The sequence below is a fragment of the Choloepus didactylus genome, chromosome 4 (assembly GCF_015220235.1).
Source record: "Choloepus didactylus isolate mChoDid1 chromosome 4, mChoDid1.pri, whole genome shotgun sequence".
Taxonomy (NCBI): domain Eukaryota; kingdom Metazoa; phylum Chordata; class Mammalia; order Pilosa; family Megalonychidae; genus Choloepus; species Choloepus didactylus.
In genome coordinates, this window is record NC_051310.1 from 43,504,972 (window position 1) to 44,000,759 (window position 495,788).

Genomic DNA, 495,788 nt, shown 5'->3' on the forward strand with positions numbered 1-495,788 from the left:
TCTGGTCTTGTCATAGGTAAACAAAGGAGGCATCAGTAATTCATATGGGGAAGGGTGGTTCTTTACAGTAAGCCATTTTCTGGAAGACAAAGCACTGTGGCTATTTCTTAAACTTTGCTGCTTTTTCAGAAACACAGGGCTTGGGTAAAATTAAACACTGTCACCTTCAACAAAAATGTACTGTGTATTCATTCATTGTGTGCCTGGACTCTGCTAAGTCCTAGGGATATAGAGATAAAGTATGGTTGCAGCCCTCAGGGAGCTCACAGTCTGATGAGCAGACAGATGAAGTACATTCCAGTGTTATCTGCTGTGATATAGCTCTGTATGGTGTGTGATGGAAACAGAGAAAAGGTGAGAGAGTCAGGAGGGCTTCTCAGAAGAGGCAATATCTGAGTCTTGGAGGTATTTGGCAGGAGAAAAGCCCATCGTACCATTAACCCTACTGAATAATTCAGTTCCCCTAGGCCCAGGGTGCATGTGGGAAGACTAGGAAAGATGAGGCAGGAGGTAGGAGGGTGCCAGATCCAGATTTTAAATGTAGGGATCAGCTACTAAGATTTTCAAGTCAGGAAGTGACAAATCAAATTTGCCTTTTAAATCTAGTGCTCTGATAGCAGTATGGAAAATGGACTGGCCAGGAGAACAGAAACCCCAATATGAAGTGTGAAGATAAGGCAGTAGGAGAACTGGACTTGCAGGTATGATAAGAAGGGGGTATGGAAGAAAGACAAACTGCCCTCCAGCTTTCTGGCTATGCTACCATGGGGAAGGGAGAGGGGAAGATGAGAAGTTCAGTTTTGGATATGTTGGCATTGAGGTGTTAGACACTATCCTGTTAAAAATACTTGGAAACGGTTGACGGGTAGTAGAAGCAGAGAGTAAACCCCAGAGGCCCTGAGCAGCTCCACTGCACCAATGGCCTAGTTACCATCACACCCTGGGAAGGGAAGAGCTGCAGCTGCTGCAAGCCAACCCCATCCACCATCACCACAACCATGAACAGCAAGGCCAAGACCCAGCATCCACCCCTGCCCTCAGTGCTGCCAACACCAAGCCGAGCACCACAGGCAGCAATGCAGGCAGCAGTGGCCCAGGCAGCCTCACATCAACAGTGCCTACTGTGGGGACAAAAAGACCATCATGACCATTGCAACATTTGTGGGAACACTAAAATGGTTCAATGTAAGAATGGATATGGTTTCATCAACAGAAATAACACCAAGGAAGACGTATTTGTTAACCAGACTGCCAAAAAGAATAACCCAGGAAGTACCTGTGCAGTGTAGGACATGGAGAGACTGTAGAGTTTGATGCTGTCGAAGGAGAAAAGGGTACAGAGGGAGAAAAGGGTACAGAGGCAGCAAACGTTACAGGCCCTGGAAGAGTTCTGGTGCAAGGCAGTAAATATGCAGCAGACCGTAACCATAACTTTATCCATGTTGTAGGTGTCCTCTGCACAACTACCAGAATAGTGAGAATGGGAAAAAGAATGAGGGATCAGAGTGCACCCCGAAGGGCAGACCCAACAGTGTCAGCCCTGCCGAACTACATGCAGAGACCCTGTGGGCAATGACCACACCAACCCTTCTGAACAGGAAGAAGTGAAGGAGGGTGTTGACAACCAGGGTGCAGAGGAACAAGACAGACGAGTGAGACATATGTATTGGGGTTATACACCATGATTCCACAAGGGCCCTACTCACCAAAGACAGCCTAGAGAAGATGACAAATAAGAAGATAAGGAAAATCAAGGAGACGAGGTCTAAGTTGAGTAACACTAGAATGATGGTACCCACAGCAACTTCAGTTACTAAAAAAACCCTAAACCACAAGATTGCAAAAAGTCAAAAGCAGCTGAACCACCAGCTGAGCATTCATCTCCTCCTGAGGCCGAGCAGGGTGGGGCTGAGTAAATGCCAGCTTACCATCTCTTTCATCATCTGGTTAAGTCATCCAACAAGAAGAAACGAACATGAAATTCCAGCAATAAGAAATGAACAAAAGAGTGGAGCTGAAGTCTTTAAGTCCTTGCTTTTTGTCCATTGACCAGATGACCAGAACTATCTGTATTGTCTATGCAGCATGGGGTTTTTATTACTTTTACCTAAAATTGTCTCTTTTTTGTTAAAGACAAACGTGGGTTTTTTTGTTTGTTTTTTTCAATATACCTTTAAAGGTTTTAAATGGTTCCATATCTGGTCAAGTTGAGATTTTAAGAACCTCATTTTAAATTTATAATAGGAATTTACAGCTTGATTTTTTAAAAAACGCCAACAAACTGCAAGCATATGTTAAAGATCTTAAAAAATAATTAGAAACAAGTTAATGGATCAATTCTAGGCAAAAATAAATGGCTACTACCACTTTTCTTTAACTTTTTATTTTGAAATAATTAAAACTTACAGGACAGGTACAAAAATAATCCAAAAACAATACAGAGAACTTCAATTTAACCTCTCTCCACATGCCTAGATTTGCCAACTTTTAACAATTTTAACAATGTTATATCATTCTGTCTCTGTCTACCTAAGTACCTACCCATTTTCTAAGCATCTGAGAGTAGGCTGTAAATCATACTCCTTGATCACTTAATACTTCCACGTATACTTCCTAATAATAATTATTTACATGACTTCATTAAGTACAGTTGTCAAGTTCAAGAAATTTAACATTGATGTAAAGCATACAATATATATTCCACTTGTTTCAACTGTCTCAAAAATATATGTCCTTTTGAGCATTTTCACCTCCAGTCCAGGTGCATGTAATACATATCACTATCGTTATCTCTTTAGTATCTCTCTTTTTAAAATCACAGAAACATATATACAGCATAAACTTTCCCATCTCAACCTCTCTCAAGCATACAATTCAGTGGGACTAATCACATTCACAATATTGTGCTACCTTCACCACAATCCATTACCAAAACTTTTCCATCACCCCAACAGAAACCCTTCAAACATTATGTATTAACTCCCATTTCCTTCTCCCCTCCCCCAATCTATTATCTACTTTGTCTCGCTGAATTTACATATTCTAGCTATTTCATAAGTGGAATCATATAATCTGTCCTTTTGTGTCTGATTTATTTAACTCAACATGATGTTTTCAAGGTTCATCCATGTAGCAGCATATATCGAACTTCATTCCTTTTTAAGGCGGAATAATATCCCATTTTATGTATATACCATATTTTGTTTATTCATCATCTGTTGATGGACATTTGGGTTGGTTCTACCTTTTGGCTACTGCAAATAATGCTGCTATGAACACTGTTGCACAAATATCCTTTTGAGTCCCTGCTTTCAATTCTGGTTATATACCCAAAATTTGGAATGCCAGGACATATGGTAGTTCTATGTTTAACTTTCGGAGGAACTGCCAAACTTTTTGCACAGCGACTGCACCTTTTGACATTCCCATCAACAACATACTAGGGTTCCTATTTCTCTGCATCCTTGCCGTTACTTATTTTCCATTTCCTTTTACAATAAAACCCATTCCAGTGGGCATGAGGTGATATCTCATGGTTTTGATTTACATTTCCCTAACTGCCAGTGATGTTGAGCATCACTTCATGTGCTTTTTGACCATTTGTATATCCTTTTCGGAGAAATAACTATCCAAGTCCTTTGCCCATTTTATAATTGGATTATCTTTTTGTTGTTTAGTTGCAGGAGTTCTTTATATTTTCTGGATATTAGATTCTTATTTTATATATGGTTTTTAAAATATCTTCTCTCATTCTGTAGGTACTCTTTTCATTTTCTTGATAATGCCCTTTAATGTACAAGTTTTAAATTTTGATGAAGTCCAATTTATAATAACATGATTTCTGATGGAAGTATGTTTTACCACTTATGAAACAGTCTTGCCACTCCCCAAAAAACAACTGAACCTGAATCTGGCCAAGGCAATATAGATCTAATTACCAGTTTACAGGAAATACAGACTGCAAAGGAACCCACTGTCCTACAGCAGGGTTGTGAACCATGACTTCTGGGAACCTTACTTAAGGGAAAGCAGAAGTTCTGCCTTTATCCCCTTTCTTTGTCCCTTCTTCTATTCTCCCGCCAGAAATAAAGTCACAACCATCTGAGACCATTAGGTAGAAGGCTAACCACAGTACAAGATAAGAATTTAGGTCTGAACTTCAAGGAACAGAGTAAACAGACTATGATTACTCAAGTGCCAAATCACCTGTTTTTCCTTACACCACTATTAAATTGAGTTTTACCAGTTGCAGTTGTACCTACCTAATTCAGGGACTGGACACCTCATCTTCCAAAGAAAGTGGAAAGGCAGTAAGGATCATTGTTGATACAACAAATGTGGGGGATGATGGGAAAAAGGTTATAACTTAAATGAATTCATACCTGAGTTGGAAAGGCAGGGAGTTGAGGATTATGGGTAAAGATTTGAAATAGCTGTAAAGGGCAATGTGAGAGGGAACATACAGGATTTTCAAAAGTTGGAGACCATTCAGTTATGATTGTGCCACTCAGTTTCTTCAGTCACAGTAAGATCTGAGAAGGCAGTTGACTAGACCATTAAGGGTTCAGACTGCATATGGCAGGAAATGAGATTCTCAACTACTTCTACTAGTAACTGACTTATATGACCTTTGGCAAGTTTCTTAACCTCTTCAGGCCTTAAATTATTTTTCAACAAATTAATAATAATAAAATGAGATAACACCAAGTGCCTAGCACAGTTTCTGAAATGTGGTAAATGTTAGATATCAAATAACTTTGAAATAAGAGGTGAAAGTCAATTTATTTCCTGCCTTTCTAAACAGGAAAGACATGATTACATTGAAATCTGCCAGATCCCATAGTGTCTATAACAGATTTTCCCTTGTTCAGACACATTATGAGTAATATAAGCTTCTGCTAATGCATTAGAAAATTACTGATAATGTGTTCACCTTCTAAAAGGAATCTGAACTAGAAAGAAGGCCTGGGAAAAGCAAAACTGAACATGAAGAAATATGTTGCTATTAGTGACATCCTAGTTGGGGTTAAGGGTGGGTGGGTAGGGTCCTAAAGAAATGCCAGTAGACAAGGACCTTCTCAGCACAGGCCTTAGGTCCTATTCCTCCACTGTAAGTGACTCATCTCCCAGTGTGATACAGACAAGGTCCAAGTAGTGGAGTGGTTTGGACTTGTCATGCTGGACAAGTAACTCATACCATACTTTGAAATTTGTTTTATAATTACTTGTCAAACTGTACTTTGAAATTTACCACTTTTCTGCATATATGTTATATTTCACAACCAAAAATGCTTAAAAAAATCAATTGGTCATATGAGATTTCTGAACTCTCATTTGGAATCCACTGGTCTATATATGTCTGTCCTCGTGCCAGTAACATGCTACTATGATTACTGTGGCTTTGCAATAAGCTTTAAGATAAGGAAGTGTGAGCCCTCCAACTTCATTCTTCTTTTTCAAGGTGGTTTTTACTATTTTGGACCTCTTACCCTTCCATATAAATTTGATGATTGGCTTTTCCATTTCTGCAAAGGCTGTTGGAGTTTTGATTTTGATTGTGTTGAATCTGTAAATCACTTTGGATAGAAATGACATCTTAACAATGTTTAGCCTTCCAATCCATAAACACATTGACTTTCCATTTATATAGTTCCTCTTTGATTCTTTTATTAATATTTTGTAGTTTTCTGTGTACAAATCCTTTACATCCTTCATTAGATGTATTCCTAGATACTTGATTCTTTTAGTTGCTATTGTAAATGGAATTTTTAAATTTCCTCCTCAGATTATTCATTACTACTGTATAGAAACACTACTGATTTTGGAGTGTTGATTTTATACCCTGCCACTTTGCAGAATTCATTTACAAGCTTTAGTATCTTTGTTGGGGATTTTTTTTTTTTAGGATTGTCTGTATATAGAATTATGTCGTCTACAAATAGGGAAAGTTTTACTTCTTCCTTTCCAATCTGGATGATTTTATTTCTTTTACTTGTCTAATTGCTCTAGGGAACAACTTCCAGCACAGTGTTGACTAGCAGTGGTGATGGTGGTATTCCTTGTGTTGTTCCTGATGTTAGAGGGAAAGCTTTGTCTTTCACCGTTAAGTACGATGCTAGCTGTGGGTTTTTCATACATACCCTTTACATGTTGAGGAAATTTCTTTCTATTCTTAGTGTTCTAAATGTTTTCATCAAGAAGGGGTGCTAGATTTTGTCAAATGCTTTTTCTGCATCAATTGAAATGATCATGTGTGTTTTTTTCCTTCATTCTGTTAATTGGGTATATTACGTTAATCGATTTTCTTATATTGAACCACCCTTACATACCTGAGATAAATCCCACCTGATCATGGAATATAGTTCTTTTAATGTGTTCTTGGATTTGGTTTGCTAGTATTTTTTTGAGGATTTTTGCATCTATGTTCATAAGACATACTGGTCTGTAATTTTCTTTTCTTGTGGTATCTTTAACCAGCTTTGGTATGAGGGTGATGCTGGCCTCATAAAATGAGTCAGGGAGTGTTCCCTGCTCTTCAATTTTTTGGAAGAATTTGAGCAGAATTGGAGTTAAGTCTTCTTGGAATGTTTGCTAGAATTCCCCTGTGAAGCCATCTGGTCCTGGGCTTTTCTCTGAAGGGAGGTTTTCTGATTATTGATCCTATCTCTTTACCTGTCATTGGCTTGTTGAGATAATCTATTCTTCTTGAGTCAGTGTAAGAATTTTGTGTTTTCTAAGAATTTGTCCATATTATCTAGGTTACCTAATTTGTTGGCATATATTTGTTCATAGTATCCTCTTTATAGTCCCTTTTATTTCCTTGATGTCTGTAATAACGTCCCCCTTTTCATTTTTTATTTAGTTACTTTTGTCTGCTCCTTTTTCTTCGTCAGTCTAGTTAAATGTTCATTGATTTTATTGATCGTCTCAAAGAACCAACTTTAGCGTTTTGTTGATTCTATTGTTTTTTTTATTCTCTATTTCATTAATCTCCATTCTAATCTTTTTATTTCCTTCTTTCTGCTCACTTTGGATATAGTTTGCTTTTCCTTTGTTAAATACTCTAGTTTTGAGATTAGGTCTCTGATTTGAGATCTTCCTTTTAAATATAAGCATTTAAGGGTACAAATCTCAAATGAGAATATTAAAATACTACTGTTAACTATAGTCCATAGTTTGTAATAGGTGTGTTTTTTCCCTGTACACCACTCTATTAATTAACACCTTGTAATAGTGACATACATTTGTTATGGTTCATGGAAGAAAATTCTTACATTTGTACTGTTAACCACCTTCATCATCCACAACAGGGTTTACTATGTTACACAGTCCCATGTTTCATCCTCTAGCTTTATTTCTAGTGACGTACATGACCCTAAACTTCCCCTTTCAGCCACAATCACACATACAATCAGGGCTATTAATTATACTCACAATAATGTGCTATCACCTCTACCCATTTCCAAATATTTACAATCCACCTTATTAAAAATTCTGCACAAATTAAAAATCAGCTCCCCATTCTGTAGCCTCATTCTATCTCCTGGTAACCTATATTGTAGATCCTATGTCTGTATCTTTACATTTAATTAGTTTATATTAGTGATATCATACAATATTCATCTTTTTGTGTCTGGCTGACTTCATTCAATGTACTGTCCTCAAGGTTTATCCATGTTGTCACGTGCTTGCTTCAGGACTTCATTCCTTCTTACTGCTGAATAATTATTCCATTGCATGTATATACCACATTTTATTTATCCATTCATGTGTTCATGGACACTGGGGCTGTTTCCATCTTTTGCCAATTATGAATAATGCCACTATGAACATTGGTGTGCAAGTGTCTGTTTGCATCCCTGCTTTCAGATCCTCTGGGTTTATGCCGATTAGTGGGATTGCATAAGGCAACTCTATACTTAGCTTCCTGAGGAATCACCACACCATCTTGTCTTCCACAGCAGCTATACCATTTTACATTTTACCAGCTGTCAATAAGTGTTGCTATTTTTCCACATCTCTCCAACACTTTTAGTTTTCTGTTTTTCTAATAGTGTCCATTCTAGTAGATGTAAAATGATATCTCATTGTGGTTTTGATTTGCATTTCTGTAATAGCTTGTGATGTTGAACACCTTGTCATGTTTTTAGCCATCTGTATCTCTTCTTTGGAAAAATGTCTGTTCAAGTCTTTTTGTAAATTGGGCTGTTTGTCTTTTTATTGTTGAGTTGTAGGATTTCTTTATACATTCCAGATACTAAACCCTTATCAGATACATGGTTTCCGACAATTTTCTCCCATTGAGTAGGCTGCCTTTTCACCTTTTTGACAAAGTCCTTTGCCCGAGATATGCTGCCTACAAGAGACTCACCTTAGACCCAAGGATACAAATAGGTTGAAAGTGAAAGGCTGGAAAAAAGCTATTCCACACAAACAGTAACCAAAAAAGAGATGGGGATAGCTATGTTAATATCAGACAAAATAGACTTTAAATGCAAAACTGTTAAAAGAGACAAAGGACATTATATATTAATAAACGGGGTGATCCACCAAGAAGAAATAACAATCATAAATATTTATGTACCTAACCAGGGCGCCCCAAAATATGTGAGGCAAACACTGGCAAAACTGAAGGGAGTAACAGATGTCTCTACAATAATAGTGGAGACTTCTTTCTTCTATTTTTAATGTAGGCATTTACAGCTACAAATTTCTCTTTGAGCACTGCTACTGCAGTATCCCATAAGTCTTGGAACCCAAGTGTCCATCAACTGATGAATGGACCAACAAAATGTAGTATATAAACACAATGGAATATTTTTCAGCTGTAAAAAGGAATGAAGTTTGGAACATGGACGAACTTGAATAAAACAGGTTGAATGAAATAACTCAGACAGAAAAGGACAAATGTTTTACTATCTCACTGATACAAAATAATTAAAATAAGCAAATTCATAGACAGAAACTAAAATATAGGTTACCAGGGGCTGAGGCTGGGGTAGGGAATGGGGAGTTAATGCTTAAATTGTAAAAAGTTTCTTATTTGGGATGATGGAAAAGTTTGGGCAATGGATGGTTGTGATGGTAGCATATCATTGTGAATGTTATTAACAGCAATGAATTATATATTTGAAAGTGGTTATAAGGGGAACTTTTGGATTATATATTTGTTTCCAGAATAAAAATGATAAAAATCCATGAAACTGTACAACACAAAGAGTAAACCCTAATGTAAACTATGCATTATAGTTAATAGTATAATTATTATAATATTGTTTCATCAATTATAACAAGGTGCCATACTAATACAAACATTACAATAGGAAAAACTGTGTGGGGGTGAGTACATGGGAATTCTGTATTTTCTGCATTATTTTTCTCCAAATTTACAATTGTTCTAATAATTAAAAAAGAAAGAAAGAAAGAAATCCATGAAAACACTTAAAGCATTAAGTAGAAATATTGTCAGATTAGCATTTTAGAAAGATCGCTCTGGTGGCAATGAAGTAGGGATGGTGAATGAGGAAGGCAAAAATGGGTCAAGAAAAACCATTTGAAAATTATTCCCAGGAGTGAGAAGAGGGAAAAACTATGCCAAAACTAGAGGAGGACCATTATATAGAACACTTCTGGTCATTGAGGAGGTCAAATCAACAAGACTGGGTAATCAACAAAAGTAATGAACCAGAGTATAGGAGAAGGAAATTATGGATGGTCTTCAAGTTTAACTTAAGTAATTAGATAATGGGTGATAATGAGAACAGACAATAGAAAGACAGAAAGAGAAGGAGATTTAAAGGAAAAGATTGTGGATTCTGTTTTGAACATGTTGAGTCTGAAAAATGTGAGCTACTTAGAACAATGTTGGAGGAACAGATATGGTCCTATAGAGGAAGGTCAGGGTTGGAGGAAAGTTGTTAAGATTTAGGTGGGAGTGCATGAGACTGGTAACTTGGGGCATCTGCTACAGAAAATGCCAGAGATAGAACACTGAGAATACCCACATTTGAGGGTCAGGAAGAAGAGAAAGATCCCACAAAGGCTGGGATGGACCAGTCAATGGAAATAGGAAACACAGGAGAGACTGGTATCTTGGCTAACAGAAGAGATGTTTCAAGAATAAAGCGGACAAAGGTAAGCCAGAGAGGTCCAGAAAAATTAAGACTGACAAATCAGTGAGCTTGTTAAAGGTAGTTTTGTATCATAGCACGATAGAAGCCAGACTGAAACATCGCTGTCATACAACTAAATTCATGATTGCTAACATTCCCTATCAAATGCTGAAAGCAAATACAGATCCCTAAACTCGCATATCAATCTGTTCCAAATGAGTAGCTGTCACATCTCAGATCTTTATGTTTAAAAACTATCTCAGGCTAAACTTCCATATAATTGTGCCCAAGAGTCTCCCCCTGAGTACCTCTTTGTTGCTCAGATGTGGCCCTCTCTCTCTCTCTCTCTCTCTAAGCCACCTCGGCAGGTGAACTCACTGCCCTTCCCCCTACGTGGGACCTGACTCCCAGGGGTGTAAATTTCCCTGGCAACATAGGATATGACTCCCAGGGATGAATCTGGACCCGGCTTCGTGGGACTGAGAATATCTTCTTCACCAAAAGGGAGAAGCAAAATGAAACAAAATAAAGTTTCACTGGCTGAGAGATTTTAAATGGAGTCGAGAGGTCACTCTGGTGGACATTCTTATGCACTATACAGATAACACCTCTTAGATTTTAATGTATTGGAATAGCTAGAAGTAAATACCTGAAACCAACAAACTCCAACCCAGTAGTCTGGACTCCTGAAGACAACTGTACAACAATGTAGATTACAAGGGGTGACAGTGTGATTGTGAAAACCTTGTGGATCACACTCCCTTTATCTAGTATATGGATGAATGAGTAGAGAAATGGGGACAAAAACTAAATGAAAAATAGGGTGGGATGGCAGGGGATGATTTGGGTGTTCTTTTTTACTTTTATTTTTTATTCTTATTCTGATTCTTTCTGATGTAAGGAAAATGTTCAAAAATAGATTGTGGTGATGAATGCACAACTTATATGATCATACTGTGAACAGTTGATTGTACACCATGGATGATTGTATGGTATGTGAATATATTTCAATAAAACTGAATTTAATTAAAAAACAAAACAAAACAAAAAAAAACTATCTCAGGTCCTCTATCAGCAGTTTTTCCAGAGGCAGACCAGATTGTTGTGTCTCAACTGGTCTCAACGAACCAGATTCATGTTCTACTATCTGACAGAGCACCAAATGGAAAAGGAAGAATAATGTCCCTAGCCTCTTTGAGGAGAACCAGAATAGCTCCTGACTGGTTTCCTAAACTCCCTTACCCTGGCCACAGTGACAAGTTCATTTAGACAACTGTCCTAGTAGCTGTCACCTCAGATGAGTGAAGTTACTATTATTACTAAGTAATTAATCTCTAAGTGTTAATTTCAAGTTAGAGCTATCTTTATTCACAGAACACTCATTCTACTTCTGAAGAGAAAAGTGAAAACCAATTACCATGGCTATCAGAGCTAACCAGAGTCAGGAGATGCACTGCTTCTGAGTCTTGCCAGTATAATACTTCTACATTTCTCTTGGATCCTTTTTCTATAGTAAAATAAGTGATTCATGAGAGGGGAATCATTAAGTATCCTTACTAAGCCCAGGAAAAGGAAAAAACAAGCCCAGACACTAAGTCAAATACATCCATTCAAGAAAACAGGAAGTTTAAATGATGCCATGGCAACTTTGGCAGCCTGTGTCATCTGAGAAGCAAGCTGGAAAGGGATCTGTGAAAACTATCTTTCCATGGACCTTCTCTCCCTTGTAATGTGTCCTGTGCTGCTTATTTGAGAATATTAGAAGGATTTGTTATTTTGGTATCGTTTAGGAATACAGCAATGGAAACTTCACTTGGTATCTTTCTCCAACATGTCCCCAGAGATTAGCCAAAACCACATGCTAGAAATCTGCTGAGGGCCACAATCTTATTAACATTCAATGAAATTCTTTCAGACTGCTAGTGATACCAGGCCATCAGCTCAGGGTAAGGATGTAAGTTGGAAAACAAAAAAATATTTGAAAAAAATGAAAGGAAAAACCAAATAAATTGAGATTTCACCATTACTTCAGGTTGGGAGTTTACAGAAGTGGAGGGAATGGTATTTAAGAGGATGGCTTCCCTCAGCTGGAGTGGAAAAATACCATGAGATGCGTGACAGGAAAGAAGGTCTACAAATACAAAGCATGAGTAAGAGAAGCTGCAACAAATGTGCCCCACCCCCTCATTCAGCAGCCTCAGCTGAATATTATAAATTCTACTGTGTGAGAGCCTGAAACTATTTCTTGTTAACAGTCTCTTACGGCAGAATCTAGATATAGTATAGCTATTCGAGCAATACCTGACCCAGCCCATCAGATGGACTGCAGAGGTTTATCCAGTATTAAAAACAGTAATTACCAGAAATTGTCATCTTCAGTGTAAAATTATTCCTTTAAAAAGACAGAATGTGGACAAGCTGATTTGAAGGGACAATATTCTCATTATAAGCAGGAATAAAAGTCTCCCATTAGAAAACTTGTGATGTATTAAAACACTAATATTAACAGTTAATCTTTCACCTTTGGTGGTGAACTTGGAGTTATTAAAATGATCAAGAAAGAGATCCTATTGAAGAAGGAGCTGCAATTATTTAACAGAGAGAAAAGAAAGACTTTTGAGTATTCAATCCAAGATACCATATAGATATGTAGATTGAGGCAAATGAATGACATCTAAACTTGAGGGCATTCAGTGACCCCGTTATCCCTCTGTTTGGGAAGATGATCTGTCCTTGAAATGGACTCAGCAGCAGCAAAGGTTTCAGAGCAAAAGTGAGAAAGGGACTTCTAGTTTACCTTGATTCTGTGTTGCTATCTACAGGATTCACAACTCCCTGCTGTCACACCTGTGGTGGTTTGAAACTGTATGTACCCCAGAAAAACATATAATTAAATTTAATCCATTCCTGTGGGTATGAACCCATTGTAAGACTTTTTCATGAGGCTACTTCAGTTAAGGTGTAACTCACCTCAGTCAGGATGGGTCTTAATCCTATTACTGGAGCCCTTTATAAAGGGAATGAATTCAGACACGAGGGAGAGAAAGTCACAAAAGCAAGAGGCTAGACATTGACAAAACCTGGAACATGAGGAAAACACCAGCAGGCACCACCATGTGCCTTGCTACATGACAAAGAAGCCAAGGATCACCGGCAGCTGGTCTTCAGGAAGAAAGCATCACCTGATGATGCCTTGATTTGGAATTTTCCCAGCCTCAAAATGGTGAGCGAATACATTCATATTGTTTAAACCAACCCATTTCGTGTATTTGTTTGAGCAGCCTAGGAAACTAAAACAATATTTTTTGCAATTTATAATTCCAGAAAAGATATGTGATAGGTTCTGATACAAATTGAGGAAATGGTCTTGGACAGTAGTCAGAAACATTTCGGTTAGATACAAGAAAGAACCTTCCTACCATAAGGGTTTTGAAATGGCGCCATTACTATAAGGATTCTCCATTGATATATAAATGGCATTTATTTTGGGGTCAGATTTACTTCTAATTCTAAAAGTTTAGGGTACTATCCTAGTAACAAGACTGCATCCTTACTTCTGATCAGAGTCATCTAGGGTGCCTATGGAAATGCACATGATGCATCCCACCTCAGACCCAGTGAACTGTATATTTAACAAGTAATTCAAGTGATTTTCAAAATCAGGGAAATTTGATAATACACTGATCTAAGACCTGCTTACAGTAATATAAAGCTATGAATCCTAGGGAAGAAATGAATAATTTGAAGACAGGAAAGTGAAGAAAATGATGAATCATAAGCATCTCATGACTGAACTAGGAAAGCTAGAATTTTAGGGTGAGGGAAAGGGTGACCATGCAGTTAAATCCCTGGTTGGCATTCTCAGCACTACTTTGCAATCACTAGTAGCTTGCCCCAAGCCCTGCCTCACTCCACCTCTTTGTCTTCCACACACTTAATCTCTTTATCACAAGACTTTCCCTGAAGACTCCTTGATAGATCTTAAGCTGCAGATGGAATCCAAGGGAGGAAAGGAGGCATGGCAGAGGGTTCCCAAGTACACAGCTGACACAGTGCAGTCCCTGGATATAAAAAATAAGGCTCTGAACTGATCTGTTATCAGGCCTGCAAAGACATCTAAAATCTAATCACTTACCCAAACTGGAGAGCCTTTTCATCAAGCCAGCTTCTCGTATGGCAGCTGGACCATATTCCACTCCTTTTCTTTTCTGTCACACAAATTACATAGTTAGATGTGAGGAAAGCTGACTGAAAACAACAACAAAAAAAAACACTACTTCACAAAAATTCAGAACTCTGCTATACTTAGTTCCCAAGAGATTCCTCTGTAAACTTGTGAAAGACAACATCCGTCCTTCTATCTATTCCTCCCATCTCTAACGACTGACTATTTCATCAGCCTGTTCCAGGATAAGGGACGACACCAGAAAGGAGTAGGGAACAACTTCATCACTGGGATTTAGTCAATCTCGTTGTGGAAAGAACAAGCAGAGGCCAAGAAAGGTACGTCTTGTGGGTGGGTGCACGGCTGGCTAGGCCTAGAACCCGGGATCCTCGACCAGTGAGTGCTCCACGACTGTAGATTTCTTTCATTGACAAGAGAACAAAACAAGAGCCCTTCCCGTACTCTTGCCGCTGTAGAGACCAGCGCTAATCTTCTCGCCAGTCAACACTCGCTGAGAGAAGGGACGCTAAAACCTTAAATCCTCGGTCGCTCTCTTTCATCGCCTCTTCCTCGATTTTTCACCGGTTATTTTGGCCGATTTTCCCTCCTTCAACCCCTCTAAGGAATTCTCTCCCTTTTTCCCTGCCCTTAAGGCATCAACAAAGCTGGACCCATCACTTTCTCGCTCTTTCTGGGAAGGCTGCAGAAGCCTGCTAGCTCGCTGCCCGCATCCCATCCAGGATGCCGTGCCACACCTCTTCTGGCGGGGGAAAACTCCACGTGCCCTCCGACGCCCAAGCCTGGAAAACCCGCCAGCTATTATTGTCTCCGTTTCTCCCCATCCTCCCCCCTCCCACGCGCTCTCCAAGTCGGGGGGCGGGGATCCTGTTCCACGGTGCCGGGTCCCAGTTCTCACCTGTCCCTGTGAGAACGGGGCTCCTATCACAGCCACAGAATGAACGGATTTCTTCAGGACAGAATGCACTTGCGCCCGAAGGAGACGCGAGAAGCAGCGCCTCAGGTACATGATCAACAGCGCCGGTGCTAAGTGAGCTAAGTGCTGGATACAGCTCGTTGCCCCAACAGAGCACCGCCCTCTGCCGCCGCCGCTTACCTACTGGAGCTCTAACCTCGCCGCGCCGCGCCGCCCCGTGACGTCCTAGCCGCCTTGGGCCCCGCCCCTCTCCAGCGTCCCAAACCGCAGTCCCCCTCCCACTGCGGCCGACGCTACAGGGCTAATGTTCAGGGTCTGGCCAATGAGAGAGCGGTGTGTCCCTCAGTCGCAAACAGCCCGCACAGAAGTGGTTGGCGAACACGGCGGCGGAAACCCTAACAGACCACTAGGCTTGCTGATTTCGACACCCTCGTCACACAAATGAGCGTTCGGCAGATGCTCCCTATCAGAGGGCTGGCCAGACTGCAGGTGAGTGCCAGCAACCATCTGATCCGTTCATCTCAAAGATCAAAGTCTGGGAAACACTCTTATCCCACCCTTCGGCGTCGAAAGCTAGGGGATCATATATAGATTGGACCTCTCTGGTAACAACAGGCATTCCATCCTTGTCTTGTTCTTGATCTTAGTGTTTTCCCTAAACTTTCAGTCTTTCACTGTTGAGTATGATGTTAGCTGTGGGTTGAGAGATTAGGATTTGCAAAACAATTATTCTCAAGACGTTTTCAGTTCTTTACCTGAATAACAGTAGCAAAAAAACAAACAAAAAACATGAAAAACCAACCAACAGCAATATATCTACAATATTTCTAAATTTGAGGGAAGCTGAAAATGCTAACTACTTTGAGCTTTAATAATAACGAATAGTATTTTAATAATACCAATTAAAATTCTAAGAACTTTCAATAACAATTTTATAAGGTGGTGCCTATTTTAAAGACTAAGATACAGGATCAGAGAAGACAAGTGACTTTTCCAGTCACATAGCTTGTAAGTGATAGAGCTGTCTGACGCCAAATTCCAAGTTCTAAGTTCTTAACAATGACACTATGGTACACAGGAATCTGGATGCTATGTCCACCAAAAAAATTTTACAGACACCTGAAAAGTATTTCACCTGATGCCAATTTACATGCTGTTATCCAAAATATTTCAGAAGTCTCTGTGGCAATGCGTAACTCCAAGGACCTTTAGTATTATCCATCAGTTTATTTTTAGAGTATAAATTTTACACTTGTATTGCCCTACTGGTTTTACAAAGTGATGTCTTTCAGCCCTTAACAAAATATGCAAGGTATTACTGTAAAGCAGTTGGTTCTGAAAATATGGTCCCAGACCAGTGGGATCAGCATCACTTGGGAACTGGTTAGAAATCCAAATTCTTGGGCCTCACCCCACACGTACAGAATCAGTAACTTCAAAGTGATTCAGGAGCAAAGTTGAGAGCCACTAATGTATGGTGTTAGGAACAGATCGTCCTTGCCAGAATACATTCTTCTGAATAGCCGATTTCCTTCTTCTGAACAGCCTATTTCCTAAACATCTTTCTTTAGGAAGTAGGTGAAACATATTTGGCATTCTCACGTAGGGAATCTTCTAACCTTGAGGCAACACAAAATAGTGGAAAGGGCCTGGAATTAGAATTCACCAATTTGACAAGCTACTGAAACCTTTCTGAAGCCTAGTTTCCTAATCTGTAAAATGGGAGCAATTTATGAGTTGCTATTTAAAAAGCAAATAGTGCTTTTGGAAGTCCTCTATAAGAGAAAAATATTTGTGGTATTTTCATATCACTATTTATTGAGAATGTGTTGGTCTGGATGGCAGAAAGATGAAAGTGTCTTTCCTTTCTTAATGATTTGTGATAAAAACAATATAGTCAAGCAGCCAAGTGCAGAGGAAAAGCAGCACCTTGAGGGAGGAGACCATTACTAGTCTTGTGGCACTGAACCTCAGCAAATTCCCCAATTTGAGAGATTGAAAGACACCAGTAGCACTGAAAGAAGTAGAAAAACTCCTAGGGAAACCAAAAGGAAACTTTCAAGAAGGGAGTTGCCAACACTCCATCAACTGCTGCAGGGATTTCAAGGAAATTGAACACACACACACACACACACACAGACAAACAATAGTGAAGTTGGGAATAAAGCAATTTCAGTGAGACTAAGAATCTCTTAGCTTCACCTGTCTATGTTCAAGCTGCTATTCTAGCAACCAGTGCTATATTAGCTATAACAAACTTTTTCATGCAGACACATGACAACACCTCATTTCATGCCTGTGCTGCATGACCATAGCACATGGGACATGGCATGCCATGACACCCACACATGCACAACCTGGTAGCTGAGGGGAGGTAAGTGTGAGTTGAATCTGACCAATGGTGAGGGAAACCGATGGATTATTGCATACCCTCCTGCCCCCTGCACTGGATGATCTTGTGACTTATAACTTCTTGGGGGACCACGCAACGGAATCAAGCAATAAGTTACATATTGGCTAATGCTCCTTCCCTGCTTCATTCCTCTTTGCCTACATTTCTGCTCACTGGGATGTACTTCCTAAAAATATATAGACACATAAGCCCTCTGCATCAAGTTCTGCTTTCTGGGGAATCTGGATGAAAAAAGATCTCTGTCTTCTATCATACCAAAAATAATTTCAGACAAATTAAAGATTTAATGTGAGAGGCAAAATTCTAACTTTTAGAAGACTATATAGAAGACTGTCTTTACATAAGAAAGTATCTTCACGACACACAAAGCTCTCTAAAGGAAGATACTGATAAATATGACTATATTCAGCACCACTGAATGAAAAGACAAGGCAAAAACCAGCGTGTATTTGCAACAAAACTAATCAACAAAAATTTCATCGAGGATATATAAAGAAAAAAAGAAAATTCAGTAAATAATGAGCAAATGACATGAACAGCCATTTCACAGATGACAAATAGTGAATAAATACATAAGACTGCCCAAACTCATTAGTAATCATGGGATGTAAATTATGGCCAGTAGGAGGATACCATTTTATACCTCTGAATCAGCAAAATTAAGAAGGCTGACAAAATCAAGTGTTAGCAAGGATGTGGAGCAAAGAGAATTCTCATTCACTCATGGCAGGAGTGTAAATTGGTAAAACTATAGCAGATACTTAATGTGTGCAGAATTTTTAACTAGGTTGAATTTAAATGTTTGGAAATGGATAGAGGTGATGGTAGCACAATATGGTGAGTATAAATAAAAGCACTGAATTGTGTGTGATTGTGGTTGAAAGAGGAGGTTTAGAATAGAGTATGTCACTAAGAAGCTAGAGGATAAAATAGGGAACTGTTAACACTGAATAGTACAAATATAAAAATATTCTTTCATGAACTAGATCAAATGTACATCACTATTCAAGAAGTTAATATTTTATTGAGTAGTATATGGGAAAAATACACCTACTGCAAACTGTGGGCCAAAATTAAGAGTAATATTTTAATACTATCATCAACAGTAACAAATGTACCATATCAATGATAAGGGTCAATAATAGGGGGGATAATGGGTATGGAATGTGTTGGGGTTTTTTGAGAAGTAAAAATGTTCTAAAATTGATTGTGGTGAGGAATGCACAACTATGTGATGACACTGTGAACCACCGATTGTACACTTCGGATGGATTGTATGATATTATATGATATGTGAATTTATCTCAATAAAACTGTTGGAAAGAAAAAGAAAGAATGGAAACCAAACAGCATGGATTTTGGAAACTACAAAAAGCATGGTGAGAAAGTAGAGACAGCAAGAATAGGGTAGTCTTTGGAACAGTTATGCATAATGGAAAAGAATAGAAGACAGATGGTAGGTAACTTGGTGTAAAAGCAAGACTGAAGGAAACAGACCTGTGGTGGTTTTTAGAGTGGAGTGATGTAGCCTAGGAGAAGCAGCTGGTGAAAAGAGAAAATTGGAAAAGCAGACAACAGATATAATAAAGGGGGGTGAGGTGTTCCAGGAACACCTTCCAGGAAGGAGATACACGAACAAGAATAAGAGTACAGGTTGCACAGCTCTGGAAAGGAAAAGAGAGAATCTGGAGGAAAGGAGGGGTGACAGTGAAAATATGGAAAAGTTCTGAGACGGGGGTTGAGGGAGTTAGGATTCAGTCACTGATACTGTCATACTTGCTTAGTTTCCTGGGAATTATCCTGGTACTCTTCTTGCTCTTGTCCATCACCACATCCAATTTCTTTTCCTTTAGTATGTTTTCTGAAGTTGAGACTGCCACAGATTACCTCCTGGAATACTGTGAAAACCTCTCGTTTCTTGAGTACCTAGTATGGTCACCAGATTGATCTTTCCAAAGTACTACATTAATCCTGCATGTCACTTTCAGGGGTTTCCCACTACCTATATTTAGTCAGAGGTAAATTATAAGTTCCATGTTATTGTGTACTGGGGGAATGATTAAGTTATATTACTATTATCCTTCAAAATTAAAATTATTTATAACTTCTTACATGTCTGAAATATTTTGTAATTTATTTTTAAAACCTCAAAGTTTAAAATGACTAGCCTGCTTTTATTTTTAAAATAGGCATTTATTTTAAAAATAAGTTTTTACTTATTTTAGAAATTTACTTTAAAACTTGAACCCTCTGATTTCATAGCTTCAGGCACCTCCTCAGGTCCAAACCAGCTTGTTCTGCTTTTCTTCTTCCTTTATATAAGTACCTAGAGATTATGCCTCTTCTTTAAGTCAGTGGCTGCCACCACACACTCTATCCCTTGAAATCTTTCTCAAAGAAGGTTGAGGGTGGAAAGGAATGTTTTCTCTGTAAGTGCTTCCCCCAAAGACAGTCCCCTTTATTTTAGTTTTATTCAGTGATGTCCTAGTAAATGTTTATTAACTGGTTTGGGGGGAGTGGAGGGTTGAGGGGGTGGGACTTAGTGAGACCTGGTTGTGGCATTTGATGATTTCCATGGTATTATCAAAAGAACTGCTACTGCAAATAGAAAGAAGTATAATAATTCATGAATTGGGCAACACCAAGTAAAAGCTGGTGTTCCAAAGTGTTTGGGGGGCATTTTTGGAATTTATGGTCCAAAAAAAAGGGAAATGGCCAACTGTCAGGTTAAGTTCTGTTTTCGTGGTTTACTGGAATATTCAGGAAGAAGGAAACTTGTCCAAAACCGGTTGTTCAGTACTTAGGCCTCTTTTACTTGTCTTACTTCCTGTAGTCTCGTTCCCCAAGCTGCAAATACCTTTAGTCTGATTGCCTCAGCATAGCATGTCTACTTTGTGTGCTTCCTTTTCTGGGAGGCATTTTGTAACCCAAGACCTGAAGGTCAATTTAGAGTTCCTTTAACAATGTAAATATTCCCCCATGGCTGATTTCAAGCTACCAATGTCATATCATTGAGCATGGAGTTGGGAAGATTGCTCATTGTGTAATATTTTCACCATACAGATACAATCGATGTAAATGACCTCAAGAACATAGTTAAGATGTAATAAAATAATCAGGCAGTGATTAAATATCTTGATTTTTAATATAACTTATTTGCAAGTTTATATAATTTGATTTTTAATGGTGGTCACGTTTAACAACCAGTTAGCAAAATTCCCGAAAATTTAACAATAGGGTCTATAGAGATGGTAGGAGCCTGCTGCAACTCACTATCATTTACCACAAATCCAAGAGAACTCAGAAAAGACTAAACTGCAAATTCACAAGAGCAAGGATCACGGTTCTGTGTCTACTCATCCTTTTATCCCTTCCTGAGTACAGTGCTTGGCACATAAATGGAGCTTGACAAATAACAAACAAATCTTCCAAATTCTTATGGAGTCCTTACTGATAGACCTTAATCTATGGCTCTGATACCATAATGGAAGCCCTCTGGGCTTCCTTCTGGGCTTCTAGTTTTATATAAGTAAGGACTGAGTTTACTGACCACACCTTTAGATTCTAAAGTTTAGAGTCTCTCTTTCATTTAAAAAATTTATTCATTCATTCCACTCACTTATTCATTTAGTGCCAGTATTTACTGGGCACCTAGAGTGTTCTATGTGCTGTTGATAGAAATGAAGACAGATAATATCCCCCTACTCACAATGCTTCATATTCCAGTGGGAAGAGTCAAGTGGATAAATTATTTCAGAGCAGTAAATAATATGGAGAAAATAAAGCAGAGTAATGGGACAGTAGGTGCTGTTTTAGAGAGGGGTGTCAAGGAAGACCTTTCCAAACTGACATTTGAGCCAGAGACCTGGATGATGGGAAGGAACTGGCCATAAGTTCTGGGCAAAGAGCTTTCCAGGCTAAGGGAAAAAGACCAAAAGCTCTAAGGTTGGAACATGCTTGTGGGTCAAAGGAAGAGCAAGAATGCCCATGTAAGTGTAGCCTGATGTGCAGAACAAAGGGTGTATGGTGAATGGAGTCAGGTAGTTAAGCAGGGGCCAGATGGCAGAGGCAGCTTTGGAGAGTGTGAACTTCAGAGGAAGTATTTTTTACGTGAAGGCAGAGGGTTCAAGGTTGTGAAGCTGCATTGGGCAGTGGGAAAATTTGGTCCCTCCTTCCTTGTTCTGTGATTCTGGGGCTGGGAAGAATGAACATAAGAGACTTAATTAAGGAAGCAGAACATGGACTTCTGTTTAAAGTAAAATATATAAAATCTGTTTAACCTGCAATGAGGATTCTTGAGTTCGGCAGAAAGCCAGGAGCAACTGGAATACTAGAGGGGCGTGATGATAAAGTTCATGTGCCAACTTGGCCAGGTGATGGTGTCCAGGTGTCTGGTCAAGCAAGCACTGGCCTAATCGTTACTGCAAGGACATTTATGGCTGGTTAATAAACCAGAAGACTGGTTTTTTAAATTATCTGTCAACTGACTACACCTGTAACAGATTACATCAATGAAGGGCATGTCTTCTGCAATGAGAGAATTCAATCAGCTGGATTTAATCCAATCAGTTGAAGAGTTTTAAGGGAGAAAGAGAAAGAAACTTCACTTCTTCTTCCACTATCCAGAGTCTCCTGAGGAGTTCATCGAACTCCTTCATTGGAGTTCCCAGTTTACTGCCTGCCCTAAGGAATTTGGACTCGTGCATCCTGCCCTATGGAATATGAATTCACGCATCTCCACAGATGCGTGAGACATTTTTATAAAATCTTGTATTTACAGATATCTCGTTGGTTCTGTTTCCCTAGAGAACCCTATCTAATACAGCCTGGTACTAGGAGTGGTTCTTGAGAAACAGAATCTTAAAATGGGCTTTTACAATTGGTTTTCTACTCTGATTAGATTCAAAGGCAATGACTCCATTTCCAATAATCAAATTGGCACTGATAGTCCATGGAGTGAGATGGCAATGGAGGTATGCAAAATATCACCACTTGATTCTCCTAATCATACTTTTGTATGAATCAAGGCTCTGGGTGACAGTGCTTTTGACACCTTAACAGAATTTTGTGGAGTTAAGAGATATAATGATGTAGGCTGGTTGCTCTTAGATATGCTGGATAAAATTATAAGAGAAAGGGACAAGCTAAACGCTTCAAATTTGAAACTTTAATGCCATATACAGATGTAAAAGTTTCTATGTGTGCCTTGGAAGAAAATCTTATTTCCTATGGCCGTAGACTTGAGATTTCTGAAAATCAGACCCAGAGTCTCACTGTGTGAGTAGCAGATTTACAACGTAAACTAAAATCTCAACCTCGCAGGGTGTCGGCTATTAAAGTAAAGACATTGATTGGAAATGAATGGGATCCTGAAACTTGGGACGGGGACATATGGATTGATAATAATGGCAGTGAGGACACTGGAACCCTGGATGCTGCTAAGTCTTTGCTAGATACACCTGTAGTGGTCTGCCCTGAGGAAACAGCCCGTGTCCCCCACCGCCTTCTGCCCTGAGGAAACAGCTACCCACCCTCCAGTCTGGTTTGAGGAAACAGCTTCCTGACTCCAGTCTGCCCTGAGGAGACAGCTACCCACCCTGCAGTCTGCTTTGAGGAAACAGCTTCCTGACTCGTCTGCCCTGAGGAGCCTGCCATCCAGCCTCCATCTAAAGAGATTAATAATTCTTCAGTGCCTGCTAAACCTGTAATCACCTCCCCTGAGGAAGCAGTCCTTACTCCTCTGTCTGGAGAGATTAATCCTGTTTTACCAGATGAAACTGCAACAGAATGTCCTGAGGCAATCAGCTTGAAGAATACTTTCAATTCTTTTCATGACCCACCCCCACCACCACTCTTTTATCCAAGACCTATAACTAAAGTCCCAACAGGCCCCAAAGGGTGAGGTACAAAGTGTGACCCATGAGGAAGTACGCTATACGCCAAAAGAACTGCATGAGTTTTCCAATTTATATAGACAGAAATCAGTGGACTACGTGTGGGAATGGATATTAAGGGTGTGGGATAATGGTGGAAGGAATATAAAGTTGGATCAGGCTGAATTTGATATGGGCCCACTAAGCAGAGATTCTGCATTCAATGTTGTAGCTCCAGGGGTTAGAAAGGGCATTAACAGTTTGCGTGGATGGCTAAAACATGGATCAAATGGTGGCCGACATTACCTGAGGTCGAAATGCCGGAACTGCCCTGGTATAATGTAGAGGAGGGAATTCAAAGGCTTAGAGAGACTGGAATGTTAGAGTGGATTTATCATGGAAGACCTGCTCACATACCCCTGGAATGTCCTGAGGACACACCTTTTACCAGGACTGTGAGAAATAAATTTGTGAGACTAGCTCCATCATCGCTGAAGAGCTTTGCAGTCGTCCTTCTATGTAGGTCAGATATTACTGTGAGAACTGCTGTCACTGAGCTAGAATCCTTAAAAATGGGTATAATCAGATTCGGAGTTGGCAGAAGCCATGTGGCAGCAGTTAATCGCCAAAGACAAGGTGGGCATGGCTACCACAATGGAAAACAGGCTCAAAGCAGCAGTCAAAATAATCTCACTTGCAGAGATTTATGGTACTGGCTAGTAGATCATGGAGTACCTAGAAGTAAAATAGATGGGCAATCTACTAAATTCTTGTTTGATCTGTATAAGCAGAATAATTCTAGGTCACGTGAACAAAAGTCTAACTTCAATTACAAAAACAGAGTCATGTCCCCTTAATCAATTTCCTGACTTGAGACAGTTTACAAACCCAGAGCCCCTTGAATGAGGGGAAGGCCAGATACCCTTGGGGAAGGACCCTGTTCACTGCCCAAAATTTATACTGTTAATCTTCCTCCCAGCCTTCCCCAAGGGGACATACAGCCTTTTACCAGTATAACTGTGCATTGGGGTAAAGGAAATGATCAGATATTTCAGGGATTATTAGACACTGGCTCAGAAGTGACATTAATTCCAGGAGACCCAAAACGTCACTCTGGTCCACCAGTCAGAGTAGGGGCTTATGGAGGTCAGGCGATTGATGGAATTTTAACTCAGATCCATCTCAGAGTGGGTCCAGTTGGTCTGTGGTCCGACTCTGTGGTTATTTCCCCACTTCCAGAACGTATAATTGGCATAGACATATTCAACAACATGGACTTCCACTCACCAAGGCCAACCTGGCCACAGCCACTGCTGAGTGCCCAATCTGCCAGCAGGAGAGACCCACACTCAGTCCCCAATATAACACCATTCCTGAGGTGATCAGCCTGCTACGTGGTGGCAGGTTGATTACATTGGACCACTTCCATCACGGAAGGGGCAGCAATTTGTTCTCATTGGAATAGACACATACTCTGGATATAGTTTGCCTTCCCAACACACAATGTTTCTGTCAAAACTACCATCCATGGACTTATGGAATGCCTTATCCACCGTCATGGTATTTGTGCCAGTTTGTTATTATGTCCCCCCAAATGCCATTATCTTTGTTGCAATCTTGTGTGGGCAGACCTATCAGTGTTAATTAGATTGTAATTCTTTGAGTGTTTCCATGGAGATGTGCCCCACCCAACTGTGGGTGATGACTCTGATTGGATAATTTCCATGGAGGTGTTGGCCCACCCATTCAGGGTGGGTCTGAATTAAATTACTGGAGTACTATATAAGCTCAGACAGAAGGAGCAAGCTTGCTACAGCCAAGAGGGACACTTTGAAGAATGCACAGGGGCTGAGAAAGTAGCCGCAGCTGAGAGACAGTTTGAAGACAGCTGTTGAAAGCAGACTTTTGCTCCAGAGAAGCCAAGAGAGGAAAAATGCCCCAAGAGCAACTAAGAGTGGTATTTTTGAGGAACGGCAGCCTAGAGAGGAATGTCTTGGGAGAAAGCCATTTTGAAACCAAGACTTGGAGCAGACGCCAACCACGTGCCTTCCCAGCTAACAGAGGTTTTCCAGACACCATTGGCCATCCTCCAGTGAAGGTACCCCCGATTGTTGATGTTTTATCTTGGACACTTTATGGCCTTAAGACTGTAACTGTGTAACCAAATAAACCCCCTTTATAAAAGCCGATCAATGCATCTCTGGTGTTTTGCATTCCAGCAGCATTAGCAAACTAGAACAGTATTCCACACAGCATTGCTTCTGACCAAGGAACCCACTTCACAGCAAATGAAGTGAGGGAATGGACATAAGCTCATGGTATTCTCTGGTCTTACCATGTTCCCCATCATCCAGAGGCAGCTGGGTTAACAGAATGGTGGAATGGCCTTTTGAAGACTCAATTACAGCACCAACTAGGTGGCAATACCTTGCAGGGCTGGAGACGTGTTCTCCAGGAGATTGTGTATGCTCTGAATCAGCATCCACTCTATGGGGCTGTTTCTCCCATAGCCAGGATTCACGGGTCCAGAAATCAAGGAGTGGAAACAGGAGTGGCACCACTCACTATCACTAGGAAAATTTTTGCTTCCTGTCCCTGCAAGCTTAAGCTCTGCTGGTCTACAAGTCCTAGTTCCAAAAGGAGGAGTGCTTCCACCAGGAGACACAACAATAATTCCATTGATCTGGAAGTTAAGACTGCCACCTGGCCACTTTGGGCTTCTCATGCCTCTGAATCAACAGGCAAGGAAGGGGATTACTGAACTGCCTGGGGTGATTGATCCCGACTATCAAGGGGAAACAGCACTGCAACTACACAATGGAGGTAAAGAAGAGTTTTCCTGGAATACAGGAGATCCCCTAGGGCGTCTCTTAGTACTACCATGCCCTGTGATTCAAGTCGATGGAAAACTGCAACAACCCAATCCAGACAGAAATTTCAGGAATGAAGGTTTGGGTCAACCCACCAGGCAAAGAACCACAGCCAGCTAAAGTGCTTGCTGAGGGTAAAGGGAACATGGAATGGGTAGTGGAAGAAATATGATAAATATGAACTATGTGGGCATAGTTCATATGATAAATATGAACTATGCCCACGTGACCAGTTACAGAAACGTGGACTATTATGGCATGAATATTTCCTCCTTGTTTTTTTTTGTATTTGTCTGTAAAGCAAATATCTTTTTCTTCTCTATCTCTTCCCTTTATCATATGACATAAACTGTATTGTTCACTTCGCAGTATTTAAGTTACAGGAAATCAAGTTTAAGAATCAATGTTACCCAAGGACTAGCACCCTATTCTGGAGAGATTTAGTGCATTTCCGGTGTACACAGGACAGCTGAGTATTGTTAGGCAAAACATATGTCTGTAATTGTGCTCTATTTAGAGATTAAGTATGGTTTAAGGTGATGCGTATAACTGCCAAGTTCACAAGGTGTGGACTGTGATGGATGGTTAGGTTCATATGTCAACTTGGCCAGGTGATGGTGTCCAGGTGTCTGGTCAAGCAAGCACTGGCCTGTTACTGCAAGGACATTTGTGGCTGGTTAATAAACCAGAAGGCTGGTTTATTAAATCATCAGTCAACTGATTGCACCTGTAACTGACTACACCAAGGAAGGGCATGTCTTCCACAATTAGAGAATTCAATCAGCTGGATTTAATCCAATCAGTTGAAGACCTTTAAGGGAGAAAGAGAGACAACCTTCACTTCTTCTTCGGCTAGCCAGCTAAGTGTTTCCTGAGGAGTTCATCGAACAGCTTCATCAGGGTTGCCAGTTCACTGCCTGCCCTACAAGAATCTGAATTCATGCATCCTGCCCTAAGGAATCTGGATTTACGCATCCCCACAGTTGCGTGGGACACTTTTATAAAATCTTGTTGGTTCTGTTTCCCTAAAGAACCAAGGGGAATAGGAGTAAATGACTGGATGGATGCAGAGTTTCTGTTTGAGTGATGGAAACATTTAGAAATGGATGGTGGTGATGGTAGCACAATACTGTGAATGCAATTAATACCACTGAATTGTATATCTGAAAGTGGTTAAAATGGGAAATTTTATGTTGAGTATGTTACAATAAACTTTTTGTTTTTTAAAAAGGCAGATGTCAACCCATAGTCCCATATAGAGGCAGCCACCTGAATCCCTCACACACTCCTCACTCCCTCCCACCCCCACCCCCACCACAAAGGAGTTTTTATTAAGGGCAAGGAATGATCAGTGACACAGATGTGAAAGGAGACAACTAGCTGCCCTTAAGGTCCAAATGAAACAGGTGTGAAATCTGTGTTAGTGCCAGTGAAGGCTGAGGCTGCAAAGGGCACCAGAACACTTTGTTCAGGTTTAAAACTGAAAACAAATCTCAAGCCCTTTGCACCTGACTGTTCTATTTGGGACCTTCCTCCGCCCCCCACCTCCACTCCCCTTTACTTAATGTCTTATCCTTCAGGTTCCAATTTAGAAGTCACTTCCTCTGGAAAGCCTTTCCAAACCCTCCAAAGTTGAGTTAGATATAATAGTACCAGCTAACATTACTGAATGCTTACCATACCCTAGGCATCTGCTAAACACTTTAAAAGTGTTATTTGATATAATTCTCACCGTAGGACAATGAAGTAGGCACTATTATTATCCCCATTTAAGATATGGTAACTGAGGCTTAGAAAGGCTAAGTGGTTGAAAGCAGTATCCAAACCAAGGACAGATCAAGGGGTTAATTACCCCTACCATATCCTTCCTCTCAGGGTTTCCTTAATCCTCTGAATTATAATTGCCTATTTAAAGCACCTTCTTCTCACAACTGCTGGTGTTAAGGGAAAATAAAAATTTAAAAATAAAGGTTAACTCTCTCTGTTGAACATAAGGGAAAAGACTGCCTCCTCCTTCCCATCTCTCTTAGTATTTACTCATAATTGTAAATTCTCTTTGTCCTTTGAAATGTATGTAAATGTGAAGTGTAGGTAAAAGGTTAAATAAACCTTTAGCAAATTTTACCACTAAAGATGCCATCTCAAAAAAAGAAGCCCTATCTTTGAAAAGTCCCTACCTCCTAATTTATTGGGAAGAAGTTATTAGCATCATTTTTAGGGGGCTCCTGGCTCCAAATTTTAAAACAGCTCAGGTAATAAAGATGTATCTCAAGAATGTGTATATAATGGGTTGTATCTGCTTAGCCACATAAAAATAGTAAGTTCTCTTTCTGTCTTCGCAATTTCCTGTAATGTAGCACATCCTGGTTTATGCTTATTCAATAATAAAACTGTTTTTTTTTTTCTTTTTTGTGCAGAGATTTTCTGGGCTGGGATAAGATTTGATTTTAATTATATTTCCCAAACACCAGCTCCTTAAGAGCAGGAACAGTATCTTACTTTCTCACTTACTATCATTTAACACTGACTGACATGAGGGGCATTTAATAAATACTGAATGAATCAAGATATTTAAATGGCACATGTGTCTTAAGAGAATTAAGAGCAGTCATATCTCTTTACACTATGGAAATTTTGATGGAGTTATTCATATATAGGACATGGAAAATTTCATGGCATTGACATTTAAACTGAGGCTTAAAGATGTTCCAGGAAGAATCTGTCCTGAGAGTTTGGGGAATGGTGAGAACTAAGATATCAGATGAGAGGCATTTGTAAGGGGGAGAGAACTTTCCACATAAAAGCCAGGTTTGTTCCTTAACCAAATTTCCTCTTGCCTGTGGCACAGGTGCTAAAGAGAAGCTAAACCACTAAGATTAAATCTAAAATATCTGGGAAAAGCAGCACAGCTTTAAAAATATTAAGCTCCACTATCCTACAATGCCACAAGGTGGGGATATGACTCCAGGAAAATATTTTTGCTTTCTGTGCTTTGTGTTTCTGTGGCTATTTTTCTATTTCTGTTTCTGTTTTTCCTTTTTTTACTAGTTTATTTTTTTCCATTATCATTCTTCCTTACCTGAAATGATTACTAGTCATTTTCACCACTAGTCATTTTCACCGGACAGGAAAACAACAAAGTGAAAATAAGTAAATTATGGTAGATTAACATGATGCAACACTATTTTATTTGTAGCTATTTTAAGTAATATCTATAAAGATTGTAGAAAATTGTGGTTATATATATATAGACACACACACACATAATGCAAAATTTCTCATTTTAACCATTTTTAAGTACACACTTCAGTGGTAATAATTACATTCACAATGTCGTGCTACCATCACCACCATCCACAACCAAGACTTTTTCATGACCCCAAACAGAAAGTCTGTATTAAACAATGACTTCCCATTCCCCACTCTCTCTGGCCCCTGGTAACCTCTAATCTACTTTCTGTCTCTATGAATTTGCTTATTGTAGATATTTCATACAACAGACTCATACAGTATTTGTCCTTTTGTGACTGGCTTATTTCACTCTATAATAATCAAAACATTAATTTTTAATTACAAAATTGTGTGTATATTATGACTAATAATGAAGTGCAAAAAACTAAGAGAAAAGGATTGAGAAGTAATATGCAAAATAAAATTTTTAGGATTATGTGAAATTATTTTTATCTTATTCAAAAATGTTTTACACTTTTTACATGTGTTCAACAAAATATTACATCATATTTTCAACTAAAACAAAAGGGCCCAGAATGTGGTTAAAATGGGAAATTTTGTGCTATATATTTGTTACCACAATAAAAAGTTAAAAAAAAAAAAAAACTTTTAAAAAAAAGGGCACAAATGCTTGGGGAAAAGAAAGTATTTATTTGTTTAGGTGGCAAGATTATGGATATATTTTCTTGTGTAAAATTTCAATTTGAAGTATTTGAGGGGAATAATAAATATCTTATTTAAAAAGGACAGGTAATGAAATTTGAAAATATATATAGTTTGTAATTTACAATAGCATCAAAAAACACCAAATACCTAAGAGTAAGTCTAATGAAAGATGTGCATGACAACTACAAAATATTACTGAAATAAATTAGAGAAGGCCTAAATAAATGGAGAGATAAAAATGGAACACAGAGCCTGGAACTTATATAGTCACTCAATTTACAACAAAGGCACCATTACAATCAGTGGGAAAAGGATAGTCTTTCAACAAATGATGCTGGAAAAAAAATGAACCTTGACCCTTACCTGATATTAAGCAAAAATTATTTCAAAATGGATCACAGGCCTACATATGAGAAAAAAATGAATAGAACATTTTCATGATGTTAAGGTAGGCAAAAATTTCTTAAACAAGGCATAAAAACACTAACCATAAAAGACAAGACTGATAAATTGGACTTCATTAAAATTAAGACTTGTGTTCATCAAAGGATACCATAAGAGCCACAGACTCTGCATTTTACAGCATGGTTGCTGTGCTGGTTTGAATGTATTATGTCCCCCAGAAAAAGCCATCTTGTGGGGCAGACATATTAGTGTGGATTAAGTTGGAACGTTTGGATTAGGTTGTTTGCATGGAAATGCGCCCCACCCAACTGTAGATAACTCTGATGAGATAATTTCCATGGAGGCATGGCCCCACCCATTCAGGGTGGGCTTCGATCAGTGGAGCCATATAAATGAGCTGACAAACAGAAGGAACTCAGTGCAGCTCAGAGTGACATTTTGAAGAGGAGCTACAGTCAAGAGGGATGCTTTGAAGAAAACACAGGAACCGCAGATAAGAGCGAGTTTGAAGACGGCCGCTGAAAGCAGACTCTTGCTCCGGAGAAGCTGAGAGAGGACAAATACCCCAAGTGCAGCTGAGAGTGACATTTTTGAGGAACTGCAGCCTAGAGAGGAACATCCTGGGAGAAAGCCATTTTGAAAACAGAGCATTGGAGCAGACGCCAGCCAGGTGCCTCCCCAGCTAACAGAGGTTTTCCAGACACCCCTGGCCATCCTCCACTGAAGGTACCTGATTGCTGATGTGTTATTTTGGACACTTTATGGCCTTAAGACTGTAACTGTGTAACCAAATAAACCCCTTTTATAAAAGCCAATCCATCGCTGGTGTTTTGCATTCCAGCAGCATTAGCAAACTAGAACAGTTGCTATACTTCAGTAAAAAAAGGTTCAAAAAATGGCCAAATGAGAAGACTTCTGCTTCCGGAAAAATGGGGAAATACTTGCCTCTATCCTTCCCATTAAGAACTGCTAGAATCCCTAGACATTATATATGAAACAAATATAAGACAACTGTGTTAGTATGAAGCTGTTATTTACTGCAGGAAAGGCCATGTTCTTTTAATCCATTCCTGTGGGTGCAGACCTAATGTAGATGGGACCTTCTGATTATATTATTTCAACTGAGATATGACTCACCTTATTCAAGGTGGTTCTTAATCCTCTTATTGGAGTCCTTTATAAGAGAGTTAAACACATACAGAAGCTAAGAGATAAAGTTAAGAGAAGCTCACAAAAAAGCCCCCCAGAGAAACTGAGAGGACCCACAGAAAACAGAGAGGAAGCCATTGAAGCCAGAAGCTGAAGGCAACAAAACCAGGGAGAGAAGGACCAGCAAACACTACCCATGTTACCTTCCCATGTGACAGAGGTTGTCCTGGATGCTGGCGGCCTGTCTTCAGAGTCCAGGTATCATCCTGTTGATGCTTGAGGTGGACATTGTCACAGCCAAAGAACTGTAAATTGTAAGTTAATAATTGTCATTGTAAAAGCCAACCCATTTCTGGTATGTTGCATTCCAGCAGCTTTATCAAACCAAATGATGACTTTGAAAGTAAAGAGAAGATAGACTTAAGGACCCCAGGACCTGAGGAATGCCACAGCAATGAGTTCTCTCGGTTTTGTTTTTACCTCTTCTTTCCAGCCATATCAATGGGCACAGACGAAAAAGAAAAAAAGCCCGAAGGAAAGCCTGATCTCTGTAGCAAAATGTCAAAGTAAGGGGCAACCTTGAAAGACAAAACTCTTAAACAACAACCACTCTACTCCAGTCAAACACCAAAGAAAAAACTGCAACCCCGCCCTCACCCCTGACACCAAGGGCCAAGTGGGAAACCTAGAATTTCACCTTATCCAGGCTGTACCAAGAAGCCCCCAATCCCTCTGCTGGGCAGCATCAAAGAAGGTGGAAAGGAGCAGGGACTTTCATCTCTGCTGAGTGATAGTGAGGCTGCCTCATCCCCACCCTGTGGTGTGTGTCAGTGGTGAACACATAAAGAGCCTGACTTCCACCACCACCCAGCAGTAACAAGGAGCACTCCCCCATTGGTCAATGGGGCCATGTGGGGAACCTGGACTTCTACCTCTAGCTGGCAGTAAAGAAGTGATGCCTCTCTTCCTCCCTTCCACCACTGGAGTGGTGACAGAGGGGGTGCTGCTATAACAAAATTTAACTAAGATCCAGAGTCTCGTAACTATAATATCCAAAATGTCCAGGTTTCAATAAAAAATCACTCATCATACCAAGAACCAGAAAAAAATCTCAATTTGAATAAGAAAAGACAATCAACAGATGCCAATATCAAGGTGATATGTTAGAATTATCTGACAAGGATTTTAAAGCAGACATCAAAAAAGCCAAACAGAAATTTCAGAACTCAAAAAATACAAAATGAAAATAAAAAACTCAATGGAACCCCACCTCATACCATACACAAAAATTGACTTAAAATGGAACAAAGACCTACATATACGAACTAAAATTATAAAACCCCTAGAAGAAAACATAGGGTAACATCTTTAGGACCATGCATTAGGCAAAGGATTCTTAGATTTTATAACAAAAGCACAAACAAAATATAGATAAAGTAGATTTCATCAAAATTAAAAACTTTTAATCATCAATTGATATTATCAAGAAAGTGAAAAGACAACCTACAGAATGGGAGAAGATATTTGGAAACCATATATCTGATAAGGGCTCAATAGCCAGAATACATAAGGAAATGCTACAACTCAACAACAAAAAGACAAACCACCCAATTTAAAAACGGGCAAAGGCAACTCTGCAAATAAACTCACTACCCTCCCCCCTACATGGGACATGACTCCCAGGAATGAGCCTGGACCCGGCATCTTGGGATTTAGAAAATCTTCCTGACCAAAAAGGGGAAAAGAAATGAAACAAAATAAAGTTTCAGTGGCTAAGAGATTTCATATAGAGTCAAGAGGTCATTCTGGAGGTTATTCTTATGCAGTATATAGATATTTATTTTTTAGTTTCTAGTGTATTAGAATACCTAGAAGGAAATACCTGAAACTGTTGAACTATAGTCCAGTAGCCTTGATGCCTGATGATGGCTGTGTAACTGTATAGCTTTTATTGTGTGACTGTGTGATTGAAAACCTTGTGACTGACACTCCCTTTATCCAGTGTATGGGCAGATAAGTAATTTTAAAAAAATGGGGGTGGGGGTATAAAGGTTTTGGAATGTTTTGGGTGTTCTTTTTTATTTTTATTACTTTTTTCTGGAATAATGAAAATGTTCTAAAATTGACTGTGGTGATGAATGCACAACTATATGATGATACTGTGAGCCACTTATTATATATTTTGGATGGGTTATATGGTGTGTGAATATATCTCAATAAAACTGCATTTAAAAAAAAAGAAAAAAAATAGGCAAAGGACCTGAGTAGACATTTCACCAAAGAAATATCTGATAAACACATGAAAACTCAATACCATTAGCCATTACTGAAATGCAAAGCAACATCACAATGATATCACTTCACACCCACCAGAATGGCTATTATTAAAAAAACAGAGGGCTACGGGGTATGGGTCAGGATATCTACAGTGATGGGAAATTCAGTTACAGAAATTCAGAAAAGAGGACTTAACCGACTTTTAACAATGGATGAAAGTGGGAAAGTTATCAAAAAACTATCATCAGGCCCAGATGGTGTTACAAGTTACAAAAAATCCTTGATGAAGAAGAAAGATCTTAAGCAACATGATGGATTCAGAAACTCATGAAAAGAGGCCACTGATCATAACATCTTCAAAACAAGATATATTACCTCATATTACAAATGCTTCTGGAGCAAAGCATTACTTTTGTGGCTGTTGCACAGCTTTCAACAATATAGCAATCATATTTCTTATTCAGAAGGTCCTCTTTTGGCAACAGCTACACTGAATCAAAATCTGGGATGCAGTACTTTAGTTGAGAAGGGATGGACTCTGAAACTTGTTTCATGGACTCCTTCCCCCATTAATGTAGAAGACAGCTACACTGGCACTTATGTTTGGTCTGTATGAGGATTTTACTTACCTTCTCCATAAGCATGTCAGCACCCGAGAGTGAGTCTGCAACACATAACGTGGCGGCACTACTCACTAGGACAATAGAAGCAATTTTCACTCCATTTGAAAGGGTTCAAACAATGCTTCAAGACCACTGGCATCAAGAAAATTTATAAACACTTATCAGGCTTTCAACGCACTGAAATCCCATGGGATTGGAGAATATTATCAAGGTTGGTGCCCAGTCTTTTCTATAATGGATTCAGCAATGTCCTTTTTATTGGCCAGTGAGGTCTCCATTATCTACTGCAAGGACCCACAGTGCTCATTTGGTCAATGATTTTATCTGTGGAGGTCAACAGGATGCTATGTTGAGATTCTCAAAAATTCACATGCAGTCTCAAATTGGTGGAGAATTATAGGCTTTCCCCCAAGGTTTTACAAAAAATCTGGCTAGAACAGACAGGAAACAGATAAAACTTTTCAGAGGTGACCATCTGAATTACCATCTATACCTCATGTTTTGGGGTATAACCAATGTGACTTATGAGTTCATGTTAATAATTGTATGAAAAAATCATTAGTTAGGTAATATTTACCAACTGAATAGATCTTCTAAGAAGAATGCAGTTTGGCCTGGTTCCTAATTGGCCACCTAAAAATTGACAGTATAAGTCCAGGGAACAGTCAATTATGGGCAAAGCTGTTTTCCTGAAGTATCAACAACAGAATAAAAGGTTTTAATAGGAAATTTTAAAAAACAATAGAAAATAACAAGTGTTGGAGAGGATGTGGAGAAATCAGGACCCTCGTGCATTGTTGGTAGGAATGTAAAGTGGTACAGCCACCGTGGAGAACAGTTTGGTGATTCCTCAGAAAGTTAAATAAAGAAGTACCATATAACCTAGCAATCTATTTCTAAGTATATACTCCAAAGAACTGAACACTGGGACTCAAACAGATATTTGCACACTGATGTTCATACCAGCATTATTCACAACTGCCAAAAGCTGGAAGCAACCCAAGTGTCCATCAGCAGATAAATGGATAAACAAAATGTGGTATATACATACAATGGAATATTATTCAGCCATTAAAAGGTATGAAATTCTGATACATGCTATAACATGGATCAACAGTGGAAACATCATGTTGAGTGAAATAAGCCAGACACAAAAGGATAAATATTGTATGATCTCACTTACATGAAATAATTAGAATATGCAAATTCAGAGTCAGAAATTCGAGTACAGGTTACCAGGGGCAGATGCAGGGGTGGGGAATGGGGAGTTAATGCTTAGCTGGTATAGGTACTTACTGTTTGGGGTGATGAAAAAGTTTTGATAAGGGATGGTGGTGATGGTATCACAACATGATGAATGTAGTTACCATCACTGAATTATATACTCAAAAGTGGTTACAATGGGAAATTTTAGGTTGTATATATGTTACCAAATAAATACTTAAAAAAAAAAAACAAAACATAGAACTGAACAACACACAGAGTGAACCCTAATGTAAAATTGTCTTTAGTTAATATAATTGTAATTATATTGGTTCATCAATTATAAAAGGGAAAACTGTCTGTGTGTGTTAGGGGGTGGTTTATGGGAAGTCTGTACTTTCTGCATGATTATGTTGTAAACCTACAACTGCCCTTTAAAAAAAAAGTTGCAAAGGTAAAATAGAAAAAAAAATCTCAATGGATTTACTCAGCAACAGAATGGAGAGTACAGAGGAAAGAATCAGTGAACTTGAACTTAGAACAACAAAAATTACCCAATTTGAACAAAGAGAAAACAGACTGAAAAAAAATTCTATAGCTCCAGTGACCTATAAGACCATAATAAAAGATTCAACATTCATATCAATGGAGTCCTGGAAGGAGAGGAGAAAGCAGGTAAAGCTAAAAATATACTAGAATGGCTGAAAATTTCCCAAATTTGGCAAAAAGACATTAACTTACAGATTCAAGAACCTGAGCAAACCATAAACAGGATAAACCCAAAGAAATCCATGCCAGGACACATCATAGTCAAAATTCTGAAAACTAAAAATAAAGTCAAAATCTTGAAAGCAGTAAGAGAGAAACAACACCTTACCTAAAGAAGTGGTACAATATTTTTCAAATGCTGAAAGATGAGAACTGTCAAGCTAGAATTCTATATCCAATGAAAATATCCTTTGGAATGAAGGAGAATCAATGCATTCTCAGGTGAAGAAAAACGAAAAGAATTTGTCACCCGACCTACCTTTAAAAAATGGCTAAAGAAGTTCTAACAGAAAGGAAATGATAAAAGGAATCTTGGAAAGAAGGAAGGAAGAAAGGGAGGGGGGAGGAGATGAAGGACAATAGAAAGAGCAAAAATATGAGTAAACACAATAGACTTTCCTTCTCTTAATTTTTCTAAAGTATGTTTGATGGTTGAAGCAAAAACTATGACATTGTCCGATGTGGTTCTCAATTACATTAGAGGACATATTTAAAACAATTATATCATAAATGGGAAAGGGTAAAGAGATGTAAAAGGAAGTAAGATTTCTAACTCAACCTGAACTGATAAAATGTTGATACTAGTAGATACGGTGTCATGTAAAATCTAGAGTAAACACTAAAAAAGTTATCAGAGAGATATACTTAAAAACACTACAGAGATATACTCAAAAACACTGTACAGATAACAATTTTATGTAGATAAAATGGAATTTTAAAAATGCACAAGTGAAAAATCTCTCTTTAAAACCCCATTTATCTAGGATTTCTTTTTACTTATGTGGGTCTTTACTTCTCCTTAATGGGTAACTGGCCCTAATCAGAAGGAAATCTACCCTCAGTTAATACAATAGCAGCAGTCATTAATACTGTATTATTGAAAAGCAGATAGAATAAGAGATACAGTATAAGATAGTATTCTTAGGAACTGTATCCATAAATGAAAGCAAATCCTAAAAGAAAATCCTATAAAGTTTTTTAAAATCCTAAAAAAAAAAGTTAACTGAATTCTTGCTTTAACTACTACAGATTTTTTTCTTTATTGATCATATTCATAGGCACTCATGTTCCAAGAATAACTTCAACAGTAGAAATAATAATAGTCTATCAGATTAACCCTGTTTATTACCACCCCAATGTTCAGTTACTCAAACATATTCCCTGGTTCTTGTAGTCAAAACTCTCTCGAGAGTGTGACAAAGACTGACAAGCTATTCAGCAAATCATTTATATTTTTTCCTCTGGGCACACCATTAGGCCACATTTCCCAGCCTCCCTTAAAGTTCAGTATGCCCTATTAATGAGTCTGGTCAATGGAATATGGATAGAAGTCTTGCTCATAAAACCTTCCCCTGCATGAATGTCCATTGATGCCCCTCATCTAGTGGCCAGATGTGGAGGATCTAGTGGCAAGGACCATGAAGAGGCCCCAGGAATCATGAAGCCACTAGTTGTAAAGAGCCTATGTCCCTGAATCACCGCTGGCAAAAAGTTGAGTCACCTGTGGAACTTTTTTTTTTAATAAACAAACATTTTATTGTATGAAGCCACTGAAATTTTAAGTTTTTGTTGTTGTTATAGCAGTTAGCCCACCTTGACAAATAGAGGGTATATATGTTTATCATGCTTCCTTTATCTGCTCATCTACAACTGAATTCACTAGGGAGTTAGTTGTGATAACTCTTTAGTGACCCTATAAAAAGAAATTTGCCAACTGCTAATTTTAAGTTCTTTTCACCCTGCCTTCCCTTGCTGATCTATTCCACTGAATTTTTGAGAATCCTTTGAAGTTCAACATTGAGAGTTAAAATCCACTTATTGCTGCTTTTATAGGCTCATGGTCAAGAGAACTTGTCATTTCACATCCCAATTGGCATTTAGGTAAATGGCAAATACACAGGTTTCAATTTCTATTGAGTGCAAAACTGCGTAATAGAGTTAAGATGCTGCTATTATCTGACATAATAAAACAATTATTAAGATTATCACACTATTTATTCCTAATAATTATTCATTTTAAAGTAAAGTAAACTTTCGAGTCTTTCTATTACTTTACGGTTGTAAAACTTCTTAGCCCGCACATGTTTTAATCTTTTTTGTGTGCCATAGGCAACTTTGGAAGTCTGGTGAAGCTAACTGGCCTCTTATAAAAATAATGTTTTAAAATGCAAAAATAAAATAACATAGAATTTCAAAGAAAACCAATTGAAATATAGTTATCAAAACAGTTTCAAATGTGTTAACAGTAATATGTGTCTCTTTATTGAGATATTAAATAGCAAAATTTAGTGGTGGGTCTAATAATTACTGCAATATTGAAGGAGCAATAATGGAAATTACATTTTGAGATACCTGTAACAATCATTGTGAAATCAAAATATCTATTTCTATTAGTGACAAAATCACAAATAGTGCTAATATTATTTGGTTTGTTGCCTTACATTTATAATCGAAAGAAACATTAAATGTAATTTTTTTTTCCCATCCCAAATCTATAGACTCCCTGAATTCTATCCACGGAGGCCAGCTTAAGAACTCCAGGACTAAAAGTTTTTCAAAAACATTAACAGTACATATCTCTGAGTAATGGAAATGTGAGTGGTTTCATTTTTTTTTATTATTTTTTTACATTTTCCACAATAAGCACACATCACACTTATAATTATAAAAGAAATGAAATGATATTCATAAAAATAAGAGCAGTGTATTGGTTGCTAAGATTCAGGGCACAGAAACACAATTGGAAAAACAAAGCAATCTTTGAAGAAAATCTTTTAGAAAAAAAAAGGCAGGAAACAAAATTCTGGATGAGGATGGAGTATTGAACCGGTTTTGCATCAGAAAGACTTAAAGCTGGTAAGACCTTTATACCGTTTATCTTTATGCACAAAGGGATCAATTCATTGCCCTGACGCTGTCTCAGGGCTATTTTATCAAAACGGTGTTAGAAGTGAACAAGCCCTGCTGTTGCGTAGCATCCGCGGTAAGAAGACGGAACCCACAGGCAGTTATTACTTGAGTTTAGTGATTTTATCCATGCCTTCTGCGTCTCCCACAGCTGCAGCCTACCTGGCCCAGGGTTTGTCAGTGCCTTCAAGCAGTGGTTTGGAAGACAGAACTCCTAGGCAGTGAAATCGAAACTCCTTACTAGGGCGTACAAGATCCCTCTGAATCTCACCCCTACCTAACTCGCCAACTTTCAACTGTTTTCCCCATCCATCAGCTTCTCTGGCCTTTTGAATCGTCCAATAAGTCAAACTTGTTCTAGTCTCGGTGAATTTGCCCTTGCTGGTCCTTCTTCTGGCAAATTTCTCCTTCAGAGCTCCCTCCACACCCGAGTTTGACATCTCATTCTTTTAGCTCCAATATCCTCTACTTCAGAGAGACTTTCCTTGACTGCTCTTTTTAAAGTCCCCAACCCACCCCTGCCAGTCATCCCACTATTGCCAACGGCACTCTCTGAAATTATTTCTATACTGTTTCTCCCACTAGAAAGAAAGCTACTTGAGGAGGTTGTCAATGTTGTTCACCACGGTATCTTCGGCACCTAAAACTAACGGGCACAGAGTAGGTGCTCACTAAATACACGCTAAATGAATCAACAGAATCAATACCTGTGGACTGTCTCCTTGGCTTAGAAACAGAAATCGATTTCTCTTGCGAAAGTAAGTCTGATAATAGCAGTTATAACCTGCCGCTGAGGTGTTCGACCCATACAACTTTCCGGAGGAGATGACGCCACCATCTTCTACCCCAAGACGCCGCCACAGAGTTTCGCGCGGAACTGCGGCTGCGCGGGGCGTGTCTTGGGGCGTGGCTGACGCCGCTCTCCGGAAGTGTATCTAGAGCCCGCGAGCATTCGCGGATCGGCGTGCTAGAGCGGCGCGGCCCGTCGGGGTGGGGGTGAGCCCATCATGGAGGACGAGCGAAGCTTCTCGGATATCTGCGGCGGCCGCCTGGCCCTGCAGCGCCGCTACTACTCCCCTTCCTGCCGGGAGTTCTGCCTCAGCTGCCCTCGGCTTTCGCTGCGCTCGCTCACCGCTGTCACCTGCACCGTGTGGCTGGCGGCCTACGGACTCTTCACCCTCTGCGAGGTAATGACCGGTCGGCCCGTCTCCGCGCTCGGAGTCGGGGGCTCAGGTTTGGAAGGCCTTTGTGGTCTTATGGTCCGAGCCGCGGCCTTTCGCGATTCTGGGGACGCCATTCCGCTGCTGGACAGCTCTTTTCATTTCGTTTAGTGAAGTTTGTGCCCCGGTACATTCTTCCTCTCATTGGTTCCCGCTCTGCTCTGTGGATCCATCCAGCATACATCTAGTCTTGGCACGACAGCCTAACACTTTAACTTCCATGTGCTCTATGTAGTAATCCTCATAGAAATTTAATTCCAAGTGTTCACAAAACGTAAGCGGATCGTCCTCATCCATCATTCCACTCCTTAGAGTTAACAAAACTTTATACAGTATTCCAGAAACTGTTTTTGCCTCTCCGTGTGTGTGTCTGTATGTGTGTGTGTCTGTGTGTATATTCCTATTTCCTCTGAGTCTGTTTTCACATCTCTAAAATGTAATTAATGTCTGTCATGCCAGCCTCAAGGAATTGCTGTCAGGGTCAAATAACAATAAGTTTGTGACAGCCCTCAAATAAAATAAAGGATCCAAATTGTTCTTCTCTGGATGAGTTCTGAGAACTCAACCAAATAGTGAATTGTTTCACAGGTAGTGCCCTGCATTGAATATATTATTCCGGGAGTGATTTGATCAGAGCTAAGGACAGCAGGACTATTTACTTCTGTAGTTTAGATATTGCTTCCATTACTGCATCCATTAGCTTTTGTTGCCATCAGAGCATATTTCAGAGCATGGTAATTTAGCATGGATATGTGCAGAATTGCAACTGCTTTAATTTGTATCAAGTTATATCTAAAGTTTCTTCATGTCAGTTGAAATAATGCTACAAATGAATGAATTGCCAGGATAGTCCACCACCAAAAAATAAATAAAAGATTTAATTTGTGATATAGTTGAATTGCTAGCCTGAATTCTGGCCATATGGTGAACTCAGGTATTTATTAAATGCCCATTGAATGCCAGGTGCTTTAATGAATGCCAGATTTCAACCTTAGAAGAAAACCAAGGCTCAGAAAGAGTAAAAACCAAGGTCACAAAACTAGAAAGTGGCAGACCTGGGATTCAAGCCCAGGGCTGTCCGACTCTGAAACTCTTTCTTTTTCATTATATTATGTTGCCTCCTCCACAGGGAAGTGATCTTAGACAAATTTTTAAAATAGAAGTTTGTTTTTATGCCAGCTCCCTTTTATACTCTTTCTCTCACCCTGTTGTACCCTACTCCTTCCCCCATCAGCTACTTGCCCAGGTCTCAGTGATTTCACTTCCTTTACACTCTACTCCAACATTTCTTAAGGCTCTGTGTGCCAAAATTTATCTTTCCTCCTATTCAAAACTTTTCCTCAGAGTAATCAATCTTGGTAGGCATTAGGAATGAGAAGAAATCTGATTGCAGGAATTCATTCAAGCATGAGTTACTTACAGTAGCTTAAATCCAACCTAACCAAATTGCAAATTGTTGGAAATACAGGCAGAAAAATAAAAGGAAGAAGGAAAAAATTCAGGTAGCAATGAAGTTTTGGACAGGGATTACCTTATTAGAAAGCATGGATCAAACCTACTAAGCCTTTACTGCTCTTCCATGCCTTCTTCCTTTCCTGTTTTTGAAGTCACAGTTTTATGCAACCTCCAGGTTTTTACCTTATTTATCCAACCTGGAATTTTCTTTCCCCTTCCTTTCCAACTAAGTGTACCTGTCAATACCTTCCACCACCTCCTCTTTACCAATTAAACTGTGCTCCCTTGGAAGTCTTCATGGGATATTTCAGTGCACTTTAATCTCTCTTTAACCCTCTTTCAGGGTTAATAGTGAATAACATAGTATTCTCTAAAATATTTTATTTGTATTAACCTTGCCTCTAATTAGTCTATAAGGGTCAGGAATGGATTTTTTATCTCTCTATTGTTCCATAATGCTTATTCAGTTCAGAGTATGTGCAAGACAGTCTACTAGATAACCAAGGAGTAAAAGTAGGTATTTCTTAGACATCAGAGACCCAGCAACAAATCCTCCATTCATTAGTTAACAAATAATTTTCTAGCACAGGAATCAGCAAACTTTTACTTTACAGGCCTAGACAGTAAATATTTTAGACTTTGCTGGCCACATGTCATCTCTATCTTATATTCTTTGTTTATCGTTTTACAACCCTTTAAAAAATGTAAAAAAAAAAAGTTCTTAGCTTGATGTGGGGTAGACAATTGTTTGCAGACTGACTTCTGATCTATCATTTATTATGTATTAGGTATGAAGAAACTAGAAAGCTACAAAGAATAAGAACTTCATGCTCTCAAGGAATGACAGTCACAAATTACTGAATTCCTGATTCTAGGTCATCAGTGATTGTTTCATGTGCCATCCTTTTAAATAATTGCTTTTTGGAAAAAAAGAAAACAATGCCAAATGAAAGAAACACATATCAATTGAAAAACACATTTGAACTTTATAAATGTTAAAAGGTTGTTAATATGTCTTAGGATCAAGGGAATAAATAATAGCCCCATTTTTGAGCCCTTGTCACATCTGTTAGTCATAGTCAGCTGCAAGTAACCACACAACTAAAAGAGCCTTAAATGAGGACCTTTATTATTTAACAAAAAAAGAAGTCCAAAGATAGGAGGGCTCTAGAGTTGATTACATATGAGGCTCAGTTGACCCTAGTTCTTTTCAAATTATTGCCCTTCCATCCTCAATATACTCGACTTGTCCTCAGCCTAGCTCTCCTCATGGTCTGGCAGAGGCCATAGTAGTTCCAGGCATCACAGCTTCACAATGAAGGAACTTTCTCTTCTGTAGATCTCTTTTTAAAATGAGTTAAGTTTTTTAGAATCCCCTCCAGATGACCTCCCCTCACATTTCATTAGCCATAGTTGTGTCTTGTGCCCAGACTTAAACCAGTCGTGACTCACTCCACGTTCTTACTAGGCTGTTGAGTAGGTGATGAATAATAATATCTGCTACACTGTGCTAAGCATTTTACATTTGTTCAAGTCTATGATTTTGCACTATATATTCTGCTGAAGGAGTGTGAGAGGAAAAGATCTGGGACCTTAAGTTGCACTTCTGGAAAACTCTTTGAGATGGATGCGATGGTAGACATCTTGCTGATGACCTATCCCTTTGGGAGTTCTCTGGATCTATTTCACTATATACATTCATGGCACTTCAGAGCCCAAATAAAAGTGATTCCCTCTTCTACCATGTATATTCCTTTCATCAGTTCAACTCACAGCAGAACAAAGGCTTTTGCCTTTTCTTTACTCCTCTCAGGCCTTTTCCTGCCTGCCTAGAGTCGACTGGTTATACAGCGGATATATGCAGGGGACCATTTGGTAATCTTACCGCCTATGTCTGGCTCTCTCTTCAGAACAGCATGATCCTCTCTGCTGCCATCTTCATCACCCTCTTAGGCCTGCTTGGTTATCTCCATTTTGTGAAGATCGATCAGGAGACTTTGTTAATCATTGATTCCCTTGGCATCCAGATGACTTCTTCCTACGCCTCAGGCAAAGAAAGCACCACCTTCATTGAGATGAACAAGGTGAAGGATGTGGTCATTAATGAGGCTATTTACATGGTAAGTATTCACTGGTAAGTATTGCAGGCCTCTCTGGAGGAGGTAGCCCATGGAGTGATTCTGGATTTAAACTGAGTCTTAATACCTAAAGTGTTTGATGCCACAGAATTAAACTTGAAGACCTTTCTGTTCCAGTACTTGTAGTGTTTCCTTTTTGGCTGCATGTCTATAAACCATAAAACTGAAACTTACCAAAAAAATACATGCCTTTACTTTTTTTTTTATGCAATTTTATTGAGATTTATTCACTTAATATACAATCTTTCAAAGTGTACAATCAGTTGTTCATAGTTTTGCATGATCACCACAATCTTTGAACATTTTCATTACTCTAAAAAATGAAATAAAAATTAGAAAAAAGAACATCCAAAACATTCCATTCCCCTCCTCCCATTGTTCATTTACTTTTTTTCCACGCTCATTCATTATTTTTTTAACTTTGTCAAAAAATTAAAAAGAAAACAATTAAAAATTTCAAACAAAACAAAAGGATAAGAAAAAACAAACAACCTAAAATAACTACATTGCTTTCAACATGTTCCTACCCTACCCCAAGAAAATAGACTATAGCCCAACAAAGGAATAAGAAAAACAAATAACCTAAAATTTACATTTCTGCAAACTTGTTCCTACCATACCCCCAGAAATTAACAAATCATAGTCGTTCCTGAGCATTTCCAGAACATTTTTACCCTCCATAACTTACCCGTTCTTACTAGATTATCGTTCCCCCTTCACTATTTGCTGTCTATCGCTAGGTCCCCTACATTCTACAATACAAACCATTTATTTTACATTTTTCACAGTGTTCACATTACTGGTAACATACAATATTTCTCTTTTTGTGCTTGGCTTATTTTGCTCAGCATTATGTCTTCAAGGTTCATCCATGTTGTCATATGTTTTACAACATCATTCTTTACTGCTGCATAGTATTCCATCGTGTGTATATACCACATTTTGTTTATCCACTCATCTGTTGAAGGACATTTGGGTTGTTTCCATCTCTTGGCAGTTACGAATATTGCAGCTACGAACATTGGCGTGCAGGTATCTGTTCGTGTCACTGCTTTCAGATCTTCCGGGTGTATACCGAGAAGTGCAATTGCTGGATCAAAGGGTAATCCTATATCTAGTTTTCTAAGGAACCGCTGGACTGTTTTCTAAAGTGCCTGTACCAAGTGCCTCTACTTTTAAAAAGAAGCAGCAGGCTTTTATGGATAGGGAATCAGCACTTCAACCTTAGTTTCTAGCCCACACTTCAAAATCATCTGGGTTGTGGCCCTCTCTCTCTACCTAAGCCAACTTGAAAGGTGAAATCACTGCCCTCCCAACTACGTGGGATCAGACACCCAAGGGAGTGAATCTCCCTGGCAACGTGGAATATGACTCCCGGGGAGGAATACAGACCCGGCATCGTGGGATGGAGAACATCTTCTTGACCAAAAGGGGGATGTGAAAGGAAATGAAATAAGCTTCAGTGGCAGAGAGATTCCAAAAGGAGCCGAGAAGTCACTCTGGTGGGCACTCTTACGCACAATTTAGACAACCCTTTTTAGGTTCTAAAGAATTGGGATAGCTGGTGGTGGATACCTGAAACTATCAAACTACAACCCAGAACCCATGAATCCCGAAGACAATTGCATAAAAATGTAGCTTATGAGGGGTGACAGTGGGATTGGGAAAGCCATAAGGACCACACTCCCCTTTGTCTAGTTTATAGATGGATGAGTAGAAAAATAGGGGAAGGAAACAAACAAACAGACAAAGGTACCCAGTGTTCTTTTTTACTTTAATTGCTCTTTTTCACTTTAATTATTATTATTGTTATTTTTGTGTGTGTGCTAATGAAGGTGTCAGAGATTGATTTAGGTGTTGAATGTACAATTATGTAATGGTACTGTGAACAATCGAATGTACGATTTGTTTTGTATGACTGCGTGGTATGTGAATATATCTCAATAAAATGAAGATTTTAAAAAAATGAAAAATAAAAAAAATAAAGTCTGAGGAGCACTGCACTCAAGTACTTATAACAGTGCCTGGCATAAGATAAGCACTCAATAAATGATAGCTTTAAAAAAAAAAATCATCTGGGTTTTTTGCTTGCTTTTCATTTAAACAATGAGAATACACTTCTCCTCCCCCACTTAAAGGCTATTAGGTGTTCTAACTCTTAGAGACAACCATTTATGAAAAAGCTTTGAGTCTTCCCTTAATGAAAAAGAATCTAAAATGAGTTTCACTTAAACCTCTGCTATTTGGTTTATTTCCTTACAGCAGAAGGTGATTTACTACCTCTGCATTTTATTGAAGGATCCAGTGGAACCACATGGGATATCCCAAGTAGTACCTGTCTTCCAGGTGAGCACAGAATACTTTTATTAAATCCTTTTCCTCTAAAAAAAGTCTCTACCTTTTCCCCCTTTCTGCATATTCACTGCTACTTACGCTCAGTAGGAATGTAAGCTTTTGTTGTTAGAGTATTTGAAGATACCCAACAGCTATTTTTAGTGAGAATTAGGATTTTAGTTATTTAGAAGCTCCTCTCTGAGGCAAATACAGGTTTTCAAAAATATGAATTCATGCAAAGTTTACAGAAAAAAAAAAATATATAGCAACTTCTGATTATAAATCACCATTTATCTATTTTAACTCTCAGTCTATCAGTAATCAATTCTACATAGGTGTTATTGATATACATGTTACTGTTACATTCTGAGTTTTGCTTTTTAAATCATGATATGCACATTTTCAGGCATCTCCAAAAGCCATTAGACTTATAATTTCAAATATTTATATAGCATTCAATCCTGTTGAAATACCATAGTTTATTTAAACACTCTGTTGATAGCTTTTTAAATTGTGCCCAGGTTATTGTTAATCTTTTATAAAAACCACTTATACAAACATTAGTGTAATAAATTTCTTTTTGGTATATATTTATGTATTCATTTAATCCTGCATCACTGCTCTTCCTTTTTCAGAAAGGATTTAAGGCAGCTAAGCTAAAAAAAATCTCATTTGCGTTATAGTCTCAAAATTACAATTATTAAAGTTTACGATTGGCTTTATAGAATTTTATAATGTTTGAGCTTGGGCTCCTGAGATTGGACAACTTTACAATGCTGTTGGCAGTTTGTACTTGTTTTTCTACAGCCTTGGTTAACAGTGGATTTAGCTGGTTTTTAGTTTAATATGTAAAGGCATTTTAAAGTTACTAAATTTGTATGTCTTTAAATGACAGCGACTCTTCATATTTCCTTTTCAGTGTTTCCTATCAGCATTTCCTCCTGTTTTAAACTATTTATCTCCTCTATTAGTCAAGTAAAATCTAGATAATATGTGTGTAGCAGTCCTTTTTTGGGTGGCAAGCTTTTATTAAATATGCTTTCCACGTTTATTTTCTCCATTCTGTGGCTTTTATTTTGATTTTGATTGTGTTACATTTCATTGTACAAAACATTTTTCAGTATTTACATAGTAAACTGACCTTCTTGTCTCTGAGGACTATATCATAGCTTGTGATACTTCCTGAGAGGAAGTATCTCTTAGAGAGATGGAAGTAGTGAAATTTAGACAGAATAAAACACTGTCCATTGAGCTCCTGCTTCACCACAATTCACAGGCTGGCTGTGGGCCTAGTTGGGGTGCTGTAAGGCCTAAACTTCCTGCATCTCTGAGCTCACACCTATGCCTTTTATACCCCTTATGTGGGTGAAAGAGTGAATTTGCACATGGATTCAGCACAACTAAGCACTCCCTTTTGTCCATCTTGATTCTACATTTCTCCCCTTTGGAATTCAGAGTGCCAAGCCCCGGCTGGACTGCTTGATTGAAGTGTACAGGAGCTGCCAGGAGATCCTGGCACACCAGAAAGCCACATCAACAAGCCCATGAGTGCCAGGATTCAGAAGGCCAGTATTGTCTTCCATGTGAGATGACTCCTAAGCCATAGTGGCTGGTTTATTTTCTGTATTCTAAACCATCAGGTGGACACAGTCCTAGGAACCAAGATGGATGCAGTGGATTTCAGAGCCATAGAGCAGGTGACTGGGAAATCTAACTCGTGCAATGTTGAGCAAAGTAATTCTGTGCATTTTAGTGTTCCCCTTGTAAGGTTTTTGCCTACTTCACCAACTGAGAGGAAACGTTAAATGATATGTCAAAGCACGATTAGCAGAGAACATGTGAAATTCCTCAGCACATTCAGTTTACTTTTTGTTGAAATTTGTGGATCAAGACAATGGAAAACTAACATCAGATCTCTTGGGAAAGGTGTAATTTTAAACTGCATAGTACCCCTGTATAAAAGCTAAGAAAACAAAGTCAAGCCCTTCAGGCATTGGATAGCAGGAAGAAATGTCCTATGAAAGACTAGTCTCTGTCCACTAGTTCCTGTGTTCTGTACAGGATTAATTTATGATGACTCTTAATAAATAAATGTTCTTCCAAAACATACACAACAATTGCCTGGTTAACAGTCAGCTGCTTTTTATTGACAAACATGATGATCATGGCATTTCAGTCATGGGTGTCAGGCACATTAATAATCTTCTGTTACACTCAGCATTGTCTATGGTTTCAAAAGCTTTTTTTTGCTAAGACAGATGAGACAGAAGGCCCAAAGAAATTTGACTGTGGTTTCCAGACACTGAACTCTCATGTTAAAGAAGGATTAACAAGCAAACTGTTACAGAAGCCTTTGTTTAAAGGCAGCTGCTTCTCTGTAAAATTAATAAGGAAAGATTCCTGATGAGTTGGAAGGAGAGAGGGTGGGGAAAATAGCTTGACCCCCAAATTCACTATGAAAACAGCTCTGTTCTTGCTTATTCTTGGAACACTAACTTATTTTTAATTTTTAATTTTTTTTTTTTTTAATTCTCAGGCAGATAATACTATCCTCATTGGCCCTAGAGATAGTCAAGATATTATAAAATCAGAGCTGTAATCACTGCCTTTTGCATCAGCCCTAGAGAAACAATTATCCAGGAGCCTGTGGTACATGGTGATTTGTTCGAGGTAGAAATATCTCAGCTAGATCCCCAAATCCTGAGGGGAGGAGGCTGGAATGGAAATGTGAGATGGCTGGAAATCTGCCTGTCTTGCAAAGTCTAATTCATTTAAGAGAGATAGAGGTTCTGATGTGCTTTTTTCATCATGCTTGTCAGTTTAAAGAGTGAACAAAGGTGAACAGTTTAAAGAGTCAGCAGCTGAGATGTTCAGATAAACTAGTCCAGCCTTGCAATTTGGCATTCTGCAAGAAACACATTGTTGGGGTGAAAGGCTTGGTTCTTGGATGATAATGCTAAAGTCATCCAGTTTTCAGCACTTTACTGACAAATGGCAAGATTGCCTTAGAGCTATGAAATAAAGCTCAGTTTCCCAGTTGTTGGAAAATAAATAGTCTGAACTCTTTTTGTTTGTTTTTTTTCTATTAAGGGAGGGTGAAGACAAGGATCATTTCCTCCCCTCTCAATTAGAAGGTAGGGGTTGGAGGTGGGGGAGTGGATATTGGTGTCATCAGGAAGACAAAGGTGGAAGAAATTTTCCATGTTTTTCACTTGATGCTGTTAGGCTGGAACAGATAGCACATATGTGCCTTCTGCCCTCAAACTAATTCCTAGCAGAAGTTTGCCAGAAGTCTTAAGGAGCAAATCCCAGCTCAAGAACCTGGAGGGGTCCTCTGTGTTCCTGACTTATCTTCAGTGGCCTCACAGTTCAGCAAAAAGCAGAGCACATTTGCTTTGTTTTTCCAAAGAACAGGGAAATGAATGATAGCCACCTTGTCCTACAGTAATGAGCACAACCTTCACTGAGTCCTGTCCAATCACTAAAATGAGACAGGGAAAGGTTAGATTGGACCCACCCCTTCCCTTGCTTGGACTGTGTGGTACTGTGTTTGGCTTACAGTCTAGTGTGTGGGAGAACAGTTTCAATAGCATATTGAGGAACTGCTGCCTCTGAAAGAGCACTGCGTATGTCTATTCATCAGTTAAGGGCAAGGGTGAGTCTATTATTTTTCCTCCAGCCCTGTCAACCCTTTAAGCCAACACCTTTCTCATCTGGAAAGAAAGTCCAGTTTTAGGCTTTTGTTAAGAGTTCAGGTTAAGTTGGAAAGTTGAGTCCTGTCCTGTTCCAGGATGTTGGGAAAGTCCCCATGTATGAACCATATACAATATAAAAAACATTAGCCTCCCTGAGAGTATCAGTGTACAAAAGCCCTGCCTTACAGCACTGATGCCCTCAGTAACAGTGGCCCATCCCTGTCTATGTCTAGAATCTGGTAGCAGCCAGATTCTTGTAGGAAAAAAGAAAGGTTATCACTGAGTCTGGATTTTTTTAAATTGGGCCCTGAAACATAAAGGCACCAAGAATGAAGGCTTCATGAACACTGAAATACTCAAAACATTTCACAGAGCAAACCAAAGAGGGGTATAGTTAGACCCATCACAGTAGTATATAGATACCCCTGGATATATATATATCTAATCCCAGAGGCATCAGTGGTGGTAGGGAAAGGGTTAGGAGAAATCTTTACAGTAATGTTGGCTCCCTAGTAACAGGTGGAACAGAAGCAAAGAACTGTTGTCCAGCCAGTTCCCACAGTTGGTGAGCAGCAGGTGCATTGGTGGGTGGGCTCACAGTTGCAGAGCAGTGGTTCATGTAGCTGGCCATGATGAAGGAAGCCTCTGCAATCTAAGGAGAGGACAGAGAAACAAAGGAATTGAACTTGCCTGGCAGGTTTGAATCCTAGCTTTCTCACTTACTAGCTGTTATGTTGGACGCATAACCTTTCTGGGCTTCAGTTTCTAATCTCTTAAATACCCACCCAGAGAAAATATCCGAAGAGGATCATTACTGTGGTTTAGAGGCCCAGTGAAATGGATGTCTGTTGGTCTGGAGGTCCTATGAGATGCACGGTACCCTCCAGAGAAAAGAACGACCAACGATTCTTCTCTGGTTGCCTCTACAGCCAGGCAAAGGGGTGTTTTTTGGAGGAAGGGGTGTGTATATCCTCTCCTATAGCCGGAGTGGTATTAAAAGGAGGAGGAGGTTTATCATACTCAAACCTTGGGATTAAAAGTGGAAAGTAACAGGGTTTCCAGTTTCTCAGAAGGGGGTCAGGAACTAAAAATCAGAACTTCTTACGTTTCTGAGCCTTTATAATTGTTATTTTTGCTAGTGAACATTTCCTGTGTTGAGTAGGAATAAAGCCCTTAAAACAAGGAGGTCTTTGTGCTTGTCTTCAAGACCACAAGGCAGGGGAAGCACTGTAGAGACTCTCCCACTGTGTGACTAGTGTTTAGGACACCAGAACCTAAGGATAGTATGAGAACACTCTTAAAAGCAAGCTGGTCCAGCCCCTGGGCCTGCTGAAAGGAAAAGAAAATGGGCACTTCACTCAGGCCTGATGGTGCCAGAGCTTCAGAGAACTAAAAAAGATAAAATGAAGAGCATAGTAGTAGCTGGACCAGAGTTAGTTCCCTCCCCAACTAGTCCCTCCACCTCAGAAATAACTACTGAGATGCATGTCCACCTGAATCCTTTGGGATATTCATTATAGCTACACCAAGGACTTCATTTTTCAGGGCCCTTCTATAGAGTATATCATAACCCCAGTTTCCTCTCTAAGCTCCAAGCCCACACATCATACCAGATCAAAGTAAAATGTTTTAGCAGCTGTCGAACCTACCTTGGGAGCAGCCATCCGGAAGATCAACTTCTCAATGCGACTTTTTCCAGAGCTCTGGTCTGGAATGGATCTAATCATAAGCATGAAGTCATCCTGGCAGCCACCAAAGGTCATCACTGAAGAGTAGGGGTAAGTGACATGCACTTGCTGTGGAAAGGAGCCAGTTAGGTCTGAAGAAACTTTCCACCAGTCTCATCACCTAGGCACCAACATCTCCTGTCTCTTCTGGACACAGGTAACCCTTAACCAGGAAAGGAGAGCTCTGAAATAGTCACAATTTGGAAATCTACATCCTGAATGTCTACAAGCTGTGTCTAGACTAGAGAACAGCTGTGCTCAGGCAGGGGTGGGGGTAGGGAAACCATGGTCACATAGCTCAGGCCTTTGAGTCCAGAGAGAAGAAAAGACAATGCTCAGGAGAAGGAGGTGTCAGGGAGCCAGTCCTCACCCCTCCCCTCCATACCATATTGTTGTGGTGCAGGATGCTAACGCCATCCTCATTCACAGCAATCCACACCAGAGTATTCTCCTTGGAAGACAGCTGGGCAGGCTGAGGAAACAAAATCCCATCAGTTGTATCTATGGCCTAGAGAAACTAAATTCTATTTTTTTTTATATAAATTTTATTTTGAGATAAATTCAAACTTACAGGAACAGTTGCAAAAACAGTACAAACCCCATACATAGAACTCCAGCATACCCCGACCCCCCTCCCCTGATACCCCGATCCACCACCTTTAACATCCTGTCACACCACCATTTCTTTCTTTCTTTCTTTCCCTCCCTCCCTCTCTCCCTCCCTATCATCCATCATCTATTGCTCTGTCTTCTGAACATATGAGATCAAGCTGCACACATCCTTGAAAAATCAATATAATTCGCATATACATTTCCCATGAACAAGAACATTCTTTTATGCAATCCCATTAAACGCAGCTAAGAAGTTCAAGAAATTCAACCTTGATACAAAGATTACATTCTATATTTCCTTTTTTTTTTTCCTTATGTCCCATCTGTGTCCCTTTGAGCCTCCTCTCCTCCTCTCCTCCATCCTCAGATCCTATCCAGGATCATCCTTGGCATTTAATTGTAATCTATTTAGACTTTTTTTTTTTTTTTCAATTGTGGAAACATATACAGCCTAAATCTTCCCATTCTACCCCCTCCCTAGCATTCTATTAGTGGGATTAATCACATTTAGAATGTTGCAGTGCTATCACCTTCCCACCATCCATTTCTAGAAGTTTCCCTTCACCCCAAACAGAAACCCTACACTCATTTCTTAACTCCCCATTGCCCCTTCCCCCACTTCTCAGAACCCATACTCTACTTTTCATCTCTATGGTCATATTCTCTGATACTTTCTTTGTGTTTATCGTGGGGCTTAAATTTAACATCTTAAATCTATAACAATCTTGTTTTTCTTTGATACCAACTTAACTTCAATATGACATAAACTATGTTCCTGTACTCCCTTATTCCCCCACTTTTATGTAGTTCTTGTCAAAAATTACATATTTTACATTGAGTCCAAAACCACTGATTTATCATTACAGTTTATGTATTTTAGATCCTGTAGGAAGTAAACAGTGGAGTTATAAATCAAAAATACAGTAGTATTGGTATTTATATTTACCATGTGATCTTTAGTGGTACCCTTTATTTCTTCATGTAGTTTCAGTCAATTGTTTAGTGTCCCTTCCTTTCAGCTTGCTCAATCCCTTTAGCATTTCTTATAGGACTGATCTACTGGTGGTGAAGTCCCTCAGCTCTTTTCTCTGTTGGTAGGGCTCCCTTTAGTATCTGAAGTAGGGCAGGTCTTTTATTAGCAAAATCTCTCAGCATTTGTTTGTCTGTGAAAAATTTAAGCTCTCCCTCAAATTTGAAGGAGAGTTTTGCTGGATAAAGTATTCTTGGTTGGAAATTTTTCTCTAAGAATTTTAAATATGTCATGCCACTGCCTTCTTACCTCCATGGTGGCCGCCGAGTATATGTGGTGAATTGCTTTTCTCTTGCTGCTTTCAGAACTTGCTCCTTCTCTTCAGTATTTGACAGTCTGATCAGAATATGTCTTGGAGTGGGTTTATTTGAATTTATTCTATTTGGAGCTCACTGGGCATTTATGCTTTGTGTATTTACATTGTGTAGGTTTGGGAAGTTTTCCCCAACAATTTCTTTTAATACTCTTTCTAGACCTTTACCCTTCTCTTCCCCTTCTGGGACACCAATGAGTCTTAAATTTGGACGTTTTATTTTATCTATCATATCCCTGAGATCCATTTCGATTTTTTCAATTTTTTTCCCCGTTCTTTCTTTTGTTCTTTCATTTTCTGTTCTGTGGTCCTCGAGGAGGCTGAGTTGTTGTTCAGCTTCCTCTAATCTTGTATTATGAGTATCCAGAGTCTTTTTAATTTGGCCAACAGTTTATTTCCATAAGATCCTCTATTTTTTTATTTACTCTTACAATTTCTTCTTTATGCTCTTCTAGGGTCTTCTTTATGTCCTTTATATCCTGTGCCATGCTTTTCTTCATGTCCTTTATATCCTGAGCTATGCTCTTGTTGCCTGTCTGTAATTCTTTGATAAATTGTGCCAAGTACTGTGTGTCTTCTGATCTTTTGATTTGGGTGTTTTGGTTTGGGTTCTCCATATTGTCTGGTTTTATCATATGCTTTAAGAATTTCTGTTGTTTTTGGCCTCTTGGCATTTGCTTTACTTGATCCCTAATTTGACAGAACTGCAGCTTGGTGGCGTACACTTTCTCTAACTAACCAGCAGATGGCGTCTGTGAGTCACCTATTCCCCTCAAGTCAGTTCTCCCCAGCTTTGTGGTGTGTGGGGGTCTGATTCTTGTGGGGTCCAATTGGTGCACCAAGTTTGGGTGTGTTGTTGGTGCTGTCCGCCCTGAATGTGGGGCTTGTGTCTGGGTGGTTAGGCAGGCAGGGCAGCTTTAATAATCAAACCTACCAGGTGTTCCCGGAGATTTAAGGCTGTTGCAGGAGCCTAAGCCTTCATTACAGTCTTTCCACCAATTGTCTCTGCCACTGACCCACAAGTCCTTGGTATTCACGTAGGGTCCCTGGGATTTCCGAGCGGTTCCCCCTTCCCAGCTGTGCTCTTCCAGGACCTCTGCTGAGGGAGGTCCGCACCACATCACTAGTGCATGCCGGCCCGCCAGGGAAGCCCTGGGTTGCTGGGCCGTGCAGGGGCGCTCCCAGCCCACTTCAAAGATGGTTGAATGGGACGCGTTAACTTCCCCGTTTGCGCACAGCTCCGCCTTCCCAGCTCCGAGACAATCAGCCGTGGGTGTATTAAAGGCCACTGTCCACGGCTCATATTGTGGCTTGTGTGTAGTGCTCCAGGAAAGATTCCCCATCTCACTGGGTTTCTTGGCGCGGCTCTGGGCTGTGGGTCTGGCCCCGGGCAGGAGCGTCCCCCGCCTGCTGGGGAGATGGCTGCAAGGAGTGCAGGTTTTTTTCTCCTTTTGGCTCCCCTCTGCTCTTCTGGTCTCGAGACAATCAGCAGCGGGTGTGGGAAGGGGTATCCTCCACGCCAGACACCGAGGGTTAGCCCAGCCTGTTCCCGCCATGCTTCACTGCACGGCTCTCCCCATCATATCTGCAGCCACTCCCGGGCTTTTTTTTTTTTAAAGAACTAGTCTGTCTCCAAACACCAGCCCACCACTTCCACACACCGCAGCACAGCCGCAGGACTTTCAGCCAGCTCACTCACTCGTTTCAGAATGCAGGCTCCTGGTTTCACCAAATGCATGTTCCCTGTGGATTTAGCAGACCTTGGCCAGCTGGTGCATCGCTGGAAGTGTATTCTGGGTCACTTTCTGGTTTTTATCTAGTATTTTTCATGGAGGTGTTTTTTCGCCCTGTCTCACCTAGCCGCCATCTTAGGTTCTCCTCCGAAACTAAACTCTTAAGAGCTTCCTGGGGAAGGAAGCATATTCAGGAGTCTGCTAGGCAGTGATTGCCAACCTTTTCCTCATCTTGGAAAACAGAAAGTGGTATTTGGACAGCAAACTGGGGTAAAAAGACAAGGCTGCTGATGGCAGGAGTCATTTGGCCTTGGGACTCTGGTCACCTACTTAACCCTCTCTGGGTGTGATGGTTAGTTACCCAGTTGTTTGTCAAGCACTGGCCTGCTTTTTAATCTGAGGGTATTTTGAGATGGGATTTGCATCTATAATCAATTGATAGCATCTACCATCAACAAAGCAGTTTGCCCTTAGCAATGTGAGGACTGTCCTCATCTGGTAAACTGGAGGTGCTAAAAGCCAGAACAGGATTTCAGATGTCAGAAGAGGAATTCAGACTGAACTTCAGCATTGGCTCTTGCCAGAATCTCCAACTGGCCAGCTTTCCCTGGGGAATTCAGACTAAGGACTTGAGCATCATCTTTATTGGAGTTTCCAGCTTGCAGCCTGCCCTATGGAGTTGGGTCTTGCCAGCCCCCATGGTGCATGAGCCAATTCCTTATAATAAATCTAATATAGATAAATATATCCTGTTGGTTCTTTTTCTCTAGAGAACCCATCCTGTCTCAGTACTCTAGTTGGAAAGCTTTATACTGCAGAATAGAGGCCAATCCTGCTGCTCTATGATGGGAATGGAGATCAGGGTGTTTTCTCGTAGCTCTTTGAAGCTAACAGTATTCTGCCTAGTCTCTCCCAGCTGAAGTGCATCTTGCTTCAACCTATTTCCTAGGGGCTATAAAAGAAATAAGAAAGCAAAAATGCAATTTTGTGGGCTTTAGGCTCTATCAGGGAAAAAAGAGACTATTATTGGTGGGCATTTCCTGGGATGACTTACTTTTCCTACCAGGGCTACAACAGGGTAATCCGGATCTCTCTCCTATCCAAATGCTGGGAGATAGATGGATGTGTCACCTTTTCAGAAACTTTTTCCAACCTTCCAGAGCAAGTGAGCCCCCGTTCTATGTTTTTGTTAACACCCTGTACTTTTCCTTCACAGCACTTGTGACAGTTTGTAAAAAGTGAAATTAATTAAATTTAAAAATTAAAAAAACATATCTATATAGAAAGAGTGCATGTGTTTGATTGGTTGATTGATGTCTTATCTCCCCCACTAGATGGGAAGCTCCATAAAGGCAAGAACTTTGTCTGATTTGCTCACCTCTTATAACAACTAGCACAGTGCCTGAGACATATCAGGAGGGCAACAACTACTTGTTGAATGAATGAGTGTATGAGTGTCCTATGTCTGATCTGTTGCCTCAGTGAACAGATCAGGACCCAGCCTTGAAGACAGTGATTATATATAAAGTTCATGCACACCATACCCCCAGTGAGCAAAGTTCTAACTGAAATTACTATTGGCCACCTGTCCTTCAGGCAGGTGAAATGAACTGTTGCTTGAATAGTTTAATTCCTCTGGGTGCCATGCTAAGCCATGCTATTTGTTTAGATTGTATGTTCTGTCTTTTGAACTTTTTTTTTCCCTTAAGTGGAAGCACTCCTGAGAGGGATATCAAAATCAATTCTGAAACATTGTGTAAATTAGTTGATCCTGTCTTTTCTTTCAGGAGTAGCACTGAGAGAGAAGTCAAAAATTGAAAGATGACCATCATCCAGAAATAATCCTAGCCCCAAAGCAATGAATCACAACACTGCTCTGGACCATGGAAATCTAGAGTATGCCAGAAATGTGTGGAGAGAGAGCGACCCCTGGTGGTTGCTAGTTTGGAGGCAGGGGCTGCAGACTGGACTGGCTCAAACACAGAAGGAGCTCCAGGACAGACTTAGGGCATTCCTCAGGGTGTGGGATGCTCCTTCTGTTGGTAACCACTGACACATACCTGGGCAGCAAAGAGCTTAGCACCAAAGAAGGGCCATTTCCGGGCCACTGTCAGGTAGATACGGATGCACTCAGGAAGGGAGCAGCCTTGCAACGCTGCCCACTTTGTTGTCAGCATATCTGCCAGGTGCCTGATTTGGATGGATGGAGAGAAATGGTGCCAATGAAGTGCCAACATGTTTTCATTGCAGCTCTGAAGCCTGCTCCAACTTTGTAGCCCATGCCTCCCCATAGGGACACTCTCCAAGAACCTGCAGCCTACCTCAGCTGGTCAGGGGGAACCCCGTGTCTGTAGCGTCTTGGGTAGAACTTGTCTAGGACCTGCTGGAGGAGATGCTGAGCCTTGGCTGGGGGTGTGCCCTCAGGGCCTGGCAGGTTAGGCCTCTCCAAATCCCCATATTCTACCTGTGGTAGAAGCACAAGGGAAGACCAGTTCAAGAATCTGGAGTTGTTGGATGGGGAGAGGAGGACTCTTAGAAAGGTGAAATAAATCATTACTTCATTATGTTATTGATGGGATATGAATGGATATGAAAAACACCTGTGAACACACCCTTTCTCTCATTTCATAGACACTGGATTAACAACCATAGGGTGCAAGAATATTAGAGACTGTCTATATCAACTCTCATTTTGCAGCTAAGTTTAAGTGCTTTATCCAAAGCCACACAGCTCATTAGTGACAAACAAGGGAAAAGAATGTGGGAATTCTGGTTTCCAATCCAAAAAACATACAAATGTGGGAATTCTGGTTTCCAATCCAAAAAACACAGGACTGAAGATGCTACAGATCCTAGAGTATAACAGTGTCCCAGGTGTGGCCTTTGGAGTCGGACATCTGGTTCAAATCCAAGCTCTACCATTTATCATCATTGTGACCTAATCAAGTTACTTAAATTCTCTAAGCTTCAATTCCCCATTATTTAGTGTAATAATAAAACACATAAAGTGCTTGGCACAGCACCCTCTATAAAGTATTCAATAAATGTTTACTGCTACAGAGATCAATTATTATTTCCCCTCCTACTCTGGCAATGTAGGTCCATATTCTTTCTTATCGGAACCTTGAAGGTGTCCCAAAGGTCTCTGGCAAGACAGTCTTCCACAGGCAATAGGGAGAAGAGTCAAAGTCTAAATGTGTGTTCCTCTTCCTAATTCTAATTTAAAATGTTTGAGTTTCCAAATTTTATCACATACCTTATCTCATTTGATACTTAGAACAACCCTGTGGGAGCAGGCAGGGAAGTATTTTTGTTTTCAGTATACAGAGCAGGAAACTAAAATATAGGTAAGTGAAGTGACTTGCTCAAGATCTCATGGCTAGAAGATAGCCAGGACTCAAAACCAAGTCTCTGGATTCCAAGGCTACATTTAGCCTGTACCCACATTAAGGAGCTCTGCTGGGTAGTGAGTCTGCATCTCTCCAAAGCCAGGGACAGTTGGGCCACCTTCTCCTCGGGCACCATAAGATCTGCAGAATCCTCTGTGTTTTAGGCTGTATGGTACATTCCACCATGGTTCCAAAGATGGCGCTCTGACACTCCTGATTCCTGAAGAGAACCTCACCTGGGCCATCAGGGCAGCCATCTCAAGAGCCAGTTCCTTGTTGACAGGAAACCTCCCTGCTACTATCTCTCCACTAGTCTGAGAGGCAAGCAGCAGCCGCTCTCGCTCTGTCTCCCCTTTGACTTGACTCCGAAAGTACAGCCTATAAGGAAGAGAATGAGAAAAGGCCAGAACTTAGCTGAGATCCCAAACAGGGATGAGGTTTTCTCTGGATCTGTTTACCTGGATTTCAAAAAAAGAAACTACTGAATACCATTTGTGAACCTGTCTTCTACTGCTTCTAGAAAAATTTAACTAAGTATGACACAGCAGATACAGGGCCATGCATATTTCACACCAACCAGTAGCATGTGGTTTACTCTGAAAATACAATTAGACTTACTGCATTAGGTGAAAAGAATCTGGTACCTAGAATCATGACTTACTTATTAGGGAACTGGATGAATTAAAATTCTAGGAGACTAATGGAAATTATTTGCCTGAAGACATAACTGGGATGAGGTTTTTACTCAAATTGATAGAAAGTCAGGATAGCTACCTCTGTATTTCCTGGAATTGTTATAGGAGCTATTTATTCTTTAGCCTTAAATATTTGGTATCCATTCAAAATTTCACTCTCTTAAAGCAACCAATGAGGTTGATCTGTTTTCATGGGCAGTGTGTGTGCATGGATGCATGCAGTACAAGGGAAGGCTGACCGAGGGCCAGAGCTGCCCAGTGTCTCAGAGGATCAGGAGCAGAGCCAGCCTGGGCCTGCAGCTAAGAACCACCAAGCAATCTTGTGTCTATGGGCCCCTCTGCCTATCCGGGGCAGGCCATCCAGTTGGGGAGGGAATGAACTGGCACCCCACATCTGGCACCACCCACGAGCAGTCCTCAGGACCTGTTCTTGTACATCAGCTTCACGATGCGTGTGCCACCCTCAGATTTCCTAGGGTGCAGCTCCTTCAGGGCTTGTTCCCACTTGGAGATGGCATCGCAAATCTTAAGGAGGCAAAAGAGGAAAGTCAGAAAAGCTCCTGATGAAGAGAAGCAGGTTTAGCCAGTGCGGGACTCAGGAAGAGATGAGCTGAGCTGAGTGACTGTCCTCCCCAGGACAGCCACAGGAGGATGACCTGTGGAGCCTCATGCTCCCAGGCCCAGAGGTACCTGCAATTCCCCCACAGACGGGGAGGTAGAGGATGCCCTCGTGTGGGCAGCAAAGCAAGGAATGCTGCCTCCAGTAGCCTTAACACCTGAGAGGAACTCCCCTGAGGATAGCAGGCCCCAGTCAGAAACATGGCCTCCTATTACTGGCTCCATTTCCATTCTACTGAGGCCATTCTCCTCTTCAACAAATATACCCAGAGACCTACTATGTAACAAAGCCTTATGGGGGTGGGAAATTTAAGAAGGTGGATAGCAAAGTTTTTCCAGGCAATGGTAAAACACTATAGAAGTCTTTATCCTGTTACCATAAAGAAAGAAGACATTAGAGCTGGAATCCCCTCATTAAGTACTACAGCACACTGTCCTACAAACACATATCCCCTGTGGCACTAACCCCAGACCACAATATAAGATAGGTCTTTCTTAAATCCCATTCAAGGACCTTTACTTACAGAGGCACCATAAGGATCTACCTCCTTAAAATGTGCTTGGACCTATACACATAACACAGGCCCTTGCAGTCAGGGGAAAAGTGAGGCACGGTGTACAATGCAACGTCTAGTGAGTCTAGGCATGTCGACGTCCACCTGATTGTGCATACGTAATTGGCAGGAGACTCAGTCAGGACTACTGCTAGCTGAGAAGCAGCTTTTCTACTGCGTGACTTACTGGATGCTGGCTGCACAGCCACTCAAGGGAGGCAGGGGTGTGGAGATCTTGTCTCCAGAGATGTGGGCACACACAGCTTTTCTTTGCCTGCACGGGTCCATTTTAGGATGGCACAGAATTGCCGACCCTTTCCTTTCCAATCACACATCTGTGTCTATGTGACCTGTAGGAGCACCCAGGGCTCAGCACCAAACAGGCTGCTGAACAGTCAAGCACCCGCCAGATGGGTTTTTCCCCCCACCACCAATATACCGGAGGTGGCTCAGGAGGGGGTCACCTTGACACTCCCCTGCAGGCAGTGTTCCAGGTCCCTGCCAGAAGGATCATCTGTGAAGAGGGAAAATCCATTGTGGGATGACTTTCTCATGCCTGTCTCCTGGTTCAGCCGCTGGAGGAACTCATCAACCGTTGAGGAGCCATCAAAACCAACCACCTGAAGAAGAAGAGGTTTTCTGTCCCAGAGTGTACTTCTGGAGATGAACTCACTGGGGCAGTGGATGGGTCTGAGTATAGAACATGGAAGGGGTGGATTGAAAAGATAAGGGTGAATGCAAGAGGCCAAAGAAACCTGGTTTCTGTATTTATATGTGTTTAAGGTATGTGAATCTGCCCCTTGTAAACTGGAATCAGATAAGTTCTGTTTCTCCTTTACATGAATCATTTGGATGCCTGTGGTCATGCCACTTTCTTGGTCAGTGTCTCAGCTTCCCTGTTCATGCAATGGATTCAAAAGATCTACCTCCAGGGCCCCAAAGAGTGAAGCGCTTTTGTGATTCAAGCTCCTTTCTTCCTACCACATTAGCAGCAACTCCACCCCCCAAATTCTAGGCCTATCCCCATACCCAGTTTGGTTTACCTATTAAAAATCTGCCCAGCCTAAAAAGGCTTAGCACCCACCTGGCCCGAAGCTATTCTCTATGGGATGGTGATATAGGAAGACTCAGGACAGGGAGCACACCCAGCCTCCTGACCTGATAAGTTCCATTGGCAAAGTGCACGGGGATGCTGAAGGGCAAGGAATGGTGGAAGGGGTTACGCAGCAAGATGGACACCACTTCCATGCGTGATGGCCTGGCTTCCCGCTCCCCAGTCTGCAGAGTCCGCTCTACTGCCCGCTGACAATAGGTAGCATACTGGCCAGTCTCATTTCTGGAAGATACAGGAGACATAAGAGGAGAATACTAGGGACTCCACCCATCCCTGCTACCTTAGTACCCTGGGTCCCCTACCCAGATCTAGCCAGGACCAAATATGCAGCCTGGGACAGGCTGTGAAAAAAGCCCCAAAGACTCTGAGGATGTTAATTTGTTCACTCAGGGCCTATATACTACAGGTTTGCTGGCATAGATAAAATTTCTTTCAGGCAGCAGAGAATGAAAATTTGAGGGCAATATGGTTTCATGTGACAGCCCCCATAAAACATCCATGGATGTACAGTTTGGTGTACAGAGAAGCCCAAGCATGGCCAGATCTCCACAACCCACTTGTGTACACATGATGGTTGTGGTCTCCATGCACAACCCAGCAAATTTCAGAGGCTACGGGCAATCTGAAGGTTTTTCTATTTGGTCTGTCCCCATATCCCTCTTAATCATGCCACAATTGGTAGTGCTAGAATGGCAGAGGAATTGATGTTCACTCACCTGGGATCTGCGTGGCGTTGGAGCTGCTGTTTGACGTACCAGAGGAAGTGATGCTGAGGCAGGAAGAGCGGGGCACATAGAGCCAGGAGCTGCCAGCACTGCCATGGGGGATAGGCACCCTGGATAAGTGTGGTTCTGCAGCCCACCTGCTCTCTCTGACTGCTTTCCGTCTACCCTAACCAGAGCCCCCAATCATCTGTGGGTCCCAGGGATGGCCAACTTGGTCAGCCTTTGCTCAAAATGGCAACCACAGAATCTGATTGTGCATAGGGACCAGAGAAGGCACCTGGGCTGAAGCAGGTTTGAGCACAGAGGCTGCCCACTGGCCAGCTCAACTCTTAGAAATAAGAAAGGCTCTGAAGATACCTGCCCAGTCACTTCCTTCCACCTCCCCCAACCCCCTGGGCAGCCCTTGCCAAGGGCTCCTGTCACTGATCCGTCCCCATGGATGCCCACCTGCACGAGTGAGTACTTCTGGGGTGGACGGAAGCTGGTCTGCTTCATGAGCTGGCAGTAGATCTCACTCTGCAGCTCAGGGTGAACCAGGCAGACCTGCAGTGCTGTCTGGGCCAAGGACACATGGTAGTCCACTGAGGTGGCTTCCAAAGGCACGTTGATGAAGAGCTGGCAGGACTGGGAGGGAAGGGACGGTGGGCACAGTAAAACCAAATGCCCTCAATTATCACCCGCTCCATGACAGGGGAATGGTGTCTCCAACTCCAAAGGGGAAGTGAACAGGCTGAGCCATTCGCCCAGGCCTCAAGGGAGGCTCAAGTTCACTTGTCACTGCTTGTGAGTGTCAATGCTTGCTGGGAAGGGGGTATTTTGGGATAGAATCTTTTCTTCTTTAAAATGTTTCCATTGCATAAGCAAGACATGTCCATTTAAAAAAATAGAAAATTCAGATAGGCAAAAAGAGCATTCTAAAATAGGTGGGATGCTCTCAGATCCAGATGCAATATAAACCTGGCCTTTCCCGTTGTTTACTACAGGCGGAAGGGAGCTCCTCAAGGGAGAGCTTTCATTGGAGCTTCCCAGGACTCATGAATAAAGACCCAGAGTTTCCTCCTTCCCAGAAGCTCTCCTCCTGGCAGAGGACTACGTGCCTGCAGCGGGGATCCTGGGGGACTTGCCTTTCCTTCCTCTTCACATCCCTCTGTGGGCCCCCTCCTAATTGCATGGGTCACCTCCCCTGAGTATTAACACCATGTGGGCTCCACCTGCCGGTGGGGCTGCGGTCCGCACCCACTTTACCTTGAAGAGCTTCAGGGCCTCCGTCTGCAGGGCCTCTGAGGGCAAGGTGGTGAGGGAGGTGTACAGCCCATCTTTGCTATAGCACAGCATGGGGTGCCTCCAGAGTGGGGAATCTGCCCAGAGCACAGCACCAGAGAGCAGCAGCAATTACCAGTGGGGCGGGAACTCACCTCCCAGCTCCACTTTAATTTATAGGGAAGACGGTGGTTTAACTGTCTAGACACATGGGATGTGCAGGGCTTACCATCCTCAGGGTGTGGAGTATGCAGTTAGCACACTCACAAAATGACTATGCAGGAAAGTGGCTGCCACTTTGTGGGACTGCAAGAGGGGTATGTGTGGAAGACCGTGGGCATCTGAAGTGCAAGAGTATGTGTGCTGGGGATGCCTCTTCCCTGCAGTGTCAGGTCTGGATGGAGGAGACTGAACAAGCCTCAGGAGTAGTAAAGAGATGTGTGTGGTGTGTGCTGTTAGTTCCTCAGTGCCCTGAGTATCAGTAGCAAAATAAAGGCCCCCAAATACTCCAGGTTTAGGTTAGCCTGATCCTGATTTAGGCTTCATTTATTAATTAACAAATTCTAACTATAGATTAACCAGCTACCTTCTTTTTCAACCCTCTTCCTAGCCAGCAAAGCTACAGGTTGAACAGAGTAACCCATTTACCTAGGTCACTGGAAAATCTGCTTCCCAGAGAAACTCCCCCCAATACAAAGCACAGTCACTTCAATATCTTGACCAGAGACAAAGGAACCCTGGAGCTTGGAACAGGAATTCCCCTCTGTGGCATAGAAATTTAAAAAGCTTCAAGGTACAATAATGCTTTCTTTGGGTTCTTAACCAACCATCGCCCAGGCACCACCCTCCAACCCCAGCATTGATGGCCACCTTTGCCTTACCTGGGTCTCCCTCACCATCCATCAGTTTTCCAATAAGCTGCTCATAGGCAGTGCCCACCTTGGCACTGCTTCCACCTGTAGCCACCGTGAGGTGGTAAAGCCACGTATCCTAGAAAGGGATGGAGAACCAACTGGTGGAGATGGGGTGGGAGGAGTGGCATTAGCTCCCAGGAGGTTCCATGAAGGAGCTCAGCCCATGGTAGGGTTCAGGTAGCTTGGCTTCCTCTTAAGAGGAAAGACTTGGGATGAGGTGAACATGAACCTAAGTTTCCAACCTTGTGGTCCTATCTTATGACCCTAATCAAGAGATGTTGATCACAGGAAGTGAATACAATGTACGGGAGTATCTCATTCAGAGAATACTGGTTGCCAAAGTATCCAAGAAGGAAATAAACTTGAATTCTGGGAAGCTCAGGGGTAAGAGAGAAGATTGGAATCACAGGTCTAAGCTTTGCCATGGCCCAGCCCCCTCCCTTACCTTTTCATGCTTGGTGCCAATGAGGAGGTAGGTGGGGCTGTGCTCAGGGGGACAGATCACCAGGGTGCAGTGGGAAGAAAGCAATCTCCTGGTTCCTCCAGCCTCATAGTCCTCATCTGAGTCACAGGATCTATCTACTTCCTCTATGCGTGCATCCTGCACAGGCACGCAGCCCAGGGGTCGCTGTGGACAAGAGCCTTCAATGAGTGAGAAAGCCAGGGCTGTGGGGGGGCTTCTCTGAACCTGGATGCTCTGTAAGGCTAGGAATGATGGAAGTGGAAAGGAGGACAGGGTGGAGAAGGGGAGATTGCAGCATCCCAGCTGCATGCATATGGGTCATGCACCCTGGAGGGATCCAGCCAGCTGGCATTTGCATTTGTTGGAGGGTTAGGTGGGGTCAAATGTAAAGCTGGGGGCTTCCATCGGGACACAGGGTTGGGGGAAACGGTAGAGTGGGTGCTGTTGGAAGCCTTCATCAAACCCAAGGAAGTACCTTGTCCTCATGGCTCCGATAGTAGTAGAAGGTTTTTCCAATGAGAGCACACCAGACCAGCTTGGAGTGGCCATGCTTTACCTGTAGGACAAACATGAACTAGCATTATTAGAACCAGATGACCCCAAGCATAAATCCAGGACTAGCAAAGAGAAGCCACAGGGAGATAGATTTCAAAATCTGTGGTCAAACTGGGGTCTTTAGTGGAAATGCTGCTCGGACTCTGCTAAAGGAAACCACCCTTTCACAGAGAGGATGCTGTGTTGTATCATGTGACATCCATCCATCCTTAGGCTGCTCCATGACCTATGACCTGCCATTAAATGATCAACCATGACTCTCAGACCAGAAGAGTGGGAGCTGTTTCAAGGCAGATCCCTGGGCTACCACTCAGTGTGGCCAAGGCTAGAGATGAGATTCCTGTAGGGTGGGTGGCCCAGACCACGGTCCCCTCCTTCCCCCTCCAGGTTCTCCTGTGAGCCTCTCTGGCTCTTGGTTCTCCATGGTTTCTGAATGAGGGCCAGTTCCTGTGGAGGAGAGTGTGTGTGTACCATCAAGGGAGGTCGCACAGAGGGGCATCAGAACCGGGGCTTGAGCAGGAGTGAGGGTGAGGTGAGGGGGTGTCCCAAAGCCCACCAATTAGAATTATCCCAGGCTGTTCTCTTCCTATAACACTTTCTAATTACCAAAAAGTAATTAATAAGCACTAATTGTTCAGAATATAAATATTTACGTTTTTCTTTAATTTGGGGTCACCCTGATAATCTTGGGGATGGCAGAAGGTGGGTGGGACATTTAGATATACTTTTCTCATGGGCTTTGCAAAATATCATTTGAAAGGATGTGTGGTTTCTGGTGGAGAGAGCAAGGGCTAGCATTATGCGTCAAAATGCTGGAGAGATTTCTTGTGGTGATGGTAGCACAACATTGTGAATGCAATCAACAGCATAAAATACATATCTGAATATGATTAAAAGGGGAAATGTTAGATTGGATATATAGTAACAATAAAAATTTTTAAGAATCCATGGAACTACACTACACAGTGAACTCTAAGTTAAATCATGGACTTTAATTAATAGTACAATTATAAAAATGTCCTATCATCAATTGTAACAAATGTTCCACAACAATGCGGGGTGTTGGTAGTGGGGTAGTATATGGAGATCCTGTGTTTTATGCATGATTGTTCTATAAACCTACAATTTCTCTAATAAAAGAAAACATAAATATTTCAACAAGAACAACAAAAATCCACAAATGAGGGAAAAAAAAACAACTTCTGTTGGGTGTTTTCAGATGAGGCTCACAGATATTTTGTATTTTTGCCCTATTTTCTCTATATATTAATTTTTATAATTTTAAAAAAGTATTTAAAAGGAGACATTCTACTTTAAAGAGCTTACCAGGAACCAACCTTTTAGGAATGATTCTTTTGTGAAGTTATATGGCCAAATATAGTGTTTAAAATAATTTTGTGAGTTTCAAAGTCCTAATTAACACTGTAACTGATATTTACTTACTGTAAAATTAGTCTATAATAAGCATTTTTATATAAATGTATATAAATGATATATTCAGGATGATAAATCAATAAACATACTTTCTAGACGAAACAAGAAAAAGATTAACCAGGCCCATCAGATTTCCCCGCTCAGGAGTGTCAACTAGGAAACACAGAAGAACCTGGCAGCTGGCAGAGGCCAGAGCTGTAAGGACGCTGTGAGGTCAGGGCCATGGAAATGGAAGCTCTTGGGCAAGTGTCAGTCATAAGGGAACAGAAACTGTGCACAGGCAGAGCAGAGTGACCTACACAGACTGAACGGAGAAGCAGAGAAACCCTGAGCACTAAAACAAGCTAAAACAAGCTAAACAAGCTGCTCAGCTCCTGAGGCCTTTCGGGTCTAGTTCATACACATCCTTGTTAGTTTCCCTTTTCTTAGGGGTAACAAGTGCTTCTCTGCTCCTGACAACTGGAAGAGCCCTTACTAAAACATGTCTTTAGGGCAGGTCCCTCAGCACCCTGGACACTGAGACACTGAGACTTTGAATGGCCATCACTACGGTCACCTAGGTCTCTGCTTCCCACTATTAAAACTGAAGCTTTTGTGGGATACAAGGGGGAGTGGGGGCAACCCCTAATGACCTCAAAATAGGCACAAGACACTCCTTTCCCTCTTCTGTCTTGAGAACAGCCCTGATCCCTATTTCCAGGAAATCATGCACCATCACTTTGCGTGGTCAGACCATGTTTGTGTGCCAACCGCTGGGAGGAAGTTCCTGGAGAAAGGAGCTGTCAATGAGGAGGGAACCCATTGACTGCCCCTGGCACTCCCACTCCTGGCTCCCCTGACACTTGGGAGGCCTGCATTCCTCCCTCACCAGCTCCACCCCGTACCTTAGTCAGCCAGCCCTTCACAGTGGGCTTGGAGCCACCCTGAGACAGGGCTGGAGGCCCAGTGGCTTGGACCTTCAGCAGGCTCTGGAGAACTCGGATCCACTCCTCCAGCAGGCTGGGTGAATCAGCCATCAGGTAGTAGGTTTTCTTCTCCGAGATGAGCTGTGGGGGAGTGAGGGATTGGGGACCAGGAGCGGGGACACAGGAGAATGGAATAACAGAATCCTGGCTCTGAGGGTACACATTTCTAAACCCACTTCTTACCCTGTTATTCTTTCCCTACTTCTCCATCTCTCATAGTCTGCCTCTCATCTTCCTTTCATGTACTCACAACTTAGGGTCATGACCAAATGTTGATACACTGTCTTTCATCCATGCTCATTTTGCCCCATCTTTGTCTTAAATTTTAGCTGTATCAAAATCCAGCACCTCTTCTGTCTAAAATACTAACTGTTGGGAGCCTGCTTACCTGGAATGTCTGTGCACCCTCCCCCTGGACAAGTTGGCAACGAGAGTTCAATTCCACTTGACCTTGAGGTTTCCGGATGACATCATTCTGTAAAGAAAGGAGTGGGGAGGAAACAGGTTGGAGTGTGGAGCCTTCTCAGAGCAGCATCACTGACCATCACATCTTCTTCCAGGTCACAGGCAAATGGGAAAGTAATTCTCAAGCTTTCTGGGCTAGATAGGATGGGTAACTTGTTCTGGATTCCGTTTCTAGCTAAATGGATCACTGATTAAGGACATCGGTCCTTCTGATCCAAGGCTTCAAAAAGGAGAGACTGAGCCTTTAAAACGTGGTCAGAAGCCACCAGGTTATTACTGAACTATAAAGCCTTTAAATTGTTTCCATTGCATTCTTCATACCAAGCATGATAAATAAGTGCACATATGTCACAGTTACTTTTCCAGTTCCCACTGCAGACATTACTAATCAATCACAAAATGCTTTCTCACCAAGCCAAGATACAGCTTCTCAGTCCTTCTTAACATGGTATTCTAGGCAGCCACTACCAATCAATGGGAGTTGCTATGAGACAAGGCCTTTTGCCTCCTTTAAAACATTCAAATTGGCTGTCCAGAGAGGTCCGGTCAAACTAGTCCCCAGTGTCCAAAGTTCCCTAATTCCAAACAGCAACTTCTGTGGTAGAAGGAGGTGGAGGTGGCAATGGGCTTACCTGTTAGGACAACCCACGTGGTGTAAGAATAGCCTGAGAATAGCTCTCTTACAGGACCAGGCATAAGAAGAAATTGGCTTCTGAAGGAAGAAGGAATTGCCAAGCCAACTGACCAAGGAAATGCCTTTTACCTAAGCTGTGGCTGGGCTGAGCTGTAATAATTTCCTTGGTGCCTTATTTTATCGTGAGAGCCGGTGGCCAGCCTCTGGCTGGTGTCCCCACGTGGGGCTCAATGCTTTGGGTGACCCACCTGCCAGACCTTAGCCTCTCCAGCCTCAGGCCACACTTCCACTCCTCCAGCCCCTCTCCCACAATTCTGAGTCTGGGGCAGTGTCCTTTTAACTATACAGTCCTAGGGGAGGAGGGTCTCACCGGGGACTTGTAGTACATAATCTGTCCCTGTCTCAGGACAAACCAGCGTCTCTTCCATGTCTTCACCCGGCTCCCCATTTTCAGCAGGTAGCCCGACTTCTCCAGTGACTCCTATAGGAGTGGAAGGGTGTGGGGGAGAAGAGGTGTGGACAGAAAGGAGATCATTTGGAGCGCCTGAATATTACACAGGCCAAAATTGTCCAGTTGAGTCCCTGCTTTGTCACCAATTTTAAAAAAAAAATTATTGAGCACCTACTATGTGTATTTTTAGGGCACCATGTCCTGCTAAGGATTTAGAGAGGACCAAAGCAAGGGATATCCTGCTGTGCACGGACCCTCATCCTGAGCAGGGAAGACAACCTCTCACCATGGGAAGATGGCAGATTAGGGGCTGCAGAAGGGAAAGACTGGCCAGGGAAAAGAGACCTGACTGGCCTTCATAGGAGAGGTCAGCCTCAGACAAGCTGAGGGGAGGAAGGCCATCCCAGGCAGCACACAGGGAGAGGGGAAGGCCGGTTTGGGGGACAACAGGTGCATCAGCCAGGCTGGGACAGAGGGTTCGTGGGACGGGGGAGATGAAGACGGAGGGCAGCACAGTGGTGTAGAGCAAAGGCATGGGCATTATGTCTGAATTTACTGCTGGCTCTGCCATGTAGAAGCACATCCATGGGCCTCAGATTTCTCATCTGTAGAATGGATTAATAACTCCTTCGAGGACTGGGAGGGCAAATGAGCCAAGGCATGAAAATCACCTGGCACAGCACCTGGCACAGGGTAAGAGCTCAATAAATGTTAACTCTCATTAGCATCCCAGGGTTGGTTTTGTATAAAATGAGGTAAGGTGTGTAAAACCCCTCGTGTGGCCTGGTGGGCCATGGTGGGCTCACAGCAACTGGCTGCTCCTGGTATGTAGAGGAGCTCACCAGGCTCCCTCTCCTTCCTCATGGAGTCCGCGTGTGCCTGACTCCATGATGACATGATGTCCCTGCCCAGTCTCCATGGCCTCACCTCAATGGCAGCACCTGGACCCCACCCTCCTTTCACCAACCCTGGGGTTGCCACGTCTATTGGAGGTCTGCTCCCACCCTGACTCGGCCTTCATCAGGACCGTGCTCCCAGCTCACCCTGCCTAGGCCCAGCCCGTCGGTGGAATAGGATGAGGTTCGCTGCAGTTTGTGCTCCGGCTCTGAGTAGTCACTGTCCAGAGAGCAGGCATCCGGGGGGATGGCATAGTCACTCTCGGAGCTCAGCGAGGACATGGAGACGCCTGGCCATGGGAGAGGAGTCAAGGCCCTGTGTCCCACACCTCCCCCAATTCTCACATCCCAGGGGCACCCAACCCAGGATCTCTAAGTCTGGGGCTGAGGGAAGAGCATCTGGAGAGAGAGCAAGCAAGGGCCCAGATGTACAATGGCTCAGGGAGGAGGTGCCCCTTGTTGCTCCTGCTCCCCTCCTCTGTACCTCTCTTGATGGCTCGGGGGCTGCCCAGTCCACTGGTCTTCCGGGACTCCGAGCAGGGAACTGAAGTTCGGAAACTTGCCTGAGAGCTGCAATCATCGTCCGACCCAGAGGACTCGTCCACAAAGGGCACGTTGCTGATCTGCATGGCTCTCTGCAAAACAGATGCCCTCCCCTCCTGCAGTTCCTGCTCCTAACAGACAAGTGCTCCAAAGGGCTATGGACCCTGGAAGGCCCTTCCTGGCCTTACTCCTGCGACCTCACCGCGATGCTTCTCCTTGGGCCTCCCACACCCACCCACCATCTTCTGTTGTCTCCCAAGGTGCTGCCCTATCCAGGCCAAACACCTGGCTGCTATGACTCTCACTCTCTGCCACTAGGGAGCCAGAAAGTCATGCCATAGGCCAAGTGTGGGAGCGGCTTTCAAAATGTGTGTGGGCATCAGCAAAAATTTAAAAAGACTACCAAGGTTGGTGAGAGTATGGGGGAAAGGAGACTCTCTAGTATGATAAAGCCTTTTTAGAAGGTAATTTGGGCAGTACCTATCAACATTTAAAACATTCATTTGCCCAGAAATTCCACCTGTAGGAGGCTATCCTACAGAAATATGTATAACTGCACAAAGACCTATTTTCCCAATGATGTTTATCACATTAATTTTAGAGAAAAAGAGGGGTTTGACCTCAGTCAAGATTACGGCAGTTGTGATGCATCAATACCAAAGAGTACTGAACAGCAGTCTAAAGGAGAGGAGGAGCTGCACGTGGAGGTATGGAAGGGTGCCCTTGGTGTGCATGGAGTGGGGGGAGATGAATCTGTAAATGCACCAATGATTTGGGGGTCTTGCAGCACACACACCAAACCATTAATTGATACCTGCCTCCCAGAGGAAATGGGAATTAGGGAAGAGCAATGTGTGGAAATTTCACTTTTGGCTTTTTATTCTTCTATAATTTTCTTTTTAACAAAGTATTGCTGTTACAATTTCAAAAACCAAGAAGAAAAAGAGAAACAAAAAGATATATGAAAACATCATGCTGCAGGGCTCACTCCAATCAAGATGGCACAGTAAGATGCTTCAGGGCTCCATCCTCCCAAGAAGCTCTGAACAACCAGCAAGAACTGGCAGAAACATCTTTCTCAATGCTCCAGAACAATTACAGGGCTGCAGTAATGGGGTGAGTGCCAAAGAAAAAAAAGGCTACTTAAAAGCAGTAAGATCTCAGGGTGCTCTGGCTGGCTCCTCCCACATCCCTTCACTGGCTCAGTGCAGAGCTGGCCCAAGCTCCCAGTGCAGATCCCTGGTTCCTGGGAGCATAGATGTCTGGCACAGTTTGTCTAGTGGTGGCCTAAGGGACGCACTGTCCCAGAATTTGCCCTGCATGTAGAAGGCAGTTAACCGAAGTCTCCTACAGAACACTGTGGGAAAGCAGTCAAGTGGCTAACTGGAGCAAGGGATTGCTGGCTGTAGGACATACATCATAGTGCCCAAGACCATGAGGAAATTGTTTCATAAGGAAGGAAGGACATTCATATCATGTATAATAAGGTGGGGGGGGGGGCAGTTCCCAGGGCCAGATGCACATGCCCAAGAAAAGATGACTGCGCAGAAAGAATCAGGGAGGCCCTGACAATTTGGCCTGGAAAAGGTATTTTCTTTCTTCTCTTTTTTTGGTTAGTTCCTGGTACTAAAGGAAAGCTCTGTCAAAACACTAGCTGGATACAAACTTAAGAAACAAATGCCTCATAGTCTAAATTCCAGTGAAAACCCAATAAAATACCAAAATGTCCAAGTTCCAACAAAACATACAAAGAAACAGGACATGATGGCTTAGGCAGAGAATAAGATTAAAGCATTACAAACCATCTATGAGGAGAAACAGACCTGGGATACACCAAACAAAGACTTAAGAAATGATCTGAAATATGCCCAAAAAGCTAAAGGAAAACATGGACAAAGAACTAAAGGAAATCAGCAAAACAACAGATGAACACAAAGAGAATATCAATAGAGAGATGGAAATTATGAAAAACCAAAGATGAATGAAGACCATAGTAGCAAAAATAAAAAATTCCCTAGAGAGGCATGCTGGCTGAAACGGCTATAACATTCATAATAAACTGAAAAATACATATTCCTAGGTGAAGAGTTTATCTTTGTGGACTGGCATTTTATTTTCTCACTCAGAGTTAGCCTCTGTTGGAGACTGGATCATGACCTCCACAGAAGGCATGTTCAGGTTCCAACCCTGGTCCTGTGGGTATGAACCTATTTGTAAATGTGACCATTGAAGATGCTATCAGTTACGGTGTGTCCAAACTGAGTAAAGGTGGGCCTTGATCCAATATGGCTGAAGTCTTTAAAAGCAATGGAGATTGGACACAAAAAGACGCCAAGGGGAGCAACCAGAGCAGGAAGTCAACAGAACGTGGAAGAGAAAGAAGAGGCTGCCATGTGTATTGCTATGTGACAGAAAAGCCAAAGACCAAGATCACAGGCAGCCAGCCCCACAATGCCACAGTCTTCAGAAAGAAAGCACTGTCTTGCTGATGCCTTGATTTTGGACTTCTCCTAGCCTCAAAACCATGAGCCAATAAACTTCTGTTATTAAGCCAAAAAAAAAAAAAAAAAAAAAAAAATTCCCTAGAGAGGTCCAACAGCAGATTGGAGGTGGCAGAAGAAAAAATCATTGAACTTAAAGAATATCATTGAAATCATCCAGTCTGAGGAACAGAAAAAAGAAAGAATGAAGAAAAGTGAACAGAGCCTGAGGAACCTCTGGGACATTATCAAGCTTACCAATATACACATTATGGGAGTCCCAGAAGAAGAGAAAGGACAGAGAAAATATTCAAAGAAATAAAGGCTGAAAACTTCCCAAATTTAATGAAACGTATAAATATACACATCCAAGATGCTCAATGAACTCCAAACAATATAACCCCAATAGATCCATACCATGATGTATTATAATGAAACAGCTGAATACCAAAGATAAAGAGAGAATTCTGAAAGCCACAAGAGAGAAGTGACATGTCACATACAAAGGAGTCTCAATAAGACTAAATGCCAGTTTCTCATCAGAAACCATGGAGGCAACATGGCAGTGAGATGATATATTTAAAGTGCTGAAAGTAAAAAACTGCCACCCAAGAATTCTATATCTGGCAAAACACTCATTCAAAAATGAGAGATTACGACACTCCCATATAAACAAAAACTATGGGACTTTGTCACCACCAGATCAGCTACACAAGAGATGCTAAAGAGAGTTCTGCAGGTTGAAAGGAAAGGACACTAGACAGTAGATCAAAACCATGTGAAGAAATAAGGATCTCCATTTAGAGTAATGACATGGTAAATATAATGCCAGTAATATTGTATTTTTGGTTTTTAACTCCACTTTTTACTTCCTACAGGATCTAAAAAGCAAATGCATTAAATAGAATGAAAAAAAAAAACAGTGGTTTGGGGCTCATAAGGTATAAGCATGCAATTTGTGACAAGAATTACACATAAAGGTGGGGAAACAGAGGGGTATAGAAACATAATTTTTGTATACATATTATTGGAGTTAATTTAGTACCAAAGCATATGAGATTATTATAGATTTAGGATGTTAAATTTAAACTCCATGGTAACTACAAAGAAAATATAGAGTCTGCAAGCTTGGAGAGACAGAAAGTTGAGTACTGGTTGCCAGGGAAGAGACAGGAGGAATGGGGAATTAGTGCAAAATGGGCACAGAGCTTCTGTTTGGGGAGATGGGAAAGTTTAAGTAATAGAAGGTGGTTAGGGCACCAAAACATTGTGAATGTGATTAATTCCACTGAACGGTATACTATGGAGTGGTTGAGATGGGAAAGTTTACGTTGTATTTATGTTCCCACAATTACAAAAAAAAAAAAAAAATAGGCAACTCAAGAGACAATGACAATTAAATGCAATACATGATCCTGGACAAGATCTAACAAGGAAGGAGATAAGGCTGTAAAGGACATCATTGGGACATATGAAAGACATGGAATATAGACTGTAAACTCTGTATCAATGTTAAATTTCTTTAACTTAACAATTCGGGTAGATATATAAGTGAATATTCTTGTTCTTAGGAAACATACATGACAACATTAAGTGTTCAAGAAGCATGATGTATACAACCTACACTCAAGTGTTCAGAAAATGGATGGATGGATGGATGAAGGGAAAGGAAGGGGAGGGGAGGGAGAGGAGAGAAAGGAAAAGGAAAGAAGGGATGGAGGGAGGATATGGCAAATGTGGCAAAATGTTAAAATTGGTGCATCTGGCTGTCTGGGGGATAGGGGTATGCTGGAGTTCTCTGCTTGAGGTTTGTATTATTTTCATATGTGCCTTGTAATTTTGAAAGTATTTCAAAATAAAAAATTTTTAAAAACTTATGTTGGAGAGAACCTAAGATGGCGGCTAGGTGAGACAGGGCAAAAAAAACACCTCTGTGAAAAATACTAGATAAAAACCAGAAAGTGACCCAGAACACCAGTTCCAGAGTAGCATCAGCCAGACAAGGTCTGCTAAATCTACAGGGACCATGCATTTGGTGAGACCAGAGTCTGCATTCTGAAACAAGTGAGTGAGTCGGCTGAAAGTCCCTCGGCCATGCTGCGGTGTGGGAAACGGTGGGCTGGCGTTTGGAGACGGACTAGTTCTTTAAAAAAAAAAAAAAAAAGCCCGGGAGTGGCTGCAGATACGACGGGGAGAGCTGCTCAGTGAAGCATGGCAGGAGCGGGCTGCGCTAACGCTTCGGTGTCTGGCGTGGAGGATACCCCTTCCCACACCCGCTGCTGACTGTCTCAGGCCCAGGGGAGCAAAGGGAAGCCAAAGGGAGAAAGGACTGCATGACTTGCAGAGATCTCCCCGGCGGGTGGGGGACACTCCTGCCCGGGGCCGGGCCCGCAGCCCAGAGTCATGCCGGGAAGCCCAGTGTGACAGGGAGCCTTTCCCACAGCACCGTGCACATGCCACAGTGTCAGCCGTGGACAGTGGCCCTTAATACACCCACGGCTGACTGTCCCGGAGCTGGGAGGGTGGTGCTGTGCGGAAAGGGGAAGTTAATGCATCCCATTCAACCATCTTTGAAGCAGGCTGGGAACGCCCCTGCACAGCTCGGCGTCCCAGGGCTTCCCTGGAGGCCGGCGCACACTTGTGACGTGGCACGACCCTCCCTCAGCAGAGGTCCTGGAAGAGCACAGCAGGGAAAGGGGAACCACTCGGAAATCCCAGGGAACCTACGCCAATACCAAGAACTTGTGGGTCAGCGGCAGAGAACAGCCTTAAATCTCTGGAACACCTGGGAAGTTTGATTATTAAACCTGCCCTTCCTCCCTAACTGCTCAGACACACACCCCTCATTCAGGGCGGACAGCACCGACAACACACCCAAATTAAGTGCACCAACTGGACCCCAAAAGAATCAGATCCCCACACACCACAAAGTTGGGGAGAACTGACTTGAGGGGAATAAGTGACTCACGGACACCACCTGCTGGTTAGTTAGAGAAAGTGTATGTCACCAAGCTGCAATTCTAACAAATTAAAGATCAAGTAAAGCAAATGCCAAGAGGCCAAAAACAACAGAAAATCTTAAAGCATATGATAAAACCAGACGACATAGAGAACCCAAACCCAAACACTCAAATCAAAAGATCCGAAGACACACAGTTCCTGGCAGAATTAATCAAAGAACTACAGACAGGCAATGAGAGCATGGCAAGGGATATAAAAGACTTGAAGAAGAGCATAGCACAGAATATAAAAGACATAAAGAAGACCCTAGAAGAGCATAAAGATGATATTGCAAGAGTAAATAAAAAATAGAAGATCTTATGGAAATTAAAGAAACTGTAGGCCAAATTAAAAAGACTCTAGATACTCATAATACAAGATTAGAGGAAGTTGAACAACAACCCAGCCTCCTTGAGGAACACAGAACAGAAAACGAAAGAACAAAAGAAAGAACGGGGAAAAAAATCGAAAAAATCAAAATGGATCTCAGGGATACGATAGATAAAATAAAACGTCCAAATTTAAGACTCATTGGTATCCCAGAAGGGGAAGAGAAGGGTAAAGGTCTAGAAAGAGTATTAAAAGAAATTGGGGAAAACTTCCCAAACCTTCGACACAATATAAATACACAAAGCATAAATGCCCAGAGAACTGCAAATAGAATAAATCCAAATAAATTCACTCCGAGACATATTCTGATCAGACTGTCGGATGCTGAGGAGAGGGAGCAGGTTCTGGAAGCAGCGGGAGAGGAGAGGTTCACCACATACAAGGGAGACAGCATGGGACTGAGTGGTGACTGCTCAGCGGCCACCGTGGAGGCGAGGGGGCAGTGGCATGACATATTTGGAATTCTGAGAGAGAAAAATTTCCAGCCAGGAATACTTTATCCAGCAAAACTCTCCTTCAAATTTGAGGGAGAGCTTAAATTTTTCACAAACAGATGCTGAGAGATTTTGCTAGTAAAAGACCTGCCCTGCTTCAGATGCTAGGGGGAGCCCTACCGACAGGGAAGCAAAGAAAGGAGAGAGAGATATAGAGAATTTTAACAGACACATATAGAATATTGCATCCCAGGTCACCGGGACACACATTCTTCTCTAGTGATCACAGATCTCTCTCCAGAATGGACCGTACGCTGGGACATAAAAACAAGCCTCAATAAATTAAAAAAAAACAAAAAATGAATTTGTTCAAAGCACATTCTCTGACCACAATGGAATACAAATAGAAGTCGATAACCACCAGAGACTTGGAGAATTCACAAACACCTGGAGGATAAAAATGAGGGGGAGATAAAAACATTCCCAGATAATCAAAAGCTGAGGGACTTCATCACCAGTAATCAGTCCTATAAGAAAAGCTAAAGGGAGTTGAGCAGGCTGAAAGGAAGGGACACTAAAACAATCGACTGAAACTACATGAAGAAATAAAGATTTCCAGTAAAGATCACATAGTAAATATAAATACCAATACTACTGTATTTTTGATTTGTAACTCTACTCTTTACTTCCTACAGGATCTAAAATAAACTATAATAATAATTTAAAAAAACGTTGCAACAAACTATTATATGTTTTTTTGTTTCAAAACGTGTAAGATGTGAATGGAAGCATATGTATATGTTTGAACATATAAAAAAAATTCTGGAAGGAGATCCACTGCCCTCTGGGACATGGGAAGTGGGGCAAACATGAGGAAAGAAGGGGAGCAGGGATGCAGCAGGCATAGGTTTAACCTTTAACTTTTACTTTGTCCACATTCATATTGATTCAAATTTTTGTCAATGTGTAATTTCTATAATAAAAAACTAATAAAGTAAAATGATCAAATTAAAGTGAATATGTGTGGGCTGAGCTAGAGCAGGGTCATGTGGGTGCAGAAGCCTGACCCTGAAGCCCCACTCCAGTCATTGCATGTGGAGACAGGGAGATCTCTCCCGGTGTGGATAGCCCCTCTTTGGGCAGCAGCTCCTTACCCCTTTCAGGGCTGTGTAGACAGGCACAGTGACATTCTTATAGATAAGTCCAGAGAAGGGCCCAGGGGATGCAAGGGCAGGAGGGCTGGAGGCTGAAGGAGAGAAAAGAAGGCTGAGATAAGGGCGTGGGGTTGGCAGGGAACTGAGCACAGTGAGGAGATCCATGCAGTCAGGGTTCCCTAGAAGAGCACCCCAGGAGAGCAGACGGGGTACCCCGTCTCAGGAGAGCAGTCAAGGTTTTCTTCATCTTCTCTCCTTCCCTTTGGGGACCAGGATCCCAATGCAGGAAAGGACCCGTTGCAATGGAATCCCAAAGCCTTGCCCTTTAACCATTTTATCTCCATAAGGCTTGCAATGTGTCCTGCTGGGATGAGTTAAAAATCATGCAACTATGGGGCTCTCACATTTCACATTCTATGGCTGGCCAGTGACTGGAGAGCCAGGGGGGATGGGAGTGACACCTTCGGGGGCTCCTCCCACGCAAGCCCTTGCACTACAGAAGGCCGGCCTGGGAAGGAGGGAAGGTGCGGGGGTGGGGAGCTGGGCTTGAGGACCGCCTCAAAGGCCCCTTTCAGCTCTGCAATTGGCTACAATCCCTTCTCACACCTGGCAGGTGAGGAACTGAATATGCATGACTTCCTTCCCAAGCCAGCCCTTGCTGCCTAATTTCACCCGAACTTCACCTGTTGGGAGAGGGAAGTGGGTGCCACATGACCCTGGGCCTGGGTGTTGCTCCCAGTCTCCTCCCCCCATGCCCACCCAGCCCATCTTCACCCTCACTCAGCGCTCACCGCAGCAGGAGACATTACTTCTGGGAGATGCATCCGAGAGTTGCATGCCCGATGTGGCCACAGCATAAATACGGCTCTCCTGGAATGAGAGGTTCCAGGGGGGTCAGGGGCTCAGTCAAGGTCCAGGACTGTGCTCACCCCTCACCCTCCTGGGGCGCAGAGGATAAAGCCTGGCTTAGGAGTTGGTCAGACCTGGGTCCACATCCAGGCTCGACCAGTTACTGGCTGAGGAATCTTGGACAAGTTACATCGTAACTGAGACATTAAGAATTAACAAATGATTATGATTACTGAATCATTATATAAATGTTTTTCTTTCTATATTGTAGAATAGGCAGAAGTTAATATCTGAAATTACTGAAACTCAACCGGTCTCACCCTGTTTATATTTACTATTGTAATGGTTATTCCAGCCTAGTCTCAGCCTTGTGTATACTTACTATTGTAATGGTAACAACTCCATCCCCCTTGTTTGAATCCATAAAAACCCTGAACTCCTTAGATTCAGGGAGAGAGATTTTGGGGCTGATAGGCCTTCTGCTCATCTGCTCCATGTGTAGCATTAATTCTTTTTCTTTTTGAAACTCAGGTGTCATGGATTGCCGTTATGCGCATTGGACAGAGAACCCATCGCTTTTGTCCGATATCACTTTGGCGACCCAAGAAGTGACAAAGATTCCTAAGGACGTCCGACTGCCTGAAGTTTGGAGCCCCAGCAAGACAGGTAAATGCAGTAATAGGGCCTTTTGTGGCCGCTAGACTCTTTTAGTCTAGAGGCTCAGCAATTGTGTTTTTCTCTGGTGGCACTCCAGACCCTCAGCGCCTTAAAAATCAAAAAAAGCTTAAAAAGCTCCTCCTCTGTATCCCACTTTATCAGAGATAAAAGACCCTGAGATAGAAATGGTCTCTCCCAAACCCACCAGGGTACTCAATTTGACCAGGGCTGCTCTTTAAAACCAGCAGCAGAGCCACGAGCAAAACTTCTACCCCTCTGGTAAGTGCCTATAGGAATAGACAAACGAGAAGGCATGAGAGGATTTATAGTATTCAGACATACCAGAAAAAGATGAAAATGTAGGGTTCAAATTAGTGAGTTTTATCTCTATGTTTCTGGGGTTTTTGTGTGTCTTAACTTTCTATTTATGTCTGTCTGTGCAGTGTACACTTTCCTGCCTCCAGATGATAGTATCAAATTGGCAACAAAAATTCTTAAAAGAGCTCTATTCAAATTGTTTAAGGATAAACAAGCACATATATATAAATATATAAATATAAATATATATAAATATAAATATAAAAAAATATATAAATATATATATTAGTACTCCTGGAGTCCCAAGAAGAAAAAGAAAAAAAAGAAAACAAAAACTCTCCAGCCACCAGGGTTCAAAGCCTTAGTTTTTGTAATTACTATAAACAAACCTGGACACTGGAAAGAAACTGCCCCCTGGAATTTCCTGAAGGCAGTAGAGGGCTGCCTCCGAAAGGCAAAGGCTTTTTCTAATTGTCTGGGTCACAGCTTTAGGTGAAATAGATCTATAATTGGAAACAAAAGAAGGGCACAGGAACTCTCAATCAACACTAAGACCACCTTAGGGGTCTTAAATCCCACCACCCTCTTTTAAAACTTTTTAAAACTGGCCTCATTCTTTCTGTCTCACCTATCCCTGCCCCCAGGGCCTAGACAGCTAAGACAGCTATAGGGGTGTCTTGGTGCAGAAGGATGGGGGAAGGTAGGCTTGGTTTAGAACTCTTTCCACTGGGTCTAGAGATTAGAAGTGGTTGGCACAGAAGAAATGTGGAATACGTCATGTTTGTTTTAAGAGAATTCCTCAATTTTAAATTATCTTTTCCAGTAATACCTGTGCAACAGTAACCACACGTGATGGTTTGAATCAATTACGTACCCCAGAAAAGACTGTTCTTTTAATCCAATTTTGTGGGGGCAGACTTATTGTGGGTGGGATCTTTTGATTAGGTTTTTCCATGGAGATGTGACCTGCCCATTCAAGGTGGGTCTTAATTAGTTCACTGGATTCCTTAGGAGATGCTTAGAGAGAGAACACCCAGAGACATTATGAAGATGTATGGAGAAGGCCACTGAAACAAGAACCAGGCAAAAAGCTAAGAAAGGAAATCCAGAGTTTGCCCTGGAGAAGCTAAGACAGGACCCCCAGATGCTTAGAGAGAAACACCCTGGGAGACACAAACAAGGACACACAAGAGCTGAGAGAGAGAAGCTAAGACAGAAACCCAGAGACTTTTGGAGAAAGCAACAGAAACCAGAAGCTAACCCTGGCAAAGGCCCAGCAGACTCTGGCCATGTGCCTTCCCATGTGTCAGAGGAATGCCAGATGCCATTGGCCTTCCTTCAGTGAAGGTATCCTCTTGTTGATGCCTTAGCTTGGACACTTGTATGGCCTTAGAACTGTAAATTTGTAACCTAATAAATCCCCTTTTTAAAAGCCAATCCATTTCTGGTATATTGCATTTCCGGCCACTTTAGCAAACCAGAACACTGAACACTATAATAATACTAACAAATCATTATTAAAATATAAATAGCCTTTGGATAGGGGTAATTGAATAATATTTAATTGCCAAATTCCAGTAAGAGAAAATGTCCTTGAAAGCTATGGAAAACTTTTCCGGGATTTATGCTTGGGACAAATCAAACAATTGTATATTTTCCAGAGTTTGATGCTTTTGAGGTTGTTCATAATTTTAGGATATTATGAAAACAGATTTGTTTAACCTCCAATAGACAAAGGAGCATTATGTCTATTGGACAAAAGTAAGTTTGTGTTTAATGAATATAAATTATTAGTTTGTGAAATTATTTTTAAAAAATTATGCTTTCTAGGGTGTTTAAAAATAGTATCAAAGCGCGGGTATATAAAGTATACAGGATGTGCTTTGTTAAAGAAAGGGTGTAGTTTTGTCCTCGAGAATGTGTAGGACAAAGCCTGGGTGAATATGAAAAGTTGTGGAAATTTATAGAAGTGAATTTGGTTTGTCATAGTCAATGCTGACTAAAATTTGGTACATCTGTCTAAAGGAGTATAGTTTTGTAAATGGATAGTTTAAACGTGTAAGATAAGACCTGAATGGATATGGAAAGTTCTAGAAGGGTTGTGAAAGTGAATTCTGTTTGTCATAGTCAATGCTGACCAAAAACTTGATAAGCTTGTTTATAACATTTTTAAGAGCTTTTTGTGTCAAACTATGTATTCATACCAAACTGGAGTTTAGTTTTTTCTCTGCTAAAATGATGCAGATTGTTGGTCTGCTCTTAATGAAAAGTTATAAAAAGTTTTTCTTAACCATCTGAGTATTCTGTTTAGAAAGCAAAGATTCTATGTCATATCAGAAGAATATCCTTGTTGATGTTTATGTTGACCTTATCATCCTTTATTTCTGAAGACAAGTCTTCTTTCTTTTAAAGGAAAACTGTTGTAAAAGATTTGTTCTTTTGCCTTGTAAAAGTGAGGTGCTAAAATAGTTTAACTTGTTAAACAGGAAGTGTTAGAGAAGTATTATAATTAAATGGGATTTTCTATCCTTCTGTTAGCTACATTTGTATGGGTGAAATATTATTCATATATTTAGAGATTGTATAAAATTCCTAAAGACTTGCTAATGTTCTCATTGTCCATGCAGCATCCTAATACTGATCTGCATGATGTTAGACCACAATACGATGTTATTAATCATCATTTTAGTTATTCTTAGAAAAAGGTTACAGATCATGGAAACAACCACATTTACTTGTCAGTCACACTACTTTGCTCTAATGCATCTCTAAAAGTACATGTGGTCAGCTATAAGTCAAATGTAAAGGGACTGTAAAAGAGAAGCAAGGCAAGTATATAAATTATGTTCTACCTGCTAATTAATGTAACTCTGATAAATGTGTAAAGGTGATACAGGACAAAACTTCTGCTATGGATTGTGGTTGATGACTCCAATATAAGTCAACTGTCAAATGTTTTTATTTCAGAAAATAGCTTCATTTAGCAAATACTTATAAGAAAATTAGGGCCTAGATTATAAGCTCTAACAGCAGTCACATTTATTCCTGAGCTTTAACTGTTTGTGGGAACCCAGGGCCCAGGCCCCTCCCCTCCATAATAAGAGTGCATTATTACACAGAGCCGCCTACTTGACTGGGACAGATGTTAAAGGTCACCAGATCTCCCCAGGGGAGGAAAGAATGTACAAATGGTATCATAAACAAAGCATTGAAACTCCCCTCCCTGATCACTGTTGATAACAAATCTCCACAACACTGTATCACAAGAACCTGCCAAAACTCTGTTCTCACACCCTATGGAATGTCTTTGTCCTAACCCTTATAAATGGCCCCCTGGGATCCTCCACTCTTTGCAGAATGCTAGCTTCCATTTTCCCCAGCCAGCCGCCACCGTGAGACCATCTCCTGTTGGTAAGTCCTAATTAACCTCATGTCTAACTCCGTGCCTGGCATGTTCTTCGGTCTTGGGGCTGAGCTGTGTTGGAACGCTGTTATTTTTAAATTCTGAGATGCTGTGCTCTTTATGTGTAACTTGGTAATTTCCTGGAACTTTGGGTGTTTTTGTGACAGTTGAGATTCAGAGAGTTCCACAGCTCTAAAAGTCAGCATTACTCCATACAGCTAACTGTTAAAGAAGCTGAAAAAGACATTAGACTTCTATTAGAGATATGAATGAAGCTGATCTAGTTAAGAATAAGGTAAATCAGAACACTGGTTAAAAGATGATACCGTCTGTATATTAAGACTTTAACTTTTGTGTGAGACCGAAGGAAGAGACGTTTATTTTGTCCAAAATTTAAATTTTCTGTAGCATACTACCTAATTTAACCTGTCTGGTCAGTTTATTTCAACAACCTAATTCAGCTTTATTTGACATGCATTCTAGAATAGGGAATAAAATTTTGATATTCTGTACAGGTAAATGTAATACCCTGATGCACTTCAGAGTACTTTGGACAGAAAATGAAAAAGCATTTGCAAAGTCCCTTGAGGGACTGGAGAAAAAAGCCCAGAACAATTAAACTTCCCCACCTGGGGAATTTCTGCTATTCTCTTAAGCAATAGGGGCTCACAATTTAATAAGCTAAGCCCTCAATCTTGAGGCTTGATCTTATGAAACTTATTTCTGTAATGGCAAAGTTAAGGCTCCTTATAATTAATGCCTAAGAGTCACCCCCAGAGAACCTCTTTTGTTACTCAGATATAGTCTCTCTCTAAGCCAAACTCTGCAAATTAACTCACTACTTTCCCCTCTAAGTGGGACATGACTTCCAGGGGTGTAAGTCTCCCTGGCAACATGGGACATGACTCCCAGGGATGAGCTGGCCCTGGCATCATGGGATTGGTTGACCAAAAGGGAGAAAAGAAATAAAAAAACTAAAGTTTCAGTAGCTAAGAGATTTCAAATAGAATCGAGAGATCATTCAGGAGGTTACTCTTATGAAAGTTTCAGCTAGATATTACAAAATGCCACCCCAAGCAACAGTGTTCCTAAAAACACTAAAGATACCTTAGGCTCTAAGACTTTATAAAAGTTTACTTACGAAATTTATTTTTCAGAGACCAAAAGCCTCCAGATTGTTCTTATGCCAGTTAAGCTCTAAAATTTAGAAGTACTGGTCTCTGCAAGAACAACAATCAGCTTCAGTCCTCTACCCCATAATGACAATGCCCCTTTTCAGCAGGAAGAAGTTAGAACAGCTGTTGCCCAGATATCCTCAAGATTGAGGAACAGACAAAAATAAAAGGGAGAAACTATAACCAAGAAATTAAGAATTAACAAATGATTATGATTACTGAATTATTATATACAATGTTTTTCTTTCTATATTGTAGAATAGGCAAAATATCTGAAATTACTGAAACTTAATTAGTCTCACCCTTTTTATACTTTCTATTATAATGGTTGTTGTGGCCTCCTCTCAGCCCTGTTTATAGCTACAATTGTAATGGTAATTCTAGCCTGGTCTCAGCCTTGTGTATATTAACTATTGTAACGGTAACAACTCTATCCCCCCTTGTTTGAATCCATAAAAACCCTGAACTCCTTAGAGTCGTGAAGACATATTTTTGGGCCAGTAGGCCATCTGCTCTCCTGCTTCATGTGTAGCATTAAATTGTTTCTCTCTTTGAAACCCTGGTGTCATAGATTGGCTGTTAATATGCATTGGGCAGAGAACCCACTGCTTTTGTCTAGTATCAACATCATTTTTGGGCCTCATTTTCCTCAAATTGAAAATGGGGATTGTGCCAGTTTGAATATATTGTGTCCCCCAAATGCCATTATCTTTGATGTAATCTTTGTGTGGGCAGACATTATCAGTGTTGATTAGATTGTAATTCTTTGAGTGTTTCTTTGGAATGTGCCCCACCCAGCTGTGGGTGATGACTCTGATTGGATAATTTCCATGGAGGTGTTGCTCCACCCATCTGGGGTGGGTCTAAGTTGATCAGTGGAGCCATATAAATGAGCTGACATAACAGAAGGAACTCAGTGCAGCTGTGAATGATGTTTTGAAGAGGAGCTATAGCCAAGAGGGACACTTTGAAGAAAGCACAGGAGCTGCAGATGAGAGACAGTTTGAAGACGGCCATTGAAAGTAGACTCTCACTCCAGAGAAGCTAAGAGAGGATAAATACCCCAAGTGCAACTAAGAGTGACATTTTTGAGGAACTGCAGCCTAGAGAGGGACGTCCTGGGAGAAAGCCATTCTGAAACCAGAACTTTGGAGCAGATGCCAGCCACGTGCCTTCCCAGCTAACAGAGGTTTTCCGGACACCACTGGCCATCCTCCAGTGAAGGTACCCGATTGCTGATGTGTTACCTTGGACACTTTATGGCCTTGAGACTGTAACTGTGTAACCAAATAAACCCCCTTTTATAAAAGCCAATCTGTCTCTGGTGTTTTGCATTCCGGCAGCATTAGCAAACTAAACTAGAACAGGGATAATGATTTGTACCTTTTAGGGCTGTTGTGAGAATGAAATGAAATTATTAAGATGAGCTTTTTAATGCCTAGAATATAATTAGTGCACAACAGCTATCCGTTCCCTCTCTTGCCTTCACTGTTCCCTTAGGGCAAATGATGGTTTAAGAAGAGAACAGGTCAGTAGCCTGCTTCTCTGAATCTTATCCATTTTAGAAGCCCTTAGTTAGAAGTGATTTTCTCCAACAGGCTTGGGCAACTGAGAAGGATGAAGTGGGGGGAGGTCCAGAAGGGGTGTTAACAATGAGGAGGTCAGAGCCATGTGTAATAAGCCAACTGTTTGGAAGGTTTTTCTTCCCCAAAAGTAGTAATATTAGATTATGGCTAGGCTTTAGGGACAATTTACAAAGGTTTTTAGCCAGAAGTTTCACTGTGACCCAACTGGACTCCAGAAGAGCAAAGTAGAAGACACTATCATGGGAAGCCCATTCTCAAGTCTTCATCCCTAAGGGTGGCCCTGGGATGGGCCCACACACCTATGGAGGCCTTTAAAATCATTTTGATTACTTCCAAACAACCCACAAGGCCAGCCTGAGCCCTCCCATATCTCTTTCTCCACTCACCAAAAAAAGAAAACAAAAGCCTACTCAGGTGATAAGGAGAACCTAAGATGGCAGCTAGGTGAGACAGGGCAAAAAAACACCTCTGTGAAAAATACTAGATAAAAGCCAGAAAGTGACCCAATATACCAGTTCCCAGCAATGCACCAGCTGGACAAGTTCTGCTAAATCCACAGGGAACGTGCACTTGGTGAAACTGGGAGTCTGCATTCTGAAACGAGTGAGTGAGCTGGCTGAAAGTCCGGTGGCTGCGCTGCGGTGTGGGGAAACTGTGGGTTGGCATTTGAAGATGGACTAGTTCCCTTAAAAAAAAAAAACAAAAACCCAGGAGTGGCTGGGTTAAGATGGTGAGAACTGCGCAGTGAAGCACGGCAGGAGCAGACTGTGCCAATATCTCAGTGTCTGGCATGGAGGATAACCCGCTGCTGATTGTCTCAGGGCCGGAGGCAGAGGGGAACCAAAAGGAGAAAGAAACCGCACCCCTTGCAGCCTTCTCCCTGGTGGGCAGGGGACGCTCCTGCCAGGGCCCGACCCACAGCCCAGAGCCGCGCCAAGAAACCCAGTGTGACGGGGAGTTTTTCCCGCAGCACCACACACAAGCCACAATATCGGCCATGGATAGTGGCCTTTGGGGCACCCGCAGCTGGTTGTCCCGGAGCTGGGAAGACAGAGCTGTGCAAGGAGGGGGAGATTAACACGCCCCATTCAGCCATCTTTGCAGTGGGCTGGGAGTGCCCCTGCACAGCCCGGCGGCCCAGGGCTTCCCTGGCGGGCCAGCACACACTTGTGACGGACACGGCCTTCCCTTGGCAGAGGTCCTGGAAGAACACGGCTGAGAGGGGGGACCCACTCAGAAATCCCAGGGGCCCTACGCAAATGCTGGGGACTTGTGGGTCAGCGGCAGAGACAATCTGTGGCAAGACTGAAATGAAGGCTTAGACTCTTGCAACAGCCTTAAACCTCTGGGAACACCTGGGAGGTTTGATTATTAAAGCTCCCCTGCCTCCCTAATCACCCAGACACACGCCCCACATTCAGGGCGGACAGCACCAACAACACACCCAAACTTAGTGCACCAATTGAACCCCACAATAATCAGATCCCCACATACCATAAAGACAAAGTTGGGGAGAACTGACTTGAGGGGAATAGGAGACTTGCAGACACCATCTGCTGGTGAGTTAGAGAAAGTGCACGCCACCAAGCTGTAGATCTGCAAGTTAGAGATCAAGTAAAGCAAATGCCAAGAGGCCAAAAACAACAGAAAATCTTAAAGCATATGATAAAACCAGACGATATGGAAAACCCAAACCCAAACACCAAAATCAAAAGATCAGAAGAGACACAGTACTTGGCGCAGTTAATCAAAGAATTAAGGACAATGAGAGCATGGCACAGGATATAAAGGACATGAAGAAGAGCATGGCACAGGATATAAAGGACATAAAGAAGACCCTAGAAGAGCATAAAGAAGAAATTGCAAGAGTAAATTAAAAAAAATAGAAGATCTTATGGAAATAAAAGAAACTGTTGGCCAAATTAAAAAGACTCTGGATACTCATAATACAAGATTAGAGGAAGGTGAACGACTCAGCATCCTCAAGGACCACAGAACAGAAAATGAAAGAACAAAAGAAAGAATAGGGAAAAAATAAAAAAAATTGAAATGGATCTCAGGGATATGATAGATAAAATAAAACGTCAAAATTTAAGACTCATTGGTATCCCAGAAGGGGAAGAGAAGGGTAAAGGTCTAGAAAGAGTATTCAAAGAAATTGTTGGGGAAAACTTCCCCAACTGTCCTAGTTTGCTAATGCTGCAGAATGCAAAACACCAGAGATGGATTGGCCTTTATAAAAAGGGGGTTTATTTGGCTACACAGTTACAGTCTTGAGGCCATAAAGTGTCCAAAGTAACACATCAGTAATCGGTACCTTCACTGGAGGATAGCCAATGGTGTCTGGAAAACCTCTGTTAGCTGGGAAGGCACATGGCTGGCATCTGCTCCAAAGTTCTGGTTTCAAAATGGCTTTCTCCCAGGACGTTCCTCTCTAGCAAGCTTGCTCCTCTTCAAAACATCACTCACAGCTGCACTGAGTTCCTTCTCTTTGAGCCAGCTCATTTATATGGCTCCACTGATCAAGGCCCACCCTGAATGGGTGGGGCCACGCCTCCATGGAAATATCCCATTAGTTATCGTCTACAGTTGGGTGGGGTGCATCTCCACGCAAACAACCTAATCCAAACGTTCCAACTTAATCCCCACTATTATGTCTGCCCCACAAGATTGCATCAAAGAATATGGCTTTTTCTGGGGGACATAATACATTCAAACTGGCACACCAACCTTCTACACAATATAAATACACAAAGCATAAATGCCCAGTGAACTCCAAATAGAATAAATCCAAATAAACCCACTCCGAGACATGTTCTGATCAGACTGTCAAATACTGAAGAGAAGGAGCAAGTTCTAAAAGCAGCAAGAGAAAAGCAATTCACCACATACAATGGAAACAACATAAGACTAAGTAGTGTCTACTCAGCGGCCACTATGGAGGCGAGAAGGCAGTGGCATGACATATTTAAAATTCTGAGAGAGAAAAATTTCCAACCAAGAATACTTTATCCAGCAAAACTCTCCTTCAGATTTGAGGGAGATCTTACATGTTTCACAGACAAACAAATGCTGAGAGATTTTGCTAATAAAAGACCTGCCCTACTTCAGATACTAAAGGGAGCCCTACCGACAGAGAAACAAAGAAAGGAGAGAGATCGATAAATGTAACAGACATATATAGAACATTACATTCCAAATCACCAGGACACACATTCTTCTGTAGTGATAATGGATCTTTCTCCAGAATAGACCATATGCTGGGACATAAAACAAGCCTCAATAAATTTAAAAAAAAAAAAATGAATTTATTGAAAGCACATTCTCTGAACACAACGGAATACAAATATAAGTCAATAACCATCAGAGACTTAGAAAATTCACAAACAACTGAAGGGTAAAAATGAAGGAGAGATGAAAACATTCCTGGATAATCAAAAGCTGAGGGACTTCATCACCACTAAATCAGTCCTACAAGAAATGCTAAAGGGAATTGAGCAGGTAGAAAGGAAGGGACACTAAACAATTGACTGAAACCATATGAAGAAATAAAGATTTCCAGTAAAGATCACATGGTAAATATAAATACCGATACTACTGTATTTTCATTTTGTAATTCCACTATTTACTTCCTATAGGATCTAAAATACATAAACTGTAATGATAAATCAGTGGTTTTGGACTCAATGTAAAATATGTAATTTTTGACAAGAACTACATAAAGGTGGGGGAATGGAGGAGTATAGGAACATAGTTTACATGTCCTATTGAAGTTAAGTTGGTATCAAAGAAAAACAAGATTGTTATAGATTTAAGAGGTTAAATTTAAGCCCCACAGTAAACACAAAGAAAGCACCAGAGAATATGACCACAGAGATGAAAAGTAGAGTATGGGTTCCGAGAAGTGGGGGAAGGGGCAATGGGGAGTTAAGAAATGAGTGTAGGGTTTCTGTTTGGGGTGAAGGGAAATTTCTAGTAATGGATGGTGGGAAGGTGATAGCATTGCAACATTCTAAATGTGATTAATCCCACTAATGGAATGCTAGGGAGGGGTTGGAATGGGAAAATTTAGGCTGTATATATGTTTCCACAATTGAAAAAAAAAAAAAAAAAGACAGTATAAATAGATAATGACAATTAAATGCCAAGGATGATCCTGGATGGGATCTGAGGATGGAGGAGAGGAGGCTCAAAGGGACACAGTTGGGACATAAGAGAGGAAAAAAAGGAAATATAGAATGTAAGCTTTGTATCAATGTTGAATTTCTTGAACTTCTTAGCTGCGCTTAATGGGATTGCATAAAAGAATGTTCTTGTTCATGGGAAGTGTATATGTGAATTATATTTTTGTTCAAGGTTGTGTGCAGCTTGCTCTCATATGTTCAGAAGACAGAGCAATAGATGATGGATGATAGGGAGGGAGGGAAAGAAAGAAATGGTGGTGTGACAGGATCTTGAAGTTGGTAGATTGGGGTATCAGGGGAGAGGGGTCGAGGTATGCTGGAGTTCTGTGTTTGGGGTTTGTATTGTTTTTGCAACTGTTCTTGTAAGTTTGAATTTATTTCAAAATAAAATTAAAAAAAAAAAACGCCTACTCAGGTGACTATGGTGAGTCACACAGGCTGGTTAGGGAGGCCGCCTGCCTTGGGAGGAGAGCCAGGAGCTCCGGGAGGCAGCTGGGCATGTGGTCCCAGGGCAGGGCCGGCTGGGCTGGCAGGGGGAGCTCGAAGGGAGATACGGGGGTATCGCCCCAAAGGAGAACAGCAGCACTGGGGCAACCGGGGGAGAAAGGCAGAGGCTGGTGAGTACCTGGATGAGATGCTGAGACAACTGCACGGATGGGGAGATAAGAGAGGGAAGTGAGGAAGGGAATTCCAGGAGCGCTGCTGGGGAGGGGGAGGGAAATTCCTGTGGCCATCAGGTTATCCTCCAAGCCTTGCTTATGCAGGGCAGATAAACTAGGTCCAAATAATAAAAACAAAGCATTAAAAAAAGAGATCATTTCTGCCAGTAGTGGTCATGGAATTCAACAAAGGACAGGCCTCTAACTCCACAGAGGAAATGAAACTGAAGCTAGAGGAATTTAGGTTAAACAAAACATAGAATTGTTTTACAAAAGGTTATCTAATGCCTAACTTACAAGGTGGTTTTGAGGATTAACAGATAAAGGGCTCTGCCAACTCTAAATTGGTAAACAAATATATGTGACTTCCTCAGGTTGAAATGTCTTCTCTGAATTCTCAGTCTTTTTCTCTCTCCAAGTGGTTAATGTCCAGTTGGTCCTGCCTGAGAGAAGGACTCTCCAGTAGCTGTGATTTCCTCAGCTCACCCCCAGGCAGGAGTGATCCTGCCTTGGAAACCTTGGACAGAGCTGGCATTACACTGTGTTTTCCTTAGAAACGAGTTACAAAGAAGACTGCAGACATGAGGTAAATTCTCCTTAAACTGGTTTGACTGATTTCTCGGTCCTGGGGCCCAGCTGAGGGAGCAGAGAGGGTCTGTGAGAAGACCTGACACCCCTCAACACCTCATCCCCAGAGTTTACTGATGTTTATGTGGGGAAAATGTCATCTCGATTGAGAATGCCTTCTGGATCAAAGGGGGAAAAGAAATATAACAAAATAAGGTTTCATTGGCTAAGAGATTTCTAATAGAGTCAATAGGCTGTTTTGGGGGTTACTCTTACGCAACTTTCAGCTGGAAATTGCAAATTGCCACAGTATGCCAAGCCCCAAACAACGGTATTCCCAAAAACCCTAAAGAAAACTCAGGTCTCTATCAAGTTTCACTCACTAAATTTATTCTTCAGAAACTTAAAACCGCCAGATTATTCCTGTGCCAGATAAGTCCTGAAACTCAGAAGCACCAGCCTCATCAAGAAAATCAACCAGCTGCATCCCCTTCCCCATAATGTCGACACCCCTTTTCAATATGAACAAATTAGAGTGGTCATTGCCTAGATATCCCTGAAGACTGAGACAGTGATCAAATGAAAGGGAGGAGTAACAACAGAATAAGATAGGATTTAACAAAGGATTATGACTACTGAATCATTATATAGGTATTTCTTTTTAGTCTCTAGTGTATCAGAACAGCTAGAAGGAAACAACTGAAATTGTGGAACTGTAATCCATACCATACTTTGAAATTTGCTCTATATCTAGTTGTTAAACTGTACTATGAAAATCATTACTTTTCTGTATGTATGTTATATTTCACAATAAAAAATGTTTTAAAAAAAGTTTTAAAAAAATGTCATCTGAAGCATTTCATGTATTTACTCTCTCCACTTCCCATCCCTCTCTCACACACACACTTAATATGCACAGACAGAACACAAGACCCACTATTAGCCATCATGGTAGATGGCTGTATTTTGGCAAAATGACAGAAGCAACATTTTTCTCTGATAACACTTGCTGGGCCTTCTTGCCACATCCTTTATCTGAATGCTCCCACATTCCCACCTCTGCTTTAGGATTCTGGAGTATTTTTAGTTTCAAGACAGCAGTGAACAACAGGGTTAGTTCTGATCTAGTTCCAACCTGGCTCGGCCCTTCCATTTTCAGCATCTTCTCCCCCTTTACCCCACCTGTCCCTTTGCTTCCTTCTCTGCTCACCTGTCCTCCACCTTACACTTGCTCTCAGAGAAGCAGTGCCCTGTGCGGTTCTCCCACGATTCTGAGGGCTTTCCAGACAGGTCAGCAGCCCACGACCTGCAGACTGGCTGGCCTCGGGTGATGCTGCACTTTCCCCCTCCTGGCCCCCCTCCAGGCACCCACTATGAAGTTGAAGTCGACTTTGCCTCCATCTAGTCTTGTCTTCCAGGTCCCCCTAGGGCTCTAAGCTGCTGGTCACTGCTAAGGAGGTGACTGATAAGCCGCTTCACAGTACCAGCAGTTTTATGAGAGACCCTGGAAGGTGCTGATGAAAAGATGGGCCCCCCAAGCAGTGATGTGGGTGGTACAGTGCCATCCTGATGCCTCTCCTCTCAGGGTACTTCACTCCCCCTGCTTTCAGGAACCTAATAACTCAGGTGTCCCTCCAATGCTGCCTCACATCACTGTGGCATCCAGGGGTCAGACTGTGAGTAAGAGCGCGACGTTCACTCTACAATGTTCCCTGAGAGGCAGTACAGCTAGAGGGTTAGAGCTGGCCTTTGGGGGCAGCCAGACCCCTAATAAGGCCTGGACCCCTTGCCAACTGCCATGTAAGCTTGGGCAAGCAACTAAGCCTGTTGTGGGCACAGAAGTATCTTCCTCTGTAAGGGGGGGCGGGGAGGGAGTGGTGTTTTGCACCAAACTCCCCATACACATGCTGAATGCTTCCCAGCTGCCAGGCCCTGTGCTAGGCACTCAACACTCGTCATCTCACCACTAACCTGTGAAATGTCATTAGCTTCCGCCCCATTTCTATTTTCACTTTTTATCACGGGAAATGCCATATGACACAAAGGTAGAGAGAACAGTATAAAGAATGACCTCATGTGCATGACACAGCTTCGACAAAGATTAATTCACGACCAATCTTGTTTCATCTGTATTCCCACCTAACCCCACCCCAGCTGACTGATTTTTTTTTTAAGCTTTTGGTTGTGCCTTTATTCACCTTAGTTCATTAAAAACATAGTTGTCTTAAAGATCCTATAAATACAGCAACAACCCACTGATGCAGGATGGAAGTCGCCCCTCTCAGCGTGGTATTTTGTGTTTTTTTTTTAAAAGCAGAGTTTTTTTTTCTTTTCTTATAGGAATCTTATTGATCACACAGTAGTTACAAGAATGTCAGATATAATGACACAGAATCTGAACAAGAAAGGCTGATGTAGAATTTACATAATGTGGTAAAAATATACATATTCAACGTTAGCAGCGTGGACAGACACATGCAGTGGGGGGAGCTGAGGAGGCAGTGGGATCCTCCGAAGCTTGGTAAGCGCACCCCAGGAGTATGCGGGTTCTCCCCACCACGGAGACAGGCAGCTCCCGCCAAGAGATAATGGCCATTCCACACACATCCAAAGATGCAGAACAGACGGACCTGCTACAAGACCTCTAAATTAACACACCTGTGATCTTTCTGTGATGCTCCCACGAATATAGTAAATAGTAAACCCATGCAAGTAGCAGGAAGCATCAAGTCACTTGTTTTAGGAAGGATTTGGAAGATGCTTAGTTCTTGACATTAACATTTGTAAAGAGCTACAGTCTCCATTTCTACATTTTCTTCACAATTGACATGCAATTAAGAGTGGGGGGATTTTGATGGTTTCACCTAACAGTGATAAGTACTCTTAAAAAATGTGAGAAATAGTCAATAACATATTTCAGTTGCAGACTTAACAGGTAACATGAATTATCTATAGCTTTAAGCCAAAAGGTACAAGGGTGTACATCTGAAGTTCGGTGCTTGAGTTTTAGTTTCAACCACTGTCTTAATGAAAGTAATGCAATTGCTTGTTTATTTACCAAATCAAGTACTAGTTTGAGGTCTCAGAGAAAATCCAAAATAAGAATTGCCACTTCTTTTTTCTCTCGGCGTTTTTAGAAGACAGATCAAAATTCTAAGTTATTCAAGATTCCTACAAAGCCATGGTGTTTTTCTACAAATAATTGTCTAGAGAACAAACCAAAGCAGCAGCAGCTTGCTGTTTTACCAAACTTCCTACAGCTGCAGGAGCCCTGACTTGGTCTACGTCCTGTTAGGAGTCAGGAACATTTTGTTTTTGTACTCCCCATGCACCCTGCTTTGCACCAACCATGATGGCAAATGACTCTCTGAGGGGTTACGTGTGACCACACGTGCTTGAAGGGCCTCCGTGGAGGTGTCTCCAGCCCAGGGGACCCCTTCTGTAGAAAGCCCAGCTGACTGATTTTGAAGCCATTCCTCCAGACAACATGGGACCAGCATCACCCTGATTCCAAAGCCCAATAAAGATATCACAAGGAAAGAAAATCATGGACAATATCTCTCAGGAATATAGATGTAAAAGTCCTCAAAAAAATACTAGCACACCAAATCCAACAGCACATTAAAAAAAATTTTAGATGATGATCAAATGGGGTTTATCCCAGGTATGCAAAAGTGGTTCAACATAAGAAAATCAATTAATGTCATATACCGTATTAATAGAATGAAGGGGGGAAACCCACATGATCATCTCAATTGACAAAGAAAAGGCATTTGACAAATTCAGCATCACTTCCTGATAAAAACATTCAAAAATAAAAGGCATCCAAATAGGAAACGAAAAACTAAAACTCTCCCTATTTGCAGATGACATAATCCTATACATAGAGAATCCTGGAAATTCCACAACAAAACTACTAGAGCTAAGAAGTGAATACAGCAAAGTGGCAGAGTACAAAATCAACATGCAGAAATCAGTGGTATTTCTATACACTAGTAATGAATAATCTGAAGAGGAAATCAAGAAAAATTTCCACTTACAACGGCAACCAAGAGAATCACATACCTTGGAATAAATTTAACCAAGGATGTACAGGACTACAAGAAAAACTATAAAACATTGCTGATAGAAATTAAAGGCAACCTAAATAAATGGAAGAACATTCTACATTCATGGATTGGAAGACTAAATATTTTCAAGACGTCAATTCTACCCAAAGGAATATAAAGATTCAAGGCAATTCCAACAAAAATTCCAACAGCCTTCTTTGCAGAAATGGAAAAGCCAACCACCAAATTCATATGGAAGGGTAAGCAGCCCCAAATAGCCAAAACCATCTTGAAAAAGAAGAACAAAGTGAGAGGACTTACACTTCCCAATTTTGAAACTTACTACAAAGCAACAGTATTCAAAACAGCATGGTACTGGCACAAGGACACACATAGAACAATAGAATCCAAGTGAGAGTTCAGAAATAAACCCTCACACCTCTGGCCTATTGATCCTTATTTATTTATTTTTCAGATGTACAGTTCTTTTAATGGCCAAGAAGGAAACCTGTAGAGATAGTGCAAAAAAGAAACAATACAACAGATTCCAACTTGGAAACATGATCCCCAAGTCCCCATAGAAATGTGCAGCCAGCAATGACAGAACTCACAAGGAATGAGGAGTCCAGCAGGTACAGAAGGGCCTCCTTTGCTATTCACGCTGGCCTACTGATCTTTGGAAGGGTGCTAGTGCGTTCAGTGGGGAAAGAATAGTCTCTTTAACAAATGGTGTCAGGAAAACTGAATGTACATAGGCAAAAGAATGAAGGTGGACCCCTACCTCATACATACAAAAATTAACTCAAATGGATCAAAGACGTAAATACAAGAACTAAGACTGTAAAACTCTAGAAAAATTTTTAAATGGCAAAAGACTTGAATAGACATTTCTCCAAAGAAGATACACAAACAGCCAATAAAAACATGAAAAGATGCTTGACGTCATTAGGGAAACACAAATCAAAACCACAATGAGATACCACTTCATACCCACTAGAATGGCTACTATTTTAAAAAAAATGGAAAATAAATGTTAGTAAGATATGGAGAAATAGGAACACTCGTTCATTGCTGGTGGAAACGTGAAATGATGCAGTCACTGTGAAAAACAGTTTGGTGATTCCTCAGAAATTTAAACATAGAACTACCATATGACCTGGCAAATCCCACTTCTAGGTATCTAGAAGAACTGAAGCAGGGACTTGAACTACACACCAATGCTCATATCAGCATTATTCACAATTGCCAAAAGGTGGAAATAACCTGTGCTGCTTTGAATCTGTTATGTACTCCATAAAAGACTATGTTCTTTTAATCCACTCTTGTGGGGGCAGACCTATTGTGGGTGGGATCTTTTAATTAGGTTGTTTCCATGGAGATGTGACCCTGGTGGGTCTTAATTAGTTTACTGGAGTCCTTAAGAGAGCTCATGGGCGACAGAGAGAGCTCAGAGCTGACACAGACCCAGATACTTGGAGATGCAGACAGAAAGATGTTTGGAGATGCTAAGAGATGAAGCCCAGAGTTTGTCTCAGAGAAGCTGAGAGGATCCCCGGGTGCTTTGAGAGAAATCTCATGGAAGAACAAGCAAAGATGCACAGGAACTGAGAGAGAGAAACTAAGAGAGACAGAAGCCCAGAGACATTTTGGAGAAAGCCATTTTGAAACCAGAATCTAGGAGCAAAGGACCAGCAGATGTCAGCCACGTGCTGTCCCAGCTGACAGAGGTGTTCCGGATGCCATCAGCCTTTCTTCAGTGAAAGTATGCTCTTGTTGATGCCTAAGTTTGGACACTTTTATGACCTTACAAATGTAAATTTGTAACCTAATAAATCCCTTTTATAAAAGCCAATCCGTTTCTGGTATATTGCATTCCCACAGCTTTAGCAAACCAAAACACAACCTAAGTGTCCATCAACAGATCAATGGGTAAACAAAATGTGGCACATCCACCCAATGGAATATTATTTGGCTGTAAAAAGGAATGAAATTCTGATGCATGCTACAACACGGATGAACCTTGAAGGCATCACACTGAGTGAAATAAGCCAGATGCAAAAGGACAAGTACTGTATGATCTTACTTATGTGCAATAAGTAGAACATGCAAATTCATAAAGTGAGAAACTAGAATACAGTTCACCAGGGGCTGGGCTGAGGAGGGGAATGGGAAGTTAGTGTGTAATTGGTATGGAGTTCCTGTTTGGGGTGAAGGAAAAGTTTTGGCATGGTACACAGTGAGTGCTCAGGAAGCAACAGCAGCCACCGTCTGTGCCATTTCAAATCCTGACTCTGCCCCTCACTAGTCCTGTGGTACTGGCAGGCTCCCTGGTGCCCGCCTCCCAGGGCTGTTGTAAGGATAACAGCCTCATCTCCTGCTCAGCGCATGGATGAGCTCTATGAACAGGGTTCCCATTGCTAGTTCTGCCCAGACCCGAGGTTGCCTCTTACCCAGGATGGAAAGCGATGCAGGGGTGGTGTAGGGGGTTTGTTTCCCAGATCCACATCCTCCAGCTCAACTCTGGTGGCCTTTGGGCTCTCTCCTTCCTCCTTCCTCCCTGCTGGGGGTAGCTCCTCCATCTCCATCTTCTCTGGTTCTACCTGGAGCTCAGCTCGGTTCTCCCCTTGAGGAAGGTCGGAGGGGTGCAGAGCTGAGAGGGCCCCAATCTCAATGTTCACCACATGGTTGAGGTGTCCAGGGCCTACCTGGGGCTGGCTGTGGTGCCGCTTGGCCAGCTGGATGCTGTCCCGGGTGGTGCCAGGAGCCCGCACCTTCGGTAAGGTCAGGCTGCTGCCAGGGCCAGAGATCTTCCTCCCAGGGGGCAGCGTACCCCGAGCACTGACCAGGCCCTCACCCCAGGAAGCTGAACCACATCCAGGAGTGTGAGGCTTCACACACACTGGGCCAGGAGAGCTCTCTCTTCCCAGATAAGGTGGAGGAGTCCTGGCCTCTGCTATTTCCCAAGGGCGGACCAAGCTGGAGCTAGAGTCCTCCAAGGGGCTTCCTGCTTCAGGAAGAGACTCCTTGTCCTGCAGGGCACCTGGAGAAGGTGCTGGCACAGCCGTCTTCAGGGTACCCTGGGTTTGGGAACTACTGGCCTGCCCCGTCGGCTGGGTTCCTGGCTCAGAAGTGAGAAAATCCTGATCTGGTGTTTCCTGGGGGGCCACCAGCAGCTTCCCAGAAGGTGCCATCCGAAGAGCTGTGGTTGGAGCAAAAGCAGGCATATAAGAAGGTCATGGCCTTCTGAGGGCTTCTTGGAGGCAGCCCCACACCCCGCCGTGCAAACATGCACACACATATTCACACATATGTACTCCAGCCTCCCTACCTTCCTACCTTCCAGTGCATTTTGAAGGGCTCCCACCTTGTCCACTAGGCACTGATTGCAGCTTTTCAGATGCTGATTCTCCATCTCAAGCTGGGTAAAAAAAAAAAGAGAGAGAAAGAGAGAAAAGATTTAGAATACAGAACCTACAGCTTCAGAGACATAATTCAAAATAAATCTTTGAAAATACTTGAAAAAAGAACAGTCGGTGCCCCATCAATCCAATGCTGACCCTCTCAGAGTTCCCTGGCCTCCTCTCTCCCTCTGTGCCACCTGGTTTTGGTTGAGATAAAATTCCATTTAGCAGCACCTGCACTTTCTTTTCCAATTATTTGGAACCTTTCTTATTGTGAACTATAACACATACACAGAGAAATGCATAACACGTCAATGAACAGCTTAACAAACGATTGTGAAATTAATATTCATGTGAACAGCACCTTGGTTAGGAAACAGAAACTTGCCTGCAACCCAGACAACCCCTCTTGCCAACCTGTACCTTCTCAATCACATGCTCCTCCCTCCACCCTAAACGGAACCACTGTTCTAAAGTTATGCACCCGCTTCCTTGCTTTCTGAGTTTTACCAGCTATATATGTACCCCTACACATACTGTTTTACTTTTGCCCATTTTTGAACTTCATATAAATGGAATTACTGAGTATGTACTTCTCTATGTCTGGCTTCTTTTGCTCAATGTAAGCATGACACACATATTCACTGTTGCATTTTCTTTTAAATTAAACCCAATATACTTTTTTTGAGCACCTTTTAGCAAGGGGCTTTGGGAATATGGAAATAAACTAGGCATCAACTCTATCCCAAAGAACTTGCAGCCCAGGGCCCAAAGAAGGAAAGGTGAGGCCAGGTGAGCCCAATGCCCCCTGCAGGTGTGAACCAAGGAAAAGTGAAGCAAAGCATGTCTTTTGGAAGGAAGACTGAAGGAAGGACAAATAGTCAAACAAAATGAGCATTAGTTAAGGCACCACAAACAGAAGGAGGCAGGAAAACTCTGGGGGGTTGAGAGTGTCCCCAGGCACATCTCATTCCAAGCTCCCCACAGTGAGTCACCTCTGCTAACTTTAGTGTCACCCATTCCTTGATCTTTGCAGCTTTCTCTTGAATAATTTTTGCTTCCTCAGCTCTCATCTGCTTCTGCAATAAAGAGGAGGATCTTTAGTTAATCACAGCAGTCACTGGTAGAGTGAATAATTGGAGGTGGGAAACCCCAGAGAAGAAACACCAAGCAACTAAATGTCTGTCAATAAGGGGTTGGTTAAATAAACATGGTACACCCACAAAATGGAATGCTATACTTTGATACATGAGAAAATGTTTCCAGGGAACAGTGGTTAGCAGTGAGGAGTAGAAATGAAGGGTTGGGGAAAGAGGAACAAATTTACTTGTCATTTTATAGCCTTCTGGTCTTCTGGCATTTTTTACTCTAAGCATGTATTGCCTTCACAGTCATAAAACAAAAACAAAAACAAAAAATAAAGCTAAATTAGCACTCAAGTGTGGTGTCTACCTCTACCCCCAAATAATCAAGAGTATAAGATGATTGAAAGGGGAGTTTTATATCTGAAAAACAGCAGCCTAGAAGAGAAGGAAAGTATAGGCTTTGGGGCTTATTTGCTTTGGGACCCTGGGCAAGAAACCTCACCCCTCTGTGCCTGTGATGTCATCTTCACAGTGTGTGTGTGTGTGTGTGTGTGTGTATGTGTTGGGTGGGGGGGAATGGACCTTGCAGGGCTGGCTTGAAGATTAGGTGAGAGAAACTGCACAGCACAGTGTCTGACACATAGGTAACCGATCAGTTCTACAAGGAGTACTAGTTCCCTGATCTTAAAAGGCATAAAGACAATGGGCCTTTCTTGAGTCGTTTAGAGAGCAGCAATAATGACTTTGGTTACACTTCAAGGGAGAAACTGCCTGATAATTACAAGATGACAAACATAAGATCCAAACAAGGGAGGCTGCAGAAATGAGCTGAGAATATGAAAATGTCAGGCCTTGGAATTTCAGAGCTGGAAGGACTTTAAAGGTTATCTAGTTCAATGGATAGCAAACTATGGCCCGCGGGCCACACCTAGTTCTGAGTCTGGGTCCCCCGCTCCCGTGTTGTATTACAACAGGGAGGTTCTTGTAATACAGCCACACTAATTCAGCTCGTGCATTGTCTATGGCTGCTTTCAAGGTACAATGGCCGAGCTGAGTAGCTGCAACAGAGACCGCATGGCCTGCAAAGCCTAAACTATTTACTATCTGGCCCTTTATGGAAAAAGTTTGCCAACCCCTAACCTAGTTTGATACCCTGTATGTACAGCTATGGAAACTGAGAACTCAGAGGGGTGAAATGACTTGCCTCTGTCAGTCAGTTGCACCTCTGGGACTAAAATCAGGTCTCTTCACTCACATTTTTTCTGTTCTGACCTTGACCTATCGATTATCGTAAAATGATTTTCCCACCTAAGGAGCTTCAGCAGGAGTCATACTGGCCTCCAAGAATACTGCCACTGCTAACTACGAACCACTCAAAAGAGAAGGTAAAGCATCTCTTAAAATCACTGGAAAATCGATTAGGGATTCCACGTATCAAAATTCTATTTTCCCACCATTTTTCAGGAACGTTCGGTGCCCTGCAGCATACAAAGGCCCATCCCACAAAGGAATGTTCAGCAAATTCTGTTGAGTGATTAAGAATTTTCTCATCATGGTTGGAAAATACTACTAGGATTAGCTAGAGAATGCACATGTGGAAAATTAAAACTCGCCTGACTGCACTGAGGGAGTTTTGTTGGAAACGATGGAGCCCTGGCACCAGGGAAAAGCTGGGTAGGTAAGGCCAGTGGCAGAGGGAAAGGACAGCAATGGGATAGAGTTAATAAGACGGTGAAGGGGAGGAGACCAGGCACAGGGGCCCAGCAGGGGGAGGTTCCAGGTGCCTTTGTAGGTCCCACTCTGGACCAAGGGGCAAAGCTGCCAACTGCAGCTGGAAATGCTGGGCACTGACCTCTTCTGGACTCCCAGGTGCTCAGCAGGGGAGATCTCACTTTTCAGAAGGTGTGGTAGATTTGGTCTCTGCCTACACAAGTCCACTGAGAAACTCTGGCCAACCCAGCTGACCAAGGCTAACTGTCCAGCTCTGCTCATACTACAGCCAAGTATCATGGACCACACCTTGGCAGGACACTGAAAAGGCTGGGACGGAAAAGGAAAAGCTCTGCCTACCGAGCACCCACCCCATGTCTGATACTGTATATGACAATCCTACGAGGTTTCATAACCCCTGTTTTATGGATGTGTAAAATGAGAATCAGTGACAAGTTAATTTTCCTACAGTCACAGAGTGGCAATGCTAGAGGTGGGACTCAGATCCAGATCAGGTCTGGCTCCTTTTCCACTATATCCCCTGCCTGACTTCTAATGAACAGAGGTGAGAGGGAAAGACCTTTACAATAATTAAATCTACACATGAAAGAATAGCCTTGTAGGGGATGAGTTCCCCAACACAAGAAGACTCAAGAAGCTGGGAAACCAATGGGTAGAGATGCTGAAGAAGGGACTGGAGTCTGCTGCACTTTAGTGCTCACCTGCTTCTCCAGCTGTGCCTCCAGCTGGCTGATGAGCTCATCTTTGCCCTGCACGGCCTTCAGCAATTCTTGGTATTTCCGGTGCAGGCTGCCAGCTGAGTCTACATTCTTCAGATTGGACAGTTTTACCTTCTCTTCCATGACACCCACCTGAAAAGTACCAACTGGCTCACAGGGTGGGGGACGTGGTGTGAACTAGCCAATAAGATGGGATGGGTTGCCTCCTGATGCTCTGGCCTGTGACAGGGCAGTCTGGACCAATTAATTAAATGACCATTTACTAGACACTCATCTGGATGACAGAAGGAACTGATCTGGAAGCAACATATTTTAGTTACTCTGGAAAAACAGTTGGGTCTTGGGCCATTTAACTTTGGGGCCCCTGGTGGGGTAGAGTTGGGCCCTGGAGAGCAACTGTTCCAAACTCACTGTGGCAGAGATATTTGCTGTTCATTGAATACCCATGTGTTTCCCCGTATTTCCAAACCCCTTTGTAGATGGATGGGGCCACGTCACTTGCTGCAGCCAATGGGTTCTGAGTAGAAATGACATGTCAATTCTGGGTTGAAGAATTTAAGAGCTGGTGCACAAGTGTCCAGCCTTCTCTTTCCTTGCCATGGCAACCAAGGAGGCTAGGTATACCAGATGTCCAGCTATAAGATGGCGGAGCTTCCATGAACCTGAGTCTCTGATTGTGTGAGGCACTGTCCCTGGCTAACCCTCAATGGGTATGTACCATGAGTAAAACATGTGATTAACCACTGAGACTTCAGAATTAATGTGTTACCTCATCATAATCTAACCTATTGTGACCGATACACCTACCCACTCACTGTACCAAACTTTACCCAAAGACTCCTTCATTCCCATAGAAAGCTCCATGCACCTGAATTTTGTCAGAAGGTCTGATAACACACGACTGCTGGTTTTCCTTGTCCCGTAAGGGGCTCATCAGTGTCTAGGTGTGTTTCTGAAAAGGGCCAGGAAAGGCCAGCAGTCATTTCCCCCTGCACACTCCCACCAATCCTCTCCCTGATTACCTGGGTCTCTGCATTCTCTGCTCTCTGCTCTGCCTCCAACAGCCTCTGCTCCAGCTCCTGCATCTGTTCAATCAGAGAGAAAGAGGGGATGAACATGGCATAAAGCAAGTTGAGCGAGTGGTACTGACACAGCACACAGGCCAGTGAAGATTTTCACGGCAACTCCCAGCTTCCTGACCATGAATTTATGGGGCAGGTGCAGAGCCCATGGCTTTTGCCCTCTGTGCTAAGGGAGTGAAAGCCTAGTTTTTCTCCCTCAGGTAGGGTATCCAGTGAGGGGCAGCAGGACCACTGTCATCCTCCCTGAGGCACTCCTGCCCTCCCTCCTGCTTTTGCTCTCCTCTGCCTGAGGCCTCTTTCCCATCAGTACTGGTCCAGAGCACATGGAACACGTTCTCTCATACGAGCCCACATCACATCAATGGCAACAGAATGTTCCTTCTCACCCTGAAATATCTCACAGACTGCCAAGGATGCTGCTAACTGTGAATGATATTCATGGGTATCATCTTACTTGATTTCTTTAATTTAAAGAAATAGAAAGGGGAAGAAAGACTCGAGACACATTTCAAAAAAATTTATCTTGCTGCCAATAAAGGTGTGTCATTCAGGCCTGAGGAGCTCAGCAAATCTGGAAACTTATTCCAAATGGCCAAAGTTCTTGCACCTGGAGCCTCACCAGGAACCAGATCTAGGCTGAAGCCTCAGGAGCTGCTCATGAGCCAATGGCCTCCACAGCATCTCTCTGCAGATTTGTCAGTTCAGGGCTTGGCAAGTGGAGTGAGGGCTGGATTTCAGCTCCCATTCTCCCCCTGGACAGGGCATGTGCTGCCCAAATCCCACATGTCCAAAAAGACCCTGCAGAAGCAGAATAAATTCACACATCCAGAATCTCTTCTCCTTTCTTTCTGCTCCTGGGTTTAATCATTGTGACGGAACCTCTCTCTGCTCCAGCCTGAGAGGCCACATTGGTTCTGGTCCCACTCGGACATCAAATTAGAGCCAGATGGCCGTTCCCAGATCAAACAGTCCTTGGCCAGTCCTAGAGGAGTCCCTTGACCTTCAAACAGTTGCTGTGAGGGAGATAAAAGCATAACATAGACCAATATCATAGAGGGGAGGGGGCTGCCCAGCACAAAAGGAATTCCCCCTGGTGTGTACGTGTGTATGTTGCGGGGCAGGCGATTAATACACAGGTGGTGGCCCCACTGATCAGGTTAGTCTCCCATCACCCTCCCCGCTTCAACACCCACTGTGGCTGGACTAATCAGGTTCTCTCTCCCCAGGAATCTGAAATCTGGAGTTGAGAGACCAGAGACTGGAGCCAAGGGGGCTGTGCCAGAGAAGGCACAAAAACTTCTGCTTCCCAAGGGCCCTCCCGGTTTCCTGCCTTCCCAGGTCATAAGTGTTGAACAGTTCCTGAGTTCATGAGCTGCTCCAGGAGCCTTCCAATAAATTCCCTGTTGGCTTAAGCTAACCAGAGTTGTTCCTTTGCCTGCACCAGAAAGAACTCTAATGCAGTTACTGAAAGCATTTTATATTTCAAGAATAAAATAAAATATTGAGTGGGAAAGCCTTGGATTCTTGACAAGTTTCCCAGACTGACCTTCAGGTGGACTATTTAGAGCTAATGTCTGTTTGGTAGAAGAGAAGATGGCAAAAGATTTCCACAGGGAATGATCATTCATATTCTTGACCTTTTGCAACAATCTTCTGGTATTCTTCTAACTTCATCTGATGGAAAAATGTATCGTTCTACTTTGCAGGTGGCAAAACCAAGGTAGTGAGTGTCAAGAACCAAATGTATCTGGTCCGACCTCCCTGCTGGGCATTTCCATTTAGATCAAGAGTGGTCAGCAAACCACTGGCCAGAGCCAGAAATCACTGTGTCACTGACAACATAGCGAACATTTTTCCCCCTCAGGATTTTAATATTATATATTCCTTTAACATGTGCCATTACTAAAATAGAATGGAATGGCAGAGCACCTTTCAGGGTCTGGGATTCCCTCCCAGCCCTCAGCCAGCCACTCTGATCACTGCCATATGGTGATCACTGCTACCAACCCTCCCAGGAAGCAAGCCCACCTGGGACTCACAGCCTTCTGTAGTCACTTTTGTGCTGGAGTATTATTATTATTTTTTTTTTAATTGTGGAGATACACACACACACACACACACAACATAAAATTTGCAATTTTAACCATTTTACGTGTATAATTCAGTGGTATTAATTGCATTCACGATGTTGAACCATCCCCACTATTTCCAAAATTTTTCATCACCCCAAGCAGATACTCTGTGTCCATTACCAATACCTCCCCACCCCCAGCTCTTCTGCCCCTGGTAACCTCTAATATACTTCCTGTTTCGATGATTTTTGCCTACTCTAGATATTTCACATAGGAGGAATCATACAGTATTTGTCCCTTTGTGTCTGGCTGATTTCAGTTAGCATAATGTTTTCAAGGTTCATCCACATTGTAGCATGCTTCAGCACTTCATTCCTTTTTATGGCTTAAATAATATTCCATTGTATGGATATACCACAAGTTCCTTATCTATTCATCTGATGAAGGACAAGTCAGCTGTTTCCACCTTTCAGCTGTCGTGAATAATACTGCTATGAACACTGGTGTACAAGAAACTGAGTTGAAGTATACTTTTTTCTCTAAAACTAATCTCTGAACACTGACAACATTTTGGACATTTTGAAGTTCTTTTAAAGGGTGAAGAGTATAATGACCATCCATGTATCCATTATCTCATGCCAACAATTAACATTCTGCCATCCTTGTTTGAAGAGACTATTTTCTTAAATCACTTTTCCCTTAATTTATGAAAAGAAATTTTCTCTATTGCCACTGGAGTATTCCAGGCGTATCTGGGCTGAAATGTCATTTTTAGAGATTTCAAGGGGCAAACTCTTTTTTAATCCCAGCCTCAACTCTTCTCACAATGGCCGATTTTCCTTCTTCTTCATACTTGCTTAAAGAGTGACACCTGGTGCTTTGAAAAGCTGTAGCTAAGAGTGAGCCACCCCTTATCTGGGTCTATTTCGTGTCTCAGAGGGCTCTCTAAGACTGTGTCCTCAGCTATTCTTTTAGCCGAAACTCTCGGGTGACACGGCAGCCACAGAGATGTCAGGTTTAGGAGGCTGACAAGGATCCACTTTCACCAGCTGCAACTCACACTAAGATTCATAAGCTGCCCTAGCACTGACTGCAGGACCTGATGAAATGCACTTGGCACCATGCTGGTATTTAACCCGTGTCCACAGCTCCTCATTACACTCAGTAATGATGTGAAGTATCAGCCTCACGGCAGCAACGAAGGCAGAATGGGCTCTCCTGCCCACAGCTGTGCACAGCCCCGCAGTGCCAGGCAGTGGCCTGGGCTAAAAGCCACACCATCCGGGGTCTCGATGTTTCCTCTGAAAGGTTCTTACCATTGGCTTTCACCTACTGGAGATAACAGTACAAGTCAGAGTGCAGGCTCTGGAATCAGTCCAACTCTACCATGATGTGGCTTTAGATAAGCTCTTTAACCTCTCCGTGCCTCAGTTTCCACATCAGTAAAAAGAGGGTAATGACAGTATCCAGCTCCCAGGGTCACTGTGAAGATTACATGAGACACCCCATATAAAGCACATGTCCACGACCTGGCAATTACAGAGCAGTTTATAGACTTAAGCTACTTGATTTCTCATACAAAGATGGCACTCAAGTATAGAGGGACCAGTTTGCTTGGGACAGTCTGATATATACCTGTTGTCCCAGTAAAATTAGTAATACAGCCTCCTTTCTCTCTCCAAAGTGTCCCAGTTTAGATGATAAATTATATGACCATTCTACTTATGCTCCATCTACAGAAAGAATGGGTTTAAGCCAGCAGTTGCTAACTATTAGCCTGAAGGAATGTCTCGTAAGACCTACAGTTTTATAGAAACCAGGGCATTTAGCTTACATATAAATAGCCAAACAGGGTCACTTGTTGGTGTCTAGCACTGTTTTAAGCACTTTACATGTATCAACTCACTTAATCCTCCTAACAATCCTAGGAGGCAGGTGCAATTATTCCTATTGTACATGTCAGGAAACTGAGTTAGAAACTTGCCTATGGTCACATAGCTAAAAAGGAGCAGAACCAGGCTTCAAACTCAGCAGTACTGCTCCAGAATCCATGTTCTTAGCCACAGTGCTATAGAAATCTCACATCACATAAAAATCCACACCCACACAAAACTCTCCATTACCAGCATCTCTTAAAAAATCAGATTTGGCCACACTAGGTCTACATTTTCATATGGCAATATCTGGTTTCCCCCTTAAGATGTGGCATGTTCCGTAGCGTTCTCCCCAGAACACAGCCAGCTCTCTTCACCCTCTCCCCTAAGTTGCCTGTAAGCACATGAGTTTGCAACCTCCAGTTTTAGCTATTAAATGGTTCTAAGTCCTGCAATCAAAGACAATGGTTTTTAACTTTTTTCTGTTTAACATCAGAGCTTTTGTTTAATTGAAATCATAAGCTTATACCCAAATATACAAAATACACAAATGTGGAGCTGCCCTGGTTTCTGATTGAAGAGGGAGAAGAAAGGGCTCTAAGTCTTGTCTGTGGGCCCCACCATACCCCCACAGCCCCAGAACCTCTGGGGCACAAGGGGCTCAGGACATCCACCAGGACAGCTGAGTGGGGCCCAGGGGCTCAGGCCATAACAGACGTTAGTGGTAGCAGATCTCAGATTTTCAAGAAATAAGAAACACAAGTGGAGCTTGTTACAATGTCCATTACTGGGCCATGCCAGTTTTTTTGTTTTGTTTTGGTTTTTGTTTTTTTAGTATGTCTGAGGCACAGACCCAGGAATGTGCTTTAAAAGAAAATCCCACATAAGACAGAACAAAGACACAGAACATATAATAATGTGGATGAACCTTGAGGACATTATGTTGAGAGAAGTTAGCCAGAAACAAAAAGACAAATACTGTATGGTCTCACTAATATGAACTAACATTAATGAGCAAACTTTGCAAGTTAAAAGCTGATAACACAGGCTACCAGGAGATAGAAAGAGGGCAGAGATTGGGCATTTGATGCTGAAGGACTACAGAATGTTCAGCAGGATTGATTGTATAGATCCAGAAATAGATAGCAAAATACTGTGTGGTGGTAGCACAATATTGTAACTACACTGAACAAAAATGTCCATGAGTAAAGCTGAATGAGGTGGGCTAGGGACATGAATGACACCTCAGGTAAAGGTAGACGATAAAAGACTGGGACTGTTTAACTCAGCAAAAATTGGAGTGGTCAATGATTGTGACTAAATGTACAAATATAAAGCTGTTCTTGCATATGGGAGAACAAATGAATGTCAACCATGCAGAGTGTTGGAAAGGGGATGGTATTGGGGAAAAACATAATCAAAGCAAACTGGAGTCTATGGTCAACAGTAACATTGTAATATGCTTCCAATAAATGTAACAAAGGCAATATACCAAAGCTAAATGTGTTTGAGAGGGGGACATAAAGGAGGGATATGGGATTCTTGGTAGTGGTGGTGTTGTCTGACCGTACTATTATATTGTATTGTATGATATTTTATTTTTCATTTTATTATCTTTTTTATTATTTGTTAAAAAAACCTTTTTTATTTTTGGTAGTAATCAATATGTGCAAGTGCTGACTGTGGTGATAAATGCACAACTGTATGATGATGCTGTGAACAACTGATTGTACACTGTGGATAATTTATAAAGTATGTGAATATAGTTCTAGAAAATTATATGAAAAAATATAAACAGGAATAAAAGCGCTGGAGAAAACATGGAGAGAGGAATGTATGTATTTACTGTTGGTTAGGAGGCAGAATGGTATACCCTTTCTGGAGGACAGTGGGGTGGTTCCACACGAAGCTAAGTATGTGGGTGCCATATGGTCCTGCAACCTCATTAGGTGGCATTTTCTTGGAGGATCTGAGAGGAGGGACATGAATGGACATTTGCACACTGGTGTTTATGGAGACAGTATGCATGATTTGCAGTGGATGGTGGAGGTGGCCTATGGGTACACTAACTGAGGAACAGAATAGTGAACTGCTGTGTGTGCATACAATGGAATATTGAGCAACTGCGAGAAGGAGTGAAGCTGTGAGACACACAACGAGCTGAATGGAACCTGTAGACAGCATTTTGAGTGAACTATGCCAGAAACAAAGGCAAACACTATAATGCCTCACCAATATGGACTAATTACAATGTGTAAACTCAGAACTGAACCTTAGAGCACAGCTTCTCGGGGGAACGCTTATTGTAACTGTCCCTAGATTGTAAGCTCTTACAGCAGTCACATCTATTCCTGAACTATAACGGCTATCTCCAGATTCTGAGATGCTGATCCCTTGGTGTATAAACTGATCGATCCCTGGGACTTTGGTATGTGACACCTGAAACTCAGAGCTAGAACTCGGCAGATATGAATGTCAGTATTAGCACATATAGCAACTGTTTAAAAAGCTGAAAAAGAGTCAACTAGAGATATGAATGAAGCAGATGTGGTTAGGACTAGGGCAAACTGGGCCAAAGGGTAAAGGACAATACTGAGTGCATTTTAAAACTTCAAATTCCATGTGAGACCAAGGGAAGAGATGTTTAGTTGGTGCGAGATCTATATTTCATAAACAATTTAACTCATACAGTTTGTTCAAATCCCATAATTACATGGAACTTTTAACTGGAAGTGAGACCTGGTAGGTTTGCATAGGTTAGTGTGAAATAGCAACAAATTCCAAAGTAATTTGGACAGAGAATAAAAATATATATGCAGGGCCCCCCTGAGTAGCTGGGAGAAAATGCAGAGGTGTTGGGCTTCCGCACCAGGATTGTTGCTGATGTTCTCACAAACATTGAAGACTGGCGGTTTGATGCCCTCTATCACAGGACTTGCCCTTATAAAGCTTGTTACTGCAAGGAGTCTCCTCTTGAGTACCTCTCTGTTGCTCAGGTGTGGCCTTCTCTCTCACTAGCTAAGCCAATGCAGCAGGTGAACTCACTGCCCTCCCCTCTATATTTACATCCCTGGAGTGTAAATCTCCCTGGCACACAGGATGTGACTCCCAGGGAATAAATCTGGACCCTACATTGTGGGATTGAGAACATCTTCTTGACCAAAAGTGGGATGCGAAATGAAACGAAATAAAGTTTCAGTGGCTGAGAGATTCCAAATGGAGTCGAGAGGTTACTCTGGTGGGCACTCTAATGCACTATACAGATAACCCTTTTTAGGTTTCAATGCATTGGAATAGCTAGAAGTAAATACCTGAAACTATCAAACTGCAACCCAGTAGCCTTGACTCTTGAAGATGATTGTATAGCAATGTAGCTTAAACGGTGTGACAGTGTGATTGTGAAAACCTTGTGGATCACACTCCCTTTATCCTGTGTATGGATGGATGAGTAGAAAAATAGGGACAAAAAACTAAATGAAAAATAGGGTGGGAAGGGGGGATGATTTGGGTGTTTTTAATCTTACTTTTATTTTTTATTCTTATTTTCACCTTTTCTTGTACAAGGAAAAATGTTCAAAACATAGATTGGGGTGATGAATGCACAACTGTATGATGGTACTGTGAACAGCTGATTGTACACTTTGGATGATTGTATGGTATGTGAATATATCTCAATAAAATTGAATTTTTTTTAAAAAAGAGGAAATCCCAGTGATTCTGATGCAGGTGGTCCACAGACTATACTCTAAAAAACACCAGACTGGCCGCAATGCAAAGCAAAGCTAACTGGCTCCTTCAGGGACAGATACAGGACCATGGTCAGATGAGCACAAGGATCTTCTCTAACGGCTTCACAGCAGTACTTAACTCTAACAATACTCCGATTCCTAAGAAAGATTACAGCGGGTAAAAGAACAGCCTTATACAAAATAGGTTAGGAGAACAATAAAAATCTCCTTCTCTTAACACAAGCGTGCACACGCACACACACACATACACACAGAGGTATATACAGCGAATAAAAGTTCCAGAAGGCATCTGCTTCCAAAGCAAATCAGACCTGTCAGCATAAAGATCTGCTAAGGCATATACTCTGATGACTTTATATGATTTTATGGAGACCTCAACATAGTTCCAACTAGTCCTGACAGCCTTGTATGCTCTTGTTATAATAACTTGGTCTTTTCACAAATTATGGGGTAATTAAGGTTATGTTTTTTGGTGCCTTGTGTTCTATCCATATGTTGGGAAGCTGGTGCCTAAACTGATTTCCTGGCTCTCTATAATTTCTGGTCTGGGGAGGGAGCGGCAATACTCACCATTTTTTTGTTTAAGGGAACTGAACTGAACCATTTACACATTTAAAAAAAAATCCCAGACTATAAATATTTGATATATAAATATAATATCAAATTATTCCAAAACCTTGGTTGGTGTTCCACTCTGTTAATGCTGCCTTTTCACAAAACACCAGAAATGGATTGGCTTTTATAAAGGGGGTTTATTTGATTTCAACGTTACAATCTTAAGGCCATAAAGTGTCCAAGGTAACACATCAGCAATTGGGTACCTTCACTGGAGGATGGCCAATGGTGTCTGGAAAACCTCTGTTAGCTGGGAAGGCACATGGCTGGCATCTGCTCCAAAGCTCTGGTTTCAAGATGGCTTTCTCCCAGGACGTTCCTTTCTAGGCTGCAGCTCCTCAGAAATGTCACTTTAAGTTGCTCTTCGGGTGTGTGTCCTCCCTTAGCTTCTCTGGAGCAAAAGTCTGCTGTCAAAGGCTGTCTCCAAAATGTTTCTTTAAGCCTCAGCAACTCTCTCAGCTCCTGTGCGTTCTTCAAATTATCCCTCTTGGCTGTAGCAAGCTCGCTCCTTCTGTCTGAGCTTATATAGTGCTCCAGTAAACTAATCAAGGCCCACGCTGAATGGGCAGGGCCACACCTCCATGGAAATTATCTAGTAAGAGTCATCACCTACAGTTGGGTGGGTCACATCTCCATGGAGACACTCAATCAAAGAATTACAATCTAATCAACACTAATACCTCTGCCAACACAAGATTGCATCAAAGATAATGGCGTTTTGGGGGACATTAGTTCTAGTATTAATGCCACGTATTCATCATGACAAAGGCCTTTTGTAGATAATATTATATCCCCACTTTGCAAAGGGGATAACTGAGGCATAGGTGTAGCAAAAATAAAAACAAGTCCAAGGGGAGGCGGGGCAAGATGGCAGCATAGAGAGGAGTGGAAGCTAAGTAGTCCCCCTGGAACAACTACAAAAAAACAGAAACAACTAGTAAATAATCCAGAATAACTGCGGGGGGACAAACGAGACCATCCACTCATCATACACCAACCAGAATTGGGAGGAATGCCCGAGAACACAGCATAAAATCTGTAAGTAAAACCTGTGGATCCAAGTCGTGAGACCCCCTCCCCCATAGCCTGAGCTGCAAAGCCTCGTGGTGCCAGAGAGAAGCTCTCTCCCAGCAAGCGAATATAGCTCAGCTGAGCTCCAACTGGGGTTTTAAGTAGCGAGTGTGAACTGCTCACTACAGGTACGCATTCCCAAAAAACAGACAGAGGCTTTGGGTAACAACTGACCTTGGAGAGCCGGAGGGTCGCCTTGGACTGGTTCTGAAGGGGACTATCTGTTTCTTTTTCGGCTCAGTGGAGAAAGCCCCACTCATATTCAGTTTCCAGGGCTGTGACTCGGGGAAGGGTGGAGACAGCACAAGCAGAGAGTGAGACCATTGAAATGCTAATGACCTTCACCTGGGGGCTCTGTCTTCTCTAGGAGGAAAGGGGTGGGGCCCCTTCCATTCAGAACCAGACCCCAGAGCCTGGGGGAACACGACCATACCGCCTCACACCAGTCAAGAATTATAGGCTAACAGGCATCACCTGCTGGGCAGAAAAGCACAGTGACCTGAGGCATCAAAGGGTGGAGCAATTTTCTAAGACACACCCTCAGGGAAACCAGATACTGAATATTTCTTCCCTCTGGGACCTGAGCCTGTTCTGGTCTGGGAAAACCTGATTTGGATAACCAAGGAAACCATGCCTAGACAACAGAAAATTACAATCTACACTAAGAAAAACAAAGTTATGGCCCAGTCAGAGGAACAAACGTACACTTCAACTGAGATACAGGACTTTAAACTAATGCTAAATCAAATCAAAAAGTTTAGAGAAGATATTGCAAAAGAGATAGAGGCTGTAAAGGAAACACTGGGCATATATAAGGCAGAAATCGAAAGTTCAAAAAAACAACTAGTAGAATCTATGGAAATGAAAGGCACAACACAAGAGATGAAAGACACAATGGAAACATACAACAGCAGATCTCAAGAGGCAGAAGAAAACAGTCAGGAACTGGAGAACAAAACACCTGAAAGCCTACATGCAAAGGAGCAGATGGAGAAAAGAATGAAAAAATATGAGCAACGTCTCCGGGAACTCAAGGATGAAGCAAAGTACAATAATGTACATATCATTGGTGTCCCAGAAGGAGAAGAGAAGGGAAAGGGGGCAGAAGCAATAACAGAGGAAATAATTAATGAAAATTTCCCATCTCTTATGAAAGACATAAAATTACAGATCCAAGAAGCGCAGCGTACTCCAAACAGAAGAGATCTGAATAGGCCTACGCCAAGACACTTAATAATCAGATTATCAAATGTCAAAGACAAAGAGAGAATCCTGAAAGCAGCAAGAGAAAAGCAATCCATTACATACAAAGGAAGCTTAATAAGACTATGTGCGGATCTCTCAGCAGAAACCATGGAAGCAAGAAGGAAGTGGTGGGATATATTTAAGATACTGAAAGAGAAAAACCGCCAACCAAGAATCCTATATCCAGCAAAGCTGTCCTTCAAATATGAGGGAGAGCTCAAAATATTTTCTGACAAACAGACAATGAGAGACTTTGTGAACAAGACACCTGCCCTACAGGAAATACTAAAGGAAGCGCTACAGGGTGATAGAAGACAGGAGTGCGTGGTTTGGAACACAATTTTGGCAGATGGTAGCACAACCATGTAAGTACACTGAACAAAGATAACTATGAATATGGATGAGAGAAGAAGGTGAGGAGCATGTGAGACACCAGAAGAAAGGAGGAAAGATAAAGACTGGGACTGTGTAACTTGGTGAAATCTAGAGTATTCAGCAATTGTGATAAAATGTACAAATATGTTCTTTTACGAGGGAGAACAAGCAAATGTCAACCTTGCAAGGTGTTAAAAATGGGGAGGCATTGGGGGAGGGATGCAATCAGCATAAACTAGAGACTATAACTAATACAATCATTGTATCATGCTTCCTTTAATGTAACAAAGGTGATATACCAACGTAAATGCAGATAAGAGGGGGGGATAGGGGAGGCATGTTAGGCACTTGACATTGGTGGTATTGTCTGATTCTTTATTCTACTTTGATTTAAGGTTATTTTTCCTTTTGCTGCTTGCTAGCTATCATTTTTTTTTCCTCTTTCTTTTGCCTCTCTACCTTCTTTGACTCTCCCTCCTGCCTTGTGGAAGAAATGTGGATGCCCTTGTATAGATAGTGGTGAAGGTGGTGAACACATAAATGTATGACCATGCAGAGAACCATCGATTATTTACTTGGGATGGAATGTATGGTGAGTGAACAAAACCATATTAAAAAAAATGGGTTGATGACAAAACCTCGAGGGCAATATACTGAGTGAAATAAGCCAGACACATTAGGACAATTATGGCAGGGTCTCACTGATAGGAACTAATTACAATATGTAAACTCATAGACATGAAATATAAGGTACCAAGATATAGGACGAGGCTTAAGAATGGGGAGTGGTTGCTTAGTATGAGCAGAATGTTCAACTAGGATGAACTTAAATGTTTGGAAATGAACAGGAGTGCTGGGAGAAAGATGTGAGAATAACTAACAGTGCCGAATGTTGTGTGAATGAGGTGGAAAGTGGAAGCTCAGAGTCATATGTGATACCAGAAGGAAAGTTGGAGGTCAAAAGATGGGAATGTATAAAACTGAATCCTCTGGTGGGCAATGTCCATGATCAACTGTAGAAATACTAGAAATCGCTTCCATGAACCAGAACAAATAAATGTATGACAATATAATTAGAAGTTAATAATAGAGGGGCATATAGGGAAGAACTATATACCTATTACAAACTATATACTACAGTTAGTAGTATTTCAGCATTTTTTCATAAACAGTAACAAATGTACTATACCAATACTAGGAGTCAACAATTGAGGGGGGTTGGTTAGGGATAGGGGAGGATTAGAGTTTCCTTTTCTTTTTTTCTTTTTTCATCTTTCACTTTATTTCTTGACTGGAGTAATGAAAAGTTTCTAAAAATTGAACAAAAATTAAGTGTGGTGATGGATGCACAGCTGTATGAGGGTACAGAGGGGCAGGTGATTGTACACTTTGGATCTTTGGATAATTGTATGGTATCTGAACTTCAATCTCCATAAAAATGAAAAAAAAAAAAAAAAAAACAAGTCCAAGCCATTGTGACTGGGAAAGCCATATGGACCATACTCCCCTTTGTCTAGTTTATGGATGGATGAGTAGAAAAATGAGGGAAGGAAACAAACAAACAAAGGCACCCAGTGTTCTTTTTTACTTTAATTGCTCCTTTTCACTTTAATTATTCTTCTTGTTATTTTTGTGTGTGTGGTAATGAAGGTATCAGGGATTGATTTTGGTGATGAATGCACAACTATGTAATGGTACTGTGAACAATCGAATGTACGATTTGTTTTGTATGACTGCATGGTATGTGAATTATCTCAATAAAATGAATTAAAAAAAAGCCCAATTAATATTCATCTACATAGCCTCTGAAAACAGTATCTATTTTTAAATTGAGCTGAATAGCCTTTGCAACTTCTCCAGTAGGTCAAGGAAGAGAGCCGGGGAAAAGGTTCCCAGTGAGCAGAGCAAGATGTGAATTCCAAGACATTAGTCACTCCATCAGACTCCTCTACTGGATAGAAAGCAGAGCTGCGGCTAATCTAGTCCAGAATAGCACAGCCAGTAGTCTAGCTGTCCATGACAACAGCACATCAGAACTTGAGAGGTGTAACAGCAAAGATAAGGTCTCCTACCACCTCCACCCTTCTCCTCACCCTTCATCTAGTTCTCTCACCGTTAGGTGATGGATTATCTGGCAGCTTGGATGTTTTCTATTACTTTTTTTTTTTTTTCTTTTTTTAGCACAGACTACTCCATTTCTAGAAAGGCAGCTCTATAAAAGGGAGTCAGGTATGAACAGCTTGTGTGTTTGGGAAGGAGAAAGGGCAGGTTGGGAATGGTTTCCAGCCTTGGCGCCAGTGGACGGCACCTGATCCCAGGCAGGGACAGTCCCCCAGGGAACACCCAGGCTTTCTTTGCTTGCCCTGCACAGCGGCCAGTAGTGAGCGAGTGGCCCTCGGTCATCCAGGCAATGTGATCTCCATGGGCAAGCTGCACTGCAGAGAGGTGGAGGAGACAGAGGGCTGGCCAGGGGGCAGCTGACTTGGCTCACCTGGGTTTGGGTGGGGACTGAATGAGGACTGACAAGTTCTGGAGGAACAGCAGAGACGGGGCCAGGCCAAGCCCCAGCAGGACTCTCCTGGGAAATTCGAGTCATCACCTCCCAGGGTCTGAAATCTACCTTAACTCGACTGGAGAAAATCTCCCCTGAATTGTTGAAGCTGTCATATTGGTTTGGGGATGACTGTTGGTGACAGGAAAGGCCCAACACCGAGAAAAGTGGTGTTTATAGCCTAAGGTTTCCTGTGGAGGGCTCTGATATCAGGCTAATGTCACAGCCCTTTTTCTTACTTAAGTCTCCATCCCATGATCCCTGGTCCAGATGTATTCCTCTCCTCTCTTCCCTCCCACACCCCCAGTCTTTCTGCCCTCTGTCTATATCTTTCTTCTTTCTTTACTCCCAACTCTACCCAAGCCACACTATGAGTCCCTATCCTTTTCTATGAGGGAAATGGTTACATGATAATCAAAGGTAGCCTTGAAGAGGAGATAGTATGAAAGTTCAACATACACTGCTCCAAGGGGCTTCAGAGAAAGAAGGTATTTGTTTGTAGGACTTTCCAATTATTCCACCAGCCCTTGAGGAATAGGGGAGGGAGGAACTTTAAAATAATTTTTATCTGAAACATTTCAAGCAAACCAAAATGTATAGGGAATAATTTTTTAAAATCTGTATACTTCTTCCCAATTTTATTCCTCTCCCTCTAGTATTTATCCTATTCTTGGTTGTGTTTATATTCTTACCTCATTTGTATGTATCTCTAAACAATAGATAACCTTGTTCTGCAAATTTTAAAACTTTACGTAAGTTTATTATACTGTATATATTCTGACAACATCAAGACATCAGCTGTTGAAATTTATTGATCTTATACATGTAGCTCTACTTGATTCATTTTAATTGCAATGTAGTATTCCATTGTACAAATGTATCCAATTAAGTTTATCCATTCCCCCATTAAGAGACATTTAGGATATTTCCAGTTTTTCATATATTCAACAGTGCTGCAACAAACATTCTTGTACACATCTCCTTGTGACTGGGGTTTGCATTTTGTGCTTTCTATTTATTCCTTTAATCCATGCTATTTTTTTCTCTCCCTGCCTAGATTTAATAAACTTCCATTTCCAAGCTCTCCTAATTTGAAAGTTACATACTGTATTTCTATTGGTTGAGTTATTACTCCTATTATTCTAGACTAATAGATTGCCAGTTGTTCCCCAGTATCTGTTCCCCAGTATCTGTTTTCTCTTGTATAAACAGAACACTCAACTTTTAGCTGAGCACATGGCTATCCAGAATAAAGACATTTCCCAATATTCCTTGCAGTTGGGTGTAACCACAGGAATAAGTTTGGGCCAATGGGATTGAAACAAAAGGAATGTATACAACCCCTGGGCCATGTGTTTACAGGGAAAGGGTGAGAATATGGACGCTGGGGTGAGCCATCTTCAAGGATGTAGAGGGGAGCACCCAAGAGCTTGACTGCTTATGTCTGGAATGCTACATGAGAAACAAATAGATGTCTCTCTGGTTTAAGCCACTGATATTTTGGGTTCCTTCCTTCAGCAGCCAAACTATAACATAGCTATTACACTAGGCATGGATTTTTGTTTCTTTCATCCTGTTCAGACTCATTCTACTTCTTGAATCTGAGGCTTCATATCTTTCATCAAATTTGGGAACTTTTTAGCCATTATCACCTCAAATAGTACCTCTCTCTCATTCTCTTCCTTACTTCTGAAATCTTATTTGGTGAATATAAGATCTCCTCATTCTAGCGTCCAGGTCTAAGCCTCCGTATCTTTCCCTCTGTGCTACATTTTGGGAGATTTCCTCGGTCTATCTTCATCAAGTTCTTTTGATTCTTTTTCAAGTCTGCTTGATCTTTTTGGATAATGTCACATTCTCTTCTCACATTTCAATTTCTTTATGTCTTCAATAGTTTTAAACTCATTTATTTTATAGTCTCTTGCCAATAATTCCATTATTTGAAGTTCTTGGGGGTCTAGTCTAGTTGTCAATTTTGTATGTGAACTCTTACTCACTGTAGATAATTCCATCAAATATTTAGTCATTTTGAATTATACATTCTTCACTAAGGCTTTTTTCTGTGGAGATCTGTGTTAGCTGCTTGAGGTCTTGTTTCTTCAGAGAGATTTTGTGTCTGTTTCTACAAGGTTTCCCAGGGGTATCACTGGCCCAGAACTTAGGGTTCCAAACCACGCAGGTAGTTAAATTCTAATGTTAAATCCATTTTATCTTCAGGTTCTGAGGGAAGACTTTTCTTTTCCTTTATTTTTGTTTTTTCCATCCAGAGCCTGGACCAACCCTGAGAAGCTTTTCTGTTGTCTCCCTATGCAGAATAAAAATTTGGTAATTTTCTTTCCCTTGTCTACCTTTTTATTTAGGGCATGGTTCTCAAACATAATATAACAAAAGATATTTCTGGGAGGTTGTTGAACATACAGAGTACCAGCAGCACCTCAGGAGACTTGGATCAGGAGGACTGGGGTGGGGCCCAGGAACATACACATTCAACAAGTATTCTGGGAGGCTCTGATGCAGGTGGTCCCAGGACCCCACACCTTGAGAACAGACACTGTCTGAGGTCTGCTCCCCTTTCCCCAAGGTGGCTGAATTCCCTTTATACTAGCATGTCCTCCGAGCATCCATGTGAACCCTGATGGTCTCTGTTTTACAAACCCTGAACTAGGAGACAGCACTGCCAACAAACCCAGTGTTCATGAATTCTGTGAATTCTGCTATGGAAACGCAGAGGTGATGCCACTGACTTGTCTTCCTGGACACCAGGTTGTAGGGCTAGCAATACATGGATCATTTATTCAGGCTTTGCTAATCAAGACTTTGACAGTATTTGGACAGGGGTGGGCTAAATTTTACCCTTGTGCTATGAAAGAAGGGTTTGCTAAGCAGATGGATAATATATAAACTATAGAAAGAAGAGCTGATTGACTTAAGATACACATAATTTTTAATTGCAAGTTACCACTCTCTAAATGGTTTATCTTCCAAAATACCTCTGTTAAGTTAGCTATTTGAAATGTATTTCCCCATAGAAATATTATGAATAGTCGTCAGTTTCCCAGATGAGCCCACCAAAGTCTGCATAGATAATAATAGTCCTCATTTATGAACTTATTCTGTGCCAGCACCCTTACATATGTGATTTCGTATAATCCTCAAAATAACTCTGAAAGGTAGACATTTGTGTCCCTGCATTAGAGATGAAGGAACTTGCCCAAGGTCACACAGCTAGTAAGAGTCAGAGCCAGGTGGGTTTGGCTCCAAAGCCCATGTCCTTGTCACCAGAAAACCTGGCTGCCTAAACAGACGGTGGGCAGTGGGGGCAGAGATTTCTATTCTTTGCCCTACAGCATCCTCCTCCCTCACCTTGAGGAAGAAATGTTAAGGGAATAATGGAATCTCCATTGTAACCATAAGGAACTCAAGCGGTGATGAAGGACCAAGAGATTTGTGTTGTTTCATTGGTGTGCTATACGAAGAAGCAGAATGGGAAAGAATAAAAGACGATATCTTAGTAAACTGCTTTGATTTCACTCTTCATAAAAAAAAAAAAAATACAACCTTGGGCTTTATTTTGCATGTATAAGAAAGCATCTTACTAAGTTTGCCTTCCTCAAGTCTCCTTCTCCAGCTTGGCCGTCTCTGACACAGAATTCTCTGCACTGAGGATGGGAGCTGCTTGCTCTCCAGCACTCACCTTGTCAGCCAGCAGCTCCCGTATCTTGCTGGCCTGTAGACGGAACCGGAAAAGCTGGGTCTCCAGGGCTAGGCAGCGTTTCTGCCAGTCCACACAGGCCGGCATCTCCACCTTGAGTTCTGCCATGATGGAACCAACTTCTGGATATTCCAAGGATCCCTGAGAAAACAGCCCATAGAGAGAGGCAAAGATAAATAAGGGTGTGAGGAGTTATGTGGGGAAAGGACAGGGAGATCAAAGGAGGACAGAGAAAACAGCATCGGGGAAGGGAAGTTAGTCATTTGTCCATTGCTTTGCTTCTGCCGCATTTCTCATAGCTCAGTGTGGCTGGAGATGGCTGGATAGATAGAAAATACTCAATATAATCCTTTAGCTAAAAAAATGCTTAGTATTGTCAGTAGCTAGAAAAATGGTTAGGTGCCATCAGAAAGCAGCTTGGCAACCTCAGGAAATCATGAAACCTGAGTGAGGAGAAACCTTAAGGAGAAACTAGCCTGATTTTTACAGAAGTGAAATGTAGGGCTCATTTGTTTAGTCATTCAGTTATCCATTTAACAAATATTTATCCATTCAACAAACATGCTTGTGCTTTCCAGGCACTGTAAATAGAAAGGTAAATGAGAGGTCCCCTGTCTTTGAGTTTTTCAAGGAAATCCTAGGAAAGTCTAATTACAAAATTAAAATATACTCATATTGCTAATAGGTACAGGGATAAATGGAAGCAGAGAAAAGGGGCTGGTTGTGCTGAGGGTGGCAGGAGGATGGTGTTTGGGGAAGGCTTAAAGTGGGTAAGAGATTCATCCAAGGCCACATAATCAGAAGCAGAGCCCTGGTTCCCAGTTTTGCTCTGATTCTGCTACACCTACATAGATTACAGACAAGGACAAATGGGGAAAAAGTAAAACTTTTTCATTTCCTTGACAATTTTCTATTTAGTTGGGATTTTTGTCAAGTGTCATAACTGAATCATCCTGCTTTGGAACAGATTCTTGCCCTCTCCTTTAAGTTATAAAATGCAAACCAGAGAATTGTCAGATATTTTGCTGCAGCTCCTGGAGAAAGTCACAAGTCTTCAAAAATACTTTGTACAAATTCAGAACAAATCAACCAGACACCTATAACATCCCCAGCCAAGGAGATTTACCCAGATGCCCCCTGCACACAGGACAAGAAATTGTAGAGAATAAAAACTGAGTCGGTGGTGAGAAAACAAGGGATAATGAGTGTGTGTGAGAGAGGAGATAAGGGTGCAGTGTGAGCAGAGAAGTGAGACAATGAAAGACATATCCATCATCAGGATTTTTAAAATCCCCTTTTTAGGTGTAAACTTGATCTGGTCCCAAACCATGATGTCTGGTCAACCTCATACTAGATGATTTTAAGGAATTATTGTTAATTTTTTTAGGTTGATAATATTATTGTTTGCTTTTTTTTTTTTTTTAGTCATCTGCTAGAGACTCATATGATTTCCAGGTGAAATGATATAATGTCTGGGATTTGCTTTAAAATACTCCACTGTATGGGGTAAGGAATGTGGGGGAGCTGTATGAGTAAGACTGATGAAATGTTGGTAATATCTGAAGCTGGGTGACGGGTTTATGGGGGCTCTTTGTACTGGTCTCTTGCCTTTAGCATATGCCTGGAATTTCCTTTCCCTTCCTCAAGAGCCACATGGCCTCAGAAAACCAGCTATCTTCTGTGCTGCTGCCCAAATATTATCAGTGAGCCTCTATTTTGCCATCTGATGAGTTAATCACCAGCACTGCTTCCCACCTAACATTCAGCTTTTACAAGTATCTTTCTCCCTTAATACCCTACAAATAGCTATCACTTTGTGGGTCTTTATCATGTGCCAGGCACAGGAGGCCTCTTCGAGCCTCACACCTATGAGGAAGGTCCTGTTGTCCACACCTTCCCACGAGGACAATGAGGAACGGAGACATTAACTAACCCGTACAGCTAGTAAGGAATAGGGCTTGGATTCTGGTTCTGAAGTCCCTGTTCTTAAGCACTGTGCTATCTACCCATCTATTCTATTATGGAAAGAATCCTGATATCACAGAGAGTGAGGTGGATTGTTAAGAACAAAAGAAATCTTTTATGGGATCTTGGGTAAACCTGTATCTCAAACTTTCCAGGGCATTCTGGTCTCAAATATTCTGATACCATAATCTCCATCAGCACAGACATTTATCAGGTGTCCTGACTTTTTGTTTAAAAAACGGGGTCAGTGGACCCAGAGAGAAAAGTCCAATGATAAGCCCACTGACGGGTCTGGTGGCTGAGTCTTTCAGTTCTGGGCTTCTCAGAACACTGGATGCATGACCTCAGCCCTGCTCTCCCGGAACTGTCACCCCACACAATCCCAACATTGTGATCTCCTAGCAACCCCCACCTCAGAAGACTGGGACCAACTGGAACGGGCAAGAAGACAAAAGACAAAAACAAAACATGACCTCTGAGCTAAGATCACAGCTGAGAAGACAAACAGAACCTTGTCAGGCCTGCAGAGGAGGCCAGGAAGCTTCATGTTTGACTTTCTTTGTTCTTTAAGAAGGTTTTGCTTTTCCTTGAAGAGAAAAAAAAAAAAAAGGTGGCAGATCTGAGACTAAGACCTGGGAGTCTTAGCCCAGGGCTAAGAATTAGCAGTAAGATCCCCCAGGTAAAACCAAGGGGCAGGGGAATTTAATCCTTTTGTGTAGGTGAAAGAGTTGGGTTAATTTAATTCCCTTATTGATTGTCGAAGCTGCTGCTCAAATTCCATGGGGAGAATGGAAACCCCAATTATCAAAATCCCTAGGGTCTTTGGAAATAAAATAAATTATTGGTCTGTGTCTCATGCTGATGTCTGAGATTATACCAAGCCTTTAGGGAGCGCTTTCCTGAATCAAGCATCTTCGTGACATCACAGGCCTGCACTGACCAAGTGGCATGGTTAATCCTGTTGTGCCTTAGGGATGCTGGCAAGTTCCTGAGGGGACTGGGACTTGTGCTGGGCTTGCTTTGGCAAGTGAGGAAAGCTAAGAGGTTTCAAAACAGATCTGGAGCCAAGCATCTGCTGCCAAGCCCAAGACCCAGAGGCTGTTCCAACAGAAGCAGGTGGGAGGAGCAACAGCTAGAAAACAAGAGACATCAAGGGAGGATCCCAGTAAGTTGAACTTCACCTACTGAGTCACCTTACACATGCACCATCACCCCCTAAAAAGATGCACAAGGATGAGCAGAAATGAATTCCTTACATTTGCAGAATAGTTTTTAACTTTTCAAAGCACTGACTGATGCGTTATTCTCCTGCTATCCTCTCAACATCCCTGAGATGGGGAAGGACAAGTGTACTAATTCCTAAGGAACAGAGGAGAAAACTCATTACACCTGTGACCTGTTTAGCGCCCTAGCACTAAGCTGTGGCCAAGCTGGGCCTGGAATCCTTATCTCCCAAAATCTAGAACTGTCCTTGTTCCACACTGATCCTTCAGTAGTGGTAGCAGGATGTCACAAACTACCAGGTTAGCCTAACACAAATACAACATGAATGGAAAAAATGGATGGGAAAATGAAAGAATAGAAATGTCTTGGGAACAAAACTCAGCTCAACTATTTCTTTCATTTTTTAATTCTGGAAAACTTCAAACCCACTCAAGAAATAGGGAAAACAGCACAACAAATCCCCATGTGCCCCCAACCCAGCTACAATTATCATCAACTCATGGCCACCTTTGTGAAACCCAGTTCTGTTGCTTCTCACTACTGCCCAGCATGCTTAATTGTTTGGTGGGTGAGGGCCAAACGGTTGCTGTAGCCATGGCACCTGCTTTGGAATTCCCTAAATCCACCAATGCCCTGGATTGAAATGTCCACAGAAGTGTGTTCACAGGTCAACAGGGAAGTGCCCCCAAGGCAGGGTTGGGGGGGAGGGCAGGGCATCCTTAGGTGATGTAAGAATCTGGGCCTGTGTCAGACTTGGAATCTCTCTGTCAAGTGTGGGGATTTGGGAAAATGCTGAGATTAAATTTAATTCAACCAACCTTTGTTAAGTGATTCCTGTGTGCAAGGCTGAGGACACAAAGTGGATAAAGGTCCTGTGGCTAGTGAGGCTCACAGTGTACAGTGTGACTATCCTGGTACTTCCCTGCAAAGGGAGCCAATCTGCCCTGGATCCTAAAAGAAAGAGGTCCCTGCAGGTCCCAGAACACAGCGCTTCTACGTTACGGAGGATGTGGGGCAGCAGCAGCAGGTAAAATCTAGGACTTTCCCGGGCCACCTGCTTCTGGTTCACTTCCTGAGTATGGGCACCATTTGTGATTTCTGTTCACTAGTTATGGGCCATCACCATCTTCTAAACATGCTCCTCCCTCCCTCCAGCAATTTTGGGAAATGAAGAGCTTTGTATCCCTTCCTGGGGATGGAGCTGGGGACAGGTAGAAGGACACAGCTCTTGTGTCACCTGATCAAGCCAGCAATATGCATTTCACTTCTGTTATCATTCAGGGTTCTCCAGAGAAACACGAGGAAATATGTGTGTGTGTGTGTGTGTGTGTGTGCGTGTGTGTGTGTGTGTGTGTGTGTGTATAAAGATTTATTTCAAGAAACTGGCTTACACAATTGTGGAAGTCTGAAATTTGTAGGGGCAGGCAGCAGGCTGGAAACCCTTGGGCAGGAGCTGATGCTGCAATATTGAGGCAGAATGTCATCTTCCTCAGGGAAACCCCAGTTTTGCTCTCAAAGCAATTCAACTGATTGGATGAAGCTCACCCACATTATCAAAGATAATCTTCTTTATGTACAGTCAACTGACTATAGATGTTAACATCGACAAATAGCTCCACAGCAACTCTAGATTCATGTTTGACTGAACACCTGGGTACTGTAGCCTAGCCAACTTGATAAATCAAACCAACCATCACAACCTCTGTTGAGTGCCGAGCATCCCATGTCACACAATGCTGGGGCAGACAAAGGGAAAAGTGAGCATGTCCCAGCCTTCAGGGTTCTAAATATCAAGAGAAGGGGCTAGGGCCACTATACACAGAATCCACAGAGAACAAAAACTGTAAGAGAATCAGCAGATCTGAGCACATCAAGATCCCATGCCGGGGCACCAAACAGACCTGGGTCTGAATACTGACCCTGAACAATTTACTTAACTTTTCTGAGCCTCAGTTTCCTCACCTGAAAATGAGGGCAATATTAGGTTGCACTATAACACTGCCAACATTTAACGATTTTTGACCCACAAAAACAGCAATTTCATGTGATTCTACCCAAGATCACATCATGCAGGACTTTTTGAGAATTAAAGGAGATATTAGCTGTCATTACTAGCTGTTGTCACTATCAACAAACAAAAGACAAACCCACAGTGCCCTGGACATATGAGGGGACGTGGCCTGATAGATGTGCTCACCAACGAGGGAGAATAGCTGAATATTGCACAAAAGGGTAGACAGTGGAAAGAAAGGCTTCTTCCCACTCTGGGCTTCAGCCACAGTTCTCTCTAGGGGCAACCACTGTTACTAGGTTTTCGTGTATTCTTTCAGATACTCAATACATACACAAACATTCATGTGTATGCTATATACACACCCCCAGACCCAAATAGCAGTACACTACACATTGTACTAAATAATGTAACTTAGAGATCTTCCTATATCAATATACATATCTACCACAATTACCCCCAAGCTATTTAACAGTTTTAATAGCATGATATTATGTGATCTTATTTAAGGGTCCCTTATCGACAGCACTTGGGTTGTTTCCAAACTTTTGCTCAAATAAACAATGCTGCAATGGGTATTCTTGTACATACATCATTTCCTATACATCAGAGTATATGTGAAGAATCATCTCTTAGAAATGGAATTGTAGGGTTAAGTGATGTACATTTTAAATTTCCAGAAAGTCCAAACTGTACTCCCCTGAGGCTGTACTAATTCACACCCAGCCAGCAACAAGTGCCTATTTCCCCACAGAGGAGGTCAGTTTTGAACTAGCTTGTGATGGAAGACAGCTCACATGAGCTGCCTCAGAGAATGCGGGACAGTGGCTCAGCAGCCAGCCAGCTGTGAAGTCACCTGAAACAGGGGTGGGATAATCCGGCACCTTAACAACTGCATTTATAAAGCATCCAGCAACCCATAAAAAGCAGTGAGTCCAGCATAAAGATACACAGCCTTGTAGAGAAGAGAAGGGGAATAGTAAGGAGGAACATGCCATGGGAGAGCAGGGTGGTGGGTACATATTTCTCCCCAGTGTTGGTGACTTCTGACATGGGCAGAAGGCACAGTTTTTTCTGCTCAGTTGTTAGTTTCAATGAGATTAGGACCACAAGGTGCACCCCCACCATAACCCAGCTCTCAGCAGAGCCCCTCAGCCCCGTGGGAGGGTGGAAGGTAGAGAACGAACCCCACTTTTGGAGTTTAGGAGACCTGGGTTTCTTTGCCTCTTTCACTTCTTAGCTATGTGACCTTGGGGTAAGCCACAACTTTTCTGAGTTCTAGTTTCCTCCTTTGCAAAATGAGAATAATAATACGCAAAGACACTGGAATTCACATTCCATGAAATATTAAGTGACGTTACCAGCACTACACAATGTCTGGCACACAGACGACAGTCCAAAAAGTTTGATGAAAGAACCCATGACTCTTTCACTGAGGCATTAAAATGATCTGCTAAGCAAAAGTTTAAGGCGGAACCAACGCTCTGTTCCATAGAGTTTTATCGGAAGTGCTCATAGTAAAAGCTTATGGAGGTGTCCTAGCAGAGAGAAATACAAGGAGAGGATTCTACTCCCATTTGAGGATCTTCGTTGCCTTTTAAGGCTCCTGGGACACAAAGCTCCTGTTGTCATTAGATGCCCCACTTGTTTCCTTTTCTGCTTGGCTGATCTGCCTCTTGTAGTCAAGCCTGATCCACAAGGACTCCTAAGAGAAGCACCCAGACAGAAATCACAGAATATTCTAAGATGAGGTGGGGAGGAGAGCGGGAGGGTTGAAAGCGAACGAGCACAGACTACAAGGTGGCAGCCGACACGTATGTCCCGAGGGCCCTTCCCGGGAGCGACTGGATCAAGCCAGTCCCAAACTCCAAACTTCAAACTCCAAACTCCACAGAAAGGCTACCCCTCGCCTGGCAGCGCGGGTCTCGAGGGGCTCGCAGCGCTCCCAGCCGCTGGGAGCTCGTTTCCAGGTAGGGAGGCACCTGCTCCGGAACTGCCCTCCGCCGGGAGCGAGCCGGTCCTCTCGGCACAACAGAACACCGTACCCCCCAGCCCCGCGCCAAAACCACACACCCGCACCCCGCCACCCTGCCAGAACCCATCCCAGCCCGGGCCGAGGGCGCGGGGCCGTTCACCTTCAGCGAGTTCGCAGGCGTCCCCGCCGCATCCGGCACCCGGGCGCTCTCCGCGCGCGGCGGCCGCTGACCTTGCGTGGTTCTCGCCCGCGTCCTGGGCGGCCGCCAGGTCTCGGCTGTCCTGCGGCAGGGTCGGGGTGGGCGTGGCGGCGGCGAGGCGGGAGGCGGGGCGGGCTCCGGCCGGCTCACTGCACCAAGCCGAGCGGAGCCTTTCTGCGCCGCTTTCGACGCTCCCTCGTGCTCCCTCCTACCCTCCCGCTCTCCTCCCGCTCCTTAAAGGCAGAGCGCATGGCTTGGATCCGCTGGCAGCTCGCCGAGAGGCACAGGAAATGACCTCAGAAGGCCCCGGCCTCCCACCTCCCGCACCTCTGGTCTCGTCCTTGGGGCGGCGGGGAGGACTGCGGGGTCTCGTGGGCGCTGAGGGTCTCCGGCCTCCGGCGCTGAGTTCTCTGCGGAAGTCGCACTGGCTGCCCCCCTGGAGCGTCCGGAGCACCCTGGGGATCTGCTCGGCTCCCAGCTGGTGTGGGACCCCCGCAGGATGGGGAACAAGAGACCTTATTCCCCAGCATTTTTTCTGGGGACCTGTATGAACGGTAACGCCTGGACATTTGGAGCAGAAGTTCTTATTTCAGATTGTCTATCCTACTTGCAGACCAAATGTTATGATTGTAGTTTGGGAGAAAAAAATCATTGTCGCCACAGCCAGAGAGTCAATTTGCCTAATTAATTAATAATTTAAAAGAGGCGGTCCGAAAGGGGCAGCCATAGGTGAACCCTTGTTCCTCCGGGGTTTGGAGTCCCCCGGTTCACCCAGTATAATCCTACACCGAGAGGGGATTCAAACACTCAATATTTGGTTAGGTGGGGATGGAATAGAGAAGAGGAAAATGAAGAATACTGCAGAGAAGGATCCGCATTTCAAAACACAGAGCTTTCTTCCCTAATCCTGCAGGCTCTCAGTCAGGGCCTGAACGGAGGCTAAACACCACCAGGGCAATTTTCTCCAGAAGTGCCTTGGAGGAATCATCCCTGGTGCAGGTGTTGAATCTCCCCGCCCAACACGGGTTTGAATCAGAATCCCTGAGGGTGGGCCTGGGAAAATGCGGCTCTAACAAGCTCCTCTGGCTATTCCCAGGTACAATTTTGAGAGCCCAGGCGCTCTGGAAAGCTGGTCCTGATACTTCTGGAAACCAAGGGTGACAGTTAAATTGGGCCTCTGGAACTCTGGAAAACTGCAACCAGATTCTCCAAGGAGTTGAACTTGCAAATAGATCTGTACCTCATGGGAATCAGGATAAATCAGCACCAGACTGTGGGACATTGTGCCTGTGCCATCCCCTTCAACACTCTCACAACTGCCTAAGGAAGTCTAAAAAAGCAAGTCCTCTGGAGTTTGCTAAGGGAGCATCATTCATTCATTCATTCATTTATTCCTTCATTCTCTTGCTTTGAATAGGTAATCATGCATATAGTAAAAATTTCAAATAATCCAAAAGGGCTAATGATGAAAAATAAGTTTTCTGCTACCCTGTCCCTTGTCCCACAGATTTCCCCCCAAAATAGCTACAGTTGTAAGGTTTTGTGTGTATCCTTTTAAGATATTTTATGTATACATAAATATATATTCATGAATATATATTCATATCCCCTTTTAACATTAAGGAAACATCCCTTGCTTTTTTCTAACATTACCATTTGTCGACTGACCCATATTAGCAAACTTAGAGCTGCCTCATTTTTTTTAAATAGTTCCTTATTATTTCTATTGATAGATATTTAGTATGTTTCCAGTCTTTGGCTATTGTATACCTTGCAATGAATATCTTTGCAAATAATTCTTGGTCCACAATTCTCACTGTCTTTATGGTTTAATTCTTAGAAGGGGAATTGCTGGTTCTGAGTACATGTGAATTTTAAATTTTGATAGATGTTGCCAAACTGCTCTCAAAGGAGACTACATCAACCTGCAGTTCTTTCAATACATACGAGTGCCTCTCCATTCCCTCCCATCCATGTCAATGAGGGACTTATCACAGGGACCAAACCCCTTGGAAAGGGAGGAGTAAATGAGTTAATATGGGCACTGGAGGGTTTTAAAACAGTACTAGCACACAGAAAGGCTTGAGTCCTGTTAACCATCAATCTCCCAGCAGAACTCCAGTTCTTCTCCTTGGAGGTTCACTGCAAGGTTACACAGCCCTGTGTTCTAATCCTAGCTGGGCAAACTTGGCTTTACTTAGCCTGTCAGGGACTCAGTTTCCTTATCTTTAATATGAAAATTAAAATATCTTTCTCTGGGTTTGGTATGAGGATTAAATCAACTAAAAGAGATATGTAAGTTTGGGGCCCAATAATTTCTAAGTAAATGATAGCTTTTCTCCACCGACCACCAGCTTTACTCCCTCCCGACTTTTTATTTTGAAAACTTTCAAACCTACAGAGGCTGCAAAAAATAGTACCCTACCCATATACACTTTGTGTAGATTTCCTAATTGTTAAAATTTTGCCGTGTTTGCTTTCTTTCTCTCCCTCTCTCCCTCCCTGTATATATGTACATACATACATATACACATACATATATATATATATATATATATATTTTTTTTTTTTTTCTGAACCATTTGAGAGTTAGTTGTAGACAACTAACTGAATACTTTAACATGTACTTCCTAAGAACAAGGACGTTCTCCTAATATTGTCCCTCTCAGGAAATTTAACATCGACGTCAACACAATACTATCATCTACTTACTACAGAGGCTGTATTCAGATTTCCACAATTGTCCCAATAATGTGCTTTATAGCTGTGCTTTGTAGTTCTATTTATTACTATTGGTCCCTACCCAGTGCTCTTCGGGGTGAACAGATGCCCAGGGGAGGACAGGCTGGTCCCCTCCCTCACCTAGGGGTAAAGTGACTCCCACAGCCCTAGACCCTGGCAGCCCGTCCCAAGGAAACTGTTGTTAATCATTCTTCAGGGGCTGTGGGTAATCAATAACGAGACCAGCAGGGATGCTCGTGGGCAGAGCAGAACTTCCCATCTAACTCTGGGGGTTGTTCTCACCAGTCTTCTTAGTAGATGTCATCTCCCCTGCCTGACCCCAGCCACACCACGCTGGCAGCCTGGGAAGGTCCTGCCCCCTGAATGGCCCTCTAGTTGGGTTTCTGGTGTCTCCTCCACTTTCTCTGTTGGTTTTCAAACCACCAAGGTGGTCATTCTTGGTCCAATGAAGTCTGGCTCCTGGGGTGTCCTCAGTTACAGCCTCCCACTCCACTCCATCCCAGGGATGAATCCCTGCAGGCCTCTGGGCTGGCCCACCCTTGACGTAACCCTGGCATTAAGAGCTGGGTTTCTTAAACACTGTCTTGCCCACCCCCCACCCACCGCCAATCTTTCTGCCTTAAGGTATTTTTACGTAGCCCTCGGCTGAACTGAAATTTAGTGCCAAACTGGCCCCAGGCCAATTCCAGAAGATAGTATCAGCCTATGTCCCTCCTTTCTTACCCCCCTTCTTTTCTTCATTCATTCATTCATTTATTCATTCATTCATGGTAGCTGACTTTTAAGTTATTCCAGGTACTATGTTAGATGCCCCTGACAGTCAGCTTGGGTAAGCCCCTCCTTGCTCCTTGAGGCAGTTTGTTCTGTAGCAAATGGGGAAATTAGTTCCTCAGCATGGCTACCACTGAAGTCAAAATATTTGGGGTTTGGCTGAAAAGATAGGATTAAGAGGAGTCACCACAGCATAGGGGGTCTTCACAAAGACGTGGAGAAAAAGACATCTTTGGGCACCATCTTTGGCTGGTGCTATGGTGGGAGAGGGGGGAGAGCAGCCAGGGCTGGGATAGGAGCTGAGGGCTCAGAGCTTGCCAGAAAGGCTCTGAGCCCCCAGAACCCCCATTCCGCAGAGAAGTGATGTCCCTCCACAAAGAAAACTCGTTTCTGTTTGATGTTAGCTTATTACTTACAAGTGGCCTGTCAGTGGAGAGTGGAGGGCGGAGCAGAGAGTGGAGAAGAAAGCCATCAGGTGCCCCAAGTCTAAAGGTCAGTTAAAGCCGCTGAAGCTGAGGGCCTCTTTTAATTGTTGTGAGAGAAGGAAGAGGTGTGGATGGACACCTGTTATGAAATGATGTAAGGCAAATTGTCAGGTTCTTGTATTTTCAGGCCCTGGAGATAGGTGAGTGGAGGCCATTTGTCCCCTCTCCCATCATCTCCTACAGGTGGAATATTAAGAATGGCCAAGACCAAATTCTGCCAGATATATACAAATGTTTCTTGGCAAGCAGGCACAAAACAGTTCCACAGCCTGCTTCAAAGGAGTCAGGCAGTTGGTTCTTACACCTCATTCATGCGAGATCAAGTTAGTTAGTTCTAGTTAACTCCGTATTTTGAAAACCACTCATTTCACCAGTGAGAGATTATTTCTGACATCCCTCAAGCACATTGAACTGGCTGGTATAGATTTCAATGATGCCTGAAGTGCTTATGTAACCACCCTGGAGTGTGGATTCCTGATTAGAGTACTTCAGATGCTAACCAACCACTCTAGGGATTAGAGGAGCGTTCATTTGTATACACACCACACGGTTTAGACCGAAACGTTAAAAAACAGAGTTCCTGCAGTCAATAGAACAGCATCCTAGTCAGTGCCTGGGACACATCTGGCTTCCTTCATGAGGCGGCACAATGGGAAAGAATGGGGACTGCAAGACTGGCCCGCCCTCAGTTCAAGTCCCAGCTTTACTATTTGTGTGTCGATGCGTCCTTGGGGCAATTGTTTAAGCTTTCTGTGCTAATACTTCATATGCAAAATCGAGATAGTAATAATTCTTGCCTCTTAGGGTTGTTGAAAGGGTTAAATGAGATAATATCTGGCATGTAACAAGGGACTCTATAAATGGTAGCTTTTGTTATTCATTCTTTGAACAAATATTGGCTAGAGATCTAATGTTTACCAGATACAAAGATCATCAAGACACGCCATCTGCTTTTTTTTTAATTGCAATTTTATTGAGGTATATTCTCATACCATAGAGTTGTCTGCTTTTAAGGAGCTCTTTTTGTTGCAATATTTCAAGAGGTGAACAAGATGGTTTGAGAGATGGGGATAACTTGAAGACAGCCGGTGAAATATTTGGAAATTCATCTTCCCCATGGTCCCACCCCTTCTAGACAGCCCACCTCTCCACCCTACCTGCCTTCTCTGGGCAGTACTCCGGGCTCCAGAGGGAGCCCGCCTGCTTTACCGAAACCCTCCCAGGGCCTGGTTCTCAGCGGGGGGGGAAAGAGTGCATCTCAGACCCCTAGAAGCCATGGGGCTAGTCTGGATCCAGCCCTCTGCCTCAGGAACCGGGGAGAGCTTGGTAGCCCTATGGTCACTGACCAGTCAGGAGTCTATTTCTGCTGCTGAGTCTCTGGGAGAAGCTGGGGTAACCTGGCCTGGGTCAGAGAGTCTTGGAGTCACCCTCCAAATGGGGCTGGAAGGGCAGTGGATGGTCATGCAGAGGGTGCTTCAGGCTGGGAAGGCAGTGAGCTGCCCCAGAGGCTGAAGTTTTAGGGGATGAGGGTGAGGAGTGGTATAAAGGTGTGCTAACTTGTAGCCTCAACTTTTCTTTCATTTATCCATTCATTCATTCACTAACAAATATTTATTGAGTAGTTTCTATTTTCCAGGCACTGTGCTAGCAAACAAAACATGGCAAGTATGACCCAATGAAATCAGGGCACAGGCCTTAGGACAAGATCTGCATGGCATTGAATCCTAGCTCTTCCCAGTGGGGAGCACAGGGTGGAACTGATGCAATTACAACATAAATCACTCGCTGCAAATGTTCTGTGCAGCGCAGCTGTGGGCTCCAGGGCCAGAGAGAGACAGGCCGAGGCCAGGGAGGGGTGGGGAAGGGAGACGGAATGCCCATGACTGCACACAACTTAACTTCAGAGCTTCAGGTTCTTTGTTTCTAAAACAGGAATCAACTACCTGTGAGCTAGCTACCCCAGGCAAGCCCTGCCTGGGCGGCCCCACCTACCCCCAGCCTCGGTGACGGTGACCCTCTCCCCATACATACTAGTACACACATTCCCCATGTACATACATGTACATACACACATGTGCACACACACACCACCCAGGACTCTGGAGCCAGAGTGGAGGCTGAGGCCCAGGCCCTGTCTGCTGTCTCCCACCAAGATTGGGACCATACCTGTTCTAGGCTCTCTTCCCTGGGTGGGGCAGGGAAGCAGGACTGGGGGCAACAGGGCTGGGGGCAGCAGTGGGGCAAGGCTCCTGAGATCCAGCCTCCAGACTGACAGACAGGCAGATAGACATTCAAACCACAAACTGAAGCACATGTAATATAGACCGTGTATGTTTAAATGCTACGTATAACTGGAACAACTCCTCGCCCTCTACCCGATTCCCGCTCCCTTTGGTTGAGTGATTTTCTTCTTTTTCTAAGAACACCTGGCAGCAGTGCCTCCTCCACGGCTGGCTGGGGGCTCGACCCAGCACTCTCTATGTAGTGTCCCTTCCCTCTACCATGTGCTCAGTGTTCGGTGGGGTATATTTCTTCTCCCAGACTTGGGGTACATGCTCTGGGACATGATCCTCACCTTAGTCTTAGTTGTTGGGGCTTTTTAGAAGGTTTTGGGGGCTTGGGGAGTCAGGTCAGGAAATAGGAACCAAGCAGAAGCAGGGGCTGAGATTAGGGCTGCCTGAGGGTGCTCAGCTTTCTGCTGAGAGCCATTCCTGGAATCCAAGCTATGGTTCCAGGGAAAACTACCGTCTCCCCAGCCTCTCACATGGTCCCATGGTGTGATGTTGTGTCTGTTTGGGCTGCACAAAGCTACCTGTCCTTTCACTTTGAAAACTACATTTGACTTGGATTAAACCAATATAAACAGTTTAAAAAGAAAAAATAAAAAGCAACAGGACTTCTTTCCTTACAGGGTTATCGTAAAGATGGGGATGAAGGACTTGCACCAGTGCTTGGCATATTATAGACAACTAGTAAACATTATTAAATGAGGAGGGAACTTGAAATGAAGGTATAAAAGCAGTTAAGGACTAGGAAGGTGACTGTGCTGGTTTGTATACTTATGTCCCCCAGAAAAAAGCCATATTCTTTAATGCATTCTTATGGGGGCAGACATATTAGTGCAGATGGGGTTGGAAGCTATTGGTTCAGTGTCCCTGGAGATATGACCCACTCAACTGTAAGTGATAACTCTGATTGAATAATTTCCATGGAGGCATGGCCTCCCCACCCCCCACCCCCACATTCAGTGTGGGCCTTGTTTAGTTTACTGGAGCCCTATATAAGCTCAGACAGACAGAAGGAGCTCACAGCTAGCTGGAACCGAGACAGACATTTTGGAGATGGCCGTTGGAAGCTGATGCAGATTTTGGAGAACGCCATTTTGAAATGCAACCTGGTAGCCAGCAGACACCAGCCACGTGCCTTCTCAGGCTAACAGAGGTTTTCCGGATGCCAGTGGCCTTTCTCCAGTGAAGGTTGCCCTTTGTTGATGGACACTTTATGGCCTTAAACTTGTAACTGTGTAACCAAATAAACCCCCTTTTATAAAAGCCAATCCATTTCTGGTGTTTTGCATTCTGGCAGCATTAGCAAACTAGAACAGTGCCCAGAGACTAGGGACTTAGAAACTAACAAAGAATAGGGGCCTGGTAGAGATTCCAGCAAGGAGGTAAGCAGTCATTCTCCACCTAAATTCCTGGGGCACTTTTAAAAAATATAGATTCCAGGCCCCACACCTGTGTTTCCATGCTCCTTGGGACCAATTGGGTGTCTTACTGACTGGTATGTCATACATCATATTCTGACACTGCAGGACCTACTTGGAAAGGGGCACACAGGGCAGAATATGATGTAATTACAACATATATCAATGCAGAGTGACCTGTCCAGTGCAGCTGTGGGCTCTGGGGCACCAGTGAGCCAGGCAGAGGGCAGGCTCAGTGGGATAGGGGCAGGATGGGGAGAGGAGAGGAGATAGCAGGGAGGGAGAAAGGGAAGCTTTGAGTTGGGAGCTGATAGAGTTCAGGGGATGAGAACCAGGTAAGGCCAGACATCTAAGCAGAATTCTAGATCATTTTAGAACTTGCAGTATCATGGATTCAAATCAGCTGTCTTATTTCTCCATGAAAACAATAACAAGCTCCAGGTAGGTGGCAAGCACTACATCAGCTGGGGAGCCCGAGTGGGAGGAGACTCTGGAGTTCTAAGAATCCAAGGAAACTCGGGCCTGTCAGGGAGCTGGTCATATGTTTTGGCTCCTTTTCTGCCAGGCATGTGACACTTGGGTTCTTGAGGTGACAGCATGTAGGCTCTAGGGTCCCACATCCAGGGTTCAAATCCCAGCTCTGGCACTTAGCTACTAACTACTCAGTAGATGCTGGCTGTTATCTCTTCAGCTGATGACAGACCCAAGCTGAGAGGAAGAAGAGTCTTTCTGCCACCCTCATCCCTTTCCAAAAGTTGATTTTGCCCAGGTTCCCTACTAGCTCATCTCAGAGTTGAACTAACTATGTGAGAAGTCTGATAAGCCAGGGCCCTGCTTTCATACAGTTAATGCACATTTATTGAGTGCCCACTGTGGGCCAGGATGGGGCCAGGGGGAGGAGGGACAGGTGTAGGTGGCTTGTCCAAGGCATCTGGCCCCATTCTGTGTTCTGCCTTGCAGGGCCTCTTCATGCCTCTTGGCCTCCCCTCCTCTAAGCAGCTGCTTTGCCTGGCAGGAAGAGGCGGCCTAGGGTCTAAGGCTGGATTCCACACAGGCAGGGCTGTGAGGGAAGGTTCTTGCTCAGCCACTCCTTTGCTCTGTGATCTTTGAACAGTCTCAGCCACAACTTATGCCTCTGTTTACCCAACTGTAAAAAGGAGCAGGACCCTCATGGTTGCTCTCCTTGGCCTGGGGATAGAGCATTGATGGACATTTCACAAGGGCTGTGATCTGGGGAGTGGAAGGTTGCCACAGTGCAAAACTCAGCACTGGCTGGGATGAGAATTGCTGGGTGGGAAGAGAGGTAATTTTACCAGATATACCCAGGAGAAGGCCAGTCATTTTGGGGCACTCATTCTAATCTCCTAATTGGACAGAAAAAAAAAAAAAAAAAACAAAAAACATTAAGCCAATATTTATTGCGAGCTTACTATGTTCTAGACACCTGCTAACATTTTACAAGTAATTATCTCAATTCTCACAATTCTCTGGGGCTGAAGCTATTTTTATCTCCATTTTAGAGATAAGGAAACTGGGGCTCACAAAGGGCTATGTGACATAGCCAAGGACAGGCACCAAGTAAGTGGCCAAGCCAGGACTCAAACCCTGCTCTGCCCTGACTTCCAAGACCATCATTTTAACTACTGCCTTACTGGGGCTTGCCTCTGTTTTAAGTATTCCCGCATTTCCCTGCAGATGTCTTCCAATCCAAGTGGCTGCAGTAAGAGCGAGCAGACAAGTACTTCAGGATTCACAGAGAAGGAGGAAGAAGCTAAATATACGAAGAGAATGGGAGGACAGCATGCAGCTCCCCCTCCTTATCTTCCCCCCAGGGGGGTTAGTGTGAAACCAATGGGTCTGTTATCTCCTTCACGGTCTTGTGCTTCCCCATCATCATGTTCAGGGATGTCACAAGAAGTGTCAGGGCTTACACCGTATTGGAAGCTCTCTTTCCCTGCTCATTTTTGTGAAAGGTGGTTAGTCCTGATGACACCACCTCTCTGCTCTCTGAAAGTCCCAGACCTGGCCTTGCAGGAGATGGGAGGCTGTCGCTGAGTGCCATCTAGTGGTCAGGATGCTTTCTTGTTTTCTTGAGCAGGGTTCCTACTCGCAGCCATGCCTGAGGCCAAATTCCTTCCCTTCTGATAGGTGCGCTGTATGCTTTGGTCATCTTGATAATGTGGTGGTTAATGGGACTTTAAGCTCTGCATAAAGTGGAGACTTTTAAATTCTGCATTCTTTGTTCCTGTTCAATTTTCAATAGTTTCAGACAAGGGAACTGGAAAACTTGGTGGTACTAAAAGACTAGGATGACTCACAACTATTAAATGGAAGAGCTGGGTTCAAAATTCATCTATAGGATTTCAGTATTCATTCTCTTGGTCAAGGCTTTGTACTGACTCCATCCCTTCATTTCACAGATGGGAAGACAGAGGCCTCACAAGGGGAACTGATTCAGTGGATTGGATTCAAAGGCCATGAAGCAGGTGCCCTGACCCTAAACCCAGTCTCTGTGCTGTTCCAACATGGATGAATGCTGAGAAAAGTGTGAAAGCTAAGACCAAAAAGATTTCTGCATGCCCTGATCAAGATAGTGGCACGAGAAGCTTCAGGGCTCTGTCTCCCCACACAAGCTTTGAACAACCAGCAAGAACTGGTAAAAGCATCTTTCTCAAAGCCCTGGAAAAGAGTTAGAGGATTGCAGTAATGGGGCAAGTGCTAGTTAAGTAAAAGGCATCTTAAAAGTGGTGGGATCATGAGAAGCTCAAGCTGACCTTTCTTCTGTCTTCTCACTGGCTCATCACAGAGCTGGCCCATGTTCCCAGTGCAGGTCCCTGGTCTCTATTCCAGAGGGAGCAGAGTAACCCTTGTGCACATACTGGGAGCATGAGTGTCTGGCTCAGTCTCTCTGCTGGCGGCTTGAAGGACTGAACCAGGATACTCTTCACAGGCTTACCATACTAGAACTTGCCTTGCATGTAGACGGCAGATTAGAGAGGAGGCATTTCAATATGAGTAAATGGGGGAATTCCTAGGGTCACATGCACATATCCAAGAAAAGCCACATGTGCAGAAAGGATCAGGGAAGTTCCTATGCTTTGGCCTGGAGCTATTCTCTAAACTCATGGTATGGATAAGCCCTGAAAAAGAGCACGTGCATAGAGCAATAGTCAAAGACGAGGAAAGTTATTTTCATTTTTTTTTTCCTTCTCTCTCTCTCTCTCCATTAGCTCTTGGCAAGGAAATCTCTGTCATAACACTAGCTGGGTACAAGTTTAAGAAACATATGTTTCAAAGTTAAATTACAACACATTAAAATGTCAAAATGTCCAGGTTTCACCAGAAGATTACAAAACATACAGAAAAGCAGGAAGCAATGGCCCAAGAAAAGAAGATTAAAGCATTAGAAACTATCTATGAGGAGGACCAGACCTGGAAAATACCAGACAAAGACTTTTAAAAATGGTCCTCAATATGCTCAAAGAGCTAGAATATCAATAGAGAGATGCAAATTATAAAAGGAACCAAACAGAGCTGGAAAACATAGTAACAGAAACTAAAATTCCCTAGATAGGTTCAACAGTACATAGGCGCTAACAGAAGAAAGAATCAGTGAATTTGAAGATAATACAATTGAAATCATTCAGGCTGAGGAGCAGAAAGAAGAAAGAATGATGGAAAGTGAACAGAGCCTTAGGAACCTGTGGGACACCATCAAGTATACCAATATATGCATTATTGAAATCCCAGAAGGAGAAGAAAGAGAGAATAGGGCAGAGAGAATATTCAAGGAATTAATGGCTGAAAACTTCCCAACTTTAACAAAAGACAGGGATGTACATATACAAGATGCTCAATGAACTCCAAACAGGATAAACCCAAAAAGACCCATATGCATATCAGAATCAAACTTTCAAATGCCAAACATGGAGAATTCTGAAAGCTGCAAGTAAGAAGAAACATGTCACACACAAGGGAGTCTCAATAATATTAACTGCCAATTTCTCATCAGAAACATGGAAGAAATGCTGCAGTGGGATGACATATTTAAAGTGCTGAAAGCAAAAAAAATTGCCACCCAAGCATTCTATGTCCAGAAAAGCAATCTTTCAAAAATGAGGGAGAGATTAAGACATCCCCAGAAAAACCAAAGCTAAGGGAATTTGTCACCACTAGTCAGACGCTACAGGAGATGCTTAAGAGAGTTCTGCAGGTTGAAAGGTAAGGATGCCAGACAATAGATCGAAACCACATGAAAATTAAAGATCTCTGGTGAGGGTAATGGCATGGGTAAATATAAATGCCAGTACTATTATACTTTTGGTTTGTAACTACACTTTTTACTTCCTATAGGATCTAAAAGGGAAATGCATAAAATGTAATGTTAAATCAGTGATTTGGGGGCTCATAATGTATAAGTATGCAATTTGTGACAAGAACTACACAAAGGCAGGAGGACAGAGAGGTATGGGAACATAGTTTGTGTGTACTATTGAAGTTAAGTTGGTGTCTAAGTAAGTGAGATTGTTTTCAGTTTAGGATGTTAAGTTTAAGCCTCAAGGTAACGACAAAGAAAATATCAAAGAATATGCAAAAGGTCATAGAAACAGAAATTAGAGTACAGGTTGCCAAAGGTGGGGGGCAGAGGAAATGGGGAGTTGATGCATAATGGGTCTAGGGTTTCTGTTTGGGGAGAGAGGAAAGTTTTAGTAATGAGAGGTGGTAAGGGTACCACAACATTGTGAATGTGATTAATTCCACTAAAAGGTAAGCTTGGGTGTGGTTGAGATGGGAAAGTTTATGTTGTATATATGTTCCCACACTTAAAAAAAAGAAAGAGCAACTGCAGAGACAAAGACAATTAAATGCAATATATGATCCTGGATGGGATCTAACAAGAGGGGAGAAAAGGCTCAAAAGGACATTATTGGGACATATGAAAAAATTGGAATATAGATGTAAACTTTATATCAATGTTAATTTCTTGAACTTATCATTGTCCTTAAAGTGAATACATAAGTGAATACCCTGTTCTTAGGAAATATACATGGCAGTGTTAAGTGTTCAAGAAGCATGATATTTATAACCTACACTTAGGTGTTCAGAAAATGGGTTGATAGATAGATAGACAAATAGATAGATGGATAGATAGATGGAATGATATGGCAAATGTGGCAAAATGTTAAAATTGGTGGATCTAGTATCTGGGGGGATAGGGATACTTGGAATTTTCTGTATGGTTTTAAATTATTTTGTAACTGTCCTGTAATGTTCAAAGTATTTCAAAATATATATATATTTAAAGACCAGGGTGAAGTAGGAAAAGATGGGAAGAATGTTCTTCCCCTTCCCAGCTCCAGACACCTAACTCCAGGCAATGTGGTTCTCCTCCTTGGTGCAAAGTGCAGGACTTTGGGCAGCCAGGCCCAGAACATCACTGTAGCACTCATTCTGGGCATCTCACCAAGCTGGCCACATGGGCAAGACACAGGAAGAGATTTCTTGCACAAAGCCCAAGCTGTGGGGCACAGATCATCTTTGCTCTACCACAGATGAAATGACAGGATGCAAAGCTGGAACCCCACTCTTGGTACCAAGTTGTATTAGTTAGGGTTCTCTAGGGAAACAGAATCAACAAGAGGTATCTATAAATACAAGATTTATGAAAGTGTCTCACACAACTGTGGGTATGCAACTCCAATGAAGATGTTTGATGAACTCCTCAGGCAGCAAATTGGCAACTTTGATGAATGTGTTCGATGAACTCAGAAAACGAACTGGCAACTTCGATGAACTCCTCAGGAAATGCTTCGCTGGTCAGCCAAAGAAGACGTGAAGGTCCCCTGTCTGTCTCGCTTAAAAGTCTTCAACTGATTGGATTAAATCCAGCTCACTGCATTCTCTCATTGTGGAAGACATATCCTTCATTGACATCATCAAAGTGGAACCAGACTGCTCAGCTTGCAGCACTAAAGGAATCCATGTATTGGGAGCTTTGCTCATGTCACAGTGAGTTGAGTTTTCACAGAGATGGTATGGAGAGTGCATCTTTCCAAAAAGCAATTTCTGGCCCAGAAGAAGGAATACTAGTCTTTTTTCCTTTACAAAGTGGGCTCAAAAGTCTGTAGACTTGAATTGGACCCCCAAAGGAATCAGGTAGAGAAGATAGGCAGGTCTCATACATAAGAAGGTGATGGAGCAGAGCAGGCAGATTCCTGGCATTTGAAATAATAGGCATTGCTCCGGGTATGATTCATGGCTGTTGCCCCTTCCAGACACTATACTACACACTGACCCATCAGCCATTGGGGAAACTTTCAAATGGTTTGATCCTGGGAATAGGCATTCATGCTTGTTAGTGAACCAAAGAACAAAAGATACTCCTGGGAAGAATACAGTTCTTTCGGGAAACAAAATTTTAGTGTTAAAATAAATCCATTAGGATATTAAGAATAAGAAGTTTCCCCAAATAGTAATGTACATTATGTTGGAAGTCATTTACAGATGTGGTGATCACTAAAAAATTTCTCACAATACCGCTTAGGAGAAGGATGAGAGGAGCTTAAAAGGACTGTATTGCTCCTAATATTTATAGAAGCAATAATAGCAAAATAAAAAGAAAAGAAGGATACAATCTAAATGTCCATCATTTGAGACCTAGTAAATAAATTATGATTATGATTCATCTAGAAAATAAGATACTCTGCAGCCATAAAATTTTTGATGAAGAATTACATTTATTGACATGGAAAGATGTTCATTACTTAATGTTGAGTGAAACAATCTCCAGAACATTATGAATAATATGATATATTTTATGTAAAACTGTATATATAGCTCTATGTATATCTATATGTATAAAGATATGTGGAAGATTTTTCCCCAAACATTAACAGTGATTTTCTTTGGGTATAGAAATTTGGTGTGATGTTTTTAGTTTCTGCCCTGTTCTTTTCTACATTATGTGACTGTTTTGCAATGAGTATGAATCATTTTTCTAATAAAGCTACTTAAATGTTTTAAAAGTATTGATCTAATCAGTAAGGTAGAAAGCTGAGATTCAGGGAAGTTGACAACTAACTCAATAAAACCACAACCTGCCAAAGCGCCAGTATTTGCCCTCATAACCTCCCATCCCTCAAGTTTAATGTCAACCCATTTGAGTCACTGCCTCCAACTAGCCAATATACCGGGGACAGATATACCGGCAAGGAGAGGCCTGGGTGCAGAGGGGGCACTTGGGGATCAATGTTCAAACCAGAGGGGACTCAAATGCTTTTGATAGTTCCTGGATCCCTGTTACTTCTTCAAAGCAATTAAGCTATGACCACAACAGTGCTACTGGATTTCTATTATACAGCCTGTTCTTGTGGTCTGGCAGTTGTGCAGATCTTAAGGGAGCAGCACAAGTCTAGGGACAGAGTTAAGTCAGTCCTAGTTCTAATCCAAGCCAGTTGTGGGTTAAACTGTGTCCCCCAAAAGGATGTGTTGGAGTCCTAACCCCCGTTACCTGTGAATGTGACCTTTTTTGGAGATAGGGTCTTTGCAGATGGAATCAAGTTACGACATGGTCACCTTGGATGAGGGTGGACCCTAAATCCAAGGACTAGTGTCTTTATAAGAGAAAGGAGAGAGAGATTTGGACACAGAGACACCCAGAGAAGGCCATGTGTCAATGGAGGCAGAGACAAGAGTGGTGCAGCTCCAAGCCAAGGAAGACAAAGTACCAACACCTGGAACCTCCAGAAGCTAAGAAGAGGCATTCTCCAGTGAAGGTACCCGATTGTTGGCACTTTATGGCCTTAAGACTGTAACTTTGTGACCAAATAAACCCCCTTTATAAAAGCCGATCCATTTCTGGTGTTTTGCATAACGGGCAGCATTAGCAAACTAGAACAGTATATTAATGGTTGTTGAATTGAATAACAAATTCCTTGAAGTCAGAAGCCCAGTGGTCAAAACAGCATAGTGGTAGACAAGAGAGATGCTTAAATACACATTTATTAATTAATTAGCATCTGAGTATAGTAGGCCCACCTCAGCTGAACTAATTCCCCAGACAAGATAAGGGTCCCTGGAATCATCAATTCCTCAGACTTAAGCAATCTTTCCTGAAGGTGGCAGAGTTCTCCTAGAAGGGCCAAAACAAGGAGGGTAAAGAGTGGAAAGAGATTTTACCCTGCCCTCTATGATGCAATCCAGTCTCCCCTCCCATGCCCCATGCTGCCTGCTTCTCACCCAGTTCCCGTGGGAGAAACCTTTTGACTCAGAGACTGTATCTACCTAAAGAAAGACTTCCCCATTCCAACCCATCCTACGGCTTAGTGAGGCCAAGCGTTAGGACTTGGATAAGATGTGAGAGAAATTCTTAACTTATTAACGTTGCCAAGTCCCAAGATACAGCTTCTGCAATCACCATGTCTGGCTGAAATTTCTCTTTGAACTGATACAGTGAGGTTGGGACAGGCACATAGAGTCCCACCCAGGTGGAATGGCTTAGATAGCAGCATAAAAGCTTTTAGTTGCAAAGCCTTCTCATAATCAGGCTTGCCTCAACAATATCCTTTTGTCCCTCCTCAGAAGACTAAGCTCCTTGCATACTGGCAAAGGGAGGCACGAAGGGGAAGTGGCCAGCTTGGAGTTTAGTTTCTAATCTCCAAGACAGAAATTCTTTTAAATTTGCCCAGCACCTGGGCTGACTGCTGAGTCTGAAATGAGAGCAAGTGGGGTGGGGGAAGTGGGGGATGGAGGTGTCTCCCCTCAATTCCCAAGTTTCGTAGCCATCTCTGTCCCCTGAAAGACTCACAATCCTCACAGTTAACCCCACACTAAGAAGTATGAAGTGACTACTTTCAATTTGTGTTCATATTTTCACTTTGATTTCTTTTAGCATTGGCCTTTTCCCCCACCTTAACTTACTGCTACTTTTATGAACCTGCACTAATTTATAGAGCTGTCTTAATGCACACACATTAATGTCTAATGCTTTATGGATGAATTCATATTATCACAGAATTGTGAGTTTTTCATTTTCAGGCTCAAAGTTTTCATGAATACCGCATAGTCCTTATCCATTGCATTTTCTTTTTGATGACTGAAAAAAAGAGAGAGGACATGACTTTTTTTTTTTTTTATGGCTTTTACAAATATTTGTTTATTTTAGTGAAGCTGGTACAATGTCCATTTAAAACCCATATCCCAGGCCAAAAAGTACAAATAAAATAAAAAAGAGCAGTGTTCTGTCATATACACTTCTGCATGAATAACTTCATTAACTGTTAATGAAAATTAGAATTTTTCTGGGATCTTCTGACAAGATTGCTTTTATTTTTAAAATGCTTTGTCTCTTCAGTGAAGCCATCTTTGGAGTTAACCATTACTCACACCATATCTTTCATCCTGATTCCAACCAGATATTCCAGATATTCCTGATTCCAACCAGATTCCAACCAGATATTCCTCTTCTTTTGGTCCAGGCTCAGATTTTAAAAGTAGCTTCAAGTTAAGGAAAGGTCATTTTCCACAGTTCAGTTCTCTGAAAAACTTCCATCTCCCACTGCAAGTCATAGTCCAGGAATGAAGCAATCACATGCTAGAACCTCAGGACCAACTGGAAAGTCATTATGAACACTCTCACATTGGTCGATCTTATTTATCACCACAAGCCTGAAAACGCACAGTCCTGGAAAAGGTGACCTCTCTGTGCACACATGTAATTTTTTAAAAGGAGAGGGCTATATGAAGGGGGCTGAGTCTTGATCACCAAACTCAGCACAATGAAAACAAACAATGATAACTGAGCACTGTAATTCAAAATACCAGACGTTTTAAAGAGATAGGGTGCCAGTTTTCAATTCCATTTTGAACCACATTACAAAAGAACTATTTTTAAAAATAAAAAAGAATTAAGGGAAAAGAAAAAAAAAATTAAAGAATATCTAAACCGTTGAATGATCCCCTATTTGTTCCTGATATACTTCAATCACATCTTCTTCCTCCATACCCAGTTCTTTTGGGGTGTGATTATCAGCAATTCTCTGACCTTCAAAGAGAAACCTGAGTGAAATCATTGCAACTTCTTGTCTTTGACAGTATGATTCTTTGAGTTTCTTGAGATGTGTTGTCATTTTCACCTTGAAGTGAATCTCACTGCTATCCTGTCCAGTGACTTTCAGTTTAACGTATTCACCTTCCTTCTTATCCCCCAAGTCCTCAGTTGAAGGTTTCGCCTCCCACTTGGGAATACTTACTTCTCAGCAAGTATCCTTAGAAAAGCTTTTGGTGCAAGTTAGGTCCACGTGTATGACAGGAGTAGCTGCCACCATCTTCGCTTTGCCCGCGGCGGACTCTCGCTCCCACGCCGCCGCCGCTTTACCCTGCGGTGGGGCTTTGCGGAGGGGCACTAGCCTCTGCAGCGCGGTGGGGGTCACCCCCACCCCCTCGGCCTCGCCCGAGGGCGCGAAGTGGCGCAAAGCCGGCAGAGGCACCTCGAAGGACATGTGGGTGAATCGGACATGACTTTTAAATATCCCCAAAGCAGGAAGACACAAATTATTCTGAGAGCTCTGTGAAAGTACCTATCCCTTTCCCACAAAGACAAATGGATAACAAGCCTGATAAACCTGTGGTCAACTCGACAGTTTCCTGGGGCCAAATGCCTCTTCTTCCTCCACAAGTACCCCTTTCCACCCCGCAGCGGCATATTAGAAACATCCAAGGGCATATTTAATAACCTTGTGCACTTGCTTCCCCTATCACAATTCACCCATTCCTAAGTATAGCCCATAGCCGTGCAAAATCCACAAAAATCTGCCTGTCTCCAGCTCTGTACCTACCCCATTCAGAGAAATGATATTATTTAGCAGTCTCTGCCTCCCTGTCCCAGTACCTCCTGCTGCTTTCTCAAAGCTTACCTGTTTCTTCACTTTTTCTCATAGCAAAACCTTATAGGGACACTGAGTCAAGCATAAATTCCCTATACTGCTTGCTTACCCCATGTGATGGACATTTGCTGTTTGGGGGCTGCTTAGCAGCTATTTCCCTTCCTTTTGGTAACAGCACCTTGGTTTTTCTCTCCCCACTTACCCCTCCCTTGTGATGAGTGGTACTGGTATGGCTGTACCTCAGGGAGTCCTGCCGGACACTTCCCTGACCAAAGGGTGGGTGCATAGCTCAACTTTGGCAAATTTGACTTTCACACTTGAGCAGAAGTGATAAAAAGATTGAAGCTTAGTTGTTTTGGGAGCAGAGCCCTGAGGAGACTTGCATTTTCTTCCCATTACCTGGCTTCCCACCATGCTGGTCCAAGCCTCTCCAAGACTGTTTTGCCAGCATTCCCTTCAAATATGTGAGCAACCTGATCATATCCTTTTAACGAATCCCTTTAGATTTAAGATAGCTAAAATCTGTTTCTGTTGCTTGCAACCAAGGAATCCTGATGATACAGGTTTACATTCCTTCCCTTCGCCTCTGTATGCCCCTTTCCTTCCTATTTAAAAAAAAAAAGAGGCTTTATAAGGAGACTCCCCCATTTTCAAACTCCAGCATCTTACCTTGACTTCTTCTCCTACTGCGAAGACCATGCACACGCACCCCCACCCCTATTTGCCCGGATCTCTCACGTCTGGCTTGTTTTCCTATAAAGCAGGTCCAAATAATTCCAAACTCAATATTGCATTTGATTTCAATGTTTCCTCTGCTTCTACCTCACTTGTCTCTTTCTTATCACAGTAAATGGTACAGACTATACTATACGTGGCCTCCAATTTCCACGCTCCAGCTCCCTCCAGAGCCTCCCTGATCTGGCTGCGAGCCCAGGCCCCCCACTGAAATCACCCTCTTGAGTGTTATCTTTCCTGACTTGTGGTCAGAGGGCAACCCACAGGGAACCAATCCTCTCTAACAAGCATAAAGAAATCTTTCTGATTCCTTTTAAAAGGTCATCAAAAAAAATTACTTAAGGTGGTCAAGAGCAACCTTTTGATGAATGGTTTGTTTTGGGGGAAAGGCAGGGAAGCTCTTTCTTGTCTTTCAGAAAATATATATAAGAAATGAACATGTCAAATCATACTTTGAGGATTATCACTGTTCTACATTAAATTTCACAATAAAAAATGTATTAGGGAAAAAAAGAACCTAACATATTCGATGCTCTTCAGAGACTACAGATACTTGAAAGCCTCCCCTTTTCCCTGTCTGGTGACAGAAAGGGGAAGTAACGAGAAATAACATTAACTTTCTATTGTGTCAGGGATTTGACATGACAGTGCTGAGCTGCTGCCAGTTATTAACTATTTCCTATATATCTGGCATTATGCTAAGCACTTTATATGCATCATCTCCTTTATTCTTATTTATATCAACCCTTGGGGTTGGGTGTTATTGCCATTTCCATTTTGCAGTTGAGAAAAGAGGCTCAAAAGCTTAAGTAAACTGCTTAAAGACATCCAGGTGGGATGTGGAGACTGAACTCAAACCTAGCTCTGCCAGGGACTTACTTTACAGGAAAACAAGCCAGATGTGAGAGATCTCTGTCTTCTGATATATTAATACAGATATGAAAACATTTTCTTTGATCCCAAAGTTTTTTTCCCTCTGATTTTAAATTAAAACATTTTTGCAGGCCTCTAAAGGTATTGTGGGTCTCAGTCACTGCACCTGCTGTGCCTAGTTAGGGAAGTTGGCCCTGAATTCAGTTCTCCTGCCTTCTGAGTCATTATTGAGTGTCTGGCCCAGTCCACTGGGTTGCTCCACCTGCTTTGATAATACAAGAAGGCAAAGGAAGGGCTGGAATCCTTTAGTGTGTGTCAGAGCCGTGGTTTGTCTCACAGCCCGTCCACCTTGAATCTGTACTTGAAACACTAGAACCACTACTACTGCAGCTATCTTCATCCAGGGTCACCCTCCCCACCATTCCCACAGCACCATGTGCATTTCTGTGTTCTTTGGAGGAAAAGCCTGGGGACCCACTCTTTGCTGCAGATGCTATTTTTAGGTCTGCATCTGCAGCAGACTGCTCTGCCCTGTATACACCTGATCTTTTTTGACATCTTCTTGGTGCAGATGGAAAGACCCCTGGATGGAGTGCCAGAAGACCTGAATTTGAACTTCATTTTGCCCTTACTAGCAATATAATCATGACTAAACCATACAGCCTCTCTGAGCTTTGATATCCCCATTTACAAAATGGGGTAAATGGAGCTGCCTTACTCAAAGAGAAAAGATATGTTAATGTAAGACCCTACATAAATTCTAAAAATATTTTTTATTAAAACAATTGTAAGTTTATGAAACATCATGCAGGAAGAACAAAAACCATATAAAATTTTATTAGGACAAAAATGATCCCTAATACAAGAATGAGTAAAACCAGGCTCCCAGACCACAGAGTTAAGTCTTCGGGAGAGCTGGATAGAATAGAGACCTGTTGATGCTAACGATGTGTCTTAGTTCCTGTTCTAGTCTGCTAATGCTGCTGAATGCAAAACACCAGAGGTGGATTGGCTTTTATAAAAGGGGGTTTATTTGGTTACACAGTTACAGTCTTAAGGCCATAAAGCATCCAAGGTAACACATCAGCAATCAGGTACCTTCACTGGAGGATGGCCAATAGTGTCTGGAAAACCTCTGTTAGCTGGGAAGGCACATGGCTGGCGTCTGCTCCAAAGTTCTGGTTTCAAAATGGCTTTCTCCCAGGACGTTCCTCTCTAGGCTGCAGTTCCTCAAAAATGTCCCTCTTAGTTGCACTTGGGATATTTGTCCTCCCTCGGCTTCTCCAGAGCAAGAGTCTGCTTTCAACAGCCATCTTCACACTTTCTCTCATCTGCAGCTCCTGTGCTTTCTTCAAAGTGTCCCTCTTGGCTGTAGCAAGCTTGCTCCTCCTGTCTGATCTTATATACTGCACCAGTAATTTAATTCAGGCCCACCCAATGGGCAGGCCAACACCTCCATGGAAATTATACAATCAGAGTCATCACCCACAGTTGGGTGGGGAGCATCTCCATGGAAACACTCAAAGAATTACAATCTAATTAACACTGATAGTTCTGCCCACACAAGATTACATCAAAGATAACAGCATTTGAGGGGAAATAATACATTCAAACTGCCACAGTTCCTTACTCTTCTTTCTTTTTGAGTCTGCTACTGGCAACTTGGCTTCTATACTATGGCTTAGAGCCGCCCCCTCCCCTAGCAGGATTTTGATTCCTTGAGTATATAGGCCAGAATCCTCAAATTGGGTTTGAGGATTGTGTTCCCAGAGACCCTTGCTCTTAACCTATGACTCTGCTTTGATTCATCCTTAAGGGGCAAGGTTTCCATAGTAACCAGGTTTGATGCCCTGTGGCTGGTCTGAGGACCATAGAACTGTCAAGGACACAGTTCTGTCACCACAGAACTAGCAATTGGAAATGATTCAGGCCACCCTACTCTTTGTACAATTGAGGAAAATGAGGTGGGGGGTGGGAGTGGCAGAGCTGGGGTAGAGCTAGGTTGAGAATTCAGCCAGGGTTGCCTTATGATTTTTCACTTATGCTTTGATGGGCCCCTTCTTCCACTGAAAACAAACAAATACAACGGTTTACTACTGTGTTGCTCTAAGGACAGAGATATTAATATAGATATGAAAACATTTTCTTTGACCTCAAAGTTTCTTTTTTTCCCTCTAATTTTAAATTAAAACATTTTTGCAGGCCTCTAAAGGTATTGTGGGTCCTAAGCACTGCACCGACTGTGCCTAATCAGGGAAATCAGCCCTGAATTCAGCTCTTCTGCCTTCTGAGTCGTTATGCTTTCCTCTGCGCAATGCTGCCTCCCACAGCCTGAGAGAGCCGAGCCAACTGTCAGCCCCAGATGGAGAAAGAGAGAACTGAGCCCCTGCAGCCAGCAGGTGCAGGGGAGGTCCCTCTTCCTCAGGTGGGCTTTGCTGCCAGGCTAACTGAAGCCACAAACTGTCCCTGAGAGGGGACTGTAGGCTGCCTTTCTGACAGTGTCCTAGGGCAACCCAGAGGTCTGCCTGCAACCATCTCCCCTCTCCCTGCCTGGCCACCAGCAGAAAACAGTTTCCTGTTTCGAAAGCCTACTGTGTGTTGGGTACTCTAGATGCATTGGGTCACCACAACAGACTTATCAGTAGGTGATATTATCTCCATTTTACAGAGGAGGAAACTGAAACTCAAGGCAGCTAAGGGCTCTTGCCCCTGATACCACATGCTGTGTACTTCCTCTACCGCTCTGAGGAACCTGGTGTAACTCCCTCTGCTCTAGTCTGAACCCCAGTGCTTTCCTTCTGAGAAGAACGGCTTGACAGTGGGCTTAGAACTCCTTGTCTGCATTTCCCACCCCCAGTTTGGGATGCACCTTTGTTGATCTTTGAATATCCTGGCCAGGAACACAAGTTGATGGGGAGACCCGTGGCCCCATCAGGCAGTTAAAAGAATATAAAAGATCAGATTAAGTTCAGACAGCCAGAAAGCAACCCGGAGGCTTTTGCAGAGTGGGGGCAAGTTCAGCTGGATGAACCTCAGGTTCCTTTTCCTAGAAGGATCCACACTGTTTTGGACCTCTGAGAACTCTTTATCATTGTGACACATTATAAGAGGGAGAGAGGGCTGCAGCCACTCTTGTCTTCTCTCCCACCGTGTCTCCCTCTCTCTTTAGGTCAGGAAACAGCCATCAAATCCCTCAGGTCAGGCCTAGGCACACACAGGGTCTGTGACTATGAGGAAAGGGTGTCCCTTTCTGGTGGATTATTTACAAAAGGACTCACTCAGGGGGGCTATAAATTAAAAAGATGTCCTTTCCTCTCCACTGAGGCTCCTGGTGCCAGGGCCTAGGCTTGGCATAGGTATGGAGGCTGGATTTCATTCCCACTCCATGCTCAGCCTTTCCGCAGGGCCCAGATGTGGGACCCAGCTCAAGTCAGGGGCTCTCTGCCACCAGTACTCCATATCCCAGAATCTCCAGGCTTTCCAGATGACGCCCATTATTTTCCACCTCCCAGTAGAGAAATCTACAGTGACCTCAAAAAGAAGGCATTTTGTGTAATCTTTGCCTTAAAAACCAAAATGGTGGGGCTTGGACGTTTAGGCCTGGCCTCAGGCAAATTCGTTAACTTCCCTAGGCCTCAGTTTCTCTATCTCTAGGACGTGGGGCCAACTAGAAACGCCTTTGCAGAGCTGCTTCAATAAATGGACTGGATGGACTCGATGCTGTACATGGTGGGTCTTCAAACCCACGTGGACCCTGGCTCTTAGGAAGCCCATGCCTCTGCAATACCCGCAGTGGATGTTGTACACGCGGTTCCCACAATGCCCATAAAAAGAGGGGAGGGTCCGGGCTAGTCCTTTCCACCTGGCTCCTGCGGACACTTCAAACGCAGGCGGGAGCGGGCCGGGTCAGGCGGGGGCAGAGGGAGCGGGAAGGGCCAAGGAGTCGAGCATCGCAGCCACGTGCGTCGCGGCCCGGGTGGTAGGCGCATTTCCAGGAGCCCGGGGGGGGGCCGACCCCCGGGCTGCGGGAGGCGGCGGGAGGCGGCGGGGACAGCGGGCCAGACCAGCAAGCGGGCGAGCAAGGAGTTAAGCCGGGCCAGGAGCAGAGCGCCTGTCAGACGCGAGCATGTGCAGTTTCCACCGCATCCGTACTATGGGTGAGTGCCGCCGCCGCCGCCGCCTGGGGCTCGGTTCCTCCGGGGCAGCGGCGGCTGCAGCCCCCCGGCCGCCAGGTCGCCGCGGAGGGAGCCGACACACAATGCGGGATTAAGCGCGGCGCGGGAGGGCCAGGCGGCGCGGGGGAAGCACCGCCGGCAACTCGGCGCGGGGGGAGCCCGAGCGCCGGGGCGTGGGGGCGGGGAGCAAGCGGCGCAGGAGAGCACCCGGAGTCCCGGCGCGGGAGGAGGAGCGGGAGCGAGCCGAGGAGACCGCGCTCCTAGCGGCACCTGCGCCGGGCTGGCTGCCGGCCCTGCCGTGCCCCTGCCCGCAGCCCGGGCCCCGCACGGGTAGGTGCCTCCGATGCCCGCAGAGAGGCCTTTCCGCCGTCTGGAGAGGTGGCCGTGCGGGGCGGGCACCCCCTAGCGCGGAGAAGCGGGTGATGGAGGAGGTGATGGGGAAGATGGGGCGACCCGGCTGGGGGCTCTGCTTGATCCCGCTTCCTCTTTGCTTTCGGTTTCGAAGCGGCGCCCCAGCTCTTGAGCGAGACGCAGATGATATTGTGCTCCCGGACTTGGATTTCCTACGGGGGATGGGCGCACAGGGGGGCGTGTTGGGGAAGGGGTGCGCGTTGGCAACTTTCCCCTCCTGAAACAAAGGGGCATCGGGGAGAGGCGAGGGAAGGGACCAGCCGGAGGCTTCAGGCAGCGGAAGGTTGACACCCCCCCTTCCTTCCTCCGGGCGGAGAGCACCCCGGAGGCCGCTTCGAGAGGGCAGAGACGGAGCGTTAGTCCGGGTTGGAGCTGGGGAGCCAGCGCTTGGGCGTGAGAACCACGGACCCTTCTGAGTTTGAGGCTGAGGACTTTCCAGCAGGGGAGCGAACCGTGCTCAAACGACCCCTGCTACCTCCGCCCCAGAGGGCACGGGAGAACTGGGCGATGATGGACTGTACACCTAGGCGTCCTCCCGTCCCCGGGTCGGCGCTCAGGGGCGCAGCCCAGTTCCCTGGCCGCCGGCTCTTCATCTGCTCTCCTTGAGCTCTAATCCTTTGTGGGAGATGCAGGGCTGGGATGAGGATCGGTGCAAGCCCTGTTCCTGGCAAGGGCAGGGAGACGTTGGCCTCTTTCCCAGGTGTCTTCCTTTCTCTCTTTCTAAGCCTAGTCAGAAACTGATCCCCTTTCCTTCTTTCCTTCTCTTCCTGGACTGTCTCCTTTCTTTCTCCAGGATTTCCTTGGGCATATGTATGGTTGCCTCAGGTACAAGTTTGCAGTGGCGGATTGGTTCTGATGCAGCTTGGGGCCCCCCCAGGAGGAAAAGAGCAGGACCCCAGGGAGTTGTGGTGCCAGTGTAACCTTGGGGGCTCTGCTCTCCAAATCTTGTGTGTTCCCGGTTCCCTAGTAACGAATGAACTCTTACTTTGGCCTTCGGACTTGGGTCATCTGGAGGCCTGGATTCCTCGCTGCTATTCCAAGAAGAGGGGTCAAGGGGAGGGCGGAGCAGCCCATCCTGGGGGTGGTACAGTGCCCTTCTCTCTAGAAAACAAATGGGCCAGGTGCCAGGTTCCCGGTCCCCGGCCTTGTGTTCCAGGAATGTAATGCCTTCAGCTCTGAGCTGGGGGCATGTGACCACTGGCTCCTGTCCTGTGGCAGGACTGCCCCCTTGCCTTGCTTTCTGGTAGAAAGGACAGCCTTTCAGGAGCTCAGGGTTTTTTTTTCCTGACTGCAAGGCAGAGAAGACACTGGGCCCCTGGGTGACTCTTCTTCCTGTTCCTGCAAATGAAGTAATGATGTGAGTGGCTGGGCTACGGGGTAGGCTTGCCAGGACTCTCTGCTCTGGAGACATGGGAGAGGGAGGGTGGATTGGGATGAGGCTTTGTATTTGGGAAACAGAGATGGATAAGTGGGGGAGACAACTGGGCCTGGGCCAGCTTGTCCTCAGAGGGAAATGGCAAGCTGATTCAGCATTGACTTTGGCCACTTAAGGTATAGGAGTGTGTGTGTTTGGGGGGGGTGCGGATTCCAGCACCAGAAAGGGGTAGCAGGACAAAGTGAAGTCTTCTGAGCCATAGCTCTGTGAACCTAGAACTTTTGGCTGAGGTCAGATGTAGGGCCAGACCAGAGAGCACCCCCGACCAGCTTCCAAGGACCTTCCCCTCTACATGGGCCACGCTGATTATGGGCCACGTTGATTATCGCATAATCTCTCATTGGGTTTGTGGGTTTATCTGAAGCTGTTTATTCTGAGCTGAGGATAATGATGTGAAGGCTTGGCCTCCTCACTCCCAATGGCGAGAGAACAGGCTTTTCCGTGGACTGTTCCTCAAATGTACTGACTGTAAGATAGGAAAATGATACTCCCCTGACTCCCTCTTTTAAAGTGATGAGGCGGGAATTTTTGCATTTATAAAGTGCTTTAAGAGCCTCAGGTCCTTGGATGAAAGAAGTTAAATTAGTTAGGATGCCTTATACTGTGTTTATTTCAGTTGTATCAAATTTACATATGGCTTCTAAGGGGATCGGTGTCCTTTTACAGGAAAGGGCCAAATTACAGTTTTTGCGATAGGGAAGCTCAGTGTTGGTTTTAAAAGTGTAGTTATTATCAGAAAGGCACTTGCTGCAGCACATAAGCACCAAGTGTTTCTCCGTCTCTGTTCTTTGGGTGTCTTGGCACTCCCTTCCTGGTAGGATTTTTCCTGGTAGATGGTGTCCAGCCTTGGACATCCGTGGCAGTCACCTTCTCCAAGCTCTCAGGGGGGTCTCCAGGGATCTTGGGGACTCTGATACCACAGATCTGGACCTGGGTAAGGATAGTAAAGTGAGGCAGCTTGGTCTTAGCAGCAGCCGTATCAGATCTGGCTGTCCTTGAGCGAAGGGAAATCTAAGGTGCTCTCAGCCTGGCTGTTTTCAAATTTGTATCCGTTTACTCTCCTCCCTTCCTTCTGAGAATTTACACACAAGGTGGTTTGTGTTTTATTTTTTCTTGGAGGAATATTCCTTTTAAGGCGTGGATAATTTCTGAGTTGGCAGACTCTCAGCTCCTGTTGTGGCAACACCTGGCTGAGGAAGGGATTCTGATATTCTGAGCAGGAAGAAATTCAGCCTTTCTGGTCAGGTCTTCCACTTACTCCACCACCCCTTTTCAGAAACCAGAGGTTTTGTATTTGAAAAGTAAAGATGATTTCTGGGAAGAGGAGGAGGTCGCTTTGGTTATGGTTTCCTCAAGGAAAATGAGTCACATGGAGAGTTAGGACACTGGCTATGGTATGTGTGGATTGTGTGTTGGGGTGTGTGTGTGTCTTCTTTTTGGTGATTTAAAAGCATTAAGAATCAGGTACTGGAGGAGGTCTGTAGGTTATACTTTTTCATTATGAGCTAAAGTTGCTCTGATAAAGTTTAGGTACCCACATGGAGAGGACCAGAGCATGGGTTTGGTTCAAGATGTCCATTGCCTCAGACTTTGAGCTGTGGGATACTCTATGCTGCCATGATTCAAGGAAAAAGAAGTGGTTTTAAAACCTGGCACACACGTTCATATGCAGAACTGAGACTAAGTAACCTGTCACATTACCGAGATAAAAAGGAGGGCCTGTTCCCTTCGCTTTGCATACATTCATCGGGCTGCAGGTTTGGACTTCTGCTCTCCTTCTCTTTAAGGCTGTATGTACTCGATGTTCGTTGTAGCACCAATTCCCCTATGTATAAATTTAGTGCAGCCGAGTTCTCAGCTTGATTTCGGCTCCATGCTCCTTCAAAGGATGGCTCTGAACAGTAACTTTCCATCCTCTTCCTATGTTAGGCCTTCTACCTCTGGGTTGAGTCACTTTCTGATCCAGCAATTTTAGGAGTATCCAAAGTCATCGCCAATTCCAGTTTCTCAGCATCCAGCTCCCTACAATCTTATATCCAGATTCAGAGGCAGTTTGATATCCTTTCAGGGCTCTTGGCTCTCTGGGTAGCTGGTATTGCAGAAAGGGCAGCATCCTTGAAATTAGTGCAAACAGTCTACAAGGGCAGGATCTGGGTCTTCAGATTGTTCCTTCCTGCTGTTCGATCCTCTGGAAGCACGGCAGTTTAAAAATTAAAAAAAAAACATGCACACAGAAAAAAAACAAAAGACCTTGCTCTGTCCATTCCTAACTTACACATGATCCAATAGATATTTGGGGAAAGTCAGAGAGAACCCTTTCTGCTGCTCCTTTCCTCTTCTGAAGCCCAGACATCAGGACATACTGGATTAGCCACTTCTGACCACTTTCACAGTTGGACTCTGTTTCGGTTTGCTAAAGCTGCTGGAATACAATATACCAGAAATGGGTTGGCTTTTTCAGTGGGGATTTTTTAGGTTGCAAATTTACGGTGCTAAGGTCATGAAAATGTCCCAATTAAGGCATCAAGAGGTGGATAACTTCTTTGAGGAAAGGCTGATGGCATCCGGGATTTCTCTGTCCCATAGGAAGGCACATGGCAATGTCTGCTGGCCCTTCTCTTCTGGGTTCTGGTTGAAAAATGGCTTTCTGTCTCCAGAATGCCTCTGAGTGTTTCTCTCTTAGCTTCTCTCAGTTCCGAGCACTCTCCAAAATGTCTTCTCATAAAGGACTCCAGCAAGGGGATTAAGACCCACCTTGAATGGATGGGGACGCACCTCCATGGAAACAACCTAATCAAAAGGTCCCACCCACAATAGGTCTGCTCCCACCAAGAGTGGATTAATATAGTCTTTTCTGGGGTACATAGCAGATCCAAACCAGCACAGACTCCAATGCCTTCTAGCTCCTCCACTCATTCATTGTTTCATTTTAGTTTCCACGAGGCACCCCTATCACATGAGTTTCTAGAATGGTCCATTTCCATCAGAAAGGTCACTCACCCTGAGTTTTAGTAAGGCCTTTGACACCAGCCCCGAGGAGGTAGGGATCGCAGCCAAGAAAGAGATTGAAGGACCACAAAGAAAGGATTCTTTTCTTAACTTCTAAGGGGTGATTCATGCTTCCAGATGAAATGTGCTTCCTGGGACTTCGTGATTTTGTCACTTGTGTAGTCAGCGCAGGGGTGGACCCTCTTGTAGCAGGGAAGCTCACCTTGCGGACCTGTAACTGCCCTTCCTTGGAATACCGATGGGGACCTGTTTGTAGCCCTCTGGCCATCCCATCCCCATCTCCTTTTTCATAGCTGACCTTGGCCAGACCCCCAATAGAAAAGCCTTTCCAAAGCCAGGAAGAAGGTGGGCAGGCATTGGCCTTATTTTCTCTTACCTTGTTAAAACACGTATGGACAAGACATATTGTCACTCACTGGGCAACACAAGAAGCAACTCCAGATTTTTGCCAGTGGCTGTGAAATGACCTTCTTATCTTGAACTGTAGGTGTCTTAAGGCTTTCATATAGCCTGCACAGCTTCTAGCACATGATGAGTGCTTAGTAAATCATCGACAGTGATACTTGGATGTGATCAGATACCCAGATTTCTAGGGCACTGGACAATGATGGTGTTCGTGTGGGAGATGATGGTTGGCAAAGGCTTTAGGAATCAGGAAATCTGGGATCCCTTTCTGATGAACTCACTTACACGACCTTGGACAACCCATTTTAGTCCTCCAAGGCTTAATTCCACAGATGGAGCTTCAGCTGGCTTCAGTGCTAATAGCACTAACAATGGCAGCCACCTTCTATTGAATACTTAACCATATGCCAGACATTAGTCTAAGCACTTTACATATTGTTTCGGTTTGCTAAGGCTGCCAGAATGCAGCATACCAGAAATGGTTGGCTTTTACAATGGGGATTTGTTAACTTACAAGTTTAGAGTTCTGAGGCCATGAAAATGTCCCAATTAAGGCATCAACAGGATGATACCTTCTGTGAAGAAGGGCCACTGGCATCCGGAATTCCTCTGTCAGATAGCAAGGCGCGTGGCCGGCACCTGCTCATCCTTCACTCCTGGATTTCATTGCTTTTAGCTCTTGGTTCCAGTGGCCTCTTCCCTGAGCTTCTGCGGTTCTAGTCCTCTCTTAGCTTTTCCATGACTTTTCTCTGTAAGCTCTGTCTCAGTGTTTCTCTCTGAGCTCTCTTGGCTTTTTCTGCCTTTTATCCTCTCATAGAGGACTCCGGTAAAGGATTAAGACCCACCTTGAACTGGGTGGGTCACATCTCAGTGGAAACAACCTAATCAAAAAGTCCCACCCATAATAGGTCTGCACACACAGGAATGGATTAAAAGAACATGGCCTTTTCTGGGGTACATAACATCTTCAAACCAGCACACATATGTTCTCTTTTTCTTGCAGCAATGAGATAGCCACAATTAGTTATCCCTGTTTTACAGTTGGGAAAACTAAGGCTCTGAAAGATAAAGTGATTGCACATGCCACACAACTTGTGTCAACTGGGATTTGAAGCTGAGATCTGTCTGATTCTATTGTGTTCTGTGGCCTTGGGCCTGGTGATGGAACAGGTGTTGGGGAGAGCATGCAAGTGAAGGTGGTGTTACAGTTACGATGCGAGAAGGAGAGCTGATGTGGATTAGACCCAGCCAATTAAGAGGAGATGGAAGTACAAACTCTTACTTGAAAAACAGCATCCTGGTGAATGTTCTGGAAGGTAAGAGAAGTCTCTACACTGCAGTGGGAAAATAGACCTGGGAGTTACTTTAAGGGTAACAAGCTTTATGCTTAGCATAGGAATGAATCTTATAAACCCCATTTCATTTTTTTTAAATTTTATTTTGAAATAAATTCAAAGTTATAGGAACAGTTGCAAAAACAATACAAACCCCATACACAGAACTCCAGCATACCCTGACCCCCCTCCCCTGATACCCTGATCCACCAACTTTAACGTGCTGTCACACCGCCATTTCTTTCTTTCCCTCCCTCCCTATCTATCATCCATTATCTGTTGCTCTGTCTTCTGAACATGAGAGCAAGCTGCACACATCCTTGAACAAACTATATAATTCACATATACATTTCCCATGAACAAGAACATTCTTTTATGCAATCCCATTAAGCACCGCTAAGAAGTTCAAGAAATTCAACATTGATACAAAACTTCCATTCTATGTTTCCTTTTTTTCCTTTCTTATGTCCCAACTGTGTCCCTTTGAACCTCCTCTCCTCCATCCTCAGATCCCATCCAGGATCATCCTTGGCATTCAGTTGTCATCTATTTAGACTGTCTTTTTTTTTTCAATTGTGGAAAAATATCTACAGCCTAAATCTTCCCATTCCACCCCCTCCCTAGCATTCCATTAGTGGGATTAATCACATTTAGAATGTTGTAATGCTATCACCTTCCCACCATCCTTTACTAGAAATTTCCCTTCACCTCAAACAGCAATCCTACACTCATTTCTTAGCTCCCCATTGCCCCTTCCCCCACTTCTCGTAACCCATACTCTACTTTTCATCTCTGTGGTCATATTCTCTAATAATTTCTTTGTGTTTACTGTGGGGCTTAAAATTAACCTCTTAAATCCATAACAATCTTGGTTTTTTCTTTGATACCAACTTAACTTCAATAGGACACATAAACTATGTTCCTATACTCCTCCATTCCCCCACCTTTATATAGTTCTTGTCAAAAATTACATATTTTACATTGAGTCCAAAACCACTGATTTGTCATTAGAGTTTGTGTATTTTATATCATGTAGGAAGTAAATAGTGGAGTTACAAATAAAAAATTATTGACTTCTATTTGTATTCCATTGTGGTCAGAGAATGTGCTTTGAATATATTCAAATTTTTTTGCTTTTTTTTTTTTTTTTTAGTTTATTGAGGCTTGTTTTATGTCCCAGCATATGGTCAATTCTGGAGAAAGATCCGTGATCACTAGAGAAAAATGTGTGTCCTGGTGATTTGGGATGTAAGGTTCTATATATGTCTGTTAAAATTCTCTATATCTCTCTCTCCTTTCTTTGTTTCTCTGTCAGTAGGGCTCCCTTTAGTATCTGAAGTAGGGCAGGTCTTTTATTGGCAGAATCTCTCAGCATTTGTTTGTCTGTGAAAAATTTAAGCTCTCCCTCAAATTTGAAGGAGAGTTTTGCTGGATACAGTATTCTTGGTTGGAAATTTTTCTCTCTCAGAATTTTAAATATGTCATGCCACTGCCTTCTCGCCTCCATGGTGGCCGCTGAGTAGTCACTAGTTAGTCTTATGTTGTTGCCTTTGTATGTGGTGAATTGCTTTTCTTTTGCTGCTTTCAGAACTTGCTCCTTCTCTTCAGTATTTGACAGTCTGATCAGAAAATGTCTTGGAGTGGGTTTATTTGGATTTATTCTATTTGGAGTTCCCTGGGCATTTATGCCTTGTGTATTTATATTGTGTAGAAGGTTTGGGAAATTTTCCTCAACAATTTCTTTGAATACTCTTTTTAGACCTTTACCCTGCTCTTCCCCTTCTGGGACACCAGTGAGTCTTAAATTTGGATGTTTTATTTTGTCTGTCATATCCCTGAGATCCATTTAGATTTTTTCGATTCTTTTCTCCATTCTTTCTTTTGTTCTTTCATTTTCTGTTCTGTGGTCCCCTAGGATACTGAGTCGTTCAGATTCCTCTGATCTTGTATTATGAGTATCCAGAATCTTTTTAATTTGGACAACAGTTTCTTTTATTTCCATAAGATCTTCTGTTTTTTTATTTACTCTTGCAATTTCTTCTTTATGCCCTTCTAGGGTCTTCTTTATGTCCTTTATATCCTGTGCCATGCTCTTGTTCTTTGATTGTAGTCCTTTGATTAATTGCACCAAGTACTGTGTCTCTTCTGATATTTTGATTTGGGTATTTGGGTTTGGGTTCTCCATATTGTCTGGTTTTATCATATGCTTTAAGATTTTCTGTTGTTTTTGCCTCTTGGCATTTGCTTTGCTTGATAGGGTTTTTTCAAGTTGTAAAAAATACCAGTCTAATTTTTCAGAACTACAACTTGGTGGTGTACACTTTTCTAACTAACCAGCAGATGGCATCTGCGAGTCACCTATTCCCCTCAAGTCAGTTCTCCTCAACTTTTGTCTTTCTGGTGTGTGGGGAAATGATTCTTGTGGGGTTCAACTGGTGAACTCAGTTTGGGTGTGTTTTTGGTGCTGTCCACCCCGAATGTGGGGCGTGTGTCTGGGTGGTTAGGGAGGCAGGGCAGCTTTAATATTCAAACCTCCCAGGTGTTCCCCAAGATTCAAGGCTGTTGCAAGAGTCTAAGCCTTCATTTCGGTTTTGCTCCAGGTTTTCTCTGCCACTGACCCACAAGTTGCCGGCACTGATGTAGCGTCCCTGGGTTTACCAAGCGGGTCCCTTTCTCTGCTGTGATCTTCCAGGACCTCTGCTGAGGGAAGGCTGTGCTACGTCACAAGTGCGTGCTGTCCCTCAAGGGAAGCCCCGGGCCACTGGGCTGTGCAGGGGGTGCTCCCAGCCTGATGCAAAGATGGCTGAATGGGGCGTCTCGACTCCCCCCCTCTTTTGCACAGCTCCGCCTTCCCAGCTCCGGGACAAACTAGCTGTGTATGCACCCAAGGCCACTGTCCACAGCCGATATTGTGGCATGTGCTTCCTGGTGCAGTTTTGGGCTGTGGGTATGACCCTGGGCAGGAGTATCTCCAGCCCACTAGGGAACTGGCTGCAAGCAGCGGGGTTTCTTTCTCCTTTTGGCTCTCCCCTCTGGCCCCCTGGCCCTGAGGGAATCAGCAGTGGTCTATCCTCCACGCCAGACACTGAGAGGTTGGCACAGCCCGCTCCTGCCGTGCTTCACTGCGCGGTTCTCACTGTTGTAACTGCAGCTGCTCCTGGGTTTTTTTTTTGTTTTTTAGTTTTTTTTTAAAGAACTAGTCTGTCTCCAAATGCCAACCCCTGGTTTCCCCACACCACAGTGCGGCCGCAGGACTTTCAGCTGGCTTACTCACTCATTTCAGAATGCAGACTCCCAGTTTCACCAAGTGCATGGTCCCTGTGATTTTAGCAGACCTTGTCCAGCTGGTGCATTGCTGAAACTGGTGTTCTGGGTCACTTTCTGGTTTTTATGTAGTATTTTTCATGGAGGTGTTTTTTTGCCCTGTCTCACCTAGCCGCCATCTTAGGTTCTTCCCCATTTCATTTTGATGTCAAAATATTCCTCTCCCTTAACAGGCTCTTGGACAGCATTTTTCTTTCCTTCGCTCCACTGCCCCTGGTCATAGCAGCTTATCTTTGCAGACTACTGATTCTAGTAGTTGTCCTTCAACCCCTCTCCTAGTTTCTGGTTCTTCCCCTGCTTGTCATTATAGTCCATCTGTTGAGAGCTAATTATGGCTCTGGGGTCCCAGGTAAACTGCAAAGTACAAAAAGTATTACACCATCTTGTTCTTCTGAGTAAGATTTGTGGCAACTGATAACTCTATTCAAACCTGACCAGCCAGTTTCATTCTCTCTTTCATCCTCATTTGTTCCAGGCAAGTTAATGCTAACACCTCTTCTACTGTTTTGAGGTATTGGTGGAGGAAGAATGATGGTTGAGGTGGTGGCTTGGAAGAGGTTAGCTGACCCCTTGTTGAGAGTTGGCTTGATGCTGTATAATGGAGCGTTGGATAAGGGGCCGGGAGGTTCTTGTCTTGGCTCAGTGACTCTGGACAAATGACGTAAGTTTTTTGGCCTTCAGTTTCCTTATCTGTAAAGTAAGAATGTTTGGAGAGTTATTCTCTCACGTCTCTTCCAGCACTAATGTTGGATAATCCTGAGACATGTCCTTTCTCAGGGAATAACTCAACAGCTCTAGAACTCTAGAATGTCAGAGCTGAGAGAACATTGCTGGTTTTGGAGGAGAAAGAAGCCCAATTATTAGTTTTGGGGCAAAGTTTGAGCTGGAATAAGCCCCTCTTGTGAAGGGGGACTGGGTCAGGCCATTCCTTCTTTGCCTGTATAAATGGGGCAGCTGAGAGGTGGCACCTGTTCACCCCTGTCTTCACCATTTCGTTAGCTGTAAGAAGCATCTCTTGCATCCTGTCTTAGAACTTCAACTTCAGTTTATCCCTTCCCACCCCTCCCCAATCCTCTGAGGGTCCTGATGGAAAAGTCCCTAAGTGAAGACCACTGTGAAATTGTGCATTTGGTGTGTGTTTCACTTGGATTTGGCAAACTCCAGGGCCTGGCTCAGCTCAAGATCGCCACCAGGTTTCCACGGCCTGGGGACTTCGATAACTTCTGGGTGAGTCCTCATTGGTGAGAACAGGCCTCCTTCCTGCCATCCTAGCACCACCTGCAAGAGCAAGACCAAACCATAAGCTCAGCCTAGGAACTCGGGGTAGTCACACTGCCCTTTCTGTTTGCGGAATTGGGCCATCTTGATTTCCCTTTGAACAAAGCCATTTGTCCAAAGGCCCTTGGACTCGCCAATCCATAGAGATATCTATTTTCATTGCATTATGTTCCAAGTCGAAGAGCAAATGAGTTCCCACTGATTCCACCAAAGAATACTCAGATCTTTTCTGTTTTTGTCTATCTGAGTTTGCTAGGGATGCCATAACAAAATACCGCAAACTGGATGGCTTAAAACAACAGACATTTATTGTCTCACAGTTTTGGAGGCTAGGAGTCTGAAATTAACCTGTCAGCAGGGCCATGCTTGTAGGGTTCTGGCAGGGCTTGCCTCGATCTGTGTCATAATTCGGTTTCTGCCTCCGTCACATGGCTGTCTTCTCTCTGGTCTGTCTCCTATTCACTATGTCCAAATCTTCTCTCCTTCTAAGGACAGTAGAACCCTAATTTGCTTGGCCTTATCTTAACTAATAATATCTTCAAAGATCCTATTTCCAGATAGGATCACATTCATGGCACCAGGGGTTAGGCCTTCAACATATCTTTTTTTGGAGAGCATAATTCAATCCATAACAATGCCTGCCTTACATTTTTCCTATAGATCTTCATTGCCCAACAACAGTTGTTTCCCATGGTGATTACGATACCATTAAGAGATGATTTTGGATAGTACAGGAACAGACATTTCTTCTTTTTTTTTTTCCCAACAGCTGAATTTTATTGCATCTTTAAATTATCACAAATGTGTCTGGCATCTTGTTGTTTCCATAGCTGGACAACTCTTAGATCTTATTTATCATCTTGCTGAACTGTTCCTTTTTTCAGAGACATAGATACCATCCAAAACTTTTCAGATACCCTTGTTTTTAACTGCGGTGACTTGCTCTATCAGAACAGATTAATTTGATACAAGTTCAATGTCATTTCCTTCAATAATCAACTCATCTTTCTGGGCTTGAATTACTGAACAGGCAATGCCTGGCCTCATCTAAACCCTGAGGATGTGTTTTTCACCCAAGAAACTTCAGATTTCAACAAGAGACCCACTCTCCTGAATAATGACATTGATGGGAAAGTGAGCATACATGGAAGCCTCAGCATAATCCTCTTGATCATGTTCTGTACATTACTGCAGAGAGTGTGAAGTGTAGCCATTTCCTTTCGAGTTCCCCACCATTTATCCACCTGAAGCCTCTTTTCCTTTCCAAGGAGACCGAGTTCCACATTGATGTGATTGAAGTCCCTCTGCAGGGTTCCTGTGGGGCCCTTTGCAATAATTGTGCATCTCTTCAGCAAGATGTAGGTATTTTCTGGACATTTTCTGAGTCTACGTTCTCACGGTAGATGCAGCAAAAAGACTGACATTTCATTTTAATGGCTATGTTTCTAATGAGGGTAAAGAAACCTGATGTAGTTACAAAGCAATCTAATTTTGTCTCCCGCTGTCCCTTTATGTTTATTTGGTGGGACTAGCTTTATTCCCACATGAAAACTCAGTCATGCCTCGAAACTTTTCTTGTCATTCTTAGGCAGAGGAAGGTTGTGTGGTCATGTTAAGTCACAAGCGTGGTCTCAATTTAGTACTCACTTCATCCAGTCCTTTGTAACTGGATCGGAGGGCAGAGAGGTACTCATTTGGCCAGCACCATTATCAGACAACTTCCTGGGCGTGGTAGGTATTTAATGCTGATCCTCTTTTGTGGGCATGTTCATGGTATTCTCAGAGACACACCAGCTCCACCCCCACCCCCCACCCCAGTTGCTAGGATCCCTCACTTCCGGTCGTGTTGATAAGAGCAAATCATTCTCTATTCTAGGTCATTGCTTGGAGCTCCTTCCTCAGCCCCTAAAATCCAGTGATTGTCCTCTAGCTTCTTTCAGCTAAGGTCCTGTAGGCCACCCCCTCTCACATTCGTCCAAGAAAGCAATCATACGTCTTTGGTCCACTGCACCCTGGGAAGGCAGGTCCCCTCTTGGCTCCTCTGACGGCTGACGGCCTGTGTCTCCCCCTCAGATGTCTCAGGTGGTGGCCAGACACCAGTCCACAGCTCCCGGTTGCAGGAGACACAAACACCAAGCCTCCTGGGTGGTCTTGTTGAAGCTCCTCCCAGCAGCTTGGCATGAGCCCCTATGGGCATAGGGTGAGATCATGGCACACCAAAGCTCTCCCAAAATTCCTCTGCAAAGATTCCCCACCAATCTCTGCCCATTCTGACCTGTTTATACCCTCAGTGTGAGGGAGGGGTTCTTGCCTCTGTTTTTTTTTGAAAATGGACATTCTTGTCCAGTGCCACACTTGGGAATGACATGCCTTTTGTATTGGTGCCTTAGTTATGACTTGATTTAACATCTTGTTATATGTACATCATCAAAACCATACCTGTCATAATAAGCCCATGATTTCATGGACATTGTTGCTTAGGATAAGGCTACAGGGCATATTTAACTTAAAAATGGACTTAAATAAAAAGGTTAATAATGGCAACCAACATTTATGGGATATTTATAATGCCAGGTCCTGTCTTCAGTGCAGTAAACCTGCTCTCTCACTTAATCCTCACAGGGTCTGTCCTTGCATTATCTCTGTTTTACAAATGAATAAACTGAGGCAAAGAGGGGCTGAGCAGCTTGTCCGAGGTCACACAGTTGGCGTCAGAGCTGGGATCAGAGGGGAAGGAATCTGACTCCAGAGTCTGCATGTTTAAACCACTCCACTTTGTGGCTTCCCAGAAAGGGTGGTGGGTAGCAGGAAGGCGGGACTCAAATGATTGGGAGACGCCTTGATGGCTCAGGAGATAATCGTGGGTTCTTACCTCTGGCATTCACTCTCTACAGATTGCCTTTACCTGCTTTTCCAGACTTAGTTCCCTTCTCCACCCCAACAACGCCTCTATGTCCTTTGCCAGAGTCTGATGGACCCACAGGCTAACCTACCCTGCTAAGCCCCTGTCTGCAGGACCCTCATCTGCCTTGCTGCTTGCCCAAATTATGGTCCTTTTTAAAAGTTAGAGCCCATCTTTTCTGCAGAGGTGTTCTTGACCAAAACCACTTCTGCTGGGCTTTTTCAGCTCCTCTTGTAATTTCATCACAAAGTTGGCAGTTATGTGCTTTTATGTAAAGAGCCTATGCAAAGGCTGTTGAGAAGTACAGATTTCTTATCTCTCCCTGCCATTAATTGCCTGTTGCTAACTTATGCAAGACTCTTGACTTCTCCAAACCTTGGTGTCACGTTCTTTAAAATGTGGCCCAGCATTTTTCAATATTCTATGATTTTATGTTTACCTTATTGTTCCCACTAAATTTTAAGCTCCTGAAGGTTGGAACTTTGTCTTGTACATCTTAGCATATCTTACGACTCTTTGTGCAAGGTTTTACACACGGAAGGTATTTAGTAATATTAATTGGTTGGTTTTTAGAAATCATCTTGTTAATGGGTGATTACCAGTGGCAGATTTGTAGTTTTTCTCTTTTCAGCATAAGTTTATAACAAAAGTTTTGGGTCCAATCTACTGCCTTTTTCCTTTACGCAGATCTAATGTAATGGTATTAATGCCCCATTTTCCCTTATGTGCAATTTTGAAATCCAAACCACTCTGAAAACTGAAGGCTTTTCTTGAACTCATGTGATGGCAAAACCTGACCTCAACTGATATGAGGCAATCGATGGTCTATTTATGCCACTGTGTGTAAATATTCAGAGATTTCACTGCAGAAATGTTAACATGCTTTCCCTGCCCTGCTAAGGGAATTATGTAATTTATGATATGCTCTGCATTACTTTGTTAAAATCAAAAAATTCTAGATTGTAGGAGTTTTGGAAAAGGGATTGTGGACTGCATGATATTTCTCAGCCCAGGTGCTGGGGGGTGGGACGGGTCTTTAGGTGGGACTGTCCTAATATCACACCTACCTGGTTGCCACCCACTAAATGCCATTGTGACAACCAAACTTTCTCCCCTCATTTGCAGATGTCCCCTAAAGAGGAAGTGGTATCCTCTTTACTTAGAGTGAATTAAACTTTGTATTCTGTTGACATCTTTAAAGGACAACTTTGTATTCTGTTGATGTCTTTAAAGGACAGCTCAGCTGCAGCCTTTTGGAAATTCTGCCCAGTGGCTTCTCAGTGTTGGAATTTGCCTGTCTCTGGGCAGGGACTAGGGTGAGGTGAATGAGGTATTCACAACTAGGGCAAAATTTAAGGGGCACCAAAAAATTCAGTAATCAAGATAAATGATTTTTTTTTTTACATTTTTTTTTATTAAATAAGTTTTAGGTTAACAGAAAAATCATGCAGAAAATACAGAATTCCCATATAATATCCCACACCCCCAATTTTCCCTATTATTAACACCTTGAATTAGCATGGTACCTTTGTTACAATTGATGAAAGAATATTATTATAACTCTATTATTAACTATAGTCAATAATTTACATTAGGGTTCACTGTGTTGTACAGCTATATGGTGTTTGCTTGTTTGTTTTTAATTTTTTTTCCTGGTAATATATATACAATCTAAATTTCCCCCTTTAACCATAGCATTTTGCCTTCCAATCCATGAACATGGAATGTCCTTCCATTTATTTAGGTTTTCTTTAATTTCTTTCAGCATTGTTTTGTAGTTTTCCATGTACAAGTCCTTTATATCCTTGGTTAAACTTATTCCTAGATATTTGATTCTTTGGGTTGCTATTGTAAATGGAATTTTTTTCTTGATATCCTTTTCAGATTGTCATTGCTAGCGTATAGAAGCACCACTGATTTTTGCGTGTTGATCTCTTACCCTGCAGCTTTGCTGAATTTGTTTATTAGCTCTAGTAGCTCTATTGTGAATTTTTCAGTATTTTCTATGTTTAGGATTGTGTCATCTGCAAATGGAGAAAGTTTTACTTCTTCCTTATCAATTTGGATGCCTTTTATTTCTTTTTCTTGCCTACCTGCTCCAGGTAGAACTTCCAGTACAATGTTGAATAACAGTGATGATAGCGGGCATGCTTGTCTTGTCCCTGTTCTTACAGAGAAAGCTTTCAGTCTTTCACCACCGAGTATGATGTTAGCTGTGGGTTTTTTATATGTGCCCCTTTCCATGTTGAGGAAGTTTCCTTCTATTCCTAGTTTTCTGAGTGTTTTTATCAAGATGGGTTGCTGGATTTTGTTAAATTCCTTTTTTACCTCAACTGAGACAATCATGTAGTTTTTTCCCCCTTCGTTCTGTTAATGTGGTGTATTACATTAATTAATTTTATTATGTTGAACAACCCTGCATTCCAGGGTTAAATCCCACTTGATCATGATGTATAAATCTTTTAATGGGCTGTTGGATTAGGTTTGCTAGTAGTTTGTTGGGGATTTTTGCATCTATGTTCGTAAGAGATATCAGTCAGTCTTTCAGGCTGCCCCCTGATAGATTGGCACCGACACACAGACACCTCGGTGTGCACGTAGGGGTTACTCTGCTCCCTTGGGAACGGGGCCAGGGACTCACAATTGGAGCATAGGTTGGCTTCACCCCATGCAGGGTGAGAGACGCTTGCCATTTTTAAAGCTGAGTTTTCTTGATCCGGCACTCGCCCAGTTACTACAACCCTTTAACTGTTTTCTGGGGTTTTGAGGAGGATGGCTCTGCCAGCTTTTGCTAGTTGTTCAAGGATTCTGGGAGGGGTTGGAATGGCACCCTGAAGCATCTTAGGCTGCCATCTTGGTTGAATGAAACTCAAGGTACATATTTTATTGCAATATTTTAAAATATCAAAATGAGTGCAAAAACATCCACATGGAACAAAATATCAAAATTTTAAATAAAGACAGAATCCAATCCTGTACATGCACAACTGCCTCACTGGCCTCACCCTCATCCTGACCCTGGTTTCAATACAACTACCCCATCTGCAGCCATAGTTTGCAGATTTGATTTTTTTTAAATGTTTCATTTCAATACCATTTATCTTGATTACCAAGTTTTTTGGCGTCCCCTTAAATTCTGTGCCCGAGGCACGTGCCTCGTTCATCTCACCCTAGTGATAGATAACCCTGTCTGGTCCACATCCTAATTTCTGCCTGACTCCTAAGCTAAGAAGGCTTTTCTCTTCCCATGGCCATTGTTCAGGGTTGAAGTGGTCTGTCCTCAGGGCCTGAGGTCCCTACCCAGGCTTTGCGTTTCAGTTTAACATGGGTGGGGGGTCAGCTCCTGCAGAGAAGCTTATAAACCTGTTCTTGGAGGCGTTTCCTCTGTCTAGATGTTTCTTTGGAAACTAAGTGAGCCTTTTTCCTCTACCTCCACCTGGAAAGTGATGCAGCTACTAGTTTGAGAGTCAACTTGCTCATTAATTCCTGCAGTTGCTTTTACCTGGCTTTCAGTATTTGCTTTTTATATTTAAAATATATGTAAACACTCACGAGAAAACACAGGAACAATACAAAAATGTGCAATGGCGAAATCTAAAGTGGTCTATTGTGGTCTATTGTGTTTTATTTAGTTTTGAATTGTATCATTTTTTATGAGGAAACTGAGAGGAGAGGTGACTCAGAGTAGCGTTAGTAGAAGAGTCAGTCAGGGAATGTCAAAGCCCTATGTTTTTCCACTTCCCATTAGTACCCTGTGCTCTCTTCCTTTCTCCCCAGGCCCCAGTCGCCAAGTGTTCTCAGACTGTGGGGGACACATATATCAGTTAGCTCTTCCGTCTTGACTAAAGGGGACCTCTCTCTCCTCTCTCCTCTCTCTCTCTCTCTCTCTCTCTCTCTCTCTCTCTCTCTCTCTCTCTCTCTCCACCTTATCCCTGTTTGGCATTGATGGCCATGCCTGTGGGAATTTAGGTGGCCTCCCCCCATCATTAAATAATCAACCCCTTTCGGAGTTGAACCATAGGTATTTCTAGCCCTGTCTTTTTAACCTATTGGAAGTCCTCTGGGATCATTTCTCTATCCCCATTCCTGTCCACAATTCCTCTTGGTGTAGCATTTTCCATAAATATACTTACATATCCTCTTACATACTGTTTACTCATCTTCTCATCCATTAAGGAAGATATTCCCCAGATCAGGCCTGGCACCTATTTCTTTGACTTCTCTAAACACATCTTGGTCTCCAGACATTGAACCGTTTATCATTTCCCTGGCCCTTCAGATGACTTGTAGGCTTTTACCTATTGTCATTACACTGGAAAATGCTGAGCTATAGTATAATGTGAATTAATCAGGGAAATCAAATTTCCCAAAAGTGCCCAATTGGATAGTTCTCTTAAGCCCTGTAGGCTGACCGTGTTGTCTATACCCATCATCCAGGAGCTTCATGTTGGTATCAGTAAAAGACCACTCAGTATATTTGGTGGGTTTGATTGATTGATTGATTCTGCTCACCCCTTCATCCCCACTCAGCATTGCAGTTTCCCTCACTTCTAAGGGCACAGGGTCTGAAATGATGCATCTCCAGTACCCCTCTTTTATTTAACAAATATGTGAAATGCCTCCTAATTATCCTGAATAAAATTCATAGATAATATAACCTACCCTACCCATGCATATAATTTAAAAAATCAATGTAGAGACGCAGCTTTTCTGCTGCGTGGGGGCTGCGGCCCGCGGAAAGGGAGAGGCGGTTGGCTTATTCTCAGGTCCCGAAGTGCTGTGCTTTCGCGGCCGTCCGGCGCGACACACTCTCCAGACCCAGTATGTAGGTGCCGGGCGGCTGCCATGAACTCCGGAGCCATGAGGATTCATAGCAAAGGACATTTCCAGGGTGGAATCCAAGTCAAAAATGAAAAAAGCAGAACATCTTTGAAATCTCTAAAAACCGATAACAAACCAGAAAAATCCAAATATAAGCCACTTTGGGGAAAAGTATTTTACCTGGACATACCTTCTGTCTCAATATCTGAAAGACTGCAAAAAGACATTAAAGATCTTGGAGGGCGGGTTGAAGAATTTCTGAGCAGAGATATCAGTTATCTTATTTCAAATAAAAAGGAAGCTAAATTTGCGCAGTCCTTGGGTAGAATTTCTCCTATACCAAGTCCAGAATCTGTGTATACTGCAGAAACCACTTCACCTCATCCCAGCCATGATGGAAGTTCATTTAAGTCTCCAGACTCAGTGTGTTTAAGCAGAGGAAAATTATTAGTTGAAAAAGCTATCAAGGACCATGAGTTTATTCCTTCAAATAGTATATTATCAAATGCCTTATCATGGGGAGTAAAAATTCTTCATATTGATGACATCAGATACTACATTGAACAAAAGAAAAAAGAATTGCATTTACTCAAGAAATCAAGCACTTCTGTAAGAGATGTGGTGAAAAGAGCTGGTACACAGAAAACAAGAACAGGTAGACTGAAAAAGCCTTTTGTAAAGGTGGAAGATATGAGTCAGTATTTGTCTTTTTATTCTTTCAGACTATATAGGCCATTTTATCTTCAGTTGACCAACATGCCTTTTATAAATTATTCTATTCAGAAGCCCTGTAGTCCATTTGATGCGGATAAACCATCTTTCATCCAAAAGCAAACTCAGGTTAAACTAAGAATCCAAACAGATGGTGATAAATATGGTGGAACCCCAGTTCAACTCCATTTGAAAGAGAAGAAAAAAAAAGGATATTGTGAATGTTGCTTGCAGAAATATGAAGATCTCGAAACTGTAAATGTGGTATTATATCTAGTCGATATTTCTAAAACTATTAATATTGTTTGCTATTTACATTTAACTTATTTTTCTCATTGTGATTTTCAATTTGATAATTATAAGTAGTAATTCTTTTTTATAGAAATATCTTAAATTTTAAAAACTCAAAGGAGGGAATATTTTTATTGAAAAATCAATTTTATTCGTTTACTCGGCAGATATTTACGGAGCACCTACTATGTGCCAGTCACTGTTCTAGGTGAACAGCATTGAACAAGAGACCAATTCCCTGCCTTTGTGTAGGTCACATTCTATTGGGGGAAAGGGGAAGAGTGGGGAGGCAGACAGGTACCTATTCAGGATAAAAACATAATGAAGTATATATAAAGAACATTAGATATGCTACGAAGAAGTATATATGGAGAACATTAGATATGCTATGAAAAAACATAAAGCAGGAATTGGGATGTTGCTATTTATTTAGACTAGATAAAGGTAACCTACATTTGCGAGTGGGCACCCGAATGAAGGGAGGTAACAAGACTTGTGGCTTTCTGGGGAAGCAGCATTCCAGGCAGAGGGAACTAACCACCTGAGTTAACCTAAGTTAACTGTAAGTCCTAAGTTAAAGTGATTGATGGAATTTAAAAGCACATGATATTGGCCTGTACTAAGTAGAAGTGATGAGACGTCAGATTGCGGATATATTAAAGGTGGGGCCAAGAGGATTTGCCAGTGGATTTGATGTGGGGAATGGGAGGTGATGATGAGTCAGGAGATGACACTAATATTCGGGACCTGGGCAAGTCAAAAATGGGTTTGTCATTTACTGATGGGGGGAGAAGAGAAAACGGAGAAAATTCTCTGTGGTAGCAGAAAGAGAAATACCACATTAAAAGGTATATGTGATCAAGAGAAAGTTTTAAAGATGGGAGCTCTTTACAGTTTGTAAGCTGTTGAAAAGAGCAAGATCCAGGATGACTAAGTTTGAATCCTGACTTCCTGTCTGTGTGATCTTGGACAGTGACTGGCACATAGTAAATGGTTAGTAAATGTTAGCTGTTATTTTTATTACTTCAGTTGTTAATTTTTAAAATAATAGAGATATTCATATTGTTGTTTGGTTTTGGTAGAATATGGTGGGAAGGTTAAGGAGAAGGAATACTACTTTAAAATACCTAATTCATAAACTCTGTCTTCAGACTCTTAACTGAAGTTTGATTGTTTTATGACTTAAAATATAATAGTACTTCATGTCAGTTTTTTTATTTATATATAATAAATGAAAATAAATACAGATAGCATTTTACAAGTTTTTAATCACTTGCTAAAGTATCTCAGAAATATTTCCCCTTCCCAGAAATCACTGTGATAATTGAGAATTATATATTTGTCATCAACTGATATTTTTTAATGTTTTTAGTTTTTCATTTATATGTATATTTAGTCATTAAGAATCAATAAAATATTCTTTTGTTTCTTGGGAAAAAAAAAAAAAAATCAATGTAATGCCTTAATGTAATTTGAAAGAGAAATAAAGGGAAATTTAGTTGTAATGCATTAGCATATATCATAATATGGAAATCCTTGGGGACAACCATGCAGAAGACAGAAGGAAGGAGTCAGATGCCTGAACCTGTACATAGAATCACCGAGAATGTAACAGCCACAAATACCCACAGATACAGGTGTATAGTGTGGGTGACTCAAATGCCAGGAGAGGCGCTGCTGGGGTTGACTTGATTTTCCAAAACGGTGAACAGCTCTTGATAAAGTTCCAAAGAACAAAAAGTACTGTATCCCCTCAATTTAGACCCTGATGGCATTCCTGGGAAAATTAGACATGAAAACCATGCAAAAATTTCTTTGTTTATTTCAAAAAAGGGAGTTAGGTTTCTTAAAAGAAAAAAAGTCACCAGTATATTCAAAGCTGCTGTTTCATGGAAGGAGAAACTGCTCTGAGCAGGGAGATCTCAAACTGAGGGAGGTGGAGTTGAGAGTCCCAATAACAAATCTGGGGACAGCTGCTTATAAAGGCATGTAGGGAATTTCTAAGTGGGGGTTGGGTGGGTTGGGGTTTTTCAATGACTACTTAACTTTTAAGCTTCTAATTACACAAGGGAGGGTTAGGTGTCTTTTAAAGCAGGGAGCAGATATAAATTGATTAGTATGGTAGGCTTGTCCATTCTGATGAGCTAGTTCTACTGGACTGAAACTGGCTTATCACCTGGTGTTGCTTATCTGTAATTCTGTAGGTGCATTCCATTGTTCCTTTGTCTTGGAAGGACCCTGCTGGTCAATTGCTTAACAGGTTCTAGAGGCAGATAATTATGAATGGATTTACACTTCTGTGAATGTCCAATAGAGCATTCCAAAGTCACATGGGAGAGTTCTTCCTTCTGTGGGCCCTTGTGAGAATTGCAAGACCTCCAGCATTGTAGGCCCCCACCCATTAAGTGCCTAATACTCCCCACTTCATTGTGCTGACAGAGCTCCCCCTACCCCTCCACCCAGGGATGGGCTTGTTGAGAACTGCTGGTCTAGAAGAAGGGCCCAGGACTCTAGAAACCAGGGGACCTGTGTTCTAACCTGACCCACAGTACTGGATATTTACATGGTCTCGAATAGGTCACACTTAACTTAGTCTCCTCTCTGTAAAGGGGATTTTAATGACCCACATGTCCTGGCTGCCTTCAGGACTGTGGATCACTGGGCCCCCTCCTCTGACCTCGGGACAACCCAGGGTATCCCCACAATGTATATCCTATCCATAAGTTCTCCCTTGCTGTGTTTTTTTCTTGGCATTGAAACATCGTTAGATCTCTCTTATCTTAAAAAAAAAGAAAAAGAAAAAGAAAAAGACAAAGAGGAAGGAGGAGGAAAGACACCCCACTCATGTCTCCTCCTCCCCCAGCAGCTTTTCCCTCTTCTCTCCTTCACAAGCAGATTTCTCAGAAGAATCGTCTGTGCACATGGTCTTCATTAATTCCCTTTGCAGGCATTCTCCATTTTTACGTGGTCACCAGTGACCACTGTGCAGCTAACTATTTTCAGTCTCTGCCTGACTTCCCTCTCTGACGTTGACCATGGCCGCTGACACTCTCCTGCCTCCCCTTCCCTGATGGCTTCTTTCCTAAGATCCCCCTGTCTCCCTGGTACTTCCTCAAGCCCCTTCACAAGTGCCTGGACCTGTGCCAGCCCTGACCACTCCCTGCGGCTTCTACCCAGCAGTCTCCTCTGCGGTGCTCCTGCTGGGGTCCCAAACCTGTCTCCAGCCTAGAGCTGGCATTCCTGCGTGTCCTACAGGCACCTCAAATTAGAGGTGTCCCCTCCTTTATCTTTTCAGGGAATGACCAACATGGCCCAAGTCAGATGTCTGGGGATCATCATCCTCAACTCCTCCGTCTCTTCCCCCGCCACACACCCCCAAACTTGCTTTCGTATTTGTTTGTTTATTATAGCAGCTGTAGGTTCATGGAAAATCACACAGAAAGTACAGAGTTCCCATTCTCTCCCCTACGCCACATATACAGTATTCCCTATTATTAACGTTTTACATTAGTGTAGTACCTTTGTTACAATTGATGAACCAATATTATATTATTAACTAAAATCCATAGTTTTCATTAGGGCTCACCTTTGTGTTGTATGAACATATATGAGCTTTGTGTGTGTGAACATATATACAATATAAAATTTCCCATTTTAACCACTTTCAAGTCTACAGTTCACTGGCACAAATTACTCACGGTGTTGTGCTACCATCACCACCATCCATTACCAAAACTTCTCTGTGGCTCCCAACAGAAACTCTGTACCCATTAAGCATTAACTCCCTGTTCCCCAAGTCCCACTTTCTTCATTGCCCTCAAGTCGTCACTGATTTGTGTTGCCTGCTTGACCCTTGTTGGCTTTTAGGATTCTCACCCCTAAATTACTGTTTGGACCCTTCCCCAGACTCAGGGCCCTTAGATGAGGGTCCCACAAGTAATTAAAAATAAATATAATTCTAAATTATAATTTTTAAAACTATGTTTTTAGAAACAACAAAATTTGCATGTGTGCCGAAGCCCAAATAGCTTCTGTTTGATTCTCTCTCACTTTCTTCTCTTCTTTGAAAGAATTTTTTCTTTTATGCCCCAGCATTGCCGGTGACCTGTTCATGAGTTCAGAGTGCCAGTTGTGCAATCCAGAGCCATCTAGAATGGCAGCTTCCTGTTGCCTGGGCCTCAGTCTTTTATCTCTGGGGAACTACATGTACCTGGTGACACGAGATAGGTGCTTAATGAAGGTGTGAATTAATGCATGACTAATGAGATGAACTTGAAAGGGCACATTTAAGTAAAAAGCACCTCAAGAATGTATGCTATTATTATTAATAGATTTCTGATGTTTGGTGTTACAGTAGAATTTCCAGGATTTTGGATTTCAGTGTTTAGAAACAACCAGCCCTACTATTGTGCTTCAGCTTTCATACTCCACCCTACTTAGCATTCAGCGATCTGCACATACAAGATGCAAATAAGGACTTGTGAATTTATAAATAAATGCATTTGTACAAATGATGGTTTGCTGGATTCCCTTTAGCCCTCAGAGAGACTCTTGCAGCACTGTGGCTGTACACTATCTAAAGTGACAGGCTGGGGTGGACCTGGGGAGGGAGGCTGTGCTGTGTCCAGGGGGCTTGCTTTGGAGTTAGGTGAAGGGTTGGAAATGGGGCATCCACCCTAGCAAGTGGGCATGAGCTCTCAGAAGAGAGGAACATGTCAGGCAGGGTGAAAGCACTAGCAACAGAAGTTTTTTTGGAGATGAAGTACATAAATAATATTAAAACCTGAAGGCTGTGGTTTAACAAATATAACCTGACTCATCACTGTGGGGCTGTGGACAAAACAGATGTCAAAATATCTCCAGAAAATATTAACTACATCTAGGAATAAACCCAAAAGTTTCATCCTGTCCTCTGGCACCAATATGTAGGCCTCCTAGAAGGTTTGGGGAGAGGAAGGAGTAAGTCTCTGGAGAAGCAAAGAAAGTGGTGTGGTGGGTGCAACTGGAAGGGGACATTTTAGCAGACAGAAATCTCCAAACTAGGACTTCCAGAGCTAGTGGAGACATCTGATGACAGATGTGGTGCTCCCTGGACTTACTCTTCATGTCTATTCCACCCCTACCCCACATCCTGTCCTGATGGGAAGATCTCCCTGTTGTTTTTTATCCAAATCTTATATTTGGATAATTTCAAACTTACAGAAAAGTTGCCAGAATAATTCAAAGAACACCCAGACAGACTCTATCCGGATTCACCTGTATTTGACATTGAGCCCCATTTGCTTTATCATTTGTGTTCTTTGTGTCTCTCAAATTTTTTTCTGAACCATTTATCCCTAAATGTTTCAGTATGGATTTCCTGAGAAAAAGGATATTCTTTTACAAAACCTTCTGTAAATTGACATTGACACCATACTTTACCTAATCTTCTAGTTGTATTCCAGTTTTGTCAATTGACCCAATAATGTCCTTTATAGCCTTTTCTCCCCCTCTCCAGTTCAGGATCAGTTTAGGATAACGTACTGCATTAAACTGTCAGGTCTTTTTAGTCTCCTTTAATCTACAGCAGTTCCTCAGCCTTTCTTTTTCTTTTACGACGTTGAAATTTTTGAAGAATACATTCTCTCCTCCCTCCTTTTTCTTAAAAAAAAAAAAAAATAGATTGCTCTTCCTTTTGGATTTGTTTTATTCTGCACCCCCTGTCCTTTGGCTCTTGTTTAGACTCTGGGTTGTGCCTTCCTAGCAGGACTATAATGAGTGATGGTGCATCCTTTTCACTATATCACATCCACAGGCACTCGATGTCCACCTGCCCTCTATATGTGATGTTAAGTTTGATCACCCAGTCAAGTTGTTCACCAGTTTCTTCACTGTTTATTTATTATTTTTTTCCCTTGCTACTGAGAAGCAATCTGTGGGGAGATGTTGTAAGACCACATAAACATCCTACTCCTCATCAAAGTTTCCCCTTAGATTTATCAGCTGTCTCCTCTGGGTTTGCAGGTATTCTGGATCCCAGCCCAAGGAGTGGGAGTTCAGGGCTCTCCAGGATCAGGTAGCCCTTTTTGGGAAGCATCTCCCATGTGGGAGGACCTTGCTGTGTGGGCCCTGCCCTGTTGAGTAACCACGTATCTGCAATCATTCACCTCTTCCCACTTCCACCAGGAACAGAAGCTCATTTGTCATTCACTCAACTGACAGAAACGATATTGCGAAAGCTACTCCACTTTATTTGGGCACAGTTGGGTATAAAAAGAAGTCTGTGCCTTCTCTGTGTCTTTTAGAGCCTGTGACCGAGTTGAAGAGACAAGACTTGGACTCACTGAGAGGTAAAGGACACGTAAGTTGTTAATACTGGGAGCCCACAGGACCGCTCGACAGCCTACAGCCTTGGAGGATTAGGTGCTCTAAGGATTTGGGGAGGAGGGATTGTGGTGGGTTTGTTAGTCAACACGGGTAATCCTTGAGTGGGCATTGGCAGATGGACAAATGTGGGAAAACAGAGGAGAGGTAAGGGTCTTCCAAGTGGGGGAGGGAGGGTTGTGAGCAGAGACCCAGAGGTAGACCCAGAGGTGGGAGCAGGTGTGGCCGATTGGGTGACAGTGAGTCACTGTCCAACCTGGATAGTGCAGGAGACAGAATCTACCTCCTCTACCTCCTTTTGCTTTGCAAAGTGGTTCACTCAGCAAAATTTGATTGAGCATCTACTTTGTGCCAGACATTTGAAAAAATAACTTTACCAATTCTTAAAATTCGCTATAGGAAGTTTAAGAAAATAGAAATATGTAAAGAAACAAAGAAATTTTTAATAATGTCACTCTATTCTTTCGTCCAGAAAAAAACATTGTTAAACGTGGTATATATCCTTCATTTCTAAGATCTTTAACCTGTTTTTGGTAACAACCTTTTTCTGTTTCATGGATTCAGTAGCCCATCTTATCCCTCAGAAGATACTTAATCATACTTTTAAAAACATCTCATTCTGTTGGCTCTGTTAATTTTGTTTTCTACCTAGAACAACTTCTGTTTTTTAATTTGGTGCCTCTTTCTTGGTATTGGTTTTCTTCAAATGTCTGGTGCATCTTGGTTGTGTGCACCTCTCTTTGTATTTTCATGTTCTCCAATCATCTCTCTGTGAATGCTGATTCTGTGTGCCTGAGCCAGCTACCCTTGGTTGTGGACAGGAAAGGGATGTGCCTGTTGGGGACTGTCAGGAGCTGGTCACCAGCCACCTGGGTCTCTGCCTTGCCGCTCTACCCCAGCGTCCACGCTCACAGTTTGGCGTGCAGGCCCGCTGCTTGGCACAAGCATGGGTGGAGAGATGGGGAGGGGTCGACTTGCATGGCTGCTGCAGATCCAATAACCAACCTCTCAGGCCTCCTCCTGGGCCTCAGATCTGCTGGCTCCAAACTTGGGACCCCCAGAGATGTTCCTCTGACAGCACAGAATCTCCGGCCACACAGCTTGGGTTCCAATCCTTGCATTTATTTATGCCATGACTTTGGGGAAGCTATGTAACAACTTTGGGTCTTATTTAAAAAGTGGGCATAATTATCTCTTCTCAATGGATTGTTGTGAGAGTTAAAAGAGATAATATATGCCAAAGTACTTAGACCAGTGTCTGGCATATAATATGCGCTGTATGCGTGTTAGCTAATAGTAGTAGTTTATGATTTTATTATTTTTGGTTGTGGCTTCATCAATTTATTCCCATCTGCCTTCCATCTTCGGGGATGGAATTACTTGACCACTAATGGCATGTCTTCTTGTTTTTGGTACTGTAATGGATTTATTCTTTCTAGAAAATATCTTTTCTGTTATTTCTGGGAACCTGGGGGAGGCAGGTATATGCCCTTGGCCTGCCGTCTTGTTACAATTTTCTGTTTCCTTCAAGTTCTTTTTCTGCACAAATGTATGTCTGTTATTCTCTATTTGTTATCTGTAATACATACAGACATACATTGTGGTGTGCATTAGCTCACCTGCTAGCCTGGCCCAGGGTGAGATGTGCCACCCGTTCTGAGTCACTGGATGCTGTCTCATCGCTTGTAGGACTGGGAGGTGATGAGTTTTCCCGGCCCTCCTCAGGCTGATTTGAAGCTGTCCTAATGAACGTAATGGATCCTCTGTTGCCTTTGTCAAAAGGAATGTTAATTATTTTCAGCAGTCTAATTACGTGGCTAATGAGAGGCTGACTGAGATAACATTTCCTTTAATTACTCTTGCTTAAGTGCTGTTTGGGGCCATATTTTGAGCTGATTGCGAGATTCTGTGCTTTCTCGGTAGCTAGAGCTGTCCACGGAGAGGCAGAAGGAAGGGCCGGGGCGGCTGGGGCTACACGCTCTTGGGGCAAGTGCCTGGGATGGCTGGGGTCAGTGCCCAGCCGAGGTTATGCCGGCCTTTCCTCTGGACTGTTGCTTGAAATAAAAGGACAGACAAGGTTGGGTCAGGCGTAGAGCAGAGAGCAAGTGTCTCCCCTGAACAATTCTCATTCCACAGTCTTTCCCGCAGTAGAGTTGCCCTTTCAGGCTCCTCTTGGCTGGGACCCTCACTCTCGGAAGACCAGTATCCTGCCTTTTTCCCCATTCAATACATGGATATTGAGTCCTTACTGTGTGCCAAGTATTATCCAAGTCATGGGGATGCCAAGATAAAGAACTCAGGGTCCAGAAAGTTTTCTAAAACAAAATCTTGACCATTCCCCTCCCCGTCTTTGCCAGGAAAACTGCCACATGCCTGTGTTCTGACCCCTACTGCCTTCCCAGGTTTATATTCTGTGCCTTCCATGGCTCCAATGCGGTGTCGTTCAAGAACTGGGCCTTGCAGAGCAGGTTCTTGGAAGGCAGCCTGCCCAGGTTGCTTGGTGGATTTGAATAGGCTCTAAGGGGTGACTCACTGCCGTGAGAGTCTCTGCCATGACAAACTGTTTTCAACTGGAGGTGGCCCATTACCGTAGGTAACTCAAGTGCCCCTAGTTCCTGTTTACACATGCCCATCTCATGAGTAGTGTAGGGGAAATGAAGCACCAGTAGAGACTTTGCAACACACGCACGCACACACACACACACACACACACACAGTTTCTAGATGTGGCCTTAGGCAAGTTGCTTAACCTTTTTTGAGCTTCACTTGTGTTCTAAGTAAATCAGGATTAATGCCTGCCTTGTAGACTTGGGGAAGAGACCGAGGAGACAACCCATATGAAAGCTGCTTGGCACATAGAAGGTGCTCAATAAATGGTTTAGAGTTTTTAAGCCCTCCAAGCAGCACCCCTAGTCTAAGTTATAGCCAGAGACCCAGGGGCTGGCCTCATTCCCCAATGGCCAGGGCCCTCCCCTGGCCTCTTGGATCTAAGTCACTCTTCAGACAGTCAGTAGTGCCTTTCATGGAACGGAGGTTAGTCTCCCCCATTTCACAGTGGAGGCCTTGAGCCTGAGGGACAGAGGGAGACAGAGGTATCTGCTCAGAAGGAAAGAATTTGCAAGAGTAAGGAAAGGAGAGCTCAGTACTGTACTTGAAGTAGAGTACTCTGTACTTGGCAGCCTTCTGGTCACCCCTTGATAAGTTCTATATCAGTGCTAGAACTTTCTGTGATGATTTTCACTGTACAATATTGTAGACACTAGCCACATGTAGCTATTAAGTCTTTAAAATGGGCCTAGTGCAACTGAGGGGCTAAATTTTAAATTTTATTCACTTTTAGTTTTAAATTTAAATTTAAATAGCCACAGGTAGTTAGCGTGGTTGTGGAGTTTGTAGAAAAAAGAATCTATTTGTGCACTACCTGTTTTTTTTTTTTTAAATTATTTTTTAAACTAGAGATGTGGGTTTACAGAAAAATTACACATAAAATACAGGGTTCCCCATATCACCCTATTATTAACACCTTGCATTAGGGTGGTATGTTTGTTATAATTGATGATAGCCCATTTTAAATACCTGCGCTATCAACTATGATCCATGGTTTGTCTTGTGCCTGTCCTCATGTGTCCTGTTTGCAAATGATAATCAAGGTATGCCAGATTGTTGGCAAGTTTCAGGACAGTTATCCCTGATCATTCATTCCTTCTGCCAGTCAAGGGGAAGTGACAAAGTCTGGGCGGTGACCAGAAGGGAGATTTGGAGCTTCCCAGGACTACAGCCATCCTGCTGAGCTTGCTCCACCTTGCTAGGAGTCTGACCAACCTTATTCTCAGTTCTTCCCTTTCTCCCCTGCAAGGGGAAGAGCCATTGGTTTTTACAGCAGCAGAGGTGGGCAGGGGATGCTCAGGTATGTGATTCTCGTGCGACCCAAGTATGTTCCAGGTGGGGGGAAATTACCTGTGTTAATCAGGCTTTTCTTGATTGAAAATGACAACCCAACAAACTGGCTTGAAATAAAAGAGATATTTACTTGCTCACGAAACTGAAAATGCCCATTTAGAGATAGTATGTTGGGGCTGTGGTAAAATTTCTCAATTTCTTTTGTTCACAAGCAGATGGAAATTCCAGGCTATCAGTCAAAGGATTTCACTTTCTCTACATTCATTAATAAATGCTGGGCCAAACAACAGATGAATAGAACTCATGCAGTTTTTAGCCCCTACCTGCAGGAGGATCTTCAGCTGATTCACCTCATTCCCTTGGCAACTGGGGGCTTTGCCCTGGCTGAGCTGGTACCGTGGGGGCTACTGGGTGACTTTTTGCAATAAGGGGAAGGGGGTGCCTAAATCCTTAATTACTCTCCCTGGGACAGAAATTTGGGCTCTGTGATAGTATCCAATTATCACTTTCCCTGGACTTCTTTGGGGTGCAAAGGGACAAATGTCTCCCTATTTTAATTATAGAAACATTTATTAAAGGAACAAGCAAGCAGGATTCCTAGACAAAAGGTTTAGCATGTGTTCCTTCCTCACTGCAGGTGTATAGTCCATCTTTTTGGAAGTCAGTTGGCAGTACCTTGATTGAGAATAGCAGCCAATAGTCCCAGTATGTTAACGCCATTTGCTTCCCCTTAGAGGAAATATGCATTTCTTGACAGTGTCAGGGGCCTTCGAGCCCCATCTAGGGGTTTTCCAAGGAGTGTCCCTAACAGCTGGATGCAGTGTTCATATAGATGCGATTGGGACCTGGTCTCTCTCTCTCAGATGCTTCCCCTCGCAGCCTGTCAACGTCAGGCTTACATCCCTGCAGCTCCCAGTCCAGTGAAAGCATCTCTTTCCTGGGCCCTGTAACTGAAGCCCCAGGATTGGCTCTGATTGGAGCATGTGCCCATCGCTGAGCCAATCACTGAGTCAGGGGAATGCGAGGTTCTGATTGGCCAGGCCTAGACCCCTGCTTACCCCCTGGGTGGGTACCAGCTGCATCAGAACCACTGTGAGTCCAGCTTCTCTGGCTTACTTATCTCAAACTTGTTAAGCTTGTTCCTAGCCCAGGGCCTTTTCACTCACTGTTCCCTCTCCCTGAAATGCCTTTCCCAAAGCCCTTTGCATGGCTTCTTCTCATCTTTCTGATCTATGTCCAAACTCCAGCTCCTTAGAGGTGACTCAACCTCCAGGACCCAGTTTCCTTCCACCCCCCATCATGCCTTCCCTTCTTCCTGGCGTAATATCAGAAGTTACAGTGTGTGTTGGCTTGCTGACTCATGGTCTGCTCCCCCACCAGCCTGTGAATTCCATGGGGCAGGAGCATTGTCTTGTTTACACCTAGTACAGTGCCCGGCCTTCAGCAGGTACTCAATAAATATTTGTTAACTTCTGGAATGCAATACTTCAAATAAACAAACCAGCTAGTACAGGACTTCCTGCACTAAGTTGCCTGGGGTGGCTTGACTGCAGAAGGCGGTGGGAAACAGGGTCTCAGGGATCACACTGTTGGGGTGGTCCAGGCTTGTCCTCTGAAAGACCTGCTGGGCTTCCTTCTGCTTCCACTGGTGAGACAAAGGGGCAGTGTCCCTGTTGCTCCTGAAGGCATGGTTTGGTGGGGTAACCTGTGGGTCACCTGAAGGACATGGGCAGTATTGGGGAGAACTGGATAAATTCCTAGTCACCCTGTTGGTAAGGCGTGAGGCCACTCCTGTTCCTTTAAAGCTGTCATGAGGAGCCTCGATGGTCTCAGGTGATGGGGATTCTAGGGCCCCTTGCTGCCGCCTGATGGGATCTGCATAGGGGATTATTGATGAAGGGGAGGAGAGGCAGCTCTTTACAGTAACACATGCCTTGCTCTGGGATGGCAGCCAGGCAGCTAATTAGAGAGTGCAGCAGCTGTCCAGCCTTTTAGACAGAGAGCAGCAGCAACCCCGTGCCAGGGGGTGGGATGGGAGGGAGAGGAAAGGGGCATGGGGTGAGACCACCCTCCGAGGAATAGGGTTGTTCAGAGTGGGACATTGGGAGGGGCATCTAAGGGAAAGTGGGCTAGATGGAGGAGAGGAATGTTGGAGAGGAAGGTGACAGGGCAAGGTAGCCTTCAGGTGAGATAGAGAAAAAAGGTGCGAGACGTCCTGCAGGTTGGACAATCCAGATTCTAAGCCCAGAGGGAGGCCCACACAGAGTGGAATGACAGGGTCACGTAAGTGGAGCAGCAACCCATCTTCCATCTCCACCCACCTTCCCTGTGCAGTAGGGCCTCCTTGCTTCCTCACGGGTGCTAACCAGACATAGCCTCTCACCTGAGAAAATTTGGATTGCAACCTTGGATTGCATTTGTAGTTGAACATAGCAGCCCTTTGATTTAGGAATTTACCAAGTCCACTTGTGTTCAGAGCTGGTCTTACTACAGGATAAGTAAAGGCAGTTGTTCTGGGTCGCGTGGAAAGAACTGGGGGACTTTGAGTAATGAGAGAGCCTCCCAGTGGATTTTTGGAGCATCTTCTCTCTATTTTGGAGGCACCAGGGGCGGGGTGATTTGGGGAGAGTCAAGGAAGAGAAGAGAGGAGAGAAAAGGGGAAGCATTTGCCTGCACCCTCCCTGACTCTGGGGGCCCTGGAGATGGGGAAAGATTTGGTTTTTAGGTTTTCTGTTAGAGAAGTAGAGATTCAATCCTGCAAGCACAGCTTACCCTAAAGAGGTATGGGGGGAGGGAGTATGTTGCAGAAGGAATTTATTGCTAGCACTCAACCTCTTTGGGAAATGAACCTTATGTGTGTGAAACTGGATGTGCCTTTTGAAAGTGCAAGCGCATTGTAGAAATAACAGAAGAGCTCTTCTCTGACCTGAACCCAAGCTTGGCCCCTTGCCCATGTCGGAGCCTGCAGTGTCTCAGGGATGCTGGGACACTGTGTTCCTTCCCCAGTCCTCCTCGTGTGATATTGGACATGTCTTCCATAGCATCCAGACCCAAGCCACCCACCTGTCCATCCCTATTTCCACCTCGCAGTCCATGTGATGGCTCTTGGAGGTGGGAGAAGGGGGAGAGAGCACCCTCCTTTCCTCTCTCATCTGGGTAGACAGCCCTGACTGCTATAAACCAACATTTATGGTGCTTTGTTGGGAGAACCCTTCCTGGATAGAGGCCTAAAAATTAGAGAAGAATTCCAGACCTTACTACTTTGGGGTAACACCAGTGGATGATGCAATCACCCGAGAATTTAAGTGGACCCTTCTCCACCTTGTCCATCCATCCATCCGACAGAAATGCCATGGCCTCAATGAATTTGTGGTGTGGTGGGAGAAACCACCACAGACACAGAAGAAATAATTTTAAGATGGCGCCACGTTTCAGTAGAAGGATGTTCCGAGTCCTGTGGGAACTTCAGTGATGGACTAACTGGGAAGTTGTCACAACAGAGTGAGGGTCTAGAAGGAGGAGTGGGAGTGGGTGGGCTGCAGAGGAGGGAAGGGTCAGGACGTGCCTTTCGAGTGGAGAGGACGGGGCTTGAAACTGTGTGATGGTCCCTGTTCCTTCAGGCTCCAGGAGCACCCCAGGCATGTTGATGGAGAAGCTGGATGAACAAACAGCTATATGTTTACGAAATAAGCAGCTTACATAATGGACTAAGTAGATTACACTGAATGAAAGACACATGCAGGCAGCCGTGAGCCTTAAGAATGAGATTTCGATGGGCAGCAGTGGGGAGGCATGCTGTATGGGGGAGTGGGTTACTCGGAGGACCAGGATTTGAATCTGTGCAAATTTGGCCCAATCCCTTAGTGCCCTGAGCCCTGGCATTTAACTCTGAAATGGGAGTGATAATTCCTGCCCTCCCTGCCTCACAAGATTCCTGGGAGAAGCATGAGAGAGGATATACTTGAAAAAGTGTCAGTCCCAGCCACATGTCAGTAGTTATAAGGGCTCTTCACACGTTTCGATGTCCCTGGAATTTCTGTCCAGCTTCGGGTTATGCAGTCTGCAAGGAGTTCCCTATACCTGGGACCTGCTCTTGGGGGCCAGGGCGTGCCCTGAGGAAGCTTGTGTCCTTGGAGGCAGAGGTGGGAGTGGGCTGTCTTGGGGGGCAGGCCTGCAGCCCGGGAAGCGGGCTGTGTCCAGGGTGAGGCTGGTCCGTGAGAGTTCCTGTTCTCACGCCCAGACAGCACTTCAGCCAGCCATGGGCTGCCAGGGCCAACTGCAGCCACCGGCAGCCTGTGCTGGCAGGATGTGGTCTTCGGTTTCTGTTTCTTGTGCTCTTGAAATGGCCTGCTTAGGGCCCAGGCAAAAGGAAGCACCCTTGGGTGGAATTTCACTCTGTAGGTCCAGGGTCGTGGCAGTGCTGCTGCTTCGGTTGGTGGGTGGTGTCAGGCAGGTCCCATTAAGCCCCCTTCCTGCAGATGATAGTCACATATCGGAGTGTCCCCTGCCCATCATTAGGCTGGCCGGGACCGAGACAGGCCTGCCCCCTGATCTTGGCGGGGTGGGCAGTGTGCATAAGGGAGGAAGGAGGATGGACAGGTCGGGGACCGGGGTGGCTCCTGTTTGTGGAGTTGCTGGGGAGGAGCACACTGCACTTCACACCCTCCACCCTTCACTCCTTTCAGGGCAGAAGTCCTGAGGAGAGCCAGGGGCAGGCACCCAGCTCACAGAGCCAGGGCACCCCCACTGCTCACAAGCACACGTGCACGCAGTGCGTTTGTGTCCCCCAACCCTGCCCTTTCGCTTCTCCTGGGCTCCCCTGGCACCTCACAAGCTGTCAGCCTTAGGAAGCAGTGGCCCGAGTCACCCCTGCTCAGAGCACCTGGGGCAGGTAGGGGGAGGGAGGTGGAGGCGGGCGTTAGCACAGGGGGTGCCTCTGCCCTCCACCCTACTTGGCTGTCCACGGAGTGGAGGTGCCAACCCCCACCCCCAGCCACGTACTGCTCCCAGTTTCAGGGCATCTGGCCTGTCCTTCCGCCGAGCCCTGGAGGGCCTGAGCTCTGTCCTTGCCCACGTGCAGATGGTGCCGTATCCAAGGGCTTCTCAGGGAAGCTTCAGCACCTTCATATTAAAACAAAAAAATGTTGGAATCGCCCTCAAATTTAAAGCCTTACAGATATTATTTAAAATATGTATGTGGCAAAGGGCATCATTAAGTAGGATTGACATCAGCTTGTAGCCAGTCACCCATGTTAATGGGAAGGGCCTCAACGATAATAATACTAGGAATAGTGAAATAAAATGAGTAAGTATTCGGGTGGTGGGATTGGTGGTGGGGGGTTTTAGCACACATCTTGTTTGTGCACTTGTTTCTCTGTGTGTGATTGTGCTTGACTCCCCAAACGGTAAAACAAATGTCTTATGTTCTCTGCTGTCCACAAGGTTCTTGACTGCCCTTGAGAACAGATGTACACACCACAGGGTGAAGGTGAGAGTGTCATCTGTGACTAGAGCTGGATTTGGAAATAATACCCCCTCAGATTCACAAGTGAGCACACATTCATTTGTGGCCCAAGACCCCACATGTGAAACGCCCAGGAACCATGGCAGGCTCTCACCACTGGTGAGAGGACGGCAGAGAGGAGGGGGCAGGAAAGGAGGGGCCCTGGGTGGCCTGGGGGACGAGTGTGTGGTGCTGAGCCCAGGCCCTGGCCGGGTTTGTCCTGGTGGCTCTGAGCTGGGGGCAGTTCAGGTTAACGGAGGCCTCCTCTTTTATTCCCAGGGACTCATGGAAGCCGCCCACCCACCAGCCGAGCATCAGCTGAGCCCTGGGGCTGATGCTTGCCCACACTGCTGAGAATGGCACCAAGGCCCAGTCTGGCACCAGGACAGAAGTTAACCCAGGACACGCCTGGACAGTGATCCTGATGTCTGTTCTGAGCTGCTCACTCAAGGGTGTGATAAGTGAGTATATTATGTCACCCAGGGGATCACTGGCCCTTCTTGCCTGCTCCGAGGCTGGCACCTCACACAGCATGGACACGGGGCCAGAGATTCTAGTTCTGAGCCTGCTTCCGATCCACTGGGCCTGTGGGAGCAGTTCTGGAATGGAGGGGGGTATCCGGCCATCTCAGGCCATTTGCATATTGGAGCTACCCTACAGCCAACACGGCCTCCAAAAAAACAAGGCCGGACCGAGCAAAGGAGCACATGGGAGACATCACCTTCCCAAATCCTCCTTCTTCTCGGTGGGCTCATGGATACCCCCTGGCTTTATACCCATGCAGTGGGATGTACCTCACCTGGGCATTTGGGGCTCAGCCCAGACCCCATGAGTGGTTCAGGTAGTGCTGGCCCAGGCTGTGGGTGGAGCATCCAGGGCACTGGGAGGTGGGATTTGTAGAGCCTCAGCCACCATAAAAGCAGCTCTCAGGGGATCAGGAAGAGCATGTTCTCTGTTGCTTTCACCGCATTTCAGCAGTGTATCCTCGGTCATGATGGCAGCAGGGCCTGGCTCTGGGAACGTCTCCTATCCTCACGTGGCCTTTCCCTCCAGCCCCAGCTTTTAAAAAATGACAGTTGGCTGCTTTCCCAAGCCTAGAGGCCTGTCTATCCTGAGGGTTGTTATGTCTGTACGGGAGCAGACGGTCCAGCTGTGGAATTGGGGAATCAGCAGGAAGAGGTTTCCCCTGGAAAGCAGGCAGGAGAATCTGATATTCTTGCAATCCCTACTGGACAGCTTTTAAGAGCCAACGGGCTGGTCCACAGGAGCCCTGGGCCTCAGATTCCCCGCAGGAGTTGGTAGGGAGGAGAGAAATTGTAACCAGTTCGTTCTCAGCTTTAGGGACAGCTTGACTCTACTCCCTAAGGGTCAGACTCTGTTTTCTACTCAGCCTGGGCTTGCAAAATCAGTTTGTTATTGGAGGGTCTTTCAGGAAGTGCATTCTCGAGTTAAGCAGCCCGGGTGGTATGAGTGGGCCTGGATGGTGGGGAGGGGGCAGGGTACGGAGAGATGTCTGGGGAGGCCACGAGGGTACACGGTGACCCAGGCAAGAGACCTACTCCCCACAGTACACAGAACTCCCCAGAGCAATCTACATCAGCCGTAAAACAGCTGTTCCCTTTGATCCAGTGTTTCACTTCTGGAATTATTCATTAAGAAATCGCTCATTAGGAAATAGTCTCAAACAAGAAAAGGGCTGGATTCTTTTGTTGCACGCATAAAAGATGTTTCTCGTGGTGTCATACATAATAGCAGAAATGGGAGACAACTGTTCTTCCTTTGTTGAATATCTAGGTTAAGTAAATTAGGGTTTTTCACTCAGTGGAATATTACATAGCCATTAAAATAATGAGCACTTGGAAAAATGGTCCTGATATAGTAAGTGAAAATGTCAGGTTACAGAATAAGTACATTAAGGCAACTTGCGAAGTATACATATGAGAAAAGATTGCAAAGGGGGAAATGCTAATAGCTGTTAGTCTGGTGGAGTTATGAATACCTTTTCTTTCGATGATACATGGACTTGCTTCTTTTAAAACTAAATCTAATCTGGATGAACATACAATACACCATTAACAGTAATTTTCTCCAAGAAATAGGATTATGGGGACTTTAGCTTTCTAAAACTTTCCTTTATATAATGTTTAAATTTCCGCTGTGAGCAACTGTTACTTTTGTAATCAGAAAAAAAGAGATGATTTTAAATGCTAAAATTAAAAATATAAAAAAGGCGATACTTACCAGGAAAGAGGAGAGGAGGAAGGCCAGGCTAGCTAGCTGTTTGTATCTGCTCTCCTCCATGTCTGAGGGCCTGGCCTCTTTGCACCTGCCCTTCCCCCCTCCCTCCCTTCTTAGGTATTATTACCAGACAATAAACAAGTAGGAAAATGTCAGATAGTGATAAGTGCTACAAAGAAAATACAGTGGGATGATGTGGGTGAAAGGGAGGCTCTTTTGGATTGTGGGATCAGAGAAGGTCTCTGAGTGGCCGCTGAGCTGAGTCCTCAATGAAGAGCATTCCAGGCTGTGGACCCCACCTGAGGGGTCCTTTGCTTCCTGAGCCTTGGTGGACCTCTTTTCCAGGGCTGATTCCATTCCCCAAGCCCACTGGCCCAGCCAGGCTTTGCCTAGTGTCTGAGACCCCCCAAAACCCTCCCCCGCCTGCCACCGGATGTGGACTGGTTCCCCCTGAACTCTGACTGCCGCTGCTTTGGGCAGATGGCTCCTCTGGGCAGCCTGCACGCTGGCCACTGCTCTTAGCTGGTGTTTCCGTGGCAGGGCCGGGGCACGCAAGATCCCCAGCAGCACTGGGTGGAGGCTGGGAGCCAGGAAGGCTCTGAGTAAAGTGTGTCCTGGAGGGGGAGGTCTTTGAATGGTGCATGCCTCGAGGCCAGGTGGGGCAGCCACTGCCATGCCCCTGTGAGGGTCAGCTTTGACCCTGGAGGACTTTCTTGGGGATCCTGCCTGAGCTTCGCCTGGGGATAGGCTGGGACCCTTCTGTAGCTCTGACACTCAGTTCTGAGCTTCACTGATCATCTACCTGGAAACTCACATCCTTCTCCTTGCTTCCTTTCATCACTCCAGCCTTCTGGAAGCAGAACCAGAAAATGGCCTATTGTCAGCCGCAGGGACACTGCAGTGTGCTGGTTAGGACTGGAACCAGACTTACTAGGTTTGAATCCCAGCTCTGCCTTTTTCTTTTTAGCTCTAAGAATTAGGCTAATTATTTAGCCTCTCTCTGCCTCACTTTGCCTATCCATAAAATGGGCCTGATAACCACAGTACCTCCTCCTAAGTTGGTTGTGAGGATTATCTGAGTTAATGCATGTAAAGCACTGAGAAAAGTGCCTGGTTATTATCATTCCTGTGACTTGGAAAGTGGAGGTCTGCAGAGTCGTTGATCCCAGGGGGTTTTCCTAGGGGATGCTCACAACAAATGGGGGTGGGAATCTTCGGCACAGGTGATTCCCTCCTCTTGCTTCCCTTCTGACCCTGAAACAAGCCCATGTTTCTCACCCTAGCTTGATGACCACACAAAAGCTCAGGACGGTTTCAGACCTTGCATTTTGCACCCAGATGTAAGAGCAACTGCCCTCCCCTCATTGACTCTGCTCCCTTCCAGCACAGAGCCTAGCAGGGGACTGGGCTGAGGGTCTTTGAAGCCATCCCTCCTCTGCCTTGTCCTCAGGGGCCTCCTCCGAGAAGGGCTTTGCATCTCCCCAGAGCGTGGAACTGTAGTGATGTTAGTGGCTGGGGATGGGGAGTGAAACGTGGGAAGCGAAAGAGATGAAGGAGCATGGCTGGCTGCATGGAAGGGGAATCCCAGTTTTCTAGCAAGATGCTCATCTGCTTGGACAAAATTCCCAGAGGACCTTTTCCTGAAATGAGATGGGAGTTTTTGACAAAACCAAGGGCAATCGTTGTATCTGGTTTTACCTCCAGCTGGTCTTGGACTTTTATGATGGTCTCTTCACCCCTCCCAAGGGCTTGCTCTGCCTTCTGCCATGCAGGTGCAGGAGATCCCCAGGCTCTAGGGCATCAAGTGAGATACTCCTGGGGAGCAGGACTCTGAAAGCCAGCTCCCCTCTCCCCACCACCTGTACCCTATGAAGCAGCAGTTCCCCGCCCCAGCAGGACACCTTGAGTGCTGGCCCTCAGCTGGGACTCACGTGTTCCTAGGCCTTTTTGTCAAGTATGAGGGTTCTTATATTGGAATGTTGTTCTCCCAAATCCTGCTTGTGAAGCCACCCACTGCTCTCCAGACCCTTTTCTCCTGCTTTCAGTCTTGCCCACGCTCTCTTCCTCTTTACTTCACCCTGAGTTTTCTTTCCTGGGTTGCCTCATCTTTGTGTCAGCGACCCCAGGATGGTTGTTTGTCACCGGGAGAAAGAGGTCAGTGTCTGGCTAGCTGGTGGTTCTTCCAGATGCAGGTTTTCCCAAGGCTCTGATCCCAGGGCTGAGCAAGGAGGCACCAGAAAGGATCTGAGGTTGAGAGAGCTGGGTAGGGAGAGACCAGGGCAGGAAACAGGGTTCCCTCAGGCCCAGCAGAGGGCAGGTGAGCCTGTTCTAGTTCTAAGTTTAAGCATGGCTCCTGTGATCATTAGTATTGGGTTTGGGGAGTGGAGTTCTAAAACGCCATTTGTTCTAGTTTGCTAATGCTGCAGAATGCAAAACACCAGAGATGGATAGGCTTTTATAAAATGAGGGTTTATTTCACTACACAGTTACAGTCTTAAGGCCACAAAACGTCCAAGGTAACACATCAGTAATCGGGTACCTTCACTGGAGATGGCCAATGGCGTCCGGAAAACCTCTGTTAGCTGGGAAGGCACATGGCTGGCGTCTGCTTCAAAGTTCTGGTTTCAAAATGGCTTTCTCCTGGGATGTTCCTCTCTAGCAAGCTTGCTCCTCTTAAAAACGTCACTCATAGCTGCACTCCATTCAGTCTCTTTGAGTCAGCACATTTACATGGCTCCACTGATCAAGGCCCACCCCAAATGGGCGGGGCCACACCTCCATGGCCCATCAGTTATCATCTGCAGTTGGGTGGGGCGTATCTCCGAATCCAAACATTCCAACTTAATCCCCACTATTATGTCTGCCCCACAAGATTGCATCAAAGAATATGGCTTTTTCTGGGGGACATAATACATTCAAACCGGCACACCATTCAAGCCAATGTTCTGCCTTTGATCTTAGCATCTCTCCCACTGAAGCTGAGCTTCATCCCAGCTGATGACTATTCCTCTCCCCTTTGTCATCCCCACCCTCTGCCCCCAGCCAGGTCTTTCTTTCCATTTCCCTGTTCACCTTGCCTGGACCAGATCTCCTGGAGCAACCCCTCGGGTATGGTCTGAGCTTGTCTAGGTAGACTTCACCTCTACCTCCCCAAGTTCATCCTGCTGCCCAGAAAGGGAATCCGGGCTCTGGGCTCACCCTGTTCTCCTTTCTCCCATCCCTCTCTCCTGCTCAGTAGCTTTTCTTCTTTTGCCATAGGTTCTTCTCTACCTTTGAGAGCTACTCCTTTAATCTCTCTTCTGCTAATAGGGTTTTAGGCTCCAGCTTTTCTGAGTCACCTGCTCCAGGGTACTGTGGCCTCTGAGTTGTTACCATCTAGGAAGCCATTGTTGGCCATCCAGAAAGAGGAGATCAGAAGCAAGGCAAGCAGGGGTGTTGAAATCAGCGGCAAGGTGGGGAGCTGACCTGAGTTATGAAATCCACTCCAAAAGCCAGGCTGCTGCAGATCAGCACCCCTGAACAGGAAGCTCCTTTCCCTGGGTTCTGTGGATTGGCTGGAGTCAAGGGGGAAGGTGCAGATCAGAAGGTGCAGGCCTGGGTGTGTTCTCTCCTTGCCTCCTAACCTGTCTGGGTGGCTGGGTGGTTGGGTTTCAGGGTAAAATGAGGCAGGAGAAGCTATGCCAGAAATGCTCACCCTTTAATCCCCCCCTTCTTTTCAAGCCTGGCCCCCAGAGGGCTGGTTCTAAGACCACTCCCTTTAATTAAAATATCCTTAGCTGAAGGAAGCTTTTGAAGCTCATGTTCACTCTTCCTGGCTGAGCTTCCTCTCTCCCACGGGCTGTATGTGGGATTATTGTTTTCATAGGGTTTCTTGGCAATCTGGGTTGTTACTCTGGCTGGACAAAGACCTAACTTGCTTGGCAGGGAGGGCTATCCGCAGCTGGCGAGCACAGGGGCAGGGGCAGACCCTGCCTCAGAAGGGAGGTGGCACTAAAAATGGGAGGAACTATCCAGAAAGCCTGGCTCCATGCCAAAACAACAGCTACCATTTCTTGAGTTCTGTCATATTCTAAGTAGCTTATATATATTCATCCATTCATCCTTACCACAACCCTCTGAGGCAGATACTCTTATTATCCTCACTTCACCTGTGAGTAACTGGTAACTGGATTACTGAGGCACAGAAAGGTTAGCTAACTTGTCATAGATCCTATAAGTAGACAGTAGCAGCCAGAACTCAAATCCAGACAGTTAAGTGTCTAGAGCCCCTGCACTTAACCATTGCACCATGTTGGAAACTATGAGTTGTGGCTTCTTGTTGAGGATGGCTTAGGAGGGAGGAAACTGCATTAATTTGACATGACTTCAGGTTTCCTTAGGTTCATTTGTCTAGCAAATTTATTGATCATCTTCTATATACAAGGTACAAAGGCGATTAATACATATTCAACAAACCTTTTTAAGATAAAACTGTATTTTATAAAAGTTATATATGTTTGTTAGAAAAAATATACTGAAAAGTATAAAGAAATAAAAATCACTTATGACATCACCATTCAGAGAAGACTGTTGCTAATTTTTATGTATTTACATATATGTACATGTTTGCAAAATCAAAATCATATTAAAAATTCAGTTTTGAATGCTGCTTTTTTCTCTTGTTGTATTAAACAAACACTCATCAAGTGACTATGAGTGCCAGTCTTCAGATAAATCATGGCAAAGCAGAGAGCTGTCATCACAGGAGTGAATGAGGGACAAGGTGGCAGAAGGCTCTGGATTTGAGGGTGTTCTGGGATGTCTTCATAGAGGAGGAAGCATGAACTGGATCTTGAAGGAGAATTGTGGGTTCATGGAAAAGTGACAGCAAGTCAGAAGGGTTCCCCAGGAAACAAAACACAGCAAAATAAAGGTCTGGGGGGTAAGATCTGAAGGAGGGGTGAGTTGTGAAGGGCTTTGCCAGCCATCCCCCGGGGGTTTTAGCTTTCCTCTGTAGGTGTTGAAGATCTACTGAAGCAATCTAAGAGGGGAGAATCATCAGGTTTGCTTTTTAGAAGGACAGCTCTTTATACGTACTCTCTTATAGTGTGATGAGTTAATTGGAAGGGAACAGGGCAAGGCAGGGAGAACAGCTAGGAAACTATTGGGGTCATCCAGGAGAGAGGTGATAAGGGCTTGAACCAGAGCAGTAGCAATGGGAAGAGAGGACTGAAGAAGAAATGGATTTCAAAGATATTTAAGAGGTATAAAGGACAGGGTCAACTTGGTGCTTTGTCATGTGACTTGTTTTGGCCAACAGGATATTTGTAAGTGGGCGTGGCTTAACCAGGGTCATGAAAAACTCAGGTGCAGTTGTGCTTGCTCATTCTTGTGCCTCTGCCCAGCCAAGCACAGAACAGAACCTGCAGATAACCCACAGTTCCCTGATCAAGGCCAGCCAAGATCTGCCAACTCCAGCCAACCCAAGACATGTGAGCTGTAATAGTGAATGATAGTTGACTTAAGCTGCTGAGTTTGGGGATGATTTGTTACGCAGCAATTGTTATCTGATTAAGGAATGTCTTCGTTCTTTTATTGAATGTTTACTGTGTGCCGGACACCGTTCCGGACCCTGGGATACTGGGATACAGAGCTGAACCAGGCAGACAAAATCCTTATTCTCAAGGAACTCACATTAGAGTGGGGATGTAGTACAGGAAGCAAGAATGACCCCAGGGTCTCTGGCTTCCAACTGGGTGCATGCTGGTGCTATTAACCAGAATGGAGACATAAAAGAAAAACAGTTTTGGGGGAAAAGATTATGAGTTTGATTTTAGAAAAGAGTTTGAGATGCCTGTGGGATATTTAGGTGGAGGAGTCCAGAAAGGAGTAGGATATATACAAGGAGAACACATGAAAGAGGCCTGACTAGACACTGAATGTGATCAACATAATATAACAGAAAATAATCTGTACCAAAGAGAGACAGAATAAGTGCTGCGGAAATTCAGAGGAGGGAGGGAGGACTTATGGTTACGGAGCTGAGAAAAGATTTTGATCTGCAGGTAACCTGTAAAAACTGCAGAGTTTGTACTTGTGGAGGTGAGAGGAGAAGGGCATATCAGACAGAATGGATACGATCAACAAAGGCATGGAGGTCAGACAGGAAAAGCAGGACTGAGAATAAGGCCGAAATGAAAAAGTAGATTGGGGCAAGACCATGAAGACTCTTGGATGGCAAACCAAGGATATTGTCGTTTTTCATTAAGAAATGGGCAGCCATAAATGTTTTTGAGCCGGGGACTGACCTGAGGCATGTATGTGCAGGAGACAGGCAATATTATGCAGTAGGATGAGCTTTGACATAGTAATCAAGGGATATGAATTCTAGTCTCAGCTCTGCCATTTTACTAGCCCTGGGATTTGGGGCAAGTGACTTCCCCTCTCTAAGCCCCAACTGCCTCACCTAAAGCCATGGAAGTAACACTGCCTGCCCCTCACAGGAGTTTTACTTTTGCAAGAACCAATGACAAAAATGGGAAACATGAGCGCCCGGAAGACGGCAGAACAATGCATGAGGGTGGGAATTATTCTGACTAGATCTGCTTTAGCTGATTGGTGAGAGTGGGATACCCTGACAGGTGGGTAGACTGCAGATGTCACCTCGATAACTTCGGGCCTCTCTCTCACCTTGGAGAGGGCTTGGCAGAGATGTCCACTGGCAACTGGCGGTTCATGTTCTCCTGCCTTGCCTTCCTGTTCTTGATACAGGCCGAAACTCTCCACCCCATTGTCGGCATAAACGACACGAGTCATTTAGAGTGCCTGCTTGGTAGAGGCCTCGTGCCAACACCGCAGAACAGAGGATTGTAAAACACCCCTGCCCTCAAGGACTTCATGGGCTAGTTGGATCATGAAGGCATGTACCTCAAAATAGCAAATAGGGTGGCATTTGATAAAGGACCAAATGTGTGGTCCAGACAGTGAGTCGCTGGTGGAGGGCTAGGAGAAAGCAGAGCCTGTGGGCTGGGCCAGTCTTCAGGGGAACAAGATGGGAGCTGGACTTTGAGGTTTGGGTGGGATTTGAAAATGAAGAGGGGGAAGGGAATAAGAATTGAGGGGAGGGCTCTCTCCTCTGCCCACCCACTTAATTTCTTCTCAATATTGAAAATAAACAAACAAAAACATTTAAAGTAGCAATTAAAGACGTGTTACTTAGAAAGATCTCAGAAATGTAAGTGAGGTGGAACTGCCTTGAGAAGAAGTAGGGGAAGAGATGGGGTCCCCAGTGGATGGGCCTAGCGAGGAATCAGCTAGTAGCCCAGAGCTGGGAGTAATCAGTGGGCTAGGGCAGCCAATCCTTCAGCTGGTCATGGATAATCCAAAAAAGTTATTATTGGGCATTGTGCTGGTTTGGATGTATTATATCTCCCAAAACAACATGTTCTTTGATGCACTCTTATGGGTTGTTGATTAGGTTGGAATCCTTTGACTGAGTGTTTCCATGGAGATGTGACTCAATCAGCTGTGAGTGAAATGTTTGATTGGATAGTTTCCATGGAGATATGGACCCTGCCCATTCAGGGTGGGTCTTGATTTAATCACTGGAGTCGTCTAAAAAAATTCACAAAAAGAAGAACCTCAGAGCAGCTGAGAGTGACATTTTGGAGAGCAGCTGAGAGAGACATTTTGGAGATGGCCACTGAAAGCAGACTTTTGCTGACACTTTAGAGATGCTAGCCCAGAGCTTGCTCCAGAGAAGCTAAGAGAGGACAAAACACCCCGAGAGCAGCAATTTGAAGAATGCCCAGCAGCTGAGAGAGGAGCTGGAACACAACCTGGGATCAGCAGACGCCAGCCACATGACTTCCCAGCTAACAGAGGTTTTCCGGATGCTGTTGGCCTTCCTTCGGTGAGGGTATAATCGTGTTGATGCCTTCATCTGGACATTTTCATGACCTTCAGACTGTAAATTTGTAACCAAATAAACTCCCTTTATAAAAGCCAATCCATTTCTGGTATATTGCATGATGGCAGCATTAGCAAACTGGAATAGGCATGCAGTATTTGAGGAGCGTTGCTTGGAAAAAGCCAGTGGAATTGTTTATTATCTTCCTTTTATTTCTCATGCCTGCCTGGCTAAAGTATAAACAAAATACTTTATTTTCGGAATAAAGTATGAACCTGAAATAAGGTAAAGAAGATGTTTGGTAACCAGAGAGGAAGGAGAAAGGTAGAGACTGGCAGGTTTGAAACCCCAGAGACTGGGGCTGGGTGGTGGGAAGGCAGAAGTGGGGGCTCCCTCCGTGTCCCTCATCTGTCTCCTTTGTGTCCCCTGCAGCTGGCCCCGGTGGGCACCATGGCTTCTGCCGAGCCCCTGACGGCGCTGTCCCGCTGGTACTTGTACGCCATCCACGGCTACTTCTGCGAAGTGATGTTCACGGCGGCCTGGGAGTTCGTGGTGAACTTTAACTGGAAGTTCCCAGGGGTCACGAGCGTGTGGGCCCTCTTCATCTACGGCACCTCCATCCTCATCGTGGAGCGCATGTACCTGCGCCTTCGGGCACGCTGCCCCCTGCTGGTGCGCTGCCTCATCTACACACTCTGGACCTACCTGTGGGAGTTCACCACCGGCCTCATCCTGCGCCAGTTCAACGCCTGCCCCTGGGACTACTCCCAGTTCGACTTTGACTTCATGGGCCTCATCACCCTGGAGTACGCCGTGCCCTGGTTCTGCGGGGCCCTCATCATGGAGCAGTTCATCATCCGCAACACCCTCCGCCTCCGCTTTGACAAGAACGCTGAGCCGGGGGAGCCCGGGGGCCCCCTCGCCCTGGCCAACGGCCACGTCAAGACTGACTGAGTCATGGGGGGAGCTGGTGGGTGGGGCCCGGGGGTCTCCCATGGAATCCATGGTCAATGGCCAAGCCCCCCCTGTACAGCACAAGCCCTGCCCCCCTGCCTCCATAGCCTCCACTGTGGGCTGGTGTTGGGGTCAAGGGTTGGGGTCTGGGGGATGTTGGGGCAGCAGAGGGACACTGGGGAGGGTCCATGAACTTTGGCCTAGCTCGGAAGATGGCGGCCTGCGGCTGGGCAGTGATGGGGCTACGTGGTTGACTTGGGAAGCAGCAGGCCCTGTCCTTGCTAAGGGTTGTTGAGAAGGGGGTAGAAGTTGAGAGGCAAGGCCTGAACAGGCTTTGGGCTCTGATGTGAGTGTAGCTGGGCTTTGGCTGGTTCCATTAGGCAATATTCAGGTGCTTGCTTGCAACCAATACCTCCCTGGGGGCCTGCTGAGCTGTAGCCTAAGGAGAGACTGGGCAGCAGTGCTGGTCTGCAAGGGCTGGGAGGCCTTCCCTTGGCTCCTCTCCCCTCCCCCAGGGCCCCACACTGCTCCCTCTCCCTTCTGGGGCCCCCCTGGTGCTGGATTCCCACCAACCTTGGGCTTTTGCAGGTTTCAATCCATCCCCGTGTGTTCGGTGGCGTTTCCCCCTTTTCTCTCTTACGTTCAAGGCCTTTACCAGTAAGCAGTGCTTTTATTCTTGTCAGTCACCCCACCCGCCCCCAGCCCCATCCCCAGCTCCCTCACCAACACAGCAGCTGCCAGTTAAACCCTGAGAGACCCCACCCTTGCCCTCTTGCAGCCTCTCCTCCACTACGCTGGCCTGATGCCTGGGGAGTTCCCACTCTACGCCTCCCCACCCAGGTCTCCTGGGCTCTGTCATTGCCCCTGGTGCTTTTCTCCGTGCCCCCTCCCCACAGTGGCCCAGCTGAAAACAAATGCTACCCTCCAATGCATAGTCAGGCCAAGAAAAGTTCTGCAGACCCATAATGGGGGACTTAGAGACAGGTCTGTCTGGTGGGGGTAAAGGCAGTTTTCAGTCACCTCTGCCCTGGCTGGATTATTTTTACGTCAATCAGGAGCAATCAAACTTTCCAGGGGTGGAGGAGCAGGTTGCCGGTGTTAGAGACCCATGGAGTATTGAGTGAGCATTGAATTCAGCCTTGGAAGGTTCTTTGGAGCATACATAGTGGGAAGGGAGCAGTTCTGGTTCTGTTGCCAAACCTGCTTAGGGCTGTCCCCTCTCCCCCCACCTCAGCAAGGCTGCCCCTGTGTGCTTACTCCTGAAACAGTGTTAGCCCTGCCACATCTTGAGCATCACCACCGTGGTTGCTCCCCTCCCTGTGACAGGTCCATTGCTGGCAGTGGACAGGTGAAATCCTCACTCCAGCCCACCTCTGGCGCTACCCCTACTGCCTGAGAACGCAGCCCATCCCCTGGTACATGGTCTCTCGACTATACTAGAACTCTCTTAGTAGAAATTAACATTTCCCTTCAGATCATTAAAGAGTATTGATATGATAATACACCTATGGAGAGAATCTCCTGTTGCTTGCTGTGCAGCTAGAGCTTGCAGACAGCACAGGCCCGGGCAAGTGGGGACGGGAGTGGAGTCCTGGGTCGGGAGAGGCTGGAGAGCCTGACTTGGGCAGGATTATTTCCTGCAGTTGGTCCTGCCCAGGCCAGGATGAAGGGCATTTCCCAGCCTCTCTTTCCTCAAATCCAGGGATTAACTCCATTCTGCAGGAGCCAGCCCTGCCTTTGAGTTTACTGTGGCTCCACTTCCAGGGCCTTAGGGGTTATAAGGGGGAAGGGAGGGTAGATTGCTTTCCTTCTACAGGTAGAGGAGATTTCAGAGAATATCGTTTGGCTCCTCTGTTCCCTCCAGATCTCTCCCTTTACTCCACGTTATCTCAGTCTCCTGGTCCCCAGCACCCCTCCAGGCCCCCCACGTGGGCCCCTAGACCACACCATCCACCTTCACTCCCCCTTCCATGACTGAGTCTGGTCAGCTTGCCAGTGTCTCCCAGCTTAGGGCCTCCATGATTCTCAGCCAGAGCAAGACCTTGGATGCCCCATGGGCGTTCACCACTCCAGCTGTGGCCCCGTGGACATTCCCTGGCACCATCTCTTCGGGCCCAATATGGTCCCAAGTGTAAGAGCTCCTGGAGCAAACCTGCCTGCCAGGAAACTCAGAGTTTCATCTAGGTGCCCCATTGCGCCTACTGCCCCTCGTAGGGCATGGAGACCCCAGCAAAGAGAGGCAGCAACCCACGGCCTGGCCACGGGGTCTGTAGGTTCAGCTCTCACCAGGGGTAGCCCACACTTCAGTTCTTGCTTTTTTTTGGGGGGGGGGGGGATCTGCAGGGCCCTAATTCCTTAGTACCCAGGGACTCAAAATGTGGTGTCATCCCAGCCCTGCCAAAGCAGCGGGGTACTGGTGGGGAGAGTCTGCTCACTGCTTATGAACCTCTGGGCCTCTCCACTGGACACAGCAGAATCTCTGCCTTACAGATAGCGATACGCTGCCCTGCATGGTAGAACTGCTTCTGATGCCCCCCTCCCCTCCCTGGATCCTGTCCCCTCTCTGATGCCAGTGAGGCACAATGGCCTATGCTTATTCACAGCAATAATACCCAGGGGGTGCCCGTGATGTCCTTTTGTCCCTCGCTCTGTATGGGTCTCTTGGGGAGGCAGCCACTGAGTGGGTCAGTTCATGAAAACCTGTCTTTATGAAGCTTTGGACTGTGCAGCCACCATCATCACAGGATGCAGAAAGGAGAGAGGCTCCCAGCCTTGAGAAGCTTGTGGCCAAGGCAGGGAGAGTGAGTGCCTTCCACCCTGAGGCCACCCAGACCTGGAGAAGCTGCAGGCCCCGACTCTGCACAAGGGCCTTTGAAGTGGGTGGGACTGTCTGCGGGCAGCGCTTCAGAAGGACACGTGCTTGGTGTGTGCACCCATCGCCTGCTCTGTATCTCCCTCCGTTGGTCTCTATGTCTCTTCCTTTTCACATCCGTGCACATAAAATATACTGGTGTTTGTGTTCCAGGGTTGCCTCCGATCTCTCTCTGTGTTTCCTATTTTGGAGCCCCTTTGCCAGCAGCTGCTGGAGGCTGACAGCCTGACGTCACGGGGTCCTGCACCAAAATGGTGGCCAGTGGAGCCCCTCCCCCACTGTGGGGAAGACAGGTGGCAGTGCCTGGCAGTCCTCACTTTCTCTTCTCTGACCCTCTCTGGTAACCTGAATCACCCCCAGGAGGTGAACTCTGATAAGGCCTTTGCCCCAGGCTGCGTGGAGATGGGGAAGGCCTGGGCAGGATCTAGTTTGGCTATGTTTGTGCATGAGATGAGCCCCTCTTGAGTACCCTGGCCATGGGGTCTGATGGAGGAGGCTGAAGTTACCCTAAAGAGCTGGAAGGCTAGAGCCCCTTACTTTACATAACTTTGAAAGTCATGCCTTGATAAAAATGTGAGGTCTGAGAGGAAGTAATCCCTCCCTCCTACCCGTGCTCTATCTGGAGTCCCCTTTCCTCCCTTCCCAACCAGCTCCTTCCAGGAGGAGGATGGAAGGCTCAGAAGTTGCTCAATCAGTTTAGCTGGGCCCAAATGGTCTGGACCCCTGCCCCAGCTGGCTGGCTTTCGTGATGGAGGAGACAATATGATTTCTGAATCCCTGGAAAGGCCCTCTGTCTCCCCCACTAACATGAAAACATTCATGCTTTGACTGAAAGCTTTTCCCCTTATAAAAGTGAGCTAGCCTAAAACCCCAATAGTCATTTACATGTTAGTATAAACAAGTCTATAAGACTGTTCCTTAGAGCAGCTTATTAGAGAAGGAAAGTGGCAAGCATAATGAAATAGCATCTACCTTATGGAGCTTCAGAGAAAAGGCAAGGGGCAGGGCCCAGAGCAAGAAGGCTGAGGAGCCCTAAAACCCTTCCTAACTGACTGGCTCCTTTTGTGCTCTACTCAATAGATTCCTTCCTTTTTTGATGTTTTTCCTTTCTCACCTCCCCTGTCCACCCTCACCTAATCCAAAGAAACCTTCTGATCAGACTGCGTTGAGATGAAACGACCCAGGAGAAATGGCCCCGAATTCTGCCCAGTCTTTGCTAAAGCCTCACGCTTAATTATTAACCTTGTTTTGTCTGCGCGGTGTGCCTATCTCACAAGGGTGCATTGTCCATACTGTCCTCAGCTGCAGCTAAGAGACAGGAGGACTGCCTGCCTTTGAAGGGCACCCCAACGGGCACAGGAAAGGGAGCCCGGGTCTTAATCATTTTAATAGTGACTGCCTGGGCCCTCCACCAGCCTGCGGCTGGGAGCTGTGCTGAGTGCTTTACGTGTGTTCTCTTACTTTCTCCCGCTGACTACCGACACCTTTATTTCCCTATTTTACAGAGGTGGTCTGTTGTCAACTAATCTGGAACCCAGGATTTATCATATTTCTCTGCAACTCATTCTTTTGCTTCAATATAAGCAAAAGACCCTTTGCAAGGGGAGGGGGGAGGGGATGTGATGAGGCAGGGGCCCCTTTGTGTTCTGACAAGCTCCCCTAGGCCTTAAACCCAGTCCATGAGAACACTCTTCACAGAACCAGTATTCATGGGAGTGGTCAGTTCTTGGAATCAAAGAGAAACGAAAATGTTTGGGAGTGGGTGGCAGGGAGGAGAGATGGGGTTATGAGGTAGGAGGTATGGGATGCCGTTTTAGTCAAGACTTACAGCGATTGGAACAGGGATTCCTTCCAGTGGTGGGAGGGTTGTGAAATTTTGACCTCCGGCAATCCTGGGTTTGGTGTTGTCACCTCAGTCCCCTTCTCCCCCTCCCACACGCAGCCTTATTTTTGCCCTAGGCCTTTTCTCTTTGCTCCTACTTCCTCCTCTTAGGATTAGGCCATGGGCCCCTGGCTTTAGGTGCTCTCAGAGGGTTTGAAACGACTGCCCCACACCAGATGAGGCCTTTTTCCTCATAGCAAGATAAGAACCTCTGTCAGGTGCCTTCGAAAGCCCAGCTGGGCCTGAAAATTGACCAGCTTAGTTTATCAACTCCTTATCAGACATTCACAGTAAGCCGGGGCCTGGCTAGTTTCCATGGGGTTAACCATCAGGATAGTCGGGGAGAAAGCCATTGAAGGGGTGCTGGCAGGAAGAGTTAGAGCATTTCTGCCAATCAGTCCTCCCAAGGATGCTTACAGAGTCCTGAAGGCTGATCACGGACGCTTTCAGAGAGGGACTAGAGTCTCACTGTCTAGAAGCATTTACTGTGCCGAGTGGTGCCTGGACAGGGCAGTGCAGAACAAAGCCAGCACACAGTGGGTGCTTTAAGGATCTCTCCATGAACGAAGTCTTACAGCCCGTCAGCCCCAGTGATCCCACCCTAAAGGCCAGGCTGAATGGTTCCAGAACACCACTGGCTCCTTTGGGAATTTGGAGCTAGGAATCCTGTTTAGGTAACAGCCATCTCTGCCACATCTGTGCCACCACCATAGAGCAGCTTGCTGTCCTACTCCCTCCTTCCAAAGCATTTGTTCCTACTGAACCCTGCCAGCAACACGACTTCACCCTCAGAGCTTTTGGGCCTTGGCCAAAGACCCAGCTCTTTGAAACTGATGTGTCCATTGTTTCATTCTGGTGATATGCTTTCTTGGTTTGGGCAAAGGTGACCTTTCAGTGCCAAACAGTACAGAGAAGAGGAATCTACTGATGGTCAGGTCCAGCCCCTTGTCTCTTTCACAAGCACACTCTCCCACCAAAGAGGAAGTTTTCTAGTTTATAAGGGTCCCCCAGATAGTGAAGAGTCCCGATCTGTCTCTTCTTAGACTATGAGGGTGGGGGTTAAGGAAGGCAATTTCTACAAAAGCTGTTGTATCCTGTACCCACTTAGGAATTCCATTACAAGTGAGAGCTGGAAGTGCAGTGGTGGGGTCACCCAGGAGAGAACTCAAGTATTTGGGTGAAGGATGGAGCTCTCCCTCCCAAGCTGCCTCCTGTAGCCGTTGTGCTATTTCTGTTTAGAGGCAGATCCGACCATCTCACTTGCTACTTAAAGCTCTAATGTTTTCCTACTACTCTTGGGCTCAAGCTCACTGCCTTAGCACTTTAGTGATGCCTCATCTCTCACCACCCCTTCAGCCTTGCACACGCAAGAGAGACTGACTCGTATGTCGTGGCTCCAACTCCGTTCGTCTGGGCCTTCACCCACCGCAGTCCCTCTCCCTGGAACACTCTTATTCCTTCTCTTAGTCCAACTAGAGATGGATAAGCTCATTTAAAGCCAGTAACATTGGTCTCTGTTTACTCCCATTTCTCCCTAGCCCCAGACCTCAATTTACTTCTGGAAAGGTCAGGATGGGGGCTGTGTCCCTGGAGACTCTCAATGTGACAGCCACCAGCAGCAGTAGCCAAGTTCTGCTGCTGTCCCGGCAGCAGACTTTGGTCTGTCCGTTCATCTACTACGTGCCAGGCCTGAAGCACCGCAATGAACAAGAGAGACTCAGTCTCTGCCCTCACTGTGTGCACAGTCAAGTGGGAGAGGCCTTCCCCTGAATTATGGGGTGCTAAGTACTCTGATGGGCTGACTGTCACAGGAAGAGGCATTAACCCAGGGTTGAGGGGGTCAGGAAATAGTTCTCTGTCTGATTGAGCCAGGAGAGGAGGGTGAAATCAGAGGTGAAGAGCAGGCACTCGAGGTAGAAAGAACAGTATGTGCAAAGGCCAGGAATTCAGAGCCAATAAGTGCCCTTGTGGGACTAGAGTGGCTCAGAGTAGCGAATGGCGGAGCGATAGAAGTCAGGCCCAGATCATGAAATGTCTGGCAAACCGAGTCAATGAGAGACAGATGATAAGAAACAAGTCAACAAACAAGAAAATAGCAGATCATACTACATTGAAACAGGAGATGTGCAAATGAATTGGAATCTCCTTTATATTGGGTGGCCCCAAATTGGGTCTGTGGGAAGAGGTGTTCTTTGGACTGAAACCTGGGTAATGAAGACGGTCAGCCATGTGAAGACAGGGAAACAGAATTTCATGTAGAGGAAATAGCAAGTACCAAAGCCTGAAAATGAGAATGAACTTGGAAAGTTTGAGGATCAGGAAAAAGACCAGTGTGGCTGGAGCTCAGCAAGAAAGGGAATGAGGAGGAGTATAGGTTGTGGGTTAGTAACAGAGCTAGGGATGAAGGGTGATGGGGAGGAGAGATGGATGTGAGAGCTCTTAGGGAAGGTGAATTAGGGGCCAGCCCAGCCCCAGTCTCCTTACAACAATGAGAACCTTCTGTATGTTGACAATCCAGATCTCTGCTATACACCTGACTTCTTTTTAAACATCTGTCAACTGTGGACCACATCTTTAGTCCTCAAGCTACACCTCTCTAACCTGCATGAGATGATGCTCACACCTTGAACTAACACCCTCTGTCTAATCCCCACCCCACCCCTAGGAGACCTAGCCTGTTCAAGTGTATGCTTACCATCCCAACTGTTAAGCTGACTCTGCTGAAAGCTGAAGGAGGCCCCAACATAGGGGTGTCCCATACTAGTTCCTGTTTTACAAACTGCAAAGCTCCTAGAAATGCAAATCATGACCTGTCAAATTTTGCATATTCCTCAGGGTTCAGACCTGATCCAACTGGGATGAATCTGACTGAGGAGTTGTCCTTTTCTACACTAGGGTCCCCAGGAGTCCTTTAGAGGCAGGCAGACTGCCAAACCTCTCTAGGTGAACAGTCAAGGACAACCAGTGCCCAGGACCTCCCTGGCTTGCTCACCTGCAGCTCCTGGGCCAGTTTGACCTCCTGAACCAAAGCCAAGGGCCAAGGCAAGAGGCAAAGCCTTGCCTGGACATTCTCAACACCAAATGGCATGCCTCTTCCTTGAACCCCTTTAGAAATGGAAACAAAATTACATTAGGTGTTATTTTGCTGACTTTCACTCAGTCTGTTCCCCCAGGGTCTCAGAACTGCCTACCAGCAGGACCAGATGGCACCTCTTGCAGGAACATCTCATCTTTTCTGCCTTTGCATGGGCCCTGAGCATCCTAAGAAACAAATTGTCTTCTCCTTCTATTGATATATATGCTCATTCATCCCTTCTAGTTATTCATATATATTTTTTCTTTCCTATGACTCTGCTGAAGGCACTTGACACACCACCTAGCTTATATTTCATCTTTTTGAGATGACAGTTAACCTTATCATCCAGAAGGAGAAAGGGTGAGGGGAAAGCAGTGGGAGGTCCAGGAAATGGAAGGAACCAGATTGCTCCACATTCATAACTCTGTTTGTAACCAGCCCCTTTCCCAGTCTTCACAGAATGTGGCCAACTACACTTAATGATCTGCTGGGAACTTCTTGATTGCCCAACAAAAGATTCAAAACCCCAGACTTTAGAGTCATGAGACCTGAGCTTGAATCCCAAGTCCCTGACTCACTTGAACGTGTTATGTAACCTGCCCAAGCTTCAGTTTCCTCATCCGAAAATGAGGCCAATAATTGTACTTACCTCCCAGGGTAGTGGAGATTAGATAAGACAAGTGCCTGTCAAGTGTTTGGCATGGTATTGATGCCAGATATTAAAGAAAATATTTTCCATCATTAGTCTCACAGGTCAAAAGCAAGCAGATGCCAGCCAGCAAGCATTTTTGGACTCCTTCTGGTGCAGTCATGGTGGCCAAAACCATGGGCTTTGGAATACTTCTAATCTGACCTTAGCCACTTATTATTAATAGGAAGGCAAATCATTTAACCCCTATACACACACACACACCTACTCTATAGGATTATTGTGAGGGTTAAGTTAAGTGAAATAGGTCTGCTATATTTGGTATAGATCCATGATCCCTTTTTTTTTATTTTTTATTTATTTATTTATTTTGAAATAAATTCAAAGTTACAGGAACAGTTGCAAAAACAATACTAACCCCATACACAGAATTTCATCATACCCTGACCCCCCTCCCCCGATAGCCCAATCCACCAACTCTAACATGCTGTCACATCGCTATTTCTTTCCCTCCCTCCCTCCCTCCCTATCTATCATCCATTATCTATTGCTCTGTCTTCTGAACATATGAGAGTTAGCTGCACACACCCTTGAACAAACACTATAATTCACATATACAATTCCCATGAACAAGAACATTCTTTTATGCAATCCCATTAAGTGCAGCTAAGAAGTACAAGAGATTCAACAATGATATAAAACTTACGTTCCGTATCTCCCTTTCTTTATGTCTCAACTGTGTCCCTTTGAGCCTCCTGTCCTCCATCCTCAGATCCCATCCAGGTTCATCCTTGGCATTCAATTGTCATCTATTTAGACTGTCTTTTTCTTTTCAATTGTGGAAACATATATACAGCCTAAATCTTCCCACTCCACCCCCTCCCTAGACTTCCATCAGTGGGACCAATCACATTTAGAATGTTGTAATGCTCTTTCCCACCATCCATTACTGGAAATTTCCCTTCACCTCAAACAGCAACCCTACACTCATTTCTTAACTCCCCATTGCCCCTTCCCCCATTTCTCTTAACCCATACTCTACTTTTCATCTCTATGGTTATATTCCCTAATAATTTAATTTCATAACATAATTTCTTTGTGTTTACTGTGGGGCTTAAAATTAACCTCTTAAATCCATAACAATCTTGTTTTTCTTTGATACGCCCTTCATTTCGATAGGACACATAAACTGTGTTCCTATACTCCTCCATTCCCCCACCTTTGTATAGTTGTCTAAAATTACATATTTTACGTTGAGTTCAAAACCACTGATTTGTCATTAGAGTTTGTGTATTTTATATCATGTAGGAAGTAAATAGTGGAGTTACAAATAAAAAATTATTGACTTCTATTTGTATTCCATTGTGGTTGGAGAATGTGCTTTGAATATATTCAATTTTTTTTTTAATTTATTGAGGCTTGTTTTATGTCCCAGCTTATGGTCCCTTCTGGAGAAAGATCCGTGATCACTAGAGAAAATGAGTGTCCTGGTGATTTGGGATGTAAGGTACTATATATGTCTGTTAAAATTCTCTATATCTCTCTCTCCTTTCTTTGTTTCTCTGTCGGTAGGGCTCCCTTTAGTATCTGAAGTAGGGCAGGTCTTTTATTGGCAGAATCTCTCAGCATTTGTTTGTCTGTGAAAAATTTAAGCTCTCCCTCAAATTTGAAGGAGAGTTTTGCTGGATACAGTATTCTTGGTTGGAAATTTTTCTCTCTCAGAATTTTAAATATGTCATGCCACTGCCTTCTCGCCTCCATGGTGGCCGCTGAGTAGTCACAACTTAGTCTTATGTTGTTTCATTTGTATGTGGTGAATTGCTTTTCTCTTGCTGCTTTCAGAACTTGCTCCTTCTCTTCAGTATGTGACAGTCTGATCATAATATGTCTCGGAGTGGGTTTATTTGGATTTATTCTATTTGGAGTTCGCTGGGCATTTATGCTTTGTGTATTTATATTGTGTAGAAGGTTTGGGAAGTTTTCCCCAACAATTTCTTTGAATACTCTTTCTAGACCTTTACCCTTCTCTTCCCCTTCTGGGACACCAATGAGTCTTAGGTTTGGTCGAGATCCATTTCGATTTTTTTTATTTTTTTCTCCATTCTTTCTTTTGTTCTTTCATTTTCTGTTCTGTGGACTTCTAGGACACTGAGACATTATTCAACTTTCTCTAATCTTGTATTGTGAATATCCAGAGTCTTTTTAATTTGGCCAACAGTTTCTTTTATTTCCATAAGATCTTCTATTTTTTTATTTACTCTTGCAATTTCTTCTTTATGCTCTTCTAGGGTCTTCTTTATGTCGCTTATATCCTGGGCCATGGTCTTCTTGATGTCCTTTAAATCCTTTGCCATGTTTTTGTTCCTCGATTGTAGTTCTTTGATTAATTCTGCCAAGTCCTGAGTCTCTTCTGATATCTTGATTTGTGTGTTTGGAGTTGGATTCTCCATATTGTCTAGTTTTATCATATGCATTAAGATTTTCTTTTGTTTTTGGCCTCTTGGTATTTGCTTTGCTTGATAGGGTTCTTTCAAGTTGTTAAAAAAAGATAACAATCTAATTTTTCAGAAACACAGTTTGGTGACATACACTTTCTCTAACTAACCAGCAGATGGCATCTGTGAGTCACCTATACCCCTCAAGTCAGTTCTCAACCTTGCTCCCGCAGTGTGTGGGGAAATGATTCTTGTGGGGTTCAGTTGGAGAACCCAGTTTGCGTGTGTTGCTTGAGCCATCCACCCTGAATGTGGGGCGTGTGTCCGGGTGGCCAGGGAGGAAGGGCAGCTTTAATATTCAAATCCCCCAGGTTCCCGGAGATTCAAGGCCACCGCAAGAGTCTAAACCTTCATTTCATTTCAGCCCCAGACCCTCTCTCTCGCTGTCCCACAAACCACCGGACTTGGCGTAGTGTCCCTGGGTTCTCCAAGCGGGTCCCCCCTCCCAGCCGCGATCCTCCAGGAGCTCTGTGGAGGGAATGCCATGCTACCTCACAAGTGCGCACCGTCCCTCAAGGGAAGCCCCAGGCCACTGGGCTGTGCAGCAGCGCTCTCAGCCTGATGCAAAGATGGACAAACGGGGCGTCTCAACCCCCCCCTCCTCGCACAGTTCCTTCTTCCCAGCTCCGGGACAACTGGCAGGGCTCTGGGCTGTTGGCACGGCCCCGGGCAGAAGTTTATCCAGCCCTCTGGGGAGCCGGCTGTGAGCCACAGGGTTTCTTTCAGCTTCCAGCTCTCCCCTCCATTCCCCCAGCCCCGAGGGTATCTGCAGCGGACTATCCTCCAAGCCAGACACCGAGAGGCTGGCCCAGCCCCCTCTTGCTGCATTTTACTGCGTGGTTCCCACTCTTGCAACTGCAGCCACTCCTGGGTTTTTCCCCCTTTTTATTTTTTTAAAGAGCCAGTCGGTCTCCAAATGCCAAGCCCTGGCTTCCCCACAACGCCGCGCGGCTGTGGGTCTTCCAGCCAGCTTACTCACTCGTTTCAGAATGCAGACTCCCAGTTTCACCAAGTATACGGCCCCTGTGATACTAGCAGACCTTGTCCAGCTGGCACATCGCTGTAACCGGTATTCTGCATCACGTTCTGGTTTTTATCTAGTGTTTTTCACGGAGGTGTTTTTTTGCCCTGTCTCACCTAGCCGCCATCTTAGTTTCTCCCCATGATCCCTTTTGAGACTTTGCAAGCTTTTCTGAATTTCACAAGGGTAATAATGTTTATATGATATTTATGATATTTGTTTTGCAACTCCCAAGTCAGATGTTGGTCACACTCAATAGTCAAACATATTATTTTTTCTACAATGAAACTATGAATATTCATACCAAGTGGGGTAAGTAAAGACTCTAAATGACCTAATCTCAAGTCAGGTTGAAGTCAGGTTTTATAGCCCAGTGAATTTTGTCTCCAAACCTCTGCCATCCCCCCACCCCGCCCCGACACACACACAGTTTGGTTTTAGGGCCTTGGATCTTGGAATGGTCTTGGATCTCTGTAGCTTAGAGAGAATCCCTTGGGAAATGGCAGCTTTTGCATTGTGGGGTAAGAAGTATAGAAATTACCCCACCACCACCACCAAATTCCCCATGGTTTATAAAGAATTCCCATTCATCATCTCATTTGATCCATACTTTGTAAGACAGGCAGGGCAAGTATTTTGATTCCTACTTCACAGATAACAAAACTGAGGATCTGTATAGTAATTTGTTTGAGATCATATTGTCCATAATTGGCAGCACCAGGATTCCTGTGTCATCTAGCCCAGGGACTCTTCAATCACACCACACAAGGTGACCGGATGACCCTGTGACAATCATTCCCTTTGCTTTGAACTTTACCAAAAACAAAAACAAAACCAAATTAAAAAGGAGCAATTAAATAGTCAACTTAAGTTTTCTTTTCATCTTTCTAAGTTTATATATGTACAATTCTAACTTCCTTTCAGAGTCTGCTTTTCCTACTTTGGTATCTGGTAGCATTTCTCCATATTGAAATAGACAACATACCTGTCATTTTAAATAACTGTAGAGTCTTCCAGAATCTTAATATAACCCAGTTAGCTTAGCTATTTCCCTTCTGCTGGGTATTTGTGTGTTTCCAATTGTGCACTATTCTAAAATAATCCTTAAAAAAAAATAATGCTTCAGTTATTCACTTTAAAATATGCCTTGGGGATGAGTAAGCACATTGATCTGAAATCACCTATCCCTTGGGCCCCCAGCTGGCTGGCGGCCTCTGGAAGATTGTCTTTTCCAGGCACTTTGATTACGTATTTGTTGTTTCCAATCAATGAGTCAATTAGGGTTTATTGTATGCCTGTGTGGAGAACAGGGTACTCCTTGGTGCTTGGAGAAGACCTAGAAGCATAAGCTGTGTCCCTGACCCTCAAGAAGCTTCTGTGTAAACAGGAAGGCTTTTAAATTTTAAACCAAGCTGGGTTTGCATCCAGCCAGTAAGACCTTCTAAGCAGGACTTGTCAAGATGTGCACAGGTTATGACATGAGTGGCGAAAGCAAAAACTTTAAGTAGGTCTCTGATCTGTCCTATTGCCTGTCAGGGGCATTGGTTCTGTTAAAGAAGGTGCTAAAAATGAAATAGTGAGTTGGGAATACAAGGTTGGGAGTCCCATGAAACCTTCCCTAATTCATCCACGTTTTGCTATTGACTAATGGTCAGGGTGAGCCATTAATAATCAGTATAAAATACCACTTCCCTAACTCCCCTTGGTGGAGGGTCAGCAAAAGGACTGAACAAGACCTGGATACTGGCTCTATCCAGCTCTCTCTTAAGCAAATTTCTTAACCTCCCTCTGTTTCTGCTTGCCCCTCCAATAAATGGGAACAATTAAAGTTCTCATGGGACTTGTAGGATTGTAGGGAGGATCGGTTGACATCCTGACAGTGCTTTAGAAAGAATAAAATATTGTCCAAATAATCTTGGGCGTGAGTCCATCCATAAAGGGGCATGAACTGTGCATCATCCCATCAAATCCAATCCTGGGAGGAGGCTCTTCACCCCCCAACCCAGCTCCACCCCACACATCCATACTTCCCAGGGCTGTCCCCATCCTGACTCCATCTCCCCTTATCCACTCTACCAGGTCCCTCAAACATCCAAAGCCAAAAGTCCACCCTGGCTTGGGAAGCAGAGGCAAGTGCTGACCTCAGCCCATCTCCTCGGATTTCAAGGGCTGCAGGGCTCGCTGTCACAGCAGACTGGCCAGTGCCATCCTCATTCCCAGCTCCTGGCTGCTGAGTCAGGAATGTCAGACCCCAGGGGTTCATCAGCCAGCAGTATCAGTCTGCCTTGCTGAGAGGGACACCTGGCACCAGGGAGCCATCACCTCCTCTCCAAGGGCAGTTTGAAATAATTCCAAACTTACAGGGCTGTTGCAAGAATAATACAAAGCAGATACAAAGAAGGTCAACATACCCACCCCACCCCCTAGATATCCAGATCCACCTTTTAACATTTTGTCACCTTTCTGTATCGTACTATCCTCTATCTATCTATCTATCTCTCTATCTATGCTGGTTTGGTTGTATTATGTACCCCAAAAGGCCATGTTCTTTGATGCAGTCTTGTAGGGGCAGATGTATTAGAGTTGATTAGACTGGAATTCTTTGATGAAGTGTTTCCATGGAGATGTGACTTAATCAACTGTGAGTGAAAGGTTTGATTGGATAATTTCCATGGAGGTATTTTCCCGCCCTTTCAGCGTGGGTGTTAATTAAATCGCTGGAGCCATATAAAACAGCTGGCAGACAGAAGGAGCTCAGAGCAACTGAGAGTGACATTTTGGAGGAGCTGCAGCTGAGACAGACATTTTGAAGACGTCTGCTGAAAGACAATGCTTTGAAGCACGCCATGTTGAAACACAACCTGGGAGCAAGCAAACGCCAGCTATGTGCCTTCCCAGCCAACAGAGGTTTTCTGGATGCCAGTGGCTTTCTCCAGTGAAGGAACCTGATTGTTGAGGCCTTACCTTGGATGTTTTATGGCCTTAAGACTGTAACTTCGTAACTAAATAAATCCCCTTTTATAAAAGCCAGTCCATTTCTGGTGTTTTGCAAAATGGCAGCATTAGCAAACTGGAACACTATCTGTCTATCTATCTATCTATCTATCCATCTATCTATATATGTAGTCTTTCTTCTGAACATTTGAGAGCAGTTTGCACATGTTACAATCCTTGAATACATAATGCTTCCATGTACATTTTCTACGAACAAGAATATTCACTTATGTATCACCTTATGTGCAATTAGCAAGTTCAAGAAATTTGATATTGATATAGAGATTACATTCTATATTCCAACTTTTTCTTGTGTCCTTTTGAGACTTCTCTCTTCCATTTCTAAACCCCTCCAGTAGCATGTTCTGCATTTAATTGTCATTATCTCTTAAGTGTATTTTTCTTTTTTTCCTTTTTTAAATTCTGGAAATATAATTACAACATAAATCTTCCCATTCCATTCAGTGGGATTAATCACATTCACAATGTTGCAATACCCTCACCACCATCCATTACTAGAACTTTCCCTTCACCCCAAACAGAAACCGTTTACTCATTTTGTATGAAGTCCTTATTGCCCCTGTTCCTCACCCCTAGTAACCTGCATTCTACTTTCTGTCTCTATGAGATTGCATATTAGCTGATATTTTCTTTGTATCTACCACATGGCTTAAATCTAACATTGTAAATCAATCACAATCTCATTTGCTTTGACACCAACTTAACTCTTAATAGCACACATAAACTATGTTCCTATATCCCTCTGTCCCCCCACCTTTAACTAGTTTTTGTCACAAATTGCTTATTTATACATTGAGTCCAAAACCACTGATTTTTCATTACATTTTCTGCATTTGCCTTTTAGATACTACAGGAAGTAAAAAGTGGAGTTAAAAAGTAAAATACAATAGTACTAGCATTTATGTCTAGCCATCTTTTTACCAGAGACCTTTATTTCTTCATGTGGCTCCAGTCTATTGCTTAGTGTCCTTTGCTTTCAACCTGCAGAATGCCCCTTAGCTGCTCTAATGCTGATGAATCTCTAGGCACTTTTTTTTTTTTTAATCTGGGAATGTCTTAATCCCTCCCTCATTTTTGAAAGATAGTTTTGCCAGATATAGAATTCTTGGTTGGCTTTTTTTTTTTTTTTTTCCTTTCAGTGCTTTAAGTGACTCTTCCTGCTGCCCTCTTGCCTCTGTGGTTTCTGATGAGGAATTGACACTATCTTATTGAGGCTCCCTTTTATGTGACATATTGCTTCTCTCTTGTGAGTTTCAGAATTCTCTCTTTGACATTTATCAGTTTGATTACAACATAGAACAGTGTTGGGTCTATTTGGGTTTATCCTGTTTGGAGTGCATTGAGCATCTTGTACATGTACATTCCTGTCTTTTGTTAAAGTTGGGAAGTTTTCAGCCATTATTTCTTTGAATTTTCTCTCTGCCCTATCCTCTCTTTCTTCTCCCGCTGGGGTCCCAATAATGCATATATTGGTACAGTTGATGTCCCACAGTCTCCTCAGGCTCTGTTCACTTTTCTTCATTCTCTCTTCTTTCTGCTCCTCAGCCTGGATGATTTGAATTGTATTATCTTCAAGTTCACTGATTCTTTCTTCTGTCAGCTCCAATCTACTGTTGAACCCACCAGGGAATTTTGATTTCTATTACTGTGGTCTTCAGCTCTGTTTGGTTCCTTTGCATAATTTCCACCTCTCTACTGATATTCTCTTTGTTTTCATCTATTGTTTCCCTGATTTCCTTTAGTTCTTTGTCCCTGTTTTCCTTTAGCTCTTTGAACATTTTAAAAAAAAGTGTTTGTCTGGAATGTCCCAGGTTTGATCCTCTTCATCGATAGTTTCTAATGATTTAACCCTCTGTTTTGCCTGGGCCATCACTTCCTGTTTCTTTGTAGGTTTTGTAATCTTTTATTGAAACCTGGACATTTTGATATTTTAGTACGTTATCACTAGAATTTAGACTTTGAAGCATCTGTCCCTCAAGCTTGTACCCAGTTAGTGTTATGACAGAGTTTTCCTTGAATGCCAGAAGCTAACAAAAAGAAGAAAAGAAAAAAGAAAAAAAAGAAAACACTAAGCGCCTTTCCCAGTCTTTGCAGATTTACCTGTGCAAGTGCTCTTCTTCAGAGCTTATCCATACAATAAATTTAGAGAATAGCTTCAGACTAAAGTGAAGGGGCCTCCCTGGTCCTTTCTACACATGCGTGATCGGCCCTGGGAATTCTCCCATTTACAAGGGTATGAATGTCGCCTTTTCCTAGGAAACTGTTTCCTCACAGTCTCAGGCACTGCACTGTATATCCTACAGCCAGCAATCCCTTGCACCAGGCAGCTATTGACTGCTCTCCCACAGCATTCTGTAGGAGAGCTCTGTGGAGCTGCCTTCTACACGAGGACAAGTTCTGGGACAGTGTGTCCCTCAAGCCACCATCAGACTGATTGGGTCAGTCATACACACTCCCCTAGGTATTTGGGAACTGGGACCAGGGACCCACTTTAGAAGTATGGGCTGCCTCCATCCTGAGTCAGTGAGGGGTGGGGAAGGGCCAGCCAGGGCACCACAAGATCCTACTGCTTCTAAGTAGCCTTTTTCTTGATTTGGCACTCAACCTGTTACTGCAGTCCTTATCTGTTTTTTGGAGCATTGAGAAAGATGTCTCTGCAAGTTGTGTTGCTTGCTCAAAGCTTCTGGAGGGATGGAGCTCTAAAGCTTCTCTCTCTACCATCTTGATCAGTCAACCCCATTTTTGATCTGTAGGACAGATGAGAATTAAGTAATCATGTAATGAATATGTCAAGACTACAAAATAGAGAGTCTGTAATTGGGCATTTAACCTAGTCAGTGGGGGAGGGGGTGTCAGGGAAGGCTTCTAGGAGGAAGTCACAACTGAGTCAAGATCTAAAAGAAAAGAGTTATTAAATTCTATCTGAAGTGGGAAGGGAAGAAAACTGCAGATAGAGGGCAAGGCCAGCAGCGGGAGGGAGCACGATGGGGTGGGTTACTGAGGGGCAGCCAGAGTGGTGGAGTGAGGAAGGTGAAGAGGAAAGTGGGTAGGATGAGGCTGGGCTGGGGAGCAGCAGACAAACCTAAGGCAGCCTCCCTGGGGAGGCCAGAGCTTGATGGGCCAGTGGCATCTAGGTGTGTCCACAAGTGGTGTCCCGCGCCAGGGCAGGGTGCCCTGCAGGACTCTGCCGAGATGTCCCCTGCCCCAGGAGACTTCTCCCAACCCCTTAGCCTGAGTTAGGGCCTGTCTTAGTCAGGGTTCTCCAGAGAAATAGCACCAACAGGAGATACATATATATATTCATATATTTGAATAGTCAGAGATTTATTATAGGAATTGGCTCACGTGACTGTGGGGATTGGCAAGCCTGAATTCCATAGGGCAGAGTTGCAAGTTGGAAACTCAATGAGGTGACGTTGAATTCCCCAGGAGAAGCTGGCTATCTGGATCAGGGATAGAAATTCTTTCTGACTGCTGAAATCATTGGTTCTCCCTTTAAAGCCGTCAGCAATTGATTGAGGAGACTCCTCTCACTGCTGGAGGCAGTCTCCTTTGTTGATTATAGACATAATCAGTCATAGATTCAATCAACTGACTAATGATTTAAATCCACAACTTATCCTCAGAGTAACAATCAGGCAAGTGCTTTCTTGAGCAAACAACTGGACACCATGACCTAGTCAAATTGACCTGTGAACTTAACCATCACAAGAAACCCCCCCTCCCCTTTGTGTTCCCTTGGGACCTTGGGCTTCCCCTTATTGTTGCACTGATTAACGTCTGTTTTGATGCTCTGTTCTCTTACTTTTTGGTCTCCCCACCCCTGGGTTCTGAGAGGGCAGAGACCTTGACTACTCATCCTTATTGCCGCCAGTGCCTAATGCAGTGTCCAGGATATAATGGGATCCCCATTAGTGTTTGATGAATGAATGAATGAATGCCCTCAGATCAGAGAGTGCACTGGACAGATGTTTGGAGCCCTACACACTCAGGAAGTCCCAGCTGTGCCTTGGGCTGCAAACAGGAGTGTGGATGGACTCTGCTGACATTTGGAGAAGGGAGCCTGAGGCTGGAGAGAGAAAAGGTCAGGGGAGCCTGTGCATTTACTGCCACGTGAATAAAAGTAGATTTAAGGTGCTATCCTTAGCAGGAAGGAGGGATGACAATTTCAAAGAGGATTTGTTTACCAGAAGCTGAAAAGAAACTTGGGCAGGTAAAACTGCATGGGTTTATAAGGATGAATAAGAATGTCAGCTGTGTATTTAAGAGATGCTCCTGTGTTGTGTGCTAAGCTCCATTCTAAGTACTTTGCAAGTATTAAGCCATTTCAATCCTCATAACTGCAGGAAGCATTTAACTAATCCTATTTCTATTTTACAAACGAGGAAACTGGGAACCACAAAGGTTGCATATATCCCCAGCATCATGAAGCAGTGACAGAGCCAGGCTTTGAACCCAAGCAGTTGGGCCCTAGAAATCAGCCTCTTACCCTCACCCCGTGTTACCCTCCAGCCAGCCCTTGCTCTGCTGCTATCACTAAGAGGGAAGTCTGACTTTCCTCCATCTTGCAAACGAGGAAACTGAGGCTCAAAGAGGTCAGCTTGCTGGAGGTCAGCCAGCTGGTAGATGGAGCCAGAATCAACAATCATAGTCACCTTTACTGCCACCCATGAGGCCCTGCTGCTCCTGGCTGAGCTCTAAGTCCAGGCTGCCCGGGTTGCCTTCCACTTTACTCCCCACGGGGACCCTCTGCCAAGTCCCCACAGATGGCTGTACCTTGTGCACATTTCTGACTCAGCAGTTCCCCTCCACCCCCCAGCTGCCCACCTCATCTCTGAACATGTAACCCACCACAACTGGAGGCAGGGACACCGCCCTGACCTGGCACGGGACTAGGAACACCTCAGTCCATCAGCAACCTTGGGGAGAAAAAACAGGTGCAGCTAAAATCCATTTATACATCCCGGATGGGCAGGAAGGTGACAGCCAACCTAGGGGGAAGGTTGTTCAAGGATTCAGCAAGTCGGCAAGGTATGCCAAGCAAGGTCACTGCTTGGTGCCAGGATGGTTTCCTCGTTCTGCCCCATCCCTGCCCTCCTGCTCCATCCCTCAGGGGCTTCCTTGCACAATGGCTGACAGGCTCAAGAGATACCTAAGAGCAAGGAAACGGGGAGCTTGACCAGCCCTCCAGCCTCCTTGACACAGAGCCCTCAGTCCATCAGGGTAATAAAAGCAGCTTTTGAGCACACTGTTTGGTTACTTTCACCAAATGTAATTATGAGATGAATCCAAAGACATTTGGCACAGGCTTCAGCTACTGAGTTCTCCTTCCTGGGTAGTGACATGTCACCATGACTCAATTTCCCCATGTGCGAGGAAGGAAGCTTCTCAAACTTCTAGTATGCACAGGCTTGACCGAGGGAGCCCTCCCTGAGAGGGTGACAGAAAGATTTCCATTTGTGGACCAAGGTGGGCAGTGTGGTGAGGGTGAGGGCAGGAGAAGCTTGGGTTTCTGGATCGGGCAGTTCTGGGTTCAAATTCCGACTCTGTCCCTTCCTGGCTTTGTCATCTTGGGCACATTACTTACTATCTCTGAGCCTTACGAATATTGACTGATCCAATCCTCAAAACAACCCTCTGAGTTAGGTGCTATCTCCAGTCACATCTTATATTTGAGAAACTGGGGCACAGAGAAGTAAATTAACTTGCCCAAGTCACACGACAGTAATAGCAGAGTCAGAATCTAAATGTAGATGTCCTGGCTCCGGTCTTTGATCCTAACCACTACCCCCACACTGCCCCACTTCCTGTAAGATCCAGAATAGCACAACTCTAATCCTGCTCCTGTCAGTAACTCAAGTTGCACCTACCACTTTGGTCTCAGTTTCCCCATCTGTAAAATGAGAGGAAGGGACCCCTGATTCTATACCACATAGAATACTAGCCTCTAAGTTGTTTCTGAGAGTGTGTTATCCCTGTCCATCAGCCCAAAAAGCATTGGGAACTGTCCCTACTCCTAACCACACCCTCCCCCTGCCCATACACACACATACCACCATGCCCTGTCTCCTGGTCTCGTGTTCAAGGATCAGCAGCAGGAGAGCAATGAGAGAGAACATCTTTCCCAGGGTCTTCTGAGCCTTTACAACAACCCTCTCCTAAAGCCCATGGTCCCTCCCACAGGGCTTTAAGGGGCAGAGACTGGTTTCTGGATGATGTGACCACACCCAAGGCAGGTCGTATCCTCCACATTAGGGTTTCCTTGGTCTGTGCTGCAGTTAGCTCCTCCTGGATCCTCTCGGCCAAACTGGGTGACCAAGTTAAGGTAATGCTTAACACGTTGGTACTGGAGTCTGGAAATGCAGTCATCTCGTCTTGAGCCATCCTTATAGTGTGCAGGCATGTCCTCATGGCGGCCAGCTCAACCCTTCCTAAGACAGTCTGAGCCTTTCCTGCTTGGCTGAAACAGTTAGTTGCTCTTCCTGAAATTGGGCCACAATCTGTCTTCTCTGTCATGCCCATTTTGGGGGCCTAATTTGGTCCTTTGGAGTGTCACAGGGCCTCTCTCGGGTGAGTGCTTCACGCACTTGAAGGGAGCCACTGTGTCCCTGCCATGTCTTCTATTTTTCTATATTTAATATCTCCACTTCTTTCGATTTTACCTCTTGGGTCAAGGGTTTTTAAAGCCCCTTTCTCACCACTCTGCTCCCCCTCTTCATGATATGTCCTAAAAGTTTGCCAGGAATCCTGACCCAGGATCTCTTTCAAAATACTAGGCGCAGAGCACCACATTCTCAGGCTCCGAAGGCCAACATTACCATTTCCCTTTGCCACCCCAATCTCTTCCCCCAATCTCCCACTACCTCTCCACACTTTCTTTTGGAAACTAGTCCTCTCGTAAATTCCATCCACGTGATTCTTGTTTTTTTTTTTTTTTTTTAGGTTCACTCACTTTAATAACAATATGTTTAACATGTTATCACCATGGAATGTAAAGTCAGACAAGAGAATTTCACAAGTGCAACAAAGCATTCTGTAGTATGTCAAGTTTCTGTATAATGCCTGGCCAAACCAAGTTGCTCATAAATACAAAACACAGGTGATATATTTTGTTTAACATTTATGAATCTTACAGAACTAAACTGGAATCCATAATTACATTATCCTCGTGTTTATTTATAAGTATGATTCTAAAACAAATACTACTTGTAAGCAGCTCTGTTACCAGGTTTTTACATTTAGCTTAAACACATACACACATACACATTTTCAGTTGTGGGAGGCATTATGATGGTATATTCCATGCACCTTTCTGAGTTCTTTAAGAGTAAACCAGCCCTAGAAACCAAAACACTAGACAAGTTTAGAAGGTGGGCAGAAAAAATTAATTGGGGTAAATAGCACATAACAACCAGACAATGTGATACTCTGCAGCAACTCAAAGTGCTTCAGGGTTGGTCTGCTGTCCTTTTTAGAACTAATTTCAACATGAGAGTTTAAGAATGTGGACATTTTATGCTTATCAAGAGAATTTGGATGACATGTTTCTTTTGTTCTAACTTGACTGCCCTGAATGACCTAGTTAGTGAATTTGTCACCAATAATTTGGTCACCAGGCAAATCAAGCCTGAAACAAAGGAAGCCACTATTCAAAATACCATGTTGTTATCTGAACCTATTCAAATGATTTATTTTCAGCATATATGTGTAACCTTAATTTGAGGTGTTTAACTAAAGCAAATACCATCAACACCAAGATAGCACGACAGCACCTCTTCTTCTAAAGTTTAGGTTTTGCCCAGTATTCCCAATACAAGGAATAACCCAAGAGTCATTGCTCCCACAACAAAGCCTTGGGCCGCGACACACATGTGAATCAGGTGACCGGACATTTTAGTATTTCCCCTGCTCTTCAGTTTGTATGATCCATATTCAACAATTGCTGCAAAACCTGCCATCCCAGTCAGGACAAATGGTGCCTCTCTAGCTTTTCAGGTAAGTTTAGATTCCTGATCTTCATCATATGAAGATAGAGAAACATCTGTATCAGTTGACATGATTGGTTGAAGAATATGCCACTACCGACGACACCTTTTGAGCTTTCCCCATGTGATTCTTGCAGGAGCTGCCATGCTCAGCCATGACTCTTCTCCCAAGGCCAGTTGATTGGCTGAGAGGTTGGCACTAAACTTAAGCTGGTCCAATCAACTCACTTCCTGGGATTTTGGCAACTGAGTGCCTGTCTGAAACTAAAAAACTCAGCGGCTATTGGCAACTATACTGATCAGGATAGAATTGCCATTCCATGGAAATGAATAAATCCTGAAATGTTAGTTAAATGAAAATTTACTTCTTTTTCAGGAAAGTTTGATGGGATTGGGCTCTTCTCCTGGGAAGCTCTCCTCCAAGTGGTGATTCAGGGATCTAAGTTCCCTCTATCATCCAATGGCAAAGACAGGAGAGAGGGGGCATGAATCACCTCTGCCTGAGAGTGAGTCAATTCACATCCCTTCCACCCGCATTTCACCAGTTGGACTTCCTTCCATAGACTCTCTTAACTACAGAAGAGGCTGGGAGATGTCATCTCTCTATGGGCTCAGGAAGGAGAGAAAAAACAAAGATTGGTGAAAACTAGCAAACAAGTATGGGACTCTTGCTTCAGCCAGGTTTCCTGCCCTGCAGTAAAAGCTGTTCTGCATCAGAGAGAGGCAACCATTGGCAGGAGTAGAGGTGAGTCTGGGAGAAAGGTTTGGACTGGTCCTGAGGCTCAGCGGCCTTCCCTGGCCTTGCTTATTCTGTGAGATACCCAACATCCTAATGCAGACTTAGTTACTACACGCTTAAAAAACAAAACAATACAAAAAAAAACTTTGTTCACTGTCATTGCTATAAATTCAAGTCTTCTAATCTGGAATTCCTTATCTAATTTAAGGGTTGGACAGATAGTAAATATTTTTGGTTTCATGGACCATACAGCCTCGCTGTGACTATTCCACTCTGCCGCTATAGAGCAAAAGCAGCCTTAGTTAGTATATAAATGTAGAAAGAACATGGCTGTGTTCCAGTAAAGCTTTATTTTACAAAAAAACAGGCAGCCAGCTGGATTGGGTGCATGGGCCATAGGGTGCCAACCACTGGTCTAGTTGGTCTTTTGGATCTGAGCTTGGGTTTCTCATTTCTCCCTATTAAATACAATCTTGTTAGCGCCAACCCCCCTTTCAAGGCAGCGGGCCTACCATGCATCCTGATTCTACCCCCTCCTTCCCTGCTCTGTGCCAACTGCACACTGAATGAACTGTCAGTGTCTACATGGCTCACCAGGGGAGCAGGCCCTTGAAAATGTGGTAGGTGGCGACTGGGTGGCCCCTCCTGGGAAATGACGAACTGGGGAGAAGCCAGGCCTGCGGTGGGTGGGATACTTGATCAGCACATCCTTCCAGGAGCCAGGACCACAGCTTCTGCCAACCTGGGAGCCAACACTCATCTCTCTGTTCTACTGATTTCAGCAGTTTCATGGAGGGATCTGGCTCAGGGCCGGGATAGGAATAACTTGGGGGCTCTTGTCCTCCCTGAAGAATTTCTTACTCAACGCTCATTGTTATTCATTGCAATGAACCCCACTCCCACAACCCACCCCCAGCCCCCATTTTACTGCACCCTCTAGAAATCTCTGGGGGTGCCCTCCTTGAGTTTAGAGACACTGAATCTGGCTCGTAGGTCTGGGAGGACTTTAGCAATTACTGAGTCCAGTTCCCCTCATTTTACAAATGAGAAAACTGAAGCCAAGTGGAGAACCACTTGTGCAAAGGCACAGAGGGCATCTGTAGAAGAACGAGGCTAGACCCCAGGTCTGCTGCTTCTTTCCCACATCCTCCCCAGGAAAACCTGCCTTCCTGTGAGCTTCCAGACCATGGCGTCCCCGATTCATCCTCCTACGCCAGCCTGGGGGCAAGAGGACAGGGAGCTGTGGAGCTTGTGTATTCCAGTGCCTCTATCTGGGGCTTCTAGCTTGCCATTAAATGAATGGAAGACCTAATTTTTCCTGGGAATCCCCGTTTTTGGGGACTATCACAGACTTGGCTTCCAGGCCAGAAGAACTTTATCTTAGCTATAAACAAACTGTGAAGTGCATGGGCTTCCTTGTGAATTGTCCTCTTTAAACTAGGTTGATGAGGGCTCGTCCTGAATTGCTACTGCTATACTATTTAATTCCTGAATCAGTTCAGATGTTTGTAGCCTAGAGCCCTGCAAACAGACTCTGCCACATACTTTACTGCAGTCACCATAAGGGGCCATCCCCTCCCCTGAAGGGCAAGGAAACTCTTTTTCCAAGTCCTGTTTCCTTATCCAGATAAGGGGCTTGATCGTGGGCTATGCTAGCCATACATCCCCTTTTCTGACCATACAGGACTCCCTGCCATTTCCAGAACACTGGCCCTCCTCACCTTTGTTCATGCCATGTCCTCTGAATGGTAGGCCTTTCTTCCCCTTGTTTTCTGTCAAAATTTCCAGAGTTTAGTGCTTAAAAAGCTTGTAGGGCCCAGAACCCTTGTGGTGATGGGGGGGGGGTGAGGGGGGAGGTCTTCTATGACATGCTACTCTTAGTACACTTTTTTAAAATTTTTGGCTGGAAGGAATAGTTTTACACTGTCACAAAACAAATTGATTTGTAATTTTTGGATCACAATTTAATGTAACTTTTGTTGGTTCTGTCACATTTCTGATAACTACAAAGAAATTCTTCCCTATGGGAGGTTGGAAGGAGACATGCCCACTCTGCCCTTCCCCAAGGCTACACTCATGGCCAAAATCACATTCATCCCTCTGGCCCTTCTCAGGTGCTGTCTCCTCTGGGAAGCCTTCACGGTTCTAGTGGACACAATGAAAATGGGTCCTCCTGCAGCCGTGGCGCGTTGTAGTCTGTGCTCTGATTGCTTACGAAGCTGTTTGCTGGCGAAGGCTGCAAGCATTTGGTTCTTTATTCCTGCTCTGAACAGTGCCCGGGACATTAGGCATGCCCACTAGATATTTGGTCCTGGCCTGTAGGAGAGGACGAGAATCAGGGCAGGACACCGAGGGAGACTGGTGGTGGGAGCCGGGAGAGGGGACTGTTCAACAGTCACCCTATTTCAAAGGAGACCTACTAGTCATCCCATCCCTGGTTCTAGTTTCTTTTGTCTTCTGCTTTGCCAGACCTATCCCCCACTGGACACACACATATTTCTTCTATTAATAGATAGAAATCTAGTAATAGACAGAAGATCAACTCAAGATGACAGCTCTAGAAATAACTTCTACTTCAAAGTCAATAGAAATCCATAGAAACACCATCCTGGTCAACCCACTGAACCAATGTGGGCCATTGGCTCCCAGGTGAAGAGACCCCTGCCCTCAGGCTGGGCCACCATGGGGTGTTAGCAGAGGCACATGGTGACTTTCATGGGACTTAGCTGCTGGGGCCCTCATGGACAACCTCCTCCCTAAAAAAAAATTAGAAATTATATTCCACGACTAGTTAGGCATAAAGACAAGTATTATCTAGCCTCGATGCATTATTATATATTCATTATTACTATATTCATTTTCCCCATCTGATTTTATAAGGGATTAAAAAGGAAACCATTTCATGGGCCCTGAAAATTACCGTGGGCCCCGGGTACTGTGTCTTCTGTGCCTGCTGGAGAAATCAACCCCAAGTGTTAGGGAGTAGATTACATGTGGTCCTTTCCTTGGGGTCACTGCCTTGTAAGTGGGACCAAAAAGAGGCATTGCTCTGCACACACGGTGGGTGCCTGGGATCACCACGACGGTTCTTAAGCTCAGAGGCATTTGATCTTTAGTGGGGAGGAATGGGGAAAGAGGGTGCCAGGGCCTCGCAGGACCGACGTTCCATCTGCCACTGTCACAACCATCCCTCGCCAGGTATCTCAGGTCTCTGCTGGGCCCCTGGAGCTGGAGTTTGCCTGGCAGCATTTGGAGGAGCAGAGCTTCCTCTAAGTCAGAGAAGCATGAACTCAGCCCCCAGGTCTGAGCACAACTGGGGAATTTTTTTAAATCTTATTTATTTAAATTTATTATTTAGAGCAGTTGTAGGTTTACAGAAAACTCATGCAGAAAGTACAGCGTTCCCATACACCCTCTTTAACTACACACACAGTTTTTCCCTTTATTAACATTTTACATAGTGTGGTACATTTTTTTACAATTGATGAACTAATATTACATTATTAACTAATGCCCATAGTTCCATTAAGGTTCACCCTGTGTGTTTCAGAGTGCTATGGGTATTTTAAAAAAGTTATTGTGGTAACATATATATATAACACAAAATTTCCCATTTTAAGCACTTTCACTAGAGCCCTTGCAGACGCTGCCACATATTTTACCAGTCACCATAAGGGGCCGTCTCCTTCCCCGAAGGGCAAGGATGCCCTTTTTCTTAGTCCTTGTTTCCTCATCCACATAAGGGGCTTGTGTACCAGTCAGTGGTGTTAATGACATGCAATGTTGTGCTACCATCACCGTCAACCATTACCAAAACTTTCTCATCAACCCAAACAGAAAGTCTGTACCCATTAAGCAATATCTCTCCATTCCTCCTATCCCAGCCCCTGGTAACCTCTAATCTACTTTCTGTCTCTATGAATTTGTATATTCTAATTCTTCCACATAAGTGAGATCATAACAATATTTATCCTTTGTGTCTGGCTAATTTCACTCAACACAATGACTTCAAGGTTCATCCATGTTGTCACTATATATATCAGAACTTCATTCCTTTTATGGTGAATAGTACTCCATTGTATGTATACACCACTTTTTTTTTATCCATTCGTGTATTGATGAACATCGGTTGCTTCCTCCTTTTGGCAATTGTGACTAATGCTGCCGTGAATGTTGGTGTACAAATGTCTGCTCAAAGCTTGGCTTTCAAATGGGGGGTAGGTATATACCTAGATGTTAGGAACTTCTTTTAAGTTTAAATTTTTATTTTAAAAATTCATCTAAATTTTGCATTCTACTCCATAATATATTCATATCTATTTCCCCCCAAAATATTTGCGCAAATGTTGCTCTATTTTTATCCTGTGGCTTCAATATTCCTGGAACACTGGGCCTCTGTTGGAGAAGAGTGGGTTAGAGAGACGGGCGTGTTCTGAGGCTCTTTCACGGGTGGATGACACTAAACACTTAGGATCAGTATTCTGCCCTCTTTCCTTCCCTTTCCTTCCACCTGCCCATTTGCCACATGGAGAAAGTAGGACCCATTTGCTCAGTGTGAAGAGTAGGAGGTGAAAATAGAGTCAGGGCAGCACTAGGGCAAAGTGGGAAACCCCCTGGGGTCGTCCTCCATGCCCTGGGAATGCTCCAGCCGTGGGGCAAGGCGAGTTGGACAGAAATTATATGGCTAAGATTTTTGGTGCAAATCAATACCCATCTGTATATTTGAGCCACAGACCACAGTCCATGGATCTAAGGCCCATTTCATATAACTCTGCATCTATATTAAGAAGATTCAATCGTTGAAAAAATTAACATTTACCCAGCTTCAAACAAGTCAGACTTCTTGCTGTTTATTTTTCATTCTTTGGATGTGTGTAGATCATCAGCAACACACTAAAGAAAATGCAGATGCTTTTCATAAATACCCAGCTAATAAATTGCAGCTGAAATTCTGTTGGGGACATTATGTTCTGATGACCTTTGCTAGGAAAGTGGCTCTGTCCCCAAGGAACGGGAGAGATTGGTTGGATTGGGGGTTGATTAGATACTCCTTGTTTTCGTTTCCTAGGCTGCTGAAAGCAGATATCATGAAATGGATTGACTTAACAATGGAAATTTATTAGCTTACAGTTTTGAGACTAAGAAAAATGTCCAAATCAAGGCATCATGAAGGAAATGCTTTCTTCACAAAGTCTGCCTGCTGGAGCTCCTTGACTCTTCTGCTACATGGCAAGGCACATGGTGGAGTCTGCTGGTCTCTTCCATATTTCGTTGCTTTCAGCTTCTTGCTTCTGTGGTTCAGTCTCTTTCTCTCTCTCTCTCTCTCTCATTTATAAAGAACTCTAATAAGAAGATTAAGACCCACCATGGGCCATGCCTGAACTGAAGTAACATCATGAAAATCTACTTACAATAGGTTTATACTCACAGAAACGGATTAGCTTTAAGAACATGATTTTCTGGGGTACATACAGTTCCAAACAACCCCACTGATGAAAACCAACAATGACTACTACTATTCTACTACTACCATTTCTACTGATATATGAACAAGAGCCTGTTCCTGGTACTCCCTAAGCACTTCACGTGTGCTAACTCATTTAAGCTTCACAACAACCCCATTGTTGCACTGTTATTATCCCCACTTTACAGATGAGAACACTGAGGTACAGAAATAAAATAATGAAGTCACAGCATATTCCATTTACCTTGGACTTTCCTAACTCTGCAGAAGCCAACCTAAAGTGTGTGTATAAGGCTTGGGGCATGTCAACCAAGGTTCATTCTCTGTTCCCGTAATTTACCAGCTGCTTTAGAAACTGGTGCCTGTCACCTGTCTCCCAATGGAGGGTTCATTTAAGGGTCCAACAAAAGCCACAATATCACTAGCTGCCATTTGTCTTGATGCTCTTGGTATGAAACACTTGGCCTCCAAAATCTTGCTTCCTGCGCACAAGAATCTCACAGGGAAGGTGTTTCTTATTTCTATTTCACAGGTGAGGTAACTGCCGCTGAGAAGGGTGACCTGCCCAAGATTATGTAGCTGGCTGGGATTTGAACTGACATCTTCCTATCTCTAAAGCACCTACTCCTGTCTCCATCACTGCCACCCACACCCATCAAGAAAGGAGGGATTGTGTCCTGTTTTGTATTCAAAAATAGGAAGCTCCCAGAGAAGGGAAAATAACAGGCCCACTCAAGCTAGAAGCCAAAACCAGCGCCAGGCCCAAATCTCCTTGTTTCCTAGATTCCAGCCCCAGTCTGCTACTGCCCCACCTCCTAGGAGTTGACCCAGGAGGGGCCACTGGAGAAGACATCTTGAGAAAAAGAGGGAGGTTCAAGGAGAGATTAGGAGCAAGACAAAACATCTTGGGTAAGAGCACGCTGTCCTAGAAGCTGTTGCCAAGTTGGTTGGAGATGGCCTTGATCAAATGTTTGGGAGGGGGGTTGACAGGTGGGCTGGGAAAGAGAGCACTGGGCCTGGAGGGTCACCGCCCCTGGAAGAAGTCCCCAGATGGCAAACTGGCTCACTGGTTTTGTCCTCAGCCCTGACTCTTGACTCACTGGGTCCAACTGTAGTCTTCCAGTCTGTGAAATGGCCTTATCTGAGAGGCTTGGAAGGAACCTGAGGTAACTACTTCCTTGACTTTGAAATCAGGACAAGCCTGAAGACCAAAAAAACCTGTTCTCAACTCTCCACCTACCCACCCCCCTCCTTCCCACCTGTCTCCCCTACCTTGGTCAATGACACTACCAGTCATCTAATTGCTCAAGACCAAAACCGGGCATTCAGCCCAATTCCTTCCTCACTCCAGTCCATCAGCAAGTCCTGTAGGTCCAACCCCCCAAATATGTCTCAAATCCCCCCACCTCTCTTGCTCTTCTCCACTAGCAAGGCCAAGCCAGTGTCCCCTTTCACCTGGACATTGCAATGGTCTCCTCAATGCCCTCCTTTCTCCCACTCCTGCCCTACCACCTATTCTCAGACCTACAGCCAGAGTGGAGTTTGAAAATTTAAATCATGTCAGGGCACTTGCTGAAGAGCCTTCAACGATTTCCCATTACACTCAGACAGAAATCAAAATCCCTCACCCAGGCCTGCCTGGTCTGCCCTCTGCCCACCAATCCAACCATCCTGTGGCACAGTTTGAACCTCAACCCCAATGAACATAGCTCCTAAAACACTCCAAACTCTTTTCCTCCTCAGGGCCTGTGCACCTGCTGCCTTCTGTCACCCAGGCTTGGCTCACAGCTACCTTCCCTGATCATCTTATCTGAAGTAGAATCCCCAGTTTCTGTGTTTTCTATCACAGCACCCTGTTTATTTCCTTCTTGGCATGCATTATGATCTTTAATTATGTCACTTCGTGGCTTTGCTTTGTTTTTTGTCTCCTCCACTTCTGTGCAGACAGGATCATATCTGTCTGTTCACAGGTACAGCTTCCTAGCACAGTGTTTGGGAAATGGGTTGTGCCAGAAATATTTTGGGTGAATGATGAAAGGTCCCTTTTGCCAAGTCACAGTAGCATCCCAGCCAGCCATCTGCCCGGTGTCTTCTCTGCCTTTCCTCTCCTGCTTCTGCCTCTCCTCCTGCTCCCCTGCTCCCTTCCCCCAGAGAGAAGGTCCCTGCACAGGAGGCTGGGAAAATGTTGAATCTGCTCTCTGGGCTGGTGTCCAACCCTGTGGTAAGGGCTGAAGGTGGCAGAGAGTCAAGGCGAGGTCAGAGGTTATGGGGTGCCGGGTGGAGGCTGGGAGCAGAGGGACAATTCCCAAGTGCCAATTCTGGCATCCTGAGGGAACTCTTTTCCCAGCCCGGTCTCCCATATGGAAGAGGGGTTCCCTCTGCGGGACCACGCAAGGTTTCCGGAGACTGGGTCACACAGAGGGGCAGCTGTGAGACAGCCAGGAAGGGGTGTGATGAGGCATTTCATTGCTGGCCGGGGAACAGATGTTCTCTTTTGAAAGGAATTCTCCCTCAGGGCTGCAGGGCACCGAGAATGAAATCTTGGGGATGTTGCTGGGCTAAGCTGGCCACCCCAATAACCCCTGGAGACTCAGTGGTGGAGACTGGACTCTTCCCTGCCATGCAGGTGCCCACTGGCCTGGCATCCTGGGCATTTGCCCAGCCTTCTTGGGGGAGGTTGACCAACCTTGGCTGGACAGTAAAATCTTGTGACAGCCACAGATCCTGGCACAAAGCCCCAAGGCTCCGGGCAAGAATGGATCTGTAGGTTCCAGGAAAGAGGCTTCTGTGGGAAGTGGATCTACCCTGGCATCTCAGGGATCAGTCCTCAAGGAAGTCAGTCCTCTGGGAGCCAAGGAATCTCCCAACTGCATTAGCAACACACCCCATCAGCACCAGCTCCCCTGCCCATCCTGAAAAGGAAAGCACTCAATCGTCTCCAGCAGGCTGCTTGCCAGGCTCACCTCCCACCCACCCCCACTTACTCAGTGCAAAAACGTGTGGTCAGCGAACTGTCATGAGGACAATTCCACCACGAGGCCACCAGACGTGGCCAAGGATGCTGTGGTGGGAATGCGAGGCCTTGGACCAAGTCTAAGGCAGAAAGGGCCTGGTGCCGCGCAGGGACTGGGGACCCCAGGGAGGGAAAGGGAAGGGGGTGGCATCCAGGCAGATGGGGCTTGGGGCAGGAATCCTGGGGAAGCCTCGTGGGTGTTTAGTTAACTCTTCAAGTGACCTTTCTGGGAGTTTGACAAACAAGTGAAAACTTGTATGACCACAATGAATTTTTAAAAGAAATTTATAGAACAAAGTACAAAATACAAAGAACATCCAGTGATTTCAGTCCTTGTATTCTGATGCACCTGTTGCCCTATGGGCATTTACGCAAGTACAGTTGCTGCCCATGAGTGTTTGGTGCTCTCTTTGAAGTCGTCCTTCTTCCCTCTTCTCATTTCTATGCATGTACAGGGACTCATACTTGAAACCCTGTTTATTTTCCAAATGGTCTCATGGTCTGTGATTTGCTTAGTCTAGTGGCTCTCAAACTTTAGTGCAGTTATGAATCATCTGGCCTGCTTGATAAAATGAATATTCCCAGGCCCCCTTCAGATATTCTGACTTAGTAAGTATGAAGTGTGGCCTCCTACTCTGCATTTCTGCAAACATCACAGTTGATTCTGGTGTAGGGGGTACTTAGAGCCAACTTTGAGAGACACTGACCTAGAAACCATTGGGCAAGTGGGTAGTTTCTACTTTTTTTCTTTTTTTCAACTTAAATAATATTGCGATAAACGCTTTGTACAAATGATTTTTTTTCTTTTACGTTATTTTCTTTACACATTTCCCTAAAAGTGGGATAACGGAACCAAAGGATAGGAATAGTTTTGTAATTTCTGCCAAATTAAGTCTCCAGGGAATTTGAGCAATTGAACATGAAGTTCTACCATCTCAACTGACTTTTATAATTTAATATAAAATTGTTCAAAATTGCAAGTTCAAGATTCATAGTGGGCTGCTCATTTTTCCATGTAATGCTTTGTGTGTGAGCTACCAGTTCATTTCCTTTGACTACTTATCAAAAAGGAGCAGAACATTGGCTTTTATAGTACATAACTCTACAGCTTTTTTGGATAGAAAGCTTAGTTTGTCACATCTATTTCTCCCCATCCTGTGACTTTCATTTTTGCCTGTTTGCTTTATTACATTATATGACACAAAGAGCTTTTAAAGACACATTTGGACCCCTCCATCTTTTCTCTGACTCTGTTTCATCAATGGTTAAAATGTTTTCTCCTTGTTATGGTTGAAACACATTTGCTTTTCCATTTCCTTCTCTGGCTTTTTATGACCCGTTTGAAATGTATTGTAGTTCATGGTGAAAAATACAGATGCATGTTCATTCTGACCTGTGCCAATATCTCATGATTTAGAGATATTTGTTAAATAGTGACTCTGTCCTGTAGCATTGAGTTGATGCTTATTCATTTGTAACAAGTCCTTAAATAACTTGAAGCTTTTTCTAAAGATTCTATTCCCCCAGCCAATTTTTCTTGCCTTTATCTGGATAAAACATAGTGATGGCTGCCTGGTTATTTTAAGTTTCCCATCAAGTTCCTTTATTCCCCCCAAACATTTTTTTTCAAATTCTGCTCACTCATATTCCAGATGAATTTTACTATTTGCATAATTTTTTACATTGCATCTTACTATGACTTTTAATTTATATTCCATTGAAATCTTAACTATAGTTCTATTTCATAATCATGATCAGTATATTCTTCATTCATTCAACTTTTCCTTCCTCTTCTCACTTTAAAATTCTCTTTGAAAAAATATCATTGATTCTAAGTTAAATTAATTCCCAAGTATGTTTGTTTCTTAGCTGCCATAGTGAAGTGCACAAACTGGGTGGCTTAATAATAAATAAATAAATAAATAATAAATAGACATTTATTCTCTCGCAGTCCTGGAGGTTAGAAGTCTGAAAGCAGGTGTTGGCGGGGCCCTGCTCCCTCGAAACCTCTAAGGTGGATTCTTCTTCACCTCTCCCAGCTCTCCGTGGCCCCAGGCATCCCCTGGCTGGTGGCAGCAAAATGCCGACGTCTGCCTCTGTCTTCTCCCTGCACGCTGGGTCTGTGCTTCTCCTCCTCTTGTGAGGACACCGGTCATGTTGGATCAGGGCCCAGCCTACTGCAGTTCGACCTCATCTTTACTTGATTCCAGTTGCCAAGACCCTATTTCCAAGTAGGTTCACATCCACAGGTACCAAGGCTGGGACTTCAGCATATCTTTTGGGGGCGACATGAGCTCTCTCCCTCTGAGGCTTCCTTCTGCCCCCATCTCACTTTACTCTCATTCTCATTCACTAAAGTAAGAGCATTTTGGCCCAGAAGACATGCAGATGAAATGACACAGTTTCTCTCTTCGGCTTGGCCTGACTCCCTTTTCTCCCCCCGCCCCCTCCACTGTGAACAGGACAGAACTGTCCCTGGGCCGCCTTCCTGGGTTAGGACCCCGCTGCTTAAGGAAGCCTTGGAGCATGATAGAAGGGCCAGCCTATTTACTGAACAAGGCAGGAAGACACACTGTGCTGGATTGAATCGTGTCCCCAAAACTCATGTCCACCCAGAACTCCACAATGTGACTTGATTTGGAAACAGGGTCTTTGCAGATATAATTAGTTAAGATGATCTCGAGCTCACTTAGGGTGGGCCCTGAACCCAAAGACTAGTGCCTAAGAGAAAAGAGAGGAAGGTTCAGATGCAGACATGCAGAAACCCAGAGGAGACACCGGGAGGAAGGTCATGTGGCGACAGGGGCCGAGACGAGGGTGAGGCAGCTACAAGCTACAGAAACTCAAGGCCTGCCGGGAACCACCAGACACAGGGAGAGCTGCATGGAGCAGAATCTCCCTCAGATTCTCCAGAAGGAACCAACCCGCTGACACCTTGCCTGCAGGCTCTGGCCTTCTGAACTGGGAGAGAATAAGTCTCTTGTTTTAAGCCACGTAGTTTGTGGTAATTTGTTACGGCAGCCCCAGGTCTGCTGTTACACAGGATCCTAGGTCTTGCCTGAAAGCTTCTCCACTGTTGGCTTTTTCTGGGTTGTTCTTTACTTTTCTCTCTTTTTTTTAATGCCATTTTATTGAGATATATTCACATACCATACAGTCCTTCCAAAGTATACCATCAATGGCTCCCCGTGTCATCACAGAGTATTGCAATCACACTGTTGACTTCTAATTGTAGAATTATCTAAAGCACAGAGGAGAGGGGTCCTTGTAAACCTGCTCCGAATCAGAGAATGAACAGTCTGCTCCGGAATGTAAATACTCAAGAAATGATGAGATTTTTCCTATTTCCTGACTAACCACAAGGCTCTCTTTGTGGAAGGCAAACTATTTATGGCACATTCCAGGTTCTGAGAACCCGGGGCTCTTTCGCCAACAGTGGCAGTGTGATGGCATCCAACGGGCTCAGGAGTTTTGGGCTCAGACCATCAGGGTCTAAATCTTGGCTCAGTCACTTACTGGATGCACAACTCTGGGCAGGTCACTTAACTTCTTTGAACTGGATTCCCAGTCTGCAAACGGAGACAATAATAATTTATGTACAACATCTTAGGGAGTTGTTGCTGGAATCCAGTGAGATAACTTATGGGAAAACATGGTTTAAACTGTAAAGCCCTGGGCAACTTCAGTTGACTGTGGGGCGAACTGGGTGGCAAAAGAGGTGGGAGGGAAAGTGTTTTTCACTATGCCCCTTGCTGTTCCAATTTTCAGCTCCATATATGTGTTGTTAATAATATGTTTCAAAAAAAATACAGTTTAATGTGCAACAAAGGGAAAAAATAAAATAAATGAAAACTGTGCCCCAGTTCCAGATGCCAAAGATGGCATCCAGAGTGTGGGCACTGAACGCCCTCTAGTGGGAACCTCCATCGCTCCCTGAAATCTAGAGAGAATAGGGACCTTGCCAAGTGCTTGGGACAACCTATAAGATTGCGTGTAAAGACAAAGGCACATTTGGGAAGTCATTTTCCCAGAGTACATTGAGACCTTATGCTCACATTAAGACACAGCAAGAAGTGATTGCTTTGATCATAGAGACCCCAAGGGATCGGAATGCTAAGTTGAGCTTTGTGGCCCACTGAATGAGGCTCTCTCTGACCCCTGAGGGTGAGCAAACTTCTGCCGACAGAGAAGGGCCTCCCCTTCTTCCTTTGTTGGAGTAGAGGGCTTACAGCAAAGTCCCTTGAGCCTCCAGTGGGAAATCTTCAGCTTTCCAGACAGCTCTCTCCCTCAGAGCACCTGGGCACTCCAGGGGCCGGGCACGGGGCCAGCACAGACTTGCCCCAGAACCAGAGCCATGAAGAGCTTTGCTTTTGCATCTGAGCCACCAGTCCAGGTTCCTCCCTCGCTTACAGCAGTTTCCTTTCCTCCCGGTGCCCTGATGTTTCTCCCTGTAAACTCCTTTTCCCCAGGCATGACTGTATGTTGTACACAGGGTTCAGGTGTGGGCCCGGGCCAGCCAAGGTGTGTGGCTTTATCGAGGATGGGGACTGGAATGCAGGACGGTGGCCTTTCTGTATGAGGTGTCCCTGCATTGAGCCTCAACTCCAACCAGGACACACGCGGGCTTGCTCTCCTCCTGAAAGTTTTTATAAGGATGCTTGTGGTTCCCCTTATTTACCATAGTAGTTATGAGCAGGAACTTGGGAGTCAAAGACATACCTGGGTTCCAGTCTTAGCTCCACAGCTTACAAGCTGTGCGATCTTGAGCAAGTTACTTAATCTTTTGGAATCTCAGTTTCCTCATCTGTAAAATGAGGATAGTCAGAGAGCTAAGTTGTAGGGCTGTTAGGATTAAAAGAATTAAATGAGATAATGCATATAAGGGCTCAGTGCCTGTGCCTGGCATAGAGTAAATGTTTAATAAATGTTAGATAGAACTATTGTTATTATCTTTACTATTATTATTAGCAGAAAAATGTAATTTCTACATGGCTTCAGCCCAACTCTGCTTTGTGAATTTGAATTATTTCACCTTTTTCAGCTCTTATTTTATATAAAACAAGAGGCTGGGTCTTGAGCCATACCGTTCCTTTCAACTTGAAGATCCTATGATCCCTTTGATCCCAATGGAGAATTCCAGTTGCCACGGGGCCCAAAATGAGGATAATGGGATGAGGTGGTGGCCTTCAGGGCGCCTTCTCCAAGCTGCTCAGGCAGCCTTTTGCAACCCAGACGTGGCTGAGTGGTGGTAGAAGTGGGAGGGGCTGCAGGGAGCTTGTCTGCAGGTGCAGCCTTGTAGATAACCCACAGAAAGGAAAGTACGCCAGGCCCTCAGACCCGACCTAAAAAAACAGATTCCAAGGTAGGAAGGAAGGAGCAATGCCAAGGAGGGTAGAGGTTTGCTCCCAACTGAGTCCTGGTGAGAGAAGAGATTGTGAGGAAAGGCTGAAAATGCAGCTTCACTAGTTCTCTGAAAAGGTGGTGTGTGTACTGGTTAGAAGTCTGCAGAGCCAGATTGCCTGGGTTTGAACCTTGGCTCTTCTGTTTATCAGCTATGTGACCTTGGTCAAAGCACTTAACCTCTCTGTGCCTCAAATTCCTCATTTGAGAAAAAGAGGTAATAACAGGTCTTCCCTATCAGGTTGTTGTGAAGATTAAATGTATAGAAATACTTAGAAAAGCACCAGCATATGATAAGGGCTATATAAGTGTTGGCTATGATATTGTGACATTGGGAAGCAAGATACAGCTTTGGGTTTGGAGCACTGAAGGTATCCTTGTGGAGGTGGGAGGGTGGTGTAGAGGGCAGGGGAGGATTCTCTAATGTTACCACCAGAAGCAGTCAGAAGCATCCCCTTGCTGACTATGGAGGTCTGGGGTAGGTGGAGGCTGGAAAGATATTTCTGAGCTCCTATAAGACACCCCCTGATGAGTCTCAGAAATGTGTGCAAAAGTCTTTTAGGGATGGTCTCACAATAGTGGCAGAATATGGCCAGGAAAATGTGGTGTCTTATAGTAATAACCCCTGAATGTAGGGGCCTGGGGTTACATACTATTATTAAATTATTAGGGATCAAATACCCTCAGGTATGAATGAGTATCACTGGGAGGGCTAAATATTGGATTGTTATCTGTCATTGGCTACTCAGCATAAGTTAGTTTCTCCGATTACCCAACGTTTCAGTAGACCCCCAAGGGAATGAGGGAATAAGAACTAAAAACAGATGGTTAAGAGAGGTCCCAGAACCGGAACCCACCTCTGTGTGGGACAGCAGGGGCGGGCAGCAGACAGGAAGCTCTGGTGGGTATGATGGGGATCCCAGAGAGGAAAAAGGAAGCACCAGACAAAGATGGTCTGCTTCAGCTTTGCCTCAGAGCCCCTGGGTCAGCCGTTGGCAGAGTTTCAAGAGCCACAGCCCCCTGCTGTCCCTCTTGCCTTCCTCTTTGTAGACCACGGTAGCCATCCTCTCAAGCATGTGAGGCTTGGCTGCCCTCTAGTGGCCACTAGGCAGAAGTTCTTCTCTTAAACTTGGTGACATCATCATAATTTTATAATAACGTGGACAGTGATTTACTGCCACAAATAATAAAGTGTAGCTTTCCTACTTCTACTTTTGGAGTATGCCTCCCACCTCCCATTGTCATCAGCCACCTTCAACGTCCCATCCTCCCACACCCCACAACTCAATTCACCCCAGCCCCTTCCCCTGCCACCTCCTCCAGATTCCTTTGGCTCACCTAGTTTCTCCTAATGGGTCAAGGAAAGGGTTCTGGGGCCTGGAGAAGCCTGGGGAAGGCTGGGTGAGCTCTGACTCCTCCAGGTCAGAATGTGAAAGCCCCCTCCTCTCAGCTGGCTTGCTCTCTCCCTCTGTACACACCGTATCCCTGGCTCTAGACACTTCTCGAGCCTAAAACTGCTCAGAGCTGCCTTTGCTTATGTGCTTCCAGCTCCAGGAGTCACAGAATTTCAGTCCCTCTTAAAACCTCACATTATCCACACTATCCCCCCAAAGGGATAGCTGCTGCTGAGGGTGAACACAGTTTACCATTTGTGTTTTAAGAGGTTTACTGATTGTCCCTGTCATGCAGGTGGTGTGGAAATGAGACCTCCAACTGGACGAGTTGCAGAAGTTCCCATATTCTCAAAGGGCTCACAGCCATGGTCTCTGATTCCTAATTCCCTCACTGAGACCATCATCAAAACAAAAAGGGCTCAATTCCTCCCTGCTCTGCAGCAGCTCAACCCAGAGATCCTATCACACCCAACAGTGTACTCCCTTGTGTGTAGAAATTGCCTAAAGACTACTGTTCTGATTCTCTCTCCTCTGGAAAAGATAATCTGAGAATATACTGAATATTTTAAATGTGAGATTGTGTTTTGGTTTATAATGTGTAATTTTGAGTAAACCACTTAGAGGCATTTTGTTTCAGGCAGCATAAACTGGCCATTAAAGATCTTTTCATTCCTGGTGTTAGTTAAACTTTGTTCCCCCAGGCAAGACAAAGCCGTTGAGCCAGCTGTGATGATTTTCCAAGAGGGATGTGGGAAGAATTAAGGCAATGAGAGGGAACACTGCTTCTCGGGCACCAGCCTTGGAAAGGATGGAAAGACCACTCTGGGCCTGTCTGATGGACACGAGCTGAGGGCAACACTGGAGACCCAACTTCTGAGCACAAGGTAGGAGGGCAGCAGGGGCGTGACCTTCCTGACCCCGGGGCACCCTGAGCCAGCCCCACCCCACTGGCTTTTCCCCCATGGAAGGACCCTGCTCAGGCAGGTCCAAGACTCCCTGTACAGGAGAATGTCCAATGCTGAGACCCAGACAGCCAGAAGGAAGTTGGGCAATCACATCCACTTCCTTCTTTAATCATCCCCTAATATTTTAGCTCCTCCCACACCCACCTCTTTAAAAGTGCCTGGTATTAGGCATTCACTTCTATCAGACCAAGTGGGTGGGCAGTGGGAGGTAGATTTAGAATCCTTTAATCCCCCAACTATTTTAGGAGCTATCAGCAATACCCACCCAAGTGCTCGTTTGCACTCGGAGGCTTCTGGGTAGCGTGGTAGTCACCCATTCACCCTCAATGGGAAGAAGCAATGCCCACTGAGCTGGAAGAAATATTACAGGGCCTAAAGGAAGCCATGTTGGCACAAGATTCGGGGTCCCCACCCTTCCCTTCTCTGCTGCTCCCTCTAGACTATGCCAACATTTGCCACAACTTTCCCAGTCTTTTCTCAAACTTCCCACTTCCTCTTTCCTGCGCTCCTGGCATCCTGAGGCCCACTTCGCCTCTGATTCCCCAGTTCTGGCTGTGGACACAGCCCCTCCCCTGCCTGCAGCCCCTCCCCACCTCTCACTCTTGGCTGCATGGCCTGGGGCTGTCATTTAGCTTCTCTCAGCCTCATCTGCTAACAAGGTTGCTTTGAGGACTAGAAACAAAAATATGTAAGAGAGAGAAAGAGATGAATTTCTTAAACCTGAAGCTAGAGCTCAAGCACAGGTCTAGCATCTAGTAATTATCAGTCTGGTCTCAGTTTTGCTTATTTTACCCTACACAACCACTCCCATCTATCAAACCAGGGGCCTTGATTTTTTATTTGGAAAGCATGATGGCTCCTACAGGGCTTGATCTGTGTGTATGACATGGTAGTCACTAGCCACAGGTGGCTACTTGAATTTTAATGAAAATGAAACAAATTTTAAACTACAGTTCCTCACACTAGCCACATTCTAAAGTGCTCAACAGCTCTTAGTGGTATTGGACAGAGAAAATACAGAATATTTTCATCAGCAAAGCAAGTGTTATTGGACAGTGCTGGTCTAGAGAAATCTGATTGTTTTACTTGTCACATCCCAAATGGACCAAGGCACAGATTGGGACCAACTGGCAATTAGAGAAGCACAGTTCAGGGTGTGCGCGTTTGGTGTTTGTTGCATGCATGTGTGCACATGTGTATGTGCATGGGTGGTGGACAGGCCAGGGATCCAGCCATCAAGCCTTCTAGATGAGCTCAGCAACGCTTGCCACTTACGGAGGGGTGGACCTGGTGGGTAAAGTCATAGACCGAGAACCCACCACAGAGGTCCTGAACATGCCCCATCCGTGAGAGAGAGGGGCTGGGGGCTGGGAGGAGGCCCACCACCCTGGAAATACAGCCCTGGCTCAGGATCCCAGGAGGAAAAGACTTCCTGGTGTTGCTTGGAAGAAGATGAGATGCTACAAGAGTCAAGGGTGCAAGCCCTTGGGACAGAAGGATATGCAACCCCGATTTGCTACCTTCACTCAAGGGCTAAGGCAAGGACTCAGTGGGTTAATAAATGGGCTTCCCAGGGAGTTGGCTCTACAAAATCTATGCATGTAGAAGGGGACCATGCAGTCCCGGGGCCTGAGACCTACCCCAAGTCTGTCCTCACTGTGCGCCTCTGGGCATCTCACTCACAGACATTTCATTTCTCAAAAGTTGTTCCTGCTTATAAGGGAACTATGGGCTCTTCTTTTCCACCAGCCCTGTTTCCCAGACATCTAGGCACTGTAGGGGACAGACTTCCTACCCAGGCCCACTTCCAAACACCAGCAATATCCTGGGCAGGCTGAGGCCATAAGGAGAAGGATCCCAGGGCATACCCAAAGCATGTCAGCCCTACAGACCCAGGCAGGCTCCCTGGGATTGTGCTGCAGAGATGCCTGCCCTCAAAATGCCTCCATCTCCTCCCATGCATGCATGCACTTAGCCAGGCTGTCCATCAGTCCATTAGTCCATCCTTCATTCCATTCAGAAGTCACTGGAGCACCCAGCCTCTGGGCTAGTCTGTTCCCTGGGTGGCCATCTCCATAGAATATAATACACCAAGCCAGTGCACTTCAGAAATCAAGAGCCCAAAATTTAGTCAAACCATGTAACCTGCAAATTGCTTAGCCTGTTTCATCACCTGCAAAATGGAAAGAATAATAGCATCTATCTCATGTGACCACTGTGTGAGGATCAACTAAAGACTTAGCACAGTACCCCAAATATAGTAGCTATTATTATTATTATTAAGGTGTAATGACTGGGGGTGCTGGAAAGGGGGCTGCTGAGGTGGGCCTGAGGAACAGAAGGATTTTGCTGGACTGGGGAGTGGCCATTGGAGAGGAGACAGTTACCTTGCTTATGGGGCTACCTGACTGGACTGGACACCCCTTGGCTCCCCCAGTTCTCCCTTCCTAAGTCAATCATGAGACACAGTGTGGGGCCAGAACAGGGGTGAGAGGAGGTGTCCGTGATCCCTGCTCTGGTCTGGAGTGAATGCAAACCTGAGGGTTGCCCAGCACCCCATTTCACATGCCTGGCCGCAGTGCCCCCATCCCTAGGAAAGGGCAATTAGGGGTGGCCTCTGGAAAGAGAGACCCCTGTAGCACAGATTCCCCCCACTTGCAACAGGAAGTGAGGGACTGGTCTGGTTCTCAGAATGGCCTCAGAAATTCACTGTCATTCTTACCATAATAATAGGAACTGAAATAGTAATAATGGTAATGTTTTTTAAACCCTGCAAATTTTCTGTTATCAGTTTTCTTATTGCTATAGGGATAACTTGTTCACCCAGAATTCAATACCTGGCAACTGTGCTCATGTGCAAAACAAAGCACAGAAATAAGATGAAAAAAGAAAAGAAAAGCTGAAATAAGCATCATGAGGAGGCTCTGATGCTCCTGCAGGGGTTCGTGGGAGGGTCTCAGGCAAATGCCATTTATTTTAATTTGGGGCACCATTCTAATACCTGGGTTATCTGTCTGAATCTCATCAGATTGTGAGCAATTACAGAGTAGTGCTGGAGGTGGGCATGATGACAGCCCATCTCATCAGCAGCATCAGAAGTGGCTGCTGGCAATAAGGGAAGAGAGAGAGAGAGAGAGATTATGGAAAGCAGACCACAAACCCATCAAGCACAGTAACCGGGTCTATTTCAGAGGCCAAAGCATTTGAGGGCGTCTCTGCAGTTCCTGCACAATTCCATGCCCTTATTGATGGGCTTAGGGCGCACATCTCCAATTTAGAAAGATTCCTGCTCAAAATGATTAGGAATGTTGTTTCACAGGTCAGCCTTTGTCCATCCCGAAAGTTTCATGCCCTACTCATTATTTCTGAGGGCTCCCAGCTGTCATCACCTTTTCTTTTTGCCCAGTGAGGAGACAGCCCAGAAGGAAGAGCCCTGGCCTGGGGGCCTGGAGACCTGAGCATGTGACCCCAACAAGTCAACCCATTCGTCCAACATTGATTCTCAGAGCCCTTACTATGTACCAGAGGCTGGGCCTGTTTCCTCCTGTGTGAAATGAACGTTGCTCTACGTAAGCTCGCGGTCTGGCAGTCCACGTGTCCAGGGTGATGCCGCTTGAGGCTGGGCAATTGTGACCACATGCGTCATCATCAGGGCTTACCATGCACCAGGCGCTTTCTAAGAGCTTTATGTGGTTGACCTTGTTTAATCTTCTCAACAGCCCGTGAGGCTCAGGCTCTCTGGGGGGTGCCTCCTGGGCAGTCACGCAGGGCCCCACACTTAGAAGGGCCTGTGATTGGTTTGAGGCTCCACTGTTGCCATCTGAAACTTTGAGTAGTTTTGAACAGGAGACCCTGCCTTTTCCTTCTGCACTGGATCCCACAAGTAATGTGAAGTGGTGCTGGGTTCCAGGTAGCCCCTTCAGATGCAACTTGCCCAAGGTCCTCTAACTCCTTGCTGACCAGTGGCATCAGCATAATCACCATCACCCAGAGCTTGTTAGAAATGCAGAATCCCAGGCACAGATCTCCAGAATCAGATCTGCATTTTAACAAGATGCCCAGTGAATCTCATGCACATTGAAACTCAAGAAGCAATGCCATGTACGGCAGGCAAGATGCAGGAATTCCAGCGTCAGAGCCTGCCCTCTCAGTCAGCCTTGTCTGCTATTTTCTTCCATTTCTGCATTTACTGGAAGCTTATCCTTAATTCCAAAAGGAAGACCTCAATTCCTGGCCTTCAAGTGAGGAGACTCCTCTGCTAGTGGGAGGTGGGATGCTGGTGAGACCAGCAAGGAGCCTAGTATGCAAATTTTAAGGAGACACACCCTCTCAGGGGCTGACCCTGCACTTGCACAATTCTGAGATTGAGTGCCTCCTTAAATTTTTGGCTCACTCTAGTCCCGGCCTAGGTGGGATGTTCCAGTTATCAGGTGGGGGGCCCACACACCTCTTAGAGATTTGGGCCCTTAGAAGTGCCAGTCTCCAGTCCTGAGAATTCCTGGTCAAGGCAGCTCCTGCTCAGGACACTCCAAAAAGGGGCGTGATTGCTCAGAATCAGAGTTCAACACACCCACCATCTCTGCCCATACCACCAGGAAGCCAGCAGCGACCATCTGAAGTTCACAGCTCTTACCTTGGAGATTGTAGGGACTGGCTTCTTCTCTCTTTTAATCAGCTCAGCAAACTGCTCCACCTAGCAACCGATTGCCTCTCCCATGAGTGGAACTGGGTGCCTGGGGACCGAGGTGCTTCCATGCCAGTCTCAGTGCAGTTGGGAAGCCAGGCTAGAGACCCTCTACTCAACCGCATGCAGCCCCAGGGCCAGCCACAGCACCAGGGAAGGGTAGAGATTCCCAGGGCAGTGCCCAGTTGGGGCTCTGCATCAGCAAAGAGGCTCTTCTTCAGCTGGCAAACTGGTTGCTGGAGTTGAGGAGGCCCTTCCCTGAGGAGGGCTGAGAGGCTCAGAGATTTTCCAGTGCCAGAATTCTCAGAACAGACTCCCCATCAGAACCACCTAGAGAGATCCACTAGGATCAGCCCTAGTCCATACCCAGACGCAGAATTTCCTGGATATGCACCATGGTCCCTGAAATAGAAAAAGTGTTCACACCGGGCAGATGCAGTCCTGGTATGAGGCATGACATGCAAAAAGAACCTTTATGTGAAGAAGAATCACTGCTTTCTTTGGGGAAACCAGCCCCATGCCAGATCCAAGGCGTGGATTGTGGAGCATGGACTGCACTTCAGCCCCCATTCGCCTTCCCGGCTGGGTCCCTTTGTGCAGTGTGCACCCTGCACTGCATGGCAGGTGGTTCTGATGATCAGCCAGGTAGGAGCCTCTGGCACTTGGAGAGCAGACGTGACCAGATGTGACATTAGGTGGTCAACACGCAATACCACAGCCACTCCATCCTGTGCTGGGGTTCCTCAGACGTTCCCAGGTTGACTTTCTGCCCCTTTCTTTTTTACCCATCCAAGATAAATGAAAAAGGAAATCTAACCTCCAGGAATAATATTCAGGTAAGGGAAGGAAAGGGGAAGGGTGGGAGAGAAAGAAAGGGGAAAGGGAAAGAGGGAGGGGCCCTTATCTATATCAAACAGGTTCAGCCCTGCCTGCTCATGCGGCTGAGTCACTAATGCATCCTGCCCCACCCCCACCCCACCCGGTGGAGAGGCATCTGCCAATGGGCGTTGCTCCCTCAGGGCTGGGTTCTGGAGGGTAGGCCCTGGAGGGGAGGTAGGGAGACTGGGGCTCTCACCCCCACCAAAGGCTTGCTGAGCACCCTGACAAGAGTGACAGCTCTCTCAGAGCTCCCAAGACTTTTCTGTGAATCAGGAGGTGGGGTTAGTGTTAATGAGAAGGCAACGGTCCACCTCACGGAGAGGTTCAAGCACTGTAGTCCTGGCATTTCCCTGGAGAATCATGGTGCAAGGGAAGAGCTGGGATGGAGCGGTCAGTGTATCAGTCAGTGTTTGCTAAGTTACACTGTGGTAACAAACAATCCCCACAATCTAGTGGTTTTAAGCAACGAAGGCTTACATCTCGCTCATATTGGCTGCAGCTCTGGAACCAGGCATTAGGGGCTGCCCCTATCTGGGCAATGCTGGTCTTGTGGCCCAGGGAAAGGAGCAATGGTGGACCCAAGTGATGGTGCTTAAAGCTTCCACTAGATGTGTTGCTGATGTTCCATTGTCATATGGCCAAGTCACATGGCCAAGCCTGAGTCAACGACGGGAGAAGCATGATTTTATCACAGGGATAGAGCAGTGAATACTGGGGAACAATAATGCAATCTACCACAGTGGCCCACTGGCTTAGGCTGAGGGGATTCCTTCTCCTGCAGAGAGAAAACGATTTGTCCAACAAATGGCCAGAGTGTAGAGCAGTGGAAAGAGCAAGGCTTGGAATCAAATAGGTGTAGATTTTAACCTGAATCCTGCCACATACTGAGTGATGCTGGGAAGTTATTTAACCTCTCTTAGTCTTCATTTCCTTCTAAAAAGTGGGAATATACTGAACTCACAGGGCAATTTTGAGGACTAAATAAGAGAGTATATGCTAAGTCTTTGGCACATAACAGAAACACAGCAAATATCACTTCATCCTCCTTTACTTTAGTATTTTATCCAGTACTCTCTGGGAGTACAATTACCAACACTCCTTCCACTAATCTGACAAGGTTGGAATTGAGAGGATTTATTACGCATTCAGCGTGTGCCATGCACTGCACTACACAATCTACTTCCATTATCTCATTTACTTTGTCCAAGTACCCTAAGAGGCAGGTACTAATATTACCCCCATTTTACAGATGAGGAAAATAAGGATCAGAGAGGTTAAGTAACTCATCAAGCATTACACAGTAGCAGAAGTAGGATATGAACTCATGTTCCATATTCCAGAACCAACACTCTAGAGCAGAGCTCTTCAGGAGTGTTCTGTTAGGTAACGCTCTATGATGAGATAAGAACAGAAATCGAGAGTAAGTATCTAGAAACTTTCATAGCAGCCAAGCAGTGCCACAACATTCAAGTGTCTGATCAATGGCCTTATTTCATTGCACAGGAGGCATAGAACTCTCGAGTAAGTTGCAGGTAATGGGGGCTCGTTCAATGTGTTTGATGGTCTGTGACTGAGGGGAAATTAAAAACCCTGGTCCTCACCCCAGATCGTATGAGCAGCACTGCTTTGGAACACTGCAGTGTGTGTTGGTGGATCTGCCCTGTAAACTGCAGCATTCCGGGGTTATGCTTACTGTTAAATAAAATAATACCTTGTTTACATTGGTGTGTGAGGCTGGGGGCAAGCTTGGTGTATTGTGCATGGCACCTGATTTGTGCTTTGGGCCCAGGACACACTCAATAGAAGTCTCTTGCTCCAGTGAATGGAGGGATGGATGGAGGGATGGATGGATCAATGAATGAATATCAGTTTCTGGCTGTAACAGGGCAACTGGATGGATGGCCTTGGGAAAAGCCAGGAATTAAACCAAATTTCTCTTCAGGTCTTTCCTGTTTGTACTTCTGGCTCCCCTTCTTGGCTCTTTTTGTCCCTGCCCAAACTTTGAAATGCCCTCAGGTTGTTACTGGACAAATTCAGATTCACTGCCTGATGCACCCAATGACCAATTCTGAGACACCGGGATTTCAAAGAGAGAAAGAGCTTTAATTGTGGTGTGCAGCACAAGGAGAACAGGAGGTAAAACAAAACAAACAAAAAACAGTCAGATCTGTCTCTCCGAACTTCAGAAACTTGGATAGTTTCATAATGTTCAACAAAGGCAGGCAGGCTTAGGGTAATTAGCAAGGTATTTAATTCTGGGCTGACACATGCCACTTTAATAATTATTAGGGGTTCTGTGAAGGGGTACCAGGACTTCAGGGTTGGAAACTACGATAGGAGGCTCTTGTTGCTGTCCGGTTATAAACTGAGACGGGGAGTCTTGGAAGCCTGAATTACAAAGTCCAAACATTCAGTCTGGGCAGAGCTAGTCATGAGTTACAATGTAAGATGTCACTATCCAAACATTCAGGTGTCTGGGTTACAAGTAGTTACTACTTTAAAGATGAACAGACACTAAAACCAGATAAGAGTTTGCTGAGTTTGCTGGCAGAACCAGTTACAAGTTCTAAGAAGTGTTACAGTTTTTCAAGAAGCCTACATTTACAGATAAGATCTACTTAGCTACTTAATAAGGCATTATTACTGAAACATGCAGGCATCTGGGGTGCAGACCAAAGCCTCACGGTAGTTACAGGCATTTACTTCTGGTTACTTCAAAAGTTACAGACTTTTCAGTGAGGCTTTTAATATTTTAAGTGTTTGCCATTGGCTACATCAAAGGTTCACACACTTTTGGATTATAGTTCATTTAAGGGTTGACTATTCTAGTACATATATACATGATATAACAGGAATAAAAGCTAGTTTTATAAAATAATTCAGTTGCTAATAAGATGAGAAGCGATTGTGGGTTTGCTGGTTCCAAGGGTGCTCTCCCGCCTGCCCAGAGCCTCACACACTACCTCCTTCTCCCGTGAGTGGTGCCCTCCTCTGGGTCCCCTTCGCCAGCAACTTCCCCACTCGAAGTCCCTTCCCTGGGTGCTCCTCCAGCTACTGTTCCCGACAGTGCTGACTCTCGGGAGCTGGGGCCAACTCTGACAGTTAGAGATAACACAGAGACTACACAACTGGGGAATATCTCTGCTAGTTCTGATCTTCTGATAAAATCAGCCAAATTTCCTAAAAAGACTACACTTAATGCTGGTGTGGACACTGTGAGACTGGCATTCTCCTGCACTGCTGGACAGGGTATCGCACGGCACATTTCTAGAAAGCAGTTTAACAATGTGTAAAAAAGTTTTAAATTTGTACACTTTAACCTAAAATTATAATCTAGACATTTCTCCAAAAATAATCAGAGATGTGGCAGAATCTTTATGCACAGAGATATTTATCATAATGCCATTTATACAGTGAAATAGAAGACTCAACCTAAATGGAAATGGTTAAATACATTATGATACAAATATGATGAAATATTATGCAGCCACTAAAATGATATATACATAAAAATAATAGTCACCAGTCTGGGTAACAGGATTTGGGTAGTTTTATCCTTTTCTTGGACTTTTTGGTATTTTCTAAAATTTCTATATTGAGAACAATTTATTTTTATAGTCAGAAAAAATATGCAAAACATATTTTAAAGTCTGCTCTGGTTCTGTAGCTAGAACCCTTCTCAGCCTTGCCAGTCCACTCCTACATTGCAGTCCCACCCTGATCAGAGAGCTGCTGAGGGACGTACCCCCTTGTTTGCCAGGAGCAAGCCTTGAAGTAAGTACACAGCTGTGTTTTCTGGTCCTGGCTGTGGAACCTTAGACAAGTCATTTTGCTTCTCTGGGCCTTGGGGAGAGGGGTGGGGAGGAGTGTCCTTATTTGTAAAATGAAGTGTCTAGATTGGATAATCTTTTGGGATTAGAATCTTATTTTATGATTCTGATAAACTCATTGATTCAAAGTATTCATTGTAAGTAATTCTCCATGATTCACCCTTCTCTGAAAAAGGGGAATTTTATCTAAAGGAATGACTCTCTTATGGTGGAATTTTACATCAGACTGTGAATCACCTACACACAAACACTGACCTTATAGCTGTCTACAGTTCACATCCCTTGGCATTAATTGACCCTTCATGACAAAAGAAAGAGGAGGGCTGAGAAGGACTGAGATCCTTCTGCTTCAACCTCCTCCCCTGAGAAGGACAGGGAAAGTATTTGTCTGGAAGATCAAGACAAGTTCCTGGGTCCAGGACTTCCTTTTATTCCTGGTCCGTTTTCCCCAGTCTCAGCTGTTTTGTCGGCTTCCTTCTGTCGCCATCATCCTGCCCGCAGTTGAGCTGGGCTTATGTCAGTGTGGTCCCCTGGTGGTGGGTGGTTCAGCCACGACAGCCAAGGGATGGAGGAAGTGTAACTCATGCCCTGGGTCCAGTGAGTCAGACTGAGGGGCTGGGCATAGGCTGGACCAGGGGTTTTCCTAGGAGGGAAGACAGATTTAACTCCCTCTCAGTAGGAGCACCGGTCAGGATAGAGAACCAATATTTCTCTCATTCCCATTTCTATTAACTCATTCAGGAAGCCCTCTTGCCAAAGAAAATGCTCTCTCTTCTAGAGCTTGGAAGGTTGTGTCTGGGTAGGGCCAAATCAGCCTCGGTGCCAACTTGCCTGCTCCGTGGCATCTGGGAGAAAGAAGTTAATGAACAGAAACAGATTGTAGTTAGAGCCAAAGAAGATAAGGACTTCCCAGCTCAACCTTTCATGCCCTGGGTTTGAGCTCAGGAAGGTTTCATAGTTGGGACAATGACCATCTCCTCTTCCTAGCTTGTGAACCTAGAAGCAAGCAAGTGCACTCGCATTACCCTAGATTTAAAAGCTGAGTGCCATCACTTTTAGTTGCGTGACCTTGGGCAAGTTATTTAACTGCTTCGAGTTTTAGTTTCCTAGGCTGGAAAAATAGGATGGTAAATTCAGTCTGTGGGGCTGCTATGCATTCAGTAAAGCATGGCACCCACCACAGGCCTGGCTTCAGAAGGTGCCAAACCAGTGTCCCAAAATGTAGTGGAAGCCCATTGTATTTGCACCAGTTGGAAAGTCCTAAGGTCAGTGGATGCAGAAGGCTGAAGTGAGCCATTAATCGGCAGCCCAGTGCCCCTGCCTCTGTGAGGTTTCCTGGGGTGGGGGGCTGAGGGGACATGCTGGAGCAGCAGTGTGGCTGGAGCCCAGTGCAGCGGCCCTGCTCCCTGCAGCCCTGGTACCCTGTGGGGTTTGGACTTCAGCTCCAGTCTGGTTCTGAAAGGCACAGCTGGCCTGGGCACCTTTTCCCACTCTAGAGCCTTCTCTTCCCTTTCCTCTTCCTGGTGACAGGAACAGGCCCCTTCACAGTGGGGTACACATAAAGAATAAGGGTGACAAGATCCTAAAGTTTGCTAGACAGGATCAGTATTATTGATTTTTCCTTTTGTCCCAGGCTCCAATTGGCCTGGCAAGAATTGTTGCTATCCTGTCTTTATTTACAATTTTGATATTTTATTCACCATGGATTTTGTGTGTGTGTGGCATTAATTTAGACTAAAAAAATCCTGCATTAAAACATTACTTATCTAAATTACTAAACTTCTTAGCACCTCTTTAACTTTTGCTCCTAATGTTGGAATCTTAGGCTCTAACTTTGTTTTGATGGAGATGGGGGTGTATTTGGGGTCAGAGGAACCCTGCAGACCCTGCCTGCCTCCTTAAACCGGAGACCTTCCCGCTAGTAGGAACTTTTCTCTGCCTTTCGGAGCCCAAGATAAATTTCCACCCTGGGCATCCCTAAAACTCTCCCAGCTCCAGATCCATTGACCCATGGAAGGCTCTAAATCCGTGCAATGCCCTCAGCTCAGTTGAGAAAGACAGGTACTCATCAAGGCCTACTAAGTGCCAGGCAAGCCCCAGATGACCGCGGGGTGGAGGAAGGGCGCCGGGCGGGCGCAGGGCAGACCGGTCAGGGGCGCACAGGTTGGTGGGGGCACCGGGATGGGGCTCCCTGCCCAGTCGGACCCAGCCCGGGGCGGGGAAGGGTCCAGGGGAGAAACACCAGGGCCGCCCTCTTCTCAGAGCCCCGGGCTCTGGACCCGGAGGAGCATCCACCAGCCTCGGGGCACCTTCCGTGGGGGAAGCGCGCGTCGCCAAGTCCCGGACCTGGTCCGACTTCCTGCCCGGGCGGCCCCGCGGCTCCGGGCTCTGGCCCCGGGCCAGGGAGGCGTCGCCGGGTCCCGCGGGAGCCGCTTCCTGGGCGCCGCAGAGGCCGCGCGGAGCAGCGGGCGGCGGGAGTGAGACGCGCCCGCGGCATGGAGGACGGCGGCGGCGGCGTGCTCAAGGAGGGGTTCCTGGTCAAGAGGGTGAGTGCGGCCCGGCGGGTCTCATCGGAGTGAGTGTCGGAGGCGAGGTGGGTGGCGGTGGAGCCGGCATGGCCCCTTGCCCAGCCCCAACCCCGAGGGTGGGGTCCGGCTGCCTGGGGGGCTGCTGGGCAGGGGAGCCTGGTGCTAGGCGCAGCGGGGTGGGCGGGGGATGGAAGGAGCCCCGTGGAGGCCTAGGTCAGCTTCATGCTTACCGAGATCTAAATCTGGGGGTTGAGACCTTTGGATCCTCCTCGGAGTTTACAGTTTTTTTTGGGGGGGTGGGGGTTGGGGTTTGAGGTGGTGGGGAGATGAGGGAGGCGGGGGCTGTCCCTCCCACCACCTCCCTTGCCATCCAGAGCAGCCCAGCAGCCCTGGTGTCCTAACTCACTTTCCCGCTCCCTGCATCTATGTTACGCTGCACATTCATTGGTATAGGAAAGCAGGTGTGTTTGTTCAAAACTGTGTAAGTAGAAGGAGCAGTCAGAAGCCGCTGGCAGGATCAAGGGTCGGACTGGATATGAGCTAGAGATATCAAATTCCACTCCTGCTGTGGGGACAGGCCTGGCCCCTCCCTTCCCTGTACAGGAAGCACCTGCACCCCAGAGAAGGGAGCTTCTGAGGGCTCCTCCTTGACTGCCACTTGGGAGAGGAGAGGGAGAGTATGAGTTGGGAAAGGAGTTTTGGTCAGCGTGGCATGGGGTCAGCATCTGCATGGGGGGTTTTGGTCAGAATCTGCATGGGGGCCTGTGGAGGAATGGCATTACCACGAGGACAAAACCCCTCAGGGGAACAAAGGGCTCACCAGCCAATGCCGGGAGAAGGACAAGTTCCGTTCTGGATGTGCCCTGGGGTGGGGGCTGGATTAGGGTGTGGGGCTGGCCAAGGTGCGGGGCGCGGGGAAGAGAACCAACTGGTCTGGCCACAAAAGCCCATGGAGGGGGCTTGACTGAAATACCCAGTGCTCATTCCAGCCAAACACAAAGAGAGGGGTTTGGAGCCCATCCTGAGGCAAGCGGAAGCCACACTCCTGCACAGTGAGGGCTGTGGCCCCAAGTCACACTCCCCCAGCTGGTCCCTCCTGCCTCTTCTCTCCCCCATATCCTCTCCTCCTGGGTGGCATGAGCAGCCCCTATATCCACTGGAAAGAGGCCGTGAGATTTTGTAGATTTAGGAGGTTTTATGGCCCAGGGACGGGACAGGGCAGGAGCTGGAAGCCAGAGTGCAGCGCACTCATCACGGGTGAGAGGGAAGGCGGGAAACAGGCTGGGGCATGACAGACTTGGCCCTTAGTTCAGCCCAGACAGGAAAGAAGCAAAGCTCCAGGGGGAGATCCAGCTTGTTCACTGGGCCTGGCTTTAAGGAGAGTGAGGGTGAAGGAAGCATGGGGTCTGCAGAGGGTGGGATTGCTTTTCCTTTAAAAAGAGGTAGAGGCACTTTCAGACATTCAGTGTTGCTGGGTGGGTACACTGGAACAAAACTCTTAGAAAATAGCATTGCAATTTTTAATATGCTTTGGCATATTTTTGTCGTGAAAAACTGGAAACCACCTAGATATCCCCCAAATAAACAAATGATTAAGTAGATTATGGTTATGCAGATGTTAAAAATATCTGTGGTAAAAGATGAAAGGAATGAGGAAAGAAAAAATAAGCATGGAAGAAAACATTAGAAGGAAGCACATGGAAATGGTAAGAGCTTGTCTTTGGAGGTTGGAATCTGAAAGACACTTTCCCTTTTACTTTTTTATTTTCTTAAGTTATCTGTGTTGAACACATATTCATTTTATAATAATATCCACAGCATACTTGTTTTTAGAAAGAACAAGTGCGATCCAGTGATAAGAATGGAAGTCTTGGATTTGGAGTAGGTTTCCTCTACGGCCCCTCCAGCTGTAAGGTTCAGTGTCTCTTAAGCCTGGCCCTGGGGTTGGTGGACCCTTCTCCTTCCCCTTAAAGGGGCTCTAGGATCTCCCAGCCACTCCCTGGTCTAGCTGGCCCTCTCGGCCCCAGCCAGCTGCCTGCAGATAAGAAGCCCAGAGAGGAGGGAAAGTGTCTGCAGACAAGTGCCTGGGTAAAGGGGGGCCTGGGTTCTTTTTTAGTTTATGCCACTGATTTTGGCCTCTGACCTGCTTTGCCTTGCAACTTTGGACCATTTACTTATGCCCTCTGAGCATCGTTTGTCTTATCTGTAGAGCAGGGGTAATGGTGCTCTCCTGCCAGTTCTATGGATTATCACAGCAGCCTCCATCTGAGCTCCCTGCTCCAGTCTTGCCTACTTCATTTGGCGATTCTGCCACACTCTAGTCATAGAGATCTTCTTAAAGACAAGAACCTAATCTTGTCACTCTTCAGCTTAAAATTCTTCAAGTTCTCCCCTCTAGCCACAGAATAAAGTTCAAATTCTGCAATGTGGCAAATCCCTTGCGGACTTGGCCCCCATCCCTTCCCCACAGGCCTCTGAACCCAAGCCACATGGAACTACTTGGAGTTCCCCAAAAGTGGCAGCAGTTTTATGCTCACCCCTTCCCTGCCTTCCCGACTCTGCTAACTTTCAGGAGTTTGCAGTCGAGATGTTGCCCAGGACTGCAGTCATCTGGAGGCTCGTCTGGCCAGAGGATCTATGGCCAGCCTACTCACGTGGCTGTTGGCTGGAGGCCTCAGTTCCTCAGCTTTCCATAGGGTGGCTCATGACATGGCAGCCAGCTTCTCCCAGAGCGAATGATCCCAGAGAGACAGAGAGTGCCAGGACGGGAGCTGTGGTCTTCTATAATCTAGTCTCAGAAGTGCTATGCTGTCATTTCTGCTGTATTCTTCTGGTGTGGGAGGAGACAGCACAGGGTGTGAACATGGAAGGCATCATGGGGGCCATCTCGGAGGCTGGCTGCCACGCATCCCATCCAGTCATCTGTCCTGGAACTTCTCACACTGGGTGGTTGTATTTCTCCCCCCAACACCCACTGGCTTGGGGTGGTGTCTTGTTCATCTTTGTCCCCCTGGTACCAGCACAGTGCTTGGTGTAGTATTTAGTCATTGATTGTTGAATGAATAGATGAACGAATGAATAATTTCCCTTATCATTTCATCAGGATTTTAATTCAAATCTAAACTTGTTTTTCCATTTAAAAAATGATACATGCCTATTAAACTAGAACAGTTCTCAAGGGAGTGAAATGAAAAGTACATTTCCATTCTTACCCCATGTACTCAGCCTTATTCCCTAGAGGTGATGACCACTGTTAACATTTCTAGGGTCTCCTTCCAGAAATTTCTAAAACAGCTACTACAGTTACTTCAGGTATCACATAAAGTAATGTGAGCAAAAGTGCTTTGCCTATGTCAAAGACCACTGTCACTGCAGTTTGGTGGCCCAGGCTCCTGCGTCTGACTTTGCAGGCTCCGTCAGTGGCCTCTCCCAACCTCCCAACCTCTGTTGGGATTGGAATCCCTCCACTGCAGCCACATCGGGCACTATATTTTTCTGCATTTGGATTATTTTCCTTTTCCTTTTTTTTTTTCTACTATTATAAGCATTGATGCTTTAATTGCCTCAATACATAAAATCCTTTTCTTATTCTAGATTATTTAATTCGCACAGATCCCTGGAAGTGGAATCATTGGGTTAAAGGATATGAACATTTTTATGAGAGTCCCCAGCTTCTTTGAGTTTTCTACCTGCATAAGCAAGCCCTTTCTCATCAGCCTTTCTCCTCGGAACCTCTCTCCCTTGCTATCAGTTAGGATTCTCAGTTACCTGTAACACATTCCACTGTAGCAAGTTTAAACAGAAAAGATTTCATGGAGGATATTGGATATAAACTAACTCAGTATTTGGAAGGACCAGAGGACCAGGCTGGGATGCTAAAGGACAATGTGGCCAGACAAAACACCCCTCACCACTGCAGACTGTTCCAGCGAAACATCACTGCCATCACCATTCACCGCTTGTCCTCGATAACACTAGGGCCTGGGTGCCAGAAGAACCTGTTCTTCCACCACTGTCCTGGCCAGCAGTTCCCATTTCCCCATGTTTGGCTGTTGCCTCGCATCGTTCACTCCCATGCATGGGATTGACGGAGACTGTCACCCACCCACTCACTAAGTGCAAGGGGCTCTGGGAAGTGTCATGTTTTGCCCGGGAAAGTAGGCCGGAAGGAGTCTGGAATGGGTATTGAGTGAACCAACTTAACTACACTCTGTATTTGTTTTTCTCTGCTCGAAGTCTGCTGGTTACACTGTTCTCCCTAAACTCTCCTCCAGCCGCCTTCCTCCTTGTCCTGTGTTTTAAAGTTTAAGATTATTTTGCCCCCTCCCCTTCCCCACGGCACACCTGCCCCACACCATCAGCTTAAGCCGCGCTGTCCTTACCCCACACGAGCTGCAGCTCTGTGTGCCACCAGTTCACTGCCTTGAATTCTTCTGCACCAACACGCCCCAGGTCAGCCTTGCTAGGCTGGGAGAAGGAGGCCCTGGAGGTGCTGCCAAGGACCCCCTCAGTAGGGGAGGGGGTGTCATGGAGAAGGGGGCCTGAGGCTGGGAAGGCAGAGAACTCCAATAGACGAGGAATGAGATGCAAGTCCTTTTCGTCTCTTTAAGCATGTCTGCCTGGGTTGGGGAAAACTGTCCACCCTGATGCTACATGTAGATTCTAAGTAAGGAGCAACATGAAGAGAGCAAAAGTGTAAACTTCAATTTGCTGTACAAGTTGCTGTACAAGTCATCTCAAGTGAATAGCTCGATCCTCATGTAGCTTGGAAACACTTAGACACATTAACAAACTCTTATCAGATTAGCTTTGCTTTGAGTATTATTTAGTTGCCACAATAAATTCTGTTTGTGCACAGGTCAGGGCTCAGGAAGCACAGCTGGATGCACAGGTAACATTGGTGCACACGATTCCTTCTACAACTTTTGGTTCCCTAACAGCTCTCAGTACATGTTAAATATGGAATGGAAGTATAGCATCTCAGATGCAAGACCCGGAAGGGGCCTTTGCTGTAACACTTGCTAGGTAAGGAGATGAGCAAATTAGGAAAAGGGTCTCTGATTCAGACAAAGCACATCCATCCTGGTTAGAACCTAACCCTAGCAGAGCGCCCTAAATGGGCTCTGCTCCGATATGCTAAGAGGTTGCTTTCATGAGTGAGTTCTCCTTCCTTCTGGCCCCTCAGCAGACATTCCTTGATCCATTGGTCTGTTCTAGAAGCAGGCTGTCTGCCTCCACCTGGCTCTCCTGCCCAGGGCTCTAAGATCCATCTGAAAGCCTCAAGGACTACCCTGCCCTCCAGGCTGTGCCTCCTGGCTGGGTTAGTCCATTAGGGTCCTTAGCACAGGGAGACTATTTGTGGCCTTGACTTTAAAAATTACCCACATCCTTCAGCTAGAAATATTCTTCCTAGGAATCTATCCTAAGGAAAAAAATCAGAGATGCAGATCAAAATTTATGTGCAAGGATATTTATTGCAGAATTGTTTGTGATAGTGAAAATGGAAACAAGCTTGCTTACAAGTAGTAGGAGATTGGCAAGTAAATAGTGCATCCACATAATGTCATTAAAAAACATGTTTTTAAGAAATTTAACGGTGTGAGAAGATATTCAGCAAAAGTAAACAAAACAAGAACTGGAAAATAAAACTGTATGTAGTATGAGCCTGATTTACTAAACAAATAAACAAATGAAAAACCTAGGAAGAAAAATATTAAAAGGAGAAAAGACTGGAAAGAAATGCAAAATGTTAACAATGGTTGAAACTAGTGGTAGGATTACAGGTGAGTGATTTTTCTCATCTTCATACTTTGCAGATTCTTTCAAGATGTATTTCCAGGAAAGGGCCAAGTAGGTACTAGAAGGTCAATTCCAAAGGTCTCTTTTACGCACTCAAAAGAGATGACAAAAAGATCCAACAACTCCCTCATTGGAGAGTTGTTTCCATGCACAGTCTGGTTACCTACACCCCGACGCTCCGTTCCTGGAAGACAACACCCTGCCCTTCACCAGCTCTCCACAGGGCTGGCTGACTCCTGTTTGTCCCTAGGGTCATATTGTCCACAACTGGAAGGTGCGATGGTTCGTCCTTCGGCAGAACACGCTGCTGTACTACAAGCTTGAGGGGGGCCGGAAAGCGACCCCTCCTAGGGGCCGGATCCTCCTCGATGGTTGTGCTATCACCTGCCCCTGCCTGGAGTACGAAAACCGACCGGTGAGTGAGAGCCCTGCTCCCCCGCGCCTGCCTACCCCACACCCTTCCCACCTTTGGCCTCATTGGTGAAGGTGGTGTGGATGATGGAAAGAGTTTCAGAGTTATAAGTGAAAATGCTGGTTTCAAATCCTGGCTCCACCACTTACCATGTATATGACCTTGGGTAAGTGGTTTAACCTCTCTGAGTTTAGTTGCTCATCCATAAAATGCAATAAAATAATTATTCCTGAATGTGGGTAATTTTTAAAGTCAAAGCCACAAATAGTCTCCCTGTGCTAAGGACCCTAATGGACTAACCCAGCCAGGAGGCGCAGCCCGGAGGGCAGGGTAGTCCTTGAGGCTTTCAGATGGATCTTAGAGCCCTGGGCAGGAGAGCCAGGTGGAGGCAGACAGCCTGCTTCTAGATGGTTGAGATGAGGATAATGAAGGTAATGATTTGTGAGAGCACTTTGTACCAAACACGATATATAGATGGCCAATAAGCACATGAAAAGATGCTCAGCTTTGTTAGTCATTAGAGAAATGCAAATCAAAATCTCAATGAGATACCACTTCATATCCACTAGGATGCCTGTTATAAAAAAACAAAACAAACAAACAATCCCCTCCCCCCCACAAACACACAAACGAACTGGAAAATTACAAGTATTGGTGAGGATGTGGAAAATTTGGAACCATCATGCATTGCTGGTGGGAATGTAAAATGGTGCAGCCACTGTGGAAAACAGTTTGGTTGTTCCTCAAAAAAATTAAATGTAGATTTACTATATGGCCCAGCAATTCCACTCGCAAGTATATATCACAAATAACTGAAAACAGGCACTCAAACAGATATTTATACACCAACATTCAAAGCAGCATTACTCACAATAGCCAAAAGGTGGAAACAACACAACTGATGTATGGATAAGCCATATTAGTCTCTTATTAGTCTTTAAGCAACAGTGGAGAGCAGAAGTGCTGGTAGATTGGGCTACAGACAGGAAAACTTTGTTCTAAGTTTCAAAGAAGGAAGAAGCAGGTTAAATTTGATGACTAGAGTCATGAGTTTCATCAGTTGCACATAAAATTCTCAGATTGTCATCTGCCTGGTTTGTGAGTACCTGAGCTAGAAGAGATCAAGAGGAGCCAACACTGGTTCACTAAGAATAAGCTATAAGGTATATGAAAATATTTTTTTAATTAGAGAAGCTATAATGACTATAGACTATTTTATAGTTTCCCCTGAAAATCTTTTCAATAAAATGGCGAACTGCAGACTGACAGTGCAGGTACTGGGAGCTGGTTGAGCTCTTTGTTCTTCTGTGATGTTGATGAGTGAATCGATGATAACTTGGAGGAACATCATGTTATTCTTTGAGATGATGGGTCACCATTTTTACTATTAGAGGACATACAAGGGACATTGATTAACGTTGCATGTGAAGCAAGTTGGGAGCTAACATATTGGAAAATAGACTCAAAATGACACAGAATACTTCTCTTTTTCAACAGAAGTGACAGACCTGGTCTTCTCAGGTGACATTTAAGACAGTTAGGGTGCAGATTCTCACAATTGGTCAAAAAATTCCTAACTGCATGTTTAGAGGATGGAGGAGATGTGGCCTGCCCGGAAAAGACTTGGAGGCCCATCTCTGCTGACTTCGCTGAGCGTGAGTCGGTTAGTAGCCTGTAGCTGCCCCACAGCTAATGAGATCTTAGGCTGGGTCGGCCCATGTTATGCTTCACCCCTTTTCCTGAAGCAATGTCTTCCTTTCCCTGGGTCCTATTTTATAGGAATCTTGATCAAATGCAGAACATTTAGCAGAGAGTGAACTGGCTGAGAAAGAGCTTAAATCATATCATATGAGGAGTGTGTGAAAAATTCAGGGATGCTTAGACCCAAGGAGAGAGGATCAAAGGCAGTGTAACTAACAGTTACCAGGAGCTTGCTTTGTACTTTATGTATGTGATTTTATTGACTCCTCAAAACAGTCCTTTGAAGTAGGTATTAATAACCTCTATTACAGATGAAGAAACTGAGGCTCGGTGAGGTTTGGTAATGGGCTCAAGCATTGGTAGCTAATAAGTGGCAGAGCTGGGCTCCACATCCAGATCAGTCTGACTTTAAAAACTGTGCATTTCCCACTTCAGCACAGGGGCTGTCATAGGAGGTGAGACTTAATCTATGGGTTCTAGAAGATAGAATCAGAACCAAGGAGGTAAAGTGCCTGGGAAGCAGCCCCTCTGCTAATAATTGGTCCAAAAGGAAAAGGCTGCCTGTGAGGCCATGGGCTCCCTGTCCCTGGAGGGTTCCAAGTGACTCTCCAAAGACCACCTGCTGGGATGTGGTCAAGGAATGGGGCGTTACGCAGTCACAGGATTACACAGTCTCTTAGATTTGGTGTGGCCCCAGCATTTTTGTTTTCCAAGTCAATTTATTAAATCTTATTATCCTGCCAGCTGGCATTATTAATACCTTGTTTAACAAAACCACTTAAAATTAGCCAAATATCTGAGATAGTTACACATACAAAAGACACACAAAATAAAGCCATTTAAAAAGTAATAGATATAATTTATAATTGACCATAACATCTGTATTCAGAAATGATTGTAAAATTAAAACCTAAGATCAAAACTATACACCATAGACTTTGAATGATTTACATTTTAGAAGACAAAGGCAGTCTCTTCACTGTTAGCTATTTAGTGCCTTTGGTGGGCTGAGGAGAGAAGCACCATGATGTTTTGAACGTTTGCACTTCTCTCTTATTGACTGCTGTGCACGCTGTGGTGCTCTGCGGTATGTCTGATGAAGGTCTCTGAGACAAGGCTTAAGACTTCTTAGGGTGCATCCAACCTTTTGTACCACTCACTCAGGCCAGCTGTGTCCATGGCTGTGTGGAGTACCATATGAGAGGCTGCTCCAGCCATAACTGATGGCAAATACAGGTTGGCATCTACCAAACGTAACTCTCCCCATAACATCGCTAAACTTTCAGCTTTGCAGTTTGCAGGCTGCTGATGCAGAAAGCATTGGGTAAGACATTGATTTATTGTTGGTGCTGCTAAGGCAATAAATAGCAAGGACTTTCAAAACTCAATGCTCCATTCTTAGAACTTGTTTCTTGGTATAGGTATCACATAATGTACACAAACCCTGCTACTTCTAGGAGGTGTATTTCTTCAAACTTTGAAGCTAAGAGCATGGCAGCAGTGCCCACAGCTGAAATTGTCCCCTCAACATAGACATCAATGGAAGGAACCTATCTGTGTAGTTTACAGCCAAGTGCAGGGTCTCATGCTGTAGTTTATATTCTTCTATTTCAACCAACCTGTCAAAAGGAGAGCCCTCAGACTGTTAGTGATTTCTGGCTGTTTCTTCATGTAACCCACTTTAGGCTTACATTTAGCCTCCATTTCCTTAAGGTGTGTGTGAGTGTCCTCCTGGTAGTCTGATTCTTTGTTAATGCTCACTGGTTTTTCACCTTCTAATACAATTTACATGTCCATAGTACATGGCAACTCAAAACCACCATCCATTGGATAATCACAGGGTACCAGCAGTTTTCATGGTCCAGTTAAAGTAACAGCTGAAGTAAAAGCCAGGACATCTTCACATTCCATTAATTTAGATTCCACTGGCCTCTTTTTTTTTTTAATGCAATTTTATTGAGATATAATCACATAACATACAATCATTCAAAGTGTACATTCATTGTTCACAGTATCATCATATGGTTGTGCTTTCATCACCACAATCCAACTTTGAAAATTTTCATTACTCCAAAAATAAAATAAAAAAGAACATCTGAAACATCCCATTCCCCTCCTCCCTGCATTGTTCATTTACTTTTTAAAATACAGTTTAACTGAGATATATTCCCACACCCTGCAGTCATCCACAGTGTACAATTATTCACAGCACCATCATACAATTGTGCATTCATCACCAGAATCAATTTTTGAAACTTTTCCTTATTCCAAAATAAAAATAAAAGCAAAAAGAACACCTAAATCTCTCCACGCCTTCCATCCCACTCTATTCTTCATCTAATTTTTGTCCCCATTTTCCCACTTATCTCTCTCTATACTGGATAAAGGGAGTGTGAGCCACAAGGTTTTCACAGTCACACTATACAATCTACATAGTTATTACAATTGTCTTCAAGAATCAAGGTCACTGGGTTGCAGTTTGACAGCTTCAGGTGTTTCCCTCTAGCCAATCCAACACACTAAAGACTAAAAGGGATATCTATATAGCACTAGGAATACCCTCCAGAGTGACCTCTTGACTCCATTTGAAATCGCTCAGCCACTGGAACCCTACTTTACTTCATCACTCTTCCCCCTTTTGGTCAAGATCCTCTCAATCCCACAGTGCTGGGTCCAGGCTCATCTCCAGAAGTCATTTCCCGCGTTGCCAGGGGGATTCACACCCCTGGGAGTCATGTCCCACGTAGAGGGGAGGGCAGTGAGTTCACCTGCCCAGTGGGCTTAGAGAAAGGGGGAGTAACTGGCCTCTTTTGAGTCTCTTCTGCTTCATCCACATGAATGGTGAGTGCTGGCTGCTTAGCATTTGCTTTCCAGGGAGGAACACTGACACGCTCATCATCTGCAGGAAGACCCTTAAGACATGCAAGCCCTCGCGTCTTGGGTCTCTGCTGCGGCGCTGGACCTCGCCCGTCCCGGCTTTAACACCGCCAGTCCGCGCTGCTGGGGGGCGCCGCCTTCTCGGGGTGGATGCTCTCCTGGTCCTCGTGGAGAGCCCACTGCCTCCAGGTCAGCAGCGCCGAGCCCGTGGAGATGCCCAACGTCACCGCTCCCGGGAGCGGCCTGCGGCGCCCAGCAGCGTGCGCTCCGCCCCACCGACCCGCCTGAGGCAGGGATCGCGTTGGACCCCGAGGCTGCGAAAGGCGCGGGCAGGCGCTGCCCGGCGGGGAGCACCAAGAACGCCTGCGAAATGAAGCCAACATCCCGCCCCCAACACTTTTGCTGCCCGGCGTTCTCTTGTTTGCTCTGCTTTCGCGATGCCGGTCTAACTGGTTGTCTCTCCCCCCAGCTCGTCATCAAGCTGAAGACTCGAACATCCACCGAGTACTTCCTGGAGGCCTGTTCTCGAGAGGAGAGGGATGCGTGGGCCTTTGAGATAACAGGGGCTATTCATGCCGGGCAGCCGGGGAAGGTCCAGCAACTCCACATATTGAAAAACTCCTTCAAGCTGCCCCCTCACATCAGCCTGCAGTGAGTGCCCTGCTGGCCCCATCTTTTCACCCTGCCTGGCTTTGCTGCAGCCTCTCCTGGCCATGTGACGCTAGGAGGAGGCCAGGGCCCTTTTGGGGGTCTCTGCTGGAGCTGCACTGGCCTGACTGGCACCACCGTTGTGCCTCTGGGCCTTTCAGTGGTAATTGCCCTGTTTATATTGCTTCCTCTGCCTGGGAATGGCCCTGCCTAACCATCCCGCTCCTGTGCAACCTCATGAGGCTTCTGCTGCTTCTGCCCAGCTGGGTGACTTGAGACCCTCCTTCAGCTTCAGCCAGGGGGCTCAGGGCTGCATCACAGCTCCCCAGACATCATCAGCCACGACACTGGTATTGTTTGCTGCCTGGTGGCAAGAATGATGTGATCTAGGAGCAGTTGCCTTTTTGCTCTGTGGGGTTCCTCATTCATTCATTCATTAATTCATTCAAGAAACAGTTAAAAAAAAAACAAAAAACAACAACTTACCTGGCAAGGGAGACGCCATGATCATGAAGGTGGTTTTCCCAGGGCGAGGCTTATCCATTGCACTCTGGATGTGCTGACCTCTGCGATTTCCCCAAATGTGGTATCTCAACTGCATAATTTGTGGTAGTAGGGGACTGAATTCGTGCTCTCCCCTAAAAAAACAAAAACAAAAACAAACAAACAAAAAAATTCAAGAGAGAAAAAATAAAAGAAGAAAAGAAACAGTTACTGAGTGCCTGTTACATGCCCTGCACTGTGCTAGAGATGCAAATAGAAATAAGCAAGCTCTCACCTCAGGGGCCTTCCAGCCTAAGTGTATAAATAGAGAAAGAGAAAAAAATCTTCCACTGGTGGCAGTAATTGTCCCGTAGAACATCAGGAAAGCAGGTCAGTGGTGTAGGCAGGGCTAGAAAGTAGGGATGTATGAAAGGAATCCACGTCATGGAAACAATCCCAACAGTCCTTCTGCAGGAAACACCCCCTACCCTTGCAGCCAGCGGAACTGTTATACTCATCGAAGAGGTGGTTTGAGTTCATTCCTGGGCTCACAAAAAATTCCAAAGTAGGCACCGGAATTTTGGAGGTTTTTATTGTGCTCTTTCTGGGTGTTGAGGGCCCTGCAGAACCTTGGAGAGTAGAGGGAGGAGCAGCAAATAAGGGGAAATTGGAATGATGGATGACAGAACTTGCTGGAGGAGTTTGGACTTAATGCAGTAGATAGTGGAAAATCATTGTGGGTAACTGTGCACTCTTGTGTTTAAGGTAAAATATATAGCTCTTTGGTCTGATTACAGATGGCATTTAGATGAGCACAAAGAAGAAAAGGAGCCTCCTAAACTCCTACCTCTTAAATTCTGATGCATACACCTCTTTTTTTGCTGCCATTAGCCACTTGCTATATACCCTTAGTGGTGACTTTTGGCCTCTCCATACCTGTTAGTGTGATGAGGGTCCCTTCTCCTTTGCCTTCCTTCCATGTAGCCACATTGTGGACAAGATGCATGACAACAGCAGTGGAATCCGGCCAAGCCCCAACATGGAGCAGGGAAGCACCTACAAAAAGACTTTCATAGGTGAGCATGCCCCACTCTGGGCCAGGGTTGGGCAGCAGAGACTGGGACATCGTGATCTGGGACTCAGCCATGTGCTTGACCTACCTATATGGAGGCCACAGTTGCCTGCTATTCAGCAGGCTGGTCTGTGGTGGCACTGGGGGCTGCCACAGCTCTGTGCAGCAGGTGTGGCCCTTGGTCTGCTCTTGGGTAGAGCCCTGAGGCTGCCCATGAGGTCAAGGTCAATGAGGTCATGGCTAACCACCCCCGAAGAGACCAGGCTGAATCCTGTTGTCTGACCCCGCTGCCCTCGCCCTGGTGCAGGCTCCTCCCTGGTGGACTGGCTCATCTCCAACAGCTTTGCAGCCAGCCGTCTGGAGGCAGTGACCCTGGCCTCCATGCTCATGGAGGAGAACTTCCTCAAGCCAGTAGGTGCCCGAAGCATGGGAGCCATTCGCTCTGGGGATCTGGTCGAGCAGTTCCTGGATGACTCCACAGCCCTGTATACTTTTGTAAGTTAGGCAGTGGATTCCTCTTGTGGTTGCCGCCAGAGCCTGGGTCTGGGTCTTTTTGTAACAGAGGCCTTGCCCTCTACTTCCCACCAGGCTGAGAGCTACAAGAAGAAGATAAGCTCCAAGGAAGAAATCAGTCTCAGCACCATGGAGTTAAGTGGCACAGTGGTAAAACAAGGCTATCTGGCCAAGCAGGTATGGCTGCCTGTGAGCAGGGAGGAGACGGGTGGTTCTCACACCCAGGAGAGGCAGCAGTGACTCCAAAGAGAGGGAAGGGCAGAGGCTTCTTAGAGTGCATAGATTCCAGCAGTGTCTGTTAAAGCAGGAGCCTGGCACTAGCCACAGGAAGCAAGTTAAGCCCACACTCACACATACGTGCGCCAGAACAAGGGCTAATCAGGGGAAATGTACATGCAAGTCAAGATCTCAGCATTAGAAACAATTTCTACACAACTACCCAGTTTCAAATATTTGTCCTGAAGGTTATTGCTGACTAGTTAGATGTTTTGTATTTGCTGGCCTTCTGCTCCCTGAGGCTTCCTGCTGTCTTCTGCCTTCCTTTGTGGGATGCTGCACAACACCTTGATACCCTCTTTCAACCAGAGATTGTTTTCTCCAGTTATGTCAGTGGATGAAGATCAAATCCTGCAGTGTAAGCTCAGTGTTTAAAAAGTGGCTGTGGCCGTCTCTCCAACCCACATTAAATCAGAGGTATAGCCAGGTTGCAGTCACACTTGCAGCTTTTCTGCCTGTGCCTATGAACAGAAAGTATTCTAGGACAAAATCACTGTCCTGATACAGGAATGTGCCATTGGGCCTTTTGCACAACTCGTGTCTGTGCGCTTATGCACTATGTTAAAGTGTGCTGCTCGGCTCCCTTCCCACCATGACTCTGAGCATGTGCTGTGGTTGCCACCTGCTTCTTGCATACCAGGATCCCCATCTGCTCTTAGCTTGTTGACCATTCCTGCAGCTGCCTGTCTACCCCATGGGCCCTGCTCCTACTGGGCTTGACAGGAGTCCTTAATTGGGGAGACAGCAGGGCACCTGAAGAGTGTGAGGAGGGTCTGAGGGTGTTCCAGACTGTGATTTAGGGTCTAAGCCAAAGAAAGTGACACACACACACACACACAAATATCTTCTTACACATTTATATTTGAACATACAGTGTTGATCATTTCTCACTCTTTTTCTGATGGAGGACATTAAAGTGGTTTTATTGTATCTGTGTTTGCTTGTGTGCACATACGTACTTGGAGCTGTGGGTTTGCTTTTGGACTAGGTTGACCCTTAGTTTGTGCCCTTGAGTTAAAGTTTGCCTGTGAGCTGCCAATCCAGTTGCCACCTCTTGCCTCCCCATCCTCCTTTATGCCTTCAGTGGTGTCTGGGTAATGCTCCCCTTTCCTTCAGTGCTGACTCTCCTTGGCTCTGTCAACTCTACTAAACATGATGGTTTTTGCTAAAGTGTCAGTGAACAGGGGATGATACAGGGGAGTCTGTGATGTGTCATGGCAATCCTCGGGTCTTCTGCGGACTGTCTTTAGAATGTACCACTGGAGCAGGCTGGCTCGTTGGACGTTTGGCATGAGATGCATGGAAGTGGAAGAAAGGGACTTAACGCCAATGAGCCTCAACTTTTTTCTTGGCCTCAGGGGCACAAGAGGAAAAACTGGAAGGTACGGCGCTTTGTTCTGAGGAAGGACCCGGCTTTCCTGCATTACTACGATCCTTCCAAAGTGAGTGTGCATCATGCTTGCTCGGAACTGGTGCTGGTGGGCTTCCAGCCACTTCCCTCCTAGCACAGTGGGCAGCTGGCTGTACTGCTTTTCTCTCTGCATCCCTGCTGTAACTTCTGCTGCTCTGTGCCTTTCCTTCTGCAATCCAAACTACTTGTGGGTCTGATCACTCTTTTCTTTCACCACATAGTTGCTTGCTCTGTGCTTTATTCTATTCCTCTGCCCTGCCCCCCTCCTATGGAAGGGGATTGTCACTATTCTGAGAGGAAAGCATCTTTTGGTTTCCCCAAAGCCTGCCCTGTGACTAGGGAGAGTGAGGTGGGTGGCTAATGAAACTCCTGTGCTTTCCAGCTTCTTCACCCCTTTCTATCCAGAGATGCCATTCATTCTGTTCCCCTCAACTTCTTGTTTTGAAGTTTCTTTTGCCATATAATGTTTAAGCCATGTTATTTTTTTTTAATTTGATCAAACAATTGCATTATTGCATCCTGACTTCATCTAAATCCAGTCAAAAGTAAAAAAAAAAAAAAAGTGACCTTTTAGCTAGTCATGCTGTTCAGCCTTGCCTAGGTAGATGTATACTTTTTATTAGGTTTTTGAAATAGTGAAGATAGTTTGCAGTTCCTCCCTCATTGGGTTCCAGCCAGGAGCCACTGTCCTAAGCAGAGAGCCGGTGGCCTTTTGGGGTCCCCCAGGACCCGGCCAGGCCACGAGAAGGGCTGAGTGCCCAGTGGGGGTGGGGTGGGGTGGGGTGGCAGGGGGGCGCCTGTGGTGTCAACCCCATGGGCCGCCAGAGAACACTGGCTGATCTCTCCACGGGTCATGGCGGCCTGGCTCCAGGGTGGAGTTCACACTCCTTTGTGGCCACCTCAAGTCCTTTTAAAAGTAAGGAATACATAATAAAATAAAACTCCTTAGCGTCACATATAATCCTTGCCACACTTCAGTCCTTCCACTCCTCAGTCTGGTCACCATCCTATAGATCTTGGGCACTTGATTTGCTCCCTGGCTTTGCCTTACTCTGCCTCCTCCCTGGGGTGGATGTCCCAGCTCTGCCCCCAGGATTTACTCACCTCTCAAGGCCCAATTCAGGTCCGTGTCCTCTGCCACAGCCGCCCTTGAACCCCCGAGGCTGTGGTGGGTCTCCTCCTACTCCAAACTTTGTTTCTCTCATTTGGCATTTAATCGTGTAAACATCTCCCATATTGTTATTTAACTGCTTTGTTTTTTGCCCTACCTAGTGCTGGGCCCATCATGCAGTATGAAGTTCATTAATTGGAGGGATCCTGGGGCATTAGGCACTGTTTAATTCCTAGTGTGTAAAATTGCTTCAAATCATCACAGAGAAATCATGAACCAGAATTTTGTTTCACACAGTTTTGTGCCAGGCATATACTGGAGACTTGTATAACAGTGTCCAATGTGTAGGAATCTCTACTAATTTTGCAGACATGATAACCATGAGTATGTATTTTTTCTGACTGGTTGATGAGGTGCACACAAAGGTTAAGAACACCAGTTTGCTTCTCTCAGTAGAGTGTTGGACCAGAGGCTCTGTTTGCTGCATCTCCAGGAGTGAAAAGCAAATCAATTTCATTTGCACCAGACTTGGTAACAGCAGCACTGATGGGCACTGTGGTTGCTGACTAGGAAATGAAGCCAAACTTCTTTAGTGGTGCATATAACTTGGCCACACAATATCCAATTTCAGCCTCATCTTCTATTATAAATGACTTACGCTGGCATCTTTCGCTGGTTGGTTGTAAGGGAGAGTGTGACTCTTCCCTTTTGTGTATTCAGGAATTCCTAATTAGGTCTCTTTGACTCTGCAGGAAGAGAACAGGCCAGTGGGTGGGTTTTCCCTTCGTGGTTCACTCGTGTCTGCTCTGGAGGATAATGGTGTTCCTACCGGTAAGGTGCAACTTCTGCTCCAGCCTGAATCTCAGGGGCCTCCGTCCTCCTCTCTCAACAGTGCTCCACTGATGAGCTTTGGGAGCTGAGTAGGGCTTTCTCAGTGAGGCAATGAATGGTGTGAGCTTTGAAGCCAATTTCAGAACTGGAGAAAAGGGCATGCGACTTGTTCTTAGTGTTTTAACAATACAACTAAATAATCCTTGTCTTTCCTCTCAGTTTCTGTACTTACTGGCCCATAAAATAATAGCTAATTATAAAATAATAGTGCTTTAGGGTTTACAATATGTTACCTCACCTGATTTCACAATTACTAGTTAAGGTAGTAGATAGTATTGTGCCCCTTTTATGGATGTGGAAATTGAAATTCAAAGAAGTTAAACGATTTAAAGTTAAACCCTAAATTCTGTGCCTGCTTTTAATGAAAACATACATTCAACTCATGGTTCTTTTTTCTGCCTAGGGGTTAAAGGGAATGTCCAAGGAAATCTCTTCAAAGTGATTACTAAGGATGACACACATTACTACATCCAGGCCAGCAGCAAGGCTGAGCGAGCTGAGTGGATTGAAGCTATCAAACGGCTCACATAATTTCGGCAAGGACTTGGCAAAGGACCTGAGGGAATGGGAGCAGGATTCCTCCCTCTTGCCAGAGGCTCTAGATGGGATTTCCTGGAGAATGGGTGTGTTAAGACTTTCAACAAGTTTACCCCCAGTGAACTTTTTTGTACATTTTGTGCCACTAGGGAGTAGAATTCCTAGGTTACAGAAGGCAGTGGTACCATTTCCTTCCCCATCTTCATGTTACCAACCTGGAAAGGTTAGAATAGCCATTAGGAGTCAGCATGTTGGCATTTGCCCATCATCACAGACCACCTTTCCATGGGCACTGAAGTTGGTTCCTTGTTGTAACACTAATGTCGGACTGTTGTAACACAATGGAATTCTAGTCTCATGGCGCCTCTCTGAAATGGTATCAATGACTCTTAACTCTTTCTTCAGAATTAATAAAAATTGGCATTTGTTTCTAACTATCATTAGAATTCCCATCCAAGACTTGGTAGTTTTCAAAGGTTTATCATGCTTGAGGTTATATGGATTATTATGCAGGCTGATTGTGTAAACACCTCAAGTGATCTCCCTAAAACATGCTTAAACGTAAAATGGAGATGGTGGCAAAACTTTGGTTGAACAGAGAATATTGTTTTGCTTTGAAAAATAAAACTGCCTAAGTATTATGCATTGCAGAAAAGAAGTCATGGACTCACTTGGAGACGAGTCACACACACAAAGGTTGTAAAATTACAGCTTTTCCATGAAACATGGGCATTCAGAAAGAGATACAGAGCAGGAACTGCTAAATTTAGATGAATGGACAGAAAAAGATGTAAATGGGAAAAGAATTACATCAAAGCATGAAATTTTGGTTTAAAAATGAACACTGAGACAAACAGGTACAAAGAAACTTCAATTGGGAGGGTAATCTGAAGTAGTGAAAAGTCTGTGACATACAATATTTTAAAGGAACATTTTTATTACTTTCAAGTTTATACAGTAATCTGGCACAAATGATTGCCAGCATTTTTGCCAAGAACAAGCGCTTGGACTTGATTTAATGAAGAATATACAGAACTTACATTTAAGGAGAGTGGATGCTTCTAAAGTGCTTAAGTTAAAATTTGTCCTCTTAAATAGTCTGAACTTTCTCTTTTTAAATCTTGTTTAGAATACCTGACCTGAATGATCAGGAATCCCAAGCTAATGATTAGGTTTTATTTTATTCCTTACATTGTAAGATTCGATCGTTAAAGCACCGTTTTCCATTTGGCATTTCACCAAGTTCTAATGTCCCTGGAAGGTATAATGTCATTTCTTTATTGCTTTTTGAATTTCAACAGGTGCTTATCTGAATTGAAAAAAACAAAAAACAAACAACAACTGCATTTGGTTTCATGCCTTCCTGGCTCCAAAATGGCACAACTGCTTTGTACAGGAGATATCAGGATCTTTCTGTGTTGAAAGGTAGATGACACTCATCTTGAGGCAAATCAGTAAAGAAGTCTTGGCAAGATACTGATACTTGAATTTAAAAAAATCCCTGTTAATTGTTCTTGGTTTAACAGTAGCTAGGTCAAGAATGTTTGTAAGTATGACAACTGAGGAATAACTGTACTGCTTAGCATGATACAGTGCTTAGCATGTCTCTGTAGGCTCCTACTTCTTGTACATTATCCACATAAGTATTGGTTTGCCTTCTTTGCTACAAAACTGATATGAAAATGGTTTGAATGGTAAAATTTTCTTCTGCTTATTTTAAATTTTCATTTGTTTATGCATAAATAGGACCCAAACTATAACTTAAATTTACAGTTATGAGTTGATAACCATTTGACCTCAATCAAGGACAAAGCTGGGAGTACATGAAACTGTCAACATTTTTAATGAAGAGGCTTTTTACAGGGAAGAGCTCCAAAATTTGATTAAGCTGTTCAAATTGTCTTATCAATCTTGTTCTTCAAGTTACTCAGAGCTTAATGTTTATCCTGTACAAACATTTGAAAGTGATACTTTTAGGTCAGCAGCGTATATGTATGCTTTAAGTTTAGTTTGTTTTCTTGCCATGATCTCAATAAAGTATTGATCTTTCTCTGGCAAGGGTCATACATCTGCAAAATTGTGGAACTGAGCAAAAAGGATGCATGGGACAAAAATCACTCACCATGGAGGCCACTAGTATTTTTCAAAGGCTTCCTACCGCTAATATTTAAGAAGCACCTATTGTATTTTGTTGACATTCTTGATGCTGTGAGCTTTATAAAGTTGTTTTTTGATGCCTAGGAAGACAGAAATTAAAATTATATATTCAAATTAAAGATCACATCTTGCCTACATCCAGACTGTCTTCAATATTTCTGACGTGACATACCAGCTGGCAATTTAGGGACCGCCCCCCCCCTTGGAAACCAGCCACCTGAAGTTAGACTTCTGGATTTAAAAAGGTACTATGGGCCACTAAACTAAACAAAGGGACAAACCTTCATAAATGGCAAACTGCCTCCCAACACACTCTTAAATTTTCCCTCTAATATTGAGTTAAATCTAGACCTGGATTCACTAGGGTAGGTTAGGTTTAATCTTCTAAGCATTTTCACAGCCATTCCTAAGGATAATTAATAAAATTAAATATATCTAGCATCTCACAAGTATCCTAAGAGATTAAATCCATAAAAGCAAGCAGCCCAGAGTAACAAGATTTTCGGTGCCCTTACTGTAGCTGTAACTTTAAACAATGTGTTATCCATAAAACTTACTTTGCACACATACCTAAAAAATAATTAGCTCTTTTATCTTGAAGATAAAAGTGATAAAAACAGGTAGAAAAATTGCTGTAACTGTGCTTACACGGTTATCTCTTCTGTTATAAGAGAAATGAAACTCTAGATGGCACCTAGTGGATATTTTAACGGGAAAAAAAATTCAAAAGTTGGGTGATGAGACTCAAAATAATAAAGAAGGAGTTTTTTTTTTTTTTTTTTTTACACATAGGCTACCACTGACTTACAAAATCAAGGCAAGTATACCGATGAGAACCAGTGTGATAAATTCTCCTTCATTCTGCGTCATCAAATAGGTAAAAGGCACACAGTATAATTCTTTAATTGCATTAAGAATTTTTTCCCCTAAGTGTCAACTTTCACTGCTACTATAATTAAAATTACTTTCTCTAAGCTCTCTTTTTGAAAGGATCTGCTGAATAGATCCTTTCATATGCCCTTATGTTTCTACCTGTAGCCTAAAATGAAGATAATTAGGGTTTAATATTTAGGATGCTTTTAAACTGGTGACGACAAGGAAGAAGCCTATAGTTAAATATCCCAGAAATTTATTTAATTTTTGCTTGAATACATTTTATATAGAAAGATTGGGATTGTTTGCTGTGGGTGCCCCTGGTAAATGGCACAGAGGCACTGAACTACAAACGGGTGCCAGTCTGCAGACATCAGAAATGGAAATCACAGGCCAGATTTTATTACTGTTTTACCTTAAAGATTTGTCTCCAGTGAAATTAGGCCACTCCCTTAAAAAATGCTCAATCTGTTGGAGCTACTGTGTGAAACAGCTGACAATTAGGAGGGCATTTCATGTTATGGTCTGTTGAACATTTAAATACTTGGAAATAAAAAATATTTGCTTTGAAGTTTTCAATACTGGAAAACTTTCAAGTCTAGGATTATACAGCCGGAAGGGCTGCTTTATGTTCCTTAAATTGGACTCTTTTCCACAAAGTTAATCTTCAGCTTTGGCTTCCATTTCTTCAGCATCATCATCTCCATCCACTTCTGCATTTTCTCTCTCAAGCCTCTCCAGCTGCCTTGCAAGTTCAGTTTCATCTGTATCTGTAACCACTTTGGGCTGTGGAAGCAGAGGCATAATTTCAAAGTGTAGTGGTTAAACAGTAAACAAATTTAATTTCAATACCATTATTGCCAAGTATTTTAACTCTTAAAAAAACATTTCTCTTCCTAACAACACTTTTGAGTGCTGACAGATCTCTAGTAACTTCCATTAGTTAATAATGGAGGCAATGTCTCAGAAGACAATATAGAAAAAAAGAAATATGTTTGAACTAAAATAGAATACTATTTTCTGTCATCTTTACATGTTGAAACTGAAAATATATGAAAATAATCTCAATGGCTATACCTTTCAAACTTACAGGGAGATGTCCTGTAAAAAAAAATGCATCTTCCTTATTTACCTTTCCAAAGAGGGAATAATTTTACACACAAACACATAGGAATTAGGTTTCTTTCTTGCTGAGATAAGGAAGAGACAGGAGACCCTTCTTGTTTGTAATCTGAGATCAAATTTTAAGCATTCCACGTTCAAATTCAAGCAGTAATTAATTTTATGGTCTATTTTTTCCCTTAGGAAAAAAACACCCAATATATCAGCGACCATTGTTTTGAATAACCATCCCATGATGACATTCCAGTGCTGATAGTTCTTAATTACCTATAGAAAACCCTTTTGGGAACTCTCTGGATCAGTGATTGTTTTATGTTTAGCAGAACTGTAATACTAAAGGTATTTAAAAGGCAGTTATTAGGTAATTCAGAATGCAAATCATTTAGATGACTTAAGATTCTTAAAAACTTGAAGAACAAAGCAAAAAAGAAGGTACTGATCATACCTCCATCTGAACATTGAAGACACCTCTCTTTTCCTCAATCTTTTCTTTGATAACAGCCATAGCTTGATTGAGGACAGAGAGACCTTCTGTTCTCTCCAGGGTTGTTGTAGTCATCACATACCGAGGGGGAGCTATTAGATTAATCTAAGAAAGAAAAAAAAATTCAATTATGAGTAACTACAGTAGTTATCAGCATAACAGAAAATTTTTCTCTAAAACAAACAAAATTCCTATTTTGTTCTAAACTAAATTAATGGAAGAAATCCTTCTAAGAGATTCTGAACAGAAACCATCCAGCTTATTTTATCACCAATGAAATTTTCAGACTAAACTCCTAAAAGTTGTATGTGGGGGTGAAAGACTGTATTACCTGCTTCACGGTGCCATAAGCATTTTAGGCATAGCAGCTCTACTGTATAGGAGGTTTAACATTGCTGGGCCCTCTGGCGCAAAATAGTACTGGGAATCCTCATCCACTGCGACTGCAGCAGTATCAAGCCCACACATAATCTCAAATATCCCCTAAGCCTACACATAATCTCAGACATCCCCTAGAAATATCACAAAGAACCAATGTTCCATTTTAAGAGCAAAAACCACTTTTATTTTGAAACATGATCATTAAAAAAATAAAAAAAAGTTTCTGATTAGGTTTGGGTGGATACTTGAGCAGGGAGTGAGAAAATTGACTACATACCTTGATGGGCATAGTTTCTGTGGAACAATTCAAACCTGCTCTCAGGGCTTCTTTTACAGCATCAATGCCTTCATAACCATAACAAGCCACTTCAATATCTAAAATTATTGAAATCCAAAAGCTGACATCAGAAAGTATAAAAAAAATTTTAAAGTTTAAGATAAATCAGAGATGTGGTAGATACACTAGTATTAACACATATGAAAGCTTTCATCACCCTTTCAATTAGAAAACAATCCCAACTATTTACTTTCAGAATTTAAAAATTTTGAATATGTCGTAAAATTATATCTTTTCTTCACCTACATCAAGCCACATAAGGATAAAACTATAAAAGAGACGGAGGCGGGGCAAGATGGCGGACTGGTGAGCTGTATGTTTTAGTTACTCCTCCAGGAAAGTAGATAGAAAGACAGGAACTGCGTGGACTGGACACCACAGAGCAATCTGACTTTCGGCATACTTCATACAACACTCATGAAAATGTGGAACTGCTGAGATCAACGAAATCTGTAAGTTTTTGCGGCCAGGGGACCCGCGCCCCTCCCTGCCAGGATCAGTCCCGGGGGAGGAGGGGCTGTCAGCTACGGGAAGGAGAAGGGAGAACTGCAGTGGCAGCCCTTATCGGAAACTCATTCTACTGATCCAAACTCCAACCACAGATAGACTGAGACCAGACACCAGAGAATCTGAGAGCAGCCAGCCCAGCAGAGAGGAGACAGGCATAGAGAAAAAAAACAACACGAAAAACTCCAAAATAAAAGCGGAGGATTTTTGGAGTTCTGGTGAACATAGAAAGGGGAAGGGCAGAGCTCAGGCCCTGAGGCGCATATGTAAATCCCGAAGAAAAGCTGATCTCTCTGCCCTGTGGACCTTTCCTTAATGGCCCTGGTTGCTTTGTCTCTTAGCATTTCAATAACCCATTAGATCTCTGAGGAGGGCCCTTTTTTTTTTTTTTTTTTTTAATCCTTTTTTCTTTTTCTAAAACAATTACTCTAAGAAGCCCAATACAGAAAGCTTCAAAGACTTGCAATTTGGGCAGGTCAAGACAAGAGCAGAACTAAGAGAGCTCTGAGACAAAAGGCAATAATCCAGTGGCTGAGAAAATTCACTAAACACCACAACTTCCCAAGAAAAGGGGGGTGTCCACTCACAGCCATCATCCTGGTGGACAGGAAACAACTCCTGCCCATCGCCAGCCCCATAGCCCAGAGCTGCCCCACACAACCCAGTGTGACAGAAGTGCTTCAAATAACAGGCACACTCCACAAAACTGGGCACGGACATTAGCCTTCCCTGCAACCTCAGCTGATTGTCCCAGAGTTGGGAAGGTGGAGCAGTGTGAATTAACAAAGCCCCATTCAGCCATCATTTCAGCAGACTGGGAGCCTCCCTACACAGCCCAGCAGCACAGAACCGCCCTGGGGGGACGGCACTCACCTGTGACATAGCACAGTCATCCCTCAACAGAGGACCAGGGGGTGCACGGCCTGGAAGAGGGACCCACTTGCAAGTCTCAGGAGCCATACGCCAATACCAAGAACTTGTGGGTCAGTGGCAGAGACAAACTGAGGCAGGACTGAACTGAAGGATTAGACTATTGCAGCAGCTTTAAAACTCTAGGATCACCAGGGAGATTTGATTGTTAGGGCCACCCCCCCCTCCCTGACTGCCCAGAAACACACCCCATATACAGAGCAGGCAACACCAACTACACACGCAAGCTTGGTACACCAATTGGACCCCACAAGACTCACTCCCCCACTCACCAAAAAGGCTAAGCAGGGGAGAACTGGCTTGTGGAGAACAGGTGGCTCGTGGACGCCACCTGCTGGTTAGTTAGAGAAAGTGTAATCCACGAAGCTGTAGGTCTGATGAATTAGAGATAAGGACTTCAATTGGTCTACAAATCCTAAAAGAACCCTATCAAGTTCAGCAAATGCCACGAGGCCAAAAACAACAGAAAATTATAAAGCATATGAAAAAACCAGACGATATGGATAACCCAAGCCCAAGCACCCAAATCAAAAGTTCAGAAGAGACACAGCACCTAAAGCAGCTACTCAAAGAACTAAAGATGAACAATGAGACCCTAGTACGGGATACAAAGGAAATCAAGAAGACCCTAGAAGAGCATAAAGAAGACATTGCAAGACTAAATAAAAAAATGGATGATCTTACGGAAATTAAAGAAACTGTTGACCAAATTAAAAAGATTCTGGACACTCATAGTACAAGACTAGAGGAAGGTGAACAACGAATCAGTGACCTGGAAGATGATAGAATGGAAAATGAAAGCATAAAAGAAAGAATGGGGAAAAAAATTGAAAAAATCGAAATGGACCTCAGGGATATGATAGATAATATGAAACGTCCGAATATAAGACTCATTGGTGTCCCAGAAGGGGAAGAAAAGGGTAAAGGTCTAGGAAGAGTATTCAAAGAAATTGTTGGGGAAAACTTCCCAAATCTTCTAAACAACATAAATACACAAATCATAAATGCTCAGCGAACTCCAAATAGAATAAATCCAAATAAACCCACTCCGAGACATACACTGATCACACTGTCAAACACAGAAAAGAAGGAGAAAGTTCTGAAAGCAGCAAGAGAAAAGCAATTCACCACATACAAAGGAAACAGCATAAGACTAAGTAGTGACTACTCAGCAGCCACCATGGAGGCAAGAAAAAGTGGCACGATATATTTAAAATTCTGAGTGAGAAAAATTTCCAGCCAAGAATACTTTATCCAGCAAAGCTCTCCTTCAAATTTGAGGGAGAGCTTAAATTTTTCACAGACAAACAAATGCTGGGAGACTTTGCTAACAAGAGACCTGCCCTACTGGAGATACTAAAGGGAGCCCTACAGACAGAGAAACAAAGAAAGGACAGAGAGACTTGGAGAAAGGTTCAGTACTAAAGAGATTCGGTATGGGTATAATAAAGGATATTAATAGACAGAGGGGAAAAATATGACAAACATAAACCAAAGGATAAGATGGCCGATTCAAGAAATGCCTTCATGGTTATAACGTTGAATGTAAATGGATTAAACTCCCCAATTAAAAGATATAGATTCGCAGAATGGATCAAAAAAAATGAACCATCAATATGTTGCATACAAGAGACTCATCTTAGACACAGGGACACAAAGAAACTGAAAGTGAAAGGATGGAAAAAAATATTTCATGCAAGCTACAGCCAAAAGAAAGCAGGTGTAGCAATATTAATCTCAGATAAAATAGACTTTAAATGCAGGGATGTTTTGAGAGACAAAGAAGGCCACTACATACTAATAAAAGGAGCAATTCAGCAAGAAGAAATAACAATCATAAATGTCTATGCACCCAATCAAGGTGCCACAAAATACATGAGAGAAACACTGGCAAAACTAAAGGAAGCAATTGATGTTTCCACAATAATTGTGGGAGACTTCAACACATCACTCTCTCCTATAGATAGATCAACCAGACAGAAGACCAATAAGGAAACTGAAAACCTAAACAATCTGATAAATGAATTAGATTTAACAGACATATACAGGACATTACATCCCAAATCACCAGGATACACATACTTTTCTAGTGCTCACGGAACTTTCTCCAGAATAGATCATATGCTGGGACATAAAACAAGCCTCAATAAATTTAAAAAGATTGAAATTATTCAAAGCACATTCTCTGACCACAATGGAATACAATTAGAAGTCAATAACCATCAGAGACTTAGAAAATTCACAAATACCTGGAGGTTAACCACGCTGCTAAACAATCAGTGGGTTAAAGAAGAAATAGCAAGAGAAATTGCTAAATATATAGAGACGAATGAAAATGAGAACACAACATACCAAAACCTATGGGATGCAGCAAAAGCAGTGCTAAGGGGGAAATTTATAGCACTAAACGCATATATTAAAAAGGAAGAAAGAGCCAAAATCAAAGAACTAATGGATCAACTGAAGAAGCTAGAAAATGAATAGCAAACCAATCCTAAACCAAGTAGAAGAAAAGAAATAACAAGGATTAAAGCGGAAATAAATGACATAGAGAACCATAAAACAATAGAGAGGATAAATATCACCAAAAGTTGGTTCTTTGAGAAGATCAACAAGATTGACAAGCCCCTAGCTAGACTGACAAAATCAAAAAGAGAGAAGACCCATATAAACAAAATAATGAATGAAAAAGGTGACATAACTGCAGATCCTGAAGAAATTAAAAAAATTATAAGAGGATATTATGAACAACTGTATGGCAACAAACTGGATAATGTAGAAGAAATGGACAATTTCCTGGAAACATATGAACAACCTAGACTGACCAGAGAAGAAATAGAAGACCTCAACCAACCCATCACAAGCAAAGAGATCCAATCAGTCATCAAAAATCTTCCCACAAATAAATGCCCAGGGCCAGATGGCTTCACAGGGGAATTCTACCAAACTTTCCAGAAAGAACTGACACCAATCTTACTCAAACTCTTTCAAAACATTGAAGAAAACGGAACACTACCTAACTCATTTTATGAAGCTAACATCAATCTAATACCAAAACCAGGCAAAGATGCTACAAAAAAGGAAAACTACCGGCCAATCTCCCTAATGAATATAGATGCAAAAATCCTCAACAAAATACTTGCAAATTGAATCCAAAGATACATTAAAAAAATCATACACCATGACCAAGTGGGGTTCATTCCAGGCATGCAAGGATGGTTCAACATAAGAAAATCAATCAATGTATTACAACACATTAACAAGTCAAAAGGGAAAAATCAATTGATCATCTCAATAGATGCTGAAAAAGCATTTGACAAAATCCAACATCCCTTTTTGATAAAAACACTTCAAAAGGTAGGAATTGAAGGAAACTTCCTCAACATGATAAAGAGCATATATGAAAAACCCACAGCCAGCATAGTACTCAATGGTGAGAGACTGAAAGCCTTCCCTCTAAGATCAGGAACAAGACAAGGATGCCCGCTGTCACCACTGTTATTCAACATTGTGCTGGAAGTGCTAGCCAGGGCAATCAGGCAAGACAAAGAAATAAAAGGCATCCAAATTGGAAAAGAAGAAGTAAAACTGTCATTGTTTGCAGATGATATGATCTTATATCTAGAAAACCCTGAGAAATCGATGATACAGCTACTAGAGCTAATAAACAAATTTAGCAAAGTAGTGGGATACAAGATTAATGCACATAAGTTAGTAATGTTTCTATATGCTAGAAATGAACAAACTGAAGAGACACTCAAGAAAAAGATACCATTTTCAATAGCAACTAAAAAAATCAAGTACCTAGGAATAAACTTAACCAAAGATGTAAAAGACCTATACAAAGAAAACTACATAACTCTACTAAAAGAAATAGAAGGGGACCTTAAAAGATGGAAAAATATTCCATGTTCATGGATAGGAAGACTAAATGTCATTAAGATGTCAATTCTACCCAAACTCATCTACAGATTCAATGCAATCCCAATCAAAAGTCCAACAACCTACTTTGCAGACTTGGAAAAGCTAGTTATCAAATTTATTTGGAAAGGGAAGATGCCTCGAATTGCTAAAGACACTCTAAAAAAGAAAAACGAAGTGGGAGGACTTACACTCCCTGACTTTGAAGCTTATTATAAAGCCACAGTTGTCAAAACAGCATGGTACTGGCACAAAGACAGACATATAGATCAATGGAATCAAATTGAGAATTCAGAGACAGACCCTCAGATCTATAGCCGACTGATCTTTGATAAGGCCCCCAAAGTCACTGAACTGAGTCATAATGGTCTTTTCAACAAATGGGGCTGGGAGAGTTGGATATCCATATCCAAAAGAATGAAAGAGGACCCCTACCTCACCCCCTACACAAAAATTAACTCAAAATGGACCAAAGATCTCAATATAAAAGAAAGTACCATAAAACTCCTAGAAGATAATGTAGGAAAACATCTTCAAGACCTTGTATTAGGCGGCCACTTCCTAGACTTTACACCCAAAGCACAAGCAACAAAAGAGAAAATAGATAAATGGGAACTCCTCAAGCTTAGAAGTTTCTGCACCTCAAAGAAATTTCTCAAAAAGGTAAAGAGGCAGCCAACTCAATGGGAAAAAATTTTTGGAAACCATGTATCTGACAAAAGACTGATATCTTGCATATATAAAGAAATTCTACAACTCAATGACAATAGTACAGACAGCCCAATTATAAAATGGGCAAAAGATATGAAAAGACAGTTCTCTGAAGAGTAAGTACAAATGGCCAAGAAACACATGAAAAAAATGTTCAGCTTCACTAGCTATTAGAGAGATGCAAATTAAAACCACAATGAGATACCATCTAACACCAATTAGAATGGCTGCCATTAAACAAACAGGAAACTACAAATGCTGGAGGGGATGTGGAGAAATTGGAACTCTTATTCAATGTTGGTGGGACTGTATAATGGTTCAGCCACTCTGGAAGTCAGTCTGGCAGTTCCTTAGAAAACTAGATATAGAGTTACCATTCGATCCAGCGATTGCACTTCTCGGTATATACCCGGAAGATCAGAAAGCAGTGACACGAACAGATATCTGCACACCAATGTTCATAGCAGCATTATTCACAATTGCCAAGAGATGGAAACAACCCAAATGTCCTTCAACAGATGAGTAGATAAATAAAATGTGGTATATACTCACGATGGAATACTACGCGGCAGTAAGAAGGAATGATCTGGTGAAACATATGACAACATGGATGAACCCTGAAGACATAATGCTGAGCGAAATAAGCCAGGCACAAAAAGAGAAATATTATATGCTACCACTAATGTGAACTTTGAACAATGTAAAACAAATGGTTTATAATGTAGAATGTAGGGGAACTAGCAGTAGAGAGCAATTAAAGAAGGGGGATCAATAATCCAAGAAGAACAGATAAGCTATTTAACGTTCTGGGGATGCCCAGGAATGACTATGGTCTGTTAATTTCTGATGGATATAGTAGGAACAAGTTCACAGAAATGATGCTATATTATGTAACTTTCTTGGGGTAAAGTAGGAACATGTTGGAAGTTAAGCAGTTATCTTAGGTTAGTTGTCTTTTTCTTACTCCCTTGTTATGGTCTCTTTGAAATGTTCTTTTATTGTATGTTTGTTTTCTTTTTAACTTTTTTTTCATACAGTTGATTTAAAAAAGAAGGGAAAGTTAAAAAAAAAAAAAAGAAAAACAAGGGAAAAAAAAGATGTAGTGCCCCCTTGAGGAGCCTGTGGAGAATGCAGGGGTATTTGCCTACCCCACCTCCATGGTTGCTAACATGACCACAGACATGGGGGACTGGTGGTTTGATGGGTTGAGCCCTCTACCATAAGTTTTGCCCTTGGGAAGACAGTTGCTGCAAAGGAGAGGCTAGGCCTCCCTATGGTTGTGCCTAAGAGCCTCCTCCCGAATGCCTCTTTGTTGCTCAGATGTGGCCCTCTCTGTCTGGGTAAGCCAACTTGAAAGGTGAAATCACTGCCCTCCCCCCTACGTGGGATCAGACACCCAGGGGAGTGAATCTCCCTGGCAACGTGGAATATGACTCCTGGGGAGGAATGTAGACCTGGCATCGTGGGACGGAGAACATCTTCTTGACCAAAAGGGGGATGTGAAAGGAAATGAAATAAGCTTCAGTGGCAGAGAGATTCCAAAAGGAGCCGAGAGGTCACTCTGGTGGGCACTCTTATGCACACTTTAGACAACCCTTTTTAGGTTCTAAAGAATTGGGGTAGCTGGTGGTGGATACCTGAAACTATCAAACTACAACCCAGAACCCATGAATCTCGAAGACAGTTGTATAAAAATGTAGCTTATGAGGGGTGACAATGGGATTGGGAAAGCCATAAGGACCACACTCCACTTTGTCTAGTTTATGGATGGATGAGTAGAAAAATAGGGGAAGGAAACAAACAGACAAAGGTACCCAGTGTTCTTTTTTACTTCAATTGCTCTTTTTCACTCTAATTATTATTCTTGTTATTTTTGTGTGTGTGCTAATGAAGGTGTCAGGGATTGATTTAGGTGATGAATGTACAGCTATGTGATGGTACTGTAAACAATCGAAAGTACGATTTGTTTTGTATGACTGCGTGGTATGTGAATATATCTCAATAAACTGAAGATAAAAAAAAAAAAACTATAAAAGAAAGAAATTTAACAAACTCCTTAAATTCCGGCTATGAAACTCAGCAAAAAGACCCTGGGTTTAGATGGTCAGGGTTAAAATCCCAATTCCAATCTCTCTGTGCCTCAGGTTCCTTATCTGTAAAGAGATAAGCAGGACCGTGGTGATGACTTAATGAAACAATAACTGCAAATTGTTTAGAATAGTCGCCCGACCATCTAGCCAATCTATATGCATATCCTGTGACCCAGCAATTCAATTCTACTTTTAGAAATTTACCTCATAGAACACCTGTATAAATGGGTTAAGCATATGCATACAAGGGTTTTATGTTGCAGTTTATTGGTAATAGTGAAAAATGTGACACAATATAAATGCTCATCAAGAGGGGACTGGTTTATATTAAGGCTTATCTGTTCTATGGAATACTACCCAGCTACTGAATAGAATAACAGATTCCTGGGTTCTGCATGGGAGGGCACCCATTATATACTAAATTAGGACAAACTAGCTGGTGAAAATTCTGCATGGTATGGTCTCATCTTTGTAAAAACAAAAAATTTACATGTCAATGTATTTATCCATATATCCAGCTACAGCATATGTGTATAGGAAAAATGTCTGAAAGAATGTATTTTAAATTATTAATAGTGAGATATTGTAGAGACAGGGGAGCATACTGCTGTACCACTAGAGTATTTTATATATATATATATATATTTTTTTTTTATTGAGATAAAGTGTACAATCAGTTGCCCATGGTACCATCATACAGCTGTGCATCCATCAACACAATTTTTTTTTCAATTTTTAGAATATTTTCATTATTCCAGAAAAGAAAAAAGACAAAAAAAAAGGAAACTGAGCTCTTCCAATACCCCTAACCATGCCCCCCCTCCATTACTGATTCAGTTTTGGTCGAGTACATTTGTTACTGTTGATGAAAGAATGTTAAAATACTACTAACTGTAGTATACAGTTTGCAATAGGTATCTACTTTTTCCCTATATGCCTCTCTATTATTAACTTCTAGTTATAGTGTCATACATTTGTTCTATTTCTTGAGAGAGATTTCTAATATTTGTATAGTTAATCAAGGACATTGTCCACCAGAAGATTCACTGTTTTATACATTCCCATCTTTTAACCTCCAACTTTCCTTCTGGTGACATGCGTGACTTTGCGCTTACCCTTTCCACCACCTTCACACACCTTTCAGCACTGTTAATTATTCTCACAACATGCTACCATCACCCCTGTCCATTTCCAAACATTTAAGTTCACCCTAGTTGAACACTCTGCTCGTCATAAGCAACTGCTCCCCATTCTTTAGCCTCAATCAATATCCTGGTAACTTATATTTCATGTCTATGAGTTTACATATTATAATTAGTTTGCATCAGTGAGACCCTGCAATATTTACCTTTATGTGTCTGTCTCATTTCACTCAATATAATGCCCTCAAGGTTTCTTCAACAACCGATTTAAGATGGTTTTGTTCACACACCATACATTCCATCCTAAGTAAACAACTGTTGGTTCCCTGTATAGTCACATATTTATGTATTCACCACCATCGCCACTCTCTGTATAAGGATATCTCCATTTCTTCCACAAAGACAGAGGAAGAGTCAAAGAAGGCAGAGAGGCAAAAGAAAAAGAAAAAAGCAAGAGAGAAAAAACAAACAAAAAACAAAACTTGATAGCTAGAAAGCGACAAAAAGAAAGCATTAACCTAAAGTAGAATAAAGAGTCAGACAACATCACCAATGCCAGGAGTCCCCTATCCTTTTCCTTCCCCCCTCCCCTGTATGCATTTAGCTTTCGTATATTGCCTTTGTTATATTAAAGGAAGCATAATACAGTGTTTCTGTTAATTATAGTCTCTAGTTTACATTGATTCTATTCCCCCCCAATCTCACCCTATTTTTAACACCTTGCAATGTTAACATTCATTTGTTCTACCTCATATAAAAACACATTTGTACCTTTCATTACAATCGCTGAGCACCCTAGGTTTCCCTGAGTTACACAGTCCCAGTCTTTATCCTTCATCTTTTGTTCTGGTGTCCCACACAGTCCCAGCCTTCCTCTTTCAACCATATTCACAGTCATCTTTGTTCAGTGTACTTACATTGCTGTGCTATCTCCCAAAATTGCTTTCCAAACCTCTCACTCCTGTCTTTTCCTTTCTGTCTGCAGTGCTTCCTTTAGTGTTTCATGTAGAGCAGGTATCTTGTTCACAAACTCTGTCATTGTCTGTTCATCAGAGAATATCTTAAGCTCTCCTTCATATTTGAAGGACAGTTTTGCTGGATATAGGATTCTTGGTTGGTGGTTTTTCTCTTTCAGTATCTTAAATGTATCACCCCACTTCCTTCTTGCCTCCATTGTTTCTATCGAGAAATGTGCACATAGGCTTATCAAGCTTTCTTTGTATGTGATGGATTGCTTTTCTCTTGCTGCTTTCAGGATTCTCTCTTTATCTTTGACGTTTCATAATCTGATTATTAGGTGTCTTAGCGTAGGCCTAGTCATATCTATTCTGTTTGGGGTACGCTGTGCTTCTTGGATCTGTAATTTTATGTCTTTCATAAGAGATGGGAAATTTTCATTGATTATTTCCTCTACTATTGCTTCTGCCCCTTTTCCCTTCTCTTCTCCTTCTGGGACACCAATGACATGTACATTCTTGCTTTTTGTTTTGTCCTCAAGTTCTCAGACATGCTGCTTTTTTTCCCCCATTCTCTTCTCTATCTGTTCCTTTGTGTGTAGGCTTTCAGGTGCCTTGTTCTCCAGTTCCTGATTTTCTTCTGCCTCTTGAGATCTGTTGTATGTTTCCATTGTGTCTTTCATCTCTTGTGTTGTGCCTTTCATTTCCATAGATTCTGCCAGTTGGTTTTTCAAACTTTCAATTTCTACCTTATGTATGCCCAGTGTTTTCATTATATGGTTCACCTCTTTCGCCTTATCTTCCCTAAACTTTTTGAATTGACTTATTATTAGTTGTCTCAATTCCTATATCTCAGTTGAAGTGTAAGTTTGTTCCTTTGACTGGGCCATAACTTCATTTTTCTTAGTGTAGGTTGTAGTTTTCTGTTGTCTAGGCATGGTTTCCTTGGTTACCCCAATCAGGTTTTCCCAGACCACAACGGGTTCAGGTCCCAGAAGGAAGAAATATTCAGTATCCGGTTTCTCTGAGGGTGTGTCTTAGAAAACTGGTACACCTTGTGATGCCTCAGGTCACTGTGCTTTTCTGCCCAGCAGGTGGCGCCTGTCAGCCTGTAATTCCAGACTGGTGTAAGGAGGTGTGGCCCTTGGCTGTTTTCTCCCAGGCTCTAGGGTCTGGTTCTGAATGGAAGGCAGGTAGTAGAGCTGGGCCCCACCCCTTTCCTCTTAGAAAAGATTGACCTTCCCAGGGAGAGGTCATTAGCATTTCAATGGTCTCTCTCTGCCTGTGCTATCTCCATCCTTGTTTGGGTCAGAGCACTGGGAACTGAAAATGGCTGAGGCTTTCTCCACTGAGCTGAAAAAGGGACAGAAAATTCCCTTCACGGCTAGCCCGCAGCAACCTGCTGGCTCTCCAAGGTCAGTTGTCACCCAAAGCCTCTCTCTGCTCGCTGAGGATTTGCAGCTCATAGTGAGTAGTTCACACTTGCTAATTAAAACCCCAATTGGAGCTCAGCTGAGCTATATTCGCTTGCTGGGAGAGAGCTTCTCTCTAGCACCACAAGGTTTTGTAGCTTGGGCTGTAGGGGGAGGGGTCTCCTGGTTTGGATCCGCAGTTTTTACCTACAGATTTTATGCTGTGATCTCGGGCATTCCTCCCAATTCAGGTTGGTGTATGATGAGTAGATGGTCACGTTTTTCACCCCACAGTTATTCCGCATTATTTACTATTGTTCCTGTTTTTCTTTAGTTGTTCCAGGGGGACTAACTAGCTTCCACTCCACTCTATGCCACCACCTTAGATCCTCCGAGTTGCTAAAGTATTTTAAAGTATGCAGTGAAACAAAACAATAATCCCTTTATTTTATTTATTTTTTTAATATGCCACAATTTTTACTGCAACGTGGCCATTTTTGTGAGGGTGGGGAGAGTCTGATCTCAAAAACAATGTTCCATTTAAGGCTGTTTTATAAAGACATTGCCATCATGACTGATATTCAAAATATCTTTAGTGTTGCAAAACTCATACGGCAAACATAAAACTCCTACATTTATAAAGTACCATACCCTCAATGGAAAAAGAGGCATTTAAAGCAGCTATTTCTTTTGAGAAAACATGCAAGCAATAAGAATGAACATGGAAGTACTAGGATTAAGTTGATGACACAGTTAATGCAACTTAATTGGCATTTGTTTTTGGGGTGGGGATTTAAACTCATTACAAAAAGTGCTTTCAATGCATAGTGTTATATCCGTGCTGCCATGTCACAAAATTAGGTTTGCCAAGGCAGGTGAGGTGTATGAATGCTCAGAGCATCACAGAACTGCAATCAAGTGCAACTATAAATAAGACTGAAAAAAGGTTACCATCTGACCAGTGGATAATACTTTCAAGACATTCAATTAGCTTACCTTTTGCAGTATTCTAGGCTATTCAGATTGACATTCACATTCATTATACTGCTTGCTACAAGGCAGACATATAACCCACTGTTTTCGCTAAAGTACAAGGGGAAGGCATTCCTTGGGTTTTTCATAAAAGTAACTAACAGTTTAATCAGTCTAATGCCCACTACTGATAGGATGCTTAAATAAATGGTATCTACTTCATTCATTGTGTTGGAAGGGAGAGAAAAAAAACAAAACAAATACTATTCTAATTGACTGGAGAAATGGAAGCTCATTAAGATCCAGATGGCACCTGACTGTCATTTTATTAAGGTTTTCCTTCCAGTGAAACTAGTACATTGCCTTCCAATTTCTCTCAAGTGTTGAGCAGTCCTTAATATCATCCAAGCCATTTACTTGCCACTCATGTTTAATACCTGTAAATTTCTTTTTAATGGCATCTTTACTAGCATAAATCATCTTGCTTTTTAAAGGTACACTTTGAGGAGCCCAGAATATAAATACTAGGTCTTCTTTCTTAAGACTCTTTTGTTTCATATTTGGCACTGTACAAAGCATATCAGCAGTCATTCAGAGGTAGCAACTTCACAAAAAGATGTGTAGGGGTCCTCTACAGTATCACCAACGTCACCCACCAAGATCTGCTTTACTTCCACTATAGTTATTTGCCTTCTGTCATCACTTAAACAGAAAAGAATTGCTTTTTTTCTTTTTTTGATCTCCTCTTGTGTAGATTTCCTTACTTTCATATTATTAAAAAAACTTTGATGACTTCATTAGTCACTGTTACTCCAGAAGCCATCCAAGAAGTCCAATCAGATCTGTTACATTTTAAGTATCAGTATATGACACACTGAAGGACTCTTAATCCCCCTTTTAAAAAAGGGCAAATTTAAGGTTAGTTGAATTCATATATGACTGTGTCACTTGTGTTAACATATACATTGTGCTGGTTCAGCAGAAGCAAAAGAATTTACACTTGCTATGAAAAATAAACATTTGGAAAAATGTAGATGTTGACGCAACAATATATTCTTCAGCAAGGCTCATTATATGACAGCTTTTTTGGTGCATGCAAAATATTTTAAAAATCATTAATATTTACCTGCTCGAATTTTGACAGCTTGTGGGGTCAAACGCCTATTAATATTGCTAATGAGTACTTCCCGTTCATCTTCATTCAAATCTAAACTATCCAAAATAGATGGGTCTCTGATTTAAAAGAAAAGAAACAAACCAACAAAAGATCAAGGTTATATCACCAATAAGTGTGAAACCAAACATACTACCACAAAATAATGCCTAAGAATATAGGCTTTAGTATCAGAATGAAAGATTTTAGCTTTGCCCTTTAATAACTGTGTGTCTTTGGACCTTTCCAAACCTTGGTTTCCAAATGTGTAAAATAAGGACTGCAGTGAGCATTAAATGAGCTAATACAAGTAAAGCACTTAGCAGTGAATGGCAAATAGAAAGCAGCCAATTGATTACTAAAAAAATTTTTTTAGAGATCTGGCTAAAATGAGCAATTTAAGATGCCCTCTAATACTTCTGACATTCCATTACAAGTAAGCATTTCCATGAAATTAGCAGTCTCTGCTTCAAGGAGCTTATAATCTAGTTGGGAAAGAACAAAAGCACTGAAAAATTTATAAAAATAAAGTGTGCCCATGGGAGTCAGAACATGAAAGGATCACTTCCAGTTAGCGGATTCAGGAAGGGCTTCATGGAGCAAGTGGTATTTCAGCTGACTCTCCTCCTCCTAAGGGTCTTAATATTCCCAGCACAGTACAACTGATGATGGCATGCTTGCTGAACAAATAAACAAAAAAATCAAATAGTGACTAAAAGAATGGTAGAACTCTAACAAGCAAAGGAAGAACAGTGGTAAGAAAGTTATGATGTGTAAAACAGGAATGGCATGAACAAGTACCGGGCTTAAAGAGCATGGGGTCTCGTTAAGGAATGAAGGGGGAACGAATCTGGGTGGAGGGAACATTCATACAACTAATACTACCTACAAAGCAACAAGAAGACAACCAGTAGAAATTGAGCATATTAGATGAACAGACATTTTGTAGAAGTACAGTCAATAAACACATAAAAAGATGTTAACCTCACCAATAATCAGAAAAATGCAAATCAAAAGATAACATTTCACATCCATCAGACTGGCAAAAGGAAAAAATCTGAGCTATATCCAAATGTTAGTGAGGATGTAGGGAATTAGGAACAATCATAAAATTGCTAGAGGGAGTGAAACTGTACTACCAATTTGGAGACTAATTTGACAAAACCAAGTAGATATAAAGATGCATATAATCCTATGATCCAACAATTCTACTCCTAGGTGTATGTGTATCTTAGATATTCTCAAACATAACACACATGGAGACATACATGTGGATAGTCTTCACAGCATTGCTGAGAAATGGAAAAAAAGGGAGAAGTTACCTAAATATCTACCAACAGGGAAACTTAATTAAGCATATCTCACAGTGAAACGCCATATAGAAGTTAATACGGATCAAGTGGGTATACATCTATCAATGTGGAGAAAGTCTGCTCAACAAGAGTGGAGTAAAAATGCAAGCTACAGGAAGAAAGATACAATGACAATGTATTGCAAATACAAAAAGTGATTTGAATATATATAGTACGGATACATTTATGTAATAAAGCCACAAAAACGTAAATGATAATGATACATATTAACTTCAGAACAGTGGTTACCACTGATGAGAAAGAGTTGTGAGGAGTAGAACATTATTTTCAACTATCTCAGAAATTTTATTTACTTAAAAGAGAAATGCATATGAAGTAAATGTGGTAAAGAATTGACATTAGTTAAATCTAGATAGTGGCTACGAGTGATGAGCCAAGAGAATAAGTTTACAAGGAAAGGGAATAATACATGCCAAAGCTTAGCAGTGATCAAGGGGAAGCTAGCAAGGTAGGCCAGGGCCAGATGATGGAAGTAAGCAAGTTAAGAAATGTACTGACTGAGGAGTACAGGATTGAAGTCAGGGAGGGCAGTTACAAATTTAAGCAGTGCTTAACAGTTACCAGCATATCCTCTGGATGGAGCCAGAATGCCTGAGTTTGAAATCTGGCCCTACAATTTGCTAGCTGTGTGACCTTGAACATTATTTTACCTCTCTCTGCCTCAATTTCCACATCTCTAAGGTCGGGCTAATAAAAGCACTCATACCATAGGGTTGTGAGAATTATATAAATGCTAGCTATTATTATTATTACTGTTCCCACCTTTCCACCAAGAAAAATAAAAAGAAAAAAGAAAACATTAATCACACAGGAATAAGCATTTGAGGCTCTTGCTGGGGGCTCTGAAAGTGCCAGGTCACAACTAGCCACCATGAGGGCTGAGGGGATCAATTATCTTATGGCAGCCCAAGGGTTGGGGAGGTAATCTCAATGCAGTGGTGAGAACACTTGTAGGGCATTAACCTTAGGAGAGAATGGGAGGTGAAAAGGACACAGCAAGTACAGGGAAAAGGAGGAGTCTGACTGTTACAGGGGAAAGTAGAGGGAGGACTGAGGAATTTGTTTTTTAGTATAACGGAGAGAAAGTAGACATATTTTTATATCAATGGTACAAAACCCAACAAAGGGAAAAGCTGAAGACCCCAAAGAAGGAATAATGGATGGAAAGAGATCTCTGAGAAGTAGCTGGGCACAGGTGGTAATATTAGTTTTAGAGCAGAAAAGATCAAGGATTCCATTGTGATGGGACTGCAAGAGGAAATGGCAGGTGGGATGGAGACAAGTTTGCTGAGATAGTGGAAGGAAGCAGAGGAATTCTTGTGCAATGGTTTCTATTTTCTCTAGTACAGCAGCTGAGAGTGAAAGAAGAGGGGAAGAGCATATATTTCAGGAGAGCATGGAGAAGCTCTAAATAGCCACAAGAAGAAAGTGGGGAAGAACTGATCAGGAGCAGAGTAAAGGCCCAGGTGAATAAGCAGTGGCACCAACCTGCAATACTGTTATGTTTCCTAGCAGCATCTAGTAGTCTACAAGTGTAGAGAAAGCAGGAACACTGATCCAAAGCAGAATGTAACAGAAGGAAAAATAGGGCAAAAATCTCATGATATTGTCAAGAAAGTTGTTGAAATGATGGACTGCAGTCCATCTATGCTGGATAAGAAAAGAAGGCAGGAGGGCAAAAAGGGAGAAAAAAGAGGTTTGAAGTAAGAATTAAGATACAGAGTAGGACTATGTGGGAGCCAGAAGGAGAGGAGTTTATGGTAAAAGAATAGAATGTGTGAATTTAGGATTTTAGAGGCAGAGAAAATCCTGGTGATGGTAAGGCCCAGGATGAGGTCATGGGAAAGACTGACTGAAGTGGTCAAAAGAATTAAAGTAAGAGATTATGGTTTGGATGAGACATCTACATTGGGCCTGAAGTTTCAAAGAGCAATATTAAAACTAGGAAAGAAGGGAAATGTGTAAGAGAGTAGTGTGAGATGAAACTACATAGGTTTGGCCACATAGGACTGGCCCAGCTCATGGCTTTTATAATGAAATATTCTAATCAACATTTGGCAAGAATTTATTCGATGGAAGTTGTGCTACTGTCCAGCTCTCAACCTGTATGCTAGATCCAGCAGCTGTGATATCAAGGTAGAAGCAGAGTCAACAAGGTGTTCTTACGAGACTGCATGCTTAAATGCATCATAGGCACCATATCCGGGTCTCTTGTACTTGTCATCGAAGACCCAGGCAGTCCTCTGGAACAGGCTCTCCAGCTGCTCATCCTTGGTATATTCTAACACCTCTGCAACATGACGAAGAATGCTGTAAACCTAGAAAAAAAATGAATTCAAAGATAAGCGGTCTATAAAAAAGAGTTTACTTTTAGTGGACAGTATATAAAATGAAAACTTCAGTTGATCTGACTAGAATAATTTCTTTACAATGAAAGATTCCATACAACAAATTCTGTCTCCATAGAGGAATATTCGCTTTCCCATAATAGTTAAGACGAGTGGGTAAAACAAGTAGAAATAGTGCTCAGTTTAGAGTCCTAAGATTACCTGGGTCAAGTTCTGACTCTGGGACAAATGAACCTCTTTGCAGTTTCCTCATCTGAAAAATGATACCAGTATCTCTTCCTACTGCTGGCAACTTTTGCGAAGATCGAATACATATATACAAATGCACATTATAGATATGTATATATTTACACATACACATAAATGTAAACAATTCTAATTACTCCATATGAGAGAACAAAATTGAGATTTTAACATTTCTTTTGCTCTATTATCGTCTAACAATTATCCTTCAATCCTTACCCCCACCACTCTTTTCCTAACACCGTAAAAATAATCAAGGGCTTAGAGAAGAAAAGGAGTATAGAGAGGTTTTCATGTTAGTTATACATGAAAACTGAGTGAGGAAAGGTACTAACATTAGCTATTTCATTTTAAAGTCTCTTTTCCTAAAACTGTGAGTAGCAAGGTCCTAAAATTTATTAAAAAGGGATTTTACTGACAGTGTTTCAAATGTGTAAACCACACTACAGTGACAAGCCAATAAAGCAAAGGAACAGATTTGAGTAATGGTCTGATGGCCTTTAGATCTTCATTCTCTTTTACCAGAGTTTAGCTAGATTATTTTAAACATCTCATCATGTCAATATTGTTTCCTTGGCATTTAACTTGAGAACAGAAATACACATAGCAGTAGAAAAGAAAAGACAACAGAAAAGGACAAAGAAAACAGAAACAATATAATTAATGCAATTAAGAATGAGGATTTAGGGAGTGAGGAATGATTTAAATGGGACCTAAGAACAGAGAAATGCAGACAGAAGATGAAGAAATGGCTGTTATTGCTTTATTAGTGCTTACTGTGGATGATAAATAGGTAGGAAAGTATAGCAAAAATAATTAGAAAAAGAAATAGCTCTTTAGGGGGAAAAACTAATAACCTGCCACTGTCTTGTTTTCCTGGATTCAAAGACATTTTACATTCACTCACTCAATACTTGCTTATTCTTAACATGCAACAGCTGGTTATCTATGAGGCCCTTAGCCCAGAGCAGGGCTGGAAGGCAAAAACTAGTGTTACGATAGCCCACTCAGACCTAACCAAATCAGCTGAAATCAGTGATAATTAATCTAACCTAAAATGGCTTCAAAACACTAACTTTAATACTGATTTGGGAGAATCAATATTTCCCCCTCACTTTACATAAGGAGAATATTAGATCATAAGTGATGCTTCAAGGTAGTAGCACTATAGTCAGACTCCTTTGAAATTAAGTCTTCAAATTTTCTGTATAACACATAATTGGAAATATTTCTAAGAGTTAAAGAAAACAAAGGTGTTTTTTAATTTTTTTTTGCACACCTATTTATGTACTAATTTGACTCAAAAAAATCAACTTACAGTTTTGGATTTGGTGAATTTGTCTTCACATTTGATTGCTTCCTCTGGAGAAACTCTTCTTTTTGACAAATCAATATAGCCTGTCATGAGAAAATTTTGAAAAAAATTTAGCATTTTTAAGCAGTAACTGTCCAGGTGCCAGCTACTACTGTGACCAATTTTCAGAAACAAATTAAGTGGTTGGCATAACTACAATTATTTCCCAGTAAAATTCCAGTGACAAAGTACCGCATGAAAAAGCATACATGATATTTTAAAAATGATTTTTAAAAATTTATTTTTTGAGAGCAGTTGTAGGTTTAGAGAAAAGTCATGCAGAAAGTACAGAGTAGCCATATACCACCCCACCTCCCACCCCCAGTTTTCCCTACTATTAGATTTTGCATTAGTATGGCACATTTGTTACAAGTGATGAACCAATGTTGTTATAATTACACTATTAACTATAGACCATAGTTAATACATACATTAGGGTTCATTTTTTTGTGTAGAACAGTTCTATGGGTTTTAAAAAGTTTTGTGGTAACATATACACAACATAAAATTTCCCATTTTAACCACTTTCAAGTATACAAGTCAGTGGTGTTAATTACATTCACAATGTTGTGCTACAATCAACATCAACCACTGCCTAATCTTTTCCATCACTCCAAACAGAAACTCTACCCAATTAAGCATTAACTCCGTTACTCACCCTGCCCCTGGTAACCCATATTCTAATTTCTAATTATGAATTTGTGTATTTTAACTATTTCATATAAGTGAGCTCATACAAATTTGTCCTTTTGTATCTGGCTTATTTCTTTCAATAAGATATTGTCAAGGTCCATCCACGTTGTAGCACGCATCAGAACTTCATTCTTCTTTTACAACTGAATACTATTCCATCATATGTATATATCACACTTAGTTTATCTATTTATCCACTGGTGGACATTTGGGTTGCTTCCACTTTTTGTCAATTGCGGATAATACAGCGATGCGCATCGGTGTGGAAATAAGATGAGAGATTCTGCTTTGTTTTCAGAAATGTGTTCGGTGAAGGGAGTGAACAGTTTTTGATGATCCAACTGAAAACTAATCAAATGCCTCTCCTTTCCCTACTTCTTCCTTTCATGTGCGTTGCAGAATAGAAATGCACTCTGCTCTTGACCTAGTTTAAGGCAAAAGGTTACCCTGAGTCAACATAAAAACTGGAACAAATTTTAAAAATATGAATGACTTCCATATTCAAGTTACTGTGCCAGGTGCTTTACTTAAGTATCTCACTGAACTCTCACAATAATCCTGTATGGTAGATTATCATCCCTCTTCCTACCCTTTTTTTTTTGTTAATGGAGAAAGTAAACCGCAAAAGTTAAATAACTTGCCCAAGTCAAATAGTCAGAAAATGTCCGAAACCTATGAATCTGTGCCTGGTTAGGATTTCTAACATGCTGAATAAAAGTGGTGAGAATGAATATCCTTGCCTTGTTCCCAGTATTGGAGTACACCATGTTTGGAGGTTTTTCCTAGACACCGTTTATCAGATGTTCCAGTTTGCTAATGCTGTCACAATGCAAAACACCAGAAATGGATCAGCTTTTATACAAGGGGGTTTATTTGGTTACACAGTTACAGTCTTAAGGCCATAAAGTGTCCAAGGTAAGTCATCGACAATCGGGTACCTTCACTGGAGGATAGCCAATGGTGTCCAGAAAACCTCTGTTAAACAGGAAGGCATGTGGCTGGCGTCTGCTCCAGAGTTCTGGTTTCAAAATGGCTTTCTCCCAGGACGTTCCTCTCTAGGCCACAGCTCCTCTTCAAAATGTCACTCTCAGTTGCTCTTGGGGCATTTGTCCTCTCTTAGCTTCTCTGGAGTAAGGATCTGCTTTCAAAGGCCGTCTCCAAAATATCTCTCATCTGCAGCTACTTCTCTGTGCGTTCTTCAAAGTGTCTCTCTTGGCTGTAGCAAGCTCGCTCCTTCTGTCTGAGCTTATATAGTACTCCAGTAAACTAATCAAGGCCCATGCTGAATGGGTGGGGCCGCAACTCCATGGAAATTATCCAATCAGAGTTATCACCCACAGCAGGATGGGCGCATTTCCATGGAAACAACCTGATCCAAACTTAATCCCCACTAATATGTCTGCCCCCACAAGATTACATCAAAGATGATGGCGTTTTGGGGGACACAACACATCCACATCAGATTAATCTAAGGAAATTCCCATCTATTTCTAGTTTACTGACTTTTTATTATTAATGGATGCTGAATTTTGTCAAATGCTTTTTCTGCATCCACTGAAATGATTTTATGTTTTTTCCTCCTATATCGTTAAAGTACACTGATTTTATTTCAGATTCTGAGCTTTTAAAAATTAAGGTGAAATTCATGTAACACAAAATTAACCATTTTAAAGTGTACAATTCAGCAGTATCTTGTGTATCCACAATTTTGCGCAACTACTAGTTCTCTTTAGTTTCAAAACTTTTTAACTACCCCAATACTCATTAAGTAATCACTCCCCACCCCATGCCCTGATAAACTCAATCTGCTGTCTCCATGGATTTGCTTATTCTGTATATATCATATAAAAAGAATCATAATATGTGACCTTTTGTGTCTGGCTTCTTTCACTCAGCATGTTTTCAAGGCTCATCCAAGTCGTAGCAAATATCAATTCTTTGTTCCTTTTTATGGCCGAATAATACGTCACTGGATGTTTTACCACAATTTCTTTATTCATTCATCTGTTGACGGACATTTAGGTTGTTTCCACCTTTTGCCTAATATTTAAATAATGCTGCTGTAAACATTTATGTACAGGTTTCTGTGTGGGCATATGTTTTAATTTCTCTTGGGCATATACCTAGGAGTCAAACTGCTGGGTAATATGGTAATTGTGTTTAGCTTTGTGAGACACCACCAAACTTTTCCACAGTGGCTACACCATTTTACATTACCACAAGCAATGTCCAAGGGTTCCTATTTCTTCACATCCTTACCAATACTTGTTATTATCTGTCTTTTTATTATAGTCATCCTAGTTGGCTATATCGTGTCTCATTGTGGTTTTGATATGCAATGACCAATGATGTTGAACAGCTTTTCATATACTTATTGGTCATTTATAGATCTTCTCTGAAGAAATGTCTATTCAAATCTTTTGCACATTTTTTTATTTGGACTTTCTGTCTTTTGGTTGTTGAATTCTTTATATATTCTGGATATTAAACCCTTATCGGATTACGATTTGCAAATATTCTCTCTCATTCGGTAGGTTTTCTTCTCATATTTTGATTTAAAAAAAAGATTATGATTTACATACAGTAAAATTCACCAATTTGATGCTGTTCTTTTGGGTTTTAACAACTGAATACAGTCATGTAACAACCATTACAATCAAAATATAGAACAATTCCCTTATCCCTCCAAACCACTATAAACAACTGTGTAGATTTGTGGACATAAATTTTCATTTCACTTGAGTAAATACCTAGGAATGGCATTCCTGGGTCATATGTTAACTTTTTAAGAAACCGCCAAACTGCCTATACCATTTTGCATTTCCACCAGCAATGTATGAGTTTCAAATGTGCTACATCCATCAGTGGCATGCACACACACACACACACACACACACACACACACACACACACACACACAATCTAGTACGAATGTAGTGGATTCTCTCATTGTGGCTTTAATTTGCATTTTCCTAATGACTAGTGTTGTGCATCTTTGCATGGACATATTTGCCATCCATTTATCTTCTTTGGTAAAGCATCTGTTCAAATCTTTCACTCATTTTTCTGATGGGTGGTTTAAATATAGGTTTTTTAGGTTGTTGACTAGTCCTTTAAGTATTCTGAATATAAGCTCTTTATCAGATGTTTTTTTGCAAATATCTTCTCCCAATCTGTGGCTTGTCTTTTTATTCTCTTAACAGTGCCTTCCAAAGAACAAAAGTTCTTAGTTTTCATCAAGTTCAATTTATCTATTTTCTTTTATGGATTACACTTTTGGGGTTGGTCTAAGAAATCTTTTCCTAACCCAAAGCCACAAAGATGTACTCCTTTGTCGTCTTCTAGAGGTACTATAGTTTTAGATTTTACATTTAGGTCTATGGGTTCATTTTAAGTTAATTTTTGTATAAGATGAAATGTATGAATGAGGTTTTTTTCTTGCAGATGGACATCCAATTGTCCCAGCACCATTTGTTAAAAAGATAAAATTCTCCATTCACCTGCCTTTGTACCTTTGTTGATAATCAATTGACCATATAGGTGGGGGTCATATATGATGATTCTTAAACCAACCTGACATTCCATACACCCCACTTGGTCATGCTTTACTATTTTTTTTAAACATCACTGGATTTGTTATGCTTTTATCTTGGGAAGAACTTCTGTTATCTATGCTCATCACAGATTTGGTTAGTAATTTTTGTTTTTTAAAAACAATTGTCTTCGTCAGTTTTCTTATCAGGTTTATGCTGCTTCATAGAACTATCTGGGAAGTGTTCCCATATCCTCACTATTTAAAAATTTTAGGTAAGACTCAAAAAAATTTCTGTCTTAAATGTTTGATATAATTTACCAACGAAACCACCTGGACTTAGACTTTGCTTGATGGGAAGGTTTTTGACAATAAATTCAATTTATCTACCAGGTACAGGGCTATTCAAAACTTCTATTTCATCTTGTGTCAGTTTTGGTAAGTTGTATTTTTCAAGGAATTTGTCCATTTCCTCTAACTTGTTGACATTGGCATAATGTTGGTAATAACATTCCCTTACTGATCCGTTAATGTCCATTGTATCTGTAGTGATATCTCCCTCTTTCATTGCTGAGGTTGGTAATTTGTGTTTTTTTCCCTCATCAGTCTAGCTATGAGTTTATTAATTTTGTTGATCTTTTCAAAAAACCAACTTCTGATTTTAACTTTTTCCTAATTTTCTATTTCACTGATTTATTCTCTTATCTTTAAAATTTCTTTACCTTTACTTTTAATTTACCTTCCTCTTCTTTTTCTATCTTCTTAAAGTAAAAGCTTAGATAATTGTTTTTAGACCTTTATTCTTTTCTACTGTAAGAATTTAAACCTATAAATTTCACTCTAAGTCCTTTTCTAATACATCCATTATTTGGAATAAATTGTTCAATTTTGCAAATCTTTGTTTTTTTCCAAGGTGTACTGACAGTGACTTCAAATTCGGTTCCAATGTGTACAGTTTTAATTCTTTTAAATGTATTGAGTGTTATATCATGGCCCCATTTATGGTCTATTGTAGTGAATATGCCATGCACACTTGAAAAGGGCCAATTATTAAGAGGTTGTTCAGACCTCCAACTATGAATGTGGATTTGTCTACTTCTTTCTTTAATTTGATTTTTACTTCATACATTTTGAAATTTTATTAGGCTTGCATACACTGATGACTGTTGTGTCCTTCTAACAAACTGATCTTTTATAAAATGTCCCTATTTAACTCTGGTAATAGATGTTAAGTTTATTTTATGTGATAGTAACACAGACACTCTAGTCTCATGTTATTGCTTGCATGGTACACCTTTTATATCTGTTTTTTTTTTTTTTTCTTGCTGGCACCCTTGGGGTTCCTTGGATTGCATCTCTGCTTCACCATGCGGTGATCTGCCTTTATTCTCTGGCTTATTCTGGTGTCTGGCTTCTACTGACCCTGTCCAAATTTCCTCCACGTCTAAGGACTTCAGCCATATTGGATTGAGGCCCACTCTCACCCAATTTGGCCTTATCCAAATAGGATCTTTGAAGGTCCTATTTACAAATGAGTTGACACCCAGGGGACCAGCAGTTAGGACTTGAACATGCTTTTGTGGGAGACATGATTCAATCCATAACAATCATCATGCCAGACTTTTGCTACATAACAAACCACTCTAAAACTAAGTGGTTTAAAACAACGAGCTCCCTTCCTTCCTTCCTTCCTTCCTCCCTCCCTCCCTCCCTCCTTCCCTCTCACAATTCTGTCGGTTGGCAATTTGGGCTGTGGTCAGATGGGCCATTCTGTCGGTTGCCTAGCATCTCTCATTGGCTCAGTCATTTGGTGGCTCAACTGGGGCTAGATGGTCTAAGATGATTTCACTTTCATGTTTGGGAGTTGGTTCTATCTTTTGGCAGGGCCTCTTCCTATTACATCTATTTATTTTCAACCAAATGTCTCCTGTAGAGAGCATATTGTCAGGTCTTGCTTTTTAATCCATTCTAACAAGCTCTGCCTTTTAGTTGAAGTATTTAAGTCCATTTACATTTAATGTTAATTATTGCTATAATTGGATTCATTTTACTATTTTTTGTTTGTTCATTCTGTGTTTTATTTCTCTTTCCTGTCTTCTTTTAGGTTAATTCAATATATTTAAAACTCCATTTTAATTTATCTTTGGCTTTTTTGGTTAGTCTTCTTCGTATTTCTTTTTTTTTTTTTTTTAAATTTTATTTTTTATTTATTTATTTTTTAATCATCATTTTATTGAGATATATTCACATACCACGCAGTCATACTAAACAAATCGTACTTTCGATTGTTTACAGTACCATTACATAGTTGTACATTCATCACCTAAATCAATCCCTGACACCTTCATTAGCACACACACAAAAATAACAATAATAATTAGAGTGAAAAAGAGCAATTGAAGTAAAAAAGAACACTGGGTACCTTTGTCTGTTTGTTTCCTTCCCCTATTTTTCTACTCATCCATCCATAAACTAGACAAAGTGGAGTGTGGTCCTTATGGCTTTCCCAATCCCACTGTCACCCCTCATAAGCTACATTTTTATACAACTGTCTTCGAGATTCATGGGTTCTGGGTTGTAGTTTGATAGTTTCAGGTATCCACCACCAGCTACCCCAATTCTTTAGAACCTAAAAAGGGTTGTCTAAAGTGTGCGTAAGAGTGCCCCCCAGAGTGACCTCCAGAGTGACCTCTCGGCTCGTTTTGGAATCTCTCTGCCACTGAAGCCTATTTCATTTCCTTTCACATCCCCCTTTTGGTCAAGAAGATGTTCTCCGTCCCACGATGCCGGGTCTACATTCCTCCCCGGGAGTCATATTCTATGTTGCCAGGGAGATTCACTCCCCTGGGTGTCTGATCCCACGTAGTGGGGAGGGCAGTGATTTCACCTTTCAAGTTGGCTTAGCCAGAGAGAGAGGGCCACATCTGAGCAACAAAGAGGCATTCAGGAGGAGACTCTTAGGCACAAATATAGGGAGGCCTAGCCTCTCCCTTCGTATTTCTTTAGTAGCAGTTTCAGAGATTACAATATATACCCTTCATTTTTTAGTTAATATTGTTCCACTTCATATAAATTGTAAGACCTGCATAGACCTATTCAGCTCCCCACTTCCTGCCTTTCTGCTTTAGTTGTCAAATGTATATTTATGTATTTTTTTTGCTTTAAATAGTTAAATGTATCTTAAAGCAATTAAGAGAGAAAAAGTCTTCTACATGGGTAAATGTATTTTCTATTTCTGGCATATCTCCTCAGCCTGAAGAACTTTTCTTTATCATTTCTTATAGTGCAGTTCTATTTGGCAATAAATTTTCTTAGTTCCTATTTGAAAATGTCTTCATTTCTTCTTTATTGTTGAAGGAAATTTTCTTTAGATACAGAATCCTGGTTTACAGTATTTTTCTTTTAGTACTTTACTGATGTCCTTCCATGTTTGGGCCTCCATTATTTCCAATAAGAAGCCACAGTAATTTACATCCCTGTTCTCCTATATGTATTGTTTATTTACTCTGGCTACTTTCAAGATTTTCTCTGTATCTGTTTTTCAGGAGTCTGATGTGGTCTTATTAGCATTTATTTTGCTTGAGTTTTGCTGAACAACTCCAATTAGTGGTTTGACAACCACAACAGCTAGAAAGTGCTGACTGCAGTGGGGATTAGAAAAAGGAGAGCCACAGACAACTCCTGAATCTATATATAAACTCTGCTCAAATCTCTGCCTGATCCCCAAACTACAAATGCACAGGGTGGGCTTCAAATAGCACAACAGGTTAAAAAATGGAAAAGACTTCCCACTTAGGGAAACAGAACTTGTAGTATGAGTTCAGACAAGTTAACTGTCTGATCAGTCAGTATTCTTAAGATGACCATAAAGGGATCGAGAATTTGTGTCACATATCATTCTTAATGTCCAGAACACAATAGAAAACTGTAAAACATATGAAAAAACAGGAAAATGACTCACACACACCAAGAAATAGATGTCAATAGAGATTGACCCAGAGAAGAACCAGATTTGGAAGTAGGAGACAAGGATTTTAAAGCAGATGTTAAATGTGTTTGTAATGGATGAACAAAATGAAATCTGAATAGAGACCTTAGAAACTATTATAAAGAACCAAATATTAATTCTAGAACTGTAAACTATATACTATCTAACGAATTTACTGGTTGGGCTAACAATAGAGTGAAGATAACAGAAAGGTCAGTGAAACCGGATTCTCCAGTCAGTAAGACTGCAGGTTTTCCTACTAGAGTTTTAGTTGCCTGGCTTAAAGCTTTCCGCAGAACACAGTAAAGCAAAAAGCTGTATAAACAGAAAACTTAGCCAGTACAATTCCCTTCTTCCAAATGTTGACTTGCTTTTGTTTGTTCTTCATTGACTTAAGGCAGATGGTCTTTAATTTGTCCAGAATTCATAGCTGTTATGTTGAAGGGTTTGTCCAACAGGAGTCATTCCTCTATTATCAGAAATGGATCCCTTCTACATGATCATTTTCATACTTTGCTTTTTCCTTATTCTACCTTGTGGATCTTTCCATATCAAAATATTCAGACCTTATTTGCGCATAAAATTACACTGCATGGATATATCATGATTTATTTAACCAATCCCAATTTTGATTATTGTTTCCTGTTTTTAATTAACACTGTATAAATAATGCTGCCATGGCCATATTTTTACATTGATCTACTGTACTTATGCAAATATACCCTTCCATTTCTTTCTGAGCTCAGTTGAAAATACATTTGATCCTTTCTTTTGTATAGATTTTATGTAACAGAAAGAGAAATTTAAGAAAATGTCTTGTAATCTATAAAGATTTTAAAAGAAGTGACCAAATATTCTGTTAGTTAAAAACATTTACACGTCAACCAGTGCCCCAAACCATACATCATTCTAGGTCCTACTGAGGGAGTGATATGAAGGACTTACACAAGTTTAAGGAATAGTTCCAGACTCATCAAGGAGTTTTAAAATTTTTGGGGGGATAGAGGGAGCTACAAGTAAGTAATATAAAACATTTAGAACAATCAATGTGCTATATGGAGCCACTAACCTAACAGATAATATAAGACATTCCGAAGTTTATCATCTAAGATTATAATCAGAAAAAAATTTTAAATGTCATACATGTATAAATTAATTATTTGAAGGAGTGAAAGAGTATCAGTAAACTGGATGTCTAAGGAGATTCAGAAAGACAAGTCCAACCAAGGTGACTGATATGCAGTCTTTCAAGCACGATGGTGACTAACATGTATTAAATACAGTGAGATGGCTGAAAACAATTATAATTATCTCAAGCTGAAGCCAAGTCCTATTTAATGGCATTACACACTGTGTTTAGAAAAATCTGGTCACAAAGGTGATGCTTTATATAGGGTCCAGAAAAAAGGCACCCTATAAGTCAAAATTAATACTCATTCAGCACTTTCTGAAAGATTCATACAGGATCTGGGAAATAGAAACATTCTAATTAACAGAGAGACATATAATTTTGGATTTGAGATGGGGGGTGTGCTTTCTCAAAGGTTATATAAAATATTCCCACAATCAATTCTTAAAACCAATGCGACTTTGACCCATTTCTTACTCACCCAATAACCTGGTAACTATTTTAGCTTTAAATCAAGGAAGGGGCGTCCAGCATATTCAGGCCTACCAACGTATATGAATGAACCAGTACTCTGGTTTTCTTGTCTGTCTCATCTGAGTTTGGCCAACATGAGTTAGTCACCAAAGTTGTGATAAGCTGTTGGAATAAAATTTAAGTTTTTTGACCCATAAGACTAGCATCTAGATGAATGAATTGAATCACTACTAATAAAGGAGATCTTGCTTAGATGGCTAATTGGCATCCTTCTCTAACAACTTTGCATGTAAAAGAGTTTAAATACAAAAGTTCTACTTTTTTTCATGTAGTAGACAATTGACCAAAACAAAACAATTTTTTAAATCAATTCTTTTAAACACCAGAAACTGGAATTATATTTTGCATATTTTTCTCACCTTTTTCTTTGTCCACTCTAATGACAACCACACATTCATTCCTTCCAATTCGGATAAGTTTGTTTATAGAACGGATACGCCTTCTGGACAACTCACTAAGAAGAATCATGCCTTCGATGTTGTTGTATTCCAGCAAGCTGACATAAGCCCCCATTTCAGCAATGGACCTTACATTCACCATCACTACATCTTCCACCTCAGGAAACTTGTGTTGATAAAATCTACAACTTAAACCTGGCATTCTGTAATTTAAACAAAAGATTCAAATAAATGTTCAGTTAAGGCCAAAATAAAGAAAAATCAATTTTCCACATCTTGCCCCTGAAAGAAAATAAAAGATAAAGGAAAATATAACTTACCAGTCTTCTCACATCTTTAAACTTTTTAAATGATACCAGAAAACAGACAGATGTTCAAATACAGAATTCAGGAAAACTTTATCAGTTTTGTACAATCTTAGAATAAAGACTGGATGTTAACAACGGAGGTTATCAGAATAAAACTGGAGGTTACTCAGAATAAACATCCAATAGGCCTTGTCAAGAACCAGGCTTTAATTTTTATTTTGCTCCACATTTAAGTGAAGCTTGGGTGATTTTCTGCCATTAGTTTCAGAGGAATCATAAAAAAATAATGACCATCTATAAAATACCCTGAGATCTAAGGATTAAAGGTACACCTCAAAGGTAAAATATTATTTTAATATCACCACTTTAAGGAATGCCAAATGATGGGAAGCATCACTACTATTTTAAACCTGTCAGCAAAACTAAAGCTATTCTTCTCTAAGTCAGCTAAGACTGTATATGCTATCACCCTCTCTATGAAGGGAAAAATGTTCTGACTATCTAAACCCTGGCCTAATCAATGTGGCGAGAAAATCCAATCATTTCTTACTGCCAATTATGGTATCACATGTCAAGGAGACAGAAAATAAAAATTTATTAATCACTAAAGTTATTAAACTTAACTAAAATGCATCCTCCTCTCTTAATTTTTTTCTTTTAAAATGAGCTTGAGTTTAATTCACAATTACCATACTTTCCAGCTTCTACTTTTCACATTATTCCCAAATTACTTTTCATTTGTTGAACAGGTATACTTATTCTTGAGAATAGCCTTACAGATCTCCATTACTATAAAGTTCAAGTTTCTCTCAACCTCCAAGCATTAAATATATTTAAAACTATTCCCTCTGATTCACCCAAGCTATTTTCAGCACCACTCCTTTATTCTACAAGTGGTTCTCAAATTTACTTGGTAGAGAACCTGAAAGTCATTATTCTTTAGCCAACATGAAATATCCCCTATTAATTCTACTGATATGACCCACAAGCTTGAAATCACACCATGGGCAGATGTATATTTTAAATAAGGAAGAGCTCAAACCAATCATGGTTGACTGTTTTCATGCTTTTCTGTTTACCCTAACCTATTTACTGTTGTCAGAGTTCAGAAGATAAGCAGCAGAAAGACCTAAAAGTATAAGGAAAAACTGAAAATTTATTTAACTTATTATTATTATTATTACTGTTAATTGGGAAATAAGGTTGAGATCTTACTGACAGAGCATCCACACCCAGCTCATGGAACACCAGAGTCCTGCTGCAATGCCAAACGGCACACATGTATCTTCCTGGTGGGGTACCAGTGACTTTTTTTTTTTTTTTTTTTTGAAACAGGATTTTTTTTAATTCTCTTGTTCTTGCTGTATTAAAATTAGGGTGTAATATACAGAAGGATCTAATTTTAGTAAATATAGGCTTATTAGTTGAGAATTTTACAGAAATTATTCACAATCAAGTCTAATGAAGTTGTTCTGGCTTTCATGTATTATTACTAATCACACATATTTTGCCAAACTAATAATTGAACTAATCACTGAACTCATTTTGCCTCAAGTAACAGTCAGGGAACTCAGACTTTTGCTTGATTTCTCACTATTGTAGAATAGGTGCTTTATATAAAACCTGTAGACTAAAGCCTGAAAAAGTTGTTTCAAATTAGTTTATTTCATCAACATTTTTTAACTGTGTTTCATGATGGGATTAGTGACACATGAATAAATATATTTTCACAGAGATTTTTCTTCACCTTACTATCTTTTTTTTTTTAATCTTCATTTTATTGAGATATATTCACATACCACGCAGTCATACAAAACAAATCATACATTCGATTGTTCACAGTGGGGTACCACTGACTTTTACATCTTTCTACTACCTACAAAGTCCTCTATAATCTGGCCACTGCTTATCTCTCTGAGGTACCACTTTCCCCTAGTTCTCCATATTTTACAGATGAAGAAACTGAAGCACAGGTTAAGCATCTTGACCCTTCATACTGTTACGTGATAGAGTCAGAATATGAACCTATGCAGTTTGGATCCAGAGTCTGGGTCCTTATCCACCCAGCTAAACTTCTCAATATTATCAACAAAATATTACAATTAAACAAAAAGCAGCATCAATGTACATATGTGACACTGGAGCATATACCACAGATTAGTGCAAACTATTAGTACTAACCTATCCTGTTAACCGCAAAAAAAGCAGCATATCAGTAACAGTGGCAGAGATGTATTTCTTTTGTAGCAATTTACAATATGGATCTAGCAAATGATGGGAACTAGACATTCAATGGCCAGAATTATCCACCAAGAAACAGCTGAGCTAGTTGTTTTGCTTTTTAAACAGGGTATTTTTGGGGAGGCAGAGGAGAAACAACTGTTGTCAACTGTCTTTATGTCAAGCTCTCAAATTTGAGAGCTAAAAAGTTTCAAATTGGTGTCAAATATAATGAAAACGCATTAAAGTTCTAAAAGATTTAACAGGTGATGTTAACCACATTTACCTACCAACTTTCTCCAAATAGCAAAGTTGATAATTTGGGGGGAAGCAAGGCTTAATTTGAAGGTTAAAGAACACAGGCAATAGTGTAAAAGACTCCTGAAGGGAAATACGACTGATAGTTCTTTAGGAGGTATGTCTCTTTGCAATATATGGGCTAAAAGGATGATTTCTGTATGGTATTAACACTGAAGAAAAAAAGTAGCTAGTAAGAAAGAAAGAATTCATTTCACAAAGAATCTACATTTTGATTGAGAGATTTTGAATATATTTTCTTATGAAATAATAATAACATCACTTTTTGTATCAGTCAGGAAAACAAACCACATTATGTATCCATTCAGCCCTTTATCATTTTTCAAAGCACTACTATTTAACATTATTTTATTTTGTCCTCAACAACAAGCCTCAAGTCAGGCAAGTAGTACTTTGGGAACAGTCTTAGATCTAGGTTCCAGTGCTTGCTTGCTCTCCTACCTACCAGTTGTGATTGCTTGAGAAAGGTACCCTCTTTGAACTCCAATTGTCTTATTTGTGCTATGTATTTCCCAGGTTTGTTGAGGATCAAATAACATTAAGAATAGGCAAAAACATTTTGAAAACTGTAATGTGCTACAAAACATAAGCTATTAAAAGGCAAAGGAAGTCTTATTTCCATGTGATAATTTAATTCATTAAACAATTATTTTTACATTATCTACTATGTACTAAACACTGTTGATACAAGAAAGGCTCCTAAGAAATTAAATATGAAGTGGGAAACAAACTAATAAGCAAATTAATTACAGTATAAGATACTATGAAAGGAACACAGTACAGCAATCTATTAACAGGAAACCCAGGCGTGAAAATATTAAAAGACTTCCTCAAGGACAACCACTTAACAAGTACATGAGCAAGAGCTAAACCTAAGTCTTCTAACATCAAATCCAGACCATTATCCACCTCTCAAAATATATCAACTGCACTCCAACCTAATTTCAAACACCCTGCATCGTCAATAATTTTGCCTGGTCAAATGGTAGGTAGAACTTCTTTCTTAAACCAGTGCATATTCACTACAATCAAGGCAGAAGTCCACCTTTTCCAAAGTAAAACATATTACATAATGGGGAAAACTCATGACAATTTTAATTCAGCTCTAACACCAGTTATGTTATCTGAATGCTAGATTTTAGTATATGAATGTTACACAAAACTATTTCACTGTAGTTGAATATCATCAAAATTGCAAACATTACTGTGCAGCAGGCAGCTACATCGTTTGATAATAACTGTGACTTGGCATCAAATGAACTGAGAATAGGCAGCAAAGTTATGTATAAGAAATGCCCAAACTTCTGAAAGACACAGAGTTACAATTTTTTTTTTAAATAACAATTCAGTCTGGAAAAAATTTAACACTTCTCGGCTACATCTTTTCTCCAAGAAACAATGTTTCCTGTTTAATGAAAATTAAAGCAGCATTAAGTTTGGGGGGTACTTAAAGCGAGTCTGTCGGAGTATTTAACCTCGAAGCATTCTCTTATCTTATGCTTTCAGTTAGGCTTAACCTCAGCGTGTGTAATTCTACAGTTGTAGTCTTATCATAGCCAAAATATGGCAAAATGACTTTACTAAGAATAGTATCCTCCTCACTAGTATGATTTAGTTTCAATTCAAGCCGTGACGCCTGCTACAGAAAGGCAGAAATAGAGCGATATAATAATTAAACTTCAATTTTAAAAATCAATTATCAGATGAGTAAACAATTCTTGGACCTTCCTTTACCTAGATCATTTCCACACGGTGGCCCTTCCCACTGGTTCGTCGGAGAAGTGTCCTATATGGATTCCACTGAAAAGCTGGATAAATTTTTGGTAGTATTACTGGGGCGGAAGGAAAGAAGATGGAATTCTCAGACCCGGAAAAAGCAAATCACCCAGCGTCCTGGGGCGGGAAGGTGTCAGAGAGTCCTCCTGAGGCCGCCCCACCTCAAGTCACCCTTAGTTTAAGCACACTGAGGAGGCTGTACTGTTCACTTGACCAACTTTCCTTCACCAGATTCCTCCGCTCGTACAATGACGCCTCTGGAACACTGAAAGACAGACACACGGAGCCGGCGAGGAAGGACGCTTGCTACACAGCCGGCGGACGGTGGCGGTAATGTCCAGATACTTCCCGCGCAAGGACGGGAAAGGGAGGAGGTGTTAGCCCGGGGCCTACCCTCTCTCAACCACCCGGGTCACCGAACAAAACCAAAGTGAATTCTTGGAGAAACCGAGATGGCGAACTAGTCACCTGAGGTATGTGTCCGACTTCCGCACTAGGGTCCCTGCGATCTGTAACCGGGGAGATCAGACTCTCTTCCACCCGCACCAGACACGGATTCTCTTTGGCGTGCGCTTCGCTCGACCCCACTGCGCATGCGGAACCACCTCGCACCACGCAAGCGCTAACAGAAGAGAGGCCCTTCTTCACTGATCATAGAGGCGAGGTCCTCCGAGAACTAGGAAGACTGTGGGTCATGGGAGGACCTGAATAGTATTCCTTCTCGATATCTTTACTGTTCACTGAGAAACTTTCAAGGCGCGGGAGAGAGGTAGGACTCTGACTCTTTGTCCCTGAACAATGAATCCCTTCGCAAAGCTTTAGTCAACCATTAGGTGGCGCTGTGGCCAAAGACGGAAGGTGAAGGAAGAAAAGGAGTGTTCTCTTTCCTCTCATTCGTTCGACCGGCGCACGGAGCGCAATGCGCAGCCGCCGGGGTGGAGCGGGTGGAGGGGCTGGGAGTCGAACCGGAATTGAGGAACAGTTCTGGGTGCGAGAACTTCAACATCCGGGCATTACCTCTTTCCCGGCCCTCCTCCTCGCCTGCCTTGCCAACAGGAAGCGGAAGTGAAGAGTGCGTGGCCCGGTGCCTCTTAGCAACGCGAGGGGTCAAGTGACCCAATCAGCTGACTCCGGTAGTGGCGTGGGGGTACTGGAATTATTGCAACCACGATTGCCCGGCCGAGACCGGAGCTGAACAGTCATCGTCAGAATGTCGGGCAAAGACCGAATTGAGATCTTTCCCTCGCGAATGTAAGTAAAGGAATGAGTTGAGCCGCACTCATAGGTTCAGGAACTCCTGCCTTGAGCACGGTTCCTCCATACCCTGAACCAGCAGCTAGGTTCCTTGTTTCTTGCGCTCATCTTCCCCTAGCTTCGTACTTCGTGAGTCCGTGGTGAGGCTTCCCAACAGCTTCCACACCCATTCCTTCTGAGTGTACCATACCGGATAGAGTGATCCCAGACTATAGGAACAGGCGCCCTGGCTTTTGTGGCGGCCCGCTGTCTCCACTCATTAACCGAGTCACTCATTCTGGTTCCCTTTTTATGTGCCAGGCCCTGAACAGGGCACTGGATTTATATTACTGAACCTTCGCACTCCTCCCTCACAGAGCTTACAATTTAGTGGAGAGAAAGACAAGCAAACGAGGTTTGATAAATTCTCTGAGAAGGAAGTTTAGTGCAGTGGGGAGCATATAGAAGGGACACGAAAGCCAGATTGGGGATAGAATCGAATCGTCCTCTTATGGACGTCAGATAAGACTCCACCTGCGCTGGAAAGACATCCCTTGAGTGTATGAGGCACACTTTTTTATCACCACTGCACCTTGTTCAGACCTCTGTTAATACCATCCGTCACAAAGTTAGTATTTGTTTACATACCTTTGTCTTTCACTAGAATGGTAGCGCTTTCCAGGTTGAAAGAGTGTTTTATTTACCCAAAAAAGTACCTAAAAAATATTCCTTGAACAAATCCTTGCTTTGGAGTTTGCTTAGCTGTAGAGATGCCTTTCTCTTTTGGCCTGAACTCTTAGGCCCGAGAAATAACATGGCATCCCAGGTTTTTTGGCTAGTTTGTAAAGAAAATTTTTCTCAAATATCCCCAACAGATTGTGGAGTTGTAGAGAGTAAAAATTGTTCTTATTTGTGTCCTCCTCCTTCTCCTCCACCTTTTTTTAAACGAGGAAGCAGAAAATCAGATTTGCCTATGACGTTTAGATTGATTGTGGTTCCATCTCTTAAGAATCTGGGGATACAATAAAACAGTGTCAAACTACAACCCAGAGTTCTCTCTCTGCTAGGGGGTTACAACTCTTAACAAAATGAATGTTTGGTTTGTTCTTGACCTTTACCTGCTGGCTTTCTAGTAGAAACTATGTACTAGGTAGGAACCAAGCTAGTTGTGGAGAATGGCAATGGATTGGATGTGAAATATACAAATATTAACATTTCTTGCTTTTATTTTGGGACTTTTACTTTGGGACTAAGAGGTGAGAAAACGGTGAAAGCGAAAATTGCAGTTTGAGAGTGCTCAGCTTGCAGTTTGAGAGGAAAATCAGGTGCAGAAAGTCAATCCTTTCTGTAAATATTTTCCCAAGTCCCATCAGTAAGTACTTTGTCATGTAGTCAGATGTCTTTGATTCATCTGGAAACAAAGCCATCATCCTAGCTGAAGGCCAAATTTTTTTTTGTAGGGCTGAGCAGCTCTGAAACATGTAACAGAACAAATTTTTTAAGACCTGGGCTAGAAAACATACTGGTGGTTACTGTTATACAGACAGTTCCAATACTGTAAGGATAAGACACTATTATCTTGTGAAATGTTGCTTTGCTTAGACCCACTTATGCACATGAGAAATAAGTTTATTTCTTATTTCTTATTAAACTCAAAACAAGTTTAGAGTGAAAGCAAAAGAGACATGAAGGATTTGGAGTCAACAGAGGTCAGTCAAATCCAGGTTCTACACATACTAGCTGTAAGCCCCGGTGGGGTAAGAGTAAGAGTGTAAGTCATTCTTAAAATTCAAGAACTAAAATTTGCCCATTTCTCAGACATGCTATTACCTAGGAGGAAATTAAAATTAAGCATGGAGAATTTAATCTTAATCTATTCACCTTTATACTGTAAACTTGATGGAACCTGCAGTACTAGGGTTTGACTTAAATTTGATCCAAGTCATGGTTAGTGTCAACAATACAGTCTGTTGCATGTACACAGTGGGGTGTATAGCTCCTGCTCAGGCTGGAAGCTGAACCAGCTTTAGTTGGTTAGACTTCTGATGAGGTCAGTGCAAAGTTAGCTACTCATAGCCCTTTCAAAGAGAGAGCTGTCACTGAAGCTACTTGTAATCTTTAAGGGAGGTAGCGGGGCATGTGGTTGGGTACAGTAGACCTAGGTTTGAGCCTTAGTTTGAGCCTTGGGCAGATCACCAGAGTCAGAAATCTATGATTCAGGTTACTGCCCTGCTTTTTCATCACTGAGTGATTGTGGAAAAGTCACTTCACCTTTCTGAGCGTCATTTTCCTGATCTTTAATACAATATTTGAAGTCACTTCCAGCTACAAAATTGTCTCAGTAACTTTAACTCTATTGTAAAGAATTTCAGTATAATCTGAGAATTTAGCTAAAAGGTATAATAATTGCTGTTTCCTTTGATTATACCACGAGAGCTATGAAATTATATCCTCTTTAACAAATTACTTTAATTGCTTTGGTCATCTGATCTGTTGAATTTTATTGTCCAACACTTGTACTTCATTATTAAATTTTATCTAGCATAAGGCAGCAAGAATAGAAATTTTTTTCTGTTATAAAATTTCTGCTGTTGCTTTCTTGACTATGGTATTGGGGTTTCTGATGGGAAAATATTCAAATGAAGTGAAGAGACTTCAGTGTAAGTGTAGCTTGTCACTCACAGGAGTCTTATATATGCCATTTATTACCCAGAGTCACTTACAGATTAATAAAATTATTAGTATTTGAGTCTTGATTGGTAACATCAAAACAATTTAATGCCACATTTTTAATAGAAAAAGTAAAATATGGTTGTGGTATAAGATTCAAAAGATACAAAAGAGTACTATAGTAAAAAGTAAATCCATTTTTTCCCCTAGCCCCATTTCCCAAAGGTAACCAGTTACCAGTTTCTGTGCATCCTGTCTAGCACTATTCTCTGCAGCTATATAAGCATATTTATCCTTTACTTTGCATAACTGAGCGCACTTTCTAGATGCTATTCTCCTTGTAATACAATATAGGGAAATTGTTCCATATGCACATGTTTATATCTACCTTTTTTTTTTAATGACTGCTTATCGTTCCATTGTATGATATACCATAATTTATTTAACATTAGCATGTTTTCACCCTTTTGCTATTACAAATAAGACTGGAGTACTCATCTGTATCCTTGTACGTTTTCGTACATATGTGGGAATAAATCTGTAGGATGCATTTTTCAAAGTGATATTGCTGGTCCTGAAGGTAAGTGCATTTCAAATTTTGACATACATTAATGGACAGATTTCTTAAAAACCCTTAACACACATTGGATGGAAACTGAAGCATTATTTTAACTTATAAATCAAATTAAGTATTTATGCTGGCATCATAAAGTAGGGCTCTTGATAACTAATTTATGATTTAACAAATATTTACTCCAGAGATAGATTAAAGAAATGTTTCTATTTTAAATAAACTTCTCATTTATGGAACACTCGGGGTGGAAAACTGAAGAATTGAGAAACAGTTAAACTTGTCAGCTGTTTATTCTCACTCATGGCATAAAAGAATAAAGCATCATATTAACAGTATGCTTGGGAGGTATTTTTGCTTCTTTTAGACAATGGTAAGAAATGTTTTTGAATCTGTTATATAGGGCACAGACCATCATGAAGGCTCGATTAAAAGGAGCACAGACAGGTCGAAACCTCCTGAAGAAAAAATCTGATGCCTTGACTCTTCGATTTCGACAGATCCTAAAGAAGATAATAGAGGTAGAATGAACTTTGCTTGGAGCAGTACTGATTTTAGAAATACCTAAAGACAATCCAGCCTGGCCCTTGGTATTTTTAATTCTTAAGTTATTTTAAGTAAAACAATTTTTCCTTCAAAAGTAAAAATGCCATTGTAACTATAACAAATTTCAGATAGTTCATTTAATACAATCCCCATTCCTTACCCCTTGCCCACAAAAGGCCTGCTTTTCTGATCTTCCGCTGCCTGCCTTGTTGCTCTTGTTTTGACCATTCTTTCCAATATTCTCCTCTATAGTTTTTGCATTACCTGTTCCTTCTGCCTGGAATGCCCTTTCTCTAGATCTTCTCATGACTAGCTCTTCTTGTCATTCTGGTCTCTTCACAGAGGCTTTCACCCCTGATCACCCAAATCTGAGGTGACCACCATATTTACTTCTGTCATTTCTGCTTGTTTTGTTTTTATCACAGCACTTAACTACCACTTGATATTTTCTAGATTTAAGGCTTCCTTCTACTAGAATGTAAGCTCCATGAGAGCAGAGACTTTGTCTTTTCAACACTGTATTTCCAGTGCCTAGAATAGTGCTGGCACATAGTAGGTTTTATTTCAGTCCTTTTTGGGAAAATACATGAGTACAGAAGTGTATATATTAAAAAAGTGAAGATTTTCTCCCATACTCTGCCCCCACCCCCATTCCATTCCTTCTTTCGTTTCCCAGTGGTAGTTCCTCTTGATACTTTGGATTATAACCTTGCAGTCTTTTTTTTTTTTTAATAGCATATACCAAAAGTATTGCTTTTGTAAAGCACACACCAAGAGCATTATGTGTGGATATGTGTGTATGTATGAAGGCTAGCGTTTCACTAGAGAAGCATCTTAGAATCTGGATCCAAGGACATAGTCATGTAAACTTTCATAGATAACTACCAAATTGTATAATAATTTGGGTTATACTGATGTATATTCTTATCAAATGGTGTGTGAGAGGGCCTATTTTCTTAAGTTCTTCCTAACTGGGTATTAATCTTTTTTTATTTGTTGCCAATTTATTGTGTTAAAATTGATATCTTAAGTCAGTTTGCACTACTTTGATTATTTGTGAGGGTGAGCATCTTTTCACATTTATTGGTAATTTGATTTGGTGGATTTCTTCTCTTTCTTACTTGTGAGAGTTCTATGTATAGTCTGGCTGTGTGTAAAATGCTAGAAATATTTGCTCCAAGTCTTTTGCTTATCTTGTAACTTTTTTTTTTTTTTAAATGTTATTTTAATTATAGTTTGGTTAAGTCTATTAGTCTTTTCCTTTGCATAATTCTGGGTTACATATGACACTACACCTAAAAAGATTAGGAAAATATTCTGATATATTTTCTTTAATTATAGTTTTTACTTAACCTTTAATATGTCTGGAAATTTTTTTTTTTGGTATAATGTCAGGTGAGAATTTATATCATTTTACAAATGGATATGGTGCCTTTACTGTACTGAAGTCTCATATAGACCTGGGGTTGTGGAACCCTCTATTCCATTTCATTGGCTTATCTAAATTAGAGCCAGATGTATTTCCTTATTGTAGCTGTATATTTTTAATACCTAGAAAGGTAACTCTGCATCCACCTGCCCTAGTTTTTGTTCACTTTAAAAAAAATTATTGGGTATTTTCAAGCATGAGCTTTAGAATCAGTATGCCATTAGGATTTTTATTTCACCTGCAGGTGAATTAGAGATTAATTGGAGCAAATCACTGTGTATCATTCAGGAGTAAGATAGGTCCTTTGTTAAAGCATCATAGTTTTCTGTTTCTTAATATTTTTATTCTGATGTTTTAATTATAAAAATCATGGTTTTGCAACCTTGATAATGACTGTAACCAAAACTTCAAGCAAAACTGGAAATTTTTGTTTTGCCATTATCATTATCAAATTAATATTTACATTCACACCAAACATAAAATATTGATGGTTATTAAAGGAACATAGTGATATGATTTTTCCTTGCATTTGATTGAATATGCTGCTGTTTATGCTTTTCCAGACTAAAATGTTGATGGGCGAAGTGATGAGAGAAGCTGCCTTTTCACTTGCTGAGGCCAAGTTCACAGCTGGGGACTTCAGGTAAGAATTAAAAATGGAGTGTTTTGAAAAAAAAAAAGTACTTTCTTGTTCATAATTTCATATAGAAACCACTTTTAGCTTTAAAAATATTAACATTAAAGACATTTTATAGTAATAATAAAAAAGAACACCTTTAACTCTGTCACCTCAACCACCACTGTTTTTATCCCTTTCCACATGTATCTTTTACATAGTTGCAGGCCCGGGATACTTAACATCTTATGATCCATTTTCTTTTAACTTTATATCATAAACATTTTTCCATGTTTTCACATGGTTGCATAGTTTTTCTTTAGATGTACCATAATTTATTAAATGTTCCTCTTAATGCTGATTTTTAGGTTTTTGAAATATTAGAGTATGTGCAGCGAACATCTTCATGCGTATATATTTTTGTTTCTATTTAATTATTTACTTAGGATAAATTTCTAAAAATGGAATTGGTTATTTAAAGTACATGAACTTTATGACTTTTGTCAAATCAGTGTATGCTTTACAAGCCTACAAAATAGTTTACATTACTGCTTTACAAAAGGATTGTGCCAGTTAACATAGATAAGTGATTCTCCAAGTAACCTTGTAAGGTAGATAAGACAAGCATTGTCTTAGTTTTATTATCTAAGAACTTTACCTGGTGGCAGGTCTTCTAGTCCGAGGGGCCCTGAACCTTTGAAGTGGTAGACTTTAATTTTGGGCATACTGGTAGGATAACAACTTGAATTGACATCTAGTAGAAGGAGGGAATCAATAGTGTGGTTTCAGGTTAACCACCTGAAAAACATCTTACTGGGAAAAACACCTTACTTATGTGTGTGTGTGTGTGTGTGTGTGTGTGTATTTTCTTCTTTTATTTTTTATTGTGAACTTGAACATATATACATAACAGTGATAACTTTCAAAGTATGATTTCACAAATTGTTAGCAAATTTCAAAGAATGTCATGGGTCACAGTTCCACAACTTCAGCCATTTCAATTATTGTAAAATATAACATACATACAGAAAGAACACCTTACTTTTTGACAGTAACTGATGGTGAGTCAGACATGGCCAGATGAAAGTCAGATAGATTCCAGGGTAAAGGAATTGAACTTCTGTTTAACCATTTGAGCAGCAAACCTAGAAAGAGGGAAAGTTTCCTCTAAATTACATTAGGTGAATAAGAAATCCCAGTCATATTCATGCACTACATGTATGACTGAAAACTCAAGCATTTTGTGACTTTCAGAATCATTCTCTGTTGTTATCTTATGATTAATGTTTTGAATATTGTCCATTTTCTCCTCTTTGAGGCCCTCCTCTGGCCCCAGAGATTTTTCTCCTTTCATGGAAAAGACAATTATCAAAACTTAATTGTGGCATCACACTCTTTCTGATTTAATGTTGAAAGTATTCAGTGGATCCCTTTAGACTTATTTCTTGCTCTAAAAACACAACTAAATAAAGGCTCTTTGTTTTCTACAGCACCACAGTTATCCAAAATGTGAATAAAGCCCAAGTGAAGATTCGTGCAAAGAAAGATAATGTAGCAGGTAACTTTTCAAATCATTAGAAGTCTTGGGGGAGAAAAGAGGACTCTTAAATTAACCTGTTTATACAGCAAGGTCTTGATGTCTCAGTTTCTCTCTTTTATTCAGAATAGGTTGATTTGCTTCACATGTTAAAACCATTGCAACAATCAGATCCCTTATCACTCAGGAAAATTTGACTTTTGAATAAAATGAACACTTAAGAAGGCAGGTTCCTAAATTTATTAATTGCAACCAGTAACAATTCCAGTCTTAATGTCTTGACTTGATTATTTGATGAACAAGAAACATGGGAAATAGTAATTAAGAAACTGTACTTTAGGGATATTTTTGTGAATCCATATATGCTTATGTGTTTCACAGGAGTTACATTGCCAGTGTTTGAACATTACCATGAAGGAACTGACAGTAAGTGTAAAACGTTTTATGTTAGTGTCTCTGGATCTCTTCCTGATTCCTCTTAAAATGAACCTTGTCCAGAAAATGGGTTAGGTAGACCTTCCTAGAATTCAGCGGTTCCAGTGTGAGAACTCCTCTTACCTGATGCAGTCAGGACAATATTTATGAGTTAATCAAAGAGTTTGTAATGGCAGGGAGTCATAAAAATTCTACGTATCTTAAAAAATTTCAACCTAGAAGTATATGAATGTACAGTCATTTGTCATTTTAAAAATATGAAGCTATGATCTTTTCTTTGAGTATGAATCCACTGATTAGATTTCTGTGTTCTTTCTGCATATACCACATGCATAATGCATTGTTTATAATTTTCAGTTTGGGTTTCTTTAAAGTAGAATAAAATCTTAAACACTGATACAATCTGAATGCTAAATCATTCTACATTTTTGTAGCCCCCTTCCAATTTTTTATAATTCTCTCACCCATTCCTAATTTGACAGCATTTTTGGGGGTAGCAGCACATCCTTATTGACTCTCCAAAGTAATCAACTTATTTTTCTCATAGACACAATACTCTTTCTTTTGGCACTCATATTTTATTGGTTTATGTAATAATTAAATCACATGGAATAATACGTACAGTTTGAATAGAGTAGAGCATTCTAGAGAGCTGCCCGTTAACAGAGTGTCATTGTACTGTGGGCCTTGGGCAGTATGATTTACCAAGGGAATGGAGGTATTGGTTAATCCAGCAAGGTAGTGATGTGAAAGCTGGTTAAAAGCTTCTCCTATCCTTTGTTATTTAGAATAGGGTCTTCGTGGAAAACTTTATTCAGCAGCATGCTTCTCTAGTGTTGAGGGAGTGAGTTGGACACTTCATGTCTTCATATATATAACGGGTTAGTGAATTTATCTTTACATGTTCAGTATTATTCTGAATTATCTTCTTTCTGGGAAATTTTAGGGAAAGATTATTTATTCTATTTACAAATGTTGTCTGACTGGCTTTTTCAGGTTATGAACTGACTGGTTTAGCCAGAGGTGGGGAACAGCTGGCTAAGTTAAAAAGAAATTATGCCAAAGCAGTGGAACTACTGGTGGAACTGGCTTCGCTGCAGGTAAGTAGCAGAAGAGCTAGAGAACTGCAGTTTTATTTTGAATGGAGAAGATTCAGGTCTTGAGTCAGAGCATACTGCAGTTAGTATTTTTAACTGTTTCTATGAACCTATCCTTAGATCCTTTGATTTCTGAAATAGTGGCTTCTGCATCATTGTCCTTATTTTTTTTTTTTTTTACTAACAAAATGTTTGGGCATTTTCACTCTTTGCTAGGTGAGAAAATCAAGAATTGACACTGGACTTAAATACATGAAGTCTATTTTTAGGGAGGTCCTTTGTGACCAGTTGGTATAGGTCTGATTAACAGAGCCTGTTTTCGCTCTTCTTGCCATCTTTATGTCTTTATTGAGGTCAGTCTGATGTAAACAGTTACAATAGTATGGAAATAATCTGAGCTCAATGGAAATCTCACAAGAATTTTGTTTGTTTTTTTTTTTTTTTCCTTTTCTTTTTTTTAAAAAGCATGCTGAAAAGAAGTAGTCTTGATTCCCAAACATTTTCTACAAGTGTATTGTGAGTGTAGTCAAGTGAAGAGGGCATGATTAGGAAGACTGTGCTTACATTATTAATTTGTCCTCTTATTTTAGACTTCCTTTGTTACTTTGGATGAAGCTATTAAGATAACCAACAGGCGTGTAAATGCCATTGAACATGGTGAGTATAAGCAGCTGTGGAAGTGCTGTCTTCATTTGCTTGAACATTCCATCAAACTTAATGCTGCTACCAGGAAGCAGGCAGTGTACAAAGCATTGAAGTTTCAAAGTAGGTAGACACTGCCTCTGTACTCGGGAAAGAGAGAAGTGTGTCATTAAAAACGATGGAATGTTTTATTTGTTTCTGGTTAGTCATGCAGTTAGTAATAGGTACAGACTCTATTTGTCATGATCTACTGTTTTCTTTAGTTCTTTCCAGTGATTGAGATAGCTTTTGAATTCATTAAGTATTTAACTTTAAATCTCCTTCCTTAGCTCTTATGTCCTAACTTGTCTATTCTCCTTGATTTCTAAAAATAAATTTTCCTGTTGTGATTAATTTTTGTTCTCTCTCTTTTTTTTTTCTTTTTTTCTTTTTTTTTTTATTGTGGAATACAGTGTATTTACATAGAAGTAATAACTTTCCAGGTGTGATTTAACAAGTAGGTAGAAAATTTCAAAGAATGTTATGGGTTACAGTTCCACAGTTTATTTTTTCCTTATTGTAAAATATAACATATATACATACATATATATATATATATATATATATATACACATACCCAAAAAGGTGATAATTTTCAGATTACAATTTAGCAAGTAACTAGCAAATTTCAAAGAATGTTATGGGTTACATTTCCACCATTTCAGGTCTAGCAACTAAGAAAAAGAAAGTTATATAAAGATTCATTATTGATAATCTTTTGTTAAATTTTTTCTTGTCTGTTGCTACCCCTTCCTCTAGTTTAATCACTTTCCCTAGCTTCAGGAATGTTTAGGCAGTGACCACCCTAACTTGTTCATGTTGAAAAGGGGTGTCAACATTATGGGAAAAGGGGACGCAACTGGTTGATATTCTTGAAGAGGATATTGCATCTGGGTTTTGGGAATTAGCTGGCATAGGAGCTCTCTGAAGGATTTAAGATTCTGAAGAATAAATTTAGTGAGTGACACTTTATGGAGTCTCAGATAGGTACCCAGGTATTCTTTAGGGTTTTGGGGGCTACTGTTGACTAGGGCTTATCATACTGTGGCCATTTGGGATACCTAGCTGAAGCCTTGCATAGGAATAACTTCCAGGACAGCCTCTTGATTCTACTTGAAATCTCTGTCAATTAAATCTTATTTTGTTACCTTTCTTTTCCCCCTTTAGGATAAAAAGGCATTTTCAACCCCTCAATGCCAGGGTCAGGCTCCTTTCCTGAATCAGTGTCCCACGTTGCCGGGGAGACTCACTCACCTGGGGGGTCCTGTCCCATGTCTCGGGGGAGGTTGATCAGTTTATTTGCAGAGATGGGCTTAAAGAGAGAAAGTCCACATGTGAGCAACAAAAGAGGTTCTTTGGAGGAAAGATATTCCCAGGCATAATTATAGGTGAGCTTAGCTTCCTCTTTACAACCATAAGTTTCACAAGAGCAGGCCTCACGATCTAGAGCCTGACCTATAAAGCATGGGATTCCTAATTTCACATAGTATGTGTTCTGTCCATGACAATCAGTATCTTACATTATCATCACTTAGTTCTGCAGTCCTCATCACTCTCCATTTTAAACAATTTTCGTGACCTAAAACACCCCATAGGTCTTTTCAGCCCTTAATTTGTCCCTAGTATTTGTGTGGTGTACTATTAAGGTATTCCTATTAATTATAGTCCCTAGTATGCAATAAATAGATTTTTCTGATATACCACTCATACCTAAGAAGTATATAATGCAAGCAACTATCTGTATTTGTAGTACTGATCTGTGGGATACATGCCTTTAAACAACCCCTTGCAATCCTGTTCACCTTCAATGCAGCTCTGATACTTATAATCCCATTAACAAACAATCATCACTCCTATCCATTCCCATACCTTTAAATTCGCCCTCATTAACATATCTGAACATATTATTATTCCCCCTTCATTTGCTTCTGTTTAGCACTAGGTCCCCAATAGTTGACATTATAAGGAATGATTTTACATTGATCAGGGAGTTCATAGTAGTGGTATATCTATCCTTTTGTGTCTGACCTGTTTCACCAGCATTATCTTCAAGGTTCATCCATGTTGCCATATGTTTAGGATCTTGTTCCTTCTTACTGCTGCATAATATTCCATCATATGTATATACCACATTTTGTTTATCCACTTGTCTGTTGAAGGACACTTGGATTGTTTCCATTTCTTGGCACTTGTGAACAATGCTGCTGTGAACATTGGTGTACAAATGTCTGTTCGTGTCACTGCTTTCAGGTCTTCTGGGTATATACCAAAAAGTAGAATTGCCAGTTGTTAATTCAATATCTAGTTTTCTGAGAAACTGCCAAACTGTCTTCCACAGCAACTGTACCATTATACATTCCGACCAGCAATGAATAAGAATACCAATTTCTCCAGACCCTCTCCAGCATTTATTGTTTCCTCATTGCTTAATGGCAGCCATTCTTATTGGTGTGAGATGGTATCTCATTGTGGTTTTGATTTGCATTTCCCTAATAGCTAGTGAAGATTAACATTTTTTTCATGGGGTTTTTAGCCATTTGTATTTCCTCTTCAGAAAAGTACCTTTTCATATCTTTTGCTCATTTTAAATTGGGCTGTTTATACTATTGTTGAGTTGTAGGATTTCTTTATATATGCAGGATATCAGTCTCATCGGATACATGGTTTCCAAGTATTTTCTCCCATTGAGTTGGATGCCTCATCTTTTTGACAAAATCTTTTGAAGCACAGAAGCTTTTGATTTTGAGGCATTCCCATTTATCTGTTTTTTTCTTTTGTTGCTTGTGCTTTGGGTTTAAGGTCTAAGAAGCTACCTCCTATTACTAGGTCTCGCAGATGTTTCTGTATATTATCTTCTAAGAGTTTTATTATGCTGTCTCTTATATTGAGGTCTTTGATCCACTTTGAGTTAATTTTTGTATAGAGTGTGAAGTAGGGGTCTTCTTTCATTCTTTTGGATATGGCTATCCAAATTTCCCAACCCCATTTGTTGACTAGACTGTTCTGTCCCAGTTCAGTGGATTTGGGAGACTTATCAAAAACAGTTGGTTCAGTCGGATCTCGGCAGCAGCTGCAGTGGCTCTTGTCTTTTTTGGCCCTCTTTGTTGTCTCCCTTTCGCTTCCAGAAACACGGCCTCTGGTGTGGCTGTTTCTGATGGCGTTATCAAGGTGTTCAATGATATGAAGGTACACAAGTCGTCAACACCAGAGGAAGTGAAGAAGTGCAAGAAGGCTGTGCTTTTCTGCCTGAGCGAGGACAAAAAGAACATCATCCTGGAAGAGGGCAAGGAGATCCTGGTAGGTGATGTGGGCCATACTGTCGATGACCCCTACACCACCTTTGTCAAGATGCTGCCACTATGCCCTTTATGACGTAACCTATGAGACCAAGGAGAGCAAGAAGGAGGACCTGGTGTTTATTTTCTGGGCCCCTGAGTGTGCACCCCTCAAGAGCAAAATGATCTATGCTACCTCTAAGGATGCCATCAAGAGGAAACTGACAGGGATCAAGCATGAATTACAAGCAAACTGCTATGAGGAGGTCAAGGACTGTTGTACCCTGGCAGAGAAGCTGGGGGGCAGCGCTGTCATCTCCCTGGAGGGCAAGCCCTAGTGAGCCCCTTCGGCCCCCTGCCTGGAGCATCCAGCAGCCCCAGACCTGCCCATGGGGGTTGCAGGCTGCCCCCTTCCTGCCAGACCGGAGGGGCTGGGGGGATCCCAGCAGGGGGAGGGCAGTCCCTTCACCCCAGTTGCCAAACAGCCCCACCCCCACCCCCTGGACCTTCCTTCTTCCTCCATCCCTGATGGTTCTGGCCTCCCCAAACTGCTTTTGATCTTCTGATTCCTCTTGGGTTGAAGCAGACCAAGTCTCCCCCCAGGCATCCCAGTTTGGGAGGGGGGCTGTATTTTTTTTTAATGATACCCCCTACTTCCCATCTGTTCCCCTCCCCTTTCCATGCTGCCGACTTCTAACCACAATACTGACTCTGTGTTTGTCTGTTTAATTCTGTGTATAAATGGAATGTTGTGGAGATGAACCCTCCTTGTGCCCACCAGTCCTTTTCCCCCTTTCCCCTGGTCCTGGCGGAAGCAGGACTAGTAAGGAACCCTCAATTAAAAACAAAAGTCAACAACAACAACAAAAAACAGTCGGCCTTATATCCAGGGGTCTATTTCCAAACTCTCAATTTGATCCCGTTGATCAATATGTCTGTCTTTATGCCAATACCATGCTGTTTTGACCACTGTGGCTTTATAGTAGGCTTCAAAGTCTGGAAATTTAAGTCCACCCACTTTGTTCTTTTTTAGAAAGTTTTTGGCAATTCCAGGCCCATTTCCCTTCCAAATTAAATTTAATAACTAGCTTTTCCAAGTCTGCAAAGTAGGTTGTTGGAATTTTGTTTGGAATTGCTTGAATCTGTAGATCAGTTTGGGTAGAAGTGACATCTTAACGACGTTTAGCCTTCCTATCCATGAGCATGGAATATTTTTATACATATTTAGGTCCTTCTGTTTCTTTTAGTAATGTTTTGTAATTTTCTGTGTAGTGGTCTTTTACGTCCTTGATTAAGTTTATTCCTACGTACATGATTTTTTTAGTTGCTATTGTGTGAATGGAATTTTTTTTTTGATTGCCTCTTCAGTTAGGTCATTACTAGTATATAGGAACATTGCTGACTTATGTGCATTAATCTTGCATCCCACCACTCTACTGAATTTATTAGCTCAAGTAGCTTTGTCATCAATTTCCCAGGATTTTTCAAGTATAAGATCATATCATCTGCAAATAATGACAGTTTTATTTCTTCCTTTCCTGTTTGGTTACCCTTTATTTCTTTGTATGGTGAATTGCTCTGGTTAGAACTTCTAGCACAATGTTTAATAATAGAGGTGACAGTGGGCATCCTTGTCTCGTTCCAATCTCAGGGGAAAGACTCAGTCTCTCACCATTGAGTACTGTGCTGGCTGTGGGTTTTTCATATATGCCCATTATTTTATTGAGGAAGTTTCTTTCAATTCCTACCTGTTAAAGGGTTTTTATCAAAAAGGGATGCTGCATTTTGTCAAATGCTTTTTTAATGTCTACTGAGATGATCATTTGATGTTTCCTTTTTGATTTGTGAATGTATTGTTTTACATTGATTGATTTTCTTATATTGAACCATCATTGCATGCCAGGAATGAACCCCACTTGGTCATGGTGTATAATTCTTTTAATGTGCCTTTGGACTCAATTTGCAAGTATTTTGTTGAGGATTTTTGTAACTGTGTTTGTTTGGGAGATTGGCCTCTAGTTTTCCTTTTTTGTAGTATCTTTATTGGTTTTGGTATTAGAATGATGTCAGCTTCATAAAATGAGTTAGGTAGTGTTCCTTTTTCTTCAATTTTTTGAAAGAGTTTGAGCAGGAATGGTGTCAATTCTTTTTTGGAGAGTTTGGTAAAATTCCCCGTTGAAGCCATCTGGCCCTGGGCTTTTATTTGTAGGTAGATTTTTTTGATGACTGATTGACTCTTTTTGTTTGTGATTAGTTAAGGTCTTCTGTTTCTTCTTAGGTCAGTCTAGGTTTTTCATGTGTTTCCAGGAAACTGTCCGTTTCTTCTAAATTGTCTGGCTTGTTGGCGTACAGTTGTTCATAGTGTCTTCTTTGATTTTTTTTTTTATTTTGTCAAGATCCATAGTAATTACTCCACTCTCATTTCTGATTCTGTTTCTTTTGGTCTTCTCTTTTTGACTTTGTCAGCCTAGCTAAGGTCTGTCAATCTTGTTGATCTTCTCAAAGAACCAACTTCTGGTTTTATTTATACTCTTTTGTTTTTTGTTCTCCAGCTTATTTATTTCTGCTTTAATCCTTATTTCTTTTACTTACTTTAGGGTTAGTTTGCTGATCATTCTCTAGCCTCTTCAGTTGTTCAGTTAGGTCTTTGATTTTAGTTCTTTCTTCCTTTGTGATGAATGTGTTCAGAGCTATAAATTTCCCTTTTAGCACTACCTTCGCTGCATCCCATAGGTTTTGATTCGTCTCTAGTTATTTACCCATTTCTCTTACAATTTGTTCTTTGACCCACTGGTTGTTTAGGAATTGTATCATTTAACCTCCGTGTATTTGTGAGAGATCTGGTTCTTTGGTGGTTGTTGATTTCTCATTGCATTCCATTATGGTCAGAGAAGGTGCTTTGAATAAATTCATTCTTTTAAAAATTATTAAGTGTTGTTTTGTGCCCCAGTATACAATCTATCCTGGAGAACATTCCATGCACACTAGAGAGGAATGTGTATCCTGGTACTTTGGGATGTAACGATCTATATATGTCTGCTAAGTCTAATTCATTTATCATATTGTTTAGGTTCTCAGTTTCCTTACTGGTCCTCTTGTCTAGTTCTATTTATAAAAGAGAGTGGTGTGTTGAAGTTGCCCACCATTATTGTAGAAATGTCTATTGCTCCTTTCAGTTTAGCCAGTGTTTGTCTCATGTACTCTGGAGCTCCTTGATTGGGTACATAAACATTTATGATTATTTCTTCTTGATGAATTGTCCCTTTTATTAATATATTGTGTCCTTCTTTGTCTCTTATGACATACTTGCATTTAAAGTCTATTTTGTCTGATATTATAGCTACCCCTGCTTTCTTTTGGTTGCAACTTGCGTAGAATATTTTTTTTCTCCATCATTTCACATTCATTCTCTTTGTATTGCAGGGTCTAAGGTGAGTCTCTTGTAAACAGCATATTGGTGGGTCATACTTTTTAACCCATTCTACCAGTCTGTATCTTTTAATTGTAGAGTTTAATCCATCCACATGCAAAGTTATTACTGTGAAGGGAGTTCTTGAATCAGCCACCTTATTCTTTGCTTTGTCAGATTTATTTTTTCCCTCCTATTTTTTCCTTTAAGATACCTGTTCTAGTTTGCTAATGCTGCCAGAATGCAAAACACCAGAGATGGATTGGCTTTTATGAAAGGGGGTTTGTTTGGTTACACAGTTACAGTCTTAAGGCCCTGAAGTGTCCAAGGTAACACATCAGCAATCAGGTACCTTCACTGGAGGATGGCCAATGGTGTCTGGAAAACCTCTGTTATCTGGGAAGGCACATGGCTGGTGTCTGCTCCAAAGTTCTGGGTTCAAAATGGCTTTCTTCCAGGATGTATCTCTCTAGTTGCAGTTCCTCAAAAATGTCTCTCTCAGTTGCTCTTGGGGCATTTGTCCTCTCTTAGCTTCTCTGGAGCAAAAGTCTGCTTTCAATGGCTGACTTCAAACTGTCTCTCATCTACAGCTACTTTCAGCTTCTGTGCATTCTTCAAAGTGTCCCTCTTGGCTGTAGCAAGCTCACTCCTTCTGTCTGAGCTTATATAGTTCTCCAGTAAACTAATCAGGGCCCATGCTGAATGGGCGGGGCCACACCTCCATGGAAATTATCCCGAGTTATCACCCACAGTTGGGTGGGGTGCATTTCCTTGGAAACAACCTAATCCAAACGTTCCAACTTAATCCCCACTAATATGTCTGCCCCACAAGATAACATCAAAGATAAATGGTGTTTTGGGGGACATAATATATTCAAACTGGCACATTACCCTTACTAATACTTTTCAGTTGTGTGCCTTCTCCAGACTTTTTGTTCCTTTTTTTCTCAGCCAGTAAAGCTCCCTTTAATATTTCTTGCAGGGCAGGTCTCTTGTTAATAAATTCTGTTAGCATTTGTTTGTGAAAATTTTAAACTCCCTCAATTTTGAAAGGAGAGCTTTGCTGGATAAAGAATTCTTGGCTGGCAATTTTTCCCTTTCAGAATCTTAAATATATCATACCACTGCCTTCTTGACTCCATGGTGCCCGCTGAGTAGACAGTACTTCGTCTTATGTTGTTTCCCTTGTGTGTGCTTCTTTCACTGCTTACAGAATTTTTTTCTTCTTTCAGCATCTGACAACATATCTCGGAGTGGGTTTATTTGGAGTTCGTCATGCATCTTTGATTTGCACACTTACGTCATTTAGTAGGGTTGGGAAGTTTTCCCCACCTATGTCTTGAAACATTCTTCCTAGCCCTTTTTTCTCTTCCTTCTGGGACACCAATGATTCTTATATTTGCGTGCTTCATGTTGTCCATCATTCACCTGAGATCCATTTTAAATTTTTTTATTTTTTTCACCATTTGTTCTTTTGTGTGTTTGCATTCAGTTGTTTGTCCTCTAGTTCACTTATCCTTTCTGCTGCCTCTTCAAATCTGCTGTTGTATGTCTCTAATGGGTTTTTAATTTGATCAGCAGTGTCTTTCATTTCCATAAGGTCTGCTTTTTATTTACTCTTTCAGATTCTTTCTTATGCTCTTCAAAAGTCTTTTTTTATGTTTTTTTTAAACTGTATTTATTGAAAAATTAAAACAAAAAAACCACATTTCAAAAAAGCAAAGGATTAAGAAAAGCAAATAACCTAAGATGACTATTTTGCTTCCAATATGTTCCTACCATACCCCAAGAAAATTAACAAGCCGTAATCAAAGGAAGGCATAAGAAAACCAAATAACCTAAAATAACTGCATTGAAGCTAATTTTTTTAATGAAATAGCTTTATCAAAAAATTAAAAACAAAACAAAAAAAGCAATTCAAACCAAAACAAAGGAATAAAAACAACCTAAAATAGCTGCATTGCTTCCAGTATCGGGTATGGTAGGGACATATTCGAGAGTCTTCTTGATGTCCTTTATGTCTTTAGCCATGTTGTTGAAGTTGTTTTGGATATTTGTGTGTACTACTTTAATTAATTGCTCCAACATTTTTTCTCTCTTCTGGCTTTTTAATTTGTTCATTTGGCTTGTTCATATCTTCTTGTTTCTTCACGTGCTTTATAATTTTCTGTTGGTTTTTGGGGGGCATTTGTTTATGTTGGTAAGATAATTTTGGGAAATGTAGGATTATTTGAGCATTTATATATAATTTGGCAGATCTACAGCTTGCTGGAGTGTACTTTCCCTGCCCTACTAGTAGGTGATGCTCTTGAGCCATCTCTTATCTTGGGCCAGCCTTCCCTGAACCTGTGTGCTAGGCAACGTCCAAACTGGGTGGGGATCCAATCTTTGCACCAGTTCTCTGTGTGCAAGGAGGACTGCCTGCCCTGTGCATGTGATGTGGGCCCTGTGCAGTTCAGGGAATCCGCTGAAGGGCACCGTCCAGCCCAAACATGTCCTGCTCCCTACCTGCCATGCACCCAGAAGCCTTGGGTGTGGAAGGAGTTCCTGATGCTTCTCTGTGGCACCTTCTCCTATCCCCGCTTCTTGCCTGTGCACCACCCGGACTTCCGTAGGGGGAGAGTAAATGTTGTCAATGCTTTTCTACTACCTCCCGGCTTCCCTGATGGGAGCTCCCCCTCCCATGTGGCTTTGGAGGATTATCTCCTCTGTCAGCTGTCTAGGTGGGTGCATGGGAGTGGAGAGCCACTGCTCACTCCTTGCTTGGCAGCCGTCTCACTGCTGCCAGTCCCAGGGGGCTGTCCCGGCTGAACAAACTCACCCCGTCCCTTGGTGCATAGTCTCTCTGCCTTTCCATCCATGTCCCCACGATGTACTACAGGAATTCCTCTATGGCCGCTCTTACCCCAAATCTGCGGTACTGGGCCTCCTCCGGCCCCTCTCTATAGTTTCCTTCCTGCTGTGCCTCCGGTTCTCTTTTATTTCATTATTTTAAAACTGTCTGCTTAGTGTTGATGTAATGTTTTTTTGCACAAGAAACTGTTTTCATTAAAAAAAGCAATTTTAAGGTAAGAAAGCAAAATCTGAATAGGAAAGGAATTATTTTGATTTGGGCTCTATTAGTGTTAGAAAGGAACTTCTCATTTTTCAAAAACTCAAAACAGGTTTTTTTATTTCTTATTAGTGCCAGGCCTTGTACATGGAACTTCAAGCATAACAAAATACTTTGCATTAATGTGGAATTGCAAGCAAAACAAAATACAATTTGCATTAGTGTTACCATTGTTACAATGGATGAAACAATATTATAATAATTATACTATTAGCTATAGTCCAAAGTTTACATTAGAGTTCAATATTTGTGTTGCAATCTCTGCTCCTTTTTAACAGTGAATTGCTATTATGTTTAAAATAACATCTCGTTCAATGTTAAAGTATTCATGCATATTCAAAAAATATTCATACATATTCAGTGTATTCAATATGTTATATAAATTCTGGTCCTATATGTTATGTACATAGAAGACAGGGCATGTACCATAGTATTTACAGTGGTTGCTTTTCGATGGTTGCTTTATACTTTTTTCCTTTGTGCTTTTGTGTTTTTATTTTCCAAGTTTTCTACTTTAATTTTAACAAATAGAAAAAAATAAGTAACCATTATACACATGAGCACCAGCAATTTGAAAAAAAATGGGGGGTAGTTTGAAGTTCTCATATCTGTATTTTTTTAACTCTAGTCATCATTCCTCGGATTGAACGTACCCTTGCTTATATCATCACAGAGCTGGATGAGAGAGAGCGAGAAGAGTTCTATAGGTTTGTTGTGATTGGCAGTTATTTGCCACTTTTTGTTTTTCATGTTCTAAAGGCTCAGTTTGCTGAGAGACTAGTTGACTCATGTTGTTTAGAATTAGCACACCTGATTCTGATAAATAAGAGATAATATTGCCAAACACTGTGGAGGCAGATCTATGCAAAGTTTTGCACACATCTAAAACATGGCACCTCCAACAACTTAGGCCTTTCAGAAAAATTAATAATAATATATTATTTTTTTAAATGGAACCATAGTTTAGACTGGTTGTCTGCTACATAAAAACAGGGAAGAAAGAGAAATGATTAGTCAACAAATATGTATCTTATGTTGAATATGTTTGAGGAGAAAGTATAATGTATTTATGGGGGAGAATTAAGTAATAGTATAAATCATAATTTCTACCATTTAAAGATTCAGCACAGTATTTGGAGAGAAATGATGCATGTGCATGAATGGGTTATGAACACTTAAGAGACCATAGGGGTGAATAAATATTGAATAGTTGGGACAGGGCTCAGAATGCCAGGTTCAGAGAAGTGGGAGATGATGAAGTCAGGAGTAGTCAAGGAAGATATGGTGGTCTTAGACCTTGAAAAGTAGTATCTGAGTATGAGTTATACTTTAACTTATCAGAGGTTTAGTTTTTGTCCTTTAATGACTTCTGGCATTGTGGTATTAGAGGATGCTCAAATTGAGTAATCCAAAATTTAAATAAATGTCTGAGTGGTCAAAATCTGAAATTAAAATTAATAGAGGTAAAATTTTGTTCTAGCTTTGATTATTTTCGTTATTAAAAAATGAGAAATTAGTTGCACTTAGTACTGAAAGAAATAACACAACCTTCAGAAAATTCCTCCCTTTATTTTACAGGTTAAAGAAAATACAGGAGAAGAAAAAGATTCTCAAGGAAAAATCTGAGAAGGACTTGGAACAGCGGCGAGCAGCTGGGGAGGTGATGGAGCCAGCTAATCTTCTGGCTGAAGAGAAGGATGAGGATCTTCTTTTTGAATAGTCCTTCCTGCTCGGGTCCTTTCAGAAGCCCTAATACTGGCTCCATTTTAATTCACGGTGTATAAGTGTGGTATGTGTGGCTATGTATTTTTTGGCTTAAGAGTTTCACTAGTGGTAAAATTTTCCTGGGCATCAGTTTATTGGATTACTTTTGCAGAATCACATTTCAGTAAACATTTATCACAGATACAAGATTTGTAGAACCTGCCCAGGAACTCATAGAATTTGCTAAGCAGTAGTGTCACCCTGCTCCATTTACATCCGTGTTACAGTTGGTCTGCTTAACAAGCATATTAAGAAATAATCCTTAGGAAACCTCAGTGGTCTCAGGCCAGCAACTGCATATGTACCCTTTGTAGCTACTCACTTGCAAACCTTGATGCTGTTGGCTGATTTGTGGCAGTCATCTGTTTTTACCGTGGTACTTCTCTCCTCAAGCTTTATGAATACCTTCACTTATTTTTCCTTGCATGACAGGTCTCTATCCTCATCTGTCATGAGAATTCTGCCAATTTAATGGGACTGTGGTATAAACAGTAAAATGATGGATTTAAAAATAAGCAGTTCTTATTAGTTATTAATTTACTACTAAGAATAACAGTCTTGTTCTTATGCTCAGATCAGCACATCGTGCTGTCATCCAGTTTTCTCAGCAGAAATGTAGGAAATTGTGGGTAACCTCTTTTTTTTCTATGAGTTTTACTAGTAGGCTTACTCTGAAATGATTTATTGCATTTTAGGGTACTAATATGGTTCCCAATGAGTTAAGGGAGTCATAATACTTATTTCTTTCCTAATCTATGAAAAATACTAATTCCAATTTTGGAGTGTATGACAAGGTAGCTTTTTATTGTTTTACAAGCAGTAGAAATGTGCTTTCTTTCACAGATGAAAAGTCATTTGTGCGGCCACATGAAGAGGTTACTTTGAGCTTTTTATTACTGTTTGATTTGACATGAGCCGTCCATGATTACTCAGGCTTTCTTGCAGCCAGTTCCAGGCGTTTTTGACATTATGGGTGATAGGACAGGTTTTTAGTTAGTGAAATTGTGACACCAGCCTTATTAGTATCATAATCAATTGATACCATAGACTTTTTAAAGCATTAAATGATTTACATTTAACACCTGTACAAAATAATGAAGCTTAGTTTTTTATTTAAATGCAATTCCACTGAGATACATTCACACACCATACAATCATCCAAAAAGTGCACAATCAACTCTCCACAGCACCACCACATAGCTGTGCACCCATCACCAGTCAACCTATCGAACAGCCTCATCACTCCAAACAATAAAGCTAAAAATAAGACCCAAAATAAAAATAAAGAACACCCAAAACATCCCACACTCCTTCCCCACCCCCACCTCCACTCTTCATCCATGCCCCCATCCCCCCTTTCTCTACTTATCTAGCCACACACCGGACAAAGGGAGTGTGAGCCGCAAGGTCCCCACAACCACACAGCCACACCACACAAGCTACATAGTCATACAATCATCCCCAAGAATCAAGGCCATGAGATCGCAGTTCAGTAGCTCTAGGTATTTCCTTCTAGCTATTCTAATACACTAAAAAATAAAAAGGGGGATGTATATAATGCATAAGAATGACCTCCAGAATGACCTCTTTTTCTTTTAATCTTCATTTTATTGAGATACGTTCACATACCAGTCATACAAATCGTATTCGATTGTTCACCGTACCATTACAGAGTTGTACATTCATCACCTAAATCAATCCCTGACATCTTCATTAGCACACACACAAAAATAACAATAATAATAATTAAAATGAAAAAGAGTAATTGAAGTAAAAAAGAACACTGGGCACCTTTGTCTGTTTGTTTGTTTGTTTCCTTCCCCTGTTTTTCTACTCATCCATCCATAAACTAGACAAAGTGGAGTGTGGTCCTTATGGCTTTCCCAATCCCACTGTCACCCCTCATAAGCTACATTTTTATACAGTTGTCTTCGAGATTCATGGGTTCTGGGTTGTAGTTTGATAGTTTCAGGTATCTATCACCAGCTACCCCAATTCTTTAGAACCTAAAAAGGGTTGTCTAAATTGTGCATAAGAGTGCCCACCAGAGTGACCTCTTGGCTCCTTTGGAATCTCTCTGCCACTGAAGCTTATTTCATTTCCTTTCACATCCCCCTTTTGGTCAAGATGTTCTCCATCCCACGATGCTGGGTCTACATTCCTCCCTGGGAGTCATATTCCACGTTGCCAGGGAGATTCACTCCCCTGGGTGTCTGATCCCACGTAGTGGGGAGGACAGTGATTTCACCTTTCAAGTTGGCTTAGCTAGAGAGAGAGGGCCACATCTGAGCAACAAAGAGGCATTTGGGAGGAGGCTCTTATGCACAATTATATGGAGGCCTAGCCTCTCCTTTGCAGCAACAGTCTTCCCAAGGGTAAATCCTGTGGTAGAGGGCTCAACCCATCAAACCAGCAGTCCCCTATGTCTGTGGTCATGTTAGCAACCATTGAGGTGGGGTAGGCCAATACCCCTGCATTCTCCACAGGCTCCTCAAGGGGGCTCTACATTTTTTTTTCCTTTTTTTTTTTAAAATCAACTGTATGAAAAATAAAATAATAATAAAAAAAATACAATAAAAGAACATTTCAAAGAGACCATAACAAGGGAGTAAGAAAAAGACAACTAACCTAACTGCTTTACTTCCAACATGTTCCTACTCTATCCCAAGAAAGTTACCTAATATAGCAACATTCTGTGAACCTGTTCCTACTATATGCATCAGAAATTAACAAACCATAGTCATTCCTGGGCATTCCCAGAACATTAAATAGCTTATCTGTTCTTGGATTATTGTTCCCCCTTCCTTAATTGCTCTCTATTGCTAGTTCCCCTACATTCTACATTATAAACCATTTGTTTTACATTTTTCAAAGTTCACATTAGTGGTAGCATATAATATTTCTCTTTTTGTGCCTGGCTTATTTCGCTCAGCATTATGTCTTCAAGGTTCATCCATGTTGTCATATGTTTCACGAGATCGTTCCTTCTTACTGCTGTGTAGTATTCCATCGTGTGTATATACCACATTTTATTTATCCACTCATCTGTTGAAGGACATTTGGGTGGTTTCCATCTCTTGGCAATTGTGAATAATGCTGCTATGAACATTGGTGTGCAGATATCTGTTCGTGTCACTGCTTTCCGATCTTCCGGGTATATACCAAGAAGTGCGATCGCTGGATTGAATGGTAACTCTCTATCTAGTTTTCTAAGGAACTGCCAGACTGACTTCCAGAGTCATGCATAAGAATGACCTCCAGAATGACCTCTTGACTCCATTTGAGACCTCTCAGCCATTGAAACTTTAATTTTTCTTAAATTTATCTTCCTCTTTTTGGTCAGGAAGGCTTTCTCAATCCCACAATATCAGGTCTAGGCTCATCCCCAGGAGTCAGGACCCACCACACCAGGGAGATTTACACCACTGGGAGTCATGTCCCACATGGTGGTGGTGGTGGTGGTGGTGGTGGTGGCAGTGAGTTTAACTGCTGAGTGGGCTTAGAAACAGGCCACATCTGAGCAACAAAAGAGGTTCTCTGGGAGTGACTCAGGCATAATTATAAGTAGGCTCAGCCTCTTCTTGGCAACAACAAGCTTCGTAAGGTAATTTCAATTCTGGCTTATTCTATTCAACATACTGTCCTCAAGGTCCATTCACCTAGGTGTATACTTCACAACTTCATTTCTTCTTGCCACCACTTAGTATTCCATTGTATGTATACACCACAGTTCACCATTCTGTTTATCAGTCGATGTACCCTTAGGCCACCTCCATCCACTGTGATTTGTGAATATGGCTGCTATAAACATCAGTGTGCAATGTCCACTCATGTCCCTGCTCTCAGTTCTTCCAAGTATATGCTTATAGGACCATATGGCAACCCCAGAGTTAGCTTCCTGTGGAACCATCATGCTGCCCTCCAGCTGGGCTGTGCCATTCTACCTCCCTACCAACAGGGAATAGATACATCCCTCTCTCCACAGTTTCTCCAGCACTTGTATCCCTCTGTTAATTTTTTTAAGTTTTAGTCAGACACCATACTATCAAGCCTAAGTAAATGATTCCCAGTATAATCACATAATTATGCATTCACCACTACAATCTATATGAGGACATTTCCATCTCTTCCCCAAAGAAAGAGGAAAAGGAGAAGAAAAAAGAATAGAAATACAAAAGATAGAAGAAAAATAAAAGTAAAATACAATGAAAATGTCAAACACCACCACCATCAAGAATCCTCTATCACTCCCTTATATTCCCCTCTTATAGACATTTAACTTTGTTATATTGCCTTTGTTACAATTAGTGGAAGCATCTTACAGGGTTATTGTTAACTGTAGACTTTAGTTTTCATTGATTGTATTTTTTCCCCTATACCATCCAGTTTTCAACACCTTGCAGTGTTAACATTCATTTGTTCTCTCTCATTTAAAAACAATCTTGTATTTGTACATTTAATCACCATCACTGACCACTCTAGGTTTTGCTAAGTTACACAATCCCAGTCTTTATCTTCTGTCTTTCCTTCTGGTGTCATATATGCCCTTAGCCTTCCTCTTTCAACCGTACTCACGCTCATCTTTGTTCAGAGTACTTACAATATTGTGTTACCATCATACGCTATTATGCTATCCATTCCATTTCTGGAGCTGTACAATCAATCCTATTGAAGCTTCTGTATTCCTTTAGCATCAAATGCCTGATCTCTAACCTCTTTCTATCTCCTGATAACCTATGTTCTCAACTGTCAAATTTTGCTCATCAACGTTACTCCATTTTAGTGAGAACATACAGTACCCTTACTGATAGCATTCATTTCTATACTCTTCTCCAAACCTCTCCTGTCTTTTCCTGTCTGCCTGTAGTGCTCTATTTAGTATTTCTTGTAGAGCAGTACCTTGTTCACAAATTCTCTCAGTGTCTGTCTGAAAATACTTGAAGCTCTCCCTCATTTTTGAAGGACAGTTTTGCCAGATATAGAATTCTTGGTTGTAGTTTTTCTCTTTTATATATTTTATATCTTAAATACATCACACCACTGCCTTCTTACCTCTATGGCTTCTACTGAGAAATCCATATGTAGTCTTATCAAGCTTCCTTTGTATGTGATGGATTGCTTTTCTCTTGCTGCTTTCAGAATTCTGTCTTTGACATTTGATAATCTGATTAGTAAGTGTCTTGGAGTCAGTCTACTCAGATCTATTCTGTTTGGGGTATTCTGCATTTCTTGGATCTGTAATTTTATGTCTTTCATAAGAAATGGGAAATTTTCAGTAATTATTTCCTCATTATTCCTTCTGTCCCTTTTCCCTTCTTTTCTCCTTCTGGGACACCCATGACATGCATATTTGTTCGCTTCACGTTGTCATTCAATTCCCTGTGACCCGGCTCATATTTTTCTGTCCTTTTCCCTATCCTTTTGTATGTAGAATTTCAGATATCTTGTCCTCTAGTTTCTGAATCCTTTCTTCTGCCTCTTCAAATTTGCTATTGTATGTCTCCATTGTTTTATTCACTTTTATTGTGCCTTTCATTCCCTTAAGCTCTGCCAATTGTTTTTTCAAACTTCTGAGTTCTTCCTTAAGTTTGCTTAATATCTTTTTATATCTTTCATCTGTTTTGCCATATCTTCCCTCATCTCATTAATTTGATTTTTGAATTGATATGGTATATTTGTTTGAAGATCTTTGTTTCTATTCCTGTATCTCATTTGAAGTGTATGTTTGTTGCTTTGGGCCATATCTTCATTTTTCCTACCCAGCAGGTGGCGCTTGTCAGTCCGCAGCGCCCCACCAGCATAAAGAGGTGCATTTCATTCTCAGTGGACCCTGTCTGGGCCAGGGACTGAGGGTGTCAGAAGCCAAGCTTAAACTGTTCCTCCCCACACCCCAACCAGGCCCTGGTATCTGAGTTCTCTGAGGGAGGGCTGTCACTTGAGCTGCCTCCCCACTCCCTTTTCTTAGGTAAGATAAGGCCTTTAGGGAATTGTGTTCTACACTTGAGTTTTGGGTCAGTGCTGACAACTGAAAATGCCTGAGGCTTTCATTGATGAGTTACTTAGAATGAAAGGGGGAAAAAAGTCTCCTTTCGAGAGCCAGTTCCCAGTCCTCCACCAGGCAAGAACCAGAGTTGGTACCCAGTTCTGTGTGCCCCCCTCCCTTTTTTTTCCCATTGGAGTAATTTTTTTTTAATTCAGTTTTACTGAAATATATTCACATACCATACAATTATCCATGATACACAATCAACTGTTCACAGTACAATCATATAGTTATGCACTGATCACCACTATCTATTTCTGAACATTTTCCTTACATCAGAAAGAATCAGAATAAGAGTAAAAAAAAAAAAAAAAGTAAAAAAAGAACACCCAAACTACCTCCCCATTTGTCATTTAGTTTTTAATCCCCATTTTTTCTACTCATCCATCCATACACTAGATAAAGGGAGTGTGATCTACAAGGTTTTCACAATCTCTTTCACCCCTTGTAATCTACATTATTATATAATCGTTTTCAGGATTCCAGACTACTGGGTTGGAGTTTGGTAGTTTCAGGTATTTACTTCTAGCTATTCCAATACATTAAAACCTAAGAGCTGTTATCTTTATAGTGCATAAGAATGTCCACCAGAGTGACCTCTCAACTCCATTTGAAATCTCTCAGCCACTGAAACTATTTCATCTCATTTTGCATCCCCCTTTTGGTCAAGAAGATAATCTCAATCCCATGATGCTGGGTCCAGATTCATCCCTGGGAGTCATATCCTGCGTTGCCAGGGAGATTTACACCACTGGGAGTTAGGTCCCATGTAGCAGGGAGGGCAGTGCGTTCACCTGCCAAAGTGGCTCAGTTACAGAGAGAGAGGGCCACATCTGAGCAACAAAGAGGTACTCAGGGAGAGACTCTTGGTCACAATTATATGCAAGTTTAGCCTCTCCTTTGCAGTAACAAGCTTCATAAGGGCAAGTCCCACGATCGAGGGCTCGGCACATCAAACCACCAGTCCCAATGTTTGTGACAACATCAACACCAGTCCAGGTGAGGAAGTCCAACACTTCTGCACCTTCCCCCAGCTCCTTGGGGCAGGGGGTGGGGGGAACGCTGTAAATATATTTTTTCTTCTCTGCCCAAATTACTTTGGGATGTGTCACTATTTCACTCTAACCTATACTAACCTACCGTATCTCACTTCCTATTCAAAGTTCCATGTAATTGTGGTGTTTGAACAAACTGACTGTTGAGTTATACTGTTTAGAAAATATAGATCCTGTGTGTGCCCCCTTTTTGGGAACACATTCCTTTTCCATTATTCTGAGCTTAATCGACTTCAAAAGCCTGTTTTTATTTATTTTTCTTTTCCCTTTAGCCCTGCCGCCTCTCAGCCAGGAGAAAGCTCCAGTTCCTTTCAACCCACTCCGGGTTTATCTGTGCTCATAGCATGTATTCAATAATCCAAATTTGTTAATTAAAACTGCAGTTGGAGCTTTGGTGAGCTACATACATTCCCTTGCTCCTGGCAGGGACTGCTGCTTTTTCCAGTGATGTTTTCCAACTCAGCCTGTCATGCTGGTGGGGGAGGGGTGCCAGCTCTGCAGTTTTGAGGAGCTTTACTTACAGTTCTATGCTGTGATTTCAGCCTTTCCACCCATTTCAGACTGATGTATGATGCGTGTTCAGTCACGGATGTTCCCCCCATCAGATGTTCCAGAGCATTTTCTAGTTATTCTTAGCTATTTACTAGTTGCTCTAGGGGACTAACTAAATTCCACAACTCCTTATGCTGTCTTGCTTGACCTCCCCAAGCTTAGTTTTTAAAGTAGTTATGTGTACTCTCTCATTTATCACAAAACTGTTTCTAAAAGTTTCATATTATTTTAATCTCCATTTTATAGGGGAAAATTTCTGGGCATAGGGAGTTTGAGTAATTGGTCCAAGGTTAAAAAGCTGTAATGTGGTAAATCCTGGATTTAAATCCAGGCACTTTACCTTGAGAGTTTTTTTTTTTTTTTTTTTTACAATTTCTATCATTGCCACCTCCTTTACTTAAAACTGTGGGTATATAAAGATAAGACATAGGGCCTGTCTCAGAGGAGCTGTTTAAATGTATCCTTAATTTCAGAGCCTTAGTTCTCAAGCACTACTTGCCTCTAGGAGGCAAGAATTAGCATGAAGGTGGGGTTAGGAAGCCAATGAGTGGTTCATTTAGATAAACTTTACGTTCACTTTAAAGCATTGAACCAAAAGTACCCCACATTTTCCTTTGGTTTTTAAAATCTCTGGTATATTTGCTTTGTTTAAACTGCTTATAGAAATGAAGATGATTTTATGGCTTAGCATATGATTAAAAATAAATACTGGATAGGTAATTCATGATGTGGCTTTGAGGTGATCTGGAACATGGGAAGGGAATAATAACAGGTAACAGAATAGAAAGCTAGATTGGGGTAGCAGGTCTGTATGTAGTATGTATGTGAAAAATTTTTTTGCTATGTGATTTGCCTCCTTAGGGTGGAACAAAAGGAAGTTACAAGGGAGAAATGAAGTATGTTATATATACACAAAGTATCCACATCCTATCCTGAGTGTCTTCAAATCCCTGGCTGCATATAAGCTAATTTACCTGAGACTTACATACCTTCTTTCCCCGCAAAATGTTCAAGTTCACAGCCTTACACTGTCCATCCTTAATACAGTCCTTTACAAGGAGGACCTACATCTCTGCCAACAGGGGTCACTCTTCCACTGTGCAGTCTAAAGTTGTAGAAGAACAAATTTAAAGGTACTCGGTGTTCTTACCCAGTAGTTCCGATGCTCTTTTTCCTACAAACCCTTGAAAGAGGGTGGCTGTTGGGTATGTGGAAACCTTGAGTAGCAGGGGATATAAACACAGCAAGAGAAAGTTACTCAGTGGCTTTTTAAATTTTAAATATAATTTTACTTTTTATTTTTATAATACAGTGTACAGTATGACATCTTAAAATAAGAGTGCAGATACAGGATAAGAGAGGACAAAGGGGGATTAACAAGCCTTCAGAAAGATTACTTTTGTTCAGGCTGAATCTCTGGTTTGTATTTTCCACACACATTCACAAAATTACATTCAAATTATTCCTTATCAATACTTGTTCCTTAGACCAAGAAAAAAGGAAAACAATCCAGATTTTAGATTTTCATAGAACGCAAATCTGGATTAGTCTAAATACTATTCTTGTTCATCCTGACTTACGAATACTTAATAAAAGAACTTATTTCCTTATTTTCTGTGTACATTTCACTAGCTATTGGTATAATTTGTTAAGATGATTACCTCTGACATACTGGGTCTTAAATCAGAACCACACTGAGACAGGAAATGGAATTTGGTCATAGTGGCTGGACAACTAAGCTGTAGCAAGGTTTTTTTCCACATTCTTTCCAGGAAGCCAGCAATTACTCAGGCTTCACTTTGTATAGGGATTGTGGTGCATATCAGCACAGTCATATCACTAGGATTGGGAAAAGTTCTGGGAATAAACATTTGTATCCCCCATCATTGCTGATGAGAAAGGAGAGAACAATAGGACTTCACCAATACCCAAAACATCTCATCACCTTTAAGGGTTCCTAAAAGTACATGATATGGCTTGTGCCTTGTTACAGTATCTGCTTGTTAAAAGCCACATGTGTGAACCTTGATAACACAGCGCCCTGGTACAGCACTGTGGCCCCTACTGTCTTCAGGCTAAGTCAGGGCCTCGCACAACAGTCCATCACTGACACTACATAAAACTATATTCTAATTTCTATGAACTATCAACATTTTAGGTGTCTGTTAGGGTTAAAAATAGTTGTCCAGTTAAGATAAGCAAATCACAAAACTCTATCATCTATGATAAGACTACCTTTCATTCCCAAGGATAAAGTAAACTGGAAAACTGAGGAGTTAGTAAGTGCTAAGTACATTCCCTGGCTTTCAATGCTGAAAATCAGTGTGACATTTGCATTTGGTTGCTATAAGCTGGAGTGTTACAGATGAAGGGATACTATGTATAGCATTCCTTCCCTTAAAACCCAGGAATGTTACTTGCTTCCCAAGGAATATTATGTTGAAAATATTTTACACAAGAGACACTCCCCAGCCAACTTAGTAGCCATGCAAACTTGAACAGAAAAAGACAACGTATAAACTGTGCACGTTTGTTCAAATAAAATTAACATAGAAGAGAAAAATCAAATATATACATGACACTGAGAAAAAATTACTCATTAAAACAAATGCTTATGTTAAATTAAAAGACAAGTAAGTATTATTCCAGTGTTTTGCTTTGGAAACAGGAAATGCTGTAGATAAAGTCATCATAAAAAGAAAACCAAGACATTCACATTTGAGGTTGTTTGTTACACTCCCTAAAGGCTTGAAAAGACTAAATTTCCAAGCCAATTTCAGAAGGTGCATTTTTAGCTACAGCTATGGAGTCAGTATAAAAATCCCATTAGTTTAAACATTTATGATTTAGCAATCTGTGATGTTCTGATCACAAGAAGAAGAACTTGTTAAGAAAAAAACCTGTTTCTACATGCTTAACTCTTTTTCTTCTTCCAGTATTTTTTTCCTAAAATGTTCAAAGGACTGTCAGGTTTTCATTCTGATCTCCAAGTCCAATGTCATAGTATTTCCCTAGGATATATATAATTTTATTCCAATGCTGAGCAAATGTTATCAATGATCATTTATCCATCTGTTAAACATTAGTATACAGTACAGCAGCTATAGTCATCAACAGAGTTCCAGTTTATTAGCTATATATAGCACAGTCACAGGATTATACTATGCTCATATATAAAAATGCAGAAACTGTCAAATGTGCTTTATCCTCCCATGCATAAAAAAAAAAAAAACTTTGCATCATGAGGAAATACAGTTAACAGTTTATCTGATGTCCACCATTCATAAAAAGGTTAACTTATATATTCTATTGTACTAATATCAGAGAAAGGAAGAGAGGTCATCAAATCAGTTGAGACAATTTAAGAAAAACAGAGTTCAGAAAATCATTACATCTTAAAGAACATCAGCACATGCTGTAATACCTTTCACTAAATCAGTCTGCTAAGTATGCAATGAAGTCCGATCCACAATGAGGTGAAAAACTCGTGCTTCTACTGGAATGTTTTTTTTAGAATTTAAAGGCATACAGATAAGCAGCTTCAGACCAAAGTGGCACCGTTTTGCTTTGTCTTTTCTTTTTAGAAAAGTATTTCTAATGACTAAACCAATCTCCTAAGGAAATACTATCTTGTACAGTGCATAGAAGAGCAAAAAGTCCCCCAAAGGCTCCCATGAAGTCATTTAAGTAACGTGAATATTTATAACCATGTGAGATATGGACCGTTATGTACATACACACAAGTTTTTAATGGAAATATGACTAGGTAAAAAAAGATTTAGGTGAAAGCAGAATTAAATGATTATTACATGGATAAAATGGAACTGCTCTGTTAAAAGGTTCCATTTAGGAATCCCCAAATGCGGCAAGACCCCCAAAAGCCATGCATAAAGAATGCTGTGCACAAATTGCCTAAAGGGACTTTCTTCTAATTTATGATATCTAAGAACTGGTCTACAGCTTATATACTGCCTGCCACCTTGACTCAAGAATTTTCTTGATGTATCAGGGCTATCTTCCTATTGGCAATTTGCCAGGTAAGTCCAGTCTTGCCTTTAAGTGGATTTTTCCTTCACCTCAACCAAGTGGATGGAACCCACTGAGGTTCAGTATCAAGTTTATTAATTAATCTAAGCAACTCCTGATAGGCTTTATCAAGATCTGAATTCACAATTGCTGTGTCAAAGTAGTGGCCACTGTTCTGCTCCATCTCTCTAGTCTTCTCAATGATTTCTCTCAACTCTTCAGGCTGCAATGAGAAGATAAAAACTGTGAGGTAAATTCCATTCCTTACCAAAATATAGGATGACCCAGAGGTTGCTGAAGAACAAGAAGGGGTGCTTTACATCATTTTCCTTCTCCTTCAAAACACTCAATCTTTTGAGGTTCACCTTAAACAGAACATACTCTGAGGAGCTCTTCCCCAACCCCACCATGGCCACAGTGATTTCTTTTGCTCTGGCATCTATAGGACTCTCAATGTATCCTGTTTTATACTGATAATTAGAATTTCATAATTTGTCTTATCTCACCAAGACTGTAGGCTTCATGAGTAAAGGCTTATTTTGAATTCCTTATGAACCCTTGTTTTCAAACATTTTAAGCTGTAATAATCTCTTCCTAAAAACCACATCTTAAAAATAAAGTAATAATAAAAGACAGCAAGAAAAAAAAAACAGAAACAACATATAACACAGTGGGCTTTTCTGGGGGGAGCAAGGGTGGCAGGACCCAAAGCCCTAAGTACCCTTGGCTCCAGTAAAGAGCCTCTACCCTTTATGTCTGTTGCAGAAATTAGGAGGGTGAACATTATGGGAAAAGAAAAGGATTGATAGAATGGATACCTTTTTCTGTGAAAATATTGCTGGTCAGACCAAGATTTAATAATTTAATATGTGTTTTGGGCTTTGGCTTTTCTGTTTTCAATACACAAAGGAGGTCTTTAAGATGCAAAAAAGTATCCTAACAAATTTTGGGAAACTATTTTCAGCAGACCACTTTAAAATACTGATAAAGCAAAGGGTGTTTTATATAGACAAGTAGGAGTAAAGGCTTATCCAGACTCTGATTATCAGGCACATGTTCAAGAAAGTGAAACTGCCCCCAAATCCCACTTGTATACCCCTCAATGAAGAAAATTATTAAACTAAAGCCATCAAATGTCTTACATATAAAGTCACTGTTGGGGATTGAATCATATCATGTCCTCCCCAAAAAGCATGTTCAGGTCCCAACACCTGGGTCTCTGGGTGTAAACCTATTTGTAAATACGACCTTTGAAGATGTTAATAGTTAAGCTGTGCATAAACGGAAAGGGTGGGCCTTAATCCAATATGGCCGAAGTCCTTATAAGCAAAGGGAATTAGACATGGAAGGAGATGCCAGGAGAGCAGCTGGAAGTCAAGGAAACCTGGAAGAAGAAAGGAAAAGACAATACCTTGGGTATTGCCATGTGATAGAAAAGCCAAGGAACCTCAAAGATTGCTAGCCAGCTAGAAGATCCCGACCATGGGAGGAAACAAGCCTTCCAGCTTCTGAAACTGTGACCCAATAAATTCCTGTTGTTAAGCCAACCCATTGTGCGCTATTTATTTTAGTGGCTGAGAAACTGAAACAGTCACATATCAACACTATATTAGATCTACAATATGAAACAATTTAAATCATTCAACTGCTTGAACTTCTGTAACAGTGGGGAAACATTAAAAAGGCGACATCTCATTCAGAACCAGACTCCAGAGCCTGGGGGAACACGGCCATACCTCCTCACACCAGTCAAGAATTATAGGCTAACAGGCGTCACCTGCTGGGCAGAAAAGCACAGTGACCCGAGGCATCAAAGGGTGGAGCAATTTTCTAAGACACACCCACAGGGAAACCAGATACTGAATATTTCTTCCCTCTGGGACCTGAGCCTGTTCTGGTCTGGGAAAACCTGATTTGGATAACCAAGGAAACCATGCCTAGACAACAGAAAATTACAACCTACACTAAGAAAAACAAAGTCATGGCCCAGTCAAAAGAACAAACGTACCCTTCAACTGAGATACAGGAATTTAAACAACTAATGCTAAATCAAATCAAAAAGTTTAGAGAAGATATTGCAAAAGAGATAGAGGCTGTAAAGGAAGCACTGGGCATGTATATGGCAGAAATCAAAAGTTCACAAAAACAACTAGTAGAATCTATGGAAATGAAAGGCACAATACAAGAGATGAAAGACACAATGGAAACATACAACAGCAGATCTCAAGAGGCAGAAGAAAACACTCAGGAACTGGAAAACAAAACACCTGAAAGCCTACACACAAAGGAGCAGATGGAGAAAAGAATGAAAAAATATGAGCAACGTCTCCGGAAACTCAAGGATGAAACAAAGTACAATAATGTACATATCATTGGTGTCCCAGAAGGAGAAGAGAAGGGAAAGGGGGCAGAAGCAATAACAGAGGAAATAATTAATGAAAATTTCCCATCTCTTATGAAAGACATAAAATTACAGATCCAAGAAGCACAGCGTACTCCAAACAGAAGAGATATGAATAGGCCTACGCTAAGACACTTAATAATCGGATTATCAAATGTCAAAGACAAAGAGAGAATCCTGAAAGCAGCAAGAGAAAATCAATCCATTACATACAAAGGAAGCTTAATAAGACTATGTGCGGATCTCTCAGCAGAAACCATGGAGGCAAGAAGGAAGTGGTGTGATATATTTAAAATACTGAAAGAGAAAAACCGCCAACCAAGAATCCTCTATGCAGCAAAGCTGTCCTTCAAATATGAGGGAGAGCTCAAAATATTTTCTGACAAACAGACAATGAGAGACTTTGGGAACAAGACACCTGTCCTACAGGAAATACTAAAGGGAGCACTACACGGTGACAGAAGACAGGAGTGCGTGGTTTGGGACACAATTTGGGGAGATGGTAGCACAACAATGTAAGTATACTGAACAAAGGTAACTATGAATACGGTTGAGAGAGGAAGGTGGGGAGCATGTGAGACACCACAAGAAAGGAGGAAAGATAAAGACTGGGACTGTGTAACTTGGTGAAATCTAGAGTATTCAACAATTGTGATAAAATGTACAAATATGTTCTTTTACGAGGGAGAACAAGCAAATGTCTACCTTGCAAGGTGTTAAAAATGGGGAGGCATTGGGGGAGGGATGCAATCAGCATAAACTAGACACTGTAACTAATAGAATCATTGTATTATGCTTCCTTTAATGTAACAAAGGTGATATACCAAGGTGAATGCAGATAAGGGGGGGGATAGGGGAGGCATGTTAGACACTTGACATTGGTGGTATTGTCTGATTCTTTATTCTACTTTGATTTAAGGTTATTTTTCCTTTTGCTGCTTCTTAGCTGTCTTTTTTTTTTCCTCTTTCTTTTGCCTCTCTACCTTTGACTCTCCCTCCTGCCTTGTGGAAGAAATGTAGATGCTCTTATATAGATAATGGTGAAGGTGGTGAACACATAAATGTATGACCATGCAGAAAACCATCGATTATTTACTTGGGATGGAATGTATGGTGAGTGAACAAAACCATATTAAAAAAAAATGGGTTGATGACAAAACCTTGAGGGCAATATACTGAGTGAAATAAGCCAGACACATTAGGAAAATTATTGCAGGGTCTCACTGATAGGAACTAATTATAATATGTAAACTTATAGATATGAAATATAAGGTACCAAGATATAGGATGAGACTTAAGAATGGGGAGTGGTTGCTTAGTATGAGCAGAATGTTCAATTAGGATGAACTTAAATGTTTGGAAATGAACAGGGGTGTTGGTAGCAAGATGTGAGAATAACTAACAGCGCCGAATGGAGTGTGAATGAGGTGGAAAGGGGAAGCTCAGAGTCATATATGTTACCAGAAGGAAAGTTGGAGGTCAAAAGATGGGAATGTATAAAACTGAATCCTATGGTGGGCAATGTCCATGATCAACTGTACAAATACTAGAAATCACTTCCATGAACCAGAACAAGTGTATGACAATACAATTGGAAGTTAATAATAGAGGGGCGAGGCGGGGCAAGATGGCAGACTGGTGAGCTGTATGTTTTAGTTACTCCTCCAGGAAAGTAGGTAAAAAGCCAGGAACTGCGTGGACTGGACACCACAGAGCAATCTGTCTTTGGGCATACTTCATACAACACTCATGAAAACGTGGAACTGCTGAGATCAGCGAAATCTGTAAGTTTTTGCGGCCAGGGGACCCGCGCCCCTCCCTGCCAGGCTCAGTCCCGGGGGAGGAGGGGCTGTCAGCTCCAGGAAGGAGAAGGGAGAATTGCAGTGGCTGCTCTCATCGGAAACTCATTCTACTGATTCAAACTCCAACCACAGATAGACTGAGGCCAGACACCAGAGACTCTGAGAGCAGCCAGCCCAGCAGAGAGGAGACAGGCATAGAAAAAAAACAACACGAAAAACTCCAAAATAAAAGCAGAGGATTTTTGGAGTTCTGGTGAACACAGAAAGGGGAAGGGCGGAGATCAGGCCTTGAGGCGCATATGCAAATCCCGAAGCAAGGCTGATCTCTCTGCCCTGGGCACTTTTCCTTAATGGCCCTGGTTGCTTTGTCTATTAGCATTTCAATAACCCATTAGATCTCTGAGGAGGGCCGTTTTTTTTTTTTTTTTTTAAATCCTTTTTGCTTTTTCTAAAACAATTACTCTAAGAAGCTCAATACAGAAAGCTTCAAAGAATTGAAATTTGGGCACGTCAAGTCAAGAGCAGAACTAAGAGAGCTCTGAGACAAAAGGCAATAATCCAGTGGCTGAGAAAATTCACTAAACAACACAACTTCCCAAGAAAAGGGGGGTGTCCGCTCACAGCCACCATCCTGGTGGACAGGAAACACTCCTGCCCATCGCCAGCCCCATAGCCCAGAGCTGCCCCAGACAACCCAGTGTGACGGAAGTGCTTCAAATAACAGGCACACACCACAAAACTGGGCGTGGACATTAGCCTTCCCTGCAACCTCAGCTGAATGTCCCAGAGCTGGGAAGGGGGAGCAGTGTGAATTAACAGAGCCCCATTCAGCCATCATTTGAGCAGACTGGGAGCCTCCCAACACAGCCCAGCAGCCCAGAACTGCCCTGGGGGGACGGCACTCACCTGCGACATAGCACAGTCATCCCTCAACAGAGGACCCGGGGTGCACAGCCTGGAAGAGGGGCCCACTTGCAAGTCTCAGGAGCCATACGCCAATACCAAAGACTTGTGGGTCAGTGGCAGAGACAAACTGTGGCAGGACTGAACTGAAGGATTAGACTATTGCAGTAGCTTTAAAACTCTAGGATCATCAGGGAGATTTGATTGTTAGGGCCACCCCCCCTCCCCGACTGCCCAGAAACACGCCCCACATACAGGGCAGGCAACACCAACTACACACGCAAGCTTGGGACACCAATTGGGCCCCACAAGACTCACTCCCCCACTCACCAAAAAGGCTAAGCAGGGGAGATCTGGCTTGTGGAGAACAGGTGGCTCGTGGACGCCACCTGCTGGTTAGTTAGAGAAAGTGTACTCCACGAAGCTGTAGATCTGATAAATTAGAGATAAGGACTTCAACTGGTCTACAAACCCTAAAAGAACCCTATCAAGGTCAGCAAATGCCACGAGGCCAAAAACAACAGAAAATTATAAAGCATATGAAAAAACCAGACGATATGGATAACCCAAGCCCAAGCACCCAAATCAAAAGACCAGAAGAGACACACCTAGAGCAGCTACTCAAAGAACTAAAGATGAACAATGAGACCCTAGTACGGGATATGAAGGAAATCAAGAAGACCCTAGAAGAGCATAAAGAAGACATTGCAAGACTAAATAAAAAAATGGATGATCTTATGGAAATTAAAGAAACTGTTGACCAAATTAAAAAGATTCTGGACACTCATAGTACAAGACTAGAGGAAGTTGAACAACGAATCAGTGACCTGGAAGATGACAGAATGGAAAATGAAAACATAAAAGAAAGAATGGGGAAAAAAATTGAAAAACTCGAAATGGACCTCAGGGATATGATAGATAATATGAAACGTCCGAATATAAGACTCATTGGTGTCCCAGAAGGGGAAGAAAAGGGTAAAGGTCTAGGAAGAGTATTCAAAGAAATTGTTGGGGAAAACTTCCCAAATCTTCTAAACAACATAAATACACAAATCATAAATGCTCAGCGAACTCCAAATAGAATAAATCCAAAAAAACCCACTCCGAGACATATACTGATCACACTGTCAAACATAGAAGAGAAGGAGCAAGTTCTGAAAGCAGCAAGAGAAAAGCAATTCACCACATACAAAGGAAACAGCATAAGACTAAGTAGTGACTACTCAGCAGCCACCATGGAGGCGAGAAGGCAGTGGCACGATATATTTAAAATTCTGAGTGAGAGGAATTTCCAGCCAAGAATACTTTATCCAGCAAAGCTCTCCTTCAAATTTGAGGGAGAGCTTAAATTTTTCACAGACAAAGAAATGCTGAGAGAATTTGCTAACAAGAGACCTGCCCTACTGGAGATACTAAAGGGAGCCCTACAGACAGAGAAACAAAGACAGGACAGAGAGACTTGGAGAAAGGTTCAGTACTAAAGAGATTCGGTATGGGTACAATAAAGGATATTAATAGAGAGAGGGAAAAATATGGCAAACATAATCCAAAGGATAAGATGGCCGATTCAAGAAATGCCTTCACGGTTTTAACGTTGAATGTAAATGGATTAAACTCCCCAATTAAAAGATATAGATTCGCAGAATGGATCAAAAAAAATGAACCATCAATATGTTGCATACAAGAGACTCATCTTAGACACAGGGACACAAAGAAACTGAAAGTGAAAGGATGGAAAAAAATATTTCATGCAAGCTACAGCCAAAAGAAAGCAGGTGTAGCAATATTAATCTCAGATAAAATAGACTTCAAATGCAGGGATGTTTTGAGAGACAAAGAAGGCCACTACATACTAATAAAAGGGGCAATTCAGCAAGAAGAAATAACAATCGTAAATGTCTATGCACCCAATCAAGGTGCCACAAAATACATGAGAGAAACATTGGCAAAACTAAAGGAAGCAATTGATGTTTCCACAATAATTGTGGGAGACTTCAACACATCACTCTCTCCTATAGATAGATCAACCAGACAGAAGACCAATAAGGAAATTGAAAACCTAAACAATCTGATAAATGAATTAGATTTAACAGACATCTACAGGACATTACATCCCAAATCACCAGGATACACATACTTTTCTAGTGCTCACGGAACTTTCTCCAGAATAGATCATATGCTGGGACATAAAACAAGCCTCAATAAATTTAAAAAGATTGAAATTATTCAAAGCACATTCTCTGACCACAATGGAATACAATTAGAAGTCAATAACCATCAGAGACTTAGAAAATTCACAAATACCTGGAGGTTAAACAACACACTCCTAAACAATCAGTGGGTTAAAGAAGAAATAGCAAGAGAAATTGCTAAATATATAGAGACGAATGAAAATGAGAACACAACATACCAAAACCTATGGGATGCAGCAAAAGCAGTGCTAAGGGGGAAATTTATAGCACTAAACGCATATATTAAAAAGGAAGAAAGAGCCAAAATCAAAGAACTAATGGATCAACTGAAGAAGCTAGAAAATGAACAGCAAACCAATCCTAAACCAAGTACAAGAAAAGAAATAACAAGGATTAAAGCAGAAATAAATGACATAGAGAACAAAAAAACAATAGAAAGGATAAATATCACCAAAAGTTGGTTCTTTGAGAAGATCAACAAGATTGACAAGCCCCTAGCTAGACTGACAAAATCAAAAAGAGAGAAGACCCATATAAACAAAATAATGAATGAAAAAGGTGACATAACTGCAGATCCTGAAGAAATTAAAAAAATTATAAGAGGATATTATGAACAACTGTATGGCAACAAACTGGATAATGTAGAAGAAATGGACAATTTCCTGGAAACATATGAACAACCTAGACTGACCAGAGAAGAAATAGAAGACCTCAACCAACCCATCACAAGCAAAGAGATCCAATCAGTCATCAAAATCTTCCCACAAATAAATGCCCAGGGCCAGATGGCTTCACAGGGGAATTCTACCAAACTTTCCAGAAAGAACTGACACCAATCTTACTCAAACTCTTTCAAAACATTGAAAAAAATGGAACACTACCTAATTCATTTTATGAAGCTAACATCAATCTAATACCAAAACCAGGCAAAGATGCTACAAAAAAGGAAAACTACCGGCCAATCTCCCTAATGAATATAGATGCAAAAATCCTCAACAAAATACTTGCAAATCGAATCCAAAGACACATTAAAAAAATCATACACCATGACCAAGTGGGGTTCATTCCAGGCATGCAAGGATGGTTCAACATAAGAAAAACAATCAATGTATTACAACACATTAAAAACTCGAAAGGGAAAAATCAATTGATCATCTCAATAGATGCTGAAAAAGCATTTGACAAAATCCAACATCCGTTTTTGATAAAAACACTTCAAAAGGTAGGAATTGAAGGAAACTTCCTCAACATGATAAAGAGCATATATGAAAAACCCACAGCCAGCATAGTACTCAATGGTGAGAGACTGAAAGCCTTCCCTCTAAGATCAGGAACAAGACAAGGATGCCCGCTGTCACCACTGTTATTCAACATTGTGCTGGAAGTGCTAGCCAGGGCAATCCGGCAAGACAAAGAAATAAAAGGCATCCAAATTGGAAAAGAAGAAGTAAAACTGTCATTGTTTGCAGATGATATGATCTTATATCTAGAAAACCCTGAGAAATCAACGATACACCTACTAGAGCTAATAAACAAATTTAGCAAAGTAGCGGGATACAAGATTAATGCACATAAGTCAGTAATGTTTCTATATGCTAGAAATGAACAAACTGAAGAGACACTCAAGAAAAAGATACCATTTTCAATAGCAACTAAAAAAATCAAGTACCTAGGAATAAACTTAACCAAAGATGTAAAAGACCTATACAAAGAAAACTACATAACTCTACTAAAAGAAATAGAAGGGGACCTTAAAAGATGGAAAAATATTCCATGTTCATGGATAGGAAGGCTAAATGTCATTAAGATGTCAATTCTACCCAAACTCATCTACAGATTCAATGCAATCCCAATCAAAATTCCAACAACCTACTTTGCAGACTTGGAAAAGCTAGTTATCAAATTTATTTGGAAAGGGAAGATGCCTCGAATTGCTAAAGACACTTTAAAAAAGAAAAACGAAGTGGGAGGACTTACACTCCCTGACTTTGAAGCTTATTATAAAGCCACAGTTGCCAAAACAGCATGGTACTGGCACAAAGATAGACATATAGATCAATGGAATCGAATTGAGAATTCAGAGATAGACCCTCAGATCTATGGCCGACTGATCTTTGATAAGGCCCCCAAAGTCACCGAACTGAGCCATAATGGTCTTTTCAACAAATGGGGCTGGGAGATTTGGATATCCATATCCAAAAGAATGAAAGAGGACCCCTACCTCACCCCCTACACAAAAATTAACTCAAAATGGACCAAAGATCTCAATATAAAAGAAAGTACCATTAAACTCCTAGAAGATAATGTAGGAAAACATCTTCAAGACCTTGTATTAGGAGGCCACTTCCTAGACTTTACACCCAAAGCACAAGCAACAAAAGAGAAAATAGATAAATGGGAACTCCTCAAGCTTAGAAGTTTCTGCACCTCAAAGGAATTTCTCAAAAAGGTAAAGAGGCAGCCAACTCAATGGGAAAAAATTTTTGGAAACCATGTATCTGACAAAAGACTGATATCTTGCATATACAAAGAAATCCTACAACTCAATGACAATAGTACAGACAGCCCAATTATAAAATGGGCAAAAGATATGAAAAGACAGTTCTCTGAAGAGGAAATACAAATGGCCAAGAAACACATGAAAAAATGTTCAGCTTCACTAGCTATTAGAGAGATGCAAATTAAGACCACAATGAGATACCATCTAACACCGGTTAGAATGGCTGCCATTAAACAAACAGGAAACTACAAATGCTGGAGGGGATGTGGAGAAATTGGAACTCTTATTCATTGTTGGTGGGACTGTATAATGGTTCAGCCACTCTGGAAGTCAGTCTGGCAGTACCTTAGAAAACTAGAGATAGAGCTACCATTCGATCCAGCGATTGCACTTCTCGGGATATACCCGGAAGATCGGAAAGCAGTGACACGAACAGATATCTGCACGCCAATGTTCATAGCAGCATTATTCACAATTGCCAAGAGATGGAAACAACCCAAATGTCCATCAACAGATGAGTGGATAAATAAAATGTGGTATATACACACGATGGAATACTACGCGGCAGTAAGAAGGAATGATCTGGTGAAACATATGACAACATGGATGAACCTTGAAGACATAATGCTGAGCGAAATAAGCCAGGCACAAAAAGAGAAATATTATATGCTACCACTAATGTGAACTTTGAAAAATGTAAAACAAATGGTTTATAATGTAGAATGTAGGGGAACTAGCAGTAGAGAGCAATTAAGGAAGGGGGAACAATAATCCAAGAAGAACAGATAAGCTATTTAACGTTCTGGGGATGCCCAGAAATGACTATGGTCTGTTAATTTCTGATGGATGTAGTAGGAACAAGTTCACTGAAATGTTGCTATAGTATGTAACTTTCTTGGGGTAAAGTAGGAACATGTTGGAAGTTAAGCAGTTATCTTAGGTTAGTTGTCTTTTTCTTACTCCCTTGCTATGGTCTCTTTGAAATGTTCTTTTATTGTATGTTTGTTTTCTTTTTAACTTTTTTTTTCATACAGTTGATTTGAAAAAAGAAGGGAAAGTTAAAAAAAAAAAAAAAAATAAAAAAGACAAAAAAGGAAAAAAAAAAAAAAAAAAAAAAAAACGATGTAGTGCCCCCTTGAGGAGCCTGTGGAGAATGCAGGGGTATTCGCCTACCCCACCTCCATGGTTGCTAACATGACCACAGACATAGGGGACTGGTGGTTTGATGGGTTGAGCCCTCTACCATAAGTTTTACCCTTGGGAAGACGGTTGCTGCAAAGGAGAGGCTAGGCCTCCCTGTATTTGTGCCTAAGAGTCTCCTCCTGAATGCCTCTTTGTTGCTCAGATGTGGCCCTCTCTCTCTGGCTAAGCCAACTTGAAAGGTGAAATCACTGCCCTCCCCCCTACGTGGGATCAGACACCCAGGGAAGTGAATCTCCCTGGCAACGTGGAATATGACTCCCGGGGAGGAATGTAGACCCGGCATCGTGGGATGGAGAACATCTTCTTGACCAAAAGGGGGATGTGAAAGGAAATGAAATAAGCTTCAGTGGCAGAGAGATTCCAAAACGAGCCGAGAGATCACTCTGGTGGGCACTCTTACGCACACTTTAGACAACCTTTTTTAGGTTCTAAAGAATTGGGGTAGCTGGTGGTGGATACCTGAAACTATTAAACTACAACCCAGAACCCATGAATCTCGAAGACAGTTGTATAAAAATGTAGCTTATGAGGGGTGACAGTGGGATTGGGAATGCCATAAGGACCAAACTCCACTTTGTCTAGTTTATGGATCGATGTGTAGAAAAGTAGGGGAAGCAAACAAACAGACAAAGGTACCTAGTGTTCTTTTTTACTTCAATTGCTCTTTTTCACTCTAATTATTATTCTTGTTATTTTTGTGTGTGTGCTAATGAAGGTGTCAGGGATTGATTTAGGTGATGAATGTACAACTATGTAATGGTACTGTAAACAATCGAAAGTACAATTTGTTTTGTATGACTGCGTGGTATGTGAATATATCTCAATAAAATGATGATTAAAAAAAAAAAAAAAAAAAATAATAGAGGGGCATATAGGGAAGAACTATATACCTATTACAAACTATATACTACAGTTAGTAGTATTTCAACATTTTTTCATAAACAGTAACAAATGTACTATATCAATACTACGAGTGAACAATTGAGGGGGGTTGGTTAGGGATAGGGGAAGATTAGAGTTTCCTTTTCTTTTTTTTTTTTTTTTTTCCCATCTTTCACTTTATTTCTTGTCTGGAGTAATGAAAAGTTTCTAAAAATTGAACAAAAGGAACAAAATGCTGAGAACCATTTTTTATGTGGGCAGCAAAGGGTCAACATATCTAAAGGCAAGTTTCAAGTCTGGACTTGGCAATAGGCTGAACGAGCTGCTGTTCTTTCCATTTGCTAGTAACACTACATGGTTCCTGATACTAGAGAAAAGGAACTTTACTACTGCTATCTTTCACATCACTGCTACTTTGTCTAGGAATCATTCAAGAATGACTAGTTAGCAATAGGAAGCAATGCTCCAGGGAAATATGGCTACTTTTGTATGTCTGTAGGGACAGTAAGTGGAGAATAATTCTATTATTAATACTTCATTGATCTCCAGTACACCAAAGTGGCTCAATTTGCAAAAGTATACTGGACAATAATGCATTTAGTTAGCTACAATAAGTAAGCATTTGAAGATTGGAATGTGCTTTAATAAAGTGTTCACATTGGTTACAGTTGGTTTGTCTTTATTGAAATTCCATAAAGTACTGCTTGTAAGGAGGTGGTATTTTACTCAATTAAAAATAATGAAATGTTAAAAAAAAAAAAAAAAAAAAAAGGTGACATCTCTGGTTTAGCCTGAAGCAATTTCTTGCAAGGCTCTCTAATTTTCATTCTGAAGGGTGTCCATCTATCTAGCTACGATACACAGAGCCCTTTATTCTCTAATAGGGACTGTACTTCACCACTGTAACTGAACACACTGTGACATTTTTGCTAATACTGAGTCTATTCAAAGCTTAGGATTACTGAAAGAACTTTCTAAGACCCAAGACAAAATCTAAAGTAAGGGCAAGGAAATAATTTAAGAGCAGAAGTCAGCCACATAAAAAAAAAAAAAAAAATTAACAAAGCCTAAAGTTTTCCAATTTAATTCTGTTTCCAAAGTGTTTTTGGTTACTCCTTTAAATTTCCATACACATTTTTAAATCATCTAAATTTCTACAGAAAAGTCTGTTGGGAGTATTCATATACCATACAGTTCACCTATTTAAAGTGTACAATTCAATAGTTTTTAGTATAGTCACAGATTTGGGCAACCATTACCATCATCAATTTCAGAACATTTTTATAACCCCAAAGAGAAACTCTGTAACCTTTTAGCAGTCATCCCTATTTCCCCCCCAGCCCCTACACTTAGGCAGCCACCATTCTACTTTTTGTCTCCATAAATTTGACTGTTCTGTGCATTTCAAATAAACGGTATCATATAATATCTGCTCTTTTGTAACTGGCTTCTTTCATTTAGCATGTTTTCAAGGTTCATATAAGGTTCATTCTTTTTAAAATTTCCATTATAACCATTAAAAAAATTTCTTATGGTAGCATACATACAACAAAAATTTCCAATTTTAGCCACTTTCAAGAACACAAGTCAGTGGGATGAATTACGTTCACAATGTTGTGCTGCCAGCACCACCATCCATTAACTTCACTCTTTTATTGCCTGTTTTTCAAGACATACAGTAATGCTATGGTAATATAGTATGATACTATCTGAAATATGCATAAATAAATGGAACAGAATAGAAATAACCCACACATATTTTATCAGGTCATTGTTGACAAGGGTGCAATGTAACTCAATGGCGAAAAAGGACAGTCTTTTCAGTAACTGGTGCTAGAGTAACTGGATATCCAAAAGGACTTTTAGAAATGAATCGCTACCCTTACCCTCACACTAAAGCCAAAATTAATTTGTGAGATGGATCATAGTCCTTAAAGTAAAAGCTAAAACTAGAAAGCTTTTAGAGGATAAATCTTTACAATCTTGGAGGAGGCATTTTTTTAGGCAGTACACAAGAATCAAACAATAAGAAAATAAGTTGTACTTTATTAAAATAAAATTTGTGTTCTTCAAAAGATTCTATTAATAAAATGAAAACAGCCAGCATTTTGAAAATATTTGCAATACATATATCTGATAAGGGACAGAACATATACATAATTCTTAAAATTCAATGAAAAAATGTTGAGATGTCAATTCTACCCAATTAACTTACAGATTCAATGCAATCCCAATCAAAATTCCAACAGTCTACTTTGTGGAAATAAAATTGACAATTGTCAAATTTATGTGAAAGGGTTAAGGGGCCCCAAATAGCCAAAAATATCATCTAAAAGAAGAATGAAGTTGTAAGTCTCACACTTCCTTACTTTAAGGCATATTACAAAGCTACAGTGGTCAAAACAGCATGGGACTAGCATAAAGATAGACATACTGATCAGTGGAATTGAATTTAGAGTTCATAATTTTGTGCTTCAAAGGACTTTGTCAAGAAAGTGAAAAGGCAACCTAATCAACTGGAGGAAAAATTCAGAAACCACATATCCAATAAGGGCTTAATATCCATAATATATAAAGAAATCCTATAACTCAACATTAAAAAGACAAACAACCCAATTAAAAAAATGGGTAGAGAGGCGGGGCAAGATGGCAGACTGGTGAGCTGTATGTTTTAGTTACTCCTCCAGGAAAGTAGGTAGAAAGCCAGGAACTGCGTGGACTGGACACCACAGAGCAATCTGACTTTGGGCATACTTCATATAACACTCATGAAAACGTGGAACTGCTGAGATCTGTGAAATCTGTAAGTTTTTGCGGCCAGGGGACCCGCGCCCCTCCCTGCCAGGCTCAGTCCCGTGGGAGGAGGGGCTGTCAGCTCCGGGAAGGAGAAGGGAGAACTGCAGTGGCAGCTCTTATCGGAAACTCATTCTACTGATCCAAACTCCAACCATAGGTAGATTGAGACCAGATACCAGAGAATCTGAGAGCAGCCAGCCCAGCAGAGAGGACACAGACATAGAGAAAAAAAACAACACGAAAAACTCCAAAATAAAAGCGGAGGATTTTTGGAGTTCTGGTGAACATACAAAGGGGAAGGGCAGAGCTCAGGCCCGAGCTCAGGCCCTGAGGCGCATATGCAAATCCCGAAGAAAAGCTGATCTCTCTGCCCTGTGGACCTTTCCTTAATGGCCCTGGTTGCTTTGTCTCTTAGCATTTCAATAACCCAATAGATCTCTGAGGAGGGCCCGTTTCTTTCTTTTTTTTTTTTTTTTTTAAATCCTTTTTTCTTTTTCTAAAACAATTACTCTAAGAAGCCCAATACAGAAAGCTTCAAAGACTTGCAATTTGGGCAGGTCAAGTCAAGAGCAGAACTAAGAGAGCTCTGAGACAAAAGGCAATAATCCAGTGGCTGAGAAAATTCACTAAACACCACAACTTCCCAAGAAAAGGGGGGTGTCCGCTCACAGCCATCATCCTGGTGGACAGGAAACAACTCCTGCCCATCGCCAGCCCCATAACCCAGAGCTGCCCCAGACAACCCAGTGTGACGGAAGTGCTTCAAATAACAGGCACACACCACAAAACTGGGCGTGGACATTAGCCTTCCCTGCAACCTCAGCTGATTGTCCCAGAGTTGGGAAGGTAGAGCAGTGTGAATTAACAAAGCCCCATTCAGCCATCATTTCAGCAGACTGGGAGCCTCCCTACACAGCCCAGCAGCCCAGAACTGCCCTGGGGGGACGGCACTCACCTGTGACATAGCACAGTCATCCCTCAACAGAGGACCCGGGGTGCACGGCCTAGAAGAGGGGCCCACTTGCAAGTCTCAGGAGCCATACGCCAATACCAAGGACTTGTGGGTCAGTGGCAGAGACAAACTGTGGCAGGACTGAACTGAAGGATTAGACTATTGCAGCAGCTTTAAAACTCTAGGATCACCAGGGAGATTTGATTGTTAGAGCCACCCCCCCCCCTCCCTGACTGCCCAGAAACACACCCCATATACAGGGCAGGCAACACCAACTACACACGCAAGCTTGGTACACCAATTGGACCCCACAAGACTCACTCCCCCACTCACCAAAAAGGCTAAACAGGGGAGAACTGGCTTGTGGAGAACAGGTGGCTCATGGACGCCACCTGCTGGTTAGTTAGAGAAAGTGTACTCCACGAAGCTATAGATCTGATAAATCAGAGATAAGGACTTCAATTCGTCTAGAAATCCTAAAAGAACCCTATCAAGTTCAGCAAATGCCACGAGGCCAAAAACAACAGAAAATTATAAAGCATATGAAAAAACCAGACGATATGGATAACCCAAGCCCAAGCACCCAAATCAAAAGATCAGAAGAGACACAGCACCTAGAGAAGCTACTCAAAGAACTAAAGATGAACAATGAGACCCTAGTACGGGATACAAAGGAAATCAAGAAGACCCTAGAAGAGCATAAAGAAGACATTGCAAGACTAAATAAAAAAATGGATGATCTTATGGAAATTAAAGAAACTGTTGACCAAATTAAAAAGATTCTGGACACTCATAGTACAAGACTAGAGGAAGTTGAACAACGAATCAGTGACCTGGAAGATGACAGAATGGAAAATGAAAGCATAAAGAAAGAATGGGGAAAAAAATTGAAAATATCGAAACGGACCTCAGGGATATGATAGATAATATGAAACGTCCGAATATAAGACTCACTGGTGTCCCAGAAGGGGAAGAAAAGGGTAAAGGTCTAGGAAGAGTATTCAAAGAAATTGTTGGGGAAAACTTCCCAAATCTTCTAAACAACATAAATACACAAATCATAAATGCTCAGCGAACCCCTAATAGAATAAATCCAAATAAACCCACTCCGAGACATATACTGATCACACTGTCAAACACAGAAGAGAAGGAGCAAGTTCTGAAAGCAGCAAGAGAAAAGCAATTCACCACATACAAAGGAAACAGCATAAGACTAAGTAGTGACTACTCAGCAGCCACCATGGAGGCAAGAAGGCAGTGGCACGATATATTTAAAATTCTGAGTGAGAAAAATTTCCAGCCAAGAATACTTTATCCAGCAAAGCTCTCCTTCAAATTTGAGGGAGAGCTTCAATTTTTCACAGACAAACAAATGCTGAGAGAATTTGCTAACAAGAGACCTGCCCTACTGGAGATACAAAAGGGAGCCCTACAGACAGAGAAACAAAGACAGGACAGAGAGACTTGGAGAAAGGTTCAGTACTAAAGAGATTCGGTATGGGTACAATAAAGGATATTAATAGACAGAGGGGAAAAATATGACAAACATAAACCAAAGGATAAGATGGCCGATTCAAGAAATGCCTTCACGGTTATAACGTTGAATGTAAATGGATTAAACTCCCCAATTAAAAGATATAGATTCGCAGAATGGATCAAAAAAAATGAACCATCAATATGTTGCATACAAGAGACTCATCTTAGACACAGGGACACAAAGAAACTGAAAGTGAAAGGATGGAAAAAAATATTTCATGCAAGCTACAGCCAAAAGAAAGCAGGTGTAGCAATATTAATCTCAGATAAAATAGACTTTAAATGCAGGGATGTTTTGAGAGACAAAGAAGGCCACTACATACTAATAAAAGGAGCAATTCAGCAAGAAGAAATAACAATCATAAATGTCTATGCACCCAATCAAGGTGCCACAAAATACATGAGAGAAACACTGGCAAAATTAAAGGAAGCAATTGATGTTTCCACAATAATTGTGGGAGACTTCAACACATCACTCTCTCCTATAGATAGATCAACCAGACAGAAGACCAATAAGGAAATTGAAAACCTAAACAATCTGATAAATGAATTAGATTTAACAGACATATACAGGACATTACATCCCAAATCACCAGGATACACATACTTTTCTAGTGCTCACGGAACTTTCTCCAGAATAGATCATATGCTGGGACATAAAACAAGCCTCAATAAATTTAAAAAGATTGAAATTATTCAAAGCACATTCTCTGACCACAATGGAATACAATTAGAAGTCAATAACCATCAGAGACTTAGAAAATTCACAAATACCTGGAGGTTAAACAACACACTGCTAAACAATCAGTGGGTTAAAGAAGAAATAGCAAGAGAAATTGCTAAATATATAGAGACGAATGAAAATGAGAATACAACATACCAAAACCTATGGGATGCAGCAAAAGCAGTGTTAAGGGGGAAATTTATAGCACTAAACGCATATATTAAAAAGGAAGAAAGAGCCAAAATCAAAGAACTAATGGATCAACTGAAGAAGCTAGAAAATGAACAGCAAACCAATCCTAAACCAAGTACAAGAAAAGAAATAACAAGGATTAAAGCAGAAATAAATGACATAAAGAATAAAAAAACAATAGAGAGGATAAATATCACCAAAAGTTGATTCTTTGAGAAGATCAACAAGATTGACAAGCCCCTAGCTAGACTGACAAAATCAAAAAGAGAGAAGACCCATATAAACAAAATAATGAATGAAAAAGGTGACATAACTGCAGATCCTGAAGAAATTGAAAAAATTATAAGAGCACACTATGAACAACTGTATGGCAACAAACTGGATAATGTAGAGGAAATGGACAATTTCCTGGAAACATATGAACAACCTAGACTGACCAGAGAAGAAATAGAAGACCTCAACCAACCCATCACAAGCAAAGAGATCCAATCAGTCATCAAAAATCTTCCCACAAATAAATGCCCAGGGCCAGATGGCTTCACAGGGGAATTCTACCAAACTTTCCAGAAAGAACTGACACCAATCTTACTCAAACTCTTTCAAAACATTGAAGAAAACGGAACACTACCTAACTCATTTTATGAAGCTAACATCAATCTAATACCAAAACCAGGCAAAGATGCTACAAAAAAGGAAAACTACCGGCCAATCTCCCTAATGAATATAGATGCAAAAATCCCAACAAAATACTTGCAAATCGAATCCAAAGACACATTAAAAAAATCATACACCATGACCAAGTGGGGTTTATTCCAGGCATGCAAGGATGGTTCAACATAAGAAATCAATCAATGTATTACAACACATTAACAAGTCAAAAGGGAAAAATCAATTGATCATCTCAATAGATGCTGAAAAAGCATTTGACAAAATCCAACATCCCTTTTTGATAAAAACACTTCAAAAGGTAGGAATTGAAGGAAACTTCCTCAACATGATAAAGAGCATATATGAAAAACCCACAGCCAGCATAGTACTCAATGGTGAGAGACTGAAAGCCTTCCCTCTAAGATCAGGAACAAGACAAGGATGCCCGCTGTCACCACTGTTATTCAACATTGTGCTGGAAGTGCTAGCCAGGGCAATCCGGCAAGACAAAGAAATAAAAGGCATCCAAATTGGAAAAGAAGAAGTAAAACTGTCATTGTTTGCAGATGATATGATCTTATATCTAGAAAACCCTGAGAAATCGACGATACAGCTACTAGAGCTAATAAACAAATTTAGCAAAGTAGTGGGATACAAGATTAATGCACATAAGTCAGTAATGTTTCTATATGCTAGAAATGAACTGAAGAGACACTCAAGAAAAAGATACCATTTTCAATAGCAACTAAAAAAATCAAGTACCTAGGAATAAACTTAACCAAAGATGTAAAAGACCTATACAAAGAAAACTACAGAACTCTACTAAAAGAAATAGAAGGGGACCTTAAAAGATGGACAAATATTCCATGTTCATGGATAGGAAGGCTAAATGTCATTAAGATGTCAATTCTACCCAAACTCATCTACAGATTCAATGCAATCCCAATCAAAAGTCCAACAACCTACTTTGCAGACTTGGAAAAGCTAGTTATCAAATTTATTTGGAAAGGGAAGATGCCTCGAATTGCTAAAGACACTCTAAAATAGAAAAATGAAGTGGGAGGACTTACACTCCCTGACTTTGAAGCTTATTATAAAGCCACAGTTGTCAAAACAGCATGGTACTGGCACAAAGACAGACATATAGATCAATGGAATCAAATTGAGAATTCAGAGACAGACCCTCAGATCTATAGCCGACTGATCTTTGATAAGGCCCCCAAAGTCACTGAACTGAGTCATAATGGTCTTTTCAACAAATGGGGCTGGGAGAGTTGGATATCCATATCCAAAAGAATGAAAGAGGACCCCTACCTCACCCCCTACACAAAAATTAACTCAAAATGGACCAAAGATCTCAATATAAAAGAAAGTACCATAAAACTCCTAGAAGATAATGTAGGAAAACATCTTCAAGACCTTGTATTAGGAGGCCACTTCCTAGACTTTACACCCAAAGCACAAGCAACAAAAGAGAAAATAGATAAATGGGAACTCCTCAAGCTTAGAAGTTTCTGCACCTCAAAGGAATTTCTCAAAAAGGTAAAGAGGCAGCCAACTCAATGGGAAATAATTTTTGGAAACCATGTATCTGACTGATATCTTGCATATATAAAGAAATCCTACAACTCAATGACAATAGTACAGACGGCCCAATTATAAAATGGGCAAAAGATATGAAAAGACAGTTCTCTGAAGAGGAAATACAAATGGCCAAGAAACACATGAAAAAATGTTCAGCTTCACTAGCTATTAGAGAGATGCAAATTAAGACCACAATGAGATACCATCTAACACTGGTTAGAATGGCTGCCATTAAACAAACAGGAAACTACAAATGCTGGAGGGGATGTGGAGAAATTGGAACTCTTATTCTTTGTTGGTGGGACTGTATAATGGTTCAGCAACTCTGGAAGTCAGTCTGGCAGTTCCTTAGAAAACTAAATATAGAGTTACCATTCGATCCAGCGATTGCACTTCTCGGTATATACCCGGAAGATCGGAAAGCAGTGACACGAACAGATATCTGCACGCCAATGTTCATAGCAGCATTATTCACAATTGCCAAGAGATGGAAACAACCCAAATGTCCTTCAACAGATGAGTGGATAAATAAAATGTGGTATATACACACGATGGAATACTACGCGGCAGTAAGAAGGAACGATCTCGTGAAACATATGACAACATGGATGAACCTTGAAGACATAATGCTGAGCGAAATAAGCCAGGCACAAAAAGAGAAATATTATATGCTACCACTAATGTGAACTTTGAAAAATGTAAAACAAATGGTTTATAATGTAGAATGTAGGGGAACTAGCAATAGAGAGCAATTAAGGAAGGGGGAACAATAATCCAAGAAGAACAGATAAGCTATTTAACGTTCTGGGGATGCCCAGGAATGACTATGGTCTGTTCATTTCTGATGGATATAGTAGGAACAAGTTCACAGAAATGTTGCTATATTAGGTAACTTTCTTGGGGTAAAGTAGGAACATGTTGGAAGTTAAGCAGTTATCTTAGGTTAGTTGTCTTTTTCTTACCCCCTTGTTATGGTCTCTTTGAAATGTTCTTTTATTGTATGTTTGTTTTCTTTTTAACTTTTTTTTTCATACAGTTGATTTAAAAAAGAAGGGAAAGTTAAAAAAAAAAAAAAAGAAAAACAAGGAAAAAAAAAAAGATGTAGTGCCTCCTTGAGGAGCCTGCGGAGAATGCAGGGGTATTCGCCTACCCCACCTCCATGGTTGCTAACATGACCACAGACATAGGGGACTGGTGGTTTGATGGGTTGAGCCCTCTACCACAGGTTTTACCCTTGGGAAGACGGTTGCTGCAAAGGAGAGGCTAGGCCTCCCTATGGTTGTGCCTAAGAGCCTTCTCCCGAATGCCTCTTTGTTGCTCAGATGTGGCCCTCTCTCTCTGGCTAAGCCAACTTGAAAGGTGAAATCACTGCCCTTCCCCCTACGTGGGATCAGACACCCAGGGGAGTGAATCTCCCTGGCAACGTGGAATATGACTCCCGGGGAGGAATGTAGACCTGGCATCGTGGGACGGAGAACATCTTCTTGACCAAAAGGGGGATGTGAAAGGAAATGAAATAAGCTTCAGTGGCAGAGAGATTCCAAAATGAGCCGAGAGGTCACTCTGGTGGGCACTCTTATGCACACTTTAGACAACCCTTTTTAGGTTCTAAAGAATTGGGGTAGCTGGTGGTGGATACCTGAAACTATCAAACTACAACCCAGAACCCATGAATCTCGAAGACAGTTGTATAAAAATGTAGCTTATGAGGGGTGACAATGGGATTGGGAAAGCCATAAGGACCACACTCCACTTTGTCTAGTTTATGGATGGATGAGTAGAAAAATAGGGGAAGGAAACAAACAAAGGTACCCAATGTTCTTTTTTACTTCAATTGCTCTTTTTCACTCTAATTATTATTCTTGTTATTTTTGAGTGTGTGCTAATGAAGGTGTCAGGGATTGATTTAGGTGATGAATGTACAACTATGTAATGGTACTGTAAACAATCGAAAGTATGATTTGTTTTGTATGACTGCGTGGTATGTGAATATATCTCAATAAAATGAAGATTAAAAAAAAATGGGTAAAAGACTAGAATAGACATTTTTTCTAAAGACGAAATATAAAGCCTAAAAAGCACATGAAAAGATGCTCAACATCACTAGCTATTAGGGAAATGCTAATCAAAACCACAATGAGATACCATTTTGCACCTAGAATGGCTACTATTTAAAAACCAGAAAACTACAAGCAAGTGTTGGAGAAGATGCAGGCAAATAAGAACACCTATTCACTGCTTCTGGTTTGGCGGTTCCTCAGAAAATTAAGTGTAGAGCTGCCATATGATCCAGCAATCCCACTACTCAGTATATACCCAGTAAAACTGAAAGCAGGGACACGAAGACATTTTGTACAATGATGTTTATAGCGGCATTATTTACAATTGCCAAAAGATGGAAACAACCCAAGTGTCCAATGAATGGATAAGTAAAATGTGGTATATACATATGATGGAATATTATTCAGCTATAAGAAGGAATGAATTGCTGATGAATGCAACAACATGCATGAACCCTGAGGACATAATGTTGAGTGAAATAAGTCAGACACAAAAGAACAAATATTGTACGACCTCACTAATATGACCTAAGTATAATGAACAAACTCATAGAGTTAACATCTAGAATACAGGTTACCAGGAGATAGGATGATGGTAGAGAATGGGGAGCTGCTACTTTATTTGTGCAGAATTTTTAATAACATTGATTTTAAATGATTGGAAATCAATAGAGGTGATGGTAGCACATTATCGTGAGTGTAATTAACAAAGCTGAATTGTCTATGTGATTGTAGTTGAAAAGGGAAGTTTGCGGTTGTGTATGTCACTAGAAGGAAAGCTAGAGGATGAAGCATGGGACTGTATAATACAGTGAACTCTGTTGTCAATGATGAATGTGGTTAATAGTCTTAACACGAACTAGAACAAATGTACATCACTATTACGAGGTGTTAATAGAGTGGTATATGGAAAAAAATACACCTAAAGCAAAAAATCGTCTTTAGTTAGTAATATTTTAATATTCTTGCATCAACTGGATCAAAAGTACCAGACCAATGCTGATATCAACAAGAGGGATATGGGGGATGCTGTACCTTTTATTCTTAGAAAAATGTTACATGTCACAGAAACAGCTGAATTTATTTGTCAGTTACACTGTTTTACTCTGATGCTTCTCTGAAAGTGCATGTGGTCAGCTGCAGGTCAAAGCTTCATCTTTAGCATAAAAACCCCAACTTTACACAAGAAACAAGGCAAGTATATAAATTATGTTCTACTTGTCAAATAACAAGAATGTAACGTCTCAAATGACTGGGCTCTTTTGGACATCTTCAACTTTACATAGCTACATATTTCTATGGAATTTAAATATGTCCTTGTTGTTTTAAGTTGGTTTTTCAGAACCTTATTTCTGTAATAATGAAACTAAGCCTAAGAGTCACCCACTGAAAATCTCCTTGTTGCTAAAGAGTGACCTCTCTCTGAGCTAATCTGCAAATAAATTTACTACCCGTCCCCCTACATGGGGCACAACTCCCAGGGATGAGCCTCCCTGGTGCTGAGGGATTAATACCAAGTGTTAATCAGTGATACATGTGGAGAAAGACTGGATCAAAAGGGGGAAAAATTAAATAAAATAGAATTTCTATGGCTAAGATTTCAAATACAGTCAGGAGGTCATTTAGGAGGTTATTCTTATGCAGGTCTCAGCCAGATTTCACAGACTGCCATAGTATGCAAAGCCTCAAATAAAAGAGCTCCTGAGGCCCTAGGGACGTCCAGACAACACAGGCAAGCCACATGGTGATATGAAATTAACACCCCCTTGACGGGCTGTATCTGGAAATCTATGAAAAGCTATATTCACTTATAAATCCCCTCACCATGACTCTTCTACTTCTTCTACTTGAATCTGTAATTTTCAATGTACTTGTTAAGTTCCTTTCTCAGAGACTTCAAGTCTCTGGATTGTGACTAAGCCGGTTGAGCCCTGAAACCCAGCAGGTAGGCAGTCAACTCCCACTCTCTGCAGTTCTTCTGGCCTGCCCTAGACAACTAATAGAAAGATAAGGATGGATCAGCCCCATCCCGAAAGCAAGGAGTATATTCAATGGCAAGCAAAATAACTCCATTCCTCTGCCCCACAATATGTATGACCCTCCTCAGCTTGAAGCATCCAGAGTGGTCATCATTCCAAATTCATCAAGATTGAGGAATTAACAAAAATAACTGGTGACTACAGTGGATTTATTGTTATTGTAGTTATTATCTTGTATTATTTGAGTAATTTGTAACATTACTATAAAGGGAGGGAAGGAGGGAGCCATCATTCGTGGTAACAAATATTCCACACCAATGTAACTTGAGGTTGGTGGAGTGGTGTATGGGAATCCTGTATTTTATGCATGATTGTTCTGTAAACCCACAACTTCTCTAATAAAGGAGAAGAAAAACCTACTTTATATACAGGCTAAGAAATGTACGTATACCTAGAGTAAAGAAAGATATCTTGGACAAGAGAAGAGAGGAAGGCTAGGCTGGTGGCTGTGGTGGACAGTCAGGAATCAAAGGAAAAGAGTGTTATTGTGCTTTTAATGACTGCCTCTAAAGAGATTTAGGCATAGGAAATGAAACAAAAAAACTGGAGTGGTCTCTCTAAAATACATGTATTTACAGAATAAAGAGCCAAAAACAAGGAAGAGTGGGTATCTGTTACTTTGATATAGTAAGGCATTTGACAGTTTCCATTTCACACATCTAAATAAAAAGTCAATGCCTTAATATATCAGCATATTATTTAATTGTATGTACATTTCATTATATTAGGTATAATAATAACATAAGGAATGACCTTAGCCCCAAATTAATTTAAAAGAATTAATAACATCAGTAATTACATTTAGTATAATATGGGCTACATTCAACCACATCCAGCATAGATCTAAAATAATTTTAAATATTTTTCCATTTCAGATCATGACCATAAAATTCCACGAGAAAAAGGAAAAGAAAGGCAAGAGCACTCAACTTCGGCTCCTTGCATAGGTGGAATATCTGCAGAGAAAAGTGAGTGATCCATAAGAGTCTGCTGAGAATCTGTGTGGGGAAGGGAAAGGGGGAACAGGTAGGGGCACATAATCCTCCTGGAAATGCCAAAGACCCATGTGAAGACCAGAAGTTTTACAGAACCCCAAAGATTACTGTACATGTGGGAGAATAACAATAGGAAATGTGTGGGGATCAAGAAGAGAAGCTCCCTGCTTGCAAAGCTGCCACAGTCCAACCTGAGGCAACCATCACAACTTTGGGGAAAGTGAGAGGGCAGAAAGAATGATCACCTTGAAAACTCAAGCTGATGTAGTTTGTAAGCTCCCTGACAGACCAAGCCACAACTACTTCATGTTTATCTTCAATGGAATAGTACAACATTACAAAAACTTTACCTTTGGATTCTTGCCCTCTTTGGCCAATAATGCCCGAAGTCTTTCTTGGGAAGGGGGTGCAATGAAGATAATATATGGTTTCAAGTCTGAATTCCGTAGGGTCTTCAATGACTATAAAGAAAAGATATCTGGATTTCTAAAAACAATTTCCATCATTTATTTCCCAATTATGTACTTGGAATATAATGCCATTTTCAAATCATTGCTTATGAGTGCTTCCAAACAGTTTCAAATAACAATTCACAGTATTTTAAAGTCATATTTTTAAATGTAAGAATATAGCATGTAGCAATAAATAAACAAATAATTATATAATGAAAAATAAGTGCATGACATCGAAGGATGGCAACTATGTAATGCTAAACTATCCTAATAATAAGATTGCATACTGATAATAACAATTTTAACCATATTAAAAATCCATTTTGGAGCAATTAGAAATGAAGCAGTCACTTTACTATGTATCAGGCAATAGAAACAAGCAGAATTGGAAAGAAAACCTTTGTACATCTATGCAAAAAAAAATTTGGAAAAGCACATCTAAGAAAAGGCAGAGTCTCTTTGAATTAGGAGATTTTGGTTTTCATCTTGCCTTGGCCATTGCATGACTGGGTGTCCTTAAACTGAAGCGCTCTATAAAACTGGGCATGGATGATAGGGACATGCACTTTTCTATCTAAAAATATTATGATAATTAAAATAATCTGTTTTAACTATTTATAAAGAATTCTGAAGGAATTCAGTAAAAACATTGACACTTCTCAAGTCAAATGTTTATAAATGAAATAGTAGAGCCACAGCTCTTCTGTCCATTAAAACAAAACAAACCAACCCAAAGTTTAGTATTTCAGGATGGCCATTTTAGAGTCAATTCTCTTTTATGTACATCTTTTTCATAACCATTGATATGCTGCCTGAGTTGACATAAGCAGGAGATTCTACCACATTAAAAGAGGCATTTGTTAGTAATTTTAACTTTTTGCTTAGTGTGCCATATAACAGAAACAGAGTGAGACTTCATTATTTAAACACAATTAAGCATTTATTATACTTGATAATACTTGAACAATGCCATTTAAAACCTTATAAAATGACCTCTAAATTTTCTAATTTTTCCCAGCTCAGAAAAGAGATATTTTTATAACCTCTAAAATACTCAAAATACTAGTAGCATGATAATTACTGTATTTTAAGTATTAGAAAACATATACATGTCCATATATTTAGATATGTATATTTTTCTTCCTTGAGGAAATTGAGAGAGATTCAGCAACCAGTATGATGTCACATAGCAAGTGGGAAAAACAAAAATTTTAGAATTTAATTAGGTCCTTTGGTTCTTAGACCAAAAGAGTTTCCGCTAGATTACTCTGTAAAACATGTAGTCAACTTCAACACTTGACACCAAAATTCTAGCTTTACCTGTGTTCGAAGACTTAAAAGACATATTTTGCCAGAGTTGACCACCTGCCGTACAGAATCTATGCTGGTTCCATATAAATTTTTCTCAAATTCACCATGCTCAATGAACTTTCCAGATGCTACATCTGCCTCGAATGCTTGCCGTGAAACAAAATGGTAGTCTCTACCAGCTACTTCATGGTCTCTCCTACTCCGAGTTGTATCTACGCAAACAAAACCAGGTAAAAATAATGGGCACGGATCAGAATGAGGATGGGGGATTGTTCTGAATCATAAAGAAATTTTTACTTTGTAATACAGACTATGAAAAAATGAATTGAGGACAATTTTAAGAGCTCATGCTTAACACTGATTGTTTTATTTCTGGATTGAGAATTGAACAAAAATTTATTTTCAGTATCTTGATACTACATTTAAATACCTTAATACATTTCATGTTTACATTTCGAATTACTTCCTTTTGTATTTAAAACACTACCCTTCATCTTTTCCTAAGGTTTATTTCCATAAGATAAGGTACTAAACAGTCTTAAAACAATTTGTTTTCAGAAATTAGGTCTAAATTTCTATCTTCAGCATCAGTATAAAGAATCAGGAAGCGGATCACATACTGAGCAGGGAATTATAAGAAGCCCAAATTGAAATTCTTTTAGGAAATAATTAGTACCATATTCTAAAGAAAAATTCAAATTTCTCAATAATGATCAACTGTCTTTAGGAACCAACTGCCAGAGGTTTGTTTAAACTTGAAGTTCCTCCTTCACTGACAATACTATTTGGATAAAATATATGAAACATTTTCCTACATCTTTAGGTTCTCAGGTGTTACGATTTAAAGGATAATGGAAATGCATCCAAACTTACGAGGAACTGCAGATGCAAAGCGGTCTTTTTCTTTGTTCATGAGCCTCTGACGCAACTCATTCTGGCCACAGTTCTGTGGACCAATCAAGATGATGGGTCTTTTCCTATTTGCTGGTTGATGATAAAGTGACATTTCCTCATAAGTTAAGATCTCCTCATTGTCATAATCTTTGGAAAAGAGAAATTTAAGCTCTTTAGGCAGAATTATTGCCAGGTAACAAAGACATGTTCATAGACCTTGTTCCCCAAATTGGAACAAAGCACAATTTATTATCATTAAAAATGCTTAATTTTTGGAATTATCTTATTAATAACTGGATAATATTATATCATGAGGATTTTCCTTGCGAGGCATTATCCTTGCCAGGAAACTATGAAAATGAGTAAGTCCTACATTAATCCTTCTAGGAATTGTTACTGCTTCTTGTTTCATACTCTTTAAATGTCTAACAGAATATAAATATAGTGATCCTTATGTAAAATAGCTAGTTTGCAGCCAATACTCTGAGAGGGTGGGGCACCAGGGGATAAGCAAATAAGAATACCTGTCATTTTTGTGAAATGAGGAGTCTAGTACTTTACTTAGATGGTTGTTTCAAGGATCAGGCATAATGAATATGTTGAGCAGAATACCTGGCATACAAAAACATTTATACATAGTGGCTATTACTAGTGTTATTAGAGAAAGCTGGAATACATTCCTATAATTGTGCATCTTTAAAACAGGTCTTATCTGTGCTATCCACAATTTCTGCAGTATATTTACCTTATTCTGGTTATTCTACTAACCCCAGAGTCATGATTCAAGATGAGGTATAAATTATGAACAGTGAGGTTACATTCCTATAGCCCACAATCCAGATGAAATCAGAGCTGTCACATGATGAAAGCAAAAGCAGATAACTAGCAGCCTGCATGCCCTCATGCATACTGTTTCACCTGATTAGAAAAGAGCATCAGATGTGCTGTCAGACTCACTCTCTCAGCTATAAATTCCATGAAGTTAGGAGACCACCTTAGTTTTGCCAGTTCTTTAGCAGAGCCTGGCATAAAGTAGGAGCTCAAAACATATTTGTTTAAATTCCAGCTCAGCCATATATTGGCTGTAAAAACCGAAGCAGGTCACTTTAATATGTGAACTTGAATTTATTCATCTGTAACCTCAAGGAATTTACTGTAAGAACTAAATGGTAAATGTATATAATGCATATAAATATTGTCCCCAGAATAAAGCAGTTATTGTAAATCATTAATAAAAATATTAATTATGATGACATTATGAGCAGCAAATATAATTTCTTCCTTTCCCAAAATGCTCTTCCCTCTAAAAAAATATGAGTTCCTTCTTCTAGCATGTACAATCAGACACTGGCAGCATTTTGACAGGTTTTATGTATCTGTAGACTTCAGATTTGCCAAATTTTCTATAGTAGCTCTTAAAGCTGGACATGTTAATTTTAGATTATTTCAAAAGATGAAGAAACAGAGATATTAATCACTTTCCCCAGTATACAGGGTAGGATTAAAATTACAAAAAAATCTTAATTATATAATCTGTCAATTAGCATTAATGGCTATTTCAGAAAAATTTTTCTTACAACTTTCAGGGTAAGTTTTGTGTGGGATATTTCAATAATCCATAACATTTTAACTTCATCAGTTTACTTTATGCTACCCCCAACCTATTTGAAGTTTTTGAGAAAATAAGCCCTACCCTGTATAAGAAGTTAAGGGCTGTTTTTGCTTCATTTGACTTGTTTCTAACATGAACCAAAGCAGGGGTAGCAAATTCAAATGCCCATCGAGACCAACCATGAAGTTAGTGAAAATCAGTAAATCAGGTTGGTTTACAAAAAACGAGTGGTGAAGAGGGTTGATCTGGACAGTAACAATCACCACTCAGGTCCAGCTGCCTGCTGTCACTTGGGAATCTGAGCCTGCTGTTGTCAGAACTTTCAATTTTAAGAGAGGCCATGATTTCTTTAATTTTTAATCTTAGCAGTTAATTAAAGTAACAGAACAAAAAACACTTCTGTGTGTCTGACTTCGCCAACAGGTGGGCTCTGTGGAATGGGTTGCCTCTGTGACAAAAGGTTGTTTCAGATGAAATATTCATTTTTTACTTTAAACAAATTTGTACTGTCAGAACTGGTTAGAAGCATGTATTACTTTCACAAATAAAGAGTTAAAGTAGGAAAAAATTTGAGGAACTACCAATATAACACTAAATATGTTAGAGTACTTTAATTTTTATACCAGTTTCCCAGAATTCAAAACACTGCATTACCCAGAGAATTCCAAAAAAAAATCATTTCTTCTAAATGACTTTCTCAAGTACAAATGATATATTAAGGGGCAAAATAGGACTAGAAGTAAATACTCCCTGAATATCAGTTTAATTTTTTTTAAATGTCAAATTTGGTCCCCCTCCAGATACAACTCCAACTGTATATAAGTGTAGGACTTACCATCATTTTTATTGGCATTATATAAAACCTTTTTCCTCTTCTTTTTATTCTTCTTTGCACACCATAGTTTTCCTGTTGAGCAACCATAAGCAAACTAAAACTGTGGTATTTGTTTTCTTGAACAAAGCTACTGACATATTTCAAATTAAAGAACTCAAATTATTTTTAACTTAAATAATTTATAAATAAACACAATTACTTTGTTCATAGAAGAACTATTTTTCAGGGAAGTATTTCTAATTTTCTATTAATCTCACACTATAGACAATCTTTAATACTTAAATCTTGTCATTTATTTACAGTCCTAAGATAATTAGTTTACAGTCCTAAGATATATCTTTCCTGACAGTTTTGATATGAAAATTTAAATGTGGTTCCAGATGGAGACCCAGGAACCTTCTTAAACCTTCTTATTAACATCAAATATAAGTGTCCAACCTGATTTTTCTGGCTCCTTATCTTCTTCTATGGTTTGTTTCATGGCTTCCCTTTGCTGCTGAAAGCTTTTCCCTTAATAGCAGAGAGAAAACAGTAAAACTTTTAAGATAAAAGGAAGGGGATAAAGTGTTTTGTTTTTGTTTTTAACTGAAGAGGAAAACATCAGAATCCTCTTAAAAAAAATTTATATTTATAGGCTCTTTCCCACCTGCAAATCCATCTGTCACCAATTGAGTGTGATGCCTATGTCCTTCAAATGTTTGAAGTATTAAGTTTCTACCCTGCTCTCAACCAATCCTAAGACATGTATTATTGGAATATACATTCACTATAAGAAAAGATAAATAACAAACCAGTTTTAGAAAACTTAGTTCAATTTTTTAAAAGTTGAACACTTACTATGTGTAAATTACTGTGCTAGGTTTATAATGGTTCTAATCACTTAAAATTATCTCAAATCAAACAAATCAATCCTAGGAGATCAAGTCCCAAAATAACATGCCATCAAGCATCATCATTTTTCAATTCCAGGAGACCATTCAACGTATTTCCTTACATTTATTATTCTCAGTCCCTCTTTTACTTTGGGTCTTTATTATTATGTACATATATGTATGTGTTAATGATTTTTATTCCCACCCTTACCAATGATATAAATAAATGGAAAACACGTTATACTTTTCCTCACAGGATTAACATTTAATATAGAAGGCTTTCAAGTTTCTGACCACTGTATTTTCAGACCTTTACTTTAAAATCAAATGAATTTTTCCTGAACAATAAAAGTGGTTTTACTTAGAAAATTCTGGCTTATATTAATGAGTTCTACTTTCATATCTAATTATTTCACTTGCAAGCCAGCGATTCTTAAAATTCAATAAGTAAATTCCATCCATGTTTGGATAACCTATGAAATGAAGCCAGTGCATTTCATAAGAGCACAAGCAAAAATATTAATACTGAGTTTGATACACATAAGAACCATTAAAGGAAACCAGGTTACCACCGCAGGAGCAGTATAGACTGCTTTCTTAATAAAACAAGTAGCTATGACTAGAGGGAAAATTTTAAGAGCATTAAAGTATTTGATTTTTTTTTTTTAACTGTTTGGTTATTTTTAATTTTAACTTTTTTTAAAAAAATTAAATTCAGTTTTATTGAAATATATTCACATACCATACAATCATGCATGGTGTACAATCAACTGTTCACAGTACCATATTTATGCATTCATCACCCCAATCTATTTTTGAACATTTCCCTTACCCCAGAAAGAATGAGAATAAGAATAAAAAATAAAAGTAAAAAAGAAAACCAAAGTCACCCCCCCATCCCACCCTATTTTTCATTTAGTTTTTGTCCCCATTTTTCTACTCATCCATTCATAGACTAGATAAAGGGAGTATGAGCCACAAGATTTTCACAATCACACTGTCACCCCTTGTAATCTACATTGTTATACAATCATTTTTAGGAGTCCAGACTACTGGGTTGGAGTTTGATAGTTTCATGTATTTACTTCTAGCTATTCCAATACATTAAAACCTAAGAGGTGTTATCTATATAATGCATAAGAATGTCCACCAGAGTGACCTCTCGACTCCATTTGAAATCTCTCAGCCACTGAAACTATTTCATTTCATTTCGCATCCCCCTTTTGGTCAAGTTCTTGATGATGTTCTCAATCCCACGATGCCAGTTCCACATTCAACCCCGGGAGTCATATCCTGCATTGCCAGGGATATTTATACCTCTAGAAGTCAGGTCCCATGTAGGGGGGAGGGCAATGATATCCCCTGCCAAGATGGCTTAGTTAGAAAGAGAGGGCCACATCTGAGCAACAAAGAGGTACTCGGGGAGATTCTTAGGCACAATTATACGCAAGTTTAGCCTCTCCTTTGCAGTAACAGCTTCATAAGGGCAAATCCCATGATAGAGGGCTCAGCACATCAAATCACCATCCTCAATGTTTGTGACAACATCAGCATCAGTCCAGGTGAGGAAGGCCAACATTTCCACATTTTGCCACAGCTCCTCAGGGGAGCCCTGTAAATATATTTTTATTCTCTGCTCAAATTACTTTGGGATGTGTCACTATTTCTAAAGTATTTGATTTTAACAGGCAAATAAAATCAAAAGCAAATTAATTTCAATCATTTAAATTTAAAAAATACTTTTAAACATTAGTGATATACTGCCATGGCACATTTTTTTTTTTTTGTATCAGGAACAAATGTAAGCTATTTCAAAATAGCAGCAGACATTAATGGAAGATGGACATGACAACTTCTTTAAAATCTCTCTAATGATATCAGAAAAAAACACTGTCTTTCTGAACTATAATGGATGAATAACCTTGCAAAGTCAAACTAAGTTGGGTCCAATATTAGTCCTATTCAAAAACTTAGAAATGGTATCGGTGAAATCTCCTTGGCTCATCTATATGACCTAATATTGAATTACCTCCAGAAACTCAATGCAATTAATCAATCAATATACACTAGTTCTAAATATTTATGGGCTAAGGCTGGCATGGTGAGAATATATGAAATTGATATTTGGCTAAAGCACTAGGTAGAACCATGATGGCTGCCCAAGACTCCAAGATTCTAGTGGAATGTCCTATAACTGTGAAGACCAGAGCCCTTGATACCTCTATAAACCAAGGGACAGGGTGGAATCCAGGAATTGAGAGTTCTGGTAAAAAAAAACAAAAAAGGAACCATTGAAAAAAATACTTCATTGGTTTTACAAAACAAAGTTTAAAATACTCCCATCTAAACTAGAAAATAATTCTAGATAGACTTTAAAATCAATATAGAAATTCAATAAAAGAATTCCATTCCTCCTCCTTTGAAATATGACTGAGCATAGACAAAATTTACTTCCAACTTACAGAGTTTAAAAGTGAAAGATTATGGACTTCCCATAACTTTACACACCATAAAGAACAAATGTAAATAATATGTTTGAATTTCTTGTCACCCAGAAAATCTCCTTGACTTCGTCCAGAGACAGAAGGGAGCCCTTATAAATTGTTCCAAAGCCTTTGGACAACTTCCCCTGTTCCTGCTACATGTATTTCTAATAGTTGATGTTTCTTACTACTATCATTAATTCCTCCTTTCTACAAAATCTTTTGTCCTTTCTCCTAAGCATATCACTTGTAACCAAATCTATGTTAGCCACATGTTATGTTTGAGATCTTAAGGTGTTAATTGGAGGGATGATACTTGAAAAATTTTATAGACAAAAGACAAGCTTGGAAAAGAGGGTCATAGGAAGTAAAACTCAGAAGCACCAGTGCTGGCAGATGCATTTCTTTAAATCATCTTTTATTTATTAATTTAAAAGATATTGCCTAGATTTAGATGGAATAAATAAAATGTATCCTACAACCTAAGAAGTTTATAACTTGGGGCAGCTGGCACCAAGGAGGAAAGACAAACTGGAATACTATAATATAGAAAAAACTATAGAGATACATACACACAATACCATGGAAGTATAAAGCAAGGAACACAGAAAAGAAAAAAATACAGGTTTTAATGGGTATGTTTAAAGTCAAATACGGAAGAGAAGTTTATTCATCTCAGTCCCTATACAGTGAAGATGTAACAAATATTCATTTAATGACCATATTTCTATTTCATATCCTCCTCTGCCTTCTCTAATATCTTATTCTACTTCTCTTGATTCTGCTCCCCTTACTCCACCCTACCCCCATCCTGGGAACTATAGGAACAATTACATCTATACACTTCATTCTTTTATGTACCATTTTCACTCTTCTTGAGAAATATGTTTCCTTATTAACCTTAATGTCCAATGTGAGCTAAAATTTTAGTTTTATCTACAGGGACAGTTTTCTCCAATAATAAAAAAAAAATGCACATCCTATTTTCATCCTATGATAGCTTTAGAAGTTATAAATTTAGTGTTGTTACTTTCCTGATTCCTTATAAAGTGTTGCAGCCTAACATATTCCTTAGAAATCAAAAGTTTGGTGCCCCAATTGATAATCTCCTGTTAGAGTATAAAGGTTCAAAACAGGTAGGCTTCAAAACAAGGGTAGTCCACTAACGTGAACATTGAAAAATGTAAAACAAATGGTTTATAATGTAGACTGGAGGGGAACTAGTGATAGAGAGCAATTAAGGAAGGGGAAACATAATCCAGTAAGAACAGATAAGCTATCGTGGGTAAATTTAACATTCTGGGAATGCCCAGGAATGACTATGGTCTGTTAACTTCTGATGGGTACAGTAGGAACAAGTTCACAGAAATGTTGCTATATTAGGTTACTTTCTTGGGGTAGAGTAGGAACATGTTGGAAGTAAAGTAGTTATCTTAGGTTAATTGTCTTTTTCTTACTCCCTTGTTATGGTCTGTTTGAAATGTTTTTTAAATTTTTTTTTAAGATTTTTAAATTATTTTTTATTTTTTATATAGTTGATATAAAAAAAAAGAGTTAATTAAAAAAAAAAAACAATGAAAAAAATATGCAGAGCCCCCTTGAGGAGCAGGTGGAGAATGCAGGGGTATTGGGCTTCCCCACCTCGACGGCTGCTAATGTGCTCACAGACATAGGGCACTGGTGGCTTGATGGGTTGAGCCCTCTACCACAGGACTTGCCCTTGGAAAGACTGTTGCTGCAAAGGAGAGGCTAGGCCTCCCTATAATTGTGCCTAAGAGCCTCTTCCCGAATGCCTCTTGTTGTTCAGATGTGGGCCTCTCCCTCTAGCTAAGCCAACTTGAAAGGTGAAATCATTGCCCTCCCCACTACGTGGGATCAGACACCCAGGGGAGTGAATCTCCCTAGCAACATGGAATATGACTCCCGGGGAGGAATGTAGACCTGGCATCGTGGGATGGAGAACATCTTCTTGACCAAAAGGGGGATGTGAAAGGAAATGAAATAAGCTACAGTGGCAGAGAGATTCCAAAAGGAGCTGAGAGGTCACTCTGGTGGGCATTCTTACGCACAATAAACGCAACCCTTTTTAGGTTCTAATGAACTGGAATAGCTAGCAGTAAATACCTGAAACTATCAAACTATAACCCAGAACCCATGAATCTTGAAGACAATTGTATAAAAATGTAGCTTATGAGGGGTGACAATGGGATTGGGAAAGCCATATGGACCACGCTCCCCTTTGTCTAGTTTATGGATGGGTGAGTAGAAAAATGAAGGAAGGAAACAAACAAAACAAACAAACAGACAAAGGCACCCAGTGTTCTTTTTTACTTTAATTGCTCTTTTTCACTTTAATTATTATTTTTGTGTGTGTGGTAATGAAGGTGTCAGGGATTGATTTTGGTGATGAATGCACAACTGTGTAATGGTCCTGTGAACAATCAAATGTACGCTTTGTTTTGTATGACTGCATGGTGTGTGAATATATCTCAATAAAATGAATAAAAAAAAAGGGTAGTCTTGCAGTGAATACTTACATTCACTGTAAGTATGCTTATGGTGAATGAAACTTGATGGTTGCTTGAAGAGGTTATATCATAGTTTAATTCTAAAATTCAACAAGCGGTTCACATTTCTATTCAAGATACTTATGTTACAGATAAAACATAAAAACCTAACTATAAGAAAAAATAATTCCCTAATTTTTTAAAAGGCATGAAAAAGTGACTTTCACTTTGCAAAGGGTTTGCATTTTAAATGTGCTTTTAATCCTATGCATTTTCTACTATGTTGTCTTACCTGGAACCAGCCCAGCTAGAGGCTGATTATCTTCATCCCCTTCTCTGTAGGCTTGCCACCAATTTGGATCTTCTTGGCTAATCACATGAAGTATATCCCCCTTTTGAAAAGACAGACCTAACTCTCGACATGGAACGTATGGGTCATCTGAGGGGTCATAGTCAAAATGAGCTTTAACATGGATCTAAAAGTTTAAATAGGTAAAAACAAAAACAACAATAATGATGAAATGACAACACAAATATTCAGCATAAAATGCTATTATATTACATTAGTACAAAAAATTATGAGTTGTAAAAAGGGTATGCAGTTTAAATGACAGTATTTTGGAGGTCGTATTTTCTCAGGTTTATCTGTTACTTCAATCAAGTTAATCTCTGTTGACTATAAACATGTAAAAGAGTGTCCAAAACACTATACTGTTAGCCACTAACAAGTTGAGGTGCAAAGGTGTTTCAAAGACTTGAGCAAGCAGAAGAGATATAATAGAGAATAGAATCCCTTTCATTTCCGACCTGTAAAAACAAGGACTGCAATAAGTTATGCAGTTTCTAAACCGCTACTAGCGAAAAAAGGTAGATTTTAACCTCACCACATCTGGTCATCTATGCAGGTATATATGTCAGCCCTGAGGCTGTCATCCCCTATCTTATCTTGACCCTGCTATAAGCACAATTGTGCCTTAATCTCTCTTGGTGTTTTTTTCCTAAAGGGACATGTTTAGGTTCATGAAACAGACACACCATGAACTGTTCAAATTATATAAATCAAGTTTATAATCAATTCCTATCTGTGTTCTTTCTGGGTTCTGAAATACCACTAATAATACAATTTATTATTTTTGCATATCTAAATAAATCAGAGAACTATATTATGCTATTTAGCATTAAAGGTAAGAATTCACTTGAATTTTTATAGAAAGTGAAGTTATTTCCTATGCTATTATCTCCACTGTGTCTTTGTAAGATATAACAAAGTACTTCTAAGAGGGTATACAGGAATTAACATTCCTTTAACTTTTCCATCTTTAACTTTTACCTAATTTGGGCAAGTGGCATATGGGGTTACCAAATTCTATAAGAAATCAACTATCATCTAATGGAATCCAACAACTATATGCAATGAGTGCTTCTGTCCGACATAGGTTAAACTGCAAGTTTGGGCTCAATGAGCCAAGCAACAGACTGGCAACCTAAGAATTTTATAATTGAGTCCATTTCTGTCCTCAACTGATATTTAGCTTTCCTTAAATCTTTTACCCTCACCATAATTGAGGCCACATGTCATAGATACCAGTCTATCTCAAAAATCTTTCTGTGAGAAACTGTATCTTTTTTAAGCTCTTGAAAAATTGATGAAAATTGACTAATCATTAGTGATGATGAACTGAATTTGATAAACTACTTTGTAAGTGATAAAGACATACATTTAGATGTCCCTCTATTATATGATATAATAACCTGGAATCCTCACGAAAGCAACAGCCTCTTTAAGAAATTTGGCTTAGGGGTGTCATTAGATGCACTTTCTGAAAGCAAAATCCAGCATGTGATGTGTTTCAAAATGTGTTCAGATCATCTGCCTGGGATGTTTTTTAAAATACTGAATTCTTAGGCCATACCTAAGACTTTCAAAATCTGCATTTTCATTAAGTTCCCTGGGTAACTGTTATGCACACAAATCTACAGAGGTACTACCCTGGAGAAAATTAGCTAGACCAATGAGGAGGATGTATCTAGGACTATGACCTTTACCAGAGGCTAACTAAATCACCCACAAATACTTTACCATCTACCCTGCCTAGACCTGATTATTCCACTTTAACTGATCTAGAATGTGACTTCTCCTAGTGTAGGCTTGCTTGGAAAAGGTTTGGAAAAGGAGTACAAAGACATGCTCTGCTTATGTGAGTTTATCTAGTGCCATCTAAAATTAAGAGCAAAAGCTCTTTGGATGCATTTTTCCTAAGCAAAATTGATTTCACATCAGAGAAATTACCTATCTGGTTGAATTAATATCTGGATATTGCCTTGTATATACTATGCTACTTCTATCCATATACTCCATTGATCAATTCTTCCCAATTCTAGAAGTTACCTCCACCAAGTGTTATTCTATCCAGCTGTTAGATGCTGATTTATGTTGTTTTCCATATACAGGAAAGCAAAGTCTGTTTTAAATAAAGGAGAGATATATGGACATCTATAGGAAAGCTCCAGGGTTTTAACAATGCTATAATAATACCTGTACAGTGTATCTGATCAAAACAGTGTTTGGATTCTAAATCAAACTAAACCTCTCTGTTTGAACTTCAAATTACAGGATTTTTTTTAGACACAGTTATCTTCCAGTTCAACATTTTCTTTTTGCTTTTTGTTTTAGTGCCTCTAAGGTATTCACTTTTGAAGTCCTAAGTATGAAATGGAAACAGGGTAAAGGAATAACGACTCATCAGTTCATTCACTTCTTTCCTAATGGATTCAGTGCTCTAAAATAATTTTTTTTTAAATTTCTGCATTCTTTATTATGGTAAATTTATCTTTAACTTCCAAAATTACTGGTGGAAGAGAGATAATAATTGAATGGTAGAAGTGAGTGTTCCTTTATCTTTAGTCTAACCTTCAACTCTAAGACAGATGGTAATATTAAGGATAATATTAAGAAAAGCTTTTGCAGTGTCAATCAACATTAAAAATCTCCCCCACCCCAAATCCTGGGATTCCTCTTGTCCTCCCCAGGAGGAATTTTTTCATAAAAATCTTAGGGCATTATAAAATTCCAGATCTTCTTCCAAATGAGAAAAAAAAAAGATGAAAACTACATAATATATTTTATACCTCTAACAGAAAAGTGCATTTGACAGCAGTGGCTCTCAACTTTTCATTCCAATCCAGTTACTTTGTAGGCTGTGAACATCCTTAAACAATCATTTTTTAAAAACCTGTAGAACTTTTTGCAAGCACATAAAGTACATGTAAACAGACTGCTCCCTGACCTGCTCCCCCAACAATAAATATAACTATGGCCCTGACATCTCTTTAGAGCTCCGGACTAATATCTCTATGTACTAGATATGTCCACACTGATGCCCCACAGAAATCTCAAACCTGTGAAATGGAACTCCTGATTGTCCTCCCCAATCCTGTTCTTCCAGACTTCCTTCTAGTAAGCAGGACCACTATCCACTCTGTTCCTCAAGCTTTTCCCTTTACTTCACTCTTCCATTCATCACAAGGTGCTATCAATTCCTACTTTCAAAACACAGCCTGATTCTTTCCTCCTCTCTCCACTGTCACTGCTGTCACCCAAATTTAAAATCTTCATTTATTTTGACTTCAGCAAACTTCCAATATTGCTTCTTCTAATTCAATTTCCACCCAAGCAGTCAGAAATTTTTTGTTTTAATATGAATCAGGTCATGTAACTGTACAATCCAAACTCATTACCACGGTCAAGGAGACCTGCCTACCTGGCCCTACCATCTCTTACTCTCATCTCTTACTATCCCTCCCATGCCCCTCATGCCACCTCTCACTTTACTTTACCCACACAGGCTTTCCAAACCAAAATTCTTTAGAAATTATACCTGGAAAGCTCTTTTCCTGGCCATTAACAGGCCTGGTTCTTCATTCAATAGGTCAGTTTAATGATACCTCTTCCAAGAGGCCTTTCCTTACCACCCTATCCAAATTAACCCCACCTCTTTACATTCTCAACAATCACATCCTGCTTATTCCCATTTTAGCACTTACCACAAACTATTTTATGCTATGTTCATCATTATAAACTCACTGCTTAGGTTCTGGAATACACTTGGGTTCCAGTACTGGCTCAGTCACTTAGCAATAGGTGGCATGAGCAGATACTTTTTAAGTTCTAGTTTCAACCTCTATTAAATGGGAATAATAAAGATGTCTATACTTCACAGGGATGATATGAGGATTAAATGAGATAAAACCTATAAAATGATTATCATGTGGGTGGCACAAAATTACTATTATAACAGCTTACATTTATTGAACGAATAACCTCTGAATTAAGGGAAGAAATTAAAACCATAATAAACAAGGAAATAAAAAACTGAAGTAGTTGTACCAGAATAAAATTATGAGAGTAGTTAGTAGGTAACGTCAAAGAAAATGCGACAAATTCCAAACATGCTAACTGTATGTGAAAAAAGAGGTACCTTTTTTTAAGGGTGGAAACAAATAATGCTTACATTAATAATATTCTATTGGAACTTACTCAGCAATCAGTGATAATGAATTAGACTCAGCCATACCTGTCAATTATCTATAAAGGATAAGGTAAGTAAGATTCTAAAAACCACCTAAGTACTAACTTTAGCACTTTATTATATATTAAGCAGGCCAGGTAGTATGGTTTCTGCATAGAACCATACTCCTAAGTTACTTAAAAATCACAGATTGCTGTAACTGGAGGGACCTTAAAATCCATCTAATCTAGTCAACTCCTTATATGGCTAACAGCAGCTAAGTGATTTGTCTAGGCATGTTAGCTTTAGTAGGAGGCCAAAATAAGATCCAGGTCTCTAAATATGTGATTCAGTGCTCTTTTCATTATACTGTGTTGATTCTGTCATGCTGTTGTGTTTATAATGCACCTTTTCCTTAAAAAAAATTCTATAACAAATTAATATATCAAATTTCTATCCTCTCCATGGCAAAACATGAAATGACCCCACAATTTCATTATATTCTAAAACTTCTTTTACAAAACATTTCCTCATGAAAACATTTTTGCAAATGACAATGTGGTTCCCAGACAGCCTAAAAAAGCCTATTGAACTGACAGTAGTGAGTTGATCTAATGCTCACTAGTCTTCAGAGGGTTCCTGTCCCATTAAGTTTTGATAAAATGGAAAGGACAATAACAACTGTGGCAAGGAGATGTGGGGTCTAATGCGTGTTTCATCACTAATAAGTGGTGTTACCTTCTACATTATCAGTTAACACCTCTGTAAGATTAGGGCATTAGGCTACATAGGAGAAGTTAAGTTCCTTTCAGCTCAAAAACTTTAATATGTCCCCCCTCCATAATATTTCAATGATTGTATTATGGAACAATGTATAGTTCTGCAGGCTAACCTGGGAAACCCAACTTTATTTTTGTTATTAATTAAAACTGTGAGAGAAACAGCACAGTTTGAGCAATGAATGTGTATGTTTTCTAGTACAAATGTGCCAGCACACTAGGAAATGAGCAGAGGTGCCAAGACTCTTGTTCTCTACTACTGATAGAGAGGCCAAAGGCTGCTATATATGATGCAACAAAACAAAACAAAACAAAAACCCTTAATGATGCAGGGACTACTTCTCCTGACGTTAACTTACTCTTGCTGGAAATGACATTTTAATCAACAAGTGCTTATAGTGGGGTTTTGGATAACTACTGTTTTGTTAATTTATCTTAAATACATGTTTATTCCTAACAACACAATATGCAGACTGGAAAGATACCTTTTGCTGTTCTTACTAGATTCTGACCTGCATTATGATAATGCTCAATAAATTGGAAAGCTTTAATAACAGTAGTTCATTTTAACCTGGTTAGGTTTGATAAAAACTGTACAAGAGATATTATGACTGAGAGTCTTCCCAAAGGAAGGAGAAAAGGAAGGAAAAGAAAAATACTGTACTTGCTTCTATTTTGAAAAGATCCCTAATAATCAAATGTATTTCAAAAGGGATAAACCTGGCATTATTCCTTTCCTTCTATTGTAAGCAATCACTTTCTAGTTAAGAAACTCCTGAGATTGCTCACTAGGAATCTATACTTTTCCATGAGGCCTCTAGAAGACATTCCTTTGGTCTTCAGATTAAACTTGTCTTCTATTGTCAATAAAAAAAAAAAGTGAGAGTTAAATTCCCACTGAAAAGATAAAAGTTATTTATGTTGAAGCAATCCTTGTTATAATTTAATTACTTTGATTATTCTAATTTGGATATAATAAGAAACAGCAAATAAATACTGCTTTTCTTTAGTTTAGAGAATTTCAAGACCACATAAATAAGTGAAAAGAAATGCCAATAAAACATCATAACCTCTGCCATTCATTGTCAACATACAAAAGTCATTAACTAAGACAGAGGGATGGATTATTGCAGATATAAAAATAAGGGCATAAACCATCCTCTGTTTTATCTTCTGTTTGCAGAACCACTTTTGAAGTTTAGGGCTTGTTCACAAAAGAGAGATGTGGAAAGGAGTAGAGCACAGATAATCAGGCTGTTTGAATTCTCTTCCCACAGGGAACTGTAAACAGAAGAAAGATTGAAGATGCAACATCAACTTCAATATTTTCCATAAATAATAAAGGGAAAACAGAATGGTAGCCAAAATATAAAGCATAACTGTGATGAAATATTGAGAGAAAAACGAAACAGTATTCTTTTAAACTGTTATGCTTTTATACAAATTAAGAATGACAACAGACGCAATATATCAGACTTCATGTTAATCCAGCACTTTGAAGTCTATCATTTTTAACAGCTGTATTGTGATATAATTTCTGAACCATACAATTCACCCATTTAAAGTGTACACAATTCAATGGTGTTTAGTATATTAGAGTTGTGCAGCCATCACCACACTATTAGAACATTTATAACCCTGAAAAGAAACCCTGTATCCATTAGCAATCCCTTCCATTACCTACTAACCTTATATACCCAACACCTACAGAATCAATAATCTACCTCCCGTCTCTTAAGGATTTGCCTACTGTGGAAATTTCATATAATGAAACTGTGTTTCCAGCCTTGGATTCTGGTGCCCCTCCCCCAACCATGAGGAAAACAGTAGCAGGAGGCCCAATCCTTGCCTGGGGTATGGCTGCAGACTGGTGAAGCTGGAGGAATCCTCCACCACAAATAAAGTGGGGGACACAGCCACACATTGAGCCAGATTTTGACGAGCTAAGTGAGGGCACAGTATCAGCCCCACCTGATCAGATGCTGCCAGGCTTGGAGGTACACAGCTTCTGAGGATGATTCAGTCACTAAACAGCTACATCTACTGGGAAGGGCAGAAAGTGCAGGGGAATTGCAGGGCTTTTCAGAGTTTCCCCAGACTGTATCCCAGGCCTCCTGGAGCTGGTCTACACCCCTTGCATGGGAACCTGGCCCTGTTTTGGCTGAGAAACAAGGACAACTCAACTGTCAAGGCAGTGTGCTAATTCAAACCCAGGTCTTGCTGGACGGCGAAAAGCAGATCACTTCTGGGCTGGCTGTTGGCTGGGGAAGTGGTACCTCTCAGTCCTGCACTCGAGGTCTTTCCAAGTGGGAGCCTGGGCATCACCAATACACTGTGCCCACAGGTGGGGTCTCACTCAGGATGCACAGTACCCAACCCCAATCCCCAGAGTCAGCAGCTTCCATCACAGAGAGAAGCACCTTGACTGGATTGTTGCCTGCTTGGGGGCTGGTGCAGCATTCTGCCACAGCTGGGGAAAGGCAGGACTGTGGGGAAGAGGTGGCTCAGGAGTGCTATCTGCTGGGAAAACAGGGGAAGTGCACTCTGGCAAACTGCTTCTCTGACCTTCAATGCAAACCCAAGCAACTACAAAATCATAGATGAGTGACAGAAATTAACTTTCAGATTAACTTTATCAAGATAATCAAATGCCTAGAAATCAACAAAAAATCACTAAACATATGAAGATGCAAGAAGATATGACCAAGCCAAATTACCAAATTAAAAAGTCGGAAGAGACACAAAATTTGGAACAATTAATCAAAGATGTTCAAACAAACCTCCTAAATAACATCAATGGGTTGGCTAAAGAGATAAAGGAAAACAAGACGACACTAGAAGAGCATAAAGAATAATTTGAATGAATAAATAGAAAAATAGATTTTACAGAAATGAAAGATAGTATAAATCAAATTAAAAATTTACTAAACACACAAGAGCAGATTCCAAGAGGCAGAAGAAAGAATAAACAAACTAGAGGACAGGGCAACTGAATTTGAATACATAAAGAACAAATGGCAAAAAACATGGAAAATTTTAAATTGGATCTCAGGGAAAATATGAACAACACAAGGCTCACAAATGTAAGAATCACTGGTGTCCCAAAAGGAGAAGAGTAAAGGGCTAGAAAGGTTATTTAAGGAGATAACTGGGTAAAATTTCCCAACCCTTATAAAAGACATAAATATGCAAATCAAAGAAGCCCAATGAACTCCAAATAGAATAAATCCAAACAGACACATTCCAAGACACATACTAATAAGACTGGCAAATATGAAGAGGAGAATGTCCTGAAAAGAAAGAGAAAAGCGGTTCACCATATAAAAAGGAAGCCACATAAGACTAAATTCTATGACTCCCAGGGAGGAATGTAGACCTGGCATTGTGGGACGGAGAACATCTTCTTGACCAAAAAGGGGATGTGAAAGGAAATGAAATAAGCTTCAGTGGCAGAGAGATTCCAAAAGGAGCTGAGAGGTCACTCTGGTGGGCACTCTTATGCACACTTTAGACAACCCTTTTTAGGTTCTAAAGAATTGGAGTAGCTGGTGGTGGATACCTGAAACTATCAAACTACAACCCAGAACCCATGAATCTCGAAGACAATTGTATAAAAATGTAGCTTATGAGGGGTGACAATGGGATTGGGAAAGCCATAAGAACCACACTCCACTTTGTCTAGTTTATGGATGGATGAGTAGAAAAATAGGGGAAGGAAACAAACAAACAAACAGACAAAGGTACCCAGTGTTCTTTTTTACTTCAATTGCTCTTTTTCACTTTAATTATTATTCTTGTTATTTTTGTGTGTGTGCTAATGAAGGTGTCAGGGATTGATTTAGGTGATGAATGTACAACTATGTAATGGTACTGTGAACAATCGAATGTACGATTTGTTTTGTATGACTGCATGGTATGTGAATATATCTCAATAAAATGAAGATTAAAAAATAAAAAATTAAAAAATAAAAAAAAGACTAAATTCTGACTACTCAATGAGCACCGTGTAGGTGAGAAGGCAGAGGTATGATACATGTAAGATTCTTAAACAGAAATTTATCCAGCCAAGAAGTCTTTATCCAGCAAAGTTGTCCTTCAAAAGTGTGGGAGAGTTTAAAATTTTCACAGACAAAAAATGCTGAGAAAATTTGTTAACAAGAGATCTTCCCTGCAAGAAATACTAAAGGGAGTTCTGTCAGCAGAAAAAAAAAGACACATGAAAGACGTCTGGAGGAAGGCACAAAATTGAAGTGTATTAGTAAGGGTAACTTAAAGGATAAAAAGAGAGAGAGGAGAATAAATATATATCTGACAAATAAAACCAAAGAATAAGATAATAGATTCAAGAATTGCCTTTACAGTAATAACTTTGAATGTCAGTGGACTAAAACCCCAATTAACAGTTCCAGATTGGCAGAATGGATTTTAAAAAAATGATCCATCTACATGCTGTTTACAAAAGACTCATCTTAGACCTAAAAATTCAAATAGGTTGAAAGTGAAAGGATGGAAAAACATATTCCATGCAAGCTATAACCAAAAGATAGCAGGAGTGGCTATCACAGTATCAGACAAAATAGACTTTAAATGCAAAGATATCATAAGAGACAAGGAAGGACACTACATTTTAATAAAAGGGACAATTCACCAAAAAGAAATAACAATCATAAATGTTTATGCACCCAACCAAGGAACTCCAAAGTCCATATACAACACTGGCAAAACAATAATAGTGGGAGACTTCAATACACCGCTCTTTTCTACAGCTAGAACAACCAGACAGAGGATCAATAAGGAAACAGAGAACCTAAACAATGTGATGAATGAATTATATCTAACAGACATATATAGATAATTACACCCCAAAGCACCAAGATATACATTGTTCTCTAGTGCTCATGGAACATTCTCCGGGATAGATCATATACTGGGACACAAAACATGTCTTAATAAATTTTAAAAGCTTGAAATTATCCAAAGTTCTTTCTCTGACCAAGATGGAATGAAGCTGGAAATCAATAACCACAAAAGAAAAAGAACTTTCACAAATATATGGAGGTTAAATACCACACTCTGAATCAGTGTGTCAAAGAAGAAATTGCAGAGAAATTGGTAATATCTGGAGATGAGTGAAAACAAGAGTATAACGTATCAAAACTTATACAATGCAACAAAGGCAGACCTGAGAAGGAAATTTATGGCCCTAAATGCCTATATTAAAAAATAAGAAAGAACAAAAATTGAGGATTTAGCTACTTACCTGGAGGAACTAGAGAAAGAACAGCAAACTAACCTTAAAGCAAGTAGAAGAGGAGAAATAAAAAAGACTAAAGCAGCAATAAATGGAGAACAAAAAACCATAAGAGAATCAATGAAACCAAAAGTTTGTTCTTTGAGAAAATCAATAAATCTGATGGACCCTGAGGAAAAAAAAAAGATAGAAGCAGCTCATGGTGACCTTGCTGGCCCCTCTCTCACCAGCTACCAAGTGTACTGTGGTAGTGCCTGTGTTCTCACTGTGGGTCCCTGGTACCATTACAAAGAGAGAAGACTAACTCCTATGCTCATCCTAGGGTGCATCTACCCCTGGAGAGCATCTCGAAAGACTAAACCAGAATACTCTTCTCTGACTCACCTTCTCAGAATTTGCCCTGCAAGCGGAAGAAGCTTGCTGACAACTAAAGCAGTGTAAGAAACAAAGCAGCCTGGGACAAAGGACTACCAGCCTCAAGACATAAACACATACACACACACACTCTAGAGGTCTATTACAAAGGGAATAGAGAGGGAATTCTGGGGCCTATAAAAGGGAGAAGTTCTAAGCTCAGAAATACATGCCCAGAACAGGACACATATTCAGAAAAGACAAAGCTGAACCTACTTTTTCATCTTGGGCTGACTTTTGTGTTGGAAAGCTAAATTCTGAAGGAGAGCACTAGCCACTACAGAGTCAATTTGCAAAGACTTTAAAAGGCATTTGTTGCTTTGAATTACTTCTTTTTGTTAGCTTTTGACACTCAAGGAAATTTCTGTCATGTCACTAGCAAACTTAAGGAACAGAGGTCTCAGGAAGTACATTCCAAAGCTAATGCATTAAAATATTGAAATATACAGTGTGCAGCGAAAGACAGCATGACAAACAACAACAACAAAAACAACAACAAAACACAGAAAATGATGGCCCATCCAAAGGAATAAGATAAAACTTCAGAAACTATCAACAAAGAAAACCAGACTTTGGACATTCCAGACAAAGACTTTTTAAAAACGGTCTTTAATATGCTCAATGAACTAAAAGAAAACACCAAGAAAGGAAGGATTATCAGGAAAAGGATAAACGGATGAAATGAAAATATCAACAAAGAGACAGAAATTATAAAAAGGAACCAAGCAGTAATACTGGAGTTGAAGACCACAATAAATGAAATAAAATTTTATTGACAGTTTCAACATCAGATTGGAGCTAGGAAAAGAAAAAAATCAGTGAACTTGAACATAAAACAACTGAAAAGATTCAGACTGAGGAAAAAGAAAAAAAAAAAATGGAGAAAAGTGAACAGAGCCTGAGACACCAACAAGTGTATCGATACACACATTAAAGGAGTTCTAGAAAGAGAAGACAGGAAAAGAGCAGAAACAATTATCAAAGAAATAATGGGAGAAAACTTCCCAAATTTAATGAAAGACCCTAATACACATATTCATGAAGCCCAATGACACTAAATAGGATAAACTCTAAGAGAACCATGCCCAGACACATAGTAGTCAAACTGCTGAATACCAAGGAAAAGGTGAGAGTTTTGAAAGCCTCAAGAATGTGTCATGAACAAAAGAGCCCCAATAAGATTCATGAAGGCAATCAGATGAAATATTTAACGTGTTGAAAGAAAATAATTACCAACTAAGAATTTTATACCCAGCAAGACTGTCTTTTTAAAAATGAGGGAAGAGATGAAGACATTCCCAGAACAACAAAACCTGAGGGATTTTGTGTCCACTACACCTGTCCTACTGACAATACTAAAAGTGAGTTCTTACAGTGAAAGAAGAGGACAACAGACAGCAGATCAAAGCAACATGAAGAAATAAAGATCTCCAGGAAAGGTAACAATATGGTTAATTATAAATGTCAGAACTATTGTATTTTATGGTTGGTACGTAACTCCAATTTTTACTTCTGGTATGTTCTAAAATGCAAATGCATAAAAAGTAATGAGAGGCGGGGCAAGATGGCAGACTGGTGAGCTGTATGTTTCAGTTACTCCTCCAGGAAAGTAGGTAGAAAGCCAGGAACTGCGTGGACTGGACACCACAGAGCAATCTGTCTTTGGGCATACTTCATACAACACTCATGAAAATGTCGAACTGCTGAGATCAGCGAAATCTGTAAGTTTTTGCGGCCAGGGGACCCGCGCCCCTCCCTGCCAGGCTCAGTCCCGTGGGAGGAGGGGCTGCCAGCTCCGGGAAGGAGAAGGGAGAACTGCAGTGGCAGCCCTTATCGGAAACTCTTTCTACTGATCCATACTCCAACCATAGATAGACTGAGACCAGACACCAGAGAATCTGAGAGCTGCCAGCCCAGCAGAGAGGAGACAAGCATAGAAAAAAAAAAACAACACGAAAAAATCCAAAATAAAAGCAGAGGATTTTTGGAGTTCTGGTGAACACAGAAAGGGGAAGGGCGGAGCTCAGGCCTTGAGGCGCATATGCAAATCCCGAAGAAAAGCTGATCTCTCTGCCCTGTGGACCTTTCCTTAATGGCCCTGGTTGCTTTGTCTCTTAGCATTTCAATAACCCATTAGATCTCTGAGGAGGGCCCTTTTTTTTTTTTTTTTAATCCTTTTTTCTTTTTCTAAAACAATTACTCTAAGAAGCCCAATACAGAAAGCTTCAAAGACTTTCAATTTGGGCACGTCAAGTCAAGAGCAGAACTAAGAGAGCTCTGAGACAAAAGGCAATAATCCAGTGGCTGAGAAAATTCACTAAACACCACAACTTCCCAAGAAAAGGGGGGAGTCCGCTCACAGCCACCATCCTGGTGGACAGGAAACACTCCTGCCCATCGCCAGCCCCATAGCCCAGAACTGCCCCATACAACCCAGTGTGACGGAAGTGCTTCAAATAACAGGCACACACCACAAAACTGGGCGTGGACATTAGCCTTCCCTGCAACCTCAGCTGATTGTCCCAGAGTTGGGAACGTGGAGCAGTGTGAATTAACAAAGCCCCATTCAGCCATCATTTGAGCAGACTGGGAGCCTCCCTACACAGCCCAGCAGCCCAGAACTGCCCTGGGGGGACGGCACTCACCTGTGACATAGCACAGTCATCCCTCAACAGAGGACCCGGGGTGCACGGCCTAGAAGAGGGGCCCACTTGCAAGTCTCAGGAGCCATACACCAATACCAAGGACTTGTGGGTCAGTGGCAGAGACAAACTGTGGCAGGACTGAACTGAAGGATTAGACTATTGCAGCAACTTTAAAACTCTAGGATCACCAGGAAGATTTGATTGTTAGGACCACCCCCCCTCCAAGACTGCCCAGAAACATGCCCCACATACAGGGCAGGCAAAACCAACTACACACGCAAGGTTGGTACACCAATTGGGCCCCAGAAGACTCACTCCCCCACTCACCAAAAAGGCTAAGCAGGAGAGAACTGGCTTGTGGAGAACAGGTGGCTCGTGGACGCCACCTGCTGGTTAGTTAGAGAAAGTGTACTCCACGAAGCTGTAGATCTGATAAATCAGAGATAAGGACTTCAATAGGTCTACAAACCCTAAAAGAACCCTATCAAGTTCAGCAAATGCCACGAGGCCAAAAACAACAGAAAATTATAAAGCATATGAAAAAACCAGACGATATGGATAACCCAAGCCCAAGCACCCAAATCAAAAGACCAGAAGAGACACAGCACCTAGAGCAGTTACTCAAAGAACGAAAGATGAACAATGAGACCATAGTACGGGATATAAAGGAAATCAAGAACACTCTAGAAGAGCATAAAGAAGACATTGCAAGACTAAATAAAAAAATGGATGATCTTATGGAAATTAAAGAAACTGTTGACCAAATTAAAAAGATTCTGGACACTCATAGTACAAGACTAGAGGAAGTTGAACAACGAATCAGTGACCTTGAAGATGACAGAATGGAAAATGAAAGCATAAAAGAAAGAATGGGGAAAAAAATTGAAAAAATCGAAATGGACCTCAGGGATATGATAGATAATATGAAACGTCCAAATATAAGACTCATTGGTGTCCCAGAAGGGGAAGAAAAGGGTAAAGGTCTAGGAAGAGTATTCAAAGAAATTGTTGGGGAAAACTTCCCAAATCTTCTAAACAACATAAATACACAAATCATAAATGCTCAGCGAACTCCAAATAGAATAAATCCAAATAAACCCATTCCGAGACATATACTGATCACACTGTCAAACACAGAAGAGAAGGAGCAAGTTCCGAAAGCAGCAAGAGAAAAGCAATTCACCACATACAAAGGAAACAGCATAAGACTAAGTAGTGACTACTCAGCAGCCACCATGGAGGCAAGAAGGCAGTGGCACGATATATTTAAAATTCTGAGTGAGAAAAATTTCCAGCCAAGAATACTTTATCCAGCAAAGCTCTCCTTCAAATTTGAGGGAGAGCTTAAATTTTTCACAGACAAACAAATGCTGAGAGAATTTGCTAACAAGAGACCTGCCCTACTGGAGATACTAAAGGGAGCCCTACAGACAGAGAAACAAAGACAGGACAGAGAGACTTGGAGAAAGGTTCAGTACTAAAGAGATTCGGTATGGGTACAATAAAGGATATTAATAGAGAGAGGGAAAAATATGGCAAACATAAACCAAAGGATAAGATGGCCGATTCAAGAAATGCCTTCTCGGTTATAACGTTGAATGTAAATGGATTAAACTCCCCAATTAAAAGATATAGATTCGCAGAATGGATCAAAAAAAAATGAACCATCAATATGTTGCATACAAGAGACTCATCTTAGACACAGGGACACAAAGAAACTGAAAGTGAAAGGATGGAAAAAAATATTTCATGCAAGCTACAGCCAAAAGAAAGCAGGTGTAGCAATATTAATCTCAGATAAAATAGACTTCAAATGCAGGGATGTTTTGAGAGACAAAGAATGCCACTACATACTAATAAAAGGGGCAATTCAGCAAGAAGAAATAACAATCGTAAACGTCTATGCACCCAATCAAGGTGCCAAAAAATACATGAGAGAAACACTGGCAAAACTAAAGGAAGCAATTGATGTTTCCACAATAATTGTGGGAGACTTCAACACATCACTCTCTCCTATAGATAGATCAACCAGACAGAAGACCAATAAGGAAATTGAAAACCTAAACAATCTGATAAATGAATTAGATTTAACAGACATATACAGGACATTACATCCCAAATCACCAGGATACACATAGTTTTCTAGTGCTCACGGAACTTTCTCCAGAATAGATCATATGCTGGGACATAAAACAAGCCTCAATAAATTTAAAAAGATTGAAATTATTCAAAGCACATTCTCTGACCACAATGGAATACAATTAGAAGTCAATAACCATCAGAGACTTAGAAAATTCACAAATACCTGGAGGTTAAACAACACACTGCTAAACAATCAGTCGGTTAAAGAAGAAATAACAAGAGAAATTGCTAAATATATAGAGACGAATGAAAATGAGAACACAACATACCAAAACCTATGGGATGCAGCAAAAGCAGTGTTAAGGGGGAAATTTATAGCACTAAACGCATATATTAAAAAGGAAGAAAGAGCCAAAATCAAAGAACTAATGGATCAACTGAAGAAGCTAGAAAATGAACAGCAAACCAATGCTAAACCAAGTACAAGAAAAGAAATAACAAGGATTAAAGCAGAAATAAATGACATAGAGAACCATAAAACAATAGAGAGGATAAATATCACCAAAAGTTGGTTCTTTGAGAAGATCACCAAGATTGACAAGCCCCTAGCTAGACTGACAAAATCAAAAAGAGAGAAGACCCATATAAACAAAATAATGAATGAAAAAGGTGACATAACTGCAGATCCTGAAGAAATTAAAAAAATTATAAGAGGATATTATGAACAACTGTATGGCAACAAGCTGGACAATGTAGAAGAAATGGACAATTTCCTGGAAACATATGAACAACCTAGACTGACCAGAGAAGAAATAGAAGACCTCAACCAACCCATCACAAGCAAAGAGATCCAATCAGTCATCAAAAATCTTCCCACAAATAAATGCCCAGGGCCAGATGGCTTCACAGGGGAATTCTACCAAACTTTCCAGAAAGAACTGACACCAATCTTACTCAAACTCTTTCAAAACACTGAAGAAAATGGAACACTACCTAACTCATTTTATGAAGCTAACATCACTCTAATACCAAAACCAGGCAAAGATGCTACAAAAAAGGAAAACTACCGGCCAATCTCCCTAATGAATACAGATGCAAAAATCCTCAACAAAATACTTGCAAATCGAATCCAAAGACACATTAAAAAAATCATACACCATGACCAAGTGGGGTTCATTCCAGGCATGCAAGGATGGTTCAACATAAGAAAATCAATCAATGTATTACAACACATTAACAAGTCAAAAGGGAAAAATCAATTGATCATCTCAACAGATGCTGAAAAAGCATTTGACAAAATCCAACATCCCTTTTTGATAAAAACACTTCAAAAGGTAGGAATTGAAGGAAACTTCCTCAACATGATAAAGAGCATATATGAAAAACCCACAGCCAACATAGTACTCAATGGTGAGAGACTGAAAGCCTTCCCTCTAAGATCAGGAACAAGACAAGGATGCCCGCTGTCACCACTGTTATTCAACATTGTGCTGGAAGTGCTAGCCAGGGCAATCCGGCAAGACAAAGAAATAAAAGGCATCCAAATTGGAAAAGAAGAAGTAAAACTGTCATTGTTTGCAGATGATATGATCTTATATCTAGAAAACCCTGAGAAATCGACGATACAGCTACTAGAGCTAATAAACAAATTTAGGAAAGTAGCGGGATACAAGATTAATGCACATAAGTCAGTAATGTTTCTATATGCTAGAAATGAACAAACTGAAGAGACACTCAAGAAAAAGATACCATTTTCAATAGCAACTAAAAAAATCAAGTACCTAGGAATAAACTTAACCAAAGATGTAAAAAACCTATACAAAGAAAACTACATAACTCTACTAAAAGAAATAGAAGGGGACCTTAAAAGATGGAAAAATATTCCATGTTCATGGATAGGAAGGCTAAATGTCATTAAGATGTCAATTCTACCCAAACTCATCTACAGATTCAATGCAATCCCAATCAAAAGTCCAACAACCTACTTTGCAGACTTGGAAAAGCTAGTTATCAAATTTATTTGGAAAGGGAAGATGCCTCGAATTGCTAAAGACACTCTAAAAAAGAAAAACGAAGTGGGAGGACTTACACTCCCTGACTTTGAAGCTTATTATAAAGCCACAGTTGCCAAAACAGCATGGTACTGGCACAAAGATAGACATATAGATCAATGGAATCGAATTGAGAATTCAGAGATAGACCCTCAGATCTATGGCCGACTGATCTTTGATAAGGCCCCCAAAGTCACCGAACTGAGCCATAATGGTCTTTTCAACAAATGGGGCTGGGAGAGTTGGATATCCATATCCAAAAGAATGAAAGAGGACCCCTACCTCACCCCCTACACAAAAATTAACTCAAAATGGACCAAAGATCTCAATATAAAAGAAAGTACCATAAAACTCCTAGAAGATAATGTAGGAAAACATCTTCAAGACCTTGTATTAGGCGGCCACTTCCTAGACTTTACACCCAAAGCACAAGCAACAAAAGAGAAAATAGATAAATGGGAACTCCTCAAGCTTAGAAGTTTCTGCACCTCAACGGAATTTCTCAAAAAGGTAAAGAGGCAGCCAACTCAATGGGAAAAAATTTTTGGAAACCATGTATCTGACAAAAGACTGATATCTTGCATATACAAAGAAATCCTACAACTCAATGACAATAGTACAGACAGCCCAATTATAAAATGGGCAAAAGATATGAAAAGACAGTTCTCTGAAGAGTAAGTACAAATGGCCAAGAAACACATGAAAAAATGTTCAGCTTCACTAGCTATTAGAGAGATGCAAATTAAAACCACAATGAGATACCATCTAACACCGGTTAGAATGGCTGCCATTAAACAAACAGGAAACTACAAATGCTGGAGGGGATGTGGAGAAATTGGAACTCTTATTCATTGTTGGTGGGACTGTATAATGGTTCAGCCACTCTGGAAGTCAGTCTGGCAGTTCCTTAGAAAAGTAGATATAGAGCTACCATTCGATCCAGCGATTGCACTTCTCGGTATATACCCGGAAGATCGGAAAGCAGTGACACGAACAGATATCTGCACGCCAATGTTCATAGCAGCATTATTCACAATTGCCAAGAGATGGAAACAACCCAAATGTCCTTCAACAGATGAGTGGATAAATAAAATGTGGTATATACACACGATGGAATACTACGCGGCAGTAAGAAGGAACGATCTGGTGAAACATATGACAACATGGATGAACCTTGAAGACATAATGCTGAGCGAAATAAGCCAGGCAGAAAAAGAGAAATATTATATGCTACCACTAATGTGAACTTTGAACAATGTAAAACAAATGGTTTATAATGTAGAATGTAGGGGAACTAGCAGTAGAGAGCAATTAAGGAAGGGGGAACAATAATCCAAGAAGAACAGATAAGCTATTTAACGTTCTGGGGATGCCCAGAAATGACTATGGTCTGTTAATTTCTGATGGATATAGTAGGAACAAGTTCACAGAAATGTTGCTATATTATGTAACTTTCTTGGGGTAAAGTTGGAAGTTAAGCAGTTATCTTAGGTTAGTTGTCTTTTTCTTACCCCCTTGTTATGGTCTCTTTGAAATGTTCTTTTATTGTATGTTTGTTTTCTTTTTAACTCTTTTTTTCATACAGTTGATTTAAAAAAGAAGGGAAAGTTAAAAAAAAAAAAAAAGAAAAAGAAGGAAAAAAAAAAAGATGTAGTGCCCCCTTGAGGAGCCTGTGGAGAATGCAGGGGTATTCGCCTACCCCACCCCCATGGTTGCTAACATGACCACAGACATAGGGAACTGGTGGTTTGATGGGTTGAGCCCTCTACCACAGGTTCTACCCTTGGGAAGACGGTTGCTGCAAAGGAGAGGCTAGGCCTCCCTATGGTTGTGCCTAAGAGCCTCCTCCCGAATGCCTCTTTGTTGCTCAGATGTGGCCCTGTCTCTCTAGCTAAGCCAACTTGAAAGGTGAAATCACTGCCCTCCCCCCGACGTGGGATCAGACACCCAGGGGAGTGAATCTCCCTGGCAACGTGGAATATGACTCCCGGGGAGGAATGTAGACCCGGCATCGCGGGACGGAGAACATCTTCTTGACCAAAAGGGGGATGTGAAAGGAAATGAAATAAGCTTCAGTGGCAGAGAGATTCCAAAAGGAGCCGAGAGGTCACTCTGGTGGGCACTCTTATGCACACTTTAGACAACCCTTTTTAGGTTCTAAAGAATTGGGGTAGCTGGTGGTGGATACCTGGAACTATCAAACTACAACCCAGAACCCATGAATCTCGAAGACAGATGTATAAAAATGTAGCTTATGAGGGGTGACAATGGGATTGGGAAAGCCATAAGGACCACACTCCACTTTGTCTAGTTTATGGATGGATGAGTAGAAAAATAGGGGAAGGAAACAGACAGACAAAGGTACCCAGTGTTCTTTTTTACTTCAATTGCTCTTTTTCACTCTAATTATTATTCTTGTTATTTTTGTGTGTGTGCTAATGAAGGTGTCAGGGATTGATTTAGGTGATGAATGTACAACTATGTAATGGTACTGTAAACAATCGAAAGTACGATTTGTTTTGTATGACTGCGTGGTATGTGAATATATCTCAATAAAATGATGATTAAAAAAAAAAAAGTAATGACAATCTATGATTTTACACAAACCAATGTTTGAAGATATGATTTGTAAAAAGTACAACAAAAAGGTGGGGGGTGCAAAGCTACAGAGACACACTGTATATGTTATTAAAATTAAGTTGGTATCAAACCAAACATGATTTTTGTAGATTTAGGATATTAAATATAAGCCCTATGGTAATCACAAGGAAAAATATCTGAATAATATACACAGAAAGAGATAAGAACTCAAAATGGTTCACTACAAAAAAATCAAATAAATACGAAAGAAGGCACTAAGGGAATTGAGGGGGGAAAAAGGTATAATACTTAAAAGAAAAAACAAAATGAAAAAATAGCAGAAGAAAGCCCTGAATTATCATAGTTACTTTAAATGTAGATGGATTAAACTTTCCCGTCAAAAGGCAGTTATTGGCAGAATGGACAAAAGAGCATGACCCAATCATATGCAGTTTATAAGACACTCACCTTAAATTCAAAGACACAAGTAGAACAGAAAGTTAAAGGATGGAAAAAAACATTTTATGAAAACAGTAATAACCAAAAGAGAACTGCCACAGCTATACTACATTCAGATAAAATAGACTTTTTAGTCAAACTCTCTAAAAAGAACAAAAAATACTGTATTCCAATAAAAGGGTCAAATTAGCAAGAAAATATAACAATCATATATATCATATATACATACACACACAGCTAACAGCAGAACCCTAAAATATAGAAGTAAATATTGACAGATTTGAGGGGTGAAATAGACAGCCATACATTAATAGTAGGAGAGTTCAATACACCACTTTTAATAAGAAATAGGACATTTAGACCGAAAATCAATAAGGAAATAAAAGACATGAACAATACCATAAACCAAGTAGATCAAACAGACATATACAGAATGCTTCACCCAAGAGCAGCAGAATTCATTCTTCTTACTCTACACGGGTTATTCTGAGGACAGACCATATGTTAGGTTACAAAACAAGTCTCAACAAGTTTAAAAATATCAAAATCATGCAGAGTATCTTCTATGACCACAATGGACTAAAACTAGAAATCAGTAATGGAGGGAGAACTGGATAACTCACAAATAGGTGGAAATTAAATAACACACTCTTCAACAATCAATGGTTAAAAAAGAAGAAATCACAAGGGAAATATACCGTGGTGAAAGAAAATGAAAACACAACATAAAACTTATGGGATGCAGCAAAGGCAGTTCTTAGAGGGAAATTTAGAGCTCTAAATGCTTATATTTAAAAAGAAGATCTCAGAGATCATTAACCTAAGCATACACCGGGAGGAACTAGAAAAAGAGGAGAAAACTAAACCCAAAGTGAGCAGATGGAAGGAAATAACAAAGATTAGAAAAGACATAAATGAAATAGTGAAAAAAACAAACAAAATCAATGAAAGCGAAAGGTGATTCAATGAAAAGATCAATAAAGTCGACAAACCTTTAGTTAGACTGACAAGAGAAAAAAGAGGATGCAAATAGCTGAATTCAGAAACTAAATGGGAGACATTACTACCAACCCCACATATATAAAAAGGATTAAAAAAAGATACCATGAACAAGCGTATGCCAACAAATTAAATAACCTAGATGAAATGATCAAATTCCTAGAAAAACACAAACAACCTACACTGACTTAAGAAATAGAAGAGCTCAACAAATAGATGTAAGAAGATTGAATCAGTAATCAACAACCTGCCAACAAAAAGCTCAGGACCAGATGGCAACACTAGTTAATTTTGCCAAACATTCAAAAAGAATCAACACCAATCTGCTCAAACTCTTGTGAAAACACTGAAGAGTAGGAAACACTTCCTAACTCATTCCATGAGGCCACCATCACCCTAGTAAGTGCTGAGTCACAAATTAGACTACAGGTTACCAGGGGCAGAGGTGGGGAATGGGAAATAAAGGCTTAACTGGGTAAAGAGTTTCGGTTGGGGATGATGGGAAACTTTTGGAAACAGATAGTGGTGATGGTAGCACAACACTGTGAATGTAATTAACACCACCGAATTGTACATGTGAAAGTGGATAAAATGGGGAATTTTAGGTTGTATATATATTACCAGGATAAAAACAACAAAATACCATAGAACTGTGTAACAGTGTGAACCATAATGTAAACTACGGACTACAGTTAATAGTATAATTATGATAATTTGTTTCATCAATTGTAAAAAAGATACCACAATAATGAAAAATGTTAATAAAAGGGTAAACTGCATGTGGGGGTGGGACGTTATAAGGGAAGCCTGTATTTTCTGCATGATTTTTCTATAAACCTACAATTGCTCTACAAAAAAAAAAAGGTGAAAAATAAATAGTAACCATGGGACAATAAATAATGAATATATAGAAACTTACCACAGTTTCTTTGGCAGGAGGTGGCTTGATCTGTTGACTGGGAATCAGAACAAATGTCAAAGTACCATGCATATCAGACTGTAACAGAAAGATTATTTTCAAAACCATTTATTTATGACTGCCATTTCATGATCTTATGATCAATATTCCCTAAAATGGACTATTATGGAATCCCTCAGGAGACTTAAAAAAAAATCATCAAAGATGAATCCCATTTCATCAGGAAACACAAATTATGCTTTTCATGAACTCCATTAAATTATAGTTATCCTGGAATATGGTTTTGCAGTTCTGGTCCAATGGGGAAAGCCACTTGACCATAAGTCTTGGGTTTTTGTCTTCCATTTAGTTTAGGGTGAGGAAGATGCCAAGGTGAAGGGTTGGAAGATACCATGGTAACTCCAGGTTATCTGACAGATACAGATTTTAATATAGTAGAACTTGAAATAGCTACGATTAGGATTAGAAAAGCAATCTAATTAGGTAAATATATAAATATTTTCATTTCCTAGATACCTTGTCTCAGTCATCAATTCTACTTTTTAACTGTACAGAATCTTACTACCAGATTGTTATTCCCCAGTACTCCATTGACTGCCTCTTTTAAATACCTCCAGACTAGACAGTAATCATTGCAACTTCTGGTCCTGATACAGCAGCAAACTATGCTAAACCTAGAGATGTCAGCCCATAAAACAAGGACAAAAACTAAAAGCGACAACCAATGGTACTCTTTGCTCTACCAGAGCAGTGAAGATATGGAGTTGAGGATGTTATCTAGATTCCACAATGGACATCAGCTGTTCAGGAGAGATTCTATTATAACAACTGATGCTAAATAATTAAGAATATAAATCTGGTCTGTCTGTGTGTATAAAGTGGTCATAAATTCTCCTCAAAATCTGACTATAAATGACTTCCTGATTATCTACAACAGTATTGTCCAATAGAACTTTCTACAATGATGGAAATGTTCTATATTTACACTATCCAATATGGAAGCCATTATCTACATGTTGCTCTTGAACACCTGAAACATGACTACTGAGATTAAGGAAATTAATTTTTAATTTTACGTAATTAAAATTTAAATAGTCACATAAGGTGCCTACTATTTTGAACAGCATAGATCTATGCCACTGTTATCTAATATTGTCAGGTAAACACCAGTTAATTTCAGATAGTAAGAAGACAAATTTGCATAAAAACCACAAGGGACAACTTTGGCTTGTTGCTGTTTCCTTAGTGGCTAGTACATAGTAAAAAATCAATCACTATTTAATGAAAGAATTAATGAAGAGTTAACAAATGTCTATAGAGACAATTATATCATGTGAATATTAAGCTAGAAATTATTGAGTGCTTTTAATAAATATTAAAACATATTTTTAAAATATTTTGTTCTGAAGTTTAATAACAAAGAAAATAGCTCTTAAATACCTAGCAACTATTCTTCTACCTTTGTCAACTTACCAACAAGTCAAAAACCTCATTGACGTCTTTTCCCCGAATTTCAATGCCATTTATCTCCAGAACTTCATCTCCTTCATGTAACAGACCACTTTTCTCTGCAGCACCTCCTTTCACTATCCGACTAATGATGACAGAATCCATTTCATTACGAACTGTAGCACCCTAAAAAAAATTCAACAACTATTTTTATGCAATTTTATTGAGATATAATCACATAACATACAATCATTCAGAGTATACAATCAGTTGTTCACAGTATCAAGTTGTTGTGCATTCATCACCACAAACTTTGAACATTTCATTATTCAAAAAGTAAAATAAAGATTAAAATAAAAAAAAGAACATCCAAAACATCCCATTCCCCTCTTCCCCTATTGTTCATTTACTTTTTTTAATACAGTTTAATTGAGATATATTCACATACCCTACAGTCATCCACAGTGTACAATCATTCACAGCACCATCATACAGTTGTGCGTTCATCACCAGAAATCAATTTCTGAAACTTTTCCTTACTCCAAGATAAAAATAAAAGCAAAAAGAACACATAAATCTTTTCATCCCCTCCATCGCACCCTATTCTTCATCTAATTTTTGTCCCCACTTTTCCACTCATCTGTCCATACACTGGATAAAGGGAGTACAAGCCTTAATATTTAACAATACAAGCATCAACTAGAGAAAAAAAATTTTATATACAGCTAAAGTAATCATGGTAATTAGATTTGAAAGCTGACCATTTTCCCCACATTTTCTGCTTAAGAAACTCTTATTCATTAAAATTCTAAACCAGACAGACTTCTAAAGGATGAAACAATAGAAAAATGTATTGCTTAAAAACAATGTGTGAATACCTATAACCAAATTTCTGTATATGATGGATGTTGAGATGGTTACACTGTGTTAGAAGTAATGAGTGAACATGCATTATAACTATAAAAGATCTTTTTTTAATTCAAAATATGATGATGGAATGAATGCCAATAGGGTTGATTATTCAACATGTTAAATATTGTCCCATTCACATTAAAATGGATAAAACATTAACATTTATTATATGAATTGGATACACAATTGAAAATTATATGTTCAAATAACGGAAATATGAAATAAGGACTAAAGCTTGAAAGTAGACACAGTTTGAAATTTGTTTTCCCTCCTAAACTTTAATTTGAAAATTTTGTCTTAACTTTTCCTTTTACTGGCAGGTGAGGGGTAGGGAGAAGGGTGGAGGGAAGGGCCAGTTACACAAACTACCTATAAAATAGGGTCCCTATTCCATGTGCCACACTATTTAAGACAATTTGAGACATCAGGACTCAAGGATATTTCTCTGAAAATAAAGGGGAAAAAAGCTAAGGCAAGGATAACAGACTAAGAAAAGAGATTTTAAAGTTTTACATATAATAACTGTAAACCATTAACATTAGGGAATAGGCACTTCTAAGAATATCTAAAGTATAAAACTTCAATAAATTTTTCAATAAATTTAATTGGAAAATTAAAGGTCAGAAATCTAACTATTGAGAATAATCAAGTAAATTACTTATCCCTTCTTTGTTCCCCAACAATTACCTCACAAGCTATCATTTCTATCGTATTACATGTGAGAAAAGATAATGAACAAACTTTTCTCAACTGAATAAAGGGCATGGAGTAGGAATATAAAATTATTCCAACAAATTAACCTCCAAGAGAAAAACCATGAGAAAAACCACCTGCAATGTAATGGGGTCTTCAAGTATCTACTACACAAAAGATCTCTTATGTAGACAGAATCTCAGATTAGAGTCTTGGAACACTTACCAATGGAATATCACGAGCCTTTTCTATACGAACTATTTTTACAGTTTCTCCTGCATACTGGCCAATGCTTTCATAAACTCTCTCATCTGTAATGGGCTCTAGTTGCATTTCCTGCTCAGCAACCTTATCATGGGCCAATAGAAGTGCCTGTTTTCAAAGAAATCCATAAGTAACAGCATGATTTATTTCTGCAGACCAATTTTTAACCCAATCATGTACATAATATTCTAATCATTAAATCTGTAAAAGTGTTATTATATACCCTCATCTGTTTCCCAACTTTCCAATTTAAGTATACATACAATCCTATATCTTTTGCAGCTAATAATAATGATGTGTTAGGTATGTCAGGGAATATTCTGGGATGGCTTATTTAAGTCTAAAATGCTTCTTAAACTTCATAAAAACAGTATCAATTGAAAGGCTTAGATCAACACTTAGGTAATTATGGATTTATGGGAAATATATTATAGTCAAAAAAAGGGGAGGAATTTTGTCCTATTTTTAAATAAGAAGTTGACTCAAAAATAACTTTGTTGACCAAGGATTGTGGAAGATGGTGAAGTAGGAAGCTCCAGCAATCAGTCTCTCCACCAGAACAACTACTGAACTGGCAGGAACTGTCTGAATCAACTTTTGGAACTTGGGAGTCTACTGGAACACTGTGTAGCATCCTGGGAAACTGTGATAAATACAGGTGAATTTCACCCTCTGTGCATATACCACCATCCCTCAACTATGTGGCATTATCTTTATCTTTAACTGAATGGATCGAATTCATGAATTCTTACTAAAAAAAAAAAAAAAAAAAGCAAAAAACAAACAACAAAAAACTGCAGCCCAGGCTCCTGACGCAGCTTCCTGGTGCCAGGGTAGGCTGTAAGGACCTTGTCTTCCAAAAGCTGATTACTGCTTTTGTGCAGGTACTTTTGTTCAGATATTTTAGATCACTGGGCACTGGCTCTGAAGGCAGCCACTGTTCTAATCCCTCTCTGGCAAAAGTGGCAGGGAAGTCTCAGAAGTAGTACCTATTATTTTTTTCCTATTTTCTCTCTCCTTTTCCTGTTTGGGGGCAATTGTTTGGAAAAGTAAAAAAAACTGGCAGCTCTAGTCCTCAACAACAATCCCAGAGGAGTAGGAGAACTAGATTTCCAGAGTTATAAGAACATAATACTCAGAATGGTGAGTTCTCAACAGAAAATTACAAAGCTTTACACAAAGAGACAGGAAAATATGGCCGACTCACAGGAAAAAAGAATTTTCCAGACCATCCCAGAGGAAGCTCATACATTAGAACTATTAGTCAAAGACTTTAAATAAACTACATTAAACATGTTCAGTGAGCTAAAGGAATCCACATACAAAGAACTAAAGGAAATTAGGAAACATCTGAAAAAAAAAAAAAAAGTAAGGAGATGGAAATTACAAAAAGGAACCAAACAGAAATTCTGGAGCTGCAATAGTTGAAATGAAACTCATCAGACAGATCCAGAAGCAGATTTGAACAGGCAGAAGAAATGATTAGCAAATTTTCAAGACAAGACAATTGAAATTATCCACTGTGAATAGCAGAAAGAAAAAATAATGAAGAAAAATGAATAGAGCCTGAGGGACCTGTGAGACACCATCAAGCATACCAACATTTGCTTCATTGGAGTCTGAGAAGAAAAAGAGAGACATAGGGGCAGAAAAATATTTGAAGAAATAATGGCTGAAAACTCCCAGAATCTAATGAAAGACATGAATATCCACATTCAGGAATCTCAACAAATTCCAAGCAGTATACACTCTAGTAAGAGATCTATACCAATATACAGTCTAATGAAATTGTCTAAATCCAAAGATGAAAAGAGAATTCTGAAAGCAACAAGACAGAAATGACTGGTCACACACACTGGATTCCCATGTACACTGGATTAAGAGCGGATTTCTCATCAGAAACCATGGAGTTATGCCATAAGATAGCGGGATGGCACTTCTTAAATCCTTAAAAAAAACTGTCAACCAAGAATTCTTATTTGGTAAAATTAACTTTCAAAAGTGAAGGTGAAATTAAGACTTTACAGAAAAACAAAAGCTAAAAGAGTGTATTACCAGAAAACCTGCTCTACAAGAAATGCTGAAGGGAGTCCTTCAAGCCAAAAAAGACTAGACAGTAACTTGAAGTCATAAGAAGAAATAAAGAACATTGGTAAAGATAACTAACTACATCGGTAAATATAAAATCCTGTATTACTGTACTTCTGGTGTGTAATTGTGCCCCCCCCATCCCCCATGACTTAAAATAACATTTAAAATCTATGTTAATGGACACACAATGTGTAAAGATGTAATCTGAGACAATAACAAAACCATGGGGGAGGGACAGATATATAGAGAAGAAATATATATACCACTGAAACTAGGTTGGTACTAGTGGAATTAGGCTGCTATTAAAGTTCAGTGTAAATACGAAGGTAACCACTAAGAACATAATTTTAAAATATAGAGAAAAGGAAAGAAGAAGGAAATCAAAATGGTACACTACAAAAAAGCAATTAAACACACACAAAAAGGTGGCAATGGAATAACTGAGGAACAAAAATACAAAACACATACAGAAAACAAATAGCGAAATGGCAGAAGTAAATCCTTCCTTCTCAGTTACTACCTTAAATGTTAATATGTTAAACTCTTCTATTAAAAGGCAGAGATTTGTAGACTGGATGAAAAAGTATGATTCACCTATGCGCTGTCTATAAGGAGATTTACTTTAGGTACAAAGACACAAAAAGGTTGAAAGTAAAAGGGTGGAAGAAGATATTCCATTCAAACAAATCAAAGGAGAGCCACAGTGGCTCTATTATTGTCAGACAAAATAAGTCAAAAAAGATTACAATAGACAAAGAAGGATATTATTATTTATTGACCATATGACCCAACAATTCCATCCAAAAGAATTAAAAGCAGGGACTGGGACAGATATGTGTACACTGATGTTCATCGAAGCCTTATTCACAATAGCCAAAATATGGAAGCAACTCAGTATCCACCAACAGAAGAATAGATTAACAATATGTGGTATATCCATACAATGGAATATTATTCAGGTGTAAAAAGAAGTGAAGTGCTGGTACATACTACAACATGGATGAATCTTGAAGACATCACGTTGACTTTGAAATAAGCCAGGCACAAAAGGATAAATACTATATAATTGCTCTTAAATGAAGCACTCAGAATTAGCAAATTCATAGAGGCAGAAAACAGAACAGTGGTTATTAAGGGCAGAGGGAAGGGGAATGGGGAGTTACTGCTAAATGAGTACGAATTTTGGCTTGGGATGATGAAAACAGTCTGGAAATAGTGGTAAAAGTTACAAAGTATTTGTCAATGTACTTACTATTAAAGTACTGTCCACCTAAAATGATTAAAATGAGTTTTATGTTATATGTATTTTAATAATTTTTAAAAATAACTTGGTTTAATTTTAAATATAAAAATATATAAGCCAACCACAACAATGTTTGCAGAGCAGGGTTTCAAGCATCAAAATAGTCTAGATAATTTTTAAGGTCTCTTCCAGCCCTAGAAATCCTTGCTTTAAAAAAAAAATTCTCTGTCCATTTTCTACCTGAATATGTGGGGCATTTAGCAAAGCAGTTAATTCTTGTCCTTCCTTCTGATGAATTGGCTTCAAAACAGTCTGTACCTAAGAAATAAAAATAAAGATTAGTTTTCTTAGGTTTTAGGAAATAGCAGCAGTACCTATACAGGTTAGTATTTTTTTAAAATACAAATTAAAATAATTATAAGAAGAACAAGTACTAAGAAGAATTAAAAGAAAACCCCATAATGTATTTCCCCCCAGTTTTCAATCTTGTTATCATGGTTAATAAACATATTCCTTATTAAAAACACTAGGTGATTTCTGCATAGTTCATAAATGAGACTGGCCTAGAGTTGGTTACGTACAATGATTTAAAAACCACTATCTGTTTTTACTATCTAGGTTATACTACCCCAGTACAATGAGAAGGGAAAATTTCTATCTTTTTATTTTAGAAGGGTTTAACATAAGAATATATTCTTTAATGTTTGTTGTTATTGTTCCTTAATGTTTTGATATAGCTAGTGAATAAAATCATCTGGGCCTGGTGTCTTTTGTAAGGGTGGATTTCTGACAAAACTTTCAATTTTATCTATATTTATAGGTCTATTTTGTTTTTCCTACCTCTTCTTTAGTCACATTTTGCAATTTGTATTTTCTCAGAAAAACCACCCACTTGATAGTACTTTCACATTCGGGGGCATAAAGCTATAACCATATTATAATTTTTAATCTCTGTCTGCATTCATACTTTTTTCTTTCCTAGTGTTGTTAGTATCTTTTAATTTTTTTCTTCATTTAACTTGTCAAAGATTAGTCTATTTTCTTGTTCTTTTTAAAGAATCAGCTTTCAATGTTTTGCATTAATTTTCAATCTCTTCCTCTTCTAACATAAAGGTACAAATTTTGCTCTGTGGATTACTTTTCCCCAAAGATTGTGCTGTCTGTGCTTCCAACTGACAATACTTATGATTTTCTCTCCTTTTCTATTCCAAACCCCACAATCCTCTTTTTCTAATTACTCACCAACAAGAGTATTTTGCAATAATGCAGATACTAAACCAAAATTATTTTGCAATAATGCAGATACCAAACCAAAATTATCTCCATTAATGAAAATGTACAGAAATAAATTCATACAGAGAGTTTTTTCTAAGCATAACACATGACAACTAATGGATACAAAGCAATGACAGTACCAAAATCAGCCTGTCCTATTTACAGGTGCTCAAAACTAGAAAAACATGGTTCTATTTGTAGAGCTCTGTATGTATAACATGATGGCATAGCAATTGTTGCCTTCTTTAAGAATTCCATTAATGTCTTCCTAATGGACAAAGGCAGTGAGTGACACACTCTCAAAAATATTAAAAGCTTATTAAAATAGTGCTACCTTCCTAAGACATACCAGATTTAGGTTAACTTAAAATGGAATTTTAATTTCCTGATTATATACTTTTGCATAGCTGGAGAAGGCAACAATGAGGGAGAAAATTTTGGATTAAAAATGTACCAAGCGAGTGAATCTGGAGGGCCATGTAATGTTCAAAGAACAAATAGGGAAAAGAATGGAAAAATATGAGCAATGTCTCAGGGAACTGAATGACAACATGAAACGTACCAATATACGTGTCATGGGTGTCCCAGAAGGAGAAGAGAAGGGAAAGAGGCAGAAGCAATAATAGAGGAAATAATCAATGAAAATTTCCCATCTCTTATGAAAGACATAAAATTACAGATCCAAGAAGTGCAGTGTACCCCAAACAGAATAGATCTGAATAGGCCTATGCCAAGACACTTAATAATCAGATTATCAAACATCAAAGACAAAGAGAGAATCCTGAAAGCAGCAAGAGAAAAGCGATCCATCACATACAAAGGAAGCTTGATAAGACTATGTGCAGATTTCTCAATAGAAACCATGGAGGCAAGAAGGAAGTGGTGAGATGTATTTAAGATACTGAAAGAAAAACTGCCAACCAAGAATCCTATATCTGGCAAAACTGTCCTTCAAACATGAGGGAGAGTTTAAAATATTCTCTGACCAACAGACAATGAGAGAGTTTATGAAAAAGATACCTGCTCTACAGGAAATACTAAAGGGAGCACTACAGACTGATAGAGAAAGACAGGAATAAGAGGTTTGGAACACAATTTCAGTGATGGTAGCACAGCAATGTGAGTACACTGAAAAAAGATGACTGTTAGAATGGTTGAAAAAGGAAGGTTAGGAGCATGTGGTACACCAGAATGAAAGAGGAAAGATAAAGACTGGGACTTTGTAACTCAATGAAACCTAGAGTGATAAACAATTGTGATAAAATGTACAAATATGTTTTTGCAAGAGGGAGAACAAATGAATGTCAACCTTGCAAAGTGTTAAAAATAGGGTAGTATTGGGGAAAAATACAATCAATGCAAACTAGAGACTATAGTTAACAGGAACTTTGTATTGTGCTTCCTCTTTAATGTAACAAAGGCAATATACCAAAGCTAAATGTCTATAAGAGGGGGACATAGGGAGGGGTATAGGACTCTTGGCATTGATGATGTTGTCTGACTCTTGATTCTACTTTAGTTCAGTTCTATCTTTCCTTTCTTGGCTTTTCAGCTGTCATTTTTTCTTCCTTTCTTTTCTTTCTTTCTTTCTTTTTCTTTTGTCTCACTACCTTCTTTGACTCTTCCTCCTTCTTTGTGGAAGAAATAGAGGTGTCTTATTTATATAGCTAGCAGTGATGGTGGTGAATACATAAATATCTAGCTAAACGGGACCATCGATTGTTTACTTAGGATGGAAATTATGGTGGGTGAACAAAACCATCTTAAAAAATAAATGAGTTGATGAAGAAACCTCGAGGGCACTATATGGAGTGAAATAGACATGTAGGACAAATATTGCATGGTCTCACTGATATGAACTAATTATAATATGTAAACACACAGACATGAAATATAAGTTAACAGGATATAGAATGAGGCTAAAGATTAGGGAGCAGTTGCTTATCATGAGCAGAATGTTCAACTAAGTTGAACCTAAGTGTTTGAAAGCGGACAGAGGTGACAGTGGCACGTTATTGTGAGAATAAATAACAGTGCTGAATGGTGTGTGAATGTGGTAGAAAGGGGAAGCTTAGAGTCACGTATGTCACCAGAAGGAAAGTTGGAGGTTAAAAGATGGGAATGTATAAAACAGTGAATCTTGCGGTGGACAATGTCCATGATTAACAGCCCAAATATTAGAAATCTCTTTCATGAATCAGAACAAATGTATGACACTATAATTAGAAGCTAATAATATAGGGGAAAATATACCTATTATAAACTATGTGCTATAGTTAACAGTATTTTAACATTCAACATTAACAAATGTACTATACCAATAGTATGAGCCAATAATGGAGGGGATTGGTTAGGGGTAGGGGAGGAACTGAGTTTTCTCTTTTGTCTTTGTTTTCTGGAGTAATGAAAATGTTCTAAAAATTGGAAAAAAATTTAATTGTGGTGATGGATGCACAGCTGTATGAGGGTACCGTGGGCAACTGTGCACTTTGGATCTTTGGATAATTGTATGGTATGTGAACATCTCAATAAAATTAAATTAAAAAAAAAAGTACGAAGTATGTACAAAATTTACCAAATTTTTATTTTATTTTTTTGGAGTAATGAAAATGTTCAAAGATTGATTGTGCTGATCAATGCACAAATATGAACAACTGATTGTACACTTTGAAGGATTGTATGTCATGTGAATATATCTCAATTAAATTGCATTAAAAAGCGATTACAGGCTAATGTAGATTACAAGGGGTGACAGTGTGATTGTGAAGACCTTGTGGATCACACCCCCTTTATCTAGTGTATGGATGAGTAGAAAAATGGGGATAAAAACTAAAGGACAAATGGGGTGGGATGGGGGGATGATTTGGGTGTTCTTTTTTCACTTTTATTTTTTATTCTTGTTCTGGTTCTTTCCGATGTAAGGAAAATGTTCAGAGATAGATTGTGGTGATGAACGCATAACTATGTTATCATACTGTGGACAGTGGATTGTATACCATGGATGATTGTATGGTGTATGAATGTATTTCAATAACACTGAATTAAAAAAAAAAAAACGATTATAGGCAGTTTTTCCTATTTCTTTTAAGAAATTTCTTAACTATATGAGATCTTCCCTTTCAAAGAAATTTAGAACTACTGTATTGCTTACTCCCCTTTCCCTGTTACAGCTTTTTTCTGGGCTAACTTTCCCAGATACTACCTATTCCTGTGTCAACACACGCCACCAGCTACTTCTACAAAGGCCAAAGGAATTAAAAGACTGTTGTTACATTCTACTGGCTCCTTTTCATTGACCAATAAAAATATTCAAATCTCTTAGCTTTAAAAAGAAAATAATACTCCTGATCTTGTACTCTTCTCTAGCTATACTACCTTTATTTTCCTTCAGAGCCAAGCTCTTTTCCCATTTTAAAACTAATTTTTTAAAATTACAGAAATGTTGTGAAAAATATAAAATAAATGGTTTATATTATAGAACGTAGGGGACTTAGCAACAGACAGCAAATAGTGAAGGGGGAATGATAATCTAATAAAGAACAGATAAGTTATGGAGGGTAAAATTACAGAAATGGTATGTTAAATGCGAAAAATCAGAAAATATATAACGAACAACAAGAACATAAAAAATATCAGAATCCCAAACCTAGGTATACCAAAGTAATTATATGTCTGTCTGTCTGTATATCTCCTTCCTCTACTTTTATACGTTTTTCCAAAACATTAACTGTGATATATGTATCTGACAAAAGAATTGTAACCAGAATAGAATTCTTAAACCTTAACGACTAAAAATATGACTTTCAAAATGAGAAAAGGAATCTGAACAGACATTTCACAAAAGAAGATAACAGGAATAGCCAAAAACACATGAAAAAATGCAACATTGATAGTCATTATGGAAATGTTAATTTAAATGAGATAACCTATATAACTGCTAGAATGATGCATTTTAAAAGACTGATAATAGCAAAAGTTGGTGAGAATGTGGAGCAAATGGAATTCTCATTATACAGCAGCTTTATTCATAATAGCCTCAAATAGGAAACAACCCAAATATCCAGCAACAGGTGAATGGATAAACAATTGTGTGATATTCATACAATGTAATACTAAGTAGCAAGAAGTTACAAAGTACTGATTCACAAAACAACAAGGATAAATCTCAGTAATATTATGCAAAGCAAAAATTCAGATGCAAAAAACTATATATTATCTGATTCCATTTATATGAAATGTCCAGCAAAGGCAAATTTAGAAAACATAAAGCACATCAGTGGATACCTAGGGCTTGGGGATGGGGAGAGATGGTGATTGACTGCAAAGGGTCATGAGGGAGCTTCGTGGAGTAATGGATGCTTCTATAACTTGACTGTGGTAGAAGATTACACAGGTGTACACATCAGTCAAACTATATTGAACTATACACTAAAGTGCACCCATTTAACTTGTATGTGAATTATAGCTCAATAAATTTGATTAACCAAAAAAAGCACCCGTAATCCCTAAACTGTGGAAAATTCTCTAGTATATATCCTCTCTCTATCCTTTACCCATTATTTTTAACAAAATGAGATCATACTATTTATACTGTCTCTTTAAACAGTATTTTATAAGTATTTTGTTTTGATACTAATTAAATATTTTATTTTTTCTATGTAATTAAATATTCAATTCTAAACACAAACATGAACATTCTAGTTTTCACTGGCTCTGTCATTTATGGGATCAAGTCTAAGCTCCTCAGCATTAATTTAAGATCTTCATCATCTGTTTCTTACCTTGTTTCCAGCTCTATCTCCTGTCATTCATCATACCTTAACTTTTTTGGTACAGTTTTAAAATGCTTTTTGTTCCCTGCCCATACCATGCTGTTTCCCCACCATAACTGTCATTATGCTAGCTGTCCCAGATTCCCAAATTGCCCTTTTCTATTTGCCTCAATAGTTTAAGTGCTCATCTTATAAGACTGACCAAATTTGATTTAAAACTGTTGATGTGACTATATTCCCAATACACTAAGGTCCCTGAAGACAGGAACTATATCTTACTCAGCTTTGAATCTTGGGCTACTGGCAGAACACCCAGCAAACAGCACACAAATGTTTACTGAATTATATAAAAGGAAGACAGGGCAGAAAGTCATCTCTGATGTCTGTTACCTTTATTCACCACACAGAGATGAATATGACCTACTAATTTTCTATTTAAGTATTCCTTCAATCCATGTTCAATTTTTATTCAAAATCTTACATCTGGACAATTTCAGTAGCCTCTAAATTACTCTCTGTCTCCTTCTTGACATTACAGACCTTTCACAATGTTATCAAAATAATACCTTAAATTGAAAGCCTGTGCATATCAAATTCCTGCTTAAAATCCTTCAGCAGCTCCAGTCACTTATAAAATAAATTTTTTGATTTAAACATTGCTGTAGTGTTTTTTTTCATACTGCAACTGGGAAACAGATAAAATCTAAATAAGAAAATAAAAGTACCTATTTATCTAATACCCAGAGATACCCTTGTTAATAATTTATTATTTCTTCCAGTATCTTTTACATGCATGTTTGAGTGGGATATTCGTGTGTGTACAAATTGTATAGTATATATTTTAGCATGTATCAAGTAGAATGTCAAATGAATCAAGGTTTTTGTTCTTTAAATTACTGAATCAAATTCATAATTTCTCTGTTCCACTACACCTTCATATTTCATTACTTTTCCTTGTTTTACTGCATTGGTTAGTACCACTAGGAAAATGCTGAATAGTAGTGGTGAGAGACCAGAGATTCTTGGTCTTACTCCAGGCTTAAATGGCAATGTTTTGGGTATTTCACCTTTAGGTAAGATGCTTCCTATTGGTTTCTGATATTATTCTTTATCAACTTAACAAAATGTGCCTGGCTTTCTAAGATTTGAAAAAGATAATACTTTTTTTTTTTCAGATTTTTTTCTGCATCTACCAAGTTGACCATACGGTTTTCTCCTTTCATCTATTCATGTACACTAATTATTTTAAAATATTTACCAAAGGTGATTCTGTCATAAGATAACTTAATATGGCTTACCTGGCCTTTATGATTCATAACTCATATTCAGATCATATCCTACACCATACCCATTTTTCAATTAGTATGCAAAGCTTTTTCAGTCACTACAAATGCCTTTTCCTCTTACTTGGGCTTAATGGTAAATTCCCAATCATTCTTAAAAGACCCAGCAAATGAAATTTCCTCTCCTAAATTTTCTTCTCTATCACTTCCCTACCAAGACCTATCCCAAACACAGAATTAGGCACATCTCCTTGTGCTCTTGGCATTTTCCCCATATAGCCATCATAGCATCTCTCATTAGATTATAACAGTTTTTTTCTCATTGTTCCTCCATGGTGAAAGTCTAATTCATCATTCACTGGTTGATGGATATCTAGGATGTTTCCAGTTTGGGGCTATTATTTGGTTGCTATGAACATTTATGTTCACCAGCAATGTATGAGATTTTCAGTTGCTCTGTAAATTCATCAGTCTTTTTAATTTTCATCATTCTGCTATCTGTGGAATGGTTCTCATTTTATCTTTTTTGTTTTGCTGTTTTTAAAAAAACATTATAGCAGTTGTAGGTATACAGAAAAATCAAGCAGGAAGCACAGAGTTCCAACATACCCCTGAACACACATACCATTTTCCCAATTAACATTTTGTATTACTGTGGTAGGTTAAAATTGATAAGCCAATATTATTACAATAATACAATTATATTATCAGCTATAGTTCATAGTTTACATTAAGTTTATGTAAAGTATGAACTTTATGCTGTATAGTTTTATGCTTTTTTTTTTTCATTTTAATTCTGGTAATATATATACGACATAGAATTTCCCACTTTCAAGTAGACAATTCAATGGTATTTGATTACATACAAAATGCTGTACTACCCTCATTTTGTTTTAATTTGCATTTCTCTGTTGGCTAATGAAGCTAAACACATTTTCATGATTATTGGCCATTTGGATTTCCTCTTTTGTGAAGTATCTGTTCAAGTCCTTTGCCTATTTTTAAAAATAGAGTAGTCTTTTTCTTATTCATCGGCAAAAGTTCTTTACATATTCTGGATACAATGCTTCCTTCATTCTCTTTTCCACCTACTGTTCTGTTCAGCAAAACAAAGGCCCAGTAGCTAGTTGGACAAGCCTTCCTCATAAAGTTGGGGAAGTGAGTGCTTACAATTAGTTATAACATAGTCCTCTCAATCCCACACACTATTTGTCTTGGATACCTGTCTTGCATTTGTGAATAGTGAAAGACCAAAGTAATGTTGGTTATCTCTAACTCTTTAAGTAATTTAGAAAAATACCATTTAAACTATCATAACTAAAACTACAGTATTTTTAAAAAATAAAAGTTTGCATAATTAATTTCAATAATAAACGACAAATTCAAGGAATAGGTTTCAAATAGCTATCTTTAAACTCTGGTGGATAGTAAATTTCTTCTCTAGGAACACTTCCCTAGGCACACTCCCATAGACCCTGGGCAACACTAGACTTCTCTCAACCACTTTTGGGCACAAGGTCTTTGCCTTATTATCTAATTGAGGAAAATACCTGCCCTCTTTGGGACCATTCTAAGCTATTCTGAAAGGTGTCCCCTAACGTATTTTATAGGTCTTCAGCTCTGCCAACTGGAAGTCCTACCCTCACCTGGCTTATTTTCTGTGTTATGTTTGGGTTCATTGTAATAGATTTACTTGAAAGGCTCCCAGAATTATTAGTTTTATAATATCAAAATAACACCGTATAATGACAACAAAATGTCCACCCAAAAACAGAGATGGTTTATTTTTACCTTTTAAAAGTTTTCAATTTAATAGATGTTTGTAGAACACATTAAGTACTAAATATCAGCTAGCATCAGAAACTAGAACTTCAAAGCATGGTAAAAGAAACTCACTGTACATTAAAATTTAATTATTTTGGACCTTCTATGCAGTTTTTATGGGGAAAATTTCAAAATATCTACAAATAATGAATCTTACAAGTTATATACTTATATCTGATTATCAGCTATAATTTTGTCTCATCAGTAGTTACCTCAATTTATAATCTATGTTTAAATAAAATTATAATAAAGGTACTAAAAAATCTGATGCTTTAATAATTCAGACATATTTCCCTTACTATCCAAATTTACAATTTGATATACAAAATTAACTCTTTCATGAAGCAGAGCTCTGACTCTGAACTAAGTATGTATATATATATATATTTTTTTTTTTTCAGGATAAAATGTATATAGCAAAGTTTTAAATCACAATAAATCAATATGTGATCAGTAGCAATTAACACAAACAAGTCTTGTAAACATCAGTGTTTTCCACTAATACTGCTTTACCATCACTATTTAGTACCTTGTAGATGTCAACAATGTTCAGAATACATACCTCTTGTGCAAGATCCTGTGCACTGGAGATAAGAGGAAATGGAGGACTGGCCTTGTTCATGTGTACTGTGACAGCATTATGTATCTTAAAGGCATTCTGGAAATCTTTATTTTGTACAAGTTGTAAAAGTAGTGAAATATCCTCCTGGCTCTGAGAATCTACCAAAGTATGTTGGATATGTTTAAGTGAAGAAAACAAGTCTTCCACTTCTAGTAGGAGAAGGAAAAGGTAATAAAAAAATTAATCTTTTCAGTCTTAATTCAACATGTTTTTAGATAAAATTTCTTGAATCAATAACAATTTATTAACAAAACATGCTTATTTTGAGTGCCACATCATCATTTCACTGATTGTTAAGACTTTAAAAATTATAAAACAGAATAACTTGACGTTTTAAAAAAAGTATTTTAATTATAAAATGCCTCAAGGTGAGGAACACAGACACAAAGAAAATTACAACCACCAATAATCCCATCACTTATAAACAACTTTTTAAAAACATCTTAGGGCATTCCTTTTTTCATTTAACAACACATTTTAATTGTTTTTCCAACATTACCGACAGTCTTTAAAAACATTATTTATAATGGCTACATAATATTCTATTGCATAGCTACACCATAATTTATGCAACCAGTACAATAAATTGGTTGTATCTAATTTCTTGCTATTTTAAGTAATAAAAAGAAAAATAAGGAATTTCAGATTCCATCAAACTGAAAGAGGTTACCACAGAATTCTTTAAGAACGCCTTAAAAGTTTTAAAGGATTCAACAGCTTTAAAGTATCTTTAGAGCAAGAGAGAAAAACATTTAAATATCTTAAAAAAAAAAAAAAATAGGAATTACAAAGCCAACAAAGCACTTAAGATAACTGCAATCTTACAGAGACTCCAGAACTCCCTGAATGGCAAGACTAAAATTCAGGGACATGAACTATATGGATAATGAAATTCCCATTAAACAATTTAGTAACTGTAAAAAGGAGTCTCCAGATGGGCTATCAGGGCAATGAGAAAAATCACAAGCTTTAGATCTCACCTCTCATCAAAATCAAAAAGCAACCTTAGACCAGAAGCTGTTTCCCTAGTGGATCTCTTCAACCCCAGGGAAATGTAAATATTTAAAGATAAAAAAGAATGTTTCAATAATCTCTCCTGTGTACAAAAGCCACATATAAAAGTCACTAAAATAGAAAATAAGAAAATCAGCTGTAATCCCACCTCTTTGCTATAAATACCAATACATTTTGTATACTACATAAGCCTTTCAGACTTTTCAAAATGCTGATCAACCATATACATCACATTTTTAAATGCTGTTTTGTAGTCAGATTTTTCCAGTTATTCCTTAGAATAAACGCTGAGGATAAAATTCATCAGATAACAAAAGCATTTAAAGTTGTGATAGATTTATTGCCAAACTGCTCTCCAGATTTTGTACCAAGTCATACACCTACCAGCAATGAACATGTGTGCCTATTTTCACAAACCCAGGCCAAATTAAGGATTATCCTTCTCTTAATTGTGGTGATATGGTAAGGGAAAGATATATTTCTTTGCCTAGTAGTAAGGCTGAACATATTATCACAAGATAAATAGTCTCCTGTATGTCTTCTTTTGTGTATTTTCTGTTTATTAACTGTCCACTGGGGTTTTTCTACAGGGGTTTTCTTTTTTTTTCCCCTCCTAATGACTGGAATTTCACTAAATGTATTTATGTCCCTGCAGTCTTAAGCAGAACACAGTGAACATTAATTTCATCTTTTATTGCTATATCAATACAGTGGCTTTTAATCAAGGGTATTTATGAGAATCACTAAGGAAACAGTCAAAGACGTGTGGTCCTGAGTCTTACCTAAATCACACTTAATGAAAATCTCCAGTGTCTTCTTCAATGGTATATATATTTTTAAGTTGATTATAATGCACCTTTCTGACTAAGAGCCAAAAACCTAAGGTCATAACATCAATTATTGCTAAAATTCAAGACATGATACACTTGGGCACTATCAAGGTACTTATACCTATTTTCTTCTATACTAAGTAACCCCTGATTACTTTATTAAGTTCTATTTCTGCTTTTCATGGTTAGTCTATTTTCTCCTTGGCAACTGTTTCCTTTTGTTTCCCTCTTCTTGCTTATGTGGAAAACACAGCATATAATTTTCACATTGAAAATATTTTATTTAAATATAAATAAGATAATCTAGTTATAAGCCACCCAAAGGAACTAGGGAAAGTGAGACTAACCCAAACTAAGAAAGGCCTAATGAGATATATAACGTGAGATGAATACATATCTCAGATGATTGTTAAAGAGTTAAGATACTGCACAGACAGGAAACAGGATAATTTATTATGGTTAGTCCAAAGGGAAGATAGCCTCGAAGTTCTAAGAAATAAGCATGCTGCTTCTGTTGTATGGGAACTGAGGTAAAAAATAAATACAGCTTCCAGAGACAGAAGAAAGTTGGTTGATGTGCTCACGTTGAGAAGAATGAGGTAAAATTCTAGTTTAGAGCAAACAGGAAAGGAAAAACAAAATCAATAAAAATGGAACTGTCTTTTAGCAGAGTAACTGAATGTGTGAACATTCAGACAAAATGAACCCAAAAGTGAAACAGATCAGAAACTTACAGCATTCTAAAACCATAAAGACTATCTTGGACAGTTTTAAATCTAGAGAAAGAATATCAGAATCAAACTGGAAATGTCTTTCACTCAGTAGGTCTGGGAACAAGATAAGACATATAGGAAGAAGAAGGCAGGTAAATGATACAATTGGGTCCCAAAGGGTATCTAGCACCTACATTCAAGGGCAAGACTCATTAAGAAACAGGTTCTGGGGGAACCTGAAGATCATGCTAATTCCAGAAATGTCAACAAATTAAACTGGGCTTAAGGTTCAAAATTTTTAGAACCTTAAACTTGCTCCAAGTAAATATCATCCTTTGCAACTTCTTTACCTCTCATGAACTGTTATTAGAAAATATTGTTATCACTGAAATTATCTTTTCCTAGGAGTTGTCTCCAGACTCTTCAAGTTAATCAAAGTTGCCAGTCTACACTGGGACCACTTGCACTGAAGCACAGCTTTTACAATTAGGTATCACCAACTATTATTGAGAAACTACAAATTATATATTTGGTAGTTTATCTGATTTGGAAAAGCTATATAATGATGTCTTTTGACCAGTACATCAAGATATAATGTACGCTCACTAGTACTTAGAAGAGCTTACACAATCTAGCGACATTACTATGTCTCTTTAGGACGAATTTCTTCTAGTTAAGTGTCTGTGCATAGTCACATATATAATGCAAAGACCTGTGCTTTAATTCACCCTCTGAATGCTGCATTTATAATACTGTTGCATTTTACTTCTGATATTTTAGCTAAGTGCCTTCTTCCATTAAATTTTTTTTTTTCAAGTATTTTCTTTTCATCTCTAATATCCCAGTAGAATGCTATGTAGTACAATGGAGAAGTTTCAGCAAAACCAGCCAAAAATGCAATTTCTGTAAACATAGAGGTTATTTATCTTTTGAAAAAATGTTGTAAAGCATCTTTGATAGTGCTGCACTAACCTGGATATGCAAGTAGTAGAGGAAATCTGATAATATGATTTAAGTGGAATAAGAAACAATTTTCAGATAAATTCCCTAACACTTTCATGAACAATTTAGCTGGGAAAGTTTCCAAATAGCATTCTTAGGTAGGAAAAGTGTACATCCTTCAGGCTCAAATATGTTGCCATTAAAAATGTTTAATGAATGAGTAGAATGTATTAAGTTACCTACTGGCAAGAGTCTTAAAAACTTGATTAAATACATGTAGCTTGACCAAGAATATAAGAACTAAACCATTTATAGCTGAAGCAAAGGAATAGTTAAGAGAAAACCTAAAATACAAAATGAAACAAACCCTCAAGACAAAATTAGTTATGTAATTATAAATAAATTAATCAATTTGGAGATAAAAAATGTTGCTGCCTTTGTCCAATAATAATCTTGAGAACATATAGTAGGCAATAAATCAGAGGGTGATATCTACTACATTAGTCTTAAAATAAATGAAATAAATTCACAGTCTTAAATCAGTTGTTTACTGAATGGAATTCTGAGAGTCTTTCCTTTCATATTAAGTATGATGTCATAATGAATAACTGTTGGCAATATCAGTTCAGCAAATCTCATTTTGGTATATTCTCATTCATATTTCATATTAAAATTTCCACACGAAAATTTTGTTAAAAAATTAAATTATGTTATTTCTGTCATTTAAAAACAAAAAACTAAGTCTTCAATAATTAGTACAATGCCAGAGGGAACTTTTAATTAAAATCCAATCAGATGCAACTAAATCAGTCCTGAAAAATATGTACCCCCTTCTGTAATAAAGATGAAGGCACACAAAAACAGAGAGAGAGAGAGAGAGACAACAAAAAAAGGAGAAAATAGATATTCCCCATATACAGATAGAGATCATAAGCCTGCCTTCCAGGCTCCCATACTGAGAGAGACAACAAACACAAGGAGACAGATCCACACGGAAAGAGCAATAGAGAACCACAGGGCTAGAGAGAGAAAGACTGGCACCAAGTACAGGGTAGGCAGTGGGCAAGGAAGGAAGTACTGAGGCAGAGAGGTGCACAGAGGTAGGTAAGATGGATGGAGGGCAGAGATGGAGACACTTTGCAGAGGGAATGGCAAAGGCAGGCATAGCAAATCTGGCTTTAGTAATAAATTCGAGTCTGTAACAACTTCGTTATCAGGAAGTTCTTTATATCTAGTTTATCTTCCTTGTCATACAATTCAATCTATTTCCTCTTACTTGATTTTTAGTAGAACTAATATTTCATGTAACACTTAAATCTTGATTATTTAATGCTGAAAGAAGGGACAAGAAGGGGCATGTGTTCTAAAAGTATAATTCAAGAATAATTGCTTACATTTGGCTTTGGGATACAGTTAATCAGATGAATACATACACACACCTAAGTCCACAAACCTCTGAACTCTCTTCCTCTCCCCCCTGCCTTGTCCTGGCAGTCTAAAATGTAAAAAAACGTAGACTCTAAAACAGGTAAGAAAGAAACTACCAAGAGTTGCTATATCTGAAAATCCCATCTTCAAACATTCTCTTAGCCTTAACCTGTAAGACCTTTGGGCAGCCATATGGGAGAATTTTTTGGTAGTAAGGGTAAACACTAAAATTACCTAAAGAAGTTGAGGAATCTCCATCTCTGGAGTTCTTTCAAAGCAACAGAGATAACCATTTACCCTGGATTAGCTTTGTTTATGTTTACTTAATGCTTGCATTTACCCCAGATGAAAGAATAGAGTTTCTAGAGATAGATTCTTCCATTTCATTTCTTAAATAATCCTAATTCTTTTTTAATGTATCCTAAAAAATTTCTAGATTCTGACCAACTTCATGACTTTTTTTCTGAAACTTTTTAAAATTTCTTTTCCTCTAAACTGTACAATCAGATGGAGTACTGAAATGAAGAATTTAATATTTGTGAATATGAGGAAATTATTACTTTCCATTGTATTTATTGCTAGATCAAACTTAGAAAGTTCATTAAAGAAATCTTTGCTTAAAGACTACCATCTTTCTTTTCCCTTTTTCTCTCTCTTTAAATTTAAGAACATAAAATTCTAATCTCTGAACTTTGGTTTTCAGAGAACTGGGTCAAACTGAATTTATTAAAAATAGTCAGAAGCTCAGTGTGTGAAGACCTTGTGGATCACACCCCCTTTATCTAGTGTATGGATGAGTGGAGGAATGGGGATAAAAACTAAAGGACAAACGGGGTGGGATGGGGGGATGATCTGGGTGTTCTTTTTTCACTTTTATTTTTTATTCTTGTTCTGGTTCTTTCTGATGTAAGGAAAATGTTCAGAGATAGATTGTGGTGATGAACGCATAACTGTTATCATACTGTGGACAGTGGACTGTATATCATGGATGACTGTATGGTGTGTGAACGTATTTCAATAAAACTGAATTTAATAAAAAAAAGTAAAAAAAATGTAATCAATATAAAACTATTGATTTTATAGTAATCAAAAAATATTAATGAAATATTTTATATATTTTTCATGCCCAATCTTAAAAAAAAAAATAGTCAGAAGCTTATGAAAGATCCTAAACAGTAATTAGTCATAAACAAACTGGGTTAACAAACTAAAAGCATACACCAGACAAGTATATAAACAAACACAGTTAAGAAAGACAGCACAGCAAAAATCTTACCCCAAAATTTGATAAGACAACGAAAAACTATCATTAAAGTGGCAACTATTCAATAAAGTAGAAAGTTTCACGATTTTTCTCTGGACAAAACTGAAGAAAACTTGATGAGAAAGAAAAAAAATACCCAAATACAGTGCCAGAATATCTGGGTTCTAGCTCTGATTTGATCACTTATTGTATCTGATCACTTACTGTATTATGTATCAGTGGTCAAGTCTCTGGCCTCAAGTATCTGGGCCTTTTAACAAAATAAGGTTTGGCTAGGACAATATTTCTCAAACTTTTTTTGTCAGCAATCCATTAAAAAAATATATGCTTTATTTCCCAACCCAGTATACAGAGACTTATTTGAAACAAAAATATTCATGGATCTTTATAACGTGCAATATTTAAAAAATTTTTTTCTATTCTATTCTAGTTCACAAAAAAAATTACTGGTTGATATGATAGCTAAAATTAAAATGACCGATAATAACAAGCGATGGAGAAGATATGGAGAAAATGGAACTCTCATACATCGTTAGAGAATGTAAAATGGTACAGCTGCTGTGAAAAATAGTAGGGCAGTTCCTCAGTAAGTTAAACACAGAATTACCATATGAAGCCACCAATTTCACCCCAGGTACATATCCATAAGAACAGAAAACAAGTGTCCAAAGACAAACAAATGTTCATAGCAGCACCATTCACAATAGTCGAAAGGCAGAAACAACCAAAGTGTCCATCAACTGATAAATGAACAAACAAAATGTGGCATATTTATAAAATGGAATATTATTCTGCCATAAAAAGGAATGAAGTACTGATACAGGCTACAAGACGGATTAACCTTGAAAACATTATGCTAAGTCACAAAAGGCCAAAAAAGTAGAGATAAAAAGCACTTGTTTCAGTTCGGACTCAAACAACTCTCTTCTTTCTATTATTCCATGACATTATTCACTTCTAACAATATCATAATCATAATGAAGCAAGTTTTTGTAAGAGGGAAAAGTTAAAAGGCTGATTATTATTTAATACATGGAACTGAGTTTTGATGCAATGTTTCAAAAGTTCTTTGGTTGTTCAAAGATGGAATGATGCAGCCGTTAATCATTTTTCAGAATTATGCATATTTTAAAACCAAAAATTACATGACTATATATATATATTCCAATGAATTTTTAACCTTTAAGTTAGCTCTAATTTTAGCAATTTGAACAAATCAGAAAATTTTCAAATGGTCCCACACTTTAAATATTAAATCTAGTATTAACAGTTCCAGAAAAAAAAGTCACTAAAAGAATGACTAATAAAAGTTTGTTTGGAAATTATCTATAGTTAAAATAACTAACTTCCCAGAAGTGTGCTGAACTAAAACTCAAGCCTTACTAAGCACTGGAATTTTGTTTGTTGATTTAAAAAAAAAACTTAATTTTAAAAGTCGACCTTGAAAAAAGTTTATGCCATAAACATATATGATGTATATCCCACATCAATCAAATTCTGGTTAATGTTACAAAGAAGTGTGGAAGAGACAATTTACTTTAAAATATCAAATGCAGGAATTCTCTTTAGACTGAAATAGTCTGAATATCCAGAGGACAACTGGCAAAAATTATGTACATACTAATCAAGACTGAAACCTGCTATTATAAATATTACGAAAATGTTTCATTCTTTTGCTTTTTCCATCTTAGTTTTCTTCCCCTTGGTGCATCTTTTTTTTTCTTTCTTTCTTTTTTCATACCAATAGCTTCTGGTGCAGATTAGAAAGCCTAGTCATGAATTTCAAGAATCTCTTTATCAATCACAAAACAGTTTACCACGGATATGTGTATCTCTCTCCGTGTGTGTGTATATGTGTGCACTTATACAAGGTCTCCTCAAAGATATAACAAACACATACGGTAGTGGCAGCCTTTCCTAGTTTATTCCCTTTAAATATTCTGTCTACTATATTTACTTTTCCACTTTCCTGGCCCAAAATTACCTGGCTGTGAATATGAAAACAAACAAATACAGTGAAATCCATAAGCTAGAGATATGTGAAAATTATCCTACTCTACCTCACTCCCCTCTAACCCCCAATCTGTTCTTTTCTCAAGATTTCTCTCACAATGAAGGTAGTTTGCTTTGCTTATGAAAGAGAATTTTAGATAAGATTCTGACTGCCTTCTAAACAAGAAAATTCAGTTCATCTGTTCGGAATATTTTCTGTCAATTCCATCCTTATATCTTATTATTATTACAGTGCCAAATTTACAAATACTTTCATTAAAATCTACCACTGAGTCAATTAACATACGTAACCTTTCCAATCACACTTTCAATTCTTAAAGAGAATTTTGTCTACTCACAGATAAATAAAGATGTATCATTTGGAAACTGAAGGCCCCTTCTCAAAGATATAAATCAGAAGCCTTATCCATTCCTCATTTAAAACACGGCTGCTGCTTCTTTGGGCTGTGAAGACTGAGAAGTTGTCTCCTGCCTTGCGTATTAATCAAAATACTGGCAGGAAGACATACAATTTCAGGGGAGTACTTCTCTTAAGAGTTTGATGTGTTAGCAAATTATGAACTGGAAACAAATGTTAATTACAAAGCTATTTCACTTCATTTTTAAAATGAAAACTTAAAACTGAATATATCCCAAAACTCAGGCTGTAAATGACCATAATTTTTAACTTATGTTAATGTTTCATGCTTCCTACAAATAACAGACATTCACATTGAGTGTACTAACATTAATTCTACCACCTATATTCTCAAAATACTAAATTTTCTCCCATCCAAGAAATCAGTTACAAATACTTGGTACTACATTTAAAATTATTTTAAACTCAAATATATAAAAACAGCCTTAATTTCAAGGATCACAATTTTTTGAAAGCCACAGATTTACAGTTAAAGGAAAATACAGCTATCCTTTAATCTACACTTGTAAAAACATTAGCCAAGGAAAGTATGAACAGTAACAGGAAAAGCAAAAAACTTACGAGCAATATTCTTCAATTTTCTGTGCTTATGGAAAAAAAAAATCACTAATTTCTGGCTTTAGCTATATTTGTTTCTTTACTGTGATTACAAGAATATTATCTATTAGATGAACATTTAAGTGTGATTTAGCTAAAGCAAATGAACAAATACATTAATCTTAAAAGAAATCTAAACAGATAAACAGAAGAATCAATCCCAGCTTGGGCTGGATATATTACAATGTAAACTTTCTCCAAGCCACAGAAAATATTTATAGAAAATGCTTTAAAATAATGGTATGTTGGGAGATGAGGGCCAGTAAGAGGCAATCAGAATGACAAAAGTCTCAGAAAAAGAATATAAAATTGCTTCATATAAATGTATTAAGTACATATATAGTCTTTCAGTTTTCACTTTCATTTTAACATCTGAAGGCATTTAGCAGACATTTTACTTAATATCACTGACTCAGCACATGTATGGTTTCTTAAAACAGAGAAGTATGTACATTTGCATTTTATAACATATGTAACAAGGAAGAGAAGCAGATGACGTGAGTAGTAGAAACTGCTCCAGACTTGGAATAAAGAAACTTAGTGAGTGACAAATCTAGCCTATCTATGGTACCTTTGGACAAATTAGAAAAAGGTGCTCCACTCTGGGTAGCCAGAGCTCTGGCCTGGTGAGTGAAGTATAGGCTGGATGTCAGTCTCCACTTAAACCCCTCTGTTTTGAGCATATCTAGATCTGGCAAATCCAAACTTGGTTCCACCACTTGTTAACTGTATGGCCTTAAGTAATTTAACTCTCTGGAATTCCATTTCTTCATCTCCAAAACTGAGACTATAGAGCTGTTAACAGGGTTACTATGAGTATTAAATAGAGCAGCGTCTGCTAAAGCACCTGGTTCCGGACTCTGCAGACACTTAAGTAAATGGCAAAACAACAACAAAAACTTTCTCCTTGCACAGAAGGTAGAAGTATCTCTCTTTTCACATCTCTTAAGTAAGTAAACTGCTAAGAAATAAAACACTTCATCTGAATTATCCTGGTTTTAAGGGAACACAAATTAATGTACAAAAGAGCATTTCTCAAACCGAGTTCTACTAACTCTTAACACCAGTCCAGTGAGCAGTCTTGTGCATGTGAAGGAACGGGGGGTGGCACATGTGAATTAGATATCAACCTCTTTTGGAGTCTTATAATAAGTTGTTTAACTTATTTAACCCAGTGTTTCCAAACTTATTTGCTTACGGAACTCTTTTTCGTTCATATTTATTAACCTCCACCCCCCCACCCCCCCACCCCCCAAATAGAATTTGAGAATAGGCACTATAGTGAATTTTGGGCCATATTCTATATGTATGAAGCCAATATGACAGCACTAGTCCCTCTTTTTGATGGTTACTGATTAGAAATCAAATTGATTAAAAGCTACAGATATTACTTTTACTACTAAATTTTAGAATCTTTAGGAAATCAGAAATTCAAAACATGAAAATGCTTTTCAATAGATACAGAAGTTTGTGAATTTGTTATAAAAGGTGAGTTTCAAGCCTCTAAATGTTAGATGATGTGTAGAAAAGTTTTAATTCAAAGATTATATGAAAAAACATGTTACAGTGACTTTTTAAAAGCCACATGCTTTTAGCTCTACCTGGCTCATAGTAAACAATGGTGGTTACATGGTCTTTCCAAGAAAAGAACTGATCTTGGTCTGGAATTTGAATTTGCCTTCACTTACATTCTCTTACACCTTTCTTCCTTAGGCACAAACTCAGGCAAAACATTTTGTATTATTCTGCTGTTGTTACTTACCTAATATTTTCACAGCATAATGAGGACTTTCTAAGACAATTCCTTCTTCTGTATCAAATATAGGGTTGTCTATTCCAGTCTTTGGAGGAATCTGGGCTAGTTTCTTAAGTCTCATAGAAGAATTAAGGTCAAGTTCTTGTTTTTTCCCTTCTTCCTCTCGCCTACGCCTCATGTCTTCCTGCTGTTGCCGAATACGCTCCAACTGTGTACTTCGACGTACAGGCATCATCCTGGTGCCCAAATCTCCCGGGCAGTCAACAGCCATCTCTCGGTGCTTCTGATGTTCCTCTGGTGATGCAAGATCAACATTTTTTACTTCGCTGTCTGATTCCTCTGTAACATGCCCATTCATATGGGATGTTGTCATGGTTATCTATAAAATACCTACACTACTTTTTATAAATCAAATTTTCCTATAAAGCCAATTCTCTTGATTTTGTAGTATAAAATCCATGTTACTTCAAAAAGAAAAAAAAAATACTTCTCACATCACACAACAGTGCTATGAAAAAGTATCCATGAAGGAAATCTAAGGGGAAAGATGGGGGGAGGGGGGGAGAAAAGTATAAGAGTTACAATACAAAAGCAAATTTTACATAGCCCATTTCTCATCTCTACACAATATAGAAAATATCTAGTAAGTATATATTTAGTTTGCTATATACACTAAGTACTTTCATTTTACAGATAATCCTAAGGAAATCACAGCGCCGCCCCCCCCCAAAGAATTTGGAAGCATACTGTTTAATTTTAAAGCTGAGGAAAATGACGTATTGAAGGGATTCACTTAGGAAAGTTTAGCAAAGAAGGAAAATAAGAAAGCATTCGATACTAGACTGGCAAAGAATAGGCTGCTTAAGGCATAAAAAGGTTTTAATCATCTTACTATAGTTGCCTCAGCACAGTACTTTAAGCTCAACACATACGGGATTGAAATAAACGCCTAGTTAAATGCTAAAGAAACCTAATGAAACCAATAGCACAGCAAGTAATGTTGGTAGCTCACTTGAGATAAAGACAGTATTTGGGGGGGCAATTCATCTTCAGGAGTTTATGAGATGTAGAAGATACCCAACAAACAAGAAACTAACAGCTAAGGTATCGACAGAATAAAACTACATTAAATGAAAAAAAGAGAGAGAGAGAGAGAGAGAACTAGGTTTATCAGCCTCTCTAATCAGTCACATTTAAAAAAAATTGGGGGTTAACTTTTTTAGAAAATTCATTTAGATTTTTTTTAAAGTCATACTATATAAGAAAAGAACATACTGGTCTTGAAGGCAAGAAATCTGACTTTTAAGTCTTGCTCTGCCAATTCCTCTACCTTGATGATATGAGATCAGTATGTTACTCTCTCTGAACCTCAGGTTTCTCATTTGGAAAATTTATTCATAGGATTGTTCTGAGTTTTAAATCAGACAATCCATGCAAGTTTTAAAACTAAAAATATACATACATGACTTTTTGGTATTAAGTTGACACTCCTATAAAAATCTTTCAACATATTTTAAACCAAAAAAATATTTTACTGGATGACACTGGCTTTTCATCAAGCTATTCCTCAGTCAAAAAAAAATAGGCAGATTGTTTGTTTATGTGAAAACCCACACATTAAATCTAATTAGTCCTCTTTTACACAAGACTTTAAAAATATTTACAGTAACAAACCTATTTCCTCTTTGAGTTGAGCATCACTTCAGCAAATAGGTTGGTTAGAGCACAATGTGCTCTAAACAAAAGTTAGTTTTTCAAACAATATTCCTAATGCCAGACTACAGACTACTAGGAAAAGACTAAGCTGACAACCAGGAAAATGGATGCAAATTATATGAGCTATTAGAATTACATTTGCACATGAATTTTAGTTGATTTTCCTGACTTCCATCCACATTTTAGCTTCTCTGTAACAATTGCTCTAGCTATAAATACTTATTTACCATTAGATTGCCTTCTTTTCAACAGATGGCTATTAGAATTATTTCAGGCAATTCTTAAGTTTTATATGCAAAAGCAAATTCAGCTTATTTAATGTTTTCATTACGAGTAAGCAGAAATTTGTGTAGGAGTTACTTTAGTGCTATGCTTAATTTTAATTAAAAAGATCTAGGAGTGTACATACATACTTTACACTTTCTCTATAACTTTTACTAGTTATTAAAATCAAAGTCAATAACAAATAATGTATTTTTTACTTAGTTTGTATTCTAATCTACAAAAAGTATATATCTGAAATTAAAAACTCTTAGCTTAAAAACATAAGACAGTGCCCATATATTCATTAAGCTTAGATCATCAGGGAAATTATAGATTATGTAAGACTAGGCCAGGTGATCTGGATCAGAGTTCTTATGCTTATCTATCTGAATCTCGTCTTTTTCTCGCCCCCGAAAAATGTGTGATCTGATACTAATTTGCTTAAAATCCCATTTTGGTCATCTTCCTTGGCATGTTCATCATCACAGTCTACTGGGAGAGACAGCCAAGAAAATAAATGATCATTCTTTCCTATTGGTCTCAATAAATTCTAAATCATTCAAGACAAAGGTCATGTCTTATTTTTATAACCCTAGCGGTTAGCACAACACATGACATATGGGACATGTTCAATAAATACTTGTTGAATTAATCTTAAAAATGTAAATAAATTTACAGAGGATGCACAGAGGATGGACTCTAAAACTCTGTCTATGGTAAGGAATGATAATAAACACTCAAAACATAAGGATATATTTCTTTGAGCTGCATTTCAAAGACCAACTAAAAATTAGCCAGACTAAAAAAAGAAAAAAAAAAAAAAAAAAATTAGCCAGATAGAAGAAGGGTATGTTTCAGACAGAGGAAATCACATCACCAACAGGAAGGAAACATTTGAGAGTATGGCACTTTCAGAAAATGGAATAGAAAATGCTTATAAGGTTGGATGGGACAGTGGAAGCACGTGGTACATGAATAACAATGAAACTGAAAGGCAAGCAGGGGCCAGACTGAGAAGATAATAACTAAAGGCTTTGTCCTTTATCTTAAAAGGCATAAGAATTACTAAAGGATTTTAAGCAGGGGATGACATGAGCACACTCACTTTTCAGAAAGATTACTCTTGTAGAAGTGTAGAGGATTGACTGAAGGATGGCGATGAGACTAATTTGAATGCAACTGTGAGAAATGGGGCCCTGAACTAGAACAGTTGCGAGTAAATACAAATTATATTCAAGATATATTTAGTTTATATAATCAACAGAACTTGGTATCTATATTTATATAGAAGGGCAAAAAGAGAAGAGAAGAAAAAAAATAAGAGAAGAAGAGAACGAAGTGGAGGAGGAGGAAGAACAGCAGAAGGAAGTAGTAGCAGTCATCATAAGAACGGTAGGAACTAAAACTAAAAACTAGAACTCACATTTACTGAGCACTTCTTTATGTGCCAGACAATATTCCAAGTACTTCACTCATTTAATCCCCAATACAACTCTGGAAGTAGGACCAAATGACTATTTTACAGATGAAGAATGTGGATTGAGATAGCCCTTAAAGATAGGAAGGAAGAATAAGGAAGTGGCAATATGAACTAAAGGCAGGAAGAAAAAAGGTATGGGAAAGGTACAAATAAGAAGGCTAGTCTAACTAAAGCAGTTGGCTTGTACAGGAGAGAAGTGGAAGACATGACTACAAAGTTTGATTGTGTCCAGCTTATAAAAGGTCTTAAATATATACACTCTTAATTCTCTAGGCAGTAAGAGCCATCAAAGATTTTGAGAAGAGGGGTGACTGTACATAAATTTCATTGAGCGCTTACCCCTGACTAGATGAACTAAGGTTATAGATCCTAAAGATCCCTTTCTGTCAAGTCTATCTACCTAAATGTCCTACCACGATCTAGAAATTAATGTGTCCAAAATTAAACTCAGATTTTTCTTTAATCTCCTCATGTTTTCCTCCTTCATCCTCTTCCTCTGTTTTCAATACTAATTATTGCAACTATATCCACCCAGTAACCTAAAACAACATAATGTTTAAGAGAGCAGGCTCCAGAATCAGACTGCCTAGGATCTAATCCTGGCCTACTCTTCTTTTAAGTTTCAGCTCAAAGTAATCTTCTTCTGGATTTCCATGACTCCACAAACTGATAGGTGCCTCTGGAATCTCACAATTTGTCACCTCCCTGACCAAAACAGATGACATCTATTTGTATCTCTATCTGCCCTATCAGATTGGAAGCACCTTAAGGTCAGGAACCAGGGTGACTCCTCTCCGGATCCATGACACTGCCCAGCACAGGGCCAAGCAAACAGGAGGTTTCAGAACACTAGCCCAGGCAGTGTGACTCCAGAGCCAGCATTCTTAATTATTATCCTTGGGCCACTGGATAGATGGCAGTGCCATTAACTAAAATGGGGATTACAGGAGAAAGAATAAGGAGATTACAGGGAAATATGAGTTTAGTCCTGGGAACATTAATTTCAAGGGCATACAGGTAAATAAACTAATAGGCTGGGATCTGTCTTGTTTATCTCTATAGTTCTGGTACCCAGTAAGGAATAAATGCTTAATTAAGTATATGAACAAATCACTCTTCTGTTTAGAACTTTGATGGCTCTCATACTGCCTAGAGAATAAAGTCCAAATTCATAGGGTGAAGCAAAGCTTTCTAGTTGTAGCTCTTACTAGTCTCCTGCATAAGGCTTAGGTAAATTAGCCTCCTCATTTTTGCCTTTCCCACATCTTTTTCTTCCTGCCCAAATACCTTATGAACTAAGAAATATGAACTATTTCTCCTTTTACCTTTTACCTTCAAGACCTACCTCAAGTCCCTATTCCTTCAAGAAATCTTTCAAGACCACTTCAGTTAAATAATGATCTCATGGTACAACACTTCTCCAAAGGACTCTATAATTACCACAAGCTAATTCACGAAGGCCATGAAAGACCCTAAAGGTCTTCCAGAATCAAAGAAACTTTATATTGTGTCTTACAGTTTTAGCATTAAGATCATTATAATTTTAAAACAGGTAATCCGTGAATACTCTGGCTTACATATGTATCAATATATATCAATAAACAGTGAAAAGGATTCCTAGTACAAAGGAATTATACCTTCATCCTAAACAAATTCCTTTCTTTGACAATACAGAAGGTGGTAGATAACTGAACTAGAGAACTACCTCCTTTTGTGAAAAGACCCTCTTACGTAGATAATGGAGTTACCAGCCACTGGCCCTAACAGTATTCCTCTCTTCTTAATCCTCTAATTATAAATCAAAACAAACAAACAAAAAGCCTCAAAGGCCCACATTTCAAATCCTCATCACAATTCCTGTTCCCCATCCCCAAGTAAAAATCTTTACATAGTCCACAAAGGAAGAAACTGAATTTCCAAGTTGGCAGGCCAAAGCTGTTTCAGTGATGGTGGGGAAGAACTTGCATGAACTGGCTATGAGAGAAGAGGGTAAAAGGAAGCTAAATAAGCTTCATCTGAAAAGTACAAATGAATGAGGTTGGCGGTGGGAAGGGCCTGAAATCACCTGAGGGGTACATGCAAGTCTACTGAAAACTTTTGTACTTTTGAAAGTATCAAAAAGCAGAAATGTTTGTGTGAAAGCTGGGAATTAGACAGGTTAGCAGGAAGACAATTTCCCATATAGTCACTATCCTGACTTTTAGGCAGGGTACAATGTAAAATATATACTTCATATGTACAAACATGGTCAGTTAACATCAGTGTCCAGAACTCTAGAATTTTTTTTGAATTGATCTTTCCTCCCCTTCTCCCACAAGTAATGCCTTTTGACCAGCAGCTGGGAAGTCTCACTTAAAGTGATCAGCATTCCTCTAGCATTCTAAGAGGTTGAACTATTTGTTTCCATAGAAACAGCTTTGTCAGCTAACACAGGATTCAGGCCAAGAACGGTGAAAAGAACTTACATTATGCAAATTAAAGACCTTTTCTACTCTCGGTTTCTCTTTGGTTTTTCACAAAATTCAGGCTTTCTTTGTCTGTAAAATAAAAAAAAAATGGGACAATTTATCAATTGTAAAGTCCACAGTGTTTTTAAAGGGGAGAAGGAAGTAGAAAGGGGTTAATTCAACATGATACCCAATTCTGTTTGTAGGTAGTTATGATTTCTTAGTAGAAAGTAAAAATAATGTGCACAGACACACATATCCACGCCCCAAGTTTCTAAATGACATCGCTTAAAATTCAATGTCAAATAATCTGAAATCAGTAATGAGGCAGAGTTAAACACAACAGGTTTAAAAGCTTTTAATAAAGGATAAGACTCATCAGCAGATTTTTAATAACGACAGTTTTTAGGTTAAGGCGCAAACAAAATGTAGCTTTTGTTTAAACTACAACTTCTGCACCAATTTTAAACATTACAAATAACGTTTAACTATAAATATGATGCCAAGAAAATGAGAAGTTTATGATCCAAAAGATCCCAAAAGAACTGGAAAGAAACCACAGTTAATCCATAGGATCCTGCCCTAATGGAGACTACATTCTGGTGAGACAACAGATATTAATAAGGAAACAATAAATGAGATGACTTCAGATAAAAGATTATGAAGAAAATGAGACAGGGTAATACAATAGATAGTGATGTTTGGAAGAGGCAACATTAAATAAGATGGTGAGAGATGGCCTATTTTAGGGGATGATATTCGAGTTGAGACCTGAAAGACAAAAAATGAGTCACCCATGTGAGGATCCAGAAATAAAGGTCCAGGTTGAAAGAACAGAAAGTTCATTTATACGTGGCTATCACAAGAAAACTAAATATATATCCCAAACTGACATCCACTTTTTTCCGACTTCTGTTAATAGTTCCACCAGTTCTGAGATCTTTATCTCCCTCAAGCCCTATTACCCAATTGCCAAGAACTGTTGATTCCACAAGGTTTTTAGAATCCATTATCCTAATTTAAACATTCTTTTCTCACCTGAAATATTTAACAGTCTTGCTGATTTTCTGGTCCTATCTCCTTCATAACAGCCCGTACACTTCCATGAGACTAAAACATACCCAATTTCTTCAAGTCCTAATTCAAAACTATCTTATCGATGAGGTCATCACTGTTTCAATCAGAAAGGTATCCATTCTCTTTATTCTGAATTCCCATAATTTTACCCATATCAGTAGAGGGCAGGAAATGAAATAACAAATCAGACAACAAGACAGCAAAGTAATAATGGAGAAACGAGTTTAAATGTCTCAGTTATCACAATAAATATAAATGATTTACCCTTGCTACTTAAGACATATTGTCCAATTGAATTTTTTAAATTCAGCTTTATCAAAAATCCAGCTAAATCAGCAGGATATGGAAAGCTGTCTATTTAAATCTATTTATGAGGAAAAAAACATTAACAGGGATAAAGCAATTCATTACATTAAGATAAAAAATACAATTCACCAAGAAAATGTAACAATTCTGAATTTGTATACACTTAATAAAATGATCTTAAAATATACAAAGCAATAATTGCTATAATTACATGAAATAGTTGCCAATTTTATCATTATGCTGCTGAGAGATTTCAGTGCACCATTCTCAATTATTGATAAGTCAAGCAGAAAGAAAAAGTCAATAAATAAAATATTTGGACAACAACATATTCAATGACCCTGACTTGGCCAAAAAGACAACCCTTTACCCAACTATGGGAATAAACATGCTTCTCCAGTATACTTCAAACATTTAGAAAACCTATACTAGGATACTAGGCCATTAAACAAGTCTCTAAAATTCTCCTTAGTTCATGGTTTAGGCTTCAGATGGTTTTCCCTTCATTAATCATCCAGATAATTGCATTCCAAAGACGCTATTGCTATCCTCATAGCTTTAAAACTAACTTTATATGGAATACACTAAGCCAGATAAAGTTTTAAAAAAATAAAAAATAAAAAATACTTGAAGGAAAAACTCCCTTAATTTAAAAAAACTTCTAAAGTAAAAATCCAATAAGGAAAGATTTCAAAGGGGAGTAGTAGTACTATACATTATAACACAAAGCCACATAAATCTGCACTCACAGACAGAAAAAGGATATAACTCCCAACACTCAATTCAGTTGGTTATCAATAGTGCAACGTCTGTAGCTTATATAAGACATATCTTTTCCGCATGCAAACTTGCAGGCACCTAGCAACTTTGAACATTCCTGGAAAAAATTATATAAAACATGTATTTGTAACTAAAAGATTATCTTTATAACTTCCTTTTCTCATACCATGATTCTAGGCCATATGACTGTCATGAAATAAAAATAAAGTAACACAGCTGGAAAAAATAGCTGGAAAAAAATAATGCTGCTTTTAAAATGTACTATACATACATTCTAAAATATACATTTACCAAATATCAAAAGATTTATTTTCAAATGTTACTTTGGCTCCTCTTAAATATTTCTTAGATGCCAGTGGTTTTCAACCAGAGGTAATTTTTGCATCACCACCCCCAGGGGAAATTCGGTATGTCAGGAGACATTTTTGATTGTCACGACTGGGGAGGAATGAGGTGCTACTGGTATCTAGTGGGTAAAGGCCAGGATAGCTGCTAAACATGCACAGGACAGCCCCCTACACAAAGAATTATAAGGTACAAAATCTCAGTAATGCCGAAGTTGAGAAACCGTGTTAAAGCAAACACTGGAATATTTGCTAATTCAAAATTGAGGCATTCTAATTCAATATTGAAGCATTCTACTTCTATTCTAAGTCTTAAAATTGGGTAAAGCACAATGCTAGTGGTCAATAAGAGGGGGGATGGGGGTGGGTTAGTGGCCAGGGAAACCTCAGGGGTGCTTTCATCTCTTTGAGATAAATGAGAACAGAGCTTAGGACTGTCTGACATGGCCATGCAATCTTTGAATCTATTGTTAGGAATGCTCCTTTTGTGATACCCTAAAGGAGAAATGATATTTGTCTCCAATTTTCACAGAGAACAATACTATAATAAAGATTTACATCCAGGGGATAATGTCCTATTTGTAATAACAATATACCCAAATACTGTGCTTTTCTACTGCTGAACCAAGAATATGTTAGTATATAGCTTTCTGGGAGCAATGGGCTATGATCACTCCAGCAAAACACAGTCTGCCTCTGTGGGTATGATCACCTTTCCTCAAAATCACGTGGGTTACATGGACTAATATGGATACTCAAATGTTAGGATTACTGTTAAGAAACAGAAGAGAAAAGGGGAGACTGCACACCTGATAGGAAACTAGAAATGACTACTAAATTCATATATATACACATACACAAACACAGATATACATACATATGTATACACACACCTATATATCAAACACACAGGCATCTCCCTCATAAAATTAGGAATCAATTCCTAATGAAAACAATTAACTGGGAGCTGATTTGCCATAATTTAAATATGAAACATTTATGTTTCTTCCTATGTCCACCCAAACCCCCAAACCAAATTAATAAAATATAAGTAAAATGTATATATATGACAGATGTTTTAAGATGGAAAATGCTTAAATCAACGTTTCCTAATTCTAATCATCAAACTATTAACATGGCTGGTAACAAAAAGTTGTGTACTACTACATAAGCCCTTTTGTTGATATGCTGGCTGCATGTTTTAAAAATATCTATACGTGATGCTGCTGTTCACACCAATTTTATCTGGAATGTAATTCAATACTTTTCCCACATGTGGTTTTGTTAAAAATTCTTTATTGCCTTTGGGTATATAAATATCCATTTTTCCTTTATAAAATAATAATAATGGGGGGGTTAGGGGTATGGGATGTGTGGGATTTTCTTGTGTCTTTTTATTTCTCTTTCTACAGTAATTCAAATATTCTAAAAATGATCATGGTGATGAATACACAAGTACGTGATGATACTGTGAACCACTGATTGTATACTTTGGATGGACTGTATAACATGTGAGTTTCTCAATAAAATTACATTTTAAAAAATTGAAGCATTCACTTGTCCAATTATATTTAATAAGTTCCTCATATATTCAAGACAAAAAGTTAAAACAGCCACACTTACTTGCTAATCAACTAAAATACCAGATGGTATTTTAGCCCATTACGTTTCAACTCTTTTTCAAGTACTGTTAGTTTCCAAATAGTAAACCAAGGCTGAAAGATTCTTAAATATCACCTAATTCACTGCATTTCAAAATACTCAGGAAGGCAGTTTTCAAGGACGATCCTGACAGTAAGTGGTGAAGTAAGAGCAGAATCTCACAAAAGTGAAAGAAATCCTTTTTTCAAGGCTCAAGAAAAAATAGTTCCTCTGATTTAGATGTTTAAAAACAAAACACCTTATACATTCCTCTTATTTCACAAATGACAAAGGAAGGTCCAAAAAATTAAAGTCACTTCTCAAGGTTATATAAGTATTTAGTGGTGGAGATCAGTAAATCCAAAAATTCAAAAGGCAATGATCATGAACAGAGTAGCAGGGGACTAGATGGATAAAACTACTGCTACTAGAGGTGGGGCAAGATGACAGCACAGTGAAATGTGTATTTAGTTAGTCCTCTAGAGCAACTAGTAAATACCCAGAAACAACTAGTATATAGTCTGGAACAACTGTTGGGGGACATCTGTGACTGGACACACATCCTACACTAGCCTGGAATTGGTGGAATGGCTGAGATAACAGCACAGAACTTTAAGTAAAGCTCCCCAAACCGTGGAGCTGGTGCCCTCCCCCACCAGCAAGGCAGTGTGAGCTGAAATACTTCCCTCTGGAAAAAAGAAGCTGCTTACCTGGAGCGAGGGACAGTACCTCAAGCAGGCTCCAATTGTGGTTTTAATTAACAAGTTTGGACTACTGAATACAAGCTACAATGACAGATAAACCCTGAGCAAACAAGAAAGGAACCTGAGGTTCCTCCCTACAGAGGGGAGGCAGGGCTGACAGAAAAAAAAAAAACGTAAATAAATTAAAACAGAGGCTTCTGGAGACGGCAGAGATCAGAATACTGAAAAACAGCTGTGTGCCAAGAAAAGGGGCACAGAGAACTGTGTAACAATACTGGTCAACTGGCAAAACTGGGGGGCTGGGGACTGGCTCTGAAAAGGGGCTTTTGCTCTTTTTCCTTTTTCTCCCTCTCATTCTAAGCAGCTCATTAGAGAAAGCCTCAGGCATTTTCAACTGTCAGTGCTGATCCAGGCAAGGATGGAGTTAACAGAGTCAGAGAGACAAAGGAGGAATTCAAGTGTAGAAGATAACTACCTAAAGGGTGTATCTTCCCTAAGAAAAGTGGGGAGGGGCCCAGTTCAAGTGACTGCCCTCCCTCAGAGATTTCAGACCTCAGGGCCTGGGAGTGGTGGGGTAGAAACCAGAAAAAACTTAAGTTTGGCTTCCAACACCCTTCACCTCTGGCCAGGACAGTGTTCACTGAGAATTAAAGTGATGGCACCTTTTTACACCAGTAGGAAGTACCACCTGCTGGACAGGATAGGAAAAGCACTGAGTCTAGAGGCCTCACAGGAATCTGACAACCTGCTCCTCAGGGGAACATGATACTTAAACCTGGGACCATCTGGTCTGGGAAAATCTTATTGGGGTAATCAAGGAAACCAGATGCCTAGACAACAAAAAAAATTTCAAGTCACATTAGGAAACAAAGATATGGCCCAGTCAAAGGAACAACACTACACCTCAACTGAGATACAGGAATTGAAACAACTAATTATTAACCAAACAAATCTAAATCAACAAGTTGGAAGAAGATATGGCAAAAGAGATGAAGGATATAAAGAAGACATTTGGCAAACAAAAGGAAGAACCTGAAAGTTTGAAAAAGCAATTGGCAGAACTTATGGGAATGAAAGGCACAAAAGAAGAGATGAAAAACACAATGGAGACATACAACAGCAGATGTGAAGAGGCAGAAGAAAGGATTCAGGAACTAGAGGACAGAACAGCTGAAACCCTGTACACAAAATAACATAGGGAAAAGAATGGAAAAATATGAGCAGCCTCTCAGGAAACTGAATGACAACATGAAGCACATGAATGTACATGTCATAGGTGTCCCAGAAGGAGAAGACAAGGAGAAAAGGGCAGAAACAATAATGGAAGAAATAATCACTGAAAATTTCCCATCTCTTATAAAAGACATAAAATTACAGATCCAAGAATCACAGCATGCCCCAAACAGAATATATCTGAATAGACCTACACCAAGACACTTAATAATCAGATTATCAAATGTCAAAGACAAAGACAGAATTCTGAAAGCAGCAAGAGAACAGCAATCCATCACATATAAGGGAAGCTCGATAAGAATATGTGTGGATTTCTCAGCAGAAACCACGGAGGTGAGAAGGCAGTGCTATGATATATTTCAGATAATAAAGGAGAAAAACTGCCAACCAAGAATTCTATACCGAGCAAAACTGTCCTTCAAAAATGAGGGAGAGTTAAAAATATTCTCAAACAGACACTGAGTTTGTGAACAAGATACTTGCTCTACAGGAAATACTAAAGGGAGTGCTACAGAAAGAAAGAAAAAGACAGGAGAGAGATGTCTGGAGCACAATATTGAGTGATGGTAGCACAATAATATAAATACAATGAACAAAGATGACTCTGAGTACTGTTGAAAGAGGAAGGTTAGGGGCATGTAGGACACCAGAGGGAAAGAGAGAAGATAAAGATTGGGACTGTATAACTTAGTGAAACCTAGAGTGGCAATGATTGTGATGAAATGTACAAAAATGTTTTTACATGAGGGAGAACAAATGAATGTCAAATTTGCAAGGTGTTAAAAAAGGGGTGGTATTGAAGAAAAAATACAATCAGTGCAAAACAGTTTATAGTTAACAGTAACACTCTAATATGCTTCCATTAAATTAACAAAGGCAATATACTAATGCTAAATGTCTATAAGAGGGGGATATAGGAAGGGGTATGGGATTCTTGGTATTGGTATTATTGTCTGACTTTTTCACTGTATTTTTTTTTTATTTTGAAATAATTTCAAACATATAGGACAGTTGCAAATACAATACAAACCCCATACAGAGAAAAGAGAACTCCAACCCCCCACCCTAGATATCTCTATCTACCAATTTTACATTTTGCTACCTTTGCAGTACCTTTTTTCTCTTTCCTTCCTTCCTTCCTCTCTCCTTCCCTCCCCCCTCTTCCTTTCAACTATTATCTATCAATTATCTATCTACCTATTTATCATCTTCTGAACATCTGAGAGCAGGTTGCATATATCATACTCCTTGAACTCATACTTCCATGCACATTTCCTACGAACAAGGATATTAACTTACACCATTAACTTAACTGCAGTTAATTCAAGAAAATTAATATGGATATAAAGCTTAAATTCTATATTCCAATTTTTCTTTATGCCCCCTTTGAGCTTTTCTCCTCCATTTTTAGATCCACTCCAGTATTGTATATTGCACTGATTGCCATTAACTCTTAATTAACTTAAAAAAAAAAAACTATCTCAAAAAAATTTTTTTTAAAGATACAATAAAAAAACATTTCAAACAAACCATAACAAGGGAGTAAGAAAAAGACAACTAACCTAAAATAACTACTTTACTTCCAACATGTTCCTACTCTACCCTAAGAAAATAACCTAATATAGCAACATTTCTGTGAACTTGTTCCTACCATACCCATCAGAAACTAACAAACTATAGTCATTCCCGGGCATTCCCAGAACATTAAATTTACCCATGATAGCTTATCTGTTCTTATTGGGTTATGGTTTCCCCTTCATTAATTGCTCTCTATCGCTAGTTCCCCTACATTTTACATTATAAACCATTTATTTTAGGAGTGTGTTGTTTAACATCCAGTTGTTTGTGAATTTTCTAAGTCTCTGATGGTTATTGACTTCTAATTGTATTCCATTGTGGTCAGAAAATGTGCTTTGAATAATTTCAATTTTTTTAAAATTAATTGAGGCATGTTTTATGTCCCAGCATATGGTCTAATCTGGAGAAAGTTCCATGATCACTAGAGAAGAATGTGTATCCTGGTGATCTGGAATGTTATGTTCTATATTTGTCTGTTAAATCAAATTCATTTATCAGATTGTTTAGCTTTTCAATTTCCTTATTGATCTGTCTGGTTGATCTATCTATAGGAGAGAGGGATGTGATGAAGTCTCCCACAATTATTGTGGAAACATCAATTGCTTCCTTTAGTTTTGCCAGTGTTTCTCTCATGTATTTTGTAGCACCATGACTGGCTGCATAAACATTTATGATTGTTATTTCTTCTTGCTGAATTGTCCCTTTTATTAGTATGTAGTGGCCTTCTTTGTCTCTCTTAACATCCTTGCATTTAAAGTCTATTTTATCTGAGATTAATATGGCTACTCCTGCTTTCTTTTGGCTGTAGCTTGCATGAAATATTTCTTCCATCCTTTCACTTTCAATTTCTTTGTGTTGCTGTGTCTAAGATAAGTCTCTTGTATGCAACATACTGATAGTTCGTATTTTTTAAATCCATTCTGCCAATCTGTATCTTTTAATTGGGGAGTTTAATCCATTTACATACAATGTTATTACTGTGAAGGCATTTCTTGAATCAGCCATACTATCCTTTGCTTTTATGTTTCTCAGATATATTTCTCGCCCCCTCTCTTAAAGTCCTTTAATGAACCAAGATTGAATCTCATTAGTACTGAACGTTTCTCCATCTCTCTCTCTCCTTTTCTTTGTTTCTCTGTTGCTAGGGCTCCCTTTAGTATCTCAAGCAGGGCAGGTCTTTTATTAGCAAAATCAGCATTTGTTTGTCTATGAAAAATTTAAGCTCTCCCTCAAATATGAAGGAGAGCTTTGCTGGATAAAGTATCCTTGGTTGGAAATTTTTCTCTCTCAGGATTTTAAATATGTCATGCCACTGCCTTCTCACCTCCATGGTGGCCTCTGAGTAGTCACTACTTAGTCCTATGTTGTTTCCTTTGTACGTGGTGAATTGCTTTTCCCTTGCTGCTTTCAGAACTTGCTCCTCTTCAGTATCTGAGAGTCTGATTGGAATATGTCTTAGAGTGGGTTTATTTGGATTTATTCTATTTGGAGTTCGCTGGGCATCTACGCTTTGTGTAGAAGGTTTGGGAAGTTATCCCCAACAATTTCTTTGAATACACTTTCTACACCTTTACCCTTCTCTTCCCCTTCCGGGACACCAATGAGTCTTATATTTGGACATTTTATTTTATCTATCATATCCCTGAGGTCCATTTCAATTTTTTCAGTTTTTTTCCCCATTCTTTCTTTTGTTCTTTCATTTTCCATTCTGTGGTCCTCGAGGTCACTGATTCATTGTTCAGCTTCCACTAGTCTGGCACTATGAGTATCCAGAATCTTTTTAGTTTGGTCAACAGTTTCTTTTATTTCCATAAGATCATCTATTTTTTTTAATTTACTCTTGCAATTTCTTCTTTATGCTCCTCTAGGGCCTTCTTCATGTCCTTTATATCCTGTGCCATGCTCTCGTTGTTTGTCTTTAGTTCTTTGATTAACTGCTCCAAGTACTGTGTCTCCTCTGAGCTTTTGATTTAGGTGTTTGGGTTTGGGTCATCCGTATCACCTGGTTTTATCATATGCTTTAAATTTTTCTGCTGTTTCTGGCCTCTTGGCATTTGCTTTACTTGATAGGGTTCTTTTAGGATATGTAGTATTATTCAAGGACAAATCTCTGATTTGTCAGATCTACAGCTTGGTGGCATACACTTTCTCTAACTAACCAGCAGATGGTGTCCACGAGTCACCTATTACCCTCAAGACAGTTCTCCCCAAATTTGTCTTTGTGGTGTGTGGGAGTCTGATTCTTGTGGGGTCCAATTGGTGCACCAAGTGTGGGTATGCTGTTGGTGCTGTCCGCCCTGAATGTGGGGCATGTGTCTGAGCGGTTAGGAAGGGAGGGCAGCTTTAATAATCAAACCTCCTAGGTGTTCCTGGAGATTCCAGGCTGTTGCAAGAGCTTAAACATTGATTTCAGTCTCGCCACAGACTATCTCTGCCGCTGACCCACAAGTCTTTGGTACTGGCGTATTGTCCCTGGGATTTCTGAGTGGGTCCCTCTTCCAAGCCGTCCCCTTCTAGGGCCTCTGCTGAGGGAAGGTTATGCTGCGTCACAAGTGCACACCATCCCTCAAGGGAAGTTCTGGGCCACCAGGCTGTGTAGGTGCATTCCAAGCCTGCTGTAAGGATGGCTGTATGGGGCTTTGTAATTTCCCCCTTTCGCACAGCTCCGCCTTCCCAGCTCCAGGACAATTAGCTGTGGGTGCACGAAAGGCTGTTGTCCACGCCTGATATTGTGGCGTGTGTGCATGTTGTTGAAAACACTTCCTGTCAAACTGGGTTTTTTGGCAGGGCTCTGGGCTGTGGCTCCAGCGCCGGGCAGGAGCATTCCCAGCCCACCGGCAAGATGGCTGCAAGGGGCATGGCTTTTTTCCCCTTTTGGCTAACCTCTGCCTGCCTCGCTCTGATACAATTAGCAGCAGTTGCGCGAAAGGCTATCTTCCATGCCAGATATTGGGGAGTTTGCACAGCCCATTCCTGCCGCGCTTAACTGTGCAGTTCTTGCTGCTGTATCTGCAGCTGCTTTTGGGTTTTTTAAAAAAGATCTAGCCCACCTCCAAATGCCAACCCTTTTTCCCACACCACAGCGTGGCTGCTGGATATTCAACGGCTTACTCACTCGTTTCAGAAGGCAGACTCCCGGTTTCACCAAGTTCATAGTCCCTGTGGTTTTAGCAGACCTTGTCCAGCTGGTGCATCGCTGGAACTGGTGTTGTGGGTGACTTTCTGGCTTTTACTAGTATTTTTCATGGAGGTGCCCCCTAGCTGCCATCTTAGGTTCTCCCCCTTTCATTGTATTTTAATTTCTTTTCTTTTGTTGCTTTTTACTTGTCATTTTTTTTTCTTTTTCTTTTTTCTTTTTACTTTTTTCGCCTCTTCCTCTTTGTGGAAGAAATGGAAATATCCTTATATAGACAGTGTTGGTTAATGCAGAACTATGTGATTATACAGGGAAACAATGATTGTTTACGTAGGATGGAATGTATGGTGTGTGAATAAAACAAGTCTAAAAAATAAACAGAGGGATACAAGTGCTGGAGAAAATGTGGGGAAAGGAATGTACCTAATCACCATTGGTGGGGAAATAGAATGGTGCAGCCCATCTGGAGGGCAGTGTGATTGTTCCACAGGAAGCTAAGCCTGGGGTTGCCAGATGGTCCTGCAACTTAGTCATTGGGTATATACAGGGAAGAACTGAAAAGAGGGACATGAATGGACATTTGCACAATGGGGTTTATGGTGTCAGTATTCATGATTTGCAGTGGATGGACATGGCCTAAGGGTACGTCCACTGATCATGGAATGGCAATCTGTGGTGTATACACACAATGGAATATTGAGCTCCTACAAGAAAGAGTGAAGTTGTGAGGTGAATGGACATTGAGGAAAGTATGTTGAGTGAAATAAACCAGAAATGAAAAGAAAAACATTATAATGCCTCACTAATATGGACTAACTATAATGTGCAAGCTCTGACAATTGAGTCTGAGAACACAGGTTATCAGGGGAAGGCTTACTGTAAACGTTCCTAGATTGTAAGCTCTTACAGCAGTTACATCTATTTCTGAGTAGTAATGGTTAGTTCTAAATTCTGAGATGCTGAGCTCTTTGTGTATAATCTGTAGGTCTCGGTCCCTGGAACTCTGGGTATCTGTGTGACACCTGAGATTCAGAACCAGAGTCCAACAGCTATGAATGTCAGCATTACCCCATACAGCAAATGTTAAGGAGTCTGAAGAAAGAGATCAGTCTTCAATTAGAGATCTGACTGAAATAGACTTGGTTAAAACTAAGGTAAATAAGACTAAAGGGTAAAAGACGATACTGATGATATTTTTAAAACTTCAACTACTGTGTGAGACTAAAGAAGAGATGCTTATTACGTGCAAAATCTCTATTTTTTTTTTTTTTTTTTTGGTAACACACTATATATTCTAACTTGTATGGTCAGTTTATTCAAACAACATAATTACATGGAACGTTGAATAGGGAGTGAAATCTGGTTGGTTTGTATGGGTTAGTGTGAAGTCCCAATACATCTCAGAGTAATTTGGTTAGAGAATAAAGATGTATTTGCAAAGCCCCCTTGAGGGACTGGGGGAAAATGTGGAAATATTAAATTTCCCCACTTGGGGAATTACTGTTATTCTCACAAACACTGGGGGCTACCAATTTAGAAAGCCGAGCCCTTGATCTTTGGACTTGCCCTTATGAAGTTTGTTACTGCAAAGGAGAGGCTAAGCCTATGTATAATGGTGCCTATGTTTCACCCCCAGAGAACCTTTTTTGTTGCTCAGATGTGGCCTCTCTAAGCCAACTCTGCAGGTAAACTCACTGCCCTCCCCACTACATGCGACATGACTCCCAAGGGTGTAAATCTCCCTGGCAATGTGAAACATGACTCGCGGGGATGAGCTTGGCCCTGGTACCATGGGATTGAGAAAGCCTTCTTGACCAAAAGGGGAAAGAGAAAGGAAACAACATAAAGTTTCAGTGGCTAAGAGATCTCAAATAGAGTTGAGAGGTCATTCTGGAGGTTATTCTTATGCATTATATACATATCTGGTTTTAGTTTTTTGGAATAGCTAGAAGGAAATACTTGAAACTGTCAAAGTGAAACCCAGTAGTCTTTATTCTTGAAGACAATTGTATAACTATATAGTTTACACTGTGTGACCATGTTATTGTGAAAACTTTGTGGGTCCCACTCTCTTTATACAGTGTATGGCCAGAAGAATAGAAAAATGAGGGCAAAAAGCAAATAAATAATAGGGAGAGACAAGGAATGGGATATTTTGGGTGCCCTTTTTTACTTTAACTTTTATTCTTTTTCTTTTGTGTGTGTGGTAATGAAAATGTTCAAAAATTGACTGTGGTGACGAATGCATAACCATATAATGGTACTGTGAACAACTGATTGTACACTGTGGATGACTGTATGGTATATGAATATAGCTCAATAAAATTAAAAAAAAAACAAAAACAAAAAACACTGCTAAGTAAATTGCTTTATTCTGTATATTGAGACCTGAGTGGGAAAGCATACACATTTTGAGTAATATTTTCTAGCATATGATACATTCCCCATTAATTCCTTATGATCTGGCTTCAGCGACAAAATATATGCTAATCCTCACACAGCCCTAGAAATATAAGTACTATTGCTATCCCCAGGGTTAAATGAGGAGACAGGTTTAAAGAAGCAAAGTATTTTGCCCAAAGAATACCTCAAAATAAACATTCAACATTCATAACAGGTATTCATGTACATGGTCTCAGAGCCTTTATACTATATAATCCTTACAACATCCCTGTATCATAATTTAAAATTCTTATCCCTATTTTATAGAGGAGGAAACCAGGACACATTGAGTAAGCAGTGATGGTGGCAGTAGAGGTGGAGGTGATGGTGGTATGAGAGGAAGAGCAGAAGTAGAAGTAAAAGCAATATCATTACTTGCTAGGCACATTGTTGAGGATTTCATATACATTATCTTATTTAATCCTTCAAAAACAGGAAGTTATCTCTAGTGTACAAACAAGGAAAACAAGTATGGAAAGGTTAAATTGCTTCTCAAGGTCATAAATCTAAGTGGAAGAGCCAAGACTCAAATCAAATCTGTATGATTCCAAAACAGAAGCTCTTAACTTTTGCCATATTTTTATTTAGTCTTATTTAATGCTAAGAAAAGAGACAGAAAAATTCTATTGATCATTAACTTGCTGTGCCAGTTTGAATCTGTTATGTACCCCACAAAAGACTATGTTCTTTTAATCCACTCTTGTGGGAGCAGACCTATTGTGGGTGGGATCTTTGATTAGATTATTTCCATGGAGATGTGACCCTGCCCACTCAAGGTGGGTCTTGATTAGTTTACTGGAGTACTTAAGAGAGGTCAGACCCAGACGCTTGGAGATAACATACAGAAAGACGTTTGGAGATGCTAAGAGATGAAGCCCAGAGTTTGCCCTGGAGAAGCTAAGAGAGGACCCCCAGACGAGAGACAAATGCCCTTGGAGAAGCAGAGAAGCAAGCAAGGACACCCAGGAGCTGAGAGAGAGAAATTAAGACAGAAGCCCTGAAACATTATGGAGAAAGCAAGAGAAATGAGAAGCTAACCTCAGTAGAGGCACAGCAGACTCCAGCCATGTGTGTTCCCATGTGACAGAGGAACCGCAGATGCCATCGGCTTTTTTTCAGAAAAAGTACTGTTTGTTGATGCCTTAACTGGGACATTTTCATGGCCTCAGAACTGAAATTTGCGAACTAATAAACACCCATTGTAAAAGCCAATCCATTTCTGGTGTTTTGCATTCCAGCAGCTTTAGTAAACTGGAACACTTGTTCATAGAAATTCTTTTAAATGATGAGATTCTATGAGAAACTCATTTTCAGATCCAAATAGCTAATAACCTCTTCTTGCTTTTCTATGCCTAAAATTTGGATTTAGCCTGTGCCAGTATGAGTGTATTATGTCCCCCCAAACGCCATTATCTTTGATGTAATCTTGTGTGGGCAGACCTATCAGTGTTAATTAGATCGTAATTCTTTTGAGAATTTCCATGGAGATGTGCCCCACCCAACTGTGGGTGATGACTCTGATTGGATAAATTCCATGAGGTGTTGGCTCACCCATTCAGGTTAGGTCAGAATTAAATTACTGGAGCACTATATAAGATCAGACAGAAGGAGTGAGCTTGCTACAGCCAAGAGGGACACTTTGAAGAAAGCACAGGAGCTGCAGATGAGAGACATTTTGAATATGGCCGTTGGAAGCAGACTCTTGCTCTGGAGAAGCTAGGAGAGGACGAATACCCCAAGTGCAACTAAGAGTGACATTTTTGAGGAACTGCAGCCTAGAGAGGAACATTCTGGGAGAAAGCCATTTTGAAACCAGAACTTTGGAGGAGATGCCTTCCCAGCTAACAGAGGTTTTCCGGACACCATTGGCCATCCTCCAGTGAAGGTACCTGACTGCTGTGTTACCTTGGACACTTTATGGCCTTAAGATTGTAACTGTGTAACCAAATAAACCCCTTTAATAAAAGCCAATCCATCTCTGGTGTTTTGTATTCCGGCAGCATTAGCAAACTAGAAAATGGCCTAAAGTATTTCTAGGAAAGAATGGGATTGCATAATAAATCATCCTTTACCACATTCCTTTACAAATGTGGATGCTATCCTGTTATTGTAGTACCTTGCAATACAAAAGAGTTGGGGGGAACAAGAAAGCCTCACCACTTTTTTTTAAATTAGATAATCAAGCTCCCTAAATATATATATGTAACATTCCCTGAAGTTAACAGTTTTGCTTAAAAATCAGTGGAAAATTTCTCCATTGCTTGTATCAAACACAAAGGTGAAGCTCTTTGGAGATATTCAAGACTACACAGGTACGGTAGGAATTGGTTACAAGCCAAAGAGTATCAAAGATATCAAATGTTTGGTTACTTGAACTGCCTCATTATCACCCTTAACTCCTTAGTAATAAAAGATTAAATGCATCCAAAAGGGTAGGAAAATTCTTGAAATGGTGAGCACTAGGATAAAAGATAGTTTATAACATTTTCAAACTGACTAGACATGGATTTTTGGAAATGTGGTACAATTACCTGCAATATGGCTTTTCAGTACATTGCTACAATCAAGAATATATACGGCCTAGTTGGAGAACAAGAAAAGGTCTAGATAAGGAACAGAGCCAGTGTAAGAGATAGAAGATAAAGCCAGAGCTGACTATGACTGCTAAGCTAAATTGTTTGAATTTTCTCCTGCAGGCAGTGGGAAACTACAGGTTTCCAAGTTAAAAAAAAAATAAAAATAAAAAAGTCAAGAACAAAATGGCTTTTTAGAAATATAAATCTACCCTATGCTGCAACCAGAGTTGACCTTGGAAAAATATAAGCAAAGAGGTCAAATGGGACAATGTTTACTCATGGGAGGATGAAGGAAATAGAAGGAATAAAAAGGGATAAATTGAAACAATGTTAATTATAAAAGGATGATTTAACAGGATTTGGAGACCAGGAGTCAAATATAATTCTACAACACGGAGCAACAATTAAACCTGTGAGAATTATGGAAACTTAGAAGAAGTAAGAAAATCCAAAAAATAAGGTTCCCCTCCCCCAGGGAGGTGGGGGGCGGGGAGAAGAATTGGAAAGGAGGTGGTAAATTCCATTTTAGAAGTAATGCATTTAAAGTTGGAGTTTACAGCAGGCTGTTAATTCCTACAGAGTGACTCCAAAGAGCTCAGACTCGGAATTAAAATTTGTAAATTTGTAAGTAATTTACATATGTATCTTACATTTGTAAAGCTTTTTTGGTTTCTACAGCAATCTCAAGCACATTATTTCATTTCATCTCCACAACCATCCTGATAGGCAAGGCAGGTCAGATATCCCCATTTTCCAGAAGATACGTAAGCACTGAATGTAAGTCACATAGCTAGAAGCAACAGAACTGGATCCAGAATCCAGATCAGTGAACCCTTATATGGATCCACAGTTCTATTTTAGTTACTTCTCTGCAAGATACCATGCTTGAATACATGCTTCCTTCAAAAATCACAATTATATCATTTTTTACCTTTAAAATACGACTAGACAATAATCATCTTTTCCACTCAACTGATGGCTTCATAAAATGAATTTTAATAGATGCAATTTTACTGTTAAATATATTAACAGACTATAAGTTTACTATAGCACCAAACTGTGGTAGCATGAAATCTATTGCTCAGTTTCTAGATTCTGTTAAACAGTTGCAGAAGCACTCAAAATGGAGAAATTGTATAGAAGTGTGTGAGTTTTCCTACTACATTTGAAAAGTGAAACTAAGCTATTAAAATCTAGTTTCCCAGTGACAATATAAACATGTAATTCCCTACTTTATATTGCTCCAATTTCACATTCACTAGAAAGTGCGCCATATGTCCTACCCTGACAATTTTAAGAGCCACAATTTTTTTAAAAAGTGCTTTTGATTGAGTGTTCACAATATGCTTGGAACCACGCTGACCTCCATAAATGGATGATCCCATTCGAGTCTTCACAGCAGTCACAGGACTGGGTGCCAGTTTTACTGATGGTGAGACAAAAGCTCAGAAAGACCATGGAACCTACCACGTGTGCAGAGGAAATTTGGGGCCGGAGATTGCCCGTCACCTGCCAGGCCCTAGTTCTGGACAATCTGCAGGGCAGAGACAGCTGCAGGAAAGAGCTCTGGTATGCTCCCAGAGGGCAGAAGCAAGCTGGGAACTTTGGTGGCAGCCACACTAATCCTGGAGGGGTTCTTTCTGCATATGGTTACTTTTTGTCAAGACACGACTTCATTAGCTATAGCCCCACTTTGGTCAGGGTGGCAGGCACAGTCATTCATTGCCTTTGGGTGAATTAATTGCCATTAGCCCAATTACGTGAGTTTCTATCCCTCTTCAAACTTCCTGTCTCTACTTCATTTTCTCTCTCCTCAACCATTAATTCAAAGGTGGCTCACTTATGTGGCTTTCACTCGTGTGACTTCACACTCCTATGATGAGTGAAGGTGACAAAGCCTTTGAGAGTCCAGAGCTGAGGATGCCAATCCACCACTGGAATTCACTGAGGGGCCTCCAAGTGGCCTCCTCCTTCCCCGAGGGAGGGAACATGGAAGGAATATGCCCTGCCAGGTAATATGGAAGGAAAGACTTCCTGCGCCTCAAATATATGTATTACTAAAACACACTGACCCAGATCCTGTTCTTTAACGCATCAACCCTGTCATAGAAAGGATACATGGTTAAAGGGTATTTGATTTGCTTTTTGGCAAGTCAACAGAAATCAAAGATTTCACACTTAAGTACTGGGTGGTGATGAGTTAACCTCTCTGTAAAGTTTCTGTGAGGCCTCTTCCTGTGCCTCAGTTGCTCCAGGTCAGGCCTTAACTGTGTATTCCCACTTAACTCAGTAGCTGACTTACTTGGAGCGCCACTGAGCTCTAATCTTCCCCCTCCAATGACCCTTTATAACATCTACAGGCACTGTCATGCTTAAACATCACAATGATGCAGGCATTGTTGCTTCTGAGAACAGAAACTCAAATAAGTTCCGGAATAGTTGTTTTCAAACCTGGCTATAAATCGGCAGCTGACAAGCTGTTTTTAATAATAAAATGCTACCTTACATCTTAAAAATGAATACCCTAAAAATACAATAGACTAACTCCTGTCAAATTAAATTAGCAATCCCCCTGGGGTGAAATTGAAATATGTGGAAAATTAGAACTGCAATATCACCTAAATATATTTATAACTAGTATTACCAATTCTCATCAATTCTACCTCTATAATATCTCATATACATCCCCCACCTTCTCTATTCTCATGCTACTACCTTACATTATATGCACATTACCTCTCGCTTGGGTTTTTCTATGGGTTTCTAGTCTCCCCAGCCTCAGCCTTTCTAGTTGTCAATCATTTTACACAGTACTGTCACATAACTTTCCTGAAGCACACCTATTACCATGACAATGTCCTCTTTCAAAGTTTTTGTAGCCTTTTCCTCCTTGTAAGCTAATGTTTAATAAGGGCTGACTGTCCCTCATAACAATCTTCCCTGTTCAATTTTGTACCTTAGCTTAGCAAACATAAGTAACTTGTCCAAAGCCAAAAGCTAAATGGCACAGCTGGAACTAGGAGGAGGGGCAAGATGGTGACATAGAGAGGTGTGGAATTTAGTTAGCCTTCTAGAGCAACTAACAAACAACCAGGAACAACTAATAAATAGTCTGGAACAACTGCTAGGGGACAATCGCGACTGTCCACACATCGCACATCAGCCTGGAATGGGTGGAATGGCTAAGATCGCAGCATAAAAGCTGTAAGTAAAAACTAGAATCACGCCAGAAGCCCCCTCCCCCCAGCGCAGGCTGAGCTGTAAGACCTCACTGTGGGAGAAACCAGCAGTCCCAGAGCAAGAGAATATAGCTCTGCCTAGCTCCAACTAGGGTTTTAACTAACAAATGTAGACTGCTGAACACAAGCTACAAATATGGACAAACCCCTAACAAGCAGCAAAGTACCCTGAGGTCATTCCCAGTGGAGAGGAGGCGGAGCTGATAGGGGAAAAAAAAAACACAGAGGCTTCTGGAGACTCATGACCTTAGAGAGCAGGAGGGCACTGTGTCCCAGAGAGGGAGCCCAAGAGATCAGTTGCTGTCTCTGGCTGACAGGCGAAAACTGGGGGGCCATGGACTGGCTCTGAAAAGGGACTTTCTTTCCCCTTTGTTTTCCCTCTCAAACTGAGTGGCTCCATGGAGAAAGCCTCAGTCATTATCAGTATGTAGCACCCTGACCCAGACAGGGGTGGAGTTAACAAGAATCAGAGAGACAAAGGAATAATGCAAATGCAGAAGATAACTCCCTAGGGGGTGTATGTTCACTAAAAGGAGAGAGAGAGGTAAGGCCCAGCTTAAGTGCCCACCCTCCCTTCAGAACTCACACCCCAGGGCCTGGGGAGAAACAATCAAACCAGAAACAACCTAAGCTGAGAACTAAAGGGACCACATCTCTTTAAACCAGCAGGGTGTGACAGGCTGACAGGCGCTTCTCCTGTTGGGCAGGTTAGGAAAAGCACAGCAGCTAGAGGCCTCAAAAAAGTCTGTCAATCTTCTAAGACACACCCTCAGGGAAACCTGAAACTGAATATAGCCCCATTTTGAGACCTGAGCCCGTTCTGGTCTGGGAAATTCTGATTGGGGTAATCAAGAAAACCAGATGCCTAGACAACAGAGAACAACAATTCACGTTAGGAAAAATGAAGATATGGCCCAGTCAAAGGAACAGACTTACACTTCAACTGAGACACAGGAATTGAAACAATTAATGCTAAATCAATTCAACATGTTTAGGGAAGATATGGCAAAAGAGATGAAGGATATAAAGAAAACACTGGGCCAACATAAGGAAGAAATCAAAAGTTTGAAAAAACAACTGGCAGAATCTATGGAAATGAAAGGCACAACACAAGGGATGAGGAACACAATGGAGACACATAACAGCAGATTTCAAGAGGCAGAAGAAAATATTTAGGAACTGGAGAACAAGACACCTGAAATCCTACCCACAAAAGAATGAAAACATATGCGCAACATCTCAGGGAATTGAATGACAACATGAAGTGCACGAATGTACACATCATGGGGGACCTGGAAGGAGAAGAGAAGGGAAAAGGGGCAGATGTAATAATGGAAGAAATAATCACTGAAAATTTCCCATCTCTTATGAAAGACATAAAATTACAGATCCAAGAAGCACAGCGTACCCCAAACAGAACAGATCTGAAAAGACCTATGCCAAGAAACTTAATAATCAGATTTTCAAACGTCAAAGACAGAGAGAATCCTGAAAGCAGCAAAAGAAAAGCAAACCATCAAGCACAAGGGAATCCTGATAAGACTGTGTGGATTTCTCAGTAGAAATGGAAGCAAGAAGACAGTTGTGTATATATTTAAGACACTAAAAGAGAAAAACTGCCAACCAAGAATTTTATATCCGGCAAATCTGCCCTTCAAATATGAGAGAGAGTTTAAAATACTCTCTGACAAACAGACAATGAGAGAGTTTGTGAACAAGATACCTGCTCTACAGGAAATACTAAAGAGAGCACTACAGACACATAGGAAAAGACAGGAGTGAGAGGTTTGGGAAACAATTTTGGGTGACAGTAGCATAATAATGTAAGTACACTGAACAAAGATGTGACGGTTAGGTTTATGCGTCAATTTGGCCAGGTGATGGTGTTCAGGTGTCTGGTCAAGCAAGCACTGGTCTAACTCTTACTGCAAAGACATTTGCGGCTGGTAAATGAACCAGAAGGCTGGTATATTAAATCATCAGTGAATTGGCTGCAGCTGTGACTGATTATATCAATGAAGGGTGTGTTTTCCACAATGAGAGAATTCAATCAGCTGGATTTAATCCCATCAATTGAAGACTTTAAAGCGAGACAGATAAGAGGACCTTCACAACTTCTCTGGCTAACCAGCAAAGCATTTCCTGAGGAATTCATCAAAGTTGCCAGTTTGTTTCCTGAGGAGTTCATTGAACACTTTCATCGAAGTTGCCAGTTCGCTGCCTGAGGAGTTCATCAAAAATCTTCATTGGAGTTGACAGTTTGCTGCCTGCCCTATGGAATTCAGAGTCATGTATATCCACAGTTGCATGAGACACTTTTATAAAATCTTATATTTACAGATACCTCTTGTTGATTCTGTTTCCCTAGAGAACCCTAACGAATACAAAAGATGACTGTGAGTATGGTTGAAAGAGGAAGGTTACGGGCATGTGGGACACCAGAAGGAAAGAGGGAAAATAAAGACTGGGAACATATAAATTAGTGAAACCTAGAGTGCTCAACAACTGTGATAAAATGTACAAATATCTTTTTACATGAGGGATAACAAATGAATGTCAACCCTGACAGGTGTTAAAACTGGGGTGGTATTAGGGAAAAAGCACAATCAATGCAAACTAGAGACTATTGTATTATGTTTTCTTTAATGTAACAAAGGCAATATACCAAAGTTAAATACCTATAAGTATGAGGAAGGTGTATAGAACACTTGGCACTGATGATGTCTGACTCTTTTATTGTACTTTATCTTTTCTCTTGTTTCTTTATAGCTGCTATTTTTCTTTCTTTTTCTTGTTCTTTTGTCTCTCTACCTCTTTTAACTCTTCCTCTTTCTTTGTGGAAGAAATGAAAATGTCCTTAAATAGATAGTAGTGGTGGTGGTGAATGCATAACTACATGATTACACGGGGAATGATCAATTGTTCACTTAGGATGGAATGTATGGTGTGTGAACAAAATTGTCTTAAAAAGAACCTTGAGGGCATTATACTGAGTGAAGTAAGTCAGCCACACAAGGACAAATATTGTATGGTCTCACTGATATGAACTAATTATAATATGTAAATGCACAGACATGAAATATAGATTACCAAAACATAGAACAAGGCTAAAGAATCAGGAGTGGTTGCTTATTATGAGCAGAATGTTTAACTATGTTGTACCTAAGTGTTTGGAAATGGACAGAGGTGATGATAGCACATTATTGTGAGAATATCTAACAGTGCTGAATAGTGTGTGAATGTGGTGGAAAGGGGAAGTTTATAGAGTCACGTATGTCACCAGAAGGAAAGCTGGAGATTAAAAGATGGGAATGTATAAAACAGTGAATCTTGTGGTGGACAATATCCGTGATTAACTGTACAAATACTAGAATTCTCTTTCATGAACTAGAACAAATGTATGACACTATAACTAGAATCAATAACAGGGGTGTATAAGGAAAAATATACATATTGCAACCTATGTACTACAGTTTTAACACTGTTTCATCAACAGTAACAAATGTACTATAGCAATACTATGATTCAATACTGGAGGGGAGGTTAGGAGTATGGGAGAATTTGAGTTTGTTTGTTTTTTTTTAATTAAATTCAGTTTTATTGAAATATACTCAACATACCATACAATCATCCATGGTGTACAATCAACTGTACCATCATATAGTTATGATTTCATCACCCCAATCTATTTTTCAACATTTTCCTTACATCAGAAAGAATCAGAATAAGAATAAAAAATAAAAGTAAAAAAGAACACCCAAATCATTCCCCCCATCCCACCCTATTTTTCATTTAGCTTTTGTCCCCATTTTTCTACTCATCAATCCATACACAAGATAAAGGGAGTACGATCCACAAAGTTTTCACAATCACACTGTCACCCCTTGTAAGCTATATTGTTATACAATCGTCTTCAAGAGTCCAGGCTACTGGGCTGGAGTTTGATAGTTTCAGGTATATACTTCTAACTATTGCAAGACATTAAAACCTAAAAAGAGTTATCTACATAGTGCGTAAGAATGTCCACCAGAATGACCTCTCAACTCCGTTTGAAACTTCTCAGCCACTGAAATTTTATTTTGTTTCATTCTGCATCCCCCTTCTGGTCAAGATGATGTTCTCAATCCCACAGTGCTGGGTCCAGATTCATCCCTGGGAGTCATATCCTGCGTTGCAAGGGAGATTTACAGCCCTGGGAGTTCAGGTCCCAAGTAGGGGGGATGGCAGTGAGCTCACCTGCCAAGTTGGCTTAGCTAGAGAGGGCCACATCTGAGCAACAAAGAGGTACTCAGGGGGAGACTCTAAGGCACAATTACATGCAGGTTTAGCCTCTCCTTTGCAGTAAGGAGCTTCATAAGGGCCAGTCCCATGATAAAGGGCTCGGCACATCAAACTGCCAGTCCTCAATATTTGTGAGAACATCAGCATCAGTCCAGGTGAGGAAGTCCAACATTTCCACATTTTCCTTCAGCTCCTCAGGGGGGCCCTGCAAATATGTTTTTATTCTCTGCCAAAATTACTTTGGGATGTGTCACTGTTTCACTCTAACCTATACAAACCTACCATATCTCACTTCCCACTCAAAGTTCCATGTAATTGTGGTGTTTGAACATACTGATAACAGAAGTTCTAACTGTTTAGAAAATATAGATCCTGTACCAAATAAACATCTCTTCCCTTGGTCTCACACGGAAGTTGAGGTTTTAACACACAGTCAGTTTCAACCTTTACCCTTTGGCCCAATTTGCCCTAGTCTTAGCCAGATCTGCTTCATTCGTGTCTCTAACTGAAGTCTGGGCTCTTTTTCAGTTTTGTTGTTGTTTTTTTTTTTCTTTTTCTTTTTAACAGTGGCAGTATGCGCTAATACTGACATTAATATCTGCGGAGAGCTAACTCAGAGTTTCAGGTGTCACAAAGATACTCAATGTTCCAGAGACCAATCAGGTTATACACAAACGGATCAGCATCTCAGAGTTTGGAGACAGCTATTATAATTCAGGAATAGATTTGACTGCTGTAAGAGCTTACAATTTAGGGACCATTACAATGATCATTCCCCTGTGTTCTGGTTTGCTAACGCTGCCGGAATGCAAAACACCAGAAATGGATTGGGTTTCATAAAAGAGGGTTTATTTGATTACACACCTACTGTCTTAAGGCCATAAAATGTTTAAGGTAATGCATCGACAATCGGGTACCTTTACTGGAAGATGGCCAGTGGTATTCGGAAAACCTCTGTTAGCTGGAAAGGTACATGACCGGCGTGTGTTCCAGAATTCTGGTTTCAAAATGGCTTTCTCCCAGAATGTTCCTCTCTCAGCTCCTATGCGTTCTTCAAAGTGTCCCTCTTGGCTGGAGCAAGCTCATTCCTTCTGTCTGAGCTTTTATAGGACTCCAGTGAACTAATCAAGGCCCACACTGAAAGGGCGGGGCCACACCTCCATGGAAATCAGCTATCACCCACATTTGGGTGTGTCACATCACCAAGGAAACAATCAAAGAATTCAACACTAATACATCCGCCCACATAAGACTGCATCAAAGATAATGGCATTTTGGGGGACATAATACATTCAAACCAGTACACACTGTGAGGCTGTGTTCTAAGATTCAATTCTGAGTTTACACACTGCAGTTAGCCCATATTGGTGAGGCATTATAGTGTTTGCCTTTGTTTTTGGTGTACTTCAATCAAAATGCTCTCTACAGGATCCATTCACCTTTTGCGTGTCTCACAGCTTCACTCCTCGTAGTTGCTCGATATTCCATTATATGCATACATCACAGTTCACCATTCTGTTCCTCAGTCTGTGTACCCCTAGGTCACCTCCACCCATTGCAAATCATGAATACTTGCCTCCATAAACACCAGTGTGCAAATGTCCATTCATGTCTCTGCTCTCAGATCTTCCAATTATATACCCCATAATGAGGCTGCAGGACCTTATGGCCCCCACATACTTAGCTTTTTGTGGAACCACCACACTGACCTCCAGAAAGGCTAAACCATTCTGCCTTCTCATCAACAGCAGACAGGTACATCCCTCTCTCCATGTTTTCTCCAGCACTTTTAATCCTATTTATATTTTTCCTACAATTTTATAGAGTTATATTCATACATATTTTTATTTCTTTTCTGGAGTAATGAAAATGTTCTAAAAACTGAAAAAAAAAATTAACTGTGGTGATGAATGCACAGCTATGTGGTGGCACCATCAGCAATTGATTGTACATTTTGGATGATCATATGGTATGTGAATAATCTCAATAAAATTGAACTTGTGAAAAAAAAAGCTAAATGGCACAGCTAGGACTCAAACTGAAGTCCATTTGACTCCAAAGCACTTTAATAACTACACTGTAGAAGACATTTCAAATTCCTGGCTCCCCTTAACTTACTCCCTCTCCTACTTCCAAATCAAACTACTGGTTATATCCCTTAAAAACCCTGCAATTTCCCACCTCTATGGCTTATGGCATATTTTCTTATACTCAGAAACAATCCTCTCTGTTCACTTTTTTACCTGTAAAATTTTCTTCTTCAATTGTCTTATGAAATCTTTTTTACTCCTGCCTGATCCCCTCCACAATCTACCCTTCTGTGGTACTTAACCTATGCCTCTGCTATAGCTTTTATTTTCTACCTTGAAATCAAGAGTGTCTTAACACAAGTAAACTGCAAGTCTTCTTGAGGTAGACTTTGTGTCTGATTCATAGTTGATATGCTTATAATATATGCAATACATTGTGCTAGATAAAAATATTTTTGAATGAAAATCTTTTTAGCCAAGGAATTACTTTGGGGTGGGGGTGGGGGACCTTCATACCATGAATGTCCTCATTCATAGTTTTTCAAGTATAGTTAAATCAATTTGGACTGCTTGGGGCATGGTGGGAGGCATCGTAAGTCTGCCCTTAAACCTGAAATTCATTCTAAGAACAAAGTATAGTTTATCAGAGAGATGCCTATGTAGCTGAGTTCTGGCCACTCTTCGTCCATGAAACTTACACTTTCCTTTAAAGTAATAAGGAGGAGTAATTGATTAAGTGCTTTTGTATAAAAACCTTCCCTGGGGACAATGTTCTCAAGTCTGGAAGAACCACAAATTCTGGTAAAGCAAAGAAATTAAACAAAAGGTTAAAATAGAAGAGCCTTAAAATCTAAACCAATCTACCAAATACAGATATTCCCAAACTGACATAAATTAAAGGGGCATCTTTACAGATTATTTTAAGGACTCATAAGACAGCCCATTATTTCTAAATTTAATTTACTTTGGGCTAAAGTAAAATTAAAAAGATGGCAGCCACAAGTTGGGTATACATATACAGAAATAGGATGTGTATTATATATACTTACACAGAACATCTAGGGTACTAGTTATGACAGTGTTAAAGGTTAAAATCACCCCAAACTGTTAACTTATCAAAGGAAAATAATTATTAAAAAAATTTAAAACTTAATTTACTATTACCTATTCATTATTATTAAGGTAAAGAATAGACAACATCAAGGCAGCAATCTGAAACAAGTCATGCAAATTTAAGGCTCCATGCCTAGCCTCCTATCTATACCAATCAAAATTTTTTCTATACCATGTACACACTTAAACCCCAGAGAGACCTAGTGACGGCTCTAGCTTATAATAATTAACTCCTAAAGAACTTATGTTCTATGTTGCTTATTTTGTCATTAATCTGTCCTACCTGGCACTGTCATCTATTATTAAATTTCTATGTATAAGTCTTCTCAACTGGACTACTACTCTGTTATTCCCACAATGCCCGTCTTTCATGCCTTGTGTTCATCCTTACCATCTCTACTGCCACACATATCTACCACCATAACAATGATGTATATTATGTACACAGCCTCAAGGATATCACTATTACTGACATCTTCTGTGAGCTAAGCCTTAGTTCCCTGCCCAGATCATATACTGTTTTTTTTTAACATTTTCTCTTCGAACCCAGTATACTCCTATATAAGCCCATAACAGAAACTAAATAAATACATGTTGCATTAATCTTGCGTGACCATTTAAATACTTGATAGGGAGGAAAAAGAAAAAGAAAATATACCTGCCTATTGCAAGACATATGAATAGCTGAGAGAAACTTCATCCAAATTCTTTAACGATCACAGTCATAATGTAGTTTAGAAGTGGTACACAGTGAACCCTGTGGCAGACAGTAACGGTGATTAATAGTACAAATATAAAAATGTTCTTTCATGAGCTAGAACAAATGTATGTCACTATTACAAGGCACTTATAACTGAATGGTATATGGGAAAAAAAATACATCTATTGCAAACTATGGACTATGGCTAACAGTAATATTTTAATATTCTTTCCTCAACAGTATCCACCTAGACACTGAGTTCAGATTGGAACGTGTTTCTGTCAGATTCCATGCAGGAAACTCAAGGCAAAATCAGTCTGAGAAATGGAAGAGAGTTAATGAAAGGACTGTCTTTTCTGACCTCAACAGTAACAAATGTACAACACCAATACTAAGGGTCAATAATTTGGGGGGATAAAGGGTATGGGATAATTTGGTGGGTTTTTTTTGGAGTAATGAAAATATTCTAAAACTGATCATGGTGATGAATGCACAACTATGTGATGACACTTGAACACTGTACACTTTGGGTGGATTGTATTGTATGTGAACATATCTCAATAAAACTGCTTAAAAAAAGAAGTGATACAAATCACAATCACTAGTATGGTGATAAAAGCAACAATGTGTTTATAATCATTTCATAAAATGAACCCTTGACATATAACTTTAAAATTACATGAAATTTTTATTCTTATTAAAATAATACATGTATATAAGATTTTTAAAACTAATGGCTCCAAAAAAATTACTATGAAAAAGAATAATTTGATGCCCTATCCTTCTCCACCTGAGTCCTGCTGCCTAGACACAACCACTTTTAGCTTTTAGTGGTTTCTTCTTGAATTTACCTTCATGTCTAACAACATGTTTATACTGACATACTCCCATTTCTTGGTTTTTCAGTCACAGATATATTCTGCTGGCACCCTACTGTGGAAGATGAGTACTAGGTACATATTACATTTCCTTCCCTCTAGAAGTTGTTTCTCACGTTTTAATTAGATCAGTAATACATTCTTAAACTTTTTAATATACATATTCACACAAATCAGGCAATCTATCAGTTACATCGTTGTTTTTTTTTTAATCTTTTATCACATTCCTTTTGAAACTCTCTATCCTCCTACTCTGTGCTGGATGTTTTCTTTTTGTCCAAACAGATCCACACATCACCCTTCACTGACCTCTACAGGCTGCATTACCCATGTTTTCTTGTACTCTGGCTTCCACTCAGTTCAGCCAGTGAGAAGTACCCAAAGAGCAGGAGGAGACAGTGGTGGTGTCCTTAATTCCCAAGCTTCGTCCCGTGGTTTGGCAGGGCCACAGTCCCCATCAGGTGGCCCCTCTCCTACAACAGCCCTTGTGAATTCCTACAACGACCTCTCTTGCCCCTACAGGCTAGGCGTAGTAGGCTTCCTGCAATTGCTAATCCTGGGGTGCTTCACCACTTCTTGTTAGTTCCCTTAGTCCCATCCACATCACTGTGAACAGTTCCTTCATTAACTCTCTTCCATTTCTCAGGCTGATTTTGCCCTGAGTTTCCTGCATGGAATCTGACAGAAACATGTTCCAATCTGAACTCACTGTCAGGTTGATAATCAGAATCAGCCGGCATCATAGGATCCTCCTTCATCACTATCCTGGAAAATTCCTCACCTCTCCTCTTTCTTATGCACTCCCCTCTTCTCAAGAGTCCTCCAAGAAAGGATGCACAGGGGTAAATTTGAAATCTTGATTTACTTGGTACCAGACAAGATCACATCCTATGAGATACTCTTTTGCTTCTCTGCCACCAACCTGGATTTCTTATACCTACTTAAGACTTCTGCCTTTGCTTTTTTGTTGTTTTCTCCAAGGAAATATTTTATAATGACACTGACCCTTTTCTTCCAATTAGGGTAGGAAGAAAAAAAAGGAGCATAAATATGTAAAAATATTTACTTTAGTATAAGGTTTTTGTGCGTGAGAATGACCAATGATGCCCACTTGGAAAACGACACTGAGAAACAAACATTATATATTGTTGACTGTAGAAATAAGAACAACGATTTTAGAAGGCAATTTTGCAATCTCTACCAGAATTCTAAAATATGAATACCTTTTGATTTGATTACTCCCCTAGGAAATTTATCCTATACAGGATATTTCCAAAGATGTCCACTGCAGCATTTTTTTGCAAAAGAAAAAAAAGGGGAGCTTAACTGGCCATCAACAGGAAACAGAATAAAATACAATAAACCCATATAATAGAATACTCTGCAGCTGTATTGTCCATGTGGATACTGAGCACTTAAAATGTGGCTACAATAACTGAGGGACTGAATGTTAAATTTAATTTAATTTTAATTAATTTAAATTTAAATTTAAAACCTGATACTAAATTCCATTATTGGAAAACTTAAGTATGCTTGAAACAACTTGGATAAGTGAATCTAGAATCTAGTTTTTCAACTATGAACATAATAAAATCTAAATACAATCAACTATTTCCCACAAAAATTTAGCACCTAGTTGAGATGTGCCATCAATGTAATTTCACATGGGTTGATTTCAAAGACCAAGTGCGAAAAAAAAAGGATGTAAAATATGATTATTTTTATGCTGACTGTAAGTTGAAATGGTAATATTTTTTATATTTTGTGTTAAAGGACTATTAAAATTAATCTCATCTGTTTCCTTTATTTTTTTTTAAATGTTAAAAGCTTGAAGATCTATATGAACTGATATGGAATGAGAGCCAAGTGAAAAACTCAAGTGTTTAATTATCATCCCATTTTTGAAAATCCACTTAAAAGATATGCTCTTAAAATTATTAACAAAACAATCTGAAGAATATACATCATACCATTTTCCACCAATATCTGTGAGAGATGGGGACAACATGGACCTCTCAGTTCCTGTTTTCTACATATACTTCAGTAGTATTTAGAGGTCTCATAAAATAGTCACTCAAAAAACACATGTTGAGAGGCAGGGCAAGATGGCAGCATAGAGAGGTGTGGAATTTACTAGCCCTCTAGAGCAACTAATAAATAGCCAGGAAAAACTAGTATATAGTCTGGAACAACTGTTACTGGACACACATCATACACCAGCCTGGAATGGGTGGAAGGGCTGCAATCGCAGCATAGAACTATAAATAAAGCTCTGCAAACTGCAAAGCTGGCACCCCTCCCCAACTGGCATGGAAGGCTGAGTTGGAAAACTTCACTGTAGGAAAAAGAAGCAGGCTACCTGGAGGGAGGGATAGTAACTCAACTAAGCTTCAACTGCAGTTTTAATTAACAAATTTGGACTACTGAATACAAGCTACAAGCACAGATAAACCCGGAGCAAGCAGGAAAAGAACCTGAGATTTCTCCTGGCAGAAAGGAGGCGGGGCTTACAGAAAATAAATAAATAAATAAATAAATAAATAAATAAATAAATACCGAGGCTTTTGGAGATGGCTGAGCTCAGAATACTGGAAAACAGCTGTGTCCCAAGAAAAGGGGCACAGAGAACCAGGTACCAACACTGGTCAACCAGCAAAACTGGGGGGCTGGGAACTGGCTTGGAAAAGGGGCTTGCTTTTTCCTTTTTTTTCCTCTCATTCCAAGTAGCTCATTAGAGAAAGCCTCAGGCATTTTCAATTATCAGCATTGACCCAGGCAAGGATGGAGTTAAGAGGGTCAGAAAGACAGAGGAATTTAAATGTACAAGATAAGTCGCTAAAGTATGCATCTTCCCTAAGAAAGGGGAGCCAGGCAACTCAAGTGGCAGCCTGCCCTCAGAGAATTCAGACTCTAGGGCCTGGGGAGGAGGAAAAAAAAACAGAAACAACTTAAGCATGGCTTCTGACACCCTTGGTCCCTGGCCAGGACAGGGTCCCCTGAGAATTAAAGAGGCCACTCCTCTTTACACCAGGGGGGAGCTGCAGGCAGACAAAGCACCACCTGCTGGGCAGGATAGGAAAAGCAGAGTCTAGAGGCATCACAGAAGTCTGACAACCTGCCGGATCTCACCCTCAGCAAAACATGGTACTGAATACAACCTCCTCCTGAGACCTGGGCCCATCTGGTCTGGGAAAATCTGATTGGGGTAATCAAGGAAACCAGATGCCTAGACAACAAAAAGTTACAAGTCACGTTAGGAAAAACAAAGATATACCCCATCACAGGAAGAAACTTACACTTTAACTAAGACACAGGAATAACAACAACTAATTATTAATCAAACAAAATTCCAAAATGAATTCAGAAATCAAATCAATGAGTTGAGGGAAGATATGGCAAAACAGATGAAGGATATAAAGAAGACAATGGGCAAACATAAGGAAGAACTACTCAAAAGATTAAAAAAACAATTAGCAGAACTTACAGGAATGAAAGGCACAATAGAAGAGATGAAAAACACAATGGAGACATACAATAGCAGATATGAAGAGGCAAAAGAAAAGATTCATGAACTGGAGGACAGAACAGCTGAAATCCTACACACAAAAGAACAGATAGAGAAAAGAATGGAAAAATATGAGCAGCGTCTCAGGGAAATGAGTCACAGCATGAAGCGTACGAATATACATTTCATGGGTGTCCCAGAAGGAGAAGGGAAAAGGGGCAGAAAGAAAAATGGAGGAAATAAACACTGAAAACTTCCCATCTCTTATAAAAGACATAAAACTACAGATCCTAGAATCGCAACGTACCTCCAAGAGAACAGATCTGAGTAGACCGACTCCAAGACACTTAATAATCAGATTATCAAATGTCAAAGACAAAGAGAGAATTCTGAAAGCAACAAAAGAAAAGCAATCCATCACATACAAAGGAAGCTTGATAAGACTACATGCGGATTTCTCAGTAGAAACCATGGAGGTGAGAAGGCAGTAATATGATATATTCAAGATATGGAAAGAGAAAAACTGCCAACCAAAAACTCTATATCCGGCAAAACTGTCCTTCAAAAATGGGAAGAGTTTAAAATATTTTCAGACAAACAGACACTGAGAGAGTTTATGAACAAGATACCTGCTCTACAGGAAATACTAAAGGGAGTGCTACAGGCAGATAGGAAAAGACAGAAGATAGAGGTTTGGAGAAGAGGGTAGAAATGAAGACTATCAGTAAGGCTAAAAAGAGAAAGAGAAGAAAAAATAAAAATAAAATAAGATATGACATACAAAATCCAAAAGACAAAATGGTAGACAGCAGAGATTATGTTTAGTAAAATTAGCCAGAAACAAAAAGGACAGATACTGTATGGTCTCACTAATATGGACTAACATTGATGAGTGAAATTTGAGAGTTGAGGACACAGGTTATCAGGAGATAGAAAGAGGTTAGAGGTCAGGCATTTGATGCTAAAAGAGTGCAAAAGGTTCAACAGGATTGATTGAATAGATCCAGAAATGGAATGGATAGCATGTGTGATGGTAACACAATGTTGTAAGTACTGTGAACAAAGATGAGTGTGAGTACAGTTGAAAGAGGAAGGCTAAGAGAACGTATGACACCAGAAGGAAAGAGAGAAGATAAAGACTGGGATTGTATAGCTTAATGAAACCTAGAGTGGTCAATGATGGTGATTAAATGTACAAATAAAAGAATGTTTTTAAATGAGGGAGAACAAATGAATGTCAATATTGCAAGGTGTTGAAAATTGGATGCTAAGGGGGAAAAATCAATGCAAACTAGAGTCTATAGTTACCACTAACATTGTAAGATGCTTCCATTGACTGTAACAAAGGCAATATACCAAAGCTAAATGTCTATAAGAGGGGGATATAAGGAAGTAATATGGGATTCTTGGTGGTGGTGATGTTGTCTGACCTTTTCATTGTATTTTATTTTAATTTTTCTTCTATCTTTTGTATTCTTTTTTTTTTTTCCTCCTTTTCCTCTTTCTTTGGGGAAGAGATGGAAATGTCCTCATATAGATTGTGGTGGTGAATATAATCACATAATTATGTGATTATACTGGAAATCACTGATTATTTACTTAGGGTGGATTGTATGGTGTGTGAATAAAACTGTTAAAAAATAAACAGAAGGATACAAGTACTGGAGAAAATGTGGAGAGAGGGATGTACCTTTTCCCTGTTGGTAGGGAAGTAGAATGGCATGGCACAGCTGGAGGGCAGTGTGGTGGTTCCACAGGAAGCTAACGCTGGGGTTGCCATATGGTCCTGAAACCCCATTATTGGGTACATACTTGGAAGAACTGAGAGCAGTGACATAAGTGTACATTGCACACTGGTGTCTATGGCAGCCATATTCACAATTGACAATGGACAGAGGTGGCCTAAGGGTACACTGACTGAGAAACAGAATGGTAAACTATGGTGTATACATACAATAGAATACCAAGCAGCAGCAAGATGAAATAAGTCTTGAGGTATGCACCTAGGTGAATACCTAGGATGTTGAGTGAAATAAGCCAGAATCAAAAAGATAAATATTATAATGCCTCACTAATATGGACTAACTATAATGCGCAAATTCTGAGAACTGAATCTGAGAGCATAGGTTATCAGCGGAAGGCTTACGGTAAAGGTTCCTAGACTGTAAGGTCTTAAACCAGTCACATCTTTGCAAGAACTGTAATGGTTATCTCTAAATTCTGAGATGCTGAGCTGGTTGGTCCCTGTAACTCTGGTATCTGTGTGACACCTGAGACACAGAGCCAGAGTATGGCAGCTATGAACGTCAGCTCATTACCCCATACAGCAAATGTTAAAAAAGCTGAAAAAGAGTTCAGACTTCAATTAGAGATATGAATGAAATAGACTTGATTAGAACTAAGGTAAACCAAACTAAAAGGAAAAGAATGGTTCTGACTGTGTTTTAAAATATCAACTTCTGTGTGAGACCAAAGGAAGAGATGTTTATTTGGTGCAAAATCTACACTTTCTGTAGCAAGCTATAAAATTTAACTTGTATGGTTAGTTTATTCAAACACCATAATTACATGGAAAATTGAATAGGGGTGAGATCTGGTTGGTATGCATAGGTTAGTGTGAAGCACTGATACATCTCAGAGTACTCTGGGCAGGGAATAAAAAGTCTTTGCAACCCCCTTGAGGGCCTGGGGAAAAATGTGGAAACATTAAACATCCCCAACTGGGGAATTCCTGATGTTCTCGCAAGCGGTGTTGGGGACTACCATTGTAGTAGGCCAAGTCCTTGATCTTGGGGCTTGCCCTTATAAAGCTTGTTACTGCAAAGGAGAGGCTAAGCCTACGTATAATGGTGCCTAAGAGTCACCCCCAGAGAACCTCTTTTGTTGCTAAGATGTGGCCTGTCTCTCTAAGATCACTTGGCTGGTAAACTCACTGCCCTCTCCCATACATGGGACATGATTCCTAGGGGTGTAAATCTTCCTGGCAACGTGGGACATGATTCCCGGGGATGTGCCTGGACCTGGCACTGTGGGATTGAGAAAACCTTCCTGACCAAAAGGGGGAAGAGAGATTATAAAACAAAATAAAGTTTCAGTGGCTGAGAGATCTCAAATGGAGTCAAGAGGTCATTCTGGAGACTATTGATGCATTATATAGATAAGCCTTTTTTAGTTTTTAGTGTACTAGAATAGCTAGAAGGAAATACCTGAAACTGTTGAACTGCAATGCACTATCCTTGATTCTTGCAGACAATCATTATAACTATACAGCTTATACAGTGTGACTGTGTGACTGTGATAACCCTGTGGCTTATACTCCCTCTATCCAGTGTATGGACAGATGAGTAGAAAACGGACAAAAAATAAATGAAAAATAAGGGGGAAACAGGAGTATGAGATGTTTTGGGTGTTCTTTTTTACTTTTATTTTTATTCTTGTGCTTATTTTTTGGAGTAATGAAAATGTACAAAAAATTGATCATGGTGATGAATGCACAACTATGTGATGATACTGTGAACAACTGCACACTTTGGATGATTGTATAGTATGTGAATGTATCTCAAAAAAAATTGCCTATTAAAAAAACAAAGTATTGATTTTATAAAACGCAAACAAACAAGAAAAAACCACAAAGGATATTCCCATTTTGAGAAAACAGAAAATTAGCAACAAATTGTTTTCTAGTAGAAAACTGTTAACAGTAGGGCTGTTTATAAGTAGGGCCACAAATTGTTTTCTCCCACTGACTTTCACTATTATTTCAGAGAAGGAAAAAAGTAGACCTCAACACAATTACACAAGATATTAATTATTCATCAGTGACTCATCTATGACAACTGATTCACAACTCTTATAAAATTATTTAATCAAATTAATAATCAAGTAATCTATTTAAAATTTATACACATTTATTAAAACATACAACTTATCACTATCCCATTTTAATGTCACAAATCAGTTTGCATTCTAGCTACCTCTTACTCAACACTCATAGAGTGCTTAACAGGCACTAGGCACTGTGCTAATCATTCTTGATGCATCATCTCAATCCTCAAAATAAGGCCCTCTAAAATAGTCATTGATACAATCTCCATTCTTTAGATGAGTCAGGATTTGGTAAGTTAACTTGCTCAAAGTAACACAAGGGTCAAGAAGGTATTTGAGCACAAGTCTATCTGATTCTGGAGTCTGAGTATTTACCTGGTGCAAGTGCTGTGCTACAACACCTATCAGTATGTGCCTATGGAAAAGCAAGAAGATACTAACAAATTCATCTGTGCTTAGAAGGTTAATCAAGAAAATGTGAAAGTTAGATTTCCCCCTGACTAAACACATTTATGGCCTAGGATAAAAGGATCTGTGTTTGAACTGCAAATTCTCACATACACACACACACCTTTTATATCTTTTATAGGACTTAACTGAGATAAAACAGTCTCTGGTATGAAGCTTACAATCAAGGCTGAAATTTAAACAAATAAATGATAAAAATGCAAAGTGGCACTAAGTACCTACACTGAGGTACCAAGATTAAAAAAAAGAAAAAAGATAAAGCCCCTACCCTTAAGGAGCTTACAATTTATAGGCTCAAGGTTCTTCATTTTAAGTGCTTTGTAAACACTAGGTAAAGTCAAAGATTGCTTTTCTCAAAAAGATTCTAATCTTACCACAAAGGACAATGTTAAAATAAGTCTTAAGGCAGGCTATAAAATAAATAAAGCGGAAAAAAACAAGGGCTCTGGGGTCAAACAAACTGAATTCAAATTCTTGCTACCACTTACAATATGAACCTTGGACAAAATACTTAATCTCTCACAGCCTTGGTTTCCCTTTTTGTAAAAGGGAGAAATATTGATAAAGGCCTGGCAATGCAGTTGTTAGGATTTAAGAATGTATACAAAGAATAGTGCATATGGCATAACAAATTAGGAGAAGCGGACAGGGATACAGTTCTGGGGTAGGAGCTATGGGAAAGCAAAAAGTACTACAATTTAGCCAAATGAACAATCAGGTTTGCTCTAAAAAGGGTAAGGAATAAAAGGAACACGTCCCCTTTAAGATGCCTACACAGAACCGAACTATTTAATTTCCCTTAATAATCTCCTTAGCATCTACTAATTACCCAAAGTGAATCATTATTTTAAAAAACATTTGCAGGTCACTTGAAGAGTTTCTAGTTTCATGAAATCACCTGGATCAGGTGGATTTAAATCTGGGGTTGATGACCTAATTTCCATGAACACCATAATTTCATACGCACAACAGTGTATATTTCAGGGGAAAGGTCCAGAGGACCATCAGATTTATAAAAGATTAATACTAGACAGCTAAATTTGCATTTCCAGAATTTATTTATAAAGTGGAGTTCCTACAGTATTCAATATGAGGCAATTTGATTTCTAATACTATGAAAAAAGAATCACGTTTAATGCAGAACTTGTTTTCTTCCAGATTCTTTGGTCAAGAAATATTTTGAGTGCCTGGTACTTCAGAGCACAGTTAAATGAACAAAAACCATAGTCATAATCCCCAATACTTTACAAATTAGTTAGGAAGAAAGAATATATGAAATAGTTAATGGAAAATTTGCCAATACAGGAGTGAAAAGGTAAGCATGGAAGATTCCTAGAAATAGCAAGAGTGAACAGCTGAATGAAATGAACATGGATTCTTGGAGAGGAGTTATTCTAGTCTAGATTAGTGGTTTTTAAGTTGTAGGATATGCTGTATTTGTGAGCCATGAAATCAGTTTTAGTGGCTCTCAACCAACTTTTTTTTAAATAAAGTAGAACATAAAATTAGAGCACATCATGTAGCTGAAGATGTTGTTTTGAGAAATGTTAATGTATAGTTATATAAATATACTGGTCCACATTTTAAAATATATTTCTTATTGTTGGTCTGGTAAAAAAGTTAGAGAGCCTAAAGTCAAGTCAAGATAAAGGGCACGGGCATAAACAAACCATAGAGGAAGAAACAACCAGTTACATGAAAGAAGAACATGTAAATCAATGTGACTGCACAGATGATCCATTAAGGGAGTAATAAAAAAAAATATGGTGATACGGTGTACACATAGCTGTTCAGGAGCCCAGGTGTTAGATTGAGGCTTCAAAGCATACCACTGATGATTTGAACAGTTTTTATATTTTAGCTTATGTAATCCTCTTTCTACAATCCTTTGAGGGTTTTACAAAATTCAAATTATCTTAAATATCCTAGTTTGGGGTAATTCCTATCAAAATACCAGTGAGATTTTCTGAAGATGCAGACAAACTTATTCTAAAATTTATATGGAAAGGCAAAGGAATTAAAACAGCCAAAACAATTTTGAAGAAGAATAAAGTTGGAGAACTCATATTACTTGATTTCAAGTCTTATGCAGTAATCTAGACTGTGCAAAATTAGGAAAAGGATAGATCTAACAATAGAGCCCAGAATAGAGCTACACAAATACAGTCAAATGATTTCTGACAAAGAGACAAGGGCAATTCAATGGAAAAAGGGTGGTCTTTTCAACAAAAGCTCATCAACTAACAGGACAAATAAATGCAACTTAACCCATACCTCATACTTCATACAAAACTTAAACTGGATCAGAGACCTAAGTATAAAATATAAAACTTCCAGAAAAAAACACAGGAATTTTTGTGACTCGGTTAGGAAAAGAGTTCTCAAGATACAACACCAGAAGTGAAATTCATAAAAGAAAAGATTGATAAATTGGATTTCATCAAAATTTAAAACTTCTGTACTTCAAAAGACACTGTGAAGAAGATGAAAAGACAAGGCATTGACTGGGAAGAAACCTTTGCAAACCACTTATCTGACAAAATAAGTCAGATAATATATGAAGAACTCTTAAATATATGAAGAACTCTTAAAATTCAAAATTAAAAAAAACACAAATAATCTAATTTAAAAATGGACAAAGGAAAAGGGACATTTCACTGAAAAGGATATACAGATGGCAAATAAGCACATGAAATGATGTTCAACATCACTAGCCATTAGGAAAATGACAATTAAAAGCATAATGAGATACCACTATACACCCAACAGAACAGCTAGAAAAAATTTTAAAGCAACAATAACAAATGTAGATGAGAACGTGGAGAAACTGAATGTCCTGTACATTGCTAGCAGGGCTGTAAAACAGTACAACCACTCTGGAAAACAGTTTGGCATGGAAAAATACCATCAGCCCAGCAAACATACATCTAGGCATTCATCCCAGAGAAATGAAAACTTACGTCTGTAAAAAAAATCTGTACATGAATGTTCATGGCAGCTTTATATAACCCAAATTGAAAGTCAAAATGCCCTTTAATAGGTCGATGGTTTAACAAATTGTGGTACATCTATACTATTGGAATATTACTCAGCAATAAAAAGGAACCAATGATTGCTACTCACAACATGGATATCAAGAGCTGAGTGAAAAAGCCAACCTCAAAAGTCATATGCTATATGATTCTATTTATGAGACATCATCAAAAATGACAAAATTATAAATTCTGAAAACAGATCAGTGGTTACCAGAGGTTAGGGAGGGTGGGAGAGAGAGAAGGTGGGTGTGACTACAAAGCAACAGCAAAAGGGAGATCTTTTGTCTTGATTGCAGTGATGGTTACAAGAATCTACAATTGTGATAAAATGATACAGAAATATACATACACACACACTCTACCAATGTCAATTTCCTAGTTGATACTGTACAAGAGGTATATAAGATGTAACCATTCTGGAAGACTGGGTGAGGTAAGTGGAACCTCTCTGTAATATCTTTGCAACTTCCTGATTATCTGTATTCCAAAATTAAGTTAAAAAGAAAAACTTACAATACCAAGTACTGATAAGAAGGCGCAAAAAATGAAACAATAGTTTGCTGCTGGTAGCATATATTAATTCGTAAAATGAATCATGCTGAAAAAGTTTGGCATTATCTACTCAGGCTGAACATATACATACCCTATCACCCAGCAATTCATTCCTATATAGGTGCCTTAGAACAGCACTGCCAAATATATCTTTCTGAAATAATGACAATGTTCAACATCTGCACTGTGCAGGAAGACAACAGCCATTAGCAACATATGGCTATTGAGCATTCAGAATGTGTCTAGTGAACTGAGGAAATTAATTTATTTTAGTTAATTTGGATTTATAATCATATGTAGCGAGTGGCTACCATAAAATGGAGAGCATAGCCCTAGAGAAACACAGGTACATATGCACCAAAATAGATGTTTGTACAGGATGTTCATGGTAACACTATTCATAATAACCCAAAACTCACAGATCCATCAACAATGTGGTTAAATAAATTGTGCCATATTCTTTTAAAAAATAAAAGCTACTCAATTAAAAACTGTTACAAATAAGTTTTATAACATTGTAAGTAAAATCCTAAAATTCATTTGCATATTATTTGAGCAATTCTGTGATTCTGCCCCAAGTTTCAAACAACTAAATTATAAACAAACTCTCTTTAATAAAACCTGCTCTCTAAGGAGCGGTCCATACAAATTTCAAAGCCAGACCTTGGAGAGCAGAGACTTTGCTAATACTTCTCTGTATTAGCTAAGACCTCCTCAAAGTCTTGCACATTGCAAATATTCAATATTCGTCTATAACTTTCTATATGGGTATTTAGGAAATTCAAGACAGAAAAAACTATGTACAAGTAAATGATGATTGCTTGTAGAACAAAGAAAAACCAATTCCTTTCACATGACAATCACACAACTACAGTCCCATTTTTTCATCTGCTTAAAAATAATAAGAGTTTTCATTTACACTGTTTTTCGACAGCAAGAAAAGCTAACTGCAGCTGTTCGTAAACAAGCAAGATCCACAGCATAAGAAATCATTAAAGTACAGAAGAGTGCAATGATGTCAAAAAAGATGTTAAGTATAACACATTCAAAGTTCTAATTGTATTGGAATAATATAACATTTTCTTAGTAAAACGTGCAACCATTTCAGTTTAAGCTCTAGGAGGAAAATAGGAGACATGGACAAAGAAAAACTAGATTTCTGGGAGTCCAGAGACAGGTAAAACCACAGCTAGGAAACCAGTCAATGGAGCATGAAGCATGTGGTGACTGAGATTCAACCCCATTCTGTCACTCCCAGGGCAAATTTATTGTGATAGTCACCTATCTTGGCATCTCTGCCTCTGATATGTGAAGGAGTCCAGACTGGGGGCAGAAAGATGGGGAATTAAAATCTCTACTCCACTTCTGTTTTGATAGAAATTCATAAAGGAAGAAAAAAACCAACTCTTTGAAACTTCATTTATATCCCAAACAACATAAAAATGAATACCTAAAAAAATGGATATTAAGTGCAACCAAATTACCTAGCTCAGTGATTTCTTAAGAGGTACTCAAATATTTTTAAATCATGCAGTCTTAAAGGCACTTCTGAAACACACAAGCAATTAAAAATGTAAGTAACTCTGGAAACAATGAAATATAAAAAGCCTACTTCTTAGGTCGAATCAAAGTAGTGCATTTTAAGTGACATTACCAAACTTTTTCTCTGACAATATAAAATCCTCGAAACATGAAATCATATTTCAACACAAATTCTCAGTTTTTTTAACATTAAGTTTCTGATAGTATTGTGAAACAGGGCAGTTATATTAACTTATACCTAAATATCACAATTGAAAAGGCAACTTTGATATAAATAGAAACAAAGAATTATAATTTCTAATACTTGGTATAACATATTAGATATGCTACAAACTTCAAAAACCCTGACTCTCCTGAATTATCTCAATCTGTCAATTTGTCACAAAGCATTGTGCAGCCCTGAAACAAAGAGGGGAGAAGCGAATACTTAAGTATCAACTATGTGTCAGACATTTTGCCAGGTGCCTTCTATACCTTATTTTAACCTTGTCAATCACTCTCAAGAGGTGGCTGCATGTTAAACATGAGGAAAGTAAGAGTTGGCCTAGAATTAAGGCATGCAGTAATTATCCAAATCTGCTGACTCCAAGCTCTTTCCGCTACCTTACTATAGTTATTTTCATCTCTCCTACTGTTTTTTTTTTTTGCCTTAAACCAAAGGTTTGCAAACTAAACCCCCCAGGCCAAATTGGGCACAGCCTGTTCTTGTAAATAATGTTTTATCTGAACCAGATTCATTTGTTTAGCTGCTTCTGCACCACAAAAGCAGAGCTGAGTATTTACAACAGAAGTGATATGGCCTGCAAAGTCTAACAATATTTACTATCTGGCCTTTTACAGAAAGCTGTCAACAACTGCCTTAAGTGATCAAAGAAGTCAAGAATCTCTTAAAGACCTCAAAACCTCAATATTTAAGATCTTTGAGACAACTATTAACCTAAGAAAGAACTTTCAAGGTATGAGAACAAAGGCCAAATTACTTGAATTTTTACAATGGTTAAGTCATATAAGCTCAGATTTAGAAAAATGATAAAATTAAAACAATTTGGCTATGAAGTTACTGAAATCTTACTCTTCATAAACTGTCTTATACTATAGTCAGAATTGATGAAGGAAAGACCTTTCCAATCCAAAACAGAGAAAATATATTTAATGGGCTTTTACCAGGCATCCATATTTTTCATGAAAGAACACTTTCAGTACAACACAAAACAGATTCTGGCTTTTTCTTACAGGTGCTTTATTTTATATCTCACTTCATACTTTTTGACGTCTTTAATACATTCAATAAATTCATTCTACTCTGACTAAACTGAACATATATATTGATTAGTCAAGGGTCTGAAGTTGATCTTCTGGTGTGAGGAAGGTGCCTTTTTAAAACTTTCCACTGTTTTTGTAAGTAAACATCTCCAAATTAAATCTTTTCATCTTACTCAAAAGACACTTCACTATCCAAATTCATTGAAATAACCTGTCTAAATTAACCCAGTGTGAGGGATGTTTGAGTACAATGATACAAATAACATTTCCTTTCTTCATTTCTTTCTTCATTTACTAATTTTAAATAAGAGTCCTCAAGTAAAGTATCATCAACAAACTCCAGTATAGACCAAGAAAATGTTAAGTCCTGCCAAAATGTAGAGTTTATATAATGGTTAATGAGTATCTTGACTTCCCTGACTTTATATAAAGTACTTTAGTTTACAAAAGCTTATATTTAAGTCTCCATCTCTGTTTTTAAAAATAAATGTAATGTATATTAGCCAATGAAAAGCAATCCAAAACAACTTTTGCTTAAAATAACACTGGGATTATTCCCAGAATCCAAGAATGGTTTCAACTTATGAAAATTATTCAGTGGAATTCATTACATTAACAGTTAAAGAAGAAAAACCACATGGTCATCTCAACAGATACAGGAAAAGCAAAAGCATTTGACAAAATTCAACATCCATTCATGATAAAAACCCTCAGCAACCTAGTAATAGAAGGAAGTTTCATTAACTTGATGAATGCAACCTGCAAACAACAACAACAAAAAAACCCAACAGCTAACATATTTTAAAAGTGAAAGATTGAATGCTTTCCCTTGAACATTATGAACGAGGCAAGGATGTTCCCTCTACCGCTCCTTCATCGTTGCGCTGTAAGTCCTAACCAATGCAATAAGTCAAGAAAAAAAGGCATGTGGACTAAAAAGGAAGAAATATCCATAGATGATATGACTGTTTACTTAGAAAATTCCAAGAAATCTGGGGGTGGGGGGAGCTCCTAGAGCTAGTAAATGAGTGACTCAGGCTACAAAGTCAACATCAAAAATCCCTTGTATTTCTATATACTAGCAACGAATAACTGCTACACACTAGCAATGAAAAATGGAAATTTTTTTTAAAATTACCACTTAGAATAGGACCAAAAATTGAAATATTCAGGTAAAAATCTAATAAAATACATGCAGGGTGTACATGCTGAAAGCTACACAATACTGATGAAAGACATCAAAGACATAAATAAAGGGAGAAAAATGCTGTTTTCATATATTGGAAGTCTCAATATTGTTAAAATGGCAATTGTCCTCAAATTGATCTACAGATTAACACAATCCCAGTCAAATTACCAGCAGAATGTTTTTTGGGGGATATCAGCAAACTTATTCTAAAATTTATATGGAAAGGCAAAAGAAATAAAATAGCCAAAAAAAATCCTGAATAAGAATAAAGATGGAATACTCATGTTAACTGATTTCAACACCTACTCTAAAGTTACAGTTATCAAGACAGTGCAATACAGGCAAAAGGACAGAAACATAGATTAATGGAACACATGAGTTTAGAAATATACCCACACAAATACAGTCAAATGATTTTTAACAAAGACTAAGGTAATTTGCTGGAGAAAGAATAATCTGTTTGACAAACAGTAATGGAACAATTAGACAAATAATGAATGAAACATGACTCATACTTCATACAAAACTCAAAATGGATCAGAGACCTAAATATAAACTTCCAGAAGAAAACACAGGAGAAAATTTTTGTGACCCTTGGGTTAGGATGAGTTCTTAGATACAATAACAAAAGTGAAAAAAAAGATGGTAAGTAGGACTTCACCAAAATTTAAAACTTCTGTACTCCCAAAGATATCCTTAAGACAAGCCACAGACTGGGAGAAAATCTTTGCAAACACCTATCTGACAAAGGACTACATGTAACTCCCAAAACTTGACAAGGAAACAAACAATCCAATTTAAAAATGGGCAAAAGATTTGGACATTTTACCAAAGATATACAGATGACAAACAAACTCAGAAAACAATGCTCAACATCATTAATCATTAGAGAAATGCAAACTAAAACTACAAAGAGATACTGCTATATACCTATTAGAATGGTTTTAAAACATAGTAATACCCAGTGCTGATGAGGATGTGAAGGAACTGGAACACTCATACATTGCTAACAGGAGTACAAAGTGATATAGCCATTTTGGAAAATAGTTTAACAGTATATCAGTTCTTACACTTCCGTAATGAATTACCACAAATTTAGTGGTTTAAAAACAACATAAATCTATTATCCTATTATTCTGTAGATTAGAAGTCCAACACGGGTCTCACTGGGCTTAAAATCAAGGTATCAGCAGGGCTACTCTCCTTTTTGGAGGCTCTGGGAGTTAATCCACTTCCAACTTCTATAGGCAACCACACTACTTGGCTTGTGGCCCCTTTCCTCCATCTTCAAAGCCAGCAATGTGGCATCTCTATGGCTCTACTTCTGACTGTTAAATCTTTTTTTCCGACTGTGCTCTTCTGCCTGCCTAGTCCCCCTTTAAGTACCCTTGTGATTACACTGGGCCCACTGGGATAATACAGGGTAATCTTCCTATCTTCAAGTTGTCTGATTAGCAGCCTTAATTTCACCTGCAACCTTAATCCCCTTTGCCACATAACCTAACATTTTCACAGGTTCTTGGGATTCAGACATCTCTAGGTCGTGCCACCAAGTTTTTAAAATAAAGTTAAACACACACCTACCATAGGACCTAGCAATACCACTTCCAGGTGCTTACCCAAGAGAAATGAAAAGAACTGCTGATACACACTCAACAACACAGACGAATCTCAAATGCATAATGCTAAGCGAAAGAAGCCAGACTCAAAAGGTTACATACTGTACGATTCCATTTATGTGATATTCAAGAAAAAAAAACAAAATTATAGGGAAAGCCAACAGATCACTGGTTGCCAAGGGTTATACATAAGAGGAGGGTTGACTACAATAGTGTAGCAAAGGGAATTTTAGGTGATGGAACTGTTCTGTATCTTGATTGTGAGAGCGGTTGCAGAGCTCTATGCATCTGTCAAAACAAACGCACACCAAAAAGAATTAAATTTCACTTCATGTAAATTAAAAATAAAGTTTAAATGTTTTTAAAGAAGGGAAACAAATATATCATTTCTCACCCATCAGACTGGTAGAAATTTAAAATTCTGACAGTGCCAAGTATGGGCAGAGATGAGAAACCACAGTACTAGATACTGTTGGCAGGAATGTAGAATTTTAGAGGGTAATTTGGCTATAACTATCAAAGCTGAAAAATGTGCATCAACCTGCTACACGGCAATTCCACTTACAGGCAGGTTATACATTCTAGGAAAAACTTTACACGTGTGCTCAAGAATACATGCACAAGGCTATTCATTAAACACTGTTGGAAACTGAAAAACTGAAAGCAACCCTTCAGTAGAGGAATGCACAAATTGTGGTCAGGGGTTATTAAAAAAGAAAACCAGAATAAGGGAATGAAACAACCCTGATTATATATATATATATATATATATATATATATATATATATATATATATCTTTTAAGAAAAGTAATTTACTGGCTTGTTTATTTAATATGCGATAATGAAAAGAGCACTGGATTTGGAATCTGAAAACAAGCATTTTAATGTTCAGTTCCAACTCCACCACTAACCAGCAATCAGACCATGGGCTACTTCTATAAACCTCATTTTCTTTTTCCTGGAAAACAGAGAGTCTACTTCCAACTCAACAATTCTATGATTCAGTAAGTATAAATTTTAAAATTAAATTCTAAAATATATATGTATGTCAAGAAACTATTTTTCCAGACATATGGAAATCAGAAAATACAAAAACAGAACATCTCAGTATATTGATACATAAAATGGACCATATTTCTTGGTATGTCGGTGATGAGATTTTTAAATCAAGATCACAATTCAAGCAGAACATACAAACATTACAAAACCAAGCCAGCTAAATCCACTGTACTGACTTGGGTTACTCCTGAATAGAATTTATTTACTCATTCCCATTTTAATGTCCTATGACAAGTTAAAGTCTATCTTTACCTGTCAAGTTCAAGTCTGCCTAGCCAAAGGACGTTCAACTACATGGCACAATTTATTCAACTGTTTTACAAAAATAAAAAGAATTGCTTTTGGTACTTTTACCTGTTTCACCTTTAAAACTTTACATTCTAATTTAATAGCTTTAGCCTCTACAATAGTTTAGAAAGCCTTTTAAAATGTGTAACATGATATGTCCACAGGGACCTAGTAAAAACTGAGTAATTCACAATCCAAGACAGCTTAGTTAATAATTTTCATTACCACCAAAACCTATATTTCAAGGACACCAATAATCAGTATGTCATTTGTTCCTGTTGCAGAAGTTACTACGTTATTAACTTCTGGTATAATTCAAAAGCGTTATTTAGAATACTATTATTAAAACACCATATTGCTTTTTTAAAATCAAAAATATTAACACCTTTCACCTTGTCAGTCAAATCAAAATTTCAAAATTCTTCCATAAGCTTTCCAAATACAAATTCTTAAAATTCTAAACGAGTACGGAGACAAACACACAACCACTATATACTACTTTTAAAAACTTCCGAGCTATCAGATTTTAACTTTAGCGCAAACTGCCAAGAAAACCTTCCGAACGAAACCTAAATTCCGTGCACGTTACGGTATGTCAATCAATAAACAGAAGGTGAGTTATTATTAGGAAGTTACATAATTTACTAGATTGTTTAAAGCGTCTTTCATTAAAGGTAGTTCACAATTTTATAAGCTTCAAAAGTTCACCTTGCAATCTTAGAGTAAATTATCAGACACCTTTAGAGAAATTAGGCTTTTTAACAAGTGGTTACAAGGAAGCAGGAACTGTTTGTTTTAAAAACGCAATGAAGCCGAATACTAGGAGCTGAGTCAGGCAGAGAAACGCTGGCTACATTCCGTCTTTTAAAGAAAAGTGGTGTTCCCGACGCCGACCTCCCCGACCCGGCCAAGAGTCCAAGAAGTCCGGACTCCAGGGCGGGGGTGCAGAAGGCAGGCGACCCGCGGCCGCGCCCCCTGCAACCCAGGCGGGCAGGAGCCCCCGCCGAGGTGCATCCCCCGCCAGGGCAAAGGGAGCGGACACTGCGCAGGCAGCGTTCCTCCGAGGGACAAAGGTTGGGCTCACGCCCTCCGCCGCCGCGGCTCCCGCTGCCCGGGGCAGCCAGCGGAGCAGCCCCGGGTCCCGCCCGGGCCGGAGCGCGGCTTGTGGGGGGAGGGGGCGAGCCCGGCTGCCCCTCCCCCGCCGCGCTGAAGGGAACCTGTTGATTAAGATCTTCACACCGAGCCGCAGCCGGTCCGCCTCTTACCTCCACGCCACCGCAGCCGCCGACTCTACCGCCCCAGCCGCTCCCGAACACTGCAGAAGCGACAACCCTGCGGCAGTCCTTAAAATACCGGATAAAGAATCCAGAAACTCCCGATTCCCCACCTCACAATCCTCAGTCCCCGCCCCGCCGCCAGCCTCCTCCGTCGCCGCCGCCGCCGCCAGTGACTCCACCTCGAGACCGCGCGAGACCAGCCCCCGCGGCCGCCGCGAGACCGCGCACGCGCCCCCGGGACTCCGGCGAAGCGGACGCGCCTATCCCAGCCGCTCCGCGACGCGCCCCGCCCGCTACTAGGCAGAGAGGCTGGCGTGGTTCGCCCAATCCCGAACCCGGCGGGGAGAGAACGCCCGCTCATTGGACCGCTGTCCAGCTCCCTAGCGGCGGGTCGCGCGCACTCGCGCTCCTCTAAGTATAAATTGCAAACTGTTTCGAGCTGGCGGCCTCAAGTCTAGTGGGCTTGATCTTGTGGGTTAGGCTGGACGCGAGGGTTCCTGAGGTGTAGTCGGGGGCGAGCTAAAGTTCTACAACCCCTGACTCTTTTTTTCCCCGGATGAGCTTCGTCACCTAAAGAAAATCAAATTCCCCTCCGAGGTGATACCTCAAGTCCTGTCAAGCACCTCACCTAATCTTTGTTTAAAAAAATAAAGGATATTCTAAAATTGATTGTAGTGATGAATACCCAACTATGTGATAATACTGTGAGCCATTGTTTGTATACTTTGGATGGATTGTATGGTGTGTGAATATATCTCAATAAAATTGCATTTTAAAAAAATCTCTCAGATAGAAGAGGGGGTGGTGGTGACATAATTAAACATGTTCTCTGCTTTGATTGTAAGCAAGAACTCTACCCCTCAAGGCACCCTGTCCCACTTTTGAACAGCTCTGTTAATCAACCTCTCCTTGTATTAGGCCGAAATCTGCCTTTCTAGTACATGTGCCTATTGATTCTACTTTCCCCCAGGGGCGCACTTTATAGCCAATCCTCCTTCAAAGCCCTTCTGATACGTCAATTATCATGTCCTTCCTCCTTTCCTCCCACCATATTTGTGTTTTCCCATTTCTGTCCCAATAGCCCCAAGTCATTATTGTCAAGTTTTTCACCTTCTTCGCTTACTCTGGACATCCTAAGGACACCTAGCAAACTGCGGTGACCTGAACTAAGCAAACGTCATTCCTGGTAGTTAAGACCTTTTTAGATTCCTACCTTTCCCAGATTTTTTATCATCTTCAAATCGGATCAGCATTCCATCCAAGTCTGAATTCAAGTTGTTTATAAGTGATTAAGAAGACGGCCAAAGACAGAACTCTGAAGCATGCCACTGGAGATCTTAATTCTCCTGCCAACAAACATTTATCAGTAGACTTTGAGCACAGACAGACAACCAGCTCCAAGTCTAACTGAACTGTCTTCTTGGCCATCTTCCTCCACAAAGATGCCATAAGAACTTGTGAAATGCCCAACTGAAATCCGGATTCCCTAGAAACTGTCAACCATATGCAAACAGAAAAAAAAATATTGTGGGTTGGCTTATTTCCTTTTCTAAGTTCTAAAGCATAGACTATAAACAATAATTTGAGGAGCTTCCTCTAGCTCTTCATTGAATTTTTCTTCCTCTAACTAGTTTCTCAACCTGGGTACAATATAATTGTTTGGGGAGCTGTCCTGTGCATTGAAGGATGTTTAGGGTGGGGATGGTGTGGGGGATGCAAAATCACCCCCAGTTAAGAACCACTGATCTAGCTGTTCAAAGAATTGACCTCCTTAGAAAAATAGTCTGTCCTTCCCCATACCTTCCAATTGCCTTGCCTTAGGTAGTACTACAAAGCACTCCCACCCGAATGAACCCTCTAGATAGCTAGCCTTGCTTCCCCAGCTCTTTGGACTTCCCTGTCACAGAACCCCACTCTGTTATAGGAGGATCCTATCAGTGTGACATAACTGTTACTGTTCTCAAAATACGTGGAAATTCCTTTATAAAGTGCTATGCAAATGTTATTATTACGTCCTAAATGTATTATCATTTTAAAACAATGCAAATCTTTATGGCAAATAAGGGGTCCATTCTCTGGTGGATGGAGCTATTCCCAGAATCCTCAAATCACACAAATTGTTGGCCTTATATGCAAAACAACAACAATAACAAGCAGGAAGAGTAGGCAGAGAGTGGAAGGTATAGAAACTAGAGGCAACCTGATTGCATTTGAGTTTTACCTTTGCTACTAGCTAGTTCTATGATTTGGATGTGTGATAAGTTTCCTGGCCCTAAATTTTCTCATCTGTAACATAAGGAAATTAACTACTAACTTGTTTTTTCTAGTTTATAAGACGGGTTAGCAATATGGGAACTCTGTACTTCCTGCATGATTTCTCTATAAACCTACAACTTCTCTAAAAAATATATAAATAAATCAAAAATTAAAAAAAAAAAAAAAGGATCCTGGTAGCCTCTGCATATGGAGTCTAACATGCAGAGCATAAGAGTTAAGAAAATATAATATTTCATCCCAAAATAGAATGAAGTTGGTAATCTGTGATTTATAAACCCTTGTCAGAATGGTTGTTCACCCTTGGCACAAGGCACTTCACCCACTGAGTCACTCTGGCAAATTTGTAACAATGTACTATGGATGACTAGTGTAAGCCAAGCTGTAAAATCAAGTGTATGGTGGAGATTAACCATGGTAAATACCTTTCCTCCTTCCTCATCTTGGCACCTGATTAATCCATCACCTGCCAACAATCCCTATTATACATTTATGTAATAAAATGTCATGTAATTTTTTTTCATTAAAGGTTTTGGGAAAACATATTAATATTGCACTTCAGCCATTTGCAACAGTTCTGAAATCTCAGTTTTCAAGATTTTTCCATTCACTTATCTAAGCCTATTATATCTCTTTGCTTTTATTACCTCTAGGAAAAAAATCAGGTTTTTATAACTGAAGGGTAGCTAAATCCTTTATAATTGCATAAAACAGATGATTGGAGATAATGAAATTAAAAGCAGAATACTCACTGATTCAGATATGAGAAGTTAAAAAACAATGAAATAGTGGCTATATTAATTATTAATAAATATCTAACATGAAAAATAAAAAATAAAACAAACAATTCTAATTCAATTGGCTTGGTTATTATTATTTTGATTTTTTTTGTAGTACTCCTTAACCTTTCATAAATCTAGCTAAAAATATTATGCCCCTAAGCTAAAAACATTGTGTACCTGTTGCCATGTGAAATGGAAGTTCCCACCATGTGCAGTCAGCATCAGTCTCATTCCGTACAGGTCAGTATCATTCAACTCAACTGACTTTAATAAATATTCACTCATTGCAGAGATATAGACAGAGATATAAATAGATAGATAGACAGATAGATAGATACACACACACATACACTGAGTGTCTCTGTGCTGTAGAGAACTGAAACATGAATTGACAATCCCTGCCCTGCAGGAGTTTACAGCAAGGTGGGAAAAAGGACAAGATGAGACAAGTACACACATAGCTAAAATACAAGAAAAAAATGGGAAATTAAAATAAGGTGTTTTGTGAATTCAGAGAAAAAAAGGTTTTGTACCAGGAGAAGCTTTACTATCTTATGGGGAATGGAGTGGACAGACAATAAACTATTAAAGTAGCTACACACAACAGGAAAATCAAGATATTATACATACATTTGCTTAAAAAAAAAACAGACACAAAAGTCTTTATGAATTTGAATCACTAAGAGAAGTGCATAGAGGAAAGAAGCATGGCTTTATCATGGGAACAGCAAGTAGCAAACAATAAATTCAGGGCAAGAATTCAATATTTAGGACATCAGTCATTTATCACACTTTTATTTGCACCTTTCTTGTGTCTGGTCCTGTTCTAGGCTGGGGTGTATGGAGATATAAAACATGATTCATGAGAAATCTTATAATGAGGAGAGGAGGTAGGTAAATTTGGAGCTTGTAAATTTTTCTACAGAAGGAAAGGCCAAGATTGAATGCCAAGAGAGAGAGGAAATCAAGTTTCTTCTCCTTTAAAAGGGCTCTGTGCTACATAATTACTCTTATCTTTTCCTCACCAAACTCCCAATGTTTTGTCTGTGTAACAAATTTCAGCTACTGCTTTAATTCATATTGATATGTGAATATCTGTGACTGCGCTGAACTCAAGTTGTCTAAATTTGCTGCTCCTAGTGCTTCTTCTATTCTCTCCTGAACTCACTGAATTGTTTTTTATTATTATTTTTATTGTGTTAACACATACATAACTTACAATTTTCCATTTTAACCCCTTTCATGTGATATGCACAATACTGTGCTACAACCACCACCATCCATTAAGCAAAACTTTTCATCGTCCTCAACAGAAACTCTGTACCCAACCAAGCAACAACTCTCCATTCCATGACCCCACTCCCAGCTCCTGTAATCTGTAATCTATTTTGTTTCTATGAATTTGCTTGTTCTAGATATTTCATATAAGTGAAATCACACAATATTTGTCCTTTCATGTCTGCCTTATTTCACTTAACATGATGTCTTCGAGGTCCATCTGTGTTATACCAGAACTTCATTCCTTTTTATGGCTGACTAATATTCCATTGCCTGTATATACCACATTTTGTTTATCCATTTATCCATTGATAGATGCTTGAGTTGCTTCCAACTTTTGGCTGTGGTGAATAGTTCTTCTATAAACCTTAGTGTACAGGTATCTGTTCAAGTCCCTGTTTTCATTTCTTTTGGGAATATACCTGGAAGTGGGATTGCTGGATCATATGGTAAATCTATGTTTAACTTTTTGAGGAACCACCAAACTGTTTTCCTCGGCAGCTGCACCATTTTATATTCCCACCAACAATGTAAGAGGTTTCCTATTCCTCTGCATCATCGCCAGCAAGTATTTCCTATTTTTAAATAATAGCTATTGTAGTGAGTATGAAGTGATATCTCATTGCAATTTTGATTTTCATTTCACTAATGGCTAATGATGTTGAGCATCATTTCATGTGCTTATTGGCTATTTGCAGATCTTTGGAGAAATGTCTATTCAAGTCCTTTGCTCATTTTTTTAATTGGGCTGTTAGTCTTTTTGTTGTTGAGCTGTAGGAATTCTTTATATATTCTGGATATTAAACTTTTATCAGATATATGCTTTGCAAATGTGAAAAATGAGAGAAATCCCATTCTGTGGATTGTTGTTCCAGTTTGGATATATTGTGTCCCCCAAAAAGTCATATTCTTTAATGCAGTCTTGTGGGGGCAGATTTGTTAGTCTTTTGATTAGGGTGGAAACTTTTGATAGAGTGTTTCCATTGAGATGTGACTTACCTGACTCTGGGTGATACTTTTGATTAGATTATTTCTATGGAGGGGTGGCCCCACCCATTCAGGGTGGGTCTTGATTAGTTCACTGGAGTATTTAAGAGACAAGCTAAGGGCTGACACAGACAGGAATGCTAAGCTAAGAGTTGAAGCCCAGAGTTTGCCCCTGAGAAGCTAAGAGAGGATCTTCAGATGTTTAGAGAGAAACATCCTGGGAGAAACAAGCAGGGATGCATAGCTGCTGAGAGAGAGGAGCTAAGAGAAACCCCAAGACATTTTGGAGAATGCCATTTGAAACACAACCCAGGAACAAAGGAACAGCAGATGCCAACCACATGCCTTCCCAGCTGACAGAGGTGTTCTGGACTCTATTGGCCTTCCTTCAGTGAAGGTATCTTCCCGTTGATGCCTTAGTTTGGATATTTCTATGGCCTTAGAGCTGTAAATTTGTAACCTAATAAATTCCCTTTATAAAAGCCAATCCATTTCTGGTATTTTGCATAACAGAAGCATTAGCAAACCAGAACAGTTGTCTTTTCACTCTCTTAATAATGTTCTTTGATGCTCAAAAGTTTTAAATTTGACAGTCTAATTTATCTATTTTTTTTATTTTATTGCTCAAGCTTTTGTTGTCATATTTAAGAATTCATTGCCAAATCCAAGGTCATGAAGATTTACCCCTATGTTTTCTTCTAAGTGTTTTATGATTTTAGTTAGTGCTTGTATTTAGCTCATTGATCTATTTTGAGTTAATTTTTGGTTCTTCTTTATCTACTTGAATGATAAAAGTTGGAGTTCCAGGATTCTAAGTTTGAATATTTTACTTCTTTGCATGGGCTTGAATCCCAACTCTGCCACTTACTATCTAATCAAAAGCGAGTCACTTAATTTCTCTGAGATGCAGTATTCTTATCCAGAAAACGAGGATAATAAAAGTAGCTACCTCCTATGATGATGTGAAGGTTTAGTGAAGTTGTATGTGTAAAGTGATTAGAACAGTGCCCACTATGCATTAACTATTTGTCATTATTTTTATTATCCTTTTCTTCATTACTTGCTCTCTATATGATCTCATCTGGTCTCTTGGCTTTAAATTCCATATACACACTGTCGACTCCCAGATTTATCTCTAGCCTGAACCTCCCAACATCTGTATTTGAATTTCTAATGAGCATTTTAAAGTTAACATATCAGAACTTCTGACTCTCACCCAGTTTTCCCCCATTTCAGTCTATGGTAATGACATCATTCCATTTGTTCAAGCTTTCTCTCATACTGCACATCTGATCTCTCAGGAAATCCTTTTATTTCTACATTCAAAATATATCCAGAATCCAACCTCTTCTCTCCAACCCCACTGCTACCAGCCTACTCGAAGCCATCATCATCTTGTGCTGGATTACTTCAATCCTCTCCTGGCCTTCTTCCCCCTATTTTCCCTTCTCAGTACAACAGCCAGAGTGATCATGAAAAAGCAAGAGTGCAATCAAGTCATTCCTCTGCTCACTCGTCTATGGCCCAACAGAACCTTGTTCTCTTTGACCTCTACTCCAACTATTCTTTCCTTTTCTCTTATCAATCCAGTCATACCAGCAGCTTGGCTGCTCCTCACCCGTTCCAACAGTTCTGTCTCAAAGCTTATGAATTTGCTATGTCTTATGCCTGAAAAATTTAATCTTTGCATGGCTAGTCTCTCACTTCCTCGGTCTCATCTCAAATGTTACCTTATCTGTGAGACCTTTCTCTAGGTAAAATAACATCTCCCTCCTTCCAGCACTTTCTATTCCCCTGATCCAACTTTATTTTTTGTAGTACTTATCACCATCTGAAATACTGATATTTATTATCTATCTCCCCACACTAGAATGTAAGCTTCATAAAGGCAAGAACTTTGTCTGTTTTTTTCAGCATTATCTATATTTAGATCTCCAGCATCTAAAATACTACCTGATACAGAATTGGTACTCAATAGGTATTTGTTGAATGAATGAATGGAAGAGAAATGAGGAGGTGTGATAGTGATGATGAAAAGATCAAAGACAAATTTCAGCATTGTCAAATATTTGGCCTATGACCAGTCCTGATTTAGGAATAATTTCTACAGATGTAAGATTGCTTTTGTTTCCTGCTTCTATGTGGTAGGAGGCAGAGAAGAGGAGGTGGGATGTACAAATGCAAAGAAACAAAGAAAGAGAAAGCTATTTGTCTTTTACCTTTATCCTCTGCTTCACAGATCACTTTAGATACTATAATAATTCCTCATCTAATTAATGCAGCTAAGAACTAGATGGCAAAATGCCTCTTCAAAAGCCAAAATAGATATGACTAATTTATTGCACTTTACTTTTACTTCTTGTCTGGTCACGAACCTATGGAATAGGGTCTGCCAAAGTTCAATGGGCACTTAAGACTGAAAAATGAAGCAGGCCACTCCATAGAGCAAAATAGTAAGACTCTATTAGGGAACTTACAGACCAGGAAACTGGTCCTGGGCGGCCACAGGATGTTCAGAGTAGTGCTCCATGCCACCCAGGGGCTTAGAGGGAGTTGTATGGGGGTAAGAACAAGGAAGGGACTGAGCCAGGTCAGGATTTGCAAGATTGTAAACATGTCTCTTTGAAGTTACTGTTATGTAGCAGGAGTGGTTCTAGTACAGATAGCTATCTGCTTAGGAATGTGTACAGTGCACTTTAAGATGCTCCTATGGGGACTGGGAGTGGGGGCGGTAATCTTATCTAGGAATTTATTGCTTCTCTGATTTATGGCATCACACTCCTGAATTTACACAAGTTTCTAACAGGTTTAGATATCTTATTTATAACATTTAACAACTTAAAAGGATTATTAGGTATATAATCCTTCAGAGCTTACTTACCCTGTCATGAGACAGGCTGGGGGAGGTCTTAACCAAAGAAGGGAGTTCCAGACACAACTGATAACTCTTAGCTGCAGTTCTAACTAAGAATTTGCAAAAACTGTCAGCAGATTTCTGAGACTTTGCAAACTTCTTTCATGTGGAGAAGCCATAACCTTAACATGTGATAGACCCAGCAGAGCTGGAGAAGGTATTGGTCTTCAAGCACCTTCTTAAAAATGTGTTGGCCGTGGCAGGTGAAATCACTGCCCTCCCCACTACGTGGGATCTGACACCAGGGGAGTGAATCTCCCTGGCAACATGGAATATGACTCCTGGGGAGGAATCTAGACCCAGCACCATGGGATGGAGAACATCTTCTTGACCAAAAGGGGGATGTGAAAGGAAATGAAATAAGCTACAGTGGCAGAGAGATTCCAAAAGGAGCCGAGAGGTCACTCTGGTGGGCACTCTTACGCACAATATAGACAACCCTTTTTAGGTTCTAGTGAATTGGAATGGCTAGCAGTAAATACCTGAAACTATCAAACTACAACCTAGAATCCTTGAATCTTGAAGACAATTGTATAAAAATGTAGCTTATGAGGGGTGACAATGTGATTGGGAAAGCCATAAGGACCACACTCCCCTTTGTCCAGTGTACGGATGGATGAGTAGAAAAATGGGGGTGGGGAGTGGGAGGAGGGAGGCACCCAGAGTTCTTTTTTACTTTAATTGTTCTTTTTCACTTTAATTTTTATACTTATTATTTTTGTGTGTGTGGTAATGAAAATGTTCAAAAATTAATTTTGGTGATGAATGCACAACTATACAATGGTACTGTGAACAACTGAATGTATGCTTTGTATGACTGCATGGTATGTGAATATATCTCAATAAAATTGAATTAAAAAAATGTGTTAGCAGAACAAGAAATCTGGAGGACCAACAGTGGACACTATTAGAGCCACTGAGAAAAAAGATTCTATTATCTTTTTTTTTCCAGGGTAATTTTTAGAGGAATTTTTCAAACTGTATTTGAGAATATCACTTGTTTCAAATCAAATGACTATAACCAATGGGCTGGTCCCAGGCCCTGACTAACCAAGAACTTAGACTGAAAACTTTCATGTCTCACAGCCTCTGGGTAGCCTCTCAAGGAAATGCAGGAAGGCAGATCAGCAAACACGAGTCTCCCAAACCTTGTGATCTCAGTTCAGGGCACTGGAAAGCAGAGGACAACTTGGCAACAGGAATGAAAATGCACTGACTTTTTTTCCTTCAAGTTTATAGTGAATGTAGGTAATGAAACACCTGGGATTTTGGGAAAATGTACAAATCAGCTTTAAAGAAGAAAATGGAGCTGTTTCAAAGGGTATTCAAAACATTAATATATCTCATAAAACATTTGGGAGTTCTCATATTAAATATACCCAAAAGGACAGGGACTTACTAATAGCTGAATTAAAGGATAAATGAGACTTGGGGATGCACTAGTGTATCCAAATGCAATTTCTCAGTTTCTGTGGGTCAGGAAACTGGGAGAAGCTTAGCTGGGTGGTTTTGGCTCTGAGCTTTCCTGAGGTTACAGTCAAGATATCAGATAGGAAGCAGTCATTTGAAGGCCGGATCAGGACTGGAGGCTCTTCTTCCAAGAAGGTTCACTTACTTGGCTGTTAGCTAGAGGCCTCAGTTTCTTGCCATGTAGACCTCTCCTTAAGATGTGACAGCTGGCTTCCCCCAGAGCAAGTGATCCAAGAGACACCAAGACAGAAACCACAGGGCCCTTTTATGACCTCATCTCCAAAGCCAAACACTGTCACTTCCGGCCCATACCCAAGGGAAGGAGAATTAGGCTCTCTTCTTGAAGGGAGGAGTATCACAGAATTTGTGGACATAAGCTTTTAAACCACCACACAATCTAATGTTTGACAAGTATTATAAACATCAATAAATTATCTAGTTAACATTTTTAGGGCTGGGGAATATTTTATCTTTGATTTTGGAACTTGTACTCTTCTCTGAGCAATGGCTACTAGGATCACCTAGATAAAATCAAATCACGTTCAAACATTATCTCATTATGGGGAAGTCAAATCATGTTCAAACATTATCGCATTCCCTATAATGATACCTGCATCACCTGCCTTGCTCCCAAACCCACCCACAGCCTATTCCAGTCCTTGCAGCGAACTCTTATTCACTCCTTTCTTCTGAGGAGCATAGGAAATGCCATGCTCCCTCATCAGGGTAGTTTTCCATCCACAGCAAAAGCATTTTTGATGTCAGCACTTTGTCAAAAGGCATTGAAATTTCAAATAAACTCATACTCCAAGATTCTATGGACTTTCTCATCTTCATCCAAATTTCGTCCTCACTGAATTTTAACAGACTCCTGTGGCATGAGTTTCCCTTTCAGACAGGTTTGCTTATGTGCTCAGTGAGCTTCAGAGACTTCCTGCCTTCCACCCTCTAAATCTGCTTGATGTGTTCAAAGGTACAGGGATCCTCCAAATAACAGACAACTGATAATGACGGCAAGGTTTTTATGACACTGCCAGAAAACCTAATTTGAACTATAATATAGCTCCTACAGCACCTCACCACAAATCTGTTGGAAAACGTGTTCCAAGTTGGAACTTGAGATTCTGGGAATTGATCCCTTCCTACAGTGCCCATGCTGTCTGTCCAGCCACAAAATCTGGAGCACCCCACCCCTCCCACACTCCCGCTTTCTCGTGGTCCCATGCACTGGTCACAGCAACATTTCCAGGAGCAGGGAAGGTGAGTGCTTTCTCTGTGGCAGGGGCTCTTGTGGCAGTAGCAGCAACAGAGGAAGAGTGTGGATTTCTGAGGTCTTAGACTATATCGAAGGGCTCTCCTGACTCACATATTTTGCATTTAAGGGCTGACTTTATACCTATATCACGGAGATCATCCACTCCCTTGAAATAAGCTCCAAATTCTTCAAAGAGTTCATAGGCCATTCCTAGAAAGGTGACGTTTTATTTCCACTTGCAAAAGTCATGTAATTAGTATATTAGTCTTTAGCTGAATTTTGCTTAAGTACTGACATTAGCCAGACCATTCCATCTAATTTGTCAGACTACTCTGCTCAACGTTAATTTCTAGTATTTATGTGTTCCACTCATTTGTCCATTCACATGGAATATCATCATTTTATTGAAAGATTTCCAAACTGTAGCTGAAAAAAAAAAAAAGATTTCGTTTTATAGTAGAATATGTAATGAATATATTTTCTTTTATAGTAAGTGCTGTCTTAAGCAAATGGACAATGCAGATATAAAACACGTTCATAATCACAGAAATTCTATTGACTGGCCAGTGCTGTCCTATGGAATCAGTATACTATCCCATGAACTATTTTTATAATAGACTGATGTGGGAAATAAAAAACATAAAGTGTTAATACACAATTCTAAAAGCTTAGGTAAACTTAAATGGGAAATGTAATAAACCTGCCTGTGTGTTACATTACAAAGAATAATGAATATTGCAGACAGTTGAAACAATCCAATTACGGAATATTTATGAATTTTCTTTGGCTACTAAGCCAATTTTTAAGGGAAAAAATTCCAGCATTTTATTAAAAGAAAGGTTTGTGTGGGTGTGTGATTTTATAAACCTCATAAAAATTCACAACTTCATGCAGAATTTCAAGTTTTTTTTCTTCTTTAAAAACTTGTTTTCTTCTATTGCCTTTTTAAAACTCAATTTATCAAGACATAATTTACAAGCAATAAAATGCACCATTAGCATTGTTTGATAAATGTACACACCAATGCAACCACCACCCCTATCAAGATACAGAACATTTTCATTACCCCCAAAAGTTTCCTCATACCACTTTGCAGTCAATACCCTCTAGCTCGTCCCCTACTAGGACAACCACTAATCTGATTTGTCTCTATAAACTGGTTTTACTGACAGAACTTCATATAAATAGAATCATAAAGTATGAACTCTTTTTGCACCTCACTACTTTCTCTCAATATAATATTTCTGAGATTCACCCTTGTTGCATCTATTAGTCGTTTGTTTCTTTCGTTGCTAAGTGGTATCGCTGTATGAACATCTCTCAATTTGTTTAACTGTTTACCTGTGGATGGGTATTTAGGTTGATTCCAGTTTGGGACTTTTATGAATAAAGCTCTTATGACCATTCATGTACAAGTTTTGTTTTGAACATATGTCTCATTCTAACAATGTTTTCATTTTTATTGAATAAATACCTAGGAGTAGCATATACCTTGGGTCATATGATAAAAATGT

The 495,788-nt window shown here is 40.9% G+C and overlaps 10 protein-coding genes, 2 long non-coding RNA genes, 1 other non-coding gene and 5 pseudogenes across 27 annotated transcripts in view; 10 read left to right on the forward strand and 8 right to left on the reverse strand.

Annotated features, from left to right (window-relative positions):
* The window catches only part of ARG2 (arginase 2), a 40,604-nt gene extending 25,220 nt beyond the window's left edge, over nucleotides 1-15,384 (reverse strand). The window contains exons 1-2 of the mRNA XM_037832471.1: nucleotides 15,194-15,384; nucleotides 14,248-14,320 (exon numbers count right to left, since the gene is read on the reverse strand). Coding sequence (XP_037688399.1) covers nucleotides 14,248-14,320; nucleotides 15,194-15,304 — 184 coding nt within the window. The 5' untranslated portion in view covers nucleotides 15,305-15,384. The remainder of the gene's footprint in view (nucleotides 1-14,247; nucleotides 14,321-15,193) is intronic.
* On the forward strand, nucleotides 999-1,916 carry LOC119531323 (annotated as a pseudogene).
* Nucleotides 15,385-34,202: 18,818 nt separating the features above from the next.
* On the forward strand, nucleotides 34,203-35,268 carry LOC119531324 (annotated as a pseudogene).
* A 5,044-nt stretch (nucleotides 35,269-40,312) lies between these two features.
* Nucleotides 40,313-49,809, forward strand: PIGH (phosphatidylinositol glycan anchor biosynthesis class H). Of its 2 annotated transcripts, none has more exons than XM_037832477.1 (4): nucleotides 40,313-40,783; nucleotides 44,182-44,391; nucleotides 46,675-46,755; nucleotides 48,199-49,809. In XM_037832477.1, exons 1-4 carry the CDS (start codon nucleotides 40,604-40,606, stop codon nucleotides 48,289-48,291), a joined length of 564 nt encoding a protein of 187 aa, XP_037688405.1. In that variant the 5' UTR covers nucleotides 40,313-40,603; the 3' UTR covers nucleotides 48,292-49,809. The 2 variants fall into 2 exon arrangements, with proteins under 2 accessions (XP_037688405.1, XP_037688404.1); XM_037832476.1 differs by having other exon boundaries at nucleotides 40,320-40,783; nucleotides 46,672-46,755.
* On the reverse strand, nucleotides 48,869-129,289 carry PLEKHH1 (pleckstrin homology, MyTH4 and FERM domain containing H1). 3 transcript variants are annotated; one of them, XM_037832467.1, is made up of 29 exons: nucleotides 129,051-129,289; nucleotides 121,698-121,856; nucleotides 104,392-104,454; nucleotides 103,352-103,501; nucleotides 100,830-100,913; nucleotides 99,770-99,851; nucleotides 98,884-99,632; nucleotides 79,778-79,856; nucleotides 78,987-79,078; nucleotides 71,470-71,620; nucleotides 71,133-71,275; nucleotides 70,009-70,119; nucleotides 68,928-69,014; nucleotides 68,459-68,620; nucleotides 66,061-66,141; nucleotides 65,568-65,750; nucleotides 65,090-65,198; nucleotides 64,194-64,306; nucleotides 63,396-63,572; nucleotides 62,940-63,037; nucleotides 62,268-62,445; nucleotides 61,574-61,729; nucleotides 60,362-60,462; nucleotides 59,479-59,620; nucleotides 58,175-58,317; nucleotides 57,914-58,043; nucleotides 52,551-52,637; nucleotides 52,088-52,234; nucleotides 48,869-51,090 (listed from the first exon to the last, which is right to left on the reverse strand). In XM_037832467.1, exons 2-29 carry the CDS (start codon nucleotides 121,821-121,823, stop codon nucleotides 50,929-50,931), a joined length of 4,086 nt encoding a protein of 1,361 aa, XP_037688395.1. In that variant the 5' UTR covers nucleotides 121,824-121,856; nucleotides 129,051-129,289; the 3' UTR covers nucleotides 48,869-50,928. The 3 variants fall into 3 exon arrangements, with proteins under 3 accessions (XP_037688395.1, XP_037688398.1, XP_037688397.1); XM_037832469.1 differs by lacking the exons at nucleotides 48,869-51,090; nucleotides 57,914-58,043 and having other exon boundaries at nucleotides 52,092-52,234; nucleotides 129,051-129,182; XM_037832470.1 differs by lacking the exons at nucleotides 100,830-100,913; nucleotides 103,352-103,501; nucleotides 104,392-104,454; nucleotides 121,698-121,856; nucleotides 129,051-129,289 and having other exon boundaries at nucleotides 99,762-99,851.
* Nucleotides 84,154-105,873, forward strand: LOC119531329. The gene is made up of 3 exons (XR_005216304.1): nucleotides 84,154-84,221; nucleotides 92,237-92,403; nucleotides 105,678-105,873. It is a non-coding gene; the product is annotated as an uncharacterized LOC119531329 (long non-coding RNA).
* Nucleotides 129,290-146,664: 17,375 nt separating the features above from the next.
* On the reverse strand, nucleotides 146,665-147,292 carry LOC119532612 (small ubiquitin-related modifier 1-like). Its single transcript, XM_037835035.1, has 2 exons — nucleotides 147,169-147,292; nucleotides 146,665-147,042 (listed from the first exon to the last, which is right to left on the reverse strand). Exons 1-2 carry the CDS (start codon nucleotides 147,290-147,292, stop codon nucleotides 146,732-146,734), a joined length of 435 nt encoding a protein of 144 aa, XP_037690963.1. The 3' UTR covers nucleotides 146,665-146,731.
* A 6,350-nt stretch (nucleotides 147,293-153,642) lies between these two features.
* TMEM229B (transmembrane protein 229B) lies at nucleotides 153,643-203,250 on the forward strand. Of its 8 annotated transcripts, XM_037832485.1 has the most exons (4): nucleotides 159,760-160,035; nucleotides 179,546-179,709; nucleotides 189,426-189,607; nucleotides 199,709-203,250. In XM_037832485.1, the coding sequence occupies exons 3-4, from the start codon at nucleotides 189,481-189,483 to the stop codon at nucleotides 200,224-200,226; spliced, it is 645 nt and encodes a 214-aa protein (XP_037688413.1). In that variant the 5' UTR covers nucleotides 159,760-160,035; nucleotides 179,546-179,709; nucleotides 189,426-189,480; the 3' UTR covers nucleotides 200,227-203,250. The 8 variants fall into 8 exon arrangements, 6 of the variants coding, with proteins under 6 accessions (XP_037688410.1, XP_037688413.1, XP_037688408.1 ...); XM_037832482.1 differs by lacking the exons at nucleotides 159,760-160,035; nucleotides 179,546-179,709 and adding an exon at nucleotides 153,643-153,789 and having other exon boundaries at nucleotides 199,705-203,250; XM_037832480.1 differs by lacking the exon at nucleotides 159,760-160,035 and having other exon boundaries at nucleotides 179,555-179,709; nucleotides 199,705-203,250.
* Nucleotides 171,549-174,724, forward strand: LOC119531330 (protein DBF4 homolog A-like). The gene has a single exon (XM_037832479.1). The coding sequence runs from the start codon at nucleotides 172,403-172,405 to the stop codon at nucleotides 173,453-173,455; it is 1,053 nt and encodes a 350-aa protein (XP_037688407.1). The 5' UTR covers nucleotides 171,549-172,402; the 3' UTR covers nucleotides 173,456-174,724.
* Nucleotides 203,251-223,016: 19,766 nt separating the features above from the next.
* Nucleotides 223,017-223,293, reverse strand: LOC119532613 (annotated as a pseudogene).
* A 28,662-nt stretch (nucleotides 223,294-251,955) lies between these two features.
* On the forward strand, nucleotides 251,956-272,134 carry PLEK2 (pleckstrin 2). 2 transcript variants are annotated; one of them, XM_037832486.1, is made up of 9 exons: nucleotides 251,956-252,135; nucleotides 258,167-258,331; nucleotides 263,376-263,557; nucleotides 265,022-265,113; nucleotides 265,417-265,604; nucleotides 265,698-265,799; nucleotides 267,257-267,340; nucleotides 269,173-269,251; nucleotides 269,715-272,134. In XM_037832486.1, exons 1-9 carry the CDS (start codon nucleotides 252,085-252,087, stop codon nucleotides 269,840-269,842), a joined length of 1,071 nt encoding a protein of 356 aa, XP_037688414.1. In that variant the 5' UTR covers nucleotides 251,956-252,084; the 3' UTR covers nucleotides 269,843-272,134. The 2 variants fall into 2 exon arrangements, with proteins under 2 accessions (XP_037688414.1, XP_037688415.1); XM_037832487.1 differs by lacking the exon at nucleotides 269,173-269,251.
* LOC119533688 lies at nucleotides 264,033-264,195 on the forward strand. Its single transcript, XR_005216803.1, has one exon. It is a non-coding gene; the product is annotated as a U1 spliceosomal RNA (small nuclear RNA).
* A 635-nt stretch (nucleotides 272,135-272,769) lies between the features above and the next one.
* Nucleotides 272,770-309,800, reverse strand: EIF2S1 (eukaryotic translation initiation factor 2 subunit alpha). Of its 2 annotated transcripts, none has more exons than XM_037832489.1 (8): nucleotides 309,679-309,800; nucleotides 304,550-304,791; nucleotides 294,279-294,358; nucleotides 292,536-292,687; nucleotides 288,970-289,076; nucleotides 275,143-275,240; nucleotides 274,446-274,589; nucleotides 272,770-273,664 (listed from the first exon to the last, which is right to left on the reverse strand). In XM_037832489.1, the coding sequence occupies exons 2-8, from the start codon at nucleotides 304,788-304,790 to the stop codon at nucleotides 273,539-273,541; spliced, it is 948 nt and encodes a 315-aa protein (XP_037688417.1). In that variant the 5' UTR covers nucleotide 304,791; nucleotides 309,679-309,800; the 3' UTR covers nucleotides 272,770-273,538. The 2 variants fall into 2 exon arrangements, with proteins under 2 accessions (XP_037688417.1, XP_037688416.1); XM_037832488.1 differs by lacking the exon at nucleotides 309,679-309,800 and adding an exon at nucleotides 309,169-309,666 and having other exon boundaries at nucleotides 273,530-273,664.
* LOC119531337 lies at nucleotides 286,719-288,963 on the reverse strand (annotated as a pseudogene).
* A 389-nt stretch (nucleotides 309,801-310,189) lies between the features above and the next one.
* Nucleotides 310,190-332,100, forward strand: ATP6V1D (ATPase H+ transporting V1 subunit D). Its single transcript, XM_037832490.1, has 9 exons — nucleotides 310,190-310,461; nucleotides 314,088-314,205; nucleotides 316,223-316,302; nucleotides 317,766-317,833; nucleotides 318,194-318,238; nucleotides 319,244-319,347; nucleotides 319,935-320,001; nucleotides 330,450-330,528; nucleotides 331,400-332,100. The coding sequence occupies exons 1-9, from the start codon at nucleotides 310,421-310,423 to the stop codon at nucleotides 331,539-331,541; spliced, it is 744 nt and encodes a 247-aa protein (XP_037688418.1). The 5' UTR covers nucleotides 310,190-310,420; the 3' UTR covers nucleotides 331,542-332,100.
* On the reverse strand, nucleotides 317,326-322,109 carry LOC119531339. The gene is made up of 3 exons (XR_005216308.1): nucleotides 322,054-322,109; nucleotides 321,280-321,337; nucleotides 317,326-317,420 (listed from the first exon to the last, which is right to left on the reverse strand). It is a non-coding gene; the product is annotated as an uncharacterized LOC119531339 (long non-coding RNA).
* LOC119531338 lies at nucleotides 322,939-324,109 on the forward strand (annotated as a pseudogene).
* Nucleotides 332,101-340,497: 8,397 nt separating the features above from the next.
* Nucleotides 340,498-483,420, reverse strand: MPP5 (membrane palmitoylated protein 5). Of its 3 annotated transcripts, none has more exons than XM_037832493.1 (15): nucleotides 483,303-483,420; nucleotides 435,652-435,723; nucleotides 429,733-430,020; nucleotides 418,692-418,900; nucleotides 409,216-409,293; nucleotides 405,603-405,749; nucleotides 403,797-403,958; nucleotides 402,324-402,401; nucleotides 379,929-380,112; nucleotides 374,213-374,284; nucleotides 373,775-373,846; nucleotides 371,307-371,474; nucleotides 370,443-370,645; nucleotides 369,021-369,131; nucleotides 340,498-343,484 (listed from the first exon to the last, which is right to left on the reverse strand). In XM_037832493.1, exons 3-15 carry the CDS (start codon nucleotides 429,995-429,997, stop codon nucleotides 343,308-343,310), a joined length of 1,926 nt encoding a protein of 641 aa, XP_037688421.1. In that variant the 5' UTR covers nucleotides 429,998-430,020; nucleotides 435,652-435,723; nucleotides 483,303-483,420; the 3' UTR covers nucleotides 340,498-343,307. The 3 variants fall into 3 exon arrangements, with proteins under 3 accessions (XP_037688421.1, XP_037688420.1, XP_037688422.1); XM_037832492.1 differs by having other exon boundaries at nucleotides 429,733-430,261; XM_037832494.1 differs by lacking the exon at nucleotides 370,443-370,645 and having other exon boundaries at nucleotides 343,353-343,484; nucleotides 429,733-430,261.
* Nucleotides 483,421-495,788: the final 12,368 nt, after the last annotated feature.

Coding starts and splice junctions, on each gene's coding strand:
- PIGH (XM_037832476.1), top strand. CDS start 40,604: ATGGAGGACGAGCGAAGCTTCTCGGATATCTGCGGCGGCCGCCTGGCC. Junction 44,392..46,671: donor TTAATGAGGCTATTTACATG/GTAAGTATTCAC, acceptor ATTTCCTTACAG/CAGAAGGTGATTTACTACCT. Junction 46,756..48,198: donor AAGTAGTACCTGTCTTCCAG/GTGAGCACAGAA, acceptor TTTGGAATTCAG/AGTGCCAAGCCCCGGCTGGA.
- PLEKHH1 (XM_037832467.1), bottom strand. CDS start 121,823: ATGGCAGAACTCAAGGTGGAGATGCCGGCCTGTGTGGACTGGCAGAAA. Junction 63,573..64,193: donor AGGCCCTGAAGCTCTTCAAG/GTAAAGTGGGTG, acceptor CTTCCCTCCCAG/TCCTGCCAGCTCTTCATCAA. Junction 52,638..57,913: donor CTAAGCTCTTTGCTGCCCAG/GTATGTGTCAGT, acceptor TTGTTTCCTCAG/CCTGCCCAGCTGTCTTCCAA.
- LOC119532612 (XM_037835035.1), bottom strand. CDS start 147,292: ATGTCCTTCGAGGTGCCTCTGCCGGCTTTGCGCCACTTCGCGCCCTCG. Junction 147,043..147,168: donor CCGCAAAGCCCCACCGCAGG/GTAAAGCGGCGG, acceptor CTTGCTGAGAAG/TAAGTATTCCCAAGTGGGAG.
- LOC119531330 (XM_037832479.1), top strand. CDS start 172,403: ATGAACTCCGGAGCCATGAGGATTCATAGCAAAGGACATTTCCAGGGT.
- TMEM229B (XM_037832485.1), top strand. CDS start 189,481: ATGCTTGCCCACACTGCTGAGAATGGCACCAAGGCCCAGTCTGGCACC. Junction 189,608..199,708: donor CTCACTCAAGGGTGTGATAA/GTGAGTATATTA, acceptor CCCTGCAGCTGG/CCCCGGTGGGCACCATGGCT.
- PLEK2 (XM_037832486.1), top strand. CDS start 252,085: ATGGAGGACGGCGGCGGCGGCGTGCTCAAGGAGGGGTTCCTGGTCAAG. Junction 265,800..267,256: donor AAGGCTATCTGGCCAAGCAG/GTATGGCTGCCT, acceptor TCTTGGCCTCAG/GGGCACAAGAGGAAAAACTG. Junction 269,252..269,714: donor GGATAATGGTGTTCCTACCG/GTAAGGTGCAAC, acceptor TTTTCTGCCTAG/GGGTTAAAGGGAATGTCCAA.
- EIF2S1 (XM_037832489.1), bottom strand. CDS start 304,790: ATGCCAGGTTTAAGTTGTAGATTTTATCAACACAAGTTTCCTGAGGTG. Junction 292,688..294,278: donor AATTCACCAAATCCAAAACT/GTAAGTTGATTT, acceptor TTTTTTTTCTAG/GTTTACAGCATTCTTCGTCA. Junction 275,241..288,969: donor AGCTGTCAAAATTCGAGCAG/GTAAATATTAAT, acceptor CAATAATTTTAG/ATATTGAAGTGGCTTGTTAT.
- ATP6V1D (XM_037832490.1), top strand. CDS start 310,421: ATGTCGGGCAAAGACCGAATTGAGATCTTTCCCTCGCGAAT. Junction 310,462..314,087: donor GAGATCTTTCCCTCGCGAAT/GTAAGTAAAGGA, acceptor TCTGTTATATAG/GGCACAGACCATCATGAAGG. Junction 320,002..330,449: donor TGTAAATGCCATTGAACATG/GTGAGTATAAGC, acceptor TTTTAACTCTAG/TCATCATTCCTCGGATTGAA.
- MPP5 (XM_037832492.1), bottom strand. CDS start 430,099: ATGACAACATCCCATATGAATGGGCATGTTACAGAGGAATCAGACAGC. Junction 418,901..429,732: donor TTATGCTGTGAAAATATTAG/GTAAGTAACAAC, acceptor TTCTCCTACTAG/AAGTGGAAGACTTGTTTTCT. Junction 402,402..403,796: donor ATGAGGTTTTTGACTTGTTG/GTAAGTTGACAA, acceptor TTTCTGTTACAG/TCTGATATGCATGGTACTTT.